Below are 512,364 nucleotides of genomic sequence, written 5' to 3'. Positions count from 1 at the left end.
ACACATGCACACACATGCACGCACACACACACATGCACACACACACACACACACTCCCCCCCTTGATTATGGCTCTTCCAGCCCAGGTCTGTGCCTGGTTGCCACCTCCTTCCTGTTCCATCCTTCAAGATTCATATTCTAGGATTGGGCAGAGGAAGGGGAAATTTTGAGTCTGTTCTGTACCCAAGGGTTTCCCAGGTGGCGCTAGTGATAAAGAATGGCCTGCCAATGCAGGAGAAGTTAAGAGACACAGGTTCAATCCCTGGGTCAGGAAGATCCCCTGGAGGAGGGCATGGCAACCCACTGCAGTATTCTTGCCTGGAGAATCCCATGGACAGAGGAGCCTGGTGGACTACAGTCCATAGCATGCTCTATACCTAATTACCGGGGTCCAGCCCCAGTGGATCCAGGGAATTCGAAGGTGGGGATGGCGTCGGCGTCTTTGGAAAAATACATATTTAATTACAGATATAGAGAGAGATTAGAAACGGATAGTGTAGTAGGAGATTTAGTGGAGAAAAGAGGCTGAATTTCAGCCAGAGAAACGGGAGCAAGAAAGAAGCAACATGGTGGAATCAGTCTTTCCGGAAACTGATCCGATTTCTTTATTTTGGGGTTTGCTTATATACCTTTTGTTACACATAGGGATGAATACAGAGTCACGTGGGGGTCTTAGGGATATTACATCATCTTCTGGCCATGAGTGAGACCTGCTGACATTCTATGATCCTTTCTTTCTGATAACCAAAAACCTTATTTCCTCCAAGGGTGTTTTTTCTTAAACCAGGCACCACCCTCCAGATAAAGTTGCATTCCTATAGGGTGAGGGTGTAGTGAGTTACAATCAAGAAAGGAATTTATTTAACCCAAGGTTAACAGGATTAATCTTAAGGTTAATACCTATCTCTCCTATATGCTTAAAGGTTAATACTTATTTCTCCTATATGTTAGTTACATTCATTATAAGGACAGGGAATATGGAGATTTAGCAGCAAACATCAGCCCAACAAATGAAAATCCTTTCATCAATGCTCCCCTTAAGATCTCTTTAGTCTTAAGATAGCGATAAAGTTACATTTTTACATAACAAAGACACAGTGATTTATAACAAAGCACAGTGATCTATTACAAAAGAGAAAATTCATTAACTCAAAAAGTCTAGTATTGCTAACCTTAAAAACTACTATATTTCCTTTTCTATATTCCAAATACATTGAATATATTCCCAGGTGCCTAAGGATATGGAGGCCTGGCGGCAATCATTGACTCAAGAAGAAGAAAAAGCCCTATGCTAATTAAGACTCTCAAAATACTCCAAAACTCTCTGTGCTGTTTAGTGGCAGGAGTATGGATAATCCTGTCACACAAGCTAGTCTGTCAGCAGAGAGGTTTGACCTGAGACATCCTTGTCCCACCCAGAGCAGGGAATTAGCAGCAATCATTGACACAACAAATGAAAAATCCTTCACCGATATAATTCCTTACCAACCCACTATACTGATAATTTCTAACTCCCCAAAAGAATTTGCCTTTTGTAAGTCTAAAACATCTTGTGCCTCTCAGATTGGGAGGCTGTAAACAATCACATGTGGCTGGACGAACCTATACAGGCAGGCTAGATAACCTTCAGAGGAGTCTGTAAGCTGAAACACTCTTGTCACGCCCAGGAATTTTTATTGCCTTGGAGCTGCAAGTTAACTCCTTCTCCAAGAGAAACGGTTATGGGGGAGAGCCCCCGTAAAGTCAGAGATGTAGGCGAGAGCATAAAACAGACTCTGGTTTTGGGGTAGATGCTTGGGAACAGGGGGTTTCCTGAGGCTTGATCACGCCTTTGCGTATGCCAAGCCTCTTTCCTCATGACCTTTGCCATGGGCGGAGTTCCTCACGCTGGCCCCCAACACCTAATCACAGCTAAGCTTTTGCAAAAATCTTTCACAGTTTGAGTAGTTCTCCCCATTTCACAGAAGAGGAAACATATTCTTCCCAAGCTCACATGGTGGGCATACCAGTTAGCTTTTACTTTGTTACAAACCATCCCCCAAATCAGTGGTTAAGAATAACCATTTGTTTAGCTCACAGTCCTAGAGTCTGGCTGGGGTGTTGGGAGTAGGGCACAACCCATCACTTGACCTCTTCCATTCTCCAGTAGGACAGCTGAGCTGGTTTACATGGCAGCTTGGCAGGATTCCTCTTGGAAGGCTGGATGGATGCAAGGCCCCTTGATACCTCCACTTGGAACTAACACTGTCAATTCTTTCATGATCTCAATTGGCCAAAGCAGATCATGAGAGCTGCATAGATTCAAGGGATGGGGAGAGAAACTCTAACTTACTGTTGGGAGCAGCTTCACAGTCATATTGCGAAGGGGCAGGAATACAGGAGGGGTTGGGGTGGAGGGTCATGTCCACCCTGCAGTCGACTGCACATTGTTAGGTGACAGAAGTAGGATTTTATTTTTCAATTACAAAGATAACATACATACATGGGAACAATTGGAATAGTAAACAAAAGGGGAAATGAGGAAGAGAAATTCTCATTCTTAGTCCTGGGCTAGGAAAAAATATTCTAATCTAGTCCTACTCTCTGCATGTAAGCATGATCAAGAGTTCCTTGTTTATCTTGATACAATTTTTCCTGCATATGCATGGATGGGAGCATGCACAATTTTCCTGCACTTTAGTCTTTCTCTTAATAATGCAACCAAGTTCTTTCCACAGCAGCACAACTAGAAATGCTCCATTCCTTTTAAGGTCTACATAGTAATCCATTGAATAAATGTGCTGTTTATTCAACTACATATCCTGTTGTTGGACACTTAGGTTTTCTGGTTTTTATTGTTAAAAATGCCACTGCCGTGACTCTCCATGAATATCCTTTGTGTACTTGGAGACTAGATTCCTCCAAGAGGAATTTCTGTGTTGAACACCAGAGTTGAAACTTGGTCTGTTCCCAAAGCACCTGCACTTTTCAAGATGGGTCTTCAATTATCTGGGGCTTCCCTGATGGGTCAGCAGTAAAGAATTCTTCTGCCAATGCAGGAGATGAGGGTTTGATCCCTGGGTTGGGAAGATCCACTGGAGAAGCAAAGAACAACCCACTCCAGTATTCTGGCCTGGGAAATTCCATGGACAGAGAAGCCTGGCGAGCTATAGTCCAAGGGGTCACAAAGAGTCGGACACCACTGATCATGAGTGCTTCAGTTACCCACGCTCCTCCAGGCTTTTCTGTGACTAGAAGCTATTTTGAGAAGCATGGCCTCCTGTGCACATATGCATATATTGGACTTTTCCACATTCTTCCTTCCTAAGTGAGCTCAAGAGGTCCCAAGCTATGCATTATTAAGTTCTTCCAAGAGGATCCAGATTAGGTATCTTTTCTGTGTCTTCCTTCATGATTTTCTGGGAGACATGTACTACTTCGTTAGAGGCCAGTGATACAAGAAACCTAATCACCAATGTTAACCTACAAACTATAGATTCCATCCAAATGAAGGCCTAAAATACAAATGAAGATTTCACGAATACTGGAAATACAAATAGGTGGTAAAAGTCAAGCAATTACACAGCAATAATAGCAGAGCCCTATATTGAACAGTTAGTGAAGTCGCTCAGTTGTGTCTGACTCTTTGCGGCCCCAGGGACTATAGCCTACCAGGCTCCTCCATCCATGGAATTTTCCAGGCAAGAGTACTGGAGTGGGTTGCCATTTCCTTCTCCAGGGGATCTTCCCAACCCAGGGATTGAACCCAGGTCTCCCGCATTGCAGACAGATGCTTTACCCTCTAAGCCACCAGGGAAGAATTGAACAGTTAGGATTATATGAATTACATCCTTGTTCTTGGCAACTTTAACAGTTCATGATATTCAGTACAGAAACAAATGTGCAGTGAAGCTATTGCTTAAGATCTTATTTTTTTATTCTTTGATATTTTTTCTTTTTTTTTTTTTCATGTATCTTGATATCCACATGCCACCTGCCTTGTTGGAGCCTTGAATTCTGACCAAATCTGTACGGACTTAACTCTTTTATGAACAGCAGGTTGGTGACTGTCAGAATCTGGAGGTGGTAGGTAAGCATGCTCAGACACCTCACTACATTTCTCACAGCCTCTGATTATATTCCCGAGTAGATGTAGCCAGTATTCTGCAGAAGGGAACACACAACAGGGGGCTCCTTTCTGGGATGTGGGGACAGTCTGCCTTGCAGGGCTGCTCTGAGGATAGGTTAAAGAAGTGGATTTCCAGAGAAGGCAGTTTCAAAAAGTAATTACTTAATGGTTGGGTTCTTTAGAGAATTAAAAGCGTGTGCCTCAGACTTCAGAGCAGGAGGTGTCCAGTTCCCAGTCTGTTATTTAATAACAGAGATATTGCTGCTGTCAAAAAGGCAGTGTTCTGCAATGTTCTTATTTTTATAGCTCAAAGAAGAATGTTTTATTCCACAGAACATGGAGCATCCAAGCATTTACAGGCTAATTTCTGCATTTCTTCATTCATGTGTTCATCACTGGAGGGCCAAGCACCATGCTGGGTGGAGATAAAGTTAAATAAAACACATATACAACCTTCCGATGTATCAGTTAGCTTTGGCTATATAACAAACACCCCCAAAACATAGTGGCTTAAGATGAAGACTGTGTATTTAATTTACAAGGCTCTGGCTCAACAATTTGGGTGGGGTTCAGCTGACCAGTTCTTCTGGCCTTGGCTGAGTCTACTCAGGGTCTGTGGTCAGTTGCAGGGTCAGTCAAGGCTGGCTGGCCTGGGGGCCTAAGCTAGGATGGCTCATCTCTGGCTCCATACCCTCAGCCTCTGGCAGTGTGGCCTGGACTTACATAGCATCTAGGAAGATTCTAAGAGAATGAGGGGAAGGCTGTCAGGTCTCAAGGATTAGGTGTGGAACTGACATAGATAGTCATTCTATTGGTCAAATCAGAATAAATCAAGTTACAAGTCCAGGCCAGATTCTGGGGAAAGAGGGAATACCTGCTGATGGTCATGGCCAAGAGACTTGGCAACAAGCAGGGGAATGATGGTGGCGAATTTTGCAAACAGTCTATCTCAGTGCCTTTCATAGCTCATAGTCTGGTCTGAGAGACAGGAAATTGTGATAAGTGCAATTAAGACATTGTTTCCTTCTCTTCCTCTCTTTTCCTTCCTCTAAGTAACACTTTTATGTCTACATCATGGAAATCTAGGAGTCACTCCAGGTAAACACTTCAACAAGTCAAAACCTGGGCCTGTGCTGCTTCTGTGACGTTTCTGCTTTTTCATGTCTAAAGGCAGTTGGAGTGATCCATGAACCTCCCGACCACCAAACTGCTGGTCATATCGCATGCTTGATTTTATGAGAGCATGCCCCACCTTTAAAATACATCAGCATTCAAACTGTGCCTGGGTTTGGTTGAAACACATTGTATAGCTGCACTCCCCCCAACACCCCCAACACCCCCCCCAGATCTATTTCTTCAACCAGAGGCAGAAAATCATCTTGTTAAAATGCCTGGTGTGAAATAAAGCCATAGCCATAACATAACATAGGATCTCTTTAAGTGAGGCCTTTTTTTTTTTTTTTAATTCCATTAGCAAGAAACACCCATCAAAGTATGCAACCTCAGTGGCAACATCAGATGCATCTAATTAAATCAGTTTCCAGTATTTGCTGTCCGGGAACAGCTGTGTGTGAAGCACATTTCCCTGCCTCTTCCCAGCACGTGACTCACTGATAAGAGAAACCCCGAGGTGAGTAGGTCTCAGACTTCTGTGTGCATGAGAATCGCATGGATGGGGGAGGGGAGGGGTGGGGCACAATTCTGTTTGAGACGCTCTTCTTTACCCTCCCCTTCCATAGGAATTTGCACACAGGTGGTCAGGATTGCTGTTTAAGCATCACTGCCTTCATCCTAGAGCAGTTTTCCTCCCAGAAATGTTTTAAAAAAATGAATTAGGACCTTCATACTTCATCTTTCTTGGTCAGGCAGAAAGTACTAAGTGTCTGCCAGCCTAGTTCTCTGACATAGACTAAACTTCCCAGAGAACCTGAAATATGAACAGCAGTAACTCACTAACCAGGGATCAAAACGCCTTTCAAAAAACCCAGTTTACTCCAAAGGGGAGCAAGTGCAGCTATGATTTGTGAATGAGCACCAGTGCTATTGTTTGAATTTCCTGAGATTGGACTCATAGGTTGTATATCTACAAAGGGAATTTGAGGCCACCTAGTTAAACTCCATTTTAGGGATAAAGAAACTGAAGTCAAGGGTCTTCTCTAAAAGTGGCAGAGATGGGACAAAAACCCAGGTCTTCCCATTCTTTAGTTTTCTTAAAAAATGCAGAGTCTGCCATGCTCAGCCTACCAAGAGTCCTTTGGGTGCAGGGTCTCTTGTGAAACAGCCAGTCTAGTGGGGCAAAAATGGACAAACTAATGTCCTCGACTTTCTTTCCTGGTGTGCTGCTCAACTAAACAAGCTAACTCAGCACTCCCTTCTGACGAAGCAGGAGTCAGGTGACCTCGGGCCTATTCCCCAGCCCAGGAGCAGCAGTGGGGTGCCTGCACGCTGAGAGTGCTCTGAGGAGCTGTAGAGTTTCCCGGCCACGGCTCCCAGCCTCCCTCTCTCCTGTGTTCAGAGAGGAGACCTAACAGGCCTCCCCGAGAGAGCTTCACACTTGCTTGGCGTCCGCCCCATGCTGTTACGCTGCCCCTTTCCCCGTCTGCCCCACCACAGACAGCACTAACCCAGTATGACAGTTCTTCCAGCAGAGCCGAAATCTGGTTTCAGCATCTTCCTCAAATTAGCTCCACAGGCAGCCACTTCAGATCATCTAGTCAGCGGGAGAGAGGGGACTAGTTTGCAGCCCTGCTTCTGAGTGATTTTGTCTAAAAGACAATTCTGAAGTCGGCCTCCAGGGAATGAGGGTGAGAAGACCTCGCGGGGCAGGTGGGAGCAGGGAGAGCACACAGCCAGAGCTCTGGGACAGTGCGGCTCAGGGCTGGGTCCCCCCAGCAGCCCGGGTGCTATCTGCTGACCTTCAGATAGGTATTCCTTCCCACCGAATCTCCTCTGGTCCAGAAGGTGTGGTGGTGTGTGTGCGTGTGACAAAGACCCAGGACAGCCAGTTGGAGCTGCGGGTTCTGTTGGCAGCCATTGAACACAGTGATCCCACTGATGGGGCTCAAAGGGATATCCTTGACTTTCCTGGTGTGATTCTCAACCAAACAAGCTCACCTGTGACCGACAAGAGACTAAAGTTTTGTTACTCAAGGTATGGGCTTCCCTGGTGGCTCAGCAGTAAAGAATCCACCTGCTAAGACAGGTTCCATCTCTGGGTCAGGAAGATCCCCTGAAGGAGGGCCTGGTTTCTTCTGCACACAGATTGCACTTCTGTGTTCTCAACCATTGCCTACCATGATGTGCATGTCATTCAGGTAAATAAGACACCGACATTTTAAAGGATGACTATGCTTTATAGCTCGGAGGGAATGGCAACCCATTCCAGTATTCTTGCCGGGGGAATCCCATGGACAGAGGAGCCTGGTGGGCTACAGCCCATAGGGTCACAGAGTTGGACATGCCCAAAGTGACTTAGCATGCATGCAGGCACAGGTAATGTATATGCTTGAGAGTTTGAGAGGCACTGGCTTAGAAAGTCGCCAGGACTTCACACTGTCTAGTATTTGAAGTGTGCCGGACTTTGGCAGATGTCACCAAGACAGGCCCTGTCATTAGAGTTGGCTCAGTGCATGCAAAGGCACTGGGCAGAGACCATGGTCCGGATTTACGACCAATGTTGTTTGAGAAAGAAAACTCTGTTCTTGTTTTGCACAGCCCTTTTTATTTCTCCCCCCATCTGCTGTTCATTCATCCTTTCTTGTTGCTTCACCCTGCATAGGCCCTAATATCCAATTTTCAGAATTTCTTCCAATCGTCTTGGTCACTCCCGGGTTGTCTCAGCCCTTTCACTCCTTGTTTTCATCATCTGCTTCTCCACCATCTCCCTGCAGGCTTAGGGTTTTAACTGAGGCCCTCGTTTTGCAGAAAATACTGCTATGGCTTGTCTTCACTGTAATTGTAGCCGATTTGTTTACTGCATTCAAAAAGGTCCATTCAATTCAAAAGGCAAATAATGAGGTTTGGAGTAAAAGTGCAGAGTAGGTCCTGTTGCTGGCAAGAGGAGACAGTCTTATTCAACTGGCCATCTGTTCTAAAAGTTATTAAACATCCTCATGGGCTGGAATTCCCATCTCGGTGGGCACTGGATGGCCAAGTGTCAGATGCCATTGCTGCTAACCAGGTGACATGACTTTTCTCTGCATACAGCTTGCTACTCTAGCCTGACATCTTGGAAGACCACTTTGCCCAGCGCTGAGTGATGGCTAGATCAGTGTTATTCCCGCTAAATTCACTGCTGTGGTCAGACTCCATGGAGTAACCACATGACTATGTCCTCTCAATACTTAGAAGGACAGTTGATTAGAAGCAAAACAGGGAGTCTCTAAAGTCTGTCAAGAGGGAAAGATTAACTGTTGAAATGGCTCCATTTGCCTTCACTGTCTTCATGCAGTCCATTAACTGATGGACTTAGAGCTGCTGTGCCTGGCTTCTGCTGGTTGCCAACATTTAGAGAAGGCAGACCTCTTTAAATCTGAGTCCCTGAATCTGCGCATTAATTGTATTTCCTTAACTCAGGCACAGTTAAGAAGGATCTGTCACCATTTCCATTAAGATTAATGAGTAATATGATTAATTGCTAGTTGTACCAATGCTCTTGTGTGTGCGCTTTTCCCCCTGAGGATTATTTTGGGTGAAGCTTTCCATGATGGGATTTTTACACCAAAGTGTATGATGGATCCTCCCCTGTGCAACAGATGAGTCACTAATCATATAAGGCTATTGACATTAAAATTGAAGAAATAAAAGATTTACTTCTCACCTGCACCATCCACATTTCAAACGCTCATGAGCCACATGTTGTTGCTAGTAGCTGTTGATGAAGGACATTTTCATCATCATGGAAAGTTCTTTTAGACAGTGCTGATAAAGACTCAGTAGAATTTAGAAAAAAGAACATGGGTTTCTGAGTCTTATGGGCCTGGTTTCTGCTGCACACAGATTGCACTTCTGTGTTCTCAACCATTGCCTACCATGATGTGCATGTCATTCAGGTAAATAAGACACCGACATTTCAAAGGATGACTATGCTTTATAGCTCGGTGGTTCTCAAATCTCAGTGAGCATCAGGGTCACCTGGAGAACTGGCTGGAACATAGCTTGCTGGGTCTCATCACCAGTTCTGAGAACATCCCTTTAGATTCCCAGGTGCTGCCCCTTAAGTCTTATGCAGCTGCCCTTGAATTGGGGAAACCAGAACACCTTGCTGGGCAAAGATTAAATCATCTGTATCCTTGATTTACACCAAGGAGGTCCACAGGCATATTCTTGAGGGTGTGAACATTCATTATTAACATTGTAACAACTGTGATTCCACTCAAAATACAAAGAGCAATAAACACCTATTCTGGGTCATCAATGACCATCTCAAAACCAACAACAGCATGCAATCTTGGTGCCTGCATTAGCATTTGTACTTACAATCACAGGGTCAAACAATTTCCAGATCTGGTAACATTTAACTTTCGAAGTAGTGTTTCCTAAACTGGGTTCTATCAGTTCAGTTCAGTCACTCAGTCGTGTCCGACTCTTTGCGACCCCATGAATTGCAGCACGCCAGGCCTCCCTGTCCATCATTAAATCCAGGAGTTCACTCAAACTCACGCCCATTGAGTCGGTGATGCCATCCAGCCATCTCATCCTCTGTCGTCCCCTTCTCCTCCTACCCCCAATCCCTCCCAGCATCAGAGTCTTTTCCAATGAGTCAACTCTCCGCATGAGGTAGCCAAAGTACTGGAGTTTCAGCTTTAGCATCATTCCTTCCAAAGAACACCCATGGCTGATCTCCTCTAGAATGGACTGGTTGGATCTCCTTGCAGTCCATGGGACTCTCAAGAGTCTTCTTCAACACCACAGTTCAAAAGCATCAGTTCTTCGGTGCTCAGCTTTCTTCACAGTCCAACTCTCACATTCATATATGACCAATGGAAAAACCATAGCCTTGACTAGACAGACCTTTGTTGGCAAAGTAATGTCTCTGCTTTTCAATATGCTATCTAGGTTGGGCATAACTTTTCTTCCAAGGAGTAAGCGTCTTTTAATTTCGTGGCTGCAATCACCATCTGCAGTGATTCTGGAGCCCCCCCAAATAAAGTCTGACAGTGTTTCCACTGTTTCCCCATCTATTTCCCATGAAGTGATGGGACCAGATACCATGATCTTCATTTTCTGCATGTTGAGCTTTAGGCCAACTTTTTCACTCTCCTCTTTCACTGGGTTCTATAGAGTTCACTGAATATATAGGTAGGAGCCCCACAGTCCCTGTGTTTGAGAAACAGTGATCTGGGGGAGGGGGTGGAGGTGGACGCAGCAAGGGCAAGGGAGTGTTTTTCAGGGGGAGAGCGTGTGGCATTTGGATTCCCCTCAATTTGCAGGCCGTTTAGCATTGCTGGGCTTTGACCATTAAATGCCAGGTGGTGCTCCAGCGTCACAGGACAAGCCCAAACCATTTGCACACGTTGAAAAATCCCCCTGCGGGGCACCAGTACGGCTTGCCTTTAGGTGAGAAAGTCCATAGGCCATCAGGCTTGCTTAAGGCAGCTGGACCTCAGCTCTTTCCAACCATCTTACAGCTTCAGCTAGGCCCTGGGGCCCCGCCTATTTCTTTTCCCTTACCGCCAGGCTTCCCGGTTGGATAGACCCCATGTTCAGGACAGTGGTGCGGCCGCCTTCAGTCTACCGTTTGGCCTGTAGAGGGCAGCAGCACCCAGAGCGTCCCGCTTGCTTTTTAACAAGGGAAGCGGTAGTCAAGCCTTGCCACGCTGTTTCCTGCATCCCTCTTCATACCTTGCCCTTCTTTTCGGCAGTCTCCTCTAGAAAGGAGCTTCTCAACGTTCCCCCATTGGCCTGGCAGCAGCAAAGGTGGTGTTTGGAGCACACGCTCAGTATCCAGGATGCTGGAATGGGCTTAGGGCAGTCCTGGGGCACGTGGATTTCTTTGGGCTGCAGGGACCCCAGGGAAGCATTAGCGTCAACACCAGGAGCTGGGCCTTGAGAGCACAGAGAGCTGATTGCTAAAATCTGTATCAGGGCTTCTCTGGTGGTCTAGTGGTTAAGAATCTGCCTTGCAGTGCAGGGAGCTGAAGTTCCATTTCTGACTGGGGATGATCCCACTTGCCGGCAGAGCAGCTAAGCCCGTGGGCCAAAACTACCGGAACCCGCACTCTAGACTTTATGAGCCACAACAAGAGAAACCGCTGTAGTGAGAAGCCCGTGTACCTCAACAAAGAGTAGCCCCCGCTCTCTGCAACCAGAGAAAGCCGGTGTGCAACGACGAAGACCCAGGGCAGGAATCAATCAATCAATCAATTAATTAAAAAACAAATCTGTGTCAGGCATAATATCCAGGTAAGGTTGCGGGAAGCGGGCAGGAGGAGATGGAGGCTGACTGATGACCGGCAGCCCAGCCTTTTCCCTGCTCCAATTTGTTTTCTTGTCTCTTCCTGCCTCAGCTCCCCCTTATTCTTTTTTATGGGGGTCAAGACTTCCCTCCTTTCACACTGAGACATGTGACTGATGAAAACAGAGGGTTACGGTGCCTGAGAGCTTTCTCCCAGTCACCCTTTCAAGATAACTGTTTATAACAAGATTGCAAAGACATAGAAACGATAGTGTCCTGAACCCCTATTTAACCATCACCCAGCCTCAACAGCTATCAACTCATTGCCAGACCCTCAGTCCCAGCATCAGTGTTCACAAATCCAAGACATCGTTTCTTTTCAGTATGTGCAGAGGGCTTCCTTCAGCCCAATCAACCACGTCACGTGCTGGTGAAGACGCTTTGGTAGCATGAGGTCCGGGCTGCTTGGTGTGTTAGACAAGGCCCCCTGCAACCTGCTACCACTCACCTTATCTTCTGTTTCTCCATCCCCCAGCACGCTCTACCCTTCCAGCCACAATGAACATTGTTCATTCACCCAAATGCAACATTTTTTCCACCTGTCACTTGTTACGAGGATTTCCTTGTTAGATTTCTCATCCCCCACCTGCAGTCAGCGGTTGTGTTTTTCTTTTTCCTCAGCCCCTAGATGGATTTAAACTCTCCTGTGGGCTCCAGTGGCATCAAGACACTTATTTATTATGCTGATTTATCAAAGGGAGCATATTTCTTACTATGATAGGCACTGCTTCTGGGGTATTAAAAAAATTAGCTGATTCAACCCACATAAAACGGTTCTCATGAGGTGATAGATGGAACAAGTGAGGCACACAGGGGTTTAGTCACCTTGCTGATAAGTGACAGAAAGTGAAGTGTTGGTCTGTCGTGTCTGGCTCTTTGCAATCCCATGGACAGTAGCCCGCCAGGCTCCTCTCTCCATGAAATTTCACAGACAAGAATACTGGAGTGGGTTGCCATTCCCTTCTCTTGGGGATCTTCCCGACCCAGGGATTGAACCTGGGTCTCCCGCATTGCAGGAAGATTCTTTGCTGTCTGAGCCACCAGATGAATGACACAGCTGAGATTCATACCCAGGCTCTCCTGCTTCTTAACCACCCTCGAGGTTGCTTATCCCAGCACAAGCCCTGTGGTTGTCACGCGTTCGTCTTCCTCTGTGGACCACGAAGTCTGAGAGGAGGCTCTGGACCTCACCTTCCTCTGGGCCCCCAGTACTAACGCCTGTATCTGACATATTGCTGCTCCTGACCACCCAGGGTGGAACCATGAATAAACATAAGTCATTTGTGGGAACTTCCAGGTATGGACTCTTCCTAGAACCACTTACAATTTCCACAGCGATCAGGGCCTCAGGCTAAGCAGGATTCCCCGTCTTTTCCCCACACAGCACTGCTGCTGTGTATGGAGAGCTTGCTACAGCTCTTGCCTGGACGTGCACAGGTCGGCAAGGGCAAGTTGGAGAGGGCACTGGAGGTGGGGCTGGGATTTCTGTGTATAGTTAGAAAAAGCCCCCAGGTGTTTCTGATGTGCCCTTTCGGTGCAGCCTCTTTGTTGAGAATCCCTGAACTGGAGAGATAAGGCAGTAAGATGAAATTCTAGGCAATAGTCCAGGGATGGAGGGGAATTTGAGGATGTTGGGGACAGGGTCTTCCCTTCACCTCCCAGACTCTCCTAAAGGCCATTCCTGAATCATGCCAATGGGAACGAGTAACATTACGTTCCTTGTTGAAAACAACTTTTCTTTTCCCTGAAGTTCACTGGGACTGCTATGGGGATGGATTGTGCATTTGATCAAGCTGCTGAGAGGAGAGAGGGAAAGCTCGAGTGTTTACACACTTCCCTGACCTGATTCCATTTCAAGGACATGGGTCGTTAGCTGCTGGCGGCAGTCAGAGCTGTATGCATACCTTCCAACAGCTTTGTGACCAAATTTGGGCATGACTTTATTTCTTTTTTGTCCCTGAGGTGATTATTCTTATTTAAAGGAAATTTCATTATTAAATCTCAGCAGTAAAAGCCTTTGTTTTCTTCCTACACAATTCTCATTAATTAGAAGTTGCTATTACTCACTATCTGGCTATAACCTAATTAGTGACCTAACTTAAGCCTTTCATTTTATTTTTTTGGCTGTGCTGTGCGGCATGCAGGATCTTGGTTCCTCGACCAGGAATCGAACCCATACCCTCTGCACTGGGAGTACAGTCTTAATCATTGGATCACCAGGGAAGCCCCAAGCCTTTTATTTATTTATTGTTTTTATTTTTCATGTGGATCATTTTTAAAGTCTTTATTGAATTAGTTACAACATCGTTTCTGTTTTTTATGTTTTGGTTTTTTGGTCGCAAGGCATATGGGATCTTAGCTCTCTGACCAGGAACTGAACACACACCCCCTGCACTGGAAGGTGGAGTCTTAACCAGTGGACCACCAGGGGAGTCCCAAGCCTTTTAAACAAGACGTCTTCTTATCCTAGTTCTTTAGCTACTCTGGCTTGTGAGCAGCAAACCCTCCACTCTGCAATGCTGTGCATCATGGCTGGGTGTATAAAACACCCATGGCAACATGTGAAACACCTCAGATGCTATTTGGCTACTGCAGCGAAGATTATACACAAAACAAAAACCAGTTCCTAATATACAGTTCTACAGCTTAGGAGTGTGACTTCAGGAAAATAACACTGCTGATTTAGTCCTCATTTTCTCACTTATACAATAGATTAGACTAAAATGGCAATTTGGCTCTCTTGCACACCACTTGGGACTAATTGGTAGTGGCTGCCTAGAATGCTCAGCAGATGAAGTATAGTGGGGAGTGGCTCTGTAATTGATTGTTGATGTCTGTTGTGGGTGAAGGAGCGTAATTTACCAAGTGTTGCCAGCGCTGGGTTGGCAATGTCTTAAGTCTGTCCCTGCAGAAATATACAGAATGTGTTTAATGTATGAGCTTGCCCTAGAGGCAAGGAGAAGTTTAGTATTTCAGTGTGTAATTTGTAGATATAGATCACCAAATACTCCAAAAGTTGTAGGAATCCTGGGTGCACCTCAAATTTTTCATGTCCTGGGTGAGCCTGGCACCTAGATTGAAATGGAATCTGTCTTTGTATATTGTTTTTGGGCTTTCCAGGTGGCTCAGTGGTAAAGTCTGCCTGCCAATGCAGGACCCACTCCAGTATTCTTGGACAAAATCCCATGGACAGGGGAGTCTATTGGGCTATGGTCTGTGGGGTCACAAAGAGTTGGACATGACTGAGTGACTGAGCATGCACCCATGCTGTTTCTAATCAGGCCAGGCTTTTAGATCCCAGGATTACCTGGCACACTGCTGGATGAGGGTAGATGGGGGCCTGGGGGACTGGGATCAGTGGCATCCCAGGAAGAGATGGCTTTTCTGATGTGTTTAGTGTTACTGAGACAAGATTCCTATAATCTTAAAGCTTAGAAAATACACTGACATCTCAATAAGGGACCCATTTTCTGAATCCTAGAGAGGTTATATAACTTGTTCAAAGTCACAGGAGGTGGGCAGGAGGGAGCTAACATATACTAAAAGCTCACTATAAACTAGGTACTTTATGGCATAATAACTTACTCTTTCCAATGACTTATGGGGTGGAGGGGAGTAATGCATTTGTAGTATTTAATAGACAAAGAATTGGTGTGCAGAGTCATTGAATAATCTGCTCACAGCTGCACAGGAAGAGGTGGACCAAGGTCAATCTTTCCAGCAGTTCTGGATTCTGATCACAGCAAACTTCCTCACAGGACTTGTGTGTATAATTGTCAATGGATTTGGACCCTAGTATCTTGGAATTTGTGCTTCCCAGGTGGCACTAGTGGTAAAGAACCAGCCTGCCAAAGCAAGAGATGTAAAGAGATGCAGGTTTGATCCCTTGGTTGGGAAGATCCCCTGGAGGAGGGCATGGCAACCCACTCCAGTTATTCTTGCTTAGAGAATTCCTTGGACAGAGGAACCTGGTGAGCTACAGTCCATAGGGTCGAAAGAGGTGGACAGGACTGAAGCAACTTAGCATGCATGCATACATCTTGGAATCTGTGATAACTAGGGAGTAGCTTTTTTTTTGAACAACTAATTATACAGATGTTTGTAAGCCAGTTGCTAACATAGATGGTTGTGAGGGGAATTTTTTTTTCTTTTGTAATTTATGTTTAATTTTATAGTTATACCATGATAATAAAGATTACTTATTCAAAATATTTTCCTTTAACATTTTGTTAATCAAACTCATACTACAATAGATATTTTGATTGTCTTTTAAAGTAAGGAACTCAAATGATTTTAGTATTACAAAATTTTAACTTGAGATTACACTCAAAAATTAGAAAATGGCATTGCAAAAGATTGAGAATGAGTAGTTTAAAAAAAACAAAACAACTTCTCTGCAAAAGAGGAATAGTATCTGGAAAAATACAGCAATTCCAGAGCATACTATTGCTTTTTTTTTTTTTAAGCATCATAACCTCCAAAGAGTGCAATCTGTTATAGAGTTGTAGATGAAAAATTGATGGAAAAGCTCAAATCTTTTTGATCTGTAAAATTTTGTACCAATAAAAACTGGGTTCAGTAGAAATAATGGAGAAGATTCCCAGTAGCACGTATGGTTGGTAAAAATTTTGATATGGGTAGAAAAAACTAAACTTAGTTGATGAATTGAGTTTCTATTTTAAAATTTATACAGAAAGCAATGTCTCTTGGAAAATATCAATAAAATAAAAAGGATAAGTTAGAGATTGTTCTCTATAGATAATTAATGATTTTAATCAACCTAATGAATATTGCCTGAAATCAGCATTGAATATCATTCTGATAAAAATATTTGTGTTCTCAATCATAGATTGGAAATACCATCAAATGGCATAGGGAACTCTACTCAATACTCTGTAATGACCTATCTGGGAAAATAATCTCAAAAAGAGTGGATATATATGTATTCCAATTGATTCACTTTGTTGTACACCTGAAACTAAACACAGCATTCTAAATCAACTGCATCCCAGTAAAAAAAAAAAAAAAAAATAGAGCTTTGTTAGTGGCTTAGATGATAAAGAATCCGTATGCAATGTGGGGGACCTGGGTTTGATCCCTGTGTTGGGAAGATCCCCTGGAGAAGGGAATGGCTAACCACTCCAGTATTCTAACCTGGAGAATTCCATAGACAGAGAAGCCTGGTGGGCTACAGTCCCTGGAGTCACAAAGAGTTGGACTTGACTGAGCAACTTTCACATCAAAAAAACAAAAAACCACCAAGGGCACACGCCAGTTTTAAAACACCACTGTGTTGAACAGTGTCAAAATGCCTCCTACCTTTTCTCTAAGCATAAACCCTCATCTCTGAGAAGTGAGATTCATTTTAGAAGGAAGGAAAATGAGGAGTGTGGATTTCACATTTTCCTGAAACTTGGCCGCATGCTCTCACCCTATCAGCTGTGCTGACAGAGAACAGCCCCCCTAGGTCGTCTTCTGGGGAGCAATCCGCTATCAGGACACTAGTGAACATTCACTTTGGAGCATAGCTTTGGGGCTGTGCTGTTTCCAGGGTTGTGGCTTGCAGAAATGCCTTCCGTGATCTAGCAAAGCTTGGCTCAGGGAGAGACCCAGAGACTCAAGAGAGGCAGGCCTCTAAAACCCAGATTATTTGGTAAACTGCCCATCTGTGTGGAATGAGTTAGAAAAGTCCCAAAACTTAAGCTTCAGTAGCCTGCTGCTCACACAGAGACCACTGAGGAATGACGCCAAAGGGGCTATTTGTGCTTCAAGTTTTACCTCTGCACCATTGCCTTTAGGTGGGAGTGGAAGGGTGGGAGGTGGTGTGTGTGTGTGTGTGTATGAAAAAGAAAGAGAGGGAAACAGAAAGAGAGAGGACCAAAGGGCAGACATTGGCCGCACTGCAACCATCTTGAGGGAGTGGATTGAGTTCTGTTTGACAAAACAGTCATTCTCCACCTGGGGCAATTTCACCCCACCCCCATCCTACCCCTGGGGACATCTGTTAATGTCTGGAGACATTTTTTTGTTGGGTGAAAGCCAGTGATACTAGTAAACATTCTATGACTAAACAGCACTCACCAACAAATAATTTTCCAGCCCAAAATGTCCATGGGGCCAAGGGTGAGAAATCCTTGAAATGGAGGTGCCAAGGTCAGTCGGTCAAATGTGATTAGTGGGCATATACACTTCATTGAGAAGCATATATTTAGGAAAGCCAAGAAAAGAGTCCAAGCACTTGGTTGACTTTGGGGTCCTTATCTTGTCTAGTGGTCTGTGTGCTCTATAACTGTAAACCCTGGGACTTGGGGTGATTGTGTAACTAATGTGTGTGTCTGCTCAGTTGTTCAGCCATGTTTGCAACCCTATGGACCGTGGCTCACCAACCCTCCTCTGTCCATGGAATTTTCCAGGCAAGAACACTGGAGTGGTTTGCCATTTCCTACTCCAGGTGATTTTCCTGACCCAGGGATTGAACCCACGTCTCTTGCATCTCTGGCATTGGCAAGCGGATTCTTCACCATTAGTGCCACCTGGGAAGTCTTCTTATTAATAGTCCAAAATATTAAACATTTAAATGCTTCAGAAAACCTGGTTTATTATATTTAATTTAACTTTGATAGATTAATAGGAGTTGCTTAAGTGCATAGGAAGATTTTGTTTTTTTAGGTTTGTAAGTCTGTTAGGCTTTTGGAGTGTTTGAGAGAATCATGTTAAATGTGTAAACTATAAAAAGTTCTTGAGGGAATTTAAATCATAAATGGGATAGTTATTTAGCAACAAAAAAAGGTGTAACTTATTTTGATCTTCAAGTAATAGGTTTATACAAGACTTTTTGAAATTGAATTTAAAGGCTTAGAGAACACTAGGCTTTTGCATTTACAATTTTCAATATATTTAATTAATTAAAACCCAGTTGTTAGAGTAGTCCTTTCAGTTCTCAAGATTCCCTCAGACATTTAAAAGCTCAAATGACATTCATCAACACTCAGTAAATGGTTGTCAAAATGAACAGTAACTCCTGATTGCCCTGTTCCTTTGAATCCTTGCAGTGAAACGTCCACAATTGTGGGTCAATTTCTTGAGACCTTGAGAGTCCATATTAGCCAAAGGTAAGGATTATTCCAAAACAACACTTCTTTTGAGTCAATAGTTTTATTTCTATTACTTTTCACACCAAGGAGACTTAGTTACATAAAGTGAGATATTCTATGAGTTGATTACCAGTAGTAGAAGCACAAAGGTGTGGAAAGTGTAACATGAACACAGTGAAGAAACGCCCTTTTTCAGAGTGAAGTCCATGTGACAGAAACATATTATTCCAAACAGCCTATTTACAAATAAATATAGCTTTCAATCTATGTACAGACATATTCACAGAGGATAAACTGATGCAAAATTTCCATACATCTTGTCAGCCAGCGAAAACTTGCTCATATTGAACAAAACACACACAAAATGACAAAAGTAATTTGGAAGTGCATCAGCTGGATTCTTGTAGGGGTAAATGCGTCTTTAAAATGGAGGTGAACGGAGGAAACGTGAGATGACATCTATCCCTAAAAAGACCCTTTACAAAAATGGCATTCTGATATCTGTAATATAACCTGTTCCAGAAACAGTTTGCAAGTTCTAGGCCAAATGCCTATGTTGGGGGTCAATGTTGATAACCTGTTCTCTGTTTTAACATGATGCAAAAAACAAAAGTATAATTTACCTCTCCTTTAGTGCTAACAGGCACTTCATTAAACCCGGAAGGTAGTTTTGGTTACTCTTTGATGGTTCTTTTGAGACTGCAGATTGCTTGGAGATGGAAGCTGTTGCTTCTGGAGTTGTTTTTTTTTTTTTTTTTTTTTTAAGTGGAGCAGAAGAAAAACATCCAGGCTAGACGCAGGGCACACATATGAACTCTGTGCAGGGTTCAACAGAATTGTATGCCAACAGACAATTCGTCCAGATGGAGAGTCTCTGCACTTGCAAGAAACACTTCAGACCACAAAACAGCCCCCAACAGAAGCATCATCGCCTCCAGGTCCAGACAATCTTTCTTTAGGGCAAATGGCCAATTAAACATAAAGTTCATGGCGTTGGTCAATTTAACACACTTATTTACTCTGTATGGATAATTTAGGTTCCCAGGTGGTCGGTATTTCTAGGCTTTTAAGTGCCTTTTAGCTATTCTTTTTAGCTTTTACTCAAATCATATAAGAAATTCTGTTGAAGTATAACATTAAAGTTTTCAGTTGTGGGAACATCTGTATGTATACGTATGTAAGTAGTCTACCATACTGGGCCAGGAATTATGAAGTTTAGCAGAAAAGAAAAAAAAACCCAATGCATTATGAAGTCTTCTATTTTACATGTTTTCTCAAGGAAGGTTTATAATTTAGGCAGAATAAATTATTGATAAATTGTATATCTCTATTTGCCATTTTTATAAGGGAACTTCTTAGACCCATCCTATATTTATATAAGAACTCAAACCTTAAATTTTCCAGGTATATATTTGCTAATTATCCATTTCACTCTTGTTATGGGTAAACCTTGCTTTACATAACAAATGGATTCCTGAAAAACAGTAAATCTATAACTTAAAAAAGGAAATATTTCCACTGTAGTATTAGAACTTGCTATTTAACAAGCTATTTTGAAAGTGAAGAATGTTTTTGTGAAATGAAAAATTTCTTTGATTTTCAGTTTTATTAACGTACACATCTAAAATTTATCAGTAGATTAGGATTGTCTAGAACAATAATTATATGCCTTAAAAAGAGAACAGATAAACTCCAATTTACAACAAACGATACAAAACAGGAATGACTCATGGACTGCTTATTGATTGACTATATTCAGAAGCCCTGAATATATGTATTATTGGTATTTTATGGCTTTAATTAAGACAGTCGTCTCTTATGAAGTACTATAAAGTACAATATTAAAAAATTAAAAAACCCAAAAGGCATCCATTGTCCTTCAGTTTTATCCTGATGAGAAGAATTAGAGATTTGTTTAATTAAATGGCAAAGAATTTTCTACTCTTAATTCATGCATGTAATTTCATCCTCAAAATTATTTTATTCAGGGATTCAGGCAGGCTTCATTCACACATTCATTCTTTTTCTTTAGTGATGACATGATTTAAAAAATTAGTACTCTCTTTTGGTTAGTTGAGTGTTTTTCGAGAACTATCAGTCTTAGAGTCTTAGTTACTTTCAGATCCACTATAAGGGAATGTGCAACCTAATATGTGAGGATGCTGGAGCAAGTTCCCAGCCTTTTGGGAACTGTAGCCCATTTTCCTGGGCCAGGACACCAGTCAACAATCTTACAATTCCCATCCAGCCCACCACACAAGGAAGTAAATGTGCTGCAAGACTGGGATATGAGAGCAGTCCAATCATTTCCCCCATTTGCTACTGAGAGCAAAAATGCAAATTCCTTTTGGTAAATCAATGCCAGTAAGTGCAGATCCGGAGTTTCTGAATGATCTCCAGTGCTGTCTCCCTGATTCTGAGTTCTTATTGAGTGTAGGATTGTGACCTAAAGACTAAGTGCATGAATTTGACCTCACCAGAGCCTCAACTTTTCACCAGAGGACAAATGCCTATTAATTAGTACTTGTTGAGTCGAGGCCCACTGGTGCTCTTAAGGTGTAGCTGAGATTCTAGTCTCTTGTGGTGGTGAATTCTGTACACATTTTAGAATCAATGAGGAGGAATTCTCTGCCCTGAAGAAACAGTCAATTATAAAAAAACATAAGACTTTGGGGACCCAAGGCTAGGATTTTTCTATCTTCACCTTAATGCAAAGATGAAGAAAAAGCTCATTAGACTTGCCAGGTACAAGTGAAGTGGGGAGGCTGGTGGTGAGAACCCGGAAGGGGAGTAAGCACTGGGCCCAACCTAGACTTGAAAATTGGAAGTGGGATTAGAAAGAAACAGATTGAGACTTAGTAAGGCCCAAGGAAGAGGGCTCCCCTGGAGGTAAGAACACTCAACCAAATGCACTGGGGCAAGCTGAGAATCACGCTTGCTTCACCCGAATGCCTTGCAGAAAGATATGAAGTCAGGGAACACGAGGTTAGTATGAATTAGCAATGAAGTGCGAATTTCTAAAAGGTAAGGGCCACAGAGAGGTCCTGAAACAGGGGTAAACACTGGGTCTGAGGCTGTCCTTCCGTCTTTTTCATACCTTATACTTGTGTCATGATTAGTCAAAAGGTTCCTGATTTCAGAGTGACATCGAGCATCTTAAAGGCTTAGTAGAGAAGAATTTAAAAATTATTGAGGGTTAGAAAAAAAAAGGACTCAGAAATAAAAATCTAAAGATACTTTGGATGAAAATAGAGAAAGGGTCTCATAGTGGTGACTCCCAGCTCTGTAGGGGTAAATAGTGAACAGTGCCCCGATGCAGCTCTTTTCTGCTGAACAGACGGGAAAAAAAAAAAAAAAAGGTAAACTCATTTCCCTGGGGGGTCAGGGGTGAACTGGAGGAAGACTCCTCTGACATGATGCTGTCTGTGTTAACAGTTGATGGGTCTGGGTTATACCAGGAACATCAGTGCTAAGGATCCCTCCTACAAAGGGGCTGTCGTTTGGATCAGGGTGATAGGTTGAACAAGCTCGCTTGACAGAATTAAACCTTTGGCAAACTCAAGGTAAATTCCACGGAACTCTTTCAGACCAAGGTCTTTTACCTGCTTTAAAAAAATTCTTTAAGGTTTTCCAGTATGTCAATCCATCATTTAGCGGAAGGGCTTAGGCTTAATTTGGTGTTCATAGCGTCTCTCACTATTTGTTCACTGATCTGAATAGAGCTGTCTGTCCAGTCACAGTTACAGGCTGATTTTTCTAAAAAACTGGCAGACTTGGGGATTTCTGGGTCCTTTGTTGCCTATTCTCACTTTGTTTAAAGGAAAGTGTCACTGAAGACCATGATGGAAACCAGGGGGTGCTGGGCAAGGAGATGCCCCGGGTGGGAGGGATGTGGGGAGAGTGGCAGTGAGCACACTGTTTACGGCATCGAGGCGGAAAGCGCGTACTACTTCCTTAACAAAGAGGAGCGCACCTGTGTTTTCTACAGTCATCTAAACGCTCACGGCGCTATCTGGCCAAAGTCAGTGCCATTTTAAAGTTCCTTGTGAAGTGGGGGGAAAAAAAAGCGTGATGGTCTTCTGATAAGTAAGGAGTTTCAGCTGGCTTTGAGTATGTCTTGCTTGCTTTTCTTGTCAGCTAGGTATTTCAAAGAATAGGAAGCTGTGGGATTAAAAAACTAAACACAAAGCTACAAAGGCAAGCAGCAGTAGAGTGGAGGCCCTTACCTTTCTTCCCAAGGCCTTCTTGAGAGAGAAACATTCTTTTTCTGGGACTCTATGTAAACTTCTCTCACTGAGAAAAAAAAAGCCTGAAATTTGTCATTATTTAACACTACTGGCTTTCTTGGGGATCCTAGTAAAAGTAAATTTATTCTCCATTTCTTCCTTTTCCTTATTATTTTTCACTAACTCTCTTCATGATCAGCCCTTACCTACTAATTGAAGACAGTCTTGCTGAGGGAGGTTCAGGAGTTGAGGATAAGTCTTTTAAAAACATTAAGCCACGTGGTTATGTAAGATCTGGCTTAGCAAGTCTGGGCATTAGCTTCTGAAACAAGTTTTCAGGAGACAGTTGATTTTTCCAGAAATCACCAGGAGAACAGGTTCCCTTTATTTCTTCTAGAACAGAGCTGCTATTTGGAGAAGACAAGTACCCCACTCCAGTGCTCTTGCCTGGACAATCCCATGGACGGAGGAGCCTGGTAGGCTACAGTCCATTGGGTTGCAAAGAGTCGGATATGACTGAGTGACTTCATTTTCACTTTTCACTTTCCTGCACTGGAGAAGGAAATGGCAACCCGCTCCAGTGTTCTTGCCTGGAGAATATCAGGGCCAGAGGAGCCTGGTGGGCTGCTGTCTATGGGGTCGCACAGAGTTGGACACTACTGAAGTGACTTAGCAGCAGCAGCAGAGCTGCTACTTATAGCCACTTAATTATTGGAGTAACGATCTGTCCAGGTGTAGGGAGCATGGCATGCTTTCAATCTTGTGTGTGTGTGTGTTGGTAGATGTACAGAAGAAAGCAGATTGACGTTTTCTGAAATGCTTGGATTCAGATGGGCATTAGACCCATGTCAGATATGCCAATTAGCGATTTCAGCAGAGTGGTTAACATTAGCCCCATCTTTTCCAGCTGTCTTTCTGGCCAGCAGCTTTAGCTGCTGTCACATCCCTGGCCAGCTTTCTGTTAAGGTGGTCTGGGGGTGGCAGGGCTCCCCTTGACAGCTCATTCCAGTCACAGAGGAGTGTAAGAGCTGTAAGCAATGGTGGGGAGCAGGCTTAATTTCCCTGCCCAGCAGGGATGTACATTAATATTACCAAATCTCTCACTGGCAAGGCAGCTGTGTTTAGCCGAAAGGCCTCCAAACACCTGATTCATGTCTTCCCTAGAAAATAAATTATCATGGCCCCTGTCAGCTGACACCTGTTAGAAGCCTTACAAAGCATTTCCCCCGAATATGAAACAGTTCCCTGCCTCTTTTTATAATCTTCTGGGCAAGGCTTTAGGAAATTCTGCTGCATCAGCCAAACTGATAACACCCCTCTGCCTTAGTCTCAGCATGGCTGTGTTCTTGATCTGCCCCGCCTGGCTCAGCTTAGGTTTGGGAAGCTGCCTGCAGATCATCTCATCTCCAGCCTCAGTTCTTTAGGGTCTAGTCAGGTTCAGAAGGCAGCTGGACTCAGCATGGGCATTCCAAGATGCAACTGAGAAGGTTCTATTTGAGTATTCTCAGTGTGAGCCAAGTTGTTCTCCTGTCCTGAGCCTGCCTAGGGTGTCGGGGGAAGTGACAGCAAGCAAGACCTGCTTGGTTCACTGCAGGTAAAGGGAACCACTTGGGGACAGCTTGTTTACTTTAGATCAAACAGTAAGAGGTGGGCTCTTGAACTTTTGATATTTTATACCCTGCTCCAGAAAAGCAAAGAGGGTATCAGTAATCTCAGTGTTTTCCCCTGTACTTTTCCATTGTGTATTCTTTGCCTCTACATCCACATTAGCAATACGACTGGCGACTTCTATAAGGCTGTAAATCTATATTCTTGGGGCAAGAAAATATACAAGAAAGGTGCTTATGTGGATGTTTGGATGGCCTTGTGGACGAAGCAAACCTCGTGCGAGCAGGAGGAAATGTTCCCTTTGGTTACTGGTGGGCATGTTTTCCCTTTTCCTTCACTAAGGCAAACTTTGATGCTCCCTGCTTGTGAATTCTGAATATAATTGGGTCAGAGGGTGATGATGTAAGTGATATATAGTGTATAGATAGGTTTGGTATGAAGATACATATGTATTTATACAGGCACTAGGGATGAGCTACTCAGAAAACCATGTTGTGCAAAGTTCTTTCTTATAATTATGGTAATAATTCAAATGCTTTGAAAGATCCACTGTTGCACCTACAGTCTTCTCTCTGGGTTTAGCCAAGCCCAGCCCATAACCTCACAGACACCTAATGGGGGAGAGATGCCTGCATACTGGCAAGCGAGTGGACACTCCACACCCTTGAGGTGGGAAGTGGGCTTGGAAATAGCATCTTCTCAAATGCAATCAATTTTCATGATTGACAACAATCCTTCAGAAGGGAGCTCCCAGGCTGCTTGTATGAGTCTCCACCGTGAGCTGCGAAGGAACAGGAAAGACAGACAGGAGGCAGGGAAAAGCCAGAAGAAGAACAGGGTTGCACCCAACACCCCTCATCCTTTCTGGTTTTACACAGTCTATCTGCTGCTGAGTCAGTCACCTATTCAATCCTTCTTTCACACAAAAAACCAGTCAATAATGTACATTCACACAACAAACAACTCTGCTCCCTTCAAGTAAGGCACAGGGAAAGCCATCAGGGTTTCTAACTCAATGTTCACTGGTTTCTTCTCTTTCAAAGGAATCAGCACAAATTCTTGTCTCAGCACAAAATGCTGCCCTTGAAGCAGGAGACCTGGATCTCTCTCACACAACTGAACACTCAACTTTGGAAAGCTGGAGAGACTGGGAAGCTGGCCTTTTGGGCCACCATCTTGGCTGTCGCCATTGTGGCTTCTTGCTTTCCTATGGGCCTCCACTCGGAAGAGCAACAATGGGCGCTGCCTGTGACTGCTGTGCTGTGTAGGTGAGCTGCGGTTTTGTGGAAGGAATGCTGAGCTTGATCTTGATCTTTACTCAGTTGTGAGCATTGCATCCTGCCTCCCTGTGTTAGGCGGGATGCGCTCACAGCAAAATCAGAGCAGCAGCAGTGACACAACAGACCGGGGAGGAAATCAGATGGAGTAGGCCTCAGACGTGGCGTGTGCCCGCTTAGATGTAGGAGGCTACACAATAAGGCGGGTCTTCTATTTACTTTCAAATGATTATAAGGATGCAAGGTTCAGGGAAATGAAAAACTGCATATTTTTCACTAATTTGTCTGCCTCATCTTTCTCTGTTAGTGTTATTGCCATAGACCTGAGAAATCATATAAAGTGTCAAACAGAACTTGTGAGTACTGAATGAATGAAATGAAAATGTCCCGTGAATGCTCTGGAAATCAGAACTTCAGAGTGACTGGCCTGAAGCCAGTGTAAAGAAGCTGTTACGCATAGTCTGCAGTGTACTCTGTGAGCTGGAATGACTCCCTGATGGGACCCTCATGGCAGGAGAGACCAAATCCTGGTCCTGGAACTACTAGACAGAGGACCCAGAAAATTTCCTGGTGAACAAACACCTTTCCAAACATCTCTAAGCTGCCTCAATCCATGCAGTATCGATCAGTGTCGATCTAGTTCTACTGGTTGGAGGAAGAGTGATGTCTTTCTTCAGCCATTGAAGCCCTTGATGACCACACTGGAAGATGCTTTAAAGAACCACACCGTTAGGGAGCAAGTTCCACTGAGCACCTCTACTGGATGGTATTTCTTAGTGCATATCCAGGCTCTCTTGGCAGGCATTTTGATTATACATCAAGCACCTTAGCATCAAGATACGTCTGAATGACAATTACAGCTAAATTTGCCCCCTTCTTTGGATGATAATGGGACATGCATTGGAACAATATAGGTTCAGTTTATATAGTTTTGCTGTCCTAGAAGAGCACTAATTTGGTTTGCAATCATATTTTCTACTTGCATGCTGGGGCACTATATAAACAAACAAACAAACCTCTCCCAAACCCAACCCTGGTCACCTCCCCCTTGTCCCAAACCAGTATCTGCCCAACCTGGGTTTTTCCTCCAGACGTCCCAATAACCCTGTGGGTTTCAGACAGTGTACCTCAGTTAGACTGGGCGGATGGTCTTCCCAGTTTGGCTTGTGGGAATGTTTTGGAGGGCTCATATTAGGTTCTCTATGGACCCTTTCCACCCAGCCCTACCTCCTGCAACATATATTCCTTAAACAGCTGTCATACCAGGCAGAATCCCAATATGTCCAAGGTAGGTTGAAGTTCACAGCAATGCTTCTCTTAGCTCACCTCTTGCATTTAAGAGGTAAAGCTCAGACTGAAGGTTGATGCCCCTCTTCAGATAGGTACTAGAAATATATTAGAGCTGTCCCTGAAAAGATGCAGTTGTATTTATATATATATATATATGACTTCATATATATATATATACGTTTTCTCTGTGTCTGTATACAGGTATAGACTACTCTCTAGGTGTGGAAGGAGAGGTATCAGTACAGGAACAGGCGGGGGTGTGTTCAGGTGCATCTATATATAGTATGTATATTTTATATGTATATATATCACCTTTGTCATTGTTTGCATCATTATGACGAATATACCTCTGACCAGCAAGGAGTACCTGTCGGCGATGCAGGCTGAGAAGCCCCAGAGGCAGGGATCTGTTTGTCACTTGCATGGAGCTGCTGCAGGAGGCAAGGGTGGGAGCAGCGCCATGAAACGAGCTGGCCCTGCATGAATCCATCCCTCCTCAAATCCGCCAAGGAGGGACGTGCAGAAAGCCCCGGGCTGTGGGCCTGCTGCCTCTTCTCCAGAGGTCACGGAGCCTACAGCCCAGAGCGGGGAGGGGCTGCCCATGCTGCTGGCTCAAGATATGGCTTTTCCCGCTAGATGGAGACAGGGCACACGAGGATTCTGTCTTCCAGGAGGACGCTGACCACCAGGAACACAAAGTAGAGGCCAAACATGATGAAGCCCAGCACTTTGTTCATCCGCCACTTGCAGAGGGCGATGGAGAGGATGACGAAGAGCAGCATGATGAAGAGGAGGACGATGGCGCAGAAGAGCCCATTGCTGCTGACGGCCACGGGCTGGAACCTGTGGATGACTGTGTAGAGGAGCCAGGGCAGCGGGAGCCTGTCGGGGAGAAGCGGGTAGACGGGGGGCGCAGTCAGACACGCTGAGGAAGGCACAGGATGGAACGTGAGCTGCTTGGGGTCTGATTGGAAACCAGCGTCCTGTTAGGTTCACTACGACCTGCGCCTGGTTGGCCCAGGCGATCATATACGGAAGCCAAGTGACCTTTAAAAACCTTTACTTCCTGACCGAATGAGGGAGAGCAGAGAGAATTTGTTCTCTGGTTGAATAAGATCAAAGGCTGCTGCAGGTCATTTCTGAATTTGATTTGAAATAATTTTTTTTTTTGATTCCTTTCAAAGATTAAAATGTTATCCTTAGCCCTAAAGAGATGAATGGGAGGATGTGTACAGGGTGACGGGAGGAGATGATAAAATGCTGGAAAGGGTACAGAAATTAGCAGTGAAAATGGCCAAGTTATTATTTTTTAAATGGAGACAGAGACCAACAATGACACACACGCACACATCCAATTCCGGTGAAGTTGCGGTTGACAGAACTACAAATAGGTAAGAACCCTTCGGGGCAAATACGACATTTTTAATACTTTTGACCTATCAGTTCGGTTGTCAGGGATCAAGCAGAAGGAATAATTCAAAATGGAGAGGCAACTTTTTTCAGAAAGATGATCATTCCAGTGTTACTCTGAGTAGTGAAACATCAGGGACACCTTAATCTCACATAATAGGCAGTTAGTTAAATAGCAAACTGTTAAGTCAATGTAATGTTATATAGCTATTAAAATCATAAACTTAAATGATACAGGCAAATGCCCATGATATGATTCTATAAAAAGGATACACATAAAAATAGCAATTTAACTTCAATAATGAATTAGGTGTTGGTTTGTGTTTATGTTTTATATATGCTTATATGTTGGCTTGTATTATGCTTTATGTGTATTTCTAAATCCTTTACCTTGAGTATGTATCAAGAAAAAAATGCTACCAAGACTATGGAGAAACTGTTACACTCTATATTGCTAATAACTTTGTAAATTGGTATAAACTCTTGGAAGAGACCTTTTGGAAAAATATACTACATCAATAGCCATTGAAATATTTATAATCTTTGATCCATTAATATTTCTTTTTTTTTAAATTAATATTTCTTTAAAACTTTACCCTAGTAAGATAATTAAAAGAGATGTTTCTCCTTATAAAGTTTCATAAAACACTCATGTTATCAGAAAATTGAAAAAATACAAAGGTCCTACTAAAGCGTAATGGTTAAACTGAAAGCAACAAGATGGAATATTTTGAAGCTATAGAATATTAATTATGAGAGCTATGAAAAAACTTAGAAAAATGGCTGACTTACTGATTTACTCATAGAGGCCTATTCTTTGCTAGGCATAAATGGCTTTAAAATGGAAAAATAAAAGCCCTCCAACAGAGCAAAACTGATTATTCACTAAGAAAACTTTGTGAAATAGTAAGAGAAAAATGCGCAAAAGTTAAATGTTTGGGGGTAGTAGGATTAGGGATGATTTTCTTTAAACCTTCATTTAAGTTATAACATATGTATAATTTAAGAACAATGAACAAAAAGCATTTTGTAATTCACTAGAATACTTTTTGAAAACATGATAAATATATCTCAAAGAACACATAATTTTCCCATGTAAGATTTTCTCTTTTTTATACTACAGAATATTTTCTTTCTATTTGTACAAGGTATTGACCAAGAAAACTACTTTAAATGTGTGGGCAGTAGAACTGAGAAATGCTGTTTATACCAGGGATGTCCCTCTTTTAAAAAATACACCTTTTCAGGCGTTCATTCGCTCATCCATCCATCCATCCATTCATTCTACACACATGTGCCAAGCCACTGCCATACATTAGACATTGTATTAGGTTTTGGGGAGTTCTTGTTCTTGGGGAGTTCACAGTCTAGCAGACAGACTGATATACATGACCTTGACAAGAGTGTGAGCTACAGATACCCAGAGTGGATACAGGAGCACGCGCCTCCAGGCCAGGCTTAAAGGAATCAGAAAACCAGGATGCGAGTTGACACTGGAAGGGAAAACTGGAGTTTTCCAGACAGACAAGCAGTGAGGGGTCTCGAGGGAGAGATGCCAGCAAAGGAAGACAGTGTGGTAGGAGAGGGCCCCTGTGAACTCTAAGGTGGTACAGACAGTGAAGCTCAGAGCAGGGTTTCATGTTCAGATGGTGCTGGGTTTGAGAGCATAGACTCTGCTCAAATCCCAGCTGTCTCATTACTCGTTGTGTGAACTCTGCGCCCTTCAGTTTCCTTACCTGAAAAGTGGGGATGACAAACGCACCTCATGTGTGGCTGAGATAGACAAAAATGTATGTACCGCATATGCGGTAGATACTGAATGAAAAAACTATATTTTCGGTAATGGAAAGGATAAAAGAGAACAGTGTTGAATAAGATGTTCAATGAGAAAGATTCATTTTTAATGGTCTTCCAAACTCAAGTGCCAAGAGGCCAGTGCTTCTAGGAACACAAGGATAATATCCTGTCTTATTTTCTCAGGGGACTGCCTTTTGGGGTTACTTTTGAGACTACTTCTACTTTGGACATGTTAAATGAAATGATAGAAATAACAGCTTCTGTCCCCAGTCAGATCCACTTTAGAGATTATTCATATTGAGAATTTCAGCTTGCTTAACTGTAAGAACAGAGCTCATTATCTGATTTTCAGAAAAACCTAGAATATCTTCACCAGCATGGATAAAGAAACGATAACACCAAACCTGCCAGTGTTTTCCAAGGAAGGAGATGGGATGTTTTTTTCCTGGCCTATGTTTTAGTCTGCTTTCCAAATCTCATCTGAGGCTGGTGGGGACTTTAATTAGAATTAGAACATGGGAAAAAAAAATACTGTGAAACTACCAGAGTATCTCAGTCACATATGAATGTTGAATATTCATGACATGTAGCCAATGCCGTTTTTTAGGTGAAATTCTCTCAAAGCATTTCCTACAATACTCGCTCTCTATGTAAGTATGTGTTTCTCCCTGTCCAAGGATAACTTATTCTTCATGAAGTTCTGTGAAGATGAAAAATGGAGTTGGTGAAACTGAATGATACTACCAGTCTTTTCTTTCTGTTGGCATTGGTTGGTTTTGGGCTCTGAGATTCTGGTCATGACTTCACAAGCTTCTAAGAAGGCAAAGACAGTGGTGGAGCTGATGTGACCCTTTATATAATGAGTTCTACTCACCCTACGGTGATGTCAAAAATGTTGCTTCCAACAGAGCTGGACACGGCCATGTCCCCAAGTCCCTTCCGGGCCACTATGACGCTGGTGATCAGGTCAGGGATTGAAGTCCCAGCGGCCAAGATGGTCAGACCCATGATCTCTTCACTAATGCCAATTGTCTCTCCAACCTAAAAGCCATGACGAGGCAAACAGAGGAGTGTTTGAAGTCACAAAACCATCAAGACCACTAACATTTCAATGCAACTCCCTTTTAATGAATTCTTACTCTGTGCTGTGCTGGGTGTTGAGATAATAACAATGAATAAGCCACAGTCGTTGACAGAAAGATTTCTATTTTAATGATACTCAGACCCAAGAGATCAGGACTGTTCACACAAGGATTAAACAGGTAATCTGAAAAAAGAGCTACAGAAGACTAGCATGCAGCCTCTACTTGATTTTTTATCAAGACCAGGCAGGGGAAGCAGAAGATCAGAGTTATAAATGCCAATTGGTCATTGGCCCCATGGGCCAGGGCCTGACGATGGCACCAGATCATGTAGCTGATGTGCCCCTTAATTTACGATTGAAGATTAAGAACGGAACATCTCCTATTGTCTATAACCCACTCTTAAACATTTTTAGATTGTACCATTTCCACAGAAAACTTGATTTTGGATGTTTTTGGGTTTGGTAACATAGGACTGTAAGTCAGCAAGGCAGCTATGGAGAAAGCAACAGTTAGGAAATCAGAGGACCTTGGTCCAAGGTCTGGCTCTGGCATTTATTAAGTACTTGACTTAGTGCTAACTGGACCAATTGGGCAATGTCTTTGATCCTCAATTCCTTTCTTTCTCTTCCAGTTTTATTGAGACGTAATTGACATATAGCTCATGTAGATGTCACTTGCTAATGGAGAGCAGTGAACCACGAGGGCAGGTATACCAGTTCAGTTCCCTAGGCTCTGTGGCAGTGTGACCGTCAAATAAAAACAGCTCCCAACTATGCTTTTAAGCTAGTGGGAACCAGCTATTATTGGCAAAACTGTGCATAACAAATAGTTGAGCACTAAATGGTGCACTTCCTATCATTTATAGCTTTTACAGGTCAAAGGTGCAAATGATAGAATTAGTGCTACAGACTTATAGCATCTGCTATTTGATCAGCTGTCTGGATGTTTTGAAAGAGAAAAGCATTTCTTTGGTGAAAAGAAAGAGAAATGTCTCATTCATTATTGGCAAATAAGGCTTCTCTTTGTGCATTCTATATTTCTGGGCTTTTTTTTTTTTTTTTGATAATTGTAATTGTTCCAGGGATTGTGTTTGTATTTTTCTATAAGAGAATGAAAAGAGAATATGATTGTGGAATTAAGATAATCATTAAAAAGTAAAGAAAAAGATGGAAGCTTATAGGATGGTATTTTCGAGGAAGGTTAAAGAAAATAGCTAGGAACAATATATTCCAGTAAGTGGAAAAAATCACTTTTTTTTCTTTATCTGTACATGGAAGAATAAAAATAATTATTATGGAAGGCCATGATATATGTTATAAATGGCAAACATCATAGCCTGGAAATGTGGAGGCTGAGAAACAGCTTTTTAACTTTTTTTAACAGGTATGCTCAGTTGTGTCCGACTCTTTATGACCCCATGGACTGTAGCCCGCCAGGCTCCTCTGTCCATGGGATTTCCCAGGCGAGAATACTGGAGTAGGTTACTGTTTCCTTCTCCAGGGGATCTTCCCAACCCAGGGATTGAAACTTCTGCGGTGATTTCTGTTGGATTTTGTTAGCAAACGTCTCTTCGTGAATGTAGAAAATAATGACTTGGGGGCAAACAGAATGTCTTCAGGGGGCCAGTGATTTTTGGAAATATTGAGGAAGAATAATCTGAAGTCAATGTCAGTAAAATAACTGTGATAGGAATAATATGAAATACGTTGTAGGGATAACGCTTGGTTTATCAGCCAATACTTTCAGTGGATTTTGTTAGTGATGCCATATGTTCTTTCTAAAAAAAATTAAGGTATAATTTCCATACAGGAAAATTCACTCTTTTTAAAAAAGCATATGGTTTTGTGAGTTTTGACAAATATATGCAATCCTGTTTCTCCACACCCTCATCAATAAATGGTATTGTCTGTCTTTTTGGTTGTAGTTGTCCTAGTGGTTGTGAAGTGGTATCTTATGATCATTTTTACACAACTTTAATTAGCTGTAAGCTTAACTCTTTATCTGTAAACTGCGGATAAACTGCGGATAATAATATTACCTCCCCCACAGGATTTATACCCATGTAGAAGGACAAAGGGAGGTGAATTGTCCATATTCAGGTAGTACACATGCAGTCAGTAATGGTAACTGTTAGTACCTCTGAGAACCTAAGACCGAACATTAAGACCTTTGCATCTCATTTTTCCTTTCATGTGTTACAACAAACAATTCCTGAGAGTTTATTCGGGTGATGGGCGTTATGACTGGTATTGAGTTAGAAGTAGTAAAAGTGAAATACATCATCATTTTTTGTAAATTCAGGCTCAAGGAAGAGACCATTTTGTCTCCACGTCTTTTCCTAAGAGCCAGTTTGATGAGAATGTGAGGTGAGTGGGTGTCCAAGTGAACGGAAGTGCCGCAGAGCTAGGCAAAACCCTGACATTCCTCCAGGCCTGGGCTGGCCTGGTTCCAGGCTGCAGAGGGCAAGTTGTGGATAGACTTGGCTTTTCTCCACACAGCTATCTGGGGCTATGCCAACTTGATTCCACCAGGAGATGAGGGAAAGTTAGGTGGAGTAAATTCCTCTAGTCCTAGAATATGTGTGTCAGATGCTATACCGTTGTGACAGTTTCAGAAAGCAAACACACCAAGAGAAAAGCCAGGCAGATGTGTATCCTTCTCAAGGTCTTACCTGATGCGCCCACCAGACCATCAAGTAAGAGAAGACTGCGATCCAGGAGATGGAGCCGAAAAACGTGATGGGAAAAAACTTCCTTGATGACTGCAAGAGAACCAGGAAGAGGGGAGAGTGTGAGTACTAAGCGAGGTGATCTGTCATCCTGGTGAAAAGTGAAAGTGTTAGTTGCTCAGTCATCTCCAACTCTTTGCGACCCCCATGGGCTGAAGCTTTCCAGGCTCCTCTGTCTAGGGGATTCTCCAGGCAAGAATACTAGAGTGGATTGCCATTCCCTTCTCCAGGGGATCTTCCCTACCCAAAGATCAAACCCAGGTCTCCTGCAGTGCAGGCAGATTCTTTACCATCTGAGCCACTGGGGAAGCCCCATCAGTAACCCTTGGTCGAGCTGGGACATTAAGATTTCTCTCGGGAATGTGAAATTGGTTGAAGCCAAGCCATCATAAAACTGGCTGCTGAGATGGGAAGTCTTTTTTTTTTTTAATTTATTTTTAATTGGATGGTATTGCTTCACAATGTTGTTGGTTTCTGCCATACAACAACATAAATCAGCTGTTAGTATACATATATCTCCTCCCTCTTGAACATCTCCCCCATTCCACTCCTCTAGGTTGTCACAGAGCACCGGGCTGAGCTGCCTGTGTTCTACAGCAGCTTCCCACTAGCTATCTGTTTTACATCTGCTAATGTATATGTGTTAATGCAACTCTCAGTCCGTCCCACCTGAGATGGCAGTCTTTTGAAGAGAAGGTCTGTTCCTACTGCTGGGTGCTCAGACGCTCTCTGTTCCTGCCCTTTCCCAAGGTGTGGCTTCTCAACCTTGCCTTCAACCTCTCAGTACTCCACATCCTCCCTCCTTCTCCTGCTCCCTTTTCTACCTCCTCTTCAAGTTCATGAGAATCACTCTCTATTGCTTTGACTCATGTATCCTAATAATAATCTATCTGCCAGAAAGCCTATGGGATTAATTACAGTTAACAAGAAAGATCAATAGTTTCAAAAACAAATGGGCTCATTTTACAGCCCCGCAAATTATGAGGAAAAGCCACAGAGAAGAAGCTGTCATCACAGTCAACACCGGTTCCCGAGGATGGTCAGTCCATCGGATACTGGAGCTACACAAGGAGCAGAGGCCCGCTCGTGCTGCTTCTTCGGGAGTCGCAGAGCAGACACTCTTGGGAATGTTTTCTTTCCTGTTCTCTACCTTTAACTATGTAATGTCCAACTACGGAATCGGGCTTTTAGCCCTAGGCTTTGTGTAGTCTCAGGCTTACAGGATGAGCACTTTTCAAATTTCTTTCAAACATCAACCCAAATCAGATACGCAAAATGCAATGTTTCTTATCGATCCCACTACAGGGAAATCCATGCTCACATTGGATGGTAGTGGTGTCTTACTGATGCTCTTTTTGCAAATTGGGATCCTTTAAAACATGCTCAGAAAGCATAATATTCTTGGAGAGTCACTTATTATTGCCAAACACTTTTTATTTCAAAGCTTTCCACTTTTAGAGACAATCTTAGTTTTTGCTTTGATAATACCATCCAATTCTGCCCAGAAAAATGAATGTAGTTGACTTGGATGAATGCTATCTCACTTGTCTGAAGGGCTGGCCTTGGGCAGTCACACAGAACACTTCTGCCACAGCTTTTGAGAGCTTCATTAAAAGCAAAAGATAAACCTGTATACGGTAATCTTCTGAATATCAATAATGAAGAACGCAGTTTTATCGCTCCAAACAGGCTTGTATTCTAATTTCAAGTTTTTAATACATATTTTCATTATCATTTCCATGGTTCTGTTAAATTTCACAATAATCATTTTCTTTCTTTCAATGGCTGTGGCTTTTCTTGGGCCACTCGTTAGTATGGATGTCTGTAAGACCAGTGGGGTTGATTCAACTGGGGAAAAGCATCAGACCCCAGTAAGTAGCCACAACCTTATTCTTAAATGTTTCCCCTGAAACATTTGGCTGAAATATTTTCACATTTCAGACTCAGACTCTTTCTGAGGACCTGAGTACTATCTAATGGGTTATGGGAAAAAAGCAATCAATTTTCAAAGTGGAGGTTGAGCCAGTTACTTTGAAAGCAAATTCCTTTTTTTTAAAAAGTGTTTATTTATTTATTTGGCTGCACTGGGTCTGAGTTGTGGCATGCAGGATCTTTAGTTGTAGCACGTAGGTTCTTTGTTCCCTGTTAGTTGCTCAGCTGTGTTTGACTCTTTGTGACCCTGTGGACTGTAGTCTGCCAGGCTCCTCTGTCCAGGCAAGAATACTGGAGTGGGTAGCCATTCCCCTTCTCCAGGGGATCTTCCTGACCCAGGGACTGAACCTGGGTCTCCTGTATTGCAGGCGGATACTTTATCATCTGAGCCCTGACCAGGGACCAAACCTGGGCCTCCTGCACTGGGAGCACAGACTTAGCCACTGGACCACCAGAAAAGTACAAAAAGCAAACTCCTTTAAAGCAAGGAGTTCAGCTCCAGCTGGAGAGGAGATTCTCTGAGCCTTGGAATTGCCAGTGCCGTTTTCCCATGCAAGGCATTTAGCTGATTAGAGTCTCCATTCTTTTCCTCTGGTCACAAGTCACTGTTTCAGGACCCTAGGTGTAATGAGCATTTCATCTCCCATGGCCATGCTGTGTCACAGGGAAGAGAAGGGCCCCTCTTGTGATGTGGGGCCACAAGTGTGGTTTGAGCAGCAGCCTGTCTCTGGCTTGATTCTGAACATCCTGGGGGGATACGGAGTATCATCTCCACACTTTATAACATGGCACATGGACTGGATATCCTGGGAGAGTCCTCATTTCATAGACTGTCCCCTTTCCAGGTTAGTTAACATACTAAGTGTGTAAATATTATTATTATTTAAGTTTTTGTACATTTGCATATCTGTACATTGATATCGTGTCACAAGTCAGAATCAAATTATTTCAACATATTTCTCATCCAAAAAATATCCCTGAACCATAAAACATTCTCGGTCAAGAGGCAGAAAATAAGTAATTGGATTAAAGATTTAAAGGAGCCAAGTTCAAATCAATGTATTAGTGGAAACCTCTGTAATACAAAATTTGATGCTTCAGTTCATTTCAGCTCAGTTCAGTCTCTCAGTTGTGTCTGACTTTTCATGACCCCATGAACCTCAGCATGCCAGGCCTCCCTGTCCATCACCAACTCCCGGAGTTCACCCAAACTCATGTCTGTTGAGTCAGTGATGCCATCCAATCACCTCATCCTCTGTCGTCCCCTTCTCCTCCTGCCCTCAATCTTTCCCAGCATCAGGGTCTTTTCAAATGAGCAGCTCTTTGCATCAGGTGGCCAAAGTATTGGAGTTTCAGCTTCAACATCAGTCCTTCCAATGAACATCCAGGACTGATCTCCTTTAGGATGGACTGGTTGGATCTCCTTGCAGTCCCAAGGGACTCTCAAAAATCTTCTCCAACACCACAGTTCAAAAGTATCAATTCTTTATTTATAAAGCACTCAGCTTTCTTTATAGTCCAACTCTCACATCTATACATGACCACTGGAAAAACCATAGCCTTGACTAGACAGACCTTTGTTGACAAAGTTATGTCTCAGTTTTAATATGCTGTCTAGGTTGGTCATAACTTTCCTTCCAAGGAGTAAACGTCTTTTAATTTCATGGCTGCAGTCACCATCTGCAGTGATTTTGGAGCCCCCCAAAATAAAGTCAGCCACTGTTTCCCATCTATTTCCCATGAAGTGATGGGACCAGATACCATGATCTTAGTCTTCTGAATATTAAGCTTTATGCCAACTTTTTCACTCTCCTCTTTCACTTTCATCAAGAGGTTCTTTAGTTCTTCTTCACTTTTCTGCCATAAGGGTGGTGTCATCTGCATATCTGAGGTTATTGATATTTCTCCTGGCAATCTTGATTCCAGCTTGTGCTTCATCCAGCCCAGCGTTTCTCATGATGTACTCTGCATAGAAGTTAAATAAGCAAGGTGACAATATACAGCCTCGACATACTCCTTTTCCTATTTGGAACCAGTCTGTTGTTCCATGTCCAGTTCTAACTGTTGCTTCCTGACCTGCATACAGGTTTCTCAAGAGGCAGATCAGGTGGTCTGAGATTCCCATCTCTTTCAGAATTTTCCACAGTTTATTGTGATCCACACAGTCAAAGGCTTTGGCATAGTCAATAAAGCAGAAAGAGATGTTTTTCTGGAATTCCTTGCTTTTTCGATGATCCAGCGGATGTTGGCAATTTGATTTCTGGTTCCTCTGCCTTTTCTAAAGCTAGCTTGAACATCTGGAAGTTCATGGTTTACATATTGCTGAAGCCTGGCTTGGAGAATTTTAAGCATTACTTTACCAGCATGTGAGATGAGTGCAATTGTGCAGCAGTTTGAGCATTCTTTGACATTGCCTTTCCTTGGGATTGGAATGAAAACTGACCTTTTCCAGTCCTGTGGCCACTGCTGAGTTTTCCAAATTTGCCGACATATTGAATGCAGCACTTTCACAGCATCATCTTTTACAAGTCTTAATCAAGAAGGTAACTAGTAATTATTAAACATATAAATGTACATAGTGTTGGATTAGGGGCTCATTGAAAAGAAGATTTAAAATAATTTTTTTTTGTAAAATTTCAGGTCTTCATCCTTAACTAGGGTTAGGAAAAGTCTGGGCATCTACTCTGTACCTAGATCTTGAACTAGACACGAAATTTAAATCTAGGTCTGTCTGACTCTGTATAGCACATATTCTTAGATGTTAGGAATCCAGGTTATACTCATTCCTGAAGAAAAGACAGGGCCAATAATGCTCAAAATATACCCAGCTTTAGACACTTAATGATCATTATCATCATAATACTAGCTTGTGCTCTGAATGTCAGAAAATAAAGAACATCAGGGAAATACAGACTAGCAATCCAGCTGTACGACCATCTGCCTCACCCAGCCTCCCATACAGTTCTTTCTTTGGAAGCATCAACGTTTCATGCATCAGCAGTTTGGTTAAGTGTTCCTGGACCATCACAGTACCTTATCATTTCCAATTTCACAGCCCAGGTAATTCCTTCTTTCATTTTTTTCTGGATTATTCCCCTTCTTTGGACTCTATGGTCTCATTCCAGTTATCACTGCCCAGTAGAACCTGTACAGTTATTTAGTTACCAATCTCATTGGGAGGCTTCCCTGGTGGCTCATTGGGTAAAAGAATATGCCTGCAATGCTGGAGACCTGGGTTTGATCCCTGGGTTGGGAAGATCCCCTGGAGACGGGAATGGCAACCCACTCCAGTGTTCTTGCCTGGAGAATCCCTTGGGCAGAGATGCCTGGCGGGCTGCAGTTCACAGGGTCACACAGAGTTGGACACGACTGAGCAACTAACACTTAACACTCATTGCAAGGAAGAAAGAGCTCTTCAAGCCAAGGTCTGATGTGTCAATTTATGGTTAGTAATGGTGGCTCATTCTGACATCTGCTGGGACAGGCTTACACCAATTAGCAGAAAGCAAATTGTGTCCATGCGCTGGCTGGTACATGTGTCCATTTTGTTCCCAATGTAATGGTTTACTTGTATAATTGATAGCTAATGTTCTCATTAGAAGTTTTTAGTACATCAGAATGATACTTTCTTGGCTTAGAAAACATTGCTGGACATTAGCTGGTGGCACAAATTGGCCACCTACTTATTTAAATTAAAAAAATATTCACCGAGCATCTCCTCTGTGCAAGGTTCTGGGGCATACATATTTAACAAAGTTCTTCAAAGCAATCCTGTTAAAGATTGAAAGTATGGTCTCTGGATTACTATGACCAGTAGTAATCCTTGCTCATCAATTACCAGCAATGTGCCCTGAGACAAATTATTTCATCTCTCTATGTCTCAGTTTCTGTAAAATGAGGGGAATAACAATATCTAGTTGTATTGAGGATTTCATGCACATGAAATGTCTAGCAAACTCTGTGCATGGAACAAGTGCTCAGATAGTAATGGGAGTTGTTATTAGACAGTATTAACCTCAATTTGATTTTTAACAGAGGAAAAAACTGAAACTCAGGGAGGTGAAAATGATCACAGACATCTGGCCTAGAGTCTTGGCTTTGTTTCTTATTAGCTGGTCTTGCTTGGACAGGTCACTCAAACTCTCAGGGCCTCAATCACTCCATCCTTGCTAGAACCATCCTTGGTTCATAGTATACACGTAATAAATACTTGTGAATGGACTAATGCATGACAGCAACTGCAAAATCCTGGGTGAGTTCTAAGTACCTTCCTAGATCTGATGGGTCATGTTTTGATATCTCATGCATTCCTGTTTTGGAAGAACACCCATCCTAGGCCATGAGAAAATGTAACTTTAGGGGGTCTTTGTTTCCTTTAATATTTTCAGTTTTCATCAAAGACATTAAGGTTGCATTTCAGCTCTTGGACTTTTAAAACAAAGCCACTAATTTAAGAAAACTATAAATGTGAAACCCACATTAATTATCTGAGCTGAAAGTATGCATAATTCAGCAAACACTGTCATACAATTTGCATATAAATGAAGTGGAAATAAAAACAAGTAGGGGTACAATTTACTCTGAAACTAGATGTGTATACATTTTAAAAAATCCTGTCTTCATTGTAACTATTGTCAAGGTTTGGGATGTTCATCTCCATGGGTAAGTCAAAAACAACTCAGGAGGCAGAGCTACCAGGCTCTGAGGAGCAGCAAGTGTCTCTTCTCTCCCTGGGTAATTTTTTAAGAGGCCCTGTGGCAGGACATGAGGACAGTGGCAGACTGAAAAAAAATGGCCACATCACGTTACAATTCCTCCCACGGACAGATAAGGTATGTTTCCCAAGCCTTTGAATCTGGGCTGGCCTTAGGCTTTGCTCTGACCAATAGAATGTGGTAGAAATGACAGCAGCATGCAGACGCTAAACTAGATCTTTGCGGCTTTGTGGCTTTCATTCTCAATGCTCTTGGAACTTAGCTGTCATATGCATAAGCCCAGGCTAGACTGCTTAAGGACAGAAGACCATGTGGAAGAGAATCAAGGTGTTCCAGCTGACATACCAGCCTCCAGCTGTGTAAGTGAGCAGTAGAACTATCAGGCCGAGCCTCAGTGACATCGCCAACTCAGAGGATTATGGGCTAAAAGAATACTTGTTGTTTTAAGTCACCAAGTTTTGGGATGTTATACAACAAAAGCTAACTTACACAAGATCAAACCTAATGAACCTCTCTTGAGCTGAGCATGAGCAAGAAGCTGCTTACTGGCCTTTGTACCAACCAGCATGCTTTTTTCGTTTGGCATTCCATATATGCAGAGAATGACCATGTAACTCAAGCCAGTATGCTCCGAGAGTAAACTGGGACTACTGCCATCGATGGTTATCTATGTTTTCCTGAATCACAGAATGTTACAGCTGGCCAGAAATCTAGAGATCTTCCTCCACTGCTGTATTTCACAAAGCAGGAAATATGAGGTCGAGATTTGACATGTGACTTTCCCATGATTGCACAATGTGTGTGTCATGTGGGAAAAACCACTAAAATCAACATGGTAGCATGAGAATGCTCCAGACTCAGGAGACCTGGGTTTGAGTCTAGCTACGCTCACTAGTAAGGCTGTACAATCTTGCCCTTTAGTTCTATAGGGACGTGCTTTGTTTCCTGTACTGAGTTTAGAGCAACTTAAAAATAGGAATTGTGGGGCTTCCCTGGAGGTCCAGTGGTTAAGACTCTGCACTTCCAGTGCAGGGGATTGAGTTTGATCCCTGGTCGGGGAACTAAGATCTCACATGCCAGCATGGTGTGGCCAAAACATTGAAAAAAAAAAAAAAAAGAGGAACTGTGACTGATGTGATTTTATGTCACTTTTAGGGCATAAAGCTTGATGCCTGGCATATAATATGTGTTCAATAAATATTTGCTGAGGAAATCTACAAACACCCAAGGTTCTATCTAAGAGCCGCATTTCTGCTTGGAACAGCACATGGTATACTCAGGAAAAGACAGAAGAAAATCCAGTCCACACAGCAATGGCCCTTGGGGGTACAGAGAGGAAAAATCGCGCCGGCCACCCCAGCATACGCAGTGGGGGCTGGTTCCTGGGGGGTACTGCTCAGCGCTGCATGGGGAGCACCCTGTTCGGCTGCATCTGCTCGCTTTGCACCCTGGGGATTACAGCGTCAGCCAGGGCAGGTCTAACTGTAGCCATGGTGGAGTCCTGTTTGTGATCCAGGAGTCCCTGGTTGAGAACACTGATCTTCCCTAACAGCTTCCTTGACTTGGATCACAGAGGGAATGAGTAACTCTGCCAGCTTTTGCTCTGAGGCCCACCCAGCCCTGAGGTTCCAGGACCGTGAGTCGCTGGCAACCTCCTCCCATTCCTGCATGTCCTCCTGATGCTCCAGCAGTTGTACACTGACATCAATCACTTTTTTCTTTAAAAGTTATTTTAAAAATTATTAAATTTAAAAATTGATGTAGAATTGATTTACAATATCATGTTTCAAGTGTACAGTACAGTGATTCAGTCCTATATATATATATATATATATACACACACTATATGTATATATTCTTCAGATTCTCTTCCTTGACAGGTTATTGTAAGACACTGAGTCTAGTTCTCTGTGCTGTACAATAGATCCATGTTGGTTATCTACTTTATAACATTGATCAGTCTTATTAGTGAACCAGGCCCCTCTGCTCTGGGCCATATCACACTAGACCTGCTGTGGGAATTTAGGAAACCCTGTCTGTCTCCCTTATTTTCCTCCCTGAGCTAAGCAAAAGCATTGAGCTAAATGGCAGAGCAATGGTGACAGAGAGAGAGGGAGAGAGAGAGGCAATGCGTGAGTGAGCGCATGTGAGCATGTGCATCTCAGAAATGTCCTTGTGATGGGAGCCAAGAAGAAGCTGAATGCATTCCAGCTATTTGGCTGCAGGTTTCCAGGAAGCCAGGCCTTTGTATGGAGCAGATGCTCTGTAACAGCATCTTGAACAAAGAAACCTAGATAGTGCTTTAAATGAGCCACACCTGCTACATTCACCCTTTCCTAGCAAACGTCTAATGCCAGGGGTCTCTACGTGAGGGGTCATTCCTGGCCTGTACTTGATAAGACAAGGCTCTCTGTCAGGTTGGCTTATTTCTGGGTCAGAACAGAGTAATGAGACAGGATGTTTCTCCAGTCTTTTTCAAATGAGGAAAGTGGGATCATCCTGGGGCTTTTGAAGAAGGATGCTAACTTATGCTGGATGTTATTGCAGTATTCTATTCCAAATGCTTTTAGAAATGTTTTCGTATTTTTACCTTCTGGCACCAAGAAATATGAGGAAGAACCCAAGCTGTGTGGTCACATGGGCCTGGGTGTGAATCTCAGCTCCGTGCCCTAGGAAGTGACCAGGTGTGAGCTAGTTAACTCCTTTTGCCTAAGTTTCTTTCTACTTATGCCTATATATATGTATATATATAAAATTAGTAGATATACACTTTTGTTGAATGAGTACATGTTTGAAGGCCCATAATAAAAAAGAGGAGCTGTTTCTCTTTATTTCTTTGTCATTAGTTCTTTCACCTTTTGAAGCAGTGGCCCAAGACCCCAGTTTGACAACACTGGACGGGATGTTCTTTTAAGCTGATCTACACTCAGACTGTACTTTGCTGATTATAAGATGGTATTGTGTTCATAGCACCCAGTACACACTCATGGAAGATAATAATATTGATTATGGTAATGATAATCCTGGAGGGAGCAGATCAGACATATATGCATTTATACCACACGAATGCATTGCTTTAGATTATTTTTTGAATTGAATGAGTAATTTGTGTACACAAACAGTCAACAAAATGTAAGTCACCCTTCTGCCTCAGACCTTCATTTCCCCTTTGCAGAGACAAACACTGTGGTAGTTTTAAAACATGGTTGCAAATTCTTTGAAATTGCTGCCATCAAGGGTGTCATATGCTGTAGGACACTGATAATTTTGTTGCCCTAGACGATTTATGATCGCTCTGACTAGTAGAGTTCAGTGGAGGTGACTCTATGTGACTGCTGAGACTAGACTAACCAGAGACCAAGGAGCTTCTTCTTGTGTAGCAGGAACACTGACTCTTGGAGCCCGGACCTCTTAGGAAAGACATCTGACTTGATGCCGCCATACATCCCTATGCCGCCATAGGTTCTCTAGGAGATGATCCCAACTGAGCCCAGACTTTGAATCATCTCTGCTCAGGTGCCAGAAACACGAGTGAAGAAATCTCCAGAGAGTTCTGCTGCTGCTGCTGCTAAGTCGTTTTAGTTGTGTCTGACTCTGTGCGACCCCACAGATGGCAGCCCACCAGGCTCCCCTGTCCCTGGGATTCTCCAAGAAAGAACACTGGAGTGGGTTGCCGTTTCCTTCTCCAATGCATGAAAGTGAAAAGTGAAAATGAAGTCGCTCAGTCGTGTCCGACTCTTCTTGACCCCATGGACTGCAGCCCACCAGGCTTCTCCATCCATTAGATTTTCCAGGCAAGAGTACTGGAGTGGGTTGCCATTTCCTTCTCCACCAAAAAGTTCTAGCCCCCAGTCATCTAAGCCTTCCCAGCTGAGGCCACAGACGTTCTGGAACAGAGACCAGCCATCCCCAGCGTGTCCATTTGAATCCCTGATCCACAGGATCCACGAGCAAAATAACCTGGTTGTCATTTGACACCACTAAGTTTGGGGGAGTGGTTCACTATGTATATTTGCTAACCAGAACAATCACTATCATCGTGCATCTGTCCAGAGAAATTTCAAGCACATATATACATACACATGTGTATATGTCATCCTTTCTTCCTTTCCTTTCAGGAGCAGTCTCTTGTTATATGCTGCGCTTCCCCTCCTCCCCGACAAGAAATAAATTAAAAAAAAAAAAAAAAAGCTTTACTTACAGGTTTTCGAACATCAGGTAAGGTAATCCAGAGAGGAAACACTATGGGGAGAACAATTAGGAATGTGACTTGTTTGCGTGGATCAGAAGGCCAGGCCAAGCTGAGAGGCTGGTCTTCTTCATCTTCACCTGCCTCTGTGGTCTGTTGTAGAAACAGAGAGATAAACAAATAAACAAAAAAGACAATAATGTTCTCGGGCCACAAAGCAAGGAGGGAATCTCCGGATGCCACTAGGAGCTTTCTTGGGTCATCTCAGCTGCTTTCATCTATGGACTTTTTAGGTCTATAAGAAAATCCCGTCTGTCACAGTCTGAATCTCAGGAACAAGAAATACATTGCTCAGCCATGTGGATTTAAGAACTTCCTTTCCTTTTTATCTTCCCTGGTGTCTCAGATGGTAAAGCGTCTGCCTACAATGTGGGAGCCCTGGGTTCTATCCCTGGGTTGGGAAGATCCCCTGGGGAAGGAAATGGCAACCGGCTCCAGTACTCTTGCCAGGAAAATCCCATGGATGGAGGAGCCCAGTGGGCTATAGTCCATGGGGTTGCAAAGAGTCAGACAAGACTGAGCGACTTCACTTCATTTTCCTTTCCCTGAACATTCTCTAGCTTCCTGAATTGATCATTTCAACTAGAGTGAATTACAGCTCCGATCCATGAACTTCACAGGGGAAACCATGTCCCCAATTATGCAAATTTATGTTGCATTTGTAGGCTTCCCCTGTTGAATGCAACATATATTTGGCTCAGTGGTAAAAGAATCCTCAGGTTCCATCCTGGGTTGGGAAGATCCCCTGGAGGAGGGCATGGCAACCCACTCCAATATTCTTGCCTGGAGTATCCCATGGACAGAGGAGCCTGGTGTGCTACAGTCCATGGGGTCGCAAATAATTGGACATGACTTAGCCACTAAACAACAACAGTGTTGCATTTGCCGAGAAACAAGAGGATGGAAGTAGAGGTGCTAAATGTGTGGGTGTGGCGTGCACAGGGCCGCAGAGCTGGGGGTAATTCTCAGTGTTTCTGTCCAGGCAGCAAGCAGCCTGTGTTTTATTTGCTGCCTGCTGAAGTCAGCAGCTTTTGAACTCCCAGAGCAAAAGGGGGCAGAAGGCAGATCCGGGCCTGGCAGGATGACCATTAGCCTGTCAGATGGGCCCTCCAAACCTCCAACACAGTACTGCAGATAGCATCCATCACTCCCTTCCCTGCTTGTTTAAACATGAAAGTGTAGCAGTCAGGACCATGCGTCAGATCTAAAAATATCAATAGGAATTTTCCGCTGATGCTTCCTTTTGAGACCATATAAATAACACACACAGCTCCTGCTCTCCTGTGTCCCTGACCTGGGACTCTTGCTTCCAGTGTCCTGGAGTATTTCAAGCAGTAGCACTGAATCCCACCAGCACCTCTCCCTAGGGAGGTGGTAGGTGGGCCAGTCTCAGGCCATGTGGTCTACAGGAAAAGCATGTGACTAGAGGCAGGAATGAGTGTGACCCACTCATTCCTGCCCTAATACTGCCAAAAGGATTTTTAGTGGCTTACATAATCACCCTCACTTTCTCTCCAGGAGTTGAAACAAATAATTAAAAAAGCTAATCTTAAGCCATACTGAAAAAGGTTCTTTCTATATGAGTGTATGTCCTTGGCAGCAGGTGAAAGAATTTTAAACACCAAATACGAGGGAATTAAGAGGATTAGGTAATAAGGCAGAATCAGGAAGTTGGTGCACATTATTTGGGTTGTCTGGATCTTCATTAAATATGCTTCTTATGTTCTCCATCTCCTTGTTCTGCAATTTGTTGGAAAAGAAGGAGGATCTAAAATCAGTCGTCTATGTTTCCACCTTAGGAAACAGGAAAATGAAGCACAAATTAGATCCAAGGTAAGCAGGAGAAAAGAGATAATAAAAATCAGAGAAGAAATCAATGACACTGAAAATAGAAGGTCAACAGAGAAAGTCAACAAAAGCAAAAGCTGTTTCTTTTGCTATGTAGGGTCCATCCACTGTTTCCTTTACCCATCCCTAGGGCTCCTACCCCTGACAGAAGCTTGGGTGCGCTGCTCCTGGTTCCTCTTCTGAGCCACCTCCACCTTCTCCCAGAAGATGGAGCAGATATAGCAAATATCACTCCCTATAGGGCTCACCAAGCCTCCCAAGAGGTCAGTTGACTACATGAATAATCTCTGTGTAATGAGACCAGTGAAGAGTAGAAAAGAGGTACATGTCAACTGTTTCCTTCCGGATATGATCTTTCTTGTTTTACTCCAAATGAATGACTTTCTGCTCCCCACCTGCGAGATGCCTCAGGAATAGGGAGGATCATGGGAGAGTTGAGATCTTACATCACATGTAATAAGTACCCTGTCTCATGCAAGGTGAGTGGTTTTATTCAGATAGAGAGGAGTCCAGCACTTCCTTGAAGACCCATCAATCTGATCTGTTCATCAAGCTCCTTCCCCTTCCAGAATGGACACTCCCCGACCCCGCCACGGTCAGGTCCCCCACTGCCATCTGCAATCTAGAAACTTCTCTCTAGACTCTAAGTTAATCTTTTTGTCAGAGAAAAAGGCAAAAGCAACTCTTTATAACTCATATCATTTTAATGACACCAACAGATGGTGACATTTCATCAATAACCCTTCTGCTTATAACCTACGGATTAGCTCCTTTCTCCATCTGCCAAAGTCACCAGGCAGGCAGTGCCACCAGCAAACAGTGCAAAATAATTGTCTGTTTAGATGCATAAGCTCTAAACACACTACCATCCAGCGCAAACAATTAGCTATATTGTATGCCTTCCAAAAGCTGCATTTAAGGTGGCTGTTTGCTAGAGCAGAAATGGACAAGGAGAAGATGCTGGGTCTCAAGCTTCACAAACAGTGCTCTCTGTGGTGACGTCATGGACTCTTGTGGATGAAGCTTGCCATAGACAGAAGTTCAGGGGCCCAGAACCCTGCAGAGGATTTGAGAGGTACCCAGGGAGCAAGGCTGTCAGTATGTCTTAGGGGAAATTCTCTTTGTCTTTTTGCCAAGTGCAATCTCACTCTGGTTCAATGGGTGACAGCTTGCAAGCTAGTGAGAAAAGTGGGAAAAAAGTACTGTTCCAAGGCTGGGGCTTGTTTTGCCTTTGCCCAAGCGGGGGCTTCTGGCATGCTCATTTATCTCAACCCCAGGAAAGGCTGGGCAATGATTTTCCAGTTTTTCCTGGAGTTGTGGCATCCTGGCTTTGACCTTGCAATAACCCATCCTTACCTCCTAAAACTTCTGTAGCATATCCGGAGAAAATGCAAAAATGATCCAAAAACAAAAAGTCAACTGTCTCATGATAGAAGGGTTTAGAATAGCGTAAGATCTGGGGTCTCCGTAGAATCCCTAGAATTATGCAAAATCAGGGCAGCAATGACTGACTTTGCAACCCCTGACACAGGCTTCCCAGGTGGGGCTAGAGGGTAGAGGACCCACCTGCCAATGTAGGAGATGTAACAGATGTGGGTTTGATCCCTGGGTCAGGAAGATCCCCTGGAGGAGGGCACAGCACCCCACTCCCTACTCATGCCTGGAGAATCCCATGGACAGAGGAGCCCAGTGGGCTATAGTCCATACGGTTGCAAAGAGTCGGACACAACTTAGCAACTAAACAACAATCCCTGACATGGAAACCCTGAGACTAAAACACGTGACTCTAAGTTTCCACACAGTGATATTCTGGTTGTCCAGTCTTGAAGGAGCTAATGCAGCCTGGCAGGAACAGTAGGTGGTGGAGGATCAAGAGATTTGAATTTCAAAGGGGAGACAGAACAAACAGCATCAAAGAATTTATTCTTGTCCGTTACGAGGATGCTGGCAAATGACACAGCAAGAGCTTCTGGTTGTTCTCTAGTATCTATTCTGCCTGTTACGGATTGAATTGTGTCTTTTCCAAATTCCTGTGTTGAAGTCCCAGCCCCCAGGACCTTAGCTGTGACTGGAGACAAGGCCCTTAAAAAGGTGATTAGGTTAACATGAGGCCATTATGACAGGTCTTAACCCATTTTGATTGGTGTCCTTATAATAGGAGCTTAGGACTCAGAGAGACACCAGGGATGTGCGTGCTCGGAGGAAAGACCACATGAGGATAAAGCAAGAAGGCAGCCAACTGTAAGGAGAGGGGCCTCAGCAGAAAATGACCTATAGACACCTTGATCTTGGATGTTCAGCCTCTGGAACTGTGAGGAAATAAATTTCTGTGGTTTGAGCCACCTGGCCTCTGATTTTTTTTTTTTTTTAATGGCAGCCCTAGAAACCTAACATATTGCCCTTTAGGGACAGACGGCCTCCTTTTACCTGGGCCTGGAATAAAGTCTCTATTTCCAACCTTTCTTGTAGCAAGGTGTTGTTATGGGATTAAGTTCTGGCCAATGAGATGGAATGGGAAGTATCTTCTGCAATTTCTAGGATGTGTCTTTAAAGGGTGGAGGTGTATCCTTCATCACTCATTCCTCCTTCCAGGAATGGGGACATTTTGGCCAGAGTCTGAACAGTCGTCTTGGACCCACAAGGTGGAGAAAGAGTATAAAAGAATCTGACTTTTGACACCTATCAAGAGCCATTCTGGCCCTCGGCTGCCTATAAAGACTTGGGAGAGACATAAAATTCTATCTTATTTAAGTCACTGTCATTTGGGGTTTTGGTTGCTAATGTTGGAAACTTATCCTAGCTGATCTGGTGGCCTCTTTATGAGGAATCAAGGGAGAAAAATCTTTCACATCTTAGCACTAGGAAAACTCATGCTTCTTCTAGAAACTTTGAGACATCTGTGAATCAGGGAAATGATGCTATTTATTTCTTTGCACTGGGGAGTTCAGAGGCAAATTTGTAACCCCTGACCAGCAACCACAGCACTGGGATCTGAGCTCACCTTAGTCTAGTCTTTTCTAGTCTAGTCTTACTGACACATTTCCCCCTATCTTTTCCATCCTTTGCTGCATTTTCTTAAAAATAGTCATTTTATCCTTTTCTTTCATCAGATGTATTTTGCAAGCAGCCCCAAATCTTTGTGAAGCAAGATGGGACAGACCTAGAAATACAACTCTGCAGTGATCCTACAGAATTTGGGGGATAACTTTATGAGAGAGAGAGAGAGAAAGAGAGGAGAAGAGACAAAGGTGAGATGTTACTCTCTGTGACAACATTGTGATAAATGGACACCTACCTTCTTGGATTCATTTATCAATACTGAAGGTTGGAATCTAGAGGTCTGGCTATCAGAATACCTACCTACAGTTAGACAAGAACAGTTCCAGGAGTCAGCACCTATTGGGAGGTCTCTGGAGCAAACAACTTAGTTTTATTTTCCTTTATCTAGTGAATGGGAGGAATGGCAGCAGTCTGTCTTGTTTGTGGTCTAGTAGCATGAGAATCCAGAGAATGCAATGGCACCCCACTTGCTCTTGCCTGGAAACTCCCATGGATGGAGGAGCCTGGTAGGCTGCAGTCCACGGGGCTGCAGAGAGTCAGACATGACTGAGCGACTTCACTTTCACTTTTCACTTTCATGCATTGGAGAAGGAAATGGCAACTCACTCCAGTGTTCTTGCCTGGAGAATCCCAGGGATGGGGGAGCCTGGTGGGCTGCCATCTATGGGGTCGCACAGAGTTGGACATGACTGAAGCGACTTAGCAGCAGCAGCATGAGAATTTGTTCAGCTTCTTTGCACATGATTCTTGTACTGTTTCCACTTGGACCTGGTCTGGATGGTTTGCCCCAGCACAAGTGTCACGTTTCCAGTGGAGGGGCCTGAGTTGGATTCGTTAGTCCAGTAGCTGCCTCTCCAGCCAGAAAAATATTTCTTGGAAGCAACACAATTTCTTATTTTTATCTGAGAAGGGCACTGTGCAGAATTCCAGTGTGAAGTTGAGCCCACTTTAATGCAATCTCTGTTAGCAGAGAATTAAAATGAACGCCCGGGAGGCATCTGAAAATAGGCCATCTTTGAGTTCAGTTTTATTGATCGGTAATAACATCTCATCTCCAGTTCACAAGGAGCAGTCTCAGAGGATAACCTGAATCTGCCTCGCTCTCAACTTGGTGGGGGTTCGGTTCTCCTTTAACCCCCACAAAAGGACCACTCAGTTCAGCACTATAGAATGTCACCTCTTTTCACCGGAAAGTCCCTTCAGTGTGGCATGATGCTCAATAAAGTACAATGCCAGTACTTTCCTGTCTATGTAGAAACAGAATTCATCTATGCTAAAACACTGGGCCAAGGTCAAGCCGGGGGCAGGTGAAGATTTACAGTGATTTGTAGTGCAAGTAGTGTTAGTCACTCAGTCATGTCCGCCTCTTTGCAACCCCATGGACTGTAGCCTGCCAGGCTCCTCTGTGCATGGAATTTTCCAGGGAAGAATACTGGAGTGGGTTGCCATGCCCTTCTCCAGGAAGTGATTTGTACTTCTACTTAAAAATAATAGTCCCTAATACATTTATTATTGCTGCCGATTCTATATCTGTAGGAAAAAGCATCAGTTATACCTCTACAATGCAGCCACACAGGTGCCCGCATGAATGATCAAGCAGGGCAAAGCTCATGGAGTGTGGTGCATGCTACAAATCCCCAACAGGGTCCCCAGGGGCTAGGAGTGGGAAAAACTATCCATAAAAACATTCATTGAGCCTGAGACATGAGGCTGGGCGGGTGAGTGTATCAAGAATATTAAAACTGTCACCCTCAACAAAAGCCACTAATAAAACACGTGAAAAATCTAGGCTACATGGGAGGCATTCATCTATAGACTGGGGCAATCGCAGGATGCACAGTACCTGAAAGAGACCAGGGGATCAGCAAACGTTAATCCTCTTCCCTTCTGTCCTTAACCTCATCTCTGCAACTAACTAGCTGTGTGCCCTCAGGCAAGTTAACGGAAATGCTGGAATAGAGAAAGAACACATCCATGCCACCTGCAAGGCATCTGGACCTGGTGTACCTCACCCCTTTATTGGCCCTCAAAGTCCTTTAAAACCTTGTCATTGTGAAGCAGAGTTTGCTTGTCTCCTGCATTGTTTTAATGTGGGACTACATTCCTGTGGACTTGGCTGGTGGCTCAGATGGTAAAGCGTCTGTCTACAATGCGGGAGACCCCCTGGAGAAGGAAATGGTAACCCACTCCAGTACTCTTGCCTTGAAAATCCCATGGATAGAGATGCCTGTTAGGCTACAGTCCATGGGGTCACAAAGAGGTGGACATGACTGAGCAACTTCACTTCACTTCACCTTCCTGTCCAAGAACTTGTCATTCATTTCATCATGTGGACACTGAATGATCATGAAAGACAAGCTGCAATCATAGGCCTCTGCAATCATTTGGTAGAGGAGCTTTAGGGCCCCAGAATTTCAGAGCTGGAGGAGACCCGGGTCTTTGAGCCCACCCCCATTACTTGGACCCTAAGATGAAGTGATATGTGGAAAGAAGGAAGGTCGCAGTGCCAGATTCCTTTCACACCCAACCCAAGGCTCTTCCAAAATACCACATGGCCTTCCCTCCTCACTCCTAAAACACAGGTATGAATGTGCTTTCCGTTCAGTTACACCTGGCTTCTCAGCTCTTTGAAGTAAATCAAATCTACTGAAACAGCAATGCTAGCTATGACAAACACTAAGCATGTAATTGACATAATTTTGTTTGATTTTCTTGAGCTTAATTCCTGGTGGGTTGCATGGCCCACTTCCTTGAAAAAGCTGATCAGAAACACCTGATTCTTAGGTGCACTCTCTTTCTTGAGTCTGCTATGGATGGGATATTTGTGTCCCTCCAAAATTCATGATGATGAAACCCTAACCCCCACAGTGATGGTGTTCAGGGGTGGAGTCTGGGGAGGTGATCAGGTCAGGGTGGCGGAGCCTTCATGACTGGGATTAGTGTCCTTATACATAACTGGGAAGCTAGCTTGCCCTTCTGCCATATGAGGACATACTGACTAAATGTCCATTTACGATCCAGGAAGCAGGCTGCAACAGCCACCTAATCTTGGACTTCTCAGCCTCCCAAATTGTAAGAAATAAATTTCCATTAGTCAGCTACACAGTCTGTGGTATTTTTCTTACTGCATCCAAGGCAGCTTTGAAGGGGAAATGAAGGGCAGATTTGGAAGTGTGTGTGGGGAGTGGGGGCCACTGTGATGCTCTCTTCCCTCCTCTACCTCCTTGAGTGACATCTCCAAAGAGCCAGGTACAAGTTTAGAAGTAAGTCAGAAAGATAAGAAGTATCGTATATTAACACATGTATGTGCAATCTAGAAAAATGGTACAGATGAACCTATTTGCAAAGCAGAAACAAATACACAGACATAGAGAACAAATGTATGGACACACCAAAAGGGGAAAGGAGGGGTGGGAAGAGCTGGGAGACTGGGACTGACATATATACACTGCTGTGTATAAAACAGGTAATTAATGAGAACCTACTGTATATCACAGGGAACTCCAATCAATGCTCTGTGGTGATCTAAGTGGGAAGGAAATCCAAAAAAAAGGGGATACACACACACACACACACACACACATATATATATACACACACACTTACATTCATATAGCTGATACACTTTGCAGCAGAAACTTACACAATATTGTAAAGCAACTATCCTCCAATACATTTTTTTTTGTTTTACAAAAGAAATGTAGGTGCTGATAAGATATCAATGAATGTCAGAACTCCAAATTAGGTGAAAAAGAAAGACTTGTCCTTTAGCATCTCTGTCCAAGAAAAATGTGCAGAAGTTTAGCTCAGGTTTGATATAGGATGAGGTGACAGGCAAGTACACCAAAATGAGGGCTTGAGATTTTATGGCCATTTCATTGCTTGATGTCACCCCTGATTCTCATAATGGTGGATAATCCTGTACTGGCTACTTCTAAAATGAATATCTAGGGGACACTGGAGGAGATGGATTAAGCCCTTTACAATCATAAACTTTCCTGAGGCTCACTTTAGCAAGCAATGAAACAGGAGGCGGGTTATTTCCAGACTCTAGCATTCCATGTTCAAAGGCCAGTGGAACCTCAGGGGAAGAATATGCCCAACAAAACAGCATCATCTTTGAACAGGGATGATGTGCTTCTCCTCCTATATCTGTCCTTTTTCATTATTGAAGGATTAAAAATACTCTCTTTGACAGAGGTGGCATGTTTTATTTTTCCAATTAGGTTTCCTTGGGAACCGGTGGAAAGGTGTGTGCGTGGGATGCTCCTAGAGAGAAAAGAAATACTGAAAGTGTCTTACCTAATGAAGGGATTGTTGGAGAAGGGATTAATAGACAAAGAAGACCCACTTGTGCTCCAGGACATTCCTTTACAATGTGATTGTGTTAACTGAGATAATCTGGGAAGAGCACTTAGAACTGTGTTTGGCACAGAGTAAACACTCAGTAAATGTTAGTTATTATTATTATTGTTAATAAATGGTTAGGAGAATAACTTCTTCAAAGATGTCCAGAAGAAAGAAGTTTGACTTGGTGAATTATAATACTTCCAAGCAATAAAATTCTATAATTCAATTTTTTCATGTGAAAGTGGAAACTGCAATAACTGTGTTCCCCCATATATCCATTCATCCAACACTTATTGAGCATTCATTGACTGTAGTGATGTCAACAATCTAATTTACTTTCCTGTTTGGTAAGAGGAATAAATAGAAGACCTTTGTAAATAAGATGAAAGGGAAAATTCCACAGCCCTAAGGAGAAAACGCTCTTTTATTTCAGTAGATAGGCTGTAAGCAGAGTTTTTATCTGAAACAAAGCTTCCAAGCACACTCATAATATTGTGACACCTTGATTCTGTGTTTTGTGCAGAGCTAAAAACAATACTAGAGTTGGAGCTCTCAAACGTAAAATTACCAAAAATGCACAGTCATACTTTAATACAGTGAAAAGCTCTGAAATCAACATCTATTTGGCAAGTAGAAGGTGCCAAAAAACATTCCATGAAGTGCTTTACCACCAAGGAAATCTATTAAAAATGAGATTTAAAAAAATAATAAATATCCATATGGTTACTTATTAGTCTGCTTGGGCCACCACAACAAACACCACAGATTAGGTGGTTTGAGCAATAGAAATTTATTATAAACTCCCACCAGAAATACCAGCTGCCTCAGGGACAGTAAGTGGTTTCCACCTCATCTTCATTTTTGTTTCCCTAGACCTGTTAGCCAATTAGTGTGGTCAACATACCAGCAGCTTTCACTTTGTCTGTTACAGAACTAGAATGTCATGCTTGAAATTCAAAAGATCAACCCATAAAAATTCTTCACTACTGGGTTGTGGATCATTTTGGTCTCACGGACCTAAAGACCTATGCTCAAAACCTCTAAGTGACACAGGGGAAAATGGATTTTGGGGACCCCCGAGCTATTGATCAGGGCTTGCCAAACAAGGTGTGTATGAGTCATTTTGAGAGCAAACTCTGAGTTCTGGAATGGGTCAGCAAAGGGCTATAAAGACAATTTCACTTGCCATTTGCCTTTCCTGTTTAAAAAGGGAATAAAAACAGGATAGCCATAAAGAAGAAAGTCTGTTAGACACAATGATGAAAAATCAGAGTTGCATTTGGAAAAATTCAGTTACTCAACTCAAAGATGAGTCCTTACTGACTCTTACGGACAGAGTGTTGTGTCCCTCCAAAATTCATATGTAGTGCTGGAGAAGACTCTTGAGAGCCTCTTGGACAGCAAGGAGATCAAACCAGTCCATCCTAAAGGAAATCAACCCTGAATACTCATTGGAAGGACTGATGATGAGGCTGAAACTCTACTACTTTGGTCACCTGATGAGAAGAGCTGACTCACTGGAAAAGACCCTGATGCTGGGAAAGACTGAAGGCAGGAGGAGAAGGAGGCGACAGAGGATGAGATGGTTGGATGGCATCATCGACTCAATGGACATGGGTCTGAGCAAACTACAGGAGTTGGCGATGGACAGGGAGGCCTGGCGTGCTGCAGTCCATGGGGTCACAAAGAGTTGGACACGACTGAGTGAACTGAACTGAACTGAGGTCATAGGAGCGAGACCCTGATCCTACAGGATTAGTGTCCTTGTGAGAAGAGACCTCAGAGAGCACTTCTCTACTTCTTCTTGCTCTCTCCACCCACACTCCTCACCCTTTTGTGTATGAAAGGCTCTATGAGAACAAAGAGAGAAGACAGCCAACTGCACGCCAGAAAGAGAGCCCTTGCCAGAAACTGAATTGGCTGAAACCTTGACCTTAGACTTCCAGCTTCCAGGACTAGATGAAAATAAATTTCTGTTGTTTAAGCTGCCTAGTCTGTGAATTTTTTGTTATGGCAGCCCAAGCAGACTGATTCGCACCTACCATATAGAGAGTAACCTTTTTAAAGTATCTTAATTTTGAATCTTTTTTTTTTTTTTTTGCTTTAAAAGAAATCATCATGTTCACTTGCTATAATTTATTTGAAGTCAATTTTTTTGGAGCATAGTTGCTTTATAATGTTGTATAATTCTTTCTTTAGTGCTGCAGTCTTTATTTTTGTAATTATTATTCTTCATTTTTAAAATTTATTTTAATTGGAGGGTAATTGCTTTAAAATGTTGTGCTGGTTTCTACTGTACAACAACATATGGCTTGTGAATCGGCCATAAGTATACACGTGTCCCCTCTGTCTCGAGCATTTCTCCCTGTCCCCCATCTAACCCCTCTAGGTCAACACAGAGCACTGAGCTGAGTTCCTTGAGCTATACAGGTGCTTCCTGCTGGCTATCTGTGTCACACATAGCAATGCACATATGCCAATGCTACCCTCTCAATTCGTCCCCTCCTCTCCTTCTCCTACTGTGTCTGAATGTCTGTTCTCTATACTCATATTTCCATTTCTGCCATGCAAATAGATTCATCAGTACCATTTTTATATATTCCATATATATGCATTAATATATGATATTTGTTTTTCTCCTTCTGATTTACTTCACTTTGTATAACAGGCTCGATGTTTATCCACCTCACTGCAACTGACTCAAATTCGTTCCTTTTTATGGTTGAGTAAATAACCCCTTTCCCACTCATTCTTTACTGAGTATTTGAGAAATCTCTTTTTGTTCCCTGAGTTTTTCAGTGTCTTTGCCCTCGTATTATTTACCAATACCTGTCATTCTCTTGACTCCACTCTTATCTCTATGTGTCTATCACTTATCTCTTTCCAAGAGATAAATCAAGGAGAGGTCAGTTACAAAGCATCTCTTTTGGGAAGGCAGCACCAACAGAGAACATTTAAATGTCACACAGATTTTTTAAAAAGTGATTAATCTCAGCCTATCTAGCAGTAGGAAATAATTCACCCCTCCTTGAAATACCATTTTATGGTTTGTTTTACATATAGATGGGGAAAAAACCTAGCATCAAGAATTTAGCATATCAAACACAAAATGATAAGCTTTCACTCAGTAATGGCAACCTGAAAACATTTCATCTATTTCTCCATGACTCTGAATTGAAACCAAGATTTCAAAATATTTTGCTGTGAGTGATAAAGCTGTCTGGACCCAAGTTTTCCATGAAGCCAAGAAACCATCTTATATTAATGTAAAATGGCATTTGGAGGGTCTGGTGAAATATAATTACTTTCCTTCACTTTGCATTTTGCCCAAATAATTCTGAGGTGCAACCTACAGACAAGATGGATTTCTTTCTGTACTGCTGCTATAAATTGGTTTTTGTATAGTTTTCATGGGCTTTGTAAATCCTGCTGATACAAATCATAGAAGATTTGTCAACATAAAAGCTACTGAAGAATCATAAGAAATAATTCAAAAGTCATTCTCATTGTTTTATCATCAATTGGATTACAGTTACTCACAGGACCAGTGATATTAATGTCAGTTTTTTTTTCAGGGTGGCAATGGAGTTTTTTTCTTTTTATTAATAGTCAGCCCTTAATGTATCTTATGTGAATAATTAATAGACTTTCTTTAAACTCCTTCAGAAAGCACAGTGACAAATGGTGTTATTAACAGTAAGATTCTAAGTGAAGTTATTATTCTCTGTCAATATTCAAATTTAGGCAGAAACTCAAGAGTCAGATCTATCTATTTCATTTTAACTGTGTTCAAAAGGCCTCTGTGTGGATCTTAAGCAGTTGGTAAATATTGTACAGGTCATCTGATATTGAAACTGGATCTCAACTTTTCCTTAAAAAATAAATGTATAGATTGAGAGAAAAAAAGTGTTATCTCCTTGGAAATAGAACCCATGTACTATGGCCTGGTAGATAAAACACTAATTTTTGCTTTTCCCCTGTATAGTGTGTACTAGGTTTTTTCGGATACTAATAAGTTTTTTTTTTTCTAAGGCGATCATAGATCTAACATGGCTTGGACCTTGAAAACTCCAGTCTGACGAAGAATCTTTGACTACTGTTTCCCTTTCATACTTAGGTCTTGTCCTCTCTCCCCAGCACTGCCCCGTGCTCCCCTTCTGCCAAAACTTCCTTTTCCTGAGTGCCAGAATGCTCTTATGTTTCATCAATGTTTCAAGAGATTGAATAATCTCACTAATAGTGGGAAATTTGGTCCTTAGCTGTTTTTAAACTTTGAAAATGGTTGACCTGGCCATCACACCACAATCATTTAGAAGAGACACTTGCTCTTTGAATAACAGGAAGGTTTGAGGTATGAAAACTCTCTGTTAAACATTGCTGGGCCTTCCCTGGTGGTCCAATGGGTAAGACTCTGACCTCCCAGTGCAGGGGGTACAGGTTCCATCATCCCTGGTTGAGGGACTAAGATCCCACGTGCCACTCGGCATGACCAAACAAACAAACAAACCTCCAAATCTTGTCACTGAGAAGAAAGTAAACATTTTCTAACTAAAGGTAATACTTTTGGAAGAAACACACCATGTGGACTCTGGATACCATCTGCTCGGATAATCTTGGGAGTCCTTATCAGAGCTAATGTTATGGACCAATGTTCATTATAAAGTCTTTCTACGGAGCTTTAAAATCATAGCTATAACTTTAAATGACAACAAAAATGCATTTTAGTTTTCTTAAGAGAAATCTAAGATTACGATCACATCCATCATCTTTCTCTACTCACCCTTTACTTAGTCACCCAAACATTTAAATCAGCACTATAAGAGCAGATCTTAAAAAACCAGATTGAGTTTAGGTGAAGACCAATGCTAGGCTGGGAAGAAATAAGTTAGAGCTGAAATTCCAGAGGGAGAAAGGAAGGGTTTAATATAGTAAGATATTATTTAAGTTGTAAAGTGAGAAAAAAAGAAGAAAAATGGGCATTTTATTCATTATCTATCTAAATATCCATCTAGTTATCTATCTAGACAAGTGAGTGTGTGTGAGTGTGTGTGTGAGTGTGTGTGTGTGTATGTGTATTCTCTTTTCCTAGGGATGTGATAATCTTAAATAAGTCTGTTTGCCCGCTGCTGCAACTAGGCAACTCTTAACCAAAGCAAAGACAATTTAGATTTCCCTAAGGACAGAGAGAAGTCTTAGAGGCAAAATGAAATAAAAGTTGCAAAATATAAAAAGCATAATACATGAAGAAAGAGTTAGATTTTCAGATTTCAGAATCGAAGAAATTTGCAAGGCCTTTCTCTTTCTCTCTTCCCACTGTGAGCAGGTATATAAAGAGTCTGGATGTGTTATGCCTGGAGGACCATGATGCAGAAAGGCAGGCAGCTTCCCTGAGCACACAGGCCATGTGCCATCACCTGGCTGTTGTCTGTTGCTGTTGTTGTTCAGTTGCTAAGTCGTGTCCAACTCTCTGTAACCCCATGGGCTGCAGCATGCCAGTCTTCCCTGTCCTTCCCTATCTCCCAGAATTTGCTCAAACTCATGTCCATTGAGTTGGTGATGTCATCTTGGCAAAATTAAAATGTAAGAAAATGCTGGGTTCTGGGTGGGAGAGAATATATTTTAGAATTGTCTTTCAAACGTGGATAAACTCTCAACATTGAAAATTTGGAAGGTCGGTAAATTCTCAGTGACAGCTCAACTCAGTTGTGTTAGAATCAACAGCATTCTATCAGCAGGCCTTGGGAGAAGATAATTAGCACTAAGCCATTTGAGAAGTCAAATTTTTTCTTGGTTCCACAAAATTTACGAATGAAGCAAAACTCCTGCAAAGAGAGAAGTGCTCACAGAGTGCTCTTTTAAAGTGCTCTTCATTGGCAGTGTAAAGTCAGGACATAAGGAAGTTCTCAGAGATGAGGTGTCAATGTAAAATTAGTTCACTTGTAAATATGGTTCTGTAAACAGCAGGTTCATTAGATGAAATGGGTTAAACTCTCAGGAGAGTATCAGTGGTGAGTGTGTGGTGTGTGGGCTCATCGTTTCCATTAATAAAGTTGGGAGGCACACCTCATTCCTCCTGGAGCTTGATAAAAATACAACTGGGAAAGAAAGAAAACTCAACAGTAAAAAGGCACTGAATTCTTTCTGTGAAACTATGCTTTAGGTGGCCCAAGTGTCCTGATTTCACACCTATTTTTCTGAGTCGAGAATCACAGCTCTAATTTACCCTGGTACTCAGTCATTCCAGCCTGGAAACTTCAGCATCACTCACAACTGCTTTTTCTGGTTCACTCTCTATGACTGATTTATTAACAAATGGTCTCAGTGCTTCCTCAGAAACAGCTCTCACATCCAGTCACTGTCAGCCACGCTACAACTCATAGTTGGTCTGAGGTCTTGTCATCTGGGCTACTTAACAGACATTTTAAAGAAAGTTTTACAAGTACTGCTAATAATGACAAATAATTGTGCAGTGCTTATTGTTCGCCAAGAACTGTTCTATGAGCATTCTAGTCTCACAAGGATGCTGTGAAATAGGATAGTATCCTTGTTTCAGAGAGAAGAAAGATGAGAACAGAGAGGTTAAGTAACTTGTCCAAAGTCACACAGCTGGGGAGTGGCAAATCTTGGATTTGAACTCATGCGGTCTGTCTTCAGAGACTTTTCTCTTAAGGGACTAATGCCCACTGTTTCTGTTTTTATTTAAACCATTACTGGTTTTAGTTGTTGCATTTTTTGGGAATAGGTAAAACAGTTAACTGGTTCAAAATACAAAAGGTACAGAAGGCTACATACTGAAAAATGTATGCAGAAGTCTACCTTCCACCCCAGTTCCTTACCGCAGACCGCTATTCGGTAGCAATCAGCCAGTTTCTTCAGCAGAATCCAAAGCAAATGCTTCCACATTACTGTTATTTCCTTCCTTTTTTCCCCTCTTACTAAGAGTACACTGGATGAACTTGGCATGTTGCCTTTTCCACTTAACAGCATATATTGAAGATCATTCCATATAAGTGCACGAAGAGCTTCCTTGTTATTTTTTTCTCTCTCTTTTTCTTTTTTTGGGTGAAGACTACAGATGGTTGAAAAGAGGGGCGGGCAAGCTTTTCCTGAAAAGGGCCAGATAGTAAATATTTTAGGCTTTCTGGGCCTTATGGTCTCTGTCACATATGCTGCTGCTGCTTTTATCTAAAGCTTCAAGAAGATAAAAACGTTCTTATCTCAGGGGTCGTTCAAAAACAGGCTGCAGGCCAGATCTGGCCACAGCACAGCTTGCTAGGACTTTCCTAGTGGCTCAGATGGTAAAGAATTCGCCTGTAATGCGGGAGACCTGGGTTTGATCCCTGGGTTGGGAAGATTCCCTGGAGGAGGGCATGGCAACCCACTCCAGTATTCTCGCCTGGAGAATCCCCATGGACGGAGGAGCCTGGCGGGCTACAGTCCATGGGGTTGCAAAGAGTCAGACATCACTGAGCGACTAAGCACAGCACAATTTGCTAATCTTTGTACCAAACGGGCTCTTACCTTGCCACCCTGGAGCCTACCCTCCCTCACTCTGCCCCCTTAGTTGCCATTCAGAAAGAGTTCTCTTCCTATCTCACAGAGCTGATGCTGCCACTCCATGGCAGCTCCCTGCTTCCAGCAGGGGGATGTCCGTACTTCTCAGGCAGAGCCACAACGCCCTTCCTGATACCCGTGTGTCTCCTCCCTTGCCATCCACTGCTCTGGTCCAGGCCTCATCAGCTCTGCCCCAATTCCTGCAGCCACCTCACTGCCCCACCACTGCCATCCACTTTCTTGCTGCACATCCAATCTCTACACCTCAGTGCAGCCTCTTGGATCTTTCACAGGTGCAAATCACACCTGGGAACCTATGGCAGCTTGTTGTTGCCCTGGAAGGAAGTCAACTTGCGTATCATGGTCCTCAAGGCAGGCCAGCCCTGCTGGGAGCTCACTGCCACCATCTTCCCTCCCTCTGCTCCTCACTCTCCAGCCACACTGACTTCTCTGTTCCTCAAACAAGTCAAGCTCATTTCTGCCTCTGTGGGTGCTGTTCCCTTGGCCTGGCTTGTTCTTTTTTTCCCAAGATTTTTATTTTTATTTGGATGTGGACTGTTTTTAAAGTCTTTATTGAATTTGTTGCAATATTGCCTCTGCTTCATGTTTTCTTTTTTCACTGCAAGGCATGTGGGATCTTAGTTCCCAGACCAGAGATTGAACTCGTACCCTTTTCTGCATTGGAAGGCAAAGTCTTAACCACTAGACCACCACAGATGTTCCGGCTGGCTTGTTCTTAAAAGTTTAGCCTCTGTTCAAATACCACTTCCTTAGTGAAGTTTTCCCTCACCTCCAACCTAATGGGGCCCCTCCACTCGCCCTCCATTGAGTCACAAGGCTTTATTTTCTTCGTGGCCCCACTGTTGTCCATAATTATGTCTTGGTTTCCATTTGCAGTCTCTCTGCTCTGCTAGAATGGTCCTAAAATTCTGCTAGAGTTTCCAAGGCCCAGCACATTGCCTAACACATACTGGATGAGCACTGAAAAGTTTCTGATTCAACAATGGAAGAATTTCAGCCCAACACACTTTTCCAAGTGGATTTCTCCTCCCTCCTCACCTCACATTTCAGTCTCTAGCTTCTCCGGCCTTTTCACCAATCACTGACATGAACTTCCCTCTTAAGGGAACATGTTGTCATAGCCTCCTTTTTTGAGCAACAAACTCCTACTCACTTATCAGTGCCCAGCTCAAATATTACCTCTTCTTTGAAGGTTTTGCACTTTTCCTCACCTGGGTCTTCCTCTGGAAGGCTCCCAGAACACTTTGTATACACTTTCCTGACATATGTGTGAAGGTCACCCAGTTGTGTCAGACTCTCTGTGACCCGTGGACTGGAGCCCACCAGGCTCTTCTGTCCATGGAATTCTCCAGACAAGAATACTGGAATGGGTTGCCATTTCCTTCTCCAGGGGGTCATCCTGACTCAGGGATTGAACCTGGGTCTCCTGCACTGCAGATAGACTCTTTATGTGACATACTGGGTCATAATTATTTACCTACTACAGATGTTTATTTATTTGCTTATCATACCCTGGATATACTCAAACATTATATATGCATATATTCTTTCTATATATAATTTTCATTTTAGCTACAATGAACATTTTACCTATAGGGAAGGGACATCTTGGACGCTACTTATATAGTAGGTATGGGCACATAGGGTTCCCTAGGGGCTCAGTGGTAAAGAATCCACCCACCAATGCAGAAGACACAGGTTCCATCCCTGGGTTGGGAAGATCCCCTGGAAAAGGGAATGGCAACCCACTTCAGTATTCTTGCTTGGAGAATCCCATGAACAGAGGAGCCTGGTGGGCTACAGTCCATGGGGTCGCAAAAGAGTTGGACATGACTTAGCAACTAAAGAACAACAAAATGGGCAGTAATAAATAATAGCATTTAGCTCTGTGCTAAGAGCTTTATGTATATTATCTCATGTAACTCTAATATCCCGAATGAGGCAGGTACTGTGATTATCTGTACTTTGCAGATGAGGAAACTAGAAGGTTTGATAACTCTCTCGTGTTGGCTCTGAAAATCACTGCCAGGCTGTCCTGCGGGCAGCTGGTGGGGTGGCTCTCTGAAGGCCTGTGTGCCCTTGAGCTCTCAGTGTATCAGCATGGTACATAAATCTGTCCTGTTACCCTGAGTGAGACCTGGGGACACAGCTCTGCTCAGAGAGGGGTTTGCTGGGGCTCTGTTAACCCCCTGCAGCAAGCTGCTTCTGTGTGGGGGGTATAGCTGTCCCTGCCAGCCAGACGGACAGGCATGGTGATGAGGGTGCCCTCTGCACACCTGTGACTGTGAGTCCCCACGGACAGCCAGATGTTCTTGGGGCCTGCCTCCTTCCGCCACATGCTGCAGACATAAGGTGCTCTGCCAGCTCACCCTTGAGCTAATGCGAAGGGACTGTGGGGCTCTGGGCAGGAGGCAGAGGAGACAAGGGCAGAAGGAGCTGCCGTGTCTCTATTTTCCTTTAGTCATTCCCCCCCCCCGCCCCCTGCAGCTTTACTGAGGTATAACTGACAAATAAAAATTCCATCTATTTAAGGTGTACAAGGTGAAGATAGGTATACCTCATGAAAAGCACAGCAAAGGAAACAACAGACAAATGAAAAGGCAACCTATGGAGTGGGAGAAAATATCTACAAATAATATATCTGATAAGGAGTTAATAACCAAAATATATGAGGAACTCTGACAACTCAATAGCAAACAATGAATAACCCGATTGAAAAATGGGTGAAGGATCTGAGTAGATATTCTTCTGAAGGCAACAACATACAAATGGCCAACACATGTACAAAAAGGTGCTTGACATCTTTATCCTTTCCTTTAAATGAAGAAATGTTCTTTGCATGTTTCTTCAGGGAATACAGGCAACAGGCAACAATGAGCAAATGTCTTCTAAGAAGCACAGACTTCCTCTGTTGCAGAGAGCATCCCAATGTAAAGGAGAAGGGAGAATTGGAATAGATTTGCTGTAGTCTGGCTTCATTATTAGCTCGTCGGGAAAATTCTCTCTAGAGAAGTAGGTCACAAACTTTAGAGCCATGCTACTCAAAAAGTGTGGTTCTTAGACCAGCCACGTCAGAACCACCTGGGAGCTCAGGATTGCTGCAGACTGGGGACCCCGCTCTGGACCTGACAAACCAGACCCCGAATTTTAACAGAATCCTCCAGGAAATTCCTAAACACATTAAAGTTTGAGCAACACCGACTCAAGGGTAACCAGTTAAAATGTAAATTTGGGACTCTATGCCTTAGAAATTCTGATTCCCTTGATGAGGGTGAGATCCAGAAATCTAACAAGCACCACCTACTTTTTTTTTTTTCTGCCGACCTTTTTGAGCAACTGTGGTCCTGAGGCCGTGGAAACAGTACAGATTCGGTATTTAGACAGTCCTAAGGCAACAGTCCCAGTATTCTTGCCTGGACAATCCCCAAGGACAGAGGAGCCTGGCGGGCTACAGTCCATAGCGTTGCAGAGTCAGACACTCAGGATTAGCTCTAAGAAGCGACTTAGCACACACACCCAAGATAAAATCTCAGGTCTAATCGCTACAAACCAAGTAATCCTGAATAACTGCTTCATCTTAAGCTTTAGCTTCCTCACCTATAAAACAGAGATACTAAATGTTTATACCTTCAGCTGGGAGGTTTAAAGTGATAGCACAGACAAAGCGCCTAGCGCTGAAGCCACGGCACACACGGTGTGTATAAATGTTAGGTATTGTAGCCATTAGATCAAACAGCTATCTAATGGTTGCAGCACTGAGTGGTGGACTGGACCACAGTACTGACTAATTTCAACTGCGGGGACAAAAAAGGCCAAAGGGGGTTAACCAAGGAACAACGCTGTGGTTTACTGTTACTTAATCATGGCCCTAGAGACACAGAGAGGATTAGACTGCAGCAGTGATCAAACTTTATCATCTATTAAAAATCACCAGGGATGGGAGTTAAAATGATGATTCCTTGGATGTGTGTGTAATGTATGACTGAGTGCCTTCGCGGTTCACCTGAAACGATCACAGCATTGTTAATCGGCTACACCCCAATACAAAATAAAAAGTTCAGAAGAAAAAAGTGCCGATTCCTGGGTGCTGCTTCTCAGTGATTCTATTTCCCATTGGATCTGGGATATGGACCAGGGATCTGCATTTTTATCCCCAGGAGATTTGATGCATGACTCCTCTAGTCTCACTCTGAGAAACAGTGGTTTGGAGAATGCGTGTGTGCGTGCTAAGTCACTTCAGTTAGGTCTGACTCTGTGCGACCCTACAGACCATAGCCCATCAGGCTCCTCTGTCCATGGGGTTCTCCAGGCAAGAATACTGGAGTGGGTTACTGTGCCATCTTCCAGGGGATCTTCCTGAGCCAGGGCTGGAACTCACATTACAGGTGGGTTCTTGACTACTAGTGCCACCTGGGAAGCCTGGCTTGGAGAATATGTGCACTTGTATGATGAATGAAGAGTCTGATGCATGCGGTGCCCTGGCTGGTACTGGGAAGTACACACAGGGACGGATGACTCAGGGGTCCTCTGAGCTGGGAGCTAGGGCCTCCGAGGAGAATGCAGGTCTATGCTATTATGCTAAAATATTGACTCACACAACAGCCTGGAGAGCAATGAAAAGCCGCTGTACCTGCGCTTCTGCAGCTTCGATGCTGTGGGAGAGATTTCCATTTTGTACTGGTTCCGAAGCATCACCGGAGGGTGTCATCTCCACTTCTGTGCTGGTGCTGTTTGGGAGCTCGATTTTTTCTGTGACAAAATTTAGACACACAGAAAGCAAGCAAATGGAGTCAGTGGGGGTAAGAGCCATATTGAGAAGAACATTCTAACATGTTGGGCCAAGGGAGAAGGTAGTGGCATCCAAGGGGTGATAAGACCCAGGGCTGGGTTGTGCCAAATGTCTAGGATTTTTTTGCCCCCTTGCCTTTCAGTGTACTCAGCCCTCCTCCTCTCTTTAATAGCTCCCTGGCATCCCTGCTGGCCTATGTCTGACCTTGAGTACCCGATCAACTCTAGGGGTATGCCTTCTCTAGACTGGGCAAACTGACCAACTTGCCATTTAAGAACATGAGCATGGACAGTTTAAAACCAAAACCATACCCAATCTCCACACTACTGTCTATACCCATGACCACATCCTGCAGAGATTTTCTTACGGCAGGATCTTTTCTACTGTAATTACATTCTAGAAAGGACATTTATTAGCTTGGGCTGCAGGAGACTTGAGTCTTAGGCTCTGCTCTGACAGAATCAGGTGGTCATCTCAGGCAAGGCCCCTCATTTCTGCAGAACCTTACCTATGCGATCAGGGGAACCAACTGGGTAACCTCCAAGGCCCAATACTTCTAATTCCCTCAGGATCAGTGGATGGAAAGTTCTACCAGGGCACTGGTGTTGTGGGTAGGGCAAACCTGGGAACCTGGCCTTCTTGAAATGCCTGGAGAATACTACTTAGGAGGTTCCACACTTGGGCATCCTATAGAAGACCAGGCAAAGGCAGGGAATGAACAAGTAATTGAGGTAAAAATCTGTCATTCCTGCCTGAGAAGCAACACTTGGCTAGAGTGACTCTCAGGTAATAGTTGCGTATTGGGACTTCTGGACACTGGGTATCACAGGCAGGCCTGGGTTCATACTCTGATGCTACTGCTTAAGCTGAGGGGTCCTTAGTATGTGACTTAGCCTCTCTGATATTCAGCTTCCTTATCTGTAAAACTGGGATGATACAGATTTAGAGAATGAAATTATGGTGGCCGGGGGAAGGATGGGGAAAAGGGATAGTTAGGGAGTTTGGGATGGGCATGTCCACACTGCTATATTTAAAATGGATAACCAACAAGGACCTTCTGTATAGTCTGTGGAGCTCTGCTCAATGTTATGCAAAGCCTGGATGGGAGGGGAGTTTGGGGAAGAATGGATACATGTATATGTATGGCTGAATCCTTTTGCTATTTACCTGACATTGTCACGACTGTTAATTGGCTATACCCCAATACAAAAGCAAAAGTTAAAAAAAATTGGGGTGATGATGACAATAGAACCACCACTGCTGCTCTGACTAATAACAATATGATCACAGGGTACACCCCTAGAGATTGCATAAAAAAATGAACAATGCTCTCAGCACAGTGCCTGGTACAGAGCGAGCGAAGAAGCAACATAAACTGTTCGGATCCACTTTACAGCACCTGACTTGCATTAGAAGATTTTTTTCCAGGGCTCAGAGGAACACCTGCAGGTGATCAGTGATCGGGCACCACTGAGGTTTTTTTGCCATAATTTCAGGGAGAGGGAAATATAAAGGGTTGCCCTCTGGCTGAGCTGGGTCAAGGCTTGGGACTTGTCAAGTCTAGGAGTTCGGCTGTGTGTGGTTCAGTGTCGGGGTCACCAGGAGTACCAGAAAGCTCATCGGTTTCAGATGTGGGCAGCTTCAGGCTGATCAGAAAGTATTAGAGTATTTCTAGCAACTTCAGAAAAATTAAACATTTCTATCACTGATAAAATTACTGGGAAATAATTTGAGAGTTATATAAAAATGGTTGAATTTGAAGGAGCCAAATTTTGGAAGTCACAGGGAATGCTATGTTTATTTTTGTATTCAGTTGTGGAATACAGAGGCATAAATACATTTGAATTTGGAAAGCCACTGAAACTCCAACTTCTTTTATCTTAGTAGTGATCATGTTTTCATAATGATGTTCTGCTGTGTGTGATTGTCTGTTTTTTCCTAATATGCTTGGTTCAGTTGTTTAAACTAAAAAATACTCAGTACCTTAGGAAATACTAAATTTGTGTTTGTGTGTCTGTTAGCTGAGTTGATACAACTTTAGGAACAGCCTTTAATGACCAAACAAAATGGGGTTCTGGGTCCCAAAGTGAAGTTAAGATGTGTAAGAACAGACATGAACACATGAGAAGAAGCGACTTCCCAGGAGTGAGAGCTAACATTTTAGTTTATTTCTTTTGAGTTTTTTTCCCCCCGTACCCAATAGAATCTTGACTGTTTCTTGGCCCAAGATTTTTCCTGAAGCTAGAAGTCAGGAGAACAGAGGAGACATAAGCTCTTCCAAGGAATGTCATATATTTTGAGTGCAACACTGTTAAATTTTGTCTGCAGATAATTTTAGTTTCTTGGGCCTCGTGTATTGCATAGATCCAGATTAGGGTAAATTTAGTCTGAATTTAGAATTTGAGAGCTACATTAGAGTCACAGACTGGAGAGAAGGAACATTATGTTCCAAGTTAAAATAAGACCACTAAATGTCACGATCTGGTCACAAAGGAACTCAGAAAAAGTCAACCCAAAGGGACCGGGGCTAGTTGCTGAATCCTTAAGAGGGGAGAGTCAGGGCCATCTTGCAGGGACCTGGGAACTCAGTTTAGGAGCAACCAAGTGAACATCTAGTAATTTGGTGGGGGTGATGTAGGAGATGTCATAGGTATACAATCTGGTTACCAAGCAAGAACTTCAGAAAGGGTACTCTCACCTTTTGTCAAGGATTAAATGACAGGTCTGTGTGTCCTCTTTTTGTGCAAGCTCCCAAAGGGAGTGATTTTCTACTCCAGTGGAGATGTATGGTTAAGAGGTAGTATAAATTTATTTTAAAATTTTTTACTTATTTAACATTATTATTTATTTATTTTAGATGGCTCCTCATAGAATCATTTTACTCTTTTTAAAGTTCCCCTGGGAGTAGGTGACGTATTGGGTCTGTTCATGCCCTGGACCCACCAGGGGAAGTGGAACTCTTTCGGACGTCCGAGAAAGGGCCGAGTGACAGGGTTCTGTGTCTGCACTGAGTTGGGGTGCCCACACTAGGTCCTGCTTCTCTACCCGCTGCTCCATGCACTCCAGGAACGAACAGCAGGGTATGGACATCTCCCTGTACTCACCCACGTGATTGGCAGCCCCGTTCTGCCTCTCGTTCTCATCCACCTGACATTTCTTCTTGGCAATCTTGTGGAGAATTGAAGCCTTTTCTCTGAACCTCCCTGAAGCAAGAGAAAGTAATGGAAAGGAGACGGGGTGAGAAGGACGAGAAAGAGAGAGGCTCCTGGCAAATGGTGAGGCTCCGGCAAAGCAGGCGCCTAGCTTTCTTAGCTAGGGTGTCGTCCAGTGGTGACCACTCCTTTCTGCCTAACTGAGAGGCCCTAGGACCTGCATGAAGAGTACTTTCTTACCTTGTGGGTCCCTCAGCCCAGTTCTCTACTTGACAATCTCAAGCTGCTGGGTCACATACAAAAGGTTTCCCTTGGACCTCTTCCCTCCCTCCCACTTGCTTACAAAAAACAAAACACCAATCCTCACCAAAACTCCCTCCATTGCTGTGACCCCGAAACAGGTCTAGACACAGAACCGCTCTGGAGGCATGGCCATTTCTCTGAAATTAGATGCTCATCCCAGGATTGGCTTTTGACCGTGGAAAGCCAAGCCCAGGGGTCCTTTGATTTGACTCTCGTTTTCAAACATGTATCTTAATTAACACTGTAGTTTCTAAAGGAGTCGGGAGCATGCATTGCAGTCAAATTAGCTGAGTCAGCTGCAATGAAAGCATCAAGGAGGCAACTGGTTGCATTTGGGGATTCAGGGCAAAGGATGATCGACTAAGCACAACAAGTAATGTCTGTGGGTGATGAGACGCTTAGGGAAAGGTTCTGGAAAAAATACCATTTTCAAAGTAATCGTTTTAAACAGCTGTACCACAAAAGTAATGCTTCATTTCTTCTCCATTACTGACATAATTAATGGGTAAATGCATGCAACAAGCACAGAAAAAAAAAAAACATGCAAAAGTGTAGAGATTAGTGAAACATAGCACATTTTTCTTTCTTTTTTAATCCTTAATTCCCACCGCCCCTCACCCCCATCCCTTCCTCCTGGGATTATTCAAGGCACAAAGGAGCGTCATTTTAAACTAACTAATTATTGCCTACATTTAGATGAGTCCCTGAAAATACTGTAACTCCTACAATTTTCCCACTAGGCATTTGCGGTTGGCTCGGTTCTCTAGCAGGATATTAGCATGGGAGCTTATTCTACTTTTCTAGAACAGATCCCAACCAAACCAAATTAGCCTCAAACTAATTTCTCCTGGAGAGTCCATCCTCCTAGGATGGGACACGGCAGGTTGGCATCCCCGCCCCACCCCGTGGACGCAAATCCAGGGGAGTGATCATAGAGGTGACTTGTGCGGCTGGTTGGGAACGACAGAAGCAGTAAGCTAGAGACGGACCAGCTGACTTCAGTGGTGAAGGTGACGCAGGAGAAGCTCCTTCTGCTCAAAAGCTCCGTTAGCCTTAAATCTAGATGCCTGCTTTCACAAGGTAGCCTCTAGGATGTCGGTCCCTTAGTCTAGGTAATGAATGTGCCCCGCTGGACACATTCTTCAAGGAAAAAGGAAGAGGAACATTACACAGAAAAAAAAGTAGGTCAGTATGTGGCCTGGGTTGCATAAGGAATGAGAAAGAAGGATGAAGTGATGGACATGATGTGTCCCTTGAGAGACAGTGAAGGTAAGCTGGAGGGTATTTACCATGCTGGAGGGTATTCTGCATTTAGCTATTTCTATTTAATCGCCAAGGAAAATCTGGGGAAGAAAGAGGGGAAGGAAAGAAGTCTGGGGACTAGGAGAAGGAGGAGATAAAAGGGAATAAGAACGGAGAGAAAAAGGAGAGAAAAAGAAATAATTCAGTAATGAGGAGGAAGGCAGGGAGCTGGGACTGTCTGGAGGTTGCCCAGGCAGCATGGTTGGAAGACGCTTTCCTGTCTTATCTGGGGACTAGGTAGATGGATAATGGAGAGTGATTATCAGCATTTGGCAGCCTGAAGCCTAAGGAGGGGTACTACTTGTGTAAGACGACTCTAAGAAGTCCTTAAATCATCTGCTGAAAAGCCAAGAAGATGAAAAGGGAGGTTCTGAAATGTTATAGAAGATGATGCTTCTACTAATAAAGCCACTCTGTGGACTCAGGGTCAGTCTTTGAACTTAGAACAATCTGCAGCTGTATGATCAACCATGGCTATTTAAAAATTATATATAAGATAATAATAAAATGAGAGAGCATTCAGAAGAGGAAACAAGCTTGGGGAAATAAAACCTGAAATAAACCAATCCAAGTCAAGCCCGAAAGTCATGAATCATGGCGGAGAAAATCACTGATAGTTAATCACGTGTTGTGTATGGTTCCAAGGATCTTTTCGGAGCTCAGATGAATGCCAGAGACAAAGGAGAACAAAAGGGCCCCCACAGCATGGAGGGGTGCAGCCGCTCCCTCTGCCAGGAAACATCTTTCAGAAAAGGGCTGGCCACTGTCACTCGAGGGCTGGTTTCCCCAAAGTCTCTAAAGGAGGAGTGCGAGAGGAGAGGAGGAGAATTGGGATTTCTCAAAATATTTTCAGAGACCAGCGAGGGTTTTGTAGGCTGTGTGCATCCCTCTTCCCACTGCCACAGCACCTCAGGTTTTCTGTGTTACGGAAAAGTGGGACAGACTGACCTGACCTGTCTCCTCTTGGGGTTCAGCCCTTGGGCAGAGGCTGCCTGGGGAGTAGGTCTCATCCACCCACTGCTTCTACTTCTTTAATAGAACTTCTGTCCCAGTTTGCAGGAGCTGGCTGCCGTTCTGCTGTGAGGGTGCTGACAACAGAGGCTCCAAGGCATAAAAGGATTTTCCCTTTTCAGAGACTGGTTTCTAGAAAAGCAGCAGTGGAAGGCCCACCTTCAGAACTTAGCACACAGGGGGATTCCTTGAGGGTGCTGGAGCAGACTCGCCAGGAGGGCACCCTCATTCCAGCCCCAGGATACCCCTGGGATCGCCACGGGGCACCTTCTGAGAGAAGCTGTGACGATGAGGCTGGCAGGACAAGATGGAGCACAGAATGTGATTCTCAAAGGGGCCCTCTGGGTGTGCTGGTCAGGAGGACTGGCACCTTCAGGACCTGTTCAGCCTGAAGCCACACACTGAGAGATCACCCTGTATTGGGAACAGCACAATATTGTGGTTAAAGGGATATGATCTGGGATTCCCAGGTGGCTCAGTGGTAAAGTGGCTCCTGGCAAAGCAGGAGACGTAAAGATACGCAGGTTTGATCCCTGGGTTGAGAAGATCCCCTGGAGGAGGAAATGGCAAACTTGCTCCAGTATTCTTGCCTGGAGAATCCCACGGACAGAGGAGCCTGGAGGGCTCTAGTCCATGGGGTCATAAGAGTCAGACACGACCAGGCAACTTAGCATGCACGTGGATGTGTTTTGAGGCAGCAAGGCCTGGTTTAAGCCCCAGCTCTCTCCCGGGCTCTGCTAGGTGGGAGTTGATAAATCCCTGAATATTTCTGAGTTTCAGTTTTTCCGTTTGTTAAATAGGGATGCTAACCACTGACTCCTGAGTTAAATGCAGGGCTTAAGTGAGAAAATACCTATAAAGGGCTGCCCACAGCACCTGGCATTGGGAGAACTCTGTAAACAAGAGGAAAAAGAAAACCCAACAAACAGCCCAGGGGCAAGGTTACACGGCCCTGTGCTGCGTGAGAAGAAGCCTTGGCATCTTCTCGTCTCTCAATTAGCGGTATCTGACCTGACAGTGTAAGCATCCCGCAGGGCCTCGCTGGATTGGTGTTTAGTTTTCCGTGATTCCTCCAAAGTCAGTTCCAAAACTGATTAGAAGGATCACTTTATATCTCCTTGAAATTGAGAAGGTCAAGGCGAGGGAGCTGGCCCTCTGTGTTTTAAACTCTGATACCTTTGTGATCTTCAAATGGAAAGACAGTGATCAGCTTTCTCCCATCACCTGTGAGGACAGAGTGCAGGAAGGGCTGTTGGTATTGCACAGTGGATTTGGGGTGGCTCCAAAGAGCTTCCTGAAGCACCAGGGCTTTGCCTCCTCTGTGTCTCAGGCTCAGAATTCTAAAATAGCAATAATGAACAGAACACCCAGCTCAAACAGTTGCTGGAAGACTTAATGGTTTAAGACACATCAGGTATTTAGATGGCCCTGACATACAGTCAATTACTCAGAAAGGGTTGTTACTATTATGGAAGTGAATGCAGGATCTTCACGCCATAAATTACTGAAGATGAAAAGCTTGATATTTAAAATAGAATGGAGGCTTAGCAGCCTCTGGTGCAAGAGACCTTGGCTGTAAAGGTACCACTTTCACTGACTATTTTAGGCATGGATTCCACGTTGGCATAGGGGTTGACATGGACAGATCTAAGAAAAACAACTGTAACTGTGTGCCTAGGGATAAAGGAGACATTTTTGAGCAACTTTTCAAGGTGAGCGAAGGAGTGATTTTCAACATGTTTTGAGGAGACTTTAAAAAAATATACGCTGTTGCGTGTGAACCTTTAAAGTATATTTTTATATAGTGACAGATATTTGTATACTTAAAATCTTAGAAATAGCAAACTCGGCTCAAATCGTGAGGCACCTACGTCAAAACCTAGTACACAGTTTCAATATAGTTTAGCTTGGTCTGAAATTTGCAAAAGAAAACCAGCTGAGTGTTCTCAGGGGAGTGTGTGTTGAGGGGGTGGTAGGGACGCGTGGGAGGAAAAGATCAAAGCAGAAGGGCTTATTATGAAGAAGAACAAATTTTGGAAAAACAACCAGGCATCAAAATCCTCAACCGATCTCTCTGCCATAATGCAGGAGCTCCAAGCTGTGTCGCAAAATCACCTTTGGAGGTTCTGTTTCCTCCAAGGTAAAGCATTTTACTTTTGTTCTGCCGTTGATTAATGAAAACAGCCCCTGGAAATTCCTTCACATCCCTCCCACTAAGTCATCAGCAGCGCCCCAACAGGAACGCTTTGGGCTGGAGATGAGATGAGCTCCTGGCTGCCACAGAGCATTCTGAGCCCCAGCAACACGGAAGAGACAGGACCAGAGAGATTTATTGATGCAAAGGGAGTGGTCACACACACCTCGGCAAACAGACCTTGGTTTGGGAGAAGAAAAGGAAAAATGAAACAGGAGGGAAAACTCAGTGTGTTTGAAATTATTTTTTGTGTTTTCAGTTCTGCCTTTCCTGTCTCTGTCTTTGAAGTTTATGGCTTGGCTGGCAGCTTAAAAAGCATCAGGGCACCTGAACTTTCCTCCTGTTTATCCTTTTTTTTTTTTTCTTTTTCTGGAATCAGAGACTCAGGTCAGGCAGCCAGGTCATCGTGACTCTGAGAAGCACTATGAAAGCAATGTGGCAAAGAGCAAACACTGACCCTCGGGGTCATTGTGGGTTCCTCTCTTTCTCTCCTACCTCACAAGCTATCTATCAGCAAATCTGGAGTCTCTGCTTTCAGCGTATTTCAGAGCCTGACCACTTCTCGCTCCCCGCCTCCCTGGGCTGAGCAACAATCCTCTGGCCTCCCGGCCAGTCTCTCTTCCACCATGTCTTCCCTGTCCCCTGGGCTGGTCTTATCCCAGGGTCATTAGCGGTTAGGTGACGCCACTCACTCCTCTGTGCAAAATCCTGCAGGGGATCCTTAGGGAGAAATGAAAACCAAAGTCTTGCCAATGACCTGGAAGATTCTGTCCAGTGAGGCTCACCTTGACCCTCCTGCCTTGTCCCCTCCCCCTCTCCGAGCTTACTCTGCACCAGCCACGCTGGCCTTCTTGCTGTTCTGGAAAACACTGTGCTCTCTCCACCTCAGGGCCATGGCCTTTGCTGGTCCCTCTACCTGGAATGTTCTTCTCCCAGAGATCCATGGGCTCCACTCTCTCAACTCCTTCAAGTGCTGATTTGCTGTTCATTGTTGTTCAGTTGTTCAGTTGTGTCCGACTCTTTGTGACCCCGTGGACTGCAGCACTCCAGGCCTCCCTGTCCTTCACCATCAAGTACTGATACTTGTTTATAAATGTCACCTTCTCATTGAAGCTGCTCTGAGCAGCCTATTTAAAGGTGCAGCTTTTCTCTCCAGCACTTGCTACCCCCAGCTTATTTTCTCTAAAGCATTTTCCACCACCTCATTCACTGTATCACTATTGCTATTGATTATCTGCTGCTTCCCATTAGCAGTCAAGCTCTGTGAGGGTAGGAATTTTCATCCGTTTTGTTCACTGCTGTATCCCCAGTGCCCAGTGGGGCTCAATCGATCCTTGTGTTTGTGGTTTCCAGGCAAGCTGATCAAGTTTTCACAAGCTTCCTGTTGGCTAACAGGCCAAAGTAAATCCTTTCAGGTCCACTCAAGCCCAGTGCCCCAGTAGGGCTAAGGGTCCATATATAGAGCCTAGGAACTGTCTGAAGTAAAGAGGAGAAAATAGGGTGGACCAAGTTCATGTTCCAGAAGTGAAATACAGAGGGGCACCCAGTTGCCTCCCTTCTGTACCTCCTCCCCCCGATCAGGTCCCCAAGGTGGGCACTGCAAGGAAGAGGAGGAAGATGCAAGAGGAAGCACAGTGAGCACAGCAGAGAGTACAGTAGGGCAAGCTGAGCTCTGGCTCCTCCTTCTGTACGAAGATACTCCTCATTTGTCGAGGCCTAATTGAAGGCATTACCCACTCAATGGACATGAGTTTGAGCAAACTACGCGAGATAGTGAAGGACAGGGAAGCCTGGCATGCTGCAGTCCATGGGGCCACAAAGAGTTAGACATGACTGAGCGACTGAACTGAACTGAACTGAAGGCCAGACGCGAAGTCTCTCTACTGATACCCACGCTCTCCTTCCCAAGTGGAAATCTACCCACTGCTCTCAGGGCATTTTGTACTCATCACAGCCCTTATTTCAGTTTGCTGCCAGCCTCTCTGCTTTCCCCACCAGAGCGCAGGCTTCTCGGCGGCAGGGACCTTTTCTCAGCCATCTGTGTATTTCTCTATGCCTCCACAAGTGTCTTAGAGTCATGCTTGGCACATCTCATTCACTCAATGAATTATAGTGAAGCTCTCCCTATATTAGCTCCCCAGGGAAGTCTGAGCTTTTTTTCCAAGTCAGTACAGGTCACAACCAATCTTCCACTCTGCAAATATTAACCAAGCCTGTGCTATGAATCAGGCAATTTTTTGATAATAAGATCCATCTGGTGCCCTTGTAGGGTTCACAGCCTGGAGCCAGAGAGACAAGAAACAAGGACTTAAGATTCATGCTGTAATGGTGGGGGCCTTCTCCAGAGGGCATGGAAACTCAGAGAATAAGGTTCGAAGATACCAGACACTGCTTTGCAGCTTGGGCAAGTAAGGTCCACTTGTATTCCACAAACTGTCCTTCAGGGGCAGCTTATTCATCTAATAGCATCTGGCCTGATTTTTATTCTTAAAAGCAAAATATTAAAAATAAAAGTCTTGTCCTGCATAAGAACATAGAGTTTACTTATTTATTCTAAATCTACTTTTGAGATACAACCCTCAAGTTATTCTAATTTTTGCGAAGCATCATGTATAACCAATTATAAGGTTCCACTGACATGAATGGAAATCAAACTAGTATTGTAATAAAGTAATTTATAAAGCATCTTTAGTAAATATTTTGTGAATGGACCACATAATAAGGATGATTAACATAATTTAACTGTAGTATATTTACAGGCATAATCATAGGACTAGTTTCTGTAATTAATAAGAATATTTACATAATCTCAAGCTGTGGCCAAACTCATCATATAGTGAAATCAAACAGCCTGATTTCCTTATTAAGGCTTTTAAAAATAATTTTCTGTAAGAATGACCTTTGGAGTCACAAGTAAGGCTCAGATCTGTCCAGGTGTGAATTGGTTCTGTCATCTCTCCTAATGGGGTCACCTTATCACTGGAAATAGGGTGCCTTCCTAAATATTTTGGAAAATTTCCAATGTATTTCAGAAGTTGGTATCTTAAAGAATGAAATTCTGTCCTTCAATCCCAATTTCTTGCCTTTTCAGGGACTTTGCCTAATCCGTCATCTTTAATCCTTCCCTTTCTCCTCAGCCGATAACCATGCTTAAGTCCTTCAACGTGGCAGCCTTTCTCTCGACTCCAGCTATCCTAGGGGCACTGCTCTCACTTGCTTTCTCTTTATGGCCAAACCTCTGGAAAGGTCAGTCTGTGTGGTGCCCCTGCGTCCTTAGGGCTCCTTCGGTCACTTCTTAACTCTGCATCTGCCATTTGTCAGCATCTCACCACTGAACCTATCCTCGGCCACTATTCACCTCCACTTGCCTGGCTCTCTTAGTGGCATCTGGTATTCCTCATTCCCTTCCTTGGAATCCCCTTCGATGTTCAAGGACCCCCAAATGTGCCCCATATGTGCCACCACTCCCCAGGGTCCTCTCCTCACTCCCCCTTCCTCACATTCTCCCAAGGGATCCAACGGACCACTGCCCGACTACTGAGGATTCCCACATTCGGAACTCTGGTCCAGGTCCTCTCAGCCACCGGACTTCTGAATATCATCACTGGGAAGTCCCTCTCATGCTTAAACTCAATGTGCCCCAAACTTCCTTATATCCTCTTCCTTCCTAGGAATCTGCTCTTCTGCTTGTATTTTCTATTGGTGATTTCCTCACTCCCTAGGTTTTTCAGTCACCTTAGAGATCCTCCTCTCCCTCATATCCAGTGAACTGCCAAGTTCTTTTGAGTCTACCTTTGAACAATTCAGATCTGACCTTTCCTGCCTGGACGTCGGTTATCGCCTCTTAATTGCTCTCCCAGCTTTTAATCGCACTGCCTGCATCCTGTTTACCCTTCGCATGACTTGGAATGTGTGCTCAGTCGTGTCCAGCTCTTTGGGATCCTATGGACTGTAGCCTGCTAGGCTCCTCTGTCCATGGGGTTTTTCAGGTAAGAACACTGGAGTGGGTTGGCATTTCTTCCTTCAGGGGATCTTCCCAACGCAGGGATCAAACCTGTGGCTCCTGCATTGGCAGACAGATTCTCTAACATTGTGCCACCTGGGAAGCCCTATGGCTTGGAATGCTGTTTATTTGCTTCTAAAGACTCTGCTTTAGGCATTTCATCTTTCAGGAAGCTTTTCTCAAGTTCCTTTCCTGGGCTGGCAAGGTACCTAGGTACCTTTCTCGATCACAACACTCTGATACCTATGCCATCACGGCAGTTCTCATAGAAACCCAGAGGTGTTTTATTCACTCTCTCTCCAACTAACCTGTGGGCCCCTCAAGCCAGGGACGCTTCTTGTCATCTGTCCCCCCAGTACTTACATCGTAGACTGGTCCTCAGTGTTTCTGAACATGATAACATTACCACAAACAACAAAGGAAATCTTACAGCATGTGGGCACGCGTGCATGCTTGCATGTGTGTGTGCTTGTGTGATGTGCTTGGAGTTCTTGCTGTTATGCAAATCTATTTGAAATTTACATTCTTTTGGTGAGTAGAAAAAGGAGGATCCAGAAACACACTGCAGGAAACTCACCAGACTCACTTCTTGGTTAATGTAGAGATTAAATCTCCAAAGTCTAATTGTGTTTACAGTTAATGACTGTCTATTTTGAGACTCTCTCTCTCTTTTTTTTTTTTTTTAAAGATAATCTAATCAAGTTCAGGCAAAACTGGGATTTTACAAATAAAAAAACTCGCAGCAGGTATTGGATGGCAAAATAAGATGTTTCAGGCATGGAGTCAGTTTCCTGACCTTAGCTGGGGCTGACATGGCTTGAGAGCTACTATTCTTCATCATTTTGGGCCAACTATTTTATTATTTTAGGAGCTTAATTTTCTGAACAGTTCTCTCCTGGATACACAGATATAAATGGCTACCATAAACATTTGCAAAGGGGTTGTGTGATCTGTTTTGGAGTTCTGAGCCAGGCAGGGGCTGCCAGATAGAAGGTTTGAATGTCTCTCCCCTGTTCCTATACCTTCACCCTGTGGAAATCTAAGAGATAAATGGGTAATGAATTGCTTTACCGAAGCAGGCTTCAAATCCAAGATTTGCCAGCATCCAGCCCCGCTACCAGCGAAGGGGTAGAAAAGAGGTATTCAGAGTCAAAGCTCATATATTGGGTATGTCTCTCTGCAATGGTCTGTGACACTGATGTATTCATTTGGGCAGTTTTGATTTGTTCACAGCAGTTGGCAAATAGTAGGTACTCAAAAATATTTGTTGAAAGGTTACTCTGACTTGTATTGATATATAAAAACCAGATTTTAGATCTGGCTAACATTTATTCTGTAGTAGCCAGTGTTTCACATAAACACATCCTCTCCCGTTACCTGGATATCATGTATTGGCAAATGGTCAGTTAACTTGTGTTCTTCTATTTTTTTTTTTTTTTTTGGAATCCTCAACTTTACATTGTAAATTGGTGCCTGTCAATCTCATTTGAAATGTGGGTTTGTAACAGAAGTGGCAGGACCTGCTGTGGGTTCTTAATTAAATGGGACTGAAGGTTTAGTGGCCCATGACTAAGACAGGATGATTCAGTTCATTTCATATTTAATCAAAAGAGAAACTTACCATGCTTAATTGAACATGCCAACTTCCTGGTATAACAGATTTCCACTTTTTTTTTTTTTAAAAGAGAAAGCTTCACAGAGGTGGGAAATTATAATTGTTATAATAACAATATTCAAGTTTGACTGATGAAGGTGACTTAGCATTTTCAGCTCTGGGGATGTCAGAAATAGACAAAAAAGAAAAAAATCCATGATTCACTTCTGCTGCCACTTAACACTTTCTACATATGTGATGTGGCAAAATCTGCCTTTACTTGCCAGGTCCAATCTTTCTGCTTTTACTGCTGATGGTTTAGATCATGAAAATAAGATGCAATGAAGTTTGAAGAGCTGGATGTATTCTAATGAGAAGACTTCCTTGGTTCTGGTTTTCAGGAAGACCATGAATTTATCCACTCAACTGATTTGATCTTTCCTACAGATCTGATGCCAGTTTCTAGTTGGTTAGTTTGGTTATGCACACGCACTAGGCAGCTGTCTTCCTAAGATCCAGCCCCAGGGAGAGACTTGTAAGAATACATCTCTAAAAAAGTAATGTGGTTAATAACCGGTGAGTTAAATCTGTTTGTCTTTTGGAGAAGGCCCAGCCTTAACAGAGAGTATCTGTTCAAGTGCCCAGAAACATCATCCGGTTATGGAAAGTTGGACTGAATGACTTAAACCATCAACCTGGAATGAATGAAACATAACATGGTGCTGGAAATGGTGTCGTGCATAACAGAGCTGCCCTCATAGGTAGCTGGGAGGGAGAAAGGTAACCTGCAGGGACCTTGGAGTTTCTATAGGGATATCAATGATCGTGAGGCAAGAAGCATACATGCTGGGGTGGAAATTGGATATTCTGTGTGGGAGGAATAGCCTTGTCACTTCATTTGGAAAGGACAAAGACTTCCATCAGAACTCCACCCTGGATTTCACTCAACTTTAGTAAAAACTTGGGTTTCTCAAACAAGTAAATCAGAAGCTAGTTACCTTGCAAAAGCTCATCTGCTCTGTAAAGAAGTCAGCTTGAATCTCTGTTCAAAGGACTTATTTCAATTTGTTGTTTAAGGCTCATGCCTTCACTGTGAGTGGGAGTGTAAATTGATGCAGTGCCTTTGGAGGGCAATTTGGCACTACCTTTCAAAGTTTAAAATGTGTATGTCCTTTGATCTGTCATTTTTATTTCCAGAACTTTATTTTGTATGTTTGTTTATACTTCAAAGGGCTTCCCAGGTGGCACAGTAGTAAAGAATCCACCTGCCAATGCAGGAGACACAAGAGACACAGGTTTGATCCCTGGGTCAGGCAAGCCACTCCAGTACTCTTGCCTGAAAAATTCCTTGGATAGAGGAGCCTGGTGCTCTACCATCCATGGGGTTGCAGAGTCAGACGTGACTGAGTGAACAGCACACACATTTATATCTTCAACTTAATAGAGTTTATTATATGGGCAAAGAAGATGCTCATGCAGCACTGTAATAACTAAATGAATAAAAATGGAACTATCCTAAATATTCATTGACAGGGGACTGATTGAACCCAGCAGGAAGAGGCAGGCAGTGGGATACTATGCACCCGCTGATTGAACCCAGCAGGAAGAGGCAGGCAGTGGGATACTATGCACCCGCTAAAAAGGAACGGGGAGAGTAAAACAAGGCTAATATGGAAATATCTTAGATATATTAATAGACAAAAGCCACGTATAGAACAGTGTATAGAAGAAAAGAGAATATGTTAAACTGATAAAAAGTGGCTAACTCTAAGGAATGAGTGGAATCTGGGGTAAGAGGGGGACTCATTTTACTGTCTTTCCTTATATAATGTTTGCTTTTTACCTTTGCATGCATGTAATGATTTTATAATAAAAAGAATGGTTAAAATTAGTTTACAATTTAAATTTTCTATTGTGGTAAAAGTTTGGATTTACAACTGAAAGAGAATATAGGTTTCATGGGGCCAGTTGTTCTTTTAAGGGTCCATTCCACATTAACTAATGGACTATTTGTTGTATTTAACCACACTAATAATTTGGCTGTGAACTGGATCAAATAATACACAAGTGTTTTAGTTCCGATGCTATGGTCCAGGAACCTACCTATCACAATCTTGGTGGCAGCGTAATCAAAATGCAAGATCAAGTTTTCTGAAGGTTCATGTTAAAGACAGATCTTAAAGGCAGACTTGCAAACTATGTCTGGCATCACACTTCATAAAGGCCACCAGGCCAGAGTCTTGACCGTGGCATTGTCCATTATCTGAACTTCTTTCTGAAGGAGCATCCTTGGCTTCTCCAGAGAAGGTCCTGTCTGAGGCAGGCCACTCCATCTTTGGCCATGTCTGTAGGAAGGGTCCTCCTGTGCTGGACTGAACTCTCTGTCCCTGAACTGAGGAGGCTGATCTCCTTCCTCAACTTTCCCCACTCCCAGCTGGACTCATGGGGTTTCCCAGAGTTCCTCTCTCCTGGAAAGACAGACCTTACTTCACTGCAAACTGCCCATGAGACCAATCCAAAGAAAGAGGCTCTAGTAAGGCTTTAAAAACATGGTGAGGCTGTTGCCATCCCCTGCTACATTCTTATTCTCATCAGCAAAGCCTCCAGGTCATCCATCACCACTGAGATGCTTATCACCAAGTGGCTCTGAAAATCCCTGGTCTGACTCAATCTCTCAGTCCCGCCATCAGTAAACTTCATACATTCTCAGCTTCTGTGAACATTGTCTTTTTGTTGGTCCTGAGCGTGGTTGTTTCTTGATGGTCCCTTTTCTCCTGTGGCCCTTGAAAGTGACACTATTTCTCTCCAAGTGCTCTTTACTCTATTCCATCCTCCCTTCCTTATTACTTATACATCAATTCTCTGTCCTTTGAAGCCCAGGCTGATAAACTCTACCACTTTTACCTCAACTGACTTCCTAGTCATGCTTCCCTCATTCTCGAAGATACTGGAACACAGTTCACTATTTTTATCTCCACTGTTACTCGTGTTACCATCCATGGTTACATGGGTGACCCCTGCCACACTTGGCTCCTTACCACCCTAACCTACTCTCTTCCAGCTGCCCTTTCTCACCTTGTCCATCCACTCCTGCAGTTAAACCTTGTCACTGGCAATAACAGTACCATGCCCAAACTCCGGACTTGAAGCTCTCACATTCTGTCCAAGTAACTCTTATCTTTATATGACAACAATTCTTTGATCTCATCTGTCAATTCTTTAATGCCATCACCTTTTCATGGCCCGCCCTTAGAACAAGTTCTTCACTTGGTTTCTGGGATGCTATTCTCTCCGCATCCTCTGCCTACCCCAGTCTCCTTTGTTGTGCATTCTCCCCTCTTCCCAGACCCTACACTTTAGAGTTCCCAGGGCTCAGTCCTTGGCCTCCTCTTTTCTACTGATTAGCTAGGTATTCTTATTTAGTTCTATAGCTTTAAATGACTTATAGTCTGTGACTTTCAAATTTACATCTGCAACCCTAACTTTTCCCCTAAGCTCCAGACTCCAAATCCACTTTATCCATATCTCCAATTGTTGTTGTTCAGTCATTCAGTCATGTCTGACTTTTTGTGACCCCATGAACTGCGCCACGCAGGCTTCCATGTCCTTCAGCATCTCCCAGAGTTTGCTCAAACTCGTGTCCATTGAGTCCATGATGTCATCCAACCATCTCATCCTCTGTCACCCCCTTCTCCTTCTGCCCTCAATCTTTTCTAGCATCAGGGTCTTTGCCAATGAGTCAGTTCTTCGCATCAGGAGGCCTAAGTATTGGAGCTTCAGCATCAGTCCTTCCAATGAGTTTTCAGGATTGAATTCCTTTAGGATTGACTGGTTTGATCTCCTTGCAGTCCAAGGGACTCTCAAGAGTTTTCTCTAGCACCACAGTTTGAAAGCATCAATTATTTGGCATTTGGCCTTCTTTATGGTCCAATGCTCACATCCCTACATGACTACTGGAAAAACCATAGCTTTGACTAGACAGACCTTTGACTATATTAGCATGAGTTCTCAATCTTACTCCAGAGCTTGCTCTGGTCTCAGTCCTCCCCATCAACACACAGTTTTATGAAAGCAATATTTGTCTGTTATGGAGAGATTGCAAGTTGCCTATTAATATCTTCCTCTTTCATTTCCTAGTGACATACTATCGAAATTATTGGGGACAGCAAATCACCCAGCTTGACATACTACATCTCCAAGCTTCCTTGAACTAGGTGTAGGCAAGTAATGGAGTTTTGTACAGATTTTACTTGGAAGATCTAAAAGGAAGCCTCCTTAAAAAGAAGTCAAAATAGCTGGGGAAAATAATTTTGGGAGTAGGAAATGGTAACCTAATCCAGTATTCTTGCCTGGAAAATCCCACAGACAGTGCAGTGGAGCCTGGCAGGCTACAGTCCATGGGGTCGCAAAGAGTTGGACACAACTGGGCACGCACAAGACTTCTTGAAATACAGATGTGATGGTGGAGCTGGAGTGGCAGCCGTCTTGGACATGAGGTGCCCTTGAGGTTGAAAGTCATATATTAAGATGGAGCAGAAGGATGAAGGAGTTTGGGTCTTGGATTATTGTGAAGCTTCCATATCAGCCATGTACAGCTTGCTTCTTTGCTCGTGAGAGATATACTTCTATCTGACTTAAGTCCCTGTTAATTTGGATTTTCTGCTAGAGTTGAACCTATCCTGCTTAATATATCAGAGTATATAACACAGTCTCATCAGTTCAAAGCCAGGATTAAAATATAATGTGAAAGCCACAGATAGCACCAAGTACCCATTTTAGGATTACATTTTCAGAGGATATCTTTTGGGCAATGGAAAATACCAATGAACAGTATTACAAAATTCAATTTCTTTTTGAAGAAGAACTGGAATCTGTGCTAAAGTGGTAGTTGCTCAGTCATGTCTGACTCTTTGACCCCATGGACTACAGCCCACCAGGCTTCTCCATCTACAGAATTCTCCATGCAAGAATACTGGAGTGGTTTGCCATTCCCTTCTCCAGAGAATCTTTCCAATCTAGAGATTGAATAGAGGTCTCCTGGGCAGATTCTTTACATTCTGAGCCATCAGGGAAGATTTCACTGCACTTACGAATGTAAAATAACTGGCTAGACTATGTAACCTTAGAGTGCTTCTGTTTCTTTGAAATTTTCAAAACTCAGCCACACAACTAACTGAGGAACCCATGATTCATATAAGACATTATTAGTTTCTTAACTTGGTAAAGGGGTTATTGGTTGCCATGAAACAAGCCTTAATTTCAATAAGGAAAAGATCATTATTCTTCTTACCCTTGATATTAAAACAAACTTATCTTTGTTTTCCTTTATACAAATGAACAAAGATTGACTTTTTAAATAGTGGAGAAATTATTTTCCTAGATATGGCTTCAGTTAAATGGCAATGAGTTTAGCATAATACATTGCATATTTGCAAAGTATCCTTTAGTCATGTGTTCTGTTTACCTACTTATGTACATGTCTTTATGAATGTTTATCTCCAAAGAGCAGAAATGAGTAGTTGTGTATACTGCCATTGGTGGAAAGACATCTCTTCTTTGAATTCCTCTGTTCCATCACACAAGCTTTCTTTTGAACTTTTTACATTTTCATTTAAAGTAACTTTAGTAAGGAAGCCAAGTTCAATTTATTGAGGATTTTCCAGAGTGATAATGGTATGAATTGGGGTTATCTATAGATGAGAAATAAACTATGGATTACTGATTTATTTTTAAACTCAAGTATAGCTGATTTACAATGTTGTGTTAGTTTCAGGTGTATAGCAAAATGATTCAGTTATATATATATATATATGAATATATATATGTATATATGTATTCTTTTTCAGATTCTTTTCCATTATAGGTTATTACAAGATACTGAATACACTTCCTTGTGTTGTAGAATATGTTTATCTGTTAAACTATGGGTTATTTACCTTAAGTAAAAACTGGAGGTTGCTCTTCCAAGAATATTAAGTATCATCCCATGAGGAGATAAAGGAATGGCTGCCCACATAGGGGGAACTGAGGTCACTAAAAGACTATCCCCGGAGCCACTTGCTTGAATCTCTGGAAACATCTTGTTACAGATCAAATCTAGGAACATGATTCATTCAGAGCAGGTGCTCAGCTATTATCAAGTGAACACATTAGTATCAGGTGGTTGGTAGGGTAGGAGAGCCATCACCTTGGGAGGCAGGAATGAGGGAGTGGAGACATGGCCTCTTCTGAGAATCCTGTCCTCATTTCCACTGGGCTCCCTGGCACCTTGGGTTTGCCCACCATGTTACTCATCTTGCTGCCTGTGTCCCCCGCTGGAAGGTGAATTCTTTAGGAGTAGAGCTATCTTTAATCTCCACGAGCCCTGTACTCAGTCTAATGCTGGGTCCAAAATGAGGGTTGCTGAATGAATACGTTAGAGAATGAATGCTGTTGTTTAGTTGCTCAGTCGTGTCCAGCTCTTTGTGATCATAGGGACTATAGCCTGCCAGTCTCCTCTGTCCATGGAGTTCTCCAGGCAAGAATACAGGAATGGGTTGCCACTTCCTTCAGGGAGGGAATGAATGAGTGAGTGGATAAAATTCTGATTGGTTCAGGGTAGGAGAGGAAGTTGGGTGTGGCCCAGGCAGCCATTCTGATTTAGGTTCTGGGCACCTGAGACAAGGGAGGGAGGAATTGGGCTCTGAGCAGGGAGGGGCAAACTTTACAAAAAATGTTACACTTTTTTCCAGTGTCTGAGAGTAAGCAGTTAAAAAAAAATTTTTTTTAAGCATTAAATTTAATATTTAAATTTAAAATGTCAAAGTTTAAAATTTTTAAATATTAAAATTTAGTAGTAGCATGCAGGATTTTTGGTTGCAGTATATAAACTCTTAGCTGTAGCATGTGGGATCTAGATCCTTGACTAGGGATCAAACCCTGGCCTTCTGCACAGGAGCGTGGAGCATTAGCTACTGGACCACCAGGGAAGCCCCAGACCGTTTTATTAAAATAACATTTTAAAGGTATAGTATTCAAGTACAGAGGCCGTGTTTCAGTCAATAGCTCACTGTCATTCCTTAGTCTGTGGTTCAACTTTTCCCATGATCTGGTCTGCATCAAGCCTTTCTTTCTACCCCTACACTGTGGCCTATCTGCACTGTCCAGTTCCTTATACCACCTCACCGAGCGACTGCAGTGGAGCTGGGAAGGTGGTGAGTGGTCCTGAGTTCAGGTTCCACATTGCAACTTACTACCTCTGAGTCCCAGAGCCAATCACTTTGCTTCTCTGAATCTTAAAGTTTCCACATCTAATAGAATACTTGTTTGGGCTTTGGTTTTCTCATCATCAGTAAAATCTACCTTGTGATCATTACAAGGATTACATTTATATATATAAATTTAATATGTATTAAATTACACTCAGCGCATTGTGCCTGGCAGGTGGGGGGCACTCAGTAAGGCTTGGTGTGGCCCCTTCTTTCATCCCTCAGCCTGGTGGGAACCATTCCCCCTACACCAATGTAACCCATATTTACTGATCTTTTAGGGCCCAGGTCAAAGACTACCTTCACAAAATCCTCTCCTTCCCCATCCCCTACCATTGAAAGCAATCTTTCCTCTTCCTGTAGCCTGTTATCTTTTTTCTGAATACCTATGGGACTTACCACTCTCTTCCTGGTGGCTCAGTGATTATTAAAACTCAGTGTTTTATTTCTTCCCCATCTGTAAGTTCCATGCGGGCAAACTGTCCACTTTTTAATCTTCTACTTCAACGAAGCACCTAGCAGAATAACTTGCATAAAGCAGGTGCTTAAAATAACGGACTGAATACGTGCAAGACAATTCTCTATACTTAGTAGATCATCACGCAATTTTTCTTAGGATGGGGGTGGCATATGTAATTCATCTTTCCACTTAATCCACTTTAGGGAAAAAAAGCAGGCCTCCTTGCAAGTAGCTAACTTCACACAACATGGAGACAAATCTCCAGAAACAGTTACAAATAATGACTGGTCACATGGGCAAGTATAATAAAGCCCAGTCAAGGGCTAGTCACATTTCTAAAACTGTGAAAAGAAATGCTCAAATGGAGAGGGATATTTCTTGAAGGCTATACTAGTCCCCTATTGCCTATAACATCTTCATCTTTATCATACTTCTTTAAGTTGTGTAACATGGAGATGCTATAAATCACAGTTATTATTATTATTTTCAGAGAGAGGAGGAATTTGAAAGTCATGCATGGCTGTTGCCAGGTCTGAGGTTACTGAATTGGCCTTGAGTCTTTTAGATGGAATCCCAGAATTAGGTTTAAGCCAGGCCTGGCTTGTCGTGGAGGCAGCTGCCAAAAGGGTGTAATCTGAGGTGACTGGATGGGGACCCACCCCGCCCCACCCGCTGCTCCAGTGCCTGAGAGGAATTGCTATGTGTTTGGAAAACTTTTGAGTCTTTCAAAGGTTACTATTCTAGATAAAGGATAATGCCTTAACCAGCGTTTCTGAAAGAGTCCCACAAGAGGCTCCATGGAAGAATGGTTTCTCTGATTGAAAAAGTCTGGGCAATATGGCAAACTGTGTCCCTCTGTGTGCGTGCAAACTTGCTTCAGTCGTGTCCGACTCTTTCTGACCTTATGGACTGTAGCCTGCCAGGCTCCTCTGTCCATGGGGTTCTCCAGGCAAGAATACCGAAATGGGTTGCCATTTCCTCCTCCAGGGCATCTTCCTGACTCAGGGATTGAACCCATGACTCCTGTGTTGCAGGCGGATCCTTTACCACTGAGCCACCAGGGAAGCCTCTATCCCTCTATACGATTTATTATTATATGCGGCAGTGCACAGGTGCACATGGAAGGCTCTGACAAGCCACATGGTAAAGAAATCTATTTAGCTTAATTCAGAAGCTCTCCCGCTTACTTAATAACAAAATCAAGCTTGCTTTCTTTTTTTCCCCGATGGCTGCAAAATCCCTAATGACATGATCTGATAGTAATATTTCATAGAATGTACTTAAAAAATGCTCCCTTAGCTACATTAGCTATCACTGTAACTGGGATGAATTTTCAGCTAAGAATGGGACACAAAGGGATATGCATGAAGGGGTGAGCAGTCCAGGGAAGGATAAGGAATCTTAAAGGTGACCCATGAAGGTCCCCAAACACAATTTTACAGTTTTGCTAAGGGCCAGTCATGCTTCTCATGCTAGACATTATTTTGACTCTGTTTGCCTGCCTAGAAAGCCCAGCTGTTTGATATCAATTGGTATCATCAGATCAGAAGCAGCACTTTTGCATCTTCATGTGATGTTGAGTTTTCCGGTGCGGGGAAGAAGAGAAAGGGAGCGCTCCAATGGCAATTTGCTCCCACAGATGTGGAAAGAGGAAGGAAAGGAAGGATAAGGGAGAAATAGGTCAATAGAAGCAACAAGAAGCCAGAAGCAGCTCTGGTAACAAGAAGCTAAGGGCGGAAGGCAGAGGACAGGATGGAGGGATGAGAGAGCGTGAGGGGTCGTGACTTCTCAGGTAGAAGGTAGCAAACCCACTGGCCAGTCAAGCCATGAAGTTTAGACTGAGGGCTGTGAGATGGCTGGAAAAGCAGTTAAATTATAAAGTCAGTGAGCCCCAAAGTTTTGGCTTCCCAAACCAATCACCAAGAAAAATAAAAATGGTGTGAAGACATGGAGTGAAAATAACAGCTGGGACAGGAGCCTTCCTGTAAGGCAGGAACTGCTCTTTCTGTCACCATGGTGGTAGGATATGATGCTTTCTGCCTTTAGGGCTTTCATTGCCCAAGGATCTGCACTTCTCCCACATTGTTGGGAGGGCCTTGGGTTGCAATAGAGCCCAGTCTGAGATTCTAACTGTGGCCCACTGCTTTAGAAAACACCACCATGGTTAACTGACAGCACAGAGATAAAAGTAAAGAAGGACCCCGGAGCTTTGCAGAAGCCAGAGTGGGGAGGGGCTGAGAAGGGCCTTCCTCTTACCGAGGGCTGTCTGATATTCTGCCTCCTGTGTGCAAAGAGACTAGGAGTTCTTTGGCAAACTAAGGCAACTCAGAAATACTAGAAGCTGAAAACAAGATATGCAACACTTTGGGGAGTTTCTCTCATGGTGAAGGACAAAATGAACCGATCCCTTCCTAGGGAACCTTTGGCTTTCTTGTCCGTATCAGTGAAAACAGCATGTGAAAACTCCAAATGTTTTCATAACTTACAAATATCATTTATTAGTGAAAAAGTGGAGGTATGTGTGGGATTAGGACAAGAGAACAACTCCTTTTACCAGAATGCAAAATTTTCAAGTTGCTGTTCCACGGTGCACTTATTTCAGAAAAGTCATTCTGACTGAGGGAAGACTGTGCTCTGGGACGGTGTCTGGAATTGTAGATACAGTGAAAAATAAATCTCTGCCAGACTTCATTTACTCAGGGGAAATGCTCAAAATGATATGTCCAATCTCACATGGTGGGAACTCCAATATATACAGCCCCACTGGCTGGAAGAATGACCCTGGCCTCTCTCAGATGAGTTAGCATGGGCTGTGGGAGAAAAGGACAGGAGCTTACAGTCCTCTGCATCAGAAACAGGTCTCCATTCTGAATCTAGGGATTCCTTTAGATTGCTCATTCCTTTGCATAAATCAGAATATCACCAGAAGATACATATCTCCCCCTACCCCCAAATTAGGGGCATATTAAAAGGAAGTGTTGGCCCGATGTATTTTTCTATGTTGTAAGCATGTGGAGGAGCTAACGGTGACCCAGTGGGTGTGGGCTTGTGTTTATATTGCTGACACCATTTCACTGAGTGCGTTACATGACTGAGATGGTTTGGATCGTTTGAATGGAATAACATGATCACTCATGGTATTGCATGTCTCCAATTCCAAATCAACACAATGGCAGAAACTAGACGAAAATGCAGAAAGAATGATAAATCACACAATGTCACTGAAGTCATGCAAAGGGGGAAAATAAAGACTAAAAAAATGGGCAAGCCACAGACACCATAAATTAAAAAAAAAAAAAGCCAATGCATACAATTCTAAAATCATTCTTACCTTCTTCAGTCATTGTGTCATAATATTTTAGTTTTCCATATGATCCAAGTTCTACAACATCACAGTAAAAGACACAAAGATAAGGAACGAGCTGTAATGCAAGAACTTTGTTTTTTACACATTCTTAATTAATCAGATTCAGAGTCATACTGTCAAATTCTGTAATCGTAACTATATAGAGATGTGCAAACATGGGCCATGTGGCAGACGGCTTTCACGGCCCATTTTCAGAAATCACTTAAAATATATTATTCTACTAGGGGTAGGACGTGCCCTGCATTACAGAACAGGACACAGTTATTTTAACATCTGATGAAACAGAACACTTGGCGAAGATATCTTCACGGCAGGTCCAGCCTTGCCCTGTCATTTTTAGAGATGATATGCCAAGAGGAAGGGGTGGACCTGAGACCCTTTCGAGGTTTGTAGAGACCCACTGGGGTGTGTAGATGCCGGTATTCCTTGCCAGGAAACAGCAGTCCCAGGAGTTCATTTCACAGCTTTTCGCCAACAGAAATACTTCCTAGAGGTTAATAAGGAAGGAAGGCTACCTGGGAAAAACCCCGAATGAAAAACCATGTTCTAAACTTCCCTTTCATTTATAATCTCATATTACAGGCAAAAAGCACTGAATACCATGGGCGCAACATGCATGGAAGGGCTGGGAAAGGTGCAAAAGACTTCGAGAGGAAGTGGGAGGCATGCTCCCAGGGAAGGGCAGGTGGCCCAGAGCAGCCACAACTCCATGCTCAGGGCATCACCTGCTGCTGCATAGCCTGCAGGGGCCAGGAGGCAACCTCCTGGATGCAGCTGAGGAAAGGACTCGGCTGTGATGGAAACTGCTGGCGGAAAGCAAGCTCTTCTGAGTCAGCTGGTAGAAGTGGCATCTTGGGGAGAGGGACAGAAGAGGTGGGGACACACCATTTCTGTTTTCTTACTTCAGTTCTAAAATAGAAACTTTCATTCCTGTTCATCTGAAAATTCCAGATTGTTTGAAGCAACATTGTGAGCAGGTTAAAAATATTTTCCTGGTCATCACAACACTCTCCCAATAAACTTAGAGATATTAATGAGACTTGAGAGATACTCCTGTGATTCTGTGGAATGCTTCCATGGCTCATTAACTTGATAGGCTGCTAAAAACTCACATATGAATGAACTAATAACTGATGGGTTTTGTGTACAAGATAAGGCTCTAGTTTAAAACACAGTAATAAATATTCTTCTCCTTATAGTATATGTTATACACATTCTTTTTCCATGTGCCTAAAATTTTACCTAAAGCTATTTTAACACACTAATAGCCTTGGGGAGAAAAATCACCTCATTTTTACATTTCTGCAAAGACCTGCCTATTCTGGATTTTGTTAGACCCATGACAAAGGATGCAAGTGCTTCAATAAGAAATTGAATTTTGCATCAAAACAAGAAGGCTTTAAAAAAAAATTGACTTCTAGGGATTGCCTTCAGTAAAAAAACATTTTTTTTTCCTGTCATTTTAAGAACAGTAGTCTATTATATAAGTGACACTGCCAAAGTCTGGGATTTTAAGGTGATCTAAATTCCTTCATAAATATTAAACACATGTTCATGGTGGCTTTACACATAATCTATGCCTTGTGTGTGAGTGGTGAGATGTGTATGTATAATCCTGCAGTAAGCTGATGAATTATACCAGCCAACTAATTTTTTGGTAACCTCCACTCTTTCCCTGAGGTAAAGCAGGCGAATAAGCAGCTGGCATTCTCTTCATTTGCCAAGGAAACAGAATGTGGAGTTCATGTTTGCAAAGCTGGGTCGAAACCATATTTCTACACAGTGGAGATACACTACTGCATTTTTGTCTTTTGAGATGCTACCTCTCTGTACACACACATACCGGTCTTCATGTATCAGTCCCAAACTTTCAAACATCTGCCAGAGACAGATGTGATTAAGTCTTTACCCCCTCTCTCATGGAGCCAGGTATAAACACATACAATCATATTCTTTGATTAATTTATTAAATTAATACCAACATGGTCAAAATTGGATCCAGGGGTGGCTGACAAAACTCACACAATTCTTGCTGCTGTGGCGATTCCTAGATTGTTCTTAGGTACCTCCTTAGATGAGGACTGGGGCAGGGGGACAAGAACTGGATAGGATATACCCAAAAGGAGGCTAAAGCTGGTGGGAGAGAAGGGATAAGAGCAGTGAAAGGCTGAATGACAACAGGTGATGGAGTGACTTGCACAGTGAAGAAGGTGGGCAAGGAAACAGTATTTGCAAGTGAAGAGAACCATGTTTGGTGCTTACTTTAAAAAAGGTACATGAGAATGTGAGGAAAACCAGCCTGTTGGAATAGAGTTTTTATCATTGACCTCAATGGGATACTGAGACGATGAACTCGGCACCTCAGTGCTTCCAAATGGTTAGGGTGGTCTCCTGGGGCTGGTGGGACAGTATCTCCAATAGCCAGCGGCTCCCTTCCTTGAACCAGGGGCTGAGAAGGTGCAGAAGGAGGGGTGTGACATGTGACTAGGACAGACATGATGCGCATCCATAAGTCGGAGCACATCTGCACCTAGCTAGCATCCCACAGCCCATGGACACCTCATGCAAAGCGGCCTGAGAGGCAGGAATGAAAACTCACCTGCAAGCGGCAATGGGCTCCCGTCAGCACACTCCCCATGGCTACTCTAGCCATGGCAACTTTAGCACCATTGGATTAGGATTCAAACTGGTCCCAATCCAAGCTGAATTTCTTGGGATAGGAGGGAGGGGGTTCAAGAGGGTGCTGTTTAATACTATTGAATAACTTCCATTATGTCAACTGAGCAAGAGGAAAAGGGATGGATCAGTATTGAAGATCATCCTGTTTACCACCGGGTGTCTCTTCTCTATAACATTTCCCTAAGAAAAAGTCTAGAACCCAGTGGCTGGTGTTGGAGATGAGCCTATGAGCTGATCAGCTGCCTAACATGGCACGATCACTCATGCCATTTGGGCAGCTGGATCCACGGGCGTCCAAGCTCCTGGGGCTCTAGGAGAGCCTGAATCTACTGTCATTCCTCTGCCCACTTCCCCTCAGGCCTTCCAGCAAGGTCATTACCTGGCTTTAAGGTACCTCTGAATTCTTGTCCGTACATCTTGGTTGATAAGTCAAGGAAAAGATTTTCAGTCTCAACAGATCTGCGACTAAGAACTAGTGCTTTTTGGCCCCTAATTTCTTCCTTTCTTAAAAAGGGCATGGACACAGATTTCTCCTTCCAACATTGACCTCAGCTCCACTTTTGGAACCTCTGGCATTCTCAACCCTTTTTTCAACAAATTTCCCCAGACAGGAGCAGAACCTTTCAGGCCTTAAAATTCTGACAAATAAAATAGAAAGTCAACAGAAAACTCTATGCTGAATTCATTTTGTTAGAATAAAAAGCAGAGGTAGAGAAATCAGTGAAAGCAACATTCATTAAGTGTTGGTTGATGGAAAAAATAACTTGTGTGTTTTCTTAAGTCAAAGAGCTGCTTTATTTTTAACACTGGGTTTGTAGATCTAAAATTTAGATTTTAGATTTTCTTAACATAGAGATTAGTTCCTTGGTAAAGTTGTCTAATACCTATTAAGGAAGTATGTAAATATCAGATTACATCACATCCAGGAAAGGATTATTTTCAGTAGCTAAAAGAAGTTAAGAACACAGGCTTTGAAGCCAGGGTATAGGTTTGAACCTAAGATCTGCCACTTTTTAGCTGTGTGACTTTGAGCAAATTGCTTTGCCTTTCTGAGCCTTGGTGTCCTCAGCTATAAAAGGGCATGCTTGTATTAATATCTATCTCACAAAGCTGTGGTGAAGAGTAGGTGAGATAATAATACCCACTAAGCAATCAGTAATGAGCAGCTTCATTATTGCAAGCATCACCAAGAAGAGTGAAAGAGAACCCATGGCACATGGAGCAGAACACTTAAGAAAACTTGCTATTTTACACAGGTTTGTTGAAACTAATTCAACAGTATTTACACAAGTTTAAAATAACTATTTGGTGTCCAACAATAAAAGATATTCTGCCATTTGGGCTAGAATTTAAAAGAAATCTCTTCATCAGTCCTACCCTTCTACTGTCAGATCTGCAAAGAATGTCAAAACATGGACCATAACCAAGGGAACAGGATGTGAAAAGCAGACCCGTCATTCATCTGATCACCAATATTCCAGCTTAGGACCTATGCACCCTCCCCTGTAATATTTGCAAAGTCTGTCTCTCCAGTTAGGATGTCCATATCTTGGAGACTGAGACTGTATTCCTCTTTGGATCCCTCCCAACTAGAACAGTGCTTTTTGTGTATCACACGTACTCCTCATAGTTCTTAATCAAAGCATATAAATGCACAGCTCCCAAATAACAGTGCTTTGGTTTACTGAAATTCCCTGGACTTGCTGAAGTCAGGACAGCAGGCACTGATACTTAAGGCTTCTGGACTGCTGATCCCATAATATTGCCATCAAGGTAAAGGGGGGTAGGGGAAGGGTAGTTTGGGATTAGCAGATGCAAGCTATTATACATAGAATGGATAAACAACAAGGTCCTATGTGTATAGCACAGGGGACTATATTCAATATCCTGTGGTTAACCATAGTGGAAAAGAATATGAAAAATAATTTATATATGTATAACTGAATTATTTTGCTGTACAGTAAATCAACTATACCTCAGTGAAATAAACTAAAAAAAATAGAGGGCTTCTGAGTGAGACAGTTAAGATAGCTAATTCAAAGCTTGGTTCTATGACTTATGAGCTGGTGATCGTCTCTAAACCTTAGTCTCTTCTTTAGTAAAATAGGGACAAGAACAATAAATACCTATTCTCAGGAGGGTTTTTGGAGGATCAGATAAGAACATATCTATAAAGCACTTTGTGTCATGTGGCACAGGTATCCTTAATAATTGGTACCTCTCTTCCTTTTTTTTTTTTTGCATTTATTGACTGTTTATTAGTACTCAAGCAGCTCCGCATACTCTATTTTAATTAAACCTCACAGTATGATACTCTAGGTTAGATCTTATTGTCACAACTGAGGTATCGTTAAGTTATTAATTTAACCAAGTTCCATGATATACATTATACTCAAACCCAACTTTTCTGAAGCAAGTCTTATGTAGTATGAATGACTGCTAGATACTAATTCTCAATTACAAAAGAAAGTTACTTTGGTATCATTTCAGTGAACAAAATGCCAGAGATTCTGAAAAACTAGTACAAACATAAGAAATTATGTAAGTTTAGGGCCTTTAAGTAGGTAATTTTATGTACTTCGTCATTTTAAAGATTTTATATTTAAGAGAATGCAATAACATTCATCATATCCTTAAGCATTAAAAATAATTTCTATTAAGAAATTCTTTCCATAAAGGCATAGAATACTGCAATCAACTTTAGAAAAAATGCCTATGTTAAAGTGAATGTTAAATTTGGTGCTTAAAGGAAAATGTTTCAGACACTTGATAGTTAACCCATTACTTGATTAAAAAAATTATTTAATTGGAGGCTAATTACTTTACAATATTGTAGTGGTTTCTGCCATACATTGACATGAATCAGCCATGGGTGTACATGTGTTCCCCATCCTGAACCCCCCTCCCACCTCCCTCCCCATCCCATCCCTCAGGGTCATTCCAGTGCACCAGCCCTAAGCACCTTGTCTCATGCATCAAACCTGGACTGGCAATCTGTTTCACATATGATAATATACATGTTGTCAACAAAGGTCCATCTAGTCAAGGCTATGGTTTTTCCAGTAGTCATGTATGGATGTGAGAGTTGGACTATAAAGAAAGCTGAGCGCAGAAGAATTGATGCTTTTCAACTGTGGTGTTGGAGAAGACTCGTAAGAGTCCCTTGGCCTGCAAGGAGATCCAACTAGTCCATTCTAAAGGAGATCAATCCTGGGTGTTCATTGGAAGGACTGATGTTTAAGCTGAAATTCCAATACTTTGGCCACCTGATGTGAAGAGCTGACTCATTTGAAAAGACCCAGATGTTGGGTAAGATTGAGGGCAGGAGGAGAAGGGGATGACAGAGGATGAGATGGTTGGATGGCATCACCGACTCAATGGACATGAGTTTGGGTGGACTCCGGGAGTTGGTGATGGACAGGGAGGCCTGGCGTGCTGCAGTTCGTGGGGTCGCAAAGAGTCGGACATAACTGAGTGACTCAACTGAACAATGATATTCTCTCAAATCATCCCACCCTCGCCCTCTCCCACAGAGTCCAAAAGACTGTTCTGTACATCTGTGTCTCTTTTGCTGTCTTGCATATAGGGTCATCGTTACTATCTTTCTAAATTCTATATACATGCGTTAGTATACTGTATTGGTGTTCTTCTTTCTTACTTATTTCACTCTGTATAATAGGCTCCAGTTTCATCCACCTCAGAACTGATTCAAATGTATTCTTTTTAATGGCTAAGAGTCCCTTGGACTGCAAGGAGATCCAACCAGTCCATTCTGAAGGAGATCAACCCTGGGATTTCTTTGGAAGGAATGATGCTAAAGCTGAAACTCCAATACTTTGGCCACCTCATGTGAAGAGTTGACTCATTGGAAAAGACTCTAATGCTGGGAGGGATTGGGGGCAGGAGGAGAAGGAGACGACAGAGGATGAGATGGCTGGATGGCATCATGGACTCGATGGACGTGAGTCTGAGTGAACTCCGGGAGATGGTGATGGACAGGGAGGCCTGGCGTGCTGCGATTCATGGGGTCGCAAAGAGTAGGACACGACTGAGCGACTGAACTGACTGAACTGAATATTCCATTGTGTATATGTACCACAGCTTTCTTATCCATGCATCTGCCGATGGACATCTCTCTTCCTTGTCTGCCAAAGTTCCAACAGGAACCTCTATTTCAGCCCGGCATGCGGTTGTTAAATCTTATCAGACTCTCATTATCTCTGTGGGTGGGCACCAACGTCAGTGTCAATACTTGAAACGTGCAAATCAAGAACCCACTGCCTTACTTCCCCAGATGCCTTCCTTTAAACACAAAGAAGAATGTCAAAAGGAAAACTTTCAGTCTAATGAAAGGCTGCCCTGGCTAACTTCCAGAACCATGTTTGGTAGTATTAACATTTTAGTCTAAGGTGTCTTTTTTTTTAATTTGTGAATTTATTTTTATTATTGAAGTTTTGTGAATCAATAGTATGAGAGTTTTGTATTTGTCACTTCCTACCCACTCCCTACAAACATAACATTTATATTTGTAGATCCATACAATTTTTTTAAGTCTCTTACAGTGCTTGATTTGGGTTGACTTTGTTTCTCTTCTCGCCCTGTGTAAAAATTTTTCATCAAAATCAATATGTATTCTGAGCTAAAAGATATTTCTAAGTCAGCCCAATTTAAAGCTTTTTGTTTGATTTTACCTAAAAAGGGGCTGTATGGTCCACCAAAATTAATTGCTTTCCATTAAAAGGCTTTCTTTGGTCATTACTCCTTTATAACAATTGTTCATGTCAAGGCAAGTAATTTTCTTAAGTTAAAAAAAAAAACAAAAAACCCTAAGAGATGAGGTTAAATGAGGAAACAGCCATATTCTCACTTCAGACTCAAGTCAGAATAAAAGGAATATTTTAACCTTCAAATTCAAATTCTCACTCAAAAAAAGCTTTCAGAGCACTGACTCACTGCAGAAGTTCTGCTTAGCAATCTGTGGGGGAGTAATGTTTGTGTGTTAACTTCCCTAAGCACCTCCTAACTGAGCACACAGTTACATGGGGACAGCTATATCCAACATGTGGTAACATATCTATGTCATACACAAGGTGTAAACAGAGGTGATTTTGTCCTATGGAGCTCTTCTCATATTCAGCTCTTTCAAATCTATGCTAACGAGTGCTTCTTTTTCTTCTATAGGATTAAAATCTCTCACTTAGGCTTTTGGAAGCAAGGCAGTAAGTTTGCAAATAAAAATAAAAGGCTGAACTTGTGAGTAACCTTCCCTCAGCTACTGAGTGTCAAGTAGGATTTATGTCCTTATATACATCGCTGCCTCTTCGACATTTATCACCTGATTTTCACACCCTCTGAATCCAGCCCCTTCATGAAAAACTCACTTTTCCTTTTCAAGCTTCCAGCAAACCCAGACACACTTGTTTTGCTTTGTTCTTGTTCTGGCCTCTCTTACTTTCTACATGTGTTTCCTTGTTGATGTCAATCTGCTGATATCATTCCAGGCCCCAGTCCCTTAGGACTGCTGATACTAGTTCCAAATTAGGGATCAGAAAGATCCCCACCAGCTGGCCCAGTGCCTGGGGCACAGTAGCATTCTGATAAACCACCCATGAACCACAGGGGCCAGGTGTGTAGGTGAGGACAGTGGACTGAGGCCCACAGTAGGGAGTGGTAGGGACTATGGAAAAGTGGCCAGTGAATGCCTAAAGGGGTGACAGCCTCTTAGCTCCCATTCCACGAGGAAAGGCTGGGACAGTGTTGAGAGATCTGATTATTCAAGGGAAGCCAGATATCTGGACTTTTATGTGAAAATGCCTGACTTTTAAATGTTGGAGTGTGTGTGTGTGTGTGTGTGTGTGTGTGTGTGTGTTAGTAGTAGTTCAGTTGTCTCTGACTCTTGGTGATCCCATGGACTGTAGCCTGCCAGGCTCCTCTGTCCATGGAATTCTCCAGGCAAGAATACTGGAACGGGTTGTTATTCCCTTCTCCCGGGGATCTTCCTGACCCTGGTATCAAACCTAGGTCTCCCACATTGCAGGCAGGTTTTTTTTTTTTTTTTTTTTAACCATCTGAGCCACCAGGGAAGCACCTTAAATGTTGGTAACCAATTCCAAATTTTAAAAAAAGCAAACCACTCTGGGCTTGGTTTAAAATCAGGATGGTGAGTCCAATTTTCTTATAAATATTAGTGAATGAGTGAATGAATGAACAAGTGAGACCAGCTAGGCTTTTGGAACTGGGAGGGGTCCTTGCTCGGCTACCCTTCTGGAAAAGTCAAAGGCTTTGGTTCCCTTCCTCATCTCCCTTGAGGCTTACCTATCTCCCTTGGTGTGGGTACCACAATGTGCTTATCTCTGACTTAGGAGCAGACTATGAGTCTCATCACCTCAGGTTTCTCTGGGACACCAAGGCTAAGTCCACGTCAGGCCAACAGAAATGCTAGTATGCCATAACTAACACACACTTTTTTTTTTTTGCACATTCTTGCCATCTAGATATGCCACCACATGAGTCAAAAGAGTAATTAAAAAAGTCTTATTTTGGAGAGGAATGAACATTGTCCATTAGGTGTAACTGTTCCCAATTATTTTTCAGGGAAATATCTGGATTGCAAAAAACACAGTAAAAAATTCTGAAAGGTAGGTGAGGATCACAGAGGGAGGTGCCATATAATTATATGGGAATTATCATCCTTGAACAGTGAACAATAATGTGTGGTCATTACTGCCGATCATCCAGATGGTTCATAATGAAACACCCAAGAGAGTCCCCAGACACTCCAACTTCTTATAAATTTGTCACCTAATTTGCAGTCTTGCTCCTCTGCGGTGTTGCTTAGCAATATCAATGGTTACTGATTTCTGTCCTGTGAGGAGCTGACTCAGGCCATATTTCACTGTAATTTACATGCTCTGGATGATCAAACAAGAAAAATGGGACCAGGAAGAGCTGTTCTACTTCTTCCCTGCTGAGGTAGGTTGGGGAGGGGAAGAGAACAGGAGAGGACAAGCAGGTTTCTGGAAAGGATTTTTAAAGAAAAGCAATGAGCCACCCAGGCAAAAGAATTAACCCCAAACAGTGTGGTTAAAAAAAAAAAAAAAAAGATTTCCTGGACATTTATGTGTCCTTTCAATTGTGTAATTAAAAATCTCAACAATCCTAAGGTAACTTTAAACACTGATACTTTGTCATAATGTTCTTCCTTTTTCTCAAAGGACACAGCATGACAGTCCCTTCATTCATCCGTGGACCCCACAGACTTTGACTTGACAACTACCTCTGCCACTCACCAGCCATGAGAGCTTGGGCAACTTAGCTAATCTCTTTGACACACGGCTTTCACACTCATATACGATGGGAACAATAATAGCTGCCTGGTAGGGTTGTGGTAAATGTTACAGATACCTAACACATAACTGGCAAATAGTATTCATTATGTATGTGATAGGTAGTAATTATTAGGCACTTTAAAGCATTTATTAGTTTTCCTTCAACTAAACCAGGGAACTCCCATCATAGCATCCTTCTGATCATCACAAAAGCAGAGTGAAGCTGGTATCAGGAGCCCTTATCACCATGGAGATGAACAAGGAGATCTTATGGCACTCAGCATAATTTCTGGAGTCAAGAGGTGTGGGTTCTAATCCACAGTTTACTGCTTATTAGTTGCATGACCTTTGAAAGCCTTAGTTTCCTCATCTGCAAAATGGGGCTAATTCTAGTACTCCCTTACTGCATTGCTCTAAGGGGTTTTATGTGATGTTGGGAACATTGGAAATTCTCCATATGTAGGAGCTATCATTCTATGACTGGGTCAAAGCCCAGTAGTGATGTGGATTTAGGCTCACTTATTATAGTCACAGTAAGTGGGCACTCAGGATTAGAGCCTTGTTCTAACATTCTCTGCATAAGTTTATACTGGAGAAGAAAAAGGTCAAAGGAGAAGAATGACAAAAATAATAACTAGTTATGTCATGCCAAAGGAAGTCTATAAATGTCATATTCTTTTGTAATGACATCAGATACATGGAGACTGTTGGCACTATTTAAAGAATGTATAACACAGGGAAAGAGATAATATAAGTTTTGATTTTCAAAAAGAAAGCTCAAAAGGGATTCCAGCTGTTTGTCAAAGTAGTATTATTCAGTGGTTAAGAAAGTGAATTCTGGGGTCCAACAAACCTCGATTTGAACCTGGTTCTAGCTATTATTTCCCTTATGCCCTGGGGCAAATTATTTACTACTGTAACTTTCAGTATATTTATCAGTAAAATGGTTATAATAGAAGAGGTTATAATATAGTTAAGTTTTTAGTATAACAGATTCATAGGATGATGTTGAAAATTGAACGAATTAATCTATATAAAATGCTTAGCACAGTGCCTGGCACATAGTAAGTAATCAGGGTTAGTCATTCCATTTTTCATTATTATTGCCTCCATGGGCATCAATCCAGAATTCTGGCTGAATAGTCAATATATTTTCACTTCTCTTACTTTTCAGCTGGCATTTCTAGGGAGAAAATGACATTGTCAAAGATAGTGAAAGGAATATGGTTTGAAAGCAAAGAATATACAATATTAGATACTATCTTTATGACCAACCTAGATAGCATATTGAAAAAGCAGAGAGATTACTTTGTCAACAAAGGTCCGTCTAGTCAAGGCTATGGTTTTTCCGGTGGTCATGTACGGATGTGAGAGTTGGATTGTGAGGAAAGCTGAGTGCCGAAGAATTGATGCTTTTGAACTGTGGTGTTGGAGGAGACTCTTGAGAGTCCCTTGGACTGCAAGGAGATCCAACTAGTCCATTCTAAAGGAGATCAGCCCTGGGTGTTCTTTGGAAGGAATGATGCTAAAGCTGAAACTCCAGTACTTTGGCCACCTCATGAGAAGAGTTGACTCATTGGAAAAGACTCTGATGCTGGGAGGGATTGGGGGCAGGAGGAGAAGGGGACGACAGAGGATGAGATGGTTGGATGGCATCACGGACTCGATGGACGTGAGTTTGAGTGAACTCTGGGAGTTGGTGATGGACAGGGAGGCCTGGCGTGCTGTGATTCATGGGGTCGCAGAGTCGGACACGACTGAGCGACTGAACTGAACTGAACTGAACTGATGCAACATTTGGAATTTATTTCTTATTTAAAAAAATCTGTTTGAGTCCTTCTAATAGCAAGTTTCTAGAACATGTTCTCGGTAAGTTTTTTGTATAGGTAGGAGTTTAAGAAGCTAACATGTTCACTGATGACATCTACATCTTTGCATTTTTGCATCTCTGTAAATGAAATGATTATGTTTACAAAATCAGGCAAAAGGTACTTTCTTCTTAAGTCTTATCAAATTTGGGGTGGGGGTACAGACACATTTATTGCTCAGTCTTGAAAGTGGCAAAAGGTTCCATTCTCTTCCCCTATCCTTTTTTTAAAAGGATTTTTTTGAGTTGACACATACAGATAAGCCCACTGTTCTCTTTCACAGAAATGTGAGCTTGGTTATATTACATATGACTAAGATCCAAAGGCTGGGGCTTTAAGTGATGCTGATGCTTTTATAGCCACACCCACAACCCAACCAGTCATGAAAGTGAAAGTTGCTCAGTCGTGTCCGACTCTTGTGACCCCATGGACTATACAGTCCGTGGAATTCTCCAGGCCAAAACACTGGAGTGGGTAGCCTTTCCCTTCTCCAGGGGATCTTCCCAACCCAGGGATCGAACCCAGGTCTCCCACATTGCAGGTGGATTCTCTACCTGCTGAGCCACAAGGGAAGCCCAAGAATACTGTCATGAAGACCTATCAATTCCTCCCTGAACAGCCTCAGTTCTGTCTTTTTCGCTCCACTCCTGCTGTCCCTGCCTTAGTCGGAAGCCTTGCTGAGGTGACTGCAGTAATCCTTTTTGAACTCTCGTTTCTTACCATCTACTCTTTCTCTTTCTTACCATTTACGGTCTAGTCCTGGCACCTTTCACCTATCTTTCACATTGTTACCAGCGTAAGGCTTTCAAAACACAAACTGAACATCTCTCTCTAAATCCCACACATCCTGCCTTTTTGTGTTGGAATTTTATGAGATCTTCTCATCTAGTGAATCACTTGGAGGGTCCCTCCTGCAGGCGGTATTCCCCCTATCCCTAGTGTAAGTCATTCCCTCCAGTGTGTCTGTTTTGAGTATACCCTGTGCGAGCTCATCAAAGGCACCTTAACCTACTTGCTTTCTGTCCTTTAGGGCAAGGAATCAACATACTCATTTTGTTAATTGAGCACCCAGCAGAGTTCCTGGCACTCTGTAGGTGTTCAGATGCTGTTGAGTTGAATTAAATCTCTGTTTAATAGTGCTCTGTTAATCCTCCTTAGCCTGGTTGCCTTTGGTATGGACGCCTGTGACTCCTTCCATTTTAGTGTTTTAACTCCACAGTTTCAACGATTCTGTCTTCAATATCTCTGCAGGAAGGAAGTCTGCAAAGAGAAAATGCATGTAGCCTCAACTGTTGGAATCCTCTTCATTGCTTCAGGATAACTTTTGCTCAACTAAAAGCCAGACTGACAATAAGACCAGTTTCAGGGGGATTTACAACATACAAAAGTGCCATCAGGAGAGTGCTCAGCATATAGAAGACAAGATGGCAGCAATAGCTTGGAAATGGAGATGAAAGAGAGAACAAACAACCTGACCGGTGCATGGAATGGATGCTGCATGCTGGCTAGAGGACAATTTGGATGTTCTCCTGGATCTCATCCTGCAGCCTGGCTGGATTCAGAAGAGTCTGCCAGGCAGAGAGAATCAGTGCTAAATTATATCCAGCCGTTGGGTCAGCACAGCTGAGTTTCTACCCTCTGATGCACAGAGCATCAAAAAATATCAGAAAAGTGTCCTAGAAGAGGGGAGGAAAAGCAATAAAATGGACAAACTTCAGCTATTCAAGAGGGACAAAAGGGCAAGAGATGAGAGAAGAATGAGAAGGCAAGAAGATTTGGAAACAGAATAAAACGGAGGGGAAAGACCGGAAGACAAAGGAAGTTAATGCCACTGAAGGGGAAGTAATTCAAACTATTCTTATAATTTTGTAGTCTACACTTCAGTTCTGTTCAGGATGTCACTTTATTGAATACTTGGCTCCCTACCACAATAGAAACAATCACCCCAAATTATGAAAAAATTACAGGATCAAAGTACAAAGAATGTTTATCCAATCCTTTAAATTTTATTGACGTAGAAATCCATTTACCATTATTCCTACTTAAATACCATAAAAAGTGGGAAGATACGAATGAATTTAAAATCCAGGATGCATAGAAGATTAAGACACGTTTCACAAGCAGTCCATTATGCACGTCACATTAAATGGCAAATGCCTGCTGTGAACCAGAGAACTAATGATATAGGAGAAGGCAGGGACTTGCAGAAGGTTATGAGCCCTAACTACATAAACAGTGGCCTAAGGACGTTTCACCAGGATTAAAAAATTAGTACAGTAATTGCTTTTCCAGATTTTTTAAATCAATATGTTGAAAAGAGGTCAGCAGGGGAGACAGCCTGTCTAAATGGGCATATTGCGAGATGCTACCTTTAAGCTCCAAGGATCAGCTCCTCACATTCTAATACTCCCTAGCATAAAGAAGATGGGGAACAGTCCTGAGGTCAAGAAAAGAATTTGTAACCTTTTCTAGATGGCTCAGTGGTAAAGAATCTGCCTACCAACGCAGGAGATGCAGGTTTGATTCCTGGGTCGGGAAGATCCCCTAGAGGAGGAAATGGCAACCAACTCCAGTATTCTTGCCTGGAGAATCCCATGGACAGAGGAGCCTGATGGGCCACAGTCAAGGGGGGGTCACAAAAGGGTCACAGCTTAGTGACGGAACCACACAACTAGATAGGAAACTCTGCGTGACCTAGTGTACCATGAATGGGAACAGGATGCATGGAAAGGAAAATAAACAAATGGGTAAAGATTTTTTCAGAAATGCCAGAGGAGACTTTTCATCATGAAGAGTTTTCTGGAATTAGATGGACTCACCATGATTTTTAATTCCTGCCAATGATGGTGGTTCTGGCCTGAAGTCCTTAGAGTTGAAGCAAAGCTACCTTTGCTATTGGCCATATGGGATTAAGTGCTGCCAGTCTGGGAAGTCAAAGAGAGAAATTACCAGCACACAAGTAGCTACAGAGGCTGTTGCAACTGCATTGCTAAAACTCAGATACAACAACGACATTTATGCTGGTTTTCAGGAAGTTAACTAGACTGGGGCAAGCACTGGCTTCTGTTCCCCTAGAGACTTACCTAAAGTGGGGGCTTGTAAAGGGAAATGTTCTCACATGGGGTGACCACTCACATCAGCCTGCAATAGGAATGTGTTTTATGAATGAATGAATACATGAATCCATACACACAAACAGGAAACAAATTTGTAGACCCTCAAGTTTATATAAACCACAATGCTGATCACTCATTATGTGAGTGTGTGTGTGTGTGCTCCTGCACACGTGTGTATCATATAGTCTCACTGAGCCCCAAGACAACCTATAAAGGACAGTTTGACATGGGTCACGAGATTCTTTTTAATGGCTGAGGTGAAGAGGCCAGATTTGGTGGCTCTGCTATCATGAGATTAGGAGAGAAATGGACCCTGACAGCAACTTGAGGATTTGTTTTTACAATATGACAACACCCAGAGGTGAGTGCAGAGCATGGTGCAAATCCCAGACCAAGAGACCCACTAGCAAGAAACCTGACTACCGTCAGGGGGAGGTGTCTCTGAATCGAATGCAAATTGTCCAACCGGCACTCCATGATGCGAGGCCCAGCTATTGAGGGAACAAAGCAGACACGTCTGTAGTGTTTCATTTGAGAGAAAACTCCTTTGAATGACGTTTCTACACCAACATGCTTTTGGAATGGGCCATCACCGACAAAATTAAAGTGCTTTTCCACCGTCACTGATTGCCCCATCCTTTGGGGGCATCATCGCTGTGGCTGCTTTCTGTCTTGGGAAACTCTGGGTCCTCCCTTTGAAGGAGTTCTAACTGCATCTCTAGAGCATGTGATAAGTTCAAGAGAACAAAGATGAAACTATAACTGAATGGATGCCTCATTGCTTTTTTATTTCTGTGTGCAGTGTTTACTTTCAAATGGCATCAAGTCAATAATTTGGTCACAGACCTTTGTGGACTTGACTTCAAGGCAAACCTGAGACAGAGAGAGAGAGAGAGAGCGAGCGAGAGAGAGAGAGAGTGCCTATTTCTACCCTCAAAAGCATTCATTTCAGGGAGACCATTCACTTTCTCTTCATGCCCCAAATGAAATGTATTTGTAATGTGTACAACACAAAGAGAGATTCAATTTCGACCATCTTTGATGTTCAAATCTGAGAGTAATGCTCTACTATTCCCCAAAGAGAGGAGCCATTTAACTTGTCCCTGCATTTGCACTATGAGAGGCATTAATAGCCTGCTTTCCTCTATCCAGGCATTTAAACGACCATCATCTTATTAAAAACAAAGCCAGCAGATTGCATTTTATTCTTTCCCAGTGAAGATTTTCACTCCTGTTGCCTGTCCACTCACCAGCTGAGGCAGCACGCAAGCATCTTTCTCGCTAATTTAAACTGATCCACAATTTGGGGTTACAATACTGCCTTTCAGGGATAACGTCTCCACATTTTGAATCAAATAGGCATGAAAATGACTTTCTTCTAGGATCAAATGACAATTTTTGAAAGTGCATATTGAAGCCATTTTTAAAAACAGAAGCTGGGGAAATAAGTTCTGCTGTTGGGTGAGAAAAAAAGAAAAAGCAGCAAGCAAGTAAAAGTTTAATCTTCATGTCAGCTTCAAGTTAACACTAAACATCAACGTTGAAGCACTGATGTGATTTTACAAAATAGACAGATGTCTGGCTGTATGTATGGGGGATGGACACATGGCTACAGACGAGAGTCCTGTGTGAGTGCAAAGTGTTTAAGCTCTGAAGGCAGACTTAGGAGCTGGGTGACCATGAGCAAGTAATGCCACCTCTCTGAACCTCAGTTTCCTTGGAGGTAAAGCACAATATTTCCCATAGCCACTGATTGGAGAATGACAGGAGGTGACTGTAGGTATGTGGCACCGAGTAATAAGCACTTCCAAAGTTCCAGTCTCTTGTTTTTTCTCTTCAACATCATCTTAGGCCTTTAGTTTCTGGCACTGAAATGCCACACACATAGTTATGGTAGATGCATACACAGACACACTCAGATACAGACACTCACACACAGACACACACACATACGCACAAACGTAGACACAGATACATATATACACATATACACAGACATCCAAACAGAGCTACACTGATACACAGACACACAAACACACACTGCAAGTGCCCTTGGACAGGAGAGCCCACTGGAGCTTTTAAGCAGGCAAACAGTCAGACGCCCGCTCAGCTCAAAGAAGCCCTGGCACGGTTAGGCCAACCATGCACTGCGTGGGTTTCTCCAGCCACTTCCACTGCCCTCGATCCCTCATCGCCTTGTCTGCCTGCCCAGGTTCCTCACTGCCCTTGAGAACTGCTCTTGAAGGTCACTTCCTCTGAAGGACCCTTTCCTGATGGCCCTGCCCTCAGGTTCACACCTAGGACGGCGTTCCTGAAGACCTGGCAAGCCCAGTGCCCCTGCCCTGACAGCTCCCGCTGTCCGTGCACCAGCCGGGCTTCCCTATTAATCTGCACTTGTCAGGATGTGCTGTTGATTCCGTGAACGTGTGCTTTCACCACCTCGGGAATGAGGGCCTTGCTCCATCACAGGGCTGATTCTAGCACTTCAGGAAGCCCCGCTCCCATCCCCTAGTGCTTCAGCCAGAGCTGGCAGACCCCACAGGGCAGGTGCTCACAGCTTCTTCCTGCTTCCTGCTTCCTGCTCCTTCCTGCTCACCTCTGGGGAGATCCTGGTTGCTTCTGGTCCAGCCTCCTCCCATTCCTGCCAAATCCTTCAACCAGAGCACCTAAAAGCAGTTACTCCATGAGACATCTTAATCTCTGCTGGGTATATTTTCCCTTTTTGTTCTTTGTGAAAAGTGCCTTTGCTCTTCCTGCTAATTCTATATAAATTTCAAAGTCAAGTTCTGAAGTTCCATAAACATATTTTTGGGATTTCAATTAGAATTGAATTGCATTTAGAATTCCATCTGAGGAGAACTGATATCTTTATAATATACCAACATTTATTTAGATCGTCTTCCATATTCTTCAGAAATGACTACTGTTTTTGCACTAAAGTTCTTAAACATTTTCTTTGAGTTAATCCCTGGCACTTTTTGGTTTTGTTGCATTTTGTTGAGTGGGTCTTTATTTATTTTATGTTTGACATTGATGGTTTATATGAAAGCAGTTGAGTTGTTCACATTGATAAAAGGATCTGATATGAGTAAACTCTTAATAGTTTTAACTATTAAAAATATTTATTTTTCCCTGTGGGAATCCCTTTGAGTAAAAGCTTATGTTGTTACTGAGAAACAAGTTTGAAAGCCTATCATCTAGGGTACAGGGAAGATGGGGAAACAATAAATAGTGGCTACTCATTTGTGAGGCTTTATGATCAAGATGTCCTGGAATTCACGTCACCTTGCATTGCCTAAGTCAGACTGATAGAGCAGAGATGCCGTCAGGATGTCACAGGATCTTAGTGGGAGGAAATTGAGGGACCAAAACTGTCCCTTCAGAAAGGCAGCGGAAAGGCTCTCAGAACACCCTTCCAGGCAATTTAAATGAAAGCAACATAAATGTGTGGCTAGAAAGTGACAGCAGAGACCAGCTGTGTGACATGAAGTGAATTTACCGTGGGGGAAGCTTGTCTGTCTTTTAATAGCAAAGAAGGCAGGTATCGTACTGTGAGTATGGTATCATTTTCAGATATCTCATTACAGGATTCTGAAGATTTTTGTCATGAAAATGGTCTTAAGAGAAACACACATCAGGCCTGGGGACCTGCTGTTCTAAACTGTCTCATGCCCTGAGGTTAAATAATCCTTCAATTCAATTACAAGCCCCCTAGGCTAACACAGTATTATCCCTGTTCTTGTGTTTCTAAGGCATCAAGTACAGTTATTTGTTAAACTTTGCTATTGATAATAAAATTGCTGTTATGATGAAAAAGTGTAAATCAAAATTTGAAATTCCACAAGGAAGGAGACATGACTGTTGCTCACTACTGCAACCATTAACTGAATAGGACTTCGTGGGTCACATCCAAAGAGTCTTTTGACAGAGCATGGATTAAGATAATCTACATGGCTAGTCATATGTTTTTCAGCAGAAACATTATATAAGCAAGCACTCATTCAATCCACTCAACAAACAGGGATTGGGATCCATGTACCTTGGGCCCTGGAGATAGAGGAGTGCCTGCCTTGTCCAAGATGTAAGGGTAGAGACAGGAGTTCAGTTCAGTTCAGTTCAGTTCAGTTGCTCAGTCATGTCCAACAGGAAACAAACAACAAATAAATATATTCATGGTGGTTGGAGAAGGCAATGGCAACCCACTCCAGTACTCTTGCCTGGAGAATCCCATGGACGCAGGAGCCTGGTAGGCTGCAGTCCGTGGGGTCGCCAAGAGTCGGACACGACTGAGCGACTTCACTTTCACTTTTCACTTTCATGCACTGGAGAAGGAAATGGCAACCCACTCCATGTTCTTGCCTGGAGAATCCCAGGGATGGGGGAGCCTGGTGGGCTGCCGTCTATGGGGTTGCACAGAGTCGGACATGACTGAAGTGACTTAGCAACGGTAGCAGCAGCAGCATGGTGGTTATGGACAAATATATTGCAGGGCAAGGAAGGTCCAGAACTCTGCTTTATTATCATGGTTTTGATTTTGCTGTTTTTCAAAAATAGAGCAGCTGAGTCAGATCTTTCTCATTAGGTAACATATGTGTGCTGACTTGAAGGAAGGGAAAGCAGGCTGGAGAAAGATGAGAACATGTGTGAAGGCCCTGGGGCAGGAGGATGCTGGGAGTTCGTGAGGAGCTGCTTGTCAATCAGAGGAGCAGAGCAAAGGGAATGACACGTGAGAGGAAGGAGAGGAGGGCAGAGAAAGAGGAGAGGATTGGAGGGGGAAAAAAAAGAGAGAGTGGGGAAGGAGGGAGGAAAGAAGAGAGGCAGGTCACAGGGGGCCTTAGGGCCACCACAAAAACTGGGCCTTTTCCTGCTGGTGAGATAGTTTGGAACTGAGGTAGGGCATGATTTCGCCTATGTCTTGGGGTAACCAGGCTCCTTAGATGGCAAGTATTGGGATATGCTTTTGCTGAGGGAGGATTCAGGGCCACTGTATAAAATCTGGACTCAGGGGCCACCAGAGAATGTTTTAAAAGGGAGGAAGAAGGGGAACATTGTATCTCTTTGTAAATCAGAAACTTGAAAAGAGGATGAAGGTTACTAAGGATGAGAAGGAGAAAGGGAACCCTTTGACTTTCACTGGGGTTGACCGTGGAGTTTCATGTTCGAGGGGGCAGAGAGCCCACTTCTGGTTCTTTTGTAGGTCAGGGTGGTCACATAGCCCTGTCCCAGCCCATGTGATGTAAGTGGAAGTCTACTTCTGGGAACACTAAGGTTTTTCTGATTTTAAAAAAGACAGCTGTACTGTCTTCTCACCCAAAGCAGGTTGCCTATGGCTTTGTCCCCTCCACACTGTGTAGTTTGCCCAGAAAATGCCACTGAACCATGGACAGATGAACTCAGTGATGTGTGTCCCTGAAACAGACTGGGTTAGATGAAAGGTGGTTCAAATTCTCTGGTATCGTCCCATATAGAGGTGGAGTCTCCTCCTCTGTGTCTTGAGTCTGGTCTGGGCTTTGGGATGGCATGACTAGTGTTAGACTATAGTACAAGTGACATTCTGGGACTTCCCAGGCTAGGTCATGGGAAGCCCTGCCCCTGTTGCCTGGGCCTCTTGGATGGTTTGCTCATGGAGCTCTTAGCCACTGCATGAGAAGACCAAGCACGTGGAAAAGCCCTGTGACAACATGGAGAGTCAGGGGCCCAGCTGAACCCAGCCTCCCAGCTGTGCCTTCAAAGGTGGCAGACACAGCAGACATGTGAGCAAGGCCCTTTTGGATCCTTTAACCTGCCCATCTCCTAGCTGAATAACATCAAATGACCTCCACTGAGACCACATGGAACAGAAGAATCACCTTGCTGATCCCTGAATCACCCAAATTCCTGATCCATGAAATTATGCAGGAATGATATGGGGGTGGTTTTAAATCACTAAGTCCTGGGTGCTTTGTTACGTATCGATAGATAAGAAACACAAACACTGCTGGATCTTGTGACTCAGGCTCAGAGGCTAAACCAACCACCAATTAAAGCTTTTAGCAAGGGCTCCATCACTGGATTGACACTTGAATGGCACAGATGAGAAATGTCTTTTCATAGGTCATCTGTCCTGGATGATGTCAAAAATGTCGCTTATGAAAAGGGACTGTCTGCTATGCTGTGCCAATGCACGACTCAGTGAGGCAGGTGCCAGGAACATCAATCAGTGCAACAGAGAAGCCACGGCAGTGTTCATGCCATCAGCCCGGTGACGTAACCAGCATGCTCTATATTGTTAAGAGGTGACAGTTTGGCACGAGGATGTGTGAGTTCAAGTGATTAGATGCAAACAAAAAGAGAGATGACTATTTCTGAGAGCTTGGAATGTTCTTGGAATGGGAAATGATTGTGAATTTTTTGGGGGGAAAAATACTGGAGCAATCTGCTTTCTTGGCAATGTGCTGTGAAGCAATTTGAAACACTGAAGTACTTTCCATATTTTCTAATCACTCAAATCCAGAACTGATTATGGCTTTCTGCATTCTCCCAGATTCATGCCACTGGAGCACTCCACGTCTTTCAGGGAGAGGCTTCACCTTGAAAGGAGGTGCCTGGATTTAGATGGCATATCTTGCTACAGCAGGAACAAACACTTTAATTTCTGTACAGCCCTACAAGGGCCAGGTGTTTCAGAAAATCACGGATGGCCTGACTCCGAGATCACCCAGATTCACCCGCTCTTATCTCACTGAAACAAAGCATAACCTTTCCACCAGCTAGAAAGACAAAAACAAGCCCTACCAGAAACCAAACTCCCTCAGACAAAAACCACAGAAATTTAGATTGTTGAGACCTATGGGCAAGGTCACACACACACAGACACAGACACACAGACACAGACACACACACACACACACACACACACACACACACACAGAGTTGTATATATACAGATCATCTCTGGAATGAACCCCAAGAAATTGGTAGCAGTCATTTCCTCTGAAAGAACTGGGGGACTGGAGAAAACTGGGAGTTTGTTGGAGGAGGACTACTTATTTTTTTCATCATAGCCCTTTCCCCCCCGCCCAATCTTATTTATTTATTTTTGGCTGTGCTGGGCCTTCGTGGCTGTGTGGGCTTTTCTCTAGCTGTGGCTAGCGGGGGCTGCTCTCTATTTGCAGTGAGCAGGCTTCCCGTTGCGGTGGCTTCTCTTGTGGTGCATGGGCTCCAGGGCACAGGCTCAACAGTTGTAGGACACGGGTTTAGTTGCTCCATGGCATGTGGGATCTTTCTGAACCAGGCATTGAACTTGTGTCTTCTGCATTAGCAGGTGAATTCTTTACCACTGAGCCACCAGGAAAGTCTCACCACAGCCTTTTGAGTTTTTTAAATTAAAACATTCATATGCTGTATTATTTTTCAATGTAATGAAACAGTAATTCCAAACCCGTATGGTACTTACAATCTGCGAGGCAATGTGTTAAATGCTTAATGAACATTCAACTCCTTTAGTCCTTATAACAACCTTATGATGTAGACATTATTCTATACCATCCTGATTTTTACAGAAACTGAGGTGCAGAGAGGTTAAGTAACTTGTCCAAGGTCACACAGCTAGTAAATGCAGAACTAGGATTCAGATCCAGAGAGTCTGGCTCTGGAATCTGTCCTCAATTACTATATAACATACCTTGCCAGAGATAAGTATACTCAGCCGCTTGCTCATAATTGAGTTGGGGCAGGTAAGATAGTTTATTTCTTCTCTCACCTGCTCTTCTGGGTAACGGTGGGGAAGACGGTAGCTCAAAATAACCAAGATGCAATCTTAAGACCATGGGGCTTTAGAAAGCTTTGTAATTGTGTGACTATCAGGGCATGACTATGGCCAGGTGGCTTAATCGTTCTAAGCCTTAGCAGCTACTGGGTACCAGGTAGCCTGTTAGACCTTGGGGACAACTGGTAAATAAATAGAATCTCTGTTCTTTAGAAATTTCCTGTGTCCTGGGGGAGACAGGTAGTAAACAAATAAGCATACAACTTGTAAAGTGGGCAATAAAGAAAAATTAAAGGATGCACCAAGAGATGACAACTGGTGCCCTCATTTATACTGAATGGTCAGGAGGTGTCATTTACACAAAGTGCTGAAGATTGGGCAAAAATAAAGCAGGGGAAAGTGGAAGAAAATCGGAGAAGGAAAAGTATTTTGGGTGGAGGGAACAGTCTAAGCAAAGACTCTGAGGCAGGAAAGAAGTATCTATTTTAGGACAGAAGGCATCTGTCTAGCTAACACAAAGTAAGCCAAAGTGAGTTTGGAGAATGAGACAGATGGTGTAGACCATGGCAAGTATTTCACCATTTTCGTATAAGCCATGGGAAGCCGCTGCAGGTTAGTAGGAGTGACATGATTTGATTTACTTTTTAAGAAGGTTACTTGGGCTGCTAGGTGGAAAATATGCAAAGAAAGAGGCAATGGAGGGAGTGGAAGATCAGCTAGGAAGCTGTAAAGATGGCTTGGAATGAAGAGCTCGCAGAGAGAGAAGGAGATACCCTTGAGATCTATTTTGGTGGTACTTTATGAAATTAAAATATTAATGTTAGCTGCGAAGTTATTAGAAAGCATAGATTCACAGGTGTGAAAATACTTTGCCAATTATAAAATTACTAGACTGAGGTAACTATTACTGGAGATGAAGGAATGAGATACTAGGGAGGCTGTAAGTTGCCCAAAGTCACACAGCTGCTTTGTGGCCGGCAGGAGGTTGCCCTGGGATCCCTCACTCACTGAGATCATTTCTCTGGGGGTGACCCTGAGCAGTGGAGGGGAAGAAGGCTAGTGACCAGGGCCAATTTCCTTGTCACATGGACCTCTGGTAAAAAGAGTATGATATTTAGGATGTTCCTGGCAAACGACTGCCCCTCAGTAAACAGAACCCAGGATCGATGCAGGAAGGCTCCTTGGAAAATATCACATCAGCTATGCAACTCTCTGGGCCACAAGGTGGAAATGTGTTATAACTGCAGTGCCCCACAGTGGGAGTGAGCCTGTGATCTTCACTTATAATTCTGGGTGAAGGTCCAGTGAGGGAAGGCAGGACCTGGGGAGCTTCTCTCAACATCCCAGGATTTTGTTGACTTCATCTGGACCCTTGAAATTACTTAGCAAAGCTTTACATTGGTAAAGAGCTCTGATTTGTATGATATGATTTATTAATCTCATCCCATGTATTCATTCACTGGCAGAGACCTGTTTCCATGTCATTTGCCCCTGTGTAACATCAGGCTCAGTTGTAAGGTCCAGGGATGAAGGTAGAACAGAAGACTTGGCAATATACAAGCCCTTTGCTAGTGGCCTAACTCCGATATTTATCTGATAAATCAGATACCTACTTCGTTGAAAAATTATTTTTTTTAGCATACTTATGCAATAAAAAAGCACAATGTATCTGGCTTCCTTGTGAGTCTAACTGGAAGAATACAATACTAGACTGTTGGTGATGGTTTATATGATGATCCTAGGAGGTGAACCAGGGTGGTTCTTCAACTGATCCTAAGCAGTTATCTTAGAGAGTGCTCTTTGGGTGATTAGAAACTTACCCCCCGCCATCTTCCAATTGCCAAAGACTAGGTACAACATTAGTGTTTTGCAGTGAACATCATTCCCCAAACTAATCCCAGCCTTGCTAAGTCATGGAGTTCTTATCTCTCTCTCTTTTTTAAAGATATACAATTCATCAATTTATCCTGATATACAACTTCATTTTGAAACTGAGGAGGATATGTTGAAAGAGAACTGTCATTCTAGCTGGAAGGGAGAGAAAAAGCTCTTTTGTCTGCTCTGCCTGATAACAAACTGTATTCATGCTGGAGGCATCAAAAGACAGAATCAGCAAACAGACCTGCGCTCCTGTTCCTGCTACAAGAACCTCTGCTGGTGAACTGGGTGGTGGTAGAAAAAGCGCACGGAAGGGCTGGGGCTGCCTCTGGCAGAGGTGACACACGAGGACATTAGCGGGTTTGTGATGGAAGCACAAACGTGTTTTAGGAAGACAGGCCTTTTCATAGCCTTTGCCTCTGCCCCAAACAAGTGCCCAAATCAAAGCCTGATGCTTACCTTCAGCGAGTGGGTCAAGGGTGTGTATCATGAGCTGGAAGATGCTGTTCCTCATGAGACTGTTGTGGAGAGAGGCGGAACTTCCGCCCCGCTGCAGACGCGGCTTCACCTGAGCAGAGGAGCCAGACAAAGATGCCGTGAGCTCAGAAATGCAAGGCAAGCCCCTCGCCGCATCTGTCATAGCATCACACGCAATCGAACCAAAGATGTTTGATGTACATTCCTTCAAAGTCTCCGGAAGGAATGGCGTTCTCACATCCTTTCCAACTAAAGGGATTAACTGCTATCGTTTCTTGAGAACCTAGTATATGCTGGTCAATGTACTATGACCTCCATTAGTTGATCTCATTCTCAAACTTAACTCTATGAACTAGGCATTCTTATTGTTTCCTTTAGACAGCTGAAGAAATTTAGTCTTAGAGAAGCAAAATGACGTGTTTGGGTCATAGAGACAAAAAATGGAGGCTACAAGAATGGGTAGCAGGTCTGCAACACTTAACATCTGTTCTCTGAACCAGTGGGTAGTCTCTAAAATGTTTGGATTGTATACCCTATAAGTAAAACTTTTGAGTGTGTATATGTGTATCTATATATATGCATATGTATCTATCTATATCCAGACACATACTAAAAACTAAAATAAGTGCATATATACCATAAAACATTTACAAGAGTGGAAATTATGAAGACTAATATAGAAAGTTAACAACAGAGGTGCTAATATTTCCCCCTTCTCCACAAAGGAACATCAGGCACACATTTCAGGGTACCCCATTCCATGTGGGAACCACGGCTCTCATCCATGAAGCCTTACAGTCTGTGTTAAGTGAGATCTGAAGAGAGAGATCCTCCTATTATGTCTCCACAAGAGAACCTTCCTGACTCCAAAGGGGCCTTTAGTTTATGGGGTTTTGCAAAATGTTTCATCACACTACACATCTACAAGGAGGCTTCCTGAGAAAAGTCCCACAAAAGATGCCGTGACCAAATACATTTGGAAAGTGCTACATCCTAGGCTAACTCACCTTTAGAGTTTTAGGATATGTATTAGACACCAAGATACACTAAGTCTAACACTAAAGAAGTATGATTAACTTGGCTAACTTGGATAGTGTTTATGAGCATTGCTCATTCATCCCTTATTTTGTAGAACACTTATTAACAATGATCCACGTGTTTGGAGGCAAACATGAGTCAGCCTGAAGTGTTGGTAAAATGTGATTATATGATACATGGAGAAACCTGAATTTTTTAGGGTGATTTTATTATACCTGATATTCTATTAGAAATAATATTTCCAATTCTACAGGGTTTGGGGAAGAATCCGAGGGGATGACTGGTATTTCAGAACCAGACTGTGGTTCACAAAGGAAGAGCCTAGGTCTGTACCCCTAGCCCAGTACTGGATCTGGTATATCCTATGGATTCCCAGTGCATGTCAGAAGTTTCTACTCTGAGCATCACAGGAGGAAGAATGGGGTCATATGTATCTTCATTACTAGTCCTCTCAGACTCAAAAATCTGCAACTTAAAAAAAAATGTGCTGTGTTATTTGATTCAGAAGATTAAGGCTTAGAAAATGTTAGGGGCAAGGTTAAAAGATTTGAATAGAGTTGAAATGTAATCACTGATGACTGAACATAAAAACTCTGAAGGTCATTTCCCTGCCAAGCTACACAATACAAAATGTGATGTGTTAATTGGATAGGGACTGGAAAATGTGTTTGCTGTTAATAATATGTCATAATCACTGTTACTATGTTCCCTTATTTGGGGAAACCAAATGAACTCTTCTATGGAAATGTTCCTTATCCTATATCTATAGAACTTAAAGCATTCTTCCAGGCATTATGAATATATTGAATGTATAGAACTTCATGCAGCATTTCTTTTGATGGAACCAAAAGAAATTTCCAACCAAAAAGCCAGGTGCACATGCAGATACATAAAGAAATGGATACCAAGCATTAGATCCCTCACTGTCCCCAAACAGCAGCTCAACATCCCTTGGAATGGAATTTGAAAATACCTCACTCTTTCAACTTTTTCATGCCAAGTGAAAGAGGGAACTCAAATCCTTTTGAAACCTAGTCCTAGAAATCATTTGTCACTGAACGTAAGAATTCAGTTGACACTAATACCAGGACAGAACATTTGTACACCCGCAGATTAAACCCTTTAAAGATTCCAAGGGAGAGAATGACTTGTTGAGCACAAGAGCCCCTCTTCCGCCTACCCCGCCCCACCCTGTCCACAGGCACAGGAACAGGCACAGACAAGGCCACTGCTTCCTACCGGTAGAGTCTGTTCATCCTTGTCCCTGGTTGTAGAGGACTGCACAAGAGGAAAAGGTAGAGACAAAAGACAAAGAAATAAATAAACAACAAGTCACATATAGGTTTTGCACTTAAAACACAAGCATCAGTACAGGGCAAGATTTGGTTCTTTCTGCTCCTGGGAAAGACTATGCTGACACAGGGAATTAAGAGTGTACGCTATGTGTTAAGTGGCTTCAGTCGTGTCCAACTCTTTGCGACCCTATGGACTCCTCTGTTCATAGGGATTCTGTAACCCACCAGGCTCCTCTGTGCACGGGATTCTCCAGGCAAGAATACTGGAGTGGGCTGCCATGCCCTTCTCTAGAGGATCTTCCTGACCCAGGGATCAAACCCATGTCTCTTACATCTCCAGCACAGATAGGTGGGTTCTTTATCACTGGTGCCATGTGGTTATTTAGGTACTTTCACTTGAAAGATCAAAGTTGAATGGCCAACCCAAATACCCAGTGACAGAAGGAAGTTAAAGTAGTTGTGATCTGGCCATCCAGCGGAATGTCATGTGGTCACCACAATGAATGAGGTAAGTACACATCTGCTGACATGGAAGAATATCTAAGATATATCATTCAGTGAAAAAATTAAAACCCTTATTTACCATTTCATTTTATAAAAGAAAATAATAATACATTAGCACATATAAAGAAAAAAGTTCTGCAAGAATCATTAGTGGTTATTCTTTTTAGTGGTTAGTATCAAGGGCTGAGATTACAAGGATGTGTCATGGTCCATGTCCTTCAGAGGGAGTCAACATTCACCACCTCGAGTGTGGTACATCAAATAAAGCCTGAAGACATGAGGCCGCTGAAGTGAAGACTAAGATCATCACACATGGAATCCAGATGACCCACCTTCTTTCCTGCCCCACCCCTTCAAGTTTTTCATTCTGAAAAAGGAAATATTTGTCCCTTTGAGAAAAGTTGACTAAAACACAAGGGCCCAGGAGGGCCAGCCATTCATTGCCTGCTTAGTCACTCAGTTGTGTCCAACTCTTTTGGGACCCCACAGACTGTAGCCCACCGGGCTCTTCTCTCCATGGGATCCTCCTGGCAAGAATACTGGAGTGGGTTGCCATTTCCTCCTGCAGGGGATATTCCCAACCTAGGGATCGAACATTGATCGAACATCAATCTCCTGCACTGGCAGATAGATTCTTTACCACTGAGCCACCTGGGAAGCCTGGTTGGGGAGAATATAACTCAGACAAGGGGACTCTGGCACTCTTCCTCCAGGTCCCAACTGGACGGCTTAGCTTCCTCTATGAAATGAAAACTCCTTTTTCAACAGAACCAGGCATAGTCCTACAATCTTTCCAAGAGTATGCAGGTACCCTGGGAACTTCCTCATGATTAGACCACTGTCTCTGTCACTTCCCCTTGACTATCGGTTCAAAGAGCAAGAAGAAACTGGAATCTTTCCCCCGTCTTGCCTCTGGTCCTCCCATTAATGTCTTTGCTGACCTGTCTTCAGGACCAATCACACACAGCAAGAAGAGAAGATGTAGGCAGAACTACTTTAACAGCTTCATGGGCCCTGGGTTCTCTTTTTTTAGCCCTACCAAACATGTCACAGAAAGAACATTCAGATGCCCCCACACTCCACCTAAAATATACAATTTTTTTTTGCGTAAAAAAAATGGGAAAGATAATTATAACTTTGCATTTCAAATTACTGGCTATGGGCAATTCATTGAATTTATGATAGGCGTGCTGGAAATGTTGGAAAGTGATGAAACTGAACCTGTGATTTGGTTTCACATGTAAGTTTTAAGAAGACTAACAGAATACTTAATAAAGTTGATAATATACATTTTGTTGACATTCAATTAAATATTTAATAATCTTGTAGATAATTTTTGGATTTTAGAGTCGATATCAACATGTTTTTTTCTTCTGGTTCTAGACAGTTTTGCAGACCCTTGAAGAACCTGTAAGTTTCAGGCACAGGCAGAAGTGGTTAGGTTGGAGGTAATTTCTGAGTACACATCCCTACTGGCTCTGTGGTAAAGAACCTGTCTGCCAAGGCAGGAGACACAGGTTAGATCCCTGGGTTGGGAAGATTCCTCTGGAGAAGGAAATGGCAACCCACTCCAGTATTCTTGCGTGGGAAATCCTGTGGACAGAGAAGCCTGGCAGGCATGGGGTCACAAAAGAGTCATGACTGAGTGAATAAACACTTTCTGAGTATACCTTACAGGCATGACTAAATTTGCCGTAAGCTCCTAATACGGGGCTCTGTCTCAGTGACTTCTCTAGAAACACTAATAAGAAAATATCCCTGATTCCCTAGTCCCAGGAACATGCTTGGGGAAGTGGAGTGGACGTGAAACTGTCCTTTGATTTCTGTTTCTGCTCTGAAAGGCACCGCATGATCCCATTTCTCTTTGGCAGTCCTTTTATTTTCTCATCTCCCACATCAGACAGCTCAACAAATGGCCCCATATTCTACAGAACAATCCCCCAGGGAAATTATCCAGGGCATCCAGCTCAGCCTTTGGACACACATGGAGATTAACTGTCAGAGCACGCCTTTTCAGTTAGCAAATTTACACCTTGTGGTTAAATGGGAGACAAATAATTATAAGCTGAGATTTGATACCCCAGTGATACTATGGAACATGAAGGAACGGGATGGGACTGAGGAAAGAAATGGGTGGTCTTTATAAGAACAAAAATATCACCAGCAGAGAGAATTGATTCAAAAGACATATTTAAAAAAAATTTGAAGAAGAAAAAAAAAAATCCAAACCTGTTTTTTGGTCTGAAAGGAAGAAAAAAAAAATCTATTCCAATGACTTGCTTTTTCTCTCACAAGCAAGGAGGCTCATAAGACACAATAGATGGAAAGAAAGTGCTTTGTACATAGATTCTTTCAAGATAAAACAGTGCAGGGAAAGTTCTAAATCCTCTGCAAAATTTCCCACTGCCTAATGTTAGCACAAGTTGACATCATTAGTTTACTTTCAAGTGTAATTTGCAGACATGAATATACATCAGGTTGCAACATGTACATTTATATACAGACACGTGGCAACTGAGGTCATTCAACACCCTCCACTTTCCTTTTATGTAGCCTTGTTGCAAAAAAAGATGAGAAATGTGACATATGATGGTCACTGTTCATTTTCAGGGCTTCACCCACCTCTACTCATAATTCCCAATGCTCACCTGACTTAGCCTCCATCTAATCATTCCTTGAAGTAGCCTCAGAGTCCTGGAAATGCGCCTCTAATTATGTTAGAAATTCAATTTTAAAGCGATTTAAACTACACAGGAGGTAACTAGTAAAGGACTAGAGAAACGATTCAAATGTATACATCCTGTAGCGTTTCTAAGCACTGGATTATTTAGCTAAGTGTCCAGGTTTTGGGTTGGCTTCACTGTCGTGATTTTCTTTTCAGGGCTATTGAACATCTGCTTTATTCCAACTCACTGGATGTCACAGAAAAGACAACTTCTTCAAAAGAGGACCTATGTGATTTTAAGGATTAATTTTGGCTTCTGTTTTATAAATTTCCTTAATTTTAAACACACTTAAATATCATACATTTGGGCTACACTGATTTGAAAGCTCAAATCCTGGTGGGCTATTCCAAGACTGTTGCCAGTTATAGGAAAGACTTGTTAAGCCAAATCCATAGTATTCCACAACAATTCTTGAGGAATACATATTTTACTTAATAAAGTATCCTATAATTCAATCCTATAATTTAAACTAACCCCTTCCCTAATTATTGCAGGTAACTGAACAACTGAGATGACGCTATTAATATCTGTTGTTCTTCCTGATGGAAACCCAATTCCATGTGGCAGTTTTGCTACTAGTTCAAAATGCGTTTTGAAAGTGCCATTCCTCCACCCCTGATAATAAAACACACAGCTCATTTACAAAGCATTTTTAACTCTATAAATCATTCACAAATCCTTAAATCACCTTTCTTCCTTTGACCCTTGAAAGCCATTGGTTAAAAATGATTCCCCTGGGACCTCCCTAGTGAGTCAGTGGTTTTAATTCCACACTTCCACTGCAGTGGGCGAGGATTGGGGAACTAAGATAATATGGCCCCCAAAAAAGAGACCCTTAATTTGAAGTAAAGTTTTTTTTTCTTTTTAATGTATGTATTGAAGGATAATTGCTTTATAGAATTTTGTTTTTTGTCAAACCTTAACATGAATCAGCCATACGTATACATATATCCCCTCCATCTTGAACCTCCCTCCCATCTCCCTCCCCATCCCACCCCTCTAGGTTGATACAGAGCCTCTGTTTGAGTTTCCTGAGCCATTCAGCAAATTCCCGTTGGCTACCTATTTTACATATGGTAACGTAAGTTTCCATGTTACTCTCTCCATACATCTCACCCTGTCCCCTCTCCCACGTCCATAAATCTATTCTCTATGTCCGTTCTGCCATTGCTGCCTTGTAAATAAATTTCTTCAGTACCATTTTTCTAGATTACATATACGTGCGCTGCTGCTGCTGCTGCTCCTGCTGCTGAGTTGCTTCAGTCATGTCTGACTCTGTGTGACCCCATAGACGGCAGCCCACCAGGCTCCCCCGTCCCTAGGATTCTCCAGGCAAGAACGCTGGAGTGGGTTGCCATTTCCTTCTCCAATATGTGCGTTAGAATATGATATTTATCTTTCTCTTTCTGACTCACTTCACTCTGTATAAGAGGTTCTAGGTTCATCCACCTCATCAGAACTGACTCAAATGCATTCCTTTTTATGGCTGAATAATATTTCACTGTGTATGAACCACAACGTCTTTTTTAAAAATTTTTTATTCTTTTTAAATTTTTAAAATTATTTTAATTGGAGGCTAATTACTTTACAATATTGTAGTGGTTTTTGCCCTACATTGACATGAATCAGCCATGGGTATACATGTGTTGCCCATCCTGAACCTCCCTCTCACCTCCCTCCCCATCCCATCCCTCAGGGTCATCCCAGAGCACCAGCCCTGAGTGCCCTGTCTCATGCATCAAACCTGGACTGGCGATCTGTTTCACATATGGTAATATACATGCTTCAGTGCTGTTCTCTCAAATCATCCCACCCTCGCTTTCTCCCAGAGTCCAAAAGCCTGTTCTTTATATCTGTGTCTCTTTTGCTGTCTTGCATATAGGGTCATTGTTCCATCTTTCTAAATTCCATATATATGTGTTAGTATACTATATTGGTGTTTTTCTTTCTGGCTTACTTCACTCTGTATAATAGGCTCCAGTTTCATCCACCTCATTAGAACTGATTCAAATGGATTCTTTTTAATAGCTGAGTAATATTCCATTGTGTATATGTACCACAGCTTTCTTATCCGTTCATCTGCTGATGGACATCTAGGTTGCTTCCATGTCCTGGCTATTATAAACAGTGCTGCGATGAACATTGGGGTACATGTGTCTCTTTCAATTCTAGTTTCCTCAGTGTGTATGCCCAGCAGTGGGATTGCTGGGTCAGATGGCAGTTCTATTTCCAGTTTTTTAAGGAATCTCCACACTGTTCTCCATAGTGGCTGTACTAGTTTGCATTCCCACCAACAGTGTAAGAGGGTTCCCTTTTCTCCACACCCTCTCCAGCATTTATTGTTTGTAGACTTTTTAATAACAGCCATTCTGACTGGTGTGAGATGGCAGCTCATTGTGGTTTCGATTTGCATTTCTCTGATAATGAGTGATGTTGAGCATCTTTTCAAGTGTTTGTTAGCCATCTAGGTTGCTTCCATGTTCTAGCTATTGTAAATAGTGCTGAAGTGAACAATTGGATACATGTGTCTTTTTCAAGTTTGGTTTCCTCAGGGTATATGCCTAGTGGGATTGCTGGGTCATATGGTGGTTTTATTCCTAGTTTTTTAAGGAATCTCCATACCTTCTTCTATAGTAGCTGTATCAATTTACATTCCCACCAGCAGTGCAAGAGTGTTCCCTTTTCTCCACACCCTCTCCAGCATTTATTGTTGGTAGACTTTTTGATGATGGCCATTCTGACTGATGTGAAGTGATATCTCATCGTGGTTTTGATTTGCACTTCTCTAATAATGAGCGAAGTTGAGCATCTTTTCATGTGTTTGTTAGCCATCTGTATGTCTTCTTCAGAGAAATGTCTGTTTAGGTCTTTTCCCCACCTTTTGATTGGGTTCTTTGTTTTTCTGGCATTGAATTGTATGAGCTGCTTGTGTATTTTGGAAATTAATCCTTTGTCAGTTGTTTCATTTGCTATTATTTTCTCCCATTCTGAGAGTTGTCTTTTCACCTTGCTTATAATTTCCTTTGCTGTGCAAAAGCTTTTAAATTTAATCAGGTCCCACTTGTTTACTTTTGTTTTTATTTCCATTACTCTAGGAGGTGGGTCATAGAGGATCTTGCTTTGATTTATGTCATTGAGTGTTCTGCCTATGTTTTCCTCTAAGACTTTTATAGTTTCTGGTCTTACATTTATGTCTTTAATCCATTTTGAGTTTATCTTTGTGTATGGTGTTAGGAAGTGTTCTAACTTCATTCTTTTACATGAAGCTGTCCAGTTTTCCCAGCACCATTTATTGAAGAGGCTGTCTTTGGCCCATTGTATATTCTTGCCTCCTTTGTCAAAAATAAGGTACTCATAGGTACATGGGTTTATTTCTGGGCTTTCTACCTTGGTCCATTGGTCTGTATTTCTGTTTTTGTGCGAAGTGTAGTTTTGATGTGACTTTGTAGAGAGCCTTGTCCCACACACAGACCCCCATTACCACTTCACACACATAAACATCAGGTAAATACTCCAGAGTTTAGCTACATCATGGACACACAGCCCCTGTTTTACTCTGACTAGTAATCACCCACCTGCAAATTACATAATCAGATGGGTTACTGGGAAGATTTCATGTGCCAAAAGACAAGTGTGTAAAATAAAGGATGGATGATCTGGCCAGTGGCTTTGACAACAGATAAGAAAGACAAGCAAATTTTCCCAACAGTCAAATAACAACCATAAACTTCCACCACCATAATCTTTCACTAAGTCCTGTGAAATGTACCTAAATTCAGTGTGCTAAGGACTCAGAGGCACTATAAAGTCTATAAGAAAAGACCTAACAGTATAATTATTTTGTCATAAGTGTGATTCAAAACATATTAGAAATATTAATTCATTATTTAATTGACATTAATATCAATTTAGAAAACTTGGGTGAGGGATGACTGATTTTCATTTAAAAAATTAATAAGAAATTGTGAAATGATATCTCCTTGTTCTTTCAGTATATTTACATGCAATAAACAAAAACATTTAAAATCTCTCTCTGATTAAAAATGAATAATCCTCAAAGCCTATGAGAAGACTAGGTAAACTATGTAAAAGCTTCAAATCAGAGATCTAAAAGGAAAGAAATACAACCATTTCTTAATCAGATGCAAAGCCATGTCCCTTTGCCTCCCTTTATTGTGCCCCTAACATACTCCCTAAAATATTAAGGGGAACGAGATTAAATAAATTCCTAAAAAAAGGACTAGTGCTCAGTATGCTAAGTTGTGCCTGACTCTTTGTGACCCCATGGATGTAGCCCACCAGGTTCTTCTGTCCATGGGATTTTCCAAGTAAGAATACTGGAGTAGGTTGCCATTTCCTCCTCCAGGGGATCTTCCTGACCCAGGGACTGAACACGCATCTCTTGCATGGGCAGGCAGATTCTTTATCACTGAGCCAACTGGGAAGTGCTAAAGAAAGGACTACTAAGAGATTTAAATTCAAATTATGTTCACTACTGGTTGCTGGGTAATTATGCCACTGTCACTGTCCTTTAGGAAAGTAAGAATCTCAAAGATTAGTGAAGTGCTGAAGGCGGCCGCCCAGATAGCAATAATATCCACTTGCAATAACACCCACTGTGGTTTTAAAGAAACACATTAGGATGGGATGGTGAGAAAGGATGAAAATTAGGTAAAAGGCACAGTAAGGAAAACCCACACTTTGCAAACAAAGTGTTTTGATGATTTATCCAAATAATTCCCATGATCTTGAAATATTTGGAATAGTAGAAAGAAATTTCGGAAGAGTAGATATAGCCTTCAAAAAAAGGAAACGGAATAAAATTGCTTAGAGACAAAGAACAACATTTTGCCTTTTAAATAGTTGTACAAGAGAAGAAATAATGTAGGGTGAGAAGTGGTGTCATATAGTTATTAAGAATGTGGAATTCAGGTCCAGACCCTGTGGGTTCATTTCCCTATTTTTGTCACTTATTAGTCTTGTGACTTTGGACAAGTTACTTAATCTCTTTATGCTTTAGCTTCCTCATCTGTCAAATGGGGATAATTATAGTAAGTGCCTCAGAGGGTTGTTGGGAGGGTTCAATGAGTTTATATGCACAATGTGCTTAGATGATGTTTGGTACATGGTAAACACTGTGTATTGATATTAGTACTATCATCATTACTATTAATAACAGGAGCTACAAGAAATTATAATGACAAGCTCTATGACAAAAGTAGGTTCAAGGCTGTGAATGGGATTAGAGAACAGGGTGGTTTCTATTTGAAGTAGGAAAATTCCACTGGTCAGGATGGTGCAGGATGATTTGTTTAGGACGCCAGAGTACAGTTAATTGTGCATGTCCAAGGTTGGCAGCCAAGGGAAGAGGAGATGACACAACAGATTATATTTCCTTGGCTTGGCTTTAGGCTCCATCCCTGTCCCATGAATCAGCATTGTCTGAAGGATATAGGATTGGCGAGGCAAGGCTTGCATTTCACATCTCATATACCTTAATGGGCCTGATTTTAATCAAGAAGTTCTGGAGACTAAAAGATTCAGAGAAGGTAAGACCTGTAAATTTATAGATGTTATATTTTATATGTCAATTATATCTCAATAAAGCTGGAGAAAGCAAAATAAAAACAGAAAAGGAGTTTAAATGCTTCTCCATAAATAGGTAAGTTGTACTGGGTGTGTACCATACCCAACTCCCCCAGCCAGTCTCTCCAAATAGTGGAAACTGTAAGATTACTGAAAGCAGTATTCACCTGCCTCCTATGGTTCTTGACATGGCTACTAAAATGCAACCAGGTGGCAGGAGAGAGTGAGGCCACTTAGGAGGAGTGGGGACTGTGGGGTCCTTTGTCAGGAACCAAAGCTCCTTAGATGCTTGCTCCACAGGCTAAATTAACAGTAATGATAGTTATTTAAATCTACTCCTTATAGTCCTTATTGAATCATTCTTATTAAATAGGTACATAGAAGACATTAACTCCTCACTTTATAAATGGAAAAAGAGAAGGATAAAGTGCCCCAGGTTTGTCTCTGTACTTGGGATACTGAGCACCTTTGTTAATTCACTTAATTTAGGAATTAACAACCCAACAACTACTACCATCTCTCACCTCCCCCTGAAAAATCCAGATGTTACCAATATAATACTTTGCTGTATTATTTAAGCAGTTTTCACAATTACTAATGAACCACTTTGATATGCCAATCAAACACAATCTGTTGGTGTTCTGGCATTAGCCACACAAATTTCCTTTGACTGGTAAAGAACTCCAATGTGCTCATATATTAAGTCCAGATTGCCTGACTTCTAAGGAAAGAGGGTCTAAGATGATGTGAACTTAAAAGTTCAACAAATGTTGGTGCTGGATTACCACAGAATAATCTGCGGTAAATGACGCAAATTTTAGTAATAATGGACAATATTTACTGAAAGCTCAACATGTGCCAAGGGCTTCATATATAGTATCTCATTGAATCCTCACAATAGCAGGTATTATCACCACTCCTGCCCCCTGTAATACATAAGGACCCTGAGGCTGAAGGAGGTTAGACAATTTGTCCACAGCCATGTAGCTAGTAAGAGGCAGAGCTGGGATATGAACTCAGACACCTGGGCTTCAGAGTCTCTCGAAGTGCTTGGGAAACAAGAAAGTGGAATTTTCCTTGCAGTGGCCTGTGGGAAGGAGGCTGGAAACTGCAAATACAGTAAAAATAGCTTATGTATATTAAGAACTATTTATGAGCTCTGACTTCCAATGGAAGCCAGAAAATCACTGCCAAGTGATTGCTGTGGATGCAGAAATGACAGATTTTATTTGTGTTCATTTGGTACAAAAAGTTGGTACCTGGGAATAGAGAAAGTAGAGAAGTTATTTTCTGGTCTTCTGTTTCTTCCAGCATTATTATTTTGACTTGTCTACAATTGTCATAAATTTTCCTCTGAATAGCTCTTGAAGGTCACGGAGGCATGTTTATGACCTTCACAACAGCATAGGTCTAAGTAACACTGCAAACTAGTTTATCCATATATCAAATTGACTTGTATTAAGGCGTTTGTAGCTTAGTAGCAGGTGGGAAGAGTGGGATCCTCTCTTAGGTAGTCCATTTCTCACTGTGGCCATGTGATACTAGTCTATACTTAGTTTTTTTGGAAGCATGGTGTGCCCAATCTTCAATTTATTTCTGACATTTGACAGACTGGTGCTGTTTCTTTGTTTCAAGAAAACAAACAACTCAAAAATGAAATAATCACATTCCCAGTTTCTAAAGCGATCAATGGAAGACACTGAATAGCAAGTTTTGAATAAAGAAAAGTTATTTGGTCCATCACTTAATATTTATTGGGTAATACTTTTTGGACATTTAGTACAGGCCAGGCATTCTTCTAGGGCATTCTTCTAGGGATACACATGTGAGCAAAACTGACAAAGATCTCTGTCTTCAGGCAGTTACATTCCCAAATATGTTATTATCATAAAATTAGACAGAAAGAATACGTAGTAGTTAGATCACTTAAAATTGGTATAATTAAACATATACTGGGAATTCCCTGGGAGTTCAGTGGTTAGGGCTCTGAACTTTCTGTCCTTTCATTGCTGCAGGCCTGGGTTTGATCTCTGGTCAGGGAACTAAGATCCCACAAGTGATGTGCACCCCCCCCAAAAATATATATTCTTAAGTGGATTAACTGTGGCCTGACCATCACTTCTATATTCATACTTTTTTTTAGTTTACTAGTCCTAGATTTAGCATGCATTTTGGTTTGGAGAGAGGTTAGCAAACACTATAAAGAATACAAAAAACATGACTGTGTCTATAAAATTATAAACAACATATAGCAAAGGGCACTAGATACTAAAAGTACATCTTGAAATGAATAACATTGAAGATGTGATTTAATTTTTGATGATACTATTGGCAACAAAGTTCCTTGACAATGTTTTTAAAAAGCTTTCACAGACTTTAGATTAAAGAAAAAAATAAACTGAACTTCAGTGAGAACAAAAGACTATAATTTGAATGTAATGTAGCTTTGTGATTTGGAAATATATACTTTTTCACTTTTATGGTCTCTTAGTACAATGCTACCTCGTTAATGTAATATATTGATTCTCTACCACAGTTTTTTAAAAAGGATTTATATATTTATTTATGGCTGTGCTGGGGTTTCATCGCTGCTCTCGGACTTTCTCTAGTTGCAGGGAGCGGCGGCCACTCTTTGCTGCGGGGAACTGGCTTCTAATTGCGGTGGCTTCTCCTGTTGCAGAGCTCGGGCTCTAGGTGCTTAGGCCACAGCAGTTGTGGCCCGTGGGCTCGGCTGTGGTGGCTCGTGGGCTCTAGAGCTCTGGTTCAGTGGTTGTGGCACATGGGCTTGGCTACTCTGTGGCATGTGTCTTACATGTTACACATCTCTGCATTTTGTATTTCGTCTGCCTGTGTGCCAGCACCCCATAGGTGCTCAGCAAACACCGATCTCTTGATGGACAGCTAGGAAGTTGTGGGATAGAGTTTTGAAAGGAAGGAGGATGCTCAGATAGGCAGCAAAATCACTCTGATACAGGAAAGAGTTGAGGGGCCTGGATCGAGTATTGGGCTTAGCTCATGGTCAGCAGAAACTCTTTGGATTAATACAGAGTGGTACCGATTCTCTGGCTTAGTCCCTAGACCTTGTGCCTAAACACTATTGCATGGGTCCTTTAAACTAAGAGAGTCAGTCTTCTTCTTGGTGGTTGAATGGGACCTGCCATAGTAGTGTCAGAGGGGGGTGTGGTGGAAGCATCGAATGGAATAGAACCACCAGGCACTGAAGAGGAGATCGTGGCAGGAAGGAACAGTTCCACTGAGCACTGATCATTACATCCCTTCACACCCTGGAAAAGTAGGGTACACAGGCAAGACTAGGAATCCCACCACTGGGGCTTGACATGAAGACAGTTACCACTCCATTTCCCCCATAGTATTCTATGAAATTCTAGTATTCTAGATGGCTGATGCCATCTACAATAATGAGAATCATATTAAGGTTCAAAGTTATTACTTGGACCACTTGTCTTTCCTACTCTTTGCTCTCATAGGTAGCCCAGACAAATTGCCATTTTAGCTACTTTATCTGTGTCCTACCTTGGATATTATTAAGTTATTCCCTCATGCTCTACCTGCCTGATATCTTCCTTCATGGTACCTTCAAAATGATTCTTTCATCCATCCTTCAACACATATTTCATGTGCACCTTATATGCATTACATTGTTGTAGCTGGGGATGTTCTAGTGAATAAAACAGCCCAAATCCTTGTTCTTGTATAACTTATATTCTAGTTTAAACCTCCCTTCTAAGACATACATAGTCTTCCAATTAAGTAGCAAAGGCAGCCATTAATATATAAAATTCCTGCTGACTTTTATTGAGCATTAACTACGCTAGTGCTGAATGCTCATTTAATCCTCATGACCAATCTAGATGGAAGGTTCTATTAAGAAGCATTAAAAAAAAAAACACCTCTTATTTGAAATAATTAATGGGTCACAAGTAGTTGTGAAAAAAGTACAGAGGAGTGCTGTGTACACTTTCCTCAGCCTCCCCCAAAGAGAGCATTTTATACAACCATCGTACAGTATCAAACCCAGAAAGCGGGCATGTCTAATCTATTGGGTTCGCTCAAATTTTGCCACTCTTGTGTACATTTACTTGTGATTGGTGTTTGTGTTGCTCCATGCCACTCAATCACATGTGTAGCTTCCTGTAATCACCACTGCAATCAAGATACTTAACTTTACCATTACCATAACATTCCTTGGTGCTACCCTTTAATAGTCACATCCATTTCTCTCTTCATCCCTCTCCCCTGGTACTTACCAATCTGTTACCTATCTTCATAATTATTTCATGATGGTTATATAAGTGGAATCATGAAGTATATATGCTTTTGAGACTGACTTTTTCTACTTAATTTCATTAAGGGTTATCCATGCTGTAGCAGATATCAATAGTTTGCTCCCTTTATTGCTGAATAGTATTCTATGATATGGATCAACCACTTTCATCTACTGAGAAACATCTGCATAATTTCCAGTTTGGGGTTACAGTGAATAAAGATGATAAGAACAGTTATGTACAAGTTTCTGCAAAAACAAAAAAATAAGTTTCATTTCTTTGATATATATGCATAAGGATTATAATTTCTTGGTCATAAAACCATCTATAGTTTAAAAAGTAACCGCCAAACTATTTCCCAGAGTGGTGGTACCATTTTACATTCCTATCAGCAATGTACAAGGGATCCAGTTTCTTCTGCAGTCTTGCTAGCATTTGGTATTACTGCTACTTCTTATTTTAGCCATCCTAATAGATAAACCTCATTGTGGTATTAATGTGCATTTCTCTAACGGCCTATGATGTTGAACATTTTGTCATGTACTTATTTGCAGTTTGTATATTTTTATCAGTGACATGTTTGTGCCTCTCTTTTGCCCACTTCCTAATTGAAATGTTATGTTTCAAGAGTTCTTTGGCTCAGACAGTAAAGAATCTGCCTGCAATGGAGGAGATCCAGGTTTGATCCCTGGGTCAAGAATATCCCCTGGAGAAGGAAATGGCTACCCACTCCAGTATTCTTGCCTGGAGAATTCCATGGTCAGAGAATTCTGGTGGGCTATAGTCCACGGGGTTGCAAAGAGTCAGACATGACTGAGTGACATTCACTTTCAAGAGTTCTTTACATATTCTAGATTCAAGTCCTTTGCTGGATATGTGGTTTGCAAATATTATTTCCCCATCTGTAATTAGTACTTTCATCTCTTTAACACTATCTTTCTTTCACAGAGCAAAAGTTTTTAACTTTGATGAGGTCTAATTTATCCATTTTTTTTCCTTTGACACATCAGGTTTGGTAGCACGTTTAAGAATTCTCTGCCTGGTCCTCAGTCCTGAAGACTTTTTTTCTATTTATTTCCTAGACATTTTTAGTTTTATGTTTCACACCTAAGCCTCTGGAGTATACCTGATTTACAATGTTGTGTTAGTTTTACATGTATAGTCAAGTGACTCAGTTACACATATACATAGATCCATTCTGTTTAAGATTCTTTCCCCATACAGGCTATTATAGAGTATTGAGTAGTGTTTTTTTGAGTTAATTTTTGTATAAAATATGTATTTTGGTCATGATCCAATTTTCCTATGGATGTCTAATTGCTATTATATCCATTTTAAAGATCAGGTGTGGAAGGTCTAGTGAAGTTAACTGACTTGCTCAGAGTCATACAGGTAGTAAATGAAGGCACTGGGGTTGAAATACAGGAAATCTAACTTGAAACTATGTGCTCTTAAGGCTATACTTCCCTAGGTCCAAGGCATCACTCTCTGCATTCTTCAAGTAAACATAAAACACACTCTGAATTCACCTTCCATGTGGGACAGAAGGAAACTTATTCAGAAAATAGAAGCCCTCTAACCTTCCTAGAGTTGTTTAAGAAAATCTGGAGCTTTATTCATTAGCCTTGCTTTGAATAAAAAGTACACAATTAAAAAAATAAGCTATTATTTCCAACATCATACATCCTTTCAATCATACAAAGTGCAAACCAGAAACATGGAGATGAAATTGAGATCCGCCATTAAGTAAGGACAGCTCTATTTTTGCTAATGAAGTACTAATGGACTGATGAGTTTGGCTTAGGCCTTAAAATAAAATTTCTGGATCCACCTAGTGGCTGTGGTCTCCAAAGGCATATCTTATCTGCTATCTGTCAATAGCACAACGGAAGCAGTGTACCACTGAGAACAGACATAGCCTCACAGTAACAGAAATGGAAAAAGATAATGCTCTGGGAATCCTAACTGCATTATTGTGAAATGGAGCCAGGAAGATCTGACGTTACAGACAGTACCCTCTTCTTGGCCAAATACTTAGCACTATTTTCAGTGTTGGAATTAAAAATCTGTTGCAGAAGCAGGGGAAAATGACATGAGGAATATCCTGTAGAAATAGCTTTCTTTCTAATTGTTCCTGGCTCTGAAGCCTTGGGTTTATACACTGAGAACTTCTTGACAGTTCCGGAGACTTCATTTTGCAGCAGGTTCCAGGGCACAAGCTTTACTGCCCAGTGTGTGCATGTGTGTGTGTGCGCATGCTCCCTCACTTCAGTCATTTCAACTCTTTGTGACCCTGTGGACTGTAGCCCGCCAGGCTCCTCAATCCCTGGGATTCGCCAGACAAGAATACTAGAGTGGGTTGCCATGTCCTCCTCCAGGGGACCTTCCTAACCCAGGGATCAAACCTGGGTCTCTTGCATTGCAGGCGGATTCTTTGCCACTGAGCCATCAGATAGCATCCCAAGTGCTGATGATCTATCATATGATGTTGTATAATATTACCAATGAAAGTTTACTATTTACTCAGCTATAGAAATGCTGGACACCTTAGGACGGGATTCTAATACAGCAAAATGATGTTCCTATGGGAAAATGATGCTTACTGATTGAATGAAGAGAATCCAGTCCAAGAGTGAAAGAGTGTGCTTATGTTGACATTTCTCTCAAAATAAAGTATGTTTATTCTTTAAGGACCTATAATGAAAAATATCAAATACCAATAAAGCCTGAAGAGTGTATAATGAAATGCCATACTACCACCACTTAGATTCAGTAATAGCATTTTCTATAGTTGCTTTATAAATATATGTATAAGTTTATATTTTTTTCTGAATCATTTTAAAGTAAGTGGCAGGTATCATGTTAACATTTCACATGTTATCTTCTAAGGACATGGTCATTCTCCTACATAATCATTATATATTATATGTCTTCATTTTGTCTGTATGTAATAGGTGGCATGTTGCCTTAACTGGCTAATACTACTAAGGTGTTTTCCTGGAAAACATGGTCAACTATTATTATATTTATAATTTTGTCCCCAAGGCTGATTTATTAAGTGTATGTAAAATAAAGCATCCATTTTATCTGTTGAGACCTCCTACTTTCCTATTTATCCCACAAACCCATGAGAAGAGATCAATAAAAATCATTTGGTTCATTAAAAAATTGCTCTGGACACAAAAATTCATTTCCTGACTTTGGTATCAGCTCATTGGTGGGCAATACTGACCACACAGATATGTATAAATATTAAACAAATACTATTTAGTATTAGAATTTGGGATCCATAGTCTAGATTTAAGAAGGTAGTTTATGAAAGCTCTGAAACTATGTATAACATGTGGTGTGCCTATGAATTTTTAAGGGTGGGGGAATATCCATAGCTTCCAGCAGATTCTTCAAAGTGTCTATGACCCTACAAAGGTTATGAATCACTCATCTAAGGCTTTCACAACACCCTTTTTACAGGACCTATTACAAAGGGCACAAATGATCAATGCTAATGATAGAAAAGAGGAATGCTAAAAGGACCCATCTAGTTTACTCAGTGAATGACAGCCCAATACCACCTGAGCGGTTCTGGCAGGGGCAAGCACAAAGCATGTTACACACCGACAAGCTCTCCATTAGTTCAAACTCTTCAGGAAAAAGATATGAATGTCACTGTAGATGATCCAATTCTATTCAGTTGACAGAGACTGGGCAGAGCGCCAAAGGACAGCTCTGGGGACCAGGCCCTCCTCTTATCCGACTGTGTTTGTTCCAAATGGCCCCCTTCCTCTGCAGGCTTTGGCAACCTTTAGGGTGACTTAAACCATGACTGTGTTCATCTTGAAGAAACACAGAATGGGGAAGCAGAGGAACCCAAAGTAGACAAGTAAGAAAAAGGGAAAGTGTCTCCTCTCTTACCTGCTGGTCCATTTTGGAGAATGAATGCCAAGGGAATAAAACGCACTAGAACTGTGATAGGTGTTCTTCATAAGGCTATCTCAGGGCATCAGCAGACCTACAAGTATCTCCCTTGCACTGTTGTTTGGTAGATGGAAGGAAGTGTAGCTCAGACAGATGAAGCAACTGGACAGAGAAAAGACGACTAGTTACCCAGTGAGTGAGATGAACGTGATAACCACTACACTATGCAAATGGGACTCCAGTGAGTAGGGTTAGAACTTGTGTCTTTTTTCTAATGTTATGATTGAGGGATTTTATATTTACTTATTTCTTACAGTTTTACTGAGATATAATTGATGTATAGCACCATAATAAGTATAGTTCAATCTATTATCTAGTATAGACACAAATTTCTTTTTATGTCTTTTTGCCCCGGTGATGAAAACTCTTTGGAGCTACTCTCTTAGTAACATAACCCATGTCTTTGAATGCCATTTCCCATCATAAATATAGTGTGGGGGGACAGGTGTGAACACAAATGATAAAGAATAATAAACAAGTAAAGTCCCTTGGTTCCGTGGTATTGTTCGCTTACTGTGCTTTGTTTTATGTTAATTTATATTGAAAAAATGCAGGAGAGAGACAAATCAATAGCACTTAGCTTCTGAACTAACTGATTTAGATGTATTATCCCATTTAATAGGTGTAGCTCCATACGCAGTAACAATCCCATTTTACTGCTGGAAAAAGTGAGGCTCAATGAGGCTGAGCAAATAGATCAAAGCTGCATAGGGAGATAAAGTTGGGGTTCATGCCAGCACTGTTTGGTCAGAAAGGAGGTCTCCTCTGCAGACTTGAGGCTATGGGGTCAGGAAGTATATGCCATCTGAGAGGGCACAGACTTTCAGGCCACTAGAGAGCACTCAGTTGAATATGGAAAGGTTGTTTTCTCCAAATATGCGCCCCCTCCCTTTTATCCAATACATACATTCTTGAGAAGTTCTGCAGGAAATCAAGTTTTAGTAAATTGAATTTATCTTTATAGCCAATGAATATTCATTAGGCAGATGATTCTAATACTTTCCTTTTATTTGTTCCTTTTCTTGAACTGGAGAGTCACAAGCATTTAAATATCTTGGGATATCTAATGGAATCTGTTTTGTTTGCTTTCTGTCATGGAACAATTGTATCCCAGTGAGTTAGACTTTGACATCTGTATTTCTAACATTAAGCATTAAAAACAAACAAGTACGATTCAAGGAGATAAAGCCATGGAATAACACTGCAGAATAATGGGAAGTGTGTTAAAAATTCCTGGCTCGCCAGTTGCTAGTACTGTGGCCTCTACCTAGCTGCTGGAGGGTTCTAAACCTCTGTTCCTATATATGTAAAATGTAGATGACAGCTATATCAGAAGACTGTTTCATATCAAATTGAATGACATATGTAAAATTTCCAAATCACCTATAAGCACCTCATAAACATGCATGAAAATACAAAATTACAAGAAGTTACAGCTGGAAGAATTAAATATCTAACTCAGAGATGGCAGATAGCCAGGTTGAAATTCATAACCCTGAACAAATCCAGAATCTCTCAGAAGCTTTGGCCAAGAATTTCAATTTCATGGAACTGCAGAGAACTGGGGCAGTCAGTCATTCTTATCCTAGATAGATGAGAAGGAAATCTGCTTCAATTTTTTCCATTTTCTCATCCAATAATTGTCATTTTGCATTTGCAAATGGTTCATTTTGCATTTGCAACACAAAGATTCTCGCTCACTCTCTCATAATGAGATTCCTCTCTCATAACCTTGTTAGAAAGTAATCAGGTGAAAAAAAAGTAACCAGATGAAACCACTATACTATAGGTAATTGTGTGGGCTTACACGGTGGTTTACACTTTTACATGGTGGTTAATTTGCAAAATGGCTGCAATTATTCTCTTCCCTGTACGTATGTACCTTTGAACAGTGACTGTATTTCCCCCACATCAGGAGGTGGAGTTGGTTTCCCTTCCCCTTGATCTGGGCTGGTTTTGTGACTTGCTTTGTCCAAGAGAATGTGGTGGAAGTGACAGGATGACAGACTAGGTTGCAAGGGCCCTTGCGTGCATGTAGACAGTCCCTTAGAATTCTGCCCAGCCTCCACGTGAACCAGCCCAGGCTAGCTGGCTAGTTATCCCCAGTCATGCCAGCCATCATCTAGCCAGATGACAGATGTTACCACTAAGCAATGAAGTAAATACTCTGGAGATGTGTATGTGTGTGGGACATACCTACATGTGTGTGTGATTCTCATCGAGGACCTTGTTTGGATATGGGGTCATATTGGCAATATCTGGATAATGAATTTCCAGTGTAATGATAATGATATTTTACATCATCAGATTCTCAGATCTCCAATATGAAAACTAATAGACACATCTCCTTTAATATAAGAGCTTAAGATGAGAGCCAATAGCTTTTAGGTCCTACAGAATCCATTTATCCACAGTTATTCAAGGGAAGTAAACCAACTTTTAAAACATAAGGCATAGTGATGAGGGAAGAGGTAGGGAGAGGCTAACAAGAAAGAAAATATTTCTTATTAACTTGGAAAACCTACAAATATTTATTCTATTAATCAAACCTCAAGCCATATGCACTCCTAAAAATGTTTGTTAAAAGATTTCTAAAATCATTCATGCTCCAGAATAATGACTTGAATTCATTTGAGAAATGGATAAATTAAAACTTCATAGTTTTTCTGGTTGATAATCTGGTAAATAAGAAAACCTCCCCTTCTCTCTGATGAAGAGGTCATAAAATAAAATTATGATCATAACCTATTTAGGCATTCAAAAAGCATTACGTCTTACATTACTTTAATCTGCCTGGAACCTTTCCATGAAAGCATCATCAGTTCTATCTAAAAATGGCTCCCCTGCTGTTATTAATCCCTGTGCCTCGCTGAGTACTCACTGTATAAGTGAGATCAGATCCATTTGGAAAATAAGAAGTTGAATCTTTACCTTTTTTAGACATTAGAGTTAGGTGCCTTTCTCTCTGTACTGTTGGGCAAAGTATCTCCCTATGTCTAGCATTTATTTTAGGTTGCCTCAACATTTTAAAAGAAGAATATTTATGTTTTTGACAATAAAAACAATACATATTCACTGGGAGGTATAGGTCTTGATGTGGGGTTTGCAGGACCAGACAAGCATGAGGCAAATGTCTCACTAGTATCTTGCACAAAACTCAAGGGGGCATCAAAAAAAAATCAGTAATGTAAATGATACGAAGGCTGTCTTTCAAAAATCAAAATTAATACACAGATTGGATGATGCACAAAAGATCAAAATTTTAAATAAAGATAGGCTTGAACCCTGTACTTGCATAACCCTTTCTCATGTACCTTATCTTAATCCTGGCCCTGGTTCTAATAAAACTTGAAAATAATCATCTGGTCCATGGGCTATAGTTCCTCAATGTGATTTTTTTAAAAAGTACTGTGTTAAAATATGATATATCTTGAACTGGGATTTTGGATGCCTGCTTAAATTTTATACCTCACTCACTGCACCCCAATTCCTGCCCTGGGAGTTCAGATTTAAGTTGAGATGATAAGCAAATGAAAGTTTTCAAGCAGGGGCTTGATGGGATTGAAGTTTCAAAAAGATGGCTTTGGCTGGTATATAGTTTGAAAAGTAAAAGTCAAAAGTGAAAGTTGCTCAGTCAAGTCTGACTCTTTGCAACCCCATGGACTCATACAGTCCATGGAATTCTCCAGACCAGAATACTGGAATGGGTAGCCTTTCCCTTCTCCAGGGGAATCTTCCTGACCCAGGAATTGAACTGGGATCTCCTGAATTGCAGGTGGATTCTTTACCAACTGAGCTATCAGGTATAGATTGGAGGGAGGTCAAATGAGGAAACTAGGAGACTTGTTAGGAGGCTGATGCTCTAGTCTAGTGATTCTGTTCTTACCTAAGACATCAAAGGCCACTCTGGTGTAAAGACAGTGGCCACATGCCTGTCCCCACATCTCACTGGACATCTCAGCTTCTGTCTTCCTCCTGACATTCTCTCCTGGTTCTCCTCCTGCTTCACTGACTTCTCCTCCCCAGTCTTGAGGACTCTGCCCTCTTCTGCCCTTGAATAACCCCTTGGCCTTAAGTACCATCAACAGACACCTCTAGTCCTGAATTGTCCTCTCAAAACGTGCACATCCAACTGTCCATCTGCCATTTTCCATTCGGTTTCCAGTGGGTATACCTCACAAAGCCAGAGTTCATGTTCACTGATATTTCTCTCTGCACTGTTGGAATCAGTCCAATGACAAACTTAGATGTTACGAAACATCTTCATATTTCTTTGGTTTATTTTAGGTTGTTTAAATATTTTTTTAACACTTAACATGTACGTGTTTGGACAACAAAATCAACACATGTTCACTGGAAATTTTTATTTCTGCTCCCCAAACCTGTTAATCTTTCCCATCTTTCAGTAGAGGAAGGCACTGTCATCTACCCAGCTATTCAAGCCTCAAAATTAGCCGTCTTGCTGCATTTTTCTCGTTCTCCTTTCTCCTACATCCACTCTACCAGCAAATTCCATCAATTCTATTGCTCAAATAGGTCTCCATTTTTCTTTTACTAACATCGGCACCAACCTTAGTAGGCCTCCTGAGGACCTGGCAACCATGTACTCAGGCTAGGGTCTGCTCTGGATGGAAGAAGCTGGAATGGCAGGGTTGTGGGGGGAGTGTGTGTTAAATATCCAGCACAGGTGGTAGGGAGGGAGACTGACTTGGCTTTTGGGAGAGGGGAAGATGCAGGCTGAGGAGGACTGGTTCCTCATGTGCCTGGGTGTCTCCAGGTAGCACAGAGGCTAGACGGCATCCCAGCTTTAGGCCCACTGCACACACTCCCTCAGGCTTCCCTAGTGGCTCAGTGGTAAAGAATCTGCCTGCCAATGTGGGAGGCATGGGTTTGATCCCTGGGTTGGGAAGGTCCCCTGGAGAAGGAAATGGCAACTCACTCCAGTAATCCCATGGACAGAGCAGCCTGGTGGGCTACAGTCCATGGAGTTGCAAATAGTCGGACATGGCTGAGCGACTAAGCACACACACATTCCCTTACGTTCTGTACTGGGTCCACACATCTGGATCCGGGGCCAGAGGGAGAGATACTCCAGCAGGCCCTGGGAGGTGCATCTGGTCCATCTTGGAGGGAGCAGGGTGATCTCAGTGAAGATGTGTCCAGTTACCATCTGGGAGGCTGCTCAATCGGAGAGCGTTGGTGACAATGCTAAGCCAGAGCTCAGTTTGTAGGGCTCAGAATCCATGGCCTGGCATAGGGTTGACACCAGGTGGCAGTATACCAAAAACCACAGGGTCCATGTGCCAAGCTGACTCCTTGGGGAGTTCACTAACGTGGAGGAAATTAACTAGCAGTATATCTATGGGTCCTGCTCACACAGACTGCATGAAGGTTGTTCACCTGATCTGCTGTTGTTAGATCTGACTCTGAGGGTGGCTTATATGGGGTTATGATGCTATGACTTTTCATGTTTCGTGATCTTAAGCTCCTGTTTATTTTTTTTCCTACAGATCTGAATGAATTCATTAATCATCTGCCCACTTAACAAAAATCAGCGGATTTGATTTAGTAACTACTGATCTTGACTGGGAAATAGATGGGGAAATAGTGGAAACTGTCAGATTTTATTTTTTTGGGCTCCAAAATCACTGCAGATGGTGACTGCAGCCATGAAATTAAAAGATGCTTACTCCTTGGAAGAAAAGTTATGACCAACCTAGATCGCATGTTCAAAAGCAGAGACATTACTTTGCCGACTAAGGTCTGTCTAGTCAAGGCTATGGTTTTTCCAGTGGTCATGTATGGATGCGAGAGTTGGACTGTGAAGAAGGCTGAGCGCCGAAGAATTGATGCTTTTGAACTGTGGTGTTGGAGAAGACTCTTGAGAGTCCCTTGGACTGCAAGGAGATCCAACCAGTCCATTCTAAAGATCAGCCCTGGGTGTTCTTTGGAAGGAATGATGCTAAAGCTGAAACTCCAGTACTTTGGCCACCTCATGCGAAGAGTTGACTCATTGGAAAAGACCCTGATGCTGGAAGGGATTGGGGGCAGGATGGGGAAGGGGACGACAGAGGATGAGATGGCTGGATGGCATCACCGACTCGATGGACATGAGTTTGAGTGAACTCTGGGAGAGGGTGATGGACAGGGAAGCCTGGCATGCTGCTATTCATGGGGTCACAAAGAGTCAGACACGACTGAATGACTGAACTGAACTGATCCTGACTGCTCTTTTTTGCATATCAAATGTAAGCTATTCTGACCTTATTAAGATGAAGGATTTTTGTCTTAATGTTAAATATTGAAAAGTTATAAATACCTGATTTACTTATACCTGCATTTTACTAAATTCAGTGGCTATTATAGTATTAAAATGTTAATTTTAATAGCTATTTTCTACTAAATTATCTGTTGCCAAGATCAAAGGACCCATTATTCAGGTCAGTTGTTATGTTTTATGTTTTTCATTGATGCTTTCTGTTAGAAGTATCTCTAGCTTATTTTTTGACATGTTGCTGCTTCTCCACACTTGCCACCACCACTATTGATGGAAATGTCCCTAAAAAGTAGCAATTGAGCATGGAACCTTTGGGGTGTATTTCTGTGTATGTGGAGTGCTTGGTACTGATGGGCCAGTAGGCAAGCCTAATCCAGATATGCTCCAGAGGATGGGTAAGAAAGGCCCATTGTCACAGACACCATGTCTCAGGACAACTGTCCCAAACACTCTCTCATGCTTTGGAAAGAGCAGACGTGTCATGTCTGAGCTTCTTTATGTCACATATACTTACCAAAAATGATGATGAACATCTGTGTATGCCTTTCCAGTTTGCAAAGCGCTGGCAATACGTCACTGTTAGCATGTCGCTTAGGACAGCAGTTCTCAACACTAACTGTTCCTGCAGCATGTGAGGATGATACTGACATGCGTGACACTCACACACGCAATGTGCCAGGGATATGCTTAATCTACAGAGGGCAGGATTTCCCACAACTTTATATCTTTGCCCCCTTCTTCCTGGTGGAAGCTTGTTGGAACTCAACTGAGTGAGGCTGAGTTTATGGAGATAACTGAAACTACTCTAATCAGTGAAAATAAATTTATGAATCTGGGTACTTAGTCATTATGAATAAAAACTACATATGACATGCTTCCTACCTGAAAACACACTAGTCCCTCTCCACATGGGAGTTGTGAGCTTAGGGAGGGAGTTGGAGCTTAGGGAGGAAGAGCATCTCTCACCTCAAGTTCAAAGATTTATGCAAAATGAGAATAAGGTGACTTGTTGGAGATACTGATGATAAAAGTGCTGGTATTATTGATGGTGGGGAGAGATGGTGCTTAGAATTGCTGATTTCTGTTTTCTTCTGGAAATAGAGTATTAGGACAACAAGATTCAGATGAATGTAGGTGCAAGACTGGCTTCTGAGGAATAAGGGCATTCAGCCTCAATTAACACGTATGTAATTTTTAAAGATGACACTTAACTGTGTGCTTACTATGCCAGGAAGGGTCTGCATATTTCACATAGATCCACTCATTGAATCCTTATAACAGCCTGTGAGATAAGTTCTGTTTTTATCTCCATGTTTTAGAAGGGCAAAACTGAGGAAACTGAGGGAGGGGAAAATTAAATTACTTACCTAAAGCTTCCTGTAGTAAATGAAAGAGCTGAGTCTGAATCCAGGCAGTCTACCCAAGGTCTGTGTCCTTAATCATCATGCTAGTCTCTATCTCCAATTCTAGCTTATTTAATTTCAAATTTCAGTTCTGTTTTCCTCATGTGACCTTAGCTTATATAAAATTTCTCTATATTCTTACACAATATGCTTGATATATAAAGTCCATGCTTATTAAAAAATCATGACATTTTCACATTTTGCTTAAGGGATACTTGTATATATCTGAAATTAGGATTCCTCATTAGGAATATTTGTCATCGTTAATGCTACTTGTTCACATTGAAAATTCTGTAGGTAAATGATTACATTAGTAATTCTTATTCTTTAATCACTAAGTCTAAAAGTATATTTACTTAAATAGGGCCTTTTTCCTGAACTAATCTTTGATTGAAACGTCCAGAACAAACTTTGACAAGAAATGAAACTGCACAAGGAGGATAAGAAATACACAATACTTAAGAATGCCACATGGAGAATTCGGCGTGGCAGTGTGTTGGAGTGTGTGTCTCTATAAGATCGTCAGTGCCTGTGTGTCCTCTGTGTCAAGAGGTCCATGAGTGTGTCTGTGTGTTGGGATGTCCGTCACTTGATGACTGTGTTTCTGTGTGTCTGTGTGTCTGCCTGGATGTCATTTTGTCAGTGGGCACCTCTGTGTCTGTGTGTGTGCCTGTTGTCAGCTTGATTTCATGTGTGATAGCTCAGTTGGTAAGGAATCCGCCTGCAATGCAGAAGACCCCAGTTCAATTCCTGGGTTGGGAAGATCCCCTGGAGAAGGGATAGGCCACTCACTCCAGTATTCTGGTCTATAGAATTCCATGGACTGTATAGTCCATGGGGTCACAAAGAGTAGGGCACGACTGAGTGACTTTCACTTTCAATGGTGAGAAAAGACATCCTATTCTATTACATTCTATTTTGTATAGTTTCCCTAGATGCTCATAATCCCCATTGGTGAAAAGAATAATTTTAGTATTCCAGCTATACACTGTGAAGACACAGACAGAGGGGGCATATAACCAAGGACATAAAAGATGCCTGGATGTTATAATACATCCAAGTCCCATGAGATTACATGAGCTTCTGTATTAACGTAATTTTATTCCTATTCATTTCTAATTCCATGATATTGGGAATTGCCATCATTTAAGGAATATTTTATACTGGTGGTTGACTATAAATGACATTACTTTTTTCAACCTTAAAAAATGTCTTTGTTCCTCACAGCCTGTGCTGCATTGCTATAATTAATTATTTAGGACTCTGATTTAGCATATTTTAGTTTGTGAGTCTGTGGCTGTAAGAGCAAAGTAAGGACATATTTTGTACTTCAGAGTGAAATTTCCACAAATAACAAAATAAATGTGGTATATTTTAAAAGGAAAAAATGAAAGGGTTACTCACTCAGTTGTGTCCAACTCTTTGTGATCCCATAGACTTTAGCCCACCAATCTCCTCTGTCCATGGAATTCTCCAGGTGAGAATGCTGGAGTGGCCATTCCCTTCTCCAGGGGATGATTCTGACCCAGGGATTGAACCCTGGTCTCTTGCATTACAAGTGAATTCTTTATCATCTGAGCCCACCAACATGGTGGCAAAACATAAATGTGTGTTTTTAATGCATGATGGCAAAGAGGAGTGTGGAACAAGTGGGGATCAGGAGAGAACGTGAAAGGACGAGCATTTTCTAGGTGGATCCCAAAGACAGTGGGTCTGAGGTCAAGAGCAGCATGAGGGGCGGTGACAATGAGGGTGTCTCCAGTAGCCCAAGCACCAAGGGGCTCTGTCCCGCCCCACACCTCAGTTTTGGGCTCCCTACATTGGTTCTGCAAGAAGGAAGACCTTACACTAATTTTTCACTATGAATCACAAACAAACTTTTTAGGTTTGTAAGGAACCTCTGAGAATTGTTCTTGTCGGGTTCTGTCTTTTTAGAGAAAGAAGCCCATCCTTAGAGAAGCAGCTCTGTTTGAAACACAAAGGGCACTGGATCTGGGGTTGTTCCAGCATCTTTGCACTTGTGTGATCTTGGGAACGCTCTCAGCCTCTCTGGCTGCAGCCTCCCTGGCTGTAATACTGTGATAATCCTTTCTAGGAGTGCTAGAAGAGTGAATCGGAACATGTCTATGATATCACTTAGGAAATTATGTAAAGCAACTCAATCATTGCCATTAAGGAACTCACGTTAGGTGCACAGTTGAGCAGGATCTGAGCTTTAGACAGAATGCAAGGAACCCTCGCCATTTTGTACAACTAAGCATCAAACAGGTATATTTTGGTGTACAGCAATCTGACATGTCTTTTTTTCCCTCACCAAGTAAAACATAAACTATTTGAGTTTCTTGCTTGTTGTCAGACTCCTGTTGAAGAAGATCTGAAGAGAAATTGTGCTTTCACCAACAGATCATTTCTCAGCTCGGAAATTGCCCTTGCCACTGATTATCACAAAAACCAGTATCGTTCTCTGCAGCAAGCAGGGGGCTGTCACTTTAGGGCTGACACACTTTCTTTCCTTCAGAAAGAGATCCCTCTAAAGCTTTGACTGCTGAATTCAAAACATCAGTGATGTCAGGCCAGATTTGCCTTTTAAAGAAAGGTCATTGCTGTGAGGAACAGACTTGTTTTCGGGGCTTTAAGTGGGGTGGGATAAGACTGACAGAATTCCACCAGAAAGATTCTGATAGATAACAAAAAGCTTTCCATTTTCAAAGGAAAAATCAGACAGGAATGAGATATAAACACACTTGTCCCCAATTCTCTCCTTCCCTCCATACCTGATATTATCTTTCTGAGCTTATTTAGAGTGAAAGTAAGTTTTTGTAGCTTTTGCAGCTGTAAAACCATGGTGGCAACCAATTTTCCCAAGGATGTACTTGCCACTGCAATTCTTTCCTTTATTACACATTTTTGTACACACACATACACACACACTCACTCTGAGGGAAAAGAGTCACCAGTTGTTTAGCTATATCCCTTGTCTGGAATACTATCCTTGGCTCATCCTACTGCAGAAGTCTGTTGAATTTCCATTTATCCTTTGACCCCCACCTCTTCCATGAAGCCTTCCAAGATTTTCCCAGGTAAAATTAATTTCTTTTTTCTTCTTATCAGGAGGATTCCTCTGTTACAGTAGTATTGACAGTCTGCCTTGATTTAGTAGGTTATTTTTACTTGTTTCCCTCCTATGTTTGAACTCATCCCTGACAAAGAATCTCACAGTCATCTAAGCATCTCTTCTCTCACAGAAACTAAAACTTTAATAAAGGTATTTATAGGAACATTTAGCTGTCAAAACTGGTTCAAAGTCATCGTTTTTTAATCTCAGGGAACTTACAGATGGTCTGTATTGGGATTTCCTAAAACTCCTTTACTGGAAATTTTGGTCAAAGAGGAAAAGATCCCAAAGAGGTCTCCAACATTAGAGAAATAGAGCAGTGTGAATGATGGGAAACAGGTGGCTATTCATGGCTGTATTTTCATGTGACAGATGTCCCCAAGACAAGGGGGACAGCAACCACCGCTCAGAATAGCACTCCTGATCAAGCAGCACCATGGAAGGGACAGGAAATGGAGCATAAAAGGTAATTTCACACAAATGTATACAATAGAAAAAACATTTCTGCACTGAGATGAAAGATGGAGATAAACACGATTCATTCTCAGCAGGAAAGATTGCTTACCAAGTCAATCACCTGGGTACCACTGATATCTCTACCATTAACCCAAATCTTTCAAGGGAATTTAGGTTCTTACCTTTACAAGAATTATTACCTTCTATCCGTAGACAGGAAAATGCTTGATACCACAAGTGGCACAAAGGGAAGGCCTGTGAAAAACGCAGTCACAGGGCATTTCACTTAAGCTGGCCAACATCCATTTAACAGTGGATATTCAGATAAGGACTGTGAACTCTGAGTTTGAAACCACTCCCTCCTCCTATTGGTGACAGTGATGAGGATGTTGTGAAAGGTGACAAAGGAGAATAAAAGGTGGAAAGCCTACAAGCAGAGGCAACTCTATGAACTAGGTCTCATAAGTAAAAGTGGTGCTAACGTTGACTGAAGTGCCATAAGCCATCTTATGCAGTGGGGAGTCATTAGTTAATAAAACCGAGAGGACGATCCCAAAAATTAGGTACTATGACCTTCATTCTCCAGGTGGACAGCAAGGTCAAGCAAGTCATAAGGCATCCAGTTGATAACTGGTAGTGCCATGCCTGATTCTAATAAAGAATAAAAGCCTGCCAAATAAGGATAACACATTAGATTCAGGAGAATCTAACATATTATTTCAAACTCTAATTAGATTCAGGAGACTAGGCGGGCAAATTAGAAAACAAAAACTAAACGCCCCCCCCACCCCCTGGCAAAGAGTTGGATGCTACATGGGGAAAAAACTTCAGAACACAAGAGAAAAAGTTAAGGTAAGAAAATGAATCTAATTGACTAAAGTTAGCCCCTGTACCAACAGGAGAGAATGCTACAAAACAAGGAAGTTAAACCAGACTGTTTAAGAAGTGAAGGAAATAAAATTCACCTGTAGAAAGAAAGCCCAAACCAGGAGACGACTTGTAAGGGTATTTTGTGGAACAGGGAAAGCAATATTTAATTCTATTGGGCAGAAGGAATCTGGGTAGATACTGAGCCACCGACAAGGAGGGACATCAAATGCAAGAGGATTTAAGGGGTTAGGATCAGTTATTGGGTTTTATGTTTATAAAACAATCTCTGAAAGGGGTCAGACTGTATTCAGTTTCACAGACTCTGTACCACCCACGTGTGCTGGCAGGCTGAGAAAGCTAGACCAGGAGGAAATGACTCAAAGTTATTTAATAAAACTGGCTTTAGTGAAATTGTCTGGGTCTAAAGATACCCATTCCAAAATAAGAAGACTTAGTGAATTTTACCAATTTTGATTAAAAACAAACTATAACCCCCTGCCTCCTCTCCCCCAAGCAATTCTTCAGAAGATGTGGATGATGGGAAATATAGAAATCAACAAGAAGAGTTTAAGATCAAAGATCACTCAGACACCATTTAGATACTAAAAAAGAATCAGTGTCAAATGTTAGCCAACTTGTAAACACTGTAAGTGGGCTTCCCAGGTGGCTCAGTGGTAAAGAATCTGTCTGCCAAGCAGGAGATGTGGATTCAATCTCTGGGAAGATCCCCTGGAGAAGGGAATGGCAACCTACTGCAGTATTCTTGCCTGGGAGATCCCATGGACAGAGCAGCCTGGAGGGCTACAGTCCATGGGGTCTCAAAGAGCTGGACAGGACTGAGCGACTAAAGAGCAGCTGCAGCAAACACTGGAAGCATCCAGAAGTCTGAAGTAACAACTAAATAGTTTCAAGAATCAAAGTATAAAAACTTTTGTTTCTTGAGATGAGGCAGTAGGCATTTTGTATTCACTTTTATTACAAGAATGGAGAAATATTAAACTTTTTCTTTAAGATAATATTTGTTGATCTACAGCTTGAGTTGTCCTACTCAAAAATGTTTTGGGGTATTTCAAAAGCGACAGGGAGATATGAAATACTAGTGCATTAAAAAAAAAAAACCCACTGATGTTTTACTATTCAGCTTCTTAAGCTACCAGAACCTATCTTCATGGTAAAGGTTGGGGGTGTGAGCCATCAGGGAGAACACTATACTTGGACTTTAACATGGAGTTTCTTGCAGTATTGACAATCACTTCCTAAAATTGACCTATGGAGAGAGTACATGTGAATCAATGGATGCCTCAAATACAGGTGTCATTTGGCCACAAGTATTAGGGTGTTTAAATACCTCTGTCCAATAAAATATTTTGGAGGTCCAAATAATAGTCCACCTACACCCAGTGGCATGGGCTTCAACTAAGAAAGATGACAGTGCACAGGAAAAAGATTTAACTGCTGGCACAGAAAGAGCTTGTCCAGTTTGCACAGTTGCCAGGTGGCTATCTGGGATCTAGCTCCAATAAGGGTGACATAAAGCTGTTCAGTCGCTAAGTCGTGTCTGACTCTGCGATCCCATGGACTGTAGCCTGCCAGGCCTCCTGTCCATCACCATCTCCCTCACTATCTCCCAGAGTTTGCCCAAATTCATGTCCATTGAAATGGTGGTGCTATCCAACCATCTTATCCTCTACCACCCTCTTCTCCTTTGGCCTGCAATCTTGCCCCGCATCAGAGTTCTTTCCAGTGAGTCAGTTGTTCACATCAGGTGGCCAAAGTATTAGAGCTTCAACCTCAGCTTCAGCTTCAGTCCTTCCAATGAATAATCAGGGATGATTTCCTTTAGGATTGACTGGTTTGATCTCTTTGCTGTCCAAGGGACTCTCAAGAGTCTTCTCCAGAACCACAATTTGAAAGCATCAGTTCTTCGGTGCTCAGCCTTTTTGTTCAAATTCTCACATCCGTACACTGGATCCATACATCCACTGAAAAGACCATAGATTCGACTATATGAACCTTTGCCAGCAAAGTGATGTCTTCACTTTTTAACAGTCTGTGTAGGTTTCTCAAAGCCTTCCTAAAGGGTACCCTCCTCTAAGTGAGTGAAATTGCTCAGTCATGTCCGACTCTTTGCGACATCATGGACTATAGTCTACCAGGTTCCTCTGTCCATGGGATTTTCCAGGCAAGAGTACTGGAGTGGGATCCCATTTCCTTCTCCAGGGGATCTTTCCACCCCAGGGATCGAACCCTGGTCTCCTGCATTGTAGGCAGATGCTTTACTGTCTGAGCCACCAGGGAATTCCTCCTCTAAATCAGCTGTCAATTCAGAACAGTGTAAATCTGCAGTAATCACTCAATTTCTAGGTCTTCTGCCCACACTGTCATATTTGCAGGGAAGAGTCATGACAGTGTCTGAAGAGCACGGGATCTGGAAGCAGACTGGAGTCTGAACCCCAACTTTGTGAACACGTGGCAATGTAACTGTTCTATACCTTGGTCCTCATTGGAAAAAAGGAACACTATGTTCTATCTCAAAAGCCATTTTGAGGATTAAAGGAGATAATTCATGTAGAAGGCCTTGGCACAGAGGAAGTACTCAATAAATGTTAGCTCTTGTTAGCAGATTCTTTGGCAACAGATTCAAGAGCTGAAAATGTAAGAAACCAGAGATGCAATACCTTCCAAAGACCAAAAATAATGGTACTAATTGGGTCCCAGGAGTCTACTCTGATGGTAAAGAGAATGGATGCTGAAATAATCTAGTCTACTGGTTAAGACAACAGAGCTTAAAACAGATTTCTTCAGGGATCCAACCCAAAGAAAATTTAAGAATTGGTTCATGTGAAGACAAAGAACAACCTGATGAATGATCATAGCCAATATTTCTAGAGGCCTCTGGCTGACCATAAGCTAGAACTGCAGCTGTGGACCAGCCCTGATAATCTGCCTTTCCCCTTATTCTCCCATCCCATGGGAGGCAGTTGGATGTGATGATTAGGGAGCAGCCTCCGGCTACAAAAGGAAGCAGAGAGCAAAGCTAACTGGCCAAATGGGAACTAAAGCCATGATGTTGGCCTCATTAAAAAGAGTCAGCAATGTCCTTGAGTAGACCAGTTTTTCACAGACAGCCAAGCCATCTGCAAAGAAAACAAAGTCTGGTACACACAGGCGGAAACGCAAACACACAAGCACAAATAAAAACACAAAAGCAAACAACAAACAGGATTTACAACTAAAACAGGCATTAATTCACAGATATTTTTACACATCGGCTTCTATTTTTTTTTTTCTGGTGCCAACATCAATAGCCTTCTATAAAGTCAGTTCTGTGGACAGGGTTGAAAGACTTCTGAAGGGGAGAACTATATACTCTAACTTCGATGTGAAGAGACCTCATAGAGTGGTCAACTTGCATTGATGGAACATCAACCTGCTTCAAAGACAAATAATGTGCTACCTTCTAAAATATGAAAACTAAAAATGAAGTAGCCCTTCAGAAACAAGCTCAGAGGTGGACCTAACAGTCACAGGCAGCACAGATCTGAAGCTCTGATGACCTCATTTGCTTTTACAATATGGTGTGACATGACCTGCCCCGTCTGCTTCTGCTCCAGCCACTCTTTCCACCTTTTATGCACCATCTTAGTATCTGCCAGGAAAAATTCAACGAGTCTGACGAGCCAACTCACAGCTTTGCCTCACCTTCACCGTTGCACTTGGTGACCTCGAAACTGGTGATAAACTTAGCCCATCTCAGAATGCCTCCTGTTCATCTCCCAATCTTGGTTACGACAGCTAAGTTGTGAATCTGCTTCCCTGAGGTTAAAGGCCTTTCACTCTCAGGGCCCAGCCTCAGATAATAAATGGGCCAAGTGCAAACAAGATCTGTCATGGAAATGCCCCTCCACAGCCTGAAGAAGTGGGCACATGCTCTTCTGAGCACTGTAGCACATTGATGTTCTCCTAGGATACTCGATCGCATGCCACCTTGGTTATGATCAGAGAAGTAAGACTGTCTTCTCTCCTCTTCTAGTTTATAATCCTCTTGAGAATGCAGACTCATTCATATGCATGTCTTTTTCCATGCCTAACACGTGCTAGGTGCTCAAGAAATATGCTGAATGAACACAACGACAAGCTCGCACTCATCATGAAGAAATATCTCTGCCAGAGGGGATTAGTGTCCTCATCCTTTGTCAACACTGATGAATATTCTTCATTATGAAAGCATCATTCACAGCTGAAAAGTTAATCTAAAGTCATTCCAGTAGCCATGCTGTGATGAGCTTACTTATCAGTCAAAATTCAGTAGACTGTAGAGCCTGGAGTCGAGTTTGGAGTTTTATCCCAAGTTCCAAATTGAACTCTGTGATTCCTCCATCATCACTTCATACTGGGGGCCTAGTCCAGTGCCTGGCATGTAGTAGATGTGCAAAGTATGTTTGCAGAAAAAAAACACACCCCAGACTAACACCCAGTGCTCTGTCCAGGTTATATCTGTACTGGCATCCTCTATGTCTTATGCCCAGTCTCATATGCTGGCCCTCAGAGCTGCTGCCTCAGGGTCAAGGTCTTATGTGATTGATTCCACCTCTAGGCCAGTCTATACACCTGATTTTTATTTTATTTATTTATTTTTTTTTTTCTTTGATAATCTAAGGGATTTATTTATTTATTTATTTTAATTAATTTATTTATTTTTAATTTTTACTTTACAATTCTGTATTGGTTTTGGCATAGATTGACATGAATCCACCACAGGTGTACATGCGTTCCCTGATTTTTAAAAGCAGCTTTCCTCATAGCTCAGTTGGTAAAGAATCTGCCTGCAATCAAATCTGCCTGGTTTGATTCCTGGATCAGGAAGATCTGCTGGAGAAGGGATAGGCTACCCACTCCAATATTCTTGAGCTTCCCCTTGTGGCTCAGTGGATAAAGAATCTGCCTGCAATGCGGGAGACCTGGGTTCAATCCCTGGGTTGGGATGATCCCCTGGAGAAGGGAGAGGCTACCCACTCCAGTATTCTGGCCTGGAGAATTCCATGGACTGTCTAGTCACGGGGTTGCAAAGAGTTGGACACAACTGAAGCATCATTTGTTTGTAATTCATCCATGTTAAGTGCACAGTTCGATGAGTTTTGGCCAATGTTAACATCGTGGACCACCAGCATACTCACGGAACAGAACACTTCCATCATCTTGAAAGCTCCTTCATGCCCCTCTGCAGTCAATCCCGTTTCCAACCCCCAGTCCCAAGCAACCACTGATCTGCTTTCAGTTATTACAGTTTTGCCTCTTCTAGACGTTCATATAAATGGAATTACACAGAATATAGTCTTTTGCATCTGGCTCCTTCACATGTTCCTGAGAGTCATCCATCCTGCCGCATGCATCCACAAGCACATGCTTGTCTTCATTCTTGCCTGGGCCTTTGGCTTTGGTGCATTCCTGACACTTGGCCTGGCTGCCTTGCCCTGCAGACCTGTGTGCTTCCAGCAAAGTGAGGCTTCCTAAGTCGTGTGTTCTTCTGAGTGACACATTACTGTTTCCAACCACCTGGAGAATCAGCCCTTCTCCTCACTTGGTTAATAGCCCCTCTTTACTGACCACTCACTGCCTTGGTGAGGAACCCAGAAGCTATCTTCCATCTTCCCTCTCACTTAGGTTTATTACCTGTGAATTTCATTCCAGGTAAAGAAAGGAGGCATTGCAAAATATGATGTTTAATACTGTCCATAAAAATAATCTCTGACAGGTCTGAGAACCTCACGCCAGCTGTATGTAATTCTTTAAGAACAACTTGAAGGCAGAGATTCTTCCTCTTTCAGTGATGAATATCCTCTGTACCTGCCCTCACCATCCTCAAGCCAGCTCATCACCTCAATTTCATGATTTCATGGCTGTTTAGCTGCTTTGCTCAGCTCAGATGTGTTCTCTTTGGTCACCTTAACAACTTGTGCAGACTCATGTCCATCATTCTCCATCACTGGGGAGTTTTTCTTGTGCTTTCTTAGAAGGCATTTATGTAACTGGAATTCATATAACTGCAGAGATTTATAAATCTGTAGTGAAGAAAACCCTTCACTAATTAATGCACTTCGCTAGCCACAACATCGAATGAGAATTATGACCAAATGCATCTCCCAGATAACTGAATCCCGTATCATTTCTGATGGAAACCTTTTTAAGAAACACTCATTACATCCTTCTTTGCTTGGGAAACAGAGTATACTAGATACAATTTAATTTTTTCTTAATTTAGCGCTTCATGTCTGGAACATATTTAAAAATATTTTGTGTACTTCTAGAGATGGATCAGAAGACATCTTCTTCTCTTTCTATCAGCTTCTGCATCCTTAGAACATTGTTGGTCTGCTTCTGGTGGTCTCACTGTCTTCCAATTTTCTGCCTGAGTCTACACAGACAGTATGCAAGATTATTAAAGACCCTGGGTAACTAAGAACATTAAATCATTAACTCATTTTCTACATGTCGCTACAGTGAGGTATATGGACTTCATGAGGAATTTTTCTCCTCTGAAGTGATGGATATCTCTTTTATATAGTTCTGAATTTGAGGTTGTGTTACAGATGTGGGAGGCCCTGGGGTTTTAATTTCAAGATGAATGTACTACTTTGGCATTGCTGCTGTTATTCAGGCGCTAAGTCCCATCTAACTCTTTGTGACCCCATGCACTACAGCACTCCAGATTCCCTGTCCTTCACTATCTCCCAGAGTTCACTCAAACTCATGTCCATGGCGTCAGTGATGCCACCCAACTATCTCCAACTTCTGTCGCCCCCTTCCCCTGTTGCCTGCAAACTTTCCTAGCACCTGAAAATTATTTTTCTTTTGTTTTGTTACTTGTTTTATCTAAAACAAGCTAATATGAATCACAGGTTAGAACTAAGTTACAGACCACAAGCTATGAAGATCTATAAGAAGAGTGGCTGGTGGCAAATGAGTCTCAAGTCCCCTGGCAATTACAGTTGGTGGGTGGGAGTTTGCCTGGAGAACTGAGATGAGGACAGTTTTGAGTTCCTATCTGGCTGGGCTCACTGGGAAAGGCTGCTGAGATTGACTAGTGATGTCTTCTGTGCACACAGGAGGAGGACACAGAGGCTTGAAAACTGTATGTTTAACTTTCCAATCTGAAGGTGCCACAGTTGATTGTGAAAGAGAATCACGGGAGGTCACATGTTCTAACTGCCCCTGCAGAGCCTGAGTCACTTTCTCCTGGCTGGACTTCTGAAACTTGGTTTGCAATTATGACAAGTGGGCCCTTTCAGAACTGTTTGTGCAAATCGCAGACTGTCAGCTTCAATGCTGTGAACCAGATTGTGTTTCTCTCTGAAACCAGGGAATGGATCATTGCCATAGACAGAACTTCCATTTAAGTCAAACTGCTATGTAAGATACCACAATGAACAGAATACAAAGTTTCTGCAGTTGCCAAGACTACAACCAACATAAAAGAAAATGAGAGTAGAAATACTAAATACACCTTAGAAAATCCGGATTGTTCTGTGTGGTTGTGCACTAAGTCGCTTCAGTCGCGTCCAACTCTGTGTGACCCTATGGACTGTAGCCCTCCAGATTCCCCTGTTCATGGAGTTCTCCAGGCAAGAACACTGGAGTGGGTTGCCATTTCCTCCTCCAGGGGATCTTCCCCACCCAGAGATCGAACCTGTGACTCATGTCTGCTGCGTTGGAAGTCTGGTTCTTTATCACTAGTGCCACCTGGGAAGCCCTGTGTGGTTAATTCTGTCGAATTTTTATCAATCTGATTTTCTCCCCTAGTTTTGGTTAGCATGACCTATGTTATTTTGGCCTTCAGAAACTCTAGAATGATATTCCCTTGTTTGAGGCCAATCTAAGAATCTTTAGTGTTTCACTTTCCATTTTAAGTCTCTCCTTTTTCATTCATTCACCTCTCATTACTGCAGGATTCCACACACTTTCTCTGAAATCCTCATGGGTTCATCCACCGTCAGTCTCTTTCCCAGAGTCTCACTTTTCCTATTTGGAAGATTCCTGCTTTTTATTCCCACCTTCAGAGCCCAGGCTCCCCCAGCTCCCATGTTCCTTGTTCTTATCTCTCTACATATTCTTTCCAGCTCCGCTGCCCCTTAAGAAATATTGCATGCACCTGGGGTCTCTCTACACCTCCTACTACTTTCTCCTCCCATTTCTTTGCAGTTGCGGTAGCTGAAATACCCCAATTTGGTTTTTGTCATCTGCTCCCTCACCTTAAATTCCTTTTTTTTCTTTTTTAAGTATGGAAGATTATAATCGTACAATATTGAGTAGTATAGAACAAAATACAATTGCTGGAGGACAACTGCTCTACAATATTGTGTTGGCTTCTGCCATACCTCAACACAGTGCAGTCACAGGTATACACATGTCCCCTCCCTCCTGAGGCGCCCTCCCATCTGTCACCCCAAACCACCCCTCTAGGCTGTCACAGAATGCTGGGTTGAGCTCCCTGGTTTTGCACGGCAAATTCTCACTTGCTATCTATCTTACATGTTTGCGAGGGCAGCAGTGGAGATGCAGACGTAGGAAACAGACCCGTGGACACAGTGGGGGAAGGAGAGAGTGGGACACATTGGGAGAATAGCATGGAAACATATATATTACCCTTAAATTCTTTGGGGTCCAGTCCAGTGGGATCTCTCATCCACCATGCAAAGCCCAATCCCTTCCTCGGTTCCACCATACACCTCCTCGGGGGTCTTACCCCCACCAATGTGTGGGGGCCTCTTTCTGTCCCAGACTTCCTTTCACCAGGGTGACTCTCGCTCCAGCCCTCCTGAAAATCCTGGGATCTGCCTTCTGTGTGTTACACTTTGTTGGCTGGTGGCTCTGGGTTTCCTACTTTGCATTGGCAGAGTAGCTCTCCACTTGTAGCTTCTAGAAGTCACCTCTTTCAACCCCAGGCTATAGTGTCAAGTCAACCTCAGAAGGACCTAGAAACAACTGTACATATTTAGGAGAGGGGCCTCATTTGTCATAGTTGCAGGTCTAGTTTCAGAAATCCAGCCTGGAGAAAGTGGCCCAAGCTGTGCAGGAGCAGTTCGAACTTGTGGCTTCCTGCGATCCCTTAAAAAAAAATTTTTTTTTTTAATTTAATTGAAGGCTAATTGCTGCCATACATCAACATAAATCAGTCATGGGCATACATATGTCCCCTCCCTCTTGAACCTCCCTCCCACCTCCCACCCCATCCCACCCCTCTAGGTCACAGAGCACCGGTTTGAGCCCCCTGAATCATCTAGCAAATTCCCACTGGCTATCTGTTTTACGTACGGTAGTGGATATGTTTCTATGCTGCTCTCTCCATTCGTCCCACCCTCTCCTTCCCCACTGTGTCTACAAGTCTGTTCTCCATGTCTGCGTCTCTACTGCTGCCCTGCAAACAGGTTCATCAGTACCATCTTTCTAGATTTCCTATATATGCATTAATATACGATTTTTGTTTTTTTCTTTCTGACTTACTTCACGCTGTATAATAACCAACTGGCACCTTCAGATTGGAAAGTTAAACATATGGTTTTCAAGCCTCTGTGCTCTCCTCCAATTCCCACAGAAGACATCACAAGTCAATCTCAGCAGCCTCTGCCAGTGACCTCAGCCAGATAGGAACTCAAAATTGTTCTCAGCTCAGCTCTTCAGACAGTCTCCAATGTTCTTCTAAGGAGGGAAGAGCCAGTTTACATTCAAAACATAACAGACAAACTGCTATGACCTAGACAGTCAGAGGGGACCTCACGTGCCATGCTTTTGGTGGAGACATGCTTTTGGTGGAGACAGCCAGGCATTCTGTATCCTTCACCGTTTTTACTCCCCAGACCTACTGTAGTCTTATGCCTTATCTTCTACGCTCATTGATGCCGCCACATGCATTCCTGTCCTGCATGGTCTTCGTGTGGTCCACTCTGTCTCGGCTTATGCTGTTGCCTCCCCGCCTGTTCGCCACATGCCCAAATCCCGCTTTCTCCAGGTTCAGCCCCAATGCTATCTTTCCACAATATCCTCTCTGATGAAAAAAAAAAAAACTCTCCTAGATGTCCCATTGCATGACGATTGGTCTCCTTCTCAGTCTGAAACCTCCATGAGTTCTAGCTGTTGTGAGAATTAGTTGTGTCCTGCTCTTGAGGGCATTAGTCATAGTGTCTCCCAAACAATGTGCTGTGGCCGCTGGGTTGATCCCACCTCAGCTATGGACTGAATTTTAGAGGACTAAAATTACCCCTGCTTTTGCCCAAGCGGCCATCTGGCCAGGCCAGGTCCCAGGTGCTGAAGCACATTCACTCGGGTTTATGGCTCTGAAAAGCAGAGAAGACTGCTGGGAAATAGGGCTGTGTGCATATCTGTGCTCGTTCACAAACATGACTCCTTACCTCTAACAGTCATCCGATGCATAAGGTAGTGGCCTAGCAGCTGGGTCTTTGGAAGATGACCAGAACTCATCCTAACACAACAGCTAACATTGATGGTGATTATACGCTGGGTGCCAAGCTCACAGTTCTATGAGGCGGCACTATTATTATTCCTAATTTACAGACGGGTAAACTGAGGCTTGGAGAAGTTAACAGGCTATGCTAAATATTCCGTTTGCCCCTCCACATCCAGTCTTCACCCTGCCCAGTGCATGCGCAGGCCAAGTTTTCAGGCCTGCAGGAGCTGGCTCCTCCTCTTGGGCTTCCCGTTGGACGCCAGTCCTGGGAGGTGGGAGCAGGAGATCAGCAGTTTGAGGAGAGAGAGGTCATAATGTGTATTTTCCTAGCTCCCTCCCTGCCTGGCTGTCCATTGCCAGTGGCTGTAGTTCTCTCCCCAAGTTACAGTGTGGCCTGCCAGGCACCATTTCCTATAACCACAGGTATCAGAGGGCTCCCATAACCCTATGTCCTTTGCACTTGCAGGCAAGAGACGGACCCAGGTACTACAGGGACCTTTTTTGGCTTTCCTAAATCCCATTGTTATGAGTTGACTTGTATCCCCCGTTGACTAACACCCAGTACCTTAGAATGTGACCTTATTTGGAAATAAGGTTATTGCAGATGTAATGAGTTGATAAGGGGTAGGGGAATTCTAATGTAATATGACTGGTGTTCTTATAAGAAGACCTCCATGTGAAGACAGACACGGGGAGAATGAAGGCAGAGATTAGAGATAGGCAGCTGCAAGTGAAACGATGCTAAAGATGGCTGGCCAGGACTGGAAGAGAGGGAGAGGCAAGGGTGGAGTCCCCAGGTTTCGGATCAGAGCTCTGCCAACACCCTGACTTCAGATTTCCAGCCTCTAGAACTGTGGGACGAGAGATTTCTGTTTTTTGAAATCATTTAGTTTGTGCTACTTTGTTACGGTGGCTCTAAGAAACTAATCCAACTCCTTGTACTTTGAAAACAGTCCTGGACTACATTCTGTTTAATTACTGATTTTGAATGTGCTATATGTTTTCTGCTGGGTCCCTGACTTTCCTCAGGGGAAAAAGCTAGGAACTGGATCTAGGGTTCTGACAGCAAAGCACAAGTGCTTACCTCTAGAATAATACTAATAGCAACATGGGTTAAACTTAGGCAGTGCTTTTATTAACTTCCGTAATGCCACTTGGCCTGAACATGGTGTTGCAGATTGTGCTTTTAGTGTTAATGGCATGCCTGATTTTTCGTTATGAGCCCAGCTGGGCCTGTGTTAAATGGCAGAGCAGTGATGAAGAGTAAGCTCTTGAGGAAGCTGATTTTCTGAAGAGGCACAAATACACTCAGAATGGAACAAATGGAAACCAGGGTCCCTGGGGGTCAGGATTTTCAAATATGTCACAAACTGCTCATGAACACCATCAAAGCCTAAAACTATAGGACCCTTGCTTCATTTTTAAGGTGAACAGGCAGGGAATTGTGAGGGGACCAAGTCCTTTTTAAATGCAAATAGGCTGGCTACTGGGCAAGCTGCAATTCTTCTGGATGAAAGAGAACTAAAAAGCAAAGAGATGAAAGGTATATAGACCTGAACGTCTTCCTTTGTCCCAGAGGATCCCCTGATTGTTCTATTCCCTGGATCATCTGGAGCCTCTATCTTTACATCCCCGGGTTCCTGCCTCAGGGAAGCAGGTGGAGGAAGCTGCTGTCTAAGTAATTACTGCTCTACCATTTCTTCTTAAGTATGTCACTATTTTTAGTAGAAGTGACTCATTCATATAAGTAGGTACACCGGTGGTGGTGGGAAGTTCTTAGTGATGACTTAACCCTTAACGTCTCAGTATATTTGTATTTATTCTTACACCTTATCCCTTCTCTTGATGATAATCACAGGTGAGTTTTGATTCAGGGCACCAATAAAAACACCTACCACTGCCGGCCCCCCCCCCCCCGCCCCCACCCACCAAACTTTGGAATAATCTAAAGTGTTCTCCTCACAGATACCTAAGAAATGGAAAAGTTCTTAAAAATCTCTAAAGCTAGGAGTGAGGGCAAGAAAGGGGAGATGGCTCCAAGTCTTCCAGAGAAGAGGTGGCAGGTGAGGGAGAGGCCAGGAAGTGGGTGGAAAGATTGAAACACTGTGACTTCAGAGTGCCTCTCGCTTTACTAGGGGAGCAGCCAAAGTCCTATGTTAGGAACTGGAAGATTTCGAAGCCTTGGGGCAAAAGCAATTCATTCTGGAAAGGCAGTTTCCTGATTCTTCTCGCAAAAGGAAAGCCTATACTAGAACTTCCAGCACAACCACTACCCCCACCAAGCTTGCAAACCTTTAGCACTGGGCACTTTACACACCTACTCTCCTGTAGTCCTCAGGATACTTATAAGACAGCTAGTGTTACTATCCCATTTTCTAGATAACTAAGCTGAGGCTTAGAAAGGTTTTGCATTTTTCTCAAGTTAACACACTAATAAATGGTAAAGTCAAATTAGGGACTCAGGTCTGGCTGAACTCAGACATGTGGTAGTTCTGGCCCACTGGGGTGCTGCCTGAGGCTATCAGCTAGTGATCCTGCTTAAAAGATAGGTTTTGAATATTTTGACAGAACTTCTCATCTGGGGATGAATTGTCCTCCCCTGTCATAAGACAGTCTACCTGTGTGATTCTGTGGGTTTGCTGGATAAGAGAAACAGGGTAAACATCTTGCCATTAGGAGTTCTTTGGTTTAAATAATCTTTTTTTTTTAATAATTCCTTTTCATCCAATACAACAATGTTGTTTGCTTATATTTATGTATTTTCATATCCAAGTCTATGGTATATTTATTATTTAACTGACATTAATTATGAAACTCACAAGTTCTCACCACACTGCCTCTGTATAGCCTTTCTGTGTGTGTGCTCAGCTGTATTCTGCTCTTTGCAATCCCATGGACTGTAGCCCATCATACTTCTCTGTCCATGGAATTTTCTAGGCAAGAATACTGGAGTAGGTTGCCATTTCCTATTGCAGGGGATCTTCCCAACCCAGTGATCGAACCAACGTCTCTTGCATCTCCTGCTTTGGCAGGCAGATTCTTTACCACTGCGCTACCTGGGAAGCCCCTATAGTAGAGAATGAATCCCCAAATATCATGGCCATTTCTGTAAAAAATACTGGATAACATACCCGACACAATATCAAGGCAGGATCTTGCTTTATTATCCCTTGGATGTTTGAAGAAGAGTGAGCAATCATGGTAAAATCATGTCCCGGGATCTTGCTTTTAAATACAAGAATAAAAAAAATTAATACTATGTCACATCAAGTCAGCTCAGTATCTCTTGTTTCAGAGGGCCCTTGTGGGGCATTTCTAGTATTGTCCCACAGGATGTCATCATGAAAGATTAAGGACATTTCTTAATTCTCTTGTTAAGAGCCTTATGTAGGGGTCTGTCTCCTGTGCCTTCATCCATATCTTTCTTGAGCACATTTATATTTATAACTCCAAGAAGTCACTGGGTTGAGGAAGTTCAAATAAAGGGCATGACAAGAGTCATCAACCCTTTCATTTTTTCTGAAACTTTAATCATGAGATAGCATTTGAATATTCCCTAGGACAATCCTTGACTTCAAAACAGGCAAAGTGAAAAACCAGGGACTCTCTGTAAATTCATTGTTACCTCCAGTGATAGAGACCTCTTTCTGCTTATCATTCATATGAAGCCTAACAGCATATCTGAGTGTGCATGACCAACATATGTCATTTTATCAAAATACCATAGAGAGTTTTTCACCTGTTCCATCCGGACGATTTACTCAGGATTCCCTAAATAAACCTTGCACATTCCTCCTTGGTGCTTATACAACCATCATTCTCCTTCTGGAAAATCCTTCTTTCTTTTTGTGCACCTGAGCCCCACTCATTTTCCACAGTATTGTTCAAGCTCCATGTCCTTCCCTGCTACCCCAAGTCAAGACCTTTCAATGTCAAGATCCAAGCTCTCCAATAGAAATATAAAGCCACACTTGCAACTGTGAATCTTCTAGCAGCCACATTAAAAAAGTAGCAAGAACAGGCATATACTTAAAAGTACTGTATTAATTCCTGGAAATATGCTTAGGATAGATTTCAGGTACTCTGATCACATTAAAAAATAATAACTATGTAAGGAGATAATATGTTACTTAGTTTAACTGTAGTAGCCATTCACAGCGTGTGTGTACATGCAGCGTCGTAGGTCGCACACCATAGACTCAGTTGCATCCGACAATTTGCAGCCCCACTGATTATAACCTGCCAGGCTCCTCTGTCCATGGGATTTTACATCAGATACATTATCTTATATATATTAACTATGTATGACTTTAATCAAAATATGTGCTCAGTCACTTTAGTCATGTCCAACTCTTTGAGACCCTGTGGACTGCAGCCTGCCAGGCTCCTCAGTCCATGGGATTCATCAGGCAAGAACACTGGAGTGGGTTGCCATGCCCTGCTCCAGGGGATCTTCCTGACCCAGGGATCGAACCCGTGTCTCCAGCATTGCAGGCAGATACTTTACTGCTGAGCCACTGGGAAAGACAGTCAAACCACATATAAATTTAAAAAGATAATTCACAAAAGAAGCCTCGCTAAAGTGTACTATCATCAAAGATTTTATTGTGAGTCCCTTCTGTACTTCATTTATTACCTAGTTCATTAAAGAATATAAGCAGAAAAAAAAAAAGATAATTCACAAAAGAAAGTAAAAAGAAATAATTAGTTATAATAATTTATTTTACTTAACCCAATATATCCATATGAGTATAATCTCAACATGTAATCAATATAAAAATTAGCCAGGAGGTAAGAGATATTTACATTTTTTGTACAAAGTCTTTGAAAACCAAAGTATATTTTATTCTCACAGCACATCTCGATTGGATTTGCCACCTTTCAAGGGCTCAGGAGAGACCTGAACCGGTCTTGTGCAGCAGGAGGCTGTATGATTCTTAAGGACACAGAAGGAGCCATGCTGGTTGTTTAAAGTTTTCACTCTGAGCTCGAGTCACACCTCTGTCTGCTCTGCTCAGTCTGCCATGATCATGGTGCCCTGTGTTGCTAACTCTCGTATGTACACATCCCTCAACTAACCTACTGGCCCTTGGGCAGAGACCAAGGCTCACACTTCGATTCTCCCATGGACCACACTGAGCCACCTGTAGTCCCTGAACCTGGAGACTTACTCCCTATTGCCTCATCTCCATATGGGCTGTCACTCCTGCCAGGAATATTCCTTCCTCCTCTCCTTTAAAAAGTAACACCATTTTCAAAGAGCACCCGGTCCACAGCCACTTCTCCATTTGACTTAATGCTTATTTTCTGAACATCTTTTATCAGGATTTATGCTGCACTCTCATAGTTAACTTGCTCATTGATCTCATCTACTGCCCTATGAGTTGTGTTGTATGGGTGTGTGGATTCTGGGTCCTACTGGTTTTGGATTACTAATAATCAAGTGTGTGTACTAAGTCACTTCAGTTGTGTCTGACTCTGTGACCCTATGGACTATAGCCCACCAGGCTCCTCTGTCGATAGGATTCTCTAGGCAAGAATACTGGAGTGGTTTGCCACGCCCTCCTCCAGGGGATCTTCCTGACCTAGGGATTGAACCTGTGTCCCCTGCACTGCAGGTGGTTTCTTTACTGCTGAGCCACTGGGGAAGCTCCATACCTGTAAAATGAATGCAAGCACAGTACATAGTATATGCTAAACAAAATATTAATTCATCTTCCTAATTTTGAAAGAAAACTGGTTTCTAACATAAGATATACTCTGCATTTATTATCTGCAAAGCAGGTAAATGGTTAAGTGTTCAATACATTGATCCATTCCCTGGATCGGGACAGGGAAAAGTGGAATCGAACATTAACCAAGCACTTTTTTACTTATTTCTGCCATCTCATGACAACCCTGTAAGGGAAGTATCATTACCCTAATTTCACAGGTGAGAAAACAGAGGCTCAGAGAGGGCAAGAGACTTCTCTGAGACCACACAGCTCCAGAGTGCCCAAAGAGGAAAGTGTATCTCTGAGGCTGATCTTTGCGCTAGTGTCCCAGTTACAACAAAGTTCCAGAGCAGTAGCCTTCTGATGGCTTCAAACAAACCTGAGCTCAGGTGGCCTCCTTTCAAAGATAATGGAAGACAGCACAATGCGCAGGCAGGCGTCTCTTCCATCTCTATTTCCCCACCAGGATAATCTGCTCCTCTCCCCACCCCGTTGAACATAAAGGATAGTGACAGAAGATGCTTCCTGACTTGGCAGCAGAATAGACTCTTGGGGACACAGGAATGGATCAGAACAGTAGGAAAAGCCCTGGGTCTACATCCCACAAGCTGTCAGAGGGCAGGGGTCAACTCCAGCTTCTGAGTGTGAGAAACAGCTCTACTGTGCCCATCGTGCTTTCCAACAAGGCTCTCATTTTCTCTCTCATTAAGCATTTCTGCCACCCTCTGGACTGGAGTCTGCTGAAACCTCACCCAATTGCACTGATTAAACTGTATGCCCTTATGCTTGGCACTGTGGTTGGTGCTGTCATGGGCAACCCCAGGGCTGCTGAGGTCTCCTGCAAGACACTGAAGTCTCTAGCAACAATCCCCGGTGGTGAACAGAGCACCGGTGTGCAGGTCTGAATCTGCAGGCAAGAACGATTTTCCCTCCAATCTCCCATCTCTTTCTAAGCAGCTGGACAGCTGGAAGCAAGAGATGGGCAGGGCTGCTCTTGGAAGCTGTTGCTGCCCTGAGCACTGACGGGCTGTGACCCCACAGTGGGATGGATGCGTGCTGTGTAACGTGTGTGTGCGCTCAGCCGCTCAGTTGACTCTGTGCGACCCTATGGACTGTATCCCGCCAGGCTCCTCTGTCCACGGGATTCACCAGGCAAGAATACTGGAGTGGGTGGCCGTTCCCTTCTCCAGGGGATCTTCCCGACCCAGGGATTGAACTTGCATCTCTTGTATCTCCTGTGTTGGCAGGCAGAGTCTTTACCACTATCCCCACCTGGGAAGTCCCAGGGGGATGGGTGGATTTCCTCAACAAGTTTCTCTGCAGACTTAATGTCTGAATTCACATCCCACATAGATTAGCACTCTTGGGTAAACCTTGGGTTTGAGTTTAAATTTTGGTTTGTTTTATGAAAGTTATGTATCTATCCATGTATAAGGAGACTCAAATACAGAAATCAGAATAAAAACATTAAATTAGAGACAATCATTTGCTTTGTTTCACAGGATACTGGATGCATGGTTTCTTTAAATGTTGTTTCCTTTGATGCACACAGAATGGGGGGTAGTTTACAGATAATTTTTTAAGGGAAAAAATATGATAATAAATCATAGCTGCCATTTACTGAGTGGTCTCTATGAGACAGACTGTGATAAACACTTTATGTGTAGTATCTCAATTACTGTTCACAGTAATTCTTTGGAGAAATCCAAAGTTCAAAGAAGTTCAAGGCAAGGGGGCGAACCTTGGTGTAGTGGGTTGAATTATGTCCTCCCACCTCCAACAAAAGGCATCCTCAAGTCCTAGTCCCTGGTACCTGTGAACGTGACCTTATTTGGGATGGGGTCTTTGCAGATGTACTCAGGTTAAGGTGAAGTCATACTGGCTTAAGGTAGGCCCTAAATCCAAAGACTGATGTTCTCATAAGTAAAGATATTTGGACCCAGAGGACCACATGCATGCACGCACACACACACACATAGAAGGTGGCCATATGATGACAATGGTAGAGACTGAAGTAATGTGACTGCTAGGTAAGGGACATCACGAATTGCCAACAAACACCAGAAATTAGAGGCAAGAACAAGTCCCTAGAATCTTCAGAGGGAGTATGGTCCTGCCAATGCCTTGATCTCAGACTCCTGGCCTCTAGAACTGTTAGAGAATACATTTTGGTTGTTTCAAGCCACCCAGTTTGTGGTACTTTGCTATGACAGCCCTAGGAAACTAGCACACTTGGGATGAAACCTCAGCTTTCTGATTCTGCAGATACGCAGTCCTCTTCCCAAGAACGTCAAGGCTGCTTGGAGTGTGGTCAGTGACATCATCGGTCCTCACTTTATCTACATCAGATTGCCTGCTCTGGAGGAAAGCCTGTGAGAGGTATCAGGCAGGAGAAAGATAAAACCTATCAGAGTGAGTTTCCAAAACATGGCCCTGGGGAAAGGGGGTTGAAGTGGTGCAAGGACAGATGGAGAGGAGACTGTCCAGAGGGATGCTACTGTCCAAGAAGAAATGTAGATGGCTTGGCAGTGGGGATGAGAAGAGACTGATGACTTTGGGAGGTGCTGGGTGGGCAGGCTTGTGGAAGTGCCAACATGCTGGATTTCGGGCAAGTCTGAGAGAGTGTTAGCTGGGAAGCCCAGGTTTTTGGCATGAGTAACTGGGTGGCTGGTGGTTCCATAGAGACAAGAAGAGAACAGTTCACTGTGAGCGATCTAACTTGACTGATGCAAATTGAAATGGACTGGTTGTAGAGTTCTCTAAGGGCATCAGGCAAAAGTATGAACATGGGAATGGCAACGTACTAGCTATGAGATATTGAATAAATCATTTAACCTCATTAGGCTACTATTTCCTCATCTGTAAAAATGTGAGGATAATGATATGAGTTAATATATGTAAAATGCAATGGAAAGCACATGATGAATGGTTCACTTTGATAAAACATTTTATAACTAATAGAATGCTTTCTTCTTAGAATGCTTCAGTGACACACTCTTATTATTTCCAAATGAGGTACAGGGACCTGTTTTTCAACTCCTCAACTAAATGGGAGAAAAATGTGAGTTAATTCAGGTGGTATAGAGTGGTTAAGGACCAGTGCAAGCACCCTCTAATGTCATAAGAAAATAAAAATTATTTCTAGGTCTATTAGTCCATGCAACTACAAAATATCCATCATTTTTACTGCAGAGATTGAAAAATTTTTCATTAAAAAGGGAATGTAAATGAATCAAAGTCAAGCAGTGCAGAGAGCATATATTTATTTCCAACGATTCATGGGAACAGCATGTACCAGTAATAAAACAGCACTTTCTCTTCCTTAAAAGATTTTTTCCACTCTAAAGTGCTACTAAAACCATTAAGTTTTGTTCAATGCAGGACATCTTGTCCTTTTCCCTGAGGTTATATTACTTGGTGCCTTTCATGATTTCAGACAGTAAACTGCTCCCTAAGTGGGACTCTGTTCTTTGTCCAGAACATTTTATCTATTATAAAGCACAGTGTGTCCACCATGACAGGTGCTATTTATGTGCACACTTGCAGATCTACACAAACAATCCACTCTTCTCTTAAAATATCTGAAATAAAACACTCAGTACAAATTAATAAAGATCAGGCACTTTTGTATTTGTATAACTGGACTCTGCTCTTCCAGCTGAGTTACTGATAAATCTAGATGCCTCTACCAGAGAGACATAACTTGATTTCTCTGCTATTTAAAAACATAACCTAAATGAATTATCATATAAAAAGACAAAATAACATCTCGAGAATCATAATGAAAGGAAGAAGCTGCTAAAATAATAAGGACAGAAATCTTGCCAAAGCCATTCCTTCTCTAATCTGATTATTTCCCTTAGGTGTCTCGAGATAAAAATGTTCAGAAGTGAACCTGCTGTGAGTTACTGTCTCTACTCCCCTACCCAGGCCCATTCTTTCCCCTTCATTCCCTTCCTGGGTTAATGATTCCAGCATCTAGCCAGAGGCCTGGAGCTGCACTGGGCCTCCGCACTCCCTGTCCAGGTCTGACTGGTCCCCACATCCTGGAGATACCCTCCTGATCACTGGTTCACCTCTTTCCTTCTCTCCATCCCCGAGTCTGCCCCCTGGGCCAAGTGTTTCTAGACTTCTGTAACAGCCACAATAAGGGTGTTCTTGCTTTTCATTTTGGAGCTCTTCACCCTCCACTGTGGTCTGAGGAGCTTTCTAAATTGCCTTCTCTCTCTTCTTGGGTGAAGCCTTCCTGTGGACAAACAGACCAGAGTGTCAGCTCCTTGGAAGGGCCTGGAAAGACTGCCAGAATGAGCTCTTCTGCCCGTGGAGCCTCCTATCAGGCTTTTCTCAGCCTAGCCAGCATCAGCTGTTTCACGCTGCCTATGCTCTACGAGCCACATCATGCAGTTCTCTCTGCCTGGACATGTTCCTCTCCACCTTGTGACCCTGGACAACTATCCTTAACCCCACTGCTACTTCTGACAGTGCCTCCTCCAGGAAGCCTCCAGGGACCTTTCCTCTCACCCACTGCCACCTCAGTGCCCTTGAGGTACTCTGACCCCTATTCTATTCTTGCACACTCCCCACTGTATTTATATTCTATTTAAGACTGTTTAATGTGGACCATTTTTAAAAAGTATTTATTGACCTTGTTACACTATTGGTTCTGTTTTACATTTTGTTATTTGGCCGCAAGGCACATAGGAATCTTAATTTCCCCAGCTAGGGATCAAACTTGCAACCCTTGGATTGGAAGGAGAAGTCTTAAACACTGGACTGCCAGGGAAGTCCCTCCCACTGTATTTATACTGTTTTAATTGACACGTCTGTCTTCCTGGCCACAATGGCAGCTCCCTGGATGTGGAGAGAGCCCCTGGTACATCTTCGCCTGCCATGCACCATCCCCGACCCCCGACCCAGCCTCGGTCTGCAGTGCAGTGCCTGGATATATATATACCCATCAACTACCAAAGTGATTTATGATCCCAGTTGCTCGCTGCAGGCATCCTATTGGGATGGCTTTTCAGTATCATCTCCTACCACTCCACAGCCTCCCAGCCTATTTTATTTTTCAATCTTATCAGACTCTTAACTTCATTTGATAGTCAAGGAGAGCGAGGCTCAGAGCATGTAAGTCATTTCTTATGTCACACTGCTAGTAAGTAAGAGTCAGGATTTGACCCCAGAGCTGTGTGAGATTATTCAGCCCAGATGCTTCAGTGTGACCCTTGACTACTTTACTGGGCTATACACGGTAGATCAGGAGATGCTTCTTTAAAACACTGAACATTTCATATCTCTATGTTTGTGCTCATTCTTTGCCTTCTTCCTAAAAGGTGCTTCTCTCCTCTACCTGTGAGAGTCCTACTCCCCCTTTAAGGTCTAGTTCAAATGCCACTGACTTTAATAAACATTTATTGTTCTTGCCAGTTAGAAATAATGGTTCCCTTCCTGTGCAACCCATGGTATCTTCACACACACATGCATACACACACACACACACACACACACACACGCATGCCTGCACATACCCAGTCCGATACCTTCTCTTTCATGGCCTCAGTTATTTTCAAATTCCTATAAAGATTATTTCTGCAAAACCTTATCCTTCATTAAGCTAGAGTGCCTTTAGTGTAGGGACCAAATCTTTTCCATCTTTGTATGGCCTCAGCCTCAATACAATTCAGTACACATAAAAAGAGGCTTAGTAAATTTTGGCTGAATGAATAAATGAATGAGTGTCATATTTTATTGGTCTATCTCTAAGATTGTGGGGCTTTCTAAACATCCTTATCCTGGTAACCTGAAAATAAATATCCTATCTTATTTGGCTCAATTGTATTATTACATCTCGATTCATGGGGTCACAAAGAGTTGGACACGACTGAGCGACTGAACTGAACTGATACAGTATTATTTCTCTTCATAGTGTGAGAAAAGGGATAGAATAGGAAGGTGAAGGCATTTTAATATGACAATATCCTGTAGAGTTTATTCCCATTTTATGGATGGGAAAATTGAGGCACAGAGAGATTATGTCATTTATCCAAGAACTCACAGCTAGTAAGCACAGCCAGAATGTGCTCCCAGATCTGCCAGCCTCTAGAGCACATCCAGGCCCATAAAAGTGTGTTGAGGGGAGGGCAGAAGGGGCAGACGTTGCCCAGACCCTTGCATGTCTCAGGATGAGAGTAACTGTTCTGTGTGCCTCTTAAGTCGTCTTTCACTGCCCAGGTCACAAGGTGGTAGAGCATAGCCTGCTTTATCTGCAGAGAACAAATTTTATGGTGTTCTAAGGCACATTTCTGATATCCCTGATGAAAACTGTTTATCTACACATCAGCATAGAAACCTCAAGCTAATTAGCCCAAAGCAGTCAGAGTAGAATGCGGTTAATTCTGCAAGCATTAGAAGCTGTTGGGATTGACATATATACACCAGTACGTATAAAACATATTACTAATGAGAACCTACTATATAGCTCAGGGAACTCTACTCAGTGCTCTGTGATGACCTAAACGGGAAGGAAATACAAAAAAGAGGGGATATATGCATACATATACCCGATACACTTTGCTGTACACCAGAAACTAACACAACATTATAAAGCAACTATGCTCCAATAAAAATTAATAAAAAAGAAAAAAGTTGTTTACTGTTTCATGAGAGTTTTGATGATAAAGAGAAACTTTGACTTTTGTTTTAAGAAGTTTTCCTAAGCAATAGCATTTACTAATTACTGTACTCAGTAATTATTTGTTGAATGCATAAATAAGTGAAAATAGCATTTAAAAATTAGATTCTTTAAATAACCTGGACTTTATACACTCTAATATTAGCAATGATCCTCTCTGGGTAGTAAAATCATAGGTAATTTTTGTTTGATTATCTGTATTTTCCATTTTTTCCCCCCACATTGTAGGCTCTTTTTCCACATGCATATCTTACATAGTGGAAAACATTTTTGAAAAGAACTTTTCATTAGAAATTAGGTTAGAAAGATAAAGACTTAAAGAGAGCAAATGAAACAAGATAAATGAACTCTTGATTATTTGAAATTTTTACTATTGGTAATCCCATTCAGGTTAAAATGTCACATAAAATGTACCTCCTCTCTTGAGGTACATATTAGAAAGGACAGATTTGGCTTTGGAGAGAAATAATTTTATTATTTAATATTCATTTCTTAACCTAAGGGATTTCTTTATAAACATTCCAACAACAAAATAGTTTTTTTATTAGAAAAATTCAAAATAAAGTGAATAAAACCTTCAAGTCTCATGTATTTTGGCAATTACCTATGTAAATATATTTATGTGTATATAAATACTATATTCAGTTATCTGTGGTATAAATATAATACACATTCTAGACTGCATGGTATCTGCTATATGTTGCATTATAAATTTATACAAATAGATACAATAAGTATACCTATGTATATATAAACATAAATATACTATATATTTATGTAAACAAATGCATACATATAATAGAAACGTATGTAAAGTGTGAAAGTGTTAGTCGCTCAGTCCTGTCTGACTCTTTGGGATCCCATGGACAGCAGCCTGCCAGGCCTCTGTCTGTGGAATGCTCCAGGCAAGAATACGGGAGTGGGTTGCCATTCCCTTCTCCAGGAAATCTTCCTGACCCAGGGATCGAATCACAGTCTCCTGTACTGCAAGCAGATACTTCACCAACTGAACCACCAGGGAAGAGCAAAAAAAAAAAGTGTGTAAACAAATATGTAAAAATACAAACGTAAAATATAAATACACACATAAGCACATAAATAATAATACTAATAAACAGTGAACAGTGATGACAGAGCCAGGTCCCTGGCACTAAAGTGCCATCGAAAGAAATAAATGGGGCTTCAACTCGATAGTCTTGGTCTCAAGCCCTCTCTCTGTCATACTAGTTTGTAACCTTAGGCAAATGACTCAAGGTCTCGTTCCTCACGACTAACAAGGGGCTCCTAATACGGACTCCCGGAGTTGTTACGAAGATGAAAAGAGGTGATGGAGGTAGTGGACCAAGCACAGAGTCAGTGCTGAGAAATGGGAAACCTCTCCGGCTTCTGCTTCCATTTGTTACTCTGACTCTAAACCTGGCGCTCTCTGCACCACACCACCCTAAGGCGCTAGTCGATATGGTTCTCAGTATCCTCTCCCACATCTATTTCTGGTAAGGAGCTTTGCACCCCATTCTGAGACTACCTACTCATTGGGAGGATTTTCAAATTGGAATGTGCACCAAGCTTGTGCGCATCTGTAGACTCCGATACCTCCTAAGCAGCCTGGGCAGATAAACCTATGAAGTGATTAAGATAACCAAGTAAAGTCCTCGCCTTCTGATTTCTCTCTGGTTTTGCTGTCAGATGTGATACTTTATTTCTATTTAATAAACATTGAAGGATCTTTTTCTGGTCCTCTGTACTTGAATTATATTTTTCACCCAAGGGAAATCGAACGCATTACCATAGCATGTCAAGAAGACATCTAAAGATCTCCTTATGATGAACAAATACAGATGTTTTGTCCTTTCAACCAATTGCTGCTAAATAGCTCATATTTGCCTGCACTAAAATAAAACTTGCAAAAATGTCTGGAATTAGGAGATTGCCTATCTGGTATATTATATAACAGTATATAAGAAGGTATACCTTCTTACTCTTTATAGAATTTATATGAATTGACTGCTGCTGCTGCTGCTGCTGCTGCTGCTGCTGCTAAGTCGCGTCAGTCGTGTCTGACTCTGTGCGACCCCATAGAGGGCAGCCCACCAGGCTCTGCCGTCCCTGGGATTCTCCAGGCAAGAACACTGGAGTGGGTTGCCATTTCCTTCTCCAATGCGTGAAAGTGAAAGCTGAAAGTGAAGTCGCTCAGTCGTGTCTGATTCTTCACGACCCCATGGACTGAAGCCTACCAGGCTCCTCCATCCATGGGATTTTCCAGGCAAGAGTACTGGAGTGGGGTGCCATTGCCTTCTCCATGAGTTGACTACTGAGACTGAACTGAACTGAATTCTAAGTTCATGGGGCTTCCCAGGTGGCGCTAGAGGTAAAGAACCTGTCTGCCAATGCAGGAGACCTAAGAGATGGGGTTTGATCCCTGGGTCAGGAAAATTCCCCAGAGGAGAGCACGGCAACCCACTCCAGTATTTTGCCTGAAGAATCCCATGGACAGAGAAGCCTGGCGGACTACAGTCCATAGGGTCACAAAGAGCTGGACATGACTGAAGTGACTTAGCACGCAGCATGCAACGCAAATTCATAGCTCCTCCAAGTAACAATACAGAAACACCCCATCATAATATGATAACTGGGATAAGAGAATCAATTATGTAAAATATGGAAATGTGAATTAGGAGATTAAAGAAAATTAATGGATTTTAGTCAGTCTGTGCTGTCACAAACCTCATAGAAGGTAGTAAGCCTTGTACAAAGGGCAGTACACTGAGTTGAAGGATCTGCCAGGCAATCATGCTCTAATTCCACTGTGATGCCCTTAGGACAAGAGTGTAGCCTTCCCACTGAGAACAGGAACCAGCAGAGCATGGGAGGCAGTCAACCACCCTGTCACCTGACTCTGCGTTATCATAGGCCAGATTATGGCAGGTTTTTACCCAACAATCTGTAGATTGCCAGCACACTTATCTACATGTCAAAGAGAAACAGTATCCCAAGAGTCCCTAAATTGTCACTTCTAAGGTTGCATAAAGATGGTGGTGGTTTAGCTGCTGAGTCGTGTCCAACCCTTGCTTCCCTAAGAACCATAGCCCGCCAGGCTCCTCAGTCCACTGGATTTTTCAGGCAAGGATTCTGGAGTAGATTACCATTTCCTTCTCTGAGGGCTCTTCTCCAGACAGGGACTGAACCCATGTCTCCTGCACTGCACTCAGATGCTTTATCGCTGAGCCACCAGGGAAGCCTGTATAAAGATATATACCACCAAAAGGAAAGATACATACATTAGTTCCTTGCCCTTCTGGCCCTTAGTTGCAGTGGGATAAAAATGCCTTCCTCATAGGGTCGCTGGAGACTTCAATGAGATCTCGTGTGTTATGTACCTCGCTCAGTACCAGGGATCTGCAAACTCGCAATAAACAGTTGTCATCACCACAGGAAGGAATCTTAATTGGTTCCTGCAAATGCAACTATCTAACATATGACAACAGGACTCTTTCAAACAAACATCAATTCGACACCCTGGCGCTGGGCGATGTTATTTTAGCAATGGGACTACGAACAGAGTCCCTGCCCTCAGGGGATTCACAGTCTAGAGGGAAAGACAGATATAGAAATCCATTAACACTGAGGAGTACTCAGTGTGGGGGTGGGTGGTGGGAGAAATGAAGGGACAGGATGAACACCTAGCCTGTCAGAAGGCGGTGGCGGGGCTGGGGGGTGTCGCTGGGCTGAGTTTTGAAGGCTGGTGGTGGAGGAGGAGAACTGGAAGCTCTAGATGAAGCCACAGATATGCAAAGGCAAGGACGGGTGCCCAAAGGGTCAGGGCACACAGACAGCAGAGTGTGGTTCAGCTGGCCCAAACCAGGCGAATGCACTGCCCAAAGGTGGGGGCAAGGGAAGAAACGAAGAAAGCAGATTACCTAGAAGGAGTGATGCTGCTGCAGCGGCTTCCCCACAGGTGATGAGGTTCTGCTGAAAAGCCTAGCGTTTTTGTCCAACTTTCGTCCACTGAAATGGCTGAGTGAGCAATAACAGTGCTTTAATTGCACCTTCTTTTTGTTTTTTAATTAGAGGATATCACTTTACAACATTGTGATGGTTTTTTACCATGTCTCAACATGAATTGGCATTAGGTATATATATGTCCTCTCCCACTTGAACCCCCCTCCCTCCCGAACCCCCCTCCCTCCCCATCCCACCCCTCCAGGTGGTCACAGGGCACTGGCTGTACATCGAACCCCTGCTGGCTGTCTATTTTACTAGTTGCACTTTCTTAAACCTTATGGGCTGGGAGGGGTTGGGGGCAGGAGGAGAAGGGGGACAACAGAGGATGAGATGGCTGGATGGCATCACCGACTCGATGGACCTGAGTTTGGGTAAACTCTGGGAGTTGGTGATGGACAGGGAGGCCTGGCATGCTGCAATTCACGGAGTCGTAAAGAGTCGGACCTGACTGAGCGACTGAACTGAACTGAACTGAAACATTATGGGAAATGAAGACAGTTTCCCATATATAATTTTCACAGACAAAATTATGAGAATATAAATTTCACTTTGGGGGTTCCCTTATCCCTATGATCTTTCACATGATGCAAATTTACCTAAGGCAGAGTCATAGCTTCAAAGCCTTTGAAAACTCCTCAATTTCACAATGTTGAGAAGCTCATAAATACAACTAGTGACAGATTTCTTTCCTGTCAAGAGCTGACATAAATAAATGCTCTGACATTTTTGCTGACTTGAAACACTCTGAATATTTATCAGGTGTGTGTGTGTGTGTGTGTGTACATCTAGAATTTGACTTTTTCTTGAGGCCCTTACTGCTACTACTGGGCCCATCACTTTCTGCCTAAGTGCAATAATCTCTGAATTATTTATTGGTCTCTCTGTCTCCTCCTCCTGCCCCATTTAGCCGGTTATCAGCAGAGTAGGCAGGACGACCCTGTACAGAATGCTGTCAGAACATGCCTGTCTTTTGCTGGAAACCTTCCAGATGGCTGCCTGTCTCAGACCAGAAGCCAAAGCCCTCACAGGGACCCCACTCACCCTTCCTCTCTGACCCCACCTGTCCTTGCTCAAGTTTCTCCAGCTACACTTCAGGGTCTTGACATTGCTCTTCCTCCCTGGAATGCATTTCACCCCAGATATCCAAAAGCCCTCATGTCTTGAAATCTCCCTTCCTTCGAGTCTTTGCTCAAATGTTACTTTTTCCAAGGAGGCCTTCCCACCTCATTTCAAATGGAGGCTCCCTGCCCTCCAGCATTCCCTGTCTCTCTTCTCTGCTTCATGTGTTTCCATTGTACTTCTCAACCTGCTAATTTATTTTTTTTTAATTTTTAACATTAAAAAATTTATTTCATTGAAGTATAGTTGATATGTTGAAGTATAGTTGATATAGCATCCCTGTAGCTCAGATGGTAAAGAATCTACTTGCAATGCAGGAAACCCAGGTTTGATCCCTGGGTTGGGAAGATCCCCTGGAGAAGGGTATTCTTGCCTGGAGAATTCCATGAACAGAGGAGCCTGATGGACCACAGTCCGTGGGGTTGCAAAGAGTCGATATGACAAAGCGACTAACACTCTATTTCAGTTTACAGTTGATTTACAATGTTGTGTTAGTTTCTGCTGTACAGCATAGTGATTCGGTTATAAATACACACACTCACACACACACATGCACGTTAGTCGCTCAGTAGTGTCTGATTCTTTGTGACCCCATGGACTATAGCCTGTCAGGCTCCTCTGTCCATGGGATTCTCCAGGCAGGAATACTGGAGTGGGTAACCAGTCCCTTCTCCAGAGGATATTCCCAACACAGGGATGGAACCTGGGTCTCCTGCACTGCAGGCAGATTCTTTACCACTGCACCACCTGGGAAGCCATATATATATTCTTTTTCATATTCTTTTCCATTATGGTTTATTATAGATACTGAATACTATTCCCTGGGCAGTACAGTAGGACCCTGTTTATCCATCCTACATACGACAGTTCAAATCTGCTAATTCCAAACTTTCAATTCTTCCCTCCTCCACAACCCTCCTGCTTGGCAACCAGAAGTCTGTTCTCGACGTCTGAGTCTGTCTCTGTTTCACAGATAAGTTCATTTGTGTCGTATCTTAGATTCCACATAAAGTAACATCATATGGTATGTGTCTTTCTCTTTCTGACTTACTTCACTTAGTATGATAATCTCTAGGTCCATCCATGTTGCTGTAAATTCACCTGCTAAATCATTTATTTTCTGGCTTCCTCCTCTAGAAGGTAATCTCAAGAGGGCAGGAATACTGGCTCTCTTGTCCACTGCAGTATCCCTCAGCTTGGCCCAGTTGAGGTCTGGGGCACCAAGCAGGAAGCAAACCATCTGTGGTCCAGTGGAGAAATGGGGTCTCACCGGCATTTTGGTGTCTCCATTCCCTTTGTCTCTAGTTCATATTGCTCAGTTAAAAACAGTTTTTGAGTGCTACTCTCTCTATAGCACAACCACAGACTCTTAAGTGGTAGGCAGTAACACAGCCTGCTAATAGAACAGCAACAGGTTTGCCCATGATCTTTGTTCTCAGCATGAGCATCACAAACACATTCTCAGGAGCTACAGATTAATGACTGGGGAGATCGTTGGCTTTTACTCTATAGTGACTTATTCAGTCAACCTGTGTCTGGGAAACAGTATATTATGTTTGCAGAATATTTGAGATAGGAGTGACAAACACTTGTTTGCAAAAACAATTCCTTCATGCCACTGAAACAGGCACTGATGGATGTTCCACTGGGCTGATTTATCATCATTTCTCCTGCCCAAATCCACCTGCTTCATCTTCCTGTTGACATTTCCTATGCAGATCTCTGTGCCGCAGGTTAACTGGAATTGGGACCTAGTTAGGGGCCTCTGATATTCATTATCCTGCATCATGGATGAGCTTTACGTGAGCATTTACTGAAGTGAGATTCTAATTTTAATAGTGCTGACTTGCAACATTCGGAAATGTTCCCTGGGCCAGCAGTAAGATTCTCAAGGGCTAAGGCAGCACACACAAAATTATGTTTAGTAACTTCCTTTCGGCATTGGTAGTAGATAGGTACATACAGGACTGAGGTGGCTGAGTGCAAAACGTGGGCCATTCTGTCAGCCCAAATGGGAGAGACCATACCTTAAATTGCTAATAAGTACTAGAAGGAATAAAGATGTCAGTTTCCTGTAATAGTAAACCTTTTTTAGAGCTGTTTCCCTTCCTATAAATTTTAACAAAAATGTCAAAAGCAGAAAAAACTTTAATACCAAGCCCCAGGAGTGGAACAGTCTCGATCCCTGTGGCCATGGTATGTGGGAAACCCCTAAGGAGAGGCCTGTTTCCATGGCAAAGTCTAATCAGTACATTATCTTGTGTGACACAGCAACAGTACAGGGAACAGGAGAAACACAGCTGAGGAAACACAGGAATGCACGGCGAGAAATAGCATAGCATATTTAATTCGGGATCAAAGAGATTAAATATGTAATTATTGGAAAGAATTTTTTGTACTCCTTCTAGCAAGCGATGGAAGATGTGGAAGATTTTTGAAGGTAGGGCCCAAAGGGAGCCTCCAGAAAAAGGAATGGCTTTCATCCATTTTCCATTCTTTTTACTTTATGTATTGATTGGCTCTACTGCCCTGGAGTGAGATGGATTAAAAAACAAAACAAAACTGATAGCAGTGGTTTTTAAAAAGAAAAAGACTTACAGTAAAAAAAAATGCGGACTAAGGTTGCAGTTAAGTCATGAGCCCACAATGAATATTTAGCTTCACAAATCTCATTCTTAGCAAAACGCTGATGTAAAATTCTAGTGCAGGAAACTCGCCAAAGAGAGGAGAGCAAATCCCTTTAAAGAATGTTAGCCGAGTGTTTACTAGTTATTACAGTTTAGACACCATAATGAGCGCTGTGGGGAAATCACTGAAGGCAAAACCCCCACAGGTAAGGAATTCATAGATTAGTGGGAGAGAGGGATGGCTAGAAACAAGTACAAAGCTGGCCAATGGGAAATACAGGTCTTCAGTGCATTGGAGAAAGGCCAAGAGTGATTGCCTTAGCAGAGGGAATGCAGAGGGTTCCAGGGAGATGACATGGATGCTGAAATGTATTTTCAAGGTTGCAGATGAGCTCACTGTCCTTCTAGAAATGGAAGGGTCTGGACGAGGTGATGGCTATTTGGTCTGGTAGCACACAGCCATTCTGATCAAGTGACCTACATTACACACTCTGTAGCCAGCATCTTGTTTGCAAATTGTGCTCTGAACTATTAAAAAATCTCTTCGAAACATCTTCGTATTTTTTATGAAAGATGCGGTCAACCAAACTTCATTAATTAAACAACGTTCAGTTTATTTACCCACTTCTATTAATTGGAGGCTTCCAATTAGAGCTGCTGCTGAAGTAGCAGGGATTATTACAATGGGTGATGGAAATCTAGCTGAGAGCAAACAACTGAATACAGACAGGGTAGCTTTTTTGTGGTTAAACGGGAGGATTCCCCAGTGGCTCGGCAGTAAAGAATCTGCCTGCAATGCAGGGGACATGGGTTTGATCCCTGGGTGGAGAAGATCCCCTGGAGAAGGGCATGGCAACCCACTCCAGTATTCTTACTGGGAAAATCCCATGGACAAAGGAGCCTGACGGGCTACAGTCCATAGGGTCACAAAAAGTTGGACATGACTGAAGAAAACAGCACACAAGAAAGTTTGGGGGGAGTCATTTAAGAACACTGTTGGTGATCTGATGCCCAGGACTCTAGGCGAGGAGCCACCAGCCCTGGGGACGTGAGCTCTATACACCCTCTTTGTTTTCTTTTTTTTTTTAATAACTAATTTATAGGTTTAATCAAAATGTCTACTGCTCTGAATTACTTTTTTTTCCTTTTATTTTATTTTTTAATTTTAATTTTTACTTTATTTTGCTTTACAATACTGTATTGGTTTTGCCATACATTGACATGAATCAGCCACGGGTATTCTGATGCTTCCTGGCAATTCCTCTCTGGCTCCTTACCATTTCCCTCTTGGGGGCTAGCCCTCAGGATTCTATGGCTGCAAGCAAAAAAGAAACTTTCTGTTAACATGGAAAAGGGAATTTATTGGAGAGAAATGGGAGAACTCAGTGGATGGAAAGAAAATCAGGAATCAAGTTTAGAAACAATAGGCATAGTGTTCTCTGGGGTTCTGGGCAGTGGAAACTAATGGGTGTCCCTACAGGGCCATTGGCCCCAACTTTAAAACTTTTTTTTCTGTTTTTTTGTATCATTTTATTCGAATGTCTAAGGCCCAGGATACAGACAGGGAGGCTTCTTTTAGCTGTGTAGCTGGTGCTAGAAGAACAGATCCCTTCCCGAAGTAGACCTCAGGATGCTGAAGCTGAGGGAAAGAGAGGCCCGTCCTCCACCCACTGGGGTCTCCCTCTAGAACCCGGGTGACATCATTAGAGCAGAGCTCCATTCAAGAAGCACTGATGACTGACGCTGCCTTTGGACAGGAGGGTCAAAACCAGTTTCTGTGATAATCAAGGGGAGACAGTACACATGTCCTCCAGCAGTTAGTACATATGGCTGGGGAGGGTCACACTTCCACACTGTAACTGAACACAGCAACCCTGGAAAAATAAAGGAAGATGAAACCCGGAGCGCATCTGATGGGCAAACATTAGGAGGTCTGTTTTCATTTGGGAGGCTCCAGGGTGGTGAGTTTCTTCCAGCCTTGCTGAAGAAGAAATGAAGTTTAGAATATGGTTTTTCCCATGATGGGAGCCTAAAGGTGAGAAGAGTAGGTATATTATATAAGAAAACTGGAAAAAGCCATCTCTGAAGATGATATGACGGTGGCATTGCAGAGCTGAGTCCTAACCCAGTTCCACAGTGACTCTGTCATGGTAGCCAGCACGAGTTAACCAATTCACTGTGTTTTGGGAATGTGTTAAAATGGGCCATGACTTACTCCTGCCTGCCTGCTGCTGCAGCTGCTAAGTCACTTCAGTCGTGTCCGACTCTGTGCAACCCCATAGACGGCAGCCCACCAGGCTCCCCCATCCCTGGGATTCTCCAGGCAAGAACACTGGAGTGGGTTGCCATTTCTTTCTCCAATGCATCAAAGTGAAAAGTGAAAAGTGAAAGTGAAGTCGCTCAGTCGTGTCCGACTCTTTGCGACCCCGTGGACTGCAGCCCACCAGGCGCCTCCATCCATGGGATTTTCCAGGCAAGAGTACTGGAGTGGGGTGCTATCGCCTTCTCCGCCTGCCTGCCTAGTGCTAAGTAAATTAAAATTTTACATGTCATTAGGAAGCTCTATGGGAATTCATGTGGAAGACTTGAAGGTGGCCTGCACCTGGGAGCGAGTAGCAAAGTCAATGCCTTTTGCCCAGGCAGGTGGTCCCATACATTGGGCGTGGGTGTGACAGAAAAGGGCTTCTGACTTTCTTCTGCTGGCCACATTCTTCATTCTGAAACAACTGTTCCAACGTGCCCCACACCTCGCTTCTCAACTTGTTTCAGAGCTTCCGAGTTTTGCAGCTCATGGCTTACTTCTCGTTTGTGGTTCTACCTTCCCCGTTCATGTGACTTCAGGACTTGTTCTCTGGCTTTGACCTTTGCTTTTTGCCTTGAGTCTGCCTCGGTTTCCCACCAGTTACTACTTTCCACTGTCTTGGTATATACTCCAAGTTAGAGGACTGATTTTGGACCCAGTAATTTGAGTGATATATTCTCCAGTCAGGTGCCCTGACCCCTTGAGAAGACCTGGGCAGTGATCAAAAAAGCCCATGTTAATGAAATGTTCCTCAGCCTTGGCAGTTCCATGTGGAATCATCCCTCTGCTCCATATGTGTGTCTTCCTGTGTTTATGCATCAACTCTTGGTAGTTTCTAATAATTTATCTCTCCTTTTTCCATTTCATTAACCTGCTAGGCAATATTTCTGCATGCTTGGAGAAAAGCTCTGTGAAGGCTGCTTTCAGTGATGGGTGAAATGATTTCTATAAATAATTTGCAAATCAATTGTTCAGCTTGTAGAAATCTTGATGAAGAAAGGTACTATTAAATGTGAAACACATTTAATAAAACTTCATTTAAAAACTTCATTTGAGCGTGGAGCATAGTACTAATAGGGCTTCCCCACCGGCTCTGTGGTAAAGGATTTGCCTGCGATGCAGAAGACATGGGTTCGACTGCTGGGTCAGGAAGACCCTCTGGAGGAGGTAATGGCAATCCACTTCAGTATGCTTGCCTGGAGAATCCCATGGACTGAGGAGCCTGGCGGGCTACAGTCTATGGGTTTGCAGAGTGGGACACGACTGAAGTGGCTGAGCATAGCATACAGCACACATGCAACTCACATTCTGTAAAGGGATCCCTGGACTTAGAGTAGGGCCAACTTGGGCTTGATAATCTGGGCTTGCTGGCTCCCTGCCTGTGTGACTTTAGGCAAATCATGCATCTTCTCCTGCAAAATGAGGGAATAATGTCTCCCTCATTGTATGATGGCAAAACCAAAACAAGAGAACACGTGTAATTGTTGCTAATAAGACACTCGATATTCTTTGGTAGGCGGATTTCATTTTTGTTAAATCTGAATTGGAAAACTGGACCTAAAGGTGACTGCAAACAGAGGTTGAGGTCTACGAGAAATTTCTGGGGATTTTTCCTGTTATTTTTTTTAAAAAAGAGTCGTACTTCAGTTGACTAGAGATCAGATTTCCTTAGAATGAGATTTGTTTTTCCCTTCATTTTAAGATACAAATCAGATGTGTTCCTGGTGAATAACTCACTGAGAAAATACACTAGGAGTGCACTTGTAGAAATTAAAAAAAAAAAACATTTCCCTGATTCTGGGTTTCTTAAGTGTCCCCAGCATACATGGCCTTCTCTAAGCCACAGGTATGTTTGTTATTTTGCATGTCCCAATGCTGTGCTCAAAACTCTCAGAATTTAAATTCTCTTAGTGTGTTATTTTGAGTAAATATAATGTCTCATAAAGTTAAGCTACAAATCGCTAGCACTACATCTGAGTGCATAAGATAAATTACAGTTGACCCTTGAACTACATGCAAGTTAGGGATTTGGACCCTCCACAGGACTGAAAACCTGTGTATAACTTACAGCTGCTCAGTCACTCAGTTGTGTCCGACTCTGTGACCCCATGGACTGTAGGCCCCCAGATTCCTCTCTGTCCATGGGATTTTCCAGGCAAGAATACTGGAGTGGGTTGCCATTTCCTTCTCCAGAGGATCTTCCCCATCCAGGGATCAAACTTCTGTCTGCTGCACTGCAGGTAGATTCTTTATCGCTGAGGCCCTGGGGAAGCCCATAACTTATATTCGGCCATCCACATGTGTGTTTCCATATATGTGGTTCTTCTGTATCAGTAGTTCCTCCACACCTGTGGTTCCAACCAACCTTGGATTGTGTCATTACTACAGCATTTACGGTTGAAAAATATCCACGTATAAGTGGACCTGCAGAGTTCAAAGCTGTGTGGCTCAAAGGATCAAGTGTAGTTTGCTTTAAATCTTACATAAATCTGAGATTTTAAATTCTATGGAACAAATTAATGTACATTTATTAAAACAATAAATCTTTAATGAAAGAGCCCTTTACTGAGATGGAGGAGAAAGAACATATATTAGTGACTGCATTGATAATGACTATTTTCTTAGTCATTTTATTTATCATTACTTCATCACATTTTCAACACAACCTAACAAATCAATCATCATTATTGCCATTTTACAGATGGGGCTCATTAAATGGTCTGAGTACATGAGCTCATTAAGTGGTTGAAGCAATAAATGGTACAGCTTTCCAGACTCCCTAGCTAGTGCCCTTTTATACTAGGGCTTCCCAAAGAGGGAAAAATTGCAGCTGAATCAATCACTTGTCCCACAATTTTTTATAAAGGTTTGAGCTTCCCTCAAAAGGTTAGGTTCTGAGATTACTCAATTTGTGTCAACAAGATTGCTACAGCTCTGATGATCTGATATTCTCACTAGTAAGGGGAGCTAGTGAGAGACATCTGGATGTTAAGGCACTTCTTTCAATATAACTAATCCTCAGAATATTCATTCTATTATTGAGTATGGTGATGAGATCCAAGACATCATGGTTATGAGACTTTTCAAGGAGTAAATGCCACAGATCAATTGATATGAAAGGGAAAGGACTTATCACTGTAGCACAACTAATGTAAATGTCATCATAAGCAAAAGGCTTCCACTGCTGACCACCTCTCATGTGTAAGGCCCTATACTAGCGCTCATGTTTCTCCCACCAGTATCTACTACTCCTCTTTTTGGATACAGCACCTCAGCTGTCATGGAGGACCACTTTCTCTTCTACTGTATGTCCATCTGATGGAGGGAGGACTGGATCCCATCCTCAGCTTCATGGGACCAGGTGACTCGGTCTGGTTCAGTTGCTGCATTTTACTTCCTGGTCACAGCTGCAAGCTGGTTAAATGCTGGAGTTGATGGAAGAACTGCCGGGAAAGAGGAGTTGGCTCTCCTTTGGCACGTTTGTGTCAAATTCACATGTTGGAATTCTAATGCCTGACGTGATGATATTAGGAGGCAGGGCCTTTGGGAGGTGCTCAGGTCACAAGGGTGCAGCCCTCATGAATTAGTGTTTTATAAAAGAGACTTCACACAGCTCCCTAACCTCCGGTACCATGGGAGGAAACAGCAAAACGATGCTGTCAGTGAATCAGGACGCAAGCTCTCACCAGACACTGAACCCACCAGCACCTTGATCTTCAACTTCCAGAACTGTGACAAATAAATTTATAAGCTATCCCGTCTCTGGTATTTTGTTACAGCTGTCTGAATGGACCAAGACATGGATGCTCGGCCGATGCAATGAAAACACAGAGTTGCTGGTGCCTTTCTTGTTTATTGTACAAAGAGCTTGAGTCAGAAGACAATGGAAAGAAAAACAATATTGAAGGCAAGAGAAACACAGAGAGAAGCAAAACCCAAATGTATTGCTCAATACCTCCCTAGATTCAGCCATGGCTGAAGCTGCTGGACAACTCGTTTTCTAAGTTACTGCATTTTCCTTTTCTTTTTATTTACTGCCATTTAAAAAAGTACAGATAATTCTCTACAGTAGGTTTTTATACATTATCACCTAATCCTTTTACTTATCCTATCAGTTCAGTTCAGTCGCTCAATCGTGTCCGACTCTGCGACCCCATGAATTGCAGCACGCCAGGCCTCCCTGTCCCTCACCAACTCCTGGAGTTCACCCAAACTCACCTCATCAAGTTGGTGATGCCATCCAGCCATCTCATCCTCTGTCCTCCCCTTCTCCTCCTGCCCCCAATCCCTTCCAGCATCAGGGTCTTTTCCAGTGAGTCAACTCTTTGCATGAGGTGGCCAAAGTACTGGAGTTTCAGCTTTAGCATCATTCCCTCCAAAGAAATCCCAGGGCTGATCTCCTTCAGAATGGACTGGTTGGATCTCCTTGCAGTCCAAGGGACTCTCAAGAGTCTTCTCCAACACCACAGTTCAAAAGCATCAATTCTTCGGCCCTCAGCTTTCTTCACAGTCCAACTCTCACATCCATACATGACCACTGGAAAAACCATAGCCTTGACTAGACGGACCTTTGTTGGCAAAGTAATGTCTCTGCTTTTGAATATGCTATCTAGGTTGGTCGTAACTTTTCTTCCAAGGAGTAAGCATCTTTTAATTTCATGGCTGCAGTCACCATCTGCAGTGATTTTGGAGCCTCCCAAAATAAAGTCTGACACTGTTTCCACCGTTTCCCCATTTATTTCCCATGAAGTGATGGGACCAGATGCCATGATCTTCGTTTTCTGAATGTTGAGCTTTAAGCCAACTTTTTCACTCTCTTCTTTCACTTTCATCAGGAGGCTTTTTAGTTCCTCTTCACTTTTTGCTATAAGAGTGGTGTCATCTGCATATCTGAGGTTATGGATATTTCTCCCGGCAATCCTGATTCCAGCTTGTGCTTCTTCCAGCCCAGCATTTTTCATGTTGTACTCTGCATATAAGTTAAATAAACAGGGTGACAATATACAGCCTTGACATACTCCTTTTCCTATTTGGAACCAGTCTGTTGTTCCATGTCCAGTTCTAACTGTTGCTTCCTGACCTCATACAGGTTTCTCAAGAGGCAGGTAAGATGGTCTGGTATTCCCATCTCTTTCAGAATTTTCCACAGTTTATTGTGATCCACACAGTCAAAGGCTTTGGCATAGTCAATAAAGGGGAAATAGATGTTTTTCTGAAACTCTCTTGCTTTTTCCATGATCCAGCAGATGTTGGCAATTTGATCTCTGGTCCCTCTGCCTTTTCTAAAACCAGCTTGAACATCAGGAAGTTCACGGTTCACGTATTGCTGAAGCCTGGCTTGGAGAATTTTGAGCATTAGTTTACTAGCGTGTGAGATGAGTGCAATTGTGTAGTAGTTTGAGCATTCTTTGGCACTGCCTTTCTTTGGGATTGAATAAGTGTAATTTCTCCCATTTTAAAGAAAATTCAGTCCCAAAGTCCTAAATCGTTTTCCTCTATGGTTCATAGGATAACAGCTGGTGCTAAACAATGGATGTGCACAGCGCACAGTAGATCCTGGGAGGACCAAAAAGGAGGGATTGGCTGCAGTATATTCACCATCAAAGAGGTCTCCTTCCTTTCTTCGTGTGTGCGTGTATGTGCACCAGGAAAAGAGAAAACAGCATTGCACTGAAGCAAAAGAATCATAGATTTGCATACAAATCTCTACATAATAAACACCTTTGATGCTGCCCAAGATAATTTCAGAAGTCTAATGCCAGAAGTCTAACCTTGTCAAGGAGATGTTTTATTCAAGTTTAGTCCACTGGCAACACTGGAACACTCTGTCTTTGAAGATGTAACCAAGAAAGAATGAGAGGAACTCTCACAAACATAGGATGCACATGCCTATAAGAAAGATTCTGGAAGGGTCTTTCATCAAGAGCCAGAGGTCTCAGGATGGAATAGTGCTCAGTGTGGTGCCTGTCGACCCCTGTGACTTACATTGATGTGGTGACCACAAGGAAGGCCGGGCTGTGAAATACACACCCAAGGAAGAGAAGAACATTTCATGGGTACAGAGAGACGGGAGCAGATGAGGTTATTTAGAAAACTAAGAAAAGAACTACTGGGAGGCAGTCTTCACAGAGCTTGGGGCGGCTGAAGACCACAGGGAAGGCTCTGTTCCTGCGGACTCGGCCCTCCGTGTGCCACTGCTACGGCCGTGCTACGTCTGTGTACAACGTGCACTATTACTAACCTACGACTTTCCTTGAAGTGGACTCACTTTTCTCCTACTTAAATACATCCTTGCTGATTCTAGGTAATACATTTAGAGAAAGCATGGGTTTAGTCTACCAGTTACATACTTTCTCTACTCTATGTTAAAATATGCATATAATCATTAAAAATGTTTGTCGTACCACCTAAAATCTTTTCAAGAGCCCCAGTGATGTTTATGCTGCTCACTGCAAAATACCGTATGGAATAAGTACTGGTCTTCAAGTCAGGAACACCAGGTGTGAGGACGTCAGATCCTCCCCTGAGAAGCTGTGTTGCTCACAGAGCCTGGGTTTCAGTGCTGCTTTCATGAGCCCCCTCTATCCCCTTCCCTCTGCGCTGACCCCTCCAAGCGTGTGCGTCCTCAGTTATGTTCGACTCTTTGTGACCCTATGGACAGTAGCCTGCCAGGTTCCTCTGCCCATGATATTCTCAAGGCAAGAATACTGGTGTGGGCTGCTATTTCCTCCTCCAGGGGATCTTCCCGACCCAGGGACTGAACTTGCATCTCCTGTGTCTCCTGCACTGGCAGTCAGATTCTTAACCCTGAGTCATCCAGGAAGCCCCCTGACCCCTCCAAAGTCTCAGCTTTATACTCCAAGGCAGAGGGTGTGTGCAGGCAAACACTGGCATTAGAAAAATGAGTATAAAGTCAAATGTGGGACTTTTGCAAGAGCTTGAGTACATGATTACTACCTTCTGTCCACAGGAAAGGGTAAAGAATGACTGAGAAGTTCACTGCCTTATCCCATATCCAAAAGCAAGGGTAACCAAATGACATACTTATAAATGAGTTGTAACTATGGAGAAGGCAATGGCACCCCACTCCAGTACTCTTGCCTGGAAAATCCCATGGATGGAGGAGCCTGGTAGGCTGCAGTCCATGGGGTCGCTGAGGGTTGGACACGACTGAGCGACTTCACTTTCCCTTTTGACTTTCATGCATTGGAGAAGGAAATGGCAACCCACTCCAATGTTCTTGCCTGGAGAATCCCAGGGACGGCAGAGCCTGGTGGGCTGCCATCTATGGGGTCACACAGAGTCGGACACGACTGAAGTGACTTAGCAGCAGCAGCACACATAATTAAAATGTAATTTTGAAATTTTTTCCAAACCTTAGTAGGAAGCCAGATTAAGTAGAAACAAGTCATGTATCTGTAAAAGTCACAAGAGAGTCACTACCTGAACTTTGGGAACAGATTTCCAAAGATAGATTTTGAGAATGCTTTTTCCCATCTGAATCCTATAGACACTGACAATGATCTGACCAGATTTTTTCTGAGCCATACTTGAAGACTTCAATTTAGATGTTGATGAACTAGAGCACTGCAAGATAAAATGGAAGCCCCCTTATTCAGACCTTTCTTTTTTATGCTTTTAATTACGTGTTTCAGCTTCTCTGTGGATAAAATATGCCAGTAGTAAAACACAAAACATGGTTTTCTTTCTGGATTGTAGGGAAAAAGATGCTTTCTACATTTGGTGAATTCAGATGTAGTAATGGCTTCTCATCCTTTGAATAATTATTCTCTACTTGCTCAATCTGCTTTATTTTTCTTTCAAACACTTGTTACTATATTTCAGCATTTCATTTGATGTGTTTAGTGTCACGTTCCTCCTCAAGACTATAAGCTTTATGAGGGCGAGGACTTTGTATTCTTCATGGAGTCTGCCTAGAACCTAACAAAATGCCCAGCACATAGTAGGTACTCAATAAAAGTTTGTTGAATGAATGAATCCTGGTTAATAATCAAATGTTTACAATGAGCAAATCCTCCTATTTTTTCAAGATCTTAAAAGCACACACTTGTTAGTCATTTGACCTTTGTCAAGTCACTTAATCACCTCTCTTATGCAGATACCATTGACTCACTGGGAAATTGTGGGAATAAATTGAAGGAATATTCATGAAAGTGTAGACCCTTCTATGTAAGTGTTGACATATCTATTCATGTGTGTATGTATGTGTGTGTATATATATATGTGTGTGTGTATGTATGTATATATATATGTGTATGTATGTGTATATATATATACACATATATATATGTATGGTTGAAACTTTGGCCCAGGATCTAGCTCACAGTAGGTGCACCATAAATGTCTATTATTCATATTATTCATTGATTTTTCTACAGAATATAGTTATTTCTTTCCCAGCTGTCAGTATCCCTGTTCCAAGCTAAGAAATCAACAGATGAAAGCATTGCCTTTATACATCTTAACTATTACTCTTTATAAATCTATAATATGAAAAGGCTTCCAAGCTCTTCTCAGTGAAGTACATTCAGAGGATAAAAACAGAACAGGACATTGACAAGACTGATACACACTAAAGTTGTTTTTTCTGTGCCTTCTAAAAGGTCAGTTTTGTTTTTAAGATACTTCTTACAGATAGAAAACAGTGTCAAGGAAAGGAGGAATGTGAATTTTAAAAAGGTGACTTCTTTGGCAATTTTTCTTCCTTCCTTCCTTTCACCTTCCTTCTTCCCTTCCTTCCTTCCTTTCACCTTCCTCCTTCCCTTCCTTCCTGCTTCCACCTCTCTCTCCTCTCCGTTTATGTCTCTCTCTCTCAGTTGTCTTATCCATTAATTAGAATTAAATTTTTTAATATCCTTCATATAAGATAAATATCTAAAAAAATAAGTAAATAAGGAGTAATGCTTGCTCCTTGGAAGAAAACTATGACCAACCCAGTGTATTAAAATTAGAGACATTACTTTGCCAACAAATGTCCATATAGTCAAAGCTATGGTTTTTTTAGTAGTCATGTACAGATGTGAGAGTTGAACCATAAAAAAGGCTGAGCATAGAGAATTGATGCTTTTGAACTGTAGTGCTGGAGAAGACTCTTGAGAGTCCCTTGGACAGCAAGGAGATCAACCTAGTCAATTCAAAAGGAAAGCAATCCTGAATATTCACTGGAAGGACTGATGCTGAAGATGCTGAAGCGCCAATACTTTGGCCACCTGATGCAAAGAGCCAATTCATTGGAAAAGACCCGGATGGTGGGAAAGACTGAAGGCGGGAGGAGAAGGGGAACAACAGAGGATGACATCGTTGGATGGCATCACCGACTCAATGGACATGAGTTTGAGCAAACTCTGGGAAATAGTAAAGGATAGGGAAGCCTGGTGTGCTGCATTCCATGGGTCACAAAGAATATTTCTATCTCAAGAACTTTACAATTTATTTTACTTTTATTCTCTGATTAAGAGAAAGCTACAGGGCAAGTAACAGGTTAAAGACTGTTTAAAGGTGAATGTTGACCAAAGGAAAGATAAGAACTGTGATTAGATGAACATGCATTACATGTTTCAAGGGTTAAAAATGCAATGCTGAGAAATGTACTTTAAACTGCATATAATGCAGCCGTGAAATTAAAAGACGCTTACTCCTTGGAAGGAAAGTTATGACCAACCTAGACAGCATATTCAAAAGCAGAGACATTACTTTGCCAACAAAGGTCCGTCTAGTCAAGGCTATGGCTTTTCCAGTGGTCATGTATGGACGTGAGAGTTGGACTGTGAAGAAAGCTGCTACTGCTGCTGCTAAGTCACTTCAGTCATGTCCGACTCTGTGTGACCCCAGAGATGGCAGCCCACCAGGCTCCCCCGTCCCTGGGATTCTCCAGGCAAGAACACTGGAGTGGGGTGCCATTTCCTTCTCCAATGCATGAAAGTCAAAAGTGAAAGTGAAGTCGCTCAGTCGTGTCTGACCCTCAGCGACCCCATGGACTGCAGCCTACCAGGCTCCTCCATCCATGGGATTTTCCAGGCAAGAGTACTGGAGTGGGTTGTCATTGCAGCTGAGCGGGGAAGAATTGATGCTTTTGAACTGTGGTGTTGGAGAAGACTCTTGAGAGCCCCTTGGACTGTAAGGAGATCCAACTAGTCCGTTCTGAAGGAGATCAGCCCTGGGATTTCTTTGGAAGGAATGATGCTAAAGCTGAAACTCCAATACTTTGGCCACCTCATGCGAAGAGTTGACTCATTGGAAAAGACTCTGATGCTGGGAGGGATTGGGGGCAGGAGGAGAAGGGACGACAGAGGATGAGATGGCTGGATGGCATCACTGACTCGGTGGATGTGAGTCTGAGTGAACTCCGGGAGATGGTGATGGACAGGGAGGCCTGGCATGCTGCGATTCACGGGGTCACAAAGAGTCGGACACGACTGAGCGACTGAACTGAACTGATAGGGATTTATCATAAAGAATTCAGATATGCACAAAGATACAAGGACAAGGACACTAGACAAGGATAATGATGCCAGCATTGGTTCTGGAGGTAAGAAATGGCAAATCCTAGTTTCTCACACCTTTCAGACAGGTAAGACTACCCTATGGAGACAGGAGGCTTAGTGCCAGAGGAAAGTTAACCTCAGAAGCTTTGGACTCAGAGATACCAAACACAGGCAAGGGGGGGCAGAGTGCAGAGTGAAAATGACTGATTAAGTGGCTGTACCAGGCTCTTCTTGTGTGATTCTCCTCTATCAAGGACAGGAGACTGGAGGAGTCCTTCTGTAGAAAGAGGATGAGCCCAGAGAAAATGCTTTTAGAGACTTAAACTTGAAGCAAATAAAAAGCCCAGTCTATCCTTTATTTACTCTAAAGCAGTGGTTCTCAACTTGGGGGGTTGGAGGGGAGAAGAACTGTCTCTAAGGGACAACTGGAGACAGTTTTGATTGTCTTGACTAGAGGCGAGCAGTGCCACTGGCATCTAGTGGGTACAGACCAGAGAAATCACTAAAGATCCACCAGACACATAACAGACCCCACAACAATGCCTTATTCAGCTCCAAATTTCAATAACACTGCTGTTGAACCTTGGCTTAGAGTAAAGCCCACAGTTAATGCCTGTCCCTGTCTAGAATCACTCACAGAGGACTTCAGCTGGCTTCAAAGGATGGACTTGTGGACTTCCTCCTCAAATATGAATGGCTGGTCCTTCCACCACACATCTGACAAAAGCCCCACAATGAATGGCAGAGACAAAAACAAATAAACACCCATCTAATAAGAAAAACAGCCTAATAATATAAAATGATTGGCAGGAATACAGACTATGCAAAAATCTAAAAAAACAACAAAACACTGGTAATTGGTACAACCAGCCCTGAAATGTAATCTGGTGCTATCTAGCAAGCGTAAAGCTGAACAAACTGACCCAGTAATTCCACTTGTAGGGATTTATATCAGAGACACTCTTGCGTGTGTCGTGAAGAAAGATAGATTATTCACAGAAGCATTGTTTATTAACAGCAAAAAACCTAATTGTTCACCAAAGAGAGAATGGATGGATTGACAGCAGTCTATTCATACAGTTGAAAGCCATGAATTGTTTAAAATGAGTGATATGGAGCTATATATTTCAATATAGATACATTTCACAGACATAATGTTGACCAAAAGAGCACATTTACAGAAGACCCTATTCATTAACATACTACTTATATAAGTTTAGAAACATGTGATACTTTACTATATATCTTTTAAGAATTCGTTATATCTATTAAACATGTAAAGCAATACATTTTAGTATCTACCCGATTCAAGGTGGAGGTTCCTTCTAGATGGCAGATGAGAAGGAAATATGACTGTGAGGTGTACACAAGAGAATTTGCACTCTGAAATGTTTTATTTTTTAAGCTGAATTTGGGGTTTAGAGTTGCTTATTATATTTTTATGTCTTTTTTATGTTCCAAATTACATTATATAAAAAGTATTTTAATATTTTCAGAAAGAGAAAATAAAATACTATATCCAATAAAAAGTAATATTCTCATTTATAAAGTAGGAATTCTAAAAATACAGTTGTTCTAAGAAAGTTTAATGTTCAGTCAAGTTATTACATGCTTTAAAATAGAAAATTAAAATATATGTATAGGGTTTTAAAAAATAAATCTATAATTTAATTCCAAACACATAATTTAAATTAAACCTCAACAGCATCACTCTAAAGTGAATTGATTTTTTCTTTTCTAATAACAGCATATAAAAAGACTGAATCATGTACCCATTTGGAGCATCTTGACGAAGCTGAAAGAGGAAGATGAAAATTCTGGCTTGAAACTCAGCATTAAAAAACTAAGGTCATGGCATCCAATCCCATCATTTCAGGCAAACAGAAGGGGGGAAAGTGGAAGCAGTGACAGATTTTATTTTCTCAGGCTCCAAAGTTGCTGCAGACTCCAAAGCTGACTGCAGCCATGAAATTAAAAGACTTTTGCTTGCTGCTTAGAAGGAAAGCTATGACAAACCTAGACAGTATATTAAAAAGCAGAGACATCATTTTGCCAACAAAGGTCTGTATAGTCAAAGCTATGCTTTTTCCAGCAGTCACGCATGGATATGAGAATTGGATCATAAAGAAGGCTGAGGGCTGAAGAATTGATGCTTTCAAATTGTGCTCTTAAGAGTCCCTGAGACAGCAAAGAGATCAAACCAGTCAATCCTAAAGGAAATCAACCCTGAAATTCACTGGAAGTACTTTTGCTGAAGCTCTAATATTTTGGCCACCTGATGTGAAGAGCCGACTCACTGGAAAAGACCCCGATGCTGGGAAAGACTGCAGGCAAAAGGAGAAGGTGGCAGCAGAGGATGAGATGGTTAAATGGTCATCGACTTAAGGGACATGAATTTGAGCAAACTCTGGGAGATAGTGAAGGACCGAGGAGCCTAGTGGGCTGCAATCCATGGGGTTGCAGAGCTGGACATGACTTAGGGACTAAACAACAACATAGATGGATCTCAGAAGTCATGTCCCATGTCCAGCTATTTTCTACTAAATGTTGTCCATATCAAGTATGGGGGAAAATTACTAAATTTTAATTTTAAAATTGCTAAAGAAAAAAAAGTTGATTATATTATAAAAACATTTAGCAGTTATGTTCCAAAATAAAAAATTTAAGAAACTAAAAACCAACATGTTTGTCAATGCTTTAAGATCTCATCAGCGAATTAAGTCCCTCAGATAAGTGGCTACATCAAAAGCTTTTAAAGTTGTAATAATAACTTCTGCAGTTATGTAACAAATGCCTTTCTCTTTGGCACTAATTTGTTCTAACTAGAGAAATCATTTGGGAATTGAGAAAAGCACAAAAAGCCTGTCATTTTTAATCATATAAATAAGTGATACAAGTAAAACTGAGTGGATTCATTTTAATTTCCTTATACTGGCTTTGCTAAAAGTATCTTGTCATTTTAGAAATATTATATATCAAGAAGTAAAACAGTAAAAAATATACACATTTAACAACTTAAACGTGTTCATTATTTGGGGAAAAAAAGATCCTCAAAGACATAATTTACATTTTCCAGTTTCACTGGCTTCATAAGTACTCAATAAATTAGCTTTGCAAACTGAAACGATAGCTTCATCCTTTCCTTGGGACGAGTTTAAAAAATTCATATAAAATACATTTGTAATCTAGTCATTGTTTCATATATGGTGTGCTTCCACTAAACATGAAAAATCTATATGTTTCGATTAGTAAATACATATGTAGACATGGCCTGTAATGAAACAAGAGACAAATAAACAAAAGTGTTTTAATAGGGAAAATTTTTATCTGATTAAAATTCCCTGGCTAGTTATTTAAATTTATCCTAGCAAGTGCCTATAAGGCAGGATGCTAACGTAGCTGTGTTTACAAAAATAAAACGGTAACCAAGATCTTGAAAATGAGGTCTGTAAGATCTCCTCCAGCTCTGATATTTCACTCATTCGTCCTTTCATCATTAGTGACTTCCTGCCTTCCTTTCTTCCTTCCTCCCTTCCAGATACTTCCTTTGTGCCATGCATTCTGCTAGACTCTGAGAGTAGAAAGAAAAATAAAATGAACTGGGCTCCAGCTACAGTGCATCAGCATGAGTGATGGGATTAACTCAAGCCTGTAATATACACAGAATTCTCCACATTTTGTGGGAGAAGGAAAAGAAGCTTGCCCAGGGCACACACACACAGAATCCTCTGTATAGAAGATGCTTAGTTCACATAGCATATCGTATCACATTTCCATCCACTTACTGTTGAACACAGGGAGACACAGAGAGGCGACCTAACTTGCTCAAAGTCACAGAGCAAGTTAGAAGGTCAACATTGGAACATATGTTCTGCTGCAATGTTCTCAACAAATGTGTTGAAAATCTGCCAGGTGTCTGGCTCAGAGCCAGAATCTGGGGACTAGAAAGATGATTAAGAACCGGTTCCTACCCAGAGGCATTTAACACTCCCCTGCTGGCACTGACTTGACGTGGGAGTTTGGGGAATCGTTTTAATATTGCATTGTCTTGGTATCTACTGCTGGGTCTTTGAGGATTGAAGCCGTGTGGAAATGCACCTGGTACTGAGTGTGATTAGAACACCTGATATATAGTACACATGGGGAAGCCAGCTCAGCTTGGCTGTCACCTGCAAAATGCAAATTAGGAGATTTTTTTGCACCTATCAGTCTTGCAAAAGTTTAAAAATAACAGCACTCAAGATGTAGAAATTGGCTGTCTCACCTGCTACTATTGGAAATGTACATTTTATGTTTAAATGTCAAAATTGCTGCATCCTGTGTGATAGTTTAAACCAGGAATGATGATTACGTTCAATAGTCAGTGATATTTAAATAAATTAGGCTTACATCCATGCAATGCTATGGTATATACAGCAGTTTCCTTCTTTCTTTTAAATTTTTATCATATATTGGAGAACAGTTGATTTACAATGTTGTGTTCAGTTCAGTTCAGTCACTCAGTCGTGTTCTTTGCAACCCCATGGTCAACAGCACCCCAGGCTTCCCTGTCCATCACCAACTCCTAGAGCTTGCTCAAACTCATGTTGATTGAGTAGGTGATGCCATCCAACCATCTCATCTTCTGTCATCCCCTTCTCCCGCCTTCAATCTGTCCCAGCATCAGGGTCTTTTCCAATGAACTGGCTCTTTGCATCAGGCGGCCAAAGTATTGGAGCTTCAGTTTCAGCATCAGTCCTTCCAATGAATATTCAGGACTGATTTCCTTTAGGATTGACTGATTTGATCTCCTTGTTGTCCAAGGGACTCTCAAGAGTCTTCTCCAACACCACACTTCAAAAGCATCAGTTCTTCGGTGCTCAGATTTCTTAATGGTCCAACTCTCATATCCATACATGACTACTGGAAAAACCAGAGCTTTGACTACAGACCTTTGTTTGACAAAGTAATGTCTTTGCTTCTTAATATGCTATCTAGGTTGGTAATAGCTTGTCTTTCAAGGATCAAGTGCCTTTTAATTTCATGGCTTCAATCACCATCTGCAGTGATTTTGTAGCCCAAGAAAATAAAGTCTCTGACTGTTTCCATTGTTTCCCCATCTGTTTGCCACAAAGTCATGGGACCAGATGCCATGATGTTTGTTCTTTGAATGTCAGGTTTTAAGCCAACCTTTTCACTCTCCTCTTTCACTTTCATCAAGAGGCTCTTCAGTTTGTCTTCGCTTTCTGCCATAAGGGTGGTGTCATCTGCACATCTGAGGTTATTGTTATTTCTCCTGGCAATCTTGATTTCAGCTTATGCTTCATCCAGCCCAGCATTTCGAATGATGTACTCTGCAGGGAAGTTAAACAAGCAGGTGACAATACACACCTCTGACTACTCCTTTCCCAAACTAGAACCAGTCCATTGTTCCATGTCTGATTCTAACTGCTGCTTCTTGATCTGCATACAGATTTCTCAGGAGGCAGGTAGGGTGGTCTGATATTCCTATCTCTTTAAGAATTTTCCACAGTTTGTTGTGATCCACACAGTCAAAAGTTTTAGCATAGTCAATGAAGCAGTTGTTTTTCTGGAACTTTTTTGCTTTTTGGATGATCCAACGGATGTTGGCAATTTGATCTCTGGTTCCTCTGCCTTTTTAAAACCCAGTTTGAACATCTGGAAGTCCTCGGTTCATGTACTGTTGAAGCCTAGCTTGGAGAATTTTGAGCATTACTTTGTTAGCATGTGAGATGAGTACAATTGTGCGGTAGTTTGAGCATTCTTTGGCATCGCCTTTCTTTCAGATTGGAATGAAAACTGACCTTTTCCAGTCCTATGGCCACTGCTGAATTTTCCAAATTTGCTGGCATTTTGAGTGCAGCACTTAATAGCATCCTCTTTTAGGATTTGGAATAGCTCAGCTGGAATTCCATCACTTCCACTAGCTTTGTTCTTAGTGATGCTTCCTAAGGCCCCTTGAATTTGCACTCTAGGACATCTGGCTCTACATGAGTGATCACACCATTGTGGTTATCTGAGTCATTAGGATATTCTTTGTATAGTTCTGCTGTGTATTCTTGCCACTTTTTCTTAATATCTTATGCTTCTGTTAGGTCCATATTATTTCTGTTATGTTAGTTTCAGGTATACAGCAAGATTCAGTTATACATGTATGGTAGATTCAGTTATACATATATCTATTCTTTTTCAGATTCTTTTCCCATATAGGTTATTACAGAATACTGAGTAGAGTTCCCTGGGCTATACAAGTAGACCCTTGTTCATTATTTATTTATGAGACAATTTCTGAAGATTATTTAATGATCTGGGAAAACACTCATCATCTAATAGCAACTAGAAAGCCAGGATATTAAATATATATGGTATGAAGCTACTTTTCTAAAAATACAGTGTCCATACATAGCTGTATTACATGCAATGGAAGGAAATATATTTCTGGGTGATGATATTACAGGTTATTTCTATTTTCTTTTTTTCCATATTGTCCAAATTTTCTGTAAGCTGATTCCATTAATTTAATAATTAGGAACAAAAGAGTATTAAGTGTGAAGCTAAGTTTTTTCTGACAAGATTGAGTCTCTGAAATGAACTGTCTACTGTCAACTGGTATCAGGCCACCATGACTCGGCCCCTTCTGGGCTGGATACCACAATGGCCTGGAAAAGCCCCGTGACCCAGACTTGTTTTCTTGCTTACTAGCTGAATATTTGGGGAAAACAATTGGTTCAGTGGGTAAAGAATATGACTGCATTATAGGAGACAAAGGAGATGTGGGTTCAGTCCCTGGGTCAGGAAGATCTCCTGGAGAAGGAAATGGCAACCCACTCCAGTATTCTTGCCTGAAAACTCCCATGACAGAGGAGCCTGGCGGGATACAGTCCATGGCATCACAAAAGAGCTGGACACGACTGAGCGCACACATTGATAGATGCTAGAAGCAGACTGAGGCTCAAATCCCAAGTGACCAGCTTCTTCGTTTTATGACATCAGTCAAAGTACACACATAAACCTTGTAGAATCTTCCCCTCATCATTAGTAAAGTGGGGCTACTAATGCCTTCTTCAGAAGGTCACTGTGAACTGAACACCTTGTGTAAATGCTAGTAAAAGTTAGTTTCCTTCCTTTCTTAGGCTTGACTATTCACCACCCCACCCTGACTCTGAAACAAGGATGAAAAAAAAAAAAAAAAAACCCCCCATCAACAGCAATATCTATTATAATTTTAAAGCATAGTTATTTTTGATATGTTAAAAATGTATAGACTCTCGTTTATCTACCCTTTAATGGTCTGGACCTATAGGGAGTCAGCACAGCTTGGATAAGGCAATGTGAGGACTGTGGACACATTTTAAGGGAGTGTTTAATCTGAGCTGACATCTGCCATACAAAGGCTCTGAAACTTGAAGCACCTCTCATCAAGGCAGGCAGAGTAGGCAGAGTAGGAGGGGTGAACGTCCTTGCTCTGATGTCCTGAAGTGATTTCAGCATATTACGTCTTCCTGGATCCTGAGTTTATCTAAATAGATGCATGACATTCTCTAAATGTGTAGAACTCAGAATTTCTCAGGCTCAGTGTCTCTAGTGTCAACTGACAGCCGCACGTCTTCAGTGTTTCCTTTAATTAACCTTCTCCATTTTCAAATCAATTTTCTCACTTCCTCATGGTGTGACTGCTATTCTAAGGAATGCAGACCTAAGGGATCCACATTTCAAGGTTCCAGGGGTTCATATGCCAAGTCTGGAACTCTGTCCACAAATAGATATTCAAGCACATCTGCTGTCTCTTCTGTGCACCCCAGAAGTTCAAGGACCAAAATCCAAGTATCAGGGGATCTAGCCCTGTTTTATTTTCTGACCTCTGAGCTTCCTTTGTGAGGATCTTACATTATGAAGGCATTGTGGATGTGTGAGAAAGGGGGCAAATCCCCTCAAGGCCCTCCTTGTTCCAGGAAGATTAGTCTGTCAAATGCTGGGAGATTGGCTGGAAGGGCTGGTCTGCAGGGGAGATGATGATGGAGGCAGACTGGATGGGAAGAACAAATGAAGGGCACATAAGGCAGACTCCGTGGGAGCCCCATCCATTTCCCTGGAGTCTCAGCACTTCACTGTGCTCTGGCTGACTTGGCACCACTGGTATCTTCGTTGCTGTAGTTCAGTCACTCAGTTGTGTCTGATTTTTTGCGACCCCATGGACTGCAGCACATCAGGCTTCCCTGTCCTTCACTATCTCCTGGAGTTTGCTCAAACTCATGTCCACTGAGTCTATGATGCCATTCAACCATCTCATCCTCTGTCGGCGCCTTCTCCCACTGCCCTCAAATTTCCCCAGCATCAGGGTCTTCTCCAATGAGTCAGCTCTTCACATCAGGTGGCCAAAATATTGGAGCTTCAGCATCAGTCCTTCCAATGAATATTCAGGGTTGATTTCCTTTAGGATTGACTGGTTTGATCTCCCTGCAGTCCGACTCTCAAGAGTCTTCAACACCACAGTTCAAAAACATCAATTATTCAGCATTAAGCCTTCTTTATGGTCCAACTCTCACATCTCTACATGACTACTGGAAAAACTAGAGCTTTGACTATATGGACCTTTGCTGGCAAAGTGATATTTCTGTATTTTAATATGTTGTCTAGGTTTGTAAAAGCTTTTCTTCCAAGGAGCAAGCATCTTTTAACTGCACGGCTGCACTCACCATCCACAGTGATTCTGGAGACCAAGAAAATTAAGACTTGTGTCTACCTCCCTTTACTAAAGAGCTGAGGAATTAACACCATCACCCCCAGCAGCCCTCAACCGATGACTGATCAGTTCAGTTCAGTTCAGTTGCTTAGTAGTGTCCGACTCTTTGTGACCCCATGAATCGCAGCACGCCAGGCCTCCCTGTCCAACACCAACTCCCGGAGTTCACTCAGACTCACGTCCATTGAGTCAGTGATGACATCCAGCCATCTCATCCTCTGTTGTCCCCTTCTCCTCCTGCCCCCAATCTAAATGGCCCTAATGAGAGGGAGGCAGCCGGGTCAGAGTCAGAAAGAGACTCAAAGTTGTTAAATTGCTGGCTTTGAAGATGGAGGAAGGGACTGAGAGCCATGGAGTGTGGGCAGCATCTAGGAGCTGAAATGGCAAGAAAATCATTCTCCCTGGACCCTCCAGAAATAACCTGTCTCTACTGGCACCTTGATTTTAGCCTGTTTTGGATTAAGACCCATTTTGGAGTTCTGACCTCCAGAACTAATAGATAATAAATGTATGTTGTTTTAAGCCTCTATGTTTTGGTAATTTTTTATAGTAGCAATAGGAAATAAATACAACATACTTTAGAGGTCTTCCACCCAAAGGGTAGAGATTACTTTGGGCCCACTAGGATAATCAGGGTAATCTTCACATTTCAAGATCCATTTAGTCACATCTGCAAAGCCACTTTTAAGATATAAGGTAACATATCCACAGGTTCTGGAGATTAGGACATGGATCTCTTTGTTGGGGGACACTGTTTGGGCTGCCACATGTGTTTTACACCATCTCCTCAAGGAATAAGCTCTAATCATCCTAGTGGTGGTGGTTTGCTGCTGCTAAGTCACTTCAGTCCTGTCCAACTCTGTGCGACCCCATAGAAGGCAGTCCATCAGGCTCCCCCGTCCCTGGGATTCTCCAGGCAAGAACACTGGAGTGGGTTGCCATTTCCTTCTCCAAGTGGTGGTTGTTTAATACTTCACTATTATTTGCCTGCTTCCCCTTTCTGGCTTATTCCCCTGATCTATCAGTGTTTTCTGAACCTCCCAAGTAAACTATATGTACTCAAAGTCAGGCTGTGGGTCTGCTTCTAGGGGAACTCAAACTTAAATATTATGAGGGCAGGAGCCTGCAGTAGTGGAGGCAGAGGAAAGAGTCAAGAAGGACAGACTGGACCAGTAGGGGAGAATGATAACAATGGGGAGGCAGAAAGGGGTCTGAATTTGAGGAAATGACATTAGGACAACAAAGTAGAAATGCCAGTTAAAGGGGTAGGGTGTCTCCTATGAGCTAAAGACTTTGAGACATGATGGAAAATTTTGCACTCAGAACTTTTGGGAAAATAACAATTTATTAATGAAATAAACAAGAGATCTAAAGGGCTTGGCCATCATCTGAAGTAATTTCCATCCCAGAGGCAGGACTGTGAGACTCAGAAGAGCCTAGAATGTCTAAGACATGAGCTCATACTTTCCTTTCAGGGATCTATTCATCTTCTTAGTGAGTGCTTTCCATACCAGGAAGGCAGGGTTCTAAACCCATTTTTTGTATCACATTATATCTTCTTGTGAGCACACGAGGTAATTATCATTATTCTTCCCATTTTATATTTGGACTAAAGATCACAGACATTAAGTAACTTGTCCAAGATTCTATGGACTATGGCAGAGGCAGATTTTGGAACTAAGCTGATTCAACTCCAGAGCCTCAGATTTTAATCACTGCTTTCTCCTGCTTTCCTCTCTCTCTCTCTTTTTAAAAAGAACTCAAGAAGGCTCCTTCAGGTCTCGTGAAGATAAGCCACCCACAACTCGTTCCACTTGCATTAGGAGCTTGGTCAATTCAGTTCAGTCGCTCAGTCGTGTCTGACTCTTTGAGACCCCATGAATCACAGCATGCCAGGCCTCCCAGTTCATCACCAACTCCCAGATTTACCCAAATTCGAATTGGTGATGCCATCCAGCCATCTCATCCTCTGTCGTCCCCTTCTCCTCCTGCCCCCAATCCCTCCCAACATCCGGGTCTTTTCCAATGAGTCAACTATTCGCATGAGGTGGCCAAAGTACTGGAATTTCAGCTTTAGCATCAGTCCTTCCAATGAATACCCAGGACCGATCTCCTTTAGAATGGACTGGTTGGATCTCCTTGCAGTCCAAGGGACTCTCAAGAGTCTTCTCCAACACCACAGTTCAAAAGCATCAATTCTTCCGCGCTCAGCTTTATTCAAAGTCCAACTCTCACATCCATACATGACTACTGGAAAAATCATAGCCTTGCCTAGACAGACCTTTGTTGGCAAAGTAATGTCTCTGCTTTTGAATATGCTATCTAGGTTGGTCATAACTTTCCTTCCAAGGAGTAAGCGTCTTTTAATTTCATGGCTGCAATCATCTTTCAAATTGAGGGTTCAATCCTCTCTGCTCCCATCAAACCAGTATACCAGGGCTCATCTTAATTCCATGATTTAATTTAATACCATTTAACTTAACTCCACTGTTGCACAACCCAAGTCAAGAACCACTGAGTCAAATCATTACTAATCCCCCTAGACCAGTAGGAAGATGTAGCATCCTAGAAGCCCACCCTAGATGGATATAAATGGCGAAATTACAAGATCCACAGAGTCAGAATCTTTTCTTTTTCCTTCTGGATATTAATAACTTTATGACCTTAGTCTAATCACTTAACCTCTCTCTAATTTCATTTCTTTATGTAGAGGTAGAATTAATAGACTTGCCCCCTCCTTGGGAGATGTCACTGTGTTAACTGAAAAGTTCTACGTGAACTTGTTTTGAGTTCTAATACAATAGCAGCAATCATTTTAATTCAGGGCATAGTAAATCTTTTGTTTTTCTCCATGAATGCAGGCTTTAGTCCAATCTCGCCAAGCAAAGTTTCCTCTGTACAATTGGTACTCTTCAAATATTTATTGTTTTTGAAAGGAAGAGAAATTACTCATTGTCAAGTAACATAACTCTCTATTTTTTCTGAATTGTAACTGGTATATGTTGCACCATCCTAGTCATTTGGACCAACCCCCTCTTTGCATTTATGTCTCACTTCTTGATTAGAAACAATCTCCCTTCTCTTTGTTCTTTGGATTTTTCTGCAAGCTGAAATAGTGAAAAGTCATTATGTCAAATAAGAGAACACTTGACTATAGGGTCTATTTTTTTTTCCTTTTTATTTTTTAATTGAAGGATAATTGCTTTACAGAATTTTGCTGTTTTCTGTTAAACCTCAACATGAATCAGCCATAAGTATACATATATCCCCTCCTGTTTGAACCTCCCTCTCATCTCCTGCCCCATCCCATCTCTCTAGATTGATCAGACCCCCTGTTTGAGTTTCCTGAGCCATACAGCAAATTTCTGTTGGCTATCTACTTTATATATGGTAATGTAAGTTTCCATGTTACTCTTTCTGTACATCTCACCCTCTCCTCCCCTCTCCCCATGTCCATAAGTCTATTCTCTATGTCTGTTTCTCCATTGCTGCACTGTAAATAAATTCTTCAGTACCATTTTTTTCCAGATTCTGTATTATGTGTTAGAATACGATATTTATCTTTCTCTTTCTGACTCACTTCACTGTGTATAATAGGTTCTAGGTTCATCCACCTCATTAGAACTGATTCAAATACATTCCTTTTTATGGCTGAGTAATATTCCATTGTGTATATGTCCCACAACTTATCCATTCATCTGTCAGTGGACATCTAGGTTGCTTCCATGTTCTATCTATTGTAAATAGTGCTGCAGTGAACAACGGGATACATGTGTCTTTTTCAATTTTGGTTTCTTTAGAGTATATGCCTAGGAGTGGGATTGCTGGGACATATGGTGGTTTTATTCCTAGTTTTTACATGAATCTCCATCTTCCATAGTGGCTGTGTCAATTTACATCCTCAGCAGCAGTGCAAGAGTGTTCCCTTTTCTCCACACCCTCTCCAGCATTTACTGTTTGTAGACTTTTTGATAAAGACCATTCTGACTGGTGTGAGGTGATATCTCATTGTAGTTTTGATTTGCATCTCTAATAAAGAGTGAAGCTGAGCATCTTTTCATGTGTTTGTTAGCCATCTGTATGTTTTCTTCAGAGAAATATCTGTTTAGGTCTTTTTCCCACTTTTTGACTGGGTTGTTTGTTTTTCTGGCATTGAGTTGTATGAGCTGCTTGTATATTTTGGAAATTAATCCTTTGTCAGTTGTTTCATTTGCTATTATTTTCTCCCATTCTGAGGGTTGTCTTTTCACCTTGCTTATAGTTTCCTTTGCTGTGCAAAAGCTTTTAAGTTTAATCAAGTCCCACTTGTTTACTTTTGTTTTTATTTCCATTACTCTAGGAGGTGGGTCATAGAAGATCTTGCTTTATGTCATTGAGGGTTCTGCCTATGTTTTCCTCTAAGACTTTATAGCTTCTGGTCTTACATTTAGGTCTTTAACCCATTTTGAGTTTATCTTTGTGTATGGTGTTAGGAAGTGTTCTAATTTCATTCTTTTACATGTAGCTGTCCAGTTTTCCCAGCACCAATTGTTGAAGAGGCTTTCTCTGCCCCATTGTATATTCATGCCTCCTTTCTCAAAAATAAGGTACCCATAGGTGCATGAATTTATTTCTGGGCTTTCTACCTTATTCCATTGGTCTATATTTCTGTTTTTGTGCCAGTACCATACTGTCTTGATGACTGTAAGTTTGTGGTATAATCTGAAGTCAGGATGGTTGATTCCTCCAGTTCCATTCTTCTTTCTCAAGGCTGCTTTGGCTGTTCAGGGTCTTTTGTGTTTCCATATGAATTGTGAAATTTTTTGTTCTAGTTCTGTGAAAAATGCCATTGGTAATTTGATAGGGATTGCATTGAATCTGTAGATTGCATTTGGTAGTATAGTCATTTCCACAAGATTGATTCTTCCTACCCAGGAACATGGAATTTCTCTCCATCTGTTTGTCTTTGATTTTTTCATTGGTGTCTTATACTTTTCTGTGTACAGTTCGTTTCCTTAGTTAAGTTTATTCCTAGATATTTAATTTTTTGTTGCAATGATGAATGGGATTGATTCCTTAATTTCTCTTTCTGATTTTTCATTGTTAGTATATAGAAGTGCAAGTAATTTCTGGCTATTGATTTTGTATCCTGAAACTCTGCTAAATTCACTGATTAGCTCTAGTAATTTTCTGATACTATCTTTAGGGTTTTCTATGTACAGTATCATGTCATCTGCAAACAGTGAGAGCTTTACTTCTTCTTTTATGATTTGGATTCCTTTTATTTCTTTTTCTTCTCTGATTGCTATAGCTAGGACTTCCAGAACTATGTTGAATAACAGTGGCAAAAGTGGACACCCTTGTCTTGTTCCTGATCTTAGGGGAATGCTTCCAGCTTTTCACCATTGAGAATGTTTGCTATAGGCTTATCACATATGGCCTTTACTATGTTGAGGTAGGTTCCTTCTATGCCCATTTTTTGAAGAGTTTTAATCATAAATAGGTGCTGCATTTTGTCATAGGCATTTTCTGCATCTATTAGGTTTATCATATGATTTTTATCTTTCAATTTTTTAATATGGTGTATCATATTGATCGACTTGTGTATATTGAAGAATGCTGGAATAAACCCAACTTGTTCATGGTGTATGAGCTTTTTGATGGGTTGCTGAATTCTGTTTGCTAGAATTTTGTTGAGGATTTTTGCATCTATGTTCATCAGTGATACTGGCCTGCAGATTTCTTTTCTGTGTATTGTCTTTGTCTGCTTTTGGTATCAGGGTAATCGTGGCCTTGTAGAATGAGTTTGGAAGTGTTCCTTCCTCTGCAATTTTTTGAAAGAGTTTTAGAAGCATAGGCATTAGCTCTTCTCTGAATGTTTGATAGAATTCTCCTGTGAAGCCACCTGGTCCTGGGCTTTTGTTTTTTGGGAGACTTTTGATCACGGATTCAATTTCAGTGTTTGTAATTGGGTTGTTCATAATTTCTAGTTCTTCCTGGTTCAGTCTTGGAAGTTTGAACTTTTCTAAGAATCTGTCCATTTCTTCCAGGTTATCCATTTTATTGCCATATGGTTGTTCATAACAGTCTCTTATAATCCTTTGTATTTCTGCACTGTCTGTTGTAACCTCTCCTTTTTCATTTCTAATTTTGTTGATTTGATTCTTCTCTTTTATTCTTGACGAGTCTGGCTAGAGGCTTGTCAATTTTGTTTATCTTCTCAAAGAACCAGTTCTTAGCTTTATGAATCTTTACTATTATTTCTTTTATTTTTTTTCCTGTTTATTTCTGCTCAGATCTTTATGATTTCTTTCCTTCTACTAATTTTTTTTGTTCTTCTTTTTCCAGTTGTTTTAGGTGTACAGTTAGGTTGTTTATTCGATGGTTTTCTTGTTTCTTAAGGTAGGATTGTATTGCTATAAACTTCCCTCTTAGAACTGCTTTTCATGCATCTCATAGATTTTGAGTTTTCGTGTTTTCATTGTCATTTGTTTCTAGAGATTTTTTGAATTCCATTTTGACTTCTTCAGTCACCTGTTGGTTATTTAGAAATGTGTTGTTTAATTTCCATGTGTTTGTGGTTTTTACAGTTTCTTTCTTGTAATTGATATCTAGTCTCATAGTGTTGTGGTCAGAGAAGATGCTTGATACGATTTCAGTTCTCTTAAATTTACTGAGGTTGGATTCATGACCCAAGATGTGTTCTATCCTGGAGAATGTTCCATGTGCACTTGAGAAGAAGGTGTGTTCTTCTGCATTTGGATGGAATGTCCTGAAGATAACAATGAGATACATCTCATCTAATGTATCATTTAAGACTTGTGTTTCCTTATTAATTTTCTGTTTTGATGATCTGTCCATTGCTGTGAGTGGGGTGTTAAAGTCTCCTACTATTATTGTGTTATTGTCAATTTCTCCTTTATGTCTGTTAGTTAGAGTTTGTCTTGTGTATTGAAGTGCTCCTATGTTGGGTGCACATATATTTACAATTGTTATATCTTCCTCTTGGATTGATCCCTTGATCATTACGTAGTGTCCTTCCTTATCTCTTGTAATATTCTTTAAGATCTATTTTGTCTGATATGGAGATTGCTACTGCAGCTTTCTTTTGCTTCCCATTTGTATGGAATATATTTTTCCATCCTCTCACTTTCAGTCTATATATGTCTTTAGGTCTGAAGTGGGTTTCTTGTAGCATAAATAGGGGTCTTGTTTTTTTTACTCCATTCAGCCAGTCTGTGTCTTTGGTTGGAGCATTTAATCTATTTACATTTAAAGTAATTATTGATATATATCTCCCTATTGCCATTTTCTTAATTGTTTGGGGTTGATTTTGTAGATCTTTTTTCTTCTCTTGTATTTCTTGACTATATAAGTCCCTTTATCATTTGTTGTAAAGCTTGTTTGGTGGTACTGAATTCTCTTAACTTTTGCTTGTCTGAAAAGCTTTTGATTTCTCCAACAATTTTGAATGAGATTCTTGCCAGGTGCAATAATCTAGGTTTTAGATTTTTCTCTTTCAGTACTTTAAGATATCCTGCCATTCCCTTCTGGCCTGCAGAGTTTCTGCTGAAAGATCAGCTGTTAAATGTATGGGGTTTCCCTTGTATGTTATTTGTTGCTTCTCCCTTGCTGCTTTTAATATTTTTTCTTTGTGTTTAGTCTTTGTTGGGAGAAGGAAATGGCAACCCACTCCAGTATTCTCACCTAGAGAATCCTGTGGACAGAGGAGACTGGTGGGCTGCTGTCCATTGGGTCAGACAGAGTCAGACACTACTGAAGTGACTTAGCATGCATGCATGCATTGGAGAAGGAAATGGCAACCCACTCCAGAATTCCTGCCTGGAGAACCCCAGGGACAGAAGTGGGCTACTGTCTACAGGGTCGCACAGAGTCTGATGCAACTGAAGCGACTTCGCAGCAGCAGTAGCAGTCTTTTGTTAGTTTGATTAATATGTGTCTTGGCGTGTTTCTCTTTGGGTTTATCCTATTTGGGACTCTTTGTGCCTCTTGGATTTGATTGACTATTTCCTTTTCCATGTTGGGGAAATTTTCAGTTATAATCTCTTCAAAAATTTTCTCATACACTTTCTTTTTATCTTTTTCTTCTGGGACCCCTACAATTTGAATGTTGGCATGTTTGATATTGTCCCAGAGGTCTCTGAGACTATCCTCAGTTCTTTTCATTCATTTTACTTTATTCTGCTCTTCAGAAGTTATTTCCACCAGTTTATCTTCCAGCTGACTGATTCATTCTTTGACTTCAGATATTCTGCTATTGATTCCTTCTCAGTTCAGTTCAGTTCAGTCACTCAATCATGTCCGACTCTTTGTGACTCCATGAATCACAGCACGCCAGGCCTCCCTGTCCATCACCAACTCCCAGAGTTTACTCAGACTCACATCCATCGAGTCAGTGATGCCATCCAGCCATATGATCCTCTGTCATCCCCTTTTCCTCCTGCCCTCAATCCCTCCCAGCATCAGAGTCTTTTCCAATGAGTCAACTCTTCACATGAGGTGGCCAAAGTACTGGAGTTTCAGCTTTAGCATCATTCCTTCCAAAGGAATCCCAGGGCTGATCTCCTTCAGAATGGACTGGTTGGATCTCCTTGCAGTCCAAGGGACTCTCAAGAGTCTTCTCGAACACCACAGCTCAAAAGTATCAATACTTCGGCGCTCAGCCTTCTTCACAGTCTAACTCTCACATCCATACATGACTACTGGAAAAACCATAGCCTTGACTAGATGGACCTTAGTTGGCAAAGTAATGTCTCTGCTTTTGAATACGCTATCTAGGTTGGTCATAACTTTTCTTCCAAGGAGTAAGCGTCTTTTAATTTCATGGCTGCAATCACCATCTACAGGATTTTGGAGCCCCCAACAAAAACGTCTGACACTGTTTCCACTGTTTCCCCATCTATTTCCCATGAAGTGATAGGACTGGATGCCATGATCTTCGTTTTCTGAATGTTGAGCTTTAAGCCAACTTTGTCACTCTCCTCTTTCACTTTCATCAAGAGGCTTTTGAGTTCCTCTTCACGTTCTGCCATAAGGGTGGTGTCATCTGCATATCTGAGGTTATTGATATTTCTCCTGGCAATCTTGATTCCAGCTTGTGTTCCTTCCAGTCCAGCGTTTCACATGATGTACTCTGCATAGAAGTTAAATAAGCAGGGTGACAATATACAGCCTTGATGTACTCCTTTTCCTATTTGAAACCAGTCTGTTGTTCCATGTCCAGTTCTAACTGTTGCTTCCTGACCTGCATACAGGTTTCTCAAGAGGCAGGTCAGGTGGTCTGGTATTCCCATCTCTTTCAGAATTTTCCACAGTTTATTGTGATCTACACAGTCAAAGGCTTTGGCATAGTCAATAAAGCAGAAATAGATGTTTTTCTGGAACTCTCTTGCTTTTTCCATGATCCAGCAGATGTTGGCAATTTGATCTCTGGTTCCTCTGCCTTTTCTAAAACCAGCTTGAACATCAGGAATTTCATGGTTCACGTATTGCTGAAGCCTGGCGTGGAGAATTTTGAGCATTACTTTACTAGCATAGGCAGCTGCGACTGGCGCACTACGCGTGGCTGAGAGGAGATACCCCACATCTGAGGTCAGGGGCAGCGGCTGAGAGAGGTAGTTTGCCTATTTCCTCTTCATTTATTCGGACTTCTGTGTTTCTAGTTTGTTCCTTCATTTGTGTAATATTTCTCTGCCTTGTCATTATTTTTTTTTTAACTTATTGTGTTTGAGGTCTCCTTTTCCCAGGCTTCTGGAGAAGGAAATGGCAACCCACTCCAGTATTCTTGCCTGGAGAATCCCACAGATGGAGAAGCCTAGTAGGCTACAGTCAATGGGGTTGCAAAGAGTCAGACATGACTGAGTGACTTCACTTTCATTTTTCCCAGGCTTCAAGGTTGAATTCTTTCTTCCTTTTGGTCTCTTCCCTCCTAAAACTGGTCCGGTGGTTTGTGTAAGCTTTGTGTAGGGTAAGATTTGTGCTGAGCTTTTGTTTATTTGTTTTTCCTCTGATGGGCAAGGCTGAGTGAGGTGGTAATCCTGTCTGCTGATGACTGGGTTTGTATTTTTGTTTTGTTTGTTGTTTAGATGAGGCATCCTGCACAGAGTGCTACCGGTGGTTGGGTGATGCTGGGTCTTGCATACAAGTGGTTTCCTTTGTGTGAGTTCTCACTATCTGGTACTCCCTAGGGTTAGTTCTCTGGTAGTCTAGGGTCTTAGAGACAGTGTTCCCACTCCAAAGGCTCAGGGCTTGCTCTCTGGTCCCGAACTAAGATTCCACAAGTGGTTTGTTATGGCATTAAGGGAGAGTAAAACAAATATCCAAAAATAAGAAACCAAGGATGAACCCCAGGCAAATGGCAGTTATTAAATCAGGGAAATAATAATTAAAATAATGGAATATACACACATACATATACACACATGAGCAAAGTCAAAACAGTCCAACAAAAATAAAGTATTGGCCTGGTGAACAAATGAAATCAAAAATTATTATTTACCAATTAAGAGCAAAACTAACTAAAGCACAAATTGGAAAACAAAACTAAAGCAATGAAAACAAAACTAACAAATATGTTGAGAGGAAAGGAAAGAAAGAAAATAAAGAAAGAATAGATAATGCAAAGTTAAATAGAGATAGATGAAGATTTATATACATTAAAGATTAACTGCAAGGGGAAAAGAACAGTAGGAAAAGCAAACAAAGGAATAAATGTAGAAAAAAATAATAATAGGTTTAAAAAATTAAAAATTAAAAAAAAAAAAAGAAAAAGGGAAAACTCCACAGAACTGCAAAAGCCCAACACAGAGGCAGAGGTTTATAACAACAATTAAAAATGTGACTGAGGAAAAAGAAAGCTCAAAAGCTTAATTAGATTTCATAGTGCCAATAAAATACTACAACAGAGAAAAAAAAGGAAAAAGAAAAAAAGAAATCCAAAAGAATCTAGAGAACAAGTCAAAACATAAGAATAATAAATGCTTTTCCTGAGTTGCTGCTGTCAGAGTCCTTTCCCTTGCTGGGAGTCACACTCCACCTCTATGCCCTCCAACTCTGTGCTGATCTCTGACCTGCTGTCAGGGCAGCTCAGATTCTAATCTGGTCCTACTCCTGTGTGTTCCTGCCTCCAATGTCCACAGCTATCAGAACTAGTGAGTTTTCTTTTGTGGGAACTCTCAATGATCTTTTTTTTTTTTGGAACGCTTCACAAATTTGCGTGTCATCCTTGCACAGGGGCCATGCTAATCTTCTCTGTATTGTTCCAATTTTTTTAGTATATGTGCTGCCGAAGCGAGCACTCAATGATCTTTTATATATTCCATAGACACAGAGTCTGCCTAATTGATCATGTGGATTTAATTTGAAGGTTTTGGGTCTTCTTTAGCCACATTGCCCCTGGGTTTCAATTGTGGTTTTATTTCCACCTCTGCATGTGGGTTGTCCACCGGAGTTTGCTCCTGTAGCTGCCTTGGAGGGCTTGGGTTTGCTCCTGTGAGGGCCAGGTGTGGAGGTGGTGCAGCTGCTTGGGTCACAGGGCTTCTGGCAGCACCAGGTACTCAGGGGAGTTGGTGGCTAGGGCAACAGGAAATATAGTGCTCTAGAAGGGGATGGCAACTAGTATTGGCCAATACACTCCAGTATTCTTGCCTGGAGAACCCCCCATCCCTGACAGAGAAGCCTGGCAGGCCACAGTCTACAGGGTCACAACGAGACAGACACGACTGAAGCAACCCTGCACTCATAGACACAAGACTTGTTTGGCCTGAGGCAGCTCTGTCCCAGTGAGAGTTGAGTGTGAAGGTGGTGTAGCTGCTTGGCTTGTGGGGTCCCTGGTGGTGTCAAGTGTGAAGGGACATAGACTGCCTCCACAGCAGGAGTTATAGTCGTATCAGAGTCTTTATCGAGCCTCTTGTAGCTGGCGATCAGAAGGCCTCTCTGGCCAGTCTTTCTCCGTAGGTCTGCCTGTTCAGGCCCTTAGAGGGATCCCTTTCCTGGGATCCTCCTCTGTTGTTCCACGCATCAGGCACATAGGGGGTGCCCCCTGGCTGGGGTCCTACTCTGTAGATCGGTGCGTCAGGCACTTAAAGGTGGGGTCTTTTTCTGTAGTTTGCATCATTCACATAAAGGAGCACTCTGGGTGGCATCCTGCTCTGTAGTTCAGTGTGTCAGGCATTTGATGGGCCAGTGTCTCTACTGTTCAGCTGCCGATGCTGGCATGTGGGGAGAGAGAGGCTATGGTGATGGCTCTACCCACTACGCGTGACTCAGCAGTATCGCTTTCCTTCACAGGCATTTCCCACCTCAGTCTCCTCCCTCACATCCCCTCGATCTGTCTCTCCACAGTCAATAGCAGCCCTCACCCTGGGATTGCTCCACAATCCCTAATTTCCAGCTCCCAGCCGCTGTGCCTTCTAGGGGACCCACATCCCTGTCCAGGGTATGTATGGCTGTGGCAAGGACTGTATGATTCTCATTCTGTTTAGGCTGCCACAGATCAGCTGTTTCACTCTCAGCCTTAAATGTTTCTCCTCTGACTCAGACAATTGCCCCGATGTGGGGATTGGACCCCTGCTTCAGTTCCCCTACCCGCCGAGGGCAGGTCCAGTCCTACTGACACTCCTGTTTTTCCCCCCGAGTTTCTTCATCCTACCGAGTTTTGCGTGGTCCTATATATTATTTTCCTCTGGTCAGGAACTCCTGTCTGCTCTCAGCTGGTATTCTGGATGCACTTCTCTGTCTGAAGATGTATTCCTGATGTATCCATGGAAAGAGATGTACTCCACATCCACCTACTACTTCTCTGCCATCTTGTTCTCCCCAACTTTCGGGTCTATTTTTAATCACACATGTGTTTTTTATTGAGAATCTATCATATCATGTGAAGAAGGAAATGGCAACCCACTCTGGTATTCTTGCCTGGAGAATTCCATGGACCAAGGACGCTGGTGGGTTACAATCCATGGGGTTGCAAAGAGTCAGACATGACTGAGCAACTAACACTATTATATCATGGGCTCTTGGAGAACAACTCACAGAACTGGACTTCCAATAGGTTACATAATAATAGCTAAAGTAACAACTGATCTCTGTATTTTGCTTTACAGTTGGAATGAGGCTTCCTATGGTAAGATGTTTCTCAAACTTCAGTCATTTTTATAACAGCAGCATGATATTTTGCCATATTTTCATAACTTATGCTCTACTATTTATCAAGCATTTTACTTTACACTAACTTGCCTTGTCTAACTTAAAAAAGTTTATTTAAAATGTGAACTTCATGTCACTCCTACAGCTAGAAAACCAATATTGCTTGTCATAAGTAGAAAGTAAATAAATGCAATGAAAACAAGGCAACACTCTTTAATTCCTGCTGGATACTGGTGCTGGGTAAAGGTCTTTGAGTCCAAGATATGCTCATTTTTGTAAGGGGTGGAGAAGATGAAAGAGGTTTGCATGTATGAGATAAAATTTAGAGACATCTAAGATCTAAGTTGAGATTGTTTTCGAGAATTATTTAAATTTTGGAAAGCAATATAATGGATCAGAATCTTAATTTGCACAGCAACCTGATTAAGTAACCTGTAGATATTTTCCCCAACTTACAGATGACAAAATTAGGGCTCAGAGAGGTTAAATGACTTGCTCCTCCATCACACAAGATGGTAAATGACAGAGCTGCACCTCCAACACAGACCTTCTCGTTCCAAACTGTGGCTCTTTCAGTTGCACCCACGTCCCTTCTGGAGTAGATCCCTGTGAGGGGAGTCTCAAAGGACTTGGATGGAGCACACATTCCCATAAGCAGTTCACAGTCTAGTCATGGAGATGAGGGATGCCAAGTGTCATATTTAAATGGCATCAAGGGAAAGTACATAAGCCTGCTTTGAGATAACTGGCTGAGGGAGTAACAATGTAAATGTTTAGCAAGTGAGTTCACAGTTAGTTGGACAACTAGGGAAGGCTTTCTGGAGAAAGTGAGATTAAAACTGCTTGTTAAAGAGTGAATAAGATTAGATGAATTTAAGAAAGGACAGAGGGAAGGTATTTTGAATAATAACAACACTGTGGTCATAATTATAAAAAATATCAAAGAAAGCTCTGTGCTGGTTCCCTGCAGATAGCGGGAAAAGCAGTTGTGACAGGAAGTGCCACAGCTACATTTGAGTCTTATGTGCTGTGAGGTGGGATTAATTACTATCTTGGACTCTTTAAAAATAAATTATCTCCCCCTTAAAAATATGTATGACTCAGAAAACTGCTTACAGATATTTTTTCCTAAGAAATGATGTTGGATGTGGGCTAATACTTATAAACATGTGCCTCATCCTTACAGGGAAACTGGAAATATCTCTGATGTTTGACAACACGGGACTATGTCACGTAAACTCTGACACATTGACTCTAGGGACACAGCATGTTTCAGGCAGGATGTCAGCGTTTGCTACTGAAATGTGGTCCCTGGACCAACCCCATCACTTTCACCTGCTGTTTGCTGTTGTTTAGTGGTTCATTCATGTCCGACTCTATAAGACCCCATGGACTGTGGCCCACCAGGATCCTCTGTCCAAGGATTTCCCAGGCAAGAATACTGGAGTGGGTGGCCGTTTCCTTCTCCAGAGGATCTTCCCGACCCAGGGATCGAACCTGCATCTCCTGCAGTGCAGGCGGATTCTTTACTACTGAGCCACCAGAGATGCCCCTCACTTTCACCTGGAACTTGTTAACATGCATTTTCTTATTCAGTAGGTCTGGAGCCAGGTCTGAGCTTTTGCATTCTGAATAGTTCTGGGCTTCCCTGGTGGCTCAGTGGTAAAGAATCTGCCTGCAATGTAGGAGACCCAGGTTCGATCCCTGGGTTGGGAAGATGGCATGGGGAAGGGTATGACAACCCGCTCCAGTATTCTTGCCTGGAAAATTCCACAGACAGAGGAGCCTGGCAGGCTAGAGTCCATGGGGTCGCACAGAGTTGGACACGACTGAAGCAGCTAAGCAGCAGCAGTAGCCAGTGATTCACAATGCATTTAAGTTTGAGAAGCACTGAGGCAGACAATTAAAGACTTGGGATATTTGCATTAAATGGTGATTAAACAGGCTGATTTTTTTAAAGAATTAGTTCTGTATATTAAATGGTAAAATTAAAAAGTATGTATAGATTCATACACATGAGTGAAAAAGACAGAGACACAGATGGAAAGAGCAAGATTCCGTGCATGACAGTAAGACAGATAAGAAGGGTAATTACCAAAATAGCAGCAGCAGTGGAGTGAAAGGAGTTTAAAATTTTCTTCTGTGTTTGCTTATCTGTATTTTCTACTATGAACATGCTTTTTTAAAATATAAAAGCAATAAAATGATATTTTTAATTCCTTTTCTATTTTCAGAATTTCTCTGAGTTCTTTCTGGAAAAATAAACATGAACCAACAGGCTGAACTGGAAGACAACCACCCACAGGGATTTAATCAGTGTAACCAGGTGCTGTCAGAAGAGAGAAAGACATAAAATTTTCCACTAGGTGTGAAATAAGTCTGTGTAACCTTCACATTGTCGCCACTGGAACTCTTGGGACACATAAAAAATTTTTTTTAAAAAGCCAATAAAGCTATAGGAGCATAGACATTTTCAAGACTGCCAACCGGGAAAGTACTTTTAAGACGAAATGGATCAACTTCCCTTAATAACTATTTTCAGCGGCTTTATTCTGAGTTCTGGTTGGGAAGATTCCATCCATGCTAAGTGAAAGTTGAAAGAGGATCCAACTGCTTTGTCAGAATGAGTCTTTGCCTGAATTCTCTCTTGAAAAACTCACCTGAAACTTCACTCATTTCTGTCAGTTGTCCCTCATTTTGGCAATCCCTTTATTTCAGCACAGTGTGGTAGGAAAATGATTCACATCCCAGGTTCACTATTTCCTAACTACAGGGATGATTAGGCCACAGAAGTAAAGGCCTGTATATACAATGGACTATTACTCACCCATAAAAAGGAATGAAATTGAGTCATTTGTAGAGACATGGATGGACCTAGAGAGTGTCATACCTAGAGAGTCAAGTAAGTTAGAAAGAGAAAAACAAAGTGTAATCTAGAAAAATCATATAGATAATAGATAATCTCATTTGCAAAGCAGCAATAGAGACACAGATGTAGAAAAAAACATATGGACACCAAGGAGGAAAGGGGTGTGTGGGATGAATTGGGAGATTCGTGTGTGAAAGTCGTGCAGTCGTGTCTGACTCTTTGCGATGCCATGGACTAGGCAGGCCATGGAATTCTCCAGGCCAGAATACTGAAGTGGGTAGCCTATCCCCTCTCCGGGGGGTCTTCCCGACCCAGGAACTGAACCGAGCTCTCCTGCATTGCAGGCGGATTGTTTACCAACTGAGCTATAAGGGAAGCCCCTAGGAGACAGGACTGACACATACATACTATTGACACTACGTATAAAGTAGATAACTAATGAGGACCTACTGCATAGCGCAGGGAACTCTACTCAGTGCTCTGTAGTGACCTAAATGGGAAGGAAACCCCCAAAGGAGGGGATATACAGATATATACGTATAGCTGATTCATTTTGCTGTACAGTAGAAATTAACAAAAATTGTAAAGCAACTATACTCCAATAAAAATTTTTTTATTAATTTTAAAAAAGAAGGTTCAAATTCCTTCAACACAAAATGGAGGGAAATAGCATCTCCCTTAGTTAAGAGGATGAAATGAAATAAAGCATTTATTAGGGAGCACTAAAGAATACTTAAAAAGTTGACTGATTGCCTGATTCCTCATTCAACAGCTATGCACCCTGTATCCATTATATGCTGGAAACTGCTGCAGGCAGAGAATATAAATGATCCCAGACATGTTGCCTTACCTCAGATTGCTTTTAGGCTCAAGGGATACAACAAGGCGACACAATTACTGTACAGTGTAAGAAGTGTTGCAACAGCAAGAAGGCGCCACTATGTTGGGAACAAGTAAGAGGAGGACCTTACCCAACCACTGGGATGGTGGTAGTGGTGAAGTCTTCCTGGAGGAAGTAACATTTAACTGAGGGCTGATGAACCAGTGGGTCTTAGCCGGGAAAGGCTAGGGAGTCCCAGACAGTGAAGATAGCACATTTAAAGGCTCAAATGTGACAAAGAGCATAAATATTCAGGTGCTCAGCAAATGAAAATGGTTAAGATAGGAATCTGGGGTAGAGCATGGGGGCAGTGGAAAGAAGGGAAGTGGCACTGGAGGTGTCAGCAGAGTCCACTCATGAAAGGGCCTTGGAAGCCATGAGAAGGAAGTTTAACTTATTCTTAAGGGTCAATGGAGTGGCCATTATGGTCGACAAGAGTCCGAAATGCAGTACTTGGATGCAATCTCAAAAACGACAGCATGATCTCTGTTCATTCCCAAGGCAAACCATTCAATAGCACAGTAATCCAAGTCTATGCCCCAACCAGTAACGCTGAAGAAGCTGAAGTTGAATGGTTCTATGAAGACCTACAAGACCTTCTAGAACTAACACCCCCCAAAAGATGTCCTTTTCATTATAGGGGGCTGGAATGCAAAAGTAGGGAGTCAAGAAACACCTGGAGTAACAGGCAAATTTGGCCTTGGTATATAGAATGAAGCAGGGCAAAGGCTAATAGAGTTTTGCCAAGAGAATGCACTGGTCATAGCAAACACCCTCTTCCAACAACTCAAGAGAAGACTCTACACATGGACATCACCACATGGTCAATACCAAAATCAGATTGATTACATTTTTGTGGCCAAAGATGGAGAAGCTCTATACAGTCAGCAAAAACAAGACCAGGAGCTGACTGTGGCTCAGATCATGAACTCCTTATTGCAAAATTCAGACTTAAATTGAAGAAAGTAGGGAAAACCGCTAGACCATTCAGGTATGACCTAAATCAAATCCCTTATGATTATACAGTGGAAGTGAGAAATAGATTCAAGGGATTAGATCTGATAGACAGAGTGCCTGAAGAACTATGGATGGTGGTTCGTGACATTGGACAGGAGGCAGGGATCAAGACCATCACCAAGAAAAAGAAATGCAAAAAGGCAAAATGATTGTCTGAGGAGGCCTTACAAATAGCTGTGAAAAGAAGAGAAGCGAAAGGCAAAGGAGAAAAGGAAAGATATAAGCATCTGAATGCAGAGTTCCGAAGAATAGCAAGGAGAGATAAGAAAGCCTTCCTCAGTGATCAATGTAAAGAAATAGAGGAAATTAATGGAGTGGGAAAGTCTAGAGATCTCTTAAAGAAAATTAGATATACCAAGGGAACATTTCATGCAAAGATGGGCTCAATAAAGGACAGAAATGGTATGGACTTAACAGAAGCAGAAGTTATTAAGAAGAGGTGGCAAGAATACATAGAAGAACTATACAAAAATGATCTTCATGACCCGGATAATCATGATGGTGTGATCACCAATCTAGAGCCAGACATCCTGGAACGTGAAGTCAAGTGGGCCTTAGAAAGCATCACTACGAACAAAGCTAGTGGAGGTGATGGAATTCCAGTTGAGCTATTTCAAATCCTAAGAGTATGCTGTGAAAGTGCTGCACTCAATATGCTAGCAAATTGGGAAAACTCAGCAGTGGGCACGGGACTGGAAAAGGTCAGTTTTCATTCCAATCCAAAGAAAGGCAATGCCAAAGAATGCTCAAACTACTGCTCAATTGCACTCATCTTACATGCTAGTAAAGTCATGCTCAAAATTCTCCAAGCCAGGCTTCAGCAACACGTGAGCCGTGAACTTCCAAATGTTCAAGCTGGTTTTAGAAAAGGCAGAGGAACCAGAGGTCAAATTGAGAACATCTGTTGGATCATCAAAAGAGCAAGAAAGTTCCAGAAAAGTATCTACTTCTGCTTTATTGACTATGCCAAAACCTTTGACTGTGTGGGCCACAACAAACTGTGGAAAATTCTGAAAGAGATGGGAATACCAGACCACCTGACCTGCCTCTTGAGAAATCTGTATGCAGGTCAGGAAGCAACAGTTAGAACTGAACATGGAACAACAGACTGGTTCCAAATAGGGAAAGGAATACATCCTGGCTGTATATTGTTACCCTGCTTATTTAGCTTATATGCAGAGTACATCATGAGAAATGCTGGACTGGATAAAGCACAAGCTGGAATCAAGATTGCCGGGAGAAATATTGATAACCTCAGATATGCAGATGACACCATCCTTATGGCAGAAAGTGAAGAACTAAAGAGCCTCTTGATGAAAGTGAAAGAGGAGAGTGAAAAAGTTGGCTTAAAGCTCAACATTCAGAAAATGAAGATCATGGCATCTGGGCCCATCACTTCATGGGAAATAGATGGGGAAACAGTGGAAACAGTGAGAGACTTTATTTTTTGGCTCCAGAATCACTGCAGATGGTGACTGCAGCCATGAAATTAAAAGATGCTTACTCCTTGGAAGAAAAGCTATGACCAACCTAAATAGCATATTAATAAGCAGAGACATTACTTTGCCAACAAAGGTCCGTCTAGTCAAGGCTATGGTTTTTCCAGTAGTCATGTACGGATATGAGAGTTGGACTATAAAGAAAGCTGAGCGCCTAAGAATTGATGCTTTTGAACTGTGGTGTTGGAGAAGACTCTTGAGAGTCCCTTGGACTGCAAGGATATCCAATCAGTCCATCCTAAAGGAAATCAATCCTGAATATTCATTGTAAGGATTGATGCGGAAGCTGAAACTCCAATACTTTGGCCACCTGATGTGAAGAACTGACTCACTGGAAAAGACCCTGATGCTGGGAAAGATTGAAGGTGGGAGGAGAATGGGGTGAGAGAGATGAGATGGTTGGATGGCATCACCGACATGATGGACATGAGTTTGAGTTAACTTTGGGAATTGGTGTTGGGCAGGGAGGCCTGGCGTGCTGCAGTACATGGTGTCGCAAAGAGTTGGACACGACTGAGCGACTGAACTGAACTGAACTGAAGGGTCAAGGAGAATTCCCAGGGTCAAACATGGTTTCTTTGGGGTTTTAGGATGAACTCCGGCCACAGTGTGGAGGAAGGACAGGAGGATTGGAGGTGAGCTGCACGCCTGATGCATTAATGCAGGTGAGAGACAATCCTAGTCTGAACTAGGCCAATATCAGTAGAAATGAATGACTGTAAATGGAGTGAGACTGGTGATTAACTGGAATTGAGGGATGATGAAAGAGGCAGTGGGAATGTACTTAATAAATGCTTATTTCTTTCCTGTTTCCACCACAGAGCTCCATCAAGCACTTCAGCAGCAGTGGATAAAAGTATCTTCTGGAGACAAAATACCTGGTTCTCCTTAAAAAGTAACTGTTTCAAATGTATACAACAGACTAGCAGTTCTTAAAGTGAAGTCTAGGGATCCTTAAGGGTCCCACATTTCCACTTAGGAGGTCTATGAGGTCAAACTTATTTTCACAATAAGACAGTATTTACCTTTTTTGCTCTCATTCTAGCAAAGCATATTGTGGAATTTTTTAGAGGTGAAATGTCTGGAATGATGTTATTATGGCTCTGATGGCTAATATTATATGTTCCCGGGCTTTAATTTTTTAATCAGTTTTAATTTCGCATATGGTATATATAGAAAGCTACAACCCGCTCTTGGGGTCCCTAGTAATTTGTAAGAGTATAAAGAGGATCTGAGACCACAAAATTTAAGAGCCACTGTGATTAGCATTTAAAGAACATTTTTAAAGACATTGACTCAAAAAAAAAAAAAAGACACTGACTCCCAAGAGGTCAACCCTGGTGGCTCAGTAGTAAAACATCTGCCTGTAATGCAGGAGATGCAGGTTTGAACCCTGGTCAAGAAGCCTGCCTGGAGGAGGGCACGGCAAACCCACTCCAGTATTCTTGCCTGGAGTATCCCATGGACAGAGGATACAGTCCATGGGGTCGCAAAGAGTCAGACATGACTGATCAACTAACACAAACTCTATTTACTGAAGAGTCTAGTTCTTTATTTTTTATTTTTAAAAGTCTTTATTGAATTTGTTACAATAATTGCTTCTGTTCTGTTTTTTTGGCTGCGAGGCATGTGGGATCTTAGCTCCCAGATCAGGAATCAAACCGACACATCCTGCATTGGAAGGCAAAGTCTTAACCACTGAACCACCAGGGAAGTCCCTGAAGAGCCGAGCTCTTACCTGAGTTTTGGTGAGCTTTCAGATCAGAGCTACTGCCTGCATACTGCAAGGATAGTGCCTGGACTTTAAAGACGGCATCTAACTAGGGAGATCAGAGCCCATAACACACAGGGTACTAAGTAGAAATATGAAATCTCTATCTGCAATGCTGAAGATACTTTGTCCTTTAAACTTGTTTTTAAAGTTAGAAAACAAAGTCACTGAGTAATAGTCGTAGCTTAGAACAAGCTCTCTGGTGTGTGGGCAGAAAAGCAAAATAGAAGCTGCAGTGTGGGCAAGTGGAGAATAACAAAGAGAGGAGAAATGATGCAAACCAGATTCTGAACCAGGAGCTCCAAACTTGTTTCCACCCCCAAGAGGACTTGAGGATCTTCTATGGACCGTGCAGAACAGAGATGCAGACGTAGAGAGCGGACACGTGCACAGAGGAGGGAGCAAACCGGGAGACTGGGACTGACATATATACACGACCCCATGTGAGACAGATAGCTAGTGCGAAGCTGCTGTAAAACCCAGGAAGCTTAGCCCGGTGCTCTGTGACAGCCTACAGGGGTAGATAGAGGGGGTGGGGAGATCCAAGATAGAGGGGATATATGGATGCATATGGTTGATTCACTTCATTGTACAGCAGCAGAAAGTAATACTACGATGTAAAGCAACTATGCTGCTGCTAAGTCGCTTCAGTCGTGTCCGACTCTGTGCAACCCCATGGACAGCAGCCCACCAGCCTCCTCCGTCCATGGGATTCTCTAGGCAAGAATACTGGAGTGGGTTGCTAAAAATGAGGCAACTGTGCCAGCTAATCACATGTCAATCTAGCAGTCACCTCCTTGCAATCCAAAAGGTCTGGAGACAATGAAGGGAGCTTTACTGTGGCCCTGAAGAGCACTGGAGAGTCTGCCCTTCCAAGAGGTCACTGAATATCTCAGCTTGAAGAGCCTGGGGAAGGTCAGGATAAGAGCAACACAGAAAAGCAGTCTAGGAGACAGAGACCAGTTAAAGCTTAAGACTCGAAATCAGGATTCCATACGGTTTTCAGGAAGATTGAGAGACCTCTAAGTGCTAATATGAAATCATCTCCCATAAGTAAAGCAGGGGAAAAAAGCCAACTGGAGAACAGAATGTATAATACGGTCTCATTTGTAAAAGAAAAAGGGAGGGAGGCAAGAGTCTATACATTTAAAAAATGCTTGTAAATCATAGACTATTGATGGAAGAATACATCAGAGGTGAAAATAATAGTGTCTTGTGGGAGGGATAATGGAGGACTCGAGCTCTGGGTAGGGGGAATACTTATTTTTCATTGTGCCTGTTTTGTACTGTTTAAATTTTTTAATCACACAGACATTAAGTAATAAAAAAGTTACAATAAAAAAATTCTGAGTGTAAAAAAATAAGATTCATGAGTGGGTAAATCTAGGAAGACTAAGAAGTGCTTATGACTGAAATATATGAAACATCAAAAGAGGTGGATATCTTCTAAGATTATAAAACTGAGGACTGTCCTTGAAGTTTCTGAAAAAGGTTGAAGATGTCTTTTCTTTAAAAACAATAAAACAGAACTCTGTTGAGTAAAAAAAAAAAAAAACATCTTTTCAACTTACCATCCTTAAGAGGTGCTTCAGGAAGGATTTCAATAACTTCATGTATTACTTTGAATCTATTTATTCCTTTCTAAGTTGTTGACTTTTTGTCTAAAAGCAATATTCACCTCTAACCCTGCTCAGAGGTGAATAGTTTTCAAATATTTTATATTATATGAAGTAAAAATTTAAAACACTTTATAATGTTTTATGATAACATTTTTTATGATATTCTAAAAACATATTTCATTGTAGAAAACAGTTATTTAAAAGTTAGAATAAAGCTATATACACAGACTTGACCATTTTACCCCACTTAACCTTGCTCTGTAAATATTTTGCTGTTTAATGAAAAAATATGTAAAAAACATTATTTTTAATGGTTACTATAATTGATTTACTGATTGCTTTATTGTCACTTAGACTGTCAGACTGTTTGACTACAGCAACGTTTTCAAGTCCGTTAATACATTCTGCCAACCTGCTTTGAAGAGAGGTTGTTAAACTTCCACAGCAGAACTGTGACTATAATTTTAAAGAGATTACTTACACAAAAACATTGATCATAGCTATGCTCAATGAGGCTGCCTAACATCTGCATTATATACCTGGGATTGCAATTTTCCACAATCTTTTCTACCTATCACAGCAGCACTGACCTAAGCCCTTATTCTGTCCCTACTCTGAGGCCCTTCTGTGTTCAGGTACTCCAGCTTTTAGCCTGATTTCTTTCAATGTATCTCCATTTCCAAAATCAGGCTTCTACTTCAGATAACCATTTTCTTGGCTCCTACCTGTACCAATGATTTGAAACATCTTCTCAAAAATTTTTCCATATATTAAAAAAAGAAATTACATTTTAACTATTTAAAGTTATCTATCATTTTCCTATATAGGGTTATAGAGAGAATGTGCTGTGTACTGAGTATTCCATTTGCTACAATCCAGGGTTTTTGTTTTGCTTCTTTAAAATTTCCAAATATTTGAGAAGTCAAAGATATAAGTTTTAATGGAATGAAGCATTAGAATGAAGCAGGGGTGATGCTATGGGAGTTCCAAACCTGGGCTTTGGCTCCTGTTCTTACGACCCTTGCCACTGCTTCCGTGTGAACAATACAAAGTTGTCAGTTAGAAATGCTAGACAAGTAGAGAAGATAATGAGCATCATACCTGAGGCTGTCTGGGACCAGCCACCCCTGGCTAACCCATCACTTACATGAATGAAGCCACCCCAAACCAGAAGAACAGCCGTGCTGAGGCCAGCCCAAATCGCTACTCCAAAGAACTGTGATCCAATGATCTATTTTAAGCTCCTACTGAATTTTCAGGTGGTATTTTGGTGGGGTAAAAATTAACTGATATGGTTATCTGAGGCATGTCAGTTAAGTTTCCCTATCTCTCACAAAAGGAATAAACTGTTCAATTCAAAAGTTCCCTATATAGTTAACATTAAATTATTTGAAAACAGTATTGCCCCACAGAACAACAATGAAAATGTTCCATGGCTGAGCTGTCCAATATGGCAGCCATAGCTGCATGTGGCTATTAAGCCCACGTAATGTGGGCTAGAACATCTGAAGAACTGAATTTTAAACTTTATTTCATTTCAATCAATTTACTACATAACAGTAGTAACTACCATATCAGAGCCTTCTATTCTAGAACTTCAGTGAAACTGATCTTCCTGATCTTTGGATAGTAAACTCCCAACTGTAAGATCTTCTATCACTGGGCAAGATGGCTGGGGAAAACTCATTCTTCAGGTAAACAAGTAGGTGAAACTCTTTTCTCCCATAAAACTCTAGAATTAGTTTCCCAGGACATCTACTAGCAATGCTTGGCTAGCTTTCTGAGGAGAGTTGTGGAATAGAAGCTTAGTAAAGTGGGAAGCAGAGGCAGAGAACAGAGAACAGAGGTCTCAACTGTTACTCCATATGACTTGGCTGTGAGCTATCTTTCAAATTCTTTTCCTGGTAAATGTCCCTTGTCACTGTGTACCAGCCACACAAGCCTCCTAGTTTTTCCTCAAATGTCCCAGGCAAATTTCCATTTCTCGGCCTGTTGTTATTAACTTCCTTCTTGGCCTGAAATATTCTTTCCCTTGATGGAGGGTTCTTAACCTCAGTGATATTAACATTCCAGGGTCCCCTTTGCTACAGGGGGCTGTTGTGTGCATTGCAGGATGTTTGGCAGCATCTCTGGCCTCTGCCTGCTACATGCCAGTAGCACCTCCACACCCCCCAGATCAGATTGTGACCACCAGTAGCATCTCCAGACACCAAATATCCCTTGAGAGGCAAAATCACCCCTGGTTAGGAATCACTGCCCTAGATATCGGCATGATTCACTCCCTCACTTAATTTAGGTCTGTACTGGACTGTGAAGAAGGCTGAGCGCCAAAGAATTGATGCTTTTGAACTGTGGTGTTGGAGAAGACTCTTGAGAGTCCCTTGGACTGCAAGATCCAACCAGTCCATTCTGAAGGAGATCAACCCTGGGATTTCTTTGGAAGGAATGATGCTAAAGCTGAAACTCCAGTACTTTGGCCACCTCATGTGAAGAGTTGACTCATTGGAAAAGACTCTGATGCTGAGAGGGATTTGGGGCAGGAGGAGAAGGGGATGACCGAGGATGAGATGGCTGGATGACATTACGGACTCGATGGACGTGAGTCTGAGTGAACTCCGGGAGATGGTGATGGACAGGGAGGCCTGGCGCGCTGCGATTCATGGGGTCACAAAGAGTAGGACACGACTGAGCGACTGAACTGAACTGAACTCAAATGCCACCTCTAGGGAAACTTTCTCAAAATCCAAGCTAAAACAGAAAGCCCATCTTCCTCTGTCCCCTTTCCCAGTTTTATTTTTCCACACAGTACTTATCATCAGCTAATATTATATCAGATAGTTCTGTGTTTATTTCCCATCTTCACTGTTCTGTTCCCTGCTATAATTCTAACACCTGGAACCTAAACAGCTGGTACATGCTTTACAAATATTTGTTGAATGAAGTACGGAAGGAAGAAATTACCCAGTGGAAAGATGGAAGGGACACATGCTACCAACAGAAAAGGATTCAACTCTATTTTGCTGTTAAAATCTGTGTTGCTTGTTATGGACAGCAATGATGAGTTTTTAGGGAATTTCCTAATGATACACTTTAACTCAGCTTTGCTAATAAGGATGCTTTGAATGCAGAAATAAAATATTTTAAATTTGTCAGCTACATTTATGAATAGAATGTTACTTTTGAGACCTAAAATTACAGTCATTTCATAGCAGCCAAAACCTAGTTCTCACCCATTATAAACACTAATATCTGGGGCTTCCCTGGTGTTCCAGTGGTTAAGACTTCACACTTCAACTGCAAGGGGTGCAGGTTCGATCCCTGGTTGGGGAACTAAGATCCCACATGCTACACAGCACAGACAAAAAAAAAAACAAATTAAATCGGTATCTGCTTGCCACTGAGTAAAATGCAGTCTCACAATTAGAAAAGTGCATATGTCCTTTACATTTACTGGCTGAAAACGTGTTTCTAAGAGGCTTTTATTAGCATTACTGGGTAGGCCTATCAATTCAATGCGCATTACCATGATTCCAGCTCTAATAAGTTTATTCATGTAAAGAAGTCCTTACTTAATTGTAAAACTGAATGTTTCTTTTTTCATGAAAATTTGTAACATTTTTTCCTGAATTCCTTAAGACATATTAAATTGATTTCTATGAGGCTGACTTCCATGAGGCTGACTTCCTTCTGGAAGGTATTTTGGGAGAAATCATAAGTGGCAAGAAAATTACACATTTTGGACAAGGAGGTAAAGCTATCTGCTGTCGCTGGTAGATCCTTTTGAATGGTCAGAATATTTTCATAAAACCTGAATCCAGCCAGCCACTAAGTGAAGTTCCATAACACCTCACCTCTCAAGAATCTCCAGGGAATCACTTCTGAAAACATTAAACAGAACTTTTCAAAATTAACTCTACTTTCACATTTTCCAAGTTTTCACTGATTAATGTCCTTCTAAAACAAACAACACTTCCCTCTAAAAGGACTTCTGTTCATAAGAATCACCTTAGGTCACTAAATACATATACACACACACAAAATTACAAGTAGTTGTTTATAATAGATTGTCTGTAACTCTGAGTGTGTGTTGGGTGTATGTATTTTTGACCTAAAGAGTTAGTTGGGGAAGACAAAGGCACCCCACTCCAGTACTCTTGCCTGGAAAATCCCATGGACGGAGGAGCCTGGTAGGCTGCAGTCCATGTGGTCGCTAGGAGTCGGACACAACTGAGCGACTTCACTTTCACTTTTCACTTTCATGCATTGGAGAAGGAAATGGCAGCCCACTCCAGTATTCTTGCCTGGAGAATCCCAGGGACGGGGGATCCTGGTGGGCTGTCTTCTATGGGGTTGCACAGAGTCGGACACGACTGAAGCAACTTAGCAGCAGCAGCAGCAGCAAAGAGTTACTTGCTTAGTTGTGTCTGACTTTTTGCAACCCCATGGACTGTTAGCCTGCCAGGCCTCTGTGTCCATGGGATTATCTAGGTAAGAATATTGGAGTGGGTAGCCATTTCCTTCTTCAGAGGATTTTTCCAACCCAGGGATCAAACCTAGGTCTCCTGCATTACAGGCAGATTCTTTACCATCTGAGCCACCAGGGAAGCTCCTTAGTGACCCAAGGCCATCCTTATTAACAGAAGTCCTGTTTTGAGCTGTGCAGAAGCACACGGAAGAAGCACACGGAAGAAGGGTAAGTGCACATCCTGTGTTTTCAGGCTGAGGCTCCCAAGAGTTGCCTGGAACTTACTCTCTCTCACAGGTAAAGTGCAGCATGTGTTGAAACATGACGGCACTGTCATGAGGCTGCCTTTTATAAAACTGATGGCTAAGTATCCTTTCCATCCTGGGGTTACCTAGATTTTAAAAAGTCATCATCTTCTTTACTCTTTTCCTACAGTCTATCAACTCCCGGGAAACTTCCAAACCTTGTTTGTGATCTCTAGTCAGCCGTCTTGGCCACTTACATCACTCATCTATTTTCCTTTCACTAGCTGTATGGAGGAGAAGGATTCTTCATTATTTAGTCTAAGAATTTATGTGAGAATGGGCAGGGAAAGCCTACACCTAAGGCAACTCATCCTCTTCTAACTCCACCATCTCCTTTATCATCACCTTCACCATCACAATCGTCATCAGGAAACGACTACTTTCAGAGACTTAATACCAGATTACATTTCTCTGAAGGCATTCTTCTAGAAATCTACAAAATGCATTAAAAAAAAACTGTTGTATTATTTTTATTAATGTCTAAGTAATCTGCATTTTTGATACCTTCAGGAAGCCTCGGAGAAGGAGATGGCAGCCCACTCCAGTACTCTTGCCTGGGAAATCCCATGGGTGGAGGAGCCTGGTAGGCTGCAGTCCATGGGGCCTCGAAGAGTTGGACACGACTAAGTGGCTTCACTTTCACTTTTCACTTTGATGCATTGGAGAAGGAAATGGCAACCCACTCCAGTGTTCTTGCCTGGAGAATCCCAGGGACAGGGAGCCTGGTGGGCTGCCGTCTATGGGGTCACACAGAGTCGGACACGACTGAAGCGACTTAGCAGTAGCACCAGGAAGCCTCATGACTGTAAACATGTGCCATTTACTTTTCCTTTCCCCTAAATTGTTTTAGGGGCTTCCCAGGTGGTGCTGGTGGTAGAGAACCCGTTTGCCAATGCCAAGAGACATAAGAGAAGCACTTTCTATCTCTGGGTCAGGAAGATCTCCTGGAGGAGGGCATGGCAACCCACTCTAATATTCTTGCCTGGAGAATCCCACGGATGGAGGAGCCTGGTGGGCTACAGTCCACAGGGTCACAAAGAGTGGGACACAACTGAAGTAACTTAGCATGCACGCAAATTATTTTAGACATTTTGGTTTTCATTTATTACTAACAAGTAAGTAAATATCCATTCTTGGAGATGTTACTTAATGGATACCACATGTCCAAGGTCATAAGTAAGCACCATTTACTGCAAAACAGGTTAATAACACAGTGCAGATATTGTTGCTATAGTCCTATATTATGCAAACAAGAGCCAACTATTTTTTGTAGCAGTTCTCTGAACTCACCAAAATGCATTTGAATGAACAATATCTTTGGATGTTTTCTATAGTATTGGTAGGACATATCAAATTGTTGTATTTTCTTTTGTAGTAACATTTTACTTTTTGAATAATATCCCAATTGATACATTGGCAGGTAGAAAGATGACGGAAGATGGCAACACAGCCTCTTCAAGATTAGAACCACAATTTCCTAGCTGGAGAATAGCTGAAGTACCCTCAAGTAAGACTCGGATTTGAAATCATCTTTCCCTGATGGTACTAAAAATGATGGAGACTCTTGGGAAGTATTGTTCATCCATCTGTGCATTAGATTGTCCTCTGGAATCAACACCAAGACTCCTCTGAAATCTCTGTGGTGAGGATTTTTTTTTTCTAAAAGTTAAAGGTTTTATTTTTCAGTCTCCCAGACTAGCTCCTGCCAGCAGAGTCAATTTGCCCTCATTGTGTTTAAAATGAGGCACAGTTGGGGGGAAGCTGGCAAATTTGACAAAGGGACACTTAAATGCTACCCAGAGGGTGGGGGTCTATTTACAAAGATGTTCCCTGAAAAGAATCAGTAACAGACAATTTTTATACAGCTGCTTTACAAGCTGGCTGTTTATAAAAGTTAAAACCATGCCTAGGTCAACTCTAAGAACATGTCCTTTTCCTAATTTGCTCTTTAAAATTTACCTGTTCACACTGTTTTGAGTTGCAGGTCATTGAGGGGGTGGAGGGGAGAGAAAGACATTCTTTCATCAAGTGAAAGTGTTAGTCACTCAGTTGTGTCTGACTGTTTGCGACTCCATGGACTGTAGCCCACCAGGCTCCTCTGTCCGTGGAATTCTCCAGGCAAGAATATGGGAGTGGGTTGCCATTTCCTTCTCCAGAGTATCTTTCCCATCCAGGGATCGAACATAGGTCTCCTGCATTGCAGGCAGAGTCTTTACCATCTGAGCCACTAGGGATGTCCTAGAAATACTGAAACAAATACCCCCATTCAGCTGAGCATAGGGGCATATACAATACTTCAACAGAATGAACAACACACTTACAAAAGCAGAAGGCTTATGAAGAGCATCTCTTTTTAAACAAGTTATAAAACATGTGAATAACCTAAGTATCAGGTCAGGTTTCCTCGGCTTGCTCAAGTCACTCCCAGATCCCATGCTCCTTTGCCTTTTCCAGTCCACACTGCAGAACACCACCTATAACACGTTCACCCATGAACCAACGGCACATGTTTACAATTCTCTGTAGCTGAAGACTCTGTGAGATGACAGTGAGGACAGTTCATTCATTACTGCATTCAGAATACATAGCGTGAACCTATTAATCCTAAATGCCAGGCAAGGTGCGGGCCTCTGGCCTCACGGTCACTAGCCACCATTGCACTGTATGTCTGAAGGTCTTTGGCAAGCCAATTTTGTATGCAGTAACAGCCCTCTGTGATCCCTGGGGTGATCTGATTTATCCTTATATTAAATGCAACCCTCCACATCACAGCCATGTTATTCCAAGGATGATGCCTGATATCAACTTTTAGACCAACCACATTTTGAGAGATGGCTGAGATCTATAATAATTTTTTGATAAATTCCTTTGCTGGCCTCCTCTATTTGGTCCTTTCTTTCTCACAGACTCTTAGTGTTTATATCTTATAGTCATCATGCCCTCTCTTATCCACGCAACCTCTTTTCTTGCTGGGGGCTTAGCATATATGGACTCTACTATGTTGAAGGAGGTTCCTTTTCTATGCCCATCTTTTGGAGTTTTAATCATAAATGCGTGCTGAAGTTTGTCAAAATCTTTTTCTGCATCTATTGAGATTATCATATGGTTTTTCCCTTTCAATTTGTTAATATGGTGTATCACATTGATTAATTTGCATATATTGGAAGAATCCTTGCATTCTTGGAATAAACCCAACTTGACCATGGTGTATGAGTTATTTAATGTGTTATTGATTTCTGTTTGCTAGAATTTTGTTGAGGATTTTTACATCTATGTTCATCAGTGATATTGGCCTATAATTTCCTTTTTTTGTGTTGTCTTTGTCTGATTTTGGTATCAGGGTGATGGTGGCCTCATAGAATGAGTTTGGAAGTGTTCCTTCCCCTGCAATTTTTTGAAAGAGTTTTAGAAGGATAGGCATTAGCTCTTCTCTAAATGTTTGATAGAATTCACCTGTGCAGCCATCTGGTCCTGGGCTTCACACAGTCTTTTTCCTTTCACTATTCTGTTGTGTGTCAAATATTCTCTGATTCAATTATCTTTCTTTTTCTTCTGCCTCAGTCATGTCTTCAATGTTTCTGTGTTTCTGGGCTCAGTCTGGTCAGACAGTCAATGGTACTACTATAATCTCTAGGTTTCCACGTCTTCCTCGTTACTACTGTTAGTTTTGTCTGCACTAAGTCTGGACAAAGAATTCCTTAAAATACACATTTATCTGTTCCCAACACTGTTCCCCCTTCCACATCAAAACTGGTTTGTTGCTATTGCAGAGGCTTGAAGTTGTTCACACTCTGATATCTGAATTCTGGATAATGGATGGTTAACAGACAGTGACCCAGCCAGAGACAGTGAGAGCTTTTTCTGAGACACTGGACATACTCACATCATTTGATTAAATGTAGAGGCTGAATCAGAAGGTAAGAGTTAATGAATAATACCTGGAAAACAGGCCAGAGGGCTATAGTGTTGCAGTTTATTTCTCTGCAACCTTGGACAGATTGTGCTGACTCACTGAGTCTCAAGTTTCCAGAAAAGAAATGGGAATGTTTGATCAGAAAAAGACCTACACCAAGGTTCTATGGGAGAGAGGTGCCTTATAAGCGGCCCAGCACATTCCAGTTTATTTGAAAGTGGTGACAGAATAAAATGGTTAGGTCAATTTAATGCTCTGACTAACCAAGAATTGTCATATGCACTATACATGGACTTCTAATTTTCAGAGACTTGGCTAAACTGAGTTTATCAATAAAAAGATACTGGCATATATGGCAAAACCATCACAATATTATAAAGTAATTATCCTCCAATTAAAATAAATAAATAAAAATTTAAACACTTCCCCCAGAAGTCTATTTGACTTTTAAAGAACTCTAGAAAAAAAAATGGAATTCTATACAAAATCATCTAAATTTGAAAGTTAAACTGATGAACAATAAAGTTACATAACGCCTGCTCACCTAATCCAGGTTCAATGTATTGCTTCAGGATCTGAATTTTTTTTAACCTGGATCTTAAATTGTTTTCGTAGATGCTCTGTGCAGCTTCTCCACTCTTTCTCTGACTAAAATCATCTGAAGCCTCTTATAATAATTATACTGGAGTAGGAGTTTCCATAAAATGGTTGAACGATTCATTTTTCACTGACTCAATTACATGAAAAATTCACTGAAAATTTTAGTCACAAAAATCAACACATGTGTTTATTAATATCTAATAAGACTGGGATAGACGAAGACAGTGATGACAATTCAATGACTTCATACTGGTCCAGTATAACTGTGTTCCTTAGACTGGCACCACAGCCCTTACTGACTGCCAGCCTTAGGGTCCTTGTGTCAGAGTCACTGAATGTCTCGGACTGGACGTCACGCATGTTCAACTACTTGGATCAACAGTTCCCACTGAGGGAATGGCTTTCTACTAGCTCATTAAAAGATGACCCATTTTTGCTCTCTTCAACTTTTGGAATTTTAAAGTATGGTATCAACTTATTTCCCTTATGACTTGCTGAATTTATACCAGTGTCTTCCCTTTTGAAATTTTTTAGAGCTGGTCTGAGGAAAGTGGGACACATTTCCCTTGACACCGTTTCAAGCTGTATGAGAAAGAGAAATCTGTCTGCAATAAACTGTCAAATGGAATAATGACAGAGCGCAACCAAGTCATCTGCAAAGTCTCACCAGCTCTCTTCCACTTCTACTTCACATAATATCCAATATGCCAAGGTTCCTGGTGAATATTTCTTCTGGGCATGTACTGCTAAGGCTTCACTGTTTTACGTTTTCAGAGGCATAGTGTGCAATTCTGGTGCTCACAGGACACTCTTTCTTGGTTACCGGCATCAAATTTTGGGTCACGAGAGTTGTCTGCAGGGGACCTACTGCAACACTCTCATAACCAAATTAGTGGGAGAGGAAGTGTGGCTAATATCTTAACACCTTGTATATTATTTACAACCCAGTACAAATTTCTTTAGCACTCTTATCTGTTTCACATCTGACCTAGACTACTGTGCCTCACTTTTTTGTTTTATCTGAGTTCTCCACAAAGCTCTCAGGTGATGCTCAATGCTCTCAAGATGTCTTTATATCTTAGTTCCTAAACCTTTGTTGTGCAAGGTAAGAGCTTAGGCTAAGAAATGAGAGGAATCAGGGTATTTGAGGAATTGTGTCTAAAATCTTCACTAATGGCAGAAGAGAAAGGGTCCAGAAGGTGAGAGGCAGAGCAGAGAAAGAAAGGAACCAGTCTGGGTTGAATTTAAGGGTTTATGGAAATTTTCATTGTCAATTAAGATCAAATCTTGAGTACTCAGAACACCAACAAGTTCACTGATTAAGTAAAATGGACCTCAACCCTAAATGAACTTTATATAACCACCTCAATGACTCAGAATATTTGTCTTGTGTTATTATCCACCTTTCTGGATTATTATCTCTTTGGGTCTCCATTACTGCATAGAATAGAGTTGATTATACCTAGAAACCATGTTTAGCAATACATATATAAAGTATTAATAAAGGCAACATTATGTGACTTGAGGCAAGTCACACCATCTTTCACAGTCTTAGTCTTTGAGACAACTCTAAATTCCCTCCAAATTCTTTTGTAGCTCAGTGATACAGTTCACACAGTCATATTTCCATAGGGGCCAAGGAGGTAACATAAATGGATGAAGGAGGCTAGAGATAAACTGTAGGTGCTATGCTACTAGTATCATGACCAACCAATACAAGCAATTCCTGCCTTGTTATACTGTATTTTTAAAACCTCTGTGTGTGCCAAACAAGGCCAAATGAGGCTGATTTGCGGACATTCGTTTGACATTGAGAATCTATAATAATTTACCAGCTACTGCAATGATGGAATGCAAAAGACCCTTTTGAAGATGAAAGTGCCCACCTGAGACAGCCTTGTCAGAAAATGAAAGGGTGAAATTTTACTGTGAAAACATGGATTATGAGCCTTGAAACTGTTAACTGGTCCCTAAGAATTAGGCCTGGCGTGCTGCAGTCCATGGGGTCGCAAAGAGTCGGAAACGACTGAGCAACTGAACTGAACTAAACTACAGAACCAAAAGAAGTCTGCAGCTGTCCATGGTGCTTAAGAATTCTCCATAAAGCTGGAGCCTCTTCTCAAGAGTCTGTGGTATGGGGATACTCTATACCGAAAATGTTGTGTGTTTAAAAAAAAAAAAAAAATCAACTCGGTGTAGCCCAAGAGAATCTGATGTATTCTTGACTCAACTCGGCAATATGAGTTTAAATAGAAACTCATGTCCTCAATTTCCTTTCTGTAGTTCTGAAACAACTGGTGTATGGAAGGTGCTCGGGGTATGCGTGCGTGCGTGCGTGCATGTGTGTGTGTGTTATACTGCTGAAAGCTTCTACCAGCATCATATAGTCCCCTGATGTTAATAATATCCTGACTTGATTCAGTAAGTTTGCAGAGTACAGTGCTTGATACAAGTCACTGTTTAGGTACCAGAAATTCTGTTCCAGAGTGTGCATTTCTGTGTTATAGGAATGACTATTTCTGATCCTTCTCTCTACAAGTTTCACTCCTTGGTAACTATTTCCTTTGATAAATTTAAGAAAAATTACTGTTGTCTTAAAGTGGTGGAAATTTAAAATTCTATATAACACATTAAAAAAGAAAGAAGAAAACAAACAAAAGAGGAAGTTGAAAACAGCATCTAATCCAGAGAATTTTCCACTCTGAAAATATCACTATTAAAATACAATTCATGAAATCAAAACATCAATTCTGTATGTTCATAAAACCAAGGGCAAAATGGTATCAGCGGGATTTCAGTTACAGATACCCTTTTCCATTATAAATTATATGTTCTGAAATGTTGATCCTATGTTGATACTAGCTAGAGAAGTTTTTGTGCAAATCTGGAATTTTTTTTTTTAAGTTTTAGAGTTAGTAATTTGCCTTGATTGGAGTAACAACAGTAAAAGAAGAAAAACATGGAGACAAAAATATGTGTTCCAATAAAATAACCAAACATTTAAATCTCTCCCTTCTTTCACAGTAAAGGCTTAAAAAGCTTTAATCATGAAATGATAAATATGATGGAATCAGGGAAGTTATTAAAAAATTTAAATAATAAATGGAAAGAATATTAACACCATTAAAATAGGAGGCTCTTTAAAATGTCATTTAGTCCCTGTCATTTCAGATACTTCTGTATCTTCCTCATTCTTATGTCTTCCTAATGAAAACAACTCCACAGTACTTCTAAATAAATCATCCTACCCACGCAGAAGCCTGGCTGAGAGGAGCTACCCCTCGCCCAAGATGCTGTGACAGCACAGGAGCGGCCGAGAGGAGATACCCTGTGCCTGAAGCCAGGGGTGGCGGCCAGGAGGAGCTACCCCATATCCAAGAAGCAGTGGCTGCGTGGGAGCAGGAGGGCCAAGAGGAGCTACTCCACGTTCAAGGTCAGGAGGGGCAGCAGTGAGGAGATACTCCTCATTCAAGGTAGGGAGCAGTGGCTGTGCTTTGCTGGAGCAGCCGTGAAGAGAAACCCCACGTCCAAGGTAAGAGAAACCCAAGTAAGAAGGTAGGTGTTGGGAGAGGGCATCAGAGGGCAGACACACTGAAACCATAATCACAGAAAACTAGTCAATCTAATCACATGGACCACAGCCTTGTCTAACTCAGTGAAACTAAGCCATGCCGTGTGGGGCCACCCAAGACGGGCAGGTCATAGTGGAGAGGTCTGACAGAATGTGGTCCACTGGAGAAGGGAATGTCAAACCACTTCAGTATTCTTGCCTTGAGAACCCCATGAACAGTATGAAAAGGCAAAATGATACGATACTGAAAGAGAAACTCCCCAGGTCAGTAGGTGCCCAATATGCTACTGGAGATCAGTGGAGAAATAACTCCAGAAAGAATGAAGGGATGGAGCCAAAGCAAAAACAATACCCAGCTGTGGATGTGACTGGTGATAGAAGCAAGGTCCGATGCTGTAAAGAGCAATATTGCATAGGAACCTGGAATGTTAGGTCCATGAATCAAGGCAAATTGGAAGTGGTCAAACAGGAGATGGCAAGAGTGAATGTCAACATTCTAGGAATCAGCAAACTAAAATGGACTAGAATGGGTGAATTTAACTCAGATGACCATTATATCTACTACTGTGGGCAGGAATCCCTTAGAAGAAATGGGGCCATCATGGTCAACAACAGTTCGAAATGCTACAGTACTTGGATGCAATCTCAAAAATGACAGAATGATCTCTGTTCATTTCCAAGGCAAACCATTCAATATCACAGTAATCTAAGTCTATGCCCCAATCAGTAACACTGAAGAAGCTGAAGCTGAACGGTTCTATGAAGACCTACAAGACCTTTTACAACTAACACCCAAAAAAGATGTCCTTTTCATTACAGGGGACTGGAATATAAAAGTAGGAAGTCAAGAAACACCTGGAGTAACAGGCAAATTTGGCCTTGGAATGTGGAATGAAGCAGGGCAAAGGCTAATAGAGTTTTCCCAAGAGAACGCACTGGTCATAGCAAACACCCTCTTCCAACAACACAAAAGAAGACTCTATGCATGGACATCACCAGATGGTCAACACTGAAATCAGATTGATTACATTCTTTGCAGCCAAAGATGGAGAAGCTCTATACAGTCAGCAAAAATAAGACTGGGAGCTGACCGTGGCTCAGATCATGAACTCCTTATTGCCAAAATTCAGACTTAAATTGAAGAAAGTAGGGAAAACCACTGGACCATTCAGGTATGACCTAAATCAAATCCTTTATGATTATACAGTGGAAGTAAGAAATAGATTTAAGGGACTAGATCTGATAGATAGAGTGCCTGATGAACTATGGATGGAGGTTCATGACATTGTATAGGAGACAGGTATCAAGACTATCCCCATGGAAAAGAAATGCAAAAAAGCAAAATGGCTGTCTGGGGGAGGCCTTACAAATAGTTGTGAAAAGAAGAGAAGTGAAAAGCAAAGGAGAAAAGGAAAGATATAAGCATATGAATGCAGAGTTTCAAAGAATAGCAAGGTGAGATAAGCAAGCCTTCCCCAGCAATCAATGCAAAGAAATAGAGGAAAACAACAGAATGGGAAAGACTAGAGATTTCTTAAAGAAAATTAGAGATACCAAGGGAAAATTTCATGCAAAGATGGGCTCAATAAAGGACAGAAGTGGTCCTAACAGAAGCAGAAGATTTTAAGAAGAGGTGGCAAGAATACACAGAAGAACTGTACAAAAAAGATCTTCACGACCAAGATAATCATGATGGTGTGATCACTTACCTAGAGCCAGACATCCTGGAAGGTGAAGTCAAGTGGGCCTTAGAAAGCATCACTACGAACAAAGCTAGTGGAGGTGATGGAATTCCAGTTGAGCTATTTCAAATCCTGAGTATGCTGTGAAAGTGCTGCATTCAATATGCCAGCAAATTTGGAAAACTTAGCAGTGGCCACAGGACTGGAAAAGGTCAGTTTTCATTCCAATCCTAAAGAAAGGCAATGCCAAAGAATGCTCAAACTACCGCACAACTGTACTCATCTCACACGCTAGTAAAGTCATGCTCAAAATTCTCCAAGCCAGGCTTCAGCAATACATGAACCGTGAACTTCCTGATGTTCAAGCTGGTTTTAGAAAAGGCAGAGGGACCAGAGATCAAATTGCCAACATCCGCTGGATCATGGACAAAGCAAGAGAGTTCCAGAAAAACATCTGTTTCTGCCTTATTGACTATGCCAAAGCCTTTGACTGTGTGGACCACAATAAACTGTGGAAAATTCTGAAAGAAATGGGAATATCAGCCCACCTGACCTGCCTCTTGAGTAACATATGCAGGTCAGGAAGCAACAGTTAGAACTGGACATGGAACAGACTGGTTCCAAATAGGAAAAGGAGTATGTCAAGGCTATATATTGTCACCCTGCTTATTTAACTTCTATGTGGAGTACATCATGAGAAACGCTGGGCTGGAAGAAGCACAAGCTGGAATCAAGATTGCCGGGAGAAATATCAATAACCTCAGATATGCAGATGATACCACCCTTAGGGCAAAAAGTGAAGAAGAACTAAAAAGCCTCCTGATGAAAGTGAAAGAGGAGACTGACAAAGTTGGCTTAAAGCTCATCATTCAGAAAACTAAGATCATGGCATCTGGTCCCATCACTTCATGGCAAACAGATGGGGAAACAGTGTCAGACTTTATTTTGGGGGTTCCAAAATCACTGCAGATGGTGACTGCAGCCATGAAATTAAAAGACACTTACTCCTTGGAAGGAAAGTTATGACCAACCTAGATAGCATATTGAAAAGCAGAGACATTACTTTGCCAACAAAGGCCTGTCTAGTCAAGGCTATGGTTTTTCCAGTGGTCATGTATGGATGTGAGAGTTGGACTGTGAAGAAAGCTGAGGGCCGAAGAATTGATGCTTTTGAACTGTGGTGTTGGAGAAGACTCTTGAGAGTGCCTTGGACTGCAAGGAGTTCCATCCATTCCATTCTAAAGGAGATCAGCCCTGGGATTTCTTTGGAAGGAATGATGCTAAAGCTGCAACTCCAGTACTTTGGCCACCTCATGTGAAGAGTTGACTCATTGGAAAAGACTCTGATGCTGGGAGGGATCTGGGGCAGGAGGAGAAGGGGACGACAGAGGATGAGATGGCTGGATGGCATCACTGACTCGGTGGACATGAGTCTGAGTGAACTCCCGGAGTTGGTGATGGACAGGGAGGCCTGGCCTGCTGCGGTTCATGGGGTCTCAAAGAGTCGGACATGACTGAGTGACTGAACTGACTGAATACCTAACAGCCTTCATTTTCATCCAAAGATGGAAGATTATTTCTTCCTATCTAAACTTAATATTTTCCATTTAAAGCGTATTTCCTGTTAAAAAAGTCTCTCTGTCTGCATATTCATGAAGAAAATATTGGTCGTTATTCCTCATATGACTGAAAAGTCACTAAATTAGTGAGGCTTGTGGACCTCATTTCTTCAACCTTCGTTTATGTACCTTTTACTTTTCATTTTCTAATATAAGGTTATTTTCCATGATACTTTTCTTTCTAATTCCTGACATCCCATTGGTTGCACAATCTCTCCTAAGAGGAGAAAGCATTTCAGACACTACATGTCAACTGCCACTATAGCTTTTGTATGTGCTATTTATATGACCATTCTTAAATTAAAATGGAAATTATGGTGGACAGTATTTAAGTAGTTTCATGTATAGTAGGAGATGAGTGCAAATAGATTTGTTTAGACTAAAAAAACTGGATTATGAAATCTTAGAGTAAATGAAAACAGATACTATTTTCAAGAGTGTTCCCTAGGAAAGCTGAGGAGATTAGGAATTCTATTGAAACAATAGAAAGTATGTGTCTTCATAGGAGTTAATTGGGTTGAGCTGTAAATGACATTTTGGTATCACTTTAAAATAAAAAAATACTACGACATACAGTAACATGAATACAAGTTGTGCCTCCTTCGGCACTCTTATATCTTCAACAGAAAAGCCATGAACAGTTGATTAATATTCACTTTGTAGTTCTTATGAATAGCTTAAACACGTGATAAGTCAAGACATTCTTTAAAGGAATCATGCGAAGTTTCATCAGAAAGAATCAGTTCACATTACCAGATGTCCATTAGGTAGATGGATATGAATTAAGCTCTCTGGGAAATTACATAGGGATAGCATCATATTCATGCATGTGAGAGCTGGACCATAAAGAAAGCTGAACACCAAAGAATTGATGCTTTTGAGCTGTGGTGTTGGAGAAGACTCTTGAGAGTCCCCTGGATTGCAAGGAGGTCAAACCATCAATCCTAAAGGAAATCAATCCTGAATATTCATTAGAAGGACTGATAGAAGGTGAAGTTCCAATAATTTGGCCACCTGATATGAAGAGCCAACTCATTAGACAGACCCTGATGCTGGGAAAGTGTGAAGGCAGGAAGAGAAGGGGATGATAGAGGACAAGATGGGTGGGTGGCATCACTGACTTGATGGACATGAGTTTGAGCAGGCTCCGGGAGATGGTGATGGACAGGGAAGCCTGGTGTGCTGCAGTCCATGAGTCGGACACGACTGAGTGACTGAACACCAAAACACATTCAATCCTTATCTTTGAGGAACTAACTCAACTTGAAGAGCTGAGGCAACAAAATGCAAGTGGAAGAATCACACAAACAAAATGATAAAGAAGACTTCCAAACAACTTTAACATGTATTACTGACTTTGAATGCGAAGGACAGAGGGAGGGGGAAATGTCAAAGAGTTTCTAGAGTATTTGGAGGTGCCAGAATGAGGTGAAGCCAGTACGGGAAGATAGGTTTTGAGGGACGCTGTTAAAGGCTATTTTCTTGTCCTAATAGAATCTGGAAGGTCACCTCTGAAAGTAATGAAATCCTCTCTGCACTGCAATAAGATTGTTCAATTTTTAATTCAAGGAAAACCCCAAAGCAAATGGCACTTAAAATTCTGGGGCTTGGGGGAGGCAGTGATAAAATTATCATCAAAATTTAAAGACCTGTCAATCTAAGCAGTACACTCGGATCCATTTTTAAATAAATTATATTGTTTTTAAATGACAGATGCCACTTTTATCATGTACATTCCTGCAATCTAATTCACCAGAAATCTCCAAATAATGTACGGCAATTATTTTAGGTGCTGCTTGATCTAACAGTCATGTAATTTGCTTGCTTTTTCTATTTTTGTTGCCTCGATGTGAAGGATTTTTAACTTATTTCATAGTTTTGTTAAAACAAAGAGAAATAAGATGTACAAAAAAAAAAAAAAAGAGAGAGAGAGAGAATGAGCGCAGAGAACATCTGGTGCTCCTTCCCCATTTAAAAATCATATTGAATACAGGTGCTTCCTTTCCAAATACTCTAGCACCTTTTGTTGAATTTATAGTCAAAGTTTTCTCCCTGTAAGCTCTATCTGAAACCATAAACTGAATCTTTTATCTTATCACAGTGACTTGACACAGATTCTGAAATAAGCCACTTCAGTCATGTGACTTTAGAATCAAGTACAGCACTAGAAGGCACCCTAAGAAATATTAGGGCTATTACCTGGCCTTCAAGTATAGCTGAATCGGACAGAGACAGATCCATTACTTTCTTATTCATGTAATTCTCCTTGAAAAATAATTTCAAGAGAATTTCTGTTAATAATTAATAATAGAAGTCCAGGGCCAGAGTCAAAGTGAGAACAAACTATTGAAGCAAAGTTTACAGTTCAAAATGCCTTCTATACACCATACTTCAGGACAGAAATGAACATGAAGAGTTTAATTCAACAAATGTTTCTTGAGAATTTATCAAGCACTGGGTCCTATACAAGGTATGTCTTTGATAATGTGTGTATTTTGCCATCTTGAGTATTTGCAACTCATAAATTTACACGGGTTGAACGCACTGAATTATTTAGATGTGTGACCTATGAAGTAATCTAACTTATGGTATAATATGATTTGTAGAACATCTGCAGTAAGGTTAATGTCCAAACACAACTTCTGCCGTAGTCTTCTGATTTAATTTGCTCTGCAGTGATACTGATATAACACAATTATTGTACCTGGTGGAGAATGACAATTCATTTGAAGAAGAATTTAAGAGCATGTTTTCCTAGAAGATTTGCCTTTTGGAAACTCAGAGCCAGTAAGTTTGGTGAACACAGAATCATGGTCAATCTCATATACTTGGTTAAATGCATAGCTGACTTGCTCAGTCAGACTTAACGAGGAATGCTACAACAAGGAGAACGCCATTCTAAGACAGCAGTCTGTGATAACATCTGTTTTTTTCAAACATGACACAATTTAAGCAGATCATTTCCTCTGAGAAAGGTGACGTCTTCAAAGTTAAAAACTACATCGAAGACTGAACAAATATTTGAGAGATAAGTGTGTACAATTTTGATCTGTAAAAGATGAGTTGTGGACAGAATAAAATGTTTAAATAATCTGACATGCCCTGAGGTCCTGCCAAAAAGTAACATTACTAACACAAAGTCTGTTCTAGTGCTTCCCTTTCGGTAAAGCAGTGCCAAGTGGCTTTGTTTTGTGGCATCTGTAAGTAGAAAACAGTGAGTTTATGCCCATTCCAATTACCTCTAGCTGCTCTAATTCCTAAAGAGCCACATGATTAAGTTCAGAAAGAATTCAGTCTTTAAGTTTAAAAAAAGAAGTACAAATTACTTAAATTTTCCCAATTTTTAATTAATGCACACATTATAATTTTGGCATAGTTAGCAACTTCAACATCTTTGAAACCAATAAGATATTTAAATACAAATATCAAACTGCAAAGGATACCACTATAGGTAAGCCAATAAGCAAGCCACAGATTAAATCCCCAATCTGACACAAACTTCAGGAGTTACTAAATCTCACCTCTTCCTCGTACATGCTCCTTACCCTTGGTCCCAACCCTTGCAGCTCTTGTCTGCATCATTCAAACCTCTGTCCTATACTGTAACTATATTTATCCACTGTAGTACATGCCAATGGTATGATTTTGTCCTACAGAGGGCCTTGGCAATGTATAGAGACATATTTGGTTGCCCCAACTGGGGGTTAGGGAGGAATTGCTGGCATTCCATGGGCAGAGGTCAGGGATGCTGTTAAACATCCTAGAGTGCCAAGCATTGTGAAGTGAAGTGAAAGAAAAGTAAGTGTTAGTTGCTCAGTCATGTCTGACTCTTTGTGACCCCATGGGCTGTAGTCCGCCAAGCTCCTCTGTCCATGGAATTCTCCAGGAAGGAATACTGGAGTGGGTAACCATTCCCTTTTCCAGGGGATCTTTCCAACTCAGGGACTCAACCCAGGTCTCCTGCATTGCAGGCAGATTTTTTTTTTTACTGTCTGAGCTACCAGGGAAGCCCAATTCTAACATAGTACTCCACAACAAACAAGTATCCAGCCCAAAATGTTAATAATGCCCAGGATGAGAAATCATGCAAGTTGTACATCTAATCAATGTTTAATTTCATATTGCACATTACATACAACTCAGTTGTTTCTTTAGTAGCTAAATGAAGTAATGTCAGTCTAAACATACCTCCTTCGGAATAAGCAAACAGTTGAGGTAAAAGAATTTGGCTCAACATTTTATTTTTGCTCTGTTTTGGCTTAGGATGCAAAGCATACAAACTCTGTTGAATGTTTTTGATAAAAGCTCTCAGATTTAGAGGTAATCTGTCTACAAAATAAACTGTCTTTCCAGGACTTCATTTACACCTAACCACAGCATTTTATATGCACATTTCTTGCATTTATATGCACTTTATATGCATATTATTTGCCATTTTAAAAGAAATATACACAAGAATACGATGAGATGGTTGTGTGAATAAAGGTCACAACATTAAAAACACATATGGAGGCCACTGTTACTGTGGCCTTGCAGGGCTGAGAGTCTGGAGGGACATCTGACACGTACTTCTCCACATTCCTAAAGATGCAGAACTGAGTGGATGTGGTCCACAGATCAACATGAAACTCAGGATATCTTAGGGAAGTTTTCCCCTTACTCTCAGGATACACAACAGCTACTCATATTCTCCTCTGGGGTAGAGGTATGTCAGGTTTAAAAGGAAAGTTCAATTCTTGCTATATCCTGGCCCTTCTATACTCAAGGTATGTGTGTGTTTGTCACTCAGTCGTGTCCGATTCTTTGTGACCCTGTGGACTGTAGCCCGCCAGGCACTTCTGTCCATGGAATTTTCAGGGCAAGAATACCGACTGGAGTGGAGTGCCATTCCCGTCTCCAAGGGATCTTCCCGACCTAGGAACCGAACCCGGGTCTCCTGCACTGTAAGCGGATCCTTTACCACCCGAGCTACCAGGGAAGCCCTTTTATTCTCGGATCTATGTGGTACTGGGGGTGGGGAGTGTGGGGGGATTCCTTATTCTCCCTAGTCTATGGGCTTCTGCTTAACAAGGATTATTTACAAACACCGTGATCTCTTGATTCTTGAAGCAAATTCAGCACTAGGGAGGCCACATCTTCATCAGGAAAAGGAGGCAGAGTCAAGTCCTTTGTAGCCCTAATCAAGATTTCTTTGTCAGCTTTACAGCACCTCAAAAACCAAGTTTCACCTCTTGGCAAGACCTTTCACTATGGGGACAATGATTTCACATTAAACATGGGGTGGGATTACACTTCCTCTCAACAGGCCATCTCCTTGCTGCAATAACAATTTTCTAATTGTTTGGAAGAGAATATAAAATTCAAGAATATCTTATATCCAGCTAAAAAGAAGGTAAAATCTGGTTCCATCAACAACAGTACAATCTTCCTTTGTGTATTAGTGTGACTCTGTATAACTCTTGAGTGTATCGCTTTGGCTTATTCATTTTATTTTGTTTCAGTATGAAAGCAAGCAAAGTTGCAGCGTGTTTTATTGCTTCCAAGCAGCAATCAGAAGGTACAGCACTCCCTCTAAAACAGGAGAAAGTGCAAGAAAAGGCTGCGCTGAAGCTTGGAAACCTAGGTGACCTTCTCCAAACTGAACAGAGTGTGAAATGTGATTTTGCTCTCTTTAGAATGATTATCGAATTCCTGTTGGCTAATAAGACCATTTGGCATTAAATATCCTCTAGTTTGTCATGCAGATGACTCACTTAAAATTGTTACAAGATCGTGTTATTCACATATGGTTAACTTAGCTCACTTCATCTGCTGTTTACCAACTGTTCTATAGAATATGTTTGCATCCTGTAGAATTGATCTGTTTATCTCAAGGCAAATTCAACTGGATCTATAGAGCCTTTTTTTTTCTTTCAAACCAAGGAAAATTTTCTGATTAACTTTGAAGTTATAATGAATGCTCTGGGTATATTTTGGGTTTCTTTTCTTCATGTCAGAAAGGTCATATTTTATTTATTGCTTCATAGTACACAGCAGGTTATCACCTGGCTGGACACATTGGTGAAGTCAGTCCCAGTTTTACGAATTGTACCTATTTCATTTAGGCACTGAAATAATTCAGGGTGAAACTTCTTCACCGTTAAAGAAGCAGAGATTTTGTCACTTTAATTATAGGGAAAGTAAAAACAGCAATTCTGTATCAGCAGGCTTAACTAGTCTTGGGTTCTTCTTATCAAGTAAATCTGTTGAGATTTTATGCTATAGAGTCCTAGCTTAAGTTGGCACGAATACTAGACATTTTTATGTAGGCAGAATCAAACGAGAGCGGGATCTTTATACAGTGACATTTTTGTCATCACCTCAGGAAACTAAAACAGAATGTTTCCGATACAACCCAGATTTTGAAGAGTGGCCTTTAAATAACTTGCAAGCTTAGCTCATAATCAGCATTTCTTTTGTGCATTAGAATTTGACTTTAGTTCCCCTACCTTCTTCCCTAATTCATTTTTCTCTATAGACTTTGCACCCTCCCTGACACCATATCATTTATTACAGGAGTCTTATTGTCTCTATTGTCTGTCTCCTCTACAAGAAGGTAAGCTCCAAGAGGGCAGGAATTTGGACCAGTTTTGTTCCCTGCAGGAGCCTAAGCACTTAGAAAAATGGCTACAATGTAGTAAACACTTGTTCCATATGTTGGATGAATGAATACTACATCTTTCACTCTTCCTCCAACTATTTTTTTTCTCCAAGCATTCAGGTAATTTCACTGTAAACCATTTTTTAGAAGAAATAGTTTTTAAAAATTCATTTTTTCTAAGTATTGAAAAGACTCTATTTGAAAAACTACCCTCTAATAATTTACCTTATATGTCTCTGAGCAAAGATCAAATCAGTTTTATTTGAAAACATGGTCATTTCCTATTGATACAAGACATCATAAACCAAGATCCTTCCCAATACTTTCTCAGAGGGTAAAGGGGTTGCTTCCAGTCTTCATAGCACACCTCCATAAGTTCATAAAAGCAAGCAGGTTAATCCTAAGGGCCTAAACCGCCCTGAGAGGTCAATGTCATTAATCCTTTTCCAATGAAATAGCTGAAGCCCCATATGGCTTGCATGCTCACCAGGTAAGGGAGTGAGGAGCTGGAGTGGAATCAAGTGAGCTGGGCTTGGAAGCCGTGCCCTCCTTTCTAAACATATCAGTCCCAGCTCAGGTCCAAAGAGTAGAGTCTCTCTTGTTCTTTGGGTTATTTATGGTTTTCTGAAAGGCAGATGGTCTCACTTGGGTTGCTTTGTGGGACTGGCATTTTTAATGAATTAGTGACAGAAAAAAAAGAAAATTGACTCACTCCCAGCTGGATAATTTAAAAAATACCAAACTGAAAAGAATATCTCATATATTCAGGCAAATGGGCATTAAGGAGGTTAAGCTGGCTGTCCTTTCAATATACCGAGTATTAGCATTTTCCAAGGCTTCAGGCTGATAATGTTGTTTCAGTTCTGAAGACTACGCCTTTCATTAAAAGTCTTTTATGCACTCTGCTTTGTTATAACAAAAAAAAGTCTTAAGGTGTCACAGGTAATGATTATAGAAGGTTCTCAGCTCTGGATGGAGGAACGCTTATAAAAGGCAGGCACAATTTTCATAGGCCATATACCATTTATCTCAGCACAAAACAAAAAACAGCTATAGCCAACAATTCACATAAGTTTAATTATACAGACTGTTGATTTAGGAAATTCTGGAGGGTACCTTCAGAGAAGGCAATGGCACCCCACTCCAGTACTCTTGCCTGGAAAATCCCATGCATGGAGGAGCCTGGTAGGCTGCAGTCCATGGGGTCACTAAGAGTCGGACACGACTGAGCCATGTCACTTTCACTTTTCACTTTCATGCATTGGAGAAGGAAATGGCAACCCACCTAATACTGGAGGGCACCTTAATTTTTGTACAGAAGCCCAAAGAACTCTAGGCTACCTTATTTTATTCACTGCCAGGAGAAAGGGTGTTTTGGTTTGTTCAGTTGCTATAACAAAATACCATAGACAGAGTGGCATATAAACAGCAGAGATTTATGTCTCACAGTTCTAGAGGCTGGAAGTCTGAGATCAGATTCCAGTGTGGTCGGGGGAGGGCCCTGTTCTGGGCTGGAGATGTCTCCTGGTATCCTTGTGTCATGGTGTAAGGGGCTAGGAAGCTTGGTGAGGTCTCTTTTATGAGAGCAATAATGCCATTAATGAGAGCTCTGCCCTCATCATTTAAGTTCCTCCCAAAGGTCCCATCCCCCAGAACCATCAGTTTGAACATTAGGATTTCAACATATGGACTTTGGGGGAAGTGTGTGTGTGCACGCTAACTTGCTCAGTGCTTGTGTCTGGCTCTTTGCAATCTCGTGGACTAGAGCCCACCAGGCTCCTCTGTCCACGGGGCTTCTCCAAGTAAGAATACTGGAGTGGGATACCATGCTCCCCTCCAGGGGATCTTCCCAACCCAGGGACTGAACCTCTATCTCCTGTGGCTCCTGCACTGCAGGCAGACTCTTTACCGCTGAACCACCCGGGAAGCCCCTTTGGGAAGACAAATATTCAAACCATAGCTAAGGGCATATTCAATAGCAACAATTTGTTTTTACTTGAGTTGAGGCTTGGGTTATAAAAGCAAAGCAGTACACTGAAAGGAGTGAATTTACTGTATGTAAATTTTAAAAGAAATTAAAATAACTGCCTACTGATCAGCTGCATGACATGATTTGGTGCTAAATCCCTCAGCCACAGACCTGGTGTGCCTTAGATTGCTTTTGATTAGCACAGGGACATAGAACCCAGAGCAAAGACATGAGGACAAAGCAGCCCCACTGTGGAGTTTGGGAGACTGCAAAGCCAAAGAAAAATTCCCTTCCCAGTACATTAAAATCCAATTTAAAAAATATAGAAAGTGATTTATCCATTTTTTAAGGAGATGGGGGGGATGCTCAGTCTCACATACTGAGGGTGTATAAGCCAGGGGTTCTCCAGAAAAAAATAAATGATTACCTACCAAAAAAAAGAAAGAAAGAAAGAAAGAAAAGCACATGATTCTGAGGTAGGTGTTCTGTCTTCCCTATCTCTCCAATAGCCCTATGCCAACAACTTGCCAACCACACAACAGTCACTCAATGTTTGTAGAATGAACCGCAAGGATGAGAAGGAGCTGGGAACTACCATTTCAATGAATGAATGTTAGTTTACCTCACTTGAGTCCACAGGTAAATTTAGTGGACTCTCGTTTTGGGGGAACACTTTCCATAGCAGCATGGCAATCTCCTTCACTTTCTTCAAGCCTCTGATCAACTGTCATCAGACAGAAGGTATGCAACTTAGTGAGAACTCACACAATGCTTCATCACAGCCAATGCAGAATGTGTCTTTGGAAAGGTTAAATGTGAAAACTGATTTTGAAGGTCATTTGGCAACGTCTGTCAACATCTTGACTGTATGTTTATCCTACAGACAAAATACATAATCCATCTGCCCATGTGTATAAAGATGTGCAAAAATACTCAATGCTATGATTTTGGAATTGTAGAAAAGAACCTAAATATCTACCAATAAGGGAAGTTAAACCAGTGATGGTACAACCCAACTATGTAATGCTGGACCACTGTGTCACAGAACAAGGCCAATGTACATGTAGCAACATGAAGATGCAGCCAACGTATCTATTAAATGAAAAAAGCAAGTTGCATGAGTTATTTTTGTTTATAAAACATATATTTATATATTTATATGTACATTTCTTACTGCTTGAATTGTTTAAAATATGGATATATTACCTTCACATTAAAAGTTCTAAGCACATTTAATTATCTAATGCATATCTTTTCTAAGCATAGATGACTGCATTTAAACTCACATTTGACATTGTTTTAAGTGGTAACTTCTACTTCTTCCCACACTTAAGTCCTACAGTTCTTGGGTTATTTTTTACTTTTGGTAATAAAAGTTTCTGGCAATGTAACAAAAAGATACTCATCTTTCAAGCACTTGACCATACTTAAAACTGCCATGCTTTTTAGTCCATTTTGCTTTATGCTCTATTTGTTCAAATGTTGAGGGATATTGATTTATCTTGAGGTACATGTTTTATATATGTATTTTTTGGTTGCCCTTGGTCTTAGGTACTGCAGAGTACTTAGGTACTCCACAACCAGGCTTTCTTTAGTTGCGGGCTTCTCATTTTGGTGGATTCTCTTGTTGCAGAGCCTGGGCTCTAGGCTCTGGGGCTCAGTAGTTGCGGTGCATGGGCTTAGGTGCCCAGCAGAATGTGGAATCCTCCTAGACCAGGGATCAAACCCATGTCCCCTGCACTGGCAGGCAGAATCTTAACCATCAGACCACCAGGGAAGTCTGAGGAACATATTTTAAAACAAGCCAGCACAAAGCAATCTAACATGGTAAATAAAGCAACTGACATATTAAGCTTAGCTTGCTGCTGCTGCTGCTGCTGCTGCTGCTAAGTCGCGTCAGGCGTGTCCGACTCTGTGTGACCCCATAGACAGCAGCCCACCAGGCTCCACCATCCCTGGGATTCTCCAGGCAAGAACACTGGAGTGGGTTGCCATTTCCTTCTCCAATGCATGAAAGTGGAAAAGGGAAAGTGAAGTCACTCAGTCATGTCTGACTCTTCGTGACCTCATGGACTGCAGCCCACCAGGCTCCTCCATCCATGGGATCTTCCAGGCAAGAGTACTGGAGTGGGGTGCCATTGTTCTCATTTATATGCTGTCTCAACAGTTAGCCTTTGAATGAAATGTAAGAAATGGTTTTAGTTGTTGGAAAGGTATGGACTTTAAAATCAGATCTTAGTTTGAATCCTGTCTCTGCCCTTAACATGACTTATTTTCTCTGAGCCTCAGTCTCTCCATTTGTAAAATGTGTTTCTTGTGAGGATTATCCATCATGTTACAGACAGAATGTCCCTGTCCCCAGCCACCACCGCCCCCAATCTGTTTGTTGAAGATCTAACCCCCAGTGTGACTGCATTTGGAGACAGGATCTATAATGAAGTTATTAAGGTTAAACAAGGTCATCACGGTGGGGTGTGGTCCAATAGGATTAGATTTCTTATAAATGAACATAATAGAGTGCTCACTTTTTTCTCTCCTGCTGCCAAGTGAGGACACAGTGAGGAGATTACAGTCTGTAAGCAGGAAAAAGCTCTCACCAGAAACTGGTTCTAGCTTCCAAAGAAGAAATAAATTTCTATTGCCTAAGCCATTCAGTCTGTGAAATTTTGTTACAGCAGCTAGAGCTGACTAACACACACAGCATGGGTAAAGCATCAAAGATAGTACCAGCTATATAACTGGCACTAAATAAATGATGACCTCAGGACAGTGTCACTTTGCACAGCAACCTATTATTGGAACATGATGCATACTGGAATTATGTCCCTACTCTGCATCACAACTACCTCCAAAATGTGAAAAGTGAGGACTGTCTGCATATTTACATTTCTTATAATAATCATGTATTATAATTACATGTATGTATATTTAACAGATTTCTAAATATATATATATATATATATATATATATATATATATATATAATTACATGGTGGCTGCAATGCAGGAGACCTGGGTTTGATCCCTGGGTCAGGAAGATCCCCTGGAGAAGGGAACAGCAATCCACTCCAGTATTCTTGCCTGGTGAATCCCATGGACAGAGGAACCTGGCTGGCTAGTCAGTGGTGTCACAAAGAGTCACATACCACTGAGTGACTAACACTTTCACATGGTTAATAGTAATAACACTTAAATGACAACAATATACCATCAAAGAAAGATGTGGATTACTGTCATCTGTCCATTCAAATGACACTACTTTTGGCTTGGATGTAAGTAACCATAACCCCTAACCAGTGTGCATAGTCAAGTCAAAGTGAAAGTGAAAGTCACTCAGTCATATTTGACTCTTTGCAACCCCATGGACTGTACAGGAGTTGAATTCCCTATATAGAATTCCCCATGGAATTCTCCACGCCAGAATACTGGAGTGGGTAGCCTTTTCCTTCTCCAGGGGATCTTCCCAACCCAGGGATCAAACCCAGGTATCTGGTATTGCAGGCTAATTCTTTACCAGCTGAGCTACAGGGAAGCCCAATAGTACTGGAGTGTGACGCCTATCCCCTCTCCAGCGGATCTTCTCGACCTAGGAATCGAACCGGGGTCTCCTGCATTGCATGTGGATTCTTTACCAGCTGAGCCACCAGGGAAGCCCAAAGTGAGGAACTAAAGGACTGAAAATTCATCTCGTAACTGAAGTGATTATCTTAGCCTGGAAGGAGAGGGAAATACTATACATAAGAAAACAGATTGTCACCTCGCCAGTGCTTGAGTGATAACACTTAGAGAAGACAGAGAAAGTTCGGAGAAGGGTATGATCTCTTTACACAGGTTGCAACTTAAGCTGGACTAAAGATGTGGAAGCCTTGATTGTACAACTGCTTACAAGGAGATAGAGGACCAGTTCAAACACTCATAAATTTAATGGTGAAGGGAACTACATTTTGATGTAAAATTGTCACCAACACAGTATCTAAAGGCGCACAGTGCTGTCAAACTGAGTTGGATATGAATCCTAGCTTTGCAACCCACCCACTCGGAGTCAGTTTCTTTAATCATTTGAGCATTATGTTCCTGGTGTGAAATGGGTATAAAAATATCTACCCTGCAGGTTGTAAGGATTTGAGAACATGGAGGAAAAGCATTGAGGTCATGTTGGTACATTGCAAGTGCTCAAAAAATGATTCCTACTGCCGTTCATTAAGATGTCCAATATTAAACCTTAGAGTTAATCACTGGTAAAAACAACAGCAACAACAATGAAAAACCTTTTTCTGGTGGATATTTGGATATATGCATAAATGGGTGGATTCAGATACCTGTCTGGTTACACTTACACTCAGCCCAGGGCTTGATCCCCAGAGGGCACCCAGTTACATCCGCTGCCCAGACAAACATTCCAGTGGCTTAGCACCACTGGCTGGCATTAGCTTCTGGAAAGCTCTCTGATTAGTGGTTTGGACTGACAGGGCACCACGAGACCAGCACTTTCAGGAATGCTAGAAATACTGGTTGCTCATGGTGTGAGTATATCCACCCATGTGACTCCCTCAGGGCTGGCAGCCTCATATAGAGGCTTAGCAATGTTGAGGATGCATCTGGATATAACCCAAACCTCATAACCTGAGACCTACTTCTTTTCCAGTTGTGCTGGATTGTCCTCTGCAGTTACTCTGCCTCCAAAGGCCAACTGCACTTCATATGCAGAAGCCATGGCTCTGCCCATGGAACAGAGAGACTGACTGCCAGGGTCACTTTTTACTGCAGGCCCAGCTGCCCTCCCATCTGCCTGTCAGCCTGGAGAAAAGGCTGAAAGCTGAAAATGGGAAAATAATACAGCTCCAACTATTAAGAAATCCTGATTTTTCTTTCAGTTGTCATCCTGTGAGTAGAACCTAGGAATTAGCCTGTAACCTCTGTGTGTGTGTATGTGATTAATTTCAGATATGGGCAAAAGCCACAGGGACGCATTCCTTAGACCACCCCAGGCCCAACGGTATTAGAGGAAGAAAACAGTGACTCCAAAGTCACATAAGAATGGAATATTTTGGAAGTCTTAAGATGTGACCAGTGTTTAAAAAATACAAAAGGCTAATATGGTTCTAAGCAAACACTGCACTTCCCTGGTGGCTCAGGCGGTGAAGTGTCTGTCTATGAGCTGCTCTCTGGTTGGTACCCGAGTACAAGTTTCCAGGCCTGGTAGCCTTTGGTTCTTGAGTCTCAGCAATGAAGGAAAAAGCACTGTCAATCCAGGGCCTTTGGATTTAGAATTCTCTTGGCCCAGTTCTTAGCACCTTTTATGTGAATGCCCTTCTGCATCGTGTCTCAACACCACTGACCTAAAGGTATCAGAACTAAAGTTCTTGAGGTCCTTCAGCCCAAAATTGCTTCACAGAAGAACCATCTCCATTCCTTTTGGTTGCAGCACTTTCTTCACTCCCTTGCACCTTTTGCCCAGGCCTTATTCCAGCGATGACCTATAAGAATATTTTATAGAGAATGCTGCTTGCTGCACAGGACAGAGCCTAGCACAGTCCTCTCAGCACTTAGCTTGGTGCCTAGGTTTGAACAGATGTTCCGGAAGGGTTGGAATGGAAGAAATCTTTCCATATAGTTATTTCTGGAGTAACCCCAGTATCCCTCTGCAGTTTTCTTGACATAAAAATCTTCCAGCTGGTGGTTTTCATCAGTTCTCCATGACAGTGGAAACACAATGCATGGAAGGGTATTAAACTGATTAAAATATTCTAAGGCTCTTAATATATATGGTCCAGAAAGTGGTAAAAATACTCATTATATTGGACTTCAGTAAGTAAAGGATATATGTATATCTATAGTTTTAACAAAACAATAATAAAATAGAAGAGGGAAAAAGAATGTACTGATAATAATTAATTTAAAAAGTGACAAAAAGAAAAAAGAACATTTATTTAGAAAGACATAGAAGATAGCATGATAGATTATACATCCATAATTATGTCAACTATACGCTGACTAAATACTCTAAGAGACAAAGACTGTGAAGACTAGGAAAGTGACAAATGCTAACCCACAGAAGGCTGGTATAGCTATGCTAAAATTATATAAAGTAGACTTTAAAGCCAGAAAATTCACCAGAAATCAAGGCCATTTCATAGAAATGAAAGGGCTAGCTCAGCATAATGATATAATGCTCAATTTGTGTGTTTTATAACATAACTTCAAAATATACAAAGCAAAAATTAATAGAAGTAAACAAACAGAAAAACTACACCAGAGTGGGAGATTTTGATGTACTTCTCCCTGCAATTGATAGAAAGGACAAAAAAAAAAAAAATCAGTACTGAGCTAATTGAACATTTGAAGGATGTGATAAATGAGGATGTCTGCTGTTTTTCCCTCTATACTGCATTGCACTTGAGGTCTGAGCCAGGCTCACTCAGGCTCATTTGCAGGGACAGGGGTAAGAAGACAAATGGAACCTATGTTCTCCACATACAAATCTGCGAAAATTACAAATCAAGTTACAAACTGTCAAAATATGGTCTGTACTCCTACCTTGACAAATAAATCTTTATAATGATAAAAAAGGGTAAAGCTAATATTTCTGTATAACTTAAATTTGGCAAAATATTAAAGATGATTAAATTTAATTATTACAGTTCACCTGAGGTGTTCTGTTGATGGGCTGGCCAGGTTTAAATAAGTCATAAAATGAAGCATGAAAAATCAATCAATTATCATATATTTATCCACAAAATTATTTTTATATCTTTATTTTGGCAAATGTGTCACATTTCTATAGTAAAGATTTTCATATAATTGGTATTATTAATGGTAATGATTTGAAGATTAAAAAATAAAATGCAATTGCAGTCAAGGTATGTAAATTAACGTTTATATAAAAATAAAGAAAATGTAAAATATCGAAAAAATTTTCTGCTTTCAAAACTACATCTCTTCTATAATATTCAAAATAATGTATTAAAGCTAAAGACAAGACACAAATGAATTGGTCAATCTCAAAATTTTACATAAAAATTACTTAAGAAACCTGATATTTTATGTTTAAATGTGAAAACTTAATAAATTTTATTAATATTGTTTATGCATGTGAAATAGTTCCAACTCTCACATTCAATGTCCTTCTATATGTCAATGAAATGAATCAGTACAAGGCATCATATATATTAGGTCTAAGCAGTGGCAGCCCACTCCAGTACTCTTGCCTGGAAAATCCCATGGATGGAGGAGCCTGGTAGGCTGCAGTCCATGGGGTCGCCAAGAGTCGGACACGACTGAGTGACTTCACTTTCAGTTTTCACTTTCATGCATTGGAGAAGGAAATGGCAACCCACTCCAGTGTTCTGGCCTGGAGAATCCCAGGGACGGGGGAGCCTGGTGGGCTGCTGTCTATGGGGTCGCACAGAGTTGGACACGACTGAAATGACTTAGCAGCAGCAGCAGACTTAAAAATATGCAAATTTATGCACTCCTGGTGCTCTGCCACAGGGCTGGGGCTAGGGCTTCAGGATTTCAAAAATAATTGCAAATTTAAGAATAATATAAATTGTTTTCTACTGTAAAATAGTCCTCAACTGGGAAATACAATTACTGCAAAGGTATTGCTAATTTATGCACAATTTGCTATTTCCCAGAACTACAAATAAGAACACAAGAGAAGTAAGAAAACAGGAGCCCAAATTACTGGGAAACAATACTTTATTATACAAGGAAGCTATATATTCATACCATCTAAAACGAAAGATTTGTCGAGTTAATAAGTTTGTCTTTTACCTCAGTAGTTCTGCCACTCCAGCCCACCTCACTACAAAGCAATGTTAGTTCCCACTATCAACATGAACACAACTCACAAACTGTCATGGAATCTGGATGCCATCACCTTTGATTCAAAAAGAATGTATAAGACTTGCAGAACCACTTTTCTGGAAGGTGGATGTTAGGGTAAAAGTGAATATTGGAGTAAGATCTCAAGTAAGACAGAAGCTCATGCATTTTATAAATTTATTATGATAAGCATATATTTCTGATATGCTGTTCTAAAAGAGGTATTGGTCTTAACCAGTGCAAAAAGCAAGAAAAACAAATGAATGGTATAAAGATTAAAGGGAAGAAGCAAAGCTGTCATTATTTGCAGACAACATGACTGCATAAATAGAAAAGATTACCTTCAAAGAAACTATTTGAATTAATAATTGAATTTAACAAACCAATTATATTTCCATACAGTCAAAGAAAATTAAAAAATTAAAAATTTTTGCACTCAAAGAAGCATGAGTCTATAAAAATCATCCATCTAGGAATAAATCCAATAAAAGATATGCAGAGGCTCTACAAAGAAAATGAAATTACTTATAGAAATTAAAAAGTATAAATCAATGTAAAGGTACAAAATGTTATGGATAGAAGAGTCTATATTGCAAGTAATTTCTACTCAAATTACAGACTGAATGGAATCCTGATCAAAATCCTATCAGGTAGTTTATAAATTATAATAAATTGATTTAAAATTTATATGCAAGTAAAAAAGGCCAAGAATGACCAAGAAAGTTCTGAAGAACAAATTTTATGAATGTATACCATTAGAGTTTTAATCCTTACTATGATGAAAATAGCACCACAGTCACACAAAGAGACTAACCCATGAGGCTCCTCTGTCCATACGGTTAGAATCTGGGCAAGAATACTGGAGTGGGTTGCCATTTCCTTCTCCAGGAGATCTTCCCGACCCAGGGATCAAACCTGCATCGGCTTTGGCAGGCAGATTCCTTACCACTGAGGCACCAGGAAAGCCAATAGAAATAGAATAACTAAAAAAAAAAAAAAAAAAAGTAGACAACCCAATGAAAGCATGGACAAGACTTAAAAAGACTCTTCACAAAATATATCCAAATAGCCAACTAAGTGTCAGAAAATGTGATCAAGAAAACAGAACTAAAAGTGATAATGAAACTCCATGACACAACTATTAGGATGTTTAAAAGGAAGAATCTAGACAACGCCAAGTGTTGCCAAGGATATAGAACAACTGGAACTAGTAAAAGGAAAACTGGCCTCACCACTTGGAAAAATTGTTAGTGGTATTGATGTATTAAAGTTGGACCGATGCATATTATAAGATCCAAAAATTCCTTTCTGGATAGATACCCAAGAGAAATGTATACAAAAGTCCACCAACAGTCATGTACAAGCATATTCATAGCAACGTTATCTGTAATAGCCAAAAGCTGGGAACAACTCAGTTTTTATATGAATGGCAGAATGAATGAATAAATTGTGGTATACATACAATAAATTACTATACAGTAAGGAAAATAAATGAACTATGACAAAATGCAACATGGATAAATCTCATCAACAAGGCAGAGCGAAAGAAGCCAAACTCAAAAAAGTACATTTGCTATGAGTCCACACAGACAAAGTTCAAAACAGGTGGTAGAGGTCACTGATTGGGGAAAGGGTCGGGGAGAGGACCTGGGAGAGCACTATAAAAAGGCCCAAGTGTTTGCAGTATTCTTTTTTCTGATCTAAGTGGGGCTTACATGAGCATGTTCAGTTTGGGAATGTGTCAAGCTATAAGTAAATGTACTGAATTATCATGAATGAAATTATACAGTTCAATGGGAAGAGATGGGCATGGAGAGGGGGTACAGGAAAATAAATAAAACATGTAGACGAACAATTATTATTGTTATAGTTGACAGTTGGCTACACGGGAGTCCCCTGTACTATTCTGTGAAGTTTAGGTACATTTGAAATTTCCCATTATAAAAAGGGCCAGACTTTTTTAAAAAAGACATTCACAGAAACCTACAACAGCCTCCTGGTGGTGTACTGCCCTCTCTGACTGAATCACAGTTTCATCGGCTCTATCTGAAGGTAAATAAACACTGATAAAACTAAATGTCATCTGAGGACAATGAGATGATGCTCTATTTTGTATGCCTTGCCTGGCACCCAGAGTGCTGCCTCTTCCTCTCTAAGAGCTCACAGATTTGGTTTCCACTACTGCCATCAGCTCACCTTCTTGCCTGAAAACTTTTCTGTCAGTGATTAAGCTATTTACCTCTCAGCTCAAACCTGCCATTCTATAATCCCACTCTCTGAAGCTGAGGATGGGGCCCTGCAAACTATACTATTTTGGAGGGGGCCACTCCATGAGGCTTGCAGGATCTTAGTTCAATCCCCAACCAATATGGCCTTGGGACTGAACTGAACCCAAGGCCATATCAGTAAAAGCACTGAGTCCTAACCACTGGACTGCCAGGGAACTCCCTGCAAATTTGCTTCTGGTTTGCCAGCTGGCCTTCTCATTCTGCCCCCCAAAAAAGGCACGGAGGGAGATATGAAATCTGTAAGAAGGGACTTGCTCCTTCCTTTCTACTTCCTGTCAGTTTCTTGATCCTTTGAGTTTCACCCCCCGGGGTGGTAGTCCCTTCCCTTCCCAGCAGCTGAACCCAGCATGCCCTTCCTCACACGGCCAGCCTCACCACCCTCTGCTCAAAGATGGCAGCATCAGGACAAACTCTTCTGAGTTTCTAAGTTTTAATAATTCCAGTCTTTTCCCTTTGTTTCCCCAGTCCTAGGAGTGGCGGCTACTTCCTGAAATTCCAAATCCTGACCTTAAAGTTCTCTTACGTTTCAGGTAATTAACAACTTTCTAGCTGGCTAACCATGCTCTGTCAAGCTCGCTCTGTTCCAGTAGGAGGTGAGATTTCTGCCTCCTCCTGAATCCTGACTGATACAACTTTCAAGAGTTATATTCTGTCCCTGTGGCATCTATGCTTGACATAAAAATATTGATTATTTTCTCTCACTGAGCATATACATTTGTTTTTAAAAAAATCAATAAACTCTTCTCCTTCCCATTTTCACTCTAAGTAAGCAGAACAACAATTTCACCTATTCGAGTATTCAGCAATCTCAATGTTTATAAATGACTACTGAACATTAAACAAGCGAGCTTTGCCTGAACAATACGGTGATTCACACAGTGTAAAATGGGACAGCTTTTGACAGAGTAAACCTGAGCTTTAAGTCACATTGTCTCTCCCGTGTTTACATTATTCCTCTTAAAGCTGCCCATTGTGACTGAAATTGATATGACAATACTGAAATTCAGAGGCAGAAAAGCCAAATTCTCCCTCAAAAGCAACTGTCATCCAAGTGTCCCTGTCATAAAGATACAGAAGCTATACAGTAGGTGCTTAATTTAAAAGCAGATGAGAGGAAAGTTGTGTACTATAGGAATGAATGTTGGCCCAAACAGAGAGCAAACTATTGAGAATTTAGTTAAAATGTGCTGTAGAAAGATGGACAGGTATTATACAAAGGTTAAAAAAAAAATCAATGTTTTTGTGTAAATATATCTTCTCTGAATAAATTTATGAGACATAACCTAAACACAGTCATCTCAGCTATTCCATTGAATAACATGAGACATTTATGTATAAGAAGACCCCTCCCCTAATGCAATTTCATTAGCATGACATGCCTCTCCCCTTCGAATTCTCACATCACCTATATGGAATGGAGCTTATTATTACTACCCTTCTCTGTGCTCCCTCCTCTATACCCACTGCCTAGATTTTTTCAAGTACAGGGAGGTTGGAACCTTTTCTTAGTTCAAGTGTATAAAAGTGGCCAAAGAAGAATATGAGCCTGGTTTTCTGATTCACAGCCTGATTCTCCTTTCATAAAGGTGCTCTAGCTAGCATTACAATGTGTCTCCTTCAGGGACCAGGCAAACCAAGAAGTGACCTATGAAAGGAATCGACAAACCTATTCCCTACCCACTCAACACACGAACCTGTCCTCAGGAATGTTTCTTCACAGGACATTGAGTCAGTTGCTCTCCATGGGTCAAAATGTACCTCTAGTAGTGAGACAGCAGCACCTGTTGCGTTTGGAGGGAAACCGCTGAGAGCCTTTATCAACAGATGGAATTCCCAGCAGGACGTGGGGATTTCCAATTAAAACCAAAGAATGCTTTTGCTTCAGTGAAAGCCTTAAAAACTTGTTAAATGTCTCGGATTTTTCATAAGTCTGAGAAAAACCTGCTATTTTGAAAAATGAAGGGATTCTGTGCTTAACATCTTTCTTTCAAAGCAACAGCGTGTAAAAATTGAAAAGTCAAAATCAGTCTTGGGCAAAGGGAGCAGTTAGAGCTGAGTTGCATTAATTACTGCTGAGGTTGCGTCACAGGGTCAATCAATTTCCCACTTCTGTTCATGGGAAGTTGATCATGCACTGATTTTAATTCACCTTACAAATTATACAGAATTTTAATCAGCTGCTTTTTTAGGGAAACAGTATTTGAAATACAGGTGACATTGATTTTCTACATTTTTTTAAAAAATGATCATTTACTGTGCTGTAAATATAACTTGAAAGGATAAAGTGTTTTCCTTCAGTGGCATTTCTCAGACTTTGCCACTGTCCCCAAGCTGAGGACAGGATGGGTGTGGCCTGGGTGCAGGTGTAAGCCCAAGACAGTTACTGTGAAGCACAATTTCTTTAAATTTGTATAATATTCAACAAAGAGAGAGATTTTTGCATTTCATAATCTGTTCCTGTTTGCTTAATATAAAAATGTTCTAAATTACTTGCTAGCTAAATTATTTAACTGTGCCCCCTCCCCCTAAAATATCTACCAGGAAAATTATGTTTGGATTGTAGAGTTGTGTTTATCCTGAGGCATGCTACTGCCTCTCCAAATTCCAGAAGCATGGAAGTTTAGGCACAGCTCTTTTCGCTCTAAAAATGCTCTACCGGGCACACGGGGACAAGAGCATAAATGAACTGATGCCTTGTTTTGATGGGTTGCAGGTAAGGAGGATACTTCCTAACTTCATTAAGCTATCCCTAAACTGCAGGGCAGTATTTATGTGATGATTCAGCGGTTTAAAGTGAAAACAGCTCCGCCCCTTCAGTCCTACCTAATTCCCAGTCCTGGATAACTTCCTCAACACCTACGCAGCACAGTGTTGCTGGAGGGGGAAGCCACAGTGTGTTTCATTTCTAATGGGGTTCAGGGAGCTGCCTGCCATGTTTTCCTACCTCATGCCAATTACCCAGCATGTTGCACAGCAGTCCTGCCAAACCGTTTCTTCTTTTCCCAAGGACAAAGCCCTCCTCCCTCAAGAAGAAGGTCTAGTTTATGTTAGTGAGAAGACCTCTACTCTGGAGAAGATCAAGACCACTGTCTTCAAGTGTTAGGCTCTCAGTCATGTCCAGCTCTTTGCGATCCCATGGACTGTGGCCCGTCAGGCTCCTCTGTCTGTCGAACTCTCCAGGCAAGAATACTGGAGTGGGTTGCCATTCCCTTCTCCAGGGGAATCTTTCTGACCCAGGGCTCAAATACCACTTTATTTACTTCCATCTGATTTCCCTTCCTTCTTACCATGTTCGGGGACAATTGTTCCCATTCCTTCCTCAAATCAACCTTCCCACTTGTGTCGCTGAGTCCATCTCCTTCCTCTGGCAAGACCTTACTCACGGGATGATCACAACTCACCAGCATCTTCTGTTCGTCTCTGTCCTTAGACTAGAAGTGTGTGGGTTCCTCTTGTTGCACTTTGCAGTTTGCAAACTCATCTGCTCATAGAGATCTGCTGGGTCATCTAAAAGAGGGAAGGACTACATGGGGACTGATTCACCCCAAAGCATATGCCTCAGCCAGAAGGAGCAGCTAGCTATCATTTGGTCCAACTGACTATTGCCATGTGAGAACACATGCTCTGACTTTTCAAAAGCAGACAGGAATCTAGATTTCCATATGCAATCTGGTAACTTTTAAATGGTGGCCACTAATTAAAACAAGGGAACAATTCAAAAGATGGGTTGAGTGAGTCAACCAAGTACCTTGTGGGCCCCAACCATAATGTCTCCTTCAAACATTCATTCGACTCCGCTTCCTGTTTGAATGTTATTTCACTCTCAGAACTTCCCAAACATCTAGTCTATAATTGTTGATTTCTTTTCCACCCCCGTGACTTCTCTCATCAACTTCCGTATGTTTTGCACTCTGCTTGAAGTGTACTCCTGAAGGTCACCAGGAAGCTTCTGGTCACCAAATACTGGTACACCTGTGTGATGTATGTATCTCTGTGCATCCTTAACACAGGGGTTATCAAAGTGCTCCTGGGAGAAGTAATATCAGCCTCACCTGGGAACCTTCTAGACATGCAGAATCTCATGTCCCTCCCAAGACCTACTAAGTCAGAAACTCTGAGAGTGAATCCAGCAATTTTGTGTTAATAAGCCCTCCAGGTGAATCTGATGCCTGTAGGTTTGAGAACCACTGCCCTAAAATATACCTGCCCTTGAGTTCATGGAGGAGGAAGAATTCTGTGCGAGGCAAATTAATCTGTTTGTCTCTTGCCCTACAACTTCATTCCCTCTCCTACATGTCAATGAACATCTGCATTGATGGAGCACCTTTTAAAAATTTTAATTTACTTTTCACTGTGCTAGGTCTTCGTTGCTGTGTAGGCTTTCCTCTCGTTGTGGCCAGTGGGGGGTACTCTCTAGTCGCTCCTGGGCTCTAGAGCACAGGCTCAACAGCTGTGGCACATGGGCTTAGTTGCTCTACAACATATGAGATCTTCCCGGATAAGGGACTGAACCTGTATCTTCTGCATTACAGGCAAATTCTTTACCACTGAGCCCCCAGTGAAGCCCTGATGGAGCCCTTTTAAATTAAAGGGTTTTCACACTTTATCATCTACTTCCTGCACATAAGAGTCCTACTCATTAGGCAGAGCAAGCCAAAGAAGCTTATGATCTTCATCTGGCTATCTTATAAAAGTGAAAACCAGCAATAAGAGGTTAAGTGATTTTCTTAAAGTCGCAGTAAGTACAGTGTCAGAGTTAAGATTATGAATCTGGTTTCCTGAAATAAATCACAGCTTCTTCTCTTTTTTTCTGCATTTCAGAAATAGCATTTTTTTTCTGACTTGTAAAAGTCAACAATATTAGCTGCAGAAAAGCTGAGAAACTATCATAGAAGAAATGAAAAAATCACCGAGAATTCCATCATCTGTTACTGGACATTTTCTTTACCTTCTTTTCCTTTCAGTGTAAGGGCACACACGGGCACAGGTGCAGCCCTCTTATCCATCACACGATATCATCGGGAAAGAAGTGGCGCCCTTGTCTTCAAGTTGCCTATGCCAATTTTTGGAGACCATAAATGAGAAGTCTCAAGTATTATTTTCTTTATTTACTGTTCAAAGTTTTAAGTAACTCTGAAAGGAGATGCAAAATGTAAATGAAAAATCGGCTTTGCTGATTTTTTCGAGTGGCCGTGACAGGGGCATTGTTAATTCTGATATGAAAATAGTCAGTATCCCTGTGTTCTTAGGGGTGCCAGAGGCAATGTCAACTTGCAGAGACTGTGTATGGGTTCACTCTGGCTACCCATAATAAAACCCAATAATAAAAATACTCTCCAATACCATAACAGCCCAGTGTGTTATGGCTCCCGCAATAAGCCAAAAATTAGAAAAATATACCCAAAGGCACAAGATGGGAAACTCTTAATTTTTTTATGGACCCAGAGAATTATTTTCCCTGATTCTGGCATTCCTCTAAAATCCAGGATTCCCTTCTTTACTTCCTTAACTCACATACAGAACTAAAAAGTGAAGGCCCAAAGGCCTGAAGAAGACTCATGGGGAGGTCAAGCAAAGTGCTATTTCTGACAAAAACCTTTTTTTAGGGCACTTAAAGATATTCATTTTTAGCTACATTTGTTTATCTCATTTGGTTAGCAAGAACATTTACAAAGGTGTTCTGAGTTCCTTTGGAGGGGTTCTTGTAAGAGTTCCTAAACTACTGGATCTTCACTTCAAAATATAAATCAAACAATGAAACCAACAGTTTTATTTCAGAGCAGTGTTAGGGGAAAAAAGCCTCCTGACAAGAACAATCCCATTTGTGGAGTGTCTGTTGTGCGTCAGTACTGCACTGGCACTCTTCAGATAGCTGATGTAACCTCTATCTAAAATTGTGAAATATTTTAAACATTCAAAGAGGTATAGCAAATATAATGATCACCTGTGAATCTACCGCCTGATGTTCAGATTCCAACATTTTGCCATATTGACAATGATTTGAAAGAAATAAAACATTTTTCCTGTTCCCCTCTCTTTTTTACCCTCGCCCCCTTTTATCATTCCCATGCACTTTTTATACCTTTCCTGTCTCTCACTCTCAGTATATACATATATACATATGCATGTTTAAAACACTTCTATAAATGGTTTCATAAAGTATTTATGCAACTTGCTTTTTTTGCCCTATATTACCTTTTGCAAGTTGATCCATGTACACATAACCTCTTCTTTCTTTTTTAAAATTTATTTTAACTTATTTATTTTTAATTGAAGGATAATTGCTTTACAATATTGTGTTGGTTTCTGCCATATCTCAACATGAATCAGCCATAGGTATACATGTGTGCCCTTCCTCCTGAGCCTCCCTCCTACCTCCCACCCCTCTAGGCTATCACAGGGCTCCTTTGCTGTATGACTCAGGGAGCTTAAACTGGCACACGTAACCTCTCTAAGTCTCAGTTTCTCCACCTGTCAGACAGGGACAATGATGCTACCTACAACTAGGTTAAATTTAAAAGGTCCTAATTTTTCTGGTGAAGTGTTAGCCCTATGTCCAATGTGTGATAGGCACTTGCTAGCAGTTAATCACAAACAGCTTATTATTACCTAAGATACCACGCTGCCTTTCATGAGATTAGCCAAAGCAGTTCTCCTCGCCTTCTCTGGCAATTAACATCCCCTAGGAACATCTTCCATACCTCATGAATTTCCATCTACTTCACATGACCCCAGGAGAGAGCAAAGGAGTGTAGCATCATAGGCTGATTAAACACACTTACAATGGTTCACACACACACACACACACACACATACCACATGCACAAAGGTGAGCTGTGTGCCGGGGACCCAGTGGAGCTGCTCTGTATGAATCCATTTCACCCCCGCAGCTCAGTGCATTTCATGGGTGAGGAAACTGAAGCACAGAGAGGTTAATAATTGCTGCAGACCACAGAGCTAGCGAGTGCTCCCACAGCCGGATGCCAAACTCAGGAAGTCTTTCTGAGCCTGTGCTCAGGGCTGACACTCGGCTGCTTCGCCACCTCTGAGCCTGCATGCTTTTCTCTATTTTCTGGTTTTGCAAAAGCTGCACGTTCACAAAAGAGATCTGCGACAGCAAATGTTATGTGTGCTTCCCAGGGTATTTACTGAATTATTTACTAAAGACAAATACCCAGAGCCATTAGCATTGGACAGCAGCTCACACAGCTCAGCTGAAGCGGATATAAATATGTTGTGCAGGAGAGCAGATCCGAGGTTTCGGCTCCCTGCCTGCCACCAGTCCTCACAGACGAGCAGGGAGACTTCCCTCTTTATCATGAGACACTGGTTTCCTTATGTTCAGCCAAACAACAAACCATCATTTGCTTCCCTCTGAAACAACACAGAAGGGAGACAGGAATTTTTAAGACTGGCCTTCCATTGCTGTAGTGGGGTAAGTGGTAGGAAAAAACCACTGGGGGCACGTTTGTGAGCGTGTTTAATTAAACTTCTCTATAGTCCCAGCTGAGCAGTAAGGATTTTGCAGGAGCCAACGCCGGATATGGCTAGTTGGTGTGAAAATTACGGCCTTGTTTATTTAACCTAATTGTTCAGCAATACCGGTCAGCCTCTTTAGGTAATCTAGGCCCAGTTCTTTTTTGTTGTTCCTTTCTGTGTTTTACCAACACAGCTCAAAGATCTTCCCAGTCTCCCAGTGGCACTGGCCAGCCACGAGGGATGAAGCACCTCTAGGTGTAAAAAGAAGGAAGAAGCCCAAGGTACAGTTCAGCTGCAGCAGAGAATGACAGCAGCCCTCCCTCATTTCAAAGGGAGACAGTGAAAGAGGAAGTGAGTTTGTGCTAAACCAAAACAAGAACTTACTGCAAAAAAAAAAAAAGGACCTGCTCCTCTCTGGAACAGGCTGCTGCTCCAGATTGTACAACCTCCCTCTCCTGAGACCTTGCGGTTCAGGATGTGCCATGTCTGATGGGCACAGCAGCTTCCAGAGTTATTTCCAGATGCTATCAATAAGCCCCTCAGATTCTCAGGAATCCACAGGACTGGTGTGTGCCTTCCAGAGACCCAGGCAGCTCACCCCCCTTCCCTGCCCTTGGCTCAGGTTACTTAGGTGAGAAAGGTTAAGTAAACAACAATGAAAATAAACAGGAACACAATCCAGATCCCCAGAATTCCCTAGTCAAAACACAGGTATTGACTAATTTGGTTTAAAGCAAATAGAGAAATAGCACACATTTCTTTTGATCTCTGTCCCTGTCTGAATTCTATTAAACCAATCAGGATCTTTTTTTGGGGGGGCTGTATTTTATATTCGATTGGGTCTTAAAAAACAAAACAAAACAAAACAGGTGTTCAAAGGAAAAACCAAATACCACCAGAGGTTAAAAAATACTAAACTGAGTTACTGCCTGTGGGCTAAGAACCAGAGCCACAGTACTCAGGAACTGAGTTCGGTTTATCTCACTGGGCTAAAGGCAAAAGGAGTCCAATATTTCTTATTAGAAGAGATTCTACTCATGACAAGAAATATCTGAGGTAGACCAGGTTTAGGGCAGTCAGATTTACCACACAGAAATCCAAGATGCTCAGTTAAATTTGTATTGTGGAGAAATGCAGAATCATTTTTCGTATAAGCTTGTCACATGTAATTGGGGACATGCTTATACTAAGAAATGATTCATTGTTCACCTAAAATTGGAACAATGCACCGTCCAGTACTTTATCTAGCAGTCCTAATTAGGGGAGGATCTTTGGGGTTCAGGGTCATGCAGGAGTAGCTCGTTCATATGGCCACACGTGGTAACATTTTTCTTTCACAATATTAAGTTGGGGTTGCACAATAGTACATTCTACTACAAGGACCAGAAACCAAACTCTTCCATCTTGGCTTACCCTTTGTCCAATAAACACAGTGGAAGAGTATACTTATTTGAGGGGCAACACATACAGCTCCTAGATCCTCTAGGAACTCAAGTAAGACAAATCTCAGTCACCCATGCCTCCCAGACAAGGAGGAGCCATTGCTGGTGTCGGGAAGGCAGTTCACGGAAGGAGACTTTGACATGACTGATTTCTAGCTTTTGAAGCTGGTTATCGGAGGTTTGCACAGATGTCCAGAAGACGGGCAGATTTACAGAGAAGATTAGGAAGGCTGAGGGGCACAATCCCTCTTTTCCTTCTCAGCTGCCCAGTGAATACCTCTTTCTAAACATCCTCCACCTGGGTAGCCCAGAAGGCTCTCACACGCTGCATGCTCAACACTTCCTTCATTCTCTTCTTCTCCAAACCCACCGGTCCTCCGTTAACTCCTGCCTCAGCTACAGCCAACGTACAAAGCCTCCAACACCTACAGGCTGCCAGCCTCTCTTACCCTGGTGAGTCAAATACCAATGCCTTCCAAGGTTGCCTTTGAGATGTCTCTCCAGTCACACCTCCCACCTGTCCCTTAGTTCAAGCTGTCATCACTCCTCACCTCCACATCAGCGGAAAGGTCTTAATAACACCCTCCTCCCCTGCCAGCCATTTCCTCTTTTTTTCTCTTCTCAAAAATGCCCTGGTGGCTCAGATGGTAAGAATCTGCCTGCAATGCGGGAGACCCAGGTTTGATCCCTGGGTCGGGAAGATCCCCTGGAGAAGGGAATGCCTACCCACTCCAGTATTCTTGCCTGGAGAATCCCATGGACAGAGGAGCTTGGCAGGCTACAGTCCATGGGGTCGCAGAGAGTCAGACATGACTGAGCGACCAACACTCTCAAAAACACAACGCTGAGGGTGTTTCTCCATTTCTTAGGGCTTCCCTAGTGGCTCAGCGGTAAAGACTCCACCTGCCATTGCAGGAGGTGTGGGTTTGATTCCTGGGTTGGGAAGACTCATTGAAGGAGGAAATAGCAACTCTAATACAGTATTCTAATGTATTCCATGGACAGAGGAGCCTGATCAACTATAGTCCATGGGGTCCCAAGAGTCAGACATGACTTAGCGACGAAACAGCAGCAGCAGCTTCATTTCTTAAAAAACCTATGTGGCTTTTCATGCCTAGAGAATAAAATCCAACTTGCCTCAGGGCAGGCATACAGGTCCTCTAAGGTTTGGCAGTGGTCTTCATTTCCAGCCTCTTGACCAGCACTTCCCCGCCGACAACAGATGGGCCCCAGCTTCCGGCCAGTTGTCTGCCATCTGATGCTCCTTCACGTCAGGATGGCTTTGCACAGACTGTTCTTTTACCTGGAATGTCCTCCATCTACCCTGCGTTTTGTATGGCAAGTCTGTCTGTCCAGACTCTGCTCAAGCAGTAGACCTGCTTCTGTTAAGCTGTTTCCTTCTGTGGGGCAGACTTAACTGCTCCCTGTACCCCCACAGCACATGGACCCGCCTTCACTCTGACTCTGAGACTCACCTCTGCACTGAGTGTGGCAGCAGCAGGTCTGTCTTCCGCAGAGGATAGATCGTGAGCTCTGGGGGCAGAGACTTGCTCCCTTTATCGAATCCCTGGGACTCTGCATAAGCACTGACTATAATAATTATAGCAGTACTGATTATTATGGCTAATACCAGCTTATGCGCTAGGCAGTTTTCTAGACCCTTCATCTATTTTAACTCTTTAATCCTGACAAGAACCCTAAGAACGCAGTATTCTTATTATATCCATTTGCTAGAAGAAAATGCACCAAAGCACCATGGCTGGTGGTTTCAACTCAGCTGGAAAAGTAGAAGCACCTGAAAAACTTTGTAAAAACACTGATGCTCAGGCCAAGAACCAGTGACTCAGAATCTTAGGTAGGCAGACTCAGAGGAGCTAGGTGATTCTAATGTACAGCCAGCTCTGACGATCACTGATCTACTTTCTCCATCCTATGAAACTTGAACCCATGTTGGAGGTAGAGGAGAGAAGCCAGAGAATTTTGGAGGGGGATAAAGGGACCCGGACTCTGACAGCTGGGACTCTAAAGTTCTGTGGCCCATGCCCCCAAGTCCCCCATGAAACATCAGAACCCGGTCGAGGAGCTCAGCACCAGGGCCACCGGACGTGCTGCTTTGCCTCCTTCCTGGGCACTGCAGATGAGGACTGCATTCTTGCCTTAGCACATGCCTGGCTTGAGGTCAGGGGTGGGAAAAGGTGGTGGATATGGCTCCTTTCCAATCTGGGCGTGAACTTTACCAGACAACAGAGGAAGGCTCTGGCTGAATTAGACATTTCTGAGCACATGCACTGTGATTCCGCCTAATCTTCTCCAAAGACAGAACTGGCCCTGTTTCTCTTGGTGCACCAGCTGCTTCTCTGAAATCATCCTCTTGCCAAAATTAGAATGTGTACTGCAGTAACTGCTTTCCATGTAGTCAAAGAGTTGTCAAAAGGCAGCATTTGACCTTAAAAATGTTCATTTGACGAGTGCCTGACAGGTATTTAGTGACATCAGTGCTAGTGGCTTGCCAGGGAAGCAGTAAGAAAAGAACAGAAACTAGAGAAACTTTATGCAGAAAGAATGAGGACTTGATCTGGGATAAGGACAAGAAGTCAGGGGGTTTTGTTTTTCAGATATAAAGACCTAAAAAGGTGAGTTAGTATAGAAGTATTAGGAGGAATAAAACATGGGGCCATGGTGGGGTTTATACAGTGCAGGAGAGATCAGTTCCAACCCATGATCTGAGGGGCTACAGCTTGACCCCAATGAGGAAAGACATGGACTCCCTCTGGCTGAAATAAGAACATGGTGGTATCTTCAAGGGTTAAATCTGTCAGAATGATCATCATGGTGAATGAAGATGCTTTTTAGCACAGGCCACGCAATCCCAGGCAGTTGGATCTGGGCTTAACCCCTTAGGCGCTGTGTGCTTAATCACTCAGTCATGTCTGACCTTAGGGGATCTTCCCAACCCAGGGACTGAACGCAGGTCTCCCACATTGCAGACAGATTCTTTACAGTCTGAGCCACCAGGGAAGCCCAAGAACACTGGAGTGGGTAGCCTATCCCTTCTCCAGGGGATTTTCCCAACCTAGGACTTGAACCTGGGTCCCTGAATTGTAGGCAGAGTCTTTACCAGCTGAGCTACCAGGGAAGCCCCAGCCCTTTATAAGCTCTGTCATTTTGCGCAAACTCCTTAAACTCACTGAGCCTTGTTTCCTCATGTGCAAGATAGCCTTAATAAATACCTACCTCATGCAATTTTGGGAAAAAAGAATCCACATCAACAATAATAGCTAATACTTCTAGAGGGGGATGGTGCGTGTGTGTGTGCACACACACACACACACACATATGCATGTTTGAGTAATCTATTCACTTAATCTTCACCATAATCCTCAGAAGTATTCTTATCATAACTATTTTACAAATGAGGAAACTGAGGAACAGAGAAATTAAGTGACTTCCCCAGGTTCATACTGATAATAAGTGGCTAAGCCAGATTTTGAAACAAGGTGCCAGTATCTAGGCTCTTACCTGCTATACTAAGCTCAAAATTCTCTACATGTATTAGCAGAATAAATGAGGATACATGTCAAATGAAAGACAAATGGAAATGCCAGAATTCTTAAATTTCAGCTTTCAAAGGAGGATTTCCCTAATCTCTCAGGTGCCAGGAGTGGCATTTAGACCTAGATTCACTTTCTATCTCATCCTCTCCTTTTCTTTGCACACCCTGGATGGATGGAGAAGAGCCCTGTGGAAAGACACAAAAGCACCTTCTGATGTCCTCAGAGCCCCAGTGATTCCCCTGACTCAGCAGGCAGCAAGGGCAGGAGCTGAATCAACCTCGTCTAACCACTCTCACTCAACTGATGCTCCCCAAGGACAGCTCACCTAATTTCTCAAGATTCCCAAGTCCCAGAATTTTAAAAACCCTGAATATTATTTGTGTTGACAATCAATAAAGCTTTTAAGAATTGAGACAGCTTTATTCTGGAGAGTTCTAAGTGCTGGTGAGCAGAGCTAAGAACATGGAAAATATTAATGATCCTAAACTCTTAACATCCCAAATTGTGTCCATTTCTTATACGATGGAGCACTTTTCATTTATACTGGCACAAAACCAATCTATTTGTAAGCAACCAGCTTCCTATGATACTGTTTTCATCTCTGTTTTTTAAGGAATGAATTAAATTACATTACTGTAAACAGTGGAATCTGAACCTCCAAGTTTCAGTTTCCTTTAGTACTTCCTGACTTTAGTATTTTCCTATTTTGTCCATCAAGCAGAGTATCTGCCTTCTCAGTCACCACCTCTCTAGAATAAGTTATTTCTTCAAAACTACTATCCTACCAAAGGTATGTACTAGTGAGAAGACAAAGCTGAGGACCAGACTGGCATCCGGTGGCATCTGAAGGTAGATTTGATGGGAAGAGTGAATCTCTTCCTAGATTCATTGTCACTACTGGAGCAGGGGATGCACCTTCTGCTTCTGATTCTAGCAATTGGCAGCTGCCAGCATCTCTCGCTTACTTCAACCACCGAGCTTCTTCGAGAGAACCAAGCAGTATTTATGTAAATGATTGATTAAATTGTATATTTGAACATGCATGCAAGAAAAATAAGTTTTAAGAAAAATAAAGGAAAAACTGGAGCCCCCAACCCTTTCCATGATATTGACAATTTAAGCTACATTACAGAGATGAGAAGGCTCACTACTTAGCTTTCACCATGGTAAGCCACAGCACTGATTCCTCTGAGATTCTGAAAAAGGGGTCAAAGTGGCAGATTAGGAGGAAGGATTCACGTGCCTCTAAGGACCCTGCCCCATTGCCTACCTTGCCAGAATCACAGTCCACCCCTCCTTCAAAATCCAGGTTCTCCAAGAAGCAGCCCTCATAAGTACTCGTTCCCTTACCAGGCTGAGTCAGGGAGTGGAGAGGACGGTGAATACAGAGTTTAGAGTGTCACAAATTCAGTGAGAGCTTGGGCAGCCATCTCTCTCATCATGTGACTTGAGGCACATCCCCCTCTGAGCCTGGGACTCCTCACTGACACAGGGACTGGCATTCAGCATCTGTCCCATTGGTTCCATCTAGTATGTCTTCCTGAGCTGCAGAGGTCAGAAACAACATTTCCAGCCTCCCTTGCAGCTAGGGTACAGGTGCTATTTGGGTTTAGCTGAGCAGAGACGCACACAACACTGAGAAGGTGAAAGTGAGAGGCTATATCATTGCCACTTCTGCTCTTTCTCCTGGAAATCACGGGGAGAATTTTTTTAAATTAACCTGTGGTTTCTAACGACTAGGATCATAACTACTGAATGAGAGGTAAGGCGCTGGTGACTTGAGGCATAATGCACACGTTCCCATGGTGGCTTCCTGATTGCTCACCTTCCTGACTGTGCCAGATACAGCAGCTCTCTGGGCAGACCAGTCTTACCGAGGGGTTCTGGGAGTCATTCCTAGAGACGCAGCCTGCTCCTCCCACCCTCCCAGTGATTTTTGTAAGCACCCAGGTCCCCCATTAAAACCCTCTTTCTCTAACAGAGTGGCCTCTATTTTTTGCAACTGAGCCCAGACAGATATACCTCTGCACCATTCAGAGTGGAAATGAGGACTAAAAGACTAAAGGGACATAGTTAAGAACATAAGCTCAGGGCTCAGATGCCCTGAGCTTAAACCCTGGCCCTGCTTCTTGCTCTATAACTATGAGCAAGTTCCTTAATCCCCAATTGCTACACAAGGGGGTTATCACGGATCCCATGAGTGATGCATGTAGAATGCTTGCCACAGTATTTGGTCCTTAGTAGGAATTCAGTAAATGTTAGCTTCTTTTTGTCCCAAGTTCCTATAGAACCCTCTGTACCCGTCTACTACAGCACTTGTATTGATTAGCCGTCTGTGAACACAAAGCCAGAGGATTCTCTGTCATGTGGGAATAAAAAGTACAGGAAAATCCCAAATTCAAAACAAAGCGATTTGGGAGTAACCTTAAAGAAGGAGAATTGAAAGTGACTGTAACTAAGAGGAAACTTAACAGTGTATATTGTACCCTGTTATGAAGATACAGTGTGAACAGGTGGTCAGGTACAGCACAGAGAGGCTGAAATATTGCAGAGATGGAGTTGGCCAGGCCTGTCCAAGGGCTCTCAAGGGCAGAGAAATCTTGGCTGAGCAAGTGTTTCTCTTTGCTCGGTAAGGTCCTCCCGGCTGCGGTAAGAGTCTGTCAAGCATTTTCGCAAAGCAACATTTCTTGAATCCACAGTGATGCTATCATCTGACTTCCCATTTTGTTATCTAGACAGAGGCCACGTCAGACCAGTCAACTTGACAGTTTAATTCCTCATTTTAAATTGATATATTGTCACCCTGATTATGATAATTTGCTTTTCCAAGCACTTGTCTACTGGGGGATAATAAGGCACTGATTTGCTGATTTGGACTTTCCTTTCGATTTTAGAGATGTAGCTCTCATTGTATTTTAATGGGCTCTAATTGGATTTGTATTAATAGAGAGCAGTCATAATGAGCTTGGGCAATGTAAGTCCACCTCCAAGAGACAATCCCTTTGCAAGGGGCCATTACAATCAGGGTTATGCGTCCACTGGGCCGAGAGCCAGCCTCCTGCCCATGGCAGATTCACTGAGGCAAATGCTACCTGCTTCCCGTGCACCGTGTCATCAGCTATAACCTTCAAACTTGAGCATCCAAGCTATACGCAATGATCTGCTTTCATGTCTGTGTAAGCTCCTGGTGTGCAATGGCCATGCTTCATTCAGATTTCACCTCCAAATGCCCAACTGAGCGCCAGGCACATACACAGTTTATATACAATACATACTGGATGCATGTGTCCTTCTGTAGAGGAGGCTTTTTTTGAACTATAGAAACCAAGAGAAAAAGAAAATTCCAAAGCATTTCTAAGAAGAGGGAAATCATGGGCTTAAATGTTCTGTGGTGATTCTTTGAAAATACTCAAAACCTAGCTATTGATATTCCAGTATTTTGGATAGCTCTTTATTTCATGTTGCTATCATGGGTGGATTAGTTTTCTACTGCAGTATAATACATTCCCACAAATGTCAAGGCTTACAAAAACATCCATTTATCTCCCCGTTTACACAGATCAGGAGTCCAGACACAGAATGGCACAGCTAGGCTCTTAGTGTGGACAAGAATGTTATTAGGTGACAACTAACTTACTGGGGGCGAACAGAGGATGAGATGGTTGGACAATATCACCGACTCAATGCACCTGAGTTTGAGCAAGCGCCAGGAAATAGTGAAGGACAAGGAAGCCTGGTGTGCTGCAGTCCCATGGGGCTGCAAAGAGTTGAACACAACTGAGCGACTGAACAACAATTTCCCTTTGGCAAGCACTAAAGATTATACTGGAGTTCCAGATTATTCTGGAACTAGAAAACCAGATTTTTATTTTTTGTTTTTCTGGTTTTATTTCAGACTAGGCTCTTTGGAAGAGGTCTTGACCCAAATGTGTTCATTTTAGGCAGAGAAAACCATCTTTCTAGAGTCCTCCTAGAAAAAGTACAAGTTCAGGGGAAACTGCAAGGGGAGAGGGCAATGGTATCACAAATGTGTGAGACTAGAGCTTGGAATCCATGCCTCAGGCTTCCACTGCAACCTCTGAAAACAGAAATGAAAGAAAGAAAAAAAGAGAATTCCCTGGCGGTCAGTGGTTAGGACTCTGCGTTTTCAACTGCTGAGGACCTGGGTTCAATTCCTGGTCCGGGAACTAAGATCCCACAAGCCACATGGTGTGGCCAAAAGAGAAAAAAGAAAAGGAAGAAATGCTTACCTCAAAATACTGCAGTCAATGCACTCAGTTTGCCAGCTCACAACTGGAACAACTGATGGGCCAAAGGATGGTAAATTGTAAATTCTTTGAAGGCAAGGGTTGTGTCTCATTTATCTTTGTACCCCAAGAGGCAAGCAAGGGTCTGTCATGCATTTAGCACACTGTATGCTGACAAAATTGAGGATTTTGGACAAAACTAAGCATGGTTGCAAAATAAATGGTGGCATTAAAAAATTATCAATACTTAGAAAACTTCACTGATTCATAAATTTAGCTGCAAAGAAAAAAGGAAAAAAAAATTCTAGAGTAATTTCTTTTATTTGGTTTCTTCTGCCTCTTCTCCTCTCCTTCTTCCTCTTCCTTCTCCTTGCTTTAAATAATGATCACCTAATGTTGTTTTTTTCTTTGTCAGAAAGTGGATACAAAACAGAAACAATCCTCTGATAGTCTAAAAACAGCTTGAAGGAAAGGTGAAACTCACTCAGAACTGAAATAAAGAGATACCCCCATATACCCCCATATGCCAATGGGATTTTTTAGTCTTTTAAAATCACATACAACCCAGTAAAGATCTTGACAAAGATCTAGACATACCAGAGAAACTTGAGATTTCACCACTGTGTCTATGTTAGGGTAATTTCAATATCAAAAAGGAATAATTAGTTTATAGAGCATGAAAGAAAATAACCTATGACCTGCCCACAGAGCTAAGTCTAGCCTTTTGCCTGAAGTAAGTTGGTAAAGAGGACAGACACAGGGAGGGCCCATCAACCCCAGACCCCGTCACCCTTTGCTCATCCCCATGAACACAACCCAAGCTTTCCTCTGGAAGAGGGAAGGAAAGAACAACCATAAGCGACCTGTCAGCAGAATCAGAAGGCTGTACTGGACTTGCAACTGGACTATTTCATGTGAAATTCTGACCTTCCCTAGTTTGTTCCCCATCAGTCTTCAATGAAAAACAAATAAACCTGAGTTAGAATATCACATGATTTGGAAAATCAACTCTCATCGCTAAAAAGGAACAAGACAGTATGGTTTCCTTCTGTCGGTCTTTGGGACCAGAATTTCCTATGGGAGGAGCGCACATCTTGATGGTTGTTCAGTGGGGCTGGATTATGGCCCTGAGGGTGCAAGGGGAGGGGAGACCTCTGTCAGGTTTGGTTTATTTTCAGTAGGGAAGCTGATTCCTCTTAAAGAGCTCCACAATCCAATACCTCAAGACAGTTATTTTACACCTTACCAATCACTGGGGTTCACTGACAGTTCCTGCTGATAAGGCAAGCTGCAACTAAAATACATCCTCTTGTTCTACTGCGGTAAAATCATCTCTTTACCTTGCCTCATTAGCTTACCCCATCCTGCAATGCACCTTTCCTCGGAGGCTCCTGGGAGAGACTGCAAAAAGTGCCTGCACAGCTATTTTGTGCCAAGATAGCGATCAATATGCAGCATACTGATTTACGTTAAGACGCTCATCTTGTCGAGCAAAGGGAAATCAAGAACAATGAGCTTACTTGGCGGTCCTACTGTTTATCAAGAAAATCAAACAAAACACAACTATAAACAGGCACTTAGACCTGGAATATAAAGCATAACTTCCACTTAGCTTCTGAGTCTTTCTTACTATGCCTGCCATATGGTAGCAAGTTGGCATAACTTAAATATCAGAGGACCTTGTTTTGAAATTCCACAACCATATCTGGTTTCTCGGTGTAGGTGTCCAACATGCCAACAGATGGTGCCCGGCATTTTACCCATTAAACTCTATGATCTCCATAACCATTTAATAATGAGATTGGACCAGATAAGATCAGAGAGCAGATTTTCATTCTGCACAGAGATTCTGCCAGCTTTTCATCGGCAAAGTGAATTTATGGAGTAAAAGCCTCTGAAATTATCCCATAAAAACAGAGCTATAAGCAATATTCTACAGTCAGTTCTCGAGAATAAAGTGTTTGGAGGGAAAAAAAAGGCAGCAATGCAGCCATATGGACACTCTCGCTTGAAAGATGAAAAATTGAGAATGTAGCAACAGATCACTTAAAATAATTGGTAACCATCCTTTTAAGTGAAAAATGCTTTGGTTGTCCTTGGTTTGCCATCAACAATTCATTCAGTAATTGTTTACTGAGCACCTATTATTTGTCAGTACACTTCTATGTAATAGGGATTCGAGTGTGAACAAAATAAATTCCTGTCTTGATAAAGCTTCTATTTCACTGACTTCTATATTTCTACCATAAACCATGTGCTAGCATAGCTCAGGCTCCTGAGGGAGTGAGAAAGTCACCCTTTAGGCCACTGACTGCAGATAAATGCCCTGCTATATCCTGTAGTTAAAAAAAGTGGTCTTTTAAAAATAAGATGGGTTAATGTTAATCACTCTGCTTCTTGGCTTCCCAAGCAGGACAGATTTTTGTAACTCAGACTGAGTCACGCAACTTCATTTTGTTGAATGTCTGTATGATCGACAGATGATTTTTATTACTCATTAGAGCATTTTTCAATCAAATTTTGGAACTCTGTTGCTTCCGATTTTACTGAGAAAACCAAAAGAAGGACGTCCACAAATCTCTCCGACATACTCGCGCATTACCTGCAGCTGTGCCATTACCTGGCTTCCCCGCTTACTAAGTCAACCCTCCCATTTGTATCCTGAATCTCTTATCCCTTCCTCACTTAAGGGCATGGCCACAACAGTCTTCTCCTTTTTGCATCTTCCGATCTCCCCGCTTTGCTATGTCATTGCTATGACCACACAAATGTGCTGTCCTTTCTTCCACTTAAGACAACTCTTAAACCGAAAATTTCTCCTGGCTTGCACCCATTTATTTGTTCCCCTTTACAGGTATCTCTAATTCCTCCTTGCCCATTCCTTGAATCCACTTTACCCTGGTTTTCATCCTACTCACTCCACCAAAACTGGTCTTGTCAAATGACCAGTGACCTCCTCAAGGCTAAATCTGATGTTCAGTTCTTTGTCTTCACCCTACTTGGTCACCAATTGATGTAATCACTTCCTTTTCTTTGAAATGCATTCTTCACCTGGCTTCCCCATTCTCCAGGTTTTCTTCTTTCCTCCCTGGCTGCCGCTTCTCAGGCTCCTTTGCTGGCTCCTCCTCCTTTTTCTCCCATTTCAATGCTGCAAAAGCCAAGACTCAAGTCTTCAACCTCTTCTCCTTGTCTACATTCATTCCCAGGTGACTTTCTTCAGTCCCATGGCTTTACACACTGTCTAGAGTCTTACGATTTCCGAACGTGTACTTCTAATCTGAATTTCCAACTCATCTCTAACTGCCTACTCAACATAGCACTTAGTGTTTAACTTAACCATATAAACCACAGACTTAAATCCAAAATTTAACTCCTGTCTTCCACTTGAAACCTGCTCCTTTGAAGTCTTTCCATCTCAATAAATGGCAGTTCCATTCATCCAGTTACTTAGGCCAGAACTTTTGGTATCACCTTTGATTTCTCTCTCTCTTTTTTTTTTAATCATACCCTGCGTCTAATCCATCAGCAAATGCTGTTAGCTCTACCCTCAAGAGAGATCCAGAATATGATCACTTTTCAGCGCCTCTGTTGTGACCACACTGGCCAGGCTGCCATCATCATCAACCTGAGTCATGTCACCAGTTACATAAATATGTAGGATCCCTCTCCTACCCTACAACCTGTCACGAAAGCTCTAAAGGCTCTAGCACAAGGCTCACTGAACACAACTCAGACTCTCTCAATGTCTCTGCAGGTATTATCCTCATTGTTACAACACTTTCACATGCACAGCTGTCATGAAGAGGTGAAGCACTCTGTTTTGGATTTGCAGTTACTCCCAATGGATATACTTCTGTATGGTTTTGTAGTTCTTCTGATTCTGGTTGCCACTGAATGTCGTACTGATGTGATCTACAGGGCAGCATGTGTGTGTGTGTGTGTGTGTGTGTGTGTGTGCCCGCTCAGTCATGTCTGACTCTTTGTGACCCTGTGGACTGTAGCCCCACCAAGCTCCTCTGTCCCTGGAGTTCTCCAGGCAAGAATACTGGAGTGGGTTGCCATTTCCTTCTCCAGGGGATCTTTCCAATTCAGGGATGGAACTTGCGTCTCTTGTATCTTCTGCATTGTCAGGCAGATGCTTTTCCACTGCACCACCTGGGAAGTTCCATGGGGCAACATACGCCTTTTATATGTGTACTGCCTGGAGCCACGTGGCTGAGGAGTAAGCGACGCCATGAGTCCTGGGAGGCACTGTATCTGCCTACGCAGAGGAGACGGCACCTTTCTCTTTGCACAAACATGTCTTCTTCTCATCAAGTCCTGCACCTACAGAGCTGTACACTTGAGGGGTGTGTGTGCTTTTTTAATAGGTCTGCTCAAAGCAGGGAGCCTTTTTTAACCTGCTTAGAAACACTGAACAGGCCAGCAGCAGACTTGGCTATCTGGTTTCCCTGGTAGTGGTAGGGGTCAAAAATCTTCCTGTCAATGCAGGTCGATATAACAGATGCAGGTTCAATCCCTTGGTTGGGAAGATCCCCTGGAGGAAGAAATGGCAACCCAGTCCAGTATTCTTGCCCAGAGAATCTGATGGACAGAGGAACCTGGCAGGCTACAGTCCATGGGGTCTCAAAGAGCTGGACACGACTGAAGTGATTTAGCATAGAACAGATTTGGCTATCACTGTGCACACAGGAGTCTAACCCAACTCAGAACTCTGCGCAGCCCCTGCCCCAAACAGTTCACATTTGCTACTTCTAAATTCTTTATGGCTGGAAAATCAGGCAACTTAATTTATTTGAATTTTGTATATGATAAAATAAACAGACTCTTATAAAGAGTCTCAAGAAGCTGTTTTATGATTAAGTGTCTGAAATTAGAACATCAATCTTCTGGTATCTCAAAAGTATTTGAATTGCTAAAAATTGGTATTTGGTTGCTCAAAAGTCCTTTTGACTTTGGATCTTGGCTCTGTTATGGAAATCTAGCTACTGAACTTCCAGATAAGTGGAAGTTTATGGGACTGCAATTATATACAAATATAGATTGTCAGAAAGTGCTTTATTGATCTCTCAAGCTGACTTCATGAACATTTTTTCAGGATGTTCACATTCAAGCAATTCCTTCTCTAAAGACAATTTATTTGAACCCTACACTAAAAATGTGCTTGAAATCACTCTAATCCTATTTTTTAATATTCTCACTCAGCACTTGCCACTGTCTCTTCATGTCTGTGGTGTCATTCAAATGTGAGCTCAGATATCCCCTCATTAATTATCACACTATCCTATGAGACAACAGAAAAGCCATCTGCTCTCATTTTTTGATGTAGAAAATTGGGGACAGATAAACACATATAACTCATGAAATGTCAGAGCATTTAATGAGGTTGTAGGAACATAAAAATATTTTAAAATAGGTGTATAAAAACTAAAATTTAACAATGACCATCCAATGAGTCACAAAGATACTCAGACAAACATTTTTTAACTGCTGGATCAGGTTAAGGTTAAAGAGACAAAAGAGGTGTTCACAGAACACAAAATACTTAATATTATTTTTTTTCAGGTAGCTTAAAAAAAAAAAAACCTCTTTAAACCTCTATAACCCAACTCTGAGGACCTTAAGAATTTTAATGAGAAGCTCCATGCTAATCATATCCAAAACAAGCTATTCAACTATGGGTCCATTCTGTGATTCACATTTGCAAGAACCTGAACTGAAATGGTCATATGAGACTCTAAGCAATTTTACCAAAAACAAATAACCTAAAGCATGTATTGGGGCTGCTGAGAGGAAGCAGGCAGTGCGCAGGAGAGGCACTTGGCAGAGACTCAGATTCAAGGTGATCATGGGCTGAGCATCATTGGCAATACCACTCACTTGGGGCTGGTCTCCCAGAGCCACACAGTGAAATGAGATAGAGCTGGATTAATTTTTAGCACAGTTTTTGATTATCCACCAGTAAAGCACGTGGTGCTACTTCCCAGGGCATTTCAATTCTTCTTCCTAAAGCACAACACTATCTTACCCTGTTCTATTTATTTTTCTTAAGTGTCTGTGACTTGCAGAGCATTAAGATGCCAAAACATACGTTTTCTAAGCCTGTTCTCACTTCTCACCTTCACTTAGACTTTCAAGGTCAGAGCTATTTGTGGCTATCTACTTAATTGTACTTCAAATAAAAGGCAGCAGGAAACAGCAGATTTGTGATGGCCCTTCAAAGTAAGCATCAAACGAGCAGCCTGTCACATCTGAACCTATTTAAATAAATCAGCCTCTTGTTCATGGCCCCTAAACTCCATCCGCCATGCCAGCAGTCACTGTGCAGCTGAAGCAAGCTAGCAGCAAGAGAGGGGATGTTTCCTGGACCCCCTGAAAACCACTGGAGCTTTTAATCAATTGGGCATTTTTGTACACAGCAGGATTGCATGGCCAAGTTCTGTTTACCCTTGGAGTGTGCTCGTTAATTAGGTTTGTGCAATTACAATTCATGCTAGGCAATGACAAAGTAGATCATTACTAGTATTAATATTATTTACTCTATGCAGCTCCATATACTTATAAAGCTTTGTTCAAAATGGATGCAAATGCTCCCAGGACCTGGAGTGGGAAAAGTTATAGGTTTTGGGACAGAGTGGGTAAATGGGCAGGATTGGCCCCCAACCAAGATGTATAAAGCTAAGTGCCAAGGTTCAAACATCATGTAAGCAAAGTTTGCATCTGAGAATGAAGGACTGATTCAACCGCTTTCCTGACAAGGCTCCTGGATAATATGTTGGGAAAGGGATTTGATAACAAGAAACTCTCTTAGATAATACAGAGAAGGATCAGCAGTAGCTTTAAAAGGGTGATGTAGCAACTAGACAGCAAACACAAACATCCTGAGTCCAGTGTTCAAGTAGATTCATGTTCCCAGGTTCTCTATAATCAACAAGTCCTGAACCTCAAATGACCCCTAAATCCTCCTCCAGTCCTTAGCTTCAAGGGGATCAAGCTTTTCCCAAGACTAACTTAAGGGAACAGGCAGCTTTAGGGTTGATCCAAGGTTCCAAATCACTAAATTGATGCCGGGAGAACAATATGCAACAGCATAGAACTGGTCCCAGTCTAGAAGCTGCCCCATCCACGCAGCATATTCCTTATTCCACAGAGCAGAAGAAATTTACGATCATATATATGGTAAGGGACTTGCATCCAGAATAGATAAAGAACTCAAACTCAGCAATTAGGCAAATAACCCAATTTTTAAGTAAGCAAAGGATGTGAACAGACATTTCCCCAAAGAAGATATACAAGTAGCCAAGAAGCTCATAGAAAGATGTTTAACATCATCATCCTTCAAGAAAATGCAAATCAAAATCACAATGAGATACCACTTCACACCCACTTTGTTGTTGTTATTGTTATCGTTTAGTCGATAAGCTGTGTCTGACTCTTTGCAACCCCATGGACTATAGCCTACCAGGCTTCTCTGTCCATGGGATTTTCCAGGCAAGAGTACTGGAGTGAGTAGCCATTTCCTCCTCCAGGGGATCTTTCCGACCAAGGGACTGAACCTGTCTTTCTTGTGTCTCTTGCATTGGCAGCTGGATTCTTTACCACCAGCACTACCTGGGATGCCCCCACATCCACTAGGATGGGTATAACCAACAAGACATATAATAGTAAATGTTGGCAAAGACGGAGGGAATTTGGGACCATCATACACTGCTGGTAGGAATGCAAAATGGTACAGCCACTTTAGAAAACAGTCTGACAGTTCCTTAAAATGTTAAACATACAGCGAGCACATGACCCACCAATGCTATCCCAAAATGTATACCAAGGAGAATTGAAACCATATATCCACCGAAAAACTTGTAAGCAAATATTCACAGCAACATTACTTATAATGGCAAAAGAGTGGAAGTAAGCCAAATGTCCATCAGCTGATGAATGGATAAACAAAATACAGTATATCCATACAATGAAACATTTGGCCATAAAAAGGCAACACCATGGATGAACTTCGAAAACGTTATGCTAAGTGAAAGAAGCTAGACACAAAAGGCCACATGCTGTATGACTCTCACTGAAATGTCCACAATAGGCAAATCTATAGCAACAGAAAGAAGCCTGGTGGCTACCAGGGACAGGGATGGAAAGAGGGAAGAGGAATGATAGATAGATACAGAGTTTGTTTTTGGTGGTGATGAACATGTTCTAAAATTAGTGGTGATGATTTTGCAACTCTGTGAACATACAAAAAACCAGTGAACTGCACACACAGTTGATTCTATGATAAGTGAATTATATCTCAAAAAACTTATTTAAAAAGTCAACAAAGAAATGCTATACAATGCTACAAAGTAAGGAGGACTATTTTGAGGCCACAGCTGGAATGATATAACTTTCAGACTTTTTTTTTTAATCATGAACACTCACCACCAACATTAGTAACTTTCCAAAGGGTATTCAGTGCTCTTTTTCTTTCTACCCTTGGTACCAAGTGAAACACCAGATAATGCATATGGGGTTGGTTAGTTCCAGAGTCAAGAAGAGTAATTTGATCCAAGGCAGAAAACTCAGATGCTGGCCAACATAAGGCCCAGCCATGACTGGATGGAGATGTGACAAGCTGAGATTAAATACTGATGATTTCTATAAGAAAAGAGTAAATACATTTACAGGACAGTGACAGCAGGGCTCAAGAGAATTTCGTGGTTGAGTGAGGTTCAGTTTCATAACAGGGAAACTGCTTCTCTCTCAATCCTCTGCAAGAACAGAGGGAAAGCAGGTTCAAGTCCGAACACTGAGGATTTGACTATTAGTTAGGGATTAGTTGGAGAACTGCTCCTTCATCTGGCTGCTTGTGAGGCAGAGCGAAGAGGGCCTAGGGGCTGAGGCAAGGTCCCAAAATGACAGGAATCAGGGAGAACAGGCTAATACAAATGGGAGGGACTCAGAGGAAAAGAGACCAGGAGTAGAATATACATGGCTGGGTGGGACTGTATTCTGTTAATCACTTTTCCTGTGCAATTGCATCAAAATTCATAGCCTCCCTCTGAGGGAAACTTCTTAATTTATAGATAAGCCAACATAAGCCCAGAGAGGTTCAGTACCTTGCTCAAGATCACACAGCAAGGAGGGTCACACTCTCAATCTTAAATAATAATTCTATTGTATTAACCCTTAACTGTCATCCTCCCTTTTAGGAAACAAAGTCTCAGATTCCTGGAACGCATGCACCAATGCTCAGCGCCCACCACACACCTGTAATAACAAAAGTGGTTCAACATCTTTTTCATTGCTATCAATCAGGTGTCAGGGAAAAATGAAACTGACTCAGCCTATGAGTGGTTAGGTCAACAGATGACAGTTTAAGTGGGAGGAATTGGGCTGCTGAAGGGGAAACCTTTATTTCTACTTGCAACCAGCCTACCTAGCTCAAAGTCCACCAAGCAGTAAAAGAGAAAGTTATTTACATAGCACCAGCAACTTCGATCCTTTCTAAGAACATCCTATGGACGGGTAAAGAAGCCCGCATTACCCTTTCAAAGGGTTAATCTCCTTTAACTGGCCTTCTTATTTGGAAAAGGACTCTGAAGGTGATAAGTTCAGGGCTTCATGACCTGACCACCTCTTTGGTAGGTCAGTCCATAAGTACGGACATATACTTGTTTCTTTCCCATTAACGAAGATGCTCAGAGTATCAGAGCTCATGGGGGCTGTGGAGCTAAGGCAGCCCCTTCATTTTCATAGGATATGCTTGGGGCAAAGCACCTGGACCAAGGTTAGACAGCCAGTGTTTGGGGATGAAGGCGACAACATCTCTCCAGGCTTGCTTCCTGCCAATGCAAGATTCTGAGTGCATCCTTTAAAGCTGTAAACATGGCATTAATATAGTCTGGTGCCCAGAACTTTTCTAAACCCATCAGCTTTTACCAGGACATGAATTGTGCCTGCATCATTTGGTTTACAAATCCAATCCTTCATAAAAAGGTAACCAACCTAATTGAAATGCAGCTTCGGCCATCTCGTCAAGTTCTGCTTCTCTCTGATTTCATGCCTGTTTCATCCACATTTCTTTTCCACCTGATGACAAGCTCATCGGGAACCAAGGATGAGCTGAGGCTCAGGGAGCAAGCACATCAAGCTTTGATCTGCATCTTCCTTACCCCGCAGTCAGTCAGTGTTAGAGCCAGAGAGGGGGAGGAGCAAAGACACCTCCAGCATAAAGGGCTACCTTTGTGGAATTAAGAAAAGGTACCCTCTCCTCTGGGCAGTGACAGTCCCACACCACAGCAGGCAGCTTGTCCAGTAGAGAGATGTCTGGATTTCTGTCCCTATTCACCCCCTTGATCAGAGGGATGTCCTTACAGGGCAGCCCCACTAAGGAAAAGGAGGAAATAGAAATTTCTTAACATGGTATTTTTAAAAACTTACGTCACAACCCATTGGTGAGTCATGCAACTATTTTAGGGTTGAAACTAGTATTTGTAGTAGAATAGAAAATACAATATATATATAAAACTGCCTCCCACTTAGGTTTTATTTTTATATGTATATGTAAACATATACATATGTACGTGTATGTGCATGGGTGTGTGTATATACTGAGTCAAGATGTAAAATATGTTTCTTAGTGGGGGTTGTGGTAAAAAATATTTGAAAGTCACTGACTAACAGAGAAGCTTCCTTGGTGGCTCAGATGGTAAAGAACCTGCCTGCAATGCAGGAGACCCAGGTTCAATCCCTGGGTCAGGAAGATCCCCCGGAGAAGGGAATGGCAACCCACTTCAGTATTATTGCCTGGAGAATTCCATGGACAGAGGAGCCTGGCGGGCTATAGTACATGGGGTCACAAAGAGTCGGACATGACTGAAGTGACTTAGTGTGCACGTACACACATGCACACAATATGAAACATGCATCTAATTTGGAGATTTGCTTTGTCTTCATTCCCAGCTGCCCAGAGGGAAGCACTAAGAGAACCAGCATGCATTTAGGAGTCAGACAGGTGTGTGTGCTCAGTCGTGTTAAATGCAGTTTAACACCTCTAAATTTGGACCTTAGGCGGTCATTTATGTTTTCTGGTCCTCAGGTTCCTGCTGTGCAGATGGAGATGGTATCTGTTTCAGAATATTGATGTGGTAAGGACGTAGTATCTTTCAGCACATGTCCAGTTTTCAGATCTTTCTCTTTTGACTTTGGGGAGATCAGGAGAGACCAGTGACCCAGGGACACAAATACAACTGCCACCAAGGGTTTCCATTGCCAGGAGCCACAAAGGTGAGGAGGTGTAGAGTCCTGCAGTGAACTTTAAACAGTTTTTTCCCATGAAAGTTGTTCTCCTGTCTCCCTGGGAGAAGAGCCTCCCACAGTAACGCTTAAGCAAAAATGACTGTTTAGCCAAGTCAATTAAATCATTTGAGTGAAAATACTACAAGTAAGACGGTAGGTGTTGCAAGAGGGCATCAGAGGGCAGACACGCTGAAACCATAATCACAGAAAACTAGTCAATCTAATCACATGGACCACAGCCTTGTCTAACTCAATGAAACTAAGCCATGCCTGCGGGGCCACCCAAGATGGGCGGGTCATGGTGGAAAGGTCTGACAGAATGTGGTCCACTGGAGAAGGGAATGTCAAACCACTTCAGTATTTTTGCCTTGAGAACCCCATGAATAGTATGAAAAGGCAAAATGATAGGATACTGAAAGAAGAACTCCCCAGGTCAGTAGGTGCCCAATATACTACTGGAAATCAGTGGAGAAATAACTCCAGAAAGAATGAAGGGATGGAGCCAAAGCAAAAACAATACCCAGCTGTGGATGTGACTGGTGATAGAAGCAAGGTCCGATGCTGTAAAGAGCAATATTGCATAGGAACCTGGAATGTTAGGTCCAAGAATCAAGGCAAATTGGAAGTGGCCAAACAGGAGATGGCAAGAGTGAACATCAACATTCTAGGAGTCAGCGAACTAAAATGGACTGGAATGGGTGAATTTAACTCAGATGACCATTATATCTACTACTGTGGGCAGGAATCCCTTAGAAGAAATGGAGTAGCCATCATGGTCAGCAAAAGAGTCTGAAATGTAGTACTTGGATGCAATCTCAAAAATGACAGAATGATCTCTATTCATTTCCAAGGCAAACCATTCAGTATCACAGTAATCCAAGTCTAGGCCCCAATCAGTAACAATGAAGAAGCTGAAGTTGAACGGTTCTATGAAGACCTACAAGACCATTTACAACTAACATCCAAAAAAGATGTCCTTTTCATTATAGGGGACTGGAATGCAAAAGTAGGAAGTCAAGAAACACCTGGAGTAACAGGCAAATTTGGTCTTGGAATACAGAATGAAGCAGGGCAAAGGCTAATAGAGTTTTGCCAAGAAAATGCACTGGTCATAGCAAACACCCTCTTCCAACAACACAAGAAAAGACTCTACACATGGACATCACCAGATGGTCAACACTGAAATCTGATTATATTCTTTGCAGCCACAGATGGAGAAGCTCTATACAGTCAGGAAAAAACAAGACCAGGAGCTGACTGTGGCTCAGATCATGAACTCCTTATTGCCAAATTCAGACTTAAATTGAAGAAAGTAGGGAAAACCACTAGACCATTCAGATATGACCTAAATCAAATCCCTTATGATCATACAGTGGAAGTGAGAAATAGATCTAAGGGACTAGACCTGATAGATAGAGTGCCTGATGAACTACGGACGGAGATTTGTGATGTTGTACAGGAGACAGGGATCAAGACCATCCCCATGGAAAAGAAATGCAAAAAAGCAAAATGGCTCTCTGGGGAGGTCTTACAAATAGCTGTGAAAAGAAGAGAAGTGAAAAGCAAAGGAGAAAAGGAAAGATATAAGCATATGAGTGCAGAGTTCCAAAGAATAGAAAGGAGAGATAAGAAAGCCTTCCTCAGCGATCAGTGCAAAGAAATAGAGGAAAACAGAATGGGAAAGACTAGAGATCTCTTCAAGAAAATTAGAGATACCAAGGGAACATTTCATGCAAAGGTGGGCTTGATAAAGGACAGAAATGGTATGGACCTAACAGAAGCAGAAGATATTAAGAAGAGGTGGCAAGAATACACAGAAGAACTGTACAAAAAAGATCTTCACGACCAAGATAATCACGATAGTGTGATCACTCACCTAGAGCCAGACATCCTAGAATATGAAGTCAAGTGGGCCTTAGAAAGCATCACTATGAACAAAGCTAGTGGAAGTGATGGAATTCCAGTTGAGCTATTTCAAATCCTGAAAGATGATGCTGTGAAAGTGCTGCACTCAATATGCCAGCAAATTTGGAAAACTCAGCAGTGGCCACAGGACTGGAAAAGGTCAGTTTTCATTCCAATCCCAAAGAAAGACAATGCCAAAGAATGTTCAAACTACTGCACAATTGTACTCATCTCACACGCTAGTAAAATAATGCTCAAAATTCTCCAAGCCAGGCTTCAGCAATTCGTGAACCATGAATTTCCTGATGTTCAAGCTGGTTTTAGAAAAGGCAGAGGAACCAGAGATCAAATTGCCAACATCCGCTGGATCATTGAAAAAGCAAGAGAGTTCCACAGAAACATCTCTTTCTGCTTTACTGACTATGCCAAAGCCTTTGACTGTGTGGATCACAATAGACTGTGGAAAATTCTGAGAGAGATGGGAATACCAGACCACCTGACCTGCCTCTTGAGAAACCTGTATGCAGGTCAGGAAGAAACAGTTGGAACTGGACATGGAACAACAGACTGGTTTCAAATAGGAAAAGGAGTATGTCAAGGCTGTATATTGTCACCCTGCTTATTTAACTTATATGCAAAGTACATCATGAGAAATGCTGGGCTGGAAGAAGCACAAGCTGGAATCAAGATTGCCGGGAGAAATATCAATAACCTCAGGTATGCAGATGATACCACCTTTATAGCAGAAAGTGAAGAGGGACTAAAAAGCCTCTTGATGAAAGTGAAAGAGGAGAGTGAAAAAGTTGGCTTAAAGCTCAACGTTCAGAAAATGAAGATCATGGCATCTGGTCCCATCACTTCATGGCAGATAGATGGGGAAACAGTGGAAACAGTGTCAGACTATTTTTTTGGGCTCCAAAATCACTGCAGATGGTAGTTGCCGCCATGAAATTAAAAGGCGCTTATCCCTTGGAAGGAAAGTTATGACCAACCTAGACAGCATATTCAAAAGCAGAGACATTACTTTGCCAACCAAGGTCCGTCTTGTCAAGGCTATGGTTTTTCCAGTGGTCATGTATGGATGTGAGAGTTGGACTGTGAAGAAAGCTGAGCGATGAAGAATTGATGCTTTTGAACTGTGGTGTTGGAGAAGACTCTTGAGAGTCCCTTGGACTGCAAGGAGATCCAACAAATCCATTCTAAAGGAGATCAGTCCTGCGTGTTCTTTGGAAGGAATGATGCTAAAGCTGAAATTCTAGTACTTTGGTCACCTCATGCGAAGAGCTGACTCATTGGAAAAGATTCATGCTGGGAAGCATTGGGGTCAGGAGGAGAAGGGGACAACAGAGGATGAGATGGCTGGATGGCATTACCGACTCGATGGACATGAGTTTGAGTGAGCTCCAGGAGTTGGTGATGGACAGGAAGGCCTGGCGTGCTGCGATTCATGGGGTTGCGAAGAGTCGGACACGAATGAGTGACTGAACTGAACTGAACTGACTACAAGGAAGCCGGGTTAGGAAAAGAGTTTGGTGCTATGGGCATGGTGAGAATCTGTTCTGTTTAAGTAAATGTGTTAGACTGTCTCTTTGGCAAGGTTAGAGTATTTTGCATTTTAATGATGAGAGCCTCTGAGGGCAGAAATGACAGGCTAAAGTAATCTTTTAGGTGATGTGGGTCAAATCTCTCATTTTCCAGATTTGGAGATAGGGTCCAAGGAGGTACAGGATCCACTGAGGTCACATGGCCAAGTCTCCACCCAGTCCCTGGGAACATCATTTCTTAACTCCTGGGTCACAAGGCCTCCCTCTTCAGAATAATTCATCCTTTAAAACAAAAACTGCAGCAACTTCCTGCCTTGATTTAGGTGTGGAAATGTGGGGAGGGATGCCACTAAAGTTAGTGATCCTCAGCATATGTTTGTAAGAGATCTTTGAGTCATCACAGCAAACTTTAAAAATGATGCAAAAGACACATAGGAAGTTGGGCAATCCTTAAGTGAAAATTTTAATTCTCAAAAATCTTATTTTTCAACCTTCCGATTAATCAAAGAAATGCGTAAAACAATGAAATGTTGTTTTACCTATGAAACTGGTGAACATTAAGAATGGTAATAGGTAACACTACCAAAGATGTAGCAACCAAGCAGAAACTTTAAAAAGCTCATAAACTTTGTCTCAGAATTTCTGCTTCTCCAAAATAAAAAATTCATGTGTAAGGCTGTTGGCTGTAGTATCTTTTATAGTAGTGAAATATAATATAAAAATAACTATTTCATGATATGCTAAACAGTGAACAATGTTTCTAAAAAATATTTAATGATATGAGGAAATACTCATAATAAACCAAGTTAAAAAATACTAAAATGGTAATAGTCAATGTAAGTTTAAAGTTGTACATAGCCAATATCATTTCAACTTATTTAGGTATATATGTGTGTGTGCGCATGTGTGAGAGTGTGTGTGTGTGTGTGTGTGTGTGTGAGAAAAATTTGGACGAATAAATGCAAAAAATTGTGCATAGTTATTTCTGGATGGTAAAATGGAGAGATTAGAGGCTATTTAAAATTTTCTTTTTTGTATGCTGCTGCTGCTAAGTTGCTTCAGTCGTGTCTGACTCTGTGCAACCTCACAGATGGCAGCCCACCAGGCTCCCCTATCCCTGGGATTCTCCAGGCAAGAACACTGGAGTGGGTTGCCATTTCCTTCTCCATTGCATGAAAGTGAAAAGTGAAAGTGAAGTCACTGAGTCGTGTCCAACTCTCAGCGACACCATGGACTGCAGTCTACCAGGCTCCTCCGTCCATGGGATTTTCGAGGCAAGAGTACTGGAGTGGGGTGGCACTGCCTTCTCCGTTTCTTTTTTGTATATTGATATGTTTTTATAATCCTATATGATGAATATATTACTTTAAGTATCTGGCAAAAAATATTATTTAAAAAACAAATCTACAACTTAGATTTCTACAAATCTACACTTTCTGTTAGAATTGCCTTTTAGATTTGACTCAGAATTTCCCATTGGTAGGATCTTTTGTGGATATGGAGTTTTATTATATACAATGTCAGATTACGTTAAACATTCTGAAAGTATACAATTAAAATACATATTAGCATCCCTTGCTATATACACTATCATTTGACAAATCCAAAGCCTAAAACATATTTTTGGTAATATGATGGATGAAACATTCAGAGAAACCATTTTCAGTATATACACCTCAAATTATACTAGGTGTATATATATTATATGTATCTAATGAATTATATATTAATATATAACAGGTTAGATATTATATTTTATGTATTTTAAAATTCCCCATCTATATTAGGTGAGGAAGCAGTATTTGCTGTTCCCCAGTGGCTAGAGACATGGATTGTAGAAGCTATGAACATGAGGCCTGATAGGGAGTAGGGACCTCGTCCCTCCACTCCCAGTGGGAGACCTCCACTCCCAGTGAACCAGAAACCCTGAAGGGTTGACACTCTTAGTTGGTGAATGAGGGGGAAGAAATCTGCCTACCAAAGGGACATAGTAGAATATGCCTATTTTGGTCTTGGTTTTGAGTGGTACTGAAGAAAAAAAAACAGTCTCCTTTAAGAATTTCCAACCATGGGCTCATTCCTGGATTTGGAGTTTGAATTCACACTACCTGGGTAAAAAAAAGTTAAACATTCAGGTTAGAATGATTCCAGGTTGGTTGAGTTCCCAGGCGCTTGACAGAGAAGCAAACGAGTCCCCTCTGTGGGGATGCACTTAGAACCCAGACTTCCGAGTCACTCCACAGGTCAAGTCCCAAAGAACAGAAGTTCAAAGTTTTAAAAGAAATCATTAAATATAAAAAGAAACAACCCCACATAAAACATAAAACAACATAACTAGACCTGCAAGGATACTAACACTAAAAATACCAACTATGAATTAAAATATAAATATATTCAGTATGTTTAGAAAACTAAAAGAGGGCATTAAATAAAAAAGGAAGAAGAAACAATGAAAATCAACATGATAGTGTTGAAACTGAGCCACAAAAACCTTCTAGAAAGGAAAAATATACTAATAACAATTAGAAACTAAACAGATGCAGGTTAGATAAAATTGAAGAGAAAATCAGAAAGTAGAACACAGATATAAAAAATGATCAGAAAGAAGAACACAGAAAAAGATGAATGGTTGAAAGACATGGAGGAAGGCTGAGATGATACAACGTATATCCGATCAGAATTCTAAATGAGATGGAAGCCAAATTGGTGGGAGGCACTAAATCCTCAAATTCAGGAAGTCTAATGAATCACAATGGGGATAAATAAGTGAGAAAATCACACCTGACATAGCATCAAAAATACGCTGAACACCAAAAACAAAGAGAAGAACCTTACAAAGTAGTCAAAAACACAAACTTCTTACAAAGGAGTGACATACACACCAGCAGCAGTCTTTTCAATGGCAAAGATGGAAGTCAGAGGCAGTGAAATTATTATTCCTATTTCAAAGTGGAATGGGAAAATAACTCTCTACCCACCAAAGCTATCCTTCAAGAATAAAAGTGTGAAACAGATCTGTGAGCAAATAAAAATTAGCAGATACTATTAACAGATTCTTGCCAAAAGACCTTAAAAAGACAGTAAGTCGGTATAGGAAAAAAACATAGAGAAAAGTACGATGAGAAAAGAAGGGACAAGAAAAACTAGTAAAAATGTAGATATATCTAAAACCATTGATGGCATAATGTCTAATTTGTAGGATTAAAAATGTGAAGGTTATACTTCAATAAAACTGTTATGAAACACCAAGGTAGAACTTTGATTGTAGACTTCAAATTATTTACAATGGGGGAGAGCTGACTGAATTAAAAGGTTGTAAGGCTCTTAGGATGTTTAGCAGGAGTGTAAAGATACTAGCTTTATACTCTGTTGAGTTAAATATATTCATTAAAAAATTTAGGGTAAACACTAAAAGAATAAAAATAGGATGTATAAATTCCAAACTACTAACAGGAAAAACAGACTTAGAAAAAAAAATCCCCCCCCCACAAAAAAAGGAGAAAAAAGTATGAAAAGAAACAGATCAGAACAAACAGAAAGTACAGAATAGCATGATAGGAAAGAATTGAAATGTAATAATAATCACGATCAATGTAAGTAAACTAAATATTCCAGCTGAAAGATAATGACTGCCAAACTGAATTAAACAAAATGCTGCTATATGCTGTTACTAGAGACTTATCTAAAAAGATGTTCTTGTCACCTCACAGAGTGACTTAATCTCATTCCTTGTTAAAGTTAAAATACAAATTATCTGGTTCTACCAAAAAAAAAAAAAAAAGAAAAGAAAAAATGAATGAGATGGGGAGAAGGGGAGGGAAAAGGAAGAAAGTAGGAAGGGAAGCAGTGGTAACTTCTAGCTCTCAACATTGTCAGGATTCACAAAGTGCAGGTCATTTTTTGCTGGAGAAACCAGGGTAGCAAGGGGAACAGATATATGCAACCTGACCTTTGTGAATAAAAATCCACTGGACTTCCTGAGTCTCTGAAAGTGCCTCCTTCACTCTCTGAATCATATGCAGTAACTGAAAGGTTTGCTTTAACATAAGTAGAGGGAAACAAAACAAGGAAAATAGCACCATGCTGTATTCCTAGATCAACAAACAGACTTGTGATACTGGATTTATAAGAAATATATATTTGGTCATTAAGATGACCAAAATTCATTTCTCGTATATATTTGGTCTTTGTTCACAGTTCCCAGTTCATAGCTCTAAAACCCCTGGAAAGTCCTGTGGAGAGTGACACAGGTGTCTTTCATTATGTTACTGAGGTGACTTTTAGAAAGCACCTAAGGATTGGGGCTGGTGGCTAACGGAGCCAACTGGTGATTACAAGTTGGAATTTTCAGCCCCACTCCCTTCCTGCAGGGACAGATGCGTTGGAGAGATAGATAGCACTTCCCCCCTACTGGTATGAGGCGTTAGTTATTTAGTCGTGTCTGACTCTTTGCGACCCCATGGACTGTAGCCCACCAGGCTCCTCTGTCCCTGGAATTCGCTAGACAAGAATTCTGGAGTGGGTTGCCATTCCCTTCTCCAGGGGATCTTCCTGACCCAGGGACTGAACCTGGGTCTCCTGCGTTGCAGGCAGATACTTTATCGCTGAGCCAGCAGGGAAGCCCAAGATGGGCTGGAGGGCAAATCGATTGCCAATTGTCGATGATCTGATCAACTATGCCCATGTAATGACGTCTCCATGGGTGCATATATGCTATGTCGCTTCAGTCGTGTTCGACTCTTTGCAACCCTACGGACTGTAGCCCACCTCTGTCCATGGGATGCTCTAGGCAAGAATACTGAAGTGAGTTGCCATGCCCTCCTCCAGGGGATCTTCCTGATCCAATGACAGAGTTCAGAGAGCTTTGGGAGTCGGTGACCACCTGGAGATGCTGGGAGAGTGGCGCCTGGAGAAGGTTCCCTGCCTTCCCCATGTCTCAGCTGACTGCCCCTGAGTCATACCCTTTTACAATAAACCAGTGATCTAATAATGAAATGTTTCTCTTAGTTTTGTGAGATCCTCTAGCAAATTCATTGACCGCGAGGAGGGGTCACTGGAACCTCTGACTTACAGTCGGTCAGAAGCACAGGTAACAACCTGGACTGGTGACTTGCTTATGAAGTGGGGGTGGAGAGGGCAGTCTTATAGGACTGAACCCTTAACCTGAGGAAAACTGATGCTATCTCTAGGGAGACAGTGTCAGAATTGAGTTAAATTCTTGGCCACCCTGCTGCTGCTGCTACTAAGTCACTTCAGTCGTGTCCGACTCTGTGTGACCCCATAGATGGCAGCCCACCAGGCTCCCCCGTCCCTGGGATTCTCCAGGCAAGAACACTGGAGTGGGTTGCCATTTCCTTCTCCACTGCATGAAAGTGAAAAGTGAAAGTGAAGTCACTCAGTCGTGCCCGACTCTTAGCGACCCCATGGATTGCAGCCTACCAGGCTCCTCCATCCATGGGATTTTCCAGGCAAGAGGACTGGAGTGGGGTGCCATTGCCTTCTCCGGCCACCCTACCAGTGTCTGAGAATTCATTGGTGTTATGTGGGAAGCAGCCCCACCCCCACCCCCACATATTTGAATTGGGTCCAGGAACTCAAAAGAACACTGCAATCACAGGTTTCTAGACAGTTAAGTTTAGTGCCTAAGTTTTCTTTCTTTTGAGGACAGAGAGTTTCCAAGTCTATCAAGTAATACTTTCTCATTATAAGGACGAGCTTACCTCACCTTCTTTGAAATCTGTACATTAATTTTATTAATTTATTTGCTGGGTATGGAGGGTGAACAAAAGTTGAATTTATAATATATTCTTTGCCTTAGGAAAGCTTGGGACTAAACATTTGTATTTATTTAATTATTTATGGTTTAGTATCTTATCAGAAACATTTTACTTTATGAAGAATATTTATAACACTGTCTCAATTTCGATTTTCCCATGACCATTACAACAATTTGCACTGCAAACACTCTGCTGGCAAGCAACTTTTCAGGAACATACAAAATGAATAAAGCAAGGCACACTTACATTACTAAGTAGCCTGCCTTCAACTATCCAGCTTTAAGCATCTTTATTTAGACCATTCCCTTCATTTGAACTGGGCTGACTTGCTGTCAGATTACAGTGCCAAGTCTAAGAAGAAGTTAAATACCATGGACAGCTGCTTTCTAGGCCAATGACAGCCTAGCACCATAGCAGATCAACGGACCTCAGCAGCCAAGCCAGGCACACGGCAAAACACACCAGATGCCCTCAAAGTCCACTGCTTTACATCCTGCAGGATTCAAATTAATTCCTAACCAGCCATGGAGAGGTTTTTAGAAGAGGGCCCCAGTCATTTATAAATAAAAATACATTTAAAAAAAATCTCTGCTTAGCATAGATATATCATCAAAACCATAGTCAATGGCCTACTTACTGCAAGCAAAATTCTACAAAATAAACTTTCAGGACTGCAAAGGTATTTGAAGGTTTCCTTGGAGTTTATAATATCTTCCCTGCATATATTCACTGTATATGAAATTAAGCTTATAAATATTATAATATGACAAATATCACATGCTCCTAAGAGAGACAATGGCCTGCTTAACTTGATGATTCACTGACATGAACTATAATATTCAAGAAATATTTTGAAGTGCTCAAACTTGAAGTAATTTATTCTGATTCACTTTCCACTTAAGAACAAAAGATGAAAGAAAGGGAACTAACACTTACTGAAGAACCCACATTTGCCAAGGACTATGTTAGCGGCTTAATATTCATTTCTTCATTTAACAATTTTTCCAACTTTATAAAGTAGGTATTATTATTTTCATTTTCCTAATTAGGAAACAGGCTCAGTGAGTTTATGTGACTTCTCTGCAGTTACACGGCTTATTACATACCTGAGTTAAAACCTTTTTTCCCTGAATCAAAGTCCAGGGTCTCTTTACCATGTTATGACACTCAGTGATAATGATATGTTTTTAAAGGATGATATTATTACTAAAAGATGTAATAAAAAATCAAATTAAAAAGCCACACACCAGGTGGAATAGTTAAATAAAATGGGAAGCTATTATTTAACTATGAGAAAAATGTTCACATTTTCTATTTTTCCATGCTCCATAGTTGCCCCATCATCAATAATGAAACCAAATGAAGATTTTCAACTTGTTCATGAAGCAAGTAGTTTCAAAGATATTTCACTGCCTTCAGCTCAGCAGAATTGATGAGTTTCCAGGAAGAACCATGATGACTTGTATAAAAATATCTAAATATGTTTCCTTCACTTTCCCATACTCACCTGCTCTATACCTACACATATAAAGCAATGAGGTAGCCTTGCCTAAAACAGGCTTAGTATTTTGCTTCCTAAATTCTTGTATAGCACCTTCCTCTCTATGATGACTCCATCAAGGAATGTCTTTGGCTTGGGGTCTTTCTCTGAGTGTTCTGATGATGTTAGAAGCACTGACTTAGGTAGGAAAGGGGGGCGGTATTCAGCCAGAAATCAACTTTTTAGATCAGAGAACAACAGCGCCAAGCTCAAGGACCCATCTCTCTTTGAGACACCTTCTGTTCAGTGCTCAGAGAGCAAAATTTCCACAAGATTCTGAAATCAGGCATCTGATACAGACCAGTTGCTGAAAAAACTTTTTTCCAACAAAATTCAAAAGTGAAATTGGCAAGGTGAAATTTCGTAAAGGAAATCACACATCATTATTGTATTGGTCCACCTAAAAATATCTGTGTTCTAGTATACCAAACAAGACATGGCAATGTTAAAAAATTCTTGTCCCATGATTATAGTTCAATCTAGTTTCTGAATGCCAAAATAAATGATAATCATTAAATGAAACAACTAAAACTATTTGGTGCTCAAAGGAAAACAATACAATGAACATATTTTGGGGGTAAATCAGAAACAGGAGATATAGTCATGAATATAATCCGCTTTCTTTTTTAATTAGGTAAGTCCAGAATTCCAAAATTTTTTAGATGCACAATATTAAGCATAGCAAAAATTATGGATATAAATAACAACTTTAAGGAATGTCAGCCTAAGTTATTGACTTTTAAATTACCATAAAAATGACATGACAGTCACCTAATATAGTAGGGTAAAAATTCTGCAAGAGCTGATTTAATGAGTGACATAATTTATTAAAAACTGTCTGTAGACCATATTTTAAAAGTTATTACTAAATGCACAAAACCAGCTTCTCCCTTCCTAGCAGAATACAAAATACCCCTGCAATCTTCAATACATCATTGGACCACTCTGCAAATTCCTTTTTCATACTTGTTGCCAATATAACCTTTAGCCGAGTTCTGTGTCTAAGCTGTCAGGAAGATCCCCTGGAGAAGGAAATGACAACCCACTCCAGTACTCTTGCCTGGAAAATCCCATGGATGGAGGAGCCTGGTAGGCTACAGTCCATGGGGTCACAAAGGGTCGGACACGACTGAACGACTTCACTTGTGTCTAAGTTAATGAAGTTCCACTGTGCGGTAACAAAACGAAAAGTACTGAGTTCTCAGAAAGACTTTTTATCCTTGATGTGCCCAGGATATTTATAAGGCACCAAATCATTTCCTTGCCTCTAAAAAATCTGCCTTTCCCTTGGCAACTGTTCAGCATTCTAATTGGAATAAACACATAGACTACTAATGCAAACCACTTAAACTTGCATTCGGTTTTGACCAGATAGCTTGAGGGATCATCTTTTGGACTACAAAATTAGACCACGGAGGGGGCTCCAGTGATGACCCTATCTTATGCCCTTAAGGATACAGACTAGTATCACATCTGAATATTATTTGCCATGTTTTTCTTTTCTTACTATAGTTTCTAACAGAAACCATACACTGAGTGATAGGTTAGAAAAAATACATTCCAGAATATTTCTCTTTTGCATGGAATAAATAGAAATATCACTAGCAGTTTTTTTGTCTGCACTTTGCTTCTGTTTCATGGCTGCTACAAAAATGATAGATGGTCATGAAACGTGAACATAGAGGAATTACGCTAAATTAATATCATTTTTTTCTTCACTCTGGAAAAACATCTCACCCTCCACTTAACATCTGTTTTCTGCATACATGAGAATTTCCCCAGATGCCAGAATGAAAAGTCTGCATATGTATTTTGGTTTTCTGTTTAAAATCACAATCTGAGACGATATTCCAACGTTAGGATATAAATCAAAACTGCATCATTCTACTTAACATAAAATTTTACTAATTTTCCCATTAGTAAATATTACTGATTATTTTTAAAAATTAACCTATATTTTTTCACATCAATTTCTTCTAAGTTCTTTACCAGTTTACTTGCTACCTATGTGACAGGATGACCAGGGTTGTCTTTAAAACCCCCTCAAGTCCTACTCTAGAAAATATTTTGCGTCATGTTTAACATGGTGTGCAAAATGGGCCATCGAGCTACACAGGGAGGCAGCATGGCTTGCCACTGACTCTCATGGATCCTGATCCATGCCTGGTTGAGTGGTCTGAAGCATCACTGTGTGGATCAAGAAGCATGGCCATGAGCCACCTGAACGACCAATCATGTGAGGCTCTAGGCTGCTGACTTACAGGTCCATATTTGGTGACCCAAACACACTTTCTTTGCTGAGCACCTTTAAAGAGATGGTTCATACCCGTCATATGTTCATTTAAATAGAAAAAGCCCTGCAATGTGCAAAGCACACACATGTACTTTCCCATGGAAATAAAACTGCTCACAAAATTGCAATGCCTCCGTGCACAAAATAAGACACAAATAACTGCTGAGTCTTCTCTGGGAAGCTTATGTAACCTATATTTACAAATGTTTTACTCTGAGGCAAACAGCTTGAGAATTTAGTAGACATTCTCCAGAGTACCCCCCAGTTTTTCCCACTGTGATAGTTTGTCTGGCTATCAAAGAACTGCAGAAAGTACCCTGCTATCCATTACAGCCCCCAACGCCATCTGATTAAAAAAGTGGCTGATCTCAAAAACTAAGAACTCAGAGCTATGGCCAAGAAGAACATTCAATAAACACCCACTGCCACCAACCTTTGGTTGGGCCTCTGGCGCTGTCACCTTGACGACTTTGTTGCGATTTATCATTTGCTTCACCCATCTTTCTACTTGGACGTTGAATTTCATGAAAACCACATAGCCACAGTAAGCTGTCAAGAGAAGCAAGCTCTCCCACCACATGATAAAGTTATCCAGGAAAAATATGATCAGCATGATTAAGTCAATGATGTAGAAGGACACATCCCGAAAGAGCGGCCACCATGTCAGGTTTAAGATTTCTCTGGAAAACAGAGCACACATTCCAATGACAAAGAGGATGTTGAACACCGCTGAGCCCACGATCGTGCCGATGCCGACGTTGCTGTGAGCAATAAACACCCCTATGAGAGACGTGAACAGCTCTGGCGCCGAGCCCCCAGCAGCCATAAAAGTGGCTCCAGCCACATCATCAGAGATGCCCAGTTTTTCGGTGATGACAGTCAAGGAGGGAACAAAGAACTCATCACAGACAATGGCTAAGGCTATGAACATGTAGATCATCCCAATGACGTGGAGAATGATGGCGCCTTTTCTTCGTTGCTCGAGGGAAAAGATGTCTCTGGGGTAGTCTCCTTGGGCATGATCTGTACTATTCTCAGACATGCCTTCCTGAGAAAGAGCTGGCTGTGGAGTATAATCTTGAATCTTGTCATTTAAATCTAAGAGAGTTCTTTCGTGGTATCCGTGTGCTGCCCCGGGGCCACTTGCACCCCTGGCCTCTCCTGTGCTCTGGGTCTCTGTCTCAGAAAAGGCACTGATTGAAAACGGGACAGTGCTAATGGCTACCAGGCCCATGAAAAGGCCTAGGATTCGAATCAACTTCAGTTTTTTCCTGACATTATAATGTCTCCTGCAGCCAGACGGTGACTTATCTGAATACCATTTCTCAAGGAAAGAGATGGTGGCGCTTTGGTGCAGATCCATCCTGGGTCTTCTCATGGATGTGATGGTTCTAAATTTGTAGACTCAACCAGATGGTTCTTTCATACTTTTCTTTGCTTTACAGGTAACAGTGCTTGTGAGGCGCTTCCACAATCAGGGATTCTTAGGCTTCACAGGAAATATTTTCAACATTTATGCTTAAATAAAAATAAAAACAAGGATACATGAATCATAAAATCATGTTTTGTTTTGTTTGTTTTTTTTTACAAAACAATTTGGCAGATATGAAAAAAATCCTATCCTATAGGCAGCCATGTGACCTTGGGTTAAATTCCTTAATTCTTCTGTGCTTCAGTTTCCCCATTTCAAAAATTAGGACAATTACAGCACCTACCACCAAGGAATGCTTTGAGGATGATTTAAAATATATGAAGCATTAAAAGTAGGATGTGACATATTAAGCACTTATTAAAATGTGTGTACAAAGGCAAACATTTGGGTAAATACATAGACTACATATTTGTGTGTGTTAAATAAAAAAATGTTGTAGATGAAAATCTCTGTTTATCCCACCTTAAATCATGTAACAAATAACATCACAGTGCTCAAAAAGGTATCACTTCCTTTAGAATTATCTACATATTTGACAACCAAACCATTGCCTTTTCTTTTGGTCCAATTATATAATTCCAGTTGCAGGCACACTTTTCAGATTTAATCTGTCACTTGGAAAGGGCTGAGTGCTGGAGGATCAGCACTCTTTTTCTGGACACTTAATACTCTCAGGCTCTTATTTTTCATGAAAACCTTCTCCTGTATATCAAATACAGATAAGAAGCCCTTTAAAATTTTAAGTTTAAAATAATGTTCTGATGACGTGAACAAATTGTCTTCCCTAAATATCTAGATATTATTTTCAGCTAAAGCTTAAACAAAAAAAACCTTCAGTCATATTTAAAATACACAACTTGGTAAATCAAGCAACTCCTAACAAGTAGGCTATTTCAAGAGATCAAATATGTATTTCATAAATAATATGCACGTTGCAGTAATACCTTTGTCCACAAAAATCTGCCCAAAATAGCCCTGACACTGAGTCTCTAGTAGGTTAGACAGCCAAGTAGTTTTCACTCTCAGCCTCCACAGAGAAGGGTGAAATACCTAGATATGATAGTTGACATTCTGAAGATTCTTTTTAATTTCTTTAAAAAACGGTTTTGATTGGGGGGGGTTCTTATATCAACGATTTCATTTTAGAGGCATTCGTTGAGATCATCTCAGGTGTAAAACAAGCTAATTAAACATGCGCCAGTTACACACTGAGATTAGCTGGAACTCAGGTTTGCAGAGGGAGCCCAAACCAACCCAGGCTGAGATGCTGTTCCTCCTGAGATAAACCTAACCCCGCACAGATTCCCGGCTGGCTGGCAGATGTCTATGCTTAGCGTGAACGATTAAGCGACTCACTGCGCTCCGGGGATTGTCACAATGCTGGGCCGGGGCAAACAGCACGGACAGACTCAACTCCCAGGGTGCGCTGTCGGCTCCAGTAGGAGCCTGACTCGACCTGCAAACCCACCGCTCCGCTCCACGCGAGCTGCCTCCGCCGGCCAAGTGCACCCCCAGCCGCGCCCCAACTTTGCCTTGTGTGGTCCCAAACTTTCCCTGGTGGGTTCACAGGAAAATAAAACTAAAGGACAGACGCCTCACTAGAGAGCCGGGAGCTGGGATGCAGCTTGGGGAGGGGCTTGGCCGGCATCTCCCAGAATCGCTGGTGGGTAGCTGGGGAAACGGAGCGACCCTCTTAGCGCCTCCCCGACAGCAGGCCCCCAACTACCCCGAGCCGGAAGCAGGGCAGTTTGGGTGGGAGAAGCAGGAGGGGCTCAGAAGCCGCACCCGGGAGCGGAGAGAGTTGGCTAACTCCTTTCGGGGCCTGGGGCGCCCATGTCCACCGCGAAGCCACCTGTGAGTCTGTCGCCGGATGCACGCCATCCGGATCCAGGGACCCCGACCTCTGCGGCCCCCGAGCCGGGCGGCTGGTCTGGGTTCGGCCGCCCGCACTTACCGGGATCCGCCAGGAAGACGCGCACACGGCAGGGGCCCGAGCGCGGCCCGCCGCTCCAGTCCTCCGCCTCCTCCGGCCCTCCGCCTCCTCGCTCCGAGGCCCGGACTGCGGCTCGCACTCGCCGCGGCTCTCGCCGTCCAAGGCTGGGCTCGGGAGGAGACTGAGCCGCCGCGAGCCCAGCGCGCCGCCTCTGGTGCTGCCGGGCCCCCTCCGGCCCCTCCCTCTCGCCTCTGCGCGGGGAGCGTGGCCGCAGCGCGCTCGGCTCCCGCGCCCTCTGCTCCACGCCTCCTGGGCGCAGAGGCGACGCCGGCTGCGGTCTCTTAGGAGATTTCTCCGCAGTGGGAACAGGGGTCAGGATTTGCAGACGGGCAAGGACGAAGAGGAGAAATCATACAGGTCGGTGACGCGCCTGACTCCTTAGACCTGAAAGTATTGCCAACTTTGGGGTCATCTCTGCCAGGCCCCTTCTCTCCAATTATCTGCAGAAAGTGACAGCAGTCACATATTTCTTTAGGAGGCGATGTAATGTGTGATGATGGTAAAAAACGATCACTGAAAAGGCAGGGAGACCTGCAGGGTTGTATGTCCGGGCCCAGGGTTTGTGAAGTCTCGGCTTTGGGTGGTTGGGACCCTGAAGGATCATTAGTCTTGCAGGCTGACCTTTAATTTTGTGGCTGATGAAGCTGAGACCCAAGACTGTCATTTTGAGTCATAGACAGCGTTCATACGCTGGCCTCTGGACTTCATGCCCAGTGCTTTTCCCTGCCCTGTCAGGAAAACAAGACCTTCTATACCACAAGAAATTGAGTCAGGCTTGTTGGGGACTGGAGGCAAAATCTGGGCCGAAGAGTGGGCTAAGATGGGACAGACCAGCTATTGGCGGAGGCCCCATTTACCTGACCCTGTGATAACCGCCAGAACTGCCAAGAGATACTCATTAGGAGAAACCTTTCATCAGACGTTTTCCCCTCTCCTTACCCTCCACCCTCTTCCTATTTTCCAGTTAGGGTTTCTTCATGCTTTCCTGGGACTAGGGAAAACGTCGGTCGTATCTGGAGAATGCACCACCTTTGACTTTCGGTAAAACTTTATACTCAGACCTCTACATGTCCCTGATAAGTCAAGAGAAGCCTTGAGAAATTTGAAATCTCTTTTTCTCCCACCAAAGCCAGGCATTTAAGATTATTATCTTGCTAAGGATTTAAGGTCTTATTCTGGAAGTCATTGTGTGAATTTTTAATTTTTGCCTGTTATTTTGGAAGATTCCAGACAGTTACAAATAGGACAGTATAATGAACCTCCAATGGGGCCATCACCCTCCTTGAACAACAATCAACTCACTGTCAGTCATATTTCATTTATACCCATTTTCTCCATGCCATCATTTTAAAGCAAATCCCAGATATTGTATCATTTTAATTGTAGATATTTACAGAAATCAAGGAAGCTATCAGTCACTTCCAGGTTATGACAGGAGGACTAAGGAATCAATTGAAATAGGCTCCCCCAGACAAGGATGGATCAATCTGAGCACCAAAAATTGATAATAATTGCAATTGTTTCAAATGTATCAAGTATGATTATATCTGTAAGTTCATAATGATTTTATAGTAACTCTTAGAATGATTCTATAGTAACCCTAGAATTCTATAGCAACTCTTAGAATGATTCGATAGTAACTCTTAGATAGGTCATGGTTGATGGGTGAGAAGGAATGAACTCATTATTTTGAAATTGTTTTAGAAAAAAGAAAATAATCATGGATTTAATTTGCCTTTTCTGTACCAAGCGGACTTCAGGGTAACCAACTGTGCATGTGAGCTAAGTCGCTTCAGTTGTGTCTGACTCTTTGCAACCCTATGGACTGCAGCCCACCAGGCTCCTCTGTCCATGGGATTCTCCAGGCAAGAATACTGGAGTGGGTTGTCATGCCCTCCTCCAGGGGATCTTCCTGACCCAGGGATGAAACCCACGCCCCCTGCATTGGGAGCACAGAGTCTTAGCCACTGGACCACCATGGAAGTTCCACATCACTGGAATTTTTTGTAGGAAGAAATAGCTCTACAGTTATAGTGATAATAAACAACTTTACACTGTTTTTGACTTGACATTTAGTCTAAAGGAAAACAAAATTCTACTAAGTTTTCTTAAGGGCAAAGTGAAAGAAAGAAAACTGAGTGAACCAGGGAGTCGTGGGCAACAAAAGTAAAGATGAAGTATTTATATTTTACTTTGTCAGTTTAACCATCTCTTTTTTCCCTCTCTTCTGACACAATACTGTTTTTCCTACTTTCTATTATAATATCTGGCTTCTCTGTTATCAATATCTGTAGACAATAGAACATAAACGAAGGATTCAATGTGCACAAAACCAGAGTTCCCAACCTTGACTGTTGTTAAACCTTAGAATTGATGGGTGATAGTTTTAAAAGACACCCGACAACGACCTCCTTCTTTCCCCTTATTATGAGCTCCTTGAGGGCAAGAATCAGTATCATGTATTTTCCAGCATCAAGCACAGTGCTTGACATCCATTCACCATATAGCTGTGGAATGAATTAATGAGTTGCAGCAAATGCAGTTCATTTAAGGCAAGTGGGCCAATCAGAAGGGTACAGGTTATACAGCAGTGACAGGAGCTCAGAAAATCACAGTGACTTGAAACAAGAAAGGTTTCTGTCTCTCATTCACACTACCTGTGCTCTGAATTTTGCTGTGTCATTCTCATGCCTGTCTCCAAGTTGGTCACTATCTAGATCACTGCCAGTTGCTGTCACAAAGAAAAGATACATGGCAAATCTTGTATTTGCTTCAGTTTGGAAGTGATGCATTAGGGCTATTCTCACTTCACTGACTAAAGCAAAAAGCATAGCCATATCTATCCTCAAGGAGGCAAGAAAGTACAGTTGCACTATGTGATTGGCAGGAGAATGGTAAGATTTGGTGGCCAGCACTAATGACTGCCATGATGGAGCAAAAAAAAAAAAAAAAAACAAAACCTAACATTTATTATGCACCTTCCATGAACCAGAAGTTTTCACCTATCTCTTCTCAATCTCATGAGTTTTGCCCTATTACTATTCCCATTTTACAGATGAATAAACTGAGGCTCAGTGAGGCTAAGTAGCTTGCCAATATTAAGCAGCTCTCATTTGTACCCAATATTGGCTCCAAAGTCCACATTCTTTCTGCTAATCCTCAGTGTATATGACTGAAGTTTTTGGTCCCTGCCTAAGTAACAGTAAGCTGCCTTTTTCCTGTGGGGATTACATGCTTAGGTGATTCCAGCGGGTTTATTTTTTTTTCTCTTACCACCGGCTGGTCTACAATCTAGCATAACTATCTATTTTCTAAGAGGATCCATTTTGCATAGTTAAAAGTCAAAATAAATATCAAATTAAAAGCCCAGTGTGCTCTAAAAATGCTCTTCTCAGGTCTCCAATCCTGAGACGACTGTTTTCCTTTGCATTTGGCTCATTTTTTGGCCAGTGGCTCTTCCCTTCCAGTTCAATGAGAACCATAAAAGCAGGAAAAAAAAAAAAAAAAACAAACCTGTGGGGTTAAGGGAGGCAGTACAGGCTTCTTTGTTTTTGACAATAGTTTCTGCAATACCACTTAAAGCAACACACCCAAATCCTTGCTCTTTCTTCTTTTTCTTCTTCCTCCTCTTTTTCTTCCATCTATTTAGGAAATGAGAAATGATGAATGCCTGTCATTTTTACATTAGGGACAGAAATATTTTTTTTCTAGGCTTAAATGCTCAGGAAACACAAAAATTGAATTTCTCTTTGTAACACCATCTCAGCTCAGGGCTCCTGGGCACCGAGGTAGGTGTAATGTTGAGGCAGGGCTCAGAGGAGGGTGGGAGCACAGGCCATCCATCAGTTGCATCAAGCAACCTGCAGTCTAAAACTCTGGCTGTCTTCCTGATTCCTGCAGGGACCTTCTGAGTGACCTCCAGGGTGCCCCTCAGCTTCTCAGAGCCACATCAGCAAGGAAATAGGGATAAATAATACTGGTAAAAGGAGATACACCAGGGAAGAGGCCTCGATTCAGGACAGCCCATCCAGAGGGCAAGCAAGGAGCACTTCTTTCTAAAAGCTCAAGAAGTTGTGTTCCTGCTGCTTTCCTCCTTAAAGTTCATTCTCTCTTCACCTATCTCTGACTCAGAAATCCAACATAAAGTTCAAATATTGGAATAGAAGTGTGCCTTGAGCCAGTAGGAATATGCTACTGTATCCTTGGTTTTGAATACTGAAATAAAATACTTGTTTTAGTCACTTGTAGCAAGTAGTATGAATGAGTCACTAGTCTTTTTCCCATCACTTCTAACAAGTAGTATGAATGAGTCACTAGTCTTTTTCCCAGCTCAGGGGTCTCAAACTATTCAGTTTGGCAGCACCCAAATCCTCCATATGATGAATGCATGTGTGTGGTGGGGAGGGGTCCTAAGATTATGGGAGCAGGCCTCCCTGGTCTAGTACGAGGACTCAGTTCATAAATCTACTTGGTACTCATGCTCACCATCTCCCCAAATTAGCCTTTATTGCTAAAAATAGTGATCATTTCTCTATCATTCCACCTGACAATCCTTTTTGCTTATTTCTCAGTTTGTTCAGAATGAAAATGGAAGACAGGTGACATATAATGAATTCCTTAAATACTCAAAAGATTAGGTTGGCCAAAAAATTCATCTGGGTTTTCCGTAACATCCTATAGAAGAACCTGAATGAACTCTAGGGTCAACCCAATATTTCTACATGGCTCATAACTCCTGCATCCTGGTCCCTAGCAATGAATCATTTTCAAAGGTTTTGTTGTCTTTTTTTTTTTTTCTCCCTGGTATTTATCACAATCTTTTGAGTTAGTAGGATCACTTATCATCAGAAGATTTTTCTGATTTGAATGTTAGCTGTTAAATTCCTATTGTGAAAGAAAAAGATTTCTTCTTTTTACAATATTCACCACCCCTGGCCCCCAAAGCCCTCATCTCTACATAACCCTGTCCCCAACCTTTTAATATAGCTGGGTCGCCCATTCTGAATAAATGAATATTCACATCCTTTAAGGAACACATTTTAAGTTATGCAAACATAATCATCAGTTGAGTTGCAGAGTATACTAATTCACTTCAAATTCTCTGATAGAACTGTACATTTCCCCTGAGGATTTTTAGGTGGAGGGAATTTCAGTTGATCTGCCAGTTTCGTGTTTTCCCCTTCAGGAGACATCAGTCCTGGAGCCCTGTGTCCTCCTGTTGCCACATGAACCAACAGCTGCCCAGGCCTGCTGCATGGTATCATCCTGGGAATTCTCTTTGTGTTGAGAGCCCTGTTTCCTCAACCCTCTTTTCTCCTTTACTTTCCCTGCTAAGTGGAGCACAGCCTCTGGTGTCTTCTGTGGAGTCCTGCTCCAAGGCCACAGTGTAAGGCCTTGCATCAAGGCCACAGACATGGAGCCCAGAACCAAGGTCACCTCCGAAACTGACTGAGCCTCTTTGTAACCATTGCCAAAAGCCCCCATGATTATCACCAGCAGGCTTCTCGATCCCGTTTTAGACAAAAATGCCCACCACAGTGCTCACCCTATAGCACCTTAACCAATCACCAAAAGCCATCCTTTCAGCAGGAATTTTCTTTGTCTTGAGGCTGCAAAAACTAACCCATGGAAACCACCAACTTTCTCTGGTGGTCAGCCCACTATACTTGCAGCGCCTACATTATCTGTGCTCTTTGTTCTTAATAAACTCACCCCTTTCTGCAATACTTTGTGTCTGGAAATTCCTTCCCAACTCATGTTCTGACTGCCGCATCTTCAGAAGGGGACATGGGAGAAATCTTGAATGCTTGTGTGTCTGAAATGTCTTTATCTTCCTCTTATGCTCTGCTCAAAGCCTGGCTTTGTGTAAATTCTTGGGTAAGAAATGATTGTCTCTTGGAATTTTTAAGGCATTTATTTCTTTTCTGTCTTTGAGGTTTCATTGTTGCTGTAGAGAAGCCTGATGCTGTTCAGATTCCTTGTCCTTTTTGATGGAATCCAGTTTCTTTTTTAAGACGATTTTAGAGCCATCCCATTTCTTACAGTATTGTAAAGCTTCATGATAATGTTCCCTGGAGTGGATCTTTCTTCACTCTTTTTTTTTCCTGCTTTAGAAACTCATATATGTCTGGGAAAATTACTTTTGTGTATACTTAAAAAATAATTTTCTTCTCTTCATTATCTGTGCTTTTTTGGTATTTCTGTTTGATTTTGAAATTGCTTGCCTGATCCTCTAAGGAAGATATTTTTTCCCTCCATTTTCCATCTCTTGAGAGATTCTTAGTGTTATCATTTAACCCTTCTAGTGTTAAAAAATTTCAGCTTATTCCATTTTTAATTTTTAAAAGTTCTATTTTGGTCTTTTCACATTTCTTTTATGTATAGTTTCCTGTTTCTATTCCTTAGGTCAGTTAGCATCTCTTCTCTCTTTGAGGCACTGTATGCTTCATGAAGCCATGGGCTTCTTCTGCTTTGTTCATTGCTTTATGGTTCAACATCTAGAAAAAAATGACTGCCCAGTATAATAAGCATTCAATAAGTATCTTTGAGTGAATGAGAATATTTATTATGCTTATTGCAAGTTTTCTTCTTGTCCCTGAAGTTTCAGTTTCCTACAGGTTCCTTTTTGCTATTTGTTCTGCCTTATTTATCATTTCACAGGCCTTTGTAAAATGTCTGCTCTGCTTGGTATCTAATAATAGCTGAGTAAGACACTAAGATGCTAATTCAAAGCTCAAGGGTTTTACTTTATGGTAATCAAGTGGGGACTCAGCCATTCCATTGCTGGAAGCACAAGGGTCAGGATCGCCATAGCTTAACTTGGGCTGATCCACTTCTCCATAGAAGAGTTCTCAAGGTCCTGTCAGAGCTATTTTTTCCTAGTGGCTGGTGTTATGAGAGCTGAGCTAGAAAAGAGGTTGGAGGAGTTTCATTTTTCAATTGATAGACTTTAAGGTAACTTACACCTGACCATGGTTTTGCTCAATATCCCAGACAACCCTGGGTGAGTTTCTTCAATGGGTCAATCTCAGTCTTCTGCCAAGTGGGAGGGGTTGTCTCCTGGCTATACAGGATGTGGACAGGTCTTTAAAGATCTTATTACTTCTTTAAGACTTTGAACCAACCTTCCTATTTTTAGCTCCATCCTGTATCCCTGCTCAGTTGGTTTTCTGTTGCTGCTATAACAAACTAGCTTAAAAGTAATGTCTTAGAAAAGCATATATTTATTACTTTACAGTTCTATAGGTCAGAAGTCCAGTATGGTCTCACTGGACTGAAGTCAAGATGTCAGCAAAGCCCCTGGTGTCAGCAAAGACCCTTTCTTGGAGGCTGGTGGGGAGAGTATGTTTCTGCTCATTCAGCTGTTGGGGGATTTAATTCCATACAGTTGTAGGACTGAAGTATCTGTTTACTTGATGGCTGTCAGCTGGGATCACACACGCAAAAATCTCTTTTTGTGGTTCATAATGAAGGCTAATAAATCACAGATGTTTTGTGTTTAATCATTTAGTTTTATTCGGTCCACTTTGGTGCTACAAATCTGCTTAGATAGAAGGAGAGAGTCCTTCTTTCTCCTACTTCATATTCCAGTTTATTTATGCTGTGCTCAGTTGTTCAGACATGTCCGACTTGTTGCGACCCCATGTAGCCTGCCAGGCTCCTCTGTTCATGGAATTGTTCAGGCAAGAATGCTAGAGCAGGTTGCCATTTCCTACTCTGGGGGATCTTCCCAACCCAGGGATCAAACCTGCATTTCTCACATCTCCTGCATTGGCAGGAGAATTCTTTACCAGTGAGCCACTAGGGAAGCCCCCAGTTTATTTACATGGTGCATTAGGCTCCTTGGGCTGCCAAAACAAATTATCATAAACATTGTGGCTTAAAACAACACAAATATATTCTCTCACAATTCTGGAGGCTAAAAGTCTGAAATAAGGCATTGGCAGGGCTGTGCTCCCTCTGAAGGCTCCTTTCTTACTTCTCAGCTTCTCTGGGGGTTCCTGCAAACCTTGGCATTCCTTGGTTTGTAGCAGCAACACTTCATTCTCTACCTCTCTTCCCCATGACCATCTTCTCTGTGTGTCTTTCTGCATCGTCTCCTCTTCTTATAAAATCACCAGTCATTGGATTTAAGACCCATTTGAAATACAGGATGATTTCTTCTTGAGTTCTTTATCTAATATTTACAAAGACCAAATTTCCAAGGAAGATCACATCCCTAGGTGTCGGGTAGACTTGAATTTCAGGAAGTCTTATTCAGCCTACTACAGGTGAAGTTAAGAGTCCAGGTCTGAGAAAATGAGAAGGTTTGCCCACATCCTGACCACTCCAGCCTTGCCAATTCTATGTGAAATTCTTCTCTGTTAACCTGTATCTTCAAGAGATTAGATTTCTCATGCCTTGTCATTTATTTTAAGGGAGTATCATTGAGCTCAGAAACATTATCTATTACTTTTTTAAAAAAAATTCTCCCTTCATTTTCCCAATATCATTATGTTTTGCAGAAATTCTTTTATCATTGGTAATTTGAGATAAAACCATATCCTGGGTTCATGTTAGATGGAAGTGCCTCCACTGTATGATTTTCTTTTCTTTTTTTTTTTTCTTTTCAATGTTTTTATTTTTTTTTATTTTACTTTACAATACTGTATTCGTTTGCCATACATCAACATGAATCCGCCACGGGTGTACATGAGTTCCAAATCCTGAACCCCCCTCCCACCTCCCTCCCCATACCATCTCTCTGGGTCATCCCAGTGCACCAGCCCCAAGCATCCTGTATCCTGCATCGAACCTAGACTGGCGAATTGTTTCTTACATGATATTATACATGTTTCATTGCTGTTCTCCCAAGTCGTCCCACCCTCTCCCTCTCCCACAGGGTCCAAAAGTCTGTTCTATACATCTGTGTCCCTTTTGCTATCTTGCATACAGGGTTATCATTACCATCTTTCTATATTCCATATTTATGTGTTAGTATACTGTATTGGTGTTTTTCTTTCTGGCTTACTTCACTCTGTATAATCAGCTCCAGTTTCATCCACCTCATTAGAACTGATTCAGATGTATTCTTTTTAATGGCTGAGTAATATTCCATTGTGTATATGTACCACAGCTTTCTTATCCATTCATCTGCTGATGGACATCTAGGTTGCTTCCAGGTCCTGGCTATTATAAACAGTGCTGCGATGAACATTGGGGTACATGTGTCTCTTTCAGTTCTGGTTTCCTCAGTGTGTATGCCCAGCAGTGGGATTGCTGGGTCATAAGGCAGTCTATTTCCAGTTTTTTAAGGAATCTCCACACTGTTCTCCATAGTGGCTATACTAGTTTGTATTCCCATCAACAGTGTAAGAGGGTTCCTCCCTTTTCTTCACACCCTCTCCAGCATTTATTGCTTATAGACTTTTGGATCGTGGCCATTCTGACTGGTGTGAAATAGTACCTCATTGTGGTTTTGATTTGCATTTCTCTGATAATGAGTGATGTTGAGCATCTTTTCATGTGTTTGTTAGCCATCTGTATGTCTTCTTTGGAGAAATGTCTATTTAGTTCTTTGGCCCATTTTTTGATTGGGTCGTTTATTTTTTTGGAATTGAGCTGCATGAGTTGCTTGTATATTTTTGAGATTAGTTGTTTGTCAGTTGCTTCATTTGCTATTATTTTCTCCCATTCCGAAGGCTGTCTTTTCACCTTGCTTATAGTTTCCTTTGTTGTGCAGAAGCTTTTAATTTTAATTAGATCCCATTTGTTTATTTTTGCTTTTATTTCCAGTATTCTGGGAGGTGGGTCATAGAGGATCCTGCTGCAATTTATGTCGGAGAGTGTTTTGCCTATGTTCTCCTCCAGGAGTTTTTATAGTTTCTGGTCTTACATTTAGATCTTTAATCCATTTTGAGTTTATTTTTGTTTATGGTGTTAGAAAGTGTTCTAGTTTCATTCTTTTACAAGTGGCTGACTAGTTTTCCCAGCACCACTTGTTAAAGAGTTTGTCTTTAATCCATTGTATATTCTTGCCTCCTTTGTTGAAGATAAGGTGTCCATAGGTGTGTGGATTTATCTCTGGGCTTTCTATTCTGTTCCATTGATCTATATTTCTGTCTTTGTGCCAGTACCATACTGTCTTGATGACTGTGGCTTTGTAGTAGAGCCTGAAGTCAGGCAGGTTGATTCCTCCAGTTCCATTCTTCTTTCTCAAGATTGCTATTTGAGGTTTTTTGTATTTCCATACAAATTGTGAAATTATTTGTTCTAGCTCTGTGAAAAATACCACTGGTAGCTTGATAGGGATTGCATTGAATCTGTAGATTGCTTTGGGTAGTATACTCATTTTCACTATATTGTTTCTTCCAATCCATTAACATGGTATATTTCTCCATCTATTAGTGTCCTCTTTGATTTCTTTCACCAGTGTTTTATAGTTTTCTATATATAAGTCTTTAGTTTCTTTAGGTAGATATATTCCTAAGTATTCTATTCTTTTCATTGCAATGGTGAATGGAATTGTTTCCTTAATTTCTTTTTCTACTTTCTCATTATTAGTGTATAGGAATGCAAGGGATTTCTGTGTGTTGATTTTATATCCCGCAACTTTACTATATTCATTGATTAGCTCTAGTAATTTTCTGGTGGAGTCTTTAGGGTTTTCTATGTAGAGGATCATGTCATCTGCAAAGAGTGAGAGTTTTACTTCTTCTTTTCCAATTTGGATTCCTTTTATTTCTTTTTCTGCTCTGATTGCTGTGGCCAAAACTTCCAGAACTATGTTGAATAGTAGCGGTGAAAGTGGGCACCCTTGTCTTGTTCCTGACTTTAGGGGAAATGCTTTCAATTTTTCAACATTGAGGATAATGTTTGCTGTGGGTTTGTCATATATAGCTTTTATTATGTTGAGGTATGTTCCTTCTATTCCTGCTTTCTGGAGAGTTTTTTTTTTTTATCATAGATGGATGTTGAATTTTGTCAAAGGCTTTCTCTGCATCTATTGAGATAATCATATGGCTTTTATTTTTTAATTTGTTAATGTGGTGAATTACATTGATTGATTTGCGGATATTGAAGAATCCTTGCATCCCTGGGATAAAGCCCACTTGGTTGTGGGATATGATCTTTTTAATGTGTTGTTGGATTCTGATTACTAGAATTTTGTTAAGGATTTTTGCATCTATGTTCATCAGTGATATTGGCCTGTAGTTTTCTTTTTTTGTGGCATCTTTGTCAAGTTTTGGTATTAGGGTGATGGTGGCCTCATAAAATGAGTTTGGAAGTTTACCTTCCTCTGCAATTTTCTGGAAGAGTTTGAGTAGGATAGGTGTTAGCTCTTCTCGAAATTTTTTGTAGAATTCAGCTGTGAATCCGTCTGGACCTGGGCTTTTGTTTGCTGGAAGAGTTCTGATTGCAGTTTCAATTTCTGTGCTTGTGATGGGTCTGTTAAGATTTTCTATTTCTTCCTGGTTCAGTTTTGGAAAGTTGTACTTTTCTAAGAATTTGTCCATTTCTTCCATGTTGTCTATTTTATTGGCTTATAATTGCTGATAGTAGTCTCTTATGATCCTTTGTATATCTGTGTTGTCTGTTGTGATCTCTCCATTTTCATTTCTAATTTTATTGATTTGATTTTTCTCCATTTGTTTCTTGATAAGTCTGGCTAATGGTTTGTCGATTTTATTTATCCTTTCAAAGAACCAGCTTTTGGCTTTGTTGATTTTTGCTATGGTCTCTTTTGTTTCTTTTGCATTTATTTCTGCCCTAATTTTTAAAATTTCTTTCCTTCTACTCACCCTGGGGTTCTCCATTTCTTCCTTTTCTAGTTGCTTTAGGTGTAGAGTTAGGTTATTTATTTGATTTTTTTCTTGTTTCTTGAGGTATGCCTGTATTGCTATGAACTTTCCCCTTAGCACTGCTTTTATAGTGTCCTACAGGTTTTGGGTTGTTGTGTTTTCATTTTCATTTGTTTCTATGCATATTTTGATTTCTTTTTTGATTTCTTCTGTGATTTGTTGGTTATTCAGAAGTGTGTTTTTCAGCCTCCATATGTTGGAATTTTTAATAGTTTTTCTCCTGTAATTGAGATCTAATCTTACTGCATTATGGTCAGAAAAGATGCTTGGAATGATTTCAATTTTTTTAATTTATCAAGGCTAGATTTATGGCCCAGGATGTGATCTATCCTGGAGAAACTTCCGTGAGCACTTGAGAAAAAGGTAAAATTCATTGTTGGGGGGTGAAATGTCCTATAGATATCAATTAGGTCTCACTGGTCTATTGTATCATTTAAAGTTTGTGTTTCTTTGTTGATTTTCTGTTTAGTTGATCTATCCATAGGTGTGAGTGGGGTACTAAAGTCTCCCACTATTATTGTGTTGTTGTTAATTTCCTCTTTCATACTTGTTAGCTTTTGTCTTATATATTGCAGTGCTCCTATGTTGGGTGCATATATATTTATAATTGTTATATCTTCTTCTTGGATTGATCCTTTGATCATTATGTAGTGGCCTTCTTTGTCTCTTTTCACAGCCTTTGTTTTGCAGTCTATTTTATCGGATATGAGTATTGCTACTCCTGCTTTCTTTTGGTCTCTATTTGCGTGGAATATCTTTTTCCAGCCCTTCACTTTCAGTCTGTATGTGTCCCTTGTTTTGAGGTGGGTCTCTTGTAGACAACATATATAGGGGTCTTGTTTTTGTATCCATTCAGCCAGTCTTTGTCTTTTGGTTGGGGCATTCAACCCATTTACGTTTGAGGTAATTATTGATAAGTATGATCCCATTGCCATTTACTTTATTGTTTGGAGTTCGGGTTTATACACCCTTTTTGTGTTTCCTGTCTAGAGAATATCCTTTAGCATTTGTTGGAGAGCTGGTTTGGTGGTGCTGAATTCTCTCAGCTTTTGCTGGTCTGTAAAGCTTTTGATTTCTCCTTCATATTTGAATGAGATCCTTGCTGGGTACAGTAATCTGGGCTGTTATTTTCTTTCATCACTTTAAGTATGTCTTGCCATTCCCTCCTGGCCTGAAGAGTTTCTATTGAAAGATTAGCTGTTATCCTTATGGGAATCCCCTTGTGTGTTATTTGTTGTTTTTCCCTTGCTGCTTTTAATATTTGTTCTTTGTGTTTGTCTTTGTTAATTTCATTACTATGTGTCTTGGGGTGTTTTGCCTTGGGTTTTTCCTGTTTGGGACTCTCTGGGTTTCTTGGACTTGGGTAATTATTTCCTTCCCCATTTTAGGGAAGTTTTCAACTATTATCTCCTCAAGTATTTTCTCATGGTCTTTCTTTTTGTCTTCTTCTGGTACTCCTATAATTCGAATGTTGGAGCATTTCATATTGTCCTGGAGGTCTCAGAGATTGTCCTCATTTCTTTTAATTCATTTTTCTTTTTTCCTCTCTGATTCATTTATTTCTACCATTCTATCTTCTATTTCACTAATCCTATCTTCTGCCTCCATTATTCTACTATTTGTTGCCTCCAGAGTGTTTCTGATCTCATTTATTGCATTATTCATTGTATATTGACTCTTTTTTATTTCTTCTAGGTCCTTGTTAAACCTTTCTTGCATCTTCTCAATCCTTGTCTCCAGGCTATTTATCTGTGATTCCATTTTGATTTCAAGACTTTGGATCATTTTCACTATCATTATTTGGAATTCTTTCTCAGGTAGATTCCCTATCTCTTCCTCTTTTGTTTGGTTTGGTGGGCATTTCTCCTGTTCCTTTACCTGCTGGGTATTTCTCTGTCTCTTCATCTTGTTTATATTGCTGCGTTTGGGGTGGCCTTTCTGTATTCTGGCAGTTTGTGGAGTTCTCTTTATTATGGAGTTTCCTTGCTGTGGGTGGGGTTGTATCAGTGGCTTGTCAAGGTTTCTTGGTTAGGGAAGCTTGTGTCGGTATTCTGGTGGGTGGAGCTGAATTTCTTCTCTCTGGAGTGCAATGAAGTGTCCAGTAGTGAGTTATGAGATGTCAATGGTTTTGGAGTAACTTTGAGCTGCCTGTATATTGAAGCTCAGGGCTGTGTTCCTGTGTTGCTGGAGAATCTGCATGGTATGTCTTACTCTGAAACTTGTTGGCTCTTGGGTGGTGCTTGGTTTCAGTGTAGGTATGGAGGCATTTGATGAGCTCCTATCGATTAATGTTCCCTGGAGTCAGGAGTTCTCTGATGTTCTCAGGATTTGGACTTAAACCTCCTGCTTCTGGTTTTGAGTTTTATTTTTACAGTCTCAAGACTTCTCCTTCTATACCACACTGTTGATAAAACATCTAGGTTAAAGATGAAAAGTTTCTCCACATTGAAGGACACCCAGAGAGGTTCACAGAATTACATGGAGAAGAGAAGAGGGAGGGGGGAGTTAGAGGTGACCCGAATGAGATGAGGTAGAATCAAAAGAGGAAAGAGCAAGCTAGCCAGTAATCACTTCCTTATGTGTGCTCCACAGTCTGGACCGCTCAGAGATGTTCACAGAGTTATACAGAGAAGAGGAGAGGGAGGAAAGAGACAGAGGTGGCCAGGAGGATAACAGAGGGGAATGAAAAGGAGAGACACAGATCCAGCCAGTAATCAGTTCCCTAAGTGTTCTTCACCCTCTGGAACACACAGAGATTCACAGAGTTGGGTAGAGAAGAGAAGGGGGAGGGAGGAGACAGAGGCGACCTGGTGGAGAAAAAGTAGAGTCCAAAGGAAGAGAGAGCAGTCAAGCCAGTAATCTCTCTCTCAAGTAAAAATGGGTACCGAAGATTGGGTTTTTGAAGGTACAAAATTGATAACAAATACCAAAAAGCAAAGATTAAAAATCTAGAGTACAGGTTGGATTTTCAAATATACAATATTAAAGAAAAGAAGAAGAAGCAAAAAAAAAAAAAAGTCACAAGAATTATTAAAATATGTGTATATATATATATGAAGTTTGCTTTAAAAATAGGGTCTTCTTTTTTTTTGAAAAGTAATAGTAGGTTATAAAAATGAAAATTAAAGGAGAAATAGAGGACTTAAAAATTTTTAAATGTTAAAAAAAAGAAAAGAGGAAAAAGCAAACAAACAAAAAGAATGATTGTAAAAATAGTAAAGATATATCTAGGACTTTCTCTGGTGGTGTTGTGGTCATTGTAGGGTCAGTTCAGTTTCAGATAGTTCCTTGGTCCAGCTTATATTTCTCAAGATCTATAGGCCCCTTCATATGTAGTTGGAACTAATGACAGGGTTTTAATCTATTGCACCTGTCACTTCCAAGGCAGTTCCCTCTGTTTTAGCTTCTGTTTGCTCGTCTCTTCAGTGTCTGTTTTCCACCCTGACACGAGGGAGGCAGTGGTGGACACTTTTTTTTAGGCTCACTTGCTCAGTCGCGCTGTGGGGAGGGAGGGATGCTGCAAACAAATAACACTGGCGTGTGCTCACAGAGTCTCAGCCACGCTGGGCCCCCCCCCGCTCACGGTGCACACAGCTCAGGCTCTAGGTTGCTCTGCCAGGAACCATCTGAGGCCGGCCCTGGGCTGCATGCACCTCCCAGGTCTAAGCCGCTCATGCTCAGGCACTCAGGTAGTCCTCAGAGGCGCAGACTCAGTTGGGCCTGCATTTTGTGCCCTTCCCAGGTCGGAGTAGCTCAGGTGTTTGGTGAGCCCGGTCACTGCGACTTATCGCCTCTCCTGTCCCTGCTGCTCAGTTTTCTGGGTGTACAACTGGCGCACCTTCTCAGGTAGATGATGACTGTCCAGAACCCCAAGAAGTCTTAGTTAGCAAAGAAGCCTGCTTGCAGTTTGGTAGTTAATGTCTCTCTGGGGCTGCTATTGCCCGCTTCTGGCCCTTCCAGCTCTGGCTGCCTGTCACCGGAGGGGGATGGTCTGCAACTGGCTGATTCTGTTCCATCCTCTGTTCTGTGCGTGGTCCTGGTGGTGTCTTATGTTTGAGCTTTTTGCGTGGTAGCTATCCCACAGTCTGGTTTGCTAGCTCAAGTTAGTTTGCTCTGGTTATACTCGAGGCATTCGGGACCGATCCTTAAAAAGCAATCCAGCCTGCACCTCCCTGCCCAGCCCTTGCTTGCTAGTGGTGGATGCAGGCGTCTGCGCTGCTTCTCCGTTGGAGGAGTTACCGTTGGGCTCGTAATCTGTGGGTTTTGATTATTTATTTATTTTTCCTCCCTGTTATGTTGCCCTCTGTGCTTCCAAGGCTCGCCACAGACTCAGCAGTGAGAGTGTTTCCTGGTGTTTGGAAACTTCTCTCTTTTTAAGACTCCTTTCCCGGGACGGAGCTCCCTCCCTACCTCTTTTGTCTCTTTTTTTGTCTTTTATATTTTTTCCTACCTGTTTTCAAAGACAATGAGCTGCTTTTCTGGGTGCCTCATGTCCTCTGCTGGCATTCAGAAGTTGTTTTGTGGAATTTACTCAGCGTTGAAATGTTCTTTTGATGAATTTGTGGGGGAGAAAGTGGTCTCCCCGTCCTATTCCTCTGCCATCTTAGGACCGCCCCCCCTGATTTTATTTTCTTGTTAATTTGGAATCATTTGAGTGGGACAAGTGGGGAAGTTATGTATTTATAGTATTACCTTTGTAGAAAGACTATTTTTTCCCCCAAAGAGCTACATAATATCTTGTGGATAATTTATTGAACAATTTCACTATTACCCTATTATTATTTTCCAATGATAAATAACACTGCAGTGGACAATATCATACTTGTAACTCAGTGTGGACACTCTTGTTTACCTTGAAGTATGTTTCTTGTTACTGGGAGCTCATGTGTGTGTTTTTCTTGAAAGTGGATTGAGGAGGTTAAGTCTTCTCTGCTGATGCTCTTTCGCGAATGTCTTCACTTCATCCAATAACCACTGGATATTCTATCTTGTAATTAATTCACTGGGTAAGCCAATGGGCTTCCAGTCCTGTCTTGACTAAGGTCTTTAGCAAAAGTATTAGATTTTTAAATTCATGCACCTATGATCAATTAATCTGTGACAAAGGAAGCAAGAAGATACAACAGAGAAAAGATAGTTTCTTCAATAAGTGGTGCTAGGAAAACTGGACAACTACATGTAAAAGAACGAGGTATAAACATTCTCTAGCACCATATACAAAAATAAACTCAAAATGGATTAAAGACCTAAATGTATGGCTGGACACTATAAAACTCCTAGAGGAAAACACAGGCAGAACACTTTGACATAAACTGCAGCAATATCTTTTTGGATTTGTCTCCTAGAGTCTGCCTCCCAATACGGGAGACATAAGAGTCACGGGTTCGATCCCTGGGTTGGGAAGATCCCCTGGAGGAGGGCATGGCAACCCACTCCAGTATTCTTGCTGGGAAAATTCCATGGACAGAGGCTCTTGGCGGGCTACAGTCTGTAGGGTTGCAAAGAGTGAGACATGACTGAGCCTGCACACACTACCTGGAGTAATGGAAATAAAAACAAAAATAAACAAATGGGACCTAATTAAATTTAAAAGCTTTAACACAGCAAAGGAAATCATAAACAAAATGAAAAGACAGCCTACAAAATGGGAGAAAATATTTGCAAATGATGCAACTGACAAGGGATTAATTTTCAAAATGTACAAATAGTTCATATAATTCAGTATCAGTAAAACCACACAAGCCATTCAAAAAAATGGGCTGAAGATCTAAATAGACATTCCTATAAAGGAGACAGAGATGGCAAACAGGCATATAAAAAAGATGTCAACATCACTAATAATTAGAGAAATCCAAATCAAAACTACAATGAGGTATCACCTCACACTGGTCTGAAAGCATGCACGAGTGCTTAGTTGCTTCAGCTGTGTCTGACTCTTTGTGATCCTATGGACTGGAGCCTGTCAGGCTCCTCTGAAAATAGCCATCATCAAAGAGTCTACAAATAATACATGCTAGAGAGAGTGTGGTGAAAAAAGGAATCCTCCTGCACTGTTGGTGAAAATATAAATTGGTGCAGTCACTGGAGTACAGTATGGAGATTCCTTAAAAAATTAAAACTAGAGCTACCATATGATATTGTAATCCCACTTTTGGGCATGTATATGGAGAAAACTGATTTGAAAAGATATGTGCACCCTAGCATTCATAGCAGCACTATTTATAATAGCCAGGATATAGAAGCAACCTAAGTGTCCATTAACAGATGAATAGATAAAGAAGATGTGGTGTGTATATATATATATATAATGGAATATTCTCAGCCATAAGAAAGAATGAGATAACACCATTTGCAGCAACGTGGATGGACCTAGAGATTATGATACTAAGTAAAGTAAGTTATTATTTTGAAAAATCCAATTCTTTAAAAATCCTTAAAAATAATAGGCAGTTTTAGGCATGAATATTTAATAGAATTTCAAAAAAGAATACTATCAATATAGATACATAATTATAATCTTTTTTTTTTTTCATAATTATAATCTATATTTGTAATTCTGCCTTGTTCAAAACGTATCTACTAAATGAAAACACTTCTTTTTGGAAAACATATAGCAAGACAATAAAATTTCACATTATTGATGAAGCTTCAATTGTTCTATGTAAACATACATAGAATAATTTCCTTTAAATGAAAAATTTAATACTTTGAAGAGAGAAGTTTTTTTAATATTGGGGAGCTGATGTAAATTAAGACCTGAAATGCTATAAAAGTTTTTGTGATTGATGTCAGAGAACACATATTTCAGTGAAATATACTGACATAAAAACCTTACTGAATTTATACAGATGTGCCAGTGTAATGTTAATAGGGTTTTTAAACACAATTTTAAAAATATTCTGGATACTTAATTTGGTCCTAAGCCACCCTATTCAATCATTTCTGGGTGATGCAATTAAAGCTATAAAGTAAATGTTTTCTTTTTAATTGTATATTCACTTCTATTCATCAAATAAACATTTGATAGAGCATTTTGGAAGAGATAGAAAATGAAATAATGAAATTAGGGAAATATTTACATCTCAGTTGGCAGCTTAAAGTGCTAGAGCTAAAAAGCAGTTTAGAAATTATGTCATTGTTACAAATTGTGAAATGAGGTAGTTGAATATTTGAGAAATGAAAAAAAATAATTTTTGAAATGCATTAAGAATTGAGGTTTTAAAAAACATCTTTACTGAGATATAATGCATGTGCCATTAAATTCATTTTAAAAACATACAATATATTGATAGTGGACTGTGGTCTGAAACATCTGATATTGTGGAAAAATAGGGAAGTGTTAATTTTACAGCTTTGTTCTTTTTCAATATTGTTTTGGCTTCTGCGTCCCTTGCATTTCCATATGAATTGTAAGGCCAGCTCCAGCTCCTCAATTTCTACAAGGAAACCTTCTGGGATTTTGATAGGGATTGTGTTTAATCTGTAGATCAATGTGGAGAGTACTGATATCTTAACAATATTAAGCCTTTGATCCATCAACACGTGAATTCTTTCCGTTTATTTAGGTCTTCTTTCATTTCTTTCAACATCGTCTTGTACCTTCAGAGTATATGTTTCATAACTCTTTTGTTATATTTAATCTCAATTATTTTATTCCTTTTAAAGATATTATAAATGGAATTGTTTCTTAATTTCATTTTGGGATTGTTCATTGTTAATGTATACAAATACAGTTAATTTTTTATCTTATATCATCCTGCAACCTTGCTGAACTCATTTATTAGTTTTAATAGTTTTAGTGTATTCCTTAGGATATCCTATATTCAAGATCATGCTGTTTGCAGAAAGTTTTACTTCCTCGTTTCCAATCAGGATGCCTTTTATTTATTTTCTTTCCTAATTGGCCTGGTTAGAATCTTCAGTAGTATGTTGAATAGAACTGGCAAGAGCTGTCTTGTTCCTGATCTCAGGGGGAAAGTGTTCAATCTTTCACCATTAAGATAATGCTGCTGCTGCTGCTGCTGCTAAGTCGCTTCAGTCGTGTCCGACTCTGTGCGACCCCATAGACGGCAGCCCACCAGGCTTCCCCGTCGCTGGGATTCTCCAGGCAAGAACACTAGCTGTGGGTTTTTCCTTAGATGGTTTTATCAGATTTCTTTCACCGTTAAATATAATACTAACTGTGAGTTTTTCTTGGATGGCTTTATCAGATTGAGAAGATTACCTTCTAGCTTATTGAGTTTCTTAAAATCATGAAGTGTTGTTGAATTTCATCAAATGCCTTTTCTGCATCTATTAAGATGTTCACATGGCTTTTGTTCTTTATTCTATTGACATGGTACATTATATTAATGATTTTCAACTGTTTGGAGATTTTATTTTAGTAAATGATAATCTATCAGATATTTTAACTTTATAAGAAAGAAATGTGTCAATTACTAAAGCTGACATAAGCTACCATAGTGACTGAACACGTACCAATGTATTATTCTTGACACCTGTCAACACAGTGTGATAAAGGTGTATCATGCTGTCAGTAATGGAAGAGCCCTGTAGAAAGCCCACCTACATTTCATGGACAGTATTGACAAGTCTTGACTTTGTCATTTATCATATGGAATTACCCTCTTCAGCTGTACATTTAATAAGGATGCTTGTGTTTTACATTCAGGTTGTTGATAAAAAAATAGAATAAGACAATGCCATAGACTGACATTTCCTATGCTGTTCTTCTAGAGACTGCTGTTAGAGTTTACATGAATCCATTGATCAATACTTTAATGTTCTGCCATTCTTCTAATAACAAATCCACCCAACAACACTATCATGCAGAGAATATTACTTCATCTTATCAAAAATACCTCTTATGAGACGTACTCAAAATGAAGATTATATATGGTTAATTACATCATACTGTGTTTGGTGAGGACAGGCACTTTGTTACCATTCTCGCAGTAAAAAAAATTAAGAGAAACTTCACTTAAGTAGAGTTGGGAGACCAGAGGGGACACTATCATGCCCTGCAACCATAGCAGAGCCCAATAGGAAGAAGAAAGACTCCTCTTCTTTCCTGGCAAGGAGTCAGCCAATGAAAAGCCATGGACTCTTTGTTTACTCCCAACTTCTTTGCTTCTCTATTAGAGCATTCTCTTTTCCTTGCTCTGCAGAGACTTGCATGTAGCTCGCCATGGTTGCAGACCCACAATTGCAATTCTCTGCCAATTCCAAATAAACCCATCTTTGCTAGAGAAATATCTGGCAGTCTGTTTGTTTCAGTTTACCATCCTCAAACCCTTGAACAGTACCTAACACATAGAAGGCTCTTAGTAAACATTTGTTACAGGAGTGAATGAATTAAATTCCCTGGTGTACTAACCTATGTGTGTGTGTGTGTGTGTGTGTGTGTGTGTGTGTGTGTGTGTGCTTAGTCACTCCATCATGTCTCTTTGAGACTCATCATTAGTCTCTTTGAGACTCCATGGATTGTAGCCCACCAGGCTCCTCTGTCCATGGAACTCTCCAGGCAAGAATACTGGAGTGGGTTGCCATGCAAGAAGATCTCCTGAAGATCTCCAGGGGATCTTCCCAACCCAGGGACTGAACCCAGGTCTCCCACAATGCAGGCAGATTATTTACCATCTGAGCCACTAACCTATAAGAACCAAAAAAGGGAAAACAAATTGTTACCATGATAAGTTTTTGGTAAACCCATGTGTTCAAATGCATCTAAATTATGAGCTTGACAGTTTTTTTCACTGTTAGGTCCAGGTATTATATGGTCTGAAGCTCAGACATTTTCATGGGCCTATGAAAAACAATGCCAATTTTGTTATAGGGCCTTAGCAGAGACCTGGACAAGTGTGGGTCCCTGAGGCTTAAGCTGTTTTAGCTTTCCAATAAACTGTCTTATCTAAACTCTCACAATGGGTTGATAGTTATATAATGAATGCATGAATGAAATTCTTTCTTTTTCCTCCTAAAAATTAAATCAAAACTTTTTAGTTGCCTCATTTCAGTTTGACTTTGGATGTTAAAGCAGATGAAATTAGAAAGGGCATGCTGTTTATCAAATATTAAGATAGGGCTTCCCTGATGGCTCAGCTGGAGAGAGCAATGGCAACCCACTCCAGTACTCTTGCCTGGAAAATCCCATGGATGGAGGAGCCTGGTAGGCTGCAGTCCATGGGGTCGCTAAGAGTCGGACATGACTGAAGCGACTTAGCAGCAGCAGATGGCTCAATGATAAAGAATCTGCCTGCCAATACAGAAGACACGGGTTTGATCCCTGGTCCAGGAAGATCCCACATGCTGCAGAACAGCTAAGCTTATGTTTCACAACTATTGAGCCTGCACTCTGGAGCCCAGGAGCCACAACTACTGAGCCACAACTATTCATGTGTGGCAACTCCTGAAACCCATGTGCCCCAGAGCTGTGCTCCATAGCAAGAGAAGCCACCACCACAATGAAAAGCCTGCACACTGCAACTAGAGAGTAGCCCCCACTCACCACAACTAGAGAAAAGCCCGCATAGCAACAAGAGCCAGCACAGCCAAAAATACATTAAAAAATTTTTTTAATAAAAAAATTAGGATAATTCAGACTAAAGAGCATTACTTAATTATATTTTTAAGATTAATTATCTTGGGATGTCATAGCAAAAAGCAATCCTGAAATTTAAAGTTTTTAGGAACATATTGAAATCAAGCAGGACCCTGTGGATCCCCACACCCCATCACCCTGGATACAAATCTTTTCTGTGTCCCCCATTTCTTGTTTGTAGGAAAGAGCTTTCAGCCTCCTAGAACCTCCCTGAGTACCAAAGGATGGATTCAAATAGTTGCTAATCAGGAGAATGAGGGAATAGAGAAACAAAGGAGGAGCAATCAAGACGTAATGGTGCAGCAATGGGACAGGGTCCCAGTTCCTCTTCAAAGAATATACATGATGACAGATCCTTGGGAATTCCCTGGAGGTTCAACGGTCAGGACTCCAAGCTTCCAGGTTTGATCCCCGGTTGCTCAGTGGTAAAGAATATGCCTACAAGGCCAGAGACACAGGAGACCCAGGTTCAATCCCCGGGTCGAGAAGATCCCCTGGAGGAGGGCATGGCAACCCATTCAAGTGTTCTTGCCTGGAGCATCCCATGAACAGAGGAGCTTGGCAGGCAACAGTTCATAGAGGCCCAAAATGTTGGGCACGACTGAACATGCACGCAGGTAGGGAACTAAGATCCTGCAGCTGTGCAGTAGGGCATATATATATACATGTATATATAAACTATATATTTATATATAGTTCTTTTGCAGGAGCTAAGGCCCCCCAACCAAGGTGGAGGATAGTTACATCAGGCTGAGCACAAGAGTCCTGGAACACGGCTGTTACCTCACCAATCATAAGAAAGTCTGCACACATTGGAAGATAAAGAAGACTCTGACTGCCTTCCCAAAATGAGTAATTGCAATTAACTTTCCCTTCTTCCCTTTAAAAATTTTCGTGGTTGAGCAAAATCTTTGAAGTTGGTTCCTAGACATGAGTCTCCCTTCTCTCCAGGTTGCTAGCCTCCTTAATAAAATAGCATTTCCTTTCCAGCTGTCAGGGGAGTGTAATTTCCTCAGTTCTGTCTTGTCACAACAAAGATTTGAAGCAATGGATGATAAAGCCCTTGGTACATCACAGCTCTCGGATAGTCCGTGTTTTCTGTGACAGATCAGTTTTATTTAGAAAATAAAGGAAAATACATCCTGAGGCGTGGGGGCATGCCCACCCAAAAGATGCAAAGAGAGAGAGAGAGAGAAAGAGATAGAGAGCACATGCGCAGGGGAGAGAAAGAAAGAGGGACCCCAGCTCTTTGGCTCCTCTTTTTATATGCTTTTTTCCTCCCCCTGGGAACTGCCCTATGTAAATTGGGCTAGCTAGGAGTGCTGTTTGTTCTACCTGAGGTCCTCACTCTGGTCCTCGGACCTTCCTTTGTTCTTTTTTCATGGGCTTTTCCCTTCCTTGTCTTTTAGCCACCACCATTCTGGACTTCTGTTTCCTATTCTAACTACCTAACACAACCAACACTTGTCTCTCAAGTATTAGCTTTCCAGCAGCAAGCAGCCAAACCTGAGTTCACTAACGTAGTGTAATCTGCAAGGTGTGAAGACTGGGCTTACTGTGGGAAGAAAATGCAGATCAGGAGTAGGGGGCTTGACTTAAGCCATTAACTAGGTGTGTGACCCTGACTAGGTCCCTCATTTCTATGCATCTTCAGTTTTCTCACCTGTCTGGACCAGAAAGACTCTGAGATTTTTTTCTGCTCTGAATTTTGATGCCTGTTTCTACTTAGAATGGATTTGAAAATTCATTTTGGTAATTGTAAAAATCAGAGGTCCAAACAGATCCTCAAAGAGAAAATACAAGCCAAAACGCTAATTTAACATGATGTCTTATATCTCATTTGAGATTTTCCTTTATAAATAAAAAGAAACAGAAAAGGGACTTAAAGTGTCTCTGCTACTGAACACAGATTTGTGTGCCCAACACAGTGAGGCCAAACTCTGAAATGTCAGAGTCTGGAGTAGAAAGTCATTTACTGCAGAGCCAAGCAAAGAGAAAAGGCAACTCATGCTCAAAACCCCCACACTCTCCAGTGATTTGGGGGAGAAGTTTTAATAGGCAAAATTTGGGGTGAGGGCTTCAGGGCATGTGACTTTCTTATGCTTGGTTGCTGGTGCTAAGTTGCTTCAGCCGTGTCTAACTCTTTGGGACCCAATGGCCTGTAGCCCACCAGGCTCTTCTGTCCGTGGCATTCTCCAGGCAAGAATACTGGAGTGGGCGGTGGTTGTTGTTCAGTTGCTCAGTCAACTCATTGCAGCCCCATGGCCAGGCTTCCCTGTCTTTCACTGTCTGCTGGAGTTTGCTCAAGCTCATGTCCATTGAATTGGTGATGCCATCCAACCACCTCAGAGTGGGTAGCCGTTCCCTTCTCCAGGGAATCTTCCCGATCCAGGGATCAAACCCACATCTCTTGCATTTCCTGCCTTGGCAGGCAGATTCTTTACCACTAGTGCCACCTGGGAAGCCCAGATGGGACCATTTATAACCCCTGAAGTTTAAGTCAGCAAGGGGTGTGTCTTTTTGGTGACGAGGTGCAGGAGGAAGGCAATGGGTTTACTTCTGCCATATATCAACTCAACAACAATATATCTGAACACAGCAACGTTGTCTAGCCTTTCCTGTTAGACCAGGAAACTGTTTCATAATTTTGTTATTCAATATGATTGATATTTTCCTTTTCTCACAACCTTTAGAGAAAACCAATGTGTTATTAATAGAAGAAAAATGTACAACAGTGGATTCTACTTGAAAGAAAAAACCTGGTCTATTCAGGAGGGAGGATAAAATGAATGGCTCAAGTAGACTTGTAGCTGCAACCAAATCTAAATATAAAAGGGTTACTATGACTACAAAGGTGGCATATTTGAATTAAAATGAATGTGAAAGCCTTTTAAATGCTAATTGCAATCGGAAGAAGTCTACTGCTTCAAATTGCAGACAGTTCCCCCACCTCCTTCTGTACTTGATGGCTTCTGGGTGAAATCTACTTTAAACAAAACTATTGTTCTGTGACTTTCCAAATACTCTGAGTTCTCCTGTTTCAGGGTTGAATGAAGTGACACCTTAGTCACTCAGTCTTGTCTGACTCTTTGTGACTCCATGGACTATAACCCATCAAGCTCCTCTATCCATGGAGTTCTCCAGGCAAGAATACTGGAGTGAGTTGCCATTCCCTTCTCCAGGGGATCTTCCCAACCCAGGGATCAAACCTGTCTCTTCTGCATGGGAGGCAGATTCTTTTACTGTCTGAGCTACCAGGGAAACCCTGTTTAAGGGCTATGCTCTATACCAGTTCCAATATTGTATCTCTGAGTCTTCATTTGTTTAGTCAGAGCCTCAGGATCCTGTGTGTGTGTGTGTGTGTGTGTGTGTGTGTGTGATGAAGAGTATGATGAGCCACCCAAAAAATCTTTAAGGTGTAAGCCATCCCTTCTGAATGGTTATGACTTTCAGTCAATTCAGAGAACATTCATAGAGCTAATTCTAAATGCAGGGTACTATGGGGAAAACTCAGGTAGATAAACCTGGGTTCTGCTCCCCATGGACTCCCTATAGATGAGAATTTATACTGAGTGATCTTTTTGAGTTCTTTCCAGATCTTATTTCAGGTTCATCAAAGAAATAGTCACCATTCCTTAGTATAGATTGTACCGGCAGGTGCCTGAGATAAAACCACTACAATAGTGTCAGTATTACCAGATTACTGAGACATTCTTGGATTGGTTACAGCATTCTCTATTCATCTCTGATAAGTTTAAAGGACATACATGCATTCTGTTTTTTAAAAGCATGTGAGTAATGAAATTGGAACTCACTTTCTATTTCATGAAAGAAATGGATGATATTTACATAAAGAGTATTTGACGACAGAACTCTGTTTTCGGAATAATAATTAATAACTCTAAGAGAAATTTTTCTGATACAGTGTGGGAAATGAACATTTGAAGATTATTTAAGAAGTCTTTTCTATCCAGAATACAGGGAAGACTTACTGAGGAAGGGCCCCTGATTTCCAAAGACTGAAGCATCTGATGTTTACTTTTGGTTTTGTCATGTCCAATAGCTATATATTTATAAATAAGTGAGTTAATGAACACATTTTCCACCTTTTGGTTTGTTACTTACTTTCTAAATCTGTGCAGGTATTGTTTAATTTTTTAAAATGTCCACAGGAGTTATCCAGGGAATAGAAAGATAGGCTAGTTCTTGGTTCCTTTTTTACACCTATGTTAAAAAATCTATAACTATATTTAAAAAACCCACCAAACCCTATTGTTGTAGTTGAGTCACTAAGTCATGTGTGACTCTTTGTGACCCCATGAACTGCAGTATACCAGGCTTCCCTGTCTCCCAGAGTTTGCTCAAACTCATGTCCATTTCCTATCCCACAGGAACAGAGTAAATTCTCTGAGATAAAGGAGAATAAAAAGTAAGAAAAACATTAAAATTTTAAGGATTTTGCACACTTATGTATCTAGTGGAAGATTATTTCCTCAGTGCACCAATTAACAGCCTCCAGAATATTTCACAGTTTGGGGAACTCTGACCTAGACCCTGGGGCACAGAAACCAGTCTGTTGGTTGGAACAGCAAGGAGGAGTTTAGTCCTGAGTGAGTAATGCATCCTAATGAAGACTCGGATGTGGGGACAGGTTATTCTGCGTACTTGGTGAGACTGGTGTGGACACTCTGTCCCAGCATTGTGCCACCTCCTTCAAAAGTCCTTGTGCCAGGCAAGCACAGTCTCAAAAGAGCAGGTACCAGCTGCAGGGAGCTTGGATATCCAGAACAGAGAGACCCAAGTACCCAAAAGTGAGCCCCTGATGAGGCAGATGAAGTTCATGGATGTGGACATTTAATTTAACCTGTTAATATAATGTGTCTGTTTATGGAGACTTACTTCCCTGCTAGCTCAGACTATAAAGAATCTGCCTATACTGCAGGAGACCCAGGTTCAATCCCTGGGTTGGGAAGGTCCCCTGGAGGAGAGCATGGCAACTCACTCCAATATTCTTGCCTGGAGAGTCCCCATGGACAGAGGAGCCTGGTGGGTTACAGTCCATGGGGTTGCAAAGAGCCGTACACAACTGAGCAATGAACACTTATAGAGACTAGATGTAAAAAACAAACAAACAAATAAAAAACTGTGTGGTTAGGAAAGAACTTGGGAACTATGACTAAACCAAGCAGCCCCAGAAAAAACAGGAACTGTGTCATGAATATGAGGAACTGATCAGCCCTAATGGTCACTGGTGGAAGTGGGTTCCAACAGTTCATCAGCATTGAATTGGGTTGGCCAGAATGTTCTTTTGGGCTTGTCCCATTAGCTCTTACATAAAAACTTTTTGGCCAATCCAACATGTACTCATGACCAAGTAGAAAGAGGGCACACACATGCATCATAAGATAATCAAATATCAGAATGTCTGAAAGGGTGATATGAATTCAGTTAGTAAGTTCAGCAGTAGTTGGTTATACAAAAACCATGACAAAATTCATAGCTTTGTTGTATACAACCTGTAACATTTTAGAAAATAAAATAGACAATGAAATCGTATCACAATAATAATTATTTATTATTTTTTATTGAAGTATAGTTGGTGTTCAATATTGATATAACATAACCTAAGTTACAGGTATGCAATATAGTGAACCACAAATTTTAAAGGTTATACTCCATTTATAGTTATTATAAGATATTGGCTATCTTTTATGTACAATATAGCCTTGTAGCTTATTTTATTCATAATAGTTTATGCCTCTTAATCCTACTATTGCCCCTCTCCCTTTCCATCTCCCCACTGGTAACCACTAGTTTGTTCTCTATATCTGACAACAAAAGTTTTTAAACTGTATAATAACCAAATATGAAGAATAATTTTACAAGTAATGTGTCCAGTCCACAGGACACATTACTTTTTAAAGATAATAAATATACTTTTTTTCTCAGCTGCTAATTTTTAAAAATCAGTTGAAAAGTCTTGGCTATGATCTCTTGAGTTTTTGTTTTTTCCTTTCTCATATTCTTTCTTCTGGTTGCTTTAGCAGCCCTTTCATGGCTTTAAACATATTCTTCTTTGCCTTTTTTGGTTTTTTAATTTGGCTTTGTTAACTGTTCTTAGTGGGAATGCGGGTTTGCTGAAAGCCATTCCATTATACCCACCACTATCTCATTATTCAGACTAAGTCATATGGTTACATGCCACACAGTGAAAGATAATTTCAAATGTTCTGAGTGACAACATGCCTAACTGAAAATCAGAATTACATTCCTAGGGAAGGTGAGAAGAATGAATGTTAGGGTATGCAATGCACTGTTTCAATGTAGTGGAAGCCAGTTATACTTCTAGGGTGAGATGGGGGGTGGTCTTCTCATATAGCAGGGCTCAGAGTTACCAGAACATACCTGTAACTTAGTTGAGCTCATAAAACAACCATGACTTGATCAATCCTTGCTATCAAAATGAGTCAGCTCTCCATCTGGACCCATGCTCACCAGATGACCCTGAAGTAGTCACTTGGCTTTCCTTGGAGACTTGGAGAAATGTGCTGATCAGCAGGTATGTATCTGTCAATCAGTTTGGCAGTTACATTTCTCAAGGTAAATAATCAAAATCTTGAGCTCACTTTGCCCTGGATAAAATGACAAAATATCGTGTCCTAACCTACCGGAATTTAATTGTTTCTATGGCATTCTTACTAAACTACTGTCAGCCCTTAAATATTAAGCATCTCTTTCTAAATTTAATAGCAGGTCCTGTCTGTGGAATTGAAAAATGAAATATCTGTTTAGAAAGATTTTACAAATGATATATAAGCTTCTAGTAAAGAGATGAGGCATCTTATAAGAGTAATGAACACTGGAAAGATCATGTCTGAAACTATTTTCTCATTATGTCAGACATGCAGTTAGAAAATGTGGTCCTAAAACTGGTGAAAAGAAAACTCACAGAGGATTCTAAAAGATTTATCTCTCAGATTGATTGGCCTGAAATTTGGGGGTTATAAAAAATGTTTGTTCTTTTTCAAGGTAGAGCGGAATATAGATTTTGGCTAATGTGAGAGAAACCTCCCTATTAAGTTAATCACTGCAAACACTGGGCCCTCATACACAGAAGAAATCTAACTTCTTGAGGGTAAGAGCTCTCTTGGTACCCATTTCAATTTTATGGGAATAATCAGATGACTAGGAGAAAAAATAGTAACTAGAGAGGTCCTTGGGATTCTCCTACAAAGTTTGGAAGAGGCACTTAATTTTTCCAACTCTCATTTCTTCCTTTTACAATCTGTTATAGAAAATAAAATATGATCTCTGAAGATATGTTGCTTATACTAATGAAATAATAACCTCAGTGATGCTGAGTTTATTGGATGGGCTCTGAGCCAATTTCCCTAAGCCCTGTTCTTGCCTAATTACTAGCTCCCTTAAAATTCAGCACTTTCTTAATTTTTTTTTGCAGTATGGGAGTGTTTAGTTCTCTTTTCCTCCACCCACTCTCACTTTTTAAATTATCTCTGTTCACTAGCCCATTTAGTTCTTAAGCTTGTATAATCAGATGTATGCTACAGAATCTATCTCTAGTAAAAGGCATAGATCCAGAGTTTTTTTTTTTTTGCATCTTCAAGAAATTCATAGACTCCTTGAAGCCCATCCCCAAACTAATTTTATATCCTTTATATTCAAGGATATAGAATACATTTAATTTCTTTCTAGTGTATATTTTCAGATTTTGTACATTTTATAAATGGTTAGGCTCTTTTGTATCCCTACTGTTAAACATTTTACTCTTCAACATCAGTTCATAAGGTCATGCTGGATAAAACACTGAAAGAACTATATACAACAATGGGGCCAATATGATGGGCAGTAGAGTACAAGTAATATCAAAGACCTCCATGTTGGGACAAATGTTATTACCCATTTATTGTTTGCTCTATTTTTCACTGTACTGAGAACCTGTTGTTTTTGATAGCCCTGATGACTTTCCCAAGGCTTATACATTTTGTGGCAACCAGCTGCTGAAATTGGCTGATATAGTCTGGTCTCTTTTAATCCATCACATATGTACTTTTCTACTAGGAGCACCCTACACATGCTTTTCTCTCCTTCTTTCTCTCTTTGCAACCCCACAACTGTACAGTCCATGGAAATGTCCAGGCCAGAATACTGGAGTGGGTAGCCATTCCCTTCTCCAGGGGATCTTCCCAACCCAGGGGTCAAACCCAGGTCTCCCGCACTGCAGGTGGATTCTTTACCAGCTGAGCCACAAGGGAAGTCCAAGAATACTGGAGTGGGTAGCCTATCCCTTCTCCAGTGGATCTTCCCAACCCAGGAATTGAACCAGGGTCTCCTGCATTGCAAGCGGATTCTTTACCGACTGAGCTATCAGGAAAGCACCTTTGTATAATTAAATCCTCCCTTATTCTCACCTGGTTAGTGAGCAGCTTCCCTTTACATGGTTATTCAGGGAACCAGGCTTTTTTCCATCTTGTGGGTCCACTGTCTTCTAGACCTCAGAGCCCTCTGCTTCCAGTAGTGGAAAGAGAGGATAGAGACGGGCCACAGTTATAATCACCTTGACATAGGTCATTTGCAAACATTATAAGAACTAGTCACATGACACCATCTAAGACACTAGGGGCTCTGGGAAATATAACTCCTAACTAGGCAGCCACTTCCTAAGGAGCACGTCAACACTGGAAGAGGGAGCAGGAGTTCTTGGTAATATCTGCCTATCTCTGCCACACCACAGGGTACCACCTGCATCTCGCATAATGGCAAAACCACAGCAGGCATTCAATAAATACCTGCAGGACAGATGCAATTGTTTGAGGTAGTTTGTGATGAGCAGTAATATAGCAATTTCACATCTGGTGAACAGCTTGAAGAAGCAACAGTTCTATTATGGTGTAGATGCCTAATTTACATAGTTTCAAAATAATAATCCAGGAAAGACTGCTCTCTCAGGTTTAGGATGTCGGAATACACCATGCTGGGCATCATCTTTGTTTCAATCTGTGGGTTAGAATCATGGCACACATGCATCAATAAAAATAGAAAAAAAAAACTCTGGCAAATTATATCTGAGAAGCCCATTACAATGGGTTTCATCCTGGCCATTTCAAACTGCCTCTGAATTAATTGCCCACAAGAAGCAAAAGAGAGTGTAATATAAGGGGAGATAAATAACCAATCAAAAGTTGATTGAATTTAAACTAATCCTTAGGTAAAGATATTTGTCCAAACTGATCTGTTCCCATTGGGTGAGTACATATGTTTATATATATATTAATTTTTATAATGGCCATATGAAGGATTATATATATGGAACTAGGCATATATAGAACATCAGGGAATTGTAGCTATGTGTTGGCATGTTTAAAATAATACCTTTGCTCATTCCACATTATAATTAAGACTTGAATTTTAAATATAAGAACTTGATTATGTAACAAATGAAATCATGTTTTCACCAAATCTCTAAATTTTAGCCTTATGATATATCTCTAAGTATGTACTTTAAATGTGAAGTTTACAAGATTAGCAGGAACTGTAAAAAGCGCTAAAAGTGCTTTCCAGTGTTATTTCAAAATCTTAAGTGCTCTCTGAATGACTTTGGCTTATTTCTGAAACAAATTTTTTTTGGTACTGGTAGTTTCTGAATGATTGCTACATAGAAGGGCTTCAATTCTATGTGTGAAAAAGACCAATTTAACTGTCCATACTTCTGTGTCCTTAGAGTGGTGCCAATTTGTACTATACTGTGAGAATTCATAAACAGATGAAATAGACTGGTACTAAATAAAATTGGATCTGTCCAATTAAATCTGCTCACATAGAATTTGTAATCTAGATTCTGCTTCTAGAATACACAAATAAATACACAGTTCTTTCATTTTGTTTCATTAATTAGCATATGATGATGATATTCCACATTGTTATTCATCTTAAAGCAAATAGATTTACTTTTTGCCTTGTTAAGGTGGGGTTGGAAGTAACACCAAAGAATCTATTGAGAATGTAGTATCACTTTTAAGGAAGGCCTAACCCAAGGACATGCAGGAACTTGACGCAGTCCCAGTGTCCTTGACAGGGAATTGCTTCTACAGCAAAGCTCCCCAATCTTGAATATAAGGCTCATTTTTTTCTTTTTCTTTTTTTATTGAAGGATAATTGCTTTACAGGATTGAAACTCAGAAAAACATCACAAAGTTCTTGCATGTTGAAAGTTGTACTTTTAGTATCTATGGATTGAGAAATAACATTATGATAGTATCTATTCTTGAGCTTAGCAGTGTTTTAAGATATAGTCTCAGGTCGTTAATCATCACAGCATCAGCAAGTTTCTGTAAAAGGATAAGACCTATTTAGAAGAGGTAGGTTATCTATGCCACTGATGCTTGGCCTTCATATAAATTGTAGACCCTTCAAGGGCTTGTCCTCAAGAGAGAGAAAAGTATTGGTTTATATAATATATGTATGTATAACTGGTAGTAGATATCTTTTTGAGTTTTTTTGAAAATTCATTCTTAACAAAGACCTAAGAGCTTTAACAAAACTTACTTCTTTCCAGGGCCAGGCCAGATGCTATTCTTATTTACTCCCATAAATGCCTAATCTTTTTTCTTTATCTTTTTGACCATGCCACACTGTGTGTCTTGTGGGATATCAGTTCCCTGACCAAGGATAGAACCTGGGCCATGGCAGTTAAAGCAGTGAATCCTAATCACTAGACTGCCAGGGAACTCCCTGCCTGACCTTTTCTTGATGCCAGATGTGACCTCTGGTAATCTTGAGTGGATATAAAGCCTTATCATTACTGATACTCTTCTCCTTGGAATTGTGATTAAAGTTTGATATTTTATAACACCAAGGAATTGCCTAGGAAAAATATCAGGCTTGATTCTTTAATTAGGTAATCTTCTGAACTATATAGCTCATTCTGCAGTATCTCTGAAAAAAAAACAGTAACTGCATAAGCTATGGAAAAAAGGAGCACTAACAGAATTTAAAAATAAGTCTATAATTTATAAGAATTACATTGCAGGAAGGAAGGGAGGACTCACCTGTGAGAGGAAATGTACCATCACACCCCTAGCTCTTAAGACATAAAAATGATAAACTTATGCAAAAACTCAGACCCTCAATCCAAGATTGGGGGGCGAAGAGGGCCAAGGGAGCCTTAGGTGGAGGAGGCCTCCTTTCCTCCTTCTCCTTCACAGAAGTCAGACCTGCGTCACTGTCTGAAGGGTCACTCTGCCTACTTCTTTTCGCTTTATCTTTTGTGGGGATTTCCTCCAATAAAATCTCTCCATTTCATCTCTGCTTGGCATCAGTTTTTTGGAGGACCTGAAGTAACATACTGTTTATTAGCCCAGATAAATCCTTATAAGCCTGAGCTATCTCAGCATTTGTTGTTCAGTCACTCAGTCACGTCCAACTCTGCAACATGAATAAAATAATAGTTTTTAAGTCCTAGGAGTTCTATGAGAAGGAATTCTGACAATGGATGAAAAATTATAAGCATAGTGTCTGGCACAGGGCAAGTTGTCAAGGAATAGTAACTATCATGAGTTATTATCATTATAATCATATATTATCATATATATCATTATAATCATATGTCATTGTTATCATTACTATCCTTCAGGGCTCCTGGAATTCTCAGCTTAGGAGAAAGCTGAAAAAGTTGAAGGTTACCTTTATTTGGAGGAACCCTGGATTCCCAAATGTGGTTGGGAAGGAAATCACAGAATCCCAGGTTGATCACAATCCAAGTCTTTTGTAGCTGTCTGTGGTGGGGTTTTCCTAGCTGTTGGGTTTTTGTGTTATCTGTACTTGTTCAAAAGCCACTGAAAATCTCTCTGACCTACTGAGGCTAAGGCAAGGGTGGGCTGGAGACTTCAGGGACTTCTTGGCCAGAATAGAGCTTCCTCCCCTCTCACTTTTTTAAAAACATAATTTCAGATCTATATGATAGTTACAAAAATAGTACAAAAGATTTCTGAATACCTTCACCTTGATTCCCCCCAATATTAACATTTATGTGTGTGTGTGTGATTTTTTTCCAAATCCTTTAAGAGGAAATAGCCAGCATGATGTCCTTTTACCTTGAATTATTTCATTGTGTTTTTTCCTGAAAATAAAGAATTTTCTTACACAGAGTACAATTTTCAATCAGGAAATTAACATTGATTCAATTCTATTGTCTAGTAAAGTTAGATATAGCATTCTATTATCTAATAGAGCTTGTCCATTGTCTCAGTGATATCTTTCATAGAGTAAAAATCACAGATCAGACTTTAGAGTCTCCTCTTTTACTTTGCCTGAAATGTAATTCTATGAATAACTAGTAAGTGCCTACTAAGTGCCAGGCAGGAGCTAGTAAGACTCAAGTAGGGAAGAAGGGTTCCTTGTGTTTAAGCAGCTCACATCTGCTCCAGAAAGCAAACACACTAGTAACTAGAGAATGAATTAGGCTTGTAGTGTGGTATGTGGAGAGATTCAGTGGGGACTCATCTACTATGGGATGTATGGAAGGTGAAAATTGCCCAGTTATAGTCTCACATCCTGCCTTACAATAAATCCAGAGCAGCTGGATTTTGTCTTGCACACTGAAATAGCTAATTTCTTGGGTTAAGCAGCTGATGAAGTAGTTATTTTGCTTATAGAGACCATGTTGTCCAATTGAAAAACATTTTTAAATACCAGAGTTAAAATTATCTTGGTAAGAACTTCACCCATGAGAGGCAGGAGGGAAGATGGAACCCTCTGAAGGTGGTTCTGGTGGCACTGCTGACTCAGGCATTCACTAGACAGGTACCCACTGAGGTCTGAATTACCTCCATTGTTTACGTTATTTCTCTCATTCTCTTTATTCAACTAAATACTCGATGAGACTTCAAATGACTATTTCACATGCTCAGAGGATGGAAAATTACTAAGACAAAATCCTTGCTCTGAATGAACTTATGCCAGGGAAAGTAAGACAAGGACATAAATGATCATGAAACAAAACATGAGAGAAGGGGTTTAAGAAGGAAAAAAGATTGCAAAGAGGTAGGCTCAAGGAAACATTGCATGGAAAAGGTAGCATTTAAGATGGTCATTGAAAGAGGGAAAGCTTTCTGGACAATGTAAGTTGGGGACTTACTTTCTGTGGGGTATGAAGTGAAGTGAAGTGAAGTGAAGTGAAGTGAAGTGAAGTGAAGTCAAAGTCGCTCAGTCATGTCCAACTCTTTGTGACCCCATGGACTATATAGTCCATGGAATTTTCCAGGCCAGAATACTGGAGTGGGTAGCCTTTCCCTTCTCCAGGGGATCTTCCCAACCCAGGGATCAAACCCAGGTCTCCCGCATTGCAGGTGGATTCTTTACCAGCTGAGCTGCAAGGGAAGCCCTCTATGGGGTATATCAGTATAGTTAAGGTCTAGAGATAGGGGAGCACTGTAGTGAGTAGGACACTCAAACATACCAAAGATGGGAAGCCCCATCTTCTGGGCCACCAGGCACTTGTAGGAAAACAGTGAGAAGCAGGGTGGAGAGAGAATCTGGAGAGGATGCACAGAGTCAGACATGACTGAAGCGACTTAGCAGCAGCAGCAGCAGCAGAGTACCTTAGAGTGTAGTCTCCAGCAAATCTTCTAGTTCCCTGAAGAAGTCCTGGGAGTAGTCTGTTTCCCCCCCTCCCTCCCTCTCAGTCTTCCCTCTTCTCTGTCCCCTCTTTCTTTGCTCTTTCTCTTAATATCAAGAGATCTACTTTCGAATGGAGTCCTATGCCAGGTTGGACAAAGACTTCATTCTCTTCTCATTCTCCACTTTGTTAAAGTACAGGGACAAACCTTCATATTTCTAGGTTGTCACACAACCACCAAGATGAGGGATGCTGGTATGCCAGTGCAGTAAAGGAGTCCTATGTGTCATCTGAGGGATGGCCCTCTGCCTCCTCTGGACAAGGCAAGGTTGGCAAGGTTGGCATTTGAGGCTCTAACCAGGTTCAATATTTTAGTCAATTAGCTAGTTGCCTCCCAATATGTCACTGTTCTACGTCCAGGATAACAGGTCTACATGTTAGAAACTATCTGAGTTTACAAGAGCGCTTTCTTCCTGAGGATGTCAAACTAAGGCTATTCTAAGAGGAGAAGGGGATGACAGAGGATGAGATGGCTGGATGGCATCACTGACTTGATGGACATGAGTCTGAGTGAACTCCGGGAGTTGGTGATGGACAGGGAAGCCTGGCGTGCTTCAATTCATGGGGTTGCAAAGAGTCGGACACGACTGAGCGACTGAACTGAACTGAACTCTAATATATATTTTTTCTTATTAAGGGCATGCAAATGACCATGAGGAAAGAGCAAATGCCTACTAGTATTATTCTATTTTATTTAAGTTTTTTAAAAATTAATTTTTATTGGAGTATAGTTGATTTACAATGTTGTGGTAGTTTCTGCTGTATAGCAAAGTTAGCCAGATATATACATATACACACATATATCTACTCTTTTATAGATTCTTTCCCCATATAGGTTATTACAGAATATTGAGTAGAGTTTCCTGTGTTATACAGTAGGTTTACTGTATAGGTTTTAATTTAATTATCTATTTTATATACAGTAGTGAGTATACATCAGTCCCAATCTCTTCCCTACCCCTTTCCTCCCCTTGGTAACCATAAATTTGTTTTCCCTTCTCCAGGAGATCTTCCCGACCCAGAGATTGAACCTGGTTCTCCTGCATCACAGGTGGATTTTTTTTTAATTGTCTGAGCCACCAGGGAAGCCCCCAACCATATGTTTGTTTTCTACATCTGTGACTCTCTTTCTGTTTTGTAAATAGATTCATTGTCATACTGAGTGTAGTCAGTCAGACAGAAAAAGACAAGTATCATATGATATTGCTTACATGTGGAATCTAAAGAAGTGGTAGTGCTGTTTTTAAAAATGTATGACGAGCTTCATTACCATATCTCCTTGATTCTAAGATGCACAGTTTCGTATGTGTTGGTGTCTGTGAAATGGGAGCATGGCTTACATGCAACATGAATGTTTAATGCAGTATCTGTTTTCTGTCCCCACTCCCCAGTTCCCTCTTGCCTCCTCACCAAAGCAAACAAGTCAAAAGCTATTATTAAGTCACTGTCCTACAATCAAGGGAATAGGATGATGTTTTCTTGTTCCTCACGCCTATCCCCTAGAGATACCCCTTCTGTTTATTAGCTGTGTGAGGAGAAGTCATCTACTTAAAGTTTCCTATTGATAGTTAAGCATCTCCCCTAGAGGATTCCATGACCCTCTGGAGTCACTATGTATAAGCCATGTCTAGACTATTTCCATCAGCCAACACCATTTCCTTTGCAAACCGAGCCTCATCTGAACAATTTCCACATGAGCTTGTCCTTTTGACGTCCATCTGTCCTCATGTTGCCTTCCTAACATAAAGCATCAAAGGATTAATTTTTAACAATCTCAGCCTGTTTTTTTATGGTGGTTATTATTATTATTTACTTATGTATAAATGATTCTATGATGATTCAATTACAAGTAGACACAGAGGCACTTTGTTCGGTAGATAGATTTGTTTATCCCCCACAAAGCAGAATATGAGTTAAATATACTTAAAAATAGGAAATGAATGTATTTTCCTAGAATTCTGAGTCTAAATTCATGAATGAGAGGGACTCATAACTAGATTCATTTGAGGACTGGGCGAGTCATAGCTTATCCATGCTTTTAATTTTTCCCTCCAAGTTTTAAAAACAGGATAAAATCTGGTTGGAGTATACAGATTGGACAGATGCAAGGGATTTTTAAAAATAAAGTGTCATAAAAGACTGCATCACCAGAAAGGGTGGGTATGTAGAAGGGAGGGTATGCTGGTAGGTAACCCAGTAGTAGCTACTTTGCTGAAGAGGGGGTGTAGTAGGGGAAGTTTGAAATGAGGGAAGGTCTGCCTTTCAGGACTGGAGTAGCTCTGGCACTGTGTCAACATTCTATCTGAAATGTGGGTGGGGTTATTTCAGTGCACTTAACAATTCTTCTGGATCACTAATGGACCGCCAGCTGCCCTTTCTTCCACTGCCAGCTATTCCCCACGTTACCTGATCTCTTCCCAGGCTCTTCTACCTACTCTTCCTTTTCATTTTCAATTTCAAGTCAGAACAGAAAAGTGTTCTGACTTTTCTTGGTCTTTACCCAAGAACTGAAATCCGACTTTCCCTGTAAAACTCTCACTGTAGAGACCACACTTTCTCCATGTACTTGGAACTCATAGGATGTGAGGGTTTACACGGTTCGGTTCCTCTCTGAGCATTCTTCCTAGCTCTACCCTCTCTCTTGAAACTCTCCTCCTGGGAAGCCCATAGGGGTCACCTCCATGGCTGTGTGAAGGGGCTCAGACAGCACAGTTTGACACTGGCTTCCACTGCTCAGAGACTAAGATCATGCTGGGTGGTGGTGAAGGTTAAATAATTCACCGTTCAGGATACTGGCAGAGGGCCTGGCAGGTTGCAAGTACTCAGATCTTTCTTCAGTTTACTTTCTCTTACCTTTCCTTCTTATTCTTGATTCTGCCATCTGCACAATTCCTAGAAAAATCTTTTAATTTCTGAGAACTAAATGCGTTTATCATCTGGCTCACAAATTAGTAAGGTATCTCAACATCCACACTGATGGCCCTTCCAATTCCTTGGTTTCACCATTCTTTATTGGCCTCTGCTTTAATTATGTTCATCATGAAAATCTTCATCCCCTCCAAGAACTTTCCTTCAGTTCTTTCACTGACTTGTCTCCCTCTGGACCTGCACCACCTCTTCACAATACTAGGTTCACAGAATTATCACTTATAATGGGCTTTTTTTTTTTTTTAAATTTTTACTTTACAATTCTGTATTGGTTTTGGCATAGGTTGACATGAATCCACCACAGGTGTACATGCGTTCCCAAACATGAACCCCCCTCCCACCCCCCTCCCCACAACATCTCTCTGGGTCATCCCCACGCATCAGCCCCAAGCGTGTCATATCCTGCATCAGACATAGACTGGCATTTCGATTCTTTTAATGAGGATTGAGTAGAGGCAAAAAGATGTGCAATACGGAATAACATGTCATTGAAAAATAACTCCAAGCAGTATTGAAGGTCTATATATCACATTACTCAATATTTCTAATTTAGATGTTTACCTGATAAATGAATCTCAGAGTATGAGGCCAAGAAAACGCTTGCCTCCTCTGATGATCTGGCCAGTGTCCTTTAAGCAGAGACTGGAATTTAAGAAACTGTCAGGCTTCCCAAGTTGCCTTGGCTGTTGGGGAGACTAGGACCTCCCTTCTTCTCCTTTCCCCCCTCCTCCCTTGCTTCCTTCCTTTCTCTCTTCGCTCTTTTATAAAATTATAACATTTTTCTTACTTTAATTCTTCTAGTATGATTATTCTTTTCCTTTTTATTACTTAAAATTTGAAATTTTATTGTATCTGGATTTTATGCAGACTTTATCTTTAAAAAAAAATTGATGTAAGAAAGAGAGTAAATAAACACAACCTGGGATGATATTGGCCTAATTTGTTCCTTGGATCCAGACTCCTTACCCAGGGGAAGGGGCAGATGGCTGATGAGGGACCAGCTCCATAATTATGATGAATCAGTCTTTCTGGTAGTTTTCCCAAAGTGCCTTGGCACCTCTCCAGGATTGCTATGGAGGCGTTGAGGCTACTGTGAGCCCAGCCCACCAACTTGGTCTGTCTTAGATATTGGGTTTTATGGCTAAGAGAAATCTTCTAGCAATTGTTTTGCTTCAAGTTTGAGAGGACATCTTTGCCTCTGAAAAAGTAATATCTTTTGGGGAGCTACTTAGGAATCTGAGGTCTTTTAAATTAAGATTCTCTGTGTTTAATTGTCATGAGGCATTGTGCTAGATTTTAAAAAAGCTTTATATTTTATATTGGAGTACAGCTAATTAATTGGAGAAGGAAATGGCAATCCACTCCAGTACTATTGCCTGGAAAATCCCATGGACAAAAGAGCCTGGTAGGCTACAGTCCATGGGGTCGCAAAGAGTCGGACACAACTGTGCGACTTCACTCACTCACTCACTCACTCACGGCTAATTAATAATGTTGTGATAGTTTCAGGTGGGCGGCAAAGGGATTCAGCCATACATATACATGTGTCCAGATTTTGACATGCATCAATTCATTAGATTCTCACCATAATGTTGTGAGATAAGTATTCAGTTCAGTTCAGTTCAGTTGCTCAGTCGTGTCCGACTCTTTGCGACCCCATGAATCACAGCACGCCAGGCCTCCCTGTCCATCACCAACTTCTGGAGTTCACTCAGATTCACGTTCATCAAGTCAGTGATGCCATCCAGCCATCTCATCTTCTGTCGTCACCTTCTCCTCCTGCCCCCAATCCCTCCCAGCATCAAAGTCTTTTCCAATGAGTCAACTCTTCGCATGAGGTGGCCAAAGTACTGGAGTTTCAGCTTTAGCATCATTCCTTCCAAAGAAATCCCAGGGCTGATCTCCTTCAGAATGGACTGGTTGGATCTCCTTGCAGTCCAAGGGACTCTCAAGAGTCTTCTCCAACACCACAGTTCAAAAGCATCAATTTTTCAGCGCTCAGCCTTCTTCACAGTCCAACTCTCACATCCATACATGACTACTGGAAAAACCATAGCCTTGACTAGACAGACCTTAGTCGGCAAAGTAATGTCTCTGCTTTTGAATACGCTATCTAGGTTGGTCATAACTTTTCTTCCAAGGAGTAAGCATCTTTTAATTTCATGGCTGCAGTCACCATCTGCAGTGATTTTGGAGCCCCCCAAAATAGTCTGACACTGTTTCTACTGTTTCCCCATCTATTTCCCATGAAGTGATGGGACCGGATGAGATGATCTTTGTTTTCTGAATGTTGAGCTTTAAGCCAACTTTTTCACTCTCCTCTTTTACTTTCATCAAGAGGCTTTTTAGTTCCTCTTCACTTTCTGTCATAAAGGTGGTGTCATCTGCATATCCGAGGTTATCGATATTTCTCCCGGCAATCTTGGTTCTAGCTTGTGTTTCTTCCAGCCCAGCATTTCTCATGATGTACTCTGCATATAAGCTAAATAAGCAGGGTGAGAATATATAGCCTTGACACACTCCTTTTCCTATTTGGAACCAGTCTGTTGTTCCATGTCCAGTTCTAACTGTTGCTTCCTGACCTGCATACAGGTTTCTCAAGAGGCAGGTCAGGTGGTCTGGTATGCCCATCTCTCTCAGAATTTTCCACAGTTTATTGTGATCCACACAGTCAAAGGCTTTGGCATAGTTAATAAAGCAGAAATAGATGTTTTTCTGGAACTCTCTTGCTTTTCCCATGATCCAGTGGATGTTGACAATTTGATCTCTGGTTCCTCTGTCTTTTCTAAAACCAGCTTGAACATCAGGAAGTTCACGGTTCACATATTGCTGAAGCCTGGCTTGGAGAATTTTGAGCATTACTTTACTAGCATGTGAGATGAGTGCAATTGTGCGGTAGTTTGAGCATTCTTTGGCATTGCCTTTCTTTGGGATTGGAATGAAAACTGACCTTTTCCAGTCCTGTGGCCACTGCTGAGTTTTCCCAATTTGCTGGCATATTGAGTGCAGCACTTTCACAGCATCATCTTTCGGGATTTGAAATAGCTCAACTGGAATGCCATCACCTCCTCTAGCTTTGTTTGTAGTGATGCTTTCTAAGGCCCACTTGACTTCACATTCCAAGATGTCTGGCTCTAGATGAGTGATCACACCATCATGATTATCCAGGTCATGAAGATTCTGACAGAATGTGGCTCACTGGAGAAGGGAATGGGAAACCACTTCAGTATTCTTGCCTTGAGAACCCCAAACAGTACGAAAAGGCAAAATGATAGGATACTGAAAGAGGAACTCCGCAGGTCAGTAGGTGCCCAATATGCTACTGGAGATCAGTGGAGAAATAACTCTAGAAAGAAAGAAGGGATGGAGCCAAAGCAAAAACAATACCCAGCTGTGGATGTGACTGGTGATAGAAGCAAGGTCTGATGCTGTGAAGAGCAATATTGCATAGGAACCTGGAATGTCAGGTCCATGAATCAAGGCAAATTGGAAGTGGTCAAACAAGAGATGGGCAAGAGTGCATGTCGATATTCTAGGAATCAGCGAACTAAGATGGGCTGGAATGGGTGAATTTAACTCAGATGACCATTATATCTACTACTGCAGGCAGGAATCCCTCAGAAGAAATGGAGTAGCCATCATGGTCAGCAAAACAGTCTGAAATGCAGTACTTGGATGCAATCTCAAAAACGACAGAATGATCTCTGTTCGTCTCCAAGGCAAACCATTCAATGTCACGGTAATACAAGTCTATGCCCAAACCAGTAACGCTGAAGAAGCTGAAGTTGAACGGTTCTATGAAGACCTACAAGACCTTTTACAACTAACACCTAAAAAAGATGTCCTTTTCATTATAGGGGACTGGAATACAAAAGTAGGAAGTCAAGAAACACCTGGAGTAAACAGGCAAATTTGGCCTTGGAATGTGAAATGAAGCAGGGCAAAGACTAATAGAGTTTTGCCAAGAAAATGCACTGGTCATAGCAAACTCCCTCTTCCAACAACACAAGAGAAGACTCTACACATGGACATCACCAGATGGTCAACACCGAAATCAGATTGATTATATTCTTTGCAGCCAAAGATGGAGAAGCTCTATACAGTCAACAAAAACAAAACCAGGAGCTGACTGTGGCTCAGATCATGAACTCATTACCAAATTCAGACTTAAATTGAAGAAAGTAGGGAAAACCGCTAGACCATTCAGGTATGACCTAAATCAAATCCCTTATGATTATACAGTGGAAGTGAGAAATAGATTTAAGGGCCTAGATCTGATAGATAGAGTGCCTGATGAACTATGGAATGAGGTTCGTGACATTGTACAGGAGACAGGGATCAAGACCATCCCCATGGAAAAGAAATGCAAAAAAGCAAAATGGCTGTCTGGGGAGGCCTTATATATAGCTGTGAGAAAGAAGAGAAGCGAAAAGCAAAGGAGAAAAGGAAAGATACAAGAATCTGAATGCAGAGTTCCAAAGAATAGCAAGAAGAGATAAGAAAGCCTTCTTCAGCGATCAATGCAAAGAAATAAAGGAAAAGAACAGAATGGGAAAGACTAGAGATCTCTTCAAGAAAATTAGAGATACCAAGGGGACATTTCATGCAAAGATGGGCTCAAACAGAAGCAGAAGATATTAAGAAGAGGTGGCAAGAATACACAGAAGAGGTATGTATTACTGTAGGCTAAATACAACAGCTATGATGGTGGTTTAGTCACTAAGTCATGTCCAACTGTTTTGTGACCCATGGAGTGTAGCCCACCAGGCTCCTCTCTCCATGGAAGTTTCCAGGCAAGAATAGTATAGTGGGTTGCCATTTCATTCTCCAGGGGATTTTCCTGATCCAGGTATCGAACCCAGGTCTCCTGCATTGCAGGCTAATTCTTTACCGACTATGCCACCAGGGAACCCAACCCAAAATGTAGTAGCTACATTTTATAAATCAGGAAATTGACTCTTGGGAAAAGTTAAATAACTCACCCCAAACCAAAGAGCTAAGAGTTAAGCCCCAAATAATCTATTAATATTTGAAACCTATATTCCCAACTGCATCAGGATCTCTCAAGATGGAATGAAATAGACCAAGTCGCCCAGATTTTCAGGATGGTGGGTCATCCAGACCCAGGGGACTCCAGACTCCTGCCCTTTCATAGTTGGACATTACAAGGATTCTGGGGGCTTTAGCATTGACCCATGAGGCAAAGAGGTAATTTCATGGCTGGCAAATGCCGAACTGTATGAATTCTTGTCACCAACAGCTATATTAAGTACCTGTATGTATTTCAGTCTGATTGCCAGGAGAAGACAATTCAAGGTCTCCTTGATATAGCTCTCACCTAGAAGTCTGGGTATAAAAGCAAGCCCATTGTTTTTATGCTTCTTTTCAAACTCCTCTACTGTTCTACCCTTTCACTGTCCCTTCCATCTGAAATACCTTCTCCCTGCTAGACCATAAAACAAAGCTACTTATAAACTGTGCTGAAACTTGAATGAAAAAAAAGCATGAATTTTAAAAGCATGTCTCCAAATAAATTTGAAGTCAAATCAGTTTGAACAATCATTGTGCTACAAATGTCATTGGATTCTCAATTACATTTGATTCACAGGCCTTTTATTTCTCTAACTGAATTCTAAAAATAATTTTAATTACGAAGACATAACACTGACTTAAATTCAGTAGTTCATAAGACAAAGAAAGGGACAAAGACTCCTGGTGGTGAGAAAAAAATCTCAAATCATCAACATGCCAAATATTTATTTTCCTTCTGAAACAGAGTTATTGATTTCCAAGTAAAGAATCCATTTAGGGACAAATATGCCATTGAGAGTATAATTGCTTTTTCATGCTAAGCTTGGAAGAATGTATGCATTAGAAATGTTAGCAATTCTAAAAGCAAACATTTTGCCCATGATAAATACCACATTAAAATATTCTAGCATAACGGAAAAGATAGCATTGCTGATTCAGTATCAGTTGACTATTTGGTGTTTGCTTGTTAGTTTGAGATGAACATTTTAGTGGTGGGATAGAATTTATATCACATCTGTGCCTGTCTGCTCTCACCCAGTCAGTCCCACAGTTCTTGGATGAAATGACAAAGATCCCTAGGGTCAGGGATGATGGTTTCAGAGCAGGCAGAATCAACCAGAACAAAAAAAGAGGATTTCTCAGATTTTGCTCTCCCAAGAAGAATATTTCAGCTATAACCCTAAACATCTGTACCATTTAGAAGTTAAAAAGGGAACCCACAACCTATGTTTCCAGAATCATTTTGCTGACATTAAACTCCAGTACTTTGGCCACCTTATGCGAAGAGTTGACTCATTGGAAAAGACTGATTCTGGGAGGGATTGGGGGCAGGAGGAGAAGGGGACGACAGAGGATGAGATAGCTGGATAGCATCACTGACTCAATGGACCTGAGTTTGAGTGAACTCCGGAAGTTGGTGATGGACAGGGAGGCCTGGTGTGCTGCAATTCATGGGGTTGCAAAGAGTCAGACATGACTGAGCGACTGAACTGAACTGAACTGAAACTACTAACTACTCCAATTTATACAGAGAAAAGTTATCATTCAATACACAAACATTTAAAAATCTTATTATAGGGTAGCTATGAGTTATAGAGGAAGAGCCTGTTGGGCTACAGTCCATGGGGTCACTAAGAGTCAGACATGACTGAGCGACTAAGCACACACACACACACACACACACACACTCACGAGTTATAGAAGAGATTAGTAGCTGATTCTATCAAAATGATCAACCAAGTCTTGTTGTATAGACTAGAAATTTCTGAGGTAAATTCAATGCAACTCCAATTCATTAGGATGCTAAAAGATGATACTTTAAAAAATATAATCCATGGCCCTCTAGGCTTGAGAAATACAGTGTTAAATGCAAGCAGACAGGGTTCTTAGTGTAGGAAGTCTATGCTATTACAGATACAGCCTAAGTGATGACCAAAACTGTATCTAATTAATCTCTTCTCCTTTTTTAATGTTTGGGAAGACAAGTTTATGAAAGCCTCTATTCAGAAGCCATCTTTGTCTTAGGCCAAAAAGGTGATACAAACAAATACAGATTTCTTACTGATTTCAAAGAGCCAGATCTGTTTGTTTAATCATAAATGACCTAAGGTCCATCTTAATTTTCCAATGACTTGTCCCTACTTCTCTTTCAGCAACATGCTAAGACAGGAGTGATTTCTGCTAGATATGATGGAAAAGTGCTTCCCTCATTTTCACTCTGCCCACATAATGCCAGTAGGCCAGTTTAGTCTGAGCTATCTTTTTCTCTTTGTTTTTGTATTTCTTTGTGTAACTTCTGACATACTCTTTTGTGTAGTGGATTGATGATGTAGTTCAAGAGAGAAGAACAATAAGTCATAATTGTTTGAAGAATTGGTCAAAGTCTGACTGGTGGAAAATGATGGAGAAAGTCTATGCAACTTAGGAAGCTACTACAGTTGATGAACATTTTCCCATCAGGCTTGAAAACACAGATTAATTCCAGTGACAATTCCAAGAAATTATAGTATATAATTTTCAAAATAGAATTGAAAACAAATAACATAAGTGGAAAAATCATAGGAACTTAAGGAGAATTTGTGATTGTGAGACCCTGCACAGAAAGGCTATTATCCAAACTCATCCTGTGACAGTACTCATCCACAAAGTAAAGGAGGGAAATTAATATCATTTTCCCAGGTAGCCTCTTTCAATAATTTACAATCCTTATAACTGTAACTCTTTTTACAATCAAATCAGTATCCAGCCTTCAACAGCAGTCGCCATCATCAGGATCTTGTCCAATGAGTCGACTCTTCCCATCAGGTGGCCAAAGTATTGGAGCTTCAGGATCAATCCTTCCAAATAATTTTCAGGGTTGATTTCCTTTGGGATTGACTGGTTGGATCTCCTTGCAGTCCAAGGAACTCTCAAGAGTCTTCTCCAATACCACAGTTTAAAAGCGTCAATTCTTTGCTGCTCAGCTTTCTTTATAGTCCAATTCTCACATCCATAAATGACTACTAGAAAAACCACAGCTTTGACCATATGGACCTTTGTTGGCAAAGTAATGTCTCCACTTTTTAATATGCTGTCTAGGTTTGTCATAGCTTTTCTTCCAAGGAGCAAGTGTTTTTTAATTTCATGGCTGCAGTCAATGTCCACAGTGACTTTGGAGCCCAAGAAAAGAAAATCTATCACTGCTTCCACTTTTTCCCCATCTATTTGCCATAAAGTGATGGGACCCGATGCTATGATCTTAACTTTTTGAATGTTGAGTTTAATGGCAGCCTTTTCACTTTCGTCTTTCACCTTCATCACGCGTCTCTTTGGTTCCTCTTCACTTTCTGCCATTAGGGTAGTGTCATCTGCATATCTGAGTTTGTTGATATTTCTCCTAGCAATCTAGAGTCCAGCTTGTGACTAATGATTTCAGGGGACTTAATTATGCTTTCTATGTCCCTGTTCAGTCACATATGAACTTTACCTGAGCTCTCTGCTCCTTTCTCTTTTGTGACTTGACTTCTGGGGAATGAATTCAAACCTTGGTTTCCATATGGTCAGAACTTGTGTTTTTGCTTTAGTCTTTCTGATGAATAGGAAAATCCTGAGTCTTTGTCATGAGTCTTGGGGATTGCTGATATTTTTGTGACTTTATTATGTATCCAAATTATTACTGAATTTTTCATTGAGGTAAAATTTACAGGGGATGAAATATACTCAATTTAAGTATGTCATTCAATGAGTTTTGATGAGTGTGTACTCCTGTGTAACCTCTACCCCAATTGAGATATAGAACATTTCTATCACCTTGGAAAGTACTCTGTAATTCCCTTTCCATCTCCCTAGGCAATACTATTCTGATTTCTATTATCATAGATTGATTTTACACACTATGCAACTTCATATAAGTGGAATCATATAGGATGTGCATTTTATAGCTGGCTTCTTTTGTTGAGCATGTTTTTGAAAATGAGAATCTATGTTGCTGTGTCTTAGTATTAATTCATTTTTATTGATGAGTAATAGTCCACTGTGAGTGAGTAGAAGTCACTCGTTGTGTCCTACTCTTTGTGACCCCATGGACTACACAGTTATGGAATTCTCCAGGCCAGAATACTGGAGTGGGTAGCCATTCCCTTCTCCAGGGTATCTTCCCACTGTAAGAAATATTCTACTGTATTTCAGGGTATTCCACAGTAAGAATATATATCAATTACCTTGTTGATAGGTGGATGGTTTATAGTTTGGGGCTATTTTGAATACAGCAATAATCATTTTATACAAGTTGTTTCATGGACATATGTTTTAATTTTTTTGAACTATGTACTTTTTCATTACTCTTAACTTCAGTTCAGTTCAGTCGCTCAGTCATGTCTGACTCTTTGTGACCCCATGAGTCGCAGCACGCCAGGCCTCCCTGTCCATCACTAACTCCCAGAGTTCACTCAGACTCACATCCATCGAGTCAGTGATGCCATCGAGCCATCTCATCCTCTGTCATCCCCTTCTCCTCCTGCCCCCAATCCCTCCCAGAATCAGAGTCTTTTCCAATGAGTCAAATCTTTGCATGAGGTGGCCAAAGTACTGGAGTTTCAGCTTTAGCATCATTCCTTCCAAAGAAATCCCAAGGCTGATCTCCTTCAGAATGGACTGGTTGGATCTCCTTGCAGTCCAAGGGACTCTCAAGAGTCTTCTCCAACACCACAGTTCAAGAGCATCAATTCTTTGGCACTGTATACAAACGTGGGAAGTGGCTGGCCACCTGGTGGCAGTTTGATTACATTAAATCTCTTCTACCACAGAGACAGCAGAGATCTATCTTCACAAGAATCACACATATTCTGGATATGGATTTGTTTTTCCTGTCTATAATATTTTCTGCCAGCATCTTTAGCCAAGGACACTCAGGTTGCCTCCCCATCATGGCATTCTGCACAGTACTGTGTGTGATTGAGGAACTCACTTATTGCAAAAGAAGCACAGCATTGGGATCCTACCCACTGCATTAACTGACCTTTACCACAAACCCAGTATCTGTAAGCAGCTAGCCGACAAGAAAGGTACAATGGCTTACTGAAGACATGATTATAATGCCAGTTGGGAGATGACATTTGAAAAGAAAATATTCTATAAAACAGGACACAGTGTATTATTTGAATCAGAGACCACTGAATGCTACTGTTTCCACAGCCAGAACATGTGGGTCTAGGAATCCAGGGATGGAAACAGGAGTGGTTCCTTTTGGTATTATACCTAATAACTCACTCACAGAAATTTTGCTTTTTGTCCTGCCAACAATAAGCTGTGCTGGTTTAGACATCTTAGTATTCAAGAGAGAATGCTTCCACCAACGGACACAGCAATACACAGACATTTTGAGCTCATACCACTGAACCAATAGCTCTATTGATTTGGGTTTTGGTCTGACCCACACAATGCTTCTATCTGATATTCCCTCTCTAAAATTCCCAATCTCTCTTCATTCCTCAAAATACAGCTCAGATCACTGTGTTTTCACTAAGCCTTGTGGTTGTTCCCCAGCTCCCAGTGATCTCCCCTTTATATAAAAAATACTTTTATACTTTTTAAACTCACTGGTAATGTTGAATTATTGCCTATAATTATTATTAAATTTCCAATGTTTATATTTTATACCCCCTAGCTGATTATAGCTTTGTTTGAAGCAATAGTTGTCTTTATATTCTGTGTATACCCTACCAGTGTACCTCCATTGGATGGCCCATGAGGGATGCTGCTACCAGTCTGCACCAAAGGGGAAAAAATAAGGATTATGTAGACAGGATTTTTAAAAGTTCATATATTCAATTTAGAGGACTATCCTTTCTTTAGGGCTTCCCTGGTGGCTTAGGTAAAGAATCTGCCTGTAATGCAGGAGGCCCAGGTTTGCTCCCTGGGTCTGGAGGATCCCCTGGAAAAGGGATGGCAACCCACTTCAGTGTTCTTCCCTGGGAAATTCCATGGACAGAGGAGCCTGGTGGACCCCAGTCCATGGGGTTGCAAAGAGTTGGACACCACTAAGCGACTAACACTTTCACTTTCATCCTTTATTTAGGCCCTTTTTACTTTCCTTGTATCAACATGCTCTTTCTTTTTTGAAATTATAAAATAACAGATGATAAGTTTCTGAAATCTTTCTTTGATGAAATGAAAATATTGGAAGTTCTATACCTGCACATCCAAGTGTGAGGGATGATAAAACTCCAAAGTCCGAAAAATAGTTCTTGTGACCATTAGTACAATTCAGTTCAGTCAGTTCAGTCACTTAGTCGTGTCCAACTCTTTGCGACCCCATGGACTGCAGCACACCAGGCCTCTCTGTCCATCACCAACTCCTGGAGTTTACTCAAACTCATGCCCATTGAGTCAATGATGCCATCCAACCATCTCATCCTCTGTCATCCCCTTCTCCTCCCGCCTTCAATCTTTCCCAGCATCAGGATCTTTTCAAATGAGTCAGCTCTTCGCATCATGTGGCCAAAGTATTGGAGTTTCAGTTTCAACATCAGCCCTTCCAATGAAGAGTCAGGACCGATCTCCTTTAGGATGGACTGGTTGGATCTCCTTGCAGTCCAAGGGATTCTCAAGAGTCCTCTCCAACACCATAGTTCAAAAGCATCAGTTCTTCGGTGTTCAGCTTTCTTTATAGTCCAACTCTCATCCATACATGACTACTGAAAAAACCATAGCCATGACTAGACAGACCTTTGTTGGCAAAGTAATGATTAGTACAATACCTTTTGGCATTGTGGTTTAATAAGTGTTTACTCACTAGTCAGTGAGTCCTTGTCCTTGAAGAGCTGATAACATCTTAAATTCTCTTTGTTCAGAAAGTTCCACTTGTGTTAAATGTTGTAAGGGAACTACAGACCTAGCTTAGCTTCTACTCATATGATTTTGAGATAATTCAGGGAGAAGAAAATTATCTTTCCTCATTATTTGGCACTAGGCAATTGTTAGATTATTTGGGCTAGGGGGGTGGTTAATGCAACACAGATACAAGAAAACGTGTGAAAAAAAAAAGAGAATGATTCATACGGTAAGAAATAGTATAAATTTCTGTATCTTTTGCAAAACTGCTATTGATCTTTTAATTTGATATGGTTCATTCCTTATATATCCCTGGGAGAAGTTCCTCTTAGAATTTAATGTTAGGAAAAATATTGTGTGTGTCCCAAAGAACAAACTGCATTCTTTTTATCAGATAATGTGAACTACATAATTTATAATGTTCCTCTTTTAGCTTTGGCTGCCAAGAAGCTCAGTGCTAAATCTAACTCTCAATTGCATTAACCTATCTTCTCCGTGGTTGCTGATGTAAATCTCTCCTTCCTCTTTCTGGTTCTTTGTCTTTCAGATTTTAAAAACTGTCCTTACATACATATGTTCTTTAGCTAACTTAATTACTTTGTGGAGAGCAGGAAAGGTAAAAATAATAAACGTATCATCAATAAACAGAATTCTCTGCATTGGTAAGCAAACTGGGTGCTTACAAGGAAGGCAACCATAACACACATCTCACTACTCCCATGTCAGCACTTGCACACTATCCTAAACCTCATGAATTTATTTTGAGTAATTCCTTTTCTTTCTTCATATCAGTAAACAAGTGGCTTAATTTGCTCAGAACAAAATAATGGCGTGTTCACACGGCCTGCACTATTCACTTGGCCATTTTCTGTTTAGATGGAAGAAGCTCCCAGCCTAGGTTGGCTTAGAGCTTGAGCCCAGCTTTGAATCTGACCATCAAAGGAGTTCTCTTTTTCAGTAGGAAGCTGCACTATACATTGGACAACTATCAGAGACTCCCTTGTGACCTCAGCTCTGGTGTGGGATCAGACTGTGTTAAAATCCTTGGCACTGTGATTTAAATGATTCAGAACAAATGGATATTTCTGAATTTAGAAGCAAGTTAACTTGATAACACTAAACTTTTTGTGTACAAAGGAAGTGGTTTAAACTGCAGATTTGCAAATTTGAAAATTTTGCGCTAAACCGGGGTGGAGGAAACAAACATTTAAATTTTGGTATCATATTCTAACTCCGTAAAGTGACTTGTGCAGGTTATTTAACTTCCCCACGCTTCTATTTCTTCATCTATAAAATGGGTAAAATGGGAGCAGTTGGGTAGAGAACAAATGATATATAGTAGCATAGGTAAAGTATTATATAAATATAATACTTGTATATGTATAGTTTATGTATTAAAGTATTGTGTGTAAATGATACACAGTATTGTATACAAAGCACTTACCATGGTTCTAGGCAAGAATTAGCTATTATTACTATTTTAGAACTATAGAAATATAATCATATATAATAAGCATTATAGATATTTTAAACATTTACCATCTCATTATGTTATATACAATTTTACTTAAAGAGCAGGAGGTGAGATTAAAAAAAAACAATAAACCTCACCTCAGAAGACTATTCTTTATTATTTAAACTGTGACATTTCAAGTTCCTTGCAGTCAATAGCATTGGATCCACTTATTCCTGTGTGCCCTGCTTGACTGGAGCACTTATTGAAAAACAGATGTTCATAAACATTGACCTGGAATAATCTGAATTCTGAGTAGCAGCTATTCAAAAGCTATATTTATTGAGTGCCAAGGATGCCCCAGGCACTGGTGATACAGAGACAAATAAAACATGGACTCCTCATGCAAGAGGAGCATACCCTCGTGGGGGAGACAGACATGTAAAGAGACCATTGCACTCCCAGGGAAGCATGTATGTGAGACATGCAGGGTTAGGGGCACCAAGCTGGCACTGAGACCCCTGGGGAAGGGTGGCTATCACAGGAGGTTTTCCTGGTAGTGGGACCATGAATTTTTACCTTCCATGTGCTCTGTGTCTGAGGTTTAGGTATTAAGTTAGTCAGTAAGACAAGAAAAAAATTAAGCATAAATAGAACAAAATTAGGTGGCTTCCCGGGTGGCTCAGTGGTAAAGAATCCCCTTGCAATGAAGAAGACTCAGGAGACCGGGGCTTGATCCCTGAGTGGGGAAGATCCCCTGGAGGAGAAACTAGCAACCACTCTAGTATTCTTGCCTGGAGAATTCAATGGACAGAGGAACCTGGCAGGCTATAGTCCATAGGTTTTCAGAGTCGGATGCAACTGAAGTGACTGAGCACGCACGCACGCAGAACCAATTTATCCTTTAAAAATCTCTTAATTTCTCATTAAGTATATATGGAATAAATCCTCTACAGATACACATCTGTATATTACTATCTCTGATAAAGTAGGTACACAAATAATATTTTATAGTACTCTAGTTTAAAACTCATTATTATTGTTATTTTGTTGAAGTTATAACATTCAATTCAATTAACTTAAATGTGCATATGATGAGATTTTGCTCATGGGCCAATGAAAGACATTGAACTATTATCACATTTATGACCCTAGTTTGCAAATGTTTCAACAGAGAAATAAAAACAACACTGGGGAAAGACAGATTTATGTCCATTCTTAAAATGGAATTCATTATCACAACATAGCTGTGAGTATGAGTGACAATAAAATTTTACTTACCACTGTGTAGGCTTTAGTGTAGAAATGTGTCTATTTTCATGCTATAGACTTTCTGTCAAGCAACCAAGAAAATGTCTTTATTCTTCTATGTCTGGAATATTATGACTTTAGGAAGACATAAATATAGCAGGCACCAATCTAAACTGTGATGATCAAAACACTGAGATGATATTTCATCAACAATTAAGAATATTTAAAGTGAATGTTTCTATAATGGGTTTCAATATAGAAAATTCTTAAAGGGTTATTGTAGAAAAAAAAGAGCTGATATGTGTGAAGAAATTCATAAAGCAGTTAGCACATTCCTAGCAGGTTATTTTCTCAGAGAGGAGACCCACAGTGTAAATCATAAAAATAAAATCTGCTTTACTTATAGAATCAGTGTTATAATACAGAGCTATGTTTCTGAGTAAGGGCCTGATTTTCAGTTCTTTACCATAATGGTCTCCTGAGATTATACAAATACCTGTATACTATGAAGTTTAAGAATAATTAAAAATCAATTAGGCAGGCATCAAAGTTGTTAATGACAAAATTATATTTAATGATATAGTAGCATAAGGTATTATGTAATGACTTTGTCTTCTTTCTCTATAACTTCCAGGTTATACTGCAATAAATGAGAAATTCAAATAATTCTTGTCTTCAACCTGTATTAAGAACATTTTTCAAACACAGAGAAGAATACTGGAGTGGGTAGCCATTCCCTCTTCTCCAGGGGATCTTCCCATCCCAGGGATTGAACCCAGGTCTTCCACATTGCAGGCAGATTCTTTACCATCTGAGCCACCAGGGACCTTCTTCTTTATTTTCCCACTTCAACCAGCAGCTTCATCTAGCACCTACATGTTTTGCAAAGTGAACCTGCATTTACAATAGACAACTCAACCCTTCCCTGAATGTCACTTTCTCCTCTTGGAATTAAACAATTTTACATTCCAGTGTTTAAAGCTTCCAAGGGATAGATTTTCATTGCATGCAAACTCAATAGGCTGGAGAGAGCTGACTTTTTCTAATTCCACAAAAATTCTTTGACCCTTTGTTTCACTCTCTGTGATAGGAGAGAGATTTACTCCATTTTTAATGGAAATCATAAATTTTTTTCCCAGCTGAAATTATTGTAGTCTATGATGTGGAACTTCGGTGCTTCAAGTATCCATTTGTCTTGGCAGTAAAGCTAATCCAAATTGCATTCAGAAGAAAATGTTCACCTCATAGGAGGAGGGATGGGCTTCTATTAGGTAGCCAACTCAGTTCTATTATGAGGATTTTAATTCTTCCCTAATAATGCTGAGGCAGAAAGTATATGACATTACAGTCAAACTGCAAAGTAAACTGACTGGACTCTGCACTTGCCTAACACCCCAAATCACCACCACCACCTCCCAATATCCACCAAAGTCCCAGTTCACAGACAATATTTACTGCCTGCTTGAAGGATAACTAGTACAATTGTTTCTCTGTATCAGCAGTTTCAAAACTTTTTTGAGTCAGGAACTGCTTTGAACATTTGCCAAAAGCTATAGATTCCAACTCCAGGCTAAAATTCTGTAAAATGATACATATCATATTTTTCAATCAATATCCTTTATTATACTGGAAATTGATTTCCTGTGTATAGATAGAATAGGAAAATGTTGCCAACAAATAATTATATCTCTCATTCTCATGTTTCATAGAAATATAATAGAATACTTGCTTTAAAAATGTTCAAAGCTGAAAACAAAAAAGTAGAAATTAATTCTGAAGGTTTATTTCAGGATCAAGGAGGTTGTTTTTGGTCTATATGAGAAGTTGGAAATAGTGTAATGGTCTTGAATATGTATGACTTTGATCAAAATGCTTCCCAACTTTTCATTTTAACAGTTGAAAAATTTTAGAAATATATATGGTATCAATAGCTCCCTTTGCCAGACAAAGGACAAGCTAATTTCTTAGCACTTGAATTCCCTCAAGAGTCTTCCGGTTGAATTCACAATGCATCATTTTCTTTGTCCTGCGTCATTGAGGTCAGCTTTATCTGTGGCTGCCTTATTGATGTTGTTATATCATCAAGAAAGGATGCCTTCTGAATCTCTTTTTAAAAAATTTAAACATAATCTAAGAGAAGTATTTTTCTGTGATGTTTGATTGCGTCTTCAGATTTCTGCCTATGCCAAACTCTCTAAGGCTTTATCTTCTTTTCCCTGTATACAGAAGCACATTAGCTTGAAAAAGTTTAGCTTTCTATGTTCAATTTTATGTTTCAGAATAGTGGGGGAAAATATCTTGGCCAAAATAGTTTTTGTTTTGTTTGTTTTTACCAGCATCCCTAATGGTGACTGTATGGGAAGATTTTACTCACTCCCATGTCCAAAAGTATTGCTGAGAAAATCAGATCATGAATGAATACCTTCCGTCAGATTTTACTGAGCAGGCTTTCCTTTTTCTCTCTCAAAAAACTGAAACTTCTACCCACTCCATTCTACTCTAAAGATGTGTCCTCAAGAAAACCAGTGAACTTCAGTTTAGGAGAAAACATTTCTTTTTTGTTCTTATTTCTTAACAAAATCAGACAACAAGGTTAACGAAGGCCCTGGCTTCAGAGAAGTTGAGGACTTACTTTGAGTAGATGATGACCAAACTTCCTTCAAGTCCTTTTGCAGAGTAGAGTCTCTGAGTGAAATCACTGCCGAGGACAGTGCTGAGTCATCAATGACATACGGAGCCTCTGTTCATCAAAGCAGCAAACCAGATGTGTTACCAAGACCTGCAAGGGTTCCATCTGTGCCCAGAATATCAAGACTATCCTCATGGGGAGGTTTTCTTGGCAAAGAAACTTGTCACCATTTTGAGGACAGTAAGGGCCTTTGAAGTTTCAAAACAGGGTTCAGGAAAGAATTCTACTTTGAAGTATAGGTTTGCACCCAGTGGCTAAAATTTCAGTGTGCAATGAAGTGCTTTCCTCCAGTTGCATGCTGAAAGGAAAGAGTGAGTTGCTGCCAATTATTCTATGATATGCTTAAAAATATGAGAAGCATTTGGGGGTAGGTGATGTCTCTTGAATAAGACACTGCTTCAGATCTCTTCCTCCGTTTCAAGTTACATACTTTCTCAGCTGTTTTCAAGGCACGGGGATTAACTAAAGCTTCTCCAGTTGTGCTTGGTAATGTGATAAGCAACCTTATTCAATACTTCAAAACAAGGTTTTATGTTTGGGAAAATGTCAAGATTTAGTAGAATCCCAAGGCTTTTTCTTAAAAAAGATTTTTTTTTCTTTCCCCACTGTCTGGTTAATGAAGGTTTCCCTCCAGCATTGCTAGGGCTAGCAAATTTGGCTCAGTTCAGTTCAGTTGCTCAGTCATGTCCAACCTGTTGTGACCCCATGAACTGCAGCACACCAGGCCTCCCTGTCCATCACCAACTCCCAGAGTCCACCCAAACCCATGTCCATCAAATTGGTGATGCCATCCAACCATCTCATTTTCTGCCGTCCCCTTCTCCTCTGCCCTCAATCTTTCCCAACACCAGGGTCTTTTCAAATGAGTCAGCTCTTCGCATCAGGTGGCCAAAGGATTGGAGTTTCAGCTTCAACATCAGTCCTTCTAATGAACACCCAGGATTGATCTCCTAGGATGGACTAGTTGGAATTCCTTGTAGTCCAAGGGACTCTCAAGAGTCTTCTCCAACACCATGGTTCAGAAGTATCAATTCTTCGGTGCTCAGCCTTCTTCACAGTCCAACTCTCACATCCATACATGACCACTGGAAAAACCATTGGCTTGACTAGATGGACCTTTGTTGGCAAAGTAATGTCTCTGCTTTTGAATATGCTATCTAGGTTGGTCATAACTTTCCTTCCAAGGAGTAAGCGTCTTTTGATTTCGTGGCTGCAGTCACCATCTGCAGTGATTTTGGAGCCCCCCAAAATAAAGTCAGCCATTGTTTCCACTGTTTCCCCATCTATTTGCCATGAACTGATGGGACTGGATGCCATGATCTTAGTTTTCTGAATGTTGAGCTTTAAGCCAACTTTTTCATTCTCCTCTTTCACTTTCATCAAGAGGCTCTTCAGTTCTTCTTCACTTTCTGCCATAAGGGTGGTGTCATCTGCATATCTGAGGTTATCGATATTCCTCCCGGCAATCTTGATTCCAGCTTGTGTTTCTTCCAGTCCAGCGTTTCTCATGATGTACTCTGTACAGAAGTTAAATAAGCAGGGTGACAATATACAGCCTTGACGTACTCCTTTTTCTATTTGGAACCAGTCTGTTGTTCCATGTCCAGTCCTAACTGTTGCTTTCTGACCTGCATACAGGTTTCTCAAGAGGCAGGTCAGGTGGTCTGGTATTCCCATCTCTTTCAGAATTTTCCACAGTTTATTGTGATCCACACAGTCAAAGGCTTTGGCATAGTTAATAAAGCAGAAATAGATGTTTTTCTGGAACTCTCTTGCTTTTTTGATGATCCAGCGGATGTTGGCAATTTGATCTCTGGTTCTTCTGCCTTTTCTAAAACCAGCTTGAAATCTGGAAGTTCATGGTTCATGTATTGCTGAAGCCTGGCTTGGGGAATTTTAAGCATTACTTTACTAGCGTGTAAGATGAATACAATTGTGCAGTAGTTTGAGCATTCTTTGGCATTGCCTTTCTTTGGAATTGGAATGAAAACTGACCTTTTCCAGTCCTGTGGCCACTGCTGAGTTTTCCAGATTTGGTTATGAAAGCCAAATCAAAGGACACATTAGTGTTACCATGCTTTCTTTTCTAGAATATTTTCCAATTTAAGGCACAGCTTACAGAAACATAGAAAGATGTTTATTAACATAACTGTCAGAGCATGTGCAATAGGAAATCATGAGGCATCATTACACACTCTAAGATACTGAACATATCCAATAATATCCCATGCCACCTATTTATTCAGAATGAAATGATAGCTCAACTTACAAGTTGACATTAAAATGTATGTTTTTAACAAAGACCATTGTAAAAAAGGAATAAATTAAAATATTTGATTGGGGGATGCATATATGCCAATTCATACAACTCTTGGAAACCATCTATGAGGGGCTGTGTACTTGAGATTAAGAACCTCTGGCTGAAGTCTTTAAAATCCACCTGTATGAAGTCAAATCGACAGTAAGCTATGCTCTTAACCGACTTGAAAATGGCTCTCCATAGAACTGCTTTTACTGAATGATGATGCTTCCAATTTAGAGTGAGGGCCACTGTAAGAAACAGCCTCATAAAACTTGTTGCTCTACTAACTGTGGGCTTCTCTTGTGGCTCAGCTGGTAAAGAATCCACCTGTAATGCAGGAGACCTGGGTTCGATCCCTGGGTTGCGAAGATTCCCTGGAGAAGGGAAAGGCTACCCACTCCAGTATTCTGGCTTGGAGAATCCCATGGACTGTCCATGGGGTTGCAAAGAGTCGGACACGACTGAGTGACTTTCACTTTCATTTTTTTGTTAACTGTATAGATATTATGAAAGATGTTTTCATCACATTATACAGTTTTCTCTCTCTCTCTGGCAGCCACAGGGAAAATTTATTTTTATCTTTATGGACACCTTGAAACACAAAGTGAATCATATTTCCCTTCACAGTGGTTTTGAGGAGATTTAGAACCATATTTGTGGCCCACCAAAAATACTGAGTCAATATTTTTGAAATCTTGATGGCTCAAAGTGAGTTCAAGCTGCTATTTTAAAGCTGCCAGCTGTTTTCTGATTCATTTTTGATAAGGACTACTTTATATGTTAAGAAAAATATTTTCATCTATCTTTTGCAAAGGTAAAGCCAAAATGTCTTTTTTCAGAATGGAGAACTTTGGATGATCTGGGAGCTAAAGTTCTCTGAATACTAATGTGAACCTTTGCCCTTTTTAGGGGGTACTCACATCTGTGTGGACTATTGTGCTATTGTCTAAAAAAATGGGTCTGACACTGAAGGTGAAGAAAAAGTAATTTTCTCTCCCCTCTCATTAGGCCCCAGTGAAAGGTGGGGTCCTAGACTTCCAGTAGCGAAATCAGAGTCAAAAGATTCCTTTGTGGAACGTAAGCTGGAGTCTGCCATGAGGGTCAGTGCAAGAAAAAGGAGAGCTGTCTGGGAGAAAGCACTGCGTGTTTTCTTCGGAGGCATTTGTGTTCCTGTTCTTTCGCACCTTTTTGGGTTTTGGTTTCTACAGTTGTATGTCGTCTTGATATAAGGGTGGCATCTCTTCCTTGTGATTGTAGCTTTAAGGCTAGCACCAGTCTTAGCCTTCATACTTTCCTTAGACCCCTGAAAAGCAATGGAGAAAAAAGTAGGCACAGAAAGTACACAGAAGTCATGGTTCTGAGTGTAAGAGAAGACTCAGTATTGCCCACGGTCAGTTTAACCCGTTGAGAATCTGGTCCCTCCGCAGTGGCTTTCTGAGAATTTACAGTGATGGGGATAAGAGATGGAAAAAAAAAAGAAGACTTGGCTCCCACCTGGCCCTTTACTGGGCAAACATTTTCTAAGACGTTCAGAAACTGACCCACTAGTTGGAGAGCTGAGCTCAGTAGTTTGAATAAAGACAAACAGCAAGCAACACTAAAGAACATCTGAACAATGCTGCTCTTTAAACTCTCCTATTCTGAGCTGTGCTCTGCTGAACCAAAAGGCTCGTTCAGGCACGCAGCTGACATGATTTCTGTCGGGGATCTCTCGGTTGCATTTGAGATGCAGAAAGACTGACGAAAGTAGTGGCCCTCGGAGAGAAACTGGTTAAACATTTGTGACTTAGAACCTGAAATGATTTAAAATTACCCAATACAAAAGTTATAACAATGAGGATTTCACTTATATTTAATGGGAATGTCATGTTTACAACAGGCAAATCTTATTCAAGGAAAGTGGAACTATACTGCCATCGGAAGAAGAAGGGCAGGGGCCTGGGTAGGAAAAAAAATGACAGTAATGGTTGTTTCATGAGGATGATGGCGAAAATGCTTTTATATATGGAGGTTTTACAACTTAAACAACACTTTCACATACACTATGACTGTTGATCTTCCCAGAAACCCTATTAAATTTGGTTATTATTCCGCTTTTATAAGTGAGTAAACAGGCTCAATGCTCTGCAGCTAGCACGTGCTATAGTGGTAGTTAAATACTCATTAAGATTTGTTGTTCAGTCACTAAGTCTTGTCTGACTCTTTGCAACCTCATGGACTGAGGCATGCTAGGCTCCTCTGTCCTCCAGTATCTCCTAGAAATTGCTCAAAGCAACAGTCCTTCCAATGAATATTCCAGGGTTGATTTCCTTTAGGACTGACTAGCTTGATCTTTTTGAAGTCCAGTTAAGATTCAGGATAATTGAAAAGTATCCTTTCAAACTTTAAGTAGGCTTTTCACATGGTCACCCTGTAAACTGATGTGGCTCCATATTTCTGAAAAATGTTTATATACTGGGGTTTCTGTTAAGTTCATCCCTGAGTATGTGCAAGGGATTTGGTGATGGACAGGGAAGCCTGGCATGCTGCAGTCCATGGGGTCACAGAGAGTCAGACACGACTGAGTGACTGAACTGAACTGAGCATGTGCAAATTATTTGGAAGTTATACTCATAACCTTCCTTTTAGTTTCTTTGCCAAAATTTGCTATTTTATGCTTCCATATTTCACCTAATTTTCTGATCTCTCTTATTCTCTGACCACACCTAAAGTGCCAGAAGAGCAAGCATCAGCCAGCCTGATTTCTTCTTCAGATTGTTTGACACCTCCAACCTCAAGTGTATGATGTGACTGTCTCTGCTTAGAGGGGTTATATGTTGGGTACCTACAGTGTTATCTGTGATCCTTTTACTTGGATTCTGTGCTATTTCATTAAATATACCATTTATTTGTAGGTGTAAGAGATATCCTGGAATAGTGGAAATGAGAAGGGTTTGTATTTGGATAAATTATTGTTCTACTTTGGGTTGTTGTTGTTTAGTCACTAACTAAATCATGTCTGACTCTTTACAATCTCATGGATATGATCTCATAGCCTGCCAGACTCCTCTGTCCATGGGATTCTCTAGGCAAGAATACTGGAGTGGGTTGCCATGCCCTCCTCCAAGGGATCTTCCTGAGCCAAGGCTTGAACCCAGGTCTCCTGCATTGACAGGCAGATTATTTACCGCTGAGCAACCAGGGAAGCTCCCTACTTTGGGTTCCACTTTCTAATGTGTGATATTAATACCAGAAGGGTTAGTGAAGCAGACTTCATCGAGTGATCTGGACTAAGGAATGCATACTGGGTAAAGAACCTGCTCCTCCTGTGTCTGGCAGTACTAGCATCTGTCTTACTATCATCTTTACCGTGTGTGTGTGTTTAGTTGCTAAGTCATGTCTGACTATTTTGGGACCCCACAATTGTAGCATGCCAGGCTCCTCCATCCATGGAATTTTCCAGGTAAGAATACTGGAGTGGGTTGCCATTTCCTTCTCCAGGTGATCTTCCTCATCCTTAAAATATGTCTGTCAAAGTCCATACATACATCAGTGATTAATTCTGCACCTTTGGTTTCCTTCTATAGTTTCCATCAGTCTGTCTCAGCCACTTACTTTAAGGTTATACTGTACACATTACATTTACCAATACAAGTTGAGAGTCTCTCTCTCTGAAGCACTCTTCTCTCTACCCATTACCTCTCATTTTCCCTCCTTGGTTATTTCAGTATTCCACCAAATCCTCATCCCATTGAGTTTTTAATCCTTTGTCCTACTACTTTTCTTTCCCTTACATACCTCATCTCACTTCTCTTTTTACGAAGCTTAGAGTCCAGAGACCACCAATGTAACAACTCTGTTATGAACTTTAAGTCCTCCACCCTTCTCTTCCTCTATCATATTAATAGTTGCCTTGAAAAATCCCTATGCAATTTAAACCTAATTATATGTTTACTCTTGATCAGCGCCCAAGCCAAACACTGGAGAGAGAGATAGCAAGATGGACACCGAGTCTTTTATTATCTAATCTCAGAAGTGATATTGCATTGCTTCTTTTGTATTCTATTAGAAGCAAGTCAATGGTCAAGGAGAGAGACTGTGTGATGGCGTGAATACTAGGAGGCAAGGATCCCTGGAGGTTGTCTTAGAAACTGCCTACTACATTTGAGTTGCCTGTGACCCACATCTCAGCAATGTTAATTGGCAATTTTCTGCCCTCAGCTCACTTGACCTCTCAGTAGGATTTGGTATAATTGATTACTTCTTCCTTAAAACACTGAGTCTCTGGGCTTTTGAGACAGCATAGTGATTAGGTTTTTCTTATTACTGACTCCTTTTCCTCTACTTACCTCTAAATATTGCAAGGTTTGAAAGCTCTGTCCTTTGGCCTTCTCATCTTCTATTCCATAGCTTTTAATAGCATCTGTATGCTGACAAGTCTCAGATCTGTGGCTCTTCCAGTATCTTTCTCACAAGCACCAGAATCATATGTCCAACTGCTTACTTAACATTTATTTCTGCTTGGATGTCTGATACATATCTCAAACTTCTCATATTTAAAAGAACTATTGATGTCTTCTAACTCTTCCCTCCTCCTCCATAATCTCCTACCCCACCATCCCTTCTGCTCAAGTAAAGCACCCTTAATTTCAATTGGCCTTTTGGCCTTAATTCAGTTTCTATTACTTGGCCTTTTCAGGACAGTTGACACAACTCTCAGGGAATAGGAGTTTTTGTTGTATCCAAGTTTAGATACTTGTGGAACATGAGTTCTGGATAGACAAAGAACATTACCGTAGTAATAGCTATTGTTTATAATGGCACCTCTGGATACATGCCATTATTCTAGATGAATTAAATTTTTTTACCACTGTGATTCAGTCATTCAAACGAATTGTTTTTTCAGAAAAGATATTCTGATTCTTATTTTGTTGATGAAGAAACTGAGTCTCAGAGGGTTTAATGTATTTACTTAAGATCTTATTGCTGGTATCAGTGAGAGGTTCAACTGTAAGTGATAGGAACCCAGCAGCGGCTAAAACAAAATGCAAGCTTGACTGTCCCCTCACAGGCTCCATGGATTGGAATGGTGGCTCCGCAACATGAGACCCTGCTGCGTGTTGCTCTCCATTCTCTACCCAAGGCTATCTCATGGTCCAAGATGCTTGCTTGAACATCAGCTTTCATAGAAACCTACTTGCCAGCAAGAAGAAAGAAGAGGGGGCTGGGGAAGTCCCACTTCTCTTAAGGACACTTCTTGGAAGTTATAAAGCTACTACTGCTCTTCATTTGTTCAGGCTGCCTTGTAGAAAATTACCATCAACTGGGTGGCTTACAAACAGCAGAAATTTGTCTGGAGATTGGGAAGTCCAAGATCAAGGTGCCAGGAGAGTCTGTGTCTGTTGAGAGACCACTTTATTTGTCCATTATTGAGCTACAAAAACTACGTCACTAACCATCAAAATCAGTGAAATCAAGACTTTTCAGACCCAGCTTTCTTTTCCAGCTCCACCAGTCCAGTAGCCCCATACTTGCTTTTTTTTTTTTTTTAACTTTTTATTTTATATTGGAGAGTGGTCATGTATGGATGTGAGAGTTGGACTGTGAAGAAAGCTGAGCACCGAAGAACTGATGCTTTTGAACTGTGGTGTTGGAGAAGACTCTTGAGAATCCCTTGAACTGCAAGGAGATACAACCAGTCCATTCTGAAGGAGATCAGCCCTGGGATTTCTTTGGAATGACTGATGCTAAAGCTGAAACACCAGTACTTTGGCCACCTCATGCGAAGAGTTGACTCATTGGAAAAGACTCTGATGCTGGGAGGGATTGGGGGCAGGAAGAGAAGGGGACAACCGAGGATGAGATGGCTGGATGGCATCACGGACTTGATGGACGTGAGTATGAGTGAACTCCGGGAGTTGGTGATGGACAGGGAGGCCTGGCGTGCTGCGATTCATGGGGTTGCAAAGAGTCGAACACGACTGAGTGACTGAACTGATTGAACTGATAGCTGATTAACAACATTGTGATAATTACAGATGGACAGCAAAGGAACTCAAGCCATACATACACATGTATCCATTTTCCCCCAAACTCCCTGCGCATCCAGGCTGTCACACAACATTGAGCAGAGTTCCTTGTCACAGGAAGCCATATTCTTGTCCTCACATGGTGGAAGAGGCAAGGAGGCTCTTTGAGGTCATTTTTTTTTCTACAAGGGCACTAATCCCATTCATGAGGGCTCCATCTCTGTGATCATATCATCTCTCAAAGACCCCTTCCTAATAAAACTGGAGATTAGGATCTTAAAATGAGTTTTGAGGGGATATGAATATTCAGTCTATAACCTTATTTCAACCTTTGACCAGAAAAATCTCAAAGGCTTGCCCAGTTGCAAGGGAGACTAGGAAACGTGGTCTGATCTCAAAGACCATGTGCCCACCTAAATTCAGAATTTATATTATCCTGAGGAAGAAAAGGAAATGGGTTTTAGAGGACAACTAGCAGTCTGCTGCAACAGGGAAATAAACACAGGGCTGTGTGGTTCTAGTGATCACAACCTTTCTGTCTTCCCACCCTTTGTCTCCTAAGCAGCAATGTTCCAAAAACAGCTTTGCCCTGTGTCCTGGGGCAGCCTGTGTGCCTCTCAAACTCAGCCTCTGATACACATGCTACAGCTGAGGTCTCATTATTTCCTCAGTTTTCTTTTGCTCCTCAACCTTTTGAATACTTGTATAAACTTATCCCATATGTTGTAATTACTTGTTTTCAGTTTTTTTGAGTCAAACATTGGCTAACTGGTAAGTTTATTACATGGCTGACTGAATTAATGTACAACCCGATATTGCTTATGTATCTCTAACACATCTGGCATTTTATAGATGTTCAACAGGTAAGTATTATTGAATAAATGGATGACTAGCTGGAAAGTCTTTCCTGATTCAACAGTTTTTTTTTTTTTCTTCTGATTTTGGATAAACCTAGCCTTTGCCTTTAGGATTGGGAGAAAAGAAAAATGGATAAAGAAGATGAGTTATGTTCATACTAGTTCTTCCATCCCTACTTCTTTTTCTTTCTTTAGAACTGATGCAATAATCATGAATATTTTTAAAATCCAAATGGACCACCATAATATTGGGTTGGCCAATAAGTTCGTTTGGGTTTTGTAATAGAGAAACCCAAACAAATTTTTTGGCCAATCCAGTACTTACTAGGAAATGTCCCAGTTCAGTTCAGTTCAGTTCAGTTCATTCTCTCAGTCGTGTCCAACTCTTTGTGACCCCATGAATCGCAGCATGCCAGGCCTCCCTGTTCATCACCATCTCCACATTCAAGACTGATGACCACTGTATTAATGTTTCAGAATTTAGGAGTATTAGGGAAATTGTAATACATTTTATTCAGCCAAAGTTTACATATTTTCTCTCTTTGATGTCTTCTTCACTGGAAACCTAAATAGAATTTTATATTTCAAAGCCCTAAAGATGAAATAAATGTTTAAAAAATCCCTTGCAAGCTAGTATCAGTGAATTCACAGTTATTCCAACTTTATAAAGAAGTAAACATCATTACATTCCTTATGAAAAACTCCAGCAAAAGCCATTGACATGGTTTGACTATAAACATCCAGCAACTAAATGACTGTATCAAGCTACAATCCCTGTGCTCAGCGATTTAGAGGAAGTCAGCAGTTTAACCAAGGGTTTTTGTTTTTGTTTTTTTTTGCTGAGCAATTGGGTCCAAAAATAAAACATTATTACATCAAACTGCAGACAAACTAAAATCTGAATACATTTGCTATCTTCTCATGGCATTTCTGTACCTAATGAGCACAGCTGAGCCTGAAGCCGTCAAGATGTTTTTCACCATTAGGCAATGGTGCAGAGGATTATCCCATAAGTCCTGATGGGCATCGTCAGTTCTGCTGGGCAAAGTAGGGGAAAGGTCAGAAGAGGATGCCAATGTTCTCTGATCAATGAAAGAGAGCACCTTAGCAGCTAAGGTTCCAAAAACTGCTTTGGATACATTTCTAATACATTTCTCTGACCTTTTCAAATGCAGGGAAGATGGGTTATTTGCATTAACTAGCATGTTGAAAAATTCCTTCTGGACTGCCAAGTGCCTTTCTGTGAGTGGTGGGAAATATGTTAGTAATCACAGCAATCTGTTAGAAAGAGCCAGAGCTGATTTTTTGGACTTTGCCTCTGAGTTCATATAAAATATGAAACAACTTAGTTACATTGCATTAGTCTTTTCTTATTGATGAAAATGTTAACATTTGTCTAACAACATTGGTACAAGGTGCTTAGGTTTTTAAGTGCCAGTATGCTTAGGCTGGGCTTTCCAGGTGGTGCAATGGTAGAGAATTTGCAGGAGATGCCAAGAGATGCGGGTTTTATCCCCAGGTTCAATCCCTGGGTCAGGAAGACCCCCTGGAGTAGGAAATGGCAACCCGCTCTAGTATTCTTGCCTGGAAAATTTCAAGGACAGAGGAGCCTGGCAGACTACTGTCCATGAAGTTGCAAAGAGTCGGACATGTCTGAAGCACCAAGTGCGTGCACAGACACACACACAGACACACAGAGACACTCACACACACACACACACATGGTTAAGCACCTGGATGTTGTTAAAAAGAAACACTTTGAGAGGTAATATAAACCATTACCATTTCTAACATAGTTACAACTTAACGAACACTAAAGTTATTTCATTTAATCCTCACAGCAATGCTTGGAAAGAAGTATGACTGGTATAATTTAACAGATAACAAAAATGTGTGGCTGGAAGGATTAAGTAATTTGGCCCCAAACCACACAGATACTAAATGATAGAATTGGAACCCAGGTCAGTCTGACTCCCAGAGCCAACACTGTTCCCCACAATTTGGTTCTCCCTCTGCCTTTGCTCTTTTCAACTGGCTGCTATTGTGAGAGTTACTTAGCTTTTTACTGCATCAATATCTTTGTCTGTAAAAAGGCAGCAAGAATAATTTTGTGTCATTGGGATTATGAGACTAAATTATATTCTGGTTATAAAACACTCAGTAAAATGCCTTTTTATACACACCATGCTATTATCATTCTTTTAAATGATCACAAGCAAGGATTGGGAAGAATTTAGTTATCACCCTCTTTTCTCATCTGGTGAGTAGGAGTCACATTGAATAAATGTCATTTACTGCCAACAGAGCTCACATCCAGGTTCCTAGACTGACAGAACTTGGAAGACTCCATATGAAGCCTTCTCTGTAGTAAATGATGAGGAAAGTGAGGCCAAACTGAGACTAGGAGAACTATGCCCTTGGTAGAAATGTTTTTAAAGTTACTGATGAGCCTGTCCATGGGAATACAATGAACTCTTATCTATTATTCTGCTTTTATTTCATTGCTTGAATGTGCCATTATGCAGACAGTTATCAATCAAATCTATGTTATGCTCAACATTTTGAAAATATTTATTAAAAGTGAAATTTTCTAAAAACTTAAATATCCATAGTCTGTGAAAACTTGTACTTCTTTTTGAAGTATATTCAAAAAGCATAGAACAGAGTATTTTTGAAGGCCAATTTGAGAGAGCAAACCTGGAGCACTCACAATTTTACTCATATCCTTATTATTTTAAAAAATGTATTTTTATAAAGATTCATTTTTACCTTGAAAGTTCATATAAATAAGTATTAAAAATAAGAACTCTTAGTTCAAATGGGCAAGCAACATGTCTTCACGGTATTTTATTTCTCAACACTGGTCATAAAATGGAAAGGGCTTGAGAGCTGAGTTTACTGTGTCCTCAAATGTTAAAACAGTCTCATTAATCATCACCAAGCTCATGAGGTAAGTATTATAATGCCCATATTAAAATGAAATAACTGAGGCTCAGAGATGTTGAGTATATAATTAAAGAACGTCACACAGCTACAAGGGACAAAGGTAAGACTAGAACTCAAGTCTTTATGATTCCTAAAGCCTGAGTTTTTCCATTATTATAGGGTTAGAATAAAACAGAATTTTGAACTTCAGATTATTTTCTTACCACACATGTTTATCAACCACCTCACTTTTCGTCTTACTGATTGGATCAGTCATAGTCAAGGAGAGAGAGGTAAGTCTTTTGGTGTAGGAATTAAGTCTTGCATGGCTGTATGAAGTTGCGACTTGAAGGCAGAAGAAGGAATCACAGGGTCAGAGAATGATCTCGAGCACTGGCTCATGGGGTTAGTCAGAGCTCGTGGGAGAATTTGAGATGCTCTGCGTATCCAGCTGCTAACGTGGGGAAGCTCGAGGAAGAGTCTGTGGAAGCTGGCACCTCGGGGAAGCTGCTGCCCCTCAAGTCTGCAGCCAGGCATGTGGTTCTCAATCTCACATACTCCTCAGGGGCATGTATAACACACTTATGCAAGAAAGCCCCAGACTCATCAGCTGACAGTGAAAGGCAAATTTGTGATCTCTCTTCTGTTGATCTTGTCAGCCTTATCCTATGCCACTGCCTTACCGCATTCTTCTGCAGTGTAAACTGTACTTGTCTGGTAGGTTTTGTGTGAAAAGCCAATGAAATAAAGAATGGGACAGAGCTTAGGAAAAGGTCTGGCACAAAACAGATATAAGTTGCAAACAAAAGAAACTACTGATACTTCTCCTGGTTAAAGCAGAGGGTACACTTCTTCAAGATTATTAAGTAGCTCAGAGAATTTCCACGAGGGGCCAGATCACTTTGGAAGGCACATAAACAGAAAAGGCATCAAGCTACAGCATGCATCTGTCCTGGAAGCAAGCCTGTTGCGGTCTCTTCCAGGCACTGACATTGGGCACTGTCGATTCTGGGTCCTGAATTCCAGAGTCACCATAGCTGTTATTAGAAACCAAAGGTCTCTGTTATCAGCCACTCCAGGAAATGGCTTTCATGTTCCTGTATTTCTCCCTACTCTCTTCTAAACCCATATTTCACATGTGTACATCTGACTGGCAGAGGCCGAAGGACACCTCTGCACCCTTGCTGCGTAAGGGGCTGGGAAAGCAAGGGAGTGAAAGATAAAGATAAATTTTCTGTGGGCTGCCTTCTAGAAAATGAGTTGCTTTCCTACAAATTTGATGGAAACTGGCGATAGCCTGGTGCTAAAAGCAGTCAATTCTGGGCAACTATGAGACTTAAAGCCTAGCCCTCTGATCATACCAGAAGAAAAACTGGTACTTCTTAGATCTTAAATGCTGCTTGGTTGCTGCTACAGAGTTTTGGGCTTCCCTGGTGACTCAGATGGTAAAGAATCTGCCTGCAATGTGGGAGACCCATGTTCAGTCCCTGGGTCAGGAAGATCTCCTAGAGAAGGAAATGGCTACCCACTCCAGTATTCCTTGGAGAAGGCAATGGCACCCCACTCCAGTACTCTTGCCTGGAAAATCCCATGGACAGAGGAGCCTGGTAGGCTGCAGTCCATGGGGTCGTGAAGAGTTGGACATGACTGAGCGACTTCACTTTCACTTTGCATTTTCATGCGTTGGAGAAGGAAATGGCAACCCACTCCATTGTTCTTGCCTGGAGAATCCCAGGGATGGTGGAGCCTGGTGGGCTGCCGTCTATGGGGTTGCGCAGAGTTGGACACGACTGAAGTGACTTAGCAGCAGCAGCAGCCAGTATTCTTGCTGGAGAATTTCATGGACAGCGAGCCTGGCAGGCTACAGCCCACGAGGTTGCAAAGAGTCTGACAAGACTGAGTGACCAACACTTTCTTTCACTTTCACTCTTATCACACCAGAGGAAGGGCTGGTAACTTCTTTGGTCTTGAATGCTGCCTGGTTGCTGGGATTCAAGCCGCTAACTATATCACACTAAAACAATGGCAAGTCTTGGGCCCCAGCTTTCTCATTATACCAGAGGAGGGCCTGGTATTTCCCAAAGTCATGAAAGATGAGGGCAGGACTGGAGCAAGTGTTCTGCCATGCCATATTACTATGGTACCCCAACCCCTGATTACTTGAAGGGAGTGGTTGGTGCTTTCCTAACCATATAGCTCATCAGCCCCTTGGCCCAAGACTGATGTGTCTCTCTCTCTAGGAGTCTGCTGTCTGCCTAGTTGGATCTCTGTGCATCACCTTAGAATGCAGTGGATTAGACAGGCCTGCCGACCTGCTACTGCTTCTATCAGTAAGTTTCATTCATTTGTTCATTCATTTAGTCCTGGTGTGTGTGATGAGTGGCATTTTCCCTTCTTGCACAAGAGCAAATGCCTGGTTTCCACCTTTGGAAGATTGGACTCCTAACATAGAAAATTACCAAGACATGATCAAGCTGGATTCATCCCAGGATCATAAGGGTGGTTTGACATGTGCCAATCAATCAACGTGACATACCACATCAACAAAAGAAAAGACAAACCACATGATTGTCTCAATAGATGGAGAAAAAGCATTTGATAAAATTCAACATCCATTCATGATAAAAAAAATCCTACCAAAGTGGGGACAGAAGGAACATATATCAAATTAATAAAAGCTATTTTATGATAAACTCACAGCCAACATAATATTCAACAGTGAAAAGTTGAAAATCCTTCCTGCTAAAACCAGGAACAAGACAAAGCCACTCTCACCATTTTCAGTCAACAGAGTACTGAAAGTTCTAGCCACAGGAATCAGACAAGAAAGAAAAAAAAAAGATACCTAGAATGGAAGGGAAGAGGCAAAATTGTCATTATATGCAGATGATATGATACTATATAAAGAAAATCCTAGAACTGTTAAATGAATTTAGCAAAGTAGCAAAATTGTAGACTAACATACAGAAATTGGTTGCATTTCTTTACATTAACAATGAAATATCCAAAAGGCAAAGTAAAAAAAAAATGCCTTTTAAAATCACATTAAAAAATACTTAGGAATAAAGCTGACCAAGGAGGTAAAAGACTTACATGCTGGAGAACTATAAAACACTGATAAAGGAGAATGAAGATGATTCAAAGAAATGGGAGGATATTTCATGCTCTTGGGTGTGCATGCATGCTAAATTGCTTCAGTTGTATCTGGCCCTTTGTGACCCTGTGGACTGTAGCCTGCCAGGCTCCTCTGTCCTTGGGATTCTTCAGGCAAGAATACTGGAGTGGGTTGGCATATCCTCCACCAGGAAGTGAAGTCGCTCAGTCGTATCCGACTCTTTGCGACTCCATAGACTGCAGACTGCCAGGCTTCTCTGTCCACCAGGGGTTCTTCCCAATCCAGGGATTGAACCCATGTCTCTTAATCTTCTGCACTGGCAGGCAGATTCTTTTACTGCTGGTGCCACTGGGAAGCCCGTACTCTTGGAGAGGGAACATTACTTTCACTTTCACTTTCATTGTTAAAATGGCAGTACCACCCAAAAACAATCTACAGATTTAGTGCAACCCCTATCAAATTACCCATGACATTTTTTACATAACTAAAACAAATAATCCCAAAATTTATATGGAATGATAAAAGACCCAGAAGTGTCAAAGCAATCTTGAAGAAAAAACAGAAAGCATAACCCTCCCAGAATTCAGACTGCAAGACCACAGTAACCAAAACAGTGTGGTATTGGCACAGAAACAGACATGTAGATGGATGGAACAGAATAGACAGCCCAGAAATAAACCCATACACCTGGGGTCAATTAATCTTTAACAAAGGTGGCAAGAATATACAATGGGGCAAAAAAGTCAGTCTCTTCAGCAAGTGGTGTTAGGAAAGCTGGACAGCCACGTGTAAATAAATTAAGTTAGAAAACACTCTCACACCATACAAAAAATAAGCTCAAAATGGCTTAAAGACTTAAACATGAGACATGACACGACAAAACTCCTAGAAGAGAATATAGGCAAAGCATTCTGAGATATAAATCATGGCAATGTTTTCTTAGGTCTGTCTCCCAAGCCAACAGAAATAAAAGCAAAAATAAACAAACAGAACCTAGTTAAACTTATAAGCTTTGCACAGCAAAGGAAATCATAAACAAAACAAAAAGACAATGTACAGATTGAGAGAAAATATTTGTAAATAATGAAAAAAAAACACCTCAAACAACTCAGTCAAAAAATGGGCAGAAGACCTAAAGAGACATTTCTCCAGAGAAGACAGACATGTGGAGTAGGCACATGAAAAGATGCTGAACAACAACAACAACGAGATGCTCAAAACCACTAACTATTAGAAGAATGCAAATCAAAACTGCGATGAGATATCACCTCGCGCTGATCAGAATGGCCATAATTTAAAAGTCTACAAGTAATAAATGCTGGAGAGGGTGTGGAGAAAAAGTAATCCTCCTACAGTGTTGGTGGGAAAGTAAATTGATACAGCCATTATAGAAACTAATATGAAGGCTCCTTAAAAAACTAAACTAAAAATAGACTCGCCACATGATCCAGCAATCCCATTTCTGGGCATACATCTGGAGAAAACTCTAATTTGAAAAGATACCTGCACCCCAATGTTCATAGCAGCACTATTTCCAATATCCAGGACACAGGAACAACAACAATCTGTCCATAAATATATGTGATGGAATACCACTCAGTCATAAAAGAGACTGAGACAATGTCACTAGCAGCAACATGAACGGACACAGAGGTGGTCAAACTAAGTGAAGAAGTCAGACAGAAAAAGACAAATACCATATGATGTCACTTATACATGGACTCTGAATCTGATATAAGTGAGCTTATTTACCAAGCAGAAACAGGTTCACAGACATAGAAAAGTTAATGGTTACCAAAGAGGAAATGGGGTAGGAGAAGGATAAACTAGGAGTGTAGGACTAGCAGATACAAACTACTATATATAAAAAAGATAACGAGGTCCTACTGTACAGAACAGGGAACTGTATTCAGTGATAAACCATAGTGGAAGAGAATATGAAAAATAATATATACATTCTTCTATATGTATATTCTTTTTCGTATTCTGCTGCTGCTAAGTCGCTTCAGTCATGTCCGACTCTGTGCCACCCCATAGACAGCAGCCCATAAGGCTCCCCCGTCCCTGGGATTCTCCAGGCAAGAACACTGGAGTGGGTTGCCATTTCCTTCTCCAATGCATGAAAATGAAAAGTGAAAGTGAAGTCGCTCAGTCGTGCCTGACTCTTAGCGACTCCATGGACTGCAGCCTACCAGGCTCCTCCGTCCATGGGATTTTCCAGGCAAGAGTACTGGAGTGGGTTGCCATTGCCTTCTCCATTTTCATATTCAGATATATGTATATCTGCCTGCAATGTGGGAGACCCAGGTTTGATCCCTGAGTCAGGAAGATCTCCTGGAGAAGGGAATAGCCTCCTACTCCAGTATTCTTGCCTGGAGAATTCCATGGACAGAGACTATAGTCCATGGTGTTGCAGAGTCAGATACAACTGAGTGACTGACACTTTCACTTTCATATGATTAGATGTGTGGGTATATATATATATATATATGATTCTAATATATATATTAGATGTATATATATACAGATATGTATATATGTATATATCTGAATCAGTTTGCTGTACATCAGAAATTAACACATTGTTAATAAACTATGTATACTTAAATTAAAAAAATAAATATTGAAATTTATCCAAATATAGGAAAGCTGTTCAAAGATGCTGGTGGCCACAAAGCTTGACAGATATCTGTTACCTCCAACAAATATTAATTCATAACTATTTTCACTGCCCTATACCCTACTGACTTATTCCTGGTGGACTCCATTACCTCAAAGAGTAGATTTTGGCATTAGGCATGCCTGGACAAGCTTGGGTCCAAATTCTGCTATCGCTATGTCACCCTGGATAAACAGCACTCTCTAATGAGTCTCAGTTCCTCATTAGTGAAGTAAGGCACTATAGTAATTGTTATGATTACTATTTTTAGTCATGATATAACTGACTTTGTCATGTCAAAGTGTTGTTATTATGATGAAAATAAGGTATCCAAAACAAGCAAAGTATGCAAAGACTTACTAACATGTCAAGTACACAGTAAACATACAAGAAGTACGAGTGATTCTTGTAGGAAGACTTCAAGGGAAGGAGTTCTATCCTGCTCTTAATTCCTTAGGGCTCAGTCTGGTGATAGCGCACTCTGTTTTCTTTTCCTTTTTTAAAAAAAAATATTTGGCCACACCAGGTCTCAGTTGTGGCACACAGGATCTTTGATCTGTGTTGCAGTATGCGGGATCTCTAGTTGCAGCATGCAAATTCTTAGTTGTGGCATGTGGGATCTAGTTCCCTAACCAGGGATTGAACCTGGGTCTCCTGCACTTGAAGCAGGAAGTCTTAACCACTAGACTGCCAGCGAAGTCCCCCACTCTGTTTCCTTACTCATTTCATCCTAAAACCCAGTTGCAGAGGCAATTCTGGGAAATCTGCTCTTCATCAAAGGAAGGGTGAGGAGGATACAAAGAACTGGAAAACACGCAGGGCTCATGGCAACTCATGCCTATTTATCATGTATATACAGCAAGCTCCCTCTGCGAAATTCCCAAAGTGGGAAGCATTCTAGTGCAGGGCAAACGTGGGCCTTAGGATAACAGTCTAATGTTGAATTCCAGCGTTCCTTTTTACTACTTGTGGTACCTCAGGCCCTGCCTGGTGCCACCCACCGATTTATTCACCTAGCAGACAGAAGTTTATGGGTCATCTACTGTGTGCCAAACCACGGACTGGTGTGAACGGCACAGAGATTTCTGTAAGGAAGACAGACACGGTGGTGAATACTCCTGATGGACTGCAAACAATGGGATGACAAGAGGTGACTGCAAGATATAGCAATGGCACAGAACAAAGAACACTTCTGTCTTTCTGGGTAGAGAGCAGGCCTCAGAACGCTCTACAGAGTAGGTAACATTGCAGCTGGGTTTAAAGACTGAGCAGGCATTTTCAGGACAGGCAGTGGGGAAAGGAACCCCTTAAAACAGATTAATCCTGACTTTACAGAAATCAGAGGACTAGATAATCAATAATCAGATATTTTTTTAAAAATGGATAAAAAAATAATATCAAAAAGTAATATCAAAAAGCTCCTTATCATCACTAGCAGGTGCAGTTAGTGATAAGTACCAGCACCAAAGTACCAATAGTGCTGTTAAGTGTCATCTCACAGGTCTGGCCTGGGCAGAACAGGTGCTCTCTCTCTTTTCAATCAAGGTTTACTCTGGAAGAGGATTCTGATTGAGCCACTTGCCTAAGTCTCTGGAATCGTCACGTGCCTACTGTCAGTATCATAATATCAATGAACATTATGCTGAAAACCTGGGTCTCCAGAAAGGGCTGCTGTAAGTTGCTTCAGTCATGTCTGACTCTTCACAACCCCACGGACTGTCGCCCGCCAGGCTCCTCTGTCCATGGGATTCTCCAGGCAAGAATACTGGGGTGGGTTGCCATGCCCTCCTCCAGGGGATCTTCCCGACCCAGGGATCGAACCTGCGTCTCTTGTCTCCTGCACTGGCTGGCAGGTTCTTTACCACTAGCACTACCTGGGAAGACCCAGAAAGGGCTAGATTTCTAAAATAAGAGGATGGGAGTATAGGGTAATCCCTCTACTGCGACTAAGAAGGGAAGGTGGGACAGACATGGGCTATGTGAACTAGTGTTTATGAGATGTTCGAGTATGGCTACAGATCAAATATTTGACATAGTAAACCAACACAGTTTTATTTCCTCCCTAAATCATGCTATCTTGTCACTTCCACCTCCATGGCGAGGCTTGTTATTCCAGGGAAAGAGAGGACAGATTCTGCCTAGGAAGAAGAGGCAGTGTCAGATTTCCTGGGACATGATGATGCTTATGGAGTATATTAGTCAGTTCTGGCTGTTACAACACATAGACTGGGTGGCTTAGGCAACAGGCATTTACTCCTCAGTTTTGGAGGCTTGAAAGCTGAGATGAGGAGGCCAGCAGGGCTGGGTTCTTGGTGAGGTCTCCCCCCGGTTCACAGGTGGTTGCCTTCTTGCTGTGTCCTTACACAGTGAAGAAAGAGAGAGCTCTGGTCCCTTCATCTCTGTACAAGGGAACTATCCCATCTGACCATGTCTAAACCTGCTTAGTTACCAAAGGCCCCCAAAATACCATCACACTGGAGATTAAAGATTCAAAATTGAAATTTAGGACTGCAACATTGTAAGGAGGCACAAGTCAAAATATGACAGAAAAGAAACAAAATGTCTAGCTTTTCTTGCTCAGGTAGGCTGCAGCAGAAAGAGAGAAATAGAGCTGGGGGGAGGCATTTTATGCTTCTGTTTCCCCTTCCCAAAGCTGCACTCTGATATGAGGCTGCTCCCTGTCCTACCCCCAAGATTAAAGCAATGGTGGACAAAAATGATGAAACTACATTTTCTTTGCTCATTAAAAAAAAGTAGGGTTAAATGATAACTGCCATAATATTACCAAAGTATTTGAGTGGCAGAGTGAATAGAGACTATTTCCATGTTTGTCTGTTTTTTATTAGTCATGATTCTCAGTCAGACAAGATGAACACGAACTGTATGGTTTCTCATTTGCTGCTTCATATGACTCACTTCTGTTTAAAGGCTTCCATGTATTTAACTTTTTGGACTCACATCTTAATAAGTGAATCCATGGGTCTATGACATGCAGTATGTTTATAAATTTGCACAGCAGGGAATCCACTCAAAGCCAGATTTTTTTTTTGTCCTGGGGTTAAGTCTGGACATGTCTGCAGAGCTGGTAGAGAAGGCTGACAGCGCTCTGTTTACTTGTGGGACTAAAGATCCTCATGATAAAGAATCCATCTTGAGCGATAAGAATAAGAGGCCAAAGAAAAATGATTATTGAGTCTTAAAATACATAGCAAGTCTTGAATTAGGCCTATTTTTTTTGGTAAAAGTTTCTAAACTTCTTTAACTCCCATTCAACGGATAATAAAATACAAAGCCTTGTGGGACTTGATTAAGCTTAAGGAGGAATAACACAGGATGTGACAAAGAGGAGACGAAAAGCCCATCCCTTCTGGTCCAGTTGGTTCAAGGACAGTGATGCAGGGTCAGACAAAGGGGAGGGAGGGGTCTCATTCAGACTGTCTCTTACTTCATCAAGGAAATAAGAGGACAACAGGCATAAGGTCTGTCAACTGTCCAGAATTTCCCCTATAAACACCTATACTTATACTCCTTTTCAGAAACTTTTGTCTCAGAGGATGTGATGTTATACTTTTCGTAAAATATCTGTGCCCCGTCCCTTTCCACCTCTCGAGAACTTGCTGTTGTCCAGGACAAAAAAAAAAATTTCCTCTTATCTTCTTAGGTTCAGTATCTGGGGGCTTGAAAAATAAATGAACAAAAATAGGAGAAAGAGCACACTTTAAAAGTTAATATTTACATGTACAGCAGTTGACAGAAAAGAAGTAAAACTCAAGGAAGCTATTAGACTTGGAGGTTTGTACACTATTTTAATGAAGAAAGGAGCGTCTGTGCATCAAAGGATGATAAAGCATGAAGTAACCAGGAAACATACAGGAGAACTAAAGGAGGATAAGTGTTATTTTAGTAATGTCCATTTATTCAAATTCACCTTGATGTTGACTCTATCTCTGGTGATAAGAACTGCTCTTCCTGGTGGTGGTGGTGGGGGTACCTTCACAAAGGGGAATTTATGCCGTACTAGGCAGATGAGATGAGGAGAGAGAATCTTTCCTGCATCTGTTGATTCTCAGTTGCCTTCAGCTCAAAATAATCCTCATCCAAGGTGGCATATTCTGATCCTTCTCTCTATATCAAGCATGCTCTCCCTGTGTCAGAGCTCCATTTCTGGCCCTGGTTGCTTCTTCCTCTCTTCTTGTGTGCGTGCCTGCGTGCTCAGTCGTGTCTGACTCTTTATGACGCCGTGGACTCTGTGTAGCCCGCCAGGCTCCTCTGTCTATGGGATTTCCCAGCAAGAATACTGGAGTGGGTTGCCATTCTGTCCTCCAGGGGATCTTCCTGACTCAGGGATGGGCCCCGAGTCTCCTGCTGGGCAGGTGGATTCTTTACCACTGAGCCACCTGGGAAGCTCAAATGCTTATCTCAGTGATGCACCCAGTGGCCTTTTCACGTTCATTCAGAATGATTTTGTTGAGGATTTTCCAAGAGCGGGCATTGATCTAGGCACTGAAGATACTCTGGGTAAATAATAGAGACATAGTCCCTATCCTCCTGAAATGTATCGTCTTTTGTCTCTACCCCCTCTAGTTACCATCTAATCTCATTTCCTTTTCATCCAAACCTCAGAGTAATCTACTCTGCCTGAATTTTCCTGTATAATCTTTATTTAAATTAGTACCATGCTATCTATCATCCAAACCAGAAACCTATGAACTTATTTCAGTTTCCTCCTGCTCCTCACCCCACACATCATTAAATCCAGGTAGTGTTACCTAAATATTTAAAAAAAGAGAGACACCCCCCATCTCCATTCCAACCACCGTGTTTCTAGACTGGCCTTCACCATCCCTTGCTCATCAGTGGTCATTACAATGGGTCTCCCTGACCCTACTGTCAGTTCTGTTAAATCTGTCCTCCAGATGGGAGCTATAGCAGTCACTCTAATGCATCAACTCCTCCAAGAGACTCCATTTCCTACAGGATAAAGTCTGAGTTCTCTGTGGGGCCCCAGATTTTTGTCACAGCCTTCATCTCTGACCTTGCCACTTGTAACTCCCTGACTTGCCCTTTGTCCTTGCGGGTCTCCACATATGGCATGCTTGGTAGGTGTGTGTGCTTAAGCTCATAGCAGCTGGTAGCACTCTTTCCTAGGCTCTTCTTGCACACTGACACTCAGCTTTATTTACCTGTAGAGTTTCCTAGCTTTACGACCTTCTTTAAAAAGCCTTTTCAGATAATCCCCCTTCCTGGTGGGAAGGATGGGTGCCCTTCCTCTATGCTTCCACAGTGGCTGTGGGTGTCTACTCATCACTGTGTTCTTATATTCTAACTCTCCATTCAGTCTTTCTCACCTTTAGCTCAGTAGGCACTCAATAACTATTTGTGGAATGAGGCCCAGATAAACCTTGATCTGGGCTTTTCCATGAGTAGATGAGATTTCCAGGGCTACAGACATGGAACCTGATCCTAACTATGGTTTCACTCTGTAGAGGCATTGGACAGCCAGCATCTCCTCCAAGAGATGAGATACTAATGGCTCAGCTTCAGCCTTCCACTCACTGCTCTGTTCAACCTTTTCTATGGCAGGAAATCGCCTTGATCTGTGAAAACACCCATGACACACAGTCATTATCAACTAATTCTTAACTCCTGCCAAGATCTTCTCCTTGCACATTGGCCTCTCTCTTTATAGAGAACAAAATCAGACATTTATGGATGGTGTTGGGGGTTGAGAAAACAGATATGGGTAAATTTGAGAAATAAACCGTCTGTGTAACATGTCATTGAGCCCTTCAATGTCTGAGATCTAAGATGTTATTTATCTAATCACTCAAAGTGTATACATTTGTAATTACATGCTAAGCATCCTTTTAAAGTCACCATAGAATAAAGATTCTTGACTATGTGGTGTCATGAAGATATTCAAATCACTGGTATGAAGACTGAGACCGGGAGTCAGTATATAGGTAAACCCTCTGTGGAGACCCACGTTACCGTCACACATGCGCAGATACAAGTGCTAGAGCCAGAAAGGGTCTTAGGGATCATCTCAGTGAACTCTCATTTTATAGATTTGGAAACTTAGGCTATTAAAGGTTTAAGTCAGTGTTCTCAGACATTACCCACGGAGAGTGCTGGCAAGCATTTAAAGGTCCTAGAAAAAAGGTTCTGTTCAGTTCAGTCACTCAGTTGTGTCCGACTCTTTGCGACCCCATGAATTGCAGCACGCCAGGCCTCCCTGTCCATCACCAACTCTAGGAGTTCACTCAGATTCACGTCCATCGAGTCCGTGATGCCATCCAGCCATCTCATCCTCTGTCATCCCCTTCTCCTCCTGCCCCCAATCCCTCCCAGCATCAGAGTCTTTTCCAATGAGTCAACTCTTCGCATGAGGTGGCCAAAGTATTGGAGTTTCAGCTTTAGCATCAGTCCTTCCAAAGAAATCCCAGGGTTCATCTCCTTCAGAATGGACTGGTTGGATCTCCTTGCAGTCCAAGGGACTCTCAAGAGTCTTCTCCAACACCACAGTTCAAAAGCATCAATTCTTCGGCGCTCAGCTTTCTTCACAATCCAGCTCTCGCATCCATCCATGACCACTGGAAAATGAAAAAAGGTCAGAAATGTGAATTCCTTGTTCTCATCCCACCAGCAGGGATTTGACTCAGGTGTGAGTTGGAAAATATTGATTTCTGTGAGTTAAAAAGTTATCCTGGTCACAGTTAGGATTAGAATATCGGCTCTCCTCTCTCTACACTACGGCATATGACTCCTCCATTTATCTAATGAAATATAATCCCCCCTCTTTTCCACTGAATTCACATGGGACCCTCTGTCACACAAATTTCTTGCTGTTGCTTTCAGCTTCATGCTATTCACAAACTGGATAAGTAAACTATCCTTGTTTACATCCACACAGTTTATAAAGTGTTCATAAAGAAAAGACTATGCCACAGCCTTCTGGAGATGGGCATGGCAACCCACTCCAGTATTCTTGCCTCGAGAACTCCATGGACAGAGGAGCCTGGTGGGCTACAGTCCATGGGGTCGCAAAGAGTTGGACATGACTGAAGCAGCTTAGCATGCATGCACTCACGGCCTTTTAGTTCACATTAGAGTTTCACAGGTGGACATCACTCCCTTAACCCCGATCCCTTTGGGATACTTCATTGGCCTAATTGATAATCTTCCCCTCTGAACTTCATCCAGTCTGTATTTTTCTCTACCTTGTCCTAAAATGATGTCATTAAAGATGTCGAATGCCTGGCTGACACCCAGAATGCTGCGTCTAATTTTTCCCTCAACTCGAGGGCTTGTGAGATGATCAACAAATCCTTAAAAAACTGGGATGTAGTTTAACTGTTTCTTAATATTCTCTCCTTTCTGAAGGTCTGTAACCCATCTCTCCTGGTTTTCTTCATCGCTCTCTGACAATTATTTCTTTCATTCTTTGGCTCTTTCCTTGTTCCTTGTCATCCAGTTTCCCTCACCTCTACATACTGACATCATTCTGCATACTCTCTCCAGGTTGTCTCCGGATGACTCCCAGATCTACAGCCACCCCGTCCAAATGTAGGTCCCATGTTCTCAGCCACACTTAAATGTCTGGCTGCAGCCTCATATCAGAAATGCAGTCTGCAGTCACTCTTTTGTCTGCCCATGCTCTGTTCTTAGAGGATGTGTCTTCTCATAGTCCATAAAGAGTAGCCATGTAAATTATTATATGGCCTCATCTCTCAGGCCATAGCTGATTTGATCAGACTGGCTATCTGATCCAAGCCAGTCCGATCAGATTCTCTTACCTGTGGGCATGGCAACAGTAAGGTGACATAGGGCTTGGAACCTTGCTCTGGAGATAAATGGGCAGAGGAAACCAGTATAGTGAGAATCTGGGGCAGGCAGGAAAAGAGAAACAATGCAAAGTACAATATGATTGCCGAGAGAGACAGAGTGAGTGGTTGCCCCAGGATTTTCTGGTCCTGATGAGACTCTGCTCCATTGCCCTCATTGTAATTTCTGAAATTCAATGACTCATGTTTCAAATATCATTTGACAACCTACTTTATGTCAGGAACTTTGCAAGATACAAGAGATACTTCATTGAATAAGAAGAATATGTTCTCTAGCCTCACAACTCTTACATTTGAGTGCTTTCTCGCAGTAAATTCCTTTTTACTTGCATGTTTGAGTGAGTTCATTGCAATCCAAGGATCCATGATTAATATTTAAATTAATTCTTAATATATCTCAGATCACACTTGTCTTCCTCACTATGCCAGCTACTTCTCTAGAAAACTGGTCTAGATCAGTGGTGTGGTGGGTGGAACTCTCAGTTTTCAAAAGCAAAAACCTTGTAGTTGCCAGTCAATCCTTCTCTGCTTCACCACATATCCAGTCCATGGCCAAATACTTTGGATTCTACCTCAAAATGTCCTTCCCTTCAGACATTCCTTTTAATCCCTATTTTTATCCTGTCTTATATTAGATCTTTGATACCTCCCACCTGCAATGTTTCAAGCACCTCTTATCAGATCTACCTGTTGACCTTCTAAACAAGTCCATTGGCTTCCCACTGCCCCAAGGACAAAGTACAGGCTCCTTTGACAAGGACGAATGTCACCTGTTCCAAGATTCCTCTGTCATTCTCCCCGCAAGTTGTATTCCAGTGATTTCCAACCACATGAAACATCTAGCATTTTCTGTTTCTATTTTTCTTTTATTATTAAAAAAATCACTTATTAATCACCTGCCTTTGTTTAATCCACAAAATCAAGTTCACAGTTTTTTTAGTCTGCTTCCCCAAACCACATGACTTCTAAATGCATATTTCTCTCCATCTAATAAGGCTTTTCTCACATCTCTGCCTGGTAAGACAAGATCCAATATCATCATTTCTGACCTGGGCAGAAGACATGTCCTCTTAAGGCATTCTGTCCACTCTCAGAGAGTCTGAAATCCAGATAAGGGTAAGAAGAGGTGACAATAATAATCCCTTATAACTATGCCGGGGGTTATCCTGTTTGGGATAAGTGTGTCAAGGTTATACCATTTGAACCATAGAGCAACCCAGACAGGCAGATAAGGCAGGAATGCACCTCATTTTACAGATGAGAAAATGGGCTTGAAGCAACAAATGTTCTGTCTGATGTCATGTGGTCAGAGAGAGGACCAGATTCTGGAAACAGGTCTTTGCAAAATTCTGTCACATGAAAGATCTGACTCGATATGTCACTAGCTCTGCAGCACGTGATTCTAATTTCATTTCAAAACATATATTTTAGTAATCAAAAAAACTGATTGAGATCATACAAAAGTGATAACAGGAAGCTGACCACTTTAATCATGTTAACGCGTGTCATCCTGTGATTTTTAGTATATTCATTATGTTGCACAACCATCACGATTACCTAACCCCAGGATATTTTCATCAGTCTCTGAAGAAACACTTGTGTCTCCCAGTTCTTTACCCTCCTCCTTTCACCTGGTCACCACTGATCTACTGTCTCTATGGAGTTGCCTATTCTGGACATCTCAAAGGAGTAGAATCACGCTACGCACGGCCTTTTGTGTCGGACTTCTTTCACTTAGCATAATGTTTTTAAGGCTCATCCACGTTGTAGCATGTATTAGTATGTTGTTCATTTTATGGCTAAATAATATTCCATTGTATGGATATACCATATCTTATCTATTCAGTTGATGCATATTTGATTATTTCCACTTTTTGGCTATTATGAATGATATGGCTATGAACATTCATGTACAAGTTTTTGTGTGAATATATATTTTCAATTCTTTTTGGTATAAAGATAGAGAGGGGGCAGAGAGACACTTTTGTGTCTTATTTTTTCCACATAGCATTATATCACGAGCAATGTGATAAACAGCCATCCCTCAGTATTCTCAGGGGATTGGTTTCAGGACCATCCCTCCCCCATACCAAAATCTGTGGATACTCAAGTCTGTTTTATAAAATGGCACAGTATTTGCATATAACCTATGCACATCCTGAAGTAGACTTTAAATTATCTCTAGATAGCTTATAATACCTAACACAATGTAAATGCTATGTCAATAGTTGTTATACTGTATTTCTCAGGGAATAATGTAAGGAAAAAAGTCTGCACATGTTTAGCACAGATGCAACCATGGTAGGCCTGACTACACAGTACATGTCAGCAATAACATTTTCTTTATTTCAACACTTATAAATTGCTTTTTTTAATGACCTGGATGGGAAATACACAGAATAAAACACAGAATATTTAAAATCAAGTACATATAGAAAATGTAATTGCAAACAGAGAAAATATAAGTCCATTCTTTCTCTCTCTCTCTATCTCTCTCTCTCTCTCTCTCTCTCTCTCACACACACACACACACACACACACACACACACACACACAGTGTTAACACTCACCAAAACCCTGGTTCTCCTCTTCTGATAACACTGCTCTGATGATGGTGGTGCTGGCAACTGGTGTTCATGGGACCTACAATGCTGGATGAGATGTATGGTACTCTAGGTAAGCATTGAGATAGCAGGCCAAACCCGACCTTTGTCAGAAGGTTCATCTATTCCAGGAAACCAGGGTTCCGACTGCAGACATGGGCGCTTTCTAAGAGGCTGCAGCAGTGAGATAGTGTTAGGAGGCAGGCACATCACTTCCACATTCTCTTCAGTGAACCAGGGGGCTTGGGGATGACTGGGAGCATTGCCAATTATGAGTAGGGCTTTGAATTGCAGCCTCTTCTTTTCCAGGTATTTCTTCACTCCAGGAATGAAGCACTGGTGGAACCATTCCAAGAACAAGATGGTGGCACCCAAGCCTTCTTGTTGTGTTACCAAAACAGAGCCAGGCAATTTTTGGTTTTGTTCATAAGGGTCTGTAGATTGTATGCTCTGCAAAGGAGGCCTGGCTTAATCATATGGCCTGCTGTGTTGCTACCCAGCTGCAGAGTAAGGCCATCTCCCCAGGCCTTGAACCCAGGGGCCTGCTTGGCGCTCTTGTGGGTGTAGGTGTGATTAGGCAGCTAACTTCCAGAATAAGCTTGTCTCATCACACTTGAAGACTTGCTCTGGATGGTAGCCCTTCTCTTCTATGAGTTTCTTGAGCTCTTTTGGGAACCCTGCCAATGCTGCCTTGGTTATCAGTTGATGGTGATTTTCTTGTGATGAAGTTCTTGAGACTGCAGCACTTTGCACAGCTAGCCAGCTGTCTGTTACCAGCCTTCTGGCTCGTGCTCAGCTCCTCAGACCTTCACAGAAGTGCTCACAGAGACTAAGTGTTTTTTCACACATCATTTTGCCATCAACAGGGATACGTTTCTGGGATATGTCCTCTAGCCACACATTCAATACTTTCTCAGTCTTTGCAAGCTCTTTGTCAGGAACCAGGGAGACAATTTTTGCCATTGTAGAGGCAGCATTAACACTTCTATGAATTCAGCTTCTTTCACTTTATTGCAGGAATACCTTTCCTACTGACCTCACAGCCCACTTCCATAGGCGACATGCCGCTTTTCAAAAGATCTAAGATTTCCATTTTCTCATCGAGATTGTGATTCACAGCTCCCTCTTTGAGGGATTGCTTTGACCACTTACCTGCTTTTGGGGAGCCATTTTTTCATAGAAACAAAGGTTGCACACAGTACAAGTAGCCAACAAACAAGACACAAGGCACACAGCCCTCACTCCAGTTCAGGAGAGAGGGAGGCTCTGTGAACCGGCAGAAGGCTACAGAAAGCTGTCCCTCTCCTGCTTTTTCGCGGTGCTCCATGTGAGGCAAATTAAGTTTTGTTTTGAGGAACTTTCTGGATTTTTAAAACATATTTTAATCTAGGATTGATTTAACTGTTGGACTCAGAACCCAGCGGAGGCAAAATCAGCTGAGGTGGAACCTACCAGAAAGTAATGATGTCATGAGTTTACTTATACATCCTTAATATCTTTTTAAGGATAGATATCTAGAAGTGGAATTACTAGATGGAAGTCTGTTGTAAGGCTCTTGCTTTTTATGGTTAGATTTGCTTGTAAAGTGATTGCAACAATTTGCAAATCCCCTTGATAAAATGCTGTACTCTGCATTTGCTGAATAGCTGGTTTGGTGGAATGATAGTATTTTGTTTTCTCAAGTCTTTTAAAATTTAATGCACTGGTGCTCAGTCATCCAGTCGTGTCCTAGTCTTTGCGACCCCATGGACTGTAGCCCGCCAGACTGCTCTGTCCATGGAATTTTCTGGACAAGAATTTTGGAGTGGGTTGCCCGTTCCTCCTCCAGGGCTCTTCCCCACCCAGGAATGGAACCTGCATCTCTTACGTCTGCTGCATTGGCACTTTTTTTTTTTTTTTTTTAACCACTGAGCCATCTGGTAATACTGAAGTTGAAAATTCTCTCTGTTTTATTTCAATACCTCAGAATGTTTATATCCTATATCCATTTTTCTGTGAAGATTTTAGTATGTTTTCTAATGAGGTGTATGAATTCTGAGTTTATTATGGATAGAAAAAATACCTCGTCAGTCTTATTTGTAGCAAATTTTCTTCTCGGTTTTGTTGGCAGGAAGGAGAGAGGTCTGCATTTAGTTCTGATAATTATATTCTTTGACTTACAGACGCTTCATGTTTTCTTTTACATTAAATTTTCCAAGTTTTACTTTTTGTATATTCTTCAAGAGCCTTTAGGTTTGGGTCCTTGTTCACAAAGGAACCACAAAGTGTTTCTCTGTCCACTTTCAGGTTTTGATCTCACTTAGCCCCCTGGAGTTTAGTGTCATCCTTAAGAAAGATTTAATTTGGTTTTTTCCTAAAATTTCAGCCATGCTATTTTATTTATTATGACTTTAAAGTTTATTTCTGGTAGGGCCAACGTTTATTGACTATTCTTTATTTTTGTTGGTCTTTTGACATTTCATATGCATTTTTGGCTATAGGTGAATTTTATCATTACACATATTCTTGAAATCCCATTGAGATTTGGATTTGGATTGCAGTTAGATATATAATTTAATTTGACATGTTTACAACATTCAATTTCCCATTCAGCAACATCAGTTATCTCTCTACTCCTGTGTCCTATAGGCAAGCTTTGTGATTCTTTTCATATAGGTCATGCACATAAGCTTATCCCTGGGGTTTTTGTGTGCCTATTGTTAAAACAGAGAGTAGAACTTTTTGCTGTTTTTCTATTTAAAATATGTTTACACTGATAATGAATATTTTCATTTATGTTTCTGTCTCAGGTATCAGGTTTGTATGAAATTGTGATAGTTTTCCAGTAGGTGCTTTGAAGTTTTAAGGTCATATGATGTGATACTATTTGCCTAAAGTTGTCGTATCAGCTCTTCACTTGTAATAGCTGTATTTTCTCTTTCAAATATTAGAGCACTGTTTAAAGACAGTATTACAGGCATACCTTGGAGATATTGTAGGTTTGGTTCTAGACCACCACAGTAAAGCAAATATTGTATCTCACAAACATTTTGGTTTCCCAGTATATATAAAAGTTATATTTACAGTATAGTGTAGTCTGCTAAGTGTGCAGTAGCATTACATATTAAAAAACGCACATACCTTAATAAAAAAATAAGTCTTGCTAAAAGATGCTAACCATCGCCTAACCTTCTGTAAGTGGTAGCAGTAGTATCCAAGATCACCGAGCAGGGGTCTCCATGACAAACAAATAACCGAAAAGGTGAGATATTGAGAGAGTTAGCAAAATTGATACCGAGTCGCAAAGTACTGTGAAGTCACAATACCATGTGACTATCACGAAGTCACATGGTATTGGAAGATGGTGTTGTTAGACTTGCTTGGCACAGGGTTACCAGAAACCTTCAATTTGTAAGACACATAATATCCATGAAGCACAATAAAGTGCAAGAAAACAAAGTATGCCTGTGCATGATAATGGAAACAGAAGGATTCTTAATCTTGTTCCTGTTGCTAATGAGAATGCCTCTAGTTATTGCTTTGCTGTTAAGAAAATGACTGGCTCTTGGTTTAAGTTAAATATTACTCCTCATATTAAGGAAGGATCCTTACATTCCTGGTTTGCTAATATCTGTATATATTTTAAATAAAGAATCAGGATTGAGTTTTATTACTAGTATCCTTTGAAATAATCATATATCAATAGTTCCAACAGTTATGTATATACACCCATACATAAACTGATTTCCTAGTACTAAGCCATCTTCACATCTTGGGAAATATTTTATTTGGTTCTGGTATCATTTATTTATTTAATTTACTGCTGAATTGTGTTCGTTAGTATTTAGGATTTTTTGTGTGTATATTTGTAAGTAAGATTGACGTGGAGTATTTGCTGTTGTTTGGTGTTATTTGAATTATGTTTAGACACTGTGTTTATTCTGGCTTTATGAAACAAAGGGAAGCCTTCTGTCTTTTACTGTGCTCTGAAATAGCTTCTGGGTTTTAGATTCACTCAGTGTGATTTCCTCTCTCTTGCTTCTCTGTGACACTTTCCCCCTCTATATTCCCACACCTCAGGGTTTTCACCTCCTGCTCACCCATATCAGAGTTTGGACCATGGGGAATCCAAGGCTGAGATGCAGGCTGATGCTGCCTGCCTGCTGCCAATGGGTGTGTTTCCCCAGAGTTTGGTTGTGGATGCCTTAAAAAGGCACCTGTGTGAGCCACCTTAAAGGCATTCACTGTGGGCACCATATGAAGCAAGGGGCTAAGAGACCTGTTCAACAGCCTGTTCAACAGAAGCCCAAAGACAGTCAACATGGGGGCAGTCAGCGTGCCAGCCATAGACAGCCTTGTCTGTTTCAGGTAAACTGCTCTTTCCAACAGCAACAGCATCAAAGAAGCCACCAAAGTCCAGTGAAAAAGGGCCAACTATGCAAACACCACATGGGAGGCCTTGCTGTCAGAGTGCAGTGTCCCAAGCAAGTCAGATCATTTAAGTCTTCCATTACCTAGGATTTGAACCTTGAGCAGAATGAAAAGTCACCCTTGCCTCTCTTCACCTGAGACAGGCCACTGTTGGGGGCTGTGGTGAGAGAGGTGGTGGGAGGGCGGTGGGAGACTGAATTAAATGAAGGTTGGAATTTTGATATTACACTGATAGGGATTTTAATTATTTAACAGTTGCAGGAGAACTTTTCCACCAGAAAGTGCCTAGAAAATGATGGAACCTATCCAAGCTTGTATCAAGGGGAATGATTTTACAGAGCAGAGTGAGGGGGTTAGTTATTTGGAAACTAGTAGTGGCTTCTATTTGCTTCCATGGAGTTCAGTTCATTCGGCAAAGAGGCCCAATGAGAGGCACTTAGAGAAAAATCACTGAGTGGGATTCCTGGCCCTCTTTATATAATTACTTTTAGGATGTTCTACTTTATTGTGCTTTGGAAGGTGATGGTAATACATTGCTTAATCTAAATCTTGGGCATTGTAATTTGCCTTTTATCAATATAGTGTCTAATTGAAAACAGAATGGAAGGATAGGAAAGAACTTTTAAAGAGAACAGTGAAAATGGTTCAGATGGGATTTTGGCAAAATCTAGTCTGAACATATGTGGGGCAAAGTAAAAGCACAATTAAATATCACAACCTATAGTTTGTGGGGAAAAAACCTTTTTTCCAGAGTCCAAAGCCCTTGAAATGTATTGGAAGAATTATAATGGAATGTGGCTTTTTTTTTTTTTCACTTTGATCTGAGTATTTTCACTATTCCATGTGGGTTCTTATCTTTTTGGTTACAGCTTAAAAATGATTTTAATTTCTTGACATAGTCAAGTAACATTTGATATATTTCCTTTTTTTTTTTTTTGAAGTTACATTAAAGCCAAGTTTATGTTAAGAAACAATTTACCAAATTTGTTAAGTCCAGCATCTTGGGAATAAATTCTCTCTTCTAATCCCAAGAATGTTTAAGATCACCTGGTAAGATTTTGACATTTCTTGCAGATTGATCCCCTTTGAGAGGTAAATTCATCATGATTTTAGAAAGAGTTTTAGGACAGTTATCACATTTGCCAATGGTTACTTTAGCACTTGTGATTTTTCAAACTGCAAAGCCCACATACCCTGGACTAGACTCAGACAAGATTTGAAGGCAAGCATTTCTTTTAGGGTATATTTCAGGGAAGTGCAGGGAGACAGGGAAGGAAAGGAAGCCAGCAGAGATACTGAAAGACCGCATCACTGCCGTGGGCTCCGTCCTGCTGGGGGCCTCTGAGAGACTGAAGAACAGGCGCCTTCGGCGGGAGTTTGCCCACCGCCTCCTGGGGCCATTGGCTGAGTTGCTGGGGTGGAAGTGGGAGTTAACTCTCTAGCACCCCCCAGTGGCCTGTGTGTGACAAGCATCTATGGCTAGAGTCCTCAGGCAGTAGGAAGTTGAGAATTCTGAGAGGACGCGGATAGAACCCCTAGATTATGTGCAACATTTGGGAGCTAGATCTGGAACTAGACTGGAACGAAATTGGACTCAAACCTAACAGGCCCTTCCTCGGTGACCCTGGGCAAATTATTTAACCTCTCTTGTGTCTCTGTTTCCTCATTTGTCAAAAGGACATAACAGTACCTAACCTCATACGGTTGTTGTGAGGATTAAGAAGGTCAATACAGGTCACAATCTTAGCATAGGGTTGATACAGTATATGTACTGTTTATTCATATTTACTATTTGAGGGCTCCAAAGTCAGCTATCAACCCGCTCCCAGCAGTGCACCTGTGATAGATCCAGACTGGTTACCTGTTTGCCTCCCTTTCATTTAATGACATCAACACCTTTTCATGGTTTTAATATCTTTGCTAAGACTTAGAACTTGCCATGCCATATGCAGTACCTCAATCGGAAAATAAAGTTCATCTTCCATCGTGTACATAAATATATAATCCTCAGTTTGTGAGCATTTAAATGTTTCACTTGACCACATTTTGAGAAAGCTAGGTTGATTATTATTTTTCCCAGGAGATGACACAGTGCCTGGGCACACAGCTCCACAGGGACTCTGTGGTACAAAGTGGCTTTCCACTCCTGCCTTGTCCTTTTAGCCTCCATTGGTATTACTTCTCACGGGAGAGGCCCCACGTCTCGCTGGTACTTCACATTTCAGAAAACACATCTATTATTTATATGGAATTTGAAGCTAATATAATGGGAGCAAATCACTTTTCAAAGTGGCCAGGATGGAAGACAAGGGTTAAGAAGCCCCTATGGATGTAAGTCAAATTAAAAGCAGATATATAAGAAATGACCTTTCTGTCTCCAGAATGCTATGAGTTGGGGTTTAAACTCTTCGAACACACCTTGTTTTGTCTGCTTCTACTCACACACATTTGTGTATATGTCCATCTCCAGCAGCTAGAGAAAATAGGGTTGAATAATTCATGCCATTTCTGTGGTTTCATGAGCAATCAGCTAATCTTAAAAAAACTTGGCCAAGAATTCTAACACTGCAAAATTCAGTGTTTCATTCAAAAATTTTATTAGCTCTTTCCCTAAGTATGAAATAGCTTCAGGGAGTTGTATTTTTTTCTGCTAGTTTGTCCCTAAGTATTTGAGTCCATTATTTTTAGGGGAGCCAAGAGATCTCTTAACAAATCGTGGGGACTTCCTCTGATGCTAAAAAAAAATAAAATGCAGCCATTTACTGTTTTTCCCCCAATTTGGAGAACTTCAATAAAATCCTTTATGCACTCTATTTATTTTCCTAGACATTTAAATTTTTCATGCAGGCTCGGCATGCTCAATAATTCAAGTATCACTTAAAATGGCCAGGTTTTACTCTCCATGGATTATCCTCGGGGACTGAGGGTTTAAAAGAATGACAGCTGTGAAAAATCCCAGGCCTGCTTCCAGCAGGGCGCCCAGAATCCTATTTCTACCAAAAAGGAACTTCTGCCTGCTCCACATCAGAGAGTCCTTGTAAATCACAGAACTTCACACAGCCAACTTTAGAGCAATGGGGCCATCTAGACTCCAGAGAGGGAAGTACTGAATGGGAAAAGTCCTTCCTGGGATCTGGGCACTGAGGGTGAAAAGCCAAGCTTGTTCATGCTGAACCATCTGTAGCAGGTGATCAAGACAACTATGCTTCTCGATGACTTCCCTAGATAAAACACATTCAATATTAAATTTAAAATATTATAAGTATTTGAATAGCTTAAATGTTAACAATTACGTGTTCTAGTATAAAATTAATATATTCCTATTTTATATTAAAACATTCTATTCAGCCTAAACATTTTTTTTCTTTTGACTTAAAAAGGTATCAAAATATTTTTGTATAGCCCTGGATATATTGTGGGCCATAGGCCTGCACCTAGGGGATAAATCGTCCTACTTGCATATACAAGTGAAGTCAGGAGTAACCTTCCTTCCCTGTACTTTCAGACTGTACTGAAAGGTGTCCAGACATGAAGGACTTAACATATTCCTTTGCATTTTGTGTGTTTCCTATTTTGATGTTTCTTATAATGTATTGTATAATAGATGACACATATAGCATGGTGGTAGTGGTCTTTTTGTTCCCTAAGGGCCTCCATTGAGTTGATGATCCCCCTTATGTATATCACATTTTAGATGGGAGGAGATATGGTACCCTGGCCATGATGAGGAAAAATGGCCATCCCTCTCAGAGCTGTTCCTGCCCTGGCTCTTTACCCTCTGTATCACCTGGCCACACGTCAAGAGATGTGTCCTCTGTCAGTTATTACCCAACCTCAGAAGCCACACAAAGATCAATTCTCCTGTCCTCTTGGTTGAAGCAGTCACAAGTCCAAACACATCCATGGAAGAATGACAAGGTCATATTGCAATAGAGAGAAAAGTTGGATGAGAGATATTATTGTGGGCACCCCTGGAGAATTCCATCTGCTGAGACAAATTAATAGAGGATTGGGATCATTTCTAAAGGGAAGAGGGTAGCAAGGGTCATGAAGAGAGAGAAGTGACATTTTGCTCATTTTGTTGTGCCACAATCGTCCCCATTTCTTTAAGGAATAAGTGACACTCCCAGCAGCTCAGGTGGTGGGGGTTATTGCTGAGCTATTTGCAGAGGACTCAGGAAACAGAAATGGCAGAGTGGCCAGTGTGTCCTCTCAGCCAGCTGAATTGAGACTGAAAGGTCATTTAGAGCGGCTGTGTTTTTATTTTTTTCAGGTTTTTATTTAAAATTTATTGTAATGCTGCTGCTGCTGAGTCGCTTCAGTTGTGCCCAACTCTGTGTGACCCCACAGATGGCAGCCTACCAGGCTCCGCTGTCCCTGGGATTCTCCAGGCAAGAACCCTGGAGTGGGTTGCCACTGGGGTCTGTGCAAAAGGAGGGGGTGAAGGGTGGGGAACATGCAGGAGACAAGGGAACACGATGACACGGCCAGGGCCCCAGCTTTTGTCATTGGGGAGAGGTATGAAAAGAAAAGGCCGGGCCTGAGGCTGGGGTAGAAGAGGGAAAAGGGAGACGCTGCGGCTGTATTCCCCCAGGAAGCACCTCCAGGCCCTGGATCCCCCCCGTTTACCCTGGGCCCTAGGATTCCATCTCTTGTCCTGCTTCTGGCCCTAGTGCCTCCTTCTTTGGCTCCCCTTGACTTGTCCTCCCCTGACGGATTCTTAAGCAGGATGATGTTCAGGGCCTGACCCCAAGCAAACCCACCTGATGAAGGCACAAACTTTTCCTTCCCTGCTTCTGCCCCTTCTCAAACCTCACCTTCCCTCTTTTCTGGGATAGAATCTTTGATTTCCCTCCTTCCTCTCTTCTCTTCCCCTGGGGGGAGAAGCACCAACTCCCCGGAGAGGGGTAGCAGACAGAAGGTGGAGCACTGGACGGAGGAGAGCAAGAAGGACTACTGAGGGAGAAGGCTCGCAAATCTAGAAGGGCAGGGCAGGGGTCACAGAGAGGAGAGGGGTCGAGGGCAGTGGCCTGGAGCGGCTGTGTTTCCACGTCATCTGACAGCCTCGTGAGTCAGATGAGAGCTCTGCTACATGGCTGCTTTCTGGGGACTCCGCCACTCACTTGCCGTTTCCAGTTGCCTTGCTCCCTGCTCCTCCCATCTCATGGCTTATGCCCCTATGGTTTCTAGAATACTGTCTTGATCAAGTCTCCATCACTGCTTTGGTTAGCTGTCTACATTGGTAGTGGGAAGCTCAGTGCTTCCAGACATCTTCCCAGCAGAATCTGATGAGGGCATCTTCCTCAATTGTGATTTTCACCCGTGATTCTGGGGCACCTGGGAAGAGACTGAGAGAAGTGACTCACCTGTCTTTGATTATTTCAAGGCTTATGGACATGAGTCTGAGTGAACTCCGGGAGTTGGTGATGGACGGGGAGACCTGGCGTGCTGAGATTTATGGGGTCGCAAAGAGTCGGACCCGACTAAGCGACTGAATTGAACCGAACTGATGCTATATTAGCACCCAGTTTGGGTCTGCAGTGTTAGAAGATAGATTTATAAGGACCCATATTAAATGCCACTGTGTATCTAATCATCTGTTACAGGCATAGCTGCTTCAGAAAAGTTATTTTCCCAACCGATTCCTACCTAGGACCCCACAGGAATCTCATGCCACTTGCCTCAAGATAAATACCTTTCTTTGCCTTTAGAAGTTAATTTCCTAAGGTTAGGCCCAACACAAAACAAAGTGAATAACTTCCTGACAAACTCCTCAACGTCTTCCTTCTCTCCTGTCTCCCTAAGGGTCTATTGTCTTCCCTGTAATTGCTACCCTTGAGTTCGCTTGGCTCTGAAAGCACAGAATCAGCCCTTTGAGTTCAGCACAGACAGAACCGAGGCAGCCTGTCTGACTGGGCCATGCTAAGTGCTCTGAAGGTCAGGCTTCAAGTGGAGTCAACGACTGCAGGGTTTTTGGCCCCAGAGCAAGCCAATGCCTCTAACTGGAAGTTTCTGTAGAACCCTTGGACCCTCAGTCTGCAGTATCTACATAAAACATAGCTTGCCTCAAGTAAAGGAGCATACATGAACACCCCCAGAATGGCCAGGGACGTCCCAGACCTCCATGGATGTGCTGGAAAACAGACACCAGGGACTTTTCACCATATGGTGAGATCTAGGCTGTACCTTTATCTGTCGGTGTCAAAAGTGTATACATTTATAGTGATCAGAAAAGAACACAGAGGCCTAGGGACAGCAGACAGCTGCTCACATATATACTCGTTCATGGTATATATAGGCACCGAGAAAACGGAATTTTGAGAGGCTGTGTTTACTTTTTGTCATGCTCTCTTAGAGTCTAACACAGGTAAGAATTTTTCATGCAGAAGGATATCAAATTCTGTAGCAAACAATCATTTGGGGTATACATATAAAAGTTTAACTATGGACATGTATTTAATTTGTATTATATATTTAATTTGTATTATGTATTTAATTTGTAATATCTTAGTTCTCACTGCTGAAAAACTCTACATTTTATATTACCTCATCAGTGGGCACTTGTACCAAGATTTTATCATCAGAAACCTCAAATATTTTGTATTTGGGAATAGGTAAAACCTTGCACAGAAAAATAATGACCAGATCCTGAACTACGTATTTTTCAAAGGAAAGCTAATTATTCGATGAGGATAAAACCGGGGGTTCTCCCATTAGGGAGCGGATTCCGGCCAAGAAATCCATGTTAATATCATCCTTGCTCCATTCGCTTCAAAACTTTTAAGAATATTTGGCTTCTGGATAGTGTCGGAAAACGGGAGGAACAAATAATCTCTATTACTAGAGAGCCGACTTTTCCTGAGGGAGAGCGAAATGTGCGCTACACATGTGAATCCTTTTAAAGAAATTGCTCGGGGCTGGGGAATTTCCAATCCCAACCTCCCTTAACTCGTGATGAGCCGGACACACATCTGTTCTTTAACTGCGCAGTATTTCGAATCTAAACAAACAAGCCCTTCCACAAAGAAGGGCCTGCTCTCGAGGCCGTGATTTTGGCTTAAGTGAGCCTTTGCGCCGCCACATGCATCTTCTCTTGGGACCGGGAGAGAGCCATCTCCCGGCAGCAGCCCGCATCCAGATCGCCCACAGCAGCCTGCGCTGCAGTGACACAGCATGGCCACTAGATGGCGGGAGGGGACCGAGTTGGGCCACCGGCGGCGGTTCCTTTCTCCCTGCAGGAAGAGGAACACTTTTGTTTCTCTGCTTTTTCTTCCTGCCCCTTTGTTTGACTTCACCATTTTCTGTGTCGCTTTCTCTCCGCTGTAGTTACATCGTGGCTGGCTTTTTAGCACCTCCGTCATAGGAAAGCCGGCCCGACCCCATTTCGGGCCTCGTGGACTGGGTGCACATTTGCTCCAGATCCTTCGCGCAATTCTTTTTCGTTGTCACTCAGCCTCCGGCCAGCTGTCCCTACATCAGAGTGGGGCTATGCTTTACCCTGCATTAATTGGTGGGTGGGGAGTGGGGAGGGGCGCGAGTAGTGCTGTTTATGCAGGTATTACCAAAAAAAAAAAAAAAAGGCAGCTTCAGACCATTTGAATCAGAATGTTATAATCTTGTGACGGGGGTTGGAAAAAAGAAAGATTTTATTGAAAGGATGCAGACCAAACGGACCCCAGACCTGTCATGTCTCAGAAAGGAGTTCCGAGGGGGCCAGAAGAAGCCAGCAGCTGTGACAGCTTTTTTTAAACAGGACATTGGAAAGAGCCCATGAGTTTTATTTTATAAATGACTTAATCATCTGAGAAACCAAGTCAAATGCTAAACTGCGGGCCTGCCAAAGCTGGGGAGAGCAACTGCCAGGCCTTAGTAGCTCCAGTGAGGGTGGTGGGAAAGGAAGACAGGCAAGGACTGAGGGGTTGGGGGGTTGCAGTGGGGGTGGGGTCTCCCAGGCCTCTTTTTGCAGCAATTACAAGTCTATGTCCCCCTTGAGGCGCAGGGACAATTCACATTAATGTTAATGAGATTAATGCTTAGGAAGTGCAAGAGTAGGGGAGACTCCAGGTCGAATCCCTGTGGGGAGGGGGCTTCCCTGCCGGCAGAAGAGGGACAGAGTTCTCTCTTCCAGTTGGAACTGCCAGAGCACCAGGGAGGCATGGAGTCAGAAAGGACCTCAGCACAAGGCCTTTATCAGCACCTCCATGCTCCACTTGGTGAGGGCATCCTGCCCCATCACCACCCCGTCCCCTGCTTCCAGTCTTCTAAAGCGGGGCCTCCCTGGGCCTCTGCCAGAAAATTCCTTGTGCAGTCTGAGTGGTGATGCTCTCTTGCCCGGGGTTTATATCCCAGTTGTGCTAAGTTTCTAGCTTAGTTTCCTCCTCTATTAAATGGTGATGATAATGGCACCTAACTCATGGGGTTTCACTTGGAGGATCACGTGGAATAATGAAAGTCAAGGGCTCAGTGCAGTATTTGGCCCATATACAGTGCACCTAAGTGGTTATTATTATTAATATTCACTAGGGCCTGTATTGGCAGCCTGTTTACATCAGGTGGAGTCGTGGTTTAAGGAAACACCTCCGCGTCAATGATGGAAACATTTCATAAGGAAAACCCAAGCAGGTGTGAAACGAAAAGTCCTGCCCCTTCCATCTTGCGCCCCCACAACTCTCACACACACTTGGGGTAAATCGGGTCAGGAGAGGCCGAGTTCCTCGGCCCACCTCCTCTTGTCCTCGGTGGCAGCCGTGTGATTTACAGTTCTAAGGGGAGAGCCGCCCAGACTCGTTGTTTCAGCTGACCTTCCCTGTGAGTTTTCAGGTTGAAGTGAAATCCAATGGGCTGTGAACTGAAACTCAAGAATATCTTCTGGAAAGTCCCATGGTGCTGAGCTCAGTAACGAATCAAATCAAACAACCCTCCCGCTTGTTCAGAGCTCCTGGAGCTCACATAGAATGGGGCACTTCTGAGCTCCATGAGGAAGGGGTTGCCACCCCGACTGGGAGCCGAGAATCTTGGAGCTAGTCCATGCAGCACCCTGAAAAGCCTGGCAGCTTTCATCTTGGGGACTCCGGGGAGCTGGTTAGGCTGAGAAAGTGAGGCTGTGCTGGGGAATTTGCAAAGGCACAGCCAGGCTTTCCGCCCCTAGGGAAGCAGGGGAGGGGAGGTGAGGTGAGGGGAAGTCGCTCAGTCATGTCCGACTCTTTGCAACCCCATAGACTAGCCTACCAGGCTCCTCCGTCCATGGGATTTTCCAGGCAAGAGTACTGGCGTGGGTTGCCATTGGGTCTTGCTCTTTTCAAGCCATTGGTAACTTCTAAGTTGATCCGTTGCACACTGAGAGTTTGGGCTAAGGTATGGAGATCGAGAAACTTTTCTCTTTAAAGGGAATTGTTAGTGTCTTTCTGAAAAGCCAGTGTGGTTTTTAGGGGATTCCAAAATGATGTTCTTAACCTAGAAAAGAAAGAAAGAAAAGAAAGTGAAGTTGCTCAGTTGTGTCCGACTCTGTGACCCTGTGGATTGTAGCCTACCAGACTCCTCCATCTATGGGATTCTCCAGGCAAGAATCCTGGAGTGGGTTGCCATTTAAGTTTTAAAAGATGGAAGGAGAAGTTTCTGGTCAGGTAGGAAGCAAAAAACATGAGATTTGAAGCCAGGCAGTCCTGGCTCACACCCTTGAAAGTCACCGAATTGAATCCACTCTTCTGACCCTGCCTACCCCCATGCCTCTCAGGCTCCAATCAGAAGACTCCAATGAGAACTAGGGTTTACAAAAATTTTAATCATCAAAATTAATCAGGCTGAGTGCTCAACAAATCCTAATTTCTTTCATTTCAGAACACTTCTGTAAGGTAGGTCTTGAAACAGCATAGAAACCACTGACCAACGTAAACTGGTTTTGCCTCCCTAAATAAATTGTTGATTAGTTAAATCTGGAGTTAGTTTACAGACACAGCACTGAGCATGTGCAATACAGGACGCCCACCCCCACCCTACACTCTGCATCCACCCCTGCAAGAATGACCCTGGAACCAGGACTCTTCAGCCTGCAGAACTCAAGGGTAGAATGTTGCCACCTGAGCCGTTTACAAAGCACCAAGTCCTTCAATAAGGAAAACATGGCCTCTAGCTGTAGGAGTAGCATGATTGCTGATTTGAGACTAGCCAATTAGCCTCTGCCCAACTCCTTGCTGCTGCTATGTCACTGCAGTCGTGTCCGACTCTGTGTGACCCCATAGACGGCAGCCCACCAGGCTCCACCATCCCTGGGATTCTCCAGGCAAGAACACTGGAGTGAGTTGCCATTTCCTTCTCCAATGCATGAAAGTGAAAAGTGAAAGTGAAGTCGCTCAGTTGTGCCCGACTCTTAGCGACCCCATGGATTGCAGCCCACCAGGCTCCTCCATCCATGGGATTTTCCAGGCAAGAGTACTGGAGTGGGTTGCCATTGCCCACCTCCTTAAATTCACCCTAAACACTGAATCTGGGAGACAGATTGAGAGTCTTACACCCTGCCTCTTTGCTGGTTGACTTCTCAATAAGGCTGTTTCTTTTCTCAAAAATCTTGTGCCATAGTGTTGGCATCTAAGCTTGCTGGGCAGCTAGCCCTCAGAAGCAGTGGTTCTCGCTTTATAGGGAGGAAATAGCGTCTTAAAGACTTAGAATGACCTTTCTAAAATGTAAGTCTAGTATGTTAGATCTTAATTGAAAATCCTACCGTAGATGTATCTTCAAAGTTCTTTAACCTGGCACACAGAGCACTCTGTGTAGTAACTCTTCAGGACCTGATTCTTGAGCAGTGTCATCTTTCTAACTTCCTGACTTTAGTCCATTTTCTGACAGCAGAGGACTGCTCACCTTCCCCCAGTTCTCATACTTCCAAGGCTTTGCACAGACTTTCTAGTTTCTTTTTCATCCTAGCAAGTTTCTGGCTAACGCTTCAACTTGTGACTTATTTATCCTCTCATCTTGAGACTAATCCCCAAGCCCTCAAACTCGGAATAAATGTCCTTTCTGGGTGCTCTCAATGAAGTTTCTGGGCCTGCCTCTCAAGTGTAGTCAGCGTCTGATCAGTTATCTGTCCTCCCAGCTAGGTAGTAGCAGCAGATGGCAGGTGATGTTTTCTACCTTTGTATCCCCAAGACTTTGAGTGAAAAATTAAAATTTAAAAGTATTTTTTTAGTTCAGTCGCTCAGTCGTGTCCGACTCTTTGCTACCCCGTGGAGTATAGCCCACCAGGCTCCTCTGTCCATGGGATTTTCCAGGCAAGAATACTGGAGTGGGTTGCCATTTCCTTCATCCAGGGGATCTTCCCAACCCAGGGATTGAACCCAGATCGAATCCTGCATTGCAGGCAGATGCTTTAACCTCTGAGCTATAGAAAAGATAAAATAGATTTTTAGCTCCAGGTCAAGAACTTTATAACAACTGTCCTGTGGGTGGCAATCCAAGTCTTAAAGTGATAAAGTATTTTAACACATGTGATTTGCGAAGTGCTCATTAGCAGTGGCAGCAGTAGCATTTTTCCATTGCCTATCATCATGCTCTTCACTGTCAGTACTCAGCTGTGGCATTGGTGGGGAGGGTCGTGGGCAATTAAAAATGGAAAAATACTGTGTTCGGTAGAACTCTATTAGAGGTTCTGAGACTCATGTGATGAAAACCTTACTTCCTAACTCAGCATTTTCTTAGATTATTGGCTACAGCACCTCTTTTCTGGGGGAACACCTATTAATATATCTCAGGTCATTAGAGTAACCAGAAACACAGTGGAGCAAATGCTGTGCTGTAAGAGGGTTCCTTTGGTCCAGCATCCCCAGGCTCTTTCTCTGTCATCTTACTGCATGGATTCTAATTTGCTCTTCCTCCAACTAATACTTTCATTGAGTCACTTCTCTCAAAACTGTCAGTAAGTCTTCCCATCTGCAAAGTTAACTCCAGATCCCTTAGCCTGATACCAGAGAACTTCTTGCTGTCCTGATTTAGGATTGTTTCCATTACTAGGTTTCTGCAGCTGGGAGACCAGGATGCCCACTGCCTCTGAGCAAGGAGTTCACAGTCCTCATTTTGGAAGTTTTGATCGGTTTTGCAAATTGATTTTTAGAAGGCTAAAGACAATGATTTCTGAGAACTTGCATATTATACACTTTGCCTCCAGAGTCTTCTCAAAGACCATCTGGCTCAAGAGTTCTCAATCTTTTGGTCATGCATGCCTTTGAGAATGTACGGGAGGCATTGGATCCTCTTGGCGAGGGGTAGGAGCATGCATGTATAGACAGAATAACTAAGTGCGTTATAATTTTAGGAGGGCTCACAGACCCTCTAAATACCACTCAGGAACCATAGGTTGAGACCCTCTGAAAAGGCCAACCTTCCCATAGCTTAGGAGGCAGAGTCCCAGAAACATCACATAATTGTTCACAGATAGCCAGAAAGAGGTCAAGCTGGGATTTGTACCCTTATTTTCTGACTCTTTGAGGGTGCATGTATTTTTAATGTTTCTAATGAGGGGAATTTCATTCAAACATTAATGCGGAAAGCTTATCTCTTTTACTTTGATTTGGGTTTGGCAAGTCATTAAATTCATGTGACACCAGAGCTGACCAACAGTGATTAATAGCTTTCAAGAACAGACATTAAATAATGACCATAGAATGTGAAATAAAAGAGCAAAAGGCAAAAGCTCATTAGATTAAAAAAAACTATTTGAGACAGAATGACAACATCTACGTGTGTGTGCACACTCAGTCGTGTCTGACTCAATAGGTATAGGCCATTAAAACAGCAGCTGAATAAGAACAAAATGTGCAAGGTCACTCCAAGTTGCAATCTTGATTGTATGGATGGGCATTCAAACTGAGGCCAATAAAGAATCAAAGTGAAAACTGACCTACTGAAAATTAAGGGTGAAAACTCACATAATTTCCATATAACAATGCAATTAAAAATGAAAATTTTAACAATAACTATATATAATAATTCAATATTAAATATAACAAATAACAGGAAACATACAGAGAAAATTTTATCATACAAAAATCTATCTGGGATGTTAAGGATTTAATTACATCTCAATTTCCTTGTTCTAATTAAAGTTTATAGACATCCTTCCTACTGACATAATCTATTTGGCTACATATATTTTTTTTCAAACCAGAAGGGAGCTTACGCAGACAATTAAATCTAAAATGATTAACAAATGTACCAAAACTTTGAGATTTAAATCATACACAAAACAGTGCATATCACCTTCAAATTAGGTCAAAGCAACCACTTTGGTTCACCCTGCCAGGCTTCATCCCATATTCAACACGAAAGCCCCACGTCCCAAGAGACCTGAGTTCTGGGCCAACTACGACAATTGGCCATCCTACTTCAAATCCCTACCACCACTAGAATAATTATGTCCTCTGTATCTACACAATTTCTATATGATAACAATTCATTGAATAAAGAAGTAAAAACTTAAACTGGCTATTTCATATTACAGACCAAACTGGTTAATTTTCAGAGTTGAGATTTAGCTTTTTTCCCTTATGTTGAAATAGAATATCATGTTAATTTAGTAAAACAAAAAAATCATCCATTATGTATCATCCATAATGGCCAATAGCTGAAATTTCTCATATTTGCATACCATAATATTCACAGCCCCATTAAACAAGAGTATAGGAACAAACAGTAGGAATAAATTCATTTGGAGAAAGTAAAATACATTACTGAATGTAAGAGAAAAGGGAAACCACTTAAAGCAGTCAAAGCTATGAGGAAAACATTCTATTGTGAAATGGTCAACGTTTCTTTGTCTTAGATGAGAGCGTGCTGTATAGAGCTTGGGCAGGAAGGTCGAAATTCTTGGTTATATATCTTTTGGCTGCCACTAATTTACTGTGGAATAACTTTGGACAAATTATGCCATCCAATTTCATCTTACATGGATCTTCTGTAATGCAGTGAAGTTTAGCTTTTAGCAATGTTATGAGCCCACATTAATAATCTTATGGGCCTACTAATGATGGAGCTGTAACAACAACAAAAAAAAGGCCGGGAAATATTAAAGTGACACCTTGCATTATAATTTTTATAATTTATGACAGAATTTAATATGTTATGATTATTTCTGTTTCATTTGTATGGGTGACTAAGACTGTAAGAAGTTACCCAAGTTCATTCAGTTTGCATGTGGAGAAAGAAGGGCTGAAACAGAACTTCTCACTTCCCTGGTGTTTACTTTAATTTTCCATTCTTTTCGTTGTTTTCGAGTTTCCCTGCAGACTTCTTGGGGTCTTTTGAGAATCTGACAGCCATGTGCCATCTTGAGGTGCCCTGGTCCTCTGCTACACTCACAAGACCTAGGACAGAGCACTGAGGGCATACAGGCCCACGTACCTTAAGCTGCAGGTTTTCCCGTCCCACTTAGTCCTACTCTGCTCATTTCTGTCATCAATACTGTCACCCTTTTAGAGCTCTTCAAAAGAACCCAAGACTGGAAGGCCAGGTTCATATTTGGAATTCCTGGGCTTGACGTTTCTCACTGGAACTTGGTGGCTGGGACTAGAGCTGGGCCTCATTCTTCAGCTGCTAACCTGCAGCCCACAGTTTGCCCTGCCCCCTCTTTTCTTTCTATCCCTCCTGTTGCCATCCCTCCCTGTGGGAGCACCATCTGGGCACCTGTGCTATAAAATCCTAGCCTGTAGGCTCACCTTTGTGTACAACCATCCTTTAACCATAGTGGCATGGATTACCCTCACGAGGGTGGCCCTGGGGGAGACGCTTAGGCTGGGAAGTCCAGGGTTTGAGAGCAGAACCTTGCACCACGAAAGGAAGGAGCTGGCTTATAATGGGCACGGTCCGCTGGACTCCCAGACACCATGTCCTGTTGAGAGGGGCACAGCCAGGACAGGGCACAACTAGACACTCTTCTTGCCTGGTGTGAAGGCAACACTACACCTGTACATACTCAAACAATTCCATAGACAATTTCTGAGGATTCCCCACCCTCCTGTTAGCACTTCCATAGATCCTAGATTGGGACCTTCTTTATTTTTCATATTCTTCTTAAGAATTACAGTAAGTCCCATTTGTGTTGCTCTTAATAAGGTATAAAATGCTTTCATATTAAAAAAAAGGCACCTCAATCTCACTTATTTGAGTCCTAATTTCTTATTTAATTCGATCCATCCATTTGTCAAAGAAAGTCCTAGCGGCTAGGCTATCAACCTGGGAACTGTAGTTGTGGATAAAAACAGATCCTTTTGGAGAGTTCAGCACAGAGCTACTAGAGGATCCAGCAAGTCCATGCCTAGATTTACTTGAAAGAACATGAAAATATCTGTCCCTTAATACACTTGTACATGAAGATTCATGTACGTTCTTCATAATAGTCAAGAAGTAGGAACAACCCTAATGTTCATCAACTAATGAATGGATAATCAAAATGTGGGAAATCCATACCATGGGGTATGATTCCACAATGAAAAGAGATGAAGTACTAACACATGCTACATTGTGGATGAATCTTAAATAGCATGCGGAGTGAAAGAAGTTGCATAGAGCACGGTTTCATTTATATGAAACCCCTAGAATAGGCAAATCTATTCTAGAGGGAAAGTAGATTAGTTGTTTGGGGAGAAGAGGTGGGGGGATGACGACTAATGCCTAGAAGGGTTTTTTGGGGGGATGAGTGATGGTTACTCAGCCTCCTGAACACACTAAAAATCATTGGATTATATCTGTTTAAAAAAAAAGGAAAATACAAAATAACCCCTGTCCTTGTTTTCATGGAGCCTACAGTCTGGATGACTGGGTCCCAAAGCAGACCCATCATTTTCTGTCTCCCCCATCTGACAGAGGCGGGGGGCAGTGACGGACCTGCCAGGCAAGAGGCAGATGGCTTCGAATTTCCTGGGTCAGTTTCCCCGGTGGCCCCCCGCGGCCTGTCCTCCCCCACGTGCTCGCCCCTAGTCACTTGGGTGTGCGCGCATCAGGCCCTGAGCATCTGCACGCCCGCCCCGCCCCGCCCCGCCCCGCGCAGCCGGGGCGCCCCCAGCTGGGCTCCTGAGCCGCCTGTACTGCCTGCCGGCGGCATGCGCGGCTGAGGCCAAACAAGCAGCCGGCACGTCCTGCCTAATTTAAGTGGTAATTTCCTTTGGGGGTTTCACTCAAGTGCAGCCCTGGGAAAATCGTGGCGGAGAGCTTTCCGAGAGGAAATGTTACCCTGGCCTTGCCGGAGAGGTTTAAAGACAGACAACTTTCTCCTTTTGCTTGATGAGCGCCTTTAAGAGTGGCAGTAAATTAATCAAGGGGTGTCCCCTAGGGATGTGAGCTGTGGAGGACCGAGTGGCCGCACGTCCTTTTCTTCTCTGGGGAGAAGAGGAGCAGGAGGTGGTGGAAGAGAAGATTCTGAACTTGGAGTTTGGGGTGGCGGAGGGAGGGCTGCCAGGGATCTCAGAGATGTGGGGTGGGGTCTTCCTGGTGGCCCTGGAAGGAGGGAAGAGGTTGGTAGTCCCTCCTTTAACCCTCGTGTTGGGTAGGGCCAGGGTAGGGTGGAAAAACATGTTCCCTGTTTAACAACCTTGCTGGATGATTATTGAACAAACCCAAGTTTTAAGAGCCTCAGGTGGGCACCAACTCTTTGCTGCGGAAGATTTCAGTGGTGAGTGAGTGGCCTGAGGGTCACTCGAGAGGGTGGGGAAGAACTAAAAGCAAAAAAAAAAAAAAAAAAAGGCACTTAAGAGCAGCAAGGTCGAGAGGGACTGGGCAGAAATACAAATTAGGGCACATTCTGTTCAAAGAAATTAGAAAACAAATCAAAGCTGCTGGCACCCCTCTAACTAATCACTGCTTCATTTATTCATTTAACACCAAAGCTCAGACTCCGGATGGGGTGAGAGGAAGGGTTAACTTTTTTTTTTTAAAGCAACGTTGTGGTATTTAAAATAATGAGTTATACATTTTTTTCTGTTATACTAGAGAATTAAGAGCAGGCAAATGTAACCAATTTCAGCAGATTTGAATCAAAGGATTTATTTAGGTATTTTAAATTAAGTACCCAGGTTGTCTCTAAAGTAGTGCTTCTCAACTTATGTAACTTCTGATTTTTTACTGAAGGAATTTCTGAACAAAGTAGTCATGTACTCCTTTAAAAAGTGTTTTCAAGCATAACATGTTATCATGTTAAGCATAACTTTTCAAATCTCTGTGTATCCCTACTAAAAATTCCTGCCATCCTGTTATACTTCCTGACCCCTCCCCTACCCTCTATTTTAGAGCCCAACTCTAACACCTGGGCAGTTCTAACAGTCTCAACTATTTCCTGATTCGCCTCCCACATCACCTTGCTGCTTCTGGCTTCCTCTCAACTACCTACCACACTCGCTCATTCTTAGACAAGGATGCGTGGTTAATTCTTGTCTGATTAGCAGCTACTGTACTTGTACTTCCTGACCTGCCTTATTGTCTTTTCAGGGATTGGCTGGTACTGAATGGTGTGAGAGGCTATGTCCAGCTCACTCCCCTTGTTATCTTTGCCAGAGCCACCCTAACTCCCTTTATGTCTGATATGTGTCACAGGGTGAGGAGCCCACGGGAGGGTTGTCACCAAGGTAAATCATGGCAAAGATGTCATGGAGCTAGATCTGTACAGGCCACCCTACTGGTGGAAGTCAACACAACCCATCACCATGAGCCCTTGAAGCAATGTTTGGATCGGAGGCAATAGGAGGAGACTAGAGGAGGTGAAGAAAGCTTCTCTACTGAAAAGGAGTATTTAACAGTGCCTTTGGACTGCAAGGAGATCCATCCAGTCCATTCTGAAGATCAGCCCTGTGATTTCTTTGGAGGGAATGATGCTGAAGCAAAAACTCCAATACTTTGGCCACCTCATGTGAAGAGTTGACTCATTGGAAAAGACCTTGATGCTGGGAGGGATTGGGGGCAGGAGGAGAAGGGGACGACCGAGGATGAGATGGCTGGATGGCATCACTGACTTGATGGACGTGGGTCTGAGTGAACTCCGGGAGTTGGTGATAGACAGGGAGGACTGGCGTGCTGCTATTCATGGGGTCACAAAGAGTCGGACACGACTGAGCGACTGAACTGAACTGAGAGGAGGTGAAGAAAGCTTTGCTACTGAAAAGGAGTATTTAACAGCACCTTACAATTTTTAGGAAAGACAAACTTTTGAAACCTAAAACTTTTAAGTAACCACAATAAACTTTGACCTGAGTCTCAGGGTAGATGTCTCCAACTCACTGTTCAAACTTCAGTTTAAGTCCTAATCTTAAGTTTGGCCATAAATGAGGCTTGACACCATCATAAAACAGCTTCCTCTGGTGTCTGAGATGCACCTAACCTGTGTGACCATCCTTCATGTTTTCTAGGGCTCCTTAACTATTTAGTTTGGGATTCACCATGAAGACTTTTTAGCCTTATTGTTCTGGCATCTGTATTGTTAGTTGTCTTCACTTTTAAATATTAGGCAGCTCACAGTACTATAAATGAATTTAAAAAAATGAAAGTTGGGGCTTCTGATTGGAAGGTTTGTATAGTATTTAAAATTGCAAAGGTAAGAATGGTAGAAGAATGGATAAGATAAGACATTTGGAAGAGGAGGAGGTTTAGAATAAATGAGCTAAATCCTCCCTTTTCATATTAAGGTGTCTAGAGATATTATCTCAAGTTGATAAATGACGAAAAAGAGGTTAAGCCTTTTATCTAGATTTATGGAGGTAACTGCTAAAAGTACTAAAAACAAACAGTTAAAAGAGAGTGAATCTGGGGAGTGCAATGGGGGGTGGAAGCAGCGAGCAGAGGGGAAAGACATTGCTGCTCCCCCCCCTAAGTTCTTCTCTCCTTGTTCCCAACACATGTATGACTCCAGCGGAATCTTTTTTTTTTTTCCTAAGCAAGGAACAAAAAGAGAGGAAAACACGGTGGGAACATAAAATTGAGTCAAGAGTTAGGTTGAGACGCACACACCACAGTGGTGTGCACATCGGCTGCAGCTGGGCTGCACGTTTGGCTCTGAGCTGTGCGGCAGCAGTTGGGAAAGGCACCCCTGGTCAGTGGATTCATAACGCCCATGATGAAAGCAAAGTGATTCCAAGAATCTAGGCTGTTCTTTGTTACTAAAGCCTCACAGTGAAATTTCTGAGGTCTTTCTGAAAGAAAACATGGTGATGTGAGGAACATTCTCAACAACCTTACTGTAACATCACCTTTTCCCAGCTTAGTGTGATTCTCAACCGAGATAGTTGGGGCGCACACCCAAGGGTAATTCGGGTAAATAATTCCATGGGAATTCAGCTCCCTGATTGATCTAGGGATAGACTTGAGAATATTTGGAGGAGATGTTGTTTTGAAATAGCAGCAGCGTTATTTTTAATTTAAAAAAATGGAACTTCTTGCCCTTGAGCTACTGAATTACCAGGTAACACTAAACTTGAAACTATACTTTCTAATGAGCACCTGGATTACAGCTAATCAGTGTTGTCTGTTGAAATTTATTCACGTACCCTGATGGCTAGTCAAGTTGAGATTTTGTGCATGACATTTATCTATGCAAACAAAGCGCTATTAGAAACACAACCTAATATATGTATACATGTGCCCTCTGCTTCTCTCTGGGCATGGGAGCTGTGTTCCAATGGTGTCTTCAGGTGAAACAGCCTTCTAAGTGAGATGGTTAGATTTCTAGTTCTTCAGCAATTAAGTAACATTGCACAGAAACTATCTTTATAGTAACAATTGTAATTTTGATATTACAAAAGAAATGTGATTATTAAAAATTCAAATACTAATATAAGAAAAAGAACACGGGGATGACCCAGAGAGATGTTGTGGGGAGGGGGGTGGGAGGGGGGTTCATGTTTGGGAACGCATGTACACCCGTGGTGGATTCATATCAATGTATGGCAAAACCAATACAGAATTGTAAAGTAAAATAAAAAATAAATTAATTAAAAAAAAGAACTTAAAGCAACTGTTAATAGCATTAACATTTGAGTTTTTTCAAATGCTATTAGCCATTTGAGTGTACACACGTTTTTTCTGTGTGTATACTATACATAGATTTAAAATGTTGTAGATAAACTCATAGAATTCTCTTAATACTGTGTCTGTCTTTCCATGCCATTAGACATTCTTGAAAAACTTCAAAGTCTGCTTAATCCATCATTTTGGTATATATCTGGGTTTTTCATCCAATTTCCTACTGTTAGACACTGATTTTTAAAAACATGATGTATAAGCTCAATTTTTAAGATTGAATTATTAGTCCCTTTAATAAATTTCCCCAAAGAAAATCTGAGAAAACTGAGAGATTTTAAAGAGGATAAAAAATATTTTAAGGTCCCATTTGACTTTTATGAACAGAGTTTTAAGGGTTCTATTAACATCCTAGTAGTTTTGACACTTTCTTTTATTTTTGAGGGAAATATTATGGTCCTGAATAGGAATGTGACTTATTAAAATGCCTAAGGATTTAACTACAGACCCTGAAATAGTTTCATATTTTTCAATGTTACTGGTTAGGCAAGAAACTAAAACCTCACCTGGACCTACAGGTCTCCAGTTTTCTTTTCCTTATTTTGACACTTAGACGACCAGGAAATATGACTTCCCCTGGTTTAACCCTCTAGTGCCCTGGTTTTCCAATAGTTCTACGAATCCTTGGTGTTTTTATGACCTGAGCTGAGATGTTTTACACCTAAAATTCAATAATGCATGTTTTCTTTGAATTTCCAGGGAAAAAAAGGTACCAGGTAGAATTTTTTCATCTCAAAGTTTTCCCTCCCCAGATCTTACTTAAAACTTTGGCATTGGCCTCGGCTTGTCTCCTTGAGATTGCTTACCCAGCTTAGGAACAAGCAGCCATCAAATGGTAATGGGAAATGGAAAAACTCGTAAGGAGCTTGCTGTGTCTAATTCTGGTAGCTTTTAAAAATGGACATGACTGCTTATGGCAGATCATAGAGCTAAAAAGGTAGATGGTAAATGTGTCCTACTAGTAATCTTGCTTTTGGATTCTAGTTTATGTAACAGAACTGACTGTATCAGCATATTTCTGGTACCCTGAAATGTGTATGGTGCCACTTACATTTTTTGTCCTTTAAGCCTGAGGACTAATGCAGTAGGAAGAACGTCAGTGGGCAGCCCTTAGTAATCTATTAGGGCTATCCCTGGTAGCTCAGTGGTAGAGAATCTGCCTGTCAATGCAGGAGACCTGGGTTCGATCCAGGGATTAGGAAGATCCTTCCTGGAGAAGGAAATGACAACTCAACTCTAAGGATTCTTGCCTGAGAAATGTCCGAAGGACAGAGGAACCTGGTGGGCTGCAGTCCTCAGGGTTACAAAGTGTCAGACACGACTTAGTGACTAAACAACAACTTAGTGAATTACAGCTATGCTAAAAATTATGACTCCTGCCAGAACTCTTCCCCAGAAAGCCCTGGCACACCCAGATAAAATGCTCCAGCTCATGCTGGTGTTTTGCAGCAGCACATGCCTGCGACAGTTTTTCTCAACCCTGGGCTGTAACAATAGCACTTAAATTGAGTGAGCACTTCTGCCAGCTAGCGCTTCTCACAACACCCCTGCGAAGGGTGGTGGCGCTCCCATTCCCATTGTACCCATGGAAGTGGAAGGTTAGAGGGTAAGAAACTTGTTCAGGGCTGCAAAGTTCTAAGTGCCACTCTGTGCATTGTTTCCCTCTGGGGTTTTTCTCTGGCTGCTCTCAGCTCCTGTGTAAAGGTGATAGTGAGAGGCGTCTGGTACCCTGTTGTGTGGGCAGCTGAGGATTCTTGAGTAGGGCATTTGGCTTTAGGAAATAACAGCTCAAAAGAGAGGCAAGAGGCTCTTGCTGACTGTTATATGTGAGACTTGCTACTGCATGGCATCCTGCATCTCTATTTTGTGGGGAATTAATCCTGGAGGAGGGAGGGTACTTTTAAGGACCCTGTCATACAGTGCTTCATACCTTAGTGGCCGACTTCATTACCTAAGTGGTGGATTCCACTGCTAATGACCTTATTGGTGGCTTAGTTGGTAAAGAATCTGCCTGCGATGTGAGAGACCTGGGTTTGATCCCTTGGTTGGGAAGATCCCCTGGAGGAGGGCATGGCAGCCCACTCTAGTATTCTTGCCTGGAGAATCCCCATTGACAGAGGAGCCTGGCGGGCTGCAGTCCATGGGGTCGCAGAGAGTCGGACACGACTGAGTGACTAAGCCCGCATCCACGGCTAACACCTCTTTGCTCTGTGCCCTTGGTTAAGTTGTGTCTTCTTGCTGGTCCTTGATTTTCTCACTTGGGGATTTAGGAGCTTGGGCTAGATGAGCGCTCATAGTGCTTCCAGCCGCCGCTCCCCCCAACCCCCCGCCCTTGTGTGCTACTGTGACCCCCTGCCCCTCAGGGTATTGTGGGGGTCTGTGAGTCCTGCTGTGTTTTTCTCTGTGTCTCCCTGGGTTTACTGTGTCAGTGAGGCTATAGCTTCAGTTTTGAGGCATTGCTGCCACAGGGCTGCTTATTCCACTCCCGCTCAAGGTGTGAGAACTTAAGAAATGGGGACTTTACTTGGGACAGGCCTTCTTTCCTTCAATACCTGCTCCCAAGGGTGCTCTGTCAACGCTCTGTTCAAAGCACTGGATGGCACATACAAGAATCCCAGTGCGGCTTTTTGAACAGCCAAACGCCACAGACAAAAAAAAAAAAAAAAAACGGGAAAGCCTCTCTCATTTTTATTGTGTTCCTGGCTATTCCAAGAGTCATTTCCTTTCCTTTCAGGGAGATAAAAAGACATATATTATGTGGGCAGAAGATGCTGTGTTCTGGTCAATAACGCAGGCCACGGAGGTCAATGGCTTTAAGCCAAGCCTGGCTGAAAGCTGCCATAAATTTTCAAAGGTGGGGAGGAAGATTTAGAGACTGATGTAGACTGGCTAAGAGGAGAAAAGGCACTGGGCATAAATGGCCCTCTAAAAAGGAGCAGAGTATCAGTCCCATAAAATCCTACAGCAGTCTATACAGGGTCCCTGGTATGGGGAGAATTTTGCCCACCCAAGTTTTACTGTGCAGCAAAGACAAATAAAAAGAGATCTGAAAATAAATCTCTGAGGCCAACCTGTCTCAGGAGACTGAAACTTGAAGGCTTCTTCTCTGATTTCCTGACTCATCAGCATCTTTAGTGTTGATGAGCTGACTCCAAGCTTGATGAGACAGCCCCATAAAGCCTCCATTTTGTCTGGTCTTAACTTGTTTCACCATCCTCCTCAAGGCCTCCTTTTGCATAAGAACTATATATTCCAGCTACCCAGACCCCTAAACCACACAGCAACACCTTCTTTAGAAAGCCACCAGGTTTATTTGTCAGGTTTTGTAGAGGATAGAGGGTGTCTGTCTCTGTATGCGTGTAAAAGAAAGAACTGTGTTGTGGAAAGGAGGGATGGTTTCACCTATTCTAAACACATCTGGGCTAAAATGCAGCATTTATAATTCCATACTAACTATAAGCACATGATCAATAGTTTTAATAAAAGTTACTGTAGTTATCATATATAACAAGATACTGAATGAATATACCTGCTGTAAAATTTTCTGTTGCATAAAACAAATGATAAACACAGAGAAGTACTGACAAAGAACCATTACTAGAAATTTGACCCCTTGAGGGAGCCTTTGTTGGAGGCTGTGTGTATGTATATGCACACATATGCATGCTCATGTATACAATAATGATTTCTCTTGAAAGCTAAATATGAGAATGTAGGATTTTAAAAGAATAATTACTTTAGCAGCTTTCAATCTTACTTGGTTTTATTTACTACTCTAATTCTTCCCTTTAGTTGGCATTTTGCAAGCCCTACATAGCTCTGAATAGCTTTTTAAGCCTTATACACGTTTTATATCATTCTGTCAACCCTCTGAGAAACTAAAATTCACTAGGAGTAAACATCTTGTTTGATAACTTTCAGTAGCAGAGTTGAAGGGAAAATAATAGTAAACTTGATATTGCCTTTATATGTGACCACGTCCTTCTGAACCTATTGTACATGTTAACTCATGATCCTTCCAGCAAGTCTCAAAGATAGATACTATCACCATTGCCATTTTATAGATGAGCAAAGTGAGGTGCATAGAGGTTAAATGACTTGCCCAAGGTCATATGGAGAGTCAGTGGCTGATTCAGGATTACAGCCGGCTGATTTCCAGGCCGCTAGGATCCAAGTGCTGCCGTCTATGGGGTCGCACAGAGTCAGACATGACTGAAGTGACTTAGCAGCAGCAGCAGCAGCAGCAGGATGCAAGACGCTTACTCCTTGGAAGAAAAGTTATGACCAACCTAGACAGCATATTGAAAAGCAGAGACATTACTTCGCTAACAAAGGTCTGTCTAGTCAAGGCTATGGTTTTCCCAGTGGTCATGTATGGACGTGAGAGTTGGACTGTGAAGAAAGCTGAGTGCCGAAGAATTGATGCTTTTGAACTGTGGTGTTGGAGAAGACTCTTGAGAGTCCCTTGGACTGCAAGGAGATCCAACCAGTCCATTCTGAAGGAGATCAGCCCTGGGATTTCTTTGGAAGGAATGATGCTAAAGCTGAAACTCCAGTACTTTGACCACCTCATGTGAAGAGTTGACTCATTGGAAAAGACTCTGATGCTGGGAGGGATTGGGGGCAGGAGGAGAAGGGGACGACAGAGGATGAGATGGCTGGATGGCATCACGGACTCGATGGACGTAGGTCTGAGTGAACTCCAGGAGTTGGTGATGGACAGGGAGGCCTGGCGTGCTGCGATTCATGGGGTCGCAGAGAGTCGGACACGACTGAGCGACTGAACTGAACTGAGGATGAATTTGAAAGGAAACTGTATCTGGAGTCACATTCCAGGCTGTGGACACATTTATATCAACTGTAAAAGCATATGGGAATTTCTTAGGGGAAAGAAAAGGACAGCTTAACATGGTTCAACAGCATATTTCGTTTTTAATTTAACCTAGCTAACACAATCACCTTGTCAGTGGAGTATTTAGGAGTAAGAAGATATTTATAACCAGATTGCCTAAAGTGCCCTAAGGCCACCATTTATGTCCATATGGGCGCTGTGCCCAGGAAGACGCGTCTGTGTCACAGAATTCCTACTTGTTCCAGAGAAGCGTTTAGAGAAAGTGAAGCCTGTGGCGCTGCTATAACTGGGGCAGCAAAGTCCGGGATGTTTATAGTGTCCTTCCAGGCACTGAGGAGCCAACAGAAATGTGAGGTTGTAAATAAAATTCACTTTCTTGTCTGCCGGCAAGATCCAAAAATGGTCCCAAATCAGCTTTCTAGAGAAATCTAGAAACCAGAGAGTGAATTAGAACTAGCAATAGGTCATTTGAGAAGCTTAAGAAATTATTGATCTTTTTCTTGGGGGTCTTGGAATATTAAAATATAAAAAAAGATGCTTACATGGGGGTATCAACAATTGTGTATTTTCAGTGATGACATTTACCTGCTTAATGCTTTTAATATATACCCCCAGTACAGTGCACTACAAATGTGCTACCCACAAATAATTATAGGACATAAAAATATTCATTTATAATATTCTATTGGGGGTAGGCTCCATTAAAAGGATACTCATTTAAAGTTGTATAATGAATGCCCTCTTTCACTGTATTAAAAAAAGAACAATTAAACCTGGGCTTTCATGTACTCACTCACCTCTAATTACTTTCTACCCTGGAAGAATTTTATTCCACAGTTACTGTTCCAGCTATCTTTCATAACCTGCTCCCTGGAGGGAAGTTGGAAGAAGAAGAACTATTTATTTTCATTATATCTCTTACATCCCTTTTCATTAGTCTTTTTTTTTTTTTGCTATAATTCAAGCTATTTCTTTATTGTTTCAGAGTTTATACAGTATTTTCAAACCCTGCAACTGCTCAAAACACAGTTAGTTACTAGCAAGCATCTTACTGAAAAAAACCTCAAGAGTGCATTTGTGCCTCTGCTCTGAAAATAAGAGAACATTTTGCAGATGATTCTCTTGGATGTGTATATATATATATTTGTATATTTATATTATATACTTTGGCTGACCCAAGATACAGAATGGTATTATTCCCAATGTTTCCCAGTCTCTCAAGTAAGAAAGATATTGTTCCCTTTTAAAAAAACTTTAAGTTATTTAAAGTTAACCTGTTTTATCCACTGATATTTGAAAACTACTGTCACTGAAACCTTCATTCATTCATCAAAACTATGAGGTTCTACTTGGTGTAAGACACAGAGCTAGAGACTGGGAATACAAAACTGATCTTTTTTTTTTTTTTTTAAATCCCTGCCTTCAAGGAACTTAATTTTAACACCACCTTTTCTTAGGAATTTAAACATTAGATGACTTAGAGGAAGGGTGAAAAAAAATTGAGAAGGAATGAATTGGAGCTACCAGAACAGGCACAACTTCAAAATAAGGCTTAATATCTGAAAGGATATTTAGTTCACAGTATGATCTTCTCATTAACAGGAGTGTATTTCAAGAGAGAAATGCAATTTTCTACCAGTATTAGGCTTTCGCCACATCCATGGGGGATGGTGCCTTTCTGAAGTGTCCCTTTGTGTCCGTGTTTCTTTGTTTCTATGAGACCGTGAGGCATAATGTTCACTGCAATATAATACACATGGAGGTGTCAAGAGAGAGGAGGTGAGTTGGAAGCTAGAAATCTCTTTTCACTTATATTTGTCCTCATCTGCTCATAGGTGTATGTGTGTGATATAACTATATACATATTTGATATATATGTGATTATACATATATGTGTGTGTGTGTGTGTGTGTGTATGTTTGTATATATGATAATTATAGAGGGGGAAAAAAGACCATTCCTAGTTGCTGGACTTAAAGAGTCCTTTAGTCACATTTCCATTTGGAGAAAAAGGTTGTCCAATTTCTGTTTGATTCACTCTAGCATATCCCCTCCGTACTCCCTGTATGGAAGAACTGGTCTTTCTTCACACACATCCCTTTTGTGCATGCAGAGGGTTCTGATCAGTCAAATCATACACATCTAACTCAGCTGCTTTCTTTGAATTAAAAAATCAGGACATCAAAATCAGAAGATTAGCATGTTGAACACAGCGTTGAGTTGTCGCAGACAAGCATAAAAGACATTAAATTGCAGACTTGGCTATGACAGTTTCATTTGCGATTTCTCTGAATCAGGGACAAAATGCCTTTGCTTTAATAAGAAAATGCTGGCACGACCAGGTTCTTCCAGTACTAACAGAAAGGGTGGAGGGATTTGGGAGGATGGGAGGTGTGGAGAGAGAGAGATAGAGCGAGCAGCAGGTGTGTAGAAATGGACCCCCTTCACGTAAGAACAATCACTCAGTGCCTGCAGCTGTTCACCAGACTAAACTCCACCAATCGCATTTTACATCTATTTTTCCTTTTTTTCTTTTTCTTGTTCATTGCTTCACATGGTTGAAACTAGAAGTGAAAAGGAACAATTTTGGTGTTATTGTAGAGGGTGGACCACAGCAATCATATTGGTTTGTGGAATGCTTAGTAAATGCCAGACAGGAGCTAGGCAAAGCTATACAGATGATTGTAAGGAATCCCCACAGATCTTTTGAGTTAATTGTTACTACCCTGATTTTGGAGATTAAGAAAAGGAGGCTCAAAGAGATTGAGATAGAGGCTCAGAGATCTCACAGAAAGAGGCAGCCAATATTTCTCCAAAGCCCTCATTTTGAGTTCTCAGCGTTCAAGTAATTGGTGCTAATTGAAATGGAGGTGTCTTCCCATTACTGTAGAAACAGACTGGTTTTGTCCATATGTCCCTTGAGGCTAGGACAGAAAGAAAGTCCGTCTTTCACACTGGTTGCAGCTTTAGAAGTGGCCTGAGAATGCAAGGATTGTTCATGGTTGGAGAACCTCCCACTCCCTCCACGAAGAGTGGAGAGAATTGTCACTCTGGGTGATGGTCGGTCTCAAAAGTAAAACTCCAAGAATTTTAGATTTTCAAACTTACTGTAGTCAGTGGAGAAAATTGTTGGAATCCTCTGCTCTCTCTCCCCTCCCTTCTCTGAAGCCTCATTTGAATGGCTCATATCTGACCATGAGCAAAGGTGGCCATCCTTATTCCCCAGCTTCTCCTGCCTCCCCCTTCCTGAGCAGTGTGATAAGTAAAACTACTCAATAGTTTAATACTAATTATGAATCTGATTCCTGCTTGACACAGGCTCATTTTTAACCTGGTACACTCATTAAACCTTTGCTCCTCATTTAGCCACGGATGACCAGAGTATCATAATTTCAGCTAAGTGTGCTCAGTGATTTAATGGGCCTTGAGTTTCCCACATCCCTGTAGTGTCCCATCTGAGCAGCTCAATCAGTATCGTTAGGAGTTTATTTAGTACGATGAGAGATCTCTCTGATCTATTCTAAATTCAACCAAAGACTTGAAAGCAGAATGAAAGCAACCCACTGGCTCCACAATTTCAAACAACCCATTTTGCTTTTAACCGTAAATCAGCCACGGGGTCTGAAATGCAGACAGTTTCCAGACAGACCAGGTCATCTCCTGAGTTAATGAGAAAATTCCTGCTAGGAACAGTCCCCACCTCTACCAGCAGATGCCAGCACCTCCTCTCCTTGGATAAGAAAGTGCCCAGGGGTTTGGTCTCCATTCCACACATCCTGAGATTTTTTTAAAATAAAGACAAATTAAAAGCAACAAAAACAAACACACACCCCCACACCCAAAGGTTATTCCATATCTGCTTTCATTCCCAGTTACTGCCCAGTGAATCACAACTAAGGGAATTCTCAGAAAGAGCTATCTGTTTTGTCATTGTAGTTACTGCTATGTTTGTGTGAATGTGTAGATATTTAATCAACCACTTCCCTCTTCCCACACAGAAGAATTCTCAAAGCTCAAACAGACCAGGGTGAGTTGGATTCCAATTTTAATGGGTTCTCTTAAAGCCCCTGTCGATTGTGAGTACCCAGTAAGTGTTTTATAACAGTGACAGCTTTGCAAATACTGTAACATATGTAACTTGGATTGGGTCAATACATGGCAGGGAAATCAGATTGTGAGATGGTCGAGCTGTTCATTTTGGCTGTCTTTACAATCAATCAGCCAGACCAACTGAGCCTGCAGTGATACTCACTGATTATTGAGAAAAGGAAAACAAATGGATTGGCCATGCTGTCTGCCAAAGCCTCTGCAATCGCTAAAACCTCTGTCAATATACAGACAGGTGCCATCTTTTGGAAACCAGTTAGTAGTAGTAACTCTCAGGTCCAACTAAAAGCAAGGCTACATTTTGACTACTAAGGGGGAAAAAAAGATTAGTTCAATTTACTTCATGCTTTGTCTGATAGATTTTGCAGCCTGACCTGTTTCAGAAACCCAAAGTTTATAGGCTGCGGTGCCAGGCCACAACAATGCTTTCTGCCTCACCTCAGCTTGCTTCTCTTTTTCTTCTTTAGGTATCTTCAGCCTTTGTGCTTAATTCAAAATCTGGTAAAAAGTGCAATAGCCTCAAATATATTTCACAACTGGAAGATAAAATGTCTTTTAAAAAGATCCAGTTTCCAGGGTGAGATGCAGGACTCGTAAGCCCTTTCTTACATCCTGCACAAGTGACTGGATGTAGTCAGCTACCACCGATCTGCACTGCTTTCTTTGCTTCCAGCCAGCTCATCCGTGGCTGCTGGTGGAGTGAGTGTATTGTGTGAACTGCCTAATCCAAATCTCTCCAAGTTGCTAGGTTTAGGCTGAGACGTTCCAATAAAAATGAAGGCAGCCTCCCAGTCTCTGCCTAAACTTGATTCAAATCACGTCAACTTAGAATGTATTACTTTCACTGTATTTTCTTCAGGGACTGGTCTGTCTATAATAGAGATAAGACACCAAAAAACTAGTTATCAACATTTTCTGTTAGAGAAAGAGGAAACATTAATCAAAATAAATAATTCAAGGACCATATTTCCAGCTTCATTGAGTTCCTTAAGGAGCAGGTAGAGATTGAGAGGGGATGGACTACTGACAAAATGTGACTAAAGAAAGATGTGGAGGGGAGCTCGGATATTTAAAATTCTTATATTTTATTCATCCTAAGGTACTATTTTTAGGCTGTGCAAGAATGGATTCCCTCTTTTCCATTTAATCAGATTTTTGGAGGATCAAGTTAAGGGAGATGACTTAGATGTGAAATGGGTTTTTCTAGACCCAAAGGAACAACTGTGCAGGTCAGCAGAAAATGGAGGGAAGGGAGAGATAGTGTATTGGCTCACCCTTAGGAGAAAGATGATAAGATGTGATGAAAATCAAAGGCTTTTCAATCTACTGTGGCAGAAAATGTAAGTTGTCTCACCAGTTTGGAGATGCGTGTGTGTTTAGTCGTGTCTGACTCTTTGTGATCCTATGGACTGTAGCCCACCAGACTCCTCTGTCCATGGGATTCTCCATGCAAGAATACTGGAGTGGGTTGCCACTTCCTGACCTGGGAACTGAATCCTCATCTTCTGAATCTCTTGCATTGCAGGCAAAGTTTTACTGCTTGAGCCATCGGGGAAGCCTACCAATCTACTTTAATCCATTAAAAGACTTTTTTATTTCAGTGATAGAACCTCTTGAGTTTTAGCTAGGTGTTGGTCCAGTTGGAAACTACATTTCCGCACCTTCCTTGCAGATTTGGTGTGACTTCATGACCAAGTCTGACTAATGAGCAGTATGCAGAAGTGATGGGTGACTTCTGGTCATGCTCTTAAAAGGAAGCTGCTTGCTCTCTGCTTTTTTTCTCTCTTTGCAAAGATTGGAATGTGGCTGTGTCAATAGGAGGTCATTTCAGAACAAGTAGATGAGGGTAATCCCTAGTGGATGCTGAACAGAAAGAAAGCATCATCATCCTTAGACCACTTTGTGGTACAGAACGAGCCTGTACCTCTAGACTGCCTGCTTGCTTGAGTGTTCACAAGAAAGGTGGTTCAGTGTAGTGCCTTGCTGATCCAAGTGTGGTCCTTAGATCTTCAGCAGCACCTAGGAGCTTATTAAAAATGCAGAATCTTGGGCTCCATCTCAGTCCTGCTGAATTATACATTAAAAAAAATAAAAGCTCTTGACAGTTTGTATTAAAGTTGAGAAGCATGGTTATGTGGCTAAAAACATAAATTCTGGAGCCAGATCCTGAGTTCAAATCCAAATCTGTGATATAATCAGCTGTGTTACTTGGGGAAAACTACAGAAAGTCTGACTTACTTTCCTCATCTGTAAATTGGGGATATTAATACCTCCCTCACAAGGTTATTGTAAGTATTATATCAGTTAATATATGCAGGTAGGTTAGTATAAAGCTATATATAGACTTATTATTATTATTACAAAAAGTTAATTGCTATCTTGCTTTGAACAATTTGGTCGCTGATAAAGATGTCAAACCAACATCTTAAATTCATCTACTGTTATAATGATCTATGTGAAGATTTGGAGAAGGGTGGAAATTGTGTCAGTTCTTATAATTAGAACAGCCATATATCTTGGGTCTTTCAGGATGATCTTACAAGAAAATATATTTACATTCAACAAGTATTTGTTGAGCACCTTCTATGTGTCAGGCATTTTTCTAGGTGCTTTGGCATGCTTCGGTGAAGAAACCTGGCAAAAAATTCCACCTTCATGAAGACTATATTTTAGTGGAACAGATGGAAGTGGGTGGCATGGAGATGGGAATTATCTATCAAGTTTAGATCTCATTATCAGGTTGTGGCTAAAGTGGTGTTTCTTGATTACTAGTTTGGAAAATTTACACAACGTAAAAAGAGGAAGTGAAAAATACTGAAACCTCCTGAGGATTATGAGGTTGTGGTTATTATATCTGTCTAGGCTCTAGCAATACGTGGACCGTGAACTTCCAGATGTTCAAGCTGGTTTTAGAAAAGGCAGAGGAACCAGAGATCAAATTGCCAACATCTGCTGGATTATCGAAAAAGCAAGAGAGTTCCAGAAAAACATCTATTTCTGCTTTATTGACTATGCCAAAGCTTTTGACTGTGTGTATCACAATAACCTGAAGAAAATTCTGAAAGAGATGGGAATACCAGCCCACCTGATCTGCCTCTTGAGAAACCTGTATACAGGTCAGGAAGAAACAGTTCGAACTGGACATGGAACAACAGACTGGTTCCAAATAGGAAAAGGAGTATGTCAAGGCTGTATATTGTCACCGTGCTTATTTAACTTCTATGCAGAGTACATCATGAGAAATGCTGGGCTGGAAGAAGCACAAGCTGGAATCATGATTGCCAGGAGAAATATCAATAACCTCAGATATGCAGATAACACCACCCTTATGGCAGAAAGTGAAGAGGAACTAAAGTGCCTCTTGATGAAAGTGAAAGTGGAGAGTGAAAAAGTTGGCTTAAAGCTCAACATTCAGAAAACTAAGATCATGGCATCCATTCCCATCACTTCATGGCAAATAGATGGGGAAACAGTGGAAACAATGTCAGACTTTATTTTTCTGGGCTCCAAAATCACTGCAGATGGTGATTGCAGCCATGAAATTAAAAGACACTTACTCCTTGGAAGAAAAGCTATGACCAACCTAGACAGCATATTTAAAAGCAGAGACATTACTTTGCCAACAAAGGTCCATCTAGTCAAGGCTATAGTTTTTCCAGTAGTCATGTATGGTTGTGAGAGTTGGACTGTGAAGAAAGCTGAGCACCAAATAATTGATGCTTTTGAACTGTGGTGTTGGAGAAGACTCTTGACAGTCCCTTGGACTGCAAGGAGATCCAACCAGTCCATCCTAAAGGAGATAAGTCCTGGGTGTTCATTGGAAGGACTGATGCTGAAGCTGATACGCCAATACTTTGGCACCACATGCAAAGAGTTGACTCATTGGAAAAGACCCTGATGCTGGGAGGGATTGGGGACAGGAAGAGAACAGGACAACAGAGGATGAGATGGCTGGATGGTATCACTGACTTGATGGACATGAGTTTGGGTAAACTCTGGGAGTTGGTGATGGACAAGGAGGCTTGGCATGCTGTGATTAATGGGGTTGCAAAGAGTCGGACACGACTGAGTGACTGAACTGAGGGTCAGCCAGGTTTTTGCATAGCGGAAACACTTGGTGACCACAGGAAACCTATATTCTACAGCAAAGTCTAAGTGTGGAGCTGGGATGGTGGTCTCCAGCTCAGTTCCTGACCAGGCTCATCTATTGCTGAAGAGCACGCAAAGGTACCCTCCATGAGGCATTTGATGACTACCACCAGGAAATACCACTTCCTTATGGAGCCGCTTGACCACAATGGGAATTCATTCGTATAACTTTTGGGGAAGTGTCTTAATCTTCCACTCATTTCTTTAAAATTGTATGATTATTTTTCCTTAAGTTGTCAGTATTCTTTATATGTTCTGGATTTTTTTTTTTCAAATTTGTGATTTTTTTTTTCATTTTCTTGATAGTGTCTTTTGATGGGAAAATGTTTTTGAATTTTATCAAGTCCAATTTACCATTTTTCTCTTATGGCTTTGATTTTTTGTGTGTGCTAAGAATTCTTTGCTTAACTACATGTCATAAAGATTTTCCCCCTAAATTTTCCTCTGGAATCTTTTATAGTTTAGTTCTTATATTTAGATCTATGACACAGTTTGAGTTCATTTTTGTGTGACATGTGAGTTAAGGATCAAGGCTCATTTTTTTCCCCTGGCTCAGTATCCAGCACAATTTGTAAAAACTATCCTTTTCTATTGAATCACATTGACTTCTTGGTCTACAGTCAACTGATCATAAATAAAGTATTTATTTTGGGGTTACAAATTTATATATTCTTAAGCCAATATCTCAGTATTTTCAGCTTTATGATAAATCTAGAAGTAAGGTTGTAAATATCCTCCAGTCTAGCTCTTTTACAAAATTGTCTTGGCTATTTTAAGTTCTTTTCCATTGGCAAAAATTTTAGTAATTTTGGGAAAATAGGAATAAATATGTGCTGTGCAAGACAAAAGGACATATATGTTCCCCCCAAAAGGATTGGAAATCACTGATTTTGCAACTTCAGCAGGACTATGCATGCATTAGCCAAGGAAACAGCTTTTTCTACCAGATTTCCTCACTGTCTATTATTTGGGATTCTAGAAAGTACAACAGAGAAGGCAATGGCACCCCTCTCCAGTACTCTTGCTTGGAAAACCCCAGTGATGGGGGAGCTTGGTGGGAGACTGTCTATGGGGTCGCACAGAGTTGGACATGACTGAAGCGATTTAGCAGCAGCAGCAGCAACAGAAGAAGAAAGTACAATAAATATCTTCACGACCCAGATAATCACAATGGTGTGATCACTCACCTAGAGCCAGACATCCTGAATGTGAAGTCAAGTGGGCCTTCGAAAGCATCACTACGAACAAAGCTAGTGGAGGTGATGGAATTCCAGTTGAGCTATTTCAAATCCTGAAAGATGATGCTGTGAAAGTGTTGCACTCAATATGCCAGCAAATTTGGAAAACTCAGCAGTGGCCACAGGACTGGAAAAGGTCAGTTTTCATTCCAATCCCAAAGAAAGGTAATGCCAAAGAATGCTCAAAGGACCGCACAATTTTACTCATCTCACACGCTAGTAAAGTAATGCTCAAAATTCTCCAAGCCAGGCTTCAGCAATACGTGAACCATGAACTTCCAGATGTTCAAGCTGGTTTTAGAAAAGGCAGAAGAACCAGAGATCAAATTGCCAACATCTGCTGGATCATCAAAAAAGCAAGAGAGTTCCAGAAAAACATCTATTTCTGCTTTATTGACTATGCCAAAGCTTTTGACTGTGTGGACCACAATAAACTGTGGAAAATTCTGAAAGAGATGGGAATACCAGACCACCTGATCTGCCTCTTGAGAAACCTGTATACAGGTCAGGAAGAAACAGTTGGAACTGGACATGGAACAACAAACTGGTTCCAAATAGGAAAAGGAGTATGTCAAGGCTGTATATTGTCACCCTGCTTATTTAACTTCTTTGCAGAGTACATCATGAGAAATGCTGGGCTGGAAGAAGCACAGGCTGGAATCAAGACTGCCGGGAGAATTATCAATAACCTTAGATAAGCAGATGACACCACCCTTATGGCAGAAATCAAAGAACTAAACAGCCTCTTGATGAAAGTGAAAGTGGAGAGTGAAAAAGTTGGCTTAAAGCTCAACATTCAGAAAACTAAGATCATGGCATCCATTCCCATCACTTCATGGCAAATAGATAGGGAAACAGTGGAAACAGTGTCAGACTTTATTTTTCTGGGCTCCAAAATCACTGCAGATGGTGATTGCAGCCATGAAATTAAAAGACACTTACTCCTTGGAAGAAAAGCTATGACCAACCTAGACAGCATATTCAAAAGCAGAGACATTACTTTGCCAACAAAGGTCCATCTAGTCAAGGCTATAGTTTTTCCAGTAGTCATGTATGGTTGTGAGAGTTGGACTGTGAAGAAAGCTGAGTGCCAAATAATTGATGCTTTTGAACTGTGGTGTTGGAGAAGACTTTTGAGAGTCCCTTGGACTACAAGGAGATCCAACCAGTCCATCCTAAAGGAGATCAGTCTTGGGTGTTCATTGGAAGGACTGATGCTGAAGCTGAAACTCTAACACTTTGGCCCTCTGATGCGAAAAGTTGACTCATTGGAAAAAACCCTAATGCTGGGAGGGATTGGGGGCAGGAGGAGAAGGGGACGACATAGGATGAGGTGGTTGGATGGCATCACCGACTTGATGGAAATGGGTTTGGGTAAACTCCGGGAGCTGGTGATGAACAGGGAGGCCTGGCGTGCTGCAGTTCATGGGGTTGCAGAGTTGGACACGACTGAGTGAGTGAACTGAACTGACTGACTAGAAAGTTCACTTTGTCTCTTCTTGGTTCTAAGAATATTGAAATATTTCCCTAGGTTTTCCAGCACCTTCTCTGAAGGAAGTAATGCAACAGAATCCTGTATTGAATATAATGTCCATCTCTGGGAATCCTCATTCTATGAGGAAACCTCTTCCTATGAGATGCCTTTTTGTCAGAAGTTCTCTTCTTTAGACCAAGTCTGTAAGAAGCAAAAGTTGGAACTAGTTACATACAACAGTCCCATAAATTAACTGTATACTTTATAAATTAGCAAACTGAAGGGTAAGTAACTTACTCAGTTAATCCCTTTCACCAGTTCTAAGACACATAGAGCTCCACATTTTGTTATCTCTGAAATCAAGGTATGTCCCTTGATTAATGATATATCATAGTTTAGTTGACTGCATTATTTTTTGTGGAATGGTATATAAAATAATTGTCTTTCTAATTAATGGTGTCTTAGATTTAAAGCTGTAAAGCTGCTCATCTGTAATATGAAGATGATAATCATGTTGGAGTAATATGAAGTTTCAACAGTGTTTTGTTTGCTTGTAGAAGATGTGGCAGAATGAATAAATAAAACCTGGAATAGAAGTAGAAAGTCTCAGGTTTTCTCCCCCCACCTTTTTTGAAGGATTTTATTATCAGAGCGAATAAGAGATACAAGTATAACAGAATATACAAATTAACTTTTCTGATAATTTTAGTTTCTAGGGTGTCTATGAAAAGGCCAGTTGCTTATGAGGACAAACATTTAATGTTTGAGGTAGTGAGTCTTAACAAGGACATAGTCTTAATGATGAGATATGGTGAGAAACAAAAAGCTTTTTCCTATTTCCTTCCCTTAATAAGGTGAATATATATGTATAAATGTATAAGGCTCATTTTGAGGGAAAAAATGCCTTCAGATAGAAAAACCTTAATTTCATCCTTCATCCAGAAAAAAAAATTCTACTCCCTGGGCCAAACAAGGAAACCAAAATGGGGTGACACGAACTTCAAAACTGTAGTCTGACTATAATTGCCAGGACTTCCCTGGTGGCTTAGATGGTAAAGCATCTGTCTACAATGCGGGAGACCTGGGTTCGATCCCTGGGTCAGGAAGATCCCCTGGAGAAGGAAATGGCAATCCACTCCAGTACTATTGCCTGGAAAATCCCATGGACCGAGGAGCCTGGTAGGCTACAGTCCATGGGGTCGCAAAGAGTCGGACACAACTGAGCGACTTCACTTTCACTTTACTTTTGGAAAGGTTAGCATCATTTTATCCATACCAAACTAGTACACTGAATCTTCTCCTTTACAAAATTTTTAAACAAATTGGAATTAATCTCACTTTAAAGTGCAAAAAATGATATGTAAGACCAGTGCTTGCTCTGTGTGACACACACAAAGGAGATCCCTTTTAACAGCACTGGCCCAAGAGATACTACAGTAAAACTGGCTGTAGAACAAGAAAAGTGATCCATTAGGTCTGTTAAAAGGGCAGGGGGAGTCCAGTGTCAGCAAAGCAATGCCTGCCAAGTCTGATTTTCAGTTATACCCAGATTTCAATCAGATCTCAGCTGCCCCCACGTGACAAGACCAGAGTACATACTACCAGCATAGGTTCAAGAGGACCAAAGTTGTCTAAACTACTCAGCAAACATCTCTACTCAACTATTTGACAATGGTTTTTAGGGGCATTGCCAGTTTACAGAATCGAGGAGCCTGGGTTTTGAAACAACACAAATATCATTTACCTCATAAGCAATAGTCAAAGTGTTTAACTGTGAATGATTAAAAAAAAAAACAACAGGTAACAAGATCTCTCATCAGTTCAGTTCAGTCGCTCAGTCGTGTCTGACTCTTTGTGACCCCATGTGCTGCAGCAGCCAGGCCTCCCTGTCCATCACCAACTCCCGGAGTTCACCCAAACTCATGTCCATTGAGTTGGTGATGCCATCCAACCATCTCATCCTCTGTCGTCCCCTTCTCCTCCCGCCTTCAATCTTTCCCAGCATCAAGGACTTTCAAATGAGTCAGCTCTTTGCATCAGGTGGCCAAAGATTGGAGTTTCAGCTTCAGTATCAGTCCTTCCAATGAATATTCAGGACTGATCTTTAGGATGGACAGGTTGGATCTTCTTGCAGTCCAAGGGACTCTCAACGGTCTTCACCAACACCATAGTTCAAAAGCATCAATTCTTTGGCACTGTTCACTTTCACTTTGGAAAGTGAAGTCACTCAGTCATGTCTGACTCTTTGCAACCTCGTGGACTGTAGCCCACCAGGCCCCTCCGTCCATGGGATTCTCCAGGCAAGAATACTGGAGTGGGTTGCCATTTCCTTCTGCAGAGGAATCTTCCTAACCCAGGGATCGAACCCAGGTCTCCTGCATGCAGGCAGACACTTTAACCTCTGATCTACCAGGGAAGCCCCTTTTCTTTCACTTTCACTTTCTTTACAGTCCAACTCTCACATCCATACATGACCACTGGAAAAACCATAGCCTTGACTAGACGGACCTTTGTTGGCAAAGTAATGTCTCTGCTTTTTAATATGCTGTCTAGGTTGGTCATAACTTCTCTTCCAAGGAGTAAGCGTCTTTTAATTTCATGGCTGAAGTCACCATCTACAGTGATTTGGGAGCCCCCAAAAATAAAGTCTGACACTCTTTCCACTGTTTCCCCGTCTATTTGCCATGAAGTGATGGGACTGGATGCCATGATCTTTGTTTTCTGAATGTTGAGTTTTGAGCCAGCTTTGTCACTCTCTTCTTTCACAGTCATCAAGAGGCTCTATAATTCTTCTTCACTTTCTGCCATAAGGGTGGTGTCATCTGCATATCTGAGGTTATTGATATTTCTCCTGGCAATCTTGATTCCAGCTTGTGCTTCTTCCAGCCCAGAGTTTCTCATGATGTACTCTGCATATAAGTTAAATAAGCAGGGTGACAATATACAGCCTTGACATATTCCTTTTCCTATTTGGAATCAGTCTGTTGTTTCATGTCCAGTTCTAACTGTTTCTTCCTGACCTGCATACAGGTTTCTCAAGAGGCAAGTCAGGTGGTCTGGTATTCCCATCTCTTTCAGAATTTTCCACAGTTTATTGTGATCCACATAGTCCAAGGCTTAGACCTAGTCAATAAAGCAGAAATAGATGTTTTTCTGGAACTCCCTTGCTTTTTCGATCAAAACTTCTGATCAGTGAATTCATACTCATCCTGTTGAAGCAATTCAAGTTCTCCAGCTGAAGAAGAGGCAAAATTAATAGAATGTGAAATTGGGAATGAGAAACCCCACATCCAAGGTCAGGAGCAGTGGCTGCGCTTCACTGGACCAGCCATGTGGAGATACCCCACGTCCAAGGGCAAAAGAGAAGCCCCGGCAAGACTGTAGGAGGGGCAACTTCGTGTTTTGAATCAAACCCCACTCCCACCAGAGATGCTCAGAGGCCTCAAACAAACCTTGTGCACACCAGGACCCAGGGCCCCCACAGAGACTGAGACAGGACTGTGTTTGAGCATCTCCTGTGGAGGTACGGGTTGGCCATGGTCTTCCACAGGGACAGAGGTTCTGGGTGCAGCTGACTTGCGTATGGCATAAGCCCTCTTGGAGGAGGTCGCCATTAACCCCACCATAGAGCTGCCAGAACTTACACAGGACTGGGAAACAGACTCTCGGAGGGCACAACAGAACCTTGGGCACCAGGGCCCAGAAGAAAGGAGCAGTGACCCCACCGGAGACTGCCCCGGACTTGCCTGTGGGTGTCTGGGAGTCTCCGGCAGAGGTGTGGGTCGGTGGTGGCCTGTTGCAGGGTTGGGGGCACTGAGTGTATCAGCACATGCATGGGGTCTTTTGAGGGAGGCCACCGTTATCTTCATCACCTCCACCATAGTTTGGCCCAGGTAAATAGCAGGGAGGGAACACAGCTCCACCCAGCAACAGAAAACTGGATTAATGATTTACTGAGTAAGCATCAGAACAAGACTCAGTTTCCCCCTCAGTCAGTCTCTCCCACTAGGAAGCTTCCACAAGCCTCTTATCCTTATCCATCATAGGGCAGACAGACTGAAAACCACAATCACAGAGAACTAACCAATCTAATCACATGGACCACAGACTTGTCTAACTCAGTGAAACTATGAGCCATGACATGTGGGGCCACCCAAGACGGATGGGTCAGGGTGGACAGTTCTGACAAAATGTGGTCCACTGGAGAAGGGAATGGCAAACCACTTCAGTTTTCTTGCCTTGAGAACCCCATGAACAGTGTGAACGGTATGAAAAGGTCTCTCATACATCACTGGTTAATATGATTTAGACTGACTATAAATTAAAGCACTACAAAATGATAAGCTTTGCCCTAGTGTTTCTCAAGAGCCAAGTTTATCTCCAGCTCCACCTTCAGTTTAACAAGTGAGTGAAGTGAAAATGAAGTCGCTCAGTTGTGTCTGACTCTTTGCGACCCCGTGGACTGTAGCCCACCAGGCTCCTCTTTCCATGGGATTCTCCAGGCAAGAATACTGGAGTGGGTTGCCATTTCCTTCTCCAGGGGATCTTTCCGACCCAGGGATCGAACCCAGGTCTTCCACATTGCAGGCAGACACTTTAACCTCTGAGCCACCAGGGAAGCTTAACAAACAAACCCCTAAATACACAACATTTCCTACGGTAAGGTAAAGGGGAACAATGGAATAGAAAGAGTAGAAAGAACTCTAGAACCCAGTAGGCATGAACATATTCTAGTATGAGATTATTGGTCTCCAGCAATTGTTCCTTCTATCACTGGGTTGTCCATCTTGGGTGGCTTGAATGTTGCTGGATCCTCAGCCACTCAGGTGGCCTAGATCGGAGCAGCTCCATTGGAGAGGGCTTCTTTGGAAGCCTGGAGTGTTCTTGCTCAAAGAAGCTCCATGTATCTGAGTTTCGGTCCTTATGCCTGCTTGCAGCATCCGTGGCACTGGGATTGGGCCGGGGAAGTCTGTAGAAGAACAGAAGTATAACAGCCTCTGGGTTTCTGCTTAGAGGATGGGCGAGGGGTCCTGCCAGGGGTGGCTTGGCATGCAGACTGCCTCTATCCTTTTGTTTTTCCTCCACTCTGTAGTTTGTGACATGATTTTGCCACTTGGGCTTCTCTGGTGGCTCAGATGGTAAAGAATCCGCCTGAAATGTGGGAGACCCAGGTTTAATCCCTGGGTTGGGAAGATCCCCTGGAGGAGGGCATGGCAACCCACTCCAGGATTCTTGCCTGGAGAACTCCATAAACAGAGGAGACTGTTGGGCTACAGTCCATGGGGTTGCAAAAAGTCGGACACGACTGAGTGACTCACACTAACACTTTTGCCACTTGAAGGTACTTATCACCCTCTGTGGGGAGATCCTTTTGGAGTGTACAGCCAGCACCTCTCAGCCCTGCCTGTTGTTCAAAATGCCGAGTGCTCTCCCCGATCTGCTTTATGACCAGAGAACTCATGATAACATGGGTAGCTCTAGCCTTTACCGCCTATCCACATTGTCAGTGCTATAGGGCCCTGGCAGGGGAGGGCATACTGGTGTCTTCCCAGTCTATCTTGGCAAGGTTCTGATACTTGCACCCTGGAAACACTGGCTTCCGGGGAGTACTGCTCATAACTGAAGGAAGAGGAGACATTGTACAGAGCTCCTGAGGGCATTGTCATGACTGAATGCCTGGTAGTAAGTACATCCTGCTGGGGAGGGTCATCTTTCCTGGAGGCCCACTAGGCTCAAGGGCAGACCCTTGGGGTTCTCTCCAAGCCATTGGAAAACCAAGATCCAGGTGGCTTAACTGTATAGAATTCCAGAGTCCCTTCAACCCCAGTGAAATGTGATGATCCTGCTGACAAACACTCACAAGGGACATTGTCCAACTGTCCACATTAGCAAAGCTCTTCTAGAATAGTCTATCCAGAGGTTCTGTTTCTCTGCCACAGTGGGGATCCTCTGGGCTGAGCTCCAGTGCTAGAAGGCTGCAACGACCGGGAAAATGATGTCCAATGGATGTGGTACAGTTGGAACCAGGCCATGGTGTACTGGCCGTCAAATGTGTTTGGGCCTCAGGCACTGATCAACATGTGGTGGGCTAAAATGAGACTCAGACTCCAGCATTAACTTTGCTCTTGAAGAGCTAAGTGACATTGGGGTGAAACAGTATTGCTGAGCCTGAGTTTCCTTATCTTAGAAAATGAGGATAAAATACCTGCTTTGTCTACTTTGCAGAGTTCTTATAACATCAGACAATTCTTGCTCTCATTGGTTTTATGAAGCAGTGGAAGCATAAGTATGTGAAATAAAAGAAAATGTGTGTGAAAATACTTTGAAGTTTTAAGGGGCACACAAATGTAAAAACAACTGCTTTTGACTCAAATAGTAAATCCAGGCTAAAGTGTCATCATTTTTATGTTCAATTAAAGTCAACCAACATTTTTGAGGCCCTGCTTTTGTACTTGACCCTTTGGGAAGGAATGCTAAGTTGTACACACACACCTTAGGTATGGAAAGGCAATTTTCCTTTGGCAAGCTCCCTGCCTCTCAAAGCAAAGATGTGTGGCAAACAATTAGAAATCAGTGTCCTGGGATATGGTGGCTTTCCCCCGTTAAGAACCACACTTTTATTTCTTGCTAATCCACCTCTCATTAGAAATGTGTATAGGAAAGAAGAGCTGGGTCCCTTAGTTCAGCGCTAGAGATGGTAGACAGAACACAGGAAGAGAATCAATGGTGGACAGCAGAAGTATAAAAGAAAAATAGGGAGCTGGGAATTGGAAAGGAGAAAAGACAGTGTACAAAGAAAATCAATCCTCCCAATTGTGACATGTGGGGAGAAGGAACCAAGCTGTAAAAATGGAAAGTGAGGACCTCAGATTCAATCAATCGAATGCCAGGTGGATAAGGCTTTAAAAAAAATGAGGCTATTATCGCTGAAGTTCATTTGACAGAGCTTATGTGTAAGAGGTAAGTGATGATCACTCTTGTCTAAAATCATAAAATGAGGTGCCAGTGTGATTTATCACTCTGCTCATCTAATAAACCCCAACTTTAGGAAGCATCTGTAAATTTGGATCTGACTCTAAAAACTCTTGGTATGTCATTGCTGATTAGCCCATCTTTGGCATATAGTAGACATTCAATAGGTGTTGGATAAATAAATTGGACCATTGTAGACCTACTTAATTTATGTTTTCATGAGGTTCGAGGATTCAAAGCTAGAGAAAAGTACATTTTCCTCCTTATCCTTTTATTTCCTTGAACATGAGACTCTCAATTAAGACCCCTCCAGTCTATGTACAGGTCTTTCTCTAGTTACGATGGGATTATGTCCCAAGAAATTCACTGTAAGTTGAAAATGTCATTCAATCCCCCAAAATTCACTTAGTACACTTAACCTACTTAACATCAGAGGTTAGCCTAGCCTTAAACCTGCGTAATGCACATTTGCCTACAGTTGGGCAAAATCATCTCTCACAAAGCCTATTTCATAATAAAGGGTTGAATAGCTCATGTAATTTTTTGGATACTGTAGCAAAGGTCAAAAACAGAATGGTTGTGTTTGTGTCATTGATCCTTGTGATGGCGTGGCTGGTTGGGAGCTGTGCTTCAGCCACTACCAAGCACAAGAGTATCACACACAGTCTGGGGAAAAGATCACACCTGGAAGTTCAAAATATGGTTTCTACCATCATAAGTTGTTAGCGACTGTCTGTAGATAACTTAATAATTGCTAGTACTTATTTAATGGTTGTTTTGGGCACATGTGTCTTGAGACATCCACATGATCTCAGTCAATCCTTGCAACATAAATGAGCACATAGTTATGGTACTTGAAAGACGGAGAAAGTAAAATTCAGGGAGGCTGCCTTTAGACAGGGTTAGTAACTTGGCGAAAGTCACACATAGCTAGTGAGTTGCATATGCTTTTCTTTAATAATTTAGTAGAAAGGACACTAGGAAGTTGATCTTTATAACCACCTTTGTCTGAGTGGTTTAGGGTCAAAAGAAAATGTGTACAGTGTAGGTAAGTTATCATTAAAGTATAAACACTGGCAGTGACCTTAAAAGCAGAAGGACTGGCTCAGACAGAGGCTTTCAGATGCTTTTTATGGCAACCAGAATAAGAAATGCATTTTACATTTTAATATATACACACATGTGTACCCGTACACATGCATGATCACACATCATGCTGATACACATAATTGAAAAATAAAACTTTCACTAAGCAATGCCTCCCCATCACTATGTGAAGTGAAAGTGAAGTTGCTCAGTCGTGTCCGACTCTGCCACCCCATGGACTGAAGCCTACCAGACTCCTCCATCCATGGGATTCTCCAGGCAAGAGGACTGGAGTGGGCTGCCATTTCCTATGTGTGATGCACACTGGTATTTCCTGTTCAGTTATCTTCTCTTCTGTTCTATTCTATTCTATTCCAGTGTTTAAAGCGCTGGTTAGGACACAATTACTTGACCTCACTATACACTAATAGGTTATGATATGCAGCTGGGAAACCCCTGAGCTAGAAAGCAATACACATGGTAGAAGGAACATGGACCTTTGATTCAGACAGTTGTGGGGCTTGAATCCTAGGCTGCTCTTCTATTAACTGTGTGGGCTAAAGCAAGCAGTGTCTTCTGTGAACCCTCTCATCTATAAAAGGGGGATAATAACACTTACTTCAAAGGGTTATAGAGAAGAATGAGCAATGAATATAGGCACCAACCCTAGCACCTAGTATGTCCCCCAGAAGGATGGTGACAGCTGTGAAACGATGCACTTAAGAATGTAGAGTGCTGGTCCTAGCACCAGCTATCAGTGTGAGTTTACATAAGTAACATCTTTAATGGTCTCTCTAACTCATGCAATTCCTCTAAGCCTCATTATACTCATCTTTAAACAAAAATGGGAGAAATAGTAGTACCTAACCTACAGGGTTGTTTCAGAATGTGATAACATATGAAAAACTCTTAGCACAGCGACTGGTGCTTAGTACATGCTCAATAAACTATTATTGGCTGTAGTAGCTGTTAAACAAATATATCTATTATTACTATCCATGTAAAGCTAGTCTAAACTCCCCAGACTGGGTTACAATATCTGTTTTGATGATACAGACTCAGGATTGGGTGCATACATACGCATATGTGTGTGTGTGTGAAATCGGAACTGCTGTTTATTTATTTATTTTTAACCAGTATTTTCTAGAGGCCAAAACAAACCTGACTGAAGCAGAGGAAATCATTTTAGTAAAGAAAGGTTAGCTCCAAATTGGGTTCCCTCTCCTTGTTCTTCTTTTAAAGTATTTCCACAAAATCCAATTTTTGACTTGACATTAAAGGCTTATTTTCATGCTAAAGCTGAAACTCCAGCACTTTGGCCACCTCATGCAAAGAGTTGACTCATTGGAAAAGACTCTGATTGAGGGATTGGGGGCAGGAGGAGAAGGGGACGACCGAGGATGAGATGGCTGGATGGCATCACTGACTCGATGGACGTGAGTCTGAGTGAACTCCGGGAGATGGTGATGGACAGGGAGGCCTGGCGTGTTGCGATTCATGGGGTCGCAAAGACTCGGACACGACTGAGCGACTGAACTGAACTGAACTGAGACTTCACACACACACACACACACACAGAATAAAAAAGAAAAGAAAGAACATGACTCTAGACCCTTACATAGTGGGAAGTGAATTGAATTCTGAGGTCAGCTAAAGAACTCTGTGTTAAGGCCCCCTGCCCAAAGCCTTACTCCCTCCCACCTGTGAGGCAGCCTCAAGGGATTCATGCTCTGAGTAATCCCCTCCTCCTATTGGGTGCTGCTGCTGCTGCTGCTAAATTGCTTCAGTTGTGTCTGACTCTGCGTGACCCCATAGATGGCAGCCTACCAGGCTCCCCCATCCCTGGGATTCTCCAGGCAAGAGCACTGGAGTGGGTTGCTATTTCCTTCTCCAACGCATGAAAGTGAAAAGTGAAAGTGAAGTTGCTCAGTTGTGTCCAACTCCTCTCGACCCCATGGACTGCAGCCTACCAGGCTCCTCTGTCCATGGGATTTTCCAGGCAAGAGTACTGGACTGGGGTGCCATTGTCTTCTCCATTTCTCCTATTGGGTGACTCACTTCTAACTAAGACAACAAAGTGAAAAACACTGTGTGTGACTCAGAGAGAAGGTCAGAAGAGCAATGTGTTATTGCCCCTCTCTCTTCTGAATCCCTTGCTCTGTGAGAAGCCAGCTACCATGTTGTGCCCAATAGAAAGTTCCATGTGACAGAGATGACTGAAGGCAGGAGGAGAAGGGGACGACAGAGGATGAGATGGTTGGATGGATTCACCAACTCAATGGAGACAAGTTTGAACAAGCTCCAGGAGATGAAGGACAGGGAAGCCTGGCATGCTGCAGTCTGTGGGGTTGCAAAGAGTCAGACAAGACTGAGCAACTGAACAACAACTCACGTACGTGAGATTGGAAGCTGATCCTGCAGCCTGTTCAAAGACTACAGTCCCAACCAATAGTTTGAGTGTGACTTCACCAGATACCCTGAGCCAGCATGACCCATGAAGCTGCTCCCAGATTCAAGACTCTCAGAACCTGAGAACTAATAACTTTTTTCAAGGTGCTAAGCTTTGGAGATAATTTGTTGTATAATTAGTGAACCACACTACCCTTGAATCTTGCTTTCCATAGCTTCTCTGTGTTACGTCAGTCAGTTCATTATTCATTCAACAATTCCCTCATTGATTCCATGAACCTTTATGAGCCATTCATCATGTGTTAGGCAATGTAATGACCTTCAGGTCCTAACCTGAAAGAGCTTACCGTCCTTACAGTGGTGGGAATACAATGAGCAGACTAAAAATTAAAAGGCAAGTGGCATGCTAAATGCTACCATGTGGCTTTGTTTAGAAGGCTTTGGGAACTCAAAGGAGGGAATGAGGACTTCCAGCCTGACCAGATGAGAACAGGATGAAACAGGAAGGGAATGGCACTTGGACCTTCATACCAAGGTGTGGTAGCTTTTTAATGGGTCACCGTGGCCAGGCTGACTCCATCCCCCAGAATTCCCTTTCTGCACTTTTATTTAGGATGGGCCACAAAGGAGATTATTGCTACAGGCAGAAGGGAAGCAGCAGCCAGTCTGTAGTGTATACACGTTGATGCTGATCAGCTAACTCACCTTGTTGGTGTGAAGCAAGCGGCTGGGCCTGCAGCGTCTCTACCTTCCCCTTCGTACTCCTTTAGCTTACTCTGACTTCTGTCTTTGGTGTGTATGTCTAGCTCTGTGATAAAAAGCTTTGGCTTTGGAACGATACTCTCATCACCAAAGTGAGAGGCAAGAGCATACAGGGTTTCTGCCCTTCTTTGTTTTGGGGTGCCAGCCTTCTTGCCTATTTGAAGCTCCAGTCTTGGCTGTAAAGTCAGCAGCCTAGTAGATACAGTTCTACCACCACAGATATTGTATAATCCAGTTCCCTGTGACAGGCAAGAGAGAAAATGTGAACAGGTGAAATGAGAAAAAGCATTCAAGGCAGAGGGGATAGCATGAACAATATGAAAGTGAAAGGTAGGAATAATAACCACCGGCACACTATTGGTACTGACCAACCAGAATAAATGCTGGCCCAAGCACTGGCCAGTCAGAATGAAGCAGGGTCCTCAAGGGGCCTGACTGTGTCTCCTTCAGCTACTAGATTATGGAGACTATTTGAGAAGTCTGGGTGGCTCTTGTGGTTGTGAAGGCATTTGAAGAGTCTATCAGAGATGCAATCTTACCAACTAGAAAACAAATGTTTTACTATTCTAACAGCTGGTACTATCATACTGGTGCATTCTAGCTATATGGCCACTATGAAAAAATATGTGGGGCAAGTGTGATGAGGAACATGTCTGTCAATGTGACCTGGACATTGGCTGGCTTGGTATGTAGTTTTCAATCCCAGTTAAGTCAATGGAACTGATGAAACTGATTTAACCGGTTGTGTCTTACGTGGCCATAGTCACAGTAACTATTAAAACTGTTCTGTGGAGAAATGGAATTTAATCCAGTGATAGAATACCAGGACACTATTTCTCCACTCAGTGAGGGTTCATGAAACGGAAATTTTAGGCTCTGTTCTGCTGTTTCACATTAGACAAGTCACTTACCACAACCCATCCTGCAGCCAGAAGGTGGTGACTTTATTTGGTCTTTCCTCTCTGTGATTTTCTGGGGTTCTGGAATATGTTTCCGTTCTTGAAAACTATGGCCAATGTGCCCTTCAATTCTGGAGCAAAGATAAATTTCACCAAGAAGCGAGCTCTGGTTTTCACTGTCTCATAACTAGGAGTTGGCAATTATTTCCTATGAGTTGCTCCATCATTGCCCTGCCTTCTCAAGAGAGCATCACCACTGTGCTGTTTTCCCTCCTGTTGACTGATCTCTCAGTAAACCACTTACCAGGTATTCCTTTTATACCCTGTAATGTCCCCTAGTACTTAGAATGCTTTATACAGCAGATGCCTAATAAATACTCATTTCATGTATCACTTTGGTAAATTTTCCATTTCCAAATGAAAGTCAAGCAGCACTTTCTAAACTGAAATGTATAAGGTTTTTGGATTGTGTACAGCTCTGTATTGTCTCAGTCTCCTTTCTACTGGCATGAATAATTAAGAATAAAGTTGGACCCCCATGTGTGCATGCCCATAATAGTATTTGTGAGCATATAATAATGGTGTAGGAATTCAGTCTTCTTGCTTCAAGTGAAAAAAAAAGCTTTGTTCAGTGATGAGTAAGTAAGAATAACAAAGAACACTTCAGTTTCCTTAAAGCCAGTGATGTCTCTTAGAGAAGCTCAGACTATCAGAAATTAGTATTTGTCATTAAAAGAAGTTTTGATTGTAAACAGAAAAATAATATGTCAATAATGAAATACTTTAAATAGTCCTCCCATTGGAGAGTTAGGACAGTTGGACTTAATTTGCACACATTTGAAGCCCACCCTCCCTGATAAACATGTCGCCATTGAACTCACTGTCATTTTGGGAAATGAGAAATATAGGTTGAACCAGTTCTAGGGAAAACTAAACAGGAAAACATTGGACTATGGTTAAAAACAAACTTTGAAATCTGAACGAACAGTGGATATGCTGACTAACAAATGGTAGTGTTTGAATGCAATTGCTGAGAATTTGGGATTTTAAATACAGATTCTTTCCTCTCAAGCAATTGAATTAGTAGAAAAAATTAAAAAAAAAAACAGAAATGACTAAAAACAAAAGTCTGAAGGCTTTTAAAATTACTACAAAGCAAGTTTTCTTCTTAACCCTGGAAAATTGTCCTGAAAATGATGAGATGGGTTTTTGACATTTTCTGCTTGTCTTGTTTTCCTGTTTAGCAAATATATACTTAATTATATCTGAATATACTTACTGCAGTTAGAGGTGAAAAAATGAACATTTCAGCATGACTTTATGAAGTATACCAAACAAAAGAGAATAAGAAGAATTTTTCCTCTCCAATCTATTTCTCTGGAATAACCATAAGTTGTTCTATTGTTATTGAGCCATTTTTCAATACTTCACCTTCCAGCATTAGCATGAATAAATCTCTCCTCTTGTTATAGAAAAGAATTAATCATTTCCTTTATCTTTCTTAACCACATCCAATTCTTCAAGTTCATTTATTCACTTACACATACAACTTGGTGTATACAGTTCATAATTCTTAGCAAACTTCCCACTCCCCAATAGAAAAAGTCTCAATCTATGAAAGGACTCTTTAGCCAGAATTGGCCTTCTGTGTCCATGTTTTGCCTGCTGTCAGTTCCTTTCATGAAAAGCGCCCCAGAAGCTTTATTCATCATCATTCTGAGCCTTTTCTCTACCATGGGGGCAGCTCTACTGCGGTTTATATTTAGTTCTTCCCATGCTTCCAGTTCTTTACATCAAGCCCTCCTGTTAGTGGTAAGGATAAGTAAGCCAGTTGGAAAAGGTTTTGAACCCTTAGTGAATTTCATCCTAAAATATACCAAAACGCTATAATCTGTATGCAATTTTCATTAAGAACTTCCACCACCTGCTTGCTGAAGCCACAGCACAGCTCCGCTCATAATCACCATGCAGGGGGCAGCATTAGTTAACGTCATTAGACAAATGTTGAGATTTTCTTTTGCGTGTTCATTAGCGCCAGGTGGCAAGAAACTGCTAGACATAGGTGAGGAATTTGGGGAGGGGGTGACTGAGGATTATGCATCATTCAACTTTCTGAGCATCCTTGAAAAACCAAAGAGGCTAATAGAGGAGTAATTTTCTTTTCTTTTTTTTTTTTTCAGGTACTTCAGGATCAGTTCTGGTTTCCAAATAGAGGGTGATCTTTACTAGCTGGGGCATAAGGCAAGTCACTTAACCTCTCTGTCTCTCAGATTCCTCATCTATAAGAACAGGGATGATAATTTTATCTGTCTCATAGGGTTGGTATGAAAATTAAATGTGTTAACACGGATAAAGCATTCTGAATAGAGCCTGGTTACTGCAGTCATCATCACCATCATCATTTGCTAACTCTGCATTAACATCGTTCATGTATACACACTGGGGAGCCCACAGTGCCTAAAATAGTATTGCAGAGAATGATCTGACTGAAGCACAGCAGCTTCTCTTGTCCTTTCTTTTCTAAACCTACATTTTTGGAGCACTTCCTAAGTGCCAGTCATTATGCTAAACTCTTTGCAAACATTTTCTCATGCAAACCTCACAACAATCCTAATAGGATAGACACTATTATAATTTCCATTTTATAGATGAGGAAATTGGAGAAGTTAGTTTGCTTATAGATTACAATTCACAGAATCTAAGAAGAGAATGGACTTATTTCAAATTAACTTTGTTTAAGGTGTATCGGAGAAGGCAATGGCACCCCACTCCAGTACTCTTGCCTGGAAAATCCCATGGACAGAGGAGCCTGGTGGGCTGCAGTCCATGGGGTCGCTAGGAGTCAGACACGACTGAGCGACTTCACTTTCACTTTTCACTTTCATGCATTGGAGGAGGAAATGGCAACCCACTCCAGTGTTCTTGCCTGGAGAATCCCAGGGACAGCGGAGCCTGGTGGGCTGCCGTCTATGGGGTCACACAGAGTCGGACATGACTGAGGTGACTTAGCAGAAGCAGCAGCAGCAGCAACAAGGTGTTGTATGGGCTTCCCTCAGGGCTCAGACAGTAAAGAGTCTGCCTGCAGTGCAGGAGACCTGGGTTCAATCCCTGGGTTGGGAAGATCCCCTGGAGGAGGGCATAGCAACTCACTCCAGTATTCTCTGGAGAATGCCCGTGGATAGAGGAGCCTGGTGGGTTACACTCCACGGGGTTGCAAAGAGTCAGACACGGCTGAGTGACTAAGCACATGCACAGGGTGTTATATAGATAAGGATTCCCAGGGGGCTCAGTGATAAAGAATCCACCCACCAAGCAGGAAACATGGGTTCGATCCCTGGGTTGGAGATCATACCAGTCAAGCCTAAGGAAAATCAACCCTGACTGTCATTGGAAGGACTGATATTGAACCTGAAGCTCCAATACTTTGGCCACCTCAAACGAAGAGATGACCTATTGGAAAAGACCTTGATGTTGGGAAAGATTGAAAGCAAAAAGAGAAGGGGGCAGCAGAGGATGAGATGGTTAGTTAGCATCCCTGACTCAATGAACAGGAATTTGAACAAACTCCAGGAGATAGTTGAGGACAAAGGGACCTGGCATGCTGCAGTCCATGGGGTCACAAAGAGTTAGACATGACTGAGTGATGGAACAAAATCCACATGAAGGAGTTAAGGTTTAGGGAAGTTAACAAATCCAGCCAAGTTCACACAGCCAGTTGTGATGAGCCAGGACCAGACTATTTGCAGGAAACTTGTGCTGCAAAATGTGCTGCTTTTTATCTTAATATTATTTTACATAATTAATAGATCTCTTTAAGCATGAAAATACTTATACTATGTATGCATTAGTTTCAAAAAAGCAAGAGAGTGCCAGAAAAACATCTACTTCTGCTTTATTGACTACGCCAAAGCCTTTAACTGTGTGGATCACAACAAACTGTGGAAAATTCTGAAAGAGATGGGAATCCCAGACCATCTGACCTGCCTCCTGAGAAATCTGTATGCAGATCAAGAAGCAACAGTTAGAACTGGACATGGAACAACAGACTGGTTCCAAATAGGAAAAGGAGTACGTCAAGGCTGTATATAGTCACCCTGCTTATTTAACTTATATGCAGAGTACAGCATGCAAATGCCGGGCTGGATGAAGCACAAACTGGAATCAAGATTGCCAGGAGAAATATCAATAACCTCAGATATGCAGATGACACTACCCTTATGGTAGAAAGCGAAGAAGAACTAAACAGCCTCTTGATGAAACTGAAAGAGGAGAGTGAAGAAGTTGGCTTAAAGCTCAGCATTCAGAAAACTAAGATCATGGCATCTGGTCCCATCACTTCATGGCAAATAGATGGGAAAACAATGGAAACAGTGTCAGGCTTTATTTTGGGGGACTCCAAAATCACTGCAGATGGTGACTACAGCCATGAAATTAAAAGACACTTACTCCTTGGGAGAAAAGTTATGACCAACCTAGACAGCATATTAAAAAGCAAAGACATTACTTTGCCAACAAAGATCTGTCTAGTCAAAGCTATGGTTTTTCCAGTAGTCATGTATGGATGTGAGAGTTGCTCTATAAAGAAAGCTGAGCGCCAAAGAATTGATGCTTTTGAGGTGTGGTGTTAGAGAAGACTCTTGAGAGTCCCTTGGACTGAAAGGAGATCCAATCAGTCCATCCTAAAGGAAATCAGTCCTGAATATTCATTGGAAGGACTGATGCTAAAACTGAAGCTCCAGCACTTTGCCATCTGATACGAAGAACTGACTCCTTGGAAAAGACCCTGATGCTGGGAAAGATTGAAGGTGTGAGGAAAAGGGGGCGGCAGAAGATGAGATGGTTGGATGGCATCACCGACTCAATGGACATGATTGTGAGTAAGCTCCGGGAGTTGGTGACGGACAGGGAGGCCTGGCCTGCTGCAGTCTTATGGGGCCACAAACACATGACTGAGTGACTGAACTGAACTGATGCGTTATTTTCAGAGCCAGCTGGCTCCAGCTTCTTCAGCAAGGAACTCATAGACTTAAAAGGAAAATTAATTGAAGGGAGTAAGATACTTGGGTTGGTTTTTTAATTTAATTTAAAATTAAGAACAATTGTTTTAAGTGAGCAACATCTTAAGATGACATTAAAAGCATACCCCAGAAGCCACAAATATGGTAATAAAAGGTTTACAGTGTCTGTGTTACCAGACATTCTTCAATCCGATTCTTTCCTCCAGCATTTATAACTAGCATGGATCTGAGAGAAATTAAGAACAGTCTTCTTTCAGCTCATCTAAAACTTGTGTTTTAAACCTGAATTCCTGTAGGCAGGGAGGAAGGGACAATCCCTCTTTCTGCATCTGCCATGCCCATGGCTCTCCACACACCCCCACCCACCCACCCACCCCCACACACAATTACTTCCTCATAAAGAAATCTACTTCCTCCCCACCGCCCATCTATTCTTTCAGCTTGCACTCCCTCCCCCAAATCTCTCACTTCAAACCTAAACTTCAGAATTTGATTCAGTGACATTCTGTCAAGATCAAAGTCAGATGATAATTTCCATGAAAATCAAAGTAATTTCAGTCTTCCCCTCTCCCTGAAAGCCTCGGTCTCATGCCAGTGAAACCCTAAACATTCCACATTCCCCTTCTCCTCAGGATGAGACCCTATGCTCCCTCTTCTTTCTTCTGGAGTCTCTTCTTTTCAAGTATCAATACATTACTGCTTTTCTGCAAAGATGAATCTGAAGCTGAATGTTCCTGCAAACAAGATTTAGCTTCTTTAGTCCATCTCTGACTGGCTCTCTTTCTCTCTCTCTCTCTCTCTGGGGTAAGCAGTGGCTGTGAGACTTGAGGCTCAGGTGAGAATAAAGGACCAAGAAAGGGTGGGGGAGAAAGTTAGGAGAGGAGATGTAGTGGGAATATAGGAAATTGGGATTAGTGATTTTCTATATGTCAGATATCATTGTAGGCGTAAGAAACATTTTATAGATGAGTATCCTCAAACTCATACAAATCATTTCAAATTTTCAAAGTCAAAGAGTTTGTAAACAGCCTAGTTAAGATACTAACTCCTTGCTATCCCATCCCAGAGTCCAGGTTTTATGCAAAAGTATGAGGTCAGTTACATAAATACGGGGAGGACTGGGAGGGTCTTTATGCCACACCACGATCCCACCCTTACACAGGGCTGGTGACTTCTTCCACACATCTTTAGGAAGAATTATCCTAATGACCTTGGGTATAACAAATAAAGGGGCCAAAAGCAACTGCAGGCTAGACTTTGGGCAAGAATGTTGCCCTCTCTCATTGCCTTATCCTCTCTCCATACGTAGTCATGCATGTGCTCAAGTAGCTTGTTGTGCAAGAGGGCTGAGGAAGTTCTGATTTTCCTCTTAAAGTGGAAGGGGACCTTTTCTGAAACAACTGATGCTTTCCAGGAACCCTCCCACAAAGTCACTAACTGGAGAGTTAACTGATAATAGTAGGACTTCTTGTTTCCATTGGACGAAGATGTCACTGGGGAAGTTTCATGCAAATGAAAAAATCATTTTCCTCCCCAAGAAATGGAATAATAACTTTGTTAGGAAACACCCTCAGAAAGGAAAAATGCAGTATTTTTTTTTTGAGAGGAAGATATCAAATTCCTAACACAGGAAATCTCCCTAGAGTCTACCTTCAGTAAGAAAGCTCATTTTATATTTTGCAGGTTTTATGAGAAAAGCATTCAACTCTAATAAGTAGCTCTTTAAGTATTATTCCTTGTGTGTTAAATTCATTTGTTGAGACTAACATAGTACCATGGGATGGAGACCGGTCCCAATAGGAGTTATAAGTCATCCTAGGGATTAGGACATGAAATGTTCAGATATCCATTATTAAAAATGAACCTGTTTTCTTTTGCTACTTTTCTGTCTAGTAGGGAAAAGAAAGAAAAGGAAAATTACAGATTCCATTAAAACAAACAATACGATACAAATCCTGGAGTGTATATTCAATAAAATCTTGGCTTGAGATAAGGTCGTGACTCAGTAATATGAATCAGCAAGTGGTTTTTCTGATCTAATTGGACAGGAATATAAGGAAATAGAAGGCACAATTAACATTTAATGAGCATACTACCCATGCCTGTTGCCATGTAACTTTATAGTGCTTGCTATCCCACTCCTATTCTGGGCCTAGCCTTGTGACCTGCTTTGGCCAATGCAATGTTAACAAGTGTGACGCAAGCCAAGACCTGAAAAGTACTTGAGTTTCCACTTGTTCTTTTACCCTGCCATAGCCACGAGAACATGTCTATGTTAGCTTGATGGAGGATCAGGGACACACAGAACAGAATAAAGTCACCCCAGTCACCCCAGCAGAGACAGTCTAGATCAGTCAACACCCAGCCGATCCCTGCACATATAAGCAAGTCCAACCAAGACCAAAGGAACTGCTTAACTGAGCCAAAATCAGCAAAGTTTCTGAGCATGAGTAATAAATGTTTATTGCTGTGTGGTTTGTGGTGGTTTGCTATGTAGTATTATTGTGTGGTACTAGGTAATTGATACGAAACCTACAGTGAGAAAATGGTTTCGGGATAACAGCGCATTGTAGTTGTTTCTCATGATATGTGAAAGAGACAGTAGGGACTTGTGTTAGGATTGACTGTAGCCCTGTGTGAATGAGCCACATCCAGGTAAGTAGCAGGAGGATTCTCACTTAAAAGATGAGATCATTTCTGCACCATTTGCTCAGGGAAAAAGTCTCTCTCCAGGTAGAAATTAAGATTAAGGATCGTAGTCAGGTGGGTGTTACAACAGGATGTCAAGAGATTTTGTGTAGGAGGGTGTTTCTCTAGGGTCCATTCATAATGACTTTATCTGTGTGGATATTGATCAGGAGGTGAGAAGTGAAGGGTCCAGGAATTTCCAAGTGACTGTGATGATGATTTCGACAGCTGACACTTACAGAGCAGGTTGCTTATTACGTCCCAGATGCTCTACTCAGCCCTTGATCTGTATTAGCTCATTTCATCTTCACGACAATCCTATCAGACAGGTATTGTTTTTTCTCCCACTTTATACGTGAGGAAACTGAAACCCAGAATTATTAAGTGACTTCCCAGAGGCAAATAAGAATGAAAGAATAGAGCTGGGGGTGGATCACAAATCTGGCTCAAGAACCTCTATGCCAAAGGGCTCATGGAACCAACCAAACATGTTGAGTTGGGAGCAGAACTTTATACTTTGTAAAGAAACTGCACTGTTGATATTTCTTGAACGTGGTTTCTGACTCTGCATGGGAAAAACTTCATCCCACCATGAGGACAATAGCGTGGCAGCAACAGGAAGGGAAGAGACAGAGCTAGAGTTGAAAGTGAGAGCAGGAGCGAGAGAAAGAACAAGAAAACCCCAGTGGGAAAGGTGGAGTTGGGGTAGACGGTTAAGTGCCCTCAGTCAGGGGCTTACCTCACTCACTCCTCCCAGGAGATTCTCTACCTGTTTCTGCTTCCTTAGAGGTTCTGGGTGCAATTTTATTTGAAGAAAGTGGAATTTCCTTATGCTTTGTACATGCCAGGCACTTTTCTAAGCATTTCACATACATTATGCATTGAATTTTAACAACCAACCTCCAATGATTAAAGATATTTTTATCCTCAAAGATCAGTGCTGTTCAAAATGCAGTTCCTGGACTGGGGTGGCAGGCAATGAGCTCTTTCTTTCTAGTCCACAGTGAGATGAAAAACTGACAGTAGGTGTCTAGAGACTTTTAACAATTAGGGTAATTTTTTTGACTGTTAAATCTAATCATCCAAAAATGAGTGTGTATTTTATATGTCTGATTTTTATTTTCCTGGTAATTAACTTCAGTGAATTTTACAGAAATATTTTTCCTCAAATGGATTGGAAATTGAAGAAATATGGTTTAAGAAATGTCTAGATAATAGAACTGAGGCTCAGAGAAATAGAATAACTTGCCACATCTTTAGTCTTTAAGAGGAAGACTCAAACTCTAATCCAACTCCAAAGCCCATCAACTCTCTATTTTTATTAAAATTAACATTCAACTTAATACCATGCCTGCTCACTCCTGCCTGTTTAAACAATAATGCTAAGCTTGATTTTGCAGAGCTGAAAGGAGAGTGGTAGGTATTGGCCTTTCTATTGCTGGTCAGTCAAGTCATTCCAGAGTGTAGACATGGGACTTGAGAGCTTTACTTAATCAAAATGATGCTACTCATGTAGGAGACACAGCCATGGCATGATTCATGCAGAGTCACTTGGAAATAACAGCAAAGCTTTCTCCTTTATTCCTTCTGCCACTCCCTGAAGGAGAAGAATAGGAAATACATAAAATTCGCATTGAAAAAAAATTTTCTAATGGACCCTGCATTTAGTGAGGCAGTTCACTTTGTGGTTTAAAATTCAAAGAAATTTCTTTCTATTGTCTGTTAAAGATACAGTCATGCAGGGATTACCACGAAAAGCGGTAGACAGACATGGGCTTTGGAGCTTTAGGCACATTTAGACTTGGGCCTTGTCTTTGTCGTTGTCTTGCTGTGAAGTTTTGACATCATGCTAACATTTCTGAACTTTTTTTTTCTCATTTGTAAAATATGAATAATTCATACCTCATAGGATTCTGGGGTAATTTAATAAGGTAACTTATGTAAACTGCTCTCATCAAGTCTGAAGTAGGAGGATAATTACATCAGATTCCCCCAAACCAAATACATTTAACCAGCTTTTAACCAGCTTGTTTGACATCCTTTCAAATGCTGTGGCTGGACCACCTCTCAATAACATACACACAAATTTTTTTTTTTCTAAGTTAGTTACTCAGCAAGTGGATTTTTTTTCGGCAAGGAATGAAACAAGGTCACTTGACTCAACTGTAAAATTTGAATTAACTGAGTAATTTGCATGTTTTGTTTTCATACACAGAGTCGAATCATTTAGGATGGGATTCTAGCCTATTGTACCTTGAAAAAGTATTTGAGTCTGTGATGCACTCACGGACAGAGGAGCCTGGCGGGCTATAGTCCATAGGGTCAATAAGAGTCAGACAGGACTGAAGTGACTTAGTGGGCACACCCATGTACTCACTTTGGGAGATTACTAATAATCTTATCTTACAAGGATGTAAAAAAGAAAGAAAGAAAGAAAGTGAGGTCACTCTGTCGTTTCCGACTCTTTGTGACCCCATGGACTGTAGCCTACCAGGCTCCTCCATCCATGGGATTTTTCAGGCAAGAATACTGGAGTGGGTTATCATTTCCTTCTCCAGGAGATCTTCATGACCCAGGGTTTGTACCCAGGTCTCCCACATTGTAGGTAGACGCTTTACTGTCTGAGCCACCAGGGAAGTCTACAAGGATGTAGGGAGAGTCCATTAGATTATCTAATATATGCAAAGTACATGATAAGCACTGGATAAATATCTTTCCCCTGTATTCTGCTTTATTTATAAGTGCTATTATTTTCAGGTCAATGCCACTCGATAGCACTTGATTATATATAATCAAATAGTACTTTTCTCCTACTTTAACACTTAACAGGATGAAATTATTTGTACTTAGAAGGTGGAGATGTGAGCACGTGTGATTTAAAGCCTCTATGAATTTGCCTTGAAATGCTATGGTGAAATTTCTACAAATGAATGATAATTAGATCTCTATGATAAATGATTCTCAAGGTCTGCACTCCGCCTAATTTCTGAGGCAGCATTGAGCCTTTGGCATTTCCTCAGTAATTTGCCCCTAAATTGTGTCAACAAATTCTTGTGTACTCTTTACGGTTTTACTAACCTTTTTTGCCTTTAACCATTCCAATATTCATTTCTGAGCAAAACGCAAACCTGTGCTTTAAACTGTTAATTGATTTTCCTTGCAACATCCCAGGGGTCTGAAGTCAAAAGCCTCTTTCGGGAGCTCATTTTAGGCAACATTGGAAGCTATTTCAAAAACTAAACCATGCAGGGTTAGTTAGAAAACCACCTGGAAGCATTGAGTAACTTTATTTTCATCACCCAGCTGTCATTTTGGTTTTTGTTGGCTTACTCTGACTTTAACATGTGCTCCTTCAAGACATGCCCAGTGCTTTTAATATTCTGCTCTTTGTCTGTTGATTCCAACACAGCTCTGGATGAAAGATGCTCAGACCCCTGTGTTCCAGTCTGTAAGACATAGCAATAATATGTTCTTGTGAAACTGAAAAAAGAAGACAAATGCAATAAATGTATGAGAAAGTGCAATCAAGAACCGCAAAGCCCAGTTACAGTCACAAACAAAGGCTGGGCAGGTGGCTAATTGCAATGGGTAAGGTAGTCTCTGGCAACATGAATAGCAACAAGGAGAGTGAAACTTCACAGGACTGTATTATCGGGTATGGTAAGAGAGAGCAACAGAAACAGATCAGGAAAAGACAATGGATTAAAGGAGAGAGGGACCTGGGCATGACCCAAACCATGCAGATAAATGAACTGTTGAGAAAAGACCTGGAAACCCAAAGGGTATATTTCTGTAGATTTCCTTTAAAATGTAATGAAACACTTATAATTAGCTATATTTGCTTGATTTAGGTACACAGTCAACATGTTTTAATCTTTTTCATGGTGTGTGTGTGGTTACACCAAGTATTTATTTTTGATTTCATTTCTGGATACCCATGTTATAGACCCTCAGAAGCCAAGTAACATCTAGTACAATTCAATCTGGCTCTAACCACTGATCACCCATAATTGGGCTCACTTGCACTCAGTCACACAGGGCTAGGGTGCAGTGAAAGTGAAGTCACTCAGCTGTGTCCGACTGTTTGCCACCCCATGGATGGTAGCCTCCCAGGCTCCGCAGTCCATGGGATTTTCCAGGCAGGAATACTAGAGTGGGCTGCTAGTTCCTTCTCCAGGGGCTCTTCCCAACCCAGGGATTGAACCCGGGTCTGCTGCATTGCAGACAGATGCTCTACCATCTGAGCACTAGGGAAGCCAGGGTGCAGTGAAATGTCTCACAAATATTTTAGCTGCTCTTACTTATTGTCGAGACCATGAGTTCAGTGTTTACCCTAGGATCAGATGCAGAAGACAGACTGGCCATTGTTTTCAAGTCCTTTTTGTTGGTGTTTTAGACTATCTGCTTTGATACCACACAGTGTCCCACATTAATGTTGAGTATGTACTCAATACTTGACCTCAGCTCAACTGATGACTGGTGTCCTGACCCTCTTCTCCACCCTGACATTTATGTTCTTGAAGAGTAACATTCATTTTGATTGCCACTCAAGATTTTCTATCTCCCATCTTACCATTTCTGGGGAGATCTGCGTCTTACGGTCTTACGTGTCAACGTTTCTTCTGACTTGAATTACCAGTGTGCAGTCCTCTTTCCACAAGTCACCAGACTGCTCAGCCCTGCTCCCTTCACTGGCTTCTGGCCTTGCCCCAGCAGATTCAATCCTCTGTGAATCCCTGCCCCAAGTCCCAGTCTCATTCCCAATTTCAAACTCTAAACTTAACCTGCTGCTCTCTCAGACCCAGTGCCTCCGAAATTGAGCTATGTTTTGGTACAGCCTCCTCTTAGCAATAGTGGAATCCCAAGAGAAGTAGTTTTAATTCCATCAAACCTAAATGGTAACAACAATAAGAGCAAACTTTCACTGAGTGCTTAACCATGTAATCTAGTATACTCCTCACTCCAGCCCTCTGAGGTATTATCATGATCATTCCCACTTTACAGATGAGAAGACTGGGAAACAGAGGGCCAAAGTAACTTCACCAAGATCACACAGTAAACAACTGCCTGACAGGATTCCAAGGTGTACACTCTGCAGAGTGTACCTCTTAACCATTATGGCACATGCTTCTAGATCTTTGATATGGTACTTGGTATAAATACATAATTAAACAGATCATAGAGGATATGAAAATTGTGGATTTTGGCAGGGATTTTTCTTTGAAAGTTGGGAGTTTAAAAAAAAATTTTTTTTTTCCTTGTGAAAATAAGTAATTTATCCTTTAAGCTAAAGGGAAGATACATGGAGATGTATGACTAATGCTTGGAGAAAGCAAGCAGCCATGTATATAGCCTAAAGTGTAAAGCCATTTAGATAGCCTAAATGGTTCCAGACATAGTGGTGCTTTGTTGCTTTCATATCACTGACCCTCCAAGTGGGGGGGTGACGTTCTGATGTCAGAGGGCTGAAAACCCCATCAGGTCAAGCTCAGTGCATGTAGTTTTGAACATGCAGGTGCTTGTGGCTTAATTATGCCTGTGCAGAACACTGATTACTGCACCTCTTTCCAATTACCTTTCCTTATGCTCCCACCTTCTCCTAAGACCACCTAACTTCTTTATTCTTTATCTCATAAATACTCTGAGACTCTTTCCTTGGGGAGGTAGATCTGAGACTTGTTCTCTCATCTCCTCACTTGGCTGCCTTGTGAATAAACCCTGTTTTTGCTGCAAATTTCAGCATCTCAGCGTTTTGATTTGCTGCAAGTTGGGCAATCAAACCTGGTTTGGTAACACTTATATACATCACCTTAACCAAATGCTGAAAGTTAATATCACCAAAATTGGCAGCAACCCATATCATATTCTTCCTAATGTGATGGACTGAAGAAGAGACACTATTCAGTTCAGTTCAGTTCAGTCACTCAGTCGTGTCCGATTCTTTGCAACCCCATGAATCACAGCATGCCAGGCCTCCCTGTCCATCACCAATTCCCAGAATTCACTCAAACTCATGTCCATCGCGTTGGTGATGCCATCCAGCCATCTCATCCTTTGTTATCCCCTTTTCCTCCTTCCCCCAATCCCTCCCAGCATCAGGGTCTTTTCCAATGAGTCAACTCTTTGCATGAGGTGGCCAAAGTACTGGAGTTTCAGCTTTAGCATCATTCCTTCCAAAGAAATCCCAGGACTGATCTCCTTTAGAATGGACTGGTTGGATCTCCTTGCAGTCCAAGTGATCAACGCAAAGAAATAGAGGAAAACAACAGAATGGGAAAGAGATACTATTAACTCAGTGCTATTCATAACCTGAATTAATCCCCAAGGAAACTTCAGACAAAACCAAACTGAAGGACATTCTACAAAAAAAGATTTCCTATATTCTTCAGAAATGTCAGTATCCTGAGGGCAAAAGAAACTGTTCCAGATTAAAGGAATTGGAGAAGGAAATGGCAACCCACTCCAGTGTTCTTGCCTGGAGAATCCCAGGGACAGAGGAGCCTAGTGGGCTGCCGTCTCTGGGGTCTCACAGAGTCGGACACGACTGAAGCGACTTAGCAGCAGCAGCAGCGGCAAAGGAAAATGGAAGATAAGGGTAAAGAGTGATCCTAGATTAAATCATAGACCAGAGGAAAACGTTGCAACAAAGGGAAATATTGGAAAACTGAATGAAGTTGGAACAAACTTCCTCTAAACTCTGTATTAGAAGAAAATGCACAACATAAAAGTTTTGCGTTTAAGTTCTTTTTAGGGACTTGCTGAGGCAAATAGCCCAGGAAATAGCCTCTCAAAGGTGGCTCTGAGGCAACTGCTCTGAAGAGTTAGGAAAGAAGCCAATTTATCTGTCATTTTTTGGCTGGGAATTCCATGTAGTCAAACAGATATCTTGGTAAAAGATAACTGCTAATCACAAATATCAGATAAGTCAAGTGATAAATTTAGTGCTTTGCTCTGCACGGGAAAAATGTAAGGATCTAGGGCCATTGAAATTCTTCCTGGGATACACACATCTATCTAAGGGCCTGTTTACCCAAAGCACAGAACACATCCTGTTTTTCATCCTGTATTCCTCTCAGGTTGCACTGTCAGGAGGCAACAGCAGTGGGGTAAGCAACCCTTGCAGAAATGGGTGGTGAGCAATGCTTTCTTTTTCTTTGTTCATAGAACAGTATTGTAACAATGTTAAACTCCTGATTTTGCTAACTACAGTGGTTACATAAGAAAACATCTTTGTTCTTAGGATATATATGCTTAAGTATTTAGGGGTAAATATCTAATCTACATTCAAATATGTAAGGAAAATTATGCATTTTTTCCCCCTGTGTGTTTGCGAGAGGGAGGGAGAGAGAGAATGATTAATGGGCAAAATATAACCAGTTGGTGAATTTGGACAAAGAGTATAAGTGAATTTTTCTTGTGACATTTTCATATGTTTAAGGTTATATTAAAATTAAAAGATTTTTTAAAATTCAAAGAGATTTCAACAAAGTACACACAATTAAAGGCACACTTAAATGCATACTAGTGGGTGGGTGGCTTAGAGGAGTGAGTTGAGACAGGGATAAAGAAGAAAGATAAGTAGAGAGGGATTGTGCTTTAATTGATGATAATCATAGACCCCGAACCAAAGAGAAAGATGGCCTTTTGTTTCTGTGGTAAGTTCCAGAAGAGATAATAGAGAAATAGGCATAAGCTCCTCAAAAAGAGAATAGTCTGGATACTATTCTGAATTAATAACCTGGATTTGATTTACTAAATCTATATCTTTCACATTCCCCTGCATTTCAGGCAAGTAGCTGGAACTCTGATATTTCCTTGTGTTGGGGATTTTTTCAGGGTAGGAAATACCAGCTGCTTGAAAACAATTATCTCCTGTTTTTACAAAAGCGTAAACCTAATGAAAGGATTTAGCTGAGGAGTGCATTTGAGGATATTTACAGAGAAGTGGGAGTATTTTCACCTAGAATAAAAAAATTTTTTTAAAAAGCTGGAGGTCAGAGAAGGAGGAGGCAATCTAGGCCAGATGGACTCTGGACACTGCAGTCCCAGCTACACCAAGTAACTGTATGTCCTTTTTGGACCAGAAAGGATCATGTGCCTGGGATAATGGGTATCTCAGAGACATACAGAATGGATAGATCAGTGATGGCCGGAAGGATCTCCTTGATGATGTCTGCTGTGTGAGGCCCTGAGGTCTTTATGCCACCTTCAGGAGGGTCTTATTAATAACTTAAATTTGCAACCCTCGGGAGTCTTATTAATAACTTAAATTTCCTGCAGATAGATTGGTGCTTAGATCTAGATTTAACTTAACTACCAAGAACAGGAGAATGGACATTTCTGAACTCTAGGATTTGTGAAATAGATTTTCAACTTGCATCAAATACATGCTTCTATTTATAAAATAGTCATTTGCTGTGCTGGCTTTTCAACTGTCTAACTGTTATACCCTGTATAATTTTATGTTACTGCTTGTATCACATGATTGCCATCTTCAGGAAAAAAGAAAAAAAAAGAAGTCACCTTTATCAGTTCTTTAAGAAGAGAGCTTTAGAGAGAAATGATGAGTTTCAATGTACTGTTGTTCAGAAATAACCACTGGTGGTTATCTTTAGCTTGCTCCAAGTGCCAATTTATTTTAAGTTGAAGGCTGTGTCACTCCACTAGAGGGAGAAAATATGACCCTAGTATAACTTCTATAATCTTACAAAGGCTTAAGACAGGTGGGAGGCAATAGATAAAGAAAGGAGATAGTGTCAGTGCAAGCAACTGATGTTAGGATTCCCAAGACAATTCAAGGAAACAAAAGAATACACTTGTTTCTTCAGAAAGTGGAAGTCCTATAACAATTGTGGGATTCCTGGTAGCTCAGATGGTAAAGAATTTGCCTGCAGTGCAGGAGACCTAGGTTTGATCCCTGGGTTGGGAAGATCCCCTGGAGAAGGAAATGGCAACCCACTCCAGTATTCTTGTCTGGAAAATCCCATGGACAGAGGAGCCTGGTGGGCTACAGTCCATGGGGTTGCAAAAAGAGTCAGACATGACGCGGCAACTAATACTTTCACTTTCATAACAAGTTTGAAAATATCAATTGTTCCTCAACTCCATCTAAGCAAAACAAACACCACATCTAATTCTCAGGAGTAAGAAAGTAATATATGAATTGCCAGAATTGAGGTGAGTGGAGAGACAAGCAGTCTTGCTAAATGAGGGGCTGAAGAGGAAGGAAAGAAGAAAAATAGATATAGAGAAGAAGGGCAGAGAGAAGAGAAAGGGGCAGGAGAGTAGCTCTACTGAACGAAAGGGTTGAGTTTCTCTGCATGCTGAGGAAAGAAAACCATATCCTGTCAGAGGAGGAATTTGAGGCCCATCTGGATCATCAAGTATCAACACTGGGTTTAAATACACTCTGCGAGCTTGTGGTGGCACGTGTGTGCTCTCCGTTCTGAGTGGTAAATTGGATCTTTGCCTACAGGTGTGTGCCCAGTGGAGGCATGAGATAATGATCCCAGTGTACTGCAAGTAACTGAAACAATCTCTCTTCCTGGCAGCTTTTCAGGACCTTGGGCTTAGTCCTGACATGACGTGATAACCTATCCTGGCATACCTGGGATGATTTAGATTAGTGCTTCTCAAACTTTCGTGTGCATATGAATCACCAGGACACCTGATGAAAAATGCAGATTCTGGTTCAGTATGTTTGAGGTACAGCCTGGCTTTTTGCATTTTCTACCACTATCCTTTCTTATCTCTCCTTCTATTCTTTGGAACTCTGCATTCAAATGGGTATATCTTTCCTTTTCTCCTTGGGCTTTTGTTTCTTTGAGAAATCTGTATGCAGGTCAAGAAGCAACAGTTAGAACTGGACATGGAACAACAGACTGATTCCAATTTGGAAAAGGGGTACGCCCAGGCTGCTTATTTAACTTATATGCAGAGTACCTCATGTGAAATGCTGGACTGGCTGAAGCATAAGCTGGAATCAAGATTGCTGGGAGAAATATCCATAACCTCAGATATGCAGATAACACCACCCTTATGGCAGAAATCAAAGAAGAATTAAAGAGCCTCTTGATGAAAGTGAAAAAACAGAGTGAAAAACTTAGCTTAAAACTCAACATTCAGGAAACTAAGATCATGGCATCTGGTCCCATCACTTCATGGCAAATAGATGGGGAAACAATGGAAACAGTGTCAGGCTTTATTTTTGGGGGCTCCAAAATCACTGCAGATGGTGAATACAGCCATGAAATTAAAAGACACTTGCTCCTTGGAAGAAAAGCTATGACCAACCTAGACAGCATATTAAAAAGCAGAGACATTAGTTTGCCAACAAAGGTCCATCTAGTCAAAGCTATGGTTTTTCCAGTGGTCATGTATGGATGTGAGAGTTGGACTGTGAAGAAAGCTGAGCACTGAAGAATTGATGCTTTTGAGGTGTGGTGTTGGAAAAGACTCTTGAGAGTCCCTTGGACTGAAAGGAGATCCAACCAATCCATCCTAAAGGAAATTAGTCCTGAATATTCAATGGAAGGACTGATGCTGAAGCTGAAACACCAATACTTTGGCCACCTGATGCAAAGAACTGACTCACTGGAAAAGACCCTGATGCTGGGAAAGACTGAAGGTGGGAGGAAAAGGGGATGACAGAGAGAGATGGTTGAATGCAATCACTGACTCGATGGACATGAGTTTGAGTAAGCTCCGGGAGTTGGTCGTGGACAGGGAGGCCTGGTTACATGGGGTTACAAAGAGTCAGACACAACTGAGCAACTGAACTGAACCACTTTCCAGATGATAACAACCTTGCTGATCACCAGACCAAACTTTCATGAACAAAAGCCTAGAATATGCAATCACAAATACAGAGATATTCAAAGATGTGCAATATGCATGTAAACATATGAACTTGGATACACATACAGGTACAGAGAAAGACATTTGCTCATTCATTTAGATAGTAAATTTGGGGTGAACTTTTTAAGGTCAGGCACCTTATACATAGAGACATACACATAGAGAACACATTTTAGGAGTATCTGTGAAGTGGACTTTAAAAATCATTCTCCAGCACCAATCTTTTTGAATGGCCTTGCATTCCTTATTCTTAGTTACTAGCTGACTTTAAGACGGACTTTTGCCTACATGCAGAATATGATTCCAGTACCTAAGAACGTATTTCTCTTCACAGTCTGGAATTCTTAAAATGGCTGTATCACATAAAGCAAGAGCATGGGTATTGAAATGAGGAGATGTGAGCTTAAATCTCAGCTCTGTCACTTACAACACAACTTTAATCTCCTTGAGCTCCAGTTTCTGCATTTGCTCCAATGTGGTGACAAGAAAATCTCCCCCATGTAGATTCATCTGATTCATCAAATATCTGTAGTAGGTTGATTGCCTACAAAAGACATAGAAATGAAGGTAATACATTTCTTGGCTCAAGGAACTCATAGTGTAGTCGAGAAAACACACAGTAGAAATATGTTAAGGAAATAGCTCAGGGAGGAAATGATTCATTTTACTGGGTGGGGGTTGGGGGATAAAGTCTTCCCAGTCCCAGAGGAATTGATAGCTGAGCTGGGCTTTGAAGGATAGAAAGAGATATCTGGTAGAAAAGGAGAGACTAGAGCCATGCTTCTCAAATTAAATCTGCATCCAAATCACTGGAATCGAAAGACCTGAAAGCACCTGAAGTAGAACATGTGATCCTGCATTTTCTTTGTTTCTTCTTCTTCTTCTTCTTTTTTGTGATTCTGCATTTTCTAACAAGTTTTAAAAATGTTGGTCACACATCTGGAGAAGAAAGGGAGTAGGACATTTCAGACTCAGGGAATACTGGCATAAAAAACGACACTGAAAAGCAATATATTGGATTTAAAGAGCCATAGCAGGTTGGAATGATTAGACCATCAGTTGTAGGGAAAAGGCTGTGGGAGGTGACGCTGGAAAGAGGACAAAGTTAGATAAAGGGAGAATTATGAAAAGACACAAGTGATTCTTTCTGGTACTTAATGAGCACTTCAGCAAAGTTGCTGGATATAAGATGAATACACAAAAATAAGTTGTATTTTTGTATACCAGCTGCTGCTGCTGCTGCTGCTAAGTCGCTTCAGTTGTGTCTGACTCTGTGCGACCCCATAGACGGCAGCCCACCAGGCTCCCCCATCCCTGGGATTCTCCAGGCAAGAACACTGGAGTGGGTTGCCATTTCCTTCTCCAATGCATGAAAGCGAAAAGTGAAAGTGAAGTTGCTCAGTCGTGTCTGATTCTTAGCGACCCCATGGACTGCAGCCTACCAGGCTCCTCCATCCATGGGATTTTCCAGGCAAGAGTACTGGAGTGGGTTGCCATTGCCTTCTCCAGTATACCAGCAATAAAAATCTATAAAAAAGAAATTAAGAAAACAATTCCATTTATAATTGCATGCAAAAGAATAAAATGCCTAGAAATCAATCTAACCAAGCTGGTAAAAGATTTGTAGGCTGAAAACAATAAAACAATGCTGAAAGAAAATAAGGAACTATGTAAATGGAGAGATATTCCATATTCATGGATTGAAAGACTTAATAATGTTAAGATGTTAATATTGCCCCAAGCAATCTTCAAATTCAATTTGTTGTTGTTTAGTTGCTAAGTCATGTCCAACTCTTTGCAACTTCGTGGCCTGTAGCCTGCCAGGTTCCTCTATTCCTGGGATTTCCCAGGCAAGAATACTGGAATACAATCCCTATAAAAATTTCAATGGATCTTTCTGCAGAAATGGAAAAGCTGATCACCACATTCATACAGAATTTCAAGGGGCCCTGAATAGCCAGACAATAATGAAAAAGAACAGAGTAGAAAGACTCACACTTCCTCATTTTAAAACTTATTACAAAGCTATAGTAATCAAAATAGCATGATACTGGCATAAGGATAGACATATGATCCAGTAGAATAGAATTAAAAGTTCAGAATAAATTCATACATCTATGGTCAATTAATTTTTCACATGGATGCCAAAGCTATTCAGAAGGAAAAAATTATTCTTTTCAACAAATGTTCTGGGACAACTGTATATCCACATGCAAAAAAAATAAAGTTGGATCACTACCTCACACCATATGCAAAATTTAAGTGTTGGGAGAGGAACATATGGGAGCTCTCTTTACTTTCTGTACAGTTTTCCTATAAACCTAAAACTGCTCTAAAAAAAATTCTAGTTAGAAAAAAAGTCCTCTGTATGAGACAACAATATACATTACTAGAATAGCTAAATTAAAAAAGGTTGATAATAACAAGTGTTGTTGAGAATGTGGAGCATCTGAATCTTATACATTGCTGGCGTGAATTGAAAATCATATACCTACTTTGGAAAAGTGTTTGGCAGTCATTTTATAAAGTTAAATACACACTGCTTACCATATGGCTCAGCAGTCCCGCTCCTGGGAATTTATCCAAGAACAATAAAAACATATATCCATAAAAAAGACTTGTTAGGAAATGTTCATAGCAAAATTATTCATAATAGCCAAACACTGGAAATTAAAGTCTATCAACTGGTGATTGGATATGCAAATTATATATAAATATATAATGGGAATAGTTCTCAGAAATAAAGAGAAATGAATTACATACAGCAACTTGGGTGAAACTCAAAAGTATTATAAGTAACATATTTAGACACAGACACTACATACCACTTACTATGATTTCATTTATATGAAATTCTAGAAAAGGGAAAGCTGTATTGACATAAAGCAATTTAATTCTTGTCAGGGGTCAGGGTGAGAGGAAGGACTGACTGGAAGGAAACAAAGGAACTTTTGAGGGGTAATGGAAATGTTTTGGTTTTGGTGGTGTTTACGTAATTTGTCAAATGTTTATATACATTTGTCAAAACTCACCAAAATTTGTACTAAAAATTGGTGAATGTTTTTATTTGTACATTATACTTTGATAAGGTGATTATTATCAGGGTGACAAGGCTGTATATTGTCATACTACTTATTTAACCTATATACAGAGTACATCATGCAGAATGTCAGGCTAGATGAATTACAAGCTGGAATCAAGATTGCTGGGAGAAATACCAACAACCTCAGATATGCAGATGATACCACTCTAATGGAAGAAAGCAAAGAGGAACTAAAGAGCCTCTTGATGAGAGTGGAAGAAAGTGAAAAAGCTGCTTGAAACCCAACATTCAAACACTAAGATCATGGCATATGGTCCCAACCACTTCATGGCAAATAGAAGGGGAAAAGGTGAAAGCAGTGCAGATTTTATTCTCTTGGGCTCCAAAAATCACTATGGATGGTGACGACAGCCATGAAATTAAAAAGACACTTATTCCTTAAAAGGAGAGCTATGACAAATTCAGTGCATTACAAAGCAGAGACATCACTTTGCTGACAAAGGTCTTTATAGTCAAAGCTATAGTTTTTCCAGTAGTCATGTACGGATGTGTGAGTTGGCCCATAAAAAAGGCTGAACACTGAAGAATTGATGCTTTTGAACTGTGGTTTTAGAGAAGACTCTTGAAAATCCCTTGGTTTGCAAGGACATCAAACCAGTCAACCCTAAAGGAAATCAACCCTGAATATTCACTGGAAAGAGTGATGCTGAAGCGGAAGCTCCAATAGTTTGACCATCTGATATGAAGAGCCAACTCATTGGAAAAGACCCGGCTGCTAGGAAAGATTGAGGGCAAGAGGAAAAGGGGATGACAGAGGATGAGATGGTTGGATGGTACCACTGACTCAATGGACACGAATTTGAGCAAACTCCAGGAAATAGTGAAGGACAGGGGAGGAGCCTAGCATGCTACAGTCCAGGGGGTCACAAAGAGTCTGACACAACCTAGCAAATGAACAACAACAAAGGATGATTTTTAAAAGCATTGAAAAATGAACCCAAAATAGATCAATGACTTAAATATAAGAGCTAAAACTATAAAACTCAGAAGGAAACAGAGGGGTAAATCTTCATCATCTTATGTTCGGCAATGGATTCTTAGACATGACATCAAAAACATTAGCAACAGGAGAAAAGAATTGGTAAATTGGACTCAGTAAAATTTTAAAAATTAGTGCATCAAAGGACATAATTAAGAAAATGAAAAGACAACATGCAGAATGAAACATATTAGCAAATCACATATCTGAGTCTATTATCCAGAATATATAAAGAACATTACAACTCAATAACAAAAAGACTGACAATCCAATTAAAAATTGGGCAAAGAACTTGCACAGACATTCCTTCATAAAAGACATACAAATGGTTAAAAGGTGCTGAATATTATTAGCCATTAGAAAATTGCAAATCAATACTACTTCATATCCACTAGGGTGGTAAAAAACAAACAACAAAACAGAAAGTAATAAGTACTGGTGGAAATATGGAGATATTGGAAGCTCTGTAATTGCTGCTGGGGATACAAAACAGTTCAGCTGTTGTAGAAGGCAGTTTGGGAGTTTCTTAGAAAGTTAAACATAGAATTAGCATTTGACCAAGCAATTACACTCCTAGATAGAGACCCAGCCCCTCCAAATTGCAAAGCAAATACATATACATGCATGTTCATAACAGCACTATTCACAACAGCGAAAAGAAACAACACAAATATCCATCAGCAGATGAATGGATAGACAAATTGTGTCATATGCATACAGTAATATCATGTTATTCAGCCACAGAAAGGAATGAGGTACTGATATATGCTACAATGTGGAGAAACCTAGAAAACATTATACCAAGTGGAAGAAGCCAGATATAAAAGATTATATATTGTGTGATTCCATGTATATGAAATACCCAGAATAGGTAAATCTATAGAGATAGCAAACTGGTTGTTGCCAGGGGCTGGGAGTGGGAAGGAATAGAAAGTAACTGCTTAATGGGTACAGTTTTCCTTTTGGGATCATGAAAATACTTTGAAACTGGGTAAATGGTGGTGGTTGTGTAGTATTGTGATTGTACTAAGTTTACTTTAAAAGGATTAATTATGTTGTACAGCTTGAAAAATTGAAGGGAAAATGTTAGTCATTCAGACATGTCTGACTCTTTGCAACTCCATGGACTGTAGCCTGCCAGGCTCCTCTGTCCATTCTCCAGGCAAGAATACTGGAGTGGGTTACCATTTCTTCCTCCAGGGAAACTTCCCTACCCAGGGATGGAAGCCAGGTCTCCTGCACTGCAGGCAGATTCTTTACCTTCTGAGCCATGAGGGAAGCCCATTGTCATACATTTTAAGTTGATATAATCTTGTCAGTTGTACCTCAATAAAGCTGGGAAACAGTTACAAAGCAGACAACTCAATACATAATTAAAATGGTTCATGTTCTGTCTGTGATTTTCAGCTCAAGTTTTTAAAACAGCTTTGCTCTTGGCCCTGATGAAAGATGATGAGCTTGAATTCAATCAGAGAGTGAGAAAGGAGGAAATGAAGCAGACCACGAGAGTGGTAGTGGACAGAGGAGACTAGGGGAGCGGGGAGGGAAGGCTGATACTGAACCTTCTCACCTGGGAGAGCTAATGCTACGCTGCTATAAATGGGAATGGAAGTGCAGGTGGAGCTGTCTCTCCCGTCAGCTGGACCACTGACTTCTGGAATACAATGGAGGAGAAGAGTTCAGTTCTAGGACACCCTGGTGGACAAGCCTTATGGGTGAAACTCCCTTCTCAGTTAAAATATTAATCATGTACAAGAAATCACTAACTTCCTACCTTACTACTGCACTAGGTTAAGCTTTGCCATTTAATTGATTAATGAAAACTGAGGGTTATATAATATTAAGAGTTTATCCAGGGATACTTAGCCTATCCATCCCAGAAACAGAATTTTCCAACACTCAACTCTTAGCACTCTTGCTTAAACAATGCACTTATCAGGCACGATTTTACTGTTGAATCCCAGATTCAAGAACCAAGAGCTGCATCACTTCCCAGGCTGGTTTACCTCCTGGGGAAATGTATCTATTTTTGTAAAAGTCTCTCCAAATCCAGAAAGTTAGCTGGTGCAGTTTTTATTGGTATCTTAAAACCAGAGCAAGGTCTTTGCTCTGAGCAAACACCATTTTAACTCAAGAATCCTTCAGCATCATACATCTGTATTCTCAGCTGGTTTGGGTCACATTTGCAGCTCTGTCTTCTTCACCCACTTAGCACTCTCTCCCAAAGAAAAGTGAATCCCCAGGTCAAGGAAACAAGTTTCTTTGCTGTAGGGGCACTAGCACAGCAACACCATCTAAGTTCTAACCACTTCTCACCCTGTTTTTATGCCCATGAGCCTCAAGTTTGAGGAATCGGTTGCAAATGTCAATTTTACTGAAAACAGCAAAGCTTTTGTAAAATTATTGCAAAGCAGCTTTCAAGAATTAAGGAAGAACTTGTGAGCCCTGTAGAAATAGTCCTTTATTCACATCTGGAAACATTTGGTAGAGGCACAAGGAAGGACAGATGAACTCTAGGTCTATATAGGAATTTAGGGGCTTTCTCCTTTTCGTGAACTATTTCTCTTCACAACCTCTATGGCTCCTCCTTAGTCTTCTCAGATAAGTTACATTGGAAACCTGCCCTCACAAAGTTCTCCCTGCCCTAATTTAATTCTCTTTCCCTCCTTTGTAGCTGACTTTGAGCCACACAGCCCCAGATGGTCAGTCTGGGAACAGCTACAGGCTTTTTCAAAAAGACAATATTGATTCCCTCTAGACCCACAACGACCTCTTTCTTCTACCTCTTCTTACTGCAGTTCACAAGGCTTTTAATCCTCACTGAACACAACACCCCAGTATGGATCAGAGAATGGGCCACAACTCAAAATCAAATGTTCCGATCCAGGAAGCTTTGACCGGCACAAGCAGTGTTCCATTAAGCAGGGTCTGGTGCCATTGTTTTTTATAAGGCTCTCACCAGCTGGCCTTGCTATGCTTGGCTAAGAATTAGACAAGGGAGGGAGGATCTGGTTTGAATAGGAGAGACAAGCTGGCTTTAGACACCCTAAAGATAAGCTTGAAGTGACAGGGAATAGGCGATGTCCCCCACAGGGTGGTTCTGCTTTTGCAGAAGACCCAAGAAGGCAGGAGAGGTACAAGTTTACACATAATTATCTGGCTCTGAAACAAGACCAAGATTAGAAGAATGGAATCCACTCACTCCAGTTCATGCATGCCTCTTTGACTCCAGCTCTTAGGAAAAATCTATGAGGAAATAAACCAAGATTTGACTTAAAACTTTAACTTTCACAATAGGTATTTGCAACACAATGATGCTCACAGCCGTCACATTTTCTTTTGAAAGCTGGCTTTCTTGGTATTCTCTTTGAAGCATCATTTATTCAGCAGCCAAATAAAAAGGAGTTGTCCTATTTATGAGTTTCACAGCTAACACACCGGCATTTAAAGAATATAAACAATGCTAGATAAAAAATTTTAATAAAATATATTGGTTATACACACTCAGAATAATGAACAGGATGTATTGATATTGTTCTACGTCTGTTTAAACAGTTTTCGAAAAATAAAAACCTTGTACAAAGACAGTTTTATACAAGGTTGGGATAACTAACTCTATCTAGAATCAATAGAACTCTGCCACAACTAAGTACCTCGGAAGAGTCTCTTAATTTCTCTAAGCCTCATTCTTCCTTTGTAAATGGAGGCAGATGATACCACCTACAATGAGAGTCAAAAACATAAAATACAATTAGCACAATGCTTGCATAAACACTTAATAAAAGACAAATTTTTTTTGTTACTCATTTCTACTGATTTGGGAATCATCATAAAATGTGTCAGTCTTCTTACATGAGCGTTTGTTAAAGTGGGTGTTAATACTGTAAAGTTCTTCTAGGCTATGCTTATGCTGAATGATCTGTCGCTGTTCCTGATCCTTCTTGTATCTTAGCTTTTGCATCTTAGCCTATTATCTTTTACAGTCCTTCCCTTTGCTGCTTTTAATCTGATCCTGCCAATGCAGGAGATGCAACAGACATGGGTTCGATCCCTGGGTCAGGAAGATCCTCTGGAGTAGGAAATGGTAACCCACTCCAGTACTCTTGTCTGGAAAATTCCATGGACAGAGGAGCCTGGTGGACTACAGTCTGAGGGTCTGTAGTCTACAGTCTGAGGGTCTGTAGTCTGAGGGTTGCAAAGAGTCAAACACAACTGAGCAACTGAGCGCACGCACACACCCCCACACCCCCCCACACCCTGTAAACTAAGAATACTCTTTCCCTTTAAGGAAACTAGATAATCTGGTATATTTAAATCACCAGCTTTAAATTTCCACCCAATTCTAAATAAGCAGACTACTTTCTCAAGACCTTCCTGTAAAGAGAAGAACATGGGCTTTATGAAATTTATTTCTAAAATGTCTTGGTGTGAGGGCATATCCACTGGAGGAGGGGAAGAATAGTGCTGTGCAGATAGGGAAGAGAATGCAAAATCATGGAGACAGGCAGGGGGGCATGTTGGAGAAGGGTGAGGAGTTTGGGGTGACTGAACATAGGTAACTGTGAGGCAAGGCTGTATATTGATGAGTTTGAAGAGCTAGGGCTCAGTTATTCAGAGTATTGTGTAATGTTAATAAGAATGGTATAATTGTAAGTATTTTCAATATTTTAGGTACTGGATTGAGTATTCGACATCTCTTATCTGATTTAATCCTTGCCACAATCCTGTTAAATCTAAGCTATAATTACACTCATCCTATAGTGACAAAATTGAGGCTTGGGAGAACTAAGTAAATTGGCCTAGCTTTATCCAGGACTATTTGATTTCAAATACTATTCTTTTAACCCCCATGCTATATTCTGCCCTAGGATTACTGTCCATGATGATCACACTGGGTTCTTTATGTGAGCAATGGGGAGATAGGGGGTGTTTTAAGTGAAAAAGTATTATGATGAGATTTATTTTTAGCAAAACAACTCTGAATGATGGATTTTAGTGGAGAGAGGTGATACCATCCTTTCAGCTGAGAGATGGCTGGGAGACCTGAAGACTTTCACAATTTGTCTGGGCATTCAGAATAAACCTAAACAAGACTGGAGCCAAGGCTTTGGCAGCAGAGATAAATGTGGGGCAGGGACTCTAGAAACATCTGCAAGGTAGAAGCAGTAGGACTTGGGGACTCGCTGGATGAAGGAAAAGGAGAAGCAGAATAGTTCACTCAGGAGTTTAGCTCAATGAATGAGTGGATGGTAGGGCTACATCTATGTTGGTGCAGCTTTTTTTGTCTTCTAGGGAAGACATGGCTACGATGGTGTGTAAATTGTCACCCTGCTTATTTAACTTACATGCAGCATACATCATGAGAAATGCGGGGCTGGATGAAGCACAAGCTGGAATCAAGATTGCCGGGAGAAATATCAATAACCTCAGATATGCAGATGACACCACCCTTATGGCAGAAAGTGAAGAAGAAATAAAGAGCCTCTTGATGAATGTGAAAGAAGAGAGTGAAAAAGTTGGCTTAAAGCCCAACGTTCAGAAAACTAAGATCATGACATCCAGTCCCATCATTTCATAGCAAATAGATGGGGAAACAATGGAAACAGTGGCTGGCTTTATTTGGGGGGGGCTCCAATATCACTCCAAAATGACTGTAGCCATAAAATTAAAAGACACTTGCTCCTAGGAAGAAAAGCTATGACCAACCTAGACAGCATATTAAAAAGCAGAGACATCACTTTGCCAACAAAGGTCGATCTAGTCAAAGCTATGGTTTTTGCAGTAGTCATGTATAGATGTGAGAATTGGACTATAAAGAAAGCTGAGCACCAAAGAATTGAGGCTTTTGAGGTGTGGTATTGGAGAAGACTCTTGAGAGTCCCTTGGACTGAAAGGAGATCCAACCAGTCCATCCTAAAGGAAATCAGTCCTGAATATTCATTGGAAGGATTGATGCTGAAGCTGAAACTCCAATACTTTGGCCACCTGATGCAAAGAACTGACTCACTGGAAAAGACCCTGATGCTGGGAAAGATTGGAGAAGGGGAAGGGGATGACAGAGGATGAGATGGTTGAATGGCATCACTGACTGAATGGACATGAGTTTGAGTGAACTCTGGGAGTTGTTGATGGACAGGGAAGCCTGGCATACTGCAGTCCATGGGGTCACAAAGAGTCGAACACCACTAAGTGACTGAACTGAACTGAAGGGAAACATTAAAGTTATTCCTCAGAAGGAACCCATTATCAAACATGCTTGGGTTAAATAGGATTGTTTGACACAGGACTCCTCAACGTATGCAAACACTACGGTGTATTAGGAATCACCCAGGGAACAGTGCCTTAGGCCTTGGGGGATGTCCTGGTGGTGTGGGTGTGGTGCTGGGTTGGGGGAAGAATTTTGAGCATTATTTTCCTCAGCAGATCTTTGGCAGAATTTCTGTGTCTGTCACAGGGCTTGCTCATTTGATATGTGCTGCTAAATAAAGATATCTAAAAAATCCTGAAACCAGCAGCTAATATACCATGAGTCGGAAATTCAGTGTAGGTGAATACTAAACTATATCTACCTCTGGGTGGAACCAAATACCTTTTTATACAAACTGTGTCCCACCCCAATTAAATTATCAGGCTCTTGGAATTGTCAGAATAAAATGTTTATCAACTGAATTAAAAAAACAGAGAGAAGATTTGATTAATTATTTCATGTACCTGTGGAAGAATCAGGGGAGCCCAGTACTTCACTGGAGCTGACAAGCATTCAGAGTAAATTCAGCTCAGTTAATTGGGGTCTTATTTGCCCCACAGGAAAAAAACCATCTATGCCTTTGTTTGTAGAATCACATCAGTGTTTTACATTGGCAGAAATATGCTCGCAGCTGCCCGAGTCTGTGGTTTCTCTAATCATACAGTAAAGGACTTGTGACCTTAAATAACCCACAAGGGCTTGAATGAGAGAGCTGGGAATCCCTTCCTGGCAACCACAGTGGAATCTGTTGATCTATCATTTTGCATCATGGGGGCAGGTTAACACTTGCTCTCAAAGACCTACTAGATGGTTCACTTAGTCAGTGGCAGCCCCCAGACCAATATGACCCTCGTGGGTTTTGGGCTTTTTTTCTAACTCTAAATGAACTTTTAACATATGCCAGGCAGTGTTACAAATGCTTTATAGATATTAATCTTCATTCAGTTCAGTTCAGTTGCTCAGTCGTGTCTGACTCTTTGCAGCCCCATGGACTGCAGCATGCCAGTTAGGTAGCATCATTATTCCTATTTAATAAAAGAGGAAAAAAAAAGGAAAAAATAAAAAAATAAAAGAGGAAAATGAGACACAGAGAGGTGAAAGCAACTGCCTAAGACCACAGCTTTATGTAGTAGAGAGGTGAAGATTCTGATTCCTATATTTTCATTCACAGGGTATACACAGACGAATCCTATTCCTTCCAGCAGAGTTTTCCAAACTTCAGTCATTCACATACCACACAGGACTGACTGTTGACATACTACAGACTACCTTTAATATTGCTTATTGAATAGTTTTTAAAAAATCAATCCATTTTTAAAAGCTTTAGTTTTCTGTCAGAATATATAAAACTCACACAATTCACGTATTAATTTTTTTCTAGTCCACATGAAAGTCAATTTATAACTCTTAAAAATATTGTCCTTGTCCTTCCTAAAATTTGCCCTCTACCATCCAGGAACATTCAGTTTTACTCTGCTTGGGCTGTAAACTAGACGTTATTTGTTCTGCACACTAAACACGTACAATCATTCAGCACAGTTAAATGTCACAGGGTACCTGCTTTGTTCAGGGCAATGTGCCAATGAAGATCTCATTCCGCATCACCTCCTCCATGAAGCTGAGCCAGATAACCAGAGCCCACATAGATTTCTGCCGTCCCTGGGTCCAGAGTGTGCACTGGGTAATTTAGAGTTTTACTGTAGGCAGTCCTACTTTTTCTAAGTCTTCTCTCCCCAGTAAGATGCTAAGCCCCTCCGGAATATTACCACTTGATCCCCCAAAACCACAAACAAAAGAGCCTTGAATTTGTGCTTAGTGATTGATTAAAGAACACTGTTAATGCCTATGGTGAAAGTGATCAGATCGAGACACAGGAAGAGATGAAAGACAAAGCTCCCAGTCTTCACCAGGCACCTTTCCCCCATGGGCTTATTCATTTGGAATTAATAACCACAGCAGCTCTGTGTGGTAGGAAACTGAGGTGAAGTGCGGCCAAGTAGATTGCAGAAGTTCATGCAGCTGGCAGGGAGCAGAGCTGAGAACCGGCTGACTCCAGGTGAGCGGCTTTCCTCCTGCAGCAGCCTTCTGCACTCTGCTTCCAGTTGAAAAAGACACTTTGAGAGGAGGAGTGGAGACAGACTTCTCCATCAGGGAGAGACCCTGCCATTCCTCATTACCTCAAAACAAGAGTCCTCTCCGCCAAGAGCTAAATTAATTGGCAATAACAAACTGTGACCATTGGCAAAAGGCTATGCAAAGAGAACTTTAGCGTAGGTGACCAGGGTAATTAACCACCAACACGGTTCTGAGGACCGGAGTCTTGACTCGGCTCCCATTCTCCACTCTGAGTCATCCAAATTCCGGGCTAGAGCATGGCCAATCGGTTTGTCCCTGAATGGGTTGGGCACCTGTGGGTCCAGCAGCTGCAAGGTTGTTGTTGTTGTTGTTGTTTTTAATCTTGGCTCCTTCACTGGGGCTTAACCAGTCATGCCTGGGAGGAAGGGATGACTAGGCTCTTGACTCTATTCAAACTCTTGGATGGAGAGCCAGTCGGGAGCTGGCAAGCTGGAAGGGAATGCCCAAGTGAAGGGCAGAGCAGTTTCTTGGTGGCCTCTAAACACCTCGGCAGGTGTGAGGACAGGTCCTGGCCGCCATTCGCTGACCTGCAGACAATATGGCTCTGCGTGCCAAGGTCCACCAGCTTTCCATCTTCTTCCTTTAGCCTGACCCGAAGCCAGCCTGTGCTGGCCACTCTGCAGAGAGAGACACGCTTTACTCTAGAAGTCTCTTCAAATATGCAGGGAGAGGGGTGAGATTTTGAAGGGTCTGTTTCCAGAGAATGCAGATTGTGTTAATGAAAAGAAACTGAAGTAACACCTTTTGTCTTCAAACATCAAGGATATTGAGTTTCAGTAGGCGCAAATACCAGTCTTTTTTAATTTGGGGGATGGTGAGGAGATTTAATTCTGGTGTGAGCTCATATTTTAGGGATTTAGGGTTTTTTCTCCATGTAAGGATAACGATGCCCTTCCTGCAGGATTATTGAGGGAGCGAGGGTTGAAGACCTGCACTTGAACTTGCAGCAAATATTCAGCTCCCTTCTTTTTCTTTCTTCTTCCATGAATATCTTTTGGACTTAGAAATAATAAACTGAGAATGTAAATTGTGTCAAGTAAAAAATTGTAATCTTACTCAACATTCAACTCTTCCCTTACAACCTTTTCCTTAGAAATAGATTCCTGTTTCAGTCACTTTTTCAACACACATGCCCCAAAGAAAAGAGAGGGTGGACGTTATGGGTATGTACATCAGAAAGTCCCTGGTCCTCTGGAAGGGAAAAACAAAAGAGCTGAATTTGCCCCCCAGAATATGCTTGTCCTTGAACCACAGCATACAGGCTGTGAGGGCACCTTGTGAGTATGCCTGGGGACCAAGATAATTTCCATGATGATATTACGTATTTTGAACAAACTTTCTCCCCGTGGAAGCAGGTGTTTAACAATAATAATAGCTAATGCTTGGTCAGGTGTCAGTCTTTGATGCATTTAATATGGTTGAACTCTTGGCCCTTCTTAATGAAACTGTTATCTTGCTATAATCTCCATTGCACGGATGAGGAATTGGAAGCACAGAGTGTTTGGTCCAAGACCATCCAGTTAAGAAGTGGGGGTGTCACATGCAACCTAGGTGGAATATCTACAACATCCAGCCCTCAGTCACTCACTCTTTCCTAACATTCAAGAGATGGGGCAGGATGTGTGCAGTCAAGGCAGGCTGGCCTCTGCCTCTGCCTTCTTTGGAGATGAATAGGCATGAGCCCATTGCTGAGCTAACGTGTTGGATCCCACTCTCACCAGGCAGCTGGACTGGGCTCTCTGGGTGAGGGAAAGGGAAGTTTGCACAAGAACAGCATGGTCCAACTTTTTTAAGATGAGTGCCTAAAGACAGGCCCTTCAGAGACATGGAGTTAAAGGGGTGGAGTTAACAAAGACACTTGTAACTGTGGTTGTTCATGAACTGCACAAAGTGAGGAGTGTTGTAACTAATGGGGAGGGGAATTAAATATGAAGCTGGGAAGGAAAAACAGGCTCCAGGACTTCGGAGAGCTCTGCACCAAGGAGTTTGATTTGATCCTGCAGGTCATTGCTTCACCAATGTTTCCACTTTAAAATCTTAAGGGAATGATTGCCTATCTCTGTAAGTTCCGGGTCAGGAGCCAACAACCCCGAGGGTGAAATTCCTCTGGAATTCCATGTTTCATCCTTAACAGCCAGGAAAATTATGTGTTCTACTCCATAATATATTTTCATTTGTTAATGTAAAAATTACGTTTTAAATTTATCACCAATGGCGTTACAAAAGATCTGTTGTATTTATCATGTACCCTTGCTTGCACCATGAGGCTCCTCACCTGGAGAAGGACCCCTCCCCTGGTTTGAGAATCACAGGTCTAGACAAGAGGAGCCATTGAAAGGTATTAAACTAGGAAGGGACATCATTCAATTTGAATTTTAGAAAGCACTCTGTGGCAACAGCATGAGGGATGGAGTAGAGGGGAGGGAAGGCAAAGGAGAGGGAGACAACTGGTTAGGAAACAATGCCAATATCACAGGTCAAAGATGGTGTAAAAAGCCAGAAAGAAAACAGTATAGAGCCCTTTGGCTAGGTGTGTCTCTGGAGAATAAGAACCCAAAAGAGGTATTTTTCTCAAGACTGAAAGAAATGTCTAGAATTCAGCCTAGAAGAGGATCTTTGCTAGTTCTTTTAAAAATTTTTTATAATCTAATATTGGTGCTGGATTCTCAATAGTCAGACTCTGCACGAGTTTAGGGCACCAGCAAAGTAGGGGCACAGAGAGGGAAGGAAAGAGAAATCAGAAAGAATACACCATAGTGCCATCCTACATCTAAGATCTATGCCATTTTGAGAGATGAGGTTATTTAATGATTTGATACTGTTTTCATTTTTACTTGCTTATGGGAGTGTGATTACTTGTGTGATTATTTGCTTATGTAATCTTTCAGGGCGATGCTTCTTAAACTTTAGCCCAGGGGGAGGACACTGACTTCCCATATTTTGGGAGCCTGAGCAGACCAGAGGACAGGCTAGGAGTCATGCACACTCACCCAAAGACAGAAGGGTTTTCTCAATCGCCAATGCACTTTCATTGGAGAGGAAAGTCACAGAATTTACTGAGTAGTTACAAATGGTTTCACTGTTGGAAAAACTGGCATACAACAGCACCTGGAGGCCTGGCAAACAAATGTCTAGGCTTCACAATGCTACACAGGCTCACTTCTTAGATCCCATATGATGACATGGTTGGATTCAACCAATACATTTTCTCTGCCAGTGGAAATAGTATTTGTATAAACAGTTTAATTTGCCACTGTTTCTCACTGCAGGCATGAAACTCTTATTTTCCTTCCCAACTTTCTCTGACTCTTTCCAACAGTAGCTAGCTTTTCATATCTGACATCCTCATTTTCTGGGCAAAAATAAAAAATAAAAGCCCCAGTAATATTGGGGATAAGCTGTAAAATAATAAAAATTATAATGATAATGTATCTCTTATTTAGCACTTATTCTATGCCAGAGCCTGTGCTAAGTGACTTACATTCATTGTCTCAGTTGATCTCCACAAGAAATCAATAAGATCTGTAATCATAATTATCAGAGATTGAGGCTTAGAGATGGCAAAGCTGAGATTCAAACCTTGGCAGACGAATTTCTAATCTGTCTCTCTTCACCTATGAGCTATATTGATTGTTCTTCTGCCAAGAAGTTTGGGTCCTTCCATTCAGGGGATAACTCAGCCAGAATTGGTCTACACACATTCCATTTTGAGCTCAACATTTTTCTGTTGGTAGTACTTCCTGAAGCCTTTCAGTGATTCACTTCCGGGTCACCTCTACCCTCTGTGAGCCTTGTGAGACATTTAAACGTCAGAGCCACATTTGTTCTTTTGAGCTACAGCACTTCTTTTCCTGGGGACATGCTATTTTCATTAGGATTAAAACTGCCCTCAGCAATAAATATTAAAAACCTGCCCAGTGAAAAGAGCAGCTTCCTCAGAAGCTTATGAGGATTAGAATTTTTAAGAAGGCCCTGCTACATACGACCACCCCTCTTCTTTGCTACCCCTTTGTGTGCTCCTGCTTGGGTGTGCTTTCAGCATCAATCAGATTTGGTATTTTGCGCAAATCCGTTCATACTAATTGTCTGCCCATATTGCTGTATGCTTCGGATAGAATGGCCAGGGGGAAATGGAACCTCACTCCTTCTCCCACCCCTGGGGGGATTCAGATTTCATGTGCTTGATCTTCGTTGGTGGCGAGATGAAAATGCTTGCTATACACAGCAGCTTTCCTCCCTGACATTCAATGGCAGCCCTGCTGATGGGGGACCTCAGCCATCCTATTTGTTAGTGAGCCACCCACGGAAGATTCAGAGCAGTACAAGCCAGGAATCAGCTAGCTGGGGCATGGAGTCTCTCTGTGTGTGGTGAGAGACTTGTACAAGTTGATTATTTGGGGTATAGATTGTGATTCCACTGCTTCATGGTATGAGATTAGTGATCCCCAGTTTACTTGTCTATAAAATGAAGATGATAACACCTACCCATTGGGGCTGGCTGCTGAAATAATTAAAGGTGTTATATAAAGTGTTTAGCATAAAGCTTGGAGCAGAAGAATGCTGAGTGTTAGCTTCACCCCACTCCCCTCTCTGGCTGGAAGCCTTAATGGAAGATGAGGTATTTGTTATCCACGTTCCTAAACATCCCCAAAGACTTGTGGTTCCTGCATCGAAAACCACATTCGCTGTTCCCAGCTAGTTGGGTGTCCTTGGGCCTGAGCTTCCCCGTATGAATATATGAGTGTGGAATTTTTTTTTAAAGTATATAGTAATTACATTCTTGGACAAATGGTACATTTTCTAGAAAAACACAGAGAATTCTTTCAGCACCCAAAACTGGGTAGGAATTGCTTGATATATGGGTAGCAGCTCAGAGAAACTAATGATTTACAATAAATACTGTAAAGAAAAGTCTGGGTAAGCTCTATATTTCATCCCTCTGGCAATGAGCTATACAAAGGTTTGCATCTTAAATCAACTGGTGGTTGTCCACCAGAAGGATGTGGTCTAAATAGATTTGTATGACAGGGCAATTACTCATCATGGAAAGGATCCCAGCTGTCATCATGGCTTCTCCCTAAGCAGTCAGTGAGCAAGCAGTTACGGAATTACAGGGCTGACCTCCTGTTTACTGCCCCAAAGTTCTCTGAGCCAGAGTCACAGAGGAAGTTCATCAGCAAGACCCAGGAGGTACAAAGTGCAGTCAGTGCCCATAGCTGGCAATGTGACCTCTAGGAGGAACCTGTTTTCCCTGCTCCTTCTTGGTGGCGATTTTGGCAGGGGACAGAAGAGCCATATGGGTACTCCCCCAATTCAGGATCTTCATGGGCTAAGGGCTAGCTGCGGTGGGTGTCGGGGGTGGGGAGGGCAGCATGGAGAGGAGCAGAGACTGTAGTCTTGGGGACTGGAATCCCAACTCTGCTAATCACTGGCTGTGTGACCTGGGACAAGGAAACTACATTTCTCTGATTGACTATTTACCTTGCTAAAAAACTTACAAAGATCACTGTGAATGAATGTGTATGAATGTGGCTGGTACTCAGCAAATGTCATTCTACCTTATATTAATGATAGTTAGTATCCACACAGTGCTTCTATATGCCAAGAGCTGCACTAACCACAGGACGTGGATTTTGCTCACAACAACTCCCTATTTTATAGGCAAGGAAAGGGAAAGAACAGAGGGCTTCACTGACTTGCCTGTGCATAGCTAGGATGGAGCTAGCAAATGGCAGAGATAGGCTTGACCAGGCAGATTGGATCCAGACTGCCTGCAGTTGTCACAGGGAGGAAACTTACCTTGGATTAGAGCTTAGGGAGCACCTTCTGTGCTGCCTGTAAATATACAACAGGCATGATCTTCATCCTCAAGGATTCTACTCAGTCTCGCTGAAGAGCGAGATAGAAATCTCAGAAGTCACCATGACATAGAAACCCACAGGGACTGCCACAGAAGCTCAGAGGGAGTTGGTGACCACGGGAGATACCTATTCCTTCTCCTATGGCCTCCAGCTCCATCACTTTTTGCATTTGGGCACAGGCAGGTGTTCTGCTTTGCACCGTAAGACTTAGACATCAGAGGAGTAATATTTAGACCAATAACACTATCACCCTGTGCCTCCTCAGCACTGTGTGTACACAGACTGATAAGCCTGCACTGCCTCACCAGCAATTAGATCATGTCTCTGTACAACACGTGTTGGTTCTGTGTTAGGAAAAAAACAAAAAGCATTTTCCTCTACACTGTCTACTGCTTTCTCCCCCCCTCCCCCAGTAAAAATAATCAGTTTAATATCCACTTGAAAAGATAGTAGTGTAACACCAAGAAAATCCACCAATGACCCAAGGGGATGATCAGACGTGAAAACAGAAGGATCTTTCCTACACTTACCATTAAAGCAAACCATACAAGACAGGTAACTCTTATTAAACCCATTTTGCAGATGAGGAAACTGAAGGTAACTTCTCCAGGATCTTATAGGCAGTCAGCAAGGACTTCAGCTCAGGCAGTCAGACTCTGAGAGCTCTTGCTCTTAACCACAGAAAGGACAGGTAGGTGATGGGGGCTCCAGATTGGTTTATTCAGAGTGACTGTCATTGAGGAGGCCACAGAAGTGCCTGACCTTCCCTCTTCTTGATGTAGAGTGGCCAAATCCTTCTTTCAGATGTTTCTGCCATCCCTGCCCACTCCCTGTGTCTGATGATTCCATCAGGGCTTGCCTGTAGGGGCTGACTGTCCTCTACAAAGCAGGGTTCTTATTAGCTCTGGCCTCCATACATACACTCTGCCTGTGTGTAGAACTGGCTTCATGGGTGTGCATTCACACAGTGCCATGCACTGAGAAGGGTGCTGTGCTTGATTCAATGCCAGGCTGTTGCTATCTTGAAATTCTTAATAACTTTTGCCATGTTCCTCTAGGCCTTAAAATTATGAAGCTCAGTCTGCTCACTTCTTTGGTGTTCATTTTATGTTTGTCAAAGTGATGAGATTGTGGTTAGGTGATTTTGTGTGGCAAATCTCATAAGAGAGGATTCTCTACAAAATGCATGGAGAATGGTCACTGCGGGTGATAACATGGCAACTAGCCAAATCGTTGAACATATAACATGCTCACATCGGAAAACTACGGCTGTGACCATAGGTGCAAGAGTAAGACTATGCCCCTGAGACTCTACTCCAGCAATTAGCCTTGTATCCACAGGTCAACCCAAGTCCACAGTCGTTCTGTGTCGATGTGGTAGACACCCTACTATCAGACAAATGCACCATTATGAGACACACTGCTTTGTTTCATGAGGTTTTAATGAGATTATGAGCTATCAAAGTTTTCATACCTGATGTAGTAATCCTACTTTAGAGGATTTAGGTTAAGGAAATCCTTTTTTAAAAAAGAAAAAAACGTAAAAACCCTGATATTCAGTGAGGTAGCAGCAAGAAGAAAGGAGAAATGAAACTAAATATTCAGAAACACGGGATTGGTTAAATAAATTATAGATCTCAACTCGGTGAAAAGTATGTGGAGGTTGATGAACTTTTTATCTAGAGGGCCAGAGAGTAAATATTTCAGGATCTGCAAGCCATAGAGTTTCTGTCACAACTACTGTATTTTGCCATTTGTAACAGCCATAGGCAATACATAGACATGATTGTGTTCCAGTGAAACTTTATTTACAAAAGCAGATTGAGTTGGTGAGAAGTAGTTTGCCAACTCATGGCACCATCACTGAAATGACAGTTATTAAGACTGTATTAACAGGAGATAGTTAATGAAAAAAGCAGGATAAAAAACAGCATAATCTCGATAATTACAACTGTGTATAATGTATTTGTCTATATTTTTTAAGCAAGTAGTAGTTGGGCTGGAGATGTAGGATTATGAGATGATTTTCTTCTCTTTGCTTTGAGGGAAATTTTCCTAGTCTTGATATTCTTTCATATATTTAACTCTGAATATGTACAAAGTAGATTCAGGTCCCTTCAAACCAAGTCTTTCTACCAAGCAGTCAAAGGATGATGAGAAAGCATGGACTGTGCTCACACATAACAGGCTTTGCTCCCCTAACCTTTAAACTCCTATCTTTAGATGTTTCCCTGTGGCTGGCATAAAGTCACGTTCGCTGACCTGGGCTCAGCTGGGCCTGTGGTCACTGTGGTGGTTGCCCTTTTCCAGGGAAGCTGGGTGCACCACTGGGCACCTGAGAATTTGTGACGGGGAAAGGGAGGAAAGAGAAGTGACATTCTTTACAAAGGAAGGAGAACAGTGTTCACTCTGTCTTACCACGAATCCTTCCAGTTAATAACTGAACACAAGCTATCATGAATTTGTGTTACGAGACCACCTGCCTAAAAGACTCTCTTGTTTTGTTTTGCTTTATTGAACTATGGGGTGGTCCCCATTAGTGGATTTCACTGTATACAGATTTAGTCAAAGCCATTATTATATTTAAATTTGTTGAGCTGGAGTTTAATAAGGGATTTATCCCCAAAGGAAATCAACTTGCCTTTGTATATGTGTTCATTTCAAAATACAGTATCTTGTCTCATTAAATCCCAAAGAATGGGGGATTATAACAGAACAAAGCAGGCACTGCTTTTATTAAGCAGTCCCAACAATGTGCTGTGAAGACGGTGAGCTTTCTTTTCTTTCTTTGGGATTACATAATTGAACTTGAGTAGGTATAAAGAGAAGATTTCTGAAAGAGGCAAACTTGAAAACAATATCATTTCTTAAAAAAACCTTTTTTTTTTCTCTTTCCTTCAAGGACCTAATACTAAATAAGAGATTTTTCTTTCTAGTGTTCCAGTCTGTTAGTTAGCACAATGAAATAATTTCCCAAACTATAGCTCTTGTTACCAATTATTGTGGAAATAGATGGGCTATATCCAAAGTCGAGCATTGAAATGTCACAATAAAATTCATGGAGAGAAGAGTGCTTGGAGCAGTCTCTTTAATTTTAATCTGCATGTACCTGATAAGCACCTCGAAGATAAAACATTACCATTCCCTTCATCCACAATTGATCATAAAGTCTAACTGGGAGGCTCTTTTCCCTTTGTACAAACCGTTGTATCCTGGAAATTATCCATGGCAAGAATGGGGACAAAGACAATCAATCACCTGGCAGTCCTAAAAGTAGAAGGGCTTAGGGAGTAGTGATAATAATTAGACATGATTTGAGGGCTTTCTCTGTCACTTATACTGTACATGTGTACATGTGTTTAGTTGCTCAGCTCTCCAGAGTCCTCTGTCCATGGGGATTCTCCAGACAAGAATACTGGAGTAGCTTACCATGCCCTCCTCCAGGGCATTTTCCCAATCAAGGGATCAAACCCAGGTCTCCCACGTTGCAGGAAGAGTCTTTACTGGCTGAGCTATCTGGGAAGCCCATATGCCTTATACTATATGTTAGCTTATTTAATCTTCTCAGTAGCCCAAGGTGTAGACACTAATGCTTTACCCATTTTACAGATGAGGAAATAAGTTCAAATATCTTGCCTAAGGTCAGAGTTAAGAACTTTCTTTTTCTGAAAAAAAAAAAAAAAAAGCTTTTATTTTACATTGGAATATATAGTTGATTAACAAAGTTGTTAGTTTCGGGTATATAGCAAAGTGATTCAGTTTTATATATATAAACATATATCTATTCTTTTTCAAATTCTTTTCGGATTTAGGTTGTTACATAACACTGAGCAGATTTCCATGGACTAAACAGTAGTTCCTTATTGCTTTTACATTTTAAATACAGCAATGTATACATGTCAATTTCAAACTCTCTAACTAACCCTCCCCTACTCTTCCCCGCCAGTACCTTTTAGCTCTTTCTCTGAGTCTGCAGTTTTGTAAATAAGCTCATTTGTATAATTTCTTTTTAGATTCCACATGAGATATTTCTCTTTCTCTGTCTTACTTCATGCAGTATGACAATGTTATGAAGATATGGAGCAAAGACTTAAACTCAGGTCTCTGAGATTTCCAAAACCTCAACTCATCCAGCATGTTACCTGCCCAAAGGGAGAGGTCCCAAAACCTTGGGAAGGGGGTGCATTTCTTGAGTGTATCGAAGGAGGCTTTTCCCAGAAAAAAGTTCTTTTGGGTGGAATGGAACAAAATAATTTTACCTTGTTGGCCGAATGTGAAATTATTCCATGAAACTAAGGGCCAATGATTGAACCAGGTGCTAACGATGGAGTAGAGATGGAAAAAGATAAATAGTTCAAAATGATCAGAAACTCCAGGATCTCATTCCCTGCTTCTAAAAAAATAAAAAACTTAAGGCTATTGATCATATATTTGAAAATGACCTGAATTCTGGGGGTGGGAGGCATAGGATCAGCTGGTAACTAGCATTTTAATAGCTTCTCTTAGGAAATTCATGTATGTCATATCACATACATGCACCTATACACAAGTGTAGTCACTCAATTTATCTGGTTTAATAGTGGACTACATGATATACTATATATAGTGTAATATAATATATATACATTGACTTTTCTTTCATATTTTATAGTACTTTAATTTCAAATTTAAAAAATTCTAATTTACCTACCTTCCTCACTTAAAGAGCATGTTAATTAATGTTTTCCTAAGGACAGGGTAGTCATCAGAAACTATGCATTATTGTTTTCTAAAATGTATGCCTTTAAGTCTCACTGAGGTCTAGGGACTATCTGCTCCTACATTGCATGACACCAGGCTGCTATTCCCTTGGAAATACGTAAGCTGCAATTTGGAAAACTCTTTGTGGTGCCAAGAAAATAATATGTGCTTTGGAGATTTAAAGACCTGGATTGACTTCCAGCTGTGTGTTTTTGGCTAAGTCATTTAAGTTCTATGAGCCTAAATTTTTCTCATCTACAAAATGAGAATAAATTGTAATACTTGTACATATGACTTGAAACAAAGTTAAAAATGTAAAGTAAATGGAAATTATTCTTACTATGTCACCTTTTTTGTCAGTATCTTGGCTTCCTACTACTAGTGCTATTTACTCTATAAAATCCTCACTATTAATTAGCTTACTCTTTCATGCTGTGGACTGACATACTAGATGACAGCTGGTGGTGGCTCAGTGGTAAAGATTCCACCTGCCAATGAAAGAGACACAGGTTTGATCCCTGTGGGTTGGGAAGATCCCTTTGAGAAGGAAACAGCGACCTACTCCAATATTCTTGCCTCAGAAATCCCATGGACAGAGAAGCCTCCTGGTCTACAGTCCATGGGGTTGCAAAGAGTTGGACACAACTTAGCAAGTAAATGACAACAAAGAATAAATAGGCTCTGAGCAAATAATAGGCATAGTTTTCATGGCTGCTTAAAATCAGACTCCCTGTTCCAGATTTGTGTTCTAGAATCTTGAACAGGATGATAAACAAGTTTCTTTTTGTATGCCAACTCTGATCTCTTGGAAGTGGCTTCCTGGAATGTTGGCTTGAAAAGGACTCTGCACTCCAGTCCTGGCTCAGTGTGAAAGAGGGCAGTGATCAATTAGTAATGTCTGTCTTGGGCAATTGGAGAAGGCAATGGCACCCTACTCCAGCACTCTTGCCTGGAAAATCCCATGGACGGAGGAGCCTGGTGGGTCGCAGTCCATGGGGTCGCTAAGAGTCAGACACGACTGAGCGACTTCACTTTCACTTTTCACTTTCATGCATTGGAAAAGGAAATGGCAACCCACTCTTGCCTGGAGAATCCCAGGGACGGGGGAGCCTGGTGGGCTGCTGTCTATGGGGTCGCACAGAGTCGGACATGACTGAAGTGACTTAGCAGCAGCAGCAGCAGCCTTGGGCAAGGGATGGAGGTGGGGTGAGACATGTGCCACATATCTGCTGAAACTAATCTAGGTTCTCAAGCTTTCCTATCCAACTCAGTTATCTTCATATAAGCGAGGGGGTATGTGCATGTATGAATATACGTGTATATAAATCCACAAACATATCTGTATGTGTATATAAATCCACTTACATATCTATAAAGTATCAATTTTATTGAGGTCTGAATGCTTTGGGGATTCTAACATGACATGGTTTTATTTTTCACTAATCACTGTTCTAAACTGTTGTGTCAGAGGCCCCTTTGGGCATATCCCATTAGTTTTTGTTAAAAATGTAGCTATTGAAAAAGGAATTAGTTCAGCCCACTTTGAAAGTCTAACCCCAAAACTATTACAGATCTCCTCTCCTTTTCTCTGCAGCACAAGCTTAGTCTATATTTCAAGAGACTTGCAGAAGTGAAGTCAAGAGGGCTTCTCCTTTAATTCATTTTCCTCCTTTCTCTCCTGGGTCAGACTCTGGGACACCTTCTCTTCCCCAGCCATATCCACTTCTGGGTCTGTAGATCCTCTGGAAAAGGAAAGAGGGGAGAAGGTAGGGGTCCTGACTGCCTGTCTATAGTGAAAGGCATCTTTGATCTCTGGCTTGGTCTGCTTTTGTCTGCCACTGGTAGCCTGTGCTCATGGGATAGTCTCTTCATGGTTTTAGGAGGTGATGGCCATCTTCATTCCATCCCCCGATTGCTGAAGGACAGTCATGTTACTTTTGTAGACAGAGTTCTACACTTTCAATCCCTTCTCCAGATGGGGCAACCAACAGTTGGGAGCCACCTTGGTAGCCCCAGCGTTTCTGCCTCCTGCTATGGAGCCCTGGGGAATCCTTTTACATACTCTTAATGATAAGGTGGGTGGGAATTTATGCCTGATTTCTTTTTAAGCACAATAAACTGCTGTGGGCTATCTTACTGTCATCAGAAACGTCCAAGAACGAGGCAGATCCCAGACTCCATAGTCACTCAAGCCCTGAATTCTAGAGGATGCGTTGAGCTCTCCCGTTTACTCTCTCTCCACCCTCTGCTCCACCATGCTGGCAGGACCAAAGGGAGTCTTCAGGGCCCCCCGCAAAAGAGCATGCATTTAAGTGAAGAGATGCTGGTCTTCCCTTCACTGGGGAACCTTCAATCTCTAAATCATTCTCCTGAGTGCTCCTTTATGTTCATATGATTCATTTATAGCTGTACCTTTTGAACCTGATGCTGAGCCTAACATCAGCAGGTCAGGCAGTCAGAAGGGAAAGAAGGAAGTAAAGTAGGGGAGAGCAAGGATGAGCCACAACCCACAGGGATGAACTGGAATCTGGGTCAGTCTCTCACTGTCTCCAGCTTCAGACAGGACTCCTGTAGAAGCTGGTGCCTTTTGTCATGGCACAGAAGGCACGTCTGACCCAAGAGTTCAGCTGAAGCAGGAAATCTCACAAGAACTAGAAGAGTCATGGGCTGGGCTCTTCTGCCTTATGCCTGGAAATCAGTGAGCAGGTTCTAACAGTATGCTTGAGCTGCAATAGCATCTCATCTTCTGAAAGGAAAGGTGGCTGCTGCCTCACTTCTGCCTTTTGTTCCCAAGAGAATTTCTCTTGTGGCCAACCCTAGCCCAGACCTTACCAAGAAGGGGATTCTGGGAAACTTAGCTCCAGCTTAGTTACATTGATGCAGTGTAAAATACCCCCAGGCTTAAGACTTTTAACCCCAGTGTTTCTTTCATCCCTCCATGTCCCTGTCTTCCTGTCTTCTCATATAGATGTGAATGGATATAAAAAGTGGGGAGTGGATGGTGATAGCAGAGCTAATCTCTTAGTAGACCTGGATGAGAACCAGCCCCACGTGTTGGAATGTAGAGTCCCTGAATCTTGTTACTTACAGTTTCAGGCCCCAGTCACAATTTCCAAGGCAGCAGGAAAAGTCCCACTATCTAAGACTGTATTTGCATAAGATTGTATTTTATTATAGCACTTAAGCTTCTAGCTTACAATCCCATTACATAAGATTTTTTTCTATTTTAAATGAATTTTTCTGAGTGGGATGGGATCAGTACTGGACTGTGCTAGTGTAGCTTTAGCTTTTAGACATTTCTATGATCACCTGAAAATGTTCACAAGTGTAATAAGCAAATTTTTAAAAGTATACATGAGAGTTTCACTAATGTAGGTCTGTACCACAGAATGCAAAATCTAAACCGGTGCTTTTTAAACTATGAAAGGAATGTAAAAAATGACATCAAGTAGATCCTTGTTTATCCTAACTATATAATCCATCCCCTTTCTTAGCAATATCAGATTTCTACAGGATCAAAATGTTATTTTTAGCTTGATTCTATTCTATTATTAAAGAACTCAGAATCCTTTCACTAGGATATTGTTTTTAGGAAAAACATGAAAATGTAATAGATACTCTATTGATTGATACATACAATATCTAATTCTAGGACTTGGATTAGAAAGATATTTACTCAAGATATAAGTGAGATGTATAATAGAGAAACTTATGAAGCAGTTCATAAGGTTAAGTGAATGGTGTTCTACATTGATTCCCAAGTGACTTCCTGAATATGTTTTGCTTATAATTTTTACTACATTCACCCATATCCATCCACTACCAAAAAGGATCTGAGGTGACTGATTTTCTAGATTTAACCTAATCCTATGCATAATTCAAGATAAATAAACTATGAACTATGTATGATTTATTTTACTCCTCAACTAAAGCTGTATAAATATTTTCTCAAAGTACTAAGTGTTTTTAAATCATGGAGGATGTATTTAAATTCAGTGACTGATTTGTTGAAAGTGAATATAACAAAAAACCTCCAGCAACATACACACACATAAATGTTTAGGAAAAGGTATGGGAGGATGCACTCCCACCTGTGAGTGGCAGATCTTTGGGGAGGACAGTGAGAATGCACAGGGAGGGAGAAGGGGGTAATTTGGTATTAGGGAAGATAAAAGAGGGCTCCCTTTTATAATTGTCACAGTATAAATGTGTGTTTTATTTACTACTTGTACCCTTAAGGAAACAAGTACTGTTCTAATGGAAAGACGATAGATTTAAACTTCAAAAAGGCATAGGTCTGAATCAATCTAAATATTCAATCTAAATATTCATAATAACATGTGCATGTTAATAATTATAATCTTTTCTATTTTAAAGTATAATTAATTTAAAAGTATTGAAAAGCATGCCTTGTGTGATTTCAATTTTATAAAACTATTATCTATCTACCTACCTACCTATTATCTAATCTATCTGTGTATCTATCTGTCAAGCATGTGTCTGCTTGTGTTTCACATGTGTGTGTGGAGGAATTGGTACAAGGCTAATGTATACACTAAGGCATTAAAGAGCTCATCTCTAGGTGGAGACTGCAGCCTGTCTTCCTCCTCTTAGGCTACCTGTACCTTTATTTTAAAATTTAGGAAATTTAGGTTAAAAACTGTTAAATCATAGACTTCATTACACTCAACAATGTTTAAATGAGAATATATGGGAAGAGTCCTTCCTACCTGGCACTTTCCTTCTAGTCTATATTTTTCATTTGTCCCCTTGAAGATCAGAAGTTGAGTCATCATATACACTCATGAGTACATGAGGACTTTTGAGACCACATACTCCTTGGAAGAAAAGTTATGACCAACCTAGATAGCATATTCAAAAGCAGAGACATTACTTTGCCGACTAAGGTCTGTCTAGTCAAGGCTATGGTTTTCCCTGTGGTCATGTATGGATGTGAGAGTTGGACTGTGAAGAAGGCTGAGCACCGAAGAACTGATGCGTTTGAACTGTGGTGTTGGAGAAGACTCTTGAGAGTCCCTTGGACTGCAAGGAGATCCAACCAGTCCATTCTGAGGGAGATCAGCCCTGGGATTTCTTTGGAAGGAATGATGCTGAAGCTGAAACTCCAGTACTTTGGCCACCTCATGCGAAGAGTTGACTCATTGGAAAAGACTCTGATGCTGGGAGGGATTGGGGGCAGGAGGAGAAGGGGACGATAGAGGATGAGATGGCTGGATGGCATCACTGACTCGATGGACGTGAGTCTGAGTGAACTCCAGGAGTTGGTGATGGACAGGGAGGTCTGGCGTGCTGCGATTCATGGGGTCGCAAAGAGTCAGACACGACTGAGCGACTGAACTGAACTGTGTATATAGGCATAATATGAATAAGTGTATTTATGTATTTTCTGTATATACATATTGAAATACAGGAGTAGTAGACTGAAAGATGAATATTTTCATGTTAAAATAAGTAACTATTATACAAATAATTAAATGTCTTCCCTTTTTAAAGGAGTTACATAAATTGGGAGGGATGTGCAGGTACATGTGTGTGTGTACAATCCATTTTTTTTTTTTGGAACAAAAACATTTAGTGATATTTATTTCCTTCTTTATAAGGAATTGTGGGAAGGCTATATATATATATATATATATACACAGATATATGTGTGTGTATAATTTTACACAGATTCATGCATGCACACAGATAAAATCCAAGGCAGCTGTCACAGCTGTAGTAATCCAGGTGGGTTGCAGTACTGGGAGAAGGAGTTCTCTTTCTTTTTGCTCTGGAGTGTTTCCATGGTGAGAAAATTGTTAGGGAAGAGACGAAGCAATGAGACAACACAGGTTCACTCAGAATCAGACCGCAGTACCAAAGAAGTTTGCAAGCACTCGGATGGGTTCAGTACAGCCTCCTGTATGGAAAACTCTGTCCATCGTTCTTGTGCTGTTTTCTCTCCAACTTCCTCCTAAACTCCAGCTCAGATTGTAGCCCTCATGTATTGGGCTACTCCTAACAGCCATTTACTTCTTTTCCATCTGGTGTCTCTCATCATATTATTATTAGTTGAGGAGCCATCGGTCCCCTCTGCACTAGCATCGCTTCCCACTCTGCCTGTCAGGAGCTGGGGAGAGGACAGTCGGTGTCAGCGTTAGCTCTCAGCAGACTCGCCTCCACGGCTGGACTCTGACTGTGATCCAAACTCAACTCCCTCAGGTCCCTCCCTCTAACGGACCTTAATCCAAGAACTTGATGTGAGGAAAGTGAGTTGGTTGTTACTAAGAACAAGCCAAACTGACAAACCTGGTGTGATGTTATTATCCAGCCTTGGATGTTCCCTTGAACAGGCATTTACTTGCTAATAAGGATGAACATTACAGATCTGAAAGGGGTAAAAGCATATACTGAAGAACCTATTAGACACCAGACATCTGTCTAGGCATGTTCACCTGAATTAACTTGTTTGATTTAAGACAATGATAGGGGATGGGTATGACTGTGAAACGGGAGGAGGTCTGGGGTCAACACTAGAATAATCAGAATAAAATAATTTAATTGGGGCTATATGCTTCACTTACTAACATAAGAGAAAATGAAATGACACTGTGGATCTACTGTCATTCACATACTGAGCAGTCTGAAAAATCAGCCTACTCAATTATAAAACCTACAACAGACGGGACTGTTAAAGCATACTCACTGTATATTTTCACAATAGATTTGAGCAAGAACATGGAAATAAAATACTTTCAAAGGTTTGAAATGATCCATTTGACGTAATATCAAAGTAGTGCAACGGAATATAGTTAATAAATTCAGTTCACAAAGGATGGGTTTCCCATACCTGCTTTTAAAGCATATTTAATGTTAACCCCTCTGCATTTACATGGAAACACAAAGGGAACTCCAAAGTGAGGTAAACAGGAGGTGATAGAGAAAAGGGACAGAATTACCAACCTTGGTTACTGTTAATAATTACCTGGGTAACAATGATTGCTTTTGGAAATTACACAATCTTTGTAGCTGTCACTCATTTGTGACCTCAGATTTCACATGGACTGGAAACCAAGGAGTTTGGTTCATTTCACAGGCATTCAGAAACTCCCCCAGCTACCATCACCAATTCAAGTTATGGTCAAGTACTTTTTCTCTGATCTTGCTTAGAAAACATTCATCTGTGGGAGAAGAGGCACAACCTGCTTGGCCTTAAGTTACCTACTTTTTCATTTACCCAGCTCTTGGCTCCTGGTGATTTTGTTCAGGATTAGAGAAGAGTTAGCCAAATGCCCAGAGAAGCAGCTGTTCCTCAAAAACAAATCAGGAAGCAAAACAATAGGACCTCCTGCCCCTTAATCAGAGAAGGCAAATGGCTGGGCAATGTGTCCAAAAAGGGATGTCTTTAAGGAGTGCCCACCATTCGAATTGAAAACGTATTTTCCAATGAGCTAAGGCCCATGGACATCCTAGAGCTAGGAACTTCTGTACTGTAAAAGACTATGGTACTCAGGCAGAATAAAGAGTCAAAGAAGACCAAGCTGATTACTCTAGCCTTTAATTTGCCGCATCTCCACGGAAATGCTTTCCCATTTTCCCAGTTGTCTCTGTAAATCAATTTAGAGCTGCTTTGCTTAGACTCCAGCCAGACAGAGTGGAATCACAGCCCTTCCAAGAGGTGTGAGTTTCTCCCATTTATCATCCTGGGGGCTTGCTTCAAAGCCTGGTTGGGGGACTACTTAAAGGAACACAAATCCAAACAAAATGGGACTGTGCTGTCTGGATTTGGTTAAAAATCTTGAGAATGTGTGGCAGAAAATTCCAAGCACAGACCTGGAAAGCAATTGGGAGGAGACCTCACAAAGGGCTTTAAAAAAATAAATAAACAATTGTTGAACTCCTACCCACAAACACAGATACACACACGCAAGCATTGGGACTGGAATAGATATGTGAACTTTGTTGGAACCCACAATTGGTTTTTCCGGCTTTGGCCTTCAGCAATTAGGTTACTCCTGAATTACTGACACTGCTGCCAAACTTGACGGCCTTTTCACATTTATTGGTTCCCATTCAACCCTGTAAATATTTAAGCTGTCTGTGGCATTGGAATGTGATTATATGATCTTACGTGATTAGAGTTAGTGGATTCCCTGATAAGAAAAGTCTTGGAGTTTACAAACGTAAAGAAAGTATAACAATATATGCATGTATGTGGTACATGTGTGTGTTTGTATATTTAGCTAATTTCAGTCACTGTGAAAAGAAGAGACAGTTTTAACGCCAAAAAAGAGATCTAGTCCCAAAGCATGGAGCATCTGAACCTAAAGAGCTTCGGACTAGTATTTTCAAGTGTTTTTCAGTCTGTGGACATCTGTTGACTTACTGGAAAACACCTGAGGGGCAAAGTAAAGCCTCGTAATTCAGCCATCTGGTCATCTTCTTGTTCAAGCAGCTGTCCCTCTCTAGCCCCTTCCCTAGACCACCAGACCAGTAGCTTTCAATGCTTTTTGATCTCAGCCTTTTGTAAGAAATGCTTTTTACAATGCCAAGCAGGATGTTCACGATACATTCATAGATCCTGTGGAAAGAAATGTTCATAAAATAATACCCAAAGTGCATTTTGATATTTTCTATTCTTTTCTGTTTTATTTTCTTTAGTGCTTGTCATGACGCACTAAATTAATTTTGTGTCTCTCTAATGAATCGTGTCCTGCTGTTTGAAAACCCTGTAGTAGAATTTATACTAGAAATTATAATCGCTCTGTATCCCAGCTCCTAATACTTGGTCACTTGGTAAGTATTTGTTAAATAAATGAGTGGTGAATAAACAAATGACTATGTTGAGGCTAATATTCTATATTCAAGATATATAAGGCAGGGATGTTGGCCAACCTGGAAAACTATCATTTATAAATTAATCAGAAAAGATACAAGCATGAAATAAAAGGTAAGTGTCACCCTTAGGTGGTGGGTGATTTCGGATATTTGGGAGAACATTACTACCTGTTGGCCAGCTCTGCCATTGTTGTCATTGTCTTCACCGCAGTAGTAGTACTGGTATTGAGTTCAGTTGTCAGCCATATCCAAACCATTGCTACTCTAACTAAGACAGCAGCAATAACACTAGCCCACTCTTGTTGATCAGTGGCTGTGGACCAGTTTCTGGGTCACCAGTAAAGCCATAAAGAGGGTGCCACTAGTGCCACTCTTTTGTTTTGAATATTTATTTATTTATTTGGCTGCACTAGGTCTTTCTTGGAGAAGGCAATGGCACCCCACTCCAGTACTCTTGCCTGGAAAATCCCGTGGACGGAGGAGCCTGGTGGGCTGCAGTCCATGGGGTCGCTAGGAGTCGGACACAACTGAGCGACTTCACTTTCACTTTTCACTTTCATGCATTGGAGAAGGAAATGGCAACCCACTCCAGTGTTCTTGCCTGGAGAATCCCAGGGACGGAGGAGCCTGGCGGGCTGCCGTCTCTGGGGTCGCATAGAGTCAGACACGACTGAGGCGACTTAGCAGCAGCAGGTCTTTGCTAAGGCATGCGGGACCTTTAGTTTTGGCACGTGAACCCTTACTTGCAGCGTGGGGGATCTAGTTCCCTGTCCAGGGATCGAACCCAGGCACCCTGCATTGGGAGTACAGAGTCCTAGCCACAGGGCCAGTGGCAAGTCTCGCTGTCTTGTCTTAAAAAGCTTCTACTATGGCATTTTTCTCATGCATCTTCCGATCCAGAAACCAAAGGAACTGAAATCCTAATCACAGGTGAGTTTACAGCTGTTGGCCAGTATAGAAAAATGGCAGTGAGGAGGCAGAGGTGGGAGGGTCAACACCCCCATGCCAGCAGCTTTTACAGACAGCTGCTCGATGAGCAGAGAAGCGAGGGGACAGGAAAGAAGGGATGATGCCTCGTGACCACTAATGAAGTGTTCCAGACAACTCTTTTGTCCTTAAACAAAAAGACTAAACCATCCTGTGGAAACCTTTCCATGACAGTAGCAAATACAGCGTGTTAGTTAAGAGCTTGTTCCCTGGTCAGAAGAATTTGTTTTCAAATCCTAACCTGCTTACCAATTGTGTGGTGTTAGTTAAGTTGCATATTCTTTTTTGGCCTCAGTAATAAAATGGGGACTATGTAGTAATAAAGTGGGGACTATGTATGATCTATTTCATCTGTTTTAGGCTGTTTGAAAGCAGAGGTCACAAATGCAACTGCTTCCAGGGGTCTGAATTGAAGGGGGTCAAAATTAGGGAGTGCTCCAGTACTTTGGCCACCTCATGCGAAGAGCTGACTCATTGGAAAAGACAGATGCTGGGAGGGATTCGGAGCAGAAGGAGAAGGGGTCGACAGAGGATGAGATGGCTGGATGGCATCACCGACTCGATGGACAAGAATTTGGGTGAACTCTGGGAGTTGATGATGGACAGGGAGGCCTGGCGTGCTACAATTCATGGGGTCGCAAAGAGTCAGACATGACTGAGTGACTGAACTGAACTCAACTGAACTGTGAACTATAGAAAACTGAAAACGCAGGTCCCATTTAAAGACATTGAGATTTGTGTGCAGAAAACAGTTTCCACCAGTTTGGCCTGCGTGCCACCAGTTTGCAATTATTTAAGACAATTATCATAAAACACTTCACATAGAGCCTAGCACATAGTAAGCACTCTATAAATTGGAACTATTATTAGCTATTATTTCATCACTTAAAAAAAAAAAGCCTCTGGAACAATTTGCAGATTCTCTTTAAGAGAGAAAATAAATGGCCTCAGAATTATTCCTTTGTATGCCTCAGTTAATGGCATCATTAAAAATAAACAGGCCTCAGGCCAACCCAGGGATGAAATAAGTAGAGGAGCCTGCAGTCTACTGTCTGCAGATGAGAGAATGTATATAAGCTCATGGTTAGAAAGCCAGAACCATCCCTGAGGGGCAAGGAACTCATAAGGGAGACCCTTGGACCCACGTTTTGGGGACCCGTACTGTCATAGGGCTTCCCAGGAGGTACTAGTGGTGTAGAACCCATCTGCCAATGTAGATGAAATGGAAGAGACACAGGTTTGATCCCTGGATTGGGAAGATCCCTTGCAGGAGGGCATGACAACCCACTCCAGTATCCTTGCCTGGAGAATCCCTTGGACAGAGCAGCCTGACGGGCTAAAGTCCATAGGGTTGCACAGAGTTGGACACAACTGAAGTGACTTAGCACATACACACTCATTGTCGCAACAATGAGCAGCAATACAGTCCTTTAAGGGAGCAGAGAAGAATGCATTCCTGCCAGCTGGTATTAAATTCCAGCCCTCCTTTCCAAAGCAAAGTGATACTAGACGGTTTTAGAACCAGGCAGACATGGGTACAAACCTCAGTCCCCACCCCCCCCCACCACTTGCAATATACAAGGTGGATTCAACCAGTCAGCCCCTCGGGAGTCTCCTCTGTCATGTCAAGGATGGTAATGGGTTAGCATTAGTGATCCAGCAGCATAAGAGGGGCTCAATACTTTTAGCCTTCCTTCCTCCCCATTTCCTGTGGGTTGCTTTAAGTTGTTGAGGCTTATTTTTTTGCTCAAACATCATCTTGATTTCCGTGTGTGTAATAATGGGGGCAGGAGAGTGCCCAGAGTCTCATTTGTCCTGCAGGTTCCTTACCCCTCCACTCCCTTCCGAGATTAACTCCCATGGGTCCCAAATGACCCAAATGGCTTCCCACCCTTTCCTCACTCTGCCATCCTTCACAGAAACATGCCATTCTGCTGGGGCTTCCGCCCTGCTCACGGAGCCCATCATGTTTACTAGAAAGCTCCCCAAAGGGCAATAAAAAGTTTATGTCAATCTCACGCCCACCTGCAGCATCTCTAGAGTACACAGCCTCCTATCCATCCTCCTCCTTTGATTCCGGGCTTTGTAAATCTTTTACCAGATGTTGTCAAAAGCCTGGCAGACCCCCAACTCCTTCTCTGATAACACTTGGTCTCTTTAAACAAGCTGGCAGCACTTCTAAGTGAGAAAAAGCCCTAAAATAAAATACACCATGTTTAGTCTCTAAGGTCATTTCCTGGCTTTGTCCTGCAGTTTCTGTTTCCTCTAACTAATCACCAAGCGACAGTCCTGGATTTATTGTGGAGGCTACTTGAAAGTTTGGGTGAGCTTCTCAAGCAGACTACACATCCCCTCCATCACTCTTCCTCCCACTCCCCAGCCATTTATCACTCGCTATGATTTAGTGAGGAGGCTTGAGGTGCGACGGTAGCAGGAGCCAGATCTTTGTCACTGGAGCTTTTCAGAAGCCACAGGGGCTGAACCCAGCTTGATCTGCAATGTGGAGCGTTGTGGGCACAGCGCAGCCTGTGGATCACTGCTGGTCAGGGCAGCTGCCTGCCACGTTCCTGGCAGAAACTGTCAGTGGGAGCTGTGTGTTCACCTTGACGTGCTCATCATTCATTTCCAACTTTTATAATGATACCTAACCTTTTTAAAAGATTTACGTGGGCAAGGTGAATCACTTTATTTCACTGACAATCCACAGCAGGCATGCAACATAAGAACTCTTATTATATAATTTTTCAGACTCCACAGCTCAGTATGGCAACCTGAGTGTCTTACTGCAGAGGTCATGCTCTTAACCCAAATCTTCACTGAGCTGTCCTATACTTGACCTGCAGTGCTGATCCTCTAACGCTGAAGGGTTCCTGATTATGAAGAAAAACAATATAGTAAAATTTACTGAGCACTTATGAAATGCCAGGCAGTTTTGAGAAACTATGGATTATCACATTTAACCCTCACAATAATCCTAGGAGTGCTAGCTCTTATGAGATCTATCTTACAAGTTCCAGTTCCATTACAGAAGCAGAATTTGAAGCCGTAATTCTGATACTAGCTAGTTACTGGGACCTGTGTGTGTGTCTGTGTCTGCAGGTATGGTACGGTAGTGAAACGAAACAAGCAAACATTTTGACAAATATTACAGTGTGACTTGGCTCATGTTAGGATTACACAAAGGGTGCCCTGCATGCATCGAAAATGGGCCTATTGTGTTAGTCCATTCACACTGTCATAGCAGAATACCACAGACTGGGTGGCTTACAAACAACAGAAATTTAATTCTCACAGGTCTGGAGGCTGGGCAGTTTATGATAAAGGTGCATAGATTTGGTGTCTTGTGAAAGCCCACTTCTTGCTTCATAAATGGCCATTCTCTGCTATGTCCTTACATGGAAGAAGTTTTGAGGGGGCTCTTGTTTGTCAGACACCAATCCCAGTCATGGGGAATCCATCTTCTTTATCTAATCAGCTCTCAAATGTTCCTCCTCTAAACACCATCGCATTGGGGGTTAGGTTTTAGAACACAAATTTTGGAAAGACACAAACATTTACGGCACTCACATTAAACTGGAGGTTTTGGATTGGCATCACAGAGAAGGTGATGTTAGAGGTGACCTTTGAGGTGTCACCACCACATTAGCATGTTCAATGGGGTCTCTCTGGAGCCCACGTGGCAGACACAGGGAACAACATATGCAAAGGCCTAAAGCCAGGGGTAGGCTGGGGCCAGGTGCGGGCGTGGCTGGAGGGAAGGGGTGTGGCGTGAGGTGGCTTTAAGAATAAAGCAGAGGCCAGACGTGAAAGGCCTTTTTAGCTGTTCTATTGCATGAAAGGTATGAGGAGGTTTGGAGGGTTTTGAGAAAAGGAGTAGGGGGGTAGCATGTGTGTTTTTGATAAATTACCATCTAAGGGAGAACCAAAGAGAGGAAGTCATACCTGAGGTCTGCGGCGGGGAGGCAAGGAAGAGGCTGCCTTAGTTACTGAGCTCAGCAGTTACTTAGGGAGAAGAACTGAACTCCTCTCATATGATTACAATCACACAGGAATGTCATGTCCTGGCTGGTACAATTGCTTCTCTTAGGAAGACTGAATCAGGGGATCAAAGAACTGGACCCAGGGGGTGAGCCAGTCACTGGTCACTTGCCATGTTCCCTCTGCTCCTGTGGGCTTGAGGGCCTCCACAGTTTCCCGCACAAACCCCACTCTTTCTGGCTCCCTGTCTTTGCTTAGGAAGCAGCAGATACATTGTCTCTCAGAAGGTGATGCGGCGTAGCTAAGTGATGACTGTCCCCAGCCATGGCTCCCATTCTCTCCTACCTCACACCCTCACCAGTACTTTCTGCCATAGAAACCCCTCTCTGTGAGGAGCATGGTTGTTACCCAGCTTGGTCTTCGCTTCCAATAGCAATGTTATGTATGCTGCGACAATGCCACTCTGCCCCTGATAAAACATAAAAGGGCCAAAGACCTAAATTTCATTCTGAATGCATATGTACACATACTTCATAAGCAGAAAAAAATCTTATTTATTGAAATGCTAAGAATTTGTTTAATTTAAAAAAAAATTAAGGAGTAAGCCACTAACAGATTATAAATAAGTTTTAAAGTAATAGAGAATAATTGTGAGGGAAGTGCGTACTATTTTTTTTTTTTTTAATCAAAAGATTGCTGGGAACAGTAACTGTCTGTGACAGAGTTGTTTGAGGATTCAATGAGATGACTGGATGTGGAGCACAGCCTCGCAACACATCAGGTCCAGGGAACAGGTTCCAAGGACAGAGCTCTAGCCTGCAGGTAAGCCTCAAAGCTCACCAGGACTCTAGCCCGGGTAGACAGACAATCCAGGACTCAGTCACAAGTTGTCTCTCCTTCTCTAGGGGTAGTAGTATGTTGGTAAATGCTTAATAACCAGTACTGGGTCGGGGGTGGGGGGGAGGAAAAGCCTTCATTGGAGAGTGTCCCAATTTCTGAGGTGTAAATACTCCCGCAATGACTGATTTCAGGCTGCTAATGTGATGTCAAAGGAAGCAGAGTTGGGAAGATTTGCATACCTGTCCCTGTGAGCCACTGTCTGTTTCCTGCACACAACTGCTTCAGGAGACTCTAGGTGTCCAGGCTGCCTGGCTCCTGCCTTGCTCCTAAGCCCTGACCTATACCTTGGAGAACTGGCTATTAACCAACCATCTAGTCTGGTGCTTTGGTGGGAATTACCCTGCCCCACTGTAATTGGCGGGCTGCAATTCATGGGGTCGCAAAGAGTCGGACACAATTGAGCGACTGAACTGAACTGAACTGTAATTGGTTCATGCTTTGGGTAGGAATTGAGGTTGGAGCTCTTGTCTCTTTCAAATGAGAGACGTGTGTGTTAGTTGCTCAGTCATGTTGGACTCTTTGCGGCTCCATGGACTGTAGCCCACCGGGCTCCTTTGTCCATGGAATTTTCCAGGCAAGAATACTGGAGTGGGTAGCCATTCCTTTCTCCAGGGGAACTTCCTGTTCCAGGGATTGAACTCAGGTTGCCTGCACTGCAGGCAGACTCTTTACCAACTGAGTCACCAGGGGCGCCCAAATGGGAGATACTCTAATTTAAATTCCCTAATTTTCTCTGTTACAATGATTCTAAATCTCTTCACTGTTTAATTAACAGAGAAGATTTGTTTCTCCTGTATTTTTAGCCCAGAGCAATTAAGCCACCAGCAAAGTTTGCAGGGGAAGGAAGGATGATCATTTAATTAGAGGTTAAATAATTAATTATTAATTATTGAATTGAGTTAGCATTCATTAATTAGTTTGTAAAGTGCAATAATTACATCTTTTGTGTTTTAATAGGGAACTATTTTATAATTATCTGCTAAATCAATTATGTACCCATTAGCATTTTGCCCAAGGGTTAGGTTACCATTGTTTTTTGTCTTCTGCAGACTGCAGATGACAGAGAAATACGGTAACTGGGTTCTTTCACATAAATGGTATCCTGTTTACAGTAAAATGTTAGACAACTTGGGTCACTGAGTCAACTAACTCACTGCAGTTATGTAGACAAAGGGACAGACAACTCTGAATTATTTACAGTAAAAAGAATTCTGTTAAAAGAGAGTTTCCTGTTGTGAATGAGATGGTTGTGGGAGCTGGTTCTAGTGGGAAGGACCCAGGCCAGGGAGGAGTGGTGGGGTGAGGTGATGATGGGGGTGGGGGTGGGGAAACACACACAATGTGAAGACTGCTTCTATTTCAAGCTGGCTTAGTGCAGTGTGTATACTCAGTTGTGTCCAACTCTTTGTGACTCCAAGGACGGTACCCCCCTAGGCTCCTCTGTCCACGGGATTCTCCAGGCAAGAATACCGGAGTGGGCTGCCACTTCCTCCTCCAGGGGATCATCCTGACCCAGGGATTGAACCCGGGTCTCTTGCATTGGCAGGCGATTCTTGACCACCGTACCTCCTGGGAAGCCCTTACGATGACCTAACTATTCCTCATTCCCAGCAGCTGATCAAAACTAGGAAGTGACAAGACACAGTTCCAATTTCTTTCTTTTTTGGCTAGTGTTTTTTGCCTTTTTGGGGCAAAAGACCCCTTTGAGAATCTCAAAGATACTCTCTGAATAATGTACCCACAATACCAGCACCAAAGTTTGAGTGCAGTTTTAGAGTTCATAGGCTCCTGGACTCCCCTCCTGAACTCATCTAAGGATTCTCAAATTTGGATGTCAATGAGGATTATTTGGGAAGTTATGTTAAATGCAGATTTTAAGCTCCATACCCACATATTTGGATTTCCTTGGTTTGGAAATCTGCATCTTAAACAAAGACTTAATGGAATTTTGATGTGTCTGAGAAATGTGACCCATGGTTCTTCAGGTTAAAAATCCCGCTTAGTGTTTTCAAATAGACTTTGAGCATCCAACTCAGACAGACCTAGATCCAAAGTCAAATTTCTCCACTTAACTGCTAGGCATGTCATTTAATGGTTTTAGGATTCTGTTCCTTCATCTGTGAAAGGACTATGATACCTAACTTGCATGGCAGCTAAGAGAGAAATAAATAAGAAAACCAACTGGAAAACGCTGGCCATAGAAATGTTCAGGATCTCCCTTTTAATCTTTAGTACATAAAGTAGAATCTTGACAGAAACAATTTGTAACAATGGAAAGAAAAAACTGAATAATTGCTGAAGAAGTGCGTAATTTTTAGTTTGTGTTTGTGGTATCTGCTATCGAAGTACATCATTCTAGCTTTGATATGGTCAATTATAAATATCAAGGCCAAGGGGGGAGGGCATTAGAATGGAAAATATAGGGACCACCTTAGCATTATAAACATTTTTTAAAACTTCAGTGGAGTAGTGAGGATGAAATTGGCCAGAGAGAGAAGGTTACAGACATGGGGTGGTTTTATCAAAGATCTGAGAAAAGAACTGAATACACCTCAGAAACACAGCTCCAGACCAGAAGCCCTCCATGCTTGGTTATCGACATACCCCTTCCTTACAAAATGGTTTCAATCTGCCTAAAATTTTCCTTTATCACAGGAATATTCTTCAGGTTTTGTAACAAAAGTCAATATAAAAGCATAAGATTTGCTCTACACAAATTCCACTTGTGAACTACATCTCAGATGAAATGAAAGATGCTTGTATTGATTTTTCGGCAGCTTTCTTTAAGTCACTGCATTACATTTGCCTTCACCCCATTCTTCAAGATATTTTACAAATCAACTGAGCTACAGGGGAAAATGTGCTTATTTGTAAGCACTCTGGTTGCTTTAAGATTAAAAAAACCAGTAGATACTGTAAAATAGAACTAGTATTATACTGTAAAATAGAACTAGTATTGATCCCACATTTGGTGTGAATTCTCAATAGGAAAAAAATCTCAATTTTACAGGAGTTTATATTATAAAATAATATTAGTGAACATGGGTGTTGGAAATTCATACTGTATTTCCTCTATGCAAATATCATAAATCATAACATTTCATGGGTTTTCTCAAATAATCCATGGTTCTAGAATGTAGTTAAAATATACTATGTAATTAAATAGAAAAGATAGTAGAGAAAAATGCTATGTTTGTTTTAGAAGTATAGTATAGTAGGGAAAAATAGAAGTAATAAATTTAGTGGAATACTTTTGACCAAGGTTTGAGTCCTGGTTCTGTCTTTTACTGACTTTAGGAAAAAAACATTTAAGTTCTCAGAATGTCCACAGGCTTTGATATGCATACCCATAATTTGATGTCTAGAATGACATAAATTGTAAATAACTTTAAGTTAAACTGTGCTGATTAAATAAGACAGTACTTGTAAAGCACTTAGAGTGCCCATCATAAAGTAAATATTCAGTAAGTACTAGCTATTATTACCAATATTCTTCCTTTTGAATTGTTGAAAATGTAATTATATAGGTTTGCTAAGAATATGCTAGTTCTTGGAAAACAGAGACCTTCAATGAAAAATAAAGCTGAAGAAGAAAATTTCTATCCAGATTTTAAAAGGGGCATCTGTCTACTTTTGAAAAGTTTCAAAGTTGATGATGCTAGGTTGGTTTTCATCTCCCCCAAGTTTCTCAGCAACACATGTGCCTTAACTTTTCCTGGAAAGGGAATTATCAATAACAGAGCAGTTCCTCCTTATATGAAATGGCTAGGATTATATTTTAGCTCATAGGAGTAAAGAGGGCAAAGAATAAGGAAATGGAGAAATGAAATGACTAAGGTAATTAGAAAAGAATTAGTAAAAAGAGAGGATGTAGGGAGGGTATGAGGTTAAGAACTCAGTGATTCTCACTAAGAAGAAGTTGTGGAACTCAAAGTGGATTCGAGTAGCTCTGCATGCCATCTCCCAAGTGACAGGGACATTTTGCTTAAGCTCTTGGGCAAGAATGAATAAAGCACCGGTCCCATGCAGACAAGTCAGGTGCTTAGGATTTGGGCAATGTCTAACACAGTGGTTCTCACCTAGGGTTGATTTCACCTCTCAGGAAATATTAGGCAATGCCTGGAGACATCTTTGATTGTCGTGACTCTTTAGAGAAAGAAAGGAAGAGCAAGAGCTGAGATGTGTTCTCAGGCTCTAGTGGGTAGACACCAAGGATCCCGTTTGATAGCCCATGATGGACAGCCCAATCTTCACAACAAAATGGTCCAGCCCAAATGTCAACAGTGTCAAGGTTAGAAATCCTGACCAAATGCTAGCTCACAACATTATTTTTAGGATTATGATGACAATATTATCATTTTAAAAGGCTAGGTCCGATAATATCAGAATTGGCAGAGTTTAGAGAAAAAAGTGATAATTCTCCCTTGTTTGATAAAGTAAAAGTTTTGGCCCTTTGGGTTCATCTTCCTTCCAGAACATGATAAGCTATTTTAAAATCGAGTCTTCTCAGAATATTTCTGAAAACTAGGGGTACTGGCTATGGATCTAGGCTTCCTGGATTGAATTCCAGCTCAGCCATACTAGCTGTTGAAGCCTGGACAAGTTACTTAACCTCTGAGCTTCAATTTCTTCATCTTTTAAATGGAGATCATGAGGAGACCACCTTCAGGAGGTTGTGGGAGATGAACAAGCTGAACAATGTAACATACTTGGCCCCAAACCTAGCAGCGGAAGTGCTCCTTAAATATTTGTTATTATCCTACTCACTGTTCTAATTGTTCATCCTCAGGCTGCCATGCCCAATAGCCCAGTAGGGATGTTCTTTTGTTACTTCTAAGGTTTGAAGTGTACAGGCCAAAAGTTCAAGACAGGAAGCCTGACTCTCAAGGCAGAGCTCTTTGCACATGACCCTTTGACTAAAAATTCAGTACATACTTCAGAAATACTGAACGTGAGGCAATCTGACACATGGTATTGTTATTTCTCCTGCCTTCTTCCCTTCTATGATCTTTCTTCAGCTGAATCAGTAAAAGTACCAGAAAAGAAGGCTTTTCCCCCAAATATAAAATCAGGAATTAAGCTAAAACCACCAGCCTCCTCATTTACATTTAAAAAATACTGGTTTCACAAAAAAGAAGCAAGAATGGATTGTTAGATTACAGGCTTAATGTTATAGTGGCACGGATAATAGGAAGAGCAAAGCTACATCGAGGCAGAGGATAATTTCTGCTGCTAAAGAGGCAGGAAAGATAAGCCAAGAAATGTGCTAGAATTAAAGAGTCAAATGGATTTTTTTCTTAAAGTTATATAAATTTTTTAAAAAGCAGACTCAAAATGTGTTTTTTAAGTAAGAAAAATGGATGAGTTTTAAATGGAAATGGAAATTCAATGTAATATAAAATGTCACAGGAATAATAGACTAAGAGGGAACAGATGTTAAGACTTAAATTAAAAAGGTGTGGGTGAGGGAGAAATAGAAAGCAAGAGGAAAATATAGACAGAGTGGGGAGAAGGAAGTGAGAGAGTGTGGTGGAAAGATGCTGAACCAGTCTGGACCCGTGAGTCCTAGGTTTGCTGTGTCTCACTCTGTGACTCTGGCAAAAATTCCTGAACTTCCTTGGTCCATGACCCACATGAGGGGTGGGCTAGATGGAGTCTGCTCTGGGCTTGCCTTGGTTAACTGCAAGAGTCTAGCTGGAGTCTGGAACTGGGCATGCCTGCTGGAGTGGGGCAGTTAGAGGAGGGGTTGGGTGAAAGGGTGGAAGGAAGTGCAGTCCAGGGCAGAATCCAGTGTCTGGAGGGTATAAAGATAGTGATGAGCACTAGGGGACAGAAAGAGCTGCATGTAGCAAGGGTGTTCCTATGGGTGACTGGCTACAGCAGGTGAAGCAGGCAGGCAGGAGACTGACATTGTGGAAATCGGCAGTGAGACCCCAGTTCCTGGGCTCTGGTGTGTGGGCATGATGATTCTCTTTAGTGACTCATTGGTGAAACAACTTGGAGCGCAGTGCTGGAGACCTGGAGGAACTGGGCACAGGAGATGACAATGGCAAGCAGCTGTAAGAACTAGGACACAGTGGCCACCAACTCACAGAAGGGAGGATAAAAACCTCTCCCGTATTGAGAGGGGGCAGGGCTGGAACTATAGGGAAGGAAGAGCAAGGATCAAGGGTGACATTGAGAAAGTTCTCTAGAGCTCTAATATACGTCCATTCATTCACTCAGCCTTGGGTCCACATCATATGTGGGGCTCTTAAAGTTGTGCTGACTTGTAATCACATCTCATGGCTGCTACTCCACAGCTTTGTGGCACTGGGCAAGTGACTGGACATTTCTGACAGTCTATTGTGAAATAAGGTTGAGAATATCTACCTCATACGGTTGTTGTAAAGTCTTTAAATGTGTGCTTGGCACTGCTAAGTCACTTCAGTCATGTCCGACTCTGTGTGACCCCATAGATGGCAGCCCACCAGGCTCCTCTGTCCCTGGGATTCCCCAGGCAAGAATACTGGAGTGGGTTGCCATTTCCGTCTCCAATGCATGCATGCATGTTAAGCCTCTTCAGTCATGTCAGACTCTGTGCGACTCCATAGATGGCAGCCCACCAGGCTCTGCTGTCCACAGGATTCTCTAGACAAGAATACTGGAGTGGGTTGCCATGTGCTTGGCACAGTCCCTAACACAAAGTATGCCCTTTGTAACTATAAGCGATCCTCATGCACGCAGTCAAGATTTACTCAACACTCGTCATCTTATGAATCTAAGTCAAGAATGATGGAACATTTTGTTGTTTTTGTTGTTATTTTAGAGAAATCATGGTGCTAAATAGAATAAAAGCAGGTATATGTGAGAAGTTTGAGAGCGATTTTTGCTGTGAGGAATGTGAAAAGCAGCAGAGAAACTCATGCTAATGCATACAGTGTAGAATGATTCCAGGTTTAGGGTGGGAAAGAGGGTTGGTTAAGATGGAATACAATGAATCGAATGCTGGCCGTTTTGTTGCCAGGACTTCTGAGCTTACAGCAAGACGAAAGAGAGCCTTGCCAGCTCCATCCCAATGTGCGTCACCCAATTCTTTTGAACTTCCACCAAATGACCGAGGCAAGCATAGCTTCAAGTAGAGGAATCTGAGTTCCATTTGGGACTGCTTCTGCAAGTTCCACTGTCAGACTTGTCCTTTGTGCCTGCAGGAAAATACATCAAGTAAGTTGGGTAGTTCCAGAACTCTCTGGGGTTGACCAGAGTTCCCCACAGCTTCCACTTGATCATGGAGAGGTGAGTCAAGTCATCCATCAGGGCTGTTGATAGCTGGTGTCCCACCTGGCAAGCTGACCCAGGGAAGGAATACTACTTACAGCTACTTGAGGTGCTTTCCATATACCCCATGTGACTGAATCCTCACAACAAACCTGAGAGTTAAGCCTTTTGTCCACTGGTGTCAGATGAAGTCTAAGAGTTAAGTCATTTTCTGTGGGTCACATGGGCTATACAACTGGGGGACTTGAGCACAGGCTTGCTTAACACTCTCAAGGTAGTGCTTTCATTCTTTATTTTACAAGAGGCCTCTCTGCTAATAATAGGCTTTGAATTTTTAGAACATTTAGTTTTTTTAAAAAGAAGTAAAGTCTAAAAGTCAGGCAAGTTAACCTGTATACATGCACATGAGGTGAGTGGTGTGTGTGAAAAAGAGAGAGAAAGAGGGAAAGAGAGTTATTTCTTCTTTCACGTATAGAGCAACAACCCCTCCCCACTCGTTTTCATTCCAGTGTAATCTATGCACATGCAAAATAATTACTTCTTCCTGTAGGAAGTGTCAGTCCTCCAAGCAAAGAAGAAAAGGCTACAGCATATGTTACCGACACATGTTTTCGCTAGTCTTGTCTCTGTTCCGCCTGCTGTGGCAATCAGCTTTTGCAAATACTGTCACTTACCAAATACAAAAAGCATGTGAATGCCCAGCCAATGGTCTGGGATAAACACAACCAGGCTTTCTGACTTGGAACATCCACCCAGAACAGAGTCTTTGTTTCAAAAGAACAAAACCAGCCTTGTATCATCAAAATCAGAGGGGGCAGTGAGGGTAGAGGAAAGACATGGACCCAACCCAACACACGGCTTTGAGTCAACCTCATACATATGAAGGAAAATTGATAGTATCTGATAGTGGGTGTGCTCAATCCAGCCAAGTCAAAGATGGGGTGGGGCTCAAAAGCACTGCTGGAAGAGTTGGGATCTGGCCAAACAGCTAAGTAGCCAGTTGGGGGTCCGAGAAGCACATGCACAGAAGGGCTTTGAGCTCTGCCTCTTGGCTGGAAGCCCACTCGTCAAGTTCTTGCAGAGGGTGTGTTGGTAATGGGCACTTCTAATCCCAGACGCCCTTGACAGGTAGGCTGTCTGCCGAGACCAACCGCGCCCCCCACCAATCCCCCTCAGGTGCCAGACTGCACTTTGGACACAGCAGTTCTGAGAACAATGATGAGACAGAGGAGGGGAGTCTGGCACTTAGAGTGGAGAGCCTGTTGTTGCAGGCATTTGTTGCATGCTTCCTGGCCTGGTGAGTGTGGTGCCGAGAGGTGCATTGTCCCTGGTGGGAAGACTGTGGCAGGATTGGTTAGGGTCAAGAGAGCACAGCTCTAGACATCTCCAACCTACCATGAGTCTAGCACTTTCTGGAAGGCAGCCTCCAAGTATATTTATATAGTAAACAGCAACAAGAAGGTGGAAACTCCTGGTACTGGGGAAAGGACAAGAACAGTTTCATTTAAAGAGTGTCCCAAGAGACTGACATATGTGCGTGCATGCATGCGTGCTGTCGCTTCAGACGTGTTCGACTCTTTCTGACCCTATGGACTGTAGCCCGCCACACTCCTCTGTCCATGGGATTCTCCAGACAAGAATACTGGAATGGACTGCCATGCCCTCCTCCAGGGGATCTTCCTGACCCAGGGTTTGAACCAGCATCTCCTATGTTTCCTGCATTGGGAGGCAGATTCTTTACCACTGACACCACCTGGGAAGCCAAACTGACATTTACATATTACTTTATATAAAATAGATAACTAACAAGAACCTGCTGTGTATAACACAGGGAACTCTACTCAGTGCTCTGTAATGGCCTATATGGGAAAAGAATCTGAAAAAGAGTGGATGTATGTATACGTATAACTGAATCACTTTACTATACACCTGAAACTAACACCTTGTAAATCAACTATACTCCTATAAAAATGGAGGGGGGAGAGTGTCCCAAGAAAAATCTGAATTGTTTGCTTCCTGTGGAGCTCTGGGATGTTGAAAAGGCATCAGGGGTTCCACTTGTATAAGGACATTTGAGTCTTCTGGAAGAAATGCTAGAGAGAACTTTCAGAGTCTATAGTTAAATACTACACTCCCTAGAACTAAGGTCCCTGAAGGGACAATGGAAACCAAAGTGGTCTAAGCCTTGAGGATTGAGGCCTGGAGGACATACTGCTTCTTCCAGGTCAGACTGGACAAAGTGCCAAAGAAATACAAATGATTCTTTTCTACTGCACAATCAGAACTCTTCTGATTATCCTATTTGATTTACTTGTCTGTCTTGATGCCACCATGCATACAGCTACTACTAACTCATCGGGCTTCTATAATCTCTAGTGAAGCCAAAATCACCACAGCAACTCATAAACTGGTCATTGTCAGACTTGCACATGGCTGATGTAAGCTTCATCTTGCTGTGCTATTATTTGTCTGATGCTTCAGAAAACAAAGATCATGGCATCCGGTTCCATCACTTCATGGGAAATAGATGGGGAAACAGTGGAAACAGTGTCAGACTTTATTTTTGGGGGCTCCATAATCACTGCATAATCACTGCAGGTGACTGCAGCCATGAAATTAAAAGACACTCACTCCTTGGAAGAAAAGTTATGACCAAACTAGATAGCATATTCAAAAGCAGAGACATTACTTTGCTGACTAAGGTCTGTCTAGTCAAGGCTATGGTTTTTCCTGTGGTCATGTATGGATATGAGAGTTGGACTGTGAAGAAGGCTGAGTGCCAAAGAATTGATGGAGAAGACTTTTGAGAGTCCCTTGGACTGCAAGGAGATCCAACCAGTCCATTCTAAAGAAGATTAGCCCTGGGATTTCTTTGGAAGGAATGATGCTAAAGCTGAAACTCCAGTACCCTGGCCACCTCATGCGAAGAGTTGACTCACTGGAAAAGATTCTGATGCTGGGAGGGATTGTGGGCAGGAGGAGAAGGGGACGACAGGATGAGATGGCTGGATGGCATCACCAATTCGATGGACGTGAGTCTGAGTGAACTCCGGGAGGAGTGATGGATAGGGAGGCCTGACGTGCTGCGATTCATGGGGTCACAAAGAGTCGGACACGACTGAGCGACTGAACTGAACTGAACTGAACTGAACTGAACTGGCTGTTGACCTCTGACTAGGGCTTCTTGAGATCAAGAACCATATTTTCTATCTCTGCCTAATGATTGGCTAATAGCACAAGGTTTGGTACAGAGTGAGTGCTCAGTATATTTTTGTTGAATTAGACACAAACTTACTGATTTAGTTGCTCTAAATGTGTCTGTGTGGGGGTCACTCACTCATACATTTGGCAAAAATTTATTGAGCATCTATTATGTGCTAGAGTCTGATCCAGTCACTGGGTATACAATGATTAAAAGAAGGTCACAGCCCAGTGGAGAAGACAGACACACACACCAAGTGATTACATTTATAAACCTATGATTGTGAAAGAAGAACAGATTTCTCTGAGGACATGTAGCAAAGTGAGGTGGAGAAATTTCCCTTAAAAAGTGACACATAAGCTGAAATTCAAAGGGAGGAAGGATGAGGATTAACAAGGTTAAGTAAGACATAAAAAGGGAACACTTACATGCTACTCTTATGCGCCAACACTGTTCTGCTTACTTTACACATGTTTATTTTATTCTCCCAACAGCCCTAGGATGGAGCTATCATCACTATGTCTAATTGTATAGGTGAGGACATCAAGGTGTAAGAGGTTAAAAACTTGACTGAGGTCACAGGCAATGAGTAATAGGTGAACCTGGTAGCCAGGCCTTGGAGTCATGCTCTCCATATATAGAAGAGCTTGTACAAAGGGCCTGCGGCTTGGCAAGCAACAGATCTTAACCCCAGGCTAGACAGGCTCCCAGCTGTCATTTTATCAAATCCTTCCCAACACTGACAACTCTCCTCTCCTGAGAAGAATTCTGGCAAGGGCAGTATTTTCCCTTTTGTTTTATCTGTAAGGCATCTTTCATGGTGTTAAGTCACAGCCATTTTTAGAGCCAAGTCACTGAGGATGAGTGACCTAAAGGAGGAGGAAAGGCAAGTGCCCACTCCGTGGAGTGGCCAGGAAGTGTCTCATCACTTGTTGAGAGGCTTGTTGGTATCTGCTAATTGCTTTGGAAAAAGAGAAGAAAGGAAAGGAAAGGAACAGGCTGACCCAGCAGATTTCTCCATTGCATCTGGAGACTGTAAGTCACAGAGCAAGGAAATACTTAGGTGGACAAAGCCAAACCTTTGCCCAGAATGGTAGCACCAAAGGCTTTTTCATGGGCACTTGAAATTGGTTGTCAACAGAAATGCAAATTGAGCCCATCTTTGTCTTGAAGCCATATGTCCGCTGGGACAGAAACAACATTTTCCCTGCTGAGAATGCTGTTCAGGGTTTACTTGGTTACAGCTTGAGCAAGTACTGCATGGTAATCAAGGGGGAATGGTAAAAAGAAAATAGAACACCCAAAGAATTATAACCAAGCTTCGACAACCTTTAGAAAGAAAAAAAGAATTCTCAAGTTACTCATCTCCCATCCTCAGAGAATTTCATTTGCTATTTGATCTCACTTACTGCCTTGCAATTTTTTTCAAGCAAAGTTTTCTCTCTCCTTAAAAGTGTTTCTTCACAGTAAATTTCCAGGCTATTATCCTGTCTATCTACTTTCTCTTAAAACCTAGGACTCTTTTTGTTTTTTAATTTCTAATTCCAGTCTCCACGTGGAACAACCAGGAAGATCACTTAGGGAGCCTTTGTTTCTTAGGGGATGGCTATTCCTCTCCTTTATTATGTAATTCTAGCTCATGGCAGGAGAGCTTGGGAGGGGGTCATGTTCAGCAAGACTCTATCAAGGAAGACTGAAGTTCAGAACAATATCTGCCTTATCTAGGATTATGGGATTATCCTAGTGCATAGGATCCTGCGAGATGATCTTTAGGAAGTGCTTGGCAAAGCATATCGAAAGAGTGAAAAGTCAGGTTAGATGTTAGCTATTATCATTATTAAGGGGACCAAAAGCAGTAACCGGAACCAAGATTAAATAGGTTAGTTGTGTGTGATCAGTGAACAAATTATATGTGATCAGTTGCTCAGTCCTGTCCAACTCTTTGTGACCCTTTGGACTGTAGCCCGCTAGGCTCTTCCATCCACAGAGTTTTCCAGGAAAGAATACTGGAGTGGGCTGCCATTCCCTTCTCCAGGGGATCTTCCTGACCCAGGGATTGAAGCTGCACCTCCTCCATTTCCTGCATTGCGGAGGACTCTTTACCACTAAGCCATCGAGAGAAGATAATAATATAAATATATAAGTAGATAGGCTGGTAGTTAGGAGTTAGGTTAGAGTGCATAATATGGGAAGAGAACACAGGTGGGGAAAGGATCAGGTGGATTGTATATTTATCCCTGCTTGATTCCTTGTGTGTTGGTCGCTCAGTAGAGTCCAACTTTTTGCAACTCCATGGACTATAGCCTGCCAGGCTTCTCTGTCCATGGAATTGTCCAGGCAAGCATACTGGAGTGGGTAGCCATTCCCTTCTCCAGGAGATCTTCCTGACACAGGGGCTGAGCACATCTTCTGCACTGCAGGCCGATTCTTTAACATCTGAGCCACAGAGGAAGCTTGATTCTTTACAGCAGGGAAAGCCCAGAATCGGGATGTAAATTCCCATATTATCAGCAATAACTGCCATGTATTGAGCACCACTGTATGTCACAAATAACGCAAAATGTTTTAAATAAGTTGTTTAAATATAATCCCCATCAAACTGTGAATTTAGCTATTATAACCTTGGAATGCTTAGCACAGTGCTCAGTAAATATTTGTTAATTTTGAAACATTTTGCAACATTCTTAGTATATCCCTTTTGCTGCTAAGTCGCTTCAGTTGTGTCCAACTCTGTGCGACCCCATAGACGGCAGCCCACCAGGCTCCTCTGTCCCTGGGATTCTCCAGGCAAGAACACTGGAGTGGGTTGCACATAATTTGCTTGGCAATTCAAATGTGGAAGCAATATTATAGACATTTGCCTTTTAAGCATCTGAAGCACAGAGCCCATGCTGATGTTAATCAAATCTATTGCTAAGGTCTTTGTTCATTGGTGACAAGACTTTTCTACATTGGCCTAGACTGAAAGAAAGCAGCACACGCCAATGATGTGCCAAAGGGGATATTATGAAGAGAGACTGCTTCACGTTTTACAGACTAAATTGGCAAATGAATAACAAAGTGATTAAGGGAGTCAACATTCAAAACAAGAAAGTGAAAAATCTGAAACAGGCACCGAGACAAATAAGAGTATGGCTTCAGCTGGAAATACCAATTGATAGAACTATCCAGATACTAAAAAGAAAAAAAAATGAATTTTCTAATATAATTCCTTTTATATTTTTTCTTTAAACAAGGATCTCATGTGAAAGAATTTTATAACTAGTGAAACCAAGGTTTAAAAATTCTCCCAGAATAATTTAGGCCTAGGATGCTTCCTTCCAGTCCAATTTTTAACTGTTTGAGGGTAGTTTATCAACAATCCTAGGTGTTGGGTGAATATTGGAATCTTCTATCCCATTTAGAGGACAGATACCATGGTTAAGAATAACTGTATGTGGCAAGGATTTCCCTGGGATTTATCTAGCAATATAAAACTTATTGAGATGGACAGCATACTCTATTGTCTTTCAGAAAAAAAAGGATATAGTCTAAGCACAAAATGGATTATTTTCTGTTTTGTGATTTTATAATGGCTATTGTTCCAGAAGTATCACATCAATCAGTCAACAACTATATGTTTGAACACCTGTGAGAATGCCCATATAATTCAGAATGTCACAGTCACTGAGTAGGTATATTAAGTCATTCAGTGACTCCAATGATTTTTTTTTCCCTTGGAGATCTTGCTAGCTCATTGTTTAGCAGCTATAATATTTTTGGCAGTGTATAGGAAGCCACAGTCACTAAAGTGGGTGACTCTAATTCATTCCTAAACATAATCAATCTCTCTCAATTTCTTTGTCTCTCCCTCCTTCCTTCTTTCCCTTCCTTTCTGCCTCACCCCACCCCCACCACACACACACACACACACACACACAATCACTCACATGGTTTCAATCATGGTCCAACCAGGGAAACTGAAGCCACACTAAGTATTTATACAAGAAGGCATTTAATCCAGGTGACTGGTTACAAAGATGATGGGATACATGATAAATTGCATGTCAGCCATGGAAGTAACCCAGAGATTAGCAACATCAGAAAGAATTACCATCCTAAACTGGAAGGATTTAAAAAACTCAACCATAGTCAGAAGTCACTAGGTGAAAGCTAGAAATGTACTGCATCTATTCAGAGGAAATTGAAGCAATAAAATGGTAATAGCCAGTTGAGAAGATGGCCACAGATACAGGGAGAAGGGGAAAACACCATGGCTTCTTCTGCCTATAGTCTGACTAGAGTGACCCATTGGCCAAACGTAGCAAGAACCCAGCTGACAGGGGACACTGGGAAATACAACATTCAGTATCAGTCACCCTGCTGAACTGGGCAGAGCAGGGAAGGGACAAAGGACACACCTGGTATCCACAGGTCAGAAACTAACATAAGGGTATACCCATATATGCATGTGCACGCACACAGACAACTTGATTCCAACACCAGAACTGTCCCTGTTTGAATCTGAAGATAATTGAATCAATATAAAATAAGGCTAGCCATTCACAAAATCATTTGACTTTCCAAGTCTACTTGACTCTAAGATTCCAGAGTATTGTCTTTTAATCTGGTCAAGGTATAGCCTAGAAAAAGAAAGGGATAATAGAAACCCAATGGTTACCATATATTCAGTTCAGTTCAGTCACTCAGTCATGTCCGACTCTTTGTGACCCCGTGAATTGCAGCACGCCAGGCCTCCCTGTCCATCATCATTTCCCAGAGTTCACTCAGACTCACGTCCATCGAGTCCGTGATGCCATCCAGCCATCTCATCCTCTGTCGTCCCCTTCTCCTCCTGCCGCCAATCCCTCCCAGCACCAGAGTCTTTTCCAATGGGTCAACTCTTCGCATGAGGTGGCCAAAGTACTGGAGTTTCAGCTTTAGCATCATTCCTTCCAAAGAAATCCCAGGGCTGATCTGCTTCAGAATGGGCTGGTTGGATCTCCTTGCAGTCCAAGGGACTCTCAAGAGTCTTCTCCAACACCACAGTTCAAAAGCATCAATTTTTCAGCGCTCAGCCTTCTTCACAGTCCAACTCTCACATCCATACATGACCACTGGAAAAACCATAGCCTTGACTAGACGGAACTTAGTCAGCAAAGTAATGTCTCTGCTTTTGAATATGCTATCTAGGTTGGTCATAACTTTTCTTCCAAGGAGTAAGCATCTTTTAATTTCATGGCTGCAGTCACCATCTGCAGTGATTTTGGAGCCCCCCCAAAATAAAGTCTGTCACTGTTTCTACTGTTTCCCCATCTATTTCCCATGAAGTGATGGGACCGGATGCCATGATCTTCGTTTTCTGAATGTTGAGCTTTAAGTCAACTTTTTCGCTCTCCTCTTTCACTTTCATCAAGAGGCTTTTTAGCTCCTCTTCACTTTCTGCCATAAGGGTGGTGTCATCTGCATATCTGAGGTTGTTGATATTTCTCCCAGCAATCTTGATTCCAGCTTGTGTTTCTTCCAGTCCAGCGTTTCTCATGATGTACTCTGCATAGAAGTTAAATAAGCAGGGTGACAATATACAGCCTTGACATACTCCTTTTCCTATTTGGAACCAGTCTGTTGTTCCATGTCCAGTTTGAACTGTTGCTTCCTGACCTGCATATGGATTTCTCAAGAGGCAGGTCAGGTGGTCTGGTATTCCCATCTCTTTCAGAATTTTCCACAGTTTATTGTGGTCCACACAGTCAAAGGCTTTGGCATAGTCAATAAAGCAGAAATAGATGTTTTTCTGGAACTCTCTTGCTTTTTTCATGATCCAGCAGATGTTGGCAGTTTGATCTCTGGTTCCTCTGCCTTTTCTAAAACCAGCTTGAACATCAGGGAGTTCAAGGTTCACGCATTGCTGAAGCCTGGCTTGGAGAATTTTGAGCATTACTTTACTCACCTCATGTGAGATGAGTGCAATTGTGTGGTAGTTTGAGCATTCTTTGGCATTGCCTTTCTTTGGGATTGGAATGAAAACAGATCTTTTCCAGTCCTGTGGCCACTGCTGAGTTTTCCAAACTTGCTGGCATATTGAGTGTAGCACTTTCACAGCATCATCTTTCAGGATTTGAAATAGCTCAACTGGAATTCCATCACCTCCACTAGCTTTGTTCGTAGTGATGCTTTCTAAGGCCCACTTGACTTCACATTCCAAGATGTCTGGTTCTAGATTAGTGATCACATCATCATGATTATCTGGGTCATGAAGATCTTTTTTGTACAGTTCTTCGGTGTATTCTTGCCACCTCTTCTTAATATCTTCTGCTTCTGTTAGGTCCATACCATTTCTGTCCTTTATTGAGCCCATCTTTGCATGAAATGTTCCCTTGGTATCTCTAATTTT

General features: G+C 41.6%; 1 protein-coding gene, 1 long non-coding RNA gene and 1 other non-coding gene across 5 annotated transcripts; all 3 read right to left on the bottom strand.

Annotated features, from left to right (window-relative positions):
• Nucleotides 1-25,492: 25,492 nt before the first annotated feature.
• Nucleotides 25,493-302,226, bottom strand: SLC24A2 (solute carrier family 24 member 2). 3 transcript variants are annotated; one of them, XM_040238391.1, is made up of 11 exons: nt 302,150-302,226; nt 299,197-300,281; nt 118,601-118,639; nt 116,306-116,414; nt 91,195-91,245; nt 69,702-69,800; nt 66,439-66,557; nt 44,928-45,068; nt 34,023-34,112; nt 31,141-31,307; nt 25,493-27,941 (listed from the first exon to the last, which is right to left on the bottom strand). In XM_040238391.1, exons 2-11 carry the CDS (start codon nt 300,139-300,141, stop codon nt 27,692-27,694), a joined length of 2,010 nt encoding a protein of 669 aa, XP_040094325.1. In that variant the 5' UTR covers nt 300,142-300,281; nt 302,150-302,226; the 3' UTR covers nt 25,493-27,691. The 3 variants fall into 3 exon arrangements, with proteins under 3 accessions (XP_040094325.1, XP_040094323.1, XP_040094324.1); XM_040238389.1 differs by lacking the exon at nt 91,195-91,245; XM_040238390.1 differs by lacking the exons at nt 91,195-91,245; nt 302,150-302,226 and adding an exon at nt 301,552-301,812.
• LOC120862343 lies at nt 157,092-163,592 on the bottom strand. The gene is made up of 3 exons (XR_005720767.1): nt 163,582-163,592; nt 157,263-157,269; nt 157,092-157,223 (listed from the first exon to the last, which is right to left on the bottom strand). It is a non-coding gene; the product is annotated as an uncharacterized LOC120862343 (long non-coding RNA).
• Nucleotides 211,207-211,316, bottom strand: LOC120867971. Its single transcript, XR_005722101.1, has one exon. It is a non-coding gene; the product is annotated as a U6 spliceosomal RNA (small nuclear RNA).
• Nucleotides 302,227-512,364: the final 210,138 nt, after the last annotated feature.

The sequence above is a fragment of the Oryx dammah genome, unplaced genomic scaffold, assembly GCF_014754425.2.
Source record: "Oryx dammah isolate SB20612 unplaced genomic scaffold, SCBI_Odam_1.1 HiC_scaffold_1, whole genome shotgun sequence".
In the NCBI taxonomy this organism is placed as follows: Eukaryota; Metazoa; Chordata; class Mammalia; order Artiodactyla; family Bovidae; genus Oryx; species Oryx dammah.
Note: the sequence above shows the minus strand (reverse complement) of the source record. Positions and strands in the feature narration are given on the sequence as shown.

What these genes read in the sequence shown, in the direction of transcription:
- SLC24A2 (XM_040238391.1), bottom strand. Translation starts at nt 300,141, where the DNA reads ATGAGAAGACCCAGGATGGATCTGCACCAAAGCGCCACCATCTCTTTC. An exon ending in AGGATGAACAGACTCTACCG is followed by an intron (nt 116,415 to 118,600) that starts GTAGGAAGCAGT and finishes TCCTCTGCTCAG; the next exon opens with GTGAAGCCGCGTCTGCAGCG. An exon ending in TGGTCTGGTGGGCGCATCAG is followed by an intron (nt 31,308 to 34,022) that starts GTAAGACCTTGA and finishes CATGGCTTTTAG; the next exon opens with GTTGGAGAGACAATTGGCAT.